This window comes from Microcaecilia unicolor, chromosome 4, assembly GCF_901765095.1.
Source record: "Microcaecilia unicolor chromosome 4, aMicUni1.1, whole genome shotgun sequence".
NCBI lineage: Eukaryota > Metazoa > Chordata > Amphibia > Gymnophiona > Siphonopidae > Microcaecilia > Microcaecilia unicolor.
In genome coordinates this window covers 305,428,866-306,005,581 of record NC_044034.1, presented here as the reverse complement: position 1 = coordinate 306,005,581, position 576,716 = coordinate 305,428,866, and the positions used below count along the sequence as shown (strand labels likewise).

The 576,716-nt window shown below is 42.8% G+C and overlaps 1 protein-coding gene and 2 long non-coding RNA genes across 4 annotated transcripts; 1 reads left to right on the top strand and 2 right to left on the bottom strand.

The window, feature by feature from the left end:
* The first annotated feature begins 130,566 nt into the window (after window positions 1-130,566).
* Window positions 130,567-571,624, top strand: ZMAT4 (zinc finger matrin-type 4). Of its 2 annotated transcripts, XM_030201809.1 has the most exons (10): window positions 130,567-130,672; window positions 255,102-255,233; window positions 255,680-255,807; window positions 283,396-283,497; window positions 355,504-355,593; window positions 436,671-436,830; window positions 456,230-456,457; window positions 460,396-460,449; window positions 499,894-499,990; window positions 571,194-571,624. In XM_030201809.1, the coding sequence occupies exons 3-10, from the start codon at window positions 255,754-255,756 to the stop codon at window positions 571,207-571,209; spliced, it is 801 nt and encodes a 266-aa protein (XP_030057669.1). In that variant the 5' UTR covers window positions 130,567-130,672; window positions 255,102-255,233; window positions 255,680-255,753; the 3' UTR covers window positions 571,210-571,624. The 2 variants fall into 2 exon arrangements, with proteins under 2 accessions (XP_030057669.1, XP_030057670.1); XM_030201810.1 differs by lacking the exon at window positions 460,396-460,449.
* LOC115469304 lies at window positions 300,831-323,071 on the bottom strand. The gene is made up of 3 exons (XR_003941988.1): window positions 322,997-323,071; window positions 304,965-304,970; window positions 300,831-300,842 (listed from the first exon to the last, which is right to left on the bottom strand). It is a non-coding gene; the product is annotated as an uncharacterized LOC115469304 (long non-coding RNA).
* Window positions 536,700-559,400, bottom strand: LOC115469303. The gene is made up of 4 exons (XR_003941987.1): window positions 559,387-559,400; window positions 547,395-547,397; window positions 546,928-546,940; window positions 536,700-536,799 (listed from the first exon to the last, which is right to left on the bottom strand). It is a non-coding gene; the product is annotated as an uncharacterized LOC115469303 (long non-coding RNA).
* Window positions 571,625-576,716: the final 5,092 nt, after the last annotated feature.

The window sequence follows — 576,716 nt, the reverse complement described above, 5'->3', positions numbered from 1 at the left end:
AGAAGAAAGAGGTGGATAAGGTTTGGAAGGTGTCATGCAGTGTTGTTAATTGGGTGAGAGCTTTCTTCCATTTTGCCAGCATGTGGGGCATTCCGATCCAGTGCAGTATGGGCTGCTACTGACTTATGATGTCTTTATTTTAGATGCCTATCAGCACTTTGTGTGTATGAACAACTTGAAAATCTAAAAGTGGACAAAGCCACGGGACCGGATGGGATCCACCCCAGGATACTGAGGGAGCTCAGAGAGGTTCTGGCGGGTCCTCTTAAAGATTTGTTTAATAAATCCTTGGAGACGGGAGAAGTTCCATGGGATTGGAGAACGGCGGATGTGGTCCCTCTTCACAAAAGTGGTGATAGGGAAGAAGCTGGAAACTACAGGCTGGCAAGCCTCACTTTGGTTATTGGAAAAGTAGTGGAAGCGATGCTGAAGGAAAGGATAGTGAATTTCCTGGAAGCCAATAAGTTACAAGATCAGAGACAACATGGTTTTACCAAAGGTAAATCGTGCCAAACGAATCTCATTGAATTCTTTGACTGGGTGACCAGAAAATTGAATCATGGATGTGCTATAATGTACTTAGATTTCAGCAAAGCTTTTGACACAGTTCCCCACAGGAGGCTCTAGAATAAACTTGACAGACTGAAGATAGGACCCGACGTGGTGAACTGGATTAGGAACTGGTTGACGGACAGACACCAGAGGGTGGTGATTAATGGAATTTGCTCGGATGAGGGAAAGGTGAGTAGTGGAGTGCTTCAGGGATCGGTGCTGGGGCCGATTCTGTTCAATATATTTGTGAGTGACATTGCCGGAAGGGTTAGAAGGTAAAGTTTGCCTTTTTGCGGATGATACTAAGATTTGTAACAGAGTGGACACCCAGGAGGGAGTGGAAAACATGAAAAAGGATCTGAAGAAGCTAGAAGAATGGTCTAAGGTTTGGCAATTAAAATTCAATGCGAAGAAATGCAAAGTGATGCACGTAGGGAACAGAAATCCACGGGAGACGTATGTGTTAGGCGGTGAGAGTCTGATATGTATGGACAGGGAGAGGGATCTTGGGGGTGATGGTATCTGAGGATCTGAAGGCGACAAAAAGTGTGACAAGGCGGTGGCCGCAGCTAGAAGGTTGCTAGGCTGTATAGAGAGAGGTGTGACTAGCAGAAGAAAAGAGGTTTTAATGCTCCTGTATAAGTCGTTGGTGAGGCCCCACCTGGAATATTATGTTCAGTTTTGGAGGCCGTATCTTGCTATAGATGTAAAAAGAATTGAAGCGTTGCAAAGGAAAGGTACAAGAATGGTATGGGATTTGCGTTACAAGACGCATGAGGAGAGACTTGCTGACCTGAACATGTATACCCTGGAGGAAAGGAGAAACAAGGGTGATATGATACAGACGTTCAAATATTTGAAAGGTATTAATCTGCAAATGAACCTTTTCCTTAGATGGGAAGGCGGTAGAACTAGAGGACATGAAATGAGATTGAAGGGGTGCAGACTCAAGAAAAATGTCAGGAAGTATTTTTTCACGGAGAGAGTGGTGAATACTTGGAATGCCCTCCTGCGGGAGGTGGTGGAGATGAAAACGGTAACGGAATTCAAAAATGCATGGGCTAAACATAAAGGAATCCTGTTCAGAAGGAACGGATCCTCAGAAGCTTAGCGGAGATTGAGTGGCAGAGCCGGTGGTGGGAGGCGGGGATAGTGGTTGGGAGGCAAGGCTAGTGCTGGGCAGACTTCTACGGTCTGAGACCTGAAAATGGCAGATACAAATCAAGGTCAGGTATACATAAAAAGTAGCATATATGAGTTTATCTTGTTGGGCAGACTGGATGGACCGTGCAGGTCTTTCTCTGCCGTCATCTACTATATTACTTTGTTGGTTGGGCCTCGCTCCATTATGACGAAGCTTTCAGGGATAAGATGGAGGAAAACCTCCACATGGGTTGGGGAGCCCAAAATATTAATTTTTGACTCACCCATATGTTGCCCAGACCAGGTGGCAGTAGCATCTGGGTTACTTCCAAGTTCTGAGATTGTACGACCCTTTCATGCTAGGGGACAGGGGGTGGGGAGCAGCGAGATAGGCCCTGTGCCAGACTGGTGCTAGAAATTCAACAAATCGGTTTGCCCCTTTGCGAACTGTAAGTTCAAACATGTCTGTTCCCAGTGTGGACAAGGTCACTCCTTCTCAAAGTGTACCAAGCAAGGTCCTGGAGGTCAACCTTCAGCAGTTAAGTAATGAGGTTTTCAGCAGAGCTCCCACTCCAGTGCGGGTCAATGAGATGCAACCCTAGTTGTGGTTATACGGAGACAGGGAGGCAGCTTTGAGATTGGATTCCAGCTTTTCAGTTGGTTTTCGGGTGCCTTTCCAAGGGGATCTGACTAATAGAGTTGTCCACAATGCGAGGTCCACTATTTGTCTGCAGAATATTGTGCTGGGCAAGGTGCAGGAGGAAATACAGTTGGGCAGAATTGCGGGTCCTTTTAGAGAGCAGCCTTTTCAGGTGATGCAGTTTTCACCACTGGCTGGAATTCCTAAGAAAGATCCGACTAAGTTCCGTTTGATTCACAATCTTTCTTATCCACCCGGGACATTCCTGAATAATGGAATTCTATCTGAATTTTGTTTCATGCAGTTTATGTCCTTTGATGAGGATTTGCATTTGTTCTGGGGCCTTATTGGCAAAGGTGGATGTGGAATCGGCTTTCCCATTGCTACCCATTCATCCTGATTCTTTCCCTTTTGATGGGATTCACATTTCAGGGGATGTACTATTTTGACACATGTCTGCCAATGGGATGTGCCATTTCTTGTGCATACTTTGAGCTTTTCAGTTCTTTTGTGTTATGGGTCACAGCTCAGAGGGCGGCTCATGGCGGGATAGTATACTACCTTGATGACTTTATTTGTTGGTCCAGCAGATCGGGGTGACTGTGCCTTGTTGTTGGTGACCTTCAAAGAAGTGGCACGATCATTTGGAGTCACGCTTGTGCAAGATAAGACAGAAGGTCCAACCTGCCCAACTTGACATTTCATTCTTTAGATTGTAAGCTCATTTGAGCAGGGACCGTCCTTCTTTGTTTATTTTGTACAGCGCTGCGTAACCCTAGTAGTGCTCTAGAAATGTTAAGTAGTAGTAGTAGTAGTAGTTCTCACTTTCCTTTGGATCGAAATAGATACGGTAGAGATGGTGGTTAGACTGCCTGAGGAGAAAGTGCATCATCTGGGTAACTTGGTAGCCCGGGTTGTTGCCGGTAAGAAGCCAACGTTGCCACTGGTTCAGTCTTTGTTAGTTGGTCTCAATTTCGCTTGCGGAGTGATTCCCATTGGGAGGGCTTTCTCTAGGCATTTAGCTGCAGCCACTGCAGGGGTACAGAAGCCACACTATTTTGTGCAGTTGTCAGCCCGCTCCAGGGTTGGTGAGTCAATAGCAGGATTATTTACTGGAATGCCTCCGAGGAACAGAGCATTTCCTGTTCCTCAGAGGCAGTTTTTCCTGCCCACCATCCCTCATTGGCTGGTTGGGCTGAGAGCTTGTGTGTTTGTGTGTGTGTGTGTGTGTGGGGGGGGGGGGGGGGTTGTTGAGAGTGAAGTCTTCTCGCAGCAGGCGAGAGCCCGAGCTACAGGGTCTTTGGCTCAAGGGGTTGAGTCGGAGAGTAATCAAAGGGCCAGGTGACCTGGGTGAATAATCAGGAATAGAGGGACATGCCAGCACCACAGGCCCTTGCTTGGCTGAGGTGGGGCCAGGGACATGTATGCCATTTTGCTTTAGGGGTGAGAGATTATGGGTGCTAATGAAGTTTAGTGGCTTTGATGTAGCTCAGGCTAAGTTATCTGGTTATTTGTTCTTGCATTTTAAACTGTTTACAATACATAGTAACATAGTAACATAGTAGATGATGGCAGAAAAAGACCTGCACGGTCCATCCAGTCTGCCCAAGAAGATAAATTCATATGTGCTACTTTTTTTTATTTGTACTGTCCTCTTCAGTGCACAGACCGTATAAGTCTGGCCAGCCCTATCCCCGCCTCCCAACCACCAACCCCGCCTCCCAACCACCAGCTCTGGCACAGACCGTATAAGTCTGCCCAGCACTTTCCCTGCCACCCACCACCGGCTCTGGCACAGACCGTATAAGTCTGCCCATCACTATCCCCGCCTCCCAACCACCAGCTCTGGCACAGACCGTATAAGTCTGCCCAGCACTATCCCCGCCGCCCAACCACCAGCCCCGGCACAGACCGTATAAGTCTGCCCAGCACTATCCCCGCCGCCCAACCACCAGCCCCAGCACAGACCATATATGTCTGCCCACACTAGCTCCGCCTCCCAACCACCAGCTCTGCCACCCATTCTAGGCTAAGCTCCTGAGGATCCCTTTCTTCTGCACAGGATTCCTTTATGTTTATCCCACGCATGTTTGAATTCCGTTACCGTTTTCATCTCCACCACCTCCCGCGGGAGGGCATTCCAAGCATCCACCACCCTCTCCGTGAAAAAATACTTCCTGACATTCTTCTTGAGTCTGCCCCCCTTCAATCTCATTTCATGCCCTCTTGTTCTACCGCCTTCCCATCTCCGGAAAAGGTTCGTTTGCGGATTAATACCTTTCAAATATTTGAACAACTGTAACATATCACCCCTGTTCCTCCTTTCCTCCAGGGTATACATGTTCAGGTCCGCAAGTCTCTCCTCGTATGTCTTGTAACGCAAATCCCATACCATCCTCATAGCTTTTCTTTGCACCGCTTCAATTCTTTTTACATCCTTAGCAAGATACGGCCTCCAAAACTGAACACAATAATGAAGCTGTGGCCTTTATGTTCACTCACTCCACATTGTTGTACTGGCTTTATTTAGTAAAAAGAGGGTTAAGAGTGCTGAAAAAGAATAGATGAGGAGGGGGGTTAAAGGAATGTGTTGATGGGGTGGGGGAGGAGCAATTAATGGATAAAGAAAGGAAAGGTGGGATCTCCATCTCTGCATTTATATATTTAGTTCAAGCAAAGCTAGGTCTTGCTTTCCCAGTTAACTATTAGATAATTTTTCTCTTTCTTTTTTGTTTTTTTTAACCATAGTGAATTCAATTAAACACAATAACATCTGGCTTAGAAAGTGCAATATAACCCCCTTCTATTTGGGGCCTCACCTTAGTCAGGGTTCTAATGTGTGTCCATCAATTCCATTTTTCCCTTACTCAGCAACCCTGTAGCCTGAGTTCTGTTATGGTGAACATTGACCAGTATGTGTGTGGGTGTAAGTAACAGTCTCACCACTACGTACATGGTACTGTCTGTCCTCACTGGGGTTCCATTTGACTATGATGATTTCCAGGAGGGTTTCTCACAATGCAGGCTGCAAGACCCTCTGGTCCAACGCTGTTGCATGTCTATCTACAAAATTAATTAAAAAAAAACTTCCCTAGCCCTAACAGTATCTTCTATATCTTTTTTTCTCAAAGAATATTGAGATAAAAATATCTTGATTGACTCCATATACAAATGCAGATGTATTAGCGAGATTAATCTTGCCAGATTTTTGGATGTTGTCTCGGAATGTTTGCTGTAATCCTACAAGTTTCTTACATTGGTTATGAACCAAAAGAATATAGATTGGAACTGTTGATTTGTCCAAGTCCAAATCCTCTGTCTCAGAAGAAAGATTAGAGAACATTTTTTGCATGTAATTGCAGCATTGTACAGAAAGCCTCATCCAGATTTGAATAAAAGCCAAGAGTCATTTACTCAGTATGAGTTTTGCTGACAAAACAGTAAATAACAGAATTTGCTAGTATGCCATGCTAATTGCAGACACATGTGACTACTGATGTGGTTAGGTGTGTTACTGTGTGAGTGGATAACTGTTGTAAGAAAAAGACCCAGGGGGACAGAACTGACATTCAAAATGGCTATGATACCTGAGGATTGGATGGTGACCAATGTAACACCAGTTTTTAAAAAGGTCTCCCGGGGTTATCCTGGAAACTATAGACTTGTGAGCCTAATGTTGATGTCGGGAATAATGGTTGAAGCTACACTAAAAAACAAAATTACTGACTTAATGGGAACGAATCGGCATGGGTTCAGCAAAGGCAAGTCTTGCCAAACTAATTTATTAGATTTTTATTTTTTAAAGGCGTAAACAAAAAAGTGGATAATGGCAAGCTGGATGATCTCGAGCAGCATTTTCAAAAGGACGTCCAGCTCAGAATATGGACATTCACGTCTCATGTATTTTAGAACAGGATCTGCCAACATATGAACTGTTCTAAAAAACACGAGATATGGATATCCACGTGCAGGTGATGCCCAGCATGAACATCCATTTTACAAACTGAAACGTCCAAGTTTAAAACAGGACAAAAGAAGTGACAAGGACATCTTTGTGGAAGCATAGATATGTTCATGTTACAAAATGGCTATATAGCATACAGAACAGAGTGGTAGCCTAATGCTTAGAGTACAGTGAGAAGCAGGGACCCAGGCTCAAATTTCCCTTCATCTGTTTGTGATTTTTTTTTCTTTTTCTGAGTTCCTCAGAAAAAGACCTACTGTACCAGGTTTCTTATACATTTATTTATTTATTGCATTTGTATCCCACATTTTCCCACCTCTTTGCAGGCTCAATGTGGCTTACAATACATCATGAATAATGGAAATGTTAGACTTGCTGCCCACATTCGCCACGAATTAATATGTTACAAGAAATTCTACCCACTTCTCCAGCAATTAATATGTTGGAAGAAATGAGTTATTTTGGGGAAAATAGCTCGAGAGCAACTCGCTACTGTTTATAATTTAAGAGCAAGCGCTGTATTTATAAGTTTTAGGATATTAATTTCTCCACCAATCACCAAAGGTGATAATTGCAATAAATTAAATATATTAAGTATATATATATTCAGAACACAAAGAGACCATATTTTTAGCTTCAAAAGATTGATTTAATTTACAATTGCACACGAGAGGTAGGTTTTAAAAGGGATCTTTACAGGTAATCTGTGCTTAAAATAGAACAAAGTAGCAGGTAGATCAAAAGTTGTTACTCACAAGTCCTTGTTACACAGTATGAACAGCATTAGGTAAGCACATGTTTTAGGAGCAAGGCTTCAGCGGAGCGGACCCCAAAGAGAGCAGCAGTTTCCAAGAGAGGCAGGTTTCCAGAGGAGGCAGGTCCCAAGAGCGGCAGGTCCCAAGAGAGCGAGCTGGGCTGTTTCCAGGCCTTTTATAATGTTAGCAGAGAAGCATGGTGTGTGCATGTCTTGGATATTTTGCAAGGCATTATGGTTAATGTAGTCTCATGTCTGCACACGACCCCTGAGTTGGTCTCATGTCTTATGACATCACGAGACTTAGTCTGGATTTTGCTGGCAAATGTCTTTTGATGTCCTGTTCAGTCTCTGTGGCAGATACACATTACAAGTCCTTCCTTTCTGCACATGTCTGGAAGCTGATGGGAGGGGCAGGTATACCTTTGACAAGCAAATGTCCTGTTTATGGTCCACCCTTTGAAGTCTTTTGTCTTCAATGGATTCTCCAGACTCTCTGCCTCCTTGCATCCTCTGGTTAGGTCCAATCTTTGTTGTGTTGATAAAGCAGTCTTAAGTCTTTTGTTTTGAGGAATGAGAAAAGGCAAGGTGAGGCCCCAAAGGGAGAGGGAAGGGGGCTTTTGGAATGAGACTATTTTCTCTGCTGCAGTGTTTTTAAAAGATACACAAATATATTGCTGTATATATATCCAGCAAATATGCTACATATTTCAGTAATAAACTGATACCGTTACATTCCCTCTCTTGGCTCCGAGTGAAAATAAATTTTTAATATATTGGAATGAGGAGCCATAAAATGAACTATAAAAGCTAAAATTAAAAAAACAACTCTAACCTAGTACAGACTGGACCGTGCAGGTATTTTCCTGCCGTCATCTACTATGTCACATCACTATGAATCTTGGAATATGTCCTTAGCTGGAATATGACTGTTATAAGCAAAAAGACTCATCATTATTACTTTTGTTTGCTCATGACTTACATTTAGGTAGCTAGGGTTAAGTTTTCTGTGGTCAGTTTCATTAGGCTTCCATTCAGTCAGGTGGCAGAGTATGGCTTTGCTCTGGTTTAAAATAGGATTGCAAGTACACTTTATATGACTTCAGCCACACAAGCGTCATTTTGCTCTATTTCCAGAGACCATCTCCTTTTGTGTCACCTGCTCAGGGGCATAGGCTGCTCCCAAGTTTATGCCACAGGATATCTTACCCAGTATGCTAGCCAAATCAATAGCATGAGAGTGCGCAATTGACCAATTTACCACCGCAATGGGGTGGAACAATCTATTCAGTCATATTTTCAGCGTTTGACATTCCAAGGAAAAATATTCTATGAATGTTTCCTAACACTGTGAATGTTTCCCTATATTCTCTATTTCAGAGGCTAACTGAGGTATTCACAGCAGTGATAAGCAAGAGTGTAAATGTGGAGCTATTATACTACTGTTTCATTAGAAACAAGAAAGACATATGTATGCAATTATAATAATTTCCTAGGCTACTATTACACACAAAACAATTATTCCTATCAATCCTATGCAATAATATTTACTTAATCATTGACCAAATTAAAAAAAACAGAGTCATGGTATAGTGCCATGAACTACCTTTCAGAGAGAAACTTTTTATTTTTCAGAGAGAAACCTTTTATGGGTAATGAGTGTGGTAAAAGGTTGCCATATTTATCTGCTTTAGCAGTGTTTAATGTAGCACTTTAATAGACAATACTCATGTGTTTAATGTTGTAAAGAATTTAGAAAAGATATGTTAATTTTGCTTTGCACACAGCCAATATTTCATTCCAGGGAGAGACATTGTGTGCGTTCTGGCTGTAATGTAGAATAAACTAAAAAGGTCAGAAACATTCCCTGTACTGATTGTACCTAATAGATCATGTAAAGAGAAACCTTCGCTCATATTTTCAAATATATACATGTGAATATATAACCTTAGATAGCAATTAGTAGAACTTATTATACGTGAGCCATAGCTTGAATGATTCTTTTCTATAGCTCGCCTGCCAGTGAAAATGGTCTCTCTTTTTTTTTTCTTTCTAGGACAATGTGAACTAATGGAGGGACTGTTAGTAGGGAGGGTCTAGGAATGTCTGCTTATAGTTTCTTGGGTACCCCATAACATAAAACAAACATGTAACATGAAGACCACAAGACAAACAAACAAAGAACTCTATTAGGCCCTTAGGTCTCCGATCGTCCATTCCAGATCCAGGATTGAGCTTAACCTGTAAGTAGAACACAAAAGCAACGTACGCGGCATCCATCTTGGATTTGCCAAAGCATTTTCATTCTTTTAGAAGTGAGCAACAATTAGCAAAATTAATAAAGCACGAAGAGCACCAAAAGCATCACCTGCGGCATCCATCTGGATTACCACCGCAGTCTCATTCATTTAGAAATAAGCAACAATTAGCAAAATTATATATGGTTTTTATCTCAAGTAGAACAGCATAGATCCGTTTATTTTTAAAATATAAGTAGAACAGGATCGGATCTATTTATTTAGAAATATATCTGAGATAGCCATATATATATTAATTCCTAGCACCATAAAATCTTAGATTTAATCTTAGATTTACACTCGAACTCTGAAAAAGACAGAAAAACACATTATACATTAATTTAGCAGGTCACATGGCTCTCCGGTTCTGGTGTGGGATCCCTCTCTTGTTCACAGTTCCTTCCCATAATCTTAGACCATTGTATACGAGCAGCGTGCAGTGCAGACAGGCTTTATTTTCTTAAGCTTTAGTTTCTTTTCTATAAAAATAGCATATCTTGTTAATTCACATTAAAGCACAATATTAAGTTTCAGCTCCAGCGGGAGTTACCTATTATAAGGAGGCATTTTTAAAACTTCTTACCCAGTATTTTAGTTTCAACTCCAGTGGGAGTCACTCATCAGAAAAAAAGACATTTCTAAATCCTTAAACAATATTATATCAAAAACAAATTACAACAGAAGCTACATCTTTAAATAATGAACAATAGAAGCTATATTTTAAATTCTTATCAGTGTTACAAAGGGCCATTGCAAAAAACGTTTTCTATATTCCTGTCCAACCTATTTTAAAAATCAACCACCTGGATTTCCCTGCCATCTGCAGAGTGGGTCATGCTGTGGAGAAGTCCAGTCCAGGCTGGATGCGTCTCCTCATGTTTAATTGAAATTAAATTGCAGGAAGGGCTGACAGAATGTCAGTTTCTGGTCCAGCAGGACCTGCAGTTATAAGTTTCTGTTTATCTGGCGGCAAATTTCTCTTTTTATTGTTAGCTATCTGCAATATCTGCAAGGCTACATGAGAGTTTAAAATGTCACATGCTTGCTGGCGGTTTTCAGTAACTACATACTGAGGAGCTGATTTCTTTATTAGAGGTTCCCTTCTATGGGAGCTTAGATCAGAATGCAGCCCAGGTGGTGCATCTGTGTGCTGAGGAGCTGAATCATGAGCATTTAAATCAGACTGCAGAACAGGTTGTGCATATATGTGCTGAGGTTTTGGATGCTGTGAGGGGGTCTGAGAACTAATGGTTCTAGTTAAACCTCCTGCTACAGGTGTGGACTGTGATACTGTTACCACAGCTGAAACATGCATGGCTGTAGCTGTATTTGGGTCTGGAGGAGCACATGGGAGACCCATAATGGCTGACCCCTGCAAATGTGAATCCTGTAGCTTTTGTTTTAAGGTTTGTATCTCCCTGTGACAATGTGCATGCTCTTCACCTAGAGTGGGAGTCTGCAGTGATAACTCTCTGACTAAATGCTTCAAACCAGGAACCTGGCTGGCTTGTATTTCTAAGGCTGAAATTTGGGTCTGCATCTGATTTTCTTGGACTACCTGCTGTTGGACTTGCTGTTTAAGAGAATCTACTTGATAACTTAAGCAACTAGTCATTGTGATTAAGAACTCCTTTTCATTCTCTATCTGCATACATTCTCTCTCTTTGGCTAGTAACTTTTTATTCAATTCTGCATGCTCTTTTAAGGCTTTCTCACACATGGCCCACATTAACCAAGTGCATGCAGAAATTCTCTTGCTCCCTTCCTTAATTGAATATAAATCACATTTTGTTTCAGTTACATTATGGGTCCAAGGATTAGGGCCAGAGGATTCTACGCATTGCTTAGGCAAAGTGGGGTTATCTATGTCCTTCTCAAAAGAAACTGCAAAATTGTTTTTTATTTTATGCCAGAGCATGCCTAAAGATTTGATTATGCAATACATAAAATACATGAGTGCATAAGTACCTAAATAAGACCAAACATCCATCCAGCACAGCATTCTAAATATTCTAAATGCCCTGAAAACCTTATCAATTTATCAATCGGAAAATTAATGAAACCTGATACTCAGTTCTCTATAAAGCAGCAAAATACAAAAATATAATTTAAGAACACTGCTATTTTGGCACAATATTCCTGCGCGCAATTCTCCACCAATTAATATGTTAGACTTGCTGCCCACATTCGCCACGAATTAATATGTTACAAGAAATTCTACCCACTTCTCCAGCAATTAATATGTTGGAAGAAATGAGTTATTTTGGGGAAAATAGCTCGAGAGCAACTCGCTACTGTTTATAATTTAAGAGCAAGCGCTGTATTTATAAGTTTTAGGATATTAATTTCTCCACCAATCACCAAAGGTGATAATTGCAATAAATTAAATATATTAAGTATATATATATTCAGAACACAAAGAGACCATATTTTTAGCTTCAAAAAGATTGATTTAATTTACAATTGCACACGAGAGGTAGGTTTTAAAAGGGATCTTTACAGGTAATCTGTGCTTAAAATAGAACAAAGTAGCAGGTAGATCAAAAGTTGTTACTCACAAGTCCTTGTTACACAGTATGAACAGCATTAGGTAAGCACATGTTTTAGGAGCAAGGCTTCAGCGGAGCGGACCCCAAAGAGAGCAGCAGTTTCCAAGAGAGGCAGGTTTCCAGAGGAGGCAGGTCCCAAGAGCGGCAGGTCCCAAGAGAGCGAGCTGGGCTGTTTCCAGGCCTTTTATAATGTTAGCAGAGAAGCATGGTGTGTGCATGTCTTGGATATTTTGCAAGGCATTATGGTTAATGTAGTCTCATGTCTGCACACGACCCCTGAGTTGGTCTCATGTCTTATGACATCACGAGACTTAGTCTGGATTTTGCTGGCAAATGTCTTTTGATGTCCTGTTCAGTCTCTGTGGCAGATACACATTACAGAAATACATGATAAGATAGATATTTAATATTACAGACAGATCTTGGGTGACATGATTATGATAAGACAAGATAATTATAAGACAAGATAGTAGTCTTTTTTGGTCCCTGCAGGGCTTACAATTAATTCTACTGTTACTTTTGTTCTTGCTGGTACAGAAGTCAATGATTATACATCTTTCATAGAGTGCGTGCATGAAAAACTTTACTTCTAGGCCTAACGCCATAGTCTTTTCTGACAAATCCCTAGGAAGAGTTATGGAGACCAAAGAAGGAAGAACAACATTCTTTGGGAATTCTCATCCTGCCTCCCAACCTCCAAAGTCAGTATATGAATGAACTCTGCTAGATATTACAAGTAATGAATTCTTTGTGCTAAAACTTCTGTTGCTTCCACGAATTTCTTTGCTACTGTCTGCTGAACATCTGTTGGAAAAGCCTGTAGTACCTCCTCCAAGGCATGCACAGGCTTCTGCAAAGTGTTTGTTTTAGCCAGGACTTGAAATGAGTGATTGAGGATTCAATCGTGCTTAGCCCTCTAGCACTTTGTATAAGTCTTAAAAAGTAAATATTTACCTTTTTGGTGCTTTTCTCCTCAATTGATTGCACTTATATGTGTAATTGTCAGAAATATGGCTCTTAAAGGTATATCTGCTGGCACTTATAGGTACAAGCAGCAAAAATTAGCACTTCCGTATATAATTGCAAATACCTATATGTGGAAGCTGAGGCCACTCATTTTGCATGTGTAGATTTTTAAACTGATGCTCCCACAGCACATGCTGACAAATGTGTGTGTATGTGTTGGTGTCTTTGTACACAGTTTACAAAAAGGTTTCAGCAGAGCCTTTTGTAGAATATTGGAGGAATTATGAAAGTCCCAACCTGTACCTCACAATTCCTTCCTCAAATTGCTATGGAAAATGGGGCTTTAAGTCTACCTAATTTTATTCCTGGTGTAGTGCCATAGACTCTTCTTGATTACCACATGCTCCTTTTAAAAACATTAGTTTTCCCAGTACTTCTAGTGCTAGCCATAGGAGCCAGCTCTGGGGGTGCTTGAGCACCCCAATATTGAGCAAACTCCTTGATAGTGTCCAAAGAAGGATAATTTCCATTGGGTTTAGCACCCCAATCATGTTGAAAAGATGGTTCCTATGGTGCTAGCTGTGAAGGATGTGAATTCATAATATATCCTGCTATTGGGAATATCTATTCACTGTGTACACTGGTTGATGGGCAGGAAAGAAAATTATGAGCAGCCTTGGCCATATCTATCCAGACTATGGAACTGTACACTCAGTATGCCAACAAGTCTGTGGCTATGGTCTCAAGGGCTCAAGAAAGTACAATGTCACAGAAATTCATACAGGAATCTCAGTTGCAATGGACTGATACTGGTCTCTGCTACTTATTGTTGTAGCTATCAAGAAATATTGTACTGGTACACAAGACAAGGGTGAAATATCATGGCCACGATAAGTATAAGGTTCTTTCTGTTTCACCTTCAGTACCATCTTTTTAAAAATGGTGTTCCACCAGCTTGGAAGGACAGCCATATTTAAAACAATGGGTTACTCTGGGGTACCATTAGCCACAGATGCCCATGAGAGCTGTCAGAAAACATCAGATATTGGTTAATAGTTGTGCAGCGGCAAGGATATGTAAATTGGAGAAACCAAGGCTGGGAATTGACTTGGCAGAGGGACAGATCCTCTTACTTTAATCAATGCTTCCTTGCTGCTTCAGTATCACAAAAGACCACAAAAGCAAAACTATCTTAAACTGCATTCCTTTCACTTTCAGGACATGCACATAAAATCAATTTAATTTGCACATTTTGAGGGGCATAATGGAACAGAAACGCCTATCTCCATGGGCGTTAATCTCCGAGAACGGGTCCGTGAAGGGGCGGGGCGGATCGTATTTTTTAAAAGAAAAAGACGCCCATGTTTTATTCGTCAAGGTGTGAGCTGGGCGATTTTGCTTTTCAGCGATAATGGAAAATGAAATCGCCCAGCTCAAAAACGAATAAATCCAAGGCATTTGTTCGTGGGAGGGGCCAGGATTCATAGTGCACTGGTCCCCCTCACATGGCAGGACACCAACCGGGCACCCTAGGGGCACTTTTACAAAAAACAAATAAAAGGTAAAAGAGCTCCCAGGTGCATAGCACCCTTCCCTTGGGTGTTGAGCCCCCCAAATCCCCCTCAAAACCCACTGCCCACAAGTCTACATCATTACTATAGCCCTAAGAGGTGAAGGGGGGCACCTACATGTGGGTACAGTGGGTTTGGGGGGGTTGGACGACTAATAGCATTAAGCAGCACAATTGTAACAGGTAGGGGGGGGGATGGGCCTGGGTCCACCTGCCTGACGTCCACTGCACCCCCTAACAACTGCTCCAGGGACCTGCATACTGCTGCTTGGGAGGAGGGTATGACATTTGAGGGTGAAAGTAAAAAGTTGTGAAACATCATTTGTTGTGGTGGGAGGGGGTTAGTGACCACTGGGGGAGTCAGGGGAGGTCATCCCCGACTCCCTCTGGGGGTCATCTGGTAATTTAGGGCACTTTGGGGGCCTTATTCGTAAAAAAACAGGGTCCAGGAAAAGTGTCCTAAATTCTAGCTCAAAACTGTTCCATTATCGGCGAAGGGCGCCCATCTCTGTTCGCCCGATAACCACGCCCCAGTTCCTCCTTCGACACGCCTTCGACACGCCCCCGTCCACTTTGTCCGCATCCGCGACGGAGTGCAGTTGAAAGCGACCCAAATTCGGCTTTTGATTATACCGCGTTATTCGTTTTTGTGAGATAAACGCCCATCTCCCGATTTAGGTCGGAACTTGGGCGTTATTCTCGTTCGATTATAAGCAGGTTTGTAACCTAAAGCTCTTATATTGATTGATCCTAATTGTTTTGCTTTTTTCTATTATGCAGCAACAGTAAAGGTAAGAAACTGAAGTAACCCATTGTAGTATACTATTCCACACACTTGAACTAAATACAGTCAGGCACTGCAGCACAGCATCAATGCGATCTTTCACATTTCTGTAAAAAACAAATATATAAGAAAATAACAGCAAATTGTTTGCAGTACTTAAATGCTAGTAAAAATCTAGCATTGAGAACCAAATGCTTGAAAACCTTCTTTCTATTTATAGCAACTCCCATAGTGTCTTTTTAGGTAAACAGTACTATTTTTCCATAGTAAGGTGCCTAAAAATAGACAGCTCCCCTCCTCCCTAGGACATTAGCAAAGTGAATACACACCTTCTGTTTTCCATCTAATTATTCCATTTGTTTTTTTTCTTTACTGGTAACATTGGAAGGCTATTGGAGGTTTTAGCTTTATTTGCTGCAGAACTTTAATTCTATTTGATTCAAGACCCTTTTTAATATATGATGTTACCCCTCCATCTATTTGATCCACCCTGTCACTATTGTATAATTTGTACCCTAGTAAGATGGCATCCCATTGATTAGTCTCCTTCTACCAGATCTCATTGATGCCTACTATATCTACCTTTTCATTTAGTGCTATATATTCTAACCACCCCATCTTATTTTTTAGGCTTCTAGCATTTGTATACAGACACTTCAAAGAACATCTGCTTGTGGAATGCACTCCCACAAGACCACGGGGCTCATTTTTGAAAGAGAAAAAATCCAAAAAGTGTCATAAAGCACAATTTGGATTTCTTCTTAAAACATCCAAATCGGTATTTTTGAAACCTGTTTTACAGATGCCTATCTATGCATTTTGTCTGGAGTGCATCCAAATCACAAGGGAGCATGTTGGGATGTTTTGAAGGCAGGATTAGGGCAGGCTTAGGGTGTGCCTAACACGTTTTACAGCCATAATGGAACAAAACAAAAAAATCTAGGGTGAAAATTTCAATGTTTTGGTCTAGACCTGTTTTCAGAATGAATAAGGCACGAAAAGTGCCCTAAATGACCAGATGACCAATGGAGAGAATCAGAGATGACCCTCCTCACTCCCCCAGTGGTCATTAACCCCCTCTCACCCCTAAAAAATGTGAAATAAAATAGTACTCACCAGCCTCTATAACAGCCTCAGATGTTATAGCCAGGTCCATTAGGGTAGCATGCAGGTCCCCGGAGTAATGTAGTGGTGGGTGCAGTGCACTGTAGACAGGTGGACCCAGGTCCATACCTCCTCCTGCTACCTGTTACACTTGTGGTGGAAACTGTGAACCCTCCTAAATTCACCAGAAACCCACTGTACCCACATATAGGTACCTTCTTCACCCATAAGGGCTATTCTAGTGGTCTACATTTGGGGGGTAGTGAAGTTTGGGTGGGTTTGGAGGGTTCAGCAGACAAGACAAGGGAGCAATAGTGAGATGTATACCTGGGAGCTTTTCTATGAAGTCCACAGCAATGCCTATTGTTCTCCAAGCATGTCTGGGGTACTAGTGTGCTAAAAATGCTTGCCCCTCCTACACCCCCAAAGGCTTGATTTTCTACGTTTTTCACTTGGACTTTTTTTTTTTTTTTAAAGATAAATGCACAGAGCACAAAACTTTGTTATAAACAGTATTTAAAAAAAAAAGATACAGGTTTTGTGGTTTCGATAATGGTCGTGTTTTCTATTTGGATTTTACATAGTAACATAGTAGATGACGACAGGGAAAGACCTGTAAGATCCATTCCAGTCTGCCCAACAAGATAAACTCATATGTGCTACTTTATATATATATCTGACCTTGATTTGTCCTTGCCATTTTCAGGGCACAGACCGTAGAAGTCTGCCCAGCACTAGCCCCGCCTCCCAACCACTGGTGCTGTCACCCAATCTCTGCTAAGCTTCTGAGGATCCATTCCTTCTGAACAGGATTCCTTTATGTTTATCCCGTGAATTTTTGAATTCCGTTACTGTTTGGATGTTTAGTGCAAAACGTCTAAAGTCTGACTTAGATGTCATATCACAAATGCCCCTCCACGTCATGTAATTGTTTATTGCTTATGTTTGACTTATTCTTTCTGTACACTGCATTGAAAGAATTTCTTCAAAAAGGTCCTAGTAATAAATAAATAAATAAATAAATGTTTTCTGTTTCTATTGCCAACTTGCTCAGCAGCTGACAGTGATAATTTGCAATCTTTCAAGTATATTTTCTTCTTATTTAAAAGCACATGGTTTACTTTTGACATTATTGCAACCTCTCTAATGGAATGCCTGACCGCTGTTTTAATGTCCTAATCTGTCCTTCCTGAGCACTAAAAATGTGCAAGAGTAACTTACATCACTCGAAGGGCAAGTCCTGGCTGCAGGGTCATTTCCTACCACACCAAGGTGATGCTCTCCTTTCAGATAACCTTTCTCCTTTATGGCAGCATAGAGATTGCCAAATTGGAGATGGGACTTTTTCTATTATGTCCCTAAAGGTTTCCTCTATATATCTGTCTGACTCAGCACCTCTATCTGATCTGCTACTTTACTCTCCAGAGATTGGACTTGTACCCTGAGTGCTAGGAGCTCTTTGCACCAAGTACACACATGTGACCTCTCACCAACTGGGAGATAATCAAACATGTGACACTGAAGGCAAAAGATTGGATAGCCACATCTTGCTGCTGAACTGCTGCCTGTGTCTTAGTATTGGCGAGTTATTAATTAAGGGCCCGATATTCAGACCATAGGAGTTAGCCAGGCTGACTCCTGCGGTCGGTGCTGAGCCGGGATATTCAATGCCAGGACATGGAGGGTTATAAAGGCATTATAACATCCTCGTTTTCATTTTCCATTCCTTTCCTAATAATGCCTAACATTCTATTTGCTTTCTTAGCCACTGCCGCACTTATTCACTGAAGGAAGAGCTAAGCTTAAAGAATAGTGTTTATGAGTAGGTCAGCTTAAAGATGAATACCGAATCAAAGCAATATGGTCCAATGGACTAGAACCATAAAAGATCTTATGAACTAGGCAGACCGTCAAAGTCAGGTCTTGCAGCAATAGGCAGCTAATGTAGCTCTCTAAGCAGAGGTGTCACATGCTCATATTTCTTGCAGCTAAAAATCATTCTTGCAGCACAGTTCCTCAGAATGGAGAAAAAGCCTTAGAAATGAAGGCAATTACTGTGAATTGATTTCTCTCTTTTTTTCATTATAATCGAAGTATGACATTTTCAGTTCACTTCGGGGTCCTTTTACTAAGCTGTGGTAAAAGGAGGCCTACACTTGCGTCAGCACATGTTTTTGATGCATGGATGAAGCCCCCTTTTACTGTAGCAGGTAAAAGGCTGTCTCTTTTTTTAAAAAAAGAAATGGCCGTTTGGTAAGTGAACCACTTACTGCGCAGCCACCCATTGAGGTGGCAGTAAGGGCTCCTACACAAACACCATCTCTTAGTAAAAGGGCCCCTTATTTTGTTGTAAAAACTACTGATACACCAGAAAGGTTTTTGTTATATTTTTTTCTAAAACACCCTCAATGTGAAGATATAAGAGGATTTTCTGTATTCAATCCTTATTAAAATTTGCTATGGTTTATTTGTAGCTAATGTTTGTTTGCACTCTTTAATAGAAATAAGCTTTTGCTGTCTGGAAATTCTATTTGTTTGGGACATTAAAAACAGGAAATAACACTTATTAGATGTTACGCTTTCACAAACAACACACTGCATGTTAAGTTGGCCAAGAAAGGTGTGCAAAAGAGGAAAAAAAAAACACTTCTGTTTGTCAGTTTAGGCTTAGTTTATGTTATAATTGTGGTCAGAACCCCTCTCAAACTTACCTTTTTCCTGGGGGTCAGCTTCTTAGCTGGCTTCTGTTTCTTTTGTCTGTCCTTTCTGAGCTAGCTCTCTCTCTCTATGCTGGCAGCTTCCAGCAGCATGACTCTAATTGTTTCACTTTACTACAGCTGTGTGTGTGGACTGAGTTAGCTCTACCTCTCTTTGGGTGTACTGGCTTCAAGTGCTAAACGGTGCTGCATTGGTGTGGGTTGGGCCTCTCGGGGTTTCAGGGTGCTGTCTGCCTGGCTCTAGGGGAGTGTGACATCATCTGGGAGGGCCTTGATAAGGAAGTGGTGTTCTTCCCTTCAGGGCCTTTGCAACGTTTGCTTTAGGTAGGGTGGTGAAGTGTGCACTTCTGACTTTGTGTCTAGTTTCCCTGCTTACTTTTGCTAAAGGTCCAGGTTAGTGTTAGTGCGGTGTGCACTTGTGACTGTGTGTTTAGCTTTCCTGCTTTTCCCTTGTGGTTCCCTGCTTTTCCCTCTTGGTGCTTTGGAAGCATTGCTGTGTGTAAGGCTTTGGAAGCTCTATTGCTGATAGAAGTACTTCAGGGTTTGGTGTTGTTAGGAACACTGCAGATTTGGCTGTTAGAACTACTTCTGGTGTTTGTGCTGTTGGGAGCATTGCAGTCTTTGCTGTTTGTGTTTGGTGCTTTGGAAGCACTTTTGGCTTACATGTTTAGCTTCACTGTTTTTCCCTTATGGCTCCCCTGTCTTCCCTTTTAGTGCTAGGAGCTCTTCTGGTTGTTTGGTGCGTGGGAGCACCTTAGTTAGTTTAGAGTTGTAGAGCTTCTGTAGCTTGGTGCTCAGAGCACCTGTGTTAGGTCTGCTGAAATTTGGTGCTTAGGAAGCACCTTTATTAGCTTATGTGTTTAGCTTCCCTGCCTTTCCCTTGTAACTCCCCTGCTTTTCCTTTTGGTGCTGTGAGAAGCACTCCTGTTAGGTCAGTGCCTAGGGGCACTCCTGTTAGTATAGGGCTTAAGAAGTCCTTTTGTTAGTTTACTGTTAGGAACACTTCTGTTGGTTTAGGGCTTGGGAGCACTTAGGTCAGTTTAGGATTTAGGAGTACTTCTGTTTCCAGTCCTGGTCCCTGTGTCATCCGGTATCCGGTAAGTCCTGCCGGCCACTCGAACCCAAGGGCTCAACCCTTGGGGGGCAGTGGCTAAGTGCAGGTGAAGCTGTACAGACCAGTCCAGTGTGTTCCAGTCCGGGGTGCTCCAGTCCAGTGTGTTCCGGTCCGGTGTGTGTTCCAGTCCGGTGTGTGCCAGTCCAGTGTTCCAGTCCAGTGTTCCAGTCCTGTGTCCTCCAGTCCGGGGGATTCCAGTTCGTGTGTTCCAGCTCGCTGGGTGGTGCCTGCAGTCCTGCTGGTGCCGGTGTGCTTGCCCAGCGTTGGTTGGTGGGTTTTGCCTGCTGCTGTCGCTCCTCGTCAGCAGCCCAAGGGCTCACGTTTGCTCCGGGCTCTGAACCTGAGAACCTGACAGTTTACACCCCATGAACTGTACAGCAGGATATCTATTTTCTGCGCAGGGCTGTAATCACCCAATCTGATTAGCCAACTTGAGTTCCAGAAGGTCCCTTTATGGTGATAATGCTCATGTCCCATGGATTAGGAACACGTACCATCAAAAGGATGCACCTCAATAGAGTTTTTCAAAATTACTTTGGAGCAGATTTAAGAAATGGACAATGTCCTCTAGAGCCCTTTATGCCATTTAATTTTAATGGAGCAAAACATGTGCAGCTTTAGAACTGTCTCCACTAAATGGTTCACATCATTTTTGTAAGTTTCTTCTCTGGTGTGTAATTTTTCACTGTAAACTGTAGAATTTTTCCATGGACCTTAGACTTGGAGTTCATGCAGCATTCATTTTGCCTGTAAAATGTGTGCAGTCTTGTGGGAGTTTTGTGGTTTTGCTTTCACAACTCTTAAAGCTGGTTGATTGTAATTATATAAATGGCTTACAGAATGCCCTGTAATATTCTTCCCAGATGCCTTCTCAGCTGGAGCAACTCAACACTCATACGACCTTTTGAAACATTGGAAACCCATTGCTGTTGCTTGCGGTGGAACTGTGCTCTTTTTTCTGATATTACTGGACCTTTGTTATAAACCTATCCATTAGGGGACCTATCACTGCATTGGACAGAAACTCAAATGGTGAATACTCTGACATTGCCAGGAGGCCAAGAGTTGGAACCTAAAAATATCTCTTTCAATATTTATGGCCAGTGCCCGGATGTTTTAAAGATCTGCCCTGAATTCAAGAACAGCAGGAAGACTTATATACTGAGGCCAATAAGCACAGTCTTTCTCCCTAATGTAATACGTTGTGCTTGGTGATTCTTGGAAGGGAAAGGTAGTCAAGGTTGTGCAGAAGTACTTTACTTGTTAATGTCATTGGAAGCAGAGCTAAAAATTATGGAGACTTTCAATGGATTAAACAGTAGGTGATCTGAATTCTTTTTAACTTTTGGGGGGGGGGGGGGGGGTGGGGGAATGATTACATTTAAAATCCAGTGTTCACTCCAAAATGTATTGAAAACTGGAAGTAAGTTTTGTTGTTTTTTTTTTCCAGTTTAGAGAGGTATTAAAAAAAAACTTATGAAGAACCATGGATCGTTTATAGAATCTTTATTATTTATTTAAAACTATTTGTATAGTTTCTTCCTTATCAAAAGACTAATCAAGAGGTTTGCAAAGGCAGTGCTATCTGCATAAAATCTATGAAAAAATTGGTCTGGCAATATTCATCCTGGAGACAGCATATTTTTAAACAGTGGTTGCCACAAGCTGAATTAGACCTGGGGCCCTGTTTACTAAGGTGCGCTAGTGTGCCTATAGTATGGCTTAGTAATCAGGGCCCCTGGAAATTCAATGCCGGTCATATCTGGGTACAGCACTGAGTATCCAGGTCTTCTGTAGCTCTCGGAAGTTATCTGGGTACCTCTGACATTCAGTGTTTATACCTGGAGAGCGATCCAGGCTAGTTAGGACTACTATGTTGTAAATGGGGTCCACTTCCTCCTCTTGGGTGGAGCCGGCAAGCCTGTGGGGCTCTCAGGGTTCCAGGACAGAATATGGCTGATACCGGGACTCAAGGCAAAAGTATTTTATTATCAAGGTAATTTCATACCAAAAATCATAATATTATTCTTCAAAACAAAAGATACAGCCCTCTTAATATAGTCTTCAAAGAAAAAGGTACAGTCCTCATAAGATAATCTTCAAAAGAAAAAGGTACAGTCCAAGTCCCAAAATCCCTCAGCAAACGCTCAGCTCCTCAAAACCTCAGGTCTTCTATTAGGGCATTAGTTTTCCCTTCCCCCTCCTTCAGAAGGGTTTAGTAAGAGTTCAGCACACTTCCAATATAGCACAACAAGTTCAGAACAAATCTTCATGGACAGTCTTTGCACATCAACCAACACCACAAATCACCTGCCTTTTCACAGCACAGAGGGAACCCTGTAAGGAGCAGGGTTGGCAGTTTCTCCCACCTCTCAGCACCATGCCCGGTGTGGCCTCCTCCACTGCCTTCAAGTGCTGGGCAGGGCAACCTTTGAATTCTCCCACTCCATGGTAGCTGGCTCCTCTCCCTTAGGCAGCTCTTGTGGCAGCTACTTCCTTCCTCCACATACTCCATGGAATCTCTCTCTCCATTCGTCTCCCCTCTCTCTTGGTGACTGAGAACCTCCAGGAAATCTGCTCTCCCCTTCTCACAGCTGGGGGGAATTATATACTGATGCGAAGCCAGGGAAACTGAGCTCCATCCTTCCCTCTCCCTCTAGTGGGGAAGGAAGTAACAGGCTCACTCTGCCTTGAGCCATTGCTCCCCCTGCTGGGGCTGGGAGTCCATTCCGTTTTTTTAGGACTGCTCTCTTCTCTCATTCTTCAAGGACTTCTAGATCCGTAGTTCTGGGCTCAGTTGCTTCACTGGGGAATCTCTGGGGCTTGCCTTGTCACAATGTATCTGGTCCTACTTGCCTGGATAATTATCTGGGCCTGACACTGAATATTACCAGAGTCCTGATATCTTTCAACTCCCCCTTTGCTCCACCCTGGCACTAATCAGATGGTGCTACTGTGGTCAGACTGATATTCAGCAGCACATGTGAACATAAGAATAGCCATACTAGGTTAGACCAATAGTCCATCTAGCCCATTATCCAGTTAAGTGTCGCTGATATCATGTGGGAATCTGGTCAGTGGGTGTTAAACTGGGCATGAGCTATACCTGTCTGGTTAACTCCCACTGAATATCAACACCACAAACTGTAAATTACAAAACAAAAAAAAAGACAAAGCACTCAAAAATATATCATAAAACTACCTAATCAATAAACCCTCTCCACAACCAACACCAACCTTGGTACTCCATAGCATAGCATCTTACAGACCATTCTAATAGCCCCTTGCCTTGGCCAGAAGAATACTTAAAGAGCTATACAAATTTACATCACCAAGTTTCCTCATATATTGTTTTTTGAATCATTAAATTTTAATAGTCACTGTATTCTACATAACATCTTCAGCCACCACAAAAAATTGAAAATACAGGTTTGTGAACAACCAGAACTGCACAACACTTTAAACTTCAAAGCAGTTATCTCCTAAATAATGAACCTTTATAATGAAGTAATAAAATCCCCCCCCTACCTTACCATACGTCTCCACCCTTTGCCCCATCCCTCTTCTCCTATAACATTATCTCTCTCCTCTATACACCCCATTTCTTCCATATTCATGCCATCCTGGAAATGCTTCCATATGAAATCTACATTCATACGAGCACAAAAAAGAAACACATTGCCCTATTAGACCAAGGGTCTACCACAACATCTGATATTCATCTTTCCTTCCCCCTCCCCACAACCCCCTCCATCCCTCTTTTATCTCCCCTTCCATAACCCCAAATAGAATCAAACCACTCACATTTTCTCTTCAGTGACCAAGTAAGCTTATCATGCCTCATCAACTCTTCCTATTTTTTCCTCCAATCCAACAATGATGGACCATTCTCATTATGCCACTGTTCTGCAACCACCACCTTTCAAATATTTGAACATTTATATCATATCATCCCTATTTCTCCTTTCCTCCAGGGTATACATGTTTAGGTCAGTAGGTCTCTCCATGTATGTCTTGCTATGTAGACCCCCCCAATCATTTTAGTCGCTTTTCTCTGAACCACTTCAAGTCTTTTTACATCCTTCTCAAGATAAGGCCTCCAAAACCGAACACAATACTCCAAATGGGGCCTCACCAATGACTTGTACAGGGGGCAACAACACTTCCTTTATTCTGCTGGTTATATCTCTCTCTATGCAGCCTAGCATCTTTCTGGCCATGGCCACTGCCTTGTCGCACTGTTTTGTCACCTTGAGATCTTCATTTTGGGTGAGTGAAAGGGAGTAAGGCACTAGTTACCACATGGAGCATCCACCCAAGTAGAGCCTTGATCCTTTCTCTCAGGATTTAGAAGCTAAGACATGTGGTCACCCCTTTCACTACAGTCATCCAGGAATACTCCATTTCACTGAAAGTGTTTGAGGGACTGACTACAAAGAAACAGGCACAATCTTCTCAAGATTTGTTATAAAACTGTGGGAACTAAAAGTGAGCACAAACATGATTACCCTAGTTGGTCATTGCTCATAAGTTCTCATGCAGAACTGCACCACTTAGAACAGGCAGCAAGAAATATCTCTATAAACATGTATACTATTGCAATTGCATGTTTACGGCTAGCCGTAAAAAACACACATTAAAGGGGATTAGGTACTAAGCATTTTTCAGCAGCTATAAAATAGAAAAAACAATTTAGAACATTTGGCCTTAAGTATGCATCAAAATCATTCTCATTATCCTTGACAGCAGATTGGGTAGGCTCTGCCAATGAGGTTCAGCATGCTCTTTGTTTAATACACTATGCACCATCATTTTGTTCTGCAAAAGTGTAGTCACCTCTGACTTCCAGCCAATTAAAACATTGAAATGGCAAGAATCAAGCAATTCATAATATATCCAAAAACATGATAAATGCTAACATTCTTGTGAAGTAGTTTATTCCCATGACAGAGTTGTAATGGAAAACAGTACAGAGAGGGGTCCAAAGTACAAACAAGTACAGAAAACCACAGAAGCATCAAGAGCCTTAGGAAAATGGGACATGATCCTTTATTAGCAACTGTTGATATTCCAAGATAGACCCGACACGGGCCGTGTTTCGGCGTCTAGCGCCTGCGTCAGGGGTCTGTATTAAACATACATAAACACATCAATTATAATGACAATAATAAAAAACAGATAAAAACATGTAGATTAAAATTGTTTCATACAGTGAAAAAAATTTTAAACAATAATTAGAAACAATAATAAATATAAAATATATATATATTAAATATATATATTTTAAAAAAGGAAACAAGAACAAGAAATAAGAAAAAAAAACATTAGTGTTCACAAATCATAAATAGCCATTTTGTTATGAAATTGTATCAAAGATGAATATTTGCACAACAATATAGTTATATATATATGTAATCAATTCTATTGATATTGTGGATTGTATATGAAAACTATTACTGGATAAACATTAACAAAAAAACAATATATATCTATGCTCAAGGATTATTTTTAAATAAACTTATTGAAAATTGTCTACAAAGCAAAAATGAGTTATATTAGCAATACACAGTTTTTATCATAGCACAAAATAATTCTTCTGGATAAATGATGTCAAACTTAATGGTAAATGAAGCTATAAAGATTGTAGCTGCATCCACATCGATACTATGGGCACCTTGTGAATGTACTGCTCGCCTGTTTGTTTTTCAAGACCGATATAATGTTTGTAGATCTAAAAAAATAATAAATCAAAAATGGTAGCGCTGCCTAAATAGAAACAGTATCCATGTCCATTTTCGGAAAAAATTATAAAAAGGCCATTTTTACAGGCGTACTGAACAAATGAATCTGCACGCACCCAAAACACACACCTATACTAGCGCAGCCCATTTTCAGTGCACCTTAGTAAAAGGACCCCTTAGTGAATCCCATATTCTGTTGCACAGAAAGACCCAGTGGCATCTCCGAAAGAAATATTTGGGGTTGCAACAGGGGGGCAGGCTAGGTATGAAAGGAGGCAAGCCAAAGAGACACTTCCACACATCATACTCAACACCACATCACACACACCTCTCCCATCCCCATTTTTAAATTAGCAATTTAAAACACCAGGGTTTTCTATGCTTGAAGAAACCCTTCCTTTCCAGCTAGTTTTAACTATCAGGTAAAACAGCCATTTTAATTGATAGCATCTTCTGTGTGAGAGTGAAGTCTCGTTTCTACACAGGGTGTACAGAATTTCAATATAAACCCTACACTTCCAGTTCTGTATCACAAATGCCATATTCCCCAACAACTGAGCTCTCTCTCTCTTTCTCTTATAACACGTCATTCAAAAAGTATTCAAATTCTGATTATCACATCAGTAATAGCACACTGACAGGAACTTCCACTGACAGATATATTGTTTATATCAGATGGGTTTTTCTTTGTGTGGTGACTCTATAGGATGTAGAAACTATTATTCTTGAGCATTTTTATTTTAGGTGCCAAGGGCCTGCTTTAAATAGGTCCGAATTCAAGTAATATAATTTCCCCACTATACCACTGGTATTTGAATCATCTATCAGTATAAACGAGGGCTGCTTATTCTGGCGCAGCATATATTTGTTTGTAGATCATGGCAGATTTGATCCGGGTCCCTGACGAAGATTGCTTTGAAATCCTGCAGTGTCGGACGAAGACGGACTCTGCCTGTCCAGTTCTTAGCATTGGCACCAAAGAGAACACAGCAATGCCTGGAAGAGTAGTAGCTGTCGGACATAGTGCACATGCCCGGCAGCACGAAGATAAGTGCGCCTTTCAGCCTTTCATACACATGTTTTCATATTATTATATATTATTATTATTATATTATTCTATATACAATCTGTATATGCCTCTCATAGCAAAAATTGCATTAGTAGTTGAACAAAAGTTAGCATTTATTAGCATTTATTGTGTCTTTAAGATACAAATGTGATCAAAAGTCAACACTGAATTATCTATATCTCTTGGACATAAGTAAATGTATGAGAGAATGAGGGGATGAATGTGATATATAAACCAGAGGGTGGCATATAAATGAAAGTGTGTGGATGAGTGAGTAATTGTCAATATGAGGGCATAGATAGCTTCAGTTGGGTTAATGGTAAAAGTCATTGTATATTATTTGTTGAGTTGTCACTTAATTGGATTGGGAGCACTGAAGATTGCTCACAGTGGTTTACACTGATACATGAGAGATTTCATGATAGAGAGACTTATCCACTCTCTAGGAATAGCCTTGGACCTTAGGGTGGCATTCCGCTTGGGTGAGTCTTTATTCTGAGAATTTCTCCTTTTCATACAAAACATTTGTTTTTTTAAAAACCTCTTAGATAGTTCTCATTAGCCCTGGTTTAAATAGGGCCAGACACTTTGAAAAATACACAAAACCCTGTGTAAAGATAATTCAAAACGTATTTAACAAACTTACCACACCACCCTAGAGCACCATAATGCCTACTACTGGGGAACTAAAAACAAACTGTGTAGTTAAAGGTAATGCATTTGATATATAAAGAGGGGCGTTTTCAATATGACATTTAAATCTGACTTTAGACGCTTTGCTCAAACATTCAAAATTCAAATGATGATAAAGCAATTTCAAAATAGCAAACATTTATCTTTTTTTGTTTTGAAAATGGTCATTTGCTAAACATTGCTGTGCTCAGTGTGTCTATCTTTTTGGATCTTTTTTTTTTTTTTTGGGGGGGGGGGGGGGCGATGTCCAAGTGAAAAACACACAAAGTCAAGCCTTTGGGATGTACTGTAGGATAGCCAGCATTCTTAGTAGACTGGCCACACAAACATCCCAGCAGAGCAGTGGGGCACCATAGGAGGCACTGCAGTGGACTTCACATAAAAGGTCCCAGGTACTTATCACACTATTACTCCTTATATTGTACGGTGAGCCATCTACAACCACCCAAAAACCCTACTGTACTCAACTGTACACCACTACAATATCCCTTATGCTGCAGGGGTCACCTATACGTGAGTACAGCAGTTTTTGGTTAATTTTGGAGGGCTCACACTTTCCACCATTAGTGTAACAGTTACACTAATTACAGTGGGATATGGGCCTGGGTTCCCTTCTCTACAATGCACTACACCAACAACTAGGCTACTCCAAGGACCTGCTTGTTGCTCTAGTAGGACTGGCTATAACATCCAAAGCTGCCATAGAGGCTGCTATGTACTGTTTCTTTCACATATTTGGGGGTGGGAAGCGGGTCAGTGACCACTGGGGAAGTAAGGAGGGTTATGTCTTAATCCCTCCAGTGGTCATCTGGTCATTTAGGGCAACGTTTTGTGACTTAGTCATGATAAAAACAGGTCTAGATCAAAATGTCTCAATTGTAGCCCTATAATGTTTTTGGTGTGTGTTCCATTATGGCTTAAAAATGGTCTAAGTCTTAGGACATCCAGATCCCTTCCTCAACATGCCCCTGACATGTCCCCTTTTGATCTGATCACAATGCGGATGAACTGCATAGCAAAACGTTTAGAAAATGGGTTTTGAAAATAGAGAATTGAATGTATATGAAAGTAAAACATCCAAATGCCACTTTATGCCATTTTTTTATGTTTTCTCTTTTGAAAATGAGCCCAAAGGTCATAGATCTGATATACTGCCTTCAAAGCAGTCTACTTTTATTATTGCAGGTACTTTCTCTGTCCCTAGTGTACTCACAATCTAAGCTTTTGTACCGGGGCAATGGAGGGTGAGGGGTCCTTTACTAAGCTGCAGCAAAAGGGGCTTGCTCTGGCATCAGCGCATGTTTTGAGGTGCGCTGAGTCTCCCTTTAACCGCAGTGGGTAAAAGGCTGTTTAAAAAAAAAATGGCTGTGCAGCAAGTGAAGCACTTGGACTCGTGCCATTTCGCTGGCAAGCACTTGCTGCCACCCATTGAGCTGGCAGTAAGGGCTCTCACACTAACCTGGCAGTAACCGGGCAGCGCACAGCACTGCCCAAATACTGTCGGGTAAACACCGACTCTACCAAAATAAAAATATTTTGTTGTGCCGGAAATGGTGCACACTAGGGTGGGAACTACTATTTTCCTGTCCCCAATCGTTCACCCATTCCCTAGCCCACCATTCCTATTCTCTGTACTTACCCTCTCAGCCCTCACCTACCTTAATTGTCTCTCATCCCATCAACACCACCAGCTCCATCCCCGTCTCTCCTTCCTTCTCTTGCCTTAAATGTGATCACTTACTCCAGCTCATACATGGTGTGCCTAGGTATGCTAATCAATGCATGCACTGATAGTATTCTATAATTGTGCATATTGTTTGGCGACATGCCTGTCTAAGCTGAATGGAAAAAACATTTCTGGGTGGCACTGGACTATATATAAAATAGGCTTTCTTAAAATGACCTGTACTAAGGTGGGGTTCTGGAGGAGTAGAATACACAGCCTAAGACATAATGCAGATAATATGGGATCAAATTATAGAGACAATGCCCGATGCATTTTTATCTCGGATCAAGAGTTCAGTATTTTCCTAGACTGTAGAATCACTGCTGTTCCCAAGTTCGTAACAAGAACGCAGTGAGAAAAAAGCTTTTAGTAGGTTGTGGCTGAGGAAGGAATTTACAACCAAGATTAAACAGACAATATAATTTCATGGATGGAAGATATTAAAGTGCTTCTAAGCACATCAATAACCACTCAGTCAGTGTATGTCACCAATGAATAAGTCACTTTGATACGGTATCTTTAAAAAGTGAAGGGTAGTTAGTTTAAAGAACAAAGCTAAACCAAGGCAAATGAATGAATGTTTTCCATGGTTAATAATTAGTTGCCATTAGGGCTTACATACTCAGAGTTTATTTCTCAGATAACCCTCCCCTTCCCTGCCCACACTCTTCCCAAGTACAACTTATACATCCAGGTGAAGGAGTGGGTTCCTCACACAATCCTTCCTGCTGCTTTTAAGGTTCTGGATGTAAAGAGGAGCTCCATGCTTTGAGATTTGGGGTCCTTTGGCACAATTTTGCCACTGCCACTGCCTGAGCTCTCACTGTTCACACAGTGCCGGCACAGTAAGCAAATATTTTTATCAGAACAGTGTGACCAGCCTATACATTTTTTAAATGGGAGCCTAGCTCCAAAACATTTACCATCACTAAACCAAGGAGAGCTGTCACTGAATTTAAATCGTGCTTGCCATATTTACAGTGAGATAAACTTAAGTTGCAAACAAGCTAAATCAGCTTTAGACAGAGTGTACATGATTAAAATTGAAACTGAAAATACTTAATTTAATCCTATTTTGGTAATGGTACACCTGTACAGAAGAGTTACATTGGTTGCCATTTATGTTAGAATTCATTTTAAATTATTATGCTTGGTCTTTATGGGGCCCTTTTACTAACCCATGTAGGCACCTACATGCGCACGCATGTCAATCTGGAACTACCCGCCCGGCTACCGCATGGCCTGGGCAGTAATTCCAATTTTTACGTGCGTTCACTATGTGTCTCCAAAAATAATTTTTATTTTTGAACGCACGGCGCTAACCGGGTGGTAATTGCAGTATAACGTGTGTTGACAATTACCACCTGGTTAATGCATGAGACTTTACCGCTAAGTGAATGGGTGGCGGTAAGGTCTCAGACCAAAAATGGACGCGCGCCAATTTTTAATTTGCCGCACATCCAATTTTGGCCAAAAAAAGAGACCTTTTTTACAGGCACTGAAAATGGATCTGTGCGTCCAGAACACGTGCCTACACTAGCACAGGCCATTTTTCAGTGTGCCTTTGTAAAAGGACACCTCCCTCAGGCTGCTAAGGTAAGACACTAAATCAGGCACGGATTTATTCAAAAATACCATCTTGGAAGCCCAGACCAGATGCATTCCACATATTTGCAAGGTGGAAAGAAGAGAAAATGACAACAAGCATGGTTAAAAGGTGAAGTGAAAGAGGCTATTAGAGACAAAAACATTTCCTTTCAAAGAATGGAAAAAGGACCCAATGAAGAAAATAAGAGCACATAGGCACTGGCAGTCAGGTGCAAAGCATTATAAAGAAGGCTAAAGGAGAATATGAAGAGAAAATTTTCAAGTACATCAGAAGCAGAAAGCCTGCGAGGGAATCTGCGGGATTGTTTGATCACGAAGGAGCAAAAGGGGAACTCAGAGAGGACATGGCCATAGCGGAAAACTGAATGATTTCTTTGCTTCGGTCTTACGGAAGAAGATGTAAGAGATCTGCCTGTACCGGAAATGGTTTTCAAGGGTGATATGTGGAGGAACTGAAAGAAGGGTAGGATGGCCTAGTGGTTAGGGTGGTGGACTTGGGTCCTGGGGAACTGAGGAACTGAGTTCAATTCCCACTTCAGGCACAGGCAGATCCTTGTGACTTTGGGCAAGTCACTTAACCCTCCATTGCCCCATGTAAACCATGAGTGGGAAAGTGCGGGGTACAAATGTAACAAAAAAAAAATCTCGGTGAACCTGGAAGATGTACTGAGCCATATTGATTAATTAAAGATTAGCAAATCACCTGGACCACATGGTATACATTCAAGGGTACTCAAAGAACTCAAGCATGAAATTGCTGATCTGCTGTTAGTAATTTGTAACCTGTCGTTAAAATCATGCATAGCACCTGAAGATTGCAGTGTGGCCAATGTGACGCCGATTTTTAAAAAGGTTTCCAGTGGTGATCCAGGGCATTACAGACTTGTGAGCCTGACGTCAGTGCCAGGCAAAATAGTGGAAACTATTATAAAGATAACATTATGGAACACATAGACAACATGGTTTAATGGGACACAGTCAGCATAGGTTCAATCTTGCCTCACCAATTTGCTTCATTTCTTTGAAAGTGTGAATAAACATGGGGATAAAGGTGAGCCTGTTGATGTAGTGTAACTAGATTTTCAGAAAGCTTTTGATAAACTTCCTCATGAGAGACTCCTGAGAAAATTAAAGAGTCATGGGATAGGAGGCAATGTTCTATTGTGGATTAGGAATTGGTTATTGGACAGAAAACAGAGGGTAGGGTTAAATGGTCATTTCTCTCAATAGAAGAGGGTGAACGTGGGAGTGCCACATGAATCTGTAGTGGGACTGGTGCTATTTAACGTATTTATAAGTGACTAGTAAAAAAGGCCAGTTTCAGTCAGAAATGAACGGGCACTAGCAAGGTTTTCCCTCGGAGTGTATGTTTGAGAGAGAGTGTGTGTGAGGGATGAGTGTGTGTGCCAGGAGAGAGAGCAGAGAGAGAGAGAGAGAGAGAGAGAGAGAGCGAGAGAGAGAGAGTGTGTGTGTTTGTGTCAGAGAGAGAGTTTGTGTGAGACAGTGTCTGTGTGTGTGAGACTGTGTGTGTGTGACACACAGAGAGTGTATAGACAGAGAGTGTGTCAGAGAGAGTGTATATGAGAGACAGAGAGTGAGTCTCTTAGTGCCCCCGCCCCTCTCTCTCTCTCAGGGCCCTCCTCTTCCTCCCTTTATGGTCTGAGGACCCCTTCCACCCCCCACCTCTTGGCCTCAGGACCGCCCTCCCCTGCCCCCCCTCCAGCCATCCATGTCCAGCGACCCTCTCCCCCTGCCCCCCCTGCAGCCACCCATGTCCAGCGACCCTGCTCTTTCACCTGTCCCCCCTCCAGCCACCCAGGTTGTCGCCCCCGATCCTCTCACACCTACGAAGTGACATGCTGGCCATCTTGGCAGAGGCCTGTGCCTCGGAAGCCGCCCTGATCCTCTGTGTCCCGCGAAGTGGAGCGCCAGCCATCTTGGCAGAGCCGGCACTCTGGAAGCCACCCCAAACCTCTCAGCCCTGTGAAGTGAAGCGCCGGCCATCTTGGCAGAGCCGGCGCTCCAGAAGTCACCCCAATTCTCTCTTTCTGGCTGCAGGATTCCTCGCAGCTGGGCTCCTCCTCCTCAGACAGGCCAGCCAACTGGAGGCTTCCCTTGCCAGCTGGCTGCTGGAGCCCTCACCCCACCTCCTTCTCTGCATAATGGCACAGTGACATCAGCCTGACTTCGGAGCCTAGCTCAGCAACTTCGAAGGAGGCACGGACACAGGCAGCTACTTTAGAATGTTGGAGGTGAGAATTATTATATAGGACATGGAAATCGGAATAATGAGTGAAGTGATTAAATTTGCAGATGACACAACATGATTGTTAAAACACATTCCAGACTGTGAAATATTGCAGGAAGACCTTAGGAAGTTGTAAGACTGGGCATTCAAATGGCAGATGAAATTTAATGTGGATAAATGCAAGGTGATGCACATTGGAAAGAATAATCCAAATCATAGTTACCTGATTCTAGGGTCTACCTTGGGGGTCAGCACTCTAGAGAAAGATCAAGATGTTGTTGTAGATAACACACTGAAATCTTCTGCACAGTGTGTGGTGGCGGCGGCCAAAAAAGCAAACAGGATGCTAGGAATTGTAGGAAAGGGATGTGACTAAGACCGAAAATACTATAATGCCTCTATATTTCTCTATGGTGTGACCGCACCTTGAGTATTGCATTCAGTTCTGGTCGCCGTATCTCAAAAAAGATATAGCAGAATTAGAAAAAGGTTCAAAGAAGAGCAACCAAAATGATTATTAATTTCTTTATTAATTTTCAAAATTTACAAGACATACTCATAAATGGAAATACAGCAGAATTTACAGAGATTACATTTAAGTTTGAAACATTTCCAGTTATTGGTATTTAGTCTCTTTTAAACACCAAGAAAATTATATGTATTAAGAAAAAAGAAAAATTGCTTTCTTAGACCACATACAAATTGAACTAGGGGGTGGATAAAGAAGATGAGAAGATCAAATTAAGCATTCTAAATCGGGGTATATGGCCTGGTCCAAAAGCCCAGCATAATCTTCCTTTTTTCCTTAATTCCTTTACACACATTATCTAGACAGTTTTTTACTTTCTATAAATACTTTAAGCTGATCTGTTCATAAAACATATATTTATTCCCCAAGTATTTATGGCTGCATTTGCAGGGATAGGCCAACAAAAAATTTGCTCCATAGATTTAACCTCTTCTCTATATGCAAGAAAAATTTTTCTACGACCTTGTGTAGCTCTGTCACATCGGGGAAAATCCACATCTTTTGTCCACAAAATAACTTTTGAGAATTTTTAAAGTAAAATTTCATTCAGTGCATTTAAAGTCTTGCCTCAAAACAAAAGATATCAAAAGTGTCCTTCGAGTAGAAACCTCTGATAGGGAATCCTCCAATAATGCCGAGATATCCTGAAGATTCAGGTCTGAGATTTGATTGTTTTCTATTGGGTTCACCTTGGATTGCTTGGATTCAGGGAGGTAATAAATTTTTGTTAATCGGTGGTATTGCCGATTGAGGATAAGCCAGTACTTCAATCAGGTAGTTCTTAAAGAAATCCATTGGTGAAATCCCAGTAGCTATTGGAAAATTTAATATCCTCAATTTAAACGTACTATTATAATTCTCTATCTGTTCCATTTTGATGCCATTTGATTTTATCAACCATTAATGTTTCTGTAACCTTTTAGAGATTCAATTTCCGTTTGCGTCTGTGAGTTTTGAACCAACGATTCTCGTTTTACAGTTTCAAGAGCTTGAGTTAAGGAGTCTATTTTATTCACCATTTTAGCAGTGTCTTGGGATGTTTTGTTAACTGCTTTAGTTAAATTTTGAATAGCTGCCCAGATAGTGTGTAATGTTACCGCTTGGGGAGCAGCGAGCTCCAAGTTCGTCTCCACTGAATCCTGGGGCGTGGCACCGCCGTCCTGAGGCCCTCTGGTCACCGCATTCCGATTCCGATAAGTCCTCATCACCAGCCCGAAGGAGTGCAGGGCAAAGCGGCGGATTAAGTTCCGGCGGAGACAGAGATATTTCAGTCCCTCGAGGAAACGCCACTCCTCCGGTCGCTCCAGTCATGGGATCCCTCACACCGGTATCGGCTGGGGTGCTCGAAAGAAATCGCAAGAGGGTTTGCTGAGTGGGGGCAGGAACGAGGGCTGGCTGCGGTAAGCCCTTTACCACCCCCTTTCTCTTTGTATGCGGCATTAGGCTAAATTCTCTCAAGAAAATCTAAACAGAACAGCAGACGATCCGCAACACCTCAAGCTTGGGCCGCCATCTTGACTCCACCCCCTGATCCAGCTCCTCAACCAAAATGATAAAGGGGATGGAACTCCTCTTGTATGAGGAAAGGCTAAAGAGGTTAGGGCTCTTCAGCTTGGAAAAGAGATGGATGAGGGGAGATATGACTGAGGTCTACAAAATCCTGAGTGGGGTAGAAGTAAATCGATTTTTTTTTTTTACTCATTCCAAAAGTACTAAGACTAGGGGAGACTCAAGGAAGTTACATGGAAATACTTTAAAAACAAATAAGAGGAAAATTTTTCACTCAACGAATCTGGAACTCTTTGCCAGAGGATGTGGTAACGGCAGTTAGCGTATCTGGGTTTAAAAAACGTTTGAACTAATTCCTGGCAGAAAAGTCCATAGTCTGCTATTGAGACAGACATGGGGAAGCAACTGCTTGCCCGGATTGGTAGCATGGAAAGTTGCTGTTAATTGGGTTTCTTGTGACCTGCCTTGGCCAATGTTTGAAAAACAGGATACTGGGCTAGATGGACCACTGGTCTAACCCAGTATGGCTCCTCTTATGTTCTTATTTTCAGCACCACTAACCAGTTAAGAGTCACTGAAAATGACCAGTCAGTCCTGAACAAGCAATTTAAGCAGCCAGAAGCCATTTCTGGCTAGTTAAATCACTTCAGATATCAACCCCCTACATGTGTGTTCCTCATTTCACAAAGGGAATACAAGATTCTTTTAGGCTTTTTCACATGCTGAAAGGCATTCTTGATTTCAGCCAGAGCTTTACATGAGGGATGAAGGGGTCATTTTCCTTTATATCAGCAGACCCTTTTCTAATATATTACTTGAATGGATCATGTCCCAACTTAGATGTCTCAATTCCTATCTCTACATTCTATGTAAAATGGAGCTGTACGCTTTGCAGTCACCTTAGCTCACGATTTCCTAATCCCGCTCTGGTCATTCCATGGCCAGTCTGGTTTTCAGGAGAACAAAAATGAATATGGATGAGATAAATTTGCAACCAGTTGGCACTGAAACCCTTCTGGTTGAGTGATCCACTGGCTGTAGGAAACCAACTATGAAGAGAACCAGATAAGCCCCAAGGGAATACATAAGAACATAAGAACAGCCATACTGGGTCAGACCAATGGCCCATCTAGCCCAGTATCCTGTTTCCAACAGTGACCAGTCTAGGTCACAGGTGCCTGTCAGAAACCCAAACAATAGCAACTTTCCATGAAACCGATCCCAGAGCAAGCAGTGTCTTCCCCATGTCTGTCTCAATAGCAGATTATGGACTTTTCTGCCAGGAACCTGTCCAACCTTTTTTTAAACCCAGATACACTAATCACTGTTATTACATCCTCCGGCAAAGAGTTCCAGAGCTTAACTATTTGTTGAGTGTATTAGCTTACATTACACAGTTAAAATATTTAGCACTAATAAATGAAAAGTCTTTCAGAATTTGGTGCATCCTTTTCTCTAGATTGGGTTGTTTTTTTTTCATTCTTTGCTTAGAAACAGTTTCTCATGCTCTTTAATAGCTAAATATCCTCTGGTCTCAATCTCTTCCTATTCAAAACTTCCAAAATAAACACCAAAGCCAAAAATATCTACTGTTAATCTTTATTGACTGAAACCACAGCAGCAAAGAAACTGGCACCAAACATTCTCCATTAATTGTGGTGACTTCACTCCTGCCAGCAAACAGTCCACCATCTATCCACTCGCTTTTTCACTTTTCATTTGGTCATGAAAAGTGCTGCTTAAACTTACTCTGTGAAATGTTCAGATAAGCCATATAATAGAAGTGTGCATTTGAGAGCGTGCAATTTGGATTCTTTGGGTGCCTAAAAATGAAAATGTACACAATATAAGTTAATGCACATACAATTGATTTGCATGATTTAAAAAATGTGTTAGTATACATACAAGGCATATGCAAAGAACAAATAGGTGGTATCAAGAATAAAAGATGCCCAAAAATTGGGAAAATGTTCATTTAAAACATGCAAAAACTAAACTTTTTTTATGGCTGTGCACACCCTTACCACATAGTTATTAAGAGAAATAATTCAGGTATTTTATTTATTTATTAGGATTTATTTACCGCCTTTTTGAATGAATTCACTGAGGGGGTCTTTTACAAAGGCACGCTAGCGTTTATAGTGCAAGCTAATCATTAGCGTGTGCTAAATGCTAGAGACATCCATAGGATATATGGGCATCTCTAGTGTTTAGCACACGCTAGCACACCTTTGTAAAAGGGACCCACAGCACGGTGTACAGCAAGAATAAGTCAAACATAAGAAATAGACAATTACAGCAGTAAAAATATTCAAACAAGATTAAAAAGTATGGCATAGTTTACTGCATTACAATCCTGCTTATAATTGAAAGAGAAAAAACGCCTATATTGCGACCCAAATCGAGAGATGGGCGTCTTTCTCCGGTGGGCACCCAAATCGGTATAATTGAAAGCCAATTTTGGGCGTTTCCAACTGCAATCCGTCGTGGAAACGGGTAAAGTTGACGGGGGTGTGTTGGAGGTGTGGTGAAGGCGGAACTGGGGCGTGGTTATTGTACGAGGAGAGATGGGTGTCTTTAGATGATAATCGAAAAAAAAAAGGCGTTTTTACCGCGATTTTGGGTCACTTTTTTGGACCTTTTTTTTCACGAACAAGTCCCAATAAAGTGCCCCAACTGCCCAGATGACCACTGGAGGGAATTGGGGATGACCTCCCTGGACTCCCCCAGTGGTCACTAACCCCCTCCCACCAAAAAAAAAAAACCCACTTTAAAAACTTTTTTTCCAGCCTCTATGCCAGCCTCAAATGCCGTACCCACTTCCATGACAGCAGAATGTGTTCTATCCTGTGACAGCCTTTCCCTGGTTCTGATGTGGTTCTCGGGTGAGTGTGACACCTTTTCTGTTATGCGCACTGCAGAGTCACATCAGCAATGCATTGTGGTGGGTGTAGGGTATTGGGCTCCGTGATTCCACTAGCTTGTGGCAAATGCTCACGATGTTGGTAGTTGGTAGGCTCTACTCCCATGGTGCTTTTCCCCTTGCTTACTGGGTCAGAGTGTGCCCTGTTTTGTTTCCGGTAGTCCATGAGGTAGTGGCCATTTTTGTAAGCCAGTTTTAGATCCCTTTCACGTGTTAGCCACGTTAGAGAATTTAGTTCTTCCCTTGAATGTGGCTGAAAGAGGGCAATGTACAGCATTCTGCCAGCTCTGACCTACTGCTAATCTCAGTACCAGCGAGATTCGTTGCCAGTGGGGCACAACCTCTGATCTGCAGTTAACTGTGAGTAAGCGTGCTTATTCCAATAAAGGACGTTTTCGGAGAGATTAGTCTTCAGGTGTCAACTGGTGTGCCAAAGTTATATAGCAGCAACAAGTCCTAGAGGCCTGCATGTATGCAGGTCCCTGGAGCACTTTTAGTGAGTACCGCAGTGCACTTCAGCCAGGTGGATCCAGGCACATCCCCCCCCCCCCCACCTGTAACACTTGTGCTGGTAAATGGGAGGTCTCCAAAACCCACTGTACCCACATGTAGGTGCCCCCTTCACCCCTAAGAGCTATGGTAGTGTTGTACATTTGTGGGTAGTGGGTTTTGGGGGAGGGGGTTGGGTGCTCAGCACCCGTGGTAAGGGAGCTATGCATGTGGGAGCTGTTTCTGAAGTCCACCACACTGACCTCTAGGGTGCCCAGTTGGTGTCCTGGCATATCAGGGGGGCCAGTGTACTACGAATCCTGACCCCTCCCATGACCAAATGGCTCGGATTAGGACGTTTTTGAGCTGGGCGTTTTTAGTTTCCATATCGCTAAAAAAAAACAAACGCCCAGCTGAAAAACATCCATTTTTTTCGAAAATACGGTCTGTCCCGTCTCTTCACGTACCCGTTTTCGGACATAGACGCCCATGGAGATAGGCGTTCGTGTTTGATTATGCCCCTCTATGTCAACACAATACACAATGTAACATTTTAATAGATAGCATAGGGTGTAAGCAAAGATGGAACATAGATAGATTGACAGGACAGGAGTAAGAAAATAGGTACTAATTGAAAGAAAGTTGCAAATGAAAGGAATGGGACTTGATATAACACATTTCTGTGGTTACAATCAAAGTGGTTTACCTATTATATACAGGCACTTATTTTGTACCTGGGGCACTGGAGGTTTAAGTGACTTGCACAGAGTCACAAGAAGCTGCAGCGGGAATTGAACCCAGTTCCCCAGGATCAACATCCAAGGCTCACTTGCGGGTATCACATCGTGTGATGTCCTTTGGAGAGGGTGAGGTTAGGGATACTGCTTGGAAGGACCTTAGTGACCTTGGAGGAGTATAGATGGAGATCCTGTTCTTCAAGTACTCTGGGCCATTTCCTTTAAGGGCCTTGAAGATCAAATATAGCATTTCAAATTTGGTCCTGTGTTGTACTGGCAGCCAGTGAAGTTTTTGCAAAAATGGTGTGATGTGATGTGATCACATCACTAACAACCTTCTATTAGTCTTGTTGTAGCATTCTGAATCAATTGGAGCTGGTGCAGACCCTTTGAGGTCAGACTAGTGTAGAGTGCATTATAGTAATCCAGTCTTGATGTTGTTATGGCATGCACAACTGAGACAAGACTTGCCTTTTCAATGTAAAGAGACAGGCAGTGTAATCATCACAAGTGATAGAAGCTGCTCTTGAAGGTTGCTTGGATTTGGGGGGATCAGAGTAAGTGTTGTATCTAGCTGTATTCCAAGGTTCCTGACTTGTGATTTGAGGGGGAGTTCATATTTTCTAAAAAGAGATTTTGATGTCAGGTATGTACCCACTTGTGTTTTGGAACCCATAGAAGCTCGGAATTACTTGGGTTCAGGCAGCGTTTGTTCTTTTTTTGCCGGTTCTTAAATTGATGTTAGGCAGGTAATCAGTTTATTCAGGGCTGTGGGTAAGTCAGTTTCCATGGGTATGAGTAGCTGCACAACATCCACATAGATGTAACACTGAGTATCCATTGACCGAATCAGCTTGGCTAGTGGCTTGACATAGATATTGAACAGAATAGATGACAGTATTGAACCTTGTGGTACCCCACAGGTCAGTGCCCATGGTGGCCGATGAGGTGTTGCTGAACATTATGGCCTGTTGCCTGTCTGATAGATTGGATCTGAACCAGGCAAGTACTGTTCCACTGATACATGTTTCTGCCAGTTGTGCTAGTATGACATTGTGGTCCACAGTGTCAAAAGCTGTTGAGAAATCTAGCAGTACTAACAGGCAAATTCCCTGTCTCAGTTTCTGTGAAGATCATCTAGTAGGGACACAAGTACTGTTTCTGTTCCATAACTGGGTCTGAAACCAGATTGACATGGATCTAGCCAGTTTCTCTCTTCTAGCCAATCACTGAGTTGATCACAGGCTGTTTATTCTATAAGTTTTCCTAGAAATGGGATGATAGAAACTGGCTGGTAATTTTTAAGGGGCCCTTTTACTAAGCTGCATAGGTTCCTACGTGCACCCAACATGCACCAAATTTGAGTACCACGCAGTTATCACGTGGACCTTGCAGTAATTTCAATTTTGGCATGTGCCCACTATGCATGTCCAAAAAATATTTTAAAATTTCTGACGCACATCAGCTACACACGTCAAGTGGCATTTGACGCACGTAGGTCATTTCCGCCCGGTTACCGGGTGAGACCTTACCGCTAAGTCAATGGTTGGTGATAAGGTCTCAGACCCAAAATGGACGTGTGGCAATTTTCATTTTGCCACACGTCCATTTTCAGCAAAAATATTAAAAAAGACATTTTTTGTAGGTGCACTGAAAAATAATTCTGTGCTCTCCCAAAACACACGTCTACACTACCGCAGGCCATTTTTCAGCGCACTTTAGTAAAAGGACCCTTAAGTTTATCCTGGTCAAGGATGTTCTTCTTTATCAAAGGACACACCACTGCCCTTTTTAATACTGATGGTATTAGAAAGTAGCCCATTAGAAAGTAGGTAGGTTCTTCTTGACAATTACCCAGTGTAAATCATATGCAATAAATGTGTTCACATGATTTTTTTTGAAAAAATCCCATGGAGATGTACTGTTTTAGGTGCCGATCTAAACACTCCCTAGATACAACTTGTTTTAACCCAGCTAGAAGTACATATGCTGAGAAAGCCCAGTTGTATTTTAGCTGGTCTGGGCCTGGGAAGGTCAGGCTAATTTACCTGGGTAAATGGCTTTAAAAATTGCTCTCAGAAGGACTTTTACTACTTTCAATGGAATATTTAATGCAGGTTTTGAAGAAAGATTGTAAACGTATTGGACAATATTCAGCCGAGGGAGAGGTTTTAAAGCCATTGACAACCACAGTGCTGAATTAGACCCAGATATTATTCCATTGGAATGTTCAGGCCCTAATGAGCCAGCAACATGGGGGTTTATACCATTTGTTAGCCGGTTTAGTGAGCAAGGAGTGAAACAAGACATGCACAAAAAGGGCTCTCTCCGAGCTCTTTTCCGATCACGGTAGCAGCTAACGAAAACAGAATGCAAAGCTATGCAAAGCTATATAATGAGCTAATCACTATACAAATGTGCATGCAAGCGATGCACAGCCGTTTTCCGACCCTATGCACAGAAGCAGCCCCTTCCTTCAGTGCTGAAATTTAACAGGAGGTCGGGAAACTGTCGGTCCTGGATAGTTCTTCATGGTGTAAGTACTCCACAGCCACCTTGCCACTCCTGCAGGAGGAGAAGGACCCTAGGGTAGAGAGGAGATGTGATGGAGCAGGAAAAGCAGTGAAGTGTGTGAGCCCAGAGGGGTAAAAAATGCCTGGTAGAAGAGTAATTTGGCACAGCATTTCTGTTTAATCACCTGAAACTCTGTGTCCCCCCCTAATGGAACCAATTCTCATGCCCCGCTGCTTCAGCCCTGGTGGAAGCACAGCAGTTTTCAAAGAAAAAAAAAAGTTTTGCATGACTCTCATACATGCAGCTACAAATCCCCTACCCCACCCCTAGAGCTCCCTGCCTGAGCCATTCAGCAACCAATCAACTGGCGCATTAGCTTCTCTGGTGTCCATCCAAATGCACTGTGAGTGGCAAGCAGGCATTTCTGATAGCAACTGGAGCCTGCGTTCAGAGATTAGCTTGATTTCCTGCCTTGTCTGTTTGCAGCACAACAATTCTCATGTCCCGATGCTGTACATTGCTTTGGCCTTACAGTTTTCAAAGAAAAAAAAAAGGTTTTACAGCTTTCATACATGCAGCTTCTTTGCTTGTATGAAAGCTGCTCTGAGCAGTGCTTAGAGCAGCCACAGTGACTGGCTGATCTGCACATGCTCAGCTGACCGACTGGCTTCCCCCCCCTCCCCCAATGAAGGACATGCGAATGAGCTAACAGCAAGCAGATCATTTGCATGCAATTTCCTTCATGCATGCCCGGGCTTTCTCCAAATCTGTTTGCAGCAATGGGGATCGCTAAGGGTACGGGCTTTTTGTGGGGATTAGTGCTTCTGGGCCAGGGTAAAAAACAGGGCTGTTTTTTGTACAGTCCTCTCTACCCAATTAGCTATGTGGGTCCCAAAAAGCACACAAACAAGTGGTCTGCAAGATCCAAAACAGCAGAAAAGAAAAGCAGAGTCAAGGCAGATCCTGAAGATGTGCAGGCTCTGGTAATATTCAGCTACTGGGTGTCCACATAGATAACTGCAGAAAGAAAAGCAGACCCACAAGGTAAAATAAAATAAATTTATTAATGGCAATACATAAATCAGCATATAACTTTCCTCTAAGTGCCCAACATGGCCATGTTTTGTCTTCTCAAGGGCTACGTCGGGCTTAACATGAAATCTGCATTTGTGAGCAGCCTGTGTGTCAGGCTGCAGCTGCTTGGGAAAGACAGCTCACTGTAACTAGTGAGGTATTAAATTTGCTGATGACACAAAGTTATTCTAAGTTGTTAAAATCGCAGGAGCGTTGTGAATAATTACAAGAGGACCTTACGAGATTAACGAAGACTGGGAGACTGGGCATCTAAATGGCAAATCATGTTTAATGTGAGCAAGGTGCCAAAGTGATGCATGTGGGAAAGAGGAACCCAATTTATAGCTACGTAATGCATGGTTCCATGTTAGGAGTCACTAACCCAGGAAAGGGATCTAGGCATCGTCGATGATACGTTGAAAACCCTCTGCTCAGTATGCAGCGGTGGCTAAGAAAGCAAATAGAATGTTGGGTATTATTAGAAAAGAAATGGAAAACAAAAATGAGGACATTATAATGCCTTTGTATTGGTCTATGGTGCGACCACACCTCGAACATTGTGTTCAGTTCTGGTCACCGCATCTAAAAAAAGATATAGTGGAATTAGAAAAGGTGGCAGAGAAAGGCGACAAAAATGATAAGGGGATGGGATGACTTCCCTATGAGGAAAGGCTAAAGCGGCTAGGGCTCTTCAGCTTGGAGAAAAGATAGCTGAGGGGAGATATGATAGAGGTTCTATAAAATAATGAGTGGAGTGGAATGGCTAGACATGAATTGCTTGTTTACTCTTTCCAAAAATACTAGGACTAGGGGCATGCAATGAAACTACTAAGTAGTAAATTAAAACAAATTGTGTAATTAAACTTTGGAATTTGTTGCCAGAGAATGTAGTAAAACAGTTAGCTTAGCAGGGTTTAAAATGGACTTGGAGAGAATTCACAGTTTATTTCTAAAATAAAGCAGCATAAAATATATTGTACTGTTTTGGGGATCTTGTCAGTACTTAAGACCTGGATTGGCTACTGATATAAAACAGGATGCTGGGCTTGATGGACCTTCAGTCTGTCCCAGTATGGCAATACTTATGTACTTATGCTTGTGAGCCTTGTTCTTTGTGCTACACTGCATTAACCAGAAAGGAAAAACATTAGACTGTTCAGTTGGTTTCATGTTAATCCCTTGACCGCAGCCCTTGAAAGGACAAAGCATGGCCATGTTGGGCAGTTAGAGGAAAGTTATATACTGATTTTATGTATCTACATTGAATAAATCTTGTTTTATTTTACCACGTGGGTCTGATTTTCTTTTCTGCAGTTAGCTATGTGGGAGCAGCACTGAATATTACCGGAGCCCACACAATCTTCCGGATCTGCCTTGACTTCGCTTAAAGACTGCCCTCAACACTGATCGGTCAGTGCCATGACAGTAAGAGGGGATAGTTAGCGGCATTGTCCTTGTTAGTGCTGCAGAATATCTCCTCCCTGTCTGCTGATCAGGATCTTCTGTCTGCTTAAGTCCCTTTGAATAGGTTGTTACTGCTCTCCAACTACTTGGATGGTACAGTAATAGAGAAGCAAGTGTTTCCATCTAAGCGTATTGTGTGAGTACGGTTACAAAATGCCGTAATTCACAAAATCTTTTGCCACAGCTTTCAGTATGCCACAATATTTGTTGATATCAATGGAGAGGCAGAATGTTGCATTAAAGCATTCCTAGCTTATTGCTGCCCCTAGCTGTAGCTAGGAGATGTGCACAGGGAAAATAAAGTCTGCTCATTTTGGATATTTGGTTCGCTTTCGCACATCCATGTTAATTACGAAATTTAATGCCACGTTATAACTTTTTAACTTGTGCATTTTATTGTATGCAAATTGAATTTAAATGCATCAATGCATTGGTTAATGTGTGGTCAAATTGATTTTGCATGCTTTCAATTTTTCAAGCATGCACATCCCTATTAACTACAGACATCATCGACACAAATGATGAAGTACAGACTTGATTGGATTTTAGTTGTGATACAGAAAAGGTCAGATGAGCCCTTGAAGGTTTTTCAGATGACAGTTAACAAACAGAATGGTTAAAACTTCATAAATCACTCTGTGAGTGAAAATACCTTTGAACCTTAGGGGGCCAGATACAGGAAAGCTAGTATGAGTCTAATTGTGCAGCGAACCACTGATTGTATGCAAGTTGAATGTGCGGAGCAATTCAAGAGATACTGGAGTATGGGTGTTCACTCCTGCAGAATACATGGATTCTCATTGCATTAAAAAGAATGCATAATGATGCCATTAAGTACTCCGCGGTGATGCAGAAAAAGAATCAGGGTCTTTTCACTCATAGTTACTGTGGGAATTTTTGCCAGGTCCATGCAGTGCAACACTACCTGACCCCTTTGCCCCAATAGCTTTCTGCACCACATCCAACCCTATCACCCTGCCTTGCCCTCTCCCCCTCCCAATATTAAAAAAAATGACCCTTGACATAAGTGGCCTCCCTTACTCCTTCCCAATTATTTTAAATAATGCCCTGGTGTCAACAACCTCCCTTCCCTCTAGACCCTCCTAAAAACTTCCTTCTCTGGTGACTAGTGACTCCTCTTTCCCCACCTTACTTCTCCTTCCCTGACCTAAAAAATCAAATCCTTGATGTCTAATGGCACCCCCTACTAACCCAACCCCTCCCCAGTTACCTACAACCCCTTTCCTAAGGCTGTGCCTTAAGAGGCAGGAGTGAAGCCCACTTGTTCCTGTCTTTGGAATTGCCATCTTGAAAAAATGACAGTATCCAGCCCCATACGGTACATCCCAGGGAAGGGGGGAAGCTTGGGTCAGGGGGCCAACAGAAGCCAGGTAATTTTTTTGTTGTTGTTCGGAGTAGAGGGAAGGGGCATCATATCAGGTGGGGGATGGGTAGGAAGTAGGGGTGCCACTAAACATTAAAGTAATTTTTTTAAGTTGGGAGAGATGGGCTTACCGCCACTTTGTAAAAGGGGCCCCCCCAGGTTACATGCATAAGTTTGAGGTCCCACCCTTGCTCTTTCCCCGCAAGTGCCCCCCTTTGCAAATACTGTAATGTCATGTAAGTAACGGGGGGTGTTTACAGAATATACTTAGGTGGGAATTTTGGCATTTACACACGTGTGGCACATTCAAGTGTAAATGTCATTATTCGAAACACTTAGACACATAATAGGTTTCATTAATGTATGCTCCTAGGACTAGATTCTATATATGGTACCTGAAAAATTGGCACTGAAAATATTTCAGCTATGTGTTTCTGTAAACCGCGCCTAAAATCTATAGAATATACCTGCGGGCTTATAGAATACACCTAGTGGCCATGCCTGCGCCTAATTTTATGTGCATCCATTTACGCCAAGTAAATACCGGCATTTAAGTTAGGTGGCAGTGCACATGTATTCTATAATTGTGCATCAAGATACCCATAGTCCGTCCACATCCACGCCTCCTTTCTGGTACTGTGCATTAGAATTTGCATGCACCACTTAACAGAATGCATGTAGCAAGTTTTGTGCGTAAATTCTAATGAATGCCAATTAGCATCAATAATTGCTGGTTAAGTGGCAATTACCGCACGGATTGGCTTGTTAAGTAAGTAAATTGCACACGCAAATTCAGATACGACCAGATTTGCAAGCACAATTCCGGTCGTGTTATATAGAAATCTGGGGTAAATGGTTTTAACCTGTGCTAGACAAAAACAATCCAACAGAAGAAACAAAACATTCTTTTCCCCCAAGAGAACTGAATAACAGAAAGGTATTGTGGAGGAGTGGCCTAGTGGTGGACTTTGGTCCTGGGGAACTGGGTTTGATTCCCACTGCAGGCACAGACAGCTCCTTGTGACTCTGGGCAAGTCACTTAACCCTCCATTGCTCCAGATACAAGAAGTACCTGTATATAATATGTAAGCCGCATTGAACCTGCTATGAGTGGGAAAGCACAGGGTACAAAACGTAACAATTAATAAAAAAATAAATAAAATTCTCTGCAAAACTCTAAAGGAAAACTGGTGGCCATGTAATGAAACCAGAGCACATGTGAGATCTGCTTATTTATCTACTTATCTGATGTCATCTTATTAGGGTACAAAGCTCAACTACAATGCTGTATTTGAAAGCCTAGTTGACAGCTTCTGTTTATTCCTTCTATTTGTAACAGTGGGGCCTCAAGAAGAAAGTTTGACACAGATGATTGAGGAAAATTTCTTAATGTAATTTTCTTTTCTTTTAATGTTTGTTTATATTTTGCTATATAAAATTGCATATGTATCGATTTGTAATTCGCTGAGAATTATGAGATCACGCAGGATATAAATATTTTTAAAAAATAAAAAATAATCTTGAAAGATTAGCAAAGCTCCATTTTCCTGTAACGGAGATAAAACGTGAAGCCCAGAAACAATGTTTTAGGTGAGACTTTATTCTACTGCACTATTCTTGTACACTGGTGGCTGGCTTAAGGGAGTTAAAAACATCCTTAAGTCAAGTGAGTACAACCTGAAGCTAAGGATAATGTTGTCTGAACTTACAAGTACACTGGATCTAGCATTGCACCACAGTGTTGTTTTGTTTCCATAGCTCTTAACAGAGAAAAGAAAAAAGTGAGTCAGAAGTCTGCTTGTCTCTCCAATAAAAAAGGTATTGTCCATCAGTTGTTGGCTGACCTAATATTTCTACTTATGAACCTGAACAAGTCAAGATTCTCTTGCTTAATCACAAGAGTCTTCATCTTCAGCTCTTATTGTCTCTCCTCTCTTATCTCCACCTACACTCTCCTCAGGACCCCAGTTCATCAGACAATCTGCTTTTATCCATCCCACTGCAGTTCCTTAGATTGTAAGCACTTCAGGGACAGAAAAATACTTAAATGTAACTCTCCTGAGAACTACTAAGAAAATGTGAGCTAAATCCAAGTTATTAAATATCGGTTATGATATTAAATGTCTTTCTCATCCATCACCTACTCGGGATTCTGTGCCTTCCATTGGGTTTACCTCATTTACCTGGAACACCCTTCAAGTCCAGCCCTAAAAAAAAACCTCTTTTCAAAGTTGCTTTCAAATCATAAATCCTGATTTCCTTTGCTCAAAGCTTTGTTGACTTTATCCATGTTGTAGAAATATGCTGTACACCTGCTCTGTCAGTGAAGTACAGGTCAATGGCTCAGGCTTAGAGCTAGAGCTAGGCCTCTAAAATCAAAGATCTTCTCTGACACAGCTAGATTTCACTGTAGTGAAAGCTGAATGAGGTAACTGGGAGCTGACAGGGAGGCGGAATCTGTTCTCAAAACAGCAGGTGCACAAGGCAATTAACAGGTAATAAAAAGTTGGGAGCAAGGATGTTTTGGTTAAAAGCGATAACAGTAGGTCAGCTGCAAGGAGGGTGAGAGTCATCCAGGGGGGCTAGAGAAACTTGGCAACATTTAGAATCATTACCATCTAAGATATTGATCCTTGGGAAACAGTAACATCCTGGCAATTAAATTGTTTATAATATGTGAAGTTTTGCAGGTGGAAAGTGGGTGCCCATAGGGATCTTTGGGACCAGAAAAGTATAAAAGGGTAGTTAACTGGGCAGTGCCTCGGAGAAGCCTGGGAGAAGCCAGTAACCTGTGAAGGCACATGACACGAAGTGCTGCTCTCCCAACCTCTGAATGCCTGCATGTCTTTCTGTGTTAACTTTGTATTTGGTAAGTATGAAATAAACTAAAGAAAACTATTCTAGTGTGTCCTAATTCTTGAAATTATTAGTGCCCAGACTGTGTAGCACAGAGTGAGAATAGACAACAGTCAAAGTAATTAATGATGTTAAATTGGTGGAGACTCTATTGCCTCACCAACCAAAACTACTACTACTACTACTTAGCATTTCTATAGCGCTGCCAGGGTTACGCAGCGCTGTACAGGTTTAACATGGGGAAGGACCGTCCCTGCTCAAAAGAGCTTACAATCTAAAGGTTACAAAGTATGTTGTCAGTGTAAGGCATCATGAGTGGGGAAGGTGGTTATGCGCCAAAAGCAAGGGAGAAGAGATGGGCTTTGAGTAAGGACTTGAAGATGGGCAGGGAGGGGCGCGTGACGTATAGTATTATGGCTTTATAGCCTACCAAAGACTCTACAGGATAACTGTAACAAATACATTTGCTGAATGCTCCTCTTTACTAGATTGTAAGACTACAGATCTTGTATAGGGCTGCACACATCTATCAACACTATAACAGTAAGATTAGGAACTAGCTTGATATGATCAATGTTCTTTTTTTTTTTGCTTGCATGTATAAGTTTATAGAATACAGTGGGATTCATTTTCAAAACAGAAAAAGAAATCTAAAAAATGGCATAAAGTGGCAAATGGACGATTTTTTCACAAAAATGTTTTACTATTTGATATTTTAATATGCAGAGCACCTAATTCTCAAGGGGGCATGTTGGAGGCATGTTATGGGTAGGACTAAGGCTGAGTTATGATTTGAACATTTTTTCCTGCAATAATAGAACATTGTAAAAATGGCCAGGGCAAAAAGTAGGACATTTTTAGTTAGACCCTAATGACCAAGTGCCATAAAGGTGCCCAAACTGACCAAATGACCACTGGAGGGATAAAGGCATGACCCCCCCTCTGTAATCCTCCGGTGGTCATTGAGCCCCTCCCATCCCCCTTAAGAGGTGAAAGTGACAATACATACAGTACCGTGCTCTATGACAGCTGCAGATATAATGCCATTCCTCTTAGAGCAGCAAGCAGGTCCCCAGTGGCGTTCCTAGGCTGGCTGACACCCGGGGCGGATCACCGATGCGCCCCCCCCCCCGGGTGCAGCGCGATCCCCCCCCAGTGAAATTACACACGCCCCCCCCCTGGTGCAGCGCAACTCCCCCCGGGTGCATTTTTACCTGCTGGGGGGGGGGGGGGGGGGTGTGCCGTGCGCCTGTCGGCTCCGAGTCCGCTCGTTCCCTGCTGCTGTCCTCTGCCCCGGAACAGGAAGTAACCTGTTCTGCACAGAGGGAGCAGCAGGGAGGGAACGAGTGGACTCGGCCAACAGGCGCGCGGCACCCTCCCAGCGGCGTGCACCTGGGGCGGACTGCCCCCCACCGCCCCCCCCCCTTGGTACGCCACTGCAGGTCCCTAGAGTTGCCTAGTGGTTGGTGCAATAAACTGTAGAGAAGGGGATCACTCTAACTAGTACACTAGTGCCCCCAAAATCATAAAATACCTACTGAACCCATACAGATAACACCTTCAGGCATTAGGACTATTGTAGTGGTGTACAGTTGGGTACAGTACATTTTTTTGCTATTCCTGCAGGGTTTACCATACAATATAGGGGGATTAAGATGTGACGTGTACTTGGAACCTGTTTATGTGAAGTCCAATGCAGTGCTGCCCGAGAGACAAAGTCAGGCCTGGGGTAACATCTTAAGGGCTTTCCCCCTCTCTGCACCAACCAAATTAATTTTAATCTATCAAACATGACCGTACCTCAGCATCTGCAGTGCTCCCCTCGAACTGGTTGTCTGTATTCTCTCCTGCTATGTTCACACTGTGTGCCAGCTGGGACTGGGTTAACGCATTAACTCTGAATCTTCTCTGCCACCATAGATCCTTCCTGCTGTGGTGTCAATGAAAACAGGAAGTAGTCACAGTCAGGAGGAGGCGGGACCTGTGGTGGCAGAGAAGACAATGCGTTAACATGATAAGCTGCAAACAGGAGACCAATGAATGCAGCCTTCTTTTGACTGCTCGGCTGCCTGTGCCAGCACCGGGAAGCCTTGCAGACGCAGCAGCAGCATCAGGCCCCTCTTGGAGGCTGGGCCCGGGGAATCTTGCCCCTGCCCCCCCCCTTCATTGGCCCTGTTCCATTACTCTGCTGGGATGTCTGTGTGGCCAGTCTAGTAAGATTGCTGGACCCCAGACATCCCAATGGCTTGTTTTAGTGCATTTTTCCCTTGGATATTTTTTGGTTTGAAAATGGCCCTTAAAGAAAGATGCACTGAGTACAAAAATGTCTAAAATAGGGTGATTTTCAAACCAAAAAATATAGAACTGTTTCTGGTTTGAAAATGACCATGTTTGGCACTGGGTTTTTGGACTTTTTTGCAAAACATTCAAAATTGAATTTGATGTCATATTGAAAATGCCCCTCCACAAGTTATGTGCTAAAGTGCAACATTTATGCGCTAATATTTATGCTTAACTTTTACATGGTGTAAGTGATAGCATCCGTGCCCAACTTTGGGTGCAAAGATTTATGCCAACTAAACCTGGTATAAATCCTCATGCATAAATTAGGCGCAGATCCCCCAAATTCTAAAATAGTGCACACATCTTTAGTGAATGCCCCTGACCTGTCCATGGCCATGCCCCCTTTCAGTTGCGAGCTAAAAGATTTATGAATGCATCTTTATAGAATAGCACTTAGCAAGGTGCATGTGTAAATCCAAATTGTAGCCAATTAATGCCAATAATTGATTGCTAGCACCCAATTATTGCTGTTAATTGGCTCGTTACTCAATTAAATTGTGCATATAGGACGCATGCCCAAATTTGCATGCACAATTTTGATCGCCATATATAGAATCTGGGGAACAGTGCAGGGGTAGTCTGTCCCTGGAATGCTGCCGAATATCCCAGTCAAGCTCTTATTTGGATAGCATTTGAATATTGACCTCACAGAGTTCTTTATTTTCACAATTAACAGTAGACAGGTTTGCAAGGTAAGGTACTTCCTTTCACAACTTACCTACAGCAGCTCAATAAATCAAGTGATATTCAAAATGCTGAACGGAGATGATATTTTCCCACAGGCAGTGTGTTAGAGGAAAGTAAATTTCCGTTCATTGCTAATTCAATGACATGACCTTTATAAGTCATAACACTTGCAGAATGGTTAAAGAAATCATCATGTGTTTAAAAAATGAATGATGAACTCTCGCTAGAAAGTCCTATGGGCTTTGGAGCAAAACCTTAAGAAAAATTCTAAAGCAATAATAATTAAATGAATATCATGCTAATGGCCTCCCCAAACTTTCCAAGCCACTGATTGATTGTCCTCTAAAATTTTAGTAGGCCCTTTGGCTTTGAAGCCGAATATTATGAAATTAATAACACAGCTTGAAAGGAAAATGGAAATGTACAACTGGAAGGATAAGTACAGAGCTCAGAAATCAAGGGATAGAAAATGCTGGCCTATCTCTTTTGACACATCAGTTCCCTTATTTGGGTCTTCATTATTTTTTTGTATTTATAAATTTTTCAAATATATAACTTACAAGCATTAACATGGAAAGAAATAAGAGGGCTAAGCACAAGAGACAGAGAGAGAGAGAGAGAGAGAGAGAGAGAGAGAGAAGAAAAGAAATTACTGCTCTCAGAATAAAGTCTTCAATATGGGAGTGAAACAATCCTTTGGAGAGAGATATCATAAGAACAACAGCTCTACTGAACAAAAGAAAAAAATAGTCATGCTGAGATACCATACTCGATTTTCATAAGTGCAGACATTAAATTCAGCTAGTAGACTCAGAGGGGCCAATCCAGAAAGCTGTGCGGTAGAGCTATGTGCTGATAGCTGAGCATACAGCATCTACCACGAGATTAATGAGAAAATATTCCACAGCGATGCAGTAAGCTAATGAAATGCAAGTTCATAGTATGCAAAACTTGTTTGCTAATCAGGGAAAGCCTACTGGACTCTTGCGCACAAGGGTTCCGTGATAAGGGCAGTTTCACAGTGTGCATGTCCAAAGAAAAGTGACAGCACACTTCTGAGCATGAACTAGAGTTAAATATTAGCCTTGCAAAATTTCATACACATAAAATGTTTGCAAGATTAATATTTATGCACAGGTCATAACCCAGTTCACGCACAGATGTGTGCTGGTAGCTTCATTTTCTCTGGACACATGCACAGAGCTGTTACCTCCCATTCTGTCTTTTAAACTTGCAGGTACTTACCATGGTTGCAGATAAAAGAATAAACTGCTAGTAAATCCCTAAAAATGGCATTAAATCTTCTCAACTAACCCTTCTATGTTGCCTTGGATCTGGTGGTGAATGTTTCGCATTGTGCGCTTAATAAAATCCCCTATGTACTTCTGTACATTGCAGAGGAATACATAATGGTCTCAATCATTTTTGTTTGGCCATTGTTTCATCATGGAAGCAAAGCCTTATACCCCCTCATTCTATAAACTTGTGCACACAATTTTATGATTAGTGTGTGCAAATTATAAAATAATGTCAGTTGCACACATAACGTAATATAATAATCTGCTGCTAATTGATGTTAATTACTAATGATTAGCTTTTAATTGGTATTGGTACTATTTTAAACTAATTAGCAGTTATGCACTTGTCCCCCTGTTTACTAAGCTGTACTAGTGGCTGTGGTGCGCTAATGCCGACATTCACTTTGAAAGGGCAGTGTTGGCATTGCAGCACAGCAGCCACTAGAGCAGTTTAGTAAACAGGGGGTTAGTCTAGATTATGCAAATTGCTTGTGCGAAATTCATAGCACATAACTGCAAGCTGAATATGTTCCTGTGAGAGGCATGGGTGAGTCGAGGGTGTGCCTAGCACGTACACACGCAGGTTCTAAATTCCATATTTACTTCAAAAAGTTCAATGCAGATTATAAATAAAGAAGATAAGCACACATGGAGGGGAATAATCGAAAGGGATGCCCAAGTTTTGCTGAGGGCGTCCTCGCAAAACGTCCCGCTGGAGGGGTGGGGAAACCCGTATTATCGAAAAACAAGATGGACGTCCATCTTTTGTTTCGATAATACGGTCGGGGATGCGCAAATCTTGAAATTTAGGTCATCCTTTATGGTCATCCTAGACTTGGTCATTTCTGATTTTCGGCGATAATGGAAACCAAGGATGCCCATCTCAGAAATGACCAAATGCAAGCCCTTTGGTCATGGGAGGAGCCAGCATTCCTAGTGCGCTGGTCCCCCTGCCGTGCAGGACACCAACTGGGCACCCTAGGGGGCACTGCAGTGGACTTCATAAATTGCTCCCAGGTACATAGCTACCTTACCTTGTGTGCTGAGCCTCCAAAACCCACTACCCACAACTGTACATCACTACCACAGCCCTTACGGGTGAAGGGGGGGCACCTAGATGTGGGTACAGTGGGTTTCTGGTTGGCTTTGGAGGGCTCACATTTTCCACCACAAGTGTAACAGGTAGAGAGGGACGGGCCTGCGTCCGCCTGCCTGAAATGCACTGCACCCACTAAAACTGCTCCAGGGACCTGCATACTGCTGTGATGGACCTGAGTATGACATTTGAGGCTGGCACAAAATATTTTAAAGATGTTTTTTGAGGGTGGGAGAGAGTTAGTGACCACTGTGGGAGTAAGGGGAGGTGATCCCCAATTCTCTCCAGTGGTCATCTGGTCAGTTCGGGCACCCTTGGTCGTAAGAAAAACAGGGCCAGGTAATGTCATCTTTTTTTTCCCATTATGGGTTGAGGATGACCATGTGTTAGGCATGCCCAAGTCCCGCCTTCACTATGCCTCTGACATGCCCCCGTGAACTTTGGTCGATGGAAAGCAGTTGGGGACGCCCAAAATCAGCTTCCAATTATGCCGATTTGGGCGACCCTGTGAGAAGGATGCCCATTTTTCGATTTGTGTTGAAAGATGGGCGTCCTTCTCTTTCGAAATGAGCCTGCCAGTGTACCTGAATGTAACTCACCTTGAGCTACTACTGAAAAAGGTGTGAGCAAAATCCAAAACCCAAATAATCACCTAGGAAGTAACATCAAACAATACAATCATAATTTTCCCTCCTTGTTTACTAATCTGTGCTAGCGGCTGCCGTGCACTAATGCCGGCACAGCCCATTCACTTCGAATGGGTTGTGTCGGCATTGCTGTGCGGCAGCTGCTTGTGCAGCTTAATAAATAAGGGGGGTTAGTTAGCAAATTATTTCAAACAGAAGTGCTTTAACAGTGTTCCTATATAACAAGCAGTTGGTTAACCCCCAAATTCTATATATGGTGATAAAAATTGGGCTCATGCCCAATTTGCAAGCACAATTCAATTGAATAATACGCCAATTAGCATCAATAGTTGTGTTTTAACAATTATCAGTGCTAATTGGCATTTCTTTTTCAATTGTAATCTACGATTGTTGTTAATTTCTGTTTCTGGTTAGATGTCTATGGTTTGTTACCCATCTAAAATCTATTGATGAGATTAGTGTGGACTATATCACAAGAATAGAATAGAATCAATTAAAATTTATTAATGCATATTTACGTACCCGGATGCACAAGTAAATTTTACATACGCTCCAAAAAGGGGGCATAGGCAGATCAGGGATGTTCTTGTCATTGATTTATTTTTATTTATTGGGGATTATTAACCACCCTTTGTAGAGATTTATGACACAGTTTATAGAATAAGGGGAATCTGCTACTAATTAAGGGTGCAAGGATTTACACCAGGGTTTAGTTGGTGGTACTTGTCAAGCCTAATGTTAGGCGCAGTTCTCAGCATAAATGCTATTCTACAAACAGCGCCTAACTTTGAGCACCATTTATAGAATAGCGCTTAGCTCATTTTTTAGTTGGCGCTGATTTTTTGGAACCATTTATAGAATCAGTTCTAACTGTAATTTCTAATGGTAATAAAATTCCACATTTTTGCAGCTTGATATGAATTACCCACTATTGCTTTCAGTCTCTGTTCCCTATCCAGTGCTCTCATCCTCACCCCTAACCATGTTCATACTTCATTTGCCCCCATGTTCCCATCGTTTGTGCCCTAAACCAATGCTCTCATTTATTTCTCCCCAACCATCTTGGCTGCTCCTCTCTCTTGCCAGGGCTCACCCAGTACTCTTGCCTCTGTCTCTCCACACTCTGTGCTTTCTCCCTATGCCACAGTGCTCATTCCATACTCCTCTCCCATACAATGTACTTGTCCAACACTTCCCAGTGCACTCACTCCTCTCTCCCTTTCCCACCCAGTGCTCTCAAACACTGCCTTTCATCTCTATTTCCTACCCAGTTCTCTTCTCTCATACAAAAGCATTCTCATTCTCCCCACCCTATGCTTTCACTCCTCTCTCCATCCCATTGTTCTAACCCTGATCCCCCTTGAATTTACCCAGCATTCAGTGCTCTCATCCTTGTCCTCCTCCCACAATCCTTGCTGCCCTCTTACTTTTCCTGTTGCTTTTAGCTCCTGCAAACCTGTAAACCAGGAGCAGGAACAAGCCCTGTTAAGCAAAAAATGTCTTCCACATGGTTGATTGACTCATTCCTTTCATAGAAACTAATCAGTCACAGTAGGCAGAGCAGAACTCATCAGGTCTGCTTCTTTGCCTCCATTTCTGGCCCTAGTCAAAAGAAACAAAAGAAAGCAGCAGCCAGTAGGAGGGGGAATGTGATCACATTTTTCTTATTGCCTATTTCTGTGCATGTCAGTGCACTCTTGCAGCAAAGCCTCCTTTGCTGTGAGCGCCTAGTACAGCTGTCCGCCTCCCAGGTACTACAGTCCCTGGAGGAAGAATCTTCTTCTCAAACTACATGAACAGTTAACTTCTCCCAGATTCAAGTACACCTCCCTTTCCAATGCTCAGAGAAAAGGATGAGATTTTTTGTCTTTAACTTAAAAGCATATTACCTTTCCTTAGCCTGCAGAAAAGCCTTTGATGATGAAACAGCTCTGGGATAATGTGGGGTATAAAGGTAAACAATAAATACATGAATTCATTCATTCCCTAGGCATTTTTCTGAATATTCACCGAAATGCTTACTTCCATCTCTTTTAGGAACTGAATTTCTCATTGTTTGGTCTACCACCAATCTATCTCTACAGCGTCTTCACCAATTTCACTGATTTCTTCCATGTACATTGAGAGGACAATTTTCAAAGTGTTTCCCACTAAAAATTACCCACCTCCTCACTACAGGCTAAAGTATTCATGCTGTTCATAGAAAGGATACTTTTACCTGTGACAAAAACAGGGCAGAGGAAGGATGGAAAAGGGCTGAAGGAGGGAAAGCAGATGCCAAAAATGTGTGAACTACTAAATAGCTGCCTTTCTCTCCTAGCAGCTCAGTTCTCAAACGTGACCCCCACCCAGGGTTTTCCCTCTGGAAAATTGCTTGCAGACAAACATTGCATATACTCTAAAATGTCTCTGCTAATATCTGATATGCACCCCAATACAAATAAATGTCTCTGGAAGGGATAGGTGTATCCCATTAACATCTTGACAATACATAAGGCTGGTGTTTGAACAAGGCTTTCATCATAGAAACTACTCCCACTGCGCTATGTTTTCATGATAAAATCTTTTTTCCAAGTTGAAATCAAAACATTCCCCTCTTGCAGTGCTAACCATCTAATAATGTAAGCACTGTTTTCCCAAGGTAAAACTAACTTGGTAGCTGGCTACATGTATCATTGTCATGGAAGTTTAAATTTCAGTCCAGAAGCCAAATCCTCTGTTATTTCAAAAGTGAGTTAAAAGCATAGCAGACAGCAGCAAACAAACTTCTCAATAAGAGCCATTGTTGGCCCAAGGACACTAGTTTCTTACTGTGTTCAACTTTGTTTCAGGAAAGTAATGTTATGTCTTCCAGAATTGACCCAAAGAAAAGAAAAAAAAACCTTGTGATCTGCTCTCATAGTTCCAGCATTGGGATCAAAGAAAAATTACATGAATATCGTTTTAGGTGCCTCATGAATAGAAATAACTGGTTCTGCTTTGCACCTGTCTCTAGTGCAAACTAATATAGCCATCTGAAAACTGCTTACTAAACATCTGCCAGACCTTACCTGGTGACCCTTTGGCATTCATTTGCAGAGCCTCTGGGGTAACTTATTGTGAGCTCTGAGATGCTGATGCCAGGTCAGACCAAATGTCTACTGAACCTAGCATCCTGTCTCTGGTCAGGCTAATCCAAGTTATAGTATTCAGTAGGCTCTACTCCTCGTTGCTCACTCTCAGTGGTAGGTGGTGACTTTCCAAGTCTACATCACTAATAAAATCCCAGGATACATGACAGACCTCATAGATCTACCAACCAGAAACAGAACCGGATCATCACGAACATACCTAAACTTCCACTACCCAAATTGCAAAGGACTCAAATACAAAACAACCTATGCATCCAGCTTCTTCTATATAAGCACACAACTATGGAACGCACTGCCAAAAGCTGTGAAAACAATTTATGACCATCTAAACTTCAGGAAATCACTAAAAACCAACCTGTTCAAAAAGGCTTACCCTACCGACCCAACATAAATGCCTACACCCGGCAACACAGCAAAACCAATGATCGTAGTGGACAATATACAACCTTCCCTCTCTTCGACCCCCATGGTGCCTGAAACACACCTACCTTATTCGACCACGACATAACCTTGTATTTGTTTCTGTACCGGACTTGGCGAACGCCTTTACGGTACTATGTAAGCCACATTGAGCCTGCAAATAGGTGGGAAAAGTGGGATACCAATGTAACAAATAAATGTATTTATTTATTTGTTACATTTGTATCCCACATTTCCCCACCTATTTGCAGGCTCAATGTGGCTTGCATAGTACCAGAGAGGCGATTGCAGACTCCAGTGTAAACAAATACTTAGTGAAGTTGTGTTAAATTAAATGTTATCTCAGCTAGGGTAGGAGTGGATAAACATGTCCTGCAACAGTATGTGCAGCCTGTGTCACTCCTTGTGTGTGTGTGTGTGTGTGTGTGTGTGTGTGTGTGTGTGTGTGTGTGTGTGTATGTGATTATCTCCAGGAACTTATCTAACACCCTTTTATAGCCACCAATGCTAGATCCATGCCAATCTGGTTTCAAACCCAGTTATGGAATAGAAACAGTACTTGTATCCCTCTAGATCCCTGATGGCGAACCTATGACACGCGTGTCAGTACTGATACGCGTAGCCATTTTCGGTGACACGCGGCCACATGTGGCCTCATACAGAGAAGCAGCGGCGTTCCTTGCTGACACCCGGGGCGGATCGCGCGACCCCCCCCCCCCCCCAGTGAAATCACACCTCCCCCCCCGGTGCATGTTTACCCACTGGGGGGGGGGGTGCCATGTGCGCTTCTATTGGCTCCCTCCGAGTCCTCCGCTCGTTCCCTCCCTCCTGCTCCCTCTGCCCCGCCTCCTGCACGGCCGTTAGGGGATCTTTGACCTCACTTCCGGCCGGCGGAGCAGAGAGCAGCGGAATGCCATGGGGGACGCATCTCTGTGATCGCCATTACCAGCAACCACATAACCACAGCAACCATCATCCAATCTACTGTTCTGGGGTGTCGTGGATTTCTAATTGACCATCATTACTGAGATAGGTGAGGGGGAGGCTGGGAGAGGCGAGGGCATGTACTATGGGTGCCGTTTCCCGCCATTAGAAATAGCGGCAGCCATCTTAATTTACATAAGGTGGTCAGTTAGGCTAGTTAACCCCTAATTGCCTGCAGGGCTAACAGGCTATCTATAATGCTATCTTCTGTCACTGCCCCCCTGATGGAGAACCCAAAAAATAAAAAAACAAGGTTAAGTAAAGGAAGTGGTAGTAGCAGTAGCCGACCCTTTCAAGAGACATGGACCGAGATGTATGGCATTATAGAAAAAAATGGCAGATCATTTTGCGTTCTATGTACTGAAACGGTAGTAAGCAGAACGTGGAATATAAATAGACATTTTGAAACTAATCATTCCCAGCTCTTGAAAAAAAGTGAGGATGAAAGGAAGGAATACATTTCCAGGCAGCTACACTTTTATAAGAGCCAATCTAATTCCATCCTTACATTTGTAAAAGGTTCTACAAATTTAACATCTGCAAGTTTGAGCATTGCTCACTCCATAGCTCAGCATGGAAAAGCACTCAGTGAGGGAGGATTTATTAAAGAAACTCTCCTAAGATGTGCACCAGTTCTATTTCACGATATGCAGAATAAAGATGCAATTATTAAGAGAATATCTGAGTTACCACTCAGTAGAAATATCAATTGAAGATTTAGCCAATGAAATTCAGCAACAAAAAAGTCACTAATAGGTAGATTAGTTAAAGAATTCCCCCTCCCCCTCACTTATCTTAGTTCACGGCACCCCACACAAGTTAAATAATATCAAGACCAACAAAAGAAACCGACTGACAGATGAACAAAGAAGTCACTAAGCAGGTAAGTTAAATAATTAGTTTTTGGTTTATTAAATACAGTTATATATTACAATTATACATTTTTGTTATTTAAACTATAAATATCGCGAAATTATGTTTTTTTTCTCGAAGTGACACACCACCCTGAGTTATGCTCGGTTTTTTGGCGAATTTTGACACACCAAGCTCAAAAGGTTGCCCATCACTGCTCTAGATGATCTTCACAGAAACCGAGACAGGGAATTTGTCTCAGTGTTAGTACTGCTAGATTTCTCAGCAGCTTTTGATACTGTGGATCATGATATCATGCTAGCACAACTGGCAGAAACAGGTATCAATGGAACAGTACTTGCTTGGTTCAGATCCTATCTATCAGACAGGCAACAATCCATAATGTTTGGCAGCACCTCATCGCCATCGTAGGCACTGATATGTGGGTTACCACAAGGATCGATACTGTTACCCATTCTATTCAATATCTACCTCAAGCTACTAGCTGAGTTGATTCAGTTAATGGACACTCAGTTCTACATCTACGAGGATGATGTGCAGCAACTCATACCTATTGAACCTGACAACTACAGCCCTGAATAAACTGATTACCTGTCTAACATCAATTCAAGAATGGGCTAAGCTCAACAAACTTTGCCTGAACCCAAGTAAAACTGAGCTTCTCTGGATCACTAACACAAATGGACACGTACCTGAAATCAAAATCTCTTTTGGGAAGTACAAACTCCCCCTCAAATCACAAGTCAGGAGCCTTGGAATACATTTAGATTCAACACTTAATCTGATTCCCTAAATCCAAGCAAACTTCAAGAGCTGCTTCTACTATTTACGACAATTACTCTGCCTCACTCCTTAAATTGAGAAGGAAAATCTTATCCCAGTTGTGCATGCCATGATAAGATCAAGACTGAGTTACTGTAAAGCACTATACAATGGTCTGACTACAAAGGGTCTGCACCAGCTTCAATTGATTCAGAATGCTGCAGCAAGATTCATAGAAGGTTGCAAGTGACGTGACCATATCATACCATTTTTGCAAAACCTTCTTTGGCTACCAGTACAATACAGGGCTAAATTTAAAACTCTATGGGGCCCTTTTACTAAGGAACACCTAAAAGTGACCTGCGCTGGTGTAGGCACATGTTTTGGATGTGTGCTGATCAATTTCCTCAGCATGCCTGGAAAAAAGGCATTTTTTTGTGCCTGAAATGGACATGCGGCAAAATGAAAACTAGCACGTGTCTATTTTTGGACTGAGACCTTACCACCACTCATTGACTTAGCAGTAAGGTCTCATGCGCTAACCACACGGTAAGTGTTCAATGCGCGTCAACTGCCGATTGCTGCCGGCTAAGCACCATGCAGAAGAAAATATTTTCTACTGCGTGTTTTGGTCATGCGCCAAAAACTGAATTACCGCCCAGGGCACACGGTAGCCGAGTAGTAGTGCCAATTTGATGCACATTGGACGTGTGTAGGTGCCTTCATACCTTAGTAAAAGGGCCCCTATGTCTGACCTTCAAGGCCCTTAAAGGAAATGACCCCGAGTACTTGAAGAACAGGATGACCCTCTACACACCTCCAAGGACACTAAGGTCCTCCCACGAGTTATCCTTAACCACACCCTCTCCAAAAGGCATTACACAATGTGATACCCACAAGCGAGCCTTCCTCAGAGTAGTCCCAACACTCTGGAATGCACTCGCTGAAATGCTCTGCTTAACACAAGACTATCTCTAATTCAGGAAGCAGGTAAAAGCTTGGCTCTTCAACCAAGCTTTTAATGAAAGAAGTAACTAATTTCTTAGTGTCACACACACACATACACAAGGAGTGACACAGGCTGCACATACTGTAGCAGGACATGTTTATCCACTCCTACTCTAGCTGAGATAACATTTAATCATCTCTCTGACCTCATGTGCAACTTTCTTTAAATTAGTCACCTTATTTTCTATCTCCACTTACTCTCTTGTATGTTCCATCTTTGCTTATACCCTACGCTGTCTTTTAAAATCTTCTATTATGTTTTGTGTGACATAGTAAGTAGTATACTATTGGGCTCATTTTCAAAAGAGAAGGTCGTCCATCTTTCAACATAAATCAGAAGATGGACATCCTTCTCCCAGGAGTGTCCAATCGGTATAATCGAAACCCGACTTAGGACGTCTCCAACTACACTCTGTCGCAAGGATGGCCAAAGTTCAAGGGGACATGTTGGAGGCATAGCAAAGGCGGGACTTGGGCATGCCTAACACTTGGACATCCTTGACCCATAATCGAAAAAACAAGGACATCCCTGAAGAACATGTGGACATTTTCACCTGGACCTGTTTTTCTTACGACTAAGGGAAGGGAAAGGGAAATGGGACTTGATATACCGCCTTTCTGAGGTTTTTGCAACTACAATCAAAGTGGTTTACATATATTCAGGTACTTATTTTGTACCAGGGGCAATGGAGGGTTAAGCAACTTGCCCAGAGTCACAAGGAGCTGCAGTGGGAATTGAACTCAGTTCCCCAGGATCAAAGTCCACTGCATTAACCACTAGGCTACTCCTCCACTCCATCTGGCCATTTCGGGCACAAAAAGGTGCCTGAAATGACCAGATGTCCACTGGAAAGAATCGGGGATGACCTCCTGTTACTCCTCCAGTGGTCACTAACCCCCTCCCACCTTCAAAAAACATCTTTAAAAATATGTCGTGCCAGCCTCTATGCCAGCATCAGATGTCCTACTCAGGTCCATGACAGCGCATGCAGGTCCCAGGAGCAGTTTTAGTGGGTACTGCAGTGCACTTCAGACAGGCGGACCCAGGCCCATACCCCCCCTACCTGTTACATTTATGGAGGAAACAGCAAGCCCTCCAAAACCCACCACAAACCCACTGTACCCACATCTAGGTGCCCCTCTTCACCTGTAAGGGCTATGGTAGTGGCGTATAGTTGTGGGTAGTGGGTTTTGGGGGGGTTGGGGGGCTCAGCACACAAGGTAAGGGAGCTATGTACCTGGGAGCAATTCATGAAGTCCACTGCAGTGCCCCCCTAGGGTGCCCGGTTGGTGTCCTGGCATGTCAGGGGGACCAGTGCACTATACATTTTGGCTCCTCCCATGACCAAATGGCTTGCATAAGGACGTCTTTGGTTTCGAAAATCGCTGAAAGTCAGAAATGTCCATGTCTAGGGACAACCAAATCTAGGAAAGTCCAAATTTAAGGATTTGGACGTTTCTGGCGGTATTTTTGAAATGAAAGATGGACGTCCATCTTGTTTCAAAAATATGGGTGTCCCTGTCCCTGGATTTCGCCATTTTGCAAGGACGTCCAAATCGCAACTTGGATGTCCTTTTCGAAAATGCCCCTCCACACCATACTTTCTATTGCTATTTGAATATTTTTACTGCTGTAATTGTCCATTGCTTATGTTTGATTTATTCTTATCGTACACCGCCTTGAGTGAATTCTTTCAAAAAAGTGGTAAATAAATCCTAAATTTAAAACAAAAATGGCTTGATCATATCTTCCAGCAACAATTCTGTATCTTAATTGTACACTGAGTGAAAAAAATGCTTTATCTGTTTTTTTTTTAAGTTTAATGTACAACTTATTAATTTCATGCAGTGTCCTGGGTAGTTATTCCCTATTTACCCTTCTACCCTAATCGGGTGAAAGGCACTATATTACATTTTATGAAATAAATAAATCATATCCCCTCTCAGTCATTTGTTCTCTAAGCTGTAGAAATCAAACAAAATAAATCATGGAAAAGAAAATAAGATGATACCTTTTTTATTGGACATAACTTAATACATTTCTTGATTAGCTTTCGAAGGTTGCCCTTCTTCGTCAGATCGGAAAAAAGAAGGGCAACCTTCGAAAGCTAATCAAGAAATGTATTAAGTTATGTCCAATAAAAAAGGTATCATCTTATTTTCTTTTCCATGTTTTATTTTGTTTGATTTCTATTGATAACCTTAAGAGTGGACTAACACGGCTACCACACTCCTCTTCTCTAAGCTGGAAAGCCCTAAACTGTTCAACTTTTTTTTTCACAAGGGAGCTATTCTATCTCCTTGCATTTGTTAGTGTGCATTCCATTCAATAAGTTTTATTAACTTTTCATCACAGCAAAACAAACCAAAAATGTTACAAAACATCAGAAAATAGAAAGAAAAACCATAAAAAGAAACAAAACACCAGGTCCCCAATTCACCTTCTATAAAGAAAATAAAGGTAGGAACTATCACATCCCATTTGGGGAGGAACAGGGAAAACCCCAAAATTTACCAAACCTAACCACAGGGGTTCAAAGGCAACATGACAACTCTTTGCTGAGCATTGCTCACTGTTGATTCATTCTTCTCCATGTTCTTTATGTAGGTGCCCTTTTACAAAACAGCATTAATGAGCTAGCATGGGTTTTATCATGCTTTAGATATTAGCACACACCTATGTTAACCTCTAATACATGTAAAAACAGCCAGTGCAGCAAAACTCTGCACTATCTGCTTACCACATCAAGTGGGCATGACGGGGTAGAGAAGAGGAGTGGCCATAAGTGACAACTAACATGTAGCTTGGTACTACACTCTTGCTGTCATGACTGCTGATAGAAAGGAGATGGTAAGTGAAACTGCCTGAGAACTGCCACAGTGGCAACCCCCAGTGGAATTTTAATCCCCATCATGATGTCCAATCCTCCTTCCTCATCCTTTTGAGTTCCAATTTTCCTCAAGTATTCCCTCAACTGGTCAGAATCCACCCACCCCATCCCAATCTGACCCCCCTCAAGACACAGAACCCCTCAAAGGCAAGATCCTCTCCCCTGATGCAAAACTCCAGCCCAACAGCCAAAGCCCTGATATAAAACCCTTTCCCATCAGACCCTAAACTCCCTCTACTCCTGAGACCTATTCCATAGTCAGCAGTGTTCAGATTAAATTTCATGGGTGGCAGAGATCCAAGGTCAGCACTTGTCTCAAAAATGGCACCTCAGTTCCCTAGTACTATGCTTGCAGTACTGCTGCTAGGGTGATGATCCTTAATGGGAGTATCATGTGACTACCAGTAGGAGATTGAGGCATTATAATAGAAGCAAGCACTGACTCAGCAGTAGCAAAGTGGTATTGCTGCTTCCCATGATGGTTAATCTGGCCACTGCTGTTCCCCTAATAGGTCTCAGAGAGTCAGGGATGAAGAGAAGGTAGGTGTCTGTTATTCTGGACATGAGCCCTTGAGCCCAGGCCAAGGCCTAGTATAGGATTTTGGCCAAGGTCTAGGGTAGACTGAACAGGCCTGGTGCACCACCCCAGCCACCAAGCCCCGCACGCTCACAACAGCCAACAGGCACCACCAGAAAGGGGAAAAAATAATACAGAGCATTCAGGCGGGCCTCATAGCCTATCGGGAACCCACTCACACAGAGACCAAGCAAGCGGGCCTCATGGCCAACTGGGAACCGAGTCACACTCCGGGAAGGGAGAAAGAACAACACGGGTTCCACACGGAACTGCAGCGCACACAGTGCAGGGTAAAGTCACAAAGGAAAGGGGGAGAGGCAGAAGCCTTTACAGGAAAACAAAGCTGTGCCACTGGCGAACAAGAATACAGGAAGCCCCAGAAAGACACAATCTAGGCTTAAACAACACAGCACTCAGGGAAAAAAGGAAACCAACTATAGGAATACACTCTAGGCTGAAACAACACAGCACTCAAGGAAAAAGAAAACCAACTATAGGAATACACTCTAGGCTGAACTAATCAGCACACAAGGGAACAAGGCTGTATCTTACAGCATTCAAAGGGAAGGGGAGAGCTACCTGAGGAGCATACAGACTTGCCCCACAACCCCCAAGTGAAAAAAGGAACTGCTAAAGGGAAAGAACAGGGCAGAGCTGCTCTGCAGACAAGATAAGGGGAGAGTAAACAACAAAGGAAGCTGCCTAGACACACAGAGACCAGAACAGGAATGCTGCTCTCCACACACAGGAGACAGCTACAGCAAACAAAAGAGAACTAAAACAAACAAACAGGAGCAAAATACAAGGACAAGGGAAGGCAGAACCAAAGGGAGCAGAGCAGCAGCTCAGCACAACCAAGGGAACACCAAGGGAGAGAAAGCTAAACAAATAAACAAAAGGCAACAGCTTACCCAGACAGCACAAAGTTAGAGTAGGAGAAGCAAACCAGGTGTGGGGAAGTGAGGCAATCAGGCTCATGCTGGGAATACCCAGCACACACACACACATACACAGAAACAGCAAGCATGAGGAGGAGAAAGGCTAAACTCCCACGTGAACACAAGCGCCCAAACAGAGTCTGGCTTCAGCAAAGCAATCAATGCCAAAGCAATGATTGCAGGGGAAAGGCAGGCTTAAATAAATCAAGCTTCTGGCGTCTGCTGGCTCAGCCTCTGACAAGCCAATCAGTGAGTCCCAAACCTTCCCCTGCCTATCCAGCAGAATCGTAACAGTGTCTGAGGGGGAAGGGTTTTATGTCTGAGGTTGGCTTTGGCAGTCAGTGGTGGGCTATGTACAGAGAGGGGGAATCAAGTCAGCAGAGGGTTCCAACCAGTGGTGTGGGGATGCAGGAGATAAATTGGAATTCAGGGGAAACTAAAGGGGGATCAGACATTAGGGGGGGGGGGGTGGATCAGATTGGAGGGAAATATTTGTGGGGGGAGAGGTGTGCTGACATACCTTCACACTATTTTTGTATTTATTTATTTAGTGTAGACTGGATTCACACTGTGTTACCTTCAGTGACTTGGATATAACAAAAGAGAGGGAATGAAGTACAAACTAAAGTCCAAACAAAAAAACAGCACCACGGGCCTTTAAAAATGGAACACAGTTCTTTAATGAATGAGCCTTGACAAAAAGACCCGACACGGGCCATGTTTTGGTGACTAGCACCTGCATCAGGGGTCACAGTGATGACGTGGAAAACTTGGGGAATAACCCGAATATATTCCTCTACAATATATTATTCCTTAATTTTATTGTCGTGACAAAAGCTTACCCCCACGTCTCATATAGTAAAAGCTACAAAGCAACAAGGCACTTTCACTTTCTGTATCCAAACGGATACAGAAAGTGAAAGCAGGCGTGGAGCGGGTGTATTCTATAACAACGAACATAAATTTTAGAAATGCCCATGACCCACCCATTCCACTCCCATAACCACACCCACATTTCAACTCTGCAACTTAGAGTTTACATGCACCATGTTGTAGAATACGCTTAGCAAGTAGTGCACATAAATTCTAATAATGGCAATTAGTGCTGATAATTGCTTGTTAATATTCAATTATCAGTGCTGATTAGCTTGTTAACTAATTAAGTTATATACATTGTTATGGAATACGCTTTGATTTCCACACGGAAAATGAGGCCCAATATATAGAATCCCGGGGATTGTGTGTAAGTTTTGCACTTAATACATGGAAAGTACAAACCTTACCGCAGTTTAGTAAAAGGACCCTTACAGACATGCATCAGCAGACCAGATAAAGTTAGGATGATAACAAAGCTGTCCTAACATTATCCTGCTAGCAGTCTGAATATGGGCACAGACCACATAGCAGTTCTATTTCAGTGCTGAACCCAGATATTCAGCACCTGCCGGTATCCAAGTTCTAGTTCTGAACATCCAGTTTCATTTTAAAAGCGGCAGCTGGTAAGTTTTCCTTAAACTCTGACCACCCTGGTTAGAAATAAAGCAAAAACATTTTGTTGGCTTTGTGTCCTTTTGGATGGGAAAAGGCATCAAATGAAACAAATGTTATTTCCCTGTTGGTGTAAAATGACAGCACATCTGTACTTTAGATGTGCCCTATGCAGCTAAAGAAGGGATCATTGTGACCTTCATCATTTAGATCATTGGTCCAACAAAATTATAACAGAATACAAATAGTTCAGTTTATTCTAGGAGCAATATAGCTACTAGAACACTCAACCACAGGCAAAAGGGATAAATGTTCACATGTGGCATCAGGGTAATTGCACATTATGAAGAGGGAACCTGCACTTGTAAATGTTATGAAGTTAATGAAATGTAACTGGAGTACAGTCAATATATAATTAAATTTGGCAAAATGAATGTCCACGGTGGAAGGAGCTCCTCAGCCAAATGAATATTTCTGAGAGAAGTGTATGCCAGGGGTACATAATCTATGTTCAGTCTTCTGTAAAATTCTATTTTCATTTCATAATAATTACTTTTAGCGGGTTGATGCTCACCTAACGATTCAGGGGTTGTAATAGAATTCATTCAGCAATAACTGGAATGCATTTTTTTAAAAATTAATTGAATTTTTACTATGAGACCCAGCTCTTGTTGGAATAAGCAAATAAAATAAATTAATTCTGCTTAAGTCCCTAATTTGGGTGAATTAAGTCCACAGTACTTTAAGTTTTAATATGTTGGGGGAACACACTCTGAGTTTGGATGTGTTTTTACCTGTGTATTTGAGTGTGTGTATGTATCTATCTACCCCCCTGTTTACAAAGCTTTGCTAGCAGGTGCTGCGCAGCAATGCTGACATAGCCCATTCAAAGTGAATGGGTTGTGTCAGCATTAGCGCTCCAGGAGCCACTAGTGTGGCTTTGTAAATTGGGGGGGGGGGGGGGGGAGGGGGTAGATACAGCTTCAATTCTTAGGTTTCTATAAAAAATTTCATAAATAGAATGAAAAGGGATTTGTGGTTAGTGTTCTAAAGTTACTGTTGATTGTAGGATTTGTAGAGTTGGGAAACCCTAAAGTGTTCATTTATTTCCATTTCCCGTGTCATTTGCAGTGTTGGTCATTTTGTTTTGCTGTAGTTGGTCTTCATTTTCATTTTGGAGCAATGCCATTAAGAGTGTATCCAGCACACACTGGGCTCCTTTTCCAAAGCTATGCTACCATTAGTGGCACTGAATGCGAAGAAGCCCATGGAAAGGAGTCCACTATTTACAAAGAGGTCACATTATTAGTGGCAAACAAAAAAACATAAAGCCCCTAATTCTAGAAAGCTGTGTGCCCAAATTTTAACACAAGTTATAGAATAAGGTCAGTTGCGTGTATAACATAATTTAATAATCCATTGATAATTCATGTTATTCAGTAATAAAAGGTTATAATTGGCCTTAATTTACACCAATTAGTAGTTATGGGGGAGATTTTACATATGGCGCCTGGATAATCAATGTGGAAATCATTTTCACCTAAGAGTATTCTATAAGATTTAGGTGCGGTATATAGAATGTAATTAGTTGATACCCCTGTGCCTAAAACTACACATATCCATTTACACCAGTAAAAACGTGGATTAAATCCCTGCACATAGATTTACACAGACTGGACCATATTCTATAACAACACGTGTAAATTTGTGAACTTCCATGAAACACGCATTTCCCCACCCATAACCATGCCCCTTTTGGGCTCTGCATATTAGAATTCAACTCTGTGTTATAGAATATGCTTAGCGAGTTATACGTGTAAATTCTAATTATTGCCAATTAGTGCTCATTATTGATTGTTCAATGCTGTAAACAACGCTGATTGTCTTGTTAAACCAATTAAGTTACACGCATTGTTATGGAATATGCTTAGATTTAGGCACAGAATGCTAGACATGATATATAGAATCTGGCAGTATGTGCATAACTGCCCTTAGTTGCTCAAATTCCAGAGCCATGTCTGGCTACTTCCTTGGTAAGAGGGCCTCAGGGCGCATCAACTTTCTAAAGGGGTCTTTTTACTAAGCAGTGGTAGCATTTTTAGCTTGCGGTAGAAATCTGCTGGCAGTAAACGCTGAGATGCCCATTATATTCCTATGGGTGTCTTGGTGCTTACTGCCAGCTGATTTCTACCGCGAGCTAAAAAACGCTACTGCAGCTCAGTAAAAGACCCCCTAAATGCAGTGTACACTCAGGAATGTTCTTAGGGCTCCTGTTTCTTGCTTGATGAAATTGTATTGAAGAGGTTTTCCTAAGAAAAGAAGAGGGTACACACATTGACTGGGCCAGTGGCTCCCATCCGAACACTTCCAATTGAGAAGTATTTAGACATTTTTCTAGTCCAGCACAAAAGCCTTTTCAAAGCACACATTGCAGCTTCTAACCACATGGTGGCACAATTTACACACAAAATCCTGATTTTTGATTCTCTTCCGTGTGCTCTCTAACAGTGTTAAATAAATTATTTTGATAAAATGAGTTGATCCCATTGTTTCTTCCCATACACCAAGAATAGGGTTGATTAGTGTCAGGGAACATTACTGAAAATTGTTGCATAATATACACAATGAAAAAAAAATGCAAATTCCGATAAATAATGCATGGCTTTGTGTTTATTTACAATGTTGCTAACATGAAAGCAGCAATCTATGGGGGTCTCAGAAAATGTAATGGCCAACTGTAAACAGAAGCATAGCTCATTGCCATTCAGCCTAAGCCTATAAGCACCATTACGCATTCATGTTGTAATTCAGACAATGGCCACTTTTTCCTAAGATGAAAGGGACAGCTACCCCCAGGCCCCCTGCAAAATGTAATACCCTTAACACAATATATAAACCAAACCAAAAAAAAAAACCTGGATGTAATGTCTATCAAGCTCAGTGACTACTGACACATTCATATGATCAAATCCCATTGGCTGGGCATTTGAAATCAACAAAGCTGTCTCATACATTGAAGTTTGCTCAAAGTCACACTCTGATCTCTGAATTGGGTATGAAGTAGCTTATAAAAATATATATTGAATTAAATTAACTTAAGTGATCAAGGGAGGCAATGTTGGAAGTGAACACATGTGTATATATTACGCATATATTTTCAAAGTGTGGGTACCAGTTAGTTTTCAAAACAAAAGCATACACATGCTTCCATTCAAACATTATCCCAGGAAGGGGGCATGTCAAGATGGCGGCGTGACCGGATGGTTTGTGAGACTCAAAAAATAATCTTTTGCCTCTTAAAATTATGCTTCATACCAAACGGAAGGGGACGGTGAGGTTAGTGCCCCCACCTTCCTCAACCTCGTCCTCGATCCAGCCGGGTTTGGAGCGCTTCTTCGCCAGGAACTCCCAGGTATCGAGGGGAGTGGATCCCATAGTAAGGGAATCTGGAGAAGCGGAGCCCTTACGAGGAGACAAGACACCCCCCTCCCCTCCTTTGACGTCGCTGATTCCTCCATGCCCAGCGTTAACAGCTTTGTTAGAGGGAACCCGGAACACCACCGAAAGTGTGACGGAGGTGGAACCCAGCGGGGGACTGGCATCGCTGCAGAGGTCGCTGAGGTCTGAGGCCCAGAAATCACTTGGTGCTTCAGGGGAAATCCCGGAGGTTAATCTAGAAAGGATTTGGCTGATGTTAATCAAAATGGACTCAACCCTACAGAAATCTTCAGGTGAAATAAATGCTCTTTATACTAAATTTGAACATTTAAAAAATACAGTAGACTCAGTTAAAGAGGAATTAGCCATGTGAGTTAAACAGCTGCAAAAAGATGTTGAACAGTTTCAAGAATTTAAAGCTACTGTAGCTAAAGATAATTTGGATATCCATAGAAAAATTGAGCAGATAGAAAATTTCAACAGACGTTTAAATTTGAGCCTTCTGAATTTTCCTAAACTCCCTGGGTCTAGTCCACCAGAACTATTCAGAAGATACCTAACAGAAAATTCAAAGATACCACCGGAAGCTATACCTCCAATAAATAAGATTTTCTATCTACCTAGTAGCCCCAGGGGGGAAGAAGGAGAAATAAGGGCCCAGAAAATGTGAACTTTGATGTGAACAATATATCTGCCAAACTCGAACTGTCTTTGGAAAATGTAACAGAGAGGGCTACACTCTTAGTCTCCTTTGAACATAAGTACATAAGTAATGCCACCCTGGGAAAAGACCAAGGGTCCATCGAGCCCAGCATCCTGTCCCCGACAGCGGCCAATCCAGGCCAAGGGCAACTGGCAAGCTTCCCAAACGTACAAACATTCTATACATGTTATTCCCGGAATTGTGGATTTTTCCCAAGTCCATTTAGTAGCGGTTTATGGACTTGTCCTTTAGGAAACCGTCTAATCCCGTTTTAAACTCTGCCAAGCTAACCGCCTTCACCACGTTCTCTGGCAACGAATTCCAGAGTTTAATTACGCGTTGGGTGAAGACAAATTTTCTCCGATTTGTTTTAAATTTACTACACTGTAGTTTCATCGCATGCCCCCTAGTCCTAGTATTTTTGGAAAGCGTGAACAGACGCTTCACATCCACCTGTTCCACTCTACTCATTATTTTATATACCTCTATCATGTCTCCCTTCAGCCGTCTCTTCTCCAAGCTGAAAAGCCCTAGCCTCCTTAGTCTTTCTTCATAGGGAAGTCATCCCATCCCCGCTATCATTTTAGTCACCCTTCGCTGCACCTTTTCCAATTCCACTATATCTTTCTTGAGATGCGGCGACCAGAATTGAACACAATACTCAAGGTGTTTTGAACAGGATCTTAACTATCTTGAGACTTTATTTTAAGAACATCAACTTTCATTTTGGAGGTGGGAAAATATGGATATACCCTGACGTAACAAAATTGAGTCAGCAGAAGAGGAAAGCTTTTTTGGCTTTGAAACAGAAAATGATGGAAATGGGGGGATCTTTTTTTCTTGCCTACCCTTGTAGATGTATTGTTTGGTTGGGTCAGACGAAATATGTTTTCTTTTCTCCTGATCAACTGAAATCCTTTCTAGATCAAAAACAACTAAAATAACGTCTGTTTAAATTGAGCTGAAGGATTGCACGTAGCCTTAATTAAGTTACAACTATTTTTCCATGTAATCTTCTCTAATTCATTAACGGCCTCACTTATTGTGGTCTAAGAAAGCGGAAAAAATTGTGGTTTACAAGCTTTCTTGTATTAATTACCTTGTTGTATTTCAATTGACAAGTATACTCTTGTTAAAAGAATTTAAAATCAATAAATATAAAATTTTAAAAAAATAAAAAAATAATCCTAGGAAATTTATGTGAACACATTTACTCCTGCTCTTGATCATGCACAGATGTCCTAGTTTAATGTAAGTGTATATGCACACATTTTAAAAAGTATGCACAAAATACAAACTTCTCTCCAGTCTAGCTCCAAAAAATGCCTCCGCTCAGCCTGAGTTAAGGTACGCATATGCAAGATGTATACATGTAAATTTATGCACATATTAGATATGCGATGTTATAAACACCTATTTCTGCACATGAAGCCATACTTTACAAGCACAAATGAGTTTAAAATTGTCCTCAGTAGCAGCTCTGCTTAAAGCAGCATGGGAGGATTAAGGTCTGTTCTCATCAATTTAGAATGTGCCCAGTCAAAACTTCTGTTTAGCTTGAAGCACAGAGAGAGAGAGAACTGCAGAAAAGACCAAGTTATGGCATGAAGTATATCTTTAAGCTAAAATGAATTCAATTTTAAAGCTATCTCCTATTTGTATGAACATAGGAACATAAAAGTTGCCTTAATGGGTCAGAATGGACTAGATTCTATAAATGGCACCTAATAAATAGCACTTAACACTATTCTATAAACCACACTTAAAGTTAGGCATGGTTTTAGAATAGTGCTTAGCGTTGGGAACTGTGACTACATTTAGGCATGATTTACACCAGTGAAAACCTGGTGTAAATCCCTGTGCATAAATTAAGTGCAGATCCCCCTAATTCTATTAATGGACCCTCATTCTTCTAAGTTCGAAGCTGTAGAGCATAAATTAACATCTTTGCAGGAAGCCAATGTAGCTCTAACAAGACACAGAATTTATGCACTGGAAGATAGAATTTCTAGAGAATTAATTAAGGAAGAATAATTTGAGAATGTTGAGCTTCCCAAAGTCACCTTTGATAACAGCTTTGGATATGATGTGTAAATATTTTATGGAGGTTCTTTAGTTAGAGCAATTTATGGGGCCCTATTACTAAGGCGCGTAGGCGCCTACGCATATCCAACATGCATGAAATTGGAACTACTGTCCGGCTACCATGTGCCCAGGGTGGTAATTCCATTTTTGGCATGTGTTCAAAACATTCAGCATTTTATGCGTGCTGACAAGTACCACCCAGTTAGTGCATGAGACATTACCGCTAACTCAATGGTTGCAGTAAGGTCTCAGGTCGAAAATGGACACCCGCTGGTTTTAATTTTGCCACACATCCATTTGCGTCCACAAAAAAGGCCTTTTTTCCAGGCATGCTGAAATATGGACCTGCATGCATTCAAAACACACACCTACACCAGCACAGGCCATTTCTCAGTGTGCCTTAGTAAAAGGGTCCCTATCGGCCTTATTTTTGAAAGTGATCGGCGCCCATATTTCGACCCAAATCAGGAGATGGGCGCCCATCTCGCAAAGGCGCCCAAATCAGTATAATCGAAAGCCGATTTTGGGCGTCTTCAACTGCACTCTGTCGCAGAAATGAACAAAGTTGACGGGGGTGTGGTGAGGCGGGACTGGGTCATGTTTATCGGCCGAGGAGAGATGGGTGCCTTCAGCCGATAATCGAAAAAAAGGGTGGCAGAAGCGAGAATTTGGGTCGCTTTTGCTGGACCCTTTTTTTTCACGACCCAAGTCCCAAAAAAGTGCCCCAACTGGCCAGATGACCACCGGAGGGAATCGGGGATGACCTCCCCTGACTCCTCCAGTGGCCACTAACTCCCTCTCACCACAAAAAAAGAACTTTAAAAACTTTTTTTGACAGCCTGTATGCGAGCCTCAAATGTCATACCCAGCTCCCTGACAGCAGTATGCAGGTCCCTTGGAGCAATTGTTAGTGGGTGCAGTGGACATCAGGCAGGCGGACCCAGGCCCATCCCCCCCACCTGTTCCACTTGTGCTGGTTAATTTTGAGCCATCAAAAAAAAAAAAAACCAAACCCACTGTACCCACATGTAGGTGCCTCCCTGCACCCCTTAGGGCTATGGTAATGGTGTAGACTTGTGGGCAGTGGGTTTTGGGGGGGATTTGGGGGGCTCAGCACACAAAGGAAGGGTGCTATGCACCTGGGAGCTATTTTAATTTTTTTTTAATTTGTAAAAGTGCCTCCTAGGGTGCTCAGTTGGTGTCCTGGCATGTGAGGGGGACCAGTGTACTATGAATCCTGGCCCCTCCCATGACCCAATACCTTGGATTTGTTCGTTTTCGAGCTGGGCGCCTTCAGTTTCCATTATCGCTGAAAACCGATAGCGCCCAGCTCAAAAACGCCCAAATCCTAAGCATTTGCCCTGCACAACCCGTATTATCGAAAAAAAGATGGGCGCCCATCTTTTCTCGAAAATACGGTTTGTCCCGCCCCTTCGCATGGCCGCCCACGGAGATGGGCGCCCATAGAGATGGGCACCCACTTTCGATTATGCCCCTCTATGTATCTTTGCCCAGGAGAGCTGCTGGAAAACAAGAAAATAAAGGGTTCATGGATTTGACAGGCTCTTTGGAGTCTTCATTGGAAGTCATCATGCAAAGGATTACTCTTGTAGTTATATTTGCTTTGGAGCCTAATCATATCCTGAGCTTTCTTGTGAAAATGCATGGTAGAAATGTCATAATAAATAGATAAATAAATAACCGGATAATATGTATATACTTCAATCATATGACTGAAACTCCTGGGATCTACAATACTTATTTTTCCTGACTTGTCACTTTCTACAAAGAAGAGGCATCAAGAATTTCCAGTAATTAAGCCTAGAGTCTTATCCCTTGGAGCTAGGTTTATTTTGAAATTTCCTTGTGTGTGTTCAATTTTGTTTGAGGATTAAGCATCCATCTTAAATACGAAAAATAACACTATATACGATCTATACAAAACCGAACTCTTATCACAAGACTGATCAACCTCTCTGACATTAATGATCAAGCAATATTACTTAAAACCATATGCTAATAGGATCCCTCTATAGTCGATGACCTAATGTATATTACAATCCAATTTATTACGCAGGAACCTTCATGCAAAACCATAATTTATTCTTCTTTACCATGTATGTACACACATCATATATATACCATGATTTGTTCATATATGTTATGCTCCATGTATGTTACCATGTATGCATGCACCTTAATGCAATACCATTTGTAATTCTGTTACCCAGAATGGCAACCGCCATTATGGCAAATGTAAGCCACATTGAGCCTGCAAATTGGTGGGAAAATGTAGGATACAAATGCTACAAATAAATAAAATAAATTAGTTTTTTTGATACCAGGCAGCTTCAAGAGCTTTTATCTGGAAAAGAAGCTTTATTTCCTAAAGTGTTTGTACACCCAGAGTAGGTGTTGCTGTTAGGTTGGCTGATATATACATAAATAAGTACATAAATACATAAGTGTTGCCATACTGGGACCGATCAAAGGTCCATCAAGCCCAGTATCCTGATTTCAACATTGGCCAATCCAGGTTACAAGTACCCAGCAAAATCCCAAAACAGTACAATACATTTTATGCTGCTTACCCAAGAAATAAGCAGTGGATTTTCCCCAAGTCCATCTTAGTAATGGCTCGTGGACTTTTCTTTTACAAAGAAAACCTTTTTTAAACCCCGTTAAGCTAACTGCTTTTACTACATTCCCTGACAACAAATTTCAGAATTTAATTGCACGTTGAGTGAAGAAATATTTTCTCTGATTTGTTTTAGATTTACTGCTTTGTAGCTTCATTTCATGCCCCCTAGTCCTAGTATATTTGGAAGGAGTAAACAAGTGGTTCATGTCTACCTGTTCCACTCCACTCATTATTTTGTAGACCTCTATCATATCTCCCCTCAGCTGTCCTTTCTCCAAGCTGAAGAGCCCTAGTTGATTTAGCCTTTCCTCATAGGGAAGAGTGCTTTTCTGAGGTTTTTGCAACTACATTCAAAGTGGTTTACATACATTCAGGTACTTATTTTGTACCAGGAGCAATGGAGGGTTAAGTGACTTGCCCAGAGTCACAAGGAGCTGCAGTGGGAATCAAACTCAGTTCCCCAGGATCAAAGTCCACTGCACTAACCACTAGGCTACTCCTCCCATCCTTAGCTGTGGTCTGTATTTTTTGTTATTTTGTTTTCTTTTGTTTGTTTTACCTTTTCAATTGTGGTCTATAAAAATGAACACATTTCTTCTTGTCCTTTTTCTTCTTGAATTTATATTGTGTTTATTTCTTATTCACTTGTGATTCCTGTGAATTATAATTGATAAATTGTATAAATAAAAAAATAGATTTATGTGTGCATCTTTATAGAATAGCACTCAGCAAGATGTGTGTATAAATCCAAATTGTTGCCAATTAAAGCTAATGATTGTTAGCACCCAATTATTGGCGCTAATTGGATCACTACTCAATTAAATTGCGTGCACGTGCCCAAATTTATGCATGCAATTTGGTACGCTGTATACAGAATCCAGTGGAGTGTGTTTCAGCTAAACTAATCATTGGTCAGAAAAAAACCACCACTATAGGGAGAAGTGTGTTGGTAATCAGATTACAAATCTTAAAATTTGTCACCTTCTGATTACCCAGCCATCTCTCCCTGTTTCTCCCTGTCAGTCCTTTCCCCCATCCCTCCCTCTCCCTTGAGACTGTCATTGCAATGCTTTTCATGTTTCACTATATATTTTGATTTTACTATCTTTTGCTTATAACCAACCTGAAGAAGAAGGCTGTGCCTTTGAAAGCTTGTCAATAAAAATGGTATCATTTTATTTTATTTTGTTTTATTTTTATTTATTACCTTAAAGTGGACTAACAGAGCAACCACACTACTTTATCGAAGCAGATAAGGAGCAATTGGCACATGTGGTGTGCCCAGATATTTTGGCTTACACTACTAAGAACATATCTCAGCTGCACATAAAGACTCATTGTGCCGTAACGCATAATAGAGGCTCATTCCAATTGAGCAGGAGGTTCAGTGGAGCAGAAGAAAACTACTAGGTCAGAAATAATAGGCATTGAATAAATTGTTCCTTAGCTTCTCTGGCATAGGCACATTACACTGGTCCTTCTGAATCCCTATTGCATTCTATTCTTCATTAATGTGACCCAGGTGTCACTAAAACCTTTGTAGCTAGGGGTGAAGTTTCTTCTTCTTGTACTTTCAGAGGTGGAACTGCTCTGGAAGCAGCATAGGAATAAGACCCTAGTTTTGTTTTAGCTGGGCTCCCAGTGGCAGGGCCGGCGCAAACATCAGGCAAGACTAGGTGCTCACCTAGGGCAGCAGCTTTAAAGGGGCAGCAAAAAGCAGCTGCAGTCAAAGCAGTCACACCTATTACCAATGACACCCAGTAACCGCCACCAATAACACTCATCTACACACAAACACATAGTTATAGGCATACAGACTGACAGAGGACACACCCAAACCCACAACTACACACACTGTCTATTGCACAAAAGGATAAGGTGGAAAGACTGAGAGTGGCACTAAGGAGGTGGAATGAAGAGAGGTGTTAAGAGAGCTGGAAAGGATGCTTGGTAAAAAGGGGCAATATGTAACAGAGTGGGAGATAGAGGGGCTGTAGAGGGTTAGGGAGGCCAGAGAGGTAGCTACATAAATACATAAGTATTGCCATACTGGGAAAGACCAAAGGTCCATCAAGCCCAGCATCCTGTTTCCAACAGTGGCCAATCCAGGTCACAATACACCTGGCAAGATTCCAAAAAAGTACAAAACATTTTATACTGCTTATCCCACAAATAGTGGATTTTCCCCAAGTCCATTCAATAACAGTCTATGGACTTTTCCTTTAGGAAGCCGTCCAAACTTTTTTAAAACTCTGCTAAGCTAACTGCCTTTACCACATTCTCTGGCAACGAATTCCAGAGTTTAATTACATGATGAGTGAAGAAAACCTTTCTCTGATTCGTTTTAAATTTACTACATTGTAGCTTCATCGCATGCCCCCTAGTCCTAGTATTTTTGGAAAGTGTAAACAGACGCTTCACATCTACCCGTTCAACTCCACTCATTATTTTATAGACCTCTATCATATCTCCCCTCAGCCGCCTTTTCTCCAAGCTGAAGAGCCCTAGCCGCTTTAGCCTTTCCTCATAGGGAAGTCGTCCCATCCCCTTTATCATTTTCGCCGCCTTTCTCTGCACCTTTTCTAATTCCACCATATCTTTTTTGAGATGCGGCGACCAGAATTGAACACATTATTCACAATATTAGAAGAAGAGTGAGGCCCAATCATGTACTGAGATGCCAACCAGCTGCCTACGTATCTAGAACTATCACCACTTACAGTAGCCCTTCTAAATATCTGTTATCTCTTTTCAATAATGTGACCACATCCTGTCAATCTTCATCTCATTTCCCCACTTAAAATGTTCTAGCTTGTTTATTTTATCAAAAATGTTCTCTTCTGATTCCAACTTCCTTAGCTGTCTCACCAGTGAATACTGGGGAACATCTTTCTCTTCCTGCACTGTGGTCTGGCTTGAATCAAACCTCCCTACTCTAGCTTTCTAACATGTTTGCTGTAATTCTAAAATGGCTGCCGGATAGCGGACTCAGGAGCTGTTGGCTCCTGATACCATCGCCGCTGCAGCCCGTTGCTTGGCTGTGGTCTGGCCCGATCTTTTTGGTTGTGTCATCGTTGGTAACCATGAAGCTTTGTTTGTTACAAGTTCCCCTGTCCTCGGTAGTTTGTTTCCCTCTCACCACTAGTGTCCGGTGGGGGTTTGGCGCAATTGTGTTGGGGGCTTGGAGGCGGCAGCAGGTGGGTGCGGACTGGTTCTGGATCACCCAGTGGGATCCAGCGCATTACAGGGGGCTCGATTGGCCCACCGACTGCGGGCATCTATCTGTTCCTCCGGGCCGCTGGCTTCTTCAGTGCTGCGGGTCTCCCCCCGACATTGGTTGCTGGCCGTTGGAGTCAACATATAACCTGAAGTCCATCCTAACAACATTTCTTCAGACCATTTCAGACTCTTTTATCCTTTCCTTATTTTCTTCTTTCCCTGTTTCTTCTATTCTATATAATTTAATTGTAACCGTATCACCTCTGATCTGGCAATAGCCTATCAGTACATTGTAAGCCACTTTGAGCCCACAAAACTGTGGGAAAAATGTGGGGTATAAATGTGCAAATAAATAAATACATAAATAACATATGCCTACTAGTACATCCTTACATAACCCTATTCCATCTTCCTTCATCAAAAATGTAGAAATAGGTCTATTTCAGTTTATTCTTAGCCTTGTTAATCCTATCTTCCTTGAGGGAAGCTTTCCTTCTTGTTGGAAAAACTCTATGATTATCCCCTACTGAAGGAACTTAATCTAAATCCTCAGTCCCCTGCCTATTATTGTAGAATTTCTAATATACCTTGTATTTCCAAGATTGTGGAAAAGGTTGTCATGTATCGATTGCAATCTTTTCTTCACAAGACCAATGCCCTACACCCTGAGACATAATTGGCTGCCTTATTGAGTAACATTCAGCAAATGTTCTACTCTGGAAAATTGTGGTCCTGATTTCACTCAATGTCTTTGCAGTCTTTGATTTAATGGACAACTCTCTGCTGCTCCAGCATCTATCAGAACTGGGGGTGAGTGGTACTTTCTTCAGATGGTTCACATCCTCTTTGTGTAATCACTTTTTCAGAGTCTATTTCAACTCTTCTTTTTTCACTTGTAGGGAATTATTTATAGGGGTCCTGCAGGGCTTAGTCCTTGTCTTGTTCAATTTGTTTTTTAGTCCACTAATCACTCTCAGTCTCTTTTTATGAATCAATATTCTTTTGCAGATGATCTATGCTGTTGACCTTACAAATATATCACTTGTACCATTAAACTCCTGTTTTCCATTAATCACCTTAAACTTAATCCAACCATAGTGTGAGGCTATATGGATTACTGAATGTCTATATACACCTTCCATTACTCTAACATTCCGCTTAGTTCTTCTCTAAAAGTTCTGGGAGTTATTTTTAACTCTGCACTAGCATTTGATTTGCAGTGACAGCTATCATTAGATCTTCCTTTTTTGTCCTAGGCCAAATCAGATCTTTGAGAGCTTCTCTGGGCCAGGAAGCTCTACTCCTTCTACTTCATGCAGCAGTTCTCAGTTGTTTGGATTACTGTGAATTGCTTTATTGTACTTTACAATGGCAATTGACAATTCTTGCTCAACTGTCTACAGTTTGTAGAAAACAAAAGCAGTATGTCTTCTGCACAATCTCCATTTGACAGGTATTTCATCTCTTAAGAAATTCATTGGCTACCAGTGGACTATAGAATTACATTCAAAGTGTTACCCCTGTCCTTCAAGGGCCAGTAGGTGACCATGAAGAATGGCCACCCACTGGCACTTTTTGATATTTTTATACCATATACAGTATTTCTGCTTGTCTGCATAGATCTCAGAGTGACAGTCTTCTTGACACTCAGCCTTTTATATCCTGGCCCCTTTGCTCCAGAATTCTCTTGCAAAGTATCTCTGTACTGAAGATTCATTACCAAAGTTCAAATCAGAATTAAATCCTTAATTTTAACCTCATTTTTAGGGATGAGTCTCTTATAATTGTTTTCCGATAAACCAAACATGCTCTTCTTATCTTTTTCATTCTTTTTTCTCTTCCTCCTTTAACCTTTATTCTCTATCTATAATTAGTATTGTAAAATGTTTTGATGTTTCTATTCAATGAGATGTGGTATAAAAAGTCCAGAATAAACATAAACATTAAAGGGCCCTTTTACTAAGCCGCATAAGCATCTACGCGCACCCATTGTGTGCCAAAGTGGAGTTACCGCCCGACTACTGCGTGGCTTTTGCGGTAAATTCATTTTTGGCGTGCATCCGATACATGCGTCTGAAAAATATTTTTTATTTTTGGGCGCACTGAACGGACACGCGCCAAGTGGCATTTGGCGTGCATAGGTCATTACCGCACAGTTACCGTGTGAGTCTTTACCACTAGGTCAAAGGCTGGCGGTAAGGTCTCAGACCCAAAATGGACACGCAGCAATTTTTATTTTACCGCACATCCATTTTTGACAAAAATTTTAAAAGGCCTTTTTTACAGGCATGCTAAAAAATGGATCGGCGTACACCCAAAACCCACACCTACACTATCATAAGCCATTTTTCAGCACACCTTTGTAAAAGGACCCCAAAAACACTAGTCACATGCCTGACAATTATAAAATATTTCCTGTGTGCTCACTTGTTGATCCTGCCCAGTGCACTTCGGCTCTCTGGATACCGTTGAGCACATTTATGGCTTTTGGGCAGGTCTGATGTTAATTTTGCATATAAATTGTATATAACTTTTTTTAGAATTGTCACTATAGAGACTTTTACAACCACAATTTATCCATTGTCCATGCTAATATTTTTATAGTGCCACCTACTGATAGCAATTCTAGCTACAAATTGTCTCATAGCTGATGACATCACATTATAGTCTGTTTTGTTTTGATACTAGTTTCCACTTGACCAACAAATCCTAATAGACTTTTGCAGTCCTGGCTTTCTCTTCACTTGCATATATAGGCTTTTAAGTTCACCTTTAAGACACTAGCCCCTGGATTCTATAAATGGCACCCAAATTTGGGTGCCAAAAGTTGCGCGCAATCCTGAGGTCCATGAGCAAATTTGATTTGCAGTGACAGTTGTCATTAGATCTTCCTTTTTTGTCCTAGGCCATATCAGATCTTTGAGAGTTTCTCTTTTCTTGGACTGTGCAGCAACAACTGACACTGGCTGAATAAAAACTTTTCTTAGACCCAATAAATAAAAATTTCTACCTCAGATTGTAGAGTACCTGTGTTCTTTTTATTTCCTATAGGCAAATAGCATATTCAGTTCAATTGAAATATCAGGGAATTCAGAGACTATTGTGATGTCATCAAACATTTTGAAAGCTGTCCTGCTATTGTTTAGTAGGCATGGTGGGGCATAATCGAACGGGGATGACCATCTCTTAGGGCGCCCATCTCTAAGGATGTCCCAGTGAAGGGGCAGGGAAACCCATATTATCGAAACAAGATGGGTGTCCATCTTTCGTTTTGATAATATGGTCAGGGACGACCAAATCTCAACATTTAGGTCGACCTTAGAGATGGTCATCCCCAGTTTTCGGTGATAATGGAAACTGAGGACGCCCATCTCAAAAACGACCAAATCCAAGTCATTTGGTCATGGGAGGAGCCAGCATTTGTAGTGCACTGGTCCCCATGACATGCCAGGACACCAACCGGGCACACTAGGGGGCACTGCAGTGGACTAACTGATACACTAACTGAATGGAAAAAGGCATGCAGTGGTCACTAACCACCTCCCACCCGAAAAAAAAAACAACTTTAAAAACTTTTGTCTTTTTTTTTTTAGAGTATGGGTGAAGGATGTCCTTCGCTATGCCTCCATGACTGCAGTTGAGGATGTCCTTCGCTATTTATTTATTTATTTAGATTTTGCTCACACCTTTTTCAGTAGGAGCTCAAGTTGAGTTACATTCAGGTACATTGGATATTTTTATGCCTCCATCACTGCAATGGCAGCTGAGGATGTCCTTTGATATGCCTCTGTCCCTGCAACGGCAGTTGAGGATGTCCCTCTGTCCCTGCAACGGCAGTTGAGGATGTCCTTTGATAAGACGCCCAAAATGTGGATGTTTGTGAGAAGGACATCCATGCCTGGATGTTTCTGTGAGAAGGATGTCCATGCCTGCTATGCCTCTGACACCCCCTTTATTTATTTGGATTTTGGATCACAAGTAGCTACAGTGGGATTTGAACCAGTCATCTCTGGATTCCAAGATTAGTGCTCTAACCACTAGGCCACTCCTCCACTCCACTCCACTCCACTCCATTCCACTTCCTTGAAATTTGGCCATCCCTGTGGGGGGGGGGGGGCAGTTGAGGACGTCCAAAATATTTGAAAGGATGTCCATGCCCTCGTTATGCCTCCGCTGACACACACATACCTCCCCCCCAAGGGACCTGCATACTGCCCCCCCCCACAGGAATGGCCAAATTTCAAGGTAGTGAAGTGGAGTGGAGGAGTGGCCTAGTGGCTAGAGCACTGGTCTTGCAATCCTGAGGTGGTCAGTTTAAATCCCACTACTGCTACTTGTGATCCAAAATCCAAATAAATAAAAGGGGTGTCAGAGGCATAGCAGGTATGGACATCCTTCTCACAGAAACATCCAGGCATGGACAATCTTCTCGCAAATATCCACATTTTGGACGTCTTCAACTGCCATCGCACGGACAGAGGCATAACAAAGGAGGTCCTTCACCCATAGTCTAAAAAAAAGACAAAAGTTTTTAAAGTTTTTTTTCAGGGTGGGAGGTGGTTAGTGACCACTGGGAGAGTCAGGGGAGGTCATCCCCAATTCCCTCCAGTGGTCATCTGGTCATTTAGGGCACATTTGTGTGGCTTGATCGTAAAAAAAAAAGGACCAAGTAAAGTCGGCCAAGTGTTCATCAGGGACGCCCTTCTTTTTTCCATTATCGCTTGAGGACGCCCCTCTGTTAGGCATACCCCAGTCCCGCCTTCGCTATGCCTCCGACATGCCCCCCGGGAACCTTGGCCAGCCCCGTGATGGGAAGCAGTTGGGGACGCCCAAAATAGGCTTTCAATTATGCCGATTTGGGTGACCCTGAGAGGACGCCCATCTCCTGATTTGTGTCGGAAGATGGGCGTCCTTCCCTTTCGAGAATAAGCTAGATGGCCATACACAAATGTCTGTACCAATGAAGGAAATGACACATCATGAAATGTTCACAGCCTTCTTTTAACATGCATAATTTACCTCTGTTTCTGAAGAAACAACTGGACTCCATTCTTTAGTGGAACAGCAATTTTTTATATCTATATATTATGGCAAATCCACTGAACAGTGATAACTCCTAAACTGCTGCATAGCTTTCCTTTACAACTCTCCTGGCCCAGCCCATGTGATTTAAAATAGGAGAGCAATTAATTATAACATAATTAATTGAATTAAATGGCTGTGAAGCATCAAGGTAGAGAACTTTACAGCATGTCTTAAACTTTGCATAGTGGAGGGCTGAGAAATAAAATGACACTACTAAATTCCCTATTATCACAAAATACAATCTGTTTTGAAGATTGCAAGTGAAGAGTGTCATACGCCTAAAATAATTAAGTTTGTTTTATTAAATTGAACTCCACAGTCCAAGAAAAGTGGAGAGATATGATAAGATAAAGGTCTATACCATAATGAATGAATCACTGGTTTACTTTTTCTAAAAGTAGAAGGAATAGGGGACACACAATGAAATTACTTGGTACATTTGGAACAAATCAAAGAAAATAGTTCATCACTCATCATGTAATTAACCTCTGGAACTTGTTGCCATAGAATGTGGTAAAAGCAGTTAGTTTAACATGGTTGAAAAAAGAAGTCTATAAATCATTAATAAGGTGGACTTGGGAAAAACCAATGCTTATCTATTTTACTCTTTTGGAATCACTAGGTACTTGTGAGATGGATTGGCCAGTTAGAAACAGGACGCTGGGCTTGATGAAGCTTTGGTCTGCCCCAGTACTTATGTACTTCATGCAATCCAGCTCACTAACCTTTTCAGCTTTTCATTTATAACATGGCTAAAGGTGCAACAAGGCTAATTAGCCTATGATTACTTGATCTACTGCCAATTATCACTCATACTTAACATACAGGTTCACTATTTTTGTAGGGGCCTATAGTGACTCCACAGTGGTAGGAGGTTTGTAAGCCATTCACAGCCACGGACTGAACTAACCCAGATATTCAATGCTGGGGTATGTGTGGCTCTAGGCATTTAGGGGTCCTTTTTAGTAAACAGTGGCCTGCAGTAGAGTGGGCGTGTATTTTTGGTGCTCGCCGGGCCAATTTTTACCTTTTCTGGAAAAAAGGTCTTTTTTTCAGTGAGCTGATAAAAAGGCCTGTGGTAAAATTGAAACCAGCGTACGCTTGAAACCTTAACGCCACCCATTGATCTAGCAGTAAGGGCTCACACGCTACACACGTGGTAACAGGTCGGCATGCACCAACTGCTTATTAATACCAGAAACGCCATGCACAATAGGAAATAAAATAATTTGTCCTGGTGGTATAGGTACGACCAAATCTGAAATTACCATCAGGTGGGTGTGCTAGCCTGGCGGTAGTCTCATTTTGGCGTGTGCTGCACACGGTTATGTGTACCAATCTAGAAGTTAACCAGCCACTGACCGATATTCAGACTGGTGCCCAATTAACTCGATACATAAAGTTAGGACAACCTTTTTGCTTATGTGCTTTCTTAGCTGGTTTAACAGACTGAATATCGCCACTAACTGTATTAAGTTGTGGCCCAGCCCAAACTCCACCCTTGTTCTGCCCCTAACCTAGGCAGTTAAGGAATGGCTATTTACTGGAGATATCCCGTGGCACTACCTGGCAACAGCCTCTCCTCTCTATTAAACTCTTTTCAATATCAGGCCCTTATTTTCTGGTCTGGCAGTTTTCTCCTGTTCCTTTGGATTTCTGGCTCAATCAGAACCAATCACTATAGGACTATGACATCATGTGCATTCACTTACTACTACTACAACTACTACTACATCATTCCTATAGCGCTACTAGACGTACGCAGCGCTGTACACTTGAACATTATGAGACAGTCCCTGCTCGACAGAGCTTACAATCTAATCAGGACAGAAAGACAGGATAAACAAGGGATAAGGGAATTACTTAAGGGTGGAATGATAAAACAGACAAGGGTACTGAGCAAGTGAATAGGGGTTAGGAGTTAAAAGCAGCCTCAAAAGGTGAGCTTTTAGCCTAGATTTGAAGATGCCCAGAGATGGAGCTTGACGCACTGGCTCAGGAAGTCTATTCCAGGCATATGGTGCAGCAAGATAACTATCTGTGGAGGTTCCCTATTTATAACACTTCCTGGTACATCTCTCAGCTCTTTCATTTAGTCCAGCCATTTTAGTGATGATCCTTGGCTGTGAACTACAGAATGTGATTCCCTCCATCCCATAAGTGTGGAGTGGAGGAGTGGCCTAGTGGTTAGGGTGGTGGACTTTGGTCCTGAGGAACTGAGTTCAATTCCCACTTCAGGCACAGGCAGCTCCTTGTGACTCTGGGCAAGTCACTCAACCCTCCATTGCCACATTGAGCCTGCCATGAGTGGGAAAGTGCAGGGTACAAACATAACAAAAATAAATAATAATCCTGTACACTCAGCATAAAGGTATGGCTATTGTATAATGTGCAAGACTTCTGCCACATGAAGGCAGTAAACACTGTCTCTAAAGAATCTCCAGTCCTAGCCAGACCAAGGTTCACAAATATCCAATCAAAAATGTTCCTAATGTTAGCCAGGATACTTGGAATTAACACATTTATTTTTTGTGGCACTGCATTTGAAATCTTTGACTGATATGTGGAGTAGAGACATAGATTTATCAGCTGTCAAGAAAAAATGTAATCCACTGAACTTTTAATAACTTCACATAAGAGAAGGAACAGCACAGAAAGGACAATACTGTCTATATTAAATTTTCTTTTTCTTCAGAGAGTTTTATGAATATTTCAAGTTTGTGGCTGTAATGTGCAATCGGGTGCAGAATGTTCTAGGACAGTTTTCCTTTGTGCTGCAGGGCTCAATGGTACTTTTCTGTCAAAGAACAACATTATGCTTAGGGCTTAAATTTAAAAGGATTTCTAAAAATTATCCTCCTGGTATTTGAACACCATGGTCAGTGTTGGCTTCAAATGCTGACTATGGTATTTAAACCTTTACCCAGATATTTAGTGCTGGCTGATAGCCCAATAATGATGCAAAATATACTGGTATAGACAGTGATCAAGCACCGGAAGTAATCTGGCCACTACCTCTATTCAGCGCAAGTACCCAAATAACTTCTGACTCCCCGGCACTATTTGGATTGTGCCTAGGCAGTCCGAGATTATTTTCACCAGTATCATCCAGATAAGGCTGCTGAAAATCTGGCTATGGCCCCACTAAGTGACACATATCTGGATAGGACTGCCCCTACACAAATAAATGTTGCTGAATATCAGACCCTATACATATAAACCTGCTCTTTCTGGAATATTCCATAGACACCTATTTTATGGATTTGATTACTTGCCTTTTGCAAATCCAAGCTTGATCAGGTTCAAAGTTATTTCCCTGGCCAAGTGGACTTACAACCTAACTTATGTCTGAGGCAATGAAAGCTGAAATGACTTCTCCATAGTCGTAAGAGTGTCAGTGGGAGAAGCAGAATTTGGACCCTGGTTTTTCTAGTTCTCAGCCTCCTTCTCTAACCACTCCACAACTCTTCCACCCCATCTTCAAATCAAAGTTGGGGGCAGAGCAGGAAAGCAGAGCTGTTATCCTATCAGGCAGAAGCAAATAGGGATGCCAGTTGAGTGTAGTTTATCAGAACAGGATATTTATATCCTGGTTTTCCCTCCCTCTGTACTTCCATTGCATGCCTAGATTTCCAAGAGGAAACTCAAAAGTATGAGTACAAGCATGCAATGGGATAAAAACAGGACTTAGAAATGGAGTCAGCTGGCAATTCTAGCTACAAATGGTCTCATAGCTGTTGACATCACACTGTAATCTGTTTTGTTTTGATAGTAATTTTCTTGATTGAAGGCAATGATGTCTTCAGTAGAGTTTCCACTTGACCCAATAAATCCCAATAAACTTTTACAGTCCTGGCTTTCTCTTCACTTGCATATATTTATTTTATTTTTATTTTTTGTTACATTTGTACCCCGCGCTTTCCCACTCATGGCAGGCTCAATGGGATTTTAAGCTCAACTTTTCCTCAATACACTAGCCCCCAGATTCTATAAATGGCACCCAAATTTGGATGCCAGAGGTTGCGTGCAATCCTGAGATTCATGTGCAAATAAATTAGACAATGAACTATTAATAATCAATAACTGAATGTTAACTCCCGGATTCTATATATGGCACTCTGAGTAGCGGGCATTGAATTATGCACGCTACCAATTTACGTGCATGACTCAGTTAACGAGCCTATTGATGTTGATAATTGGCCAATGACCAATTATCAACACTAATTGGCAATAACTTGAATTTACTTATGCATCTTTTTAGGCATATTCTAAAAAGATGTGCATGTTAATTCCAACGTGCGTAACAAAAAAGGGGGTATGGCACTGGGAGGAGTGTGGGCATGTTAGGGAAGTCAATCAAATCTATTCATGTGTTTATAAAATTGGGGGGAGCATGCCTAGATTTAGGTGCAGACATTTACACCAGCTTTTCACTGGTGTAAATGGCTACACCTAAATCTATATCATATAGTACTCAGCTTCAACTCTAACTTAATAACAATACCATGTTCAGTAGTCAGGTTCAATAATATCCGCGAAACTACCTCTGTAATCTAGGCATGTCCACCTGGTCTAGGTGCTATTCTATAAACCATGTCTGAATGTAGACATGGCTTATAGAAAACCAGTAGACGCGTATATCAGATGCGCTTGGAATTTAGTCACCATAAATAGAATGTAGCCCTAAATGTCACTAATTTGGATTTGAGTGCTGGTCTGGCTGCGCGCAGTTCAATAAAGATCTGTGACCAGTTCAAATCACGTGCAACCTAAAAGGGGGCATGGCCATGGGAAAGGCATGGATGGGACAGGGGCATTCACAAAAGATGCCTGCAGTGTTACAGAATTCCATGCTTCCGCATCCAACTTGTGTGCTAGAATTTACACTAGGTTTCACTTGGTGTAAGTCCTCATGCCCAACGCTGGGCATGAGAATCCCCAGTAAGAGCTATTCTATAAGGTGTGCTCAGCCCAGAGTGCCCTTTATAGAATGGCGCTGATGCAGATTTTTCCTGGCACCTCAGTTTAGCTGAGCTTCTGAAGTCTTTTCCTCCTCCTCAGAATGGGCCACATAATTGGCATATTGTACTAGACTAGTGAAAGATACAGTAAGATTTACATTGGATATTGTGGTTGACACCTAATTTTCAGCACCATTTATTGAATCTGGCTCTAGACGTCCAGAGATACAATGAGGAAAATTCCAAACTGGGTTGAACTGGGTCAGGTTGTAACCCTACTCAACAGCACACTACAGCTGTGCCTGTCCTGAGCAACTGGCTTTGATGATCTCATTTAAATATTTTAAAATGCAGACCCATGACTATAGAATTGCATAGAACATGGAAGGGCCTCTCATGTTTTTTTGCTGTAAATATCCTGAAAATCTGAGGCAGAGTTCCCTTTTCTGCCCCACAGGATAAGATGCAGAGAGCAAGTTTGTAAGCTATGATTTATGAAGGCATTTTTAAAATGCTAATTTAATTGAAGTTTAATAGTGATCTGTCAATTCCATTCTACAATTCCCTTGTGGATTGATTGTGGTGCCACAAGCTGTCTGATGGGTACAGAGGTTACCTGTGGAATTCTCTTCCTTCTGTTTAATTGCTTCAACTGTGTCAATTACTTCAACTGTGTCAAGGCAAACTATCAGCACTTTGGATGTTCTACCATGCCCGTACAGTACTGTATTGATTTCCTTTATGAAGAGCCTAAAAAAGTGCATCCTTCTTTATATTCAGGTCCAGTGACAGCTAGCAGTGTTTTCTTTTCACCTGTCTGAATGCATAAATTAGTTTCTAATTTGTTCTTCTTGTGGACAGCATATTATCTTGCCTATTAACACAAAACAGGGGGCACAATGCAATGCCTAGGGCTGATTCAGAGTAGCAGCTTTGCTGTGTGTCATATCATGCATATTCAAGATGGAACAGATTATTAATAACCTCTGATGCCACTCGTCCAGAAACAGTTTTCATTTTCCATGGGCTTGACAGAAAAACTCCATTAGAAAACATTCAAAAAAGTTTCACTTTTTAACATGCCATTTGCTTCAGACTGTTTAGCCCAAAGGAGAGGCATCTGCTGAGCGTGGGATGAATTAGTGAAGAGAAGGCAAAGGACAGCATTGTCCACAGGGACTTAGGGAACATGCCTGCTATGAATGGATAACAAGGAGTGTCATAGTAACAGAGTAACATCATAGATGACAGCAGATAAATACGTGTACGGTCCATCCAGTCTGCCCAACAAGATAAACTCATAGCATAAGGTATGATGTGATACTACATTTGTATACTTGATTTTGATTTGTCCTTACCATTTTCAAGGCATAGACCATAGAAGTCTATCCAGCACTGTCTTTGTTCTCCAACTTCTGAAGTTGTCATCAAAGACCCACTTCAGCCCATCCAAATCTGTCCAGCCACGATCGGGGCACAGACTGCAGTGGTCTGCCTGGCACTGGCCTTGTTCTCCAGCTACTGAGGCTGAATCTGTCCAGCCATGATCAGGGCACATACCATAGAAGTCTTCCCAGCACTGGCTTTGCTTCACAATTACTGGTGTTGCCATCTAATCGCCATTAAGCTTCTTTGGATCCATGCCTTCTAAACAAGATTCCCTTATGTTTATCTCACAAATTTTTGAATTTTGTTACCATTTTCATCTCTACTACCTCCTGAAGGAGGGAATTCCAGGTATTTACCATCCTCTCCATGAAAAAGTACTTCCTGACATTAATCCTGAGTGCCCCCCCCCCCCCCCCCCCCACACACACACACACACACAACTTCAATTCTTGCCCTCTAGTTTTATTACCTTCCTGTCTCTGGACTTATTTGTAGATTAATACCTTTCAAATATTTGAATGTCTGTATCATACCACCCTTGTCTCTCCTTTCCTCCAGGGTATATATGTTCAGGTCATCAAATCTGTCCTTATACATCTTGTGAAGTAAACTCCGTACCATTTTTGTTGCTTTTCTCTGAACCACTTCAAGTCTTTTTCCCCCATTCTTCTACTTTGTTGGTGTTATCATCACTATTCTATTTCCTCATTTTCTTCATTGTTTCTGCCAATTAGGTAACAGACTCATTGTTATGATAAGATCACAAAAGACTCTGCACTCTCTGGTTATTGGATTCTTCGTTACTCCTTAATTAGTGCTTGATGTATTCACAATTTGATGTCAAGTGACATCACCAATAAATACAACATAATCTGTATCAGAATGGGATAATCAGGAGAATTTACCCCTTGCCTACTATCCTCTCCCTATGTAAAAATGAAAAGGTGTAGCTATCCTAAGGAAGGACAAAAATATCAGTTGGAGCACTCCACTCTGAAGCACAAAAACATTCAACACTGTCAATATCACTTTACATATTGAAATACTACCCTATAACTGCAAATAGATATTCTAACTGACCTCAGTAATGACTTATTTCACATGAGTGTCTCAACTCATTATTCAGCTTAATTCCAATAGGTAAAATACTTATTTATTATTTGTTATTTTTTTGTTGTTTTTTCTCTTCTTTTATCTCCACCACCTTTTATCTCCATATGAATAAAACTGTTTTCATATGAATCAGCCACATTGATGATTTTCTTCGCATAAATTCAATTCAAAAAGGTGTAGTTATCTTAGCTTCAAGCAAATCATTCAAAAACCTCAGTACCATATAGCCAACATGGGCCATGTTACGCACACAATGCTTCCAGGGCTGCTTCTTAACTGCAATATAAAAGAATCAGCAATAAGTAACTGTTTTTCCCCAACAAACCATCATTCAATGGTGCATTTCTTTAACGACTTACCTGTAAGAACAGCACTGTATAACTTCCCATATCAATTAAAATGGCCCTTATTACCCCCCTAATTCTATAACCTTGAGTCTACATCCATGTTTAGTGCAAAATTATACATGTAGATTATAGAATACTGGCAGGTACATGCATGATGTACATGGCAAATTAGGTGCTAATTGGTACCAACAACCAATAATTGGTGATAATTTGAGTTAATTGGTACTAATTGGCCCTAATTTGCCATTAGGTGTATGACTGAACTTAGTTGGTATTCTACAAACCTAGAGTTCAAAATCTATAGTGCACAACTGTAATAGGGAATGGGAAGGGCAGGAGCATGACAAACATTTATGCACCAAGCTTCTAAAATTATTTCTGTTACATGTGCAATGGTAACATTTAGTCAAAGATATTTAACTAGCCTTTGACAGGGTATAAGCAGCCACATCCAATTACTAGCACACATCTGCAGACTTGTGTTAGTATTCTATAAAGGCAGTATCAGATAAGTATATACAGTTTTATTATCTAGCAAACCAATAAGTAAATTATTCTTTGTGTGCACTCTTATTTTTCAGGTTCTGCAGTCCTCCAGGAACCCAGGCTTCAAGTAAGCATTTAATTATTTATTTATTTTAAAATTTCTATCTTGTCTTTTTCCTTTTGTCCATACTCTTTTTAGTTCTTTTATAGTCTCTTAGCTTACCAACTCTTCTCCTTTCTTCTAAACCTTGTCTCTTTGCCTTTCATTAATGTTGGGGCCCAGGATGTTCTCTACTCTTCCCCTTCTTCTAAGTACCTACTCCCTAGTTGTAAGAACTCAATAAAAAAAATTGCATTCCCTATACCTACATAAGTACATAAGTATTGCCAAACTGGGAAAGACCAAAGGTCCATCAAGCCCAGCATCCTGTTTCCAACAGTAGCCAATCCAGGTTACAAATACCTGGCAAGATCCCCAAAAGTACAAAACATTTTATACTGCTTATCCCAGAAATAGTGGATTTTCCCCAAGTCCATTTAATAATGGTCTGTGGACTTTTCCTTTAGGAAGCCGTCCAAACCTTTTTTAAACTCTGCTAAGCTAACTGCCTTTACCACATTCTCTGGCAGCGAATTCCAGAGTTTAATTACATGTTGAGTGAAGAAACCTTTTCTCTGATTCGTTTTAAATTCACTACATAGTAGCTTCATCGCATGCTCCCTACTCCTAGTAATTTTGGAAAGCGTAAACAGATGCTTCACATCTACCCGTTCAGTCCCACTCATTATTTTATAGACCTCTATCATATCTCCCCTCAGCTGCCTTTTTTCCAAGCTGAAGAGCCCTAGTCGCTTTAGCCTTTCCTCATGGGAAAGTCATTCCATCCCCCGTATCATTTCCATCGCCCTTCTCTGCACCTTTTCTAATTCCGCTATATCTTTTTTGAGATGCGGCGACCAGAATTGAACACAATATTCAAGGTGTGGTCGCACCATGGAGCGATACAAAGGCATTATAACATCCTCATTTTTGTTTTTCATTCCTTTCCTAATAATAACTAACATTCTATTTGCTTTCTTAGCCACCTTAGCACACTGAGTAGAAGGTTTCAACGTATCATCAATGATGACACCTAGATCCCTTTCTTGGTCGGTGACTCCTAACATGGAACCTTGCATGACATAGCTATAATTCGGGTTCCTCTTTCCCAAATGCATCACTTTGCACTTGCTCACATTAAACGTCATCTGCCATTTAGATGCCCGGTCTCCCAGTCTCGTAAGGTCCTCTTGTAATTTTTCACAATCCTCCTGCGATTTAACGACTTTGAATAACTTTGTGTAATCAGCAAATTTAATTACCTCACTAGTTACTCCCATCTCTAGGTAATCAATAAATATGTTAAAAAGCAGCGGTCCCAGCACAGACCCCTTGGGAACCCTACTAACTACCCTTCTCCATTGAGAATACTGACCATTTAACCCTATTCTCTTTTCTATCTTTTAACCAGTTTTTAATCCACAATAGAACACTACCTCCTATCCCATGACTCTCCAATTTCCTCTGGAGTCTTTCATGAGGTACTTTGTCAAACGCCTTCTGAAAATCCAGATACACAATATCAACCGGCTCACCTTTATCCACATGTTTGTTCACCCCTTCAAAGAAATGTAGTAGATTGGTGAGGCAAGATTTCCCTTCACTAAATCCATGTTGACTTTGTCTCATTAATCCATGCTTTTGAATATGCTCTGTAATTTTGTTCTTAATAATAATCTCTACCATTTTGCCCGGCACTGACGTCAGTCTCACCGGTCTATAATTTCCCGAATCTCCCCTGGAACCTTTTTTAAAAATCAGCGTTATGGCTGGATCCAAGATGGCGTAGGTGAACAGACGTGCGTTCTGAGAGCTCCTCTACCTTTAGTGTTTTTTGGCGATTCAGCGCATCCCCTAAGGAATGGGGAAAAGAAAGGGGAAAACCGGGACCCCTGCCTCCTCGGGACCGGTTGGGAACCCCACCTTACGCCAACCTACCCTGGAGATGTACGGAGTCCGGGCGCCGGCGACCCAACACTTACCTCAGCTGCGCAAACATCCGCAAACAGCAGTAGCGAGGGAGTGACTCTCAGCCCTCCCCCGCCAGGTTCAACCCCGCTACAACCCGGAAGCAGTGGTGTGATAGAGAGCGACCACATGAAGATGTCCGAAGTGGGCTTAGTCGGTCATGTGCTCGGAGGAGGCTCTTCCACTGCATTTCTCTCTGGAGGAACATCATTTGGGGATTTGAGATCAACCTCGACGCCAGTGCAGTCCAAAGAAGGCACCTCCGGGGGAGTTTGTAGCCCGGTAAGACCTATGGTTGTTACAATGGATACTCTCTGGGACGCCATTCAGGGGGTAAACTCATCTTTAAGAAGAATATCAGAGTCCCTTCAGGGAGAGACTCTGGAACTTAAGAATAACTTTTTGCAATTATCTAGTAAAGTTGAAGGTTACAAAAACGATCTTCAAAAAGTTGAGACTGAATTAGAATGTGTTTGCTAGAAAAATGGAGGCTCTTAAGAATCAACTCAGGAGGAACAATTTGAGATTTTTGAATTTCCCAGTATCTACATTTATCTCTCCATTAGAGCTGACAAAGAAGTACCTTTCAGAAGTTCTGGGTTTCACAAATGATAATTATCCACCAATTACTAAAGTTTACTATATAAAAGGGCAAAAAGTACATGAACAATTACCTAAAGAAACTTTAAATATTACGGACGTTTTGGAAACATCTGTGGAAACAGAAAGAGCAACTTTGTTAGTTTCCTTCGCCTTTGAACTAGATAAGATTAATGTTCTACGTTTATATTTTCGTCACATGAATGAAGTATTCCTGGGGGGAAAGATAAGCATTTTTCCTGATTTGTCTAAAGAAACTCAGCTAAGGAGGAAAAAACTCTTGGCTTTAAAGCCAAGAGTCATAGCCCTAGGGGCATCCTTCTTTATTAAGTTTCCTTGTAAATGGTTAATTTCTTATGAAACAAATAATTATGTCTTTACTGATCCCAAGAAACTTCAAGAATTTGTAATTGCTAAAGAAAGTATGAGAAACCCTCCTGTGTAGTCTACCAGATTTACTACTGCTGTCTGATTGTATTGTTGGGATAGCTTCTGTTCTAGGATAATTATTTAGTTTAGTTATTATTATTAAGATTATTTCCTGACTCTTCGATCTCACATGTTGTGGCCTAAGAATTATTGTATATTTCTTTATATATTTGTTTTTCTTATTTGATTGGTTAATTCTCAGAAATTTCTGACTATTGCGTTCATTTATGGATGTTATAAAATAATTAATAAAGAAATGTAAATAAAAATCAGCGTTACATTGGCCACCCTCCAATTTTCTGGTACCAAGCTCGATTTTAAGGATAAATTACATATTACTAACAATAGCTCTGCAAGCTCATTTTTCAGTTCTATCAGTACTCTGGGATGAATACCATCCGGTCCAGGAGATTTGCTACTCTTCAGTTTGTAGAACTGCCTCATTACATCCTCCAAGTTTACAGAGAATTCATTTTCTCTGACTCGTCAGCTTCAACTACCATTTCCGGCACCGTTATTCCACCCAAATCTTCCTCGGTGAAGACCGAAGCAAAGAATTCATTTAATCTCTCCGCTATGGCTTTGTCTTCCCTGTTTGCCCCTTTTACTCCTCGGTCATCTAGTAGTCCAACTGATTCTTTTGCTGGCTTCCTGCTTTTAATATACCTTAAAAAAAAAAAATTTTACTATGTGTTTTTGCCTCCAACGCAATCTTTTTTTCGAAGTCCCTCTTAGTCTTCCTTATCAGTGCTTTGCATTTGACTTGACATTCCTTATGGTGTTTCTTATTATTTTCAGTCAGTTCCTTCTTCCATTTTCTGTAGGATTTTCTTTTAGGTCTAATAGCTTCCTTCACCTCACTTTTTAACCACGCCGACTGTCGCTTAATCATTAAGGAGTGATAGTTTCTTTTAAAATAAAACTAACTTTTTCTATCTAGCTACCCATAAAATGAAATGAATAATTTTTCACTTATCTTACCCTCCCCAATGGTTTTCTTGTTCTCATCACAAAAGCACTCACACAACAGACTATGACCTTTTTGTCAACTTTATATTTTCAACTCTTGAGAAATAAAAAAGTTTTCTCTCACTGTCCACAAACTATTTTCAGGCTTATTTTTCTTGCTGGGTACCTTGACAACCACAGCGTATAACTGCAATATACCTGTCTATGCTCCCTTTTTCACATGAAGAGGGCTCGTAGGGTTAAACTCTGCCTGCCCATTAATAAAAAAAACCAAAACAGAATGTGTAACAGCTCTTTTGGAGTAAAAGTTAAATTATATAGAGATGACTGTAGCTTTAAGTAGCCTCTTTAATATCCTTTTAGAACACTAATTTTAAGACGCTTCTTCACTCAATGCAGTTTTTATTTGTTACTGGCAACATTGTCATAAAATTGTTCCATTTGACAATCATTTAAATTGTCATCTAATAAGTCTGTCAGCTATAAATAACACCTCTCTGAGGTATGAATTAGTGAAAGACATTTTATAATTGTTTTTTTTTTATTTCTTCAACACTGCAAGTGACAGCTTAATATAGAATAAAATATAAATCATTTTTGAAACTGACCCACAGATCTTAACAGGACCATCAGCTCCTAACAGACTGCCAGTTTCAAACATTTTGAATCCTTTGTCCCAAACTAAGAACCAGTTATTTATCATACACTTTTTTTCCTCTCTCACTCACCCTTCATACATCTATTCAAACCTCCCAGCTTTTTAAATTCCCCGTCTGGTTATCAAAATACACACACCACTGACAGCCAACTAATTCGATACCATGGTTTAACGAAGAACTGAAAAAACTAATAACACAAGTTAGAAGGCTTGAACGAGCATGGAATAAAATAAAAGATGAACACACACTTAACGCATGGAAACAATTGCAAAGAAAATATAAATATGCAATAAGACAAACCAAAAGGTCATACTACAAAACCAAAATAGGACCAGACTACAAAGACACGCATAAACGTTTCCAACTTGTGAACAAACTACTAGACACCACACCAGTTACCTCAACCAACACAGACACCCCATCAGCAGACAACCTTGCCAAATACTTCAACGAGAAAATCATAAAGCTTCGAACCACCCTACCATCCAACATCACTGACCACAAAAAATTCTTTGAATGCCTAGACCCAATCACCGATGAATATCCAGCAGACCGAATTTGGACAATCTTCGCTATACTTACCGATGAAATCATTGCTCAAGGGATCAGCAGGTTCACCAAATCCCACTGCAAACTAGACATATGTCCTAATAACCTAATAAAATCCGCCCCCCAACGCTTCATAGCAGACCTCACATCACACTTAAACCACATGTTACTACATGGTCTATTCCCTAAGGATAAAGGAAACATACTACTCACCCCAATACCTATGGACACAAAGAAAAAAGCAAATGATATCACCAACTACCGCCCGGTAGCATCCATCCCTCTGATAGTCAAACTAATGGAAAGCATGATTACCAAACAACTTACTGAATACTTAAACAAGTTCGAAATACTACATGAATCACAATCAGGATTCCCAGCCAACCACAGCACTGAAACAGTACTAATCACTCTCTTAACAAAACTCAAACAAGCAATTGCTACTGGTAACAATATACTTCTCCTACAATTTGACATGCCCAGCGTGTTCAACATGGTAAACCACAAAATACTACTGAACATACTAGAATACTTCGGGATTGGTGAAAGCGTACTCAGCTGGATCAAAGGCTTCCTAACCACAAGAACATACCAAGTAACCTCCAACTCGAACACATCATCACCATGGAAACCAGAATGTGGTGTACCACAAGGATCACCGCTATCACCGACCCTTTTCAACTTAATAATGACACCCCTAGCCAAACTGCTATCCAACCAAGGCCTTAATCCCTACATCTACGCAGACGATGTCATGATCTACATCCCGTTCAAACACGATCTCACAGAAATCACAAATGAAATTAAACACAGTCTCCATATCATGAACTCATTGGCGGATGCATTTCAATTAAAACTCAACGCAGAAAAAACACAATGCCTCATCCTCTCATCACAATACAACACGTACAAACCCACCACCATAAATACCCCAGAGTACACTCTTCCTGTTTCAGAAACCCTCAAAATTCTCAGAGTCACAATTGACCGAAATCTCACTCTAGATATCCAAGCGAAAAACACAACAAAGAAAATGTTCCATTCAATGTGGAAACTCAAAAGAGTAAAACCTTTCTTCCCAAGGGAAACATTCCGCAGCCTGGTACAATCAATGGTACTAAGCTACCTAGATTACTGTAATGCAATTTATGCCGGATGCAAAGAACAAATCATTAAAAAGCTCCAAACTGCTCAAAACACAGCAGCCAGACTCATTTTTGGGAAAACAAAATAAGAAAGTGCCAAACCCCTAAGAGAAAAACTACACTGGCTCCCTCTTAAAGAACATATTATGTTCAAAATCTGTACCCTGGTACACAAAATTATTCACGGCGAAACTCCAATCTACATGACAGATCTCATAGACTTACCAACCAGGACCACAAAATGGTCAGCATGAACATTCCTGAACGTCCTCTACCCTAGCTGCAAAGGACTAAAATATAAATCAACATATTCATCCAGCTTCTCATACATAAGCACACAATTATGGAATGCACTACCAAACACCATAAAATCAATGCATGAACTAACAAACTTCCGAAAATCACTAAAAACCAACCTGTTCAAAAAGGCATACCACAATTGATCCATCCTAATTACCAGACAAGGAAACTGATAGTAGGAATAGGCAAAATGAACTTTAAACACTTGAATACCCCCACCTACATTGTCAATTACTGAACTTTAACGCACTACCACTTGATCTCTTACCCCGTAAAAATCTTTAACAATTGACTGCTTAATTCACTTGTAATGTACAAACTTAACTACAATACCACTATGTATTTCTTGATCCGGAACTGGCGATCGCCATTACGGTACAATGTAAGCCACATTGAGCCTGCAAATAGGTGGGAAAATGTGGGATACAAATGCAACAAATAAATAAAATACTGCGGGGCTCTTTTTACTAACTATTCAAATACTCCCACACACACACAACCAAATCTCCCTTTTAAGTTCCCAGAAAAAGTCACTCAGACAGACACAATTTTAATAACTTCTTCCTCCTTTCAGTACACCCATCCAACTGCCAACTTCGGCAGTTTAGAATCTTGCCCTAGGAGTTGTGGGACAGCATAAGCTGTCACCTGCTGCAAGCTGCCTCCATGCACCCTCTTGCCCTGCACTTCACCACCCAGAGAAACATAATAAAAATTAAAATAAAACTTCTCCTTTTCTTCCCTTTTCCCTTACCTTGCCAGACTCTTCAATCTTCTCTCATTGTGGTTGCAATCATCCTTCTCCTGCCTGCAAAATCTCTGCTGCATGGCACAGCGATCACAAACTGGCTGCCTCCATGCGCATGCCCATGCTGTTTTTTCAACATGTATGCACATCTTAAACCTATAGGGCACTCTAACGTCGTCACAGAAATCTTCAAGGGAAGCCTTTGCAGGCTTGCCCCACCTCAATGCTCTTCCCTTCTGGGCCCATTTCCACTTCCCTTGCAATGGCCTGACTTCCTTAATCTGGGCCAGGCCTGTGTAGGGCCTCTGAGACACTCCACACATGAGCAAAGATTTGCACATGCCCAGAAGCTTCCCAGCCATGCCCAACACAGGCCAACTTTCCTGCAGCCCCTCCATTTAGCTCCTTAAGGTGCTCCTACACACTTGTTTCTAGGCGACCAGTCAGTCCCAATTAGCCTCATCCTTTTTGGCTTCTGCTCCACCAACCCCACTCGTAGCGTCCCACCATCTCTCCTGATGCCAGTGCACAGCTCCAGGGCTCTCCATTTCCCCAGTCAGCCCCTGCCTTTAAAATACCACCAATAATGAAATAAAATTACCTCTCATAATCACTTCGGCAACATCCCACACTATATATAGATCCATCTGTCCTGTGTAATTAGTATGAATATAATACTCCCAGTGATCCTAAGTTCTTTATCAAAGCAAGGATCTGCTAACCAATGTCTGTCCACTGACCAACTTGTCTTCTCTCTATGGTAGAGAGCATGGGCGTAGTTTGACTGTTTCATTTGGGGGGCAAAGGATGGGATGGGGCATATTAGCATATTCATTTGCATATATATATATATATATATATATATATGAATATGCTAATATGGAGGAATGAAGGAAGGGAGAAAGAACTGGCTTTTTTGGGAATAACCATAATGAATATGTATGACATATCTCATACATATGTATTACGGTTATTCCCAAAAACTCCAGCTCTTTCTCCCTCCCTTCCTTCCTTCTTTCCTGGCCTGCTGCATGCTACATAATTTGACAATGCACAGAGGACAGGCCCTCCCAGAAGAGCCACAGTCACCACAGCAGAAGGCCCAAGATGAACAGGATGAGGAGCCCCCTCCACCTTCCGCCCACAGAGCAGAGCAGAGTGCACACCAGCTGGGAGTCAGAGCCAGGCAAAGACTGATCGAGACAAGTTTTCTTTGAGAGTAAGTTGACATTTATTTATATCACGCAGTATTTATACACCACCACCACCCCCCCCTCCAACCACCATCACCCGCTCTGTGCACATTCCCCTCCCTCCCACCCTCACCCCCCAGCATGTCTCATCACTTTCCACACCCACTCTCCTGGCCCCATCCCCGTCCCCTCCTACCCCTCCCACTGTGTTTCTTTGCAGCTGATGCTGCAGGGGAACTCTGTTGAGAGTCCTTTGATGAGCTCCCACTCTCCTCCTCTGTGTCCACAAGGCAGCCTGCTGCCTGTGCTGCCCTGTGAAAGTCCAGCCACTTTGTGCTCTGTGGCTTGCCCTGCAACCTGGGCACGGGACCCAGAAGGGGAGCTGGTGTGGTGGCTGCTAGACCAGTGGCTGGGGAGGCTGAGGATCTCAAGCTCCACTTCATGGTTCATGTCCAGTGGTGGAAGTCGACGCCAGTTGTTGTTGCTGCATCAGGGCAGTGCCCTACTTCTTCTTCTGCCCAGGACTGTGCTGGGTTAGTAAATAGCATCAATGACCCCTAGCCAGAATAGTGTCACAGTACAGTGACTATAGGGCATCCTTCCCTATAAGGAGGGAAGTATGGAATAGGGGGAGCCTGAGGAGGGGTGAGAGAGAAATCAGAGCTGCACCACTGTGTGATCTATTCTTTATCTGAATTTGTGTGATCTTGCACCATGTTACATGCAATGGTAGGTAGCTCTGGAGCACTCACACTGTTTGCCACTGCATGGCATGTGATGTATATGTAGTAAGTGCTGTCCTGTGTTGTAAATACAGGGCAGATGCTGGGCACACCCCCTACAGCACAGGCTTTGCACTTGCCATGTGCTGGTTTTCACTATTAATAGGGTAAGTATAAAATCTTGCTGCACTATAGTAAAACAAGTATAGTATAGTATAGCTGTGAAAACAATCCACGATCACCTAAAATTCAGAAAATCATTAAAGACTTATCTATTCGGAAAGGCTGACCCAACTTAAATGCCTCAACTCTGCAACACTTCACTACCAAAGATCGTACTGGACATTGTCAAACCCTCCTTACCTTTAACCCCACGTGCCTGAATCTTATCTTCCCTATTCCACCATAACATCTTTTGTACTTGTCCCCTACCGGTCTTGGCGAATGCCTTCACGGTACTATGTAAGCCACATTGAGCCTGCAAATAGGTGGGAAAATGTGGGATACAAATGTAACAAATAAATAAATAAAAGGGCCCCTTAGTGTTAATTAGCTGAACTATTAATCCTTGCAGACATTTACTGAAAGTTGAGTTAAAAATTTTATTAAGGCATGTAGGGAGCTGGAATGTAGCTGTCATATATTCATGAGGGCCTCTGATATGTATAGCCAAGGCAGCAGCTGCTGATTTTCTTGCAGAGATTAATTCATCTATGCCATAAATATAAACAGCACAAATAAATGAAGCAGGGGATAAAATAAAAAGGTGAACTGGCCTTTCATTATATTAAAAAGAACAAACTGATTCAATCTACTAAAATTTGGTATGTCCTTCTCTCTCCTCCTCCTCCTTACATTAATTTGACAAGAGTACTTGGATGGATGCCATTGGCCTGTTTTGTTCTGCTGCTAAAAGGGAGCAATATTTAAGTCTGCTCATTTAGATAAAGTCTGCAGGTACTTTACCCACAGGTTTTGCATCACTTTCCAGTGAGAAAAAGACGTACATACTTTTCCTTTGAAAATTAATCCGTAGAAAACCACCTGCAGAGATTTGCACCTGCTTTATTTTACAGGTATCTTTAGCTTGTAGAATTGACTATATAATTTATTTGATTGTTTATATACTGCCTTTCTGTGGTATAACCAAAATGGTTTACTATCGGCCTTATTTTCGAAAGTGATGGGCACCCATATTTCAACCCAAATTGGGAGATGGGCGCCCATCTCGCAAAGGCGCCCAAATCGGTATAATCAAAAGCCAATTTTGGGCATCTTCAACTGCACTCCGTCATGGGAACAAACAAAGTTGATGGGGCGTTTGGAGGCGGGGTGAAGGCGGGACTGGGGCGTGTTTATCGGCCGAGGAGAGATGGGCGTAGGGTTACCATATGGCTCCAGAAAAAGGAGGACGGATTGAGCCAGCTGGGTTTTACTTCCAATGCTTTCAATGGAAGTAATTGAGCCAGCCGGGTTTTACTTCCATTGCTTTCAAGCAGTGGAAGTAAAACCCAGCTGGCTCAATCCGTCCTCCTTTTTCTGGAGCCATATGGTAACCCTAGATGGGCGCCTTCGGCTGATAATCGAGAAAAAAGGGTGGCAGAAGCAAGAATTTGGGTCGCTTTTGCTGGACCCTTTTTTTTCACGACCCAAGTCCCAAAAAAGTGCCCCAACTGGCCAGATGACCACCGGAGGGAATCGGGGATGACCTCCCCTGACTCCCCCAGTGGTCACTAACCCCCTCCCACCACAAAAAAAGAACTTTAAAAACTTTTTTGACAGCCTGTATGCGAGCCTCAAATGTCATCCCCAGCTCCCTGACAACAGTATGCAGGTCCCTTGGAGCAATTGTTAGTGGGTGCAGTGGACGTCAGGCAGGCGGACCCAGGCCCATCCCCCCACCTGTTCCACTTGTGCTGGTTAATGTTGAGCCCTCCAAACCCCTCCAAAACCCACTGTACCCACATGTAGGTGCCCCCCTGCACCCCTTAGGGCTATGGTAATGGTGTAGACTTGTGGGCAGTGGGTTTGGGGGGGATTTTGGGGTCTCAGCACGCAAGGGAAGGGTGCTATGCACCTGGGAGCTATTTTAATTTTTTTTTAATTTGTAAAATTGCCCCCTAGGGTGCCCAGTTGGTGTCCTGGCATGTGAGGGGGACCAGTACACTACGAATCCTGGCCCCTCCCACGACCCAATGCCTTGGATTTGTTCGTTTTTGAGCTGGGCGCCTTTGGTTTCCATTATCGCTGACAACTGATAGTGCCCAGCTCAGAAACGCCCAAATCCTAGGCATTTGCCCTACACAACCCGTATTATCGAAATAAAGATGGGCGCCCATCTTTTTTAGAAAATACAGTTTGTCCCGCCCCTTCGCAAGGCCGCCCACGGAGATGGGCGCCCATGGAGATGGGCACCCACTTTTGATTATGCCCCTCCACATACGTATTGCATTCAGGCACTTTTTCTGTCTTAGAGGGCTCGTGATCTAAGTTTTGTGCCTGGGATAATGGAGAATAAGAGGCATATTTTCCAAGCACTTAGACTTACAAAGTCTAAATGCTTTGAAAATGAGCCCCCAAGTGACTTGCCCAGATTTGGAACCAAACCCAATTCCCCTGGTTCTCAGCTCACTGCACTAACCATTAGCCTGCTCCCCAGTCTCTGCATGTGATTACCCTATGCTGATCTACCCCAGAATACTGAGGGAGCTCAGAGAGGTTCTGGCGGGTCCTCTTAAAGATTTGTTTAATAAATCCTTGGAGACGGGAGAGGTTCCGAGGGATTGGAGAACGGCGGAGGTGGTCCCTCTTCACAAAAGTGGGGATAGGGAAGAAGCTGGAAACTACAGGCCGGTAAGCCTCACTTCGGTTATTGGAAAAGTAATGGAAGCCATGCTGAAGGAAAGGATAGTGAATTTCCTGGAAGTCAATAAGTTGCAAGATCCGAGACAACATGGTTTCACCAAAGGGAAGTCGTGCCAAACGAATCTCATTGAATTCTTTGACTGGGTGACGGGAGAATTAAATCAAGGACATGCTATGGACGTCATCTACTTAGATTTCAGCAAGGCTTTTGACACGGTTCCCCACAGGAGGCTCTTGAATAAACTAGAAGGGCTGAAGATAGGACCCGAAGTGGTGAACTGGATTAGGAACTGGTTGACGGGCAGACGCCAGAGGGTGGTAGTGAATGGAGTTCGCTCGGAGGAGGGAAAGGTGAGTAGTGGAGTGCCTCAGGGATCGGTGCTGGGGCCCATTCTGTTCAATATATTTGTGAGAGACATTGCCGAAGGGTTACAAGGTAAAGTTTGCCTTTTTGCGGATGACACCAAGATTTACAACAGAGTGGACACCCCGGAGGGAGTGGAAAACATGAAAAAAGATCTGAAGAAGCTGGAAAAATGGTCTAACGTTTGGCAATTAAAATTCAATGCAAAGAAATGCAAAGTGATGCACTTAGGGAGTAGAAATCCAAGGGAAGTGTATGTGTTAGGTTGGGAGAGCCTGATAGGCACGGACGGGGAGAGGGATCTTGGGGTGATAGTATCTGAGGACCTGAAGGCAATGAAACAGTGCGACAAGGCGGTGGCCGCAGCGAGAAGGTTGCTAGGCTGTATAGAGAGAGGTGTGACCAGCAGAAAAAAGGAGGTTTTAATGCCCCTGTATAAGACGTTGGTGAGGCCCCACCTGGAGTATTGTGTTCAGTTTTGGAGGCCGTACCTTGCGAAGGATGTTAAAAAAATGGAAGCGGTACAAAGAAAAGCTACGAGGATGGTATGGGAGTTGCGTTCCAAGACGTATGAAGAGAGACTTGCTGACCTGAACATGTATACTCTGGAGGAAAGGAGGAACAGGGGTGATATGATACAGACGTTCAAATATTTGAAAGGTATTAATCCGCAAACAAATCTTTTCCGGAGATGGGAAGGTGGTAGAACGAGGGGACATGAAATGAGATTGAAGGGGGGCAGACTCAGGAAAGATGTCAGGAAGTATTTCTTCACGGAGAGGGTGGTGAACGCTTGGAATGCCCTCCCGCGGGAGGTGGTGGAGATGAAAACGGTAATGGAATTCAAGCATGCGTGGGACAGGCATAAAGGAATCCTGTGCAGAAGGAATGGATCCACAGAAGCTTAGCTGAAATTGGGTGGCGGGGGGAAGAGGGGTTGGTGGTTGAGAGGCTAGGATGGGGGAGGGCAGACTTATACGGGGTCTGTGCCGGAGCCGGTGATGGGAGGCGGGACTGGTGGTTGGGAGGCGGGAAATACTGCTGCACAGACTTATACGGTCTGTGCCCTGAAAAAGACAGGTACAAATCAAGGTAAGGTATACACATATGAGTTTATCGTGGGCAGACTAGATGGACCGTGCAGGTCTTTTTCTGCCGTCATCTACTATGTTACTATGTTACTAAGCACGCCCCTGACATCATTAGGTCATCAGAGGTGGTCATCCGAGGCAGCAAATATTTTTGGGGGGGAAGCACTAGGTGTGGGCTGAGTCAAGTTGAGCAGTGTTGGCACACCACATTACAATCTTGTTTTTAAATTACCACATTATGCCATCAGACTGGCCCTAAGGCAATATGATATGAGGTGTTCAAGCACTGCTCTTGCTGCTGGGCCAGAGAATGTAATTAAAAAAAGATTGCAAGGCAGTGTGGCATCACTGCTGCAGGTATTTACAATGTGTGCCATGTTTATCTCTGCACAGCCCCCAAATAGACAGAGTCCTAGGCTCCCTACCTCAGACATCTGCTCGAATCTCTGCTGCCCTATGTACCATACCTTCTCCCTCCTGCCTCAGACCCCCTACCCACATATACACACACACACACCCCCTGCTCCAAACATCACCCAATTCCCACACACACCAACAATCCAGTTAGTTTTTGAATGAAGATATCCCTCCACTTGGGATCTGAAGGGGACTCTCAACTCCCTGACCTGAACACTTAGTGGCATCGTCCTGGCCCACCTTCCCCACATCAGGTAGCAGATTGCCTTGAGCCACACCTGAGCTCACCTACTTTTTACATGGCTAAATATATATTTATTTAGTGGGATTTATTAACCGCCTTTATGAAGAGATTCACCCAAGGCAGTGTACAGCAGGTACAGTTTAACATAAAACTTAAGTAGAGAGGTGTGGTAGCCGTGTTAGTCCACTCTTAAAGGTTATCAATAGAAATCAAACAAAATAAAACATGGAAAATAAAATAAGATGATACCTTTTTCATTGGACATAACTTAATACATTTCTTGATTAGCTTTCGAAGGTTGCCCTTCTTTGTCAGATCGGAAATAAGCAAATGTGGTAGCAGATAGTATATATAAGAGAAACATCAAAGCATTACTTTGACAGTCTGACAGTGTGGGAGGGTGGGGGTATGCATGGGGACATCAAAGTATTTCATTGATATTCTAACAGGATGGGTGTTGGTAGGTGAGAGGAGGGTAATAAACAGAGAAATAAACAGAGAAATACAACTTTATGGTTTATAATGGGTTAGAAAACCCAGATCCTTATTAAGTCCTGTCTGTTGGGTGTTAAAATATTCAATCATTCTTATTTCAAAGGTCTTACGTTCCTGTATTGTTTTAAAATTACCTTTCAGTATTCTTACTGTGAAATCACTGGTGCAGTGTTCTGGTCTTGTAAAGTGTTGGCCCACAGGGGTGGGGGCTTGACTGGCACCAGCTATTTTCATGTGATGTCTGTGCAGATTGAATCTTGTCTTAAGCATCTGGCCTGTTTCTCCAATATAGCATCCTTCGTTACATTTTTTACACTGAATGATATATACCACATTGGAAGATGAGCATGTAAAATAGTCCTTTATGTTGAATATTTTTCCCTTGTGAATGAGTGTGGGGTCTTGTGAAATGTTTTGGCAAAGCTTGCAGCTGGATGTGTTACAGGGAAACGTGCCCTTTTCTTTTTCGGTCTGTGTTGGGAGTTTACTCTGATCAGCTTGTGTTTTACGTTTGGTGGCTGTTGGAAGGCCAGCACTGGTGGGGATGGGAATATCTGTTTCAGTAATTCATCCTCCTGGAGTAAGGGCTGTAGGTCTCTTATGATTTTCCTCAGTTTCTCCAGCTCTGGGTTGTATGTCACTACAAGGGGAATTCTGTCTGTGGCTTTTTTCTCTTTGTACTGTAGCAGATTTTCCCTGGGTGTTTTGAGGGAGGAGGCAATATTCTTGGGTCTGAGCAGATATGGTGGTATCTTGTGGCTTGGCTGTAAATAATGGAGTTATTGACAGATGCAGCTACCTCCACAACTCCAGCTTCCACCCTTCACATACAAAAAGATACATTATTTACAGCCAAGCCACAAGATACCACCGTATCTGCTCAGACCCAGAGGATAGAGACAGACACCTTGAAACCCTGACTGCATCCTTCAAACAGAAAGGCTACAACCCCAAAATAATCTCCAAGAGGTGGAGATGACTAGCTGAATAATAAGGACAGAAACATGGGAGATTCATAGGAGGAGAGTGGATATGGGTGTTGGCAAGCATAGCCAAGTACGATCACTTAAACTTCTGGAAAACACTAAAAACTAACCTGTTTAAAAAGGCATACCCTGCCGATCCAACATAAATGCCTGATATCTGCAACACAACAAAACTAAAGTACATAATGGACATAACACAAGTCTTCCGTTATACGATGCCCTAATGTGGCTGTGCCACATGAACATTATCTTAACCACAACATCACTTTGTATTTGTTCACACTGGAGTCTGCAAAAGCCTCTCCGGTACTATGTAAGCCACATTGAGCCTACAAATAGGTGGGAAAATGTGGGATACAAATAAATAAATAATAAATAAAGTCCTAATCATATCCGAGCATTGTTGATATCCACGCATACTTTTAACTAGGTATGGGATGAGTAATTTTCAGAGAACCAGTTACTTGGACTAATCACTACTTTCCTAGGTTAATTGTCTTCTTAAAAATTGCCACCTCTAGACTTAGCAAATTGAAAGAGAACCATCCCTGTTGGGCACTCTTCAGCATTCTCGTGTGTACACCTGGCCAACACTTATATCTAGTCAGTGTCAATTACAAATGTTACTGTTAGTCGTTATTTTAATAAATTCTTTCAGCATCTCTGAACTCCTGCAATGAGAAATATGTATGTAACTCTGGGTTTGAATGATCACCTAGGCAGCTGCCTAATACATACCCTGTTGAGTGGGACCTACGTACACAACCAAACTTACTGATTTTTGGGACCAAGGCTGGGATTGGATAAATCCAGAAGGCCAAATAAGCAGTTTAATCTTTTATAATAATCCACTTAATAACTCAGCTGACTCCAAATCTGTTGTCTTGAACCAATGTTTACTTAATACAGAATTCAAACAGTCTTAGGGTGGCAAAGGCATGATAACTTGAAAATGTATTTCAAACTGTTACAAAGTTTATCCATCGTATTCCCTTCTTGTGAAACAAAATGGTTTCACCTTCTGTACTCTTAAATCTTACCATAGAGGCAACAGGGTTCAAACATTTTCTTTGCTTTTATTCCTGCCGCAGGGTGCAGATAAGGTTAGCAGTTCACTCTGATAGGCTTAGCAGTTCACTTTAAAGTTGATTATCACTTACTATTTGCAGGTAGCAGTTGTGAGACTCAAAAACACTGAGCGCAAAGGGTGTCTCTTTAATTGGGATCCTTTTACTTATACCAGGACCCTATAGAATTCCTGCTGTGGTGATAATGAATGATGTTATTCTTCACCCTTGAGATGCTCCTGAACCACAAGGGTTGTGGCTAGGGAACTTCATGGTGCTTCACCATAGTAGCTCAGCTTCCCCATCTGTGATTAGAAAGAATGCAAAGGAGTCCCAACTCTCGTGCACTCAGTACTGGTCACAAACTTTATAAGTTCTGGTTCTTGCAGCTTCAAACTCACTCTATATGCCTATCTGAGTACTGGTCTTGGTGACATAATAAAAGGCTCAATATTTCTGAGCTCTACATTGATAAGGCTTGGCTGTAAGGATATTACTAATTGATGGAAGACCAGAGGCTGGGGCATACAAAACCTAAGACACTGCTCCCACATGAAGTCTCCATTTTGATAGCCAGATGAAGACCGTTGAAACCAGAGCCTCCCACTGTTCATACTGGACACTTCTCCAGTTCTACTAGCTTCCTACAGATTCTAGCATACCCTTAAAAGGCTCAGAACTACACCAGCCACCTACCATTCTGCCTGACTACAGATGAAGCACTGAGAGATCAGGAAAGCATTCCTCCTGATGAACTCATCAGACTAAAGAGAAGGGGGTAGGACAGGTGACTCTATCCAAAACCAAGGGAGACGTGTCGATTTCAAAACCTTTATTGAAGAACATTCAAATGACTCAACACAGCTGCCATGTTTCGGCGCAAAATGCGCCTGCATCAGGAGTCTTATGAATGAAGTCTATCACCTGATGTTTTCTTATTACACAATATGATGCCAGGAATAATGCTCAGTAAAAAACCCCACAAAGGTTGGCGATAAGCTTGCAGTCCAGCACGGAGTTCCTTTTTCAATGTTCTTCAATAAAGGTTTTGAAATTGACACGTCTCCCTTGGTTTTGGATTGAGCCACCTGTCCTACCCCCTTCTCCTTTATCCAACTACCTTCATAGAAATCACTGCACCTTCAATGTACGTGGCTTTTTGCTCTCTGAATTCATCAGACTGCCACATGTATAATATAGGATTAATACCCTGCCACCAATCGCATTGAGGACATGATGATGTAATGACCATTGGAAGAGCAGGGTCACAAAAATTACAATTGATAGCACCATCTGTACAAACCAATCAAATCTCAATCTACTTGGGAAGCAATGGTGACATTTTGAGCACAGCTGCTCCAAGGCTTCAGGACAAATGGTGTGAAGATGAGGCTACTGTGAAGATGAAGCTCCCACCTCAGGATCCCACGTCCCTCTTGCACTCAGGGTGAGCTGGTTCTCAGTATGCAGATTTTATGCAAATTATTCTACTACCCCTTTCTGCTCAGGGTGACCTGCTTCTCAAAGGCAAACACAGTCAGATCTCACCAACAGGATACTCTCTTACAAATCTTTTATTCCCCCTTCCTGGGGCACACTTCTTCCAGCTTAAAACACTTTTACAAGCTTAAACAGTCCTTCCAGCTTAAACATTTCTTCCTAGTCAGTTCAATATTCCAGCTTAAGCACCTGGACACTCAGTCCTTCCTGGTAACATGAACACCCCAGTCCTTCCTTGTAACCCGGACACCCAGTCCGTCCTTGTAACACACAGTTCTTATACCTGACAATCTAGGGCCTTCTTACCCCAGCCAGCTTCCTTGCTTTGCACACAGTTCACCACCAGTCCAAAGGGCTCAGCCAGTACTTCACATGGGGACCTCCTGCTTCAGCTACCAGCTCTCTTCTTCCGCTGCTAGCTCTCCTCCCCCCCTCACCACTCAGGTGGGGTATTAAGTGTCTAATGGCCAAACAGGACCCAGCCCATAACCTGCTGCACCTGTTTCCACCTCCAGGACTCTCCCCGGTCCTAGCGACCTCCAGCTATACCTCCCCTTACTGGCTCCCTTCAGCGACTCACCCAGCCCTTCTCCCTGGACATTTTAGGGGAACAGCGCCCTCTAGGGTCCTAACCAGGGTAGGACAGCCTCTTCCTTCTCACAATGGCAAGGGAATTCACCTAGAGATTTTTAAAATACTAATTTGGTAAAGATTATAGCAATACTCAGGCCAGGTAGAAGAAAATAAAAAAAACTGAGCTTATTAGGGAAAAATGTGTTCTCTGAACATAAGTTATTAATGGATTTTACTGAAACTGTATATTGGATGAATATGATATATTTGATTATTGTGTGTGTGTGTTTCTCTCTCTCTCTCTCTCTCTCTCTCTATATATATATATATATATTTTTTTTTTAAATGAAAACTACTTTAGGTTCAGTTTTCAACGTATCATAACATACTAATTGCTGTATGCACTCTGAAGTATTATTGCACATGCAAGTTTGTTCTAAGAGCTGCGAGAGAAGGGCATCTCCAACCTGCCATGGGATCCCACTGCCAGTCCAGACCAACAGATCTCTGCAAATAAACTTGCCCTAGACTCTGCCAAAGAAACTGCCAAAGACCTGGTAGAATGAGCCTTGATGCATGGGAGAAGATCTGTCCCTCAGAATGTAAGCCGAAGAAATAGCATCCTTAAGCCATTCAGCCACTGTCCACTTCTGTGGTCCTGCAAAGAGGACAAAAAGATGATGAGACCACCTGAAATTTTTGGTAGTTGTAAGACAGTATATAAGGACGTGCTTCACATCCAACAGTCGCAGGAAAGCGTATTCTAAAGAATAGACCTCCCTGGAAAAAGAAGGAAGAAACACAGTCTGATTGACATGAAAACGAGATACCATCTTCGGCAAAAAGGATGGAATTGTCTATAAGAAAACTCTCGAGTCAGAAAAGTGGAGAAAGGGATCTCTGCAAGAGAGAGCTTGAAGCTCTGAAACTCTCCCTGCTGATGAAATGGCAATTAGAAGTACCGCCTTTAAAGTAAGATCTTTGATAGTTGTCGAATGAAGGGACTCAAAGAGGGCTAACTGAAGAGCCTTAAGAACCACTTGAAGACTCCACTGAGGACAAATATTGTGGAGAGGGGGATGCAGATAAGTGATTCCCTTGAGGAATCACACTATATCAGGGTGCACAGCCAATGAGGCATTCTGTATATTGCCTCTATGACACACCATCGGAGCAGGCACGGATTGAACTCCCGGAAATGGAGTACTGACAACCAAAGTAGGCAAAAGTGGCATGTCCATGGAAGTAAAGCAATGTGTGCAGGGATTGGTAGCTGAGAGAGATTACCCTTCAGTGTGCACAAGACTTAATAGGCTCAGACATAGAGAATAATAAATATACTCACAGAAAACAGCAAGTCTCATGACCTCCAAGGCACTGAAGCCCCACAATCTTTCCACAGCACAAGCGCTCTCAAAAAGAACCACAGTAGCAGCTTTTTTTTTTTTTTTTGGAAGATAGAGGCAGGAGAAAAAGAGAAGGGAAGACTGAGATAAAGAGGTAGAAAGTGGCAATGGGGTAGCAGGGAGGGACCTAGACTACTAGGTTTACACCTAAGGAACAGGATATTCTCAACCCCAAACTCAACTGAACTTGCAAGCAGGAGAGGAGGCCACAAAGAAGTCACTATAGCACACAGGACTGCTGGAGATAGAGAATACTGGCTTGGTTGCTAAGAGCAGGAGCTTATGAGGCACAACTCAGAGATCTCTATCTCCACCTACTGGCAGATAGTCACAACCCATTTGTGTGGACTGATCCTTGGGACATAATGGAAGCTAATTTATGTAAAACATATTCATTATGGATATCCTGAAAACCCAGCTAGCTGTGGGAACCCCCTGAATAAGTGTGGAAAAAAGGATTCACTTTCAGATAAGCTTAAGTCTTTAATTCATTATGGGCCTCTTTTACTAAACCGAGCTAGCGATTCCTGGCGTGGCAATGCTGACAAAGCCCATTCACTTTCAATGGGCTTCGTCAGCATTGCTGTACAAGAATTGCTAGTGCGGTTTGGTAAAAGAGGCCCTTTATTAGCAAGAAAAGTTGAAATTGCAAGACTGCTCAAGGCTTCCAAAGTGTCTTTCTGCTGTCTCTCAAATGAATTCTGTTCCAGTCTGTATCTAGTCCCACCTGAATAATTCAACCTCCTCAAATCAAGAAATTGTCTTCTGAAATGTACCTGGACCTTCAATATCTACATGGGGATGAGAGATTTAAACCTGTGTTGTCTGTACTGCATTTCCACCAACTCATATGTTTTTCCAAAAGATTTTACATATTTGCTTCCATTGATTTTTTTTTCCAAAAATCTCTAGGTGATAATTTGTTTTACTTTGCATGAAGCTTTCATGACAACAAACTCATCAAATTAATTTCAGTGCCAGCAGCCAAAGAAAAAAATAATAATAAAGAGGAGACAGCTACTTCTGGTAACATTGGATACTAGAACAACTACTTTCTAGTGATATTACCTTCTATATTGTAGTTATAAAACACATCCCAAACTTTATGATACAGTTTCTCTGTGCAGTATTCTAAGCTTTAAAGCAAAAGATAAAGGGACTATTATCAATAAAATTGATGAGTAGATTTAATATGAGCAGGAAGACATGCAGCAGCTACAAACATCAGATTTTCACTGTCCTGACCTATGCACAGATGGAAAACTAACCATCCTAGGGCCCTATTTACTAAGCAGCATTGTAGGCATGTTAACATTTTTAATGTGCATTAACCATGTATGCGCATTAACCATATACATGCCTTCAATATCCCTATAGGTGCCTATATGGTTAGCATGCACGCTAAGTGTAGGTGCGCTAAAAACACTAACGCACCTTAGTAAACAGGGCCCCTAATTTTGAATTTAATTCATTAATGGCTGTCTGCTAATGTGAAGTGGAGGAGTGGTCTAGTAGTTTGAGCACTGATCTTGACATCCAGAGGTGCCCAGTTCAATTCCCACTGCTGCTCCTTGTGATGTTGGGCAAGTCACTTACCCCTCCATTGTCTCAAACTTAGATTGTGAGCCCTACAGGGACAGGAAAATACCCAGTATACCTGAATGTAACTCCCCTTGAGCTACTACTGGAAAGGTATGAGCAAAAAAATCCAAATAAATATTCCAAAAGTAACACTCGCCAATCTGTTTTTTTGTGAGTTAACACTGCCACTAGTGTGCAGCTATTTTTGAAAATTACCATGGGAGCACTCCTATTTTGTAGGAGGTAAGGGCTCCCAAATTATTCCCTGAGCTAATCAGTGAGCGATAATGTAGATATTCTACCTGGTGAACATAGGAATGCCCATCTCTGCCCCTGACATACCCCCTCAAACATAGTTTTGCACGTGGTTAGCGTGTACACATGCAAAAACTAACATGTGACGCTTTAGTGTATCCCGTATTAGTCCATTTTTGCTGTGTTAGCTTAGTAAAGGCAGTGAAAGTGAGCGCACTGGCCTTTCTAATCCCATGCTGGGGGAATTAAATCAGAACTGGCTCAGTTTTAAACAGGTAGCATGGAACTGGCACCCACTCTTGAAAGCACTGAAAAGCAAGTCTGAGAACTGCACAGGACATAATATTCAAGATACAGGGCTTTACCGTCTCTAAGGTTTTAAAGAGAAAAAAGTTACATCAAACTTCTACATCACAAGTACAGTAAATATAGCAAAAATAATACAGAGTTTCATGCTTGTTCGTCTTTCAGAACAATTTTAATTTTGCAGGAGCTTAAACTATTGACAGCAAACTCTTGTGGGTTAATTCCTTTGAAAAGGACAACTACCCATAAATTAATGAAAAAAGAATTCCAATATGTACAGCAAGCTATATAGATCAATACATAGAGAGAGGAAAAAAATACACTAAGGATACCACTTGCAAACACAGATTTCACTTCCTAAATGTTACTAAATGCCAAAACCACTCTCATAGTATAGAATGCCATTTAGAATATGTTGACATTTTTCAGTGTGAGTGGCTACCCCTGTTTTTTGGCATCTATTTCGCAGTATCTAAATGGCTTGCTTTACAGGGACCAAAAACAACCAGAATGTACGCTATTAAAATGCTAATTGCACTGAACTATTGTTTTGAAATATTTGTGACAATTAAAACTCATGAGTCATGGAGAAGATTGGCTTGAGAGACTGGGTCAGGTCTTTCTTCCATTGCTCGGTAAGCTGTGCCATTTCACACCATCTCATTAAAATGGGAACATTTCCTCTGTTGAACCAAGGCTGCTGGTGGTCGAAAGAGTGGGGCAAGGCCGTTAAGTTGTTATGTTAAATTAAGTGTTTATGACTCAGTGCGTAGGATGTATTAACAGACCACAAGTTGATCTCTGCTGTGCATCAGATGCTAAAGCTCCTGGAAACAATAAAGTAAGACGGTACATACGATGTTAATACTAGGGATGTGCATTTGTTAACACACATTCAGGGGCCCTTTTACTAAGCTGCGGCAAGCACTGACGTGTGCTTCCCACAGGTTAAAACCAATACCGTAGGGCGCTCTCAGGGGTCCCATGGTAGTTTGGGGATTGGCGCTCGCTTCCCACATGCTAAATAATACATTTTATTTTTTAGCACTGGGGGGGGGCAGAGAGTAGGCGTGTATTGTGTTAATCAGTTAGCACAGCTACATCGCTGCATGCTAACTAATTAGCATGTGGTTAGCGCATGAGCCCTTACCGCCTAGAAAATAGGTGTTGATAAGGGCTCATGCGCTAATGGGGAAATTAGTGTATGGCCATTAATAGGGAAAATGGGGCCATTTTACCAACATGCTAAAAGTGGCTTCAATGCATGGGGAAAGCTCTGCACTGGGGATAGCGCTGGCCACCTTTGAGTGCAGCTTAGTAAAAGAGCCCCTCAGTCTGTTATCAATCCTTAAAAAATCTCATGCACACAAAATCAGTTTAACACACATTAACTATCAATTAATGCACATTAAGTTGATTTGTGTGCCTGCCTGGTTGAAGCCCACTGAGCTAGCCAGCTGCCGATATTTAGTGCCACTGAATACTGGTACTAACCAGCCACTCCCAACTGGCTAGATAAGGGGCCGTCATGAGGTGGAGTTTTAGGGGTAGCCGTGAATCGTCCGGTTAGCGAGATAATCAGTCAACTAACTGACTAAGTAAGTGCATAAAGTTAGGACAGCAAAAAGGCTAGCCTAACTTTCTGCACTGAGTCAACTGGGCACTGATCTTGAATATCAGCTGTACCCAGTTAACTTCTGGGAAACAAAAGAAAAGAAGAACATGTTGAAGAACACACAGTCTTTAATAAGTTTGCATTGATGCTTCCAGGGTTCACAATCAGATGCCCGACATGGCCATGTTTCGCCAAAAGTACAGGCTGCATCAGGGGCATTAAGAACCAGTTGGTGCAAACCTAAAATCTCCACCAACACAGGTCACTTTACAAGTTTTCTTTTTCTGGCAGTAAATTGTCAACACCTGTATCATATATAGTCTTCACTCTTAATTGCTGGTCAAAATTTCACTTGAAAGTACGATTTGGATTGAGATGAACTTTGTAGTGTACCTCATCAAAACCGGGGACGCAATATTTACAGATGCTACAGCCAACCAGCGCAGGGCAATGTAAGAATACTAATGCACTGTCAGCGCAGACCCAAGTGGAGCCCATCCAACAGTAACAGCAATTAAGAGTGAAGCCTATATATGATAAGTGTTGAAAATGTACTGCCAGAAAAAAGTGACCTGTGTTGGTGGATTTTTTAGGTTTGCACCAACTGGTTCTTAATGCCCCTGATGAAACATGGCATTTCAAGCATCTGATTATGAACTCTGGGAGCATCAATACAACTTATTAAAGACTATGCATTCTTCAACAAGGTCTGCTTTTTTCCTTTGTTCCACTGTGGATACTTTAGACCGACTGCCTTCTTGTTTCCTTACCAGTTAACTTCTGGGTCAGTGCACATACCCTAGATATTCAATGCTGGAAGCTGCATTTGCCTTGGCATTGAATATCCAGGTTTAGTTCAGCCTGTGGCTGGGAGCAGCTGACAAGCCACTGACTGCTACGGGCTGAATATTATCCCCTTTATTGGAACAAATATGTAAAAAAAATTAAATTAAAAAATTAAATTAAAAAAAGTCCAAATGAACTGAAAACAAACTAAAAATGTATACCTTCGGCCCTCTATATATCCTTTTCTGATGTAATACATGTACCCCTCATGCCAGCCAGGGTAGGACAGTCCAGGCTCCTTTCTTCTAGTGCCACTGGCAACTAACTTCTGTTTTAGGATCTTGACCCTTCCTACTGGGCAAAACAAAACAGACACCACCCCTCCCTGAGGTCATAGTTTACCCTCATCAAGTTTCCCCAGATACAGGGGAAAGAGGCCTGCACCTGAAGAAATAATCAGCATTACTGCAATGAGGAGGTGGTAGAAGAAAATACTACACAGAGATAAGGGATCTTACTAAATTATACTTTCTTTCTTAAGGTTGGATAGATGAATAGAGGACAGAAATAAGAAAATCAAGTTGTTTAGAAGCATATGAGTGACTTCAGGCTGAGTCTGCAGTAGTGAGCAGTAGGTTGGGAAGGAATGGTAAGTGTGTGTCACGTTTTCAAAGCTGGACACTGGGTTTGTGAGCCCTTGGGTCACTGCTGAGGAGCGGCAGTGGCAGGCAAAACCACCCCACGCTAGAGACAGGGCAGATCTCTGACAAACAGTTAGGCTTCACCTGCACCTGGCCACCTTTCACCAAGAGTTGAGCTCCAGGCTTCAGGTGGCCGGCAGGACTTACTGGACAGGGCAGGACTGGATAACAGCTAGGCAGCACAGGGACAGCAAGACAGGGAAAGGATAGGATAAAGGACAGGACTGAAAGCTGCGAGCAGCCACTGAAACGGAACCAACACAGCTAGACAGGAGACTGAACTGAAAGCTGCAAGCAGCCACTGAAGCAGGGAACAAACACAGATAAACCCAGAACTAGGCAAAGACATACAAACAAGACACAAGACTGGGAAACAAGCAATACAGTAAACAAGCAATACCCTAAACTAAACATAGACTAACTAGAACAGGCAAGACTTTAGGCAAGAACTAGAGCGAGGAAACAAACTCAGGCTGAAGTGCAAAAGCACCAACATACCAGGGCCTTAGGCGCAATGCAAAGGCAAAGCAGAAAGGTTTCAAAATGGCTAATAAGCCCAGCAGCAGCTGAGACTCAGATGCAACAATCACCAGGCAACTAAGGGTGCTGTGCAGGTTCAAACAAAACAAGGTCTGGCAGTCTGGAAGATCCGGACTGGACTAGGCTGAAATCTGGAACGGGTGACAGCACACAGACAATCTAATGCAGCCAGCACACAGAGACAGAGACAGAACTAACTCACAATGAACAGACAGAAGCCAGCTCAGAAGCTGACCACAGGAAATAAGGTGAGTCTGAGAGGGGGCACGGCCACAGACGTGACAGTGTGGAGTGGGTTGGGGGAAAATGGTGTGGGGGGCTGAAGGGTTATTTATAGAGATATAAATTAATTATGGGCAAGGTTCAAAGGAGTTAAAGATAAAGACGGTGGTGATGGGTTTTGGAAACAGTGAGAGTTAATAATGGCTAAAGTTGATAGGCGACAGGAGCATCGGGACTGGTAGGGTTTGTAAGGATGCAGAGTTCCATAGGGTTCTTCAGGAGCAGTTTTGGGTGGGAAGAGGTTCTTTTGTGCTAAAGGGCAAGGGGTGATTGGAGATCAGTATGGGAGTATTTGTCCTGCCCTCCCTACCCTTTCTGTGACTTGGTGGGGAGTTTTTTTTTCAGTCACAGCTAGATGGAAGAGGGCCTAGTAGGAAAGGGAGATTAAGTTTGAGTTAAAGATTGCTTGCCCAGTAAAGCTCAAACTTAAGACCCCCTTTCCTACTATGCCTTCTTATATCTAGCTGTGACTGGAAAAAACCTCTCCACCCACTCTTAAAGAGACCTGTTGTTGGTTTGAGCACTTATGTGCATCACTGTCATCATAGGAGCCAACTTTTCAAAATTATTGGGGGGTGTTAAGTCCAATGGAAATAATCCTTCCCTGGACACATCCAAGGAATTTTCTTAATATTGGGGGTGCTCAAGCACCCACAGCACCCACAGAGTCAGCTCCAATGACTGTCATGAGTATGGGCATAACCAGTGTATTGTTTCTAGCAAAAAAGGTGCTGGTACTCATAGGCTAGGCCACCCTTCAGGAGTGGGGTGATCGCAGAGGGATCCACCCCACAATAGCCAGGTCCCTTGCAACCAGTCACAGAATCTATGACAAAGCAGAATTGGTGAGTAGAGCCTGAGCTCTTCCATTAAAATTTGGGAACCATGAGTCAATTTTAGCAGGCAATGGAAAAGGTGCCGGTACTCAGTACCCCCAAGTACCCCTCAAAAAAAGCCCTGGGCATAACCCTGTAACACTGCAAGTCATGCATTATCTTTGGTATTCATAAGTGGCTAGTTCAACACTGACTAGCTGATTGGTGGGGTGGGAGAAAACATATTAAAATGTGAAGTAGTTTGAATTCTTTGGTTATTTGTTAACATTGATATTTATGTAATAAGGCTGCAGCTCCAGTGCTTATTGTCTTAATTTAGTGTATGAGTATTTGTTTGTTGTTTCACTGTGAAGAGGTAGTGCGTGTGCCAATCTTAAAGCTACAGAAGCAAACAGAATCAGTTCAAGAAAACATTACTCTTATTTTACAAACCACTGTTTGAGTATTGCCATGACAAACTTACCTTCAAATTTCTCTTTCTCAGTGTTCCCAGAGCCCAATTAAGAAATAGGCTAACTAGGCAGGTGCCTTGGGCCCAAACGTTTAAGGGGGGGCATCAGATATGCTTAGGACTCAGGAGCCCCTGGATTGCCAACTGGATTTTTTTTTTGATTCTACAAATTTGTGAATTGCTGGGCTCACAGTCAGAATGATGGCTAAGTGTCTGAATATTTTTCACAGTTTAGCCCTCTGCAGTTTTCCTATCCCCCCCCCCCCCCCTCCAGTACAGAGACTGTGGTAGGATCCAGCCATTGGGGAGGCATTTAGTCACAGGAAGGAGGGACTGAGCTGCAAGGGCTGGAGTAGGTGGAGGCTGAGCCCTGTATAGGGCTTTGGAGAGAGTTGTGGAACCAGTGATCATTGTGGGAGAAGAGGTGGTTAAAAGGAAGTAGGAATTTAAGACCAATGGTAAAAAGTGTGAAGGGTCTGCTACTGGCTGAGGAAAAGAACTGGTAGCAAGTGCAAGAATGTTGCATAATGGTGTTGAGCTGGGGACACTGCCTGAGAGAGTGCATGCACTTATGTATGTTTTTATGTCATATAAATAGAGCCTCCCTTTGAAAATGTGGGCTGAGCTTCCCTTTGAAAGACCACTGCTACAGACATACCTGTACACATACTAAATGAGTTTTCAGCCCAGGGAATTTAGCCAGCAAGCTATTAAGTTTCCTGGACAAATTCCTTTGAACACTGTCCTAATACTGTCTTCTCTGTTTTCTTTCATAAACACCAAAGAAAGAGAATGTTTTTTATTTTGCTGCTTCCATTTGTGAAACTTTTCTCACATGTAAAACTTTGTAAATATATACCTCAGATACATTTGTCCCTTGGCACCTCTGGTATGTACCAGAGGCAACAAAAGGTGAAAATGACTTGCACAACTTCTTTGGCTCTTGGCTCACTGCTGCAGAGCTACCAAGCTCTAGGAGGAAGTCTTTTTGGCCAATCCGGTGGTTGAACTTACAATTCAGTGTTTTATTTGTTGTCCCTGGTACCACCAAGTTAAATCAGTGCTTCATGTACTACTACTACTACTTAACATTTCTAAAGCGCTACTAGGGTTATGCAGCGCTGTACAATTTAACATAGAGGGACACAGTCCCTGCTCAATGAGCTTACAATCTAAAAGACAGGTGAACAGTCAGTCCGAAAGGAGCAAGTACCAGGATAGGGTTACAGAAATCCAGGATAAGTTCAGAACTTCCCTCCTGGAACTGGGTAGCTTGGCAGCTCTCCAGCTCTGTTAAGCCTCTCCATTTGAGGCATGTGTTTGCAGGGTCCTCCTGCTCACTTACAAATTATTCCTTCCATCTGCGCTTTCCCTGCTACTTCTGGAGAAGTGAAATGATGGAGGGGGGGGGGGGGGAGGGTGAAAAAAGAAGTAAATTGGAGGGGGGAGGGTAAAAGAGGAAATCCTGGTAGGCGGCACAATATAGTGTTAATCCGGCACTGACAGATACACCACAATCTATGTTGTAGTTATAGCTAAGAAAAATACAGCTGCTGATAGGGACCCAACCCCTGCTGTCACAGGAAGAGAAACTGAGCTCAGGCCATGGATAGCTGAAGGAGGAGAAAGAGAATTAACAGGGGTGGCAGTGGAGTGAGGGGGAATGAAAGGAGTGAGAGTGCAAAAGGATGGCAGGGGAGGGATAGAATGAAGGAAGTGGTAATGAATGGAGAGTACAAGGTGGGTTGGAAAGGATGGGGAGAAAACGCAAAAGGGATAGTGTTAGGCAAAGGAAAGGGAACAGTATAAAGGGGTGGGGAGAGCAGGGAATGAGTGCAAGAAGGCAAGTGAGAGTACAAGGGGAAGGGAAGTCTATATGCTTGTAGCCACAGACACATATTTCTGTCACATATGCACAAACCTTTATACCAGCCAACACACCCCTCACCCTCACAGTCCCAGATATCCACCCTCTAGCATACCCAGAAACACACACAGGCATAAAAACGATTAGATAGTCCCACACATACATCCCTCTCATCTGTTTGTATCCTACCCATACATTCCCACAGATAAACAGCTATACTCTCCCCATAGAGAAAGAGTTAGGGGATATACACACCACACCACTGATATACACACACGCAGGGCCACTGCTAGACATGATGGGGCCCAGGGCAGATGCTAGGGAGAGGGCCCCAAAGCTTGCTTGCAGGTCATCCCTCTTTTAACTTCAGTCAGGTTTGGGGACCCTTGTAACATGGGGGCCAAGGGCAGTTGCCCTGTTTGCCCACCCCTAACAACAGGCCTTTACACAAGCACACACACACATCGCAATACACCTCATATACACTATCATTCCCTGCTCACACCCCCTTTCCATTCTTCTCACCCCCCCCCCCAAACCCATCCCATTCTACCCTACCATGACACACTTACTGTTCCCTCCAAGTCCCCCACACAGACATGCTCACATCTGCAAATGGAGAAAAAGAGAAACATGCCAATACAGTGTAACTTTCAACTTGTTTTTATATTGGTCTAGTAACAGATAAAACCAGTTCATTTGACCACAATAAATAAATAAAGGCTATTTCATTTCAATATATTTTCATGTGGGTCTAAAAGAAAGCAGAATATACTAGTTGTAATTTCCTATTATACTACTGTTAAGCAATTGATGCCATGTGTTGGGTTGTGACTCATCACTAGTGGAGCTACGAATGTCATTTACTGCCTGTATAAGTGAGTGAATAACCATTATTTTGGTTCTTTTTTTAGAACATGGGCCAGGGGAAGGAGATGGAGAAGGATGAGAGCAAAATTAAGATATCCAAGAATTAGAACCTAACAAGGCATGACTCAAACAAGTGCACAAGGGGCTTGACCATGTAAAGATGTTCATAAATTTCTCAGTAGACATCCCATTTTCTAAAAGAATTATTATGTACCATCTGCCAGCCCGAAAGCTTGCACATTTAGGTACAGCAGGTATTTTTCTGTCCCTGAAGGGCTCACAATCTAAGGGCCTTTTACGAAACCACACTATTGATTCCCATGCGGCAATGCTGACGGCATTACCACACCAGGATTCACTAGCGCGGTTTAAGCAATGGGGGAAATCCACTGCTTATTTCTGGGATAAGCAGCATAAAATGTATTATACTTTTTTGAGATCTTGCCAGGTAATTTGTGACCTGGATTGGCCACTGTTGGAAACAGGATACTGGGCTTGATGGACCTTTCATCTGTCTCAGTATGGCAATACTTATGTACTTATGGAAGTTAAATGATTTGCCTATGTTCATCTATCTTATGATATTTAAGCTGATAGCATTTATAGAACTATCAAGTAAGGCAGTTAAGTGATTAAAGGTTACCTTTTCAATTAATTATTAAAGTTTAGGTTGTATTAAGTATAACATTCACTCAAAATATAATATTAAGGGGCAGGGGAGGTAGCTATCAAGCTGAGTTAGGGCACTAGCCCATGATATTTGCCCCCTAACACTTGTTAAAGGGTTCTAATGCTGGTTGTGGTGGCCTAATGCAATGTTAGGTTACCCTACATTATTAGTGATGAGATGCAAAATATGCAAATGAATGCAAAGCAGCTCATTACTATGGGGTCCTTGTACCAAGCTGCAGTAAAACCGAGCATGCCCTGAGAGAAAAAGCAGCTGCAGGGGCAGGCAATCGGCAGAAGAGCAGTGCTGGGGAAGAAATCTTCTGCTCAGGATCCCCGCCAACCAACAAGGTATTTCAATTGCAGCAGTGATTGGGGGGGGGGGGGCAGCCCTGCCCCGGGCCCGGTGCAGTCTCTCAGTGGCCCTGAGCAGGGCCAGCCACAACACATCCATGTCGGAAAAGTTGGGCTTACGCCCATGGGACAAGACCCAGACTCTTCCATTTTCTGCATCACAAACGCACAAACAAGGTGCCCCAATAAAATGTGCATGTTTGTTGACAGAGGAATATATTGGACATGCTCGTGTTCAGAGCATGTTTGATATACACATGACAGCTGACAGCTCTACCAAGAAGCCACTACCATGCTACGACAGCTCTAGACCACCCGTAAAATCTTTTGTGTTAAAAGTGAACAGTCCTTTCTGTGCATTACTCAGTAATGGCTGTGCATCCATCGTAATGCTCATTTCAGTACTAATCAGCTCATTGGCTTAAATTAGCATATGATTCTAGTTGCATGCTGTTGCAAATGGAAAACAGCTCGCTGTACCCCTTTGTGCATCCATTATAATGCTCATTTCAATACTAATTAACTCACTGGCATACATTAGCGTATGATTCTCACTGCATGCTGCTGTGAATGGAAAACAGCTCGCTGTACCTCTTCTTGCATCTCCTGCTACATACCTTGCTCATTAGACTGGCTGGAACCGGTTGAAAATTCACTTAGCTGACATGGTAAGCTTTGTGCATTGGGGTCTAGGTAAGGTAAGCCAGAGCAATCCTGTTCCTATTATTTCAATCAGCAACAATTCAGAATGCTGAAATATTTTATTTCCTTACCTAGCCTGCGCTCCTGAGCCTCTGTAAGAACACAAACTTGTTAAGACACCATGTTCCTCTTTGGATCTGAGGGTGATGTGTTCTATTATGTTGTGATATGACTCTAGCTAGCTGAGTAGATTCGCTGGCACCATCGGAAGAGCATAGGCAGAAACAATGTAGAGTGCATTGCTACCCTTGGTGGTGATTTCTAAAAGCTCTTTTATTCCTGATATGGGATGATGGGAATCCGTCCTTCCAGCTGTATATACTGTACCTGGACAGATCAAAAAATAATGTGAAAATGTGAGCACAAAGTTCTAATCATTCAATAGTGAGGAAGCCATCCAAAGTAATCTCTCATGTTGGCCTACATATTTGCACATATTGGTGTAAAAAAAATGGACTAACGCAGGACCCACTAAAGTATCATGCATTATTTTTTCCAGTTGCATGCACTAAATATATATATATATTTGAGGGGGCATGTCAGGGGCAAACAGTGAGCGTTCCTGTGCTATTAAGTTAGCATATCTAATTACTACATGCTAACGGGTTAGTGCACAGATAATACAGGAGTCCTTACCCCTTACAATATAGGTGGTGGTGGTAAGTGTTCCCACAGTCATTTTAAAAAAAAATAGTTGTGTATTAATGGCCACATTAGTGCATAGCAACAAAGAACATACATAGAAAAGTGGGGAATTTATAGCTGCAGTAAAAATGGCTTTAGCACATGGGAAATACCCATGCAAGGATGCATTAAGACCAATTTTTACCATAGCTTTGTAAAAGCACCCGTGTGTTTGGCAACTAGTTTCAAACTAGAAAAGGCCACCTATTAAAGGTGTGCAGTTACTTTGCAAAAATGTGTTTCACATGAAAAAGTACAGAATGTCTCAATTTAATGCTTTTGAATATTTTTAAGTGATTTGTGCTTCTTTGTGTGAAACACTCCTTTGTAAAATAGCTTCACACTTCAGTACATGGCCTCCCTAGTTTAAACAAGCCAAACACAATGAGGGTGACAAAAAAAAAAAAAAACTGAACAGAAAACAATGTCCCATATGTGCAGACTTTACAACATCCAGGACACGACACAAGTTGTGTTTTTGCCAAAAGCGGCCTGCCTCTGGAGTCTTCTATTGAATATATGAGTTTTACAGCTAACCTTGTGATAATAGATGCAATGCTGTAAACTAATTAATAATTGGACTGTAGTATCATACAGCTTATTGCTGATTCTTCATGAACAGACGCTAATGCTGGAACGTTCAGGAGAACAAGCTTGTGTCGAATCCAGGATGTTGTAAATAAAGCCGCCATATATTGGACATTGTCTGCTGTTCAGTTTTGTTTTTTTTTGTCACCCTCGCTGTGTTTGGCTTGTTTGTGGGACTATGAGGGTTCCTGTTCTTCTATTCATATTACTACTCCCTAGTTTGAAGCCAGTTGCTTATTCTTTGCAATAATGAATTTTGACTTGAAATTTATTTCATGCAAAAGCTAACATAAATTTCACATTTTTGAGCAGCTGCAGTGCAAATTCATTGTAAGAATCAAATAAGTTTGAAATGCTGTGAAAAATTGCATTTGAAAAAGGCTTTTCATGCCTGTTTTCACAGGAAAAAAAAACCCTATTTCTCGCTGAGGTGTAATTACATTTTTTTTAAATGGGCAGAAGAGGATTTCATGCAATTTTAGCAACTACGTAAGTAGGCCACTAGTCATGGTGTCCAAGGCATCCTGAGGTCCTGGTACACAAGTGCCCCCCCCCCCTCCCCACACACTCTTGAGAGACCTTGAATTCCTGTTGGGTTTGTGGCCTCTTGGCTCCCACCCAGCCCTAGCCCAGACTGTAGTAAGATTCTACAGGTGGGAATTGACACCTCGGGGTGGGAATTGGTTAGTGGGAAATTGACCTAGATGGCAAATTATCCATGGGGTAATTGGTAGGTTATTCAAAGTCGTTATTCAAAGTTGTTAACTCGCGATAGGATTGTGAAAAATTACAGAAGGACCTTACGAGACTGGGAAACTGGGCGGCTAAATGGCAGATGACGTTTAATGTGAGCAAGTGCAAGGTGATGCATGTGGGAAAAAAGAACCTGAATTATAGCTATGTCATGCAAGGTTCCACGTTAGGAGTTACGGACCAAGAAAGGGATCTGGGCGGCAGCGTCGATAATACACTGAAGCCTTCTGCTCAGTGTGCTGCTGCGGCTAGGGAAGCAAATAGAATGTCGGGTATTATTAGGAAAGGTATGGAAAACAGGTGTGAGGATGTTATAATGCCATTGTATCACTCCATGGTGCGACCGCACCTTGAGTATTGTGTTCAATTCTGGTCGCCGCATCTCAAGAAAGATATAGTAGAATTGGAAAAGGTGCAGCGAAGGGTGACTAAAATGATAGCGGGGATGGGACGACTTCCCTATGAAGAAAGACTAAGGAAGCTAGGGCTTTTCAGCTTGGAGAAGAGATGGCTGAGGAGAGACATGATAGAGGTATATAAAATAATGAGTGGAGTGGAACAGGTGGATGTGAAGCGTCTGTTCACGCTTTCCAAAAATACTAGGACTAGGGGGCATGCGATGAAACTACAGTGAAGTAAATTTAAAACAAATCAGAGAAATGTTTTCTTCACCCAACACATAATTAAACTCTGGAATTCGTTGCTAGAGAACGTGGTGAAGGCGGTTAGCTTAGCAGAGTTTAAAAAGGGGTTAGACGGTTTCCTAAAGGACAAGTCCATAAACCACTACTAAATGGACTTGGGAAAAATCCACAATTCCAGGAATAACATGTATAGAATGTTTGTACGTTTGGGAAGGTTGTCAGGTGCCCTTGGCCTGGATTGGCCGCTGTCATGGACAGGATGCTGGGCTCGATGGACCCTTGGTCTTTTCCCAGTGTGGCATTACTTATGTACTTATACACACACACACACACAATATATTATACATGCAGTATAGAGTCTCTGTTAACTGACGTTAGGCTTACTTAAAGTAATCAGTCATAGTCCTCTGTACACTATTGTGTCTGTGAGTTCCATAGACTTGGTGTGCCAGACGGTAAAAACTGTCATAGCACTGACATCCAGTGGCCTCCCTATAGGTCTGCACGATGTTGAGACTCTCCAGCACTCGTTCAAGATGGTAGAAAGAACTGAAACAACCCAATTTTCAGCACCGGTCATCAGTGTCTTGTTTTTCACCATGCTGTTTCTTGAATTTTATGTTGTTCCTCTCCTTCCATCTTTCTAACCATCCAACAATGGCTTTGAATTCAGTTAGTCCAAGATCTTCAGCTAGCTGATTAGCTTTCTCCATGAGCAGTGAACCACTGACAGGAAATTGTCTGCTCCTGACTTGAGAAAACCACCGAAGAGCATCTTCTACACCCTCAGGTTTTCCCGCCCGTTCACATTTCCTGTGTGGATTTGTATTGTTTTTTCAGTCTTCCAGAAGCTGATCTTTCTGTTTCAAGATACATGAAATTTGACGGGGATTGACCCCATATTGTTTAGCAATAGATGATTGACTTTGTTTGTTTTCCAATTTTTTCAGAACTTCTATTTGTTCAGCCAGTGTTAAAGTTTTACAGTTGCGCGACGACGACGATGACTCCATTGTACACTCTAACAACTTTCTTTCGCGTATTCTAACAAATTAACTCTCATTGGTTACCGCCTGTGGCAAGTAACCAATGAGAGTTATGTGATAGAATTCAAATTTATCGCCCCTTTGTCACGTGCCAATCGGCTTCCATATTCCGAGCGTGCACTTATGCAGAGTCTTTCATGCAGAGGGGCGGACTTAAACCATGCCTATAAGCAAATCTTGCACTTATCACTGGTGCGCTAAACCAAAGTTTGTCCCTATAGCGCCAAAAACGGGACCAAAGTATGGCATGCAATTAAATGGAGCATGCGCTTATCTGACGTGCACTTAAATGGAGTGCGCTGTATATCAAATGGCATACCCGATGCAAATTCTGTAGGAAGTAAACTATAAAGAAAAGAGGAACCTCTGTTAACTATGGTAGAGGAGGTTAAGTGTTGGAACCACTTACCCAAGACTAAAGGAGAACAGAAATATCCCCCTCCTCTCATACAGACCCATCAAGTCTGCCCACCGCACTGAGAAAAGAGCACTACAGGTGTTTCCACCTTCCACCTAAGTGTAAAGTCCATGAATTAGCTATGTATCTGTGCTGATAGGCAATCCCCCCCCCCCCCCCAAAAAAAAAAATACATACAGGTTTTTCCTTTTGAGCATTTGCTTGTGCAGGTAAAAACCGCTGTAACCTTATTACCTCCATTATTCTAGGTGGAGGAAAAGAGTGGGGCAATAAAAGTTTAAATTTGAAAATGCCATTTTGATTGTAAGCGACATAAACACTCCGGGGAAAAATTCTTTTTAATGATGCTAAAAGAACATACACTGTGAACCCTGTACGTAATTTTTTGTAACAGTCCTGAAGAAGACCATTTTCAGTTAGGAGAATTTATTCATGTAAATTACTTTTTACCCGAGCAAACGGCTTTTCTCACCTATGCTTTCTCCAGCACGCAAGGTGCCTCAATGCATTCATGACACACATTTCTTCCCATCCATAAAGAGAACTTTAACTGCAGTTTCATTTCAGTAACTTGGTGGTCTGTGGCAGCTGCAGGCTGACATTCCTCAGATAGCCTTGTTTCTTACGAACTATGAGACTCTCCAAGTCCTGTCAGTGGAATGCAGATCAGTACCTTTGATGCTCCGAGGAATAGTAGCAGCTTATATATATTATTATCCTTATTATTATTATTATTATTATTTTTTTTTAGATTGCTGAGTGAGGTTCATTGTGACCAATCCGTGTTCACGGGATAAGCTGCAGCCAATCTTCGCTGCAGTGGGTGGAGCGGAAGCCCCAGTGCATAACTATTAACTGCATTCCATCTCTCCAGCACAGTTTCCTTAAGCTGCTGTGAGAGGTGTGATTCAACAGAGCCTGGAATCTACCCCAGTATTCTTGCATTCCTCGCGACAGCCCCCTGGTTTTACCCTCTTCTGTGCCTGTCCCTGGCTGAGCTTAGAAGGTACCAGCAATATCATTTATTTTTCTTATCTGTTGCGTTTTAGTGAGCTCTTTCTGTTTTCTTAGTTTGGATGTGGGGAAAGAGATTTAATGGGTAAGTTGTACTCCGGGGAACTAGGAAGGATTTGATGAAAAGAAGTAAACGGGCTGATCCTATGAACTTTTCAAGGTCAAATATTGATACATGGTAATGATCGTAAATGAAATGACTGAGTGTAAGGAAAGTATTTTAGTTGGGGGGGGGGAGGAGGAGGACAAGAGAGTGTCTTATTCTGTTTTGTATAGTGTTAATAATTTGTCAAATGGGGGCTTATCCGCACTTTCTAAGGCGAGTGCTAAACAAAGATCTTTACAAAGCTGATACTGATGCCGAACAGCGGAATATAAACAGATTGTGGGCTGTTCCTGAAGGAGAAATACCAGATTGGCAGCCACCGGGATGGTTTTACTCCTCACTTGTGTGCATATGAGTTGATTTAGGGCACTTGTTGTCCGTCTTAATGCCCAGCTGATCCCGGGTTAGATCCGAGGGGAGGCAATTAACACAACTGGTTTATATAACTCGCCCAGGCAGTATGATTCATCAGGGAACATAATTGTGTGCCCTTGCCTTTAGAGTGGGGGCTTTATGTCTGTCTTTAAAATGACAATTGGCTCCAGTGAGAAGCTTTGCCGATGAATAGCGACAATAGAAGTGCAAGGTTGATTAACATACTTAAAGCCCTCTGACTACTACTAAAAACTGGTGCTTTTATCATGCCTTGTGTCCCTTAAAAAGGTCAAGCACAATCTCCTCTGTAAATCTTTTTGTTTTCTGTTGGTCTAATAATAGCACGGATGCAACATGTTTACTTTTGACTAATGATCTAAGGGACACTGAACTAACCCATCCAGTGAAGACCTGACACTTTTCTACAATATGAATCTAGTGATCCTGGGGCCTTTAGAAAGAACACTGGGCAAGGACAGGCCAACAGGGAATTAATTTTTTTCAGTCCTGTGTAATATAGAAAATATGAAAAAAACGTAGTGCAAATTTAATTTTATTGCCCTGAATTCCAAGGACTTGTTTGCACCTGCCTCTTTAGTATGGAGGCAATTCTATAACTGGTCACCTCCATGCTAGGAACCTATCCTAGAGCAGAACCAGGGCACCCAGGGTCCATTATAGAATACAACTATAACCTGGTATCATTGTGCCCAACACTTGGGTACTGGCATTTACAACAGCCACAGAGCTGGCATAAGTGGGGCTACCTAAACGCAGCAGGGGCATACAGAAGTAAGTTAGATATATCTCTCACTTACGCAAGTTACTTGCGTATGTCCCATGCGTACTCTGCGGCTGTCTATGCAAGTTAAATGAGTATTTGTAGAATAATACCTAGGTATCCTGCTAGCATTTACACAGGTATGTGTGCATGCCTCATGCATTAATGCAGGCACCTAGGTTACATTACTGCTCTTTATGTGATAAAGAAAGGAGCGATCAGAGTTGGACAATAGCATTTGTGTAGTGACATGCCATGGCACATCTGGAGAATGAACAATGAAATGAATGTGCCAAATGAAATGAAGAGACACTGCCTTATGCCTTGTCTTCCTCAATGCCAGCACCTAAAACAAAGTAACCAAACACAGTGTACACAGTGGAGAAAAAGACTTTCCAGCTTGTGCTTTTTCGGTGCAACTTTGAGAACTGTCCACAGAGCCTTTTCTAATGTGTCCTGTATAATGATGGGGATCTGAAGCTTTATGAGGGGCTGGGTGGCTCAGGGGAATTGGCATAGCATTGGAGAGCTTTGCTTCTGTAGGCTACTGGTTCAAATCCTAGCTCCACATGCCTACTTAAAATGTGTAACAATCTAAGGGATCCTTTTTAAGGTGTGCTACCGTTTTTAGCATGCGCTAAATGCTAGAGACACTCATATATGGGTGTCTCTAGCATTTAGCATGCACTAAAACTTATCGCATGCTAAAAACGCTAGCACGCCTTTGTAAAAGACCCCCCCCCCCCCCAAGTTCGGTTTAAGGGACCATAGTGGAAACATTCACATCACATGTGGATTCTGGTGCACAGTATATCCATCGCTTATGGCAAGGACATGATGAGAGAGAATGACTTTGTAAAACTGTGTCTCTGGTTAGGCTGTTGTGAAAGTAAATAAAAGGTTACAGAACATCTGTTCATTCAAAAGGTAGCATTAACTATGGTGTTTTCTGACAAAGGATGCCAGTGGTGCTCTTTTTGGAGCTGGAATGAGAATGAACAACTTTTACTGTGCTTCATGAAAAGAATACGTATTTGAAGCTGGAAACTGAATAGTCTGTCTTCTCTCCAGATAGTGATAATGAATTTGATGAAGATTTGCTGTGGTGCATCTTAGGAATATACTGAAAATATCTGTTTCCTAGGGCAATTATTTGGGTTAGAAAAGAAAATTAGCACTTGGATGTGCTGCCTGAAGAATCTTGCACGTTGACTTATAGGTTAAAAGGAATTGTTTCCCTACACTCTTGAGAATTAGATGATTACAGCCCCATCCACATTCTTGGTGGTGTACTGCAGAGCTTTGCCAACATCTCTAGGTCTTCCATGATGATCCCCTTCCACATACTAACAGTTCTGGCACTACTTATCTTCTGAGCTCTAAGGAATTTAAGAACAGGAAACTAATGCAAATTGAAATAAAACGTCTCATTTGTTGCTGTGATTTGGCTTTTTAAAGTACTATTCAAAGTCAATCATGTCATTGATAGTGAAGTTCTTTACAAGATAAGTGAGGCTAATGTAGGAGCCTGGTTTTATTTTTCCCCTCAGACAGAAAATGGGGATGTGGGTGAGATATGTCTTATTTAGTTAATTGTTGTTTATTTGGATTTAGTTAAACACCTTTTCAGTAGTAGCTCATGGTGAGTTATGTCAGATACAGTAGGCATTTCTTTGTTCCCAATCTAAGGGCACTTATCTGGGTAGGAGCCATCCTAATTTATCCAGATGGTTATCCTAATGCCAGCGCTAAATATCAGTGTCTTGTGGAACAGGCCTTTGACCTTCATTTTGGACGTGTGAATGTATAGCTTCAGTACACTTGCCAGACAGCAACAAAATAGAGGGTCCAAAGGTACACAAAACAAAGCAACACAAGAAAGCTCAAAAGGGACTCCAGAACTGGAACAATGGTACAATCTTTAATGGACTGGACCCAACATGGGCGATGTTTCGGCACCCAACAGCACCTGCCTCACAGCCGTGTCAGGTCCAATCCATTAAAGATTGTGCCATTGTTCCAGTTCTGGAGGCCCTTTTAAGTACATAAGCACTGCCATGCTGGGAAAAGACCAAAGGCCCATCAAGCCCAGCACGCTGTCTCCGACAGCGACCAATCCAGGCCCCAAGAACCTGGCAAAACCCCAAAATTTAATAACGATCAATGGACTTTTCCTTCAGGAATCTGTCCAGACCCACTTGAAGCAAGGCCAGCTGCCGTTACTACCTTCTCTGGCAATGAGTTCCAGAGTCTAACCACGCACTGAGTAAAGGAAAAACTTTCTCCAATTTGTTTTAAACCTACCACATTCTAATTTCATCTTGTGTCCCCTGGTTCTATTATTGTTAGAAAGCGTAAACAAACGCTTCACATCTGTCCGCTCTACCCCACTCATTATTTTGTAGACCTCTATCATATCACCCCTCAGCCACCTTTTCTCCATGCTAAAGAGTCCTAGCCTTCTTAACCTCTCCTCATAAGGTAGTCGTCCCATCCCTTTTATCATTTTAGTCGCCCTTCTCTGCACCTTCTCCAATTCCTTTATATCTTTTTTGAGATGAGGCGACCAGAACTGAACACAATACTCTGCGGTCGTACCATGGAGCGATATAACGGCATTATAACATCCCCATGCTTGTTTTCCATCCCTTTTCTAATAATACTCAACATTTTGTTCACCTTCTTAGCCACCGCAGCACATTGAGCGGAAGATTTCAACGTCCTATCCACGATGACTCCCAGATCCCTTTCTTGGTCCGTAACTCCTAAAGCAGAACCTTGCATGACATAGCTGTAATTTGGGTTCTTCCTTCCCACGTGCATCACTTTGTACTTGTCAATGTTGAACTTCATCTGCCATTTGGACGCCCAATCCCCCAGTCTCATGAGGTCCTCTTGTAATTTTTCACACTCCTCCCGCAACGAGACAACCCTGGTTAACTTTGTAGTTTCTTGTGTTGCTTTGTTAGTTTAAGTACACATCAGACAATAAAAGCCTATGCCTGTGGGTACCAAGCGTGTTTTTTGAGGACTGGATTTCACCATTGCTCGCTGTTGTACTCTGATCTCTTTAGAAACCTGGGAAGGGAAATAGGACTTGATATACCACCTTTCTGAGGCTTTTTCCAACTACATTCAAAGCGGTTTACATATATTCAGGTACTTATTTTGTACCAGGGGCAATGGAGGGTTAAGTGACTTGCCCAGAGTCACAAGGAGCTGCAGTGGGAATTGAACTCAGTTCCCCAGGGTCAAAGTCCACTGCACTAACCACTAGGCTACTCCTCCAGCAGTTTGCTAGACTTGGTAGGGGTTACACAGAGCGTGGTACAGTTCTATATAACAAAGATGGTTCTTGTTATTCACTTTACAAGTGAAGTTATTTTCCATTTTCAGGGTTTTTCAGAAATTTGAAAGCACAATTAGATTTTGGTAGGACCATCCGTCTGGCAGTGGAGCTGTCCAGACCATAGATGCTGAACAGCACACAGAGAGAGAGATTTTAGTAAAGTCTTCTATTTTATTCTTATTTCTTCAGGTAGTTTATTATGACAAAAGCTTTTAGTGAGAAATGACCTAAGAAGGGGATCAATCATTAATATCTTTATTGGCAAGCAGCTGACTCATAGCTACAGTTTTTGACAGATGTGAAGGACTTCTTCTCCTTGACATTACTGTAGCTGGAAAAGTAAAGGAATAGATTATTTGCCCGTTGCATATAAATGATAGAAAAGTAAAGGAATAGATTATTTGCCTGTTGCATAGAAATGATAGATCAGAGTACTTTAGCTCATTCTGTTCTGAGACCTTTCCATTAGCTCTGATGTGCTTTTCCCTCTCGGGAATCATCAAAAAATATTTGTGAGTACGGCTGAAACTCTCCCAAATTTGCCAGACCATTCAACAGATTCTTGCAGAATTTACAGGAGTTGAGAATAGCTCAGTTGATCCCACTTTTTATACAGGACACATCTCTACCAATACAATAACTATTAGATTTATAGCACCGCTTTTACCATGACAGGATGACACTGCAAATCATGATTTAATGGTTTGCAAGCATGCGGGCAGTCACCTCTGGGGTGGGTGGTCAGGCTGCACATTTTTCATGACAAACATTATGGAAAAGCTTTCAAGGTAGAGGGTACCTGGCACCCAGTTATAGCTGGACAAACTAAGATGCAGGTGGATATAGTGACTACCCCTTCACCCCAGTTGTCACAATATGGGGCGGAGGGGCTTGAACATGCATCTGAGAGGTTTTCTAACCATGAGATCAGTCCATAAAAATTAGACCAGCTTAGTAATTAACAAATATTCTCTGATGAATATTCCAAATTTATAACAACTTTAGGGCTTTTGTGACTTTCCCATCTGCAGTAAAAGTGAATGCATGATGTTTTTTACAAACACAATGTCTCGCATTTCCAGATCTGTGATTATGGTCAATTACTGCTATAGTAGGTAGTAAAAAAAACAAAAAACAAACAAACCTCCTAATGGGAAGGACAACCAGTGCCAGGCAAAGTGATAGTGATGCCTTCAAAACATGTCAAACTAATATCCCAGAACCATAGACCATAAGAGCAATGATAAAACCTAATCCTCAATTTATTTATATATTTGATATACTGCCAGTCATTTCATAGAAATATATACAAGCTGAATTACAATTGGTGTTAATATGGATATAAAAGCTAGAGAAAATGTATTTAGACAAGCTACTGTCAACCTATGATTGAATATTGTGTGGAAATAACATGCTTCCCACTGTTCTGATGTAAATTCATTTATTTATTGAAACGTCTTATTCTTAGAGCAAATTTTTGATGCTCGGCTTGGGTGATTTGTTTGTGGGGAAACATCAAAACTTTTCTGTTAAACTCCACCAATCACCACCTACCTTAAACTTTCACATAGTCTTGAGCTCTCTCATTCCAAAACCTTTTGTTTTCATTCTCTGTCCTATATATCTGCCTCTCTTGACTACACTACGAGTTCCCATAATTTAGTGGCCATCCGGTCTATGTTTCTGTATAGCATTGCATACATTTGCTATGTGCTATAAAAATTATACTAATCTCCTTATATTTTCATGACACATTGATACTAAACTCCAGTGCTATAACCCTGTCTCTCTTAAGCATGTGAATGTTGGTTATACATCTTTCATGTCTTGCATTTGTTTCTTCCCTATTTGAGACACCTTCCTCTTAAGGCAGGGGTTCACCTAGTCCTTTGGACACATGGAATTATTCTGGGGGTGAAGGAGTAGCTTAATAGTTAATGCAGTGGAACTGGGTTTGATTCTCACTGCAGCTCCTTGTGACTCTGGGCAAGTCACTTAACCCTCCATTGCCCCAGGTAAAAAATAAGTATCTGTATATAATACATAAACCACATTGACTGTAACCACAGGCAGTATATCAAATCCAATTCCCTTTCTCAAGATATCCACAATGAATATATGTGAGATAGATTTGCATACAACGGAGGCAGCACATGCAGTTTTACCTCGTGCATATTCACTGTGGATATCCAAAAACCTGGTTGGCTGGGTGTGTTCTGAGGCCTGGATTGAGGACCACTGTTTTAAGGAAATAAACAACTAGCAACGCCACTCCACAGAGGAGCTGCATTGGACACGGTTCATGTATAGAAGATGCCACTTAAGAGCCCAGGATTTATTAACAGAGGGGTCTATATTCAAAGCAGTTTAACCAGGCAGGAGCCTCTCCTACCCAGTTAAATTGCTTGTGCTGTGCACTTAACCAGTGCCGCTGAATATCAGCCCTACCTGGTACAGCTATAGCCAGCAATTTTGTGGGCTGTCCAGGGACAGAGTCGGTGTGTGGTTAAGTTTCAATACTTGGGACTTAATCGCTTAAGTTAACTGGACAAATTGCAGTCCTCTTTTTATCCAGTTTTACTTAAGTGGTTAAGTAATGAATATTGCATTTAGGGATTCTTTTACTAAAGCGTGGCAAGCCCACTGAAGGTTTCCGTGCAGTGATCCAGCACTGAGCTACTGCAGGAGCCCGGTGGTATTGCCTGCCCCCACCGTGCACCATTTATGACACATCGGAATTTCTTTTTTGGGTTAATGTCAGGAGTTTACCGGGCAGTGCCATGTTAGTGTGGGAGCCCTTTCCACCTCTTAAATAGGTGGTGGTAAGGGCTCCCCTGGGAAATGGCCATGTGGCAAGTAGTTAACTTATCACATGGAAATGTCCTTTTTATTTTACTTTTTTTTAAAAAAAGGCCTTTTACCTGCTATGGTAAAATGGAGCCTTGGCAAATCTGTGCGCCAATGTCACCAAAGGGGTCCTTACTGTGGCTTGGTAAAAGGACCCCTTAACTGGATAAGGGGTAGCCAACTGTACAAACTCTGAATTCAATACCAGTGTCTGGACATGGCCTGACATTGAATATCCATGCATAATGCAGGCAGTCTGCAGCCGAAAAGCGCTGACTGCTGCCGGATGAATATCTACTCCAGAAAGTTTAACATTACTCAAAACTTTCACTTATATGCCTTAAACTGGGGGTTTTGCACTTATTTGTGAAAGTTGTTTCTCTTCAGTAATGTGCCATAATGAAATTCTTGGCCTTATTCTCACAGCCTGGGCTGCTGCTGCTGACATCAGTTGCTGTTCATCTAGGAGGTAGCTCACTGCGCACTTCCTTCTCCTCTATCTGGAAACTGGCAGATTTTGTCCTTTGCTGTTACTGAGCAGAAATGACTAATCAACACGCTCCAAAACCTGAACCACCTCCCAATGAGGGGCTGATATGCTTGTGGATGGAAATCTTATAGTATTTATTGCCTACGCTAAAATAGTTACAGTTTGATAAGTTTTCAAAGGCTCAACTTTCAGCTCTGAGTTGGTTCCAGAAAAAACATTGTGCCCCTTTTGTGGTGTTCCTTATTTAAAAACAAAAAGGGTTTGGCTGCCATAAGCATACATCATTTTGTAGAGGCCTTGGTTCTTTTTTGTAGTCATTTTGATACAGATGAGAAATTCTTGCTTTAAGAAACAACTTGTAATGTCTTTTGCTTTAACACCATCATGTATTTCACTACCATGTAACACAAAACCCTCTGTAAACTAAATGTATATTCACTTCTATTTCCAGTATCCATGATGAATTGTAAGCCACATTGAGCCTGCAAAAGGTGGGATAATGTGGGATACAAATGCAATAAATAAACTTGGATAAATAGTACACACTTCAGTTACTAAAAGCCATGATTCCTGAAAGCATGTTGGCATTATGATTAACAACTCTTCCGGTCTGTTCAGTATTATCATATGAACATACAGTAAATGGCAGCTAAAGACTTGGATACATGGTACTTATCTAACGAGCATGTCAACAGGAACTGGAATGAAAACATACTTCTGTTATTTTGACCACACTTCCAGTTGTTGAAAATAGTCCTTGAGTCAGACTGTTTATACTGCCTCCCTGCTGCATCTGTGTGAGAAATATTAAAATAGTTCTTACCGTATCTATGTAGATTCATAATGGTCAGAACAGCTCAGTAGGAGGAACTTTAACAAGAAAAAGATACCAGAGGGGCCCTTTTACTAAGCTGCGTAGGCACCTACGCACGCCAGTTTGGAGTTACTGCCTGGCTATCGCGTGGCCCGGGTAGTAATTTCATTTTTTATGCACGTCAGCTACATGCACCAGAAAATGAGGGGTTTTTTTTCCTGCATGTGGCGGAAATCAGGTGGTAACTCCGACTCGAAGCATAAGCGATTACCGCACAGTTAACGTGAGAGACCTTACCGCTAAGTCAATAGCTGGCAGTAAGGTCTCAGACCCAAAATGGACACGCGCCAATATTTATTTTGCCACATGTATGTTTTTGGCAAAAATAAAGAGACATATTTTTTATAGGTGCGCTGAAAAATGGATCGGCATTTGCCCAAAATCCGCGCCTACACTACTGCAGGCCATTTTTCAGTGCACTTTAATAAAAGGACCCCAGAGTAAGTCTGAAGAGTCTAATGATTTTGTATGTTAGATCTCTTGCATCAAGGGATGGTTACACAGACTGCTCTGGCTTCTACAGTAATTTTAATCTACTCAGGCCACCACTTTGGAAACATATTCTGTGCACTCCATTATGCAGCAAAGAAAATAGAAGCCAGGGTTCAGGATGTCTTCTTTCAGATACTGCAGTATAATGGCATGTATTAATAATTCCTTTTCTCTCCTGAGGTTTGCTCGCTTCTTGTGTTTGATTATACTTATGACACTAGTGAGTCAGGATTATCTACTCTGTTACCAGAGGCAGTCAAACTTATTCCTTTATAGTCTAACCAGGTTGGTATACTGTTTAATTTTCACTATGTTTTGGTTCTGAATTGCAAGTTATTTGATTCTATGATTCCTTAGTACAGTTTAAATTCACCTAATATTCAGTAGTTTTATGGATTACTAGCAGCTCTCGCTGTCTGTGTACAAAAGTTTTTACCTTGATTGTCTATCAGCTTGATTGAAAATATTAATGAATTGTCTCACAATTAAAGCTTCCCATTAGAATGTCGGCTTACATAGGACAAACCACTAGGAAAGAGAGATGGGGTAAAGAACCTTGATGTATCATCCTAGCTCTCATGACCTGTAGGCTTGCTGAAAAAAAAATCTTAATACAGTGGTTCTCAAATCTGGTCCTGGATGCACCTCAACCAGTCAGCTTTCCAGGATCTCCACAATGAATATACACGAGAGACTTGCATATCAGTGGAGTAGTGCATGTAAATATATCTCGTGAATATTCAGTGTGGATATCCTGAAAATGTGACTGGCTGGAGTGCCTCCAGGACCAGGTTTGGGAACCACTGTTTTAATAAATTGAGGAAATCATATAAAAAAGCATTGAAAATTTGTTTCTTGGGATTTTCTACTTGGTGGGTTATGATGTGGAGATGTCACAGGCATTGATGGTCTTGAAGAAATTGCATGCATGCTGTGAATTTTAACATGTCGCTGTTGCCAACCCATGACAAAGAGGTTTTTTTGTCCTCCTGGAATGTTGTGTGCCTCTGGAAATTGTCAGATCATATTTAAAATGCCATTGCTAGGGACTGTCATCCGTGGACTTAAAACTCAACTACGATCTACACTCTACCATGTGGGAATCCAGCTATTCCCAAACTCTTGGATTGCATGAGGCTTGGAATATTATAGATGCCTCTCTATCCCCTTGAAGAGGGAGACGAGCACTTCTTAGAAGTGACCCCTGTTCAAACTTGTAATGAGGTCTGGAGAGAATCCTGATCCTCTTTGTTGTTTTCTGTGATTTTTTTCTTTCCTTTTCTGTTTATATATATTTTTTGTAGTCCATGTGCAATATGACTGCATTATATATTTTTGGTCTAATTCTATATATTGCACTCAAAATTGTGTGTGGAAATTTGGGCACGTGCCCAATTCCTGCATGCAATTTAATTATCCAATTAGCACCAATAGGGCATTAATCTATACTAATTGGCATCAATTAAAATGTGTGCCCAATTTTAAGCACCAGGATCTGTATGTAAATTTTATATGTAGTTCCAAAAAGGGGGCACAGCCATGGGAGGGGCATGGGTAGATCAGGGGCATTCCTGGAATTTATGCCCAGCTTTATAGAATAAGGGAGATCTGTGTTAATTTATGTGCTCAAATTTGCATCAGGTTTTATTTGGTATAACTCTTTGCACCTAAAATGGGGCACAAATCTCGGTGCCAAATGCTATTTCATAAATGGTACCCAACTTTGAGCACCATTTATAGAATAGCGGTTAGCGTAAAAGTTTCAGCGCTGATTTTCAGTGCCACATAGAATTTTTGCCATTATATAAATTTATACACTATAGTAATTGTGGGTAAAGGTAATGCATTAGACCAGTGGTTCCCAAACCTGGTCCTGGAGGTCAGTCAGGTTTTCAGGATATCTTGAATGAATATTCATGAGAGATTTGCATGCACTGCCTCCTTGGGATGCAGATCTCTCTCATGAATGTTCATTGTGGATGTCCTGAAAACCTGACTGACCTCCGGGACCAGATTTGGGAACTACTGCATTAGATCCATAGAGGCTGATATTCAAGGGTTTATGTTCTTAACTTGTAGGCTCCTAAACTGGCCTCTTTTGAAACTTTACTAAAGATGTGTGTGTAACTTTATGCTCAAAATGTCACTAAACGCCTCAATTTAGGAGCCAAAAAGTTGGATGGCGATTGCAGCAGATTTAGGAAATGGAAACAAGTAGAGTTTAAGATTCAGCACTAGCCCTGGGATTCTATATATCGCACTGAGATTTCCATATGGAAATCAAAGCATATTACTTAAAAATGCGCATAGCTTAATTAGTTAACATACTAATCAGTGCTGATTGGATGTTAACAATTATCAGCACTAATTAGAATTTTTTTTTGCACTATCGAAGCGTATTCTATAACGCGGTGCACATAATTCTAAGTTGCATAGTTGAAAAGTGGGCATGGTTATAGGTGAGTAGGCTGTGGTGGTGTGGAATGAGCGGGTCATGGGCATTTCTAAAATCTGTGCACTTTGTTATAGATGCACCTGCTTCACACCTATTATAGCTCAAAAATTAGGCAACAATTATTTCAATAATTTCTACTGGATCCAATATCAAAATCATTCAAATATCATTCTATCCAGTTAGTTTCCTTCCATAAGAGTGTAAAATAATTCTCAAATTTTCAACCTCCTGATAAATAGAGATATATAATTTTTTGTCGGGCATTTGAACCCCTTGGTCCGACTAATGAAAATATCTAAAAGATAAGTAAATTAAGTAATAATTATTGAAGGAGTAAAAAATTAATATAAGAAAAGTGTACCGATGAAGATGAGTGACGCTCTATGATACCTCCATGTAAATCCTATGAGGGTGGTGGATGGTGAGTGTCACTGAGGTCACTTAGTAGAGATTATTCAAAGATAAGCAAATTTTCAAAAAAATTATATATCTCTATTTATCAGGAGGTTGAAAATTTGAGAATTATTTTACACTCTTATGGAAGGAAACTGTAACTGGATAGAATGATATTTGAATCACATCTATTATAGGCATCAGGATTTACACCAGGTTTTAGTTGGTGTAATTGACTATGACTAAATTTAGTCAGGTGGACTGACACTCAGTGTATTCTATATACCACATAGGAAATTTAAGCCTACTCTGTAAAATTTAGAGAATACGCCTAGGCGTATTTTTTTTCGGCACAAAATTTTCAGGCGCCATATATAGAATCTAGCCCTAGACACCTAAATTAGGCTCATACATCTAGGCAAATGGAAAGCAGGGGTTGATGTTCAGTGGTATTTCTGCAGTTAGGAGCAGCTCACTAGGGCTAGACATCAATTTTCAGTGACTATTATCCAATAGGGGCAATTCTATGTGGAGGGGCATAATCCAACAGGGGCGCCCAAGTTTTCCTGGGGCCGTCCTCGCAGGACGGCCTCATGAAGGGGCGGGGAAACCCGTATTATCGAAACAAGATGGGCGTCCATCTTTCATTTCAATATGGTCGGGGACACCCAAATCTCAATATTTAGGTCGACCTTAGAGATGGTCTTCCCTGTTTTTTGGCCATAATGGAAATTGAGGATGCCCATCTCAGAAATGACCAAATCCAAGAAATTTGGTCGTGGGAGGAGCCAACATTCATAGTGCAGTGTTCCCCCTCACATGCCAGGACACCAACCGGACACCCTGGGGGCATTGCAGTGGACTTCAGAAATTGCTCCCAGGTGCATAGCTCCCTTACTTTGGGTGCTGAGCCCCCCCAAACCCCACTCACTACAACTGTACACCACTACCATAGTCCTAAGGGGTGAAGGGGGGCACCTACATGTGGGTACAGTGGGTTTCTGGTGGGTTTTGAATGGCTCACATTTACCACAAGTGTAACAGGTGGGTCTGGGTCCGCCTGCTTGAAGTGCACTGCACCCACTAAAACTGCTCCAGGGACCTGTATACTGCTGTCATGGAGCTGGGTATGACATTTGAGGCTGGCAAATTTTTTTTTTTTAATAGGGTGAGAGGGGGTTGGTGACCACTGGGGGAGTAAGGGGAGGTAATCCCCGATTCCCTCCGATGGTCATCTGGTCAGTTCGGGCACCTTTTTGAAGCTTGGTCGTAAGAAAAAAATGGACCAAGTAAAGTCATCCAAGTGTTCGTCAGGGATGCCCTTCTTTTTTTCCATTATCAGCCGAGGATGCCCATGTGTTAAGCATGCCCCAGTCCCGCCTTTGCTACACTGCTGACATGCCCCCATGAACTTTGGTCGTCCCCGCAACGGAAAGCAGTTGAGGACGCCCAAAATCGGTTTTCGATTATGCCGATTTGGGCGACCCTGAGAGAAGGACACCCATCTCCCGATTTGTGTCGGAAGATGGGTGCCCTTCTCTTTCGAACATAAGCCTGAAAGTGTGCCAAAAATTAGATACATAAATGGTGGACCAAGAGCAGATTCTATAATTGGATCTGGTACCCAGATTCCATTATCCAATACTAGCATAAGTTTGATATTTAGGCAGTGCCACATATGCCATGTCAATGGCAGACATAAATATGTGCATTATTCAGCCTGTAGCGATCAACGTTTTGCTGACTGCTGCTGGCTTTAACCCCAGAAATTGAATACCAGACCAAGTCTGGGCTCCACCATTGAATTTCTGGGTATACGGAGCTAGGAAAATATAGCCGGTTAAGTGAAATATTCAGCACTTAGGCGCTCTTCTTTACTAAGCTGCGGTAAAATGGGCCCGTGGTAGTGGCGGGGGCTGTTTTTGCCACATGCTCAGGCCCTTTTTACTGCAGTGGGTAAAATGGCTGAAAAAAAAGACATGGCTATGCGGCAAGATTGCTCGTACCATGTGGGCAAACCGGTGGTGGGGGATGCTTACTTCCACCCATTGAGGTGGTAAGCACTCCTGCGTAACCGAGTAGTGAGTGGTGCTGCCCATTTGCCACTGGGTAGCCCTTCGGAAATATTGGAAATATATTTTGAATATTTCCACTAGCGCTGATATGACACGTGCTGGGGGTGGAAATACTGCCAGCGCCTGCATTGGGTCAGCAGTAGCTCCAGATTGGCGCATGGTAATCCCACAGTGGGCTTATTGCTGCTTTTTAAAAGGGCACCTTAACCAGCTATGGCAAACTGCATAAAGACTTTTATGCATTTACTTTGTCTGGTTAAATGCTGCATATCGGCACTTAACTGACCAAGTGTAGAATCCATCCCAAGAACACCCCCAAAATAGCCAGTTTTGCATTGGGTGACATTTTCAGTGGCAGTATCCATTTAAGTTCTGCTGAACTTGCCTCAAACAAGTGATATACCTGGTCAGGAGTCATTTCTGCCTGATTAAATTATTCTGAATATCGACCTCCCCCCCCCCCCCCCCCCACACTGCACTTTTGCATGTAAATGACAGTTTCCTATAGAATGTGCATGTAATTATGAGATACATCCATGCCCCAGCCATGTTAGCACCCTCTTGCATTTGCGTGTTATGCAAGTTGCATGCTATAGAATATGGCTTGGGGCCCAATTAGCACGTATGTGTAAATCTGTGATGTTCACACATGTAAGTACTAGTGGAGGAGTAGCCTAGTGGTTAGTGCAGTGGACTTTGATCCTGGGGAACTGAGTTTGATTCTCACTGCAGCTCCTTGTGACTCTGGGCAAGTCACTTAACCCTCCATTGCCCCTGGTACAAAATAAGTACCTGAATATATGTAAACCGCTTTGAATGTAGTTGCAAAAAAACCTCAGAAAGGCGGTATATCAAGTGCCATTTTCCCCTTTCCCTATAATGTGAGCAAATGGTGTGTACATTTAGGATCTTGTATTATGGAATGAGGAGGATAATCTGTATTGACCAGCCCATTATCCAAATAGTGTAAGGGGAGGGGGGGGGGGGGCAGAGCCAAAGTTGAGCCAGTTGTTATCAGGTACCACCAATATTCAGTGCCAGTACCCAGATATTTAGTGATGATCTCCAGATATGGTCTGGCATAAAATATCAGGGTATAACACCATGGTTGGCATTTGAAGTCAGTACTGGCCATGATATTGCTGAAAATAAGGGATACATTTAGCCACCTAACTTAGGGGCTCAGCTTTTGGGATATTTGCTGTGTAGATGAGATATTGATTATTTTGCAAATGGGTGCACCAGGGATCCTGGCTTATGTGTTGCATGAGTAGGCATATCTGTGCACAGAGCAGATTGTGCTACTGAAGCATGCATGGGCTCCTGCCCATATTGAATATTTTTTTTCTTGGAGTAGGTTGATATTTTCTTGTTTTTTCAAATATCCCTTGGTTTTTTACTTTCTCCTATTTGTATTCAGGTTTATGGTTCAGTTTATCTTCTCTCCTCTCCCCCCCCCCCCCCCCCCCCCCCCCGTCAAATGTTATTTTGGGATAACAAAGACCCTGCACTGATGCAGTTTGGGGGAGTAAAAAAAAAAGTGTTCTAACTACTGAAGAAGGTCAGGATGGCATAAAAGAGTGACTCACAAAAGCACTGTTGAGATTTCCATAACATAAAAAAAGTTTTTTTTTCTCTTCCCTCCCCCTCTCCTCTACACTTCAATATTTAATCTCAGGACTAATCTGAATGGAAATAGTGGCCTTTTTCTGGAAGATCCCTGCTTGCTGTAATGATAGATTAAAAAAACAAAACAAAAAGAAAAAGCAACAGCAAAATATAAGACTCCTCACCTGATCCCTTTCCTCCCTCCTCTCAGTAAAAGAATGCAATTATTCCTTGTCTATGGTTAATATCAGGACAAAGATTGATGAGGAGCAGTTCATGCTTGATTAAGATACTTAAGATATAGAACAGCCACTTTTACCAGAGATCCTTAAACTCGAGTTCAACACAGCACCGTTTTTCTAGTGAAAAGAAATGTTAGCAAGCCTGACAGATGTTGCATGCATCGCAGTCAGTTTTGTTTATGAAAACTGACTGCACTGGGATGACCTTGTTTTTGCTGATGTGCTTCATGCCTCTTCCTGAAAAGGATGAAAGGAGGCAAATATGTTAATCATGGCTGTGTTTTCTGTCAGTGTTTCTTTGATGACAGACTGAGCTAACAGCCCAATCATGCTGGACATGTATTCTATTTATGGCTTCTATTAATAGGTGTTTGTAAATTGTAAACTTAAGTTTTTATTTTATTATTATTATTATTAACATTTGTATAGCACTACCAGACGCACGCAGCGCTGAACACCTGACAGAGAGAGTCCTTGCTCAATAGAGCTTACAATCTAAAAATAATACAGACAGACAAGACAATTAAGGGCGAGGGAAGTACAGGGTGAGAAGGAACAAGGGGAGGGCAATTGAGTAGTGGCTAGGAGCCAAAAGCAGTGGTGAAAAGGTGGGTTTTCAGCATAGATTTGAAAACAGGTAGAGATGGAGCTAGACGTACAGGCTCAGGAAGTTTATTCCAGGCATAAGGTGCCTCGAGGGAAAAGGAACGAAGTCTGGAGTTAGCAGTGGAGGAGAAGGGGGACGACGAGAGATTTGTCCAGTGAGCGGAGTTCACGGGGAGGAATGTAGGGAGAGATGAGAGTGGAGAGGTAATGGGGGGCTGCAGAATGGATACATTTAAAGGTCAGTAAGAGAAGTTTGAACTGTATGCAGAAACAGACAGGGAGCCAGTGAAGTGACTTGAGGAGTGGGTTAGTGTGGGTATAGCGATTTTGGCGGAAAATAAGTCGTACTGCAGCTAATTAGGGGATGGCGGTAAGAACTCACCCCAAAATGGCTACGCAGCCAGTGGTTCACTTTTTGAGAAAAAGACAGCTTTTTACCCTCTGCAGTAAAAGGGGGCCTCAGCATGCATCAAAAACGAGTGCTAGCGCAGGCCCCTTTTTTTTTTTTATTTTTTACTGCGGCTTAGTAAAAGGACCTATTTCTGATTAGCATAAGAATGACCACTCTCCGTCCTTTCAAAATTGACCACACTCCATCCTCTTTTTATTTAGTGCACATTTGGCACTTGCTGCAGGACACCATTGTAAGCCACATTCCCCCGGATGCTATATAGCGCACCTAGAGTTACACGCAGTTCTGCGTGTAAATCTAGGCATATTCTATAACTACGCACGCAGATTAATTGTTTTAGCAAGATGTTAAGCATTGTTAACAGCTCTTAACAAGCAATAACAAGCACTAATTGGGCAAATTAGAATTTACGTGCGTACATGCTAAGCGTATTCTGTAATGTACTGCACATAAATTCTAATGCGTGCGGGCAAAAGGAGAGTGGGTAGGTGCACGGGCCAGTGAGTGTAAATCTGAGCACAGGGATTTACGCCAACTTTTAGTTGGCATAAATGGATGCGCATGGATTTAGTCGCATGAACTACACCTAAGCATATTCTAAATACTGCATGTAGACTTATGTGCAATATTTAAAATACGTTCAGCTGTGATTGCCTAACGCGCATTTAATTTTTGGCGCTATATTTAGTATCTGGCCTATTAGGTGCACCTTAGTGCCTGATGCCATTTAGTAAAAGGGCCCTATATATATATATATATATTTTTTTTTTTAATCGGAAGCCCTAGTTTGTATGTAGGCTTGTGTTTGATCTGTAGAACATTTTTAAAAAGAATAAACATCCTGGCAATAATGAAGTAAATTGGATGGATTCACTTTGCCTGCCTTGCTTCTCTGGAAAATGGTAAATGGTTATGACAGTCGTTAAAAATATTCACAAATAAGAACTGAGCAGAAAATTGATTGTACTTCAGGAGATAATTAGTGTGATGTAACTAATGATAACCTGTTATATACAAAGTGAGTGGTCTGTATCTTGAAACAGACTTAAAATGGCTTATTTGCATATCTGTTTCATAATTAAAGAGGTGAAATTAAAAAGAAAATAGAAAACTTTTTCATTAAATTTCTTATATACTACCTGGAACCTATTGAAGTGGCGTACAGTAGGTATTGTTCTGTCTCTGGAAGTCTTAAAATCTAAGGGTCCTCTTGATCAGCACGCACTAAGGAGGTCTTTTACTAAGCCACATTAGAACATCAACTGGCAGTAAACGCTGAGATGCCAGTTATATTCCTATGGGCGTCTCGGTGTTTACCGCAAGCTGATTTCTACCGCGAGCTAAAACGCTACTGCAGCTTAGTAAAAGACCCCCTAAATGCTAAGAAGTCCATGTTATAACAGGCTTATTTTTGAAAGAATAGGGCGCTGATCTTCTGACACAAATCGGGAGAAGGGCGTCCTCAACTGCTTCCCGTTGTGGGGACGATCAAAGTTCACGGGGGGCATGTCGGCACTGTAGCGAAGGGGGGACTGGGGCATGATTAGGAGATGGGCCTCCTCGGCAGATAATGAAAAGGTGCCCGAACTGACCAGATGACCACCGGAGGGAATTCGGGATGACCTCCCCTTAGTCCCCCAGTGGTCACCAATCCCCTCCCACCCTAAAAAAAAAACTTAAAACATTTTTTTTTTTTTTTTTTTGCAAGCCTCTATGCCAGCCTCAAATGTCATACCCAGCTCCATGACAGCAGTATGCAGGTCCCTGGAGCAGTTTTAGTGGGTGCAATGCACTTCAGCCAGGCAGACCCAGGCCCATCCCCCCCCCCCACCTGTTACACTTGTGGTGGTAAATGTGAGCCCTCCAAAATCCACCCGAAACCCACTGTAACCACATGTAGGTGCCCCCCTTCACCCCTTAGGGCTATGGTAGTGGTATACAGTTGTGGGGAGTGGGTTTTGGGGGGGGGGGTTGGGGGGTCAGCACCTAAGGTAGGGGAGCAATGCACCTGGGAGCAATTTGTGAAGTCCATGGCAGTGCCCCCTAGGATGCCTGATTGGTGTCCTGGCATGTGAGGGGGACCAGTGCACTACGAATTCTGGCTCCTCCCATGACCAAAGGGCTTGGATTTGGTCGTTTTTGAGATGGGCGTCCTCGGTTTCCATTATGGCTGAAAACCGGGGACGACCATCTCTAAGGTCGACCATCTCTAATGTTGAGATTTGGGCATCCCCGACCGTATTATCGAAACAAAAGATGGACGCCCATCGTGTTTCGATAAGACGGGTTTCTCCGCCCCTACGCCGGGACGTCCTTAGAGATGGTCATCCCCATTCGATTATGCCCCTCCATGTGTACTAATTTTATCGCACGCTAAACTTTTTAGTAAAATTGCCCTTAGGTGATCTTTTTTACTAAAGGATGTTGAGCCCTAATGCATGTTTAGGGATAAATTCTATAAATGGAGCTTAAAAAATCAGCAGTAAAAAAAATAGTGGTTAGCACTATTCTATAAGGCCAGACAATCTTCACTGACTTCATTTCAAACACTTGTGCAACCAACTCCAATATACTAGTATTAGGAGACATTACTCTACTAACGCACGAGAATGTAAGGAATTCCTCCACTTATGGGATTTCAAATGGCCACAAATGCAAGCAACCCATGTCAAAGGGCACACACTCAACCTCATCTCACACAAACTGTCAACAGACCAGAACCTAATAATAACAGATATTAAATGGACAGAAACACCTTGGACCAATCACTACAAACTAAACCTGTCCCTGAAATGGTGGAAGAAGGTTCATACCGCACACAAGAACACACAACCTACAGCACCAGAGGCCAAATAGACTCAAAAACATTCTGGCAACAGATATACAATAACGAATGGACAGCACAAATGGACTCCACATACTACCTCACAGAATGGAATAAAAGATGCAGAAGCATACTAGACGAAATAGCACCCTTACAAACAAGAACCTCACGTAGGCATAACTCTATACTATGGTTCAACGATGAATTGAAAACATTAAAAACACAATCCAGGAAACTCGAACGAGCATGGAAAAAAATAAGATGAACATACACTCAATGCATGGAAACAAATACAAAGAAAATACAAATACGCAATAAGACAGACCAAAAGGACATACTATAAAACTAAAATAGGGCCAGATTACAAAGACACGAAGAAACTATACCAACTCATGAACAAACTACTAGACATTACAGCGCTCCCTACAACCAATACAGACAACCCATCTGCAGACAAACTTGCTAAATACTTCAATGAAAAATTTGCAAACCTACGCAACACGCTACCTCAGGACAATACCGATATCGAAAACTTCATCAATAGCTTGGATCCAACCCCTGGAGAATACCCAGCTGACCGAACTTGGTCAAACTTCGCTCTCCTCACTGCTGAAACAGTTACCCAGGCGATCAAAAGGTTCTCCAAAACCCACTGTAAATTGGATACCTGCCCCAGCTACCTAATAAAATTCGCCCCGACCGCTTCATAGCAGACCTCACATCCCACCTAAACTACATGCTTCAGCAAGGTCTCTTCCCTAAGAAAAATGGCAACATCCTACTCACCCCAATACCAAAAGATACCAAGAAAAATACAAACAAAATCACCAAGTAGCATCTATCCCACTGGTAATCAAATTGATGGAAAGCATGGTAACCAAACAACTTACTGATTTATATAAACAAATTCTTAATATTACATGAATCACAACCAGGATTTTGCCCCCTCCATTGCACTGAAACAGTACTAATTACTCTCCTAGCCAAATTCAAACAAGAAATAGCAATAGGCAAAAACATCCTCCTCCTCCAATTCGACATGTGTAGTGCATTCGACATGGTAAACTATAATATACTACTAAGACTCCTAGACTAATTCGGGATCAGAGGAAATATACTTAGTTGGATCAAGGGTTTCCTAACCACTAGAACATATCAAGTGAAATCAAATTCAAACATATCACCGTGGAAAGCAGACTGCGGAGTACCTCAAGGATCACCACTATCACCGATCCTTTTCAACCTAATGATGACCCCACTAGCCAAGTCCTTATCTGACCAAGGTCTTAACCCTTTCATCTATGGGGATGATGTCACAATATACATTCCTTACAAACACGATCTGACAGAAATCATCAACGAAATTAAGCTCAGCTTGAACATCATGGACTCATGGGCAAATGCATTTCAACTAAAACTCAATACAGAAAAAACACACTGTCGCATCCTTTCATCCCAATACAACACAAACAACCACACAAATATAAACACCCCAGATTACACCCACCCCATCTCAGCTTGAAAATCCTAGCGAGCAGCGGCAGCGGCTTGCAGTTGGGCGTCCTTCCCCTGATGAAGCTTGACCTGGTGAGACGGGACCATTGGGGAGGCCCTCAGTTTAAACTGCAACAAGCTAAGTAGCCTTGCTGTATATTGTGGCTGGTTTTTTGTATTATATTTACAGTTGTGTGAACACCGAGGAAGGAGGTTGGTATGGACCTATGATTAAAGTACGGTGACAATATATGTAATCTTATTAAGATCAAGTTTAAGTTGTTACCAGTCTGAGGTCCTCTCCATTTATGATCCATTCATTTTCGTGCAATAGTATGATTTGATCCGCTATTTTTTTGTTGGGATACAAATGTAACAAATATAAACGGTACCTAGTTAGGTGCCATAATGCTAACTGGTTAACACAGGGTTAATACGGTAGTCCTTAGTGCTTCCTAAATAAGAGGTGGTATATGTTCTCATGTTAGTTTGTTTTTGCAGTTACCATGCACATGACCTGCCCCCCCCCCCCCCCCATCCCCCAAAAAGCCTGCAAAATATGCGGTGGCAAATTTGGGCTTAGCACATGAGAAAGTCCTGTGTTGGAATATACTAAGCCCCGATTTCAGTGCACCGTAGTAATAGGGCCCCTAACTTTGTACCTGAGAGAATGGAAGGTTCAGTGACTTGTCCCCTGGTTCTCAACCTGCTGCTCTAACCATTAGGCTACTCCTCCAATCCAGAGTGACATTTCCAACCACTAGTATCCAAACAGGAAGCTTCTGCTCCTGTAGACCACACAACCCTTCCAACATTCAATTTAGGCCAAATCCTCCTCCTACTTACTGGATAGGGCAGTCTCCTCCCCCCAGGACAGTGTTTTCCAACTTGTCTACCTCCCCACATACAGCTAGTCCTTCCTATTGTACCACAGGATGCCTCATTTGTTCCCTTCACCCTACAGGTGAAGGGTCTTTCCCTATTCAACACAGGAAAGATCATCCAACCCCTCTGCCCTCACCAGATACCACATCCCTCTGGGCTTTCTGCTGGACAAGTGTTCCCTCTGCAGTAAAAAGATGTCTTCTATATCCACCCATGCCCCATGCATCCTTTCTAGGGATGAGTTTTTCTTCTGAAAAATGATCCATAAATGATACTTGGTTTATTTTGTTGTGCTTCCCATTCAAAATGACACAAACAGAAATGTTGCTTCATTTTTTATTTCAGTGTGCATTAAAATGACAAATGAACTGAAACAAAATAAATGGAAAACAAACTGAAACTGTTCATATAAAAAAAAAAATCCCTTGTTTGCTTTTACTTTACTTCACCTCGGAATTATTTTATAAATGTCTAAAAGGTCCTTCTACTAAGCTGCAGTAAAAAGTGGCTTGTGGAAATATGGGTGTGTGAAATTGCCGTGCTCAGAAGCCACTTTTTACCACAGCCAGAATTTCCATTACATTAAATGGAAGTCGTAAATGGCCATGCACTAATTTACTGCCTGAACCCTTACCACCACCTATTTAGTAGGGCTCACACGCTTACCCAGCGGTAATTGGACATCACATGGCAATGGCTGCCAGACATGCCTACACTGTGCCCTTGTGCTAGAAAATGGGAAAAAAAATTTCTGGCGTGGGAAGTGCCATGTGGCCAACACATAACTACTGCAGGGCACCTGGGTGCACCCCATGGTAATGCTGTTTTACCACATTGTTAGCCCTACTTCAGTTTAGCAAAAGGGCCCCTTAGTCATTTTCAGCAATTATTTTGTAAATTTGGAAAAATTCTCAGTGGAGAAGTAGCCTACTAGTTAATGCAGTGGACTTTGATTCTGGGGAATTGGGTTCTATTCCCACTGCAGCTCCTTGTGACTCTGAGCAAGTCACTTAACCCTCCATTGACCCAGGTGCAAATAAGTACCTTTAAATACTATGTAAACCACTTTGAATGTAGTTGCAAAAATCACAGAAAGGCGGTATATCGAGTCCCCTTTGCCTTCCTAAGGGAGTCTTTTACTTTACTAAGCCGCAGTAGCGTTTTTAGCTTGCGGTAGAAATCAGCTGGCAGTAAACACCGAGATGCCCATTACCACCAGCTGATTTCTACAGTGAGCTTGATGAATTCCCCTCCCCCTCCCTTAGAGGCCTGCCAGGCAATTGGAAGCAAACTGATTATAAATATCACTAAGTACTGCCAAGTCTTTTTGTAAAGAAGCAGATGGTGGTAGTAATACAGGGGCCCTTTTACAAAGCTGCGGTAAGCCCAACACAGACTTACTGCTTGCTGATAGGTACTTCCCACTCACAGTGCACACCATTTCCAGTGCTACAAAAATTTTTGTGTAGTGCCAGTGTCTACCCAGTGGTAATCGGGCAGCGATTACTGCCTGGGTAGCATGGGAGCCTTTACCGCCATCTCAATGGGTGGCAGTAAGTGCTCCCAACTGAAATAGGTGCATGGCAAATGCTTCACTTGCCACACGTCCATTTCTTTAAAAAAAAACCTGAGGTGGTAAAAAGGGGGGCCTCGGCGCCAGTGCAGGCCCCCTTCTTGCCGCAACTTCGTAGAAGGACCCCGCAATGAGTGGTTGTACTACAAATATGAAGAGACCGCCAATGGAAGAAGCAAATGGGTATTTGTCATTGAAGAGAACCTACCCCTAGATGTATGCCCACTGGAAAGGGGATCTAAAGGTATTAGTTTCTTTTAAAAAAAAACAACTTGCTGCCACTGTCAGTGAATTCCTTCAAAAAGGCGGTAAATAAATCCTAATTAATAATAATAATAATAATAATAATAATCTTTTATGGATTCTGCAAGACTGTGTGCAGATTTCTAACTCCTGTTAAAAGTTAATATCTGAGGTTTACAGCACATTGAAGATTTTTTTTAGTTATACCAGGAATATGTAGTAGGCTATGATAGAGGTGGAGGTGTAGCAGTTAGAGCAACAGGCTGAGGATCATTGAAGCCAGGGTTTAGATCCTGCTGACTCTCCTTTTAGTCTTGGGCACATCACTTATCCATCCATAGCCTCAGGTACAAACTTAGGGGTCCTTTTTCCAAGATGTGGAAAACAGTAATGCATGCTTACTGCAGCTAAAAATGCCTTATTGTAGGGCGCCCTCAGGTGTCCCACAGTAGTTGTGGGATCTGGCCGCACTACCCATGTCCTAAAAAATAAAAGGGACCACTTACAAAGGTGCGCTGAAAAATGGCCTGCGGTAGTGTAGACTCATGTTTTGGGCATGCACAGAATCATTTTTAAGCGCACCTAAAAAAAAAATGCCTTTTTAAAAATTTTTGCTGAAAATGGATGTGCAGCAAATGAAAATTGCCGCTCGTCCATTTTTAATCTGAGACCTTACCGCCAGCCATTGACCTAGCGGTAAGGTCTCACGCAGTAACCTGGCGGTAATGATCTATGTGACTAGAATGACTGACTATTACCACCCAATTATCGCCCGCATGCCAGAAAATAATATATTCTGGTGCGCCTAGTGGACGTGTGTCAAAACTGAAATTACTGCAAGGGCTACGGGGTAGCCGGATGGTAACTCAAAATTGACGCACATTGAGCACATATAGGCGCACCTATTTTGCTGGTGGTAAGGGCTCATGTGCCAATCGGTTAGCGCGGAACATGCCCAATCTCCACCCCAGACCTGCCCCCAGCGCCTACGTGGCTTAGTAAAAGGGCCCCAAAATGTATTTTTTAGCGCAAGTCTGGGGTGCAGATGGGGCATGTTCTGCGCTAACCAATTATCACATGAGCTGTTACCACCAGCAAAATAGGTGGCGCTAGGGGCTCATGTGCTAATGGGAAAATTAGCGCATGGCCATTAATGGTCATTTTACCACTGCAGTAAATGTGGTCTTGTCGCACAGGGATGACCTGTGTAAAGATACACTAAGGTCACTTAACTGCAGCTTAATAAAAGGGTCCCTTAGACTGCCCTCTAAGGACAGGGAAATACCCACTATTCCTGAATATCTCACTTTGAGATAACAATGAAAATTGTGAGTAAAATATAAGTAACTTAAAAAGCATCATTTATTTATCAATTAATACAGCAATATAGCATTAACCAAACAGTGATGCAGGGCAGATTTTAAGATAACAGGACTGCTTTGTTCAGGTGTTAACCACATATCATCTAGAGACTCTGAGGGGTCCTGTTTACAAAGGTGCACTGGCATTTTTAGCACACGCTGAAAATAAGCATGTGCCAATGTTAGAAATGCATTTCTATGGATGTCTCTAGCGTTTAGTGCACACTAATCAGTGTACACCAAAAACGCTAGCGTGCCTTTTGTAAATGACCCTCAGCATTCCTAAGGACTATGGTCACTACTGTAATAGATATGGTGCACCCATGCCATTCCAGCACTTTGACAGTGATGCATAGCCTCTGTAAGGTATGGGATTTCTTTTGTACTGGAACTAATTTCATCTAAGTACTGCAGACCAAAGACAATGGATTAACCTTGGACTCATGCCCTTCACAGGTAATCCAGTGTTTTACCTCCTATAAATGTATTACATATCAGATCTGTTACAGGTTTTTTTTTCTTGCTGCTCATCACATTTTTATTTTTACTTTCCCTTTTCCTTTACTAGGCATACAGCTTGTGAATAGGGCAAGCCTTGAATCTGAAGTTGCCTGCATGACATCCTTCAGTGATTTTACATTTTGTAGTCTGTCATTTCAAACTCGCATTTAATTCCAGTTTATTAAGTCCTGATTTTTTTTTTTTATAAATGCTGAAATGTTTTCTTCATAAGATTGTGTAAAGGCAATCTTTTTCTTTTGCTTGTATTCTGTTGGTACTGATCCCACTTCACTAGTCCCCTCATGGAGCTGTATATCTCCATCTGATCTGTCAGCGTATTAATCATTTATCGCCAGAATAAGACTAATCCTCTGCAGTGCAGGAGGTATAGCTAGATGGCAATGATCTTGATTGTGGTTTCTGGGTCTCTTGTAAATTAAAGTACACTGTAAATTTGCAAGAAACCCAGAATGCTCATGTTGCAGTGGCTATTCCTAGGTTAAATTTTGTTTCTGTTCCTTGCATGTATATTTCATTCCTAGAATCGGCTATATTCAGTAAAGCTGAGTTTAATAAAATCATCTTCACCTACGGCACCGGGTACTACAGCTTATAAATATTGGATATTCATTACCAAAACAGCAAATCAATATTTTCTGTTGCAATAGCAGTGGTTCCTGGTCATAAATTCCTAGTTTGGCTTCTTTTTTTTGTTTTTGTTTTTTAATCTTTTTAAAAGCAATGGCCCTTAAGGCATTTTCCCTCTCTTTTTATGTAGTGTATTTTAGAAAGGCCAGTTAACCACAAAACTGTACCATTGCACATGGGGATGTTGGCTTCTGTTTGTGGAAATGTTATAGAAATCAGGACACATTTCAGTGACTTTTTACACACACATGGAATATGTTTTGCTGTCCTCTACTCATGAATCTTCCATCCAAGCAGGTTGTCAGGTTGCCTTATAACTACTGCTGCCACTGTTATCCCTGCCAATCAGGGGCGTATCTGGAATCCGGCGGTAGGGGGGGCCAGAGCCAGAGAGGGGGGGCACATTTTTGCCTCCCCCCCCCCCCCCCGCCGCCGCCGCCGCCGCCGCCTCTCTCCACCCCCTCCCCGCCGTCAACCCTCCCCCGCTGCTTACTTTTGCTGGCGCCGAGGTCCCGACCCGCAGTCTCCGTTTTTCATCTTCCTCCGTGGCCACGCTTCCAGGAAGTAACGCTGCAGTGCTGATTCGTTGACCCCAGTTCGACGTCTGACGTCAGACGTCGAACTGGATTCAACGAATCAGCACTGCAGCGTTACTTCCTGGAAGCATGGCCACGGAGGAAGACGAAAAACGGTGATTGCGGGTCGGACCTCGGCGCCAGCAAAAGTAAGCAGCGGGGGAGGGTTGACGGCGGGGAGGGGGGCCAGGGCGAAATCTGCGGGGGCCCAGGCCCCTGTGGCCCCACGCAGATACGCCCCTGCTGCCAATTAAGGGGATCTTTTACAAAAGTGTTCTATGTTTTTGCACTTAGCAAACCTTACCAGCAAAAATTCAAGTATGAAGGCTGTGCACTAATTGTTGGGGGCATGCCCAGTAGGGCTGGTTTAACTATTGGACCAGATGAGGCTCTAGCCCAGGGTGCCAAAATTCCTAGCCTTTAACTTTCACCTGGTCTACAGGTCAAGCCTTTCCTCTCTTCCCTCCCATTCTCCCGTTCTGTCTCTCCCCCCTCCCCTCCCTGTGGGTTTAGCTCTGCTCCCTCACCTCTCTCCCTCCCCCAGGGTCCTGTAAAGTTTACATCTGTCACCAGTAGCAGCACAAGCAGCACCACAGGTTGCCTTTGGCCAGCCCCTAGGTCTTCCCTTTGTCTGATGTAGGACATTACATCAGAGGAGGCAGGATGCGGAAGAGCCAGGGGCTGGCCAAAAGCAGCCTGTCATGCTGCTGTTGGCTACTGACAAGCTGTACAGGACCACAGGGAAGTGAGATAGATGAGGGAGCAGTGCCAGATCCATGGGGAGGGGGCTAGAGACTGGACTGGGAGGGAGAGATGCTAAACCTATGGGGGTGAGGGAGCACCAGAAGTGATGCAGTTTGGGAGGGGGGTGCCATTAAAGCAAATTGGCTTAGGGTGCCACTATCCCTTGAGCCTGCCCTGATGCCCAGGTGTCCTCAATAATTGCTGTACTGAAAAGTTCATTAGCACATGTAAACTTTGTGTTTAATTAGTGCGAAAGAGCCACCAAGTGAAACTGAGCTAACAGGAAAAGTGATAGCAAGCAGCAAGTGCCTTGTGCTACTGTACTATGCAGTCCCCACCCATTCTCACCTACTTTCTGTTCCCATGACAACACCAGTAACACCTGAATTTTCACACACTGGCATGACACTGTACTAACAGTTGGTTCACTTGTGAGTTAGTGGTTACTGCATTCAGATTCATGCATTCATAGCTTTACACACCTTAGTAAAAGGTTCAATTAAGGTGTAGGTAGATCCACCACCAGGTTGCATAAAGGGGTTGGTTGTACTGCAGGAATCATACTTGCAAACTATGAAGTAATAACTAGACTTGAAACTACTTTATTTCTTATCTAACCTTGTACTCTTATGTAGCTGTTTTAAATCTGTTAAATGCCCCAGGTCACCTGTATGACTCACACCTATCATCTTTGCTTAAACTTCCATACGATCATACGTGTTGCCATACTGGGACAGACTGAAGGTCCATCAAGCCCAGTATCCTGTTTCCAACAGTGGCCAAACCAGGTCACACGTACCTGGCAAGATCCCAAAAGAGTAAAAAAGATTTTGTGCTGCTTATCCATGTCAAGGCTCTTGAGGATTTTCTAGTTTTTCATAGCAAAAAGGATTACATTCCAAATGAAAAGTAAGACCAAAGAAGGAATCACTAGTGGTTTGATGGCAACTGCCCAAACACCATATAACTTCCAAATTATAATATAGCTACCAAGTTTTGCCATGAGAAATTATTACTTTTATATCTTTCCAATTAGAGACCAGAATAGACAAACTAATAGGAAAGAAATGCAGACGTAATAACCTGCAGCATGGTTTAGTAACCTGTTTACCAAGTCACTCTATAGGAACCAGTGGCATAGCTATGTGGGGCCATGGGGGCCTAGGCCCCGTAGATTTGGCCCTGGACTCCCCCTCCCGCCCTCACCAACCCGCCCTTGCCGTCGCCTACCTTTGCTGGGGGGGGACCCCCAACCACCACCAGCCGAGGTCCTCTTCTTCCTTCGTTCTGTTTCTGAGTCTGACGTCCTGCACGATGTCAGACTCAGGACGTGCAGGACGTCAGACTCAGAAACAAAACGAAGGAAGAAGAGGACCTCGGCAGGCGGGGGTTGGGGTCCCCCACCAGCAAAGGTAGGCGACAGCGGCGTTGGGGGAGGGTTGACGGCAGGAGGGGGGTCAAGAGGGTCATTGGCAGAGGGGTCAAAGTTGGTGGTGGCAGTGGAGGCGGGGGTCGGCGGCGCAGGGGGGCTAAAATGTGCCCCCTCACCTCGGGCTCTGGACCCCCTCCCGCCGAAGTAATTTTAGCGCACATTAGTAAACAAGGCCCTTGGTATTTATATCATTTTTAAAGTTCAACATAGTCTATCGGATAGGCAATTTTCAAAGAACCCATACAATTGCAAACTATGTGGGCGATATTGACATTTACACTTCACTCAATTTCAAAGGGAAACCCCAGGTACTTTTCTTTTCAAAATGTGCACATACTTCATTGAAACTGCCTGTATAGTTTGCACCTGCTCTGTTGTGCAGCTGTGAAGAAGAAACAGCTTTTCTTCCCCTAACATATATAAAAAGCACTAAAAGGCCTGTTCTTTTAATGTGCGTAAAACTTGCACAATAAGCCACAACCCAGGAGGGCAATTTTCAATCTGGCTAAATTACCCAGGTAAAATGGCTTTGAAAATTGATTCTCACTAAGCTTAGAATCATTTCTTCATAGACAACAATTAGTTATGAGCACACAGGCAGGGAAGACTTGAGGACTATCCTTCATGTATTGTGTTATCCCTGTCTGCAGACTTAAGACAACTTTCCACTTTCTTCTGGTGAGTTCCTATGTGGTCTGCAAATCAGTTCCAGAGTGGTTTGTTACAATCTGACGAAGAAGGACAACCTTCGAAAGCTAATCAAGAAATGTATTAAGTTATGTCCAATAAAAAAGGTATCTTATTTTCTTTTCCATGTTTTATTTTGTTTGATTTCTATTTACAATCTTTATTAATTTCTTGCTTTCCTGAAAGGAATCGCAAATATATACTTCAGAAGAGGTTAGGAAAAACCTTAACTTATCTCCTCTGAAATACCTTCCAGAGGAATCAGAAATGGATGTAGGTGTTCTCAGTTACTGTACCATAGAAACAATTTATAAGAGGAATACAGTGTCCTTTTTGTTCAAAATGTCCCATGTAACAAATTAAGACCTCTGCTCAAAAGTAAACTTAGGCGCTAGAGGCCATTAGCGCCCTCAGTTACCTGCGCAGAATGTTCTTAGGGGTCTATCATGGGAAACAATGAGCACACCAGGTATTAGCACAGATAGCATGAAAATGTGGTCAAGCTCGTATAAATGTGTCGTTTTGAAATGCCCAGAAAAGAGCACCCAAAACAAAACTGCCTTACCAATGCAAAAGATAATTCATAAGTACATAAGTATTGCCACACTGGGACAGGCTAAAGGTCCATCAAGCCCAGCAACCTGTTTCCAACAGTGGGCAATCCAGGTCACAAATACCTGGCAAGACCCAAAAAAGATCAATACATTTTATGCTGCTTATCCCAGAAATAAGCAGTGGATTTTCCCCAAGTCAATTTAATAATGGTCTATGGACTTTTCCTTTAGGAAGCCTTCCAGACCCTTTTTAAACCCCACTAAGCAGGGTCGGAGCAGGCATTGGGGTGTTGGAAGAGAGGAATTATCATGCTTCTCTCATGATTCTTTCTGCAAAATCTGCTGGTTTTGATTGCTTTTGGAAGCAGAGGACAGCCTGTGCAAGTCCTTACGCACTGGTCATGAAAAACAGGAGACCCAAGCAAAAGCACACATTGGCGTGTTTCCTGCATCTAAATTTAAAGTGACCGTGCTTAAAAAAATAAATAAATAAAGATACCTAGTGAAAACACACATTGGTGTCGTTTCTTGAATCTAAATGAGTCCAAACTAGAAAGAAACAAGCTTATATTCAGGCTACAGTAAACATATTCCAACGTGTGCTTCACATTTGAGTTTTACCAGGCGCATGTGCACAGGAGACAAGCTTACTGCGGAACTCTTCTGCGCATGTGCCAAGCACAGTCCTCCTGCAAAAACTCCCTAATGTGCAACGTTATGAGCGTGCCTATATTTGCATCTCAATAGCATTGAGCATTAGGGCATAGTTCTTCCGCACTGTTCCAGTGGTATTTTATGGTGCTATTCAGAACAGTGCTGGAGTTTTGAACATTGGAGCCTAACTTATTAAGGCTTTGCCATCCCCTGAATGGGAACACTAGAAACTTGTAATACAGACTTTAGGGATTAGCTGAATCAAACATCTTCTTCCCTGAGGACTGTTACACTTTTTACCATCTGTCTCTAGTTATGAACTTCTTTTCACAACTGAACATCCAGAGTCTCCTCTAGGATTCCACAGGGAAGTGTGAAATACTCGTTCCTTTGGCACGTGGTTGCACATTCTAGCTGTCACATAGAGCTACTTGAATATACTTCAAATAGCTCTATATGACTTTTATAGCACCTGTATACAGTTATAAGATGTGCAACATACTTACGCATCTTATAACTGCATACAGGTGCTATAAAAATAATCCCATTTGTCACGCTTTGCTTTCTATTTATTACTTTAGTTAATTTATAATGTTTTAGAACCACATGGAATGTGACAGATGACTAGATAGCAACATGGTGTGTGTGCTTTTCAAAGATGTCACGTGGTGCAATTAAAATTCCATGAAAATATAAATGGAATATAAGCACATCAGTATCGGTCTGGAGTATACTGAGATGAGAGGATGTGGCTGTTTAAAAAAAATGGAGATTTAATCTTCTATTATAGTTCTCTATAAGTTCAATTTTTTTCTGTGGATAATCAGTTTATTCTTAATTATAGCTGCAGATATAGCTTGCAAAGTTGTGTTTCTTTTTTTTTTTTTTTTTTTTTTTTTACCTCATCTTTAAGAGATGTAATCTGGCTAGAAAACACATTTAGTTTCATCCAATTTTTTTTATTTAAATCTTGAAATTTAACTTGCAAGCATTGCAACTTCTTGTGCTGAGACTGCCACTGGAGTCCTACCTCTGGAGGGTCTCCCAAATACTATCCAGAGACACCACCCAAGGAGCCTTACCACCTTTGGCCATTGCTGACTGCTCCCCAAAGTTGACACTATCTCCAGCAGGTTGAACGGCAGCATTGCCCCCGACTGGGGTCTGTGGAAGCTCTACGGCTGCTGCCAAGACTGATGGGTGGGGTGGCAGGTAGCACGCTAGAGGAGAAAGTGACACAGCAGACCTTGAAACAGAGTGCTCCTTCATTCCGGTACCACCAGGGAATTTTCTTCTCTAGTGGTCTTGGGGGGGGGGGGGGGGGGTGGTCTCTGGACATGAAGCGCTCAATTGTCTGCTGATAGGGGACAAAGTTACTTTGGCCAAGGGAGCCCCCAAAACAGTCTTTCTGTTTTGAAGCATAATTATTTGAAGTCCAGCAGAAAGGTAAGTCTCTTCTAAACGTGACCAGTTTCATGCTACCATCTTGCCACTCCCCCTTGACAGGCCAGATTATGATACTTGTGATACAAACAAAGCAGACCCAGAATTTTGGTATGGTGATCAAATAATAACCAGCCACTGGATCTATGCATGTGGTCTGCTCACCAGTGGATTTTTTTCAGCCTCATATTAAAAAGATTTCCAATGTGACCTTGAAGTCTCAATTTTAACTCTCAATAAGAGTTTATTTATTTGTTTGTTGCATTTGTACCCCACATTTTCCCACCTATTTGCAGGCTCAATGTGGCTTACATAGTACCGTCAAAGGCGTTTGCCCAGTCGGTGGATAACAAATACAAACTTGTATAGTGATCGTATGAGGTATAAGTGGAGGGTTGGAATGGATGAAGATTGCGTGATGTCCTGTTCGATCATAGTCATGCTATGTTGGTAGGTGAAGAGAGTTATGTGGGGTTAGCTAATTTAGTGGAATTGTGAGAGAAGACAACTATTCATTAGGAATAAAAATGACTTTACAATAGAGAGAGAAAATTCAGTCTTCATAAATCAACAATAAATACCCATCAATGGGTACATTAGCTCAGTGTGTTGAGTCCTGTTATTTCTCTACTATGTGTGGGGGGAGGGGAGCACTCATGCCCTCTGTGCCCTATAACTGGGTTAGGGGTGTGTTAAGATCGTGGTCAGGACCCCTCTCAAACGTACCTTTTTCCTGGTGGTCAGCTTCTTAGCTGGCTTCCGTTTCTTCTGTCTGTCCTGTCTGAGCTAGCTCTCTCTCTATGCTGGCTGCTGCCAGCATGGGGTTAATTGTTTCTCTATACTGCAGCTGTGGGTGTGGACTGAGATAGCTCTACCTCTCTCTGGGTGTACTGGCTTCAAGTGTTTCACGGTGCTGCATTGGTATGGGTTGGGCCTCTCTGGGTTTCAGTGGGAGTGACATCATCTGGGAGGGCCTTGATAAGGAAGTGGTGTTATTTCCTTCAGGGCCTTTGCAACGTTTGCTTGAGGTAGGGTGGTGCAGTGTGCACTTCAAGGTTTAGGAGCACTTCAGTTAGTTGAGTTACCTGGAGCACTCCTGCTTCAGCTTGTTCTAGTCCTGGTCCCTATGTCATCCAGTATCCGGTAAGTTCTGCCGGCCACTCAAACCCAGGGGCTCAACCCTTGGGGGGCAGTGGCTAAGTGCATGTGAAGCTGTACAGACCAATCCAGTGTGCTCCAGTCCGTTGTGTTCCAGTCCAGTGTCCTCCAGTCTGGGGGATTCCATTCCTTGTGTTCCGGCTCGCTGGGCGGTGCCTGCAGTCCCTGCCGGTGCCAGTGTGCTTGCCCAGCGTTGGTTGGTGGGTTTTGCCTGCTGCTGTCGCTCCTCGTCAGCAGCCCAAGGGCTCACGTTTGCTCCAGAGCCCGGCCCCGCGGGCTCTGAACCTGCGAACCTGACAGGGTGGCTATGGGTAAACTGTTAACAAGGTACTTCTAATTCCCTCATTACTAACCACCTGTTAGCCACTACCCCTTCTGAGTGCAGTTTATTCTCTTTTCCTCTGCACATACAATGCATTAGATAGAAGTTTAATCAAGCTCATACTGTGTGTCAAATTTTGGGCAAAAAAACTTTCTTAGGAAATGAGCAAAGGTAGATACAAGTTGCTAGTTGTACTCGCAAAGGTAGATACTAGTTGCTAGTTGTACTCAAATTATTAGTAAATAGGTCCTACTGCATAAAATAGGACCTCCGAAAAATAAGATATTAGTGCAAACTAATGCAATAGTGCTTCTTAGTATATGTAGCTCTAGATGTGGTGCCTGGATAGGAAGCTACACGTTGTTTGATCTTTGCCGGGGTCTCATTTCCTAAAGGTGAAATTCTTGTCATGAGCTAGCCACTTGATGATCCTTCTTCCCACTGTTAGCTTTTGCTGACTAGGATTTCTCTGCTATACATAGGAACATAAATTCAGAATATTTCATCAACTACTGCATCTTTATTTGTAAGTGGCAGGACTTATTTCCCCCTAGTATCTCCTAGATGTAGAGGAGAACTAAATTAATGTTCACCATGTGTTTAGGCTTACACAGAATCATCAGTTGAGTCCCAGGACTGCAATAACTAAGATGAATTGAATCTTCTGACTGAATCCCTGTACAGCTTTAGAAATTACAGCGGGGCATATCTGAAGTACTATTTATTTTGTTAAAAATATTAGGCTTTAAGTAAAAGAATATATACAGGCTGTGTTGGTCTTACTCGGAATATCATATATACTGAAAACACTGGCATTGTTATTGATATACAAGGTTTTTGTTCAGTGTACAGGCAAAGTATAAGTAGGGTTTTATTTTTAGTGGTTTATAAATGGTACATTTAGGTGTCAGTTTTCCTGCTAATTAGGGTTCCTGTGACAGCAGAAAAAAAATCAGTGATTTCACAGCACAAGATGCATTGTCGGGTGCATTTTCCAGTGGAATAAATATGTACATCTGTGCCACTGAGGAGTCATAAGCATGGAAAAGACATAAAACCAGACACGAGGGAAGATCCAAAGCAGGCAAGATGGAAAGTGAATAAAAGGATATTAGGGGAACTGGTGGTTTGTTTTTTTTCTGATTATCCAATAAACACCTATTTCACTTTTTTATACTGGGGTGTTTTATCAGTATTCATCAGTAAAACTTAAAATCAGAAGCCTAGGCAGCCTATGGAATTCGGGAGTGCATGCATGCTTATTATAAAAAGTAGTGAAAACTGATCAAGGAAAATAATTCAGAAATAAGATATTATTCACTCATTTTTCTTTGTTAAGAGAATTTCAAACACTTGCTGATAAAGTTCAGTTAACAAGTTGTAGGTCATGCCTGATGACCAGTGCACCAATGCATAGCTCCGAAAAGCTAGTCATAAATTATATTGTAGACCAATAAAAAAAAAAATGCCATCAACCGTAATTTCTGTATATCTAACCAGCTCATTTTCGAAGGAGAAGGGTACCCATCTTCCGACACAAATCGGGAGATGGACGCCCTTCTCCCAGGGCTGGCCAAATCGGCATAATCGAAAGCCAATTTTGGTTGTCCTCAACTGCTTTCCGTCACAGGGACGGCCAAAGTTCAAGGGGGAGTGTCGGCAGTGTAGCGAAGGCGGAACGGGGGCGTGGTTAAGAGATGGCCGTCCTCGGCCAATAATGGAAAAAAGAAGGGCGTCCCTGACGAGCATTTGGCCGACTTTACATGGTTCCTTTTTGTTCATGACCAAGCCTCGAAAAGGTGCCCTAACTGACCAGATGACCACCGGAGGGAATTGGGGGATGACCTCCCCTTACTCCCCCAGTGGTCACCAACCCCCTTCCACCCAAAAAAACTAATTTAAACTTTTTTTTCCAGCCTCTATGCCACCCTCAAATGTCATACCCAGCTCCATCACAGCAGTATGCAGGTCCCTGGAGCAGTTTTTAGTGGGTACTGCAGTGCACTTCAGGCAGGCGGACCCAGGCCCATGCCCCCCCCTACCTGTTACTCTTGTGTTGGTAAATGGGAGCCCTCCCTGTTACCCTGTAAGGGCTGTGGTAGTGTTGTACAATTGTGGGTAGTGGGTTTTGGGGGGCTCAGCACCCAAGGTAAGGGAGCTAGGCACCTGGGATCAATTTGTGAAGTCCACTGCAGTGCCCCCTAGGGTGCCCGGTTGGTGTCCTGGCATGTGAGGGGGACCAGTGCACTAAGAGTGCTGGCTTCTCCCATGACCAAATTTCTTGGATTTGGCCGTTTTTGAGATGGCCGTCCTCAGTTTCCATTATAGGCGAAAACCGAAGTCAGCCTTCTCTAAGGTCGGCGATCTCAACATTTCAGTCAACTTAAATGTTGAGATTTGGCCGTCCCCAACCGTATTATAGAAAATAAAGATGGATGCACATCTTGTTTCGATAATACGGGATGCCCCGCCCCTTCTCCAGGGTGGCCTTAAAGATGTACGCCCAGTTTGATTATGCCCCTCTAAGTGAACTAATATGCAAGGTCAGGATCCCTTCTCCAGATCTCCCTACCTGCCTTTACTTCTATATATAAAACAACTTTACATGACTTCTCTACTGTGGCTGCCTCCCTGATGTAACTTCCTTTATCCTTAGAGGTGACCACAGTAGAGAAGAGGCTGGTGCCAGCAGCAGGATAGCATATGGGAATTGCTGCCACCACTGGCTTTTAGAACATGAAGAAAGAAGGTAAACTCAGGGAATAGGGTGGAGGAAGGGGAAGATGCCAGAACTTGGCCCGGAGGGTGGGGTGGCATCTTGGACTGGGGAGGAGGGGCAGTGGCATCTTGGCCCTGCCTCAGGTGGCATCTTGCCTTGGGCTGCCCCTACTCCCATTGTTTAGCATCTCTATCTCCCTCTTTCCACTCTTGTAGGCCAGTATCTCCTCACCCTCTCCCTTCCTCCCTCTCATTGTTTAACATCTCTACCACCCTCCCCTCCACAGTCAGGTCCAACATTTTTCCTCTCTCTCCATCCCATTGTCCAGCATCTTTCCCTCCACCCCTGGGTCCAACATTTTCCCTATCTGCCCTTCCCTTCTGCCCCCAGATCCATCATTTCTTCCTTTTTTTTTTTTTCCCCTTTCCTTTGTCCCATATTCTCTCATTCTCTCTCTCTCTCTCTCTCTCTCTCTGAGAATGTGTGTCAGAGAGAGATTTAGGGCCAGTGGTAAGCAGCATCCTTGTGTACTCCACAGTTTGGTTTCCACGGTGATGATAAGTTAGTGTTAGATTTCACTTGATATGTTCTGGTGGTTAGGAAGCCCTTGATCCATTTGAGTGTGTTTCCTCCAATTCCGAAATAATCTAGGAGTCTTAGTAATATCTTGTGGTTGACCATGTCGAATTGGAGGAGAAGTATACTTTTACCTATTGCTATTTCCTGCTTGAATTTGGTTAGGAGGGTAAGTAGTACTGTTTTGGTGCTGTGTAGGGGGCGGAAAACTGATTGAGACTCATGTAGTATTGTGAATTTGTTTATGTATTCTTATAATTGTTTACCAAACCTTCCATTAGTTTGACTACCAGTGGGATAAATGCTACTGGTCGGTACTTGGTAATGTCATTTGATTTTTTTTTCTTGGTGTCTTTTGGTATTGGGGTGAGTAGAATGTTGCCTTTTTGTTTTGGGAAAATACCTTGTTGAAGCATGAAATTTAAATGGGATGTGAGGTCTGTTATGAAGCGGTGGGGGACGGATTTTATTAGGTAGTTAGGGCAGGTATTCAATTGACAGTGACTGTTGGAATATCTGTTAATCACTTGGGTGACAGTGTCGACGGTGAGGAGGGCGAACTTTGACCAGGTTCGATCCGCTGGGCATTCATCGGGGGTTGGGTTGAAGCCATTTATGAAGTTTTCGTTGTCCGTGTTGTCCTGTGGTAGAGTTTTGCGTAGGTTCACTATTTTTTCATTGAAGTATTTAGCAAGGTTGTTTGCCGATCATTATTGGTTGTGGTGACCGATGTTTGTTTATATATATATATATATATATATATATATATATATATATATATATATATATATATATATAATATAAATTTGCGTATAAATTCATGCACATAAAGATGATATAAAGATTTATAAAAACAAAATGGAAAGCTTTTGACCAATGAAAGAAAATGGAGGGCCCTGTTTATGTTTACTAAGCTGCGCTGTAGGTGTGCCAATTTTTAGTGTGCGGTAAAAGTGCTAGCGTACCTTAGTAAACAGGAACTAAAGTCTTATAGGGCAATTTTTTTTTTTTACTATTTTGATAGAAATGTTTTTTAAGAGGAAGAAAAGACCTCTGTAGTCAAGTTTTATTGCACGTTAGAATTTTGACCTGCAATGCCCACGCATGCCCCCAAATACCAAACAGGATTCAGAATAGTCAAAAAGAAAAAAAAATCTTGTTCAAATCATGTCCACTTGAGTGCAACCAGTTGTAAATTTATCCTTTTCTAAAATTGCCATTTACATGAGGAGGCTGTTTCCATTTGTAAAAGCCAGGATTTTTATTTGGAAAGTTGTAAGTTAGGTTTCCACAATAACCTCTAAATTTTACTTCATAAACTTGTAGCTATAAAGTTTTCAATCTTTTACAGGAAAAGTTCAACTTGAAATGCTGATTTAATGATTTGGAACTCTCATTTTTGGTCATTGACATTGCAATTTCCCATGGTCTCATTCTTACTGATTTTGTTTACAGCACTGCTAGCTATTTTAATTAAAGCTTGACATCTCCCTCTTTGTCTTTATGAACCCGCCTTCTCAAGAGCTTTTAAAATATGAAGGGGAGGATGGGGAGAGATTTTGCCATAATAGTGGGCGCCCAGGAGTAGGATGACAGCAATGTATTCATTTTAAAATGTCCGATATTAACAGTAACAGAATGCCTCGTCAAAGCAATAGTCCTTCAGCTCTGCAGTCGCTTCATGATGTCATAAGGTTCTTCTTAACATCCTGGTACAAAACATTGACAAAATGTTGCATGTTTGTGCTTTTGAAAGAAGGCTGAATAGTGTGGTTCTTATGTGACAGGTTTGCAAACCTTTTGTTTTATTTCAAAAAAACAAAAAAAGAGAGAGAGGCGTCCATGAGAGATTCCAAACCAATTTAATTCATGCAGGGAACTTATCACATTAGCAAACTTGAATAGGTCTAACACCGAAAGAGATAATTGTTTTGTGTCTTGTTAAATTGCTAAGTGATCTGTTGACTGCTGAAGCTTTGCCTTTTTTTTTTTTTTTTAGCTGAGAATTATTGCCAGTTGTGCACAGTGATATGAAAAAATATTTTCAGGGGTTTTTCATCTCTATGAAGTCATGCCCTGCTGTGGATAATGACCTTACCAAAGCCATGTTTTTAAAAGTGAAATAACAAATGAGTTATGTTTCACTTGGCAGATAGGACCAAGTATCTATGCTAAAGTGAAAGCTAAATTCATATATGCTACCTGCAGAGCTGAAATCAATTTTGCAAACAACTGTATAAATGAAATTCAGCAATAGCTGGGACTCCTACCCATCTTAAGAGAGATGGAAATAGTCAGTTTTGGTATTGAAAGTTTCTATTGAATCATCTATGACTACATATTCTTTCCTTATTAAGAGGAAATTTGAAAGGTAGTTAAAAATGGGGTAGGTCACAATGATGAAAGTGCAGCGGCACAGATGCACTCTTCAACTGGTTATTCTTTGTACTGTAGAAGGTACACTAAGGAGTTAATTCTATAAGTGGAAACCTCCTTTAGGTGCCATCCATGATGCCACAATGAGAGCCTGTTCTATAACAGCATTGGGGCACCTAGATTCTGTTTATACTAGCACAACATGGTATTTGGGCACTGCCCCCTCCCCCCCTCCCCCCGATTTTCAGCTGGCAGTGAACGTTTTGCTGCCTGCCCCTGGCGTTATTACCGGATATTCAATGCCACACCCTGTCCGGGCTTTGGCACTGAATATCCGTTATTTTTTGAGCTGGCTAACACTGAGCCAGATAAGTCGGCCTCTCAATATTCGGCCCCTCGCTGTATAAGCCAAACTGCTTAGAGAGTCATATTTTTGCAGCCCAATTTAAGTGGGTTACTTATGTGGTGAGAGGTTGAATATCAGCACTTAACCTGACTCTGCCCCTGGAATGCCCATGAGTTAGCCACTTTTGAATTTGGCACTAACCTATACAGTGCCATGAACAAACGATTTTAACCAGTTGGTGGCTGTTTCCAACCACTTAAATCACTTTGAATATTGTCTGGCTCATATCTAAGCATCCACAGGTACACCAGCCATAGACTTTAACTGTACATGCTTAAATATGCAAGGGCATATGTACCTTACAGTATTCCGTAAGTGGCGGCACAGCCCATTCCTCTCCCAAGCTCCACCCATATGAATACCCCTTTGCATTTACGTGCTATGTCCCATACATGTACCTTTATAGAATAGCCCTTAGCTGCTTTGCTGCCACTTCTATGGGTAAATATACACTTACCTGCGAAAGTGTCGGTATTCTGAACATCAGTACACACAGTTCACACAAGTGTGAGCACCCAGTTCTAGGATTTCCCTTGAAATGCTTGTATACTGTTAAGAGCTGTGGATCTAAGGGGGCATGGCCAATTGAAGAGAATACCAGAAATAGTTTTAGGGTGAGGAAGGAGATTAGATCCCCTTTACTGCCATGTGAAACTGCAAGAAATCAATGTTGGTGCAAAGGAAATCTAGGTAGCAGGCCATACAGTTAGGATCTCCAGCAATGTTCCCGCTACACGGAGCACATGAGTGATTGCTCATATATTTTAGGAGCGTCGCTCACAGATTTTACATGGTTCCAGTGGTGTAGCCAAACAGCCAATTTTGGGTGGGCCTGAGCCCAAATTGGATGGGCACAACATTTTTTTCTGCCCCTGTCCTACTCCCACGTCACCCTCTCTCCTACTTCTATGTCCAACATTTTTTCTCTCTCTCTCCCTCTCTTCTTCTGCATCTCTCCCTCCCATCCCATGTCCAACTTTCTCCCTCACTCCTTACCCCCCTGTGCAGCAACTCTCGAAGAACTTCTGCCTGAAATTCTTCTCCCCGCTGCTGCATCGGTTCCTGCAGCATTCTTTTTTTTCGCCCGTCGCTAGCAGCGCTACGATTCACAGAGGCCGCTCCGCTCCCCACTGCAGCGTCCATCCGGCCCTCTCTGATGCACTTCCTGTTTTCGTAGGGCCGAATGGACGCTGTAGTGGGGAGCGGAGCGGCCTCTGTGAATCGTAGCGCTGCTGGTCACGGGCGAAAAAAAAGAATATTGCAGGGACCGAGGCAACTGCGGGGAGAAGAATTTCAGGCAGGCAACACTCCCGGCAGCGATGTTGTTGGGTTGGGGCGGGCCTAGAGCAAAAGTAGGTGGGTCTGGGCCCGTCCAGGCCCACCCGTAGCTACGCCTCTGCATGGTTCACAAAAATGTTCTTTTTTTGTGCTATATACAGAAATGCATTGCTAATACTGGCACTCAGAAATTGTTGGTTTTTAAAACTTATTGCTCACATGAAAAAAAATTTGCACAAATCAGGCCACTCCTTAGTGAAAACATTGATCTTCAGTATAAGTTTCCCTGCAGTGCGTAAGCCAGGTTTATGGAAATTGATGTGCACACTGAGGAGTAAGTGGTTTAATAGCCTCTACTGGTAACAGAATTACAGCTAAAGAAAGACAACAGAACTTCTACAATAACAGTGGGGGCTATGAGGTTGTTGGTTGTATCTACAAGGGTGTTATCTATATGCACAAAAGGAGAAACTGGACAAGGATCTGATCAAAGATATCCATAAGCTTGGAATGAAAGTGGAGATGCCGTTGCTGGGAGATTTCAACTTGCCTAATGTGACTTGGATGATTTCAGCTTGCCTGATGTGACTTGGAACATCCCATCGGCAGAATCCGAAAGAAGCAGAGAGATCGTGGATGCCTGTCAAAGTGCTTTCATCAGACAAATGGTGATGGAACCCATGAGAGAAGGGGTGACTCTGGATCTAGTGTTTCCAGTGTCCAGGTGGGTCCCCATTTAGGCAATATTGATAATCGCACAACATGGTTTGATATAAGAGGAAAAGCAGAGTACAGATGCACAAAACTTAAAGTACTGAATTTCAGACATGCTTATTTTGATAAAATGGAGGAATACCTGAAAAAGGAGCTGATGGCATAGGTAGGCACAGAAGACATGGAAGGGCAGTGGTCCATGGTGAAAGCTGCTATAAATATGGCAACAGATCTTTTATACAAGGGAAGTAAACAAAAACGAGAAACCGGAAGCCTATATGGTTCTCCAAACAAGTGGCTGAAAAAATAAGTACAAAAGTGGCTGTGTTCAAGAAATACAGAAGAAAGCAGCAACAGGATCACAGAAAAGATTACTGGATTAAACTCAAAGAAGTAAAGAGGAAAATATGGCTAGTAAAAGCACAGGCAGAAGAAAAAATGGCTAAACGTATAAAGAGAGGTAACTAGACTTTTTTCTTTTCCCCTGATATACTGGGGAAAGGAGAAAAGCTAGGAATAGACTTGAAAGACTGAAAGATACTGAGAATAGCTATGTGGAGAGTGATGAGGATAAAGGCGAACGTTCTAAACAAATACTTCTCTTCGGTGTTCATGGAAGAAAATCGTCTGTCGAGGGTATATCTTGGAATGGAGTGGATATTGCACCGTTAACAGAAGAAAACCATTTATAAACAACTTGAAAATGTGAAAGTGGACAAAGTTTTTTATGGGGCAGGATGGGATACATCCTAGGATACTGAGGGAGCTCAGAAACCTTAGTGGGATTATTTAAGATCATAAATATTAAGGATTTATTTAATAGATCTTTAGAGACAGAAGAGGTTCTGTGGGATTGGAGATGAATGGTTGTGGTCTCTCTTTACAAAAGCAGGAACAGGGAAGAAATGGGGAAACTACAGGCCTCACTTCAGTGGTAGGAAAAATAATGGAGTTGCTGCTGAAGGATAGATAACTTTCTAGAATCCAACAGTTTGCAGGATCTGAGGCAAAATAGCTTTCGCAAAGGAAAATCCTGCAAAATGAATCTGATTGATTTCTTTTGTAACCCCTAAGGGGTTAAAGATTTTACCTGGGGTGCACGGGAGCATTGGATCCCAGCTGCTCGTCGGGTCTGCAGATGCAGGGGCAAATTATTTTTGGCGCACCGGCGCTATAGCGCGATCGCGATCGCGTCAGGGAAAGAAGGTGGAGGAAGCTTGGGAGGTGTTTTGGGCTCTGATTGGCCCTGCGTCGGCATCTGACGTCGACGTAGTGACGTCAGACGCCCGTTTCAGACGCAGGGCCTAAGGATTCCCTTTTCTTAAAGGAACCGGCTCTTTTAAAAGTATAGAGCCGGTTCTGAAGAAAATAACGGACCGGCGTGGGCAGAGGAAGTTGGGGAAAGTGCTCCGGTGCACTTTCCCAGCGTTTTTTTTTTGTTTTTAATTAAGCGGCTAGCGACGATGTTAGCGCTGCACGCGCTGGGAAGAGAAGGAGAGGAACCGGGTGCAGAGGGAGATTCACGTGAAGGCTGGCTCGTGACAGCGCAGAATAGAAGGCTCGTGCCAGGTAAAAATAAAGGAGGATTTTCAGGTGGAGGTTTAAGGTACTAATATTTATATAGATTTATCATTTTGCTTAATTGTATATGTTTTAAATCTGTTTAATTTTATGTAAAGGTGCTGTTTTTATGTTATGGGGACTTTTGGAATGTGGGAGCTCGTGGCTAGCTCGAGCCTCGTGGGGAAGGTAAGAAAGATTCTAAACTGCCTTCAGTGGTCAGTTGGGTGGGTATTCAGCTTCTGGACGGTTGTAAATGAGAGAGTCCGTCCAGAAAAGCCTTTAAAGTGTTTTAAAGTTGTGAAAATTGGTTAAATGTAACTTAAAATAGTTTGCCTGAGTAAAGTCTGGTTAAAGTTAACTTAAAAGAGCCCCGCGGTCGTTTGGCTCTAAGTTGTGTGAGTGGGAGACTGGGCTTCTGGTAGGCACTGAGTACATATTGTTATTGAGTTACTAAGACTCAGTGTTTGAGAGCTCAGGCTGAGAAATATATTTATGGGAGTTTTGTGTGTGAGTTTAGAACTTATAAATTTCATAGAGCACAGTACAGTTTCACTTTAAATATTTACTTTAAAGTAAGGGAGTCTAAATGGTAAAAAGCCATTTAGAATCTGTGAGCTGCATGTTTAGTTGAGCCGGGTATTCAATAAAAATATATACATATGTAATTTTAAAATAATTACTGAACAAAAAGTTGATATTTCCTATTTCTTTAATTTTTGTATCAACTTTGAGGTTTCCTTAATTCATTTTGGGAGAATTAATTGAGGGTGGGATCTAGCATAGGGATTCATGATTATATTTTTATTTAATTGGGTAGCTAGAAAAATAACAATTTTAGCATTTGCATAGGGAATAGGTTTTTTTCCTTTGAGTTTGTTAAGGTAGAGTAGTAGGTGTGTGGAGCGAAGGAGCTGATCTTCTATCAAGCACATCCTAAACCAACCCAACATCAAGTTTATGCTGGCCAGCCAACAAAAGAGCAAGGAGAAGAAAGGAAAAGAACAGTGTTAAAGAGAGTATCCTTTAATTTACATCTAAGTAAAGACTTATCAAAGACCCAGGTACTTGGGATAAACATAGACATTATACTTACCTGCATGCGTCCTGAAGAACCTGAAGAAAAAAAAAAAAACAACACAAAGTATCATTCCTTAGAAGATAGTGTCATCACAACATAGTTAAATAAATCTCTTATTTGTTTAAGTAAAAGCTGATAATATACAAGATTATACTTATCTGACAGTTCTGGGTAGCTGATAACCTGTTAGAGAAAGGAGAGAGAAAAGAAAAAAAGGTTTAGCATGTTGAAATGTTATGTTAGAAGAAATATATATAAATTCTGTGGTAAAATAAATTTTGTTTAATTTTACTTATAAACTCATTTACTTGTTTGAATTTCTTAATTTTTTTAGATTACATTCCCCTTCCCAATTTAGAATTAGGAAGGAGTGGTTAGTGTTTTATATTTTAACCTTACTCCCTCGTTTTGATAAGATATATCTGAGGTAGCTGCAGAGGTATGGTAAGATATATCTTTATCCTGGAGGGCGGGGTTACACTTTGATTGAGTGACTAAAGAACTGGATAAAGGACATGTGCTAGATATAATCTACATTTCAGCAAAGCCTTTGATACAGTTCCTCACAGAAGAATCTTGAATAAGTTGGGAGTGCTGAATTTAGGAACCAAAGTGGTGAACTGGATTAAAAACTGGATGACCGACAGGCGGCAGAGGTTGGTGGTAAATGGAATCTGCTTGGAGAAAAGGAAGGTAAGTAGTGGAGTGCCTCAGGGGTCAGTGTTAGAACTGATTCTGTTTAATATATTTGTGAGAGACATTGCTGAAGGGTTAGAAGTAAAAGTTTTGCCTTTCTGCAGATGGCACAAAGATAGCCAATAGAGTGGATACCCCGGAGGGAGTAGAAACCATGAGAAGAGGTCTCCAAAAATTAGAAGTGTCAAAGATCTGGCAGTTGAATTTAATACGAAGAAGTGCAGAGTGATGCACTTGGAGTCCAGCAATCCAAAGGAGATGTATCAGATAGGAGAGAAATTAATAAACACATTTCAGGAGAGGGACCTTGGAGTGATGGTGTCTGAGGATATCAAGGTAACCAAACAATGTAGCAAGGTGGTGGCCATGGCCAGATGAATGCTAGGCTACATAGAGAGAGAGAGTATAATCAGAAGAAGAAAGGAGGTCTTGATGCTCTTGTACGAGTCATTGGTGAGGCCCACTTGAAGAAGTATTTTGTTCAGTTTTGGAGACCACATCTTGCTAAGGACGTAAAAAGACTTGAAGCAGTTCAGAGAAAAGTGACAAAAATGGTATGGAGTTTGCACCAGAAGACATATGAGAAGAGACTTGATGACCTGAAGATGTATACTCTGGAGGAAAGGAGAGACAGGGGTGATATGATACAGAAATTCAAATATTGGAAAGGCATTAATATACAAAAACCTTTTCCAGCGGAGAAAGGGTGGTAGAACTAGAGGATATGAATTTAGATTGCAGGGGTGGGGGGGAATAACGTCAGGAAGTACTTTTTCACAGAGAGGGTAGTAGGTGCTTGGCATGCCCTCCCATAGAAGGTGGTGGAGATGAAAACAGTAACAGAATTCAAAAATGCATGGGATAAACACAAAGAAATCCTGTATGGAAGGCATGGAATCAAATAAGCTAAGTGATTAGATGGCAACCCCAATAATTGAGAAACAAAGCCAGTGCAGGGCAAACATTTATGGTCTGTGCCCTGATTGTGGCTGGACAGATTCAGCTTCAGCAGTTGAAGAACAAGGCCAGTGACCAGCAGACTTCTATGGTCTGTGCCCTAATTGTGGCTGGACAGATAGGCCAGTGCTAGGCAGACTTCTATGGCCTGTGTCCCAGTTGTGGCTTGAGAGATTTGGATGGGATGGTGTGAAAATGGCAAGGACAAATCAAGATCAAGTATGTACAGTGCAATCCGCTTAAGTGCAAGGGTCTGGGACCAAAGAAATGCGTGCACTTAACCGTTGTGACCCAAAGAAGCTTGACATCTGATAAACATTTGTACAGTACTGTTTATACGTACAGTATACAGTCTCCGTTAAATGACAGTCTTACTTGAAGTAATCAGTTATAGTCCTCTGTACACTATTGGGTCTGTGAGTTCCATAGACTATGTCTGCCACACAGTAAAAACTGTCATAGCACTGACATCCAGTGGCCTCAAGATAGGCCCGCATGGTGTTGAGACTCTCCAGCGCTCTTGCAAAAGTGACAGGAGGAGGTTGTTGAATTTCGTCAGCATGTGCCTCGCTGCTCATTTCATCATCTGTTCCATCATCAGCCATTGTTGCCCGTGTGTAGGCACATATCTCGACATCAGTGCTGTCTTCAGCTGTTTGTAGATCGTAATCAACAGCTACGTAATGATGGAACTCCTCTTCAGTAACACCGGCTGGGATGTCAATAACCTGTTCATCTGACGCATTTGCAACAGCTGCATCTGTTTGGTCCCTCTCCACATCCTTAAAGTTTGCCTGCTTGTAGCAGTTCACAATGGTTGCCTGTGTAACATGATTCAAGGCTTCTTTCTGCATATGTAGGGAATCCAACAGTGATAGATTACGAACCAGTTCAACAGCACGTTTAACCTTGCCAGTCTGGTCATCCATAACGCTCGTCAGATGACGTAGCACAAGAGCCCGATAATGTTGTTTGAAATTGGCTATTATGCCCTGATCTATAGGTTGGATCAGAGAGGTAGTGTTTGGTGGCAGGAAGACCACCTTGATGTTAGCCTGACATTGTCTCTGTGTGCAGCACAATTATCACAAAGCAACAAAATCTGATGCTTTTGTGCCCACGTTCTAGCCACTGCTTCCAAATTTCCCCAGTCATCCATCATGAATTTGCGTTAGCCTCTTATGACACAGGAAGTCGTTTAACTTTCTTGAAGCAATGGGGCTGATTGCTATTTCCAATGACGAGGGGTTCCAACTTCTCACTCCCACCCATATTGCAGCAAAGGAGGATCGTCAGTCGGTACTTCGACGTTTTACCTCCAGTAGTTTCGGTATGTTTGAATGCAAGTGTTCTATCAGGAATCGCTCGCCACTAGAGACCATTTTTGTCAGCATTGAAAATGTCATGAGGTGCAAACTCGTTCAAGATGGTAGGAAGAACTGAAACAACCCAAATTTCAGCACCAAAGTCATCAGCGTCTTGTTTCCCACCATGCTGTTTCATGAATTTTATGTTTCTCTCCTTCCATCTTTCCAACCATCCAACAGTGGCTTTGAATTCAGTTAGTCCAAGACTTCAGCTAGCTGGTTAGCTTTCTCCATAAGCAGTGGACCACTGACAGGAAACTGTCTGCTCCTGACTCGAGAAAACCAATGAAGAGCATCTTCTACCTCCTCAGCTTTTCCCGCCCATTTTTGTTTCCATTGTGGATTTGTATTGTTTTGTCAGTCTTCCAGAAGCTGGTCTTTCAGCTTCAAGACACGTGACATTTCACTGGGATTGACACCATATTCTTTAGCAATAGATGCGTGACTTTTTTTTTTTTTTTTTTTTTCTAATTTTTTAAGAACTTCTATTCATTCAGCCAGTGTTAGTCTTACAGTTCCGCCGCAATGACGACAACCCCAGTGTACACTCTAACAACATTATTTCGCTTATTCTGCTTTTGGCAGCTAAAGGGGCGGTCCACCAAGTCTGCCCAACAAGATAAACTCATTTTACATGGTATGTGATACTTTATACCCGAGTTTGATTTGTCCTCATCATTCTCAGGGCACAGACCATAGAAGTCTGCCCAGTACTCTTCTTGTACTAAAAGTTCTGAAGCTAATGTTGAAGCCCCTTAAAATATACACTCAAGCCTATCCATATCTATTCAGTCACGATCAGGGCTTAAACCACAGAAGTCTGCTCAGCACTGGTTTCACTTCCCAATTACCAGCAGTGGACCACATGCCAAAGAAGAGAAGCTAACTAAATTATGAGAAGACTAGTGGAAAAAGGCCCGTTTCTCACACAAAAGAAATGGGCGTTAGCAAGGTTATCCTCCGAGTTCCAGCTTAGTCCCCCTCCCTCCACCTTCTCCGCCGAGTTCCAGACCTCCCTCCCTCCCGCTCCTCCGAGTTCCAGGCCCCTCCTGCTCCGCCGAGTTCCAGGCCCCCCGTGCCTCTCTTTCTCTTTCTTTCTTCCAGGCCTCTCCTCCGAGCGCTCTGGCCGCTCTCTTCTCCCAGTCCTCCCTTGCAGAAACAGGAAATGAGGGCGGGACCAGAGGCAGAGCTGAGAGAGAAGGGAAGGCAGGCTGAAGCGCCATGCCTGCTCACCTTTCACTGCTGCCGCCAGACCCCGAGGTAAGAACTTTTAAATTGTGGGCGGCACCCAGGAAGGCGAGGAGCAGTCAAAGGACTGGGAGAAGAGGGCGGGCAGCACAGGTCAGGCTAGCACTCGGAGGGAGGGAGGGGGTCCTGGAACTCGGGGAGGGAGGGAGGGTAGCAATTCTCTCCTCCCCTCGATTTGTACCTAAACGTTCTCCGACTGGCTGGCGCTGGCTTCCCTTGCCTCTCACTGTTCCGCCCTCTGACGTCATTACGTTTTGACGCGAGGGCAGGGTAATGAGTGGTTATGGATGTTACGAACCCAGGCATCCAGATGTAGAACGTTGGAGGTGCAAATTATTATATAGGTTGCTGAAAGCCTGCTATTCCTTGAGTGAATGTGGTGGCCTTTTAGGGGAGGTAGAGAGGTTGGAGGTCTGCAGCTGTAGATCAGTAAATATTGGTGAGGTCCAGAGTGATTTTTTTTTTTTGTATTAATTGATTTATCTTTGGAAATATTATGTGTTTGAATCTATTCTGAACCCCATTAGATTACTGCATCATATAAATTTTTTAAAAGAATGTAATAAAAATACATTTTAAAGGTACCAAATACCTGGGTTGAATTGGAGTCTGATTCCATTTACTTAAAACCATGCTGTGTGATCTCTGGTGAGAGAAACTTCTCCTTGCCATGCTCACCAGGCCTGCCTATGGGCAATAACATCTTAAAATCCTGCCTTGGCTAGCACTACTAGACTCTTGCCCAAAAGTACTAAATTTTAAGACATGCAAAAAATGTCCTTGGTTCAAGCTTAAATCTTCTAGAAGTAGTACCATGAAACTACCACTAGTAGTCAGCAAGCAACATTTTGAACCTGGTGCTGGAAGGGGTAGGACCAGTTCCTGCCCCATTACCCTAGATCAGTGATTCCCAAATCTGTCCTGAGGGCTCCCCAGCCAGTCAGGTTTTTCAGGATATCCAAAATGAATATTCATAAGAGAGATTTGCATTCAGTGGAGGCAGTGCATGCAGGACAGGTTGAGAACCACTGCCTTAGACACCAGTAGCCTATCTAAGTCCCAATTGGTCTTCAGAAGGGGGGGGGGGGGGTGATTAGAAATGGGTGAATCAGGCCTGAGGGCGGTAGGGAGTGGGGGTAGTTCATTAACACGTATTTGAAAACCTCAACACCAGCCCTTTCAAGAATGTAGTCCAAAGTATTGGGTTATGTGTTCGCTTTGAGCTGGCATTATTTTTCCAGAATAACTCAGTTTGTGGAGTTCATTGCAAACATCATTATCCAATTTGCATATGAATGAGGTGTTTTGCATACTTTGCACTTCATTATAGTGTAACCTGAGTTGACTTCAGCTAATGTGTATTTCAGTAAAATAACACACTTTTGCTGATTAATGCATGTTAAGAGGCATTATTCCCTTAATGTAGATTAGTAACCCCCCCCCCCCCCCCAATCTTTTATATATCAGGTCATATGTAAGCTAAGGTGGCAATACTGTAAGTGGGCATGTCCTTTTAGGTGTCCCAGGGACCACATGGTGAGTGCCTATTCTAAAATGGTATGTGGGTGCCAACATGTCATTACAGAATACTGGCATAGCCTGGTATTGGTGTGCCTTGCATTAAAGCACATGCAATTAGACCCGTCATAACAGCAGACACCTAATGCACCATGGGCATGTGCAACTTAATTCTGAAAGGTACATGCATAACATGGAACCTCACCCATGCTCCACTCACACATACCCCCTTGCAGTTACTCTTCATAGCACTTACATGTGTCCTTATAGAATGGTGCTTAGGGTGTTAACTTTTATCTGCACTTACATGCAAAAAGAGATGCATATCCTTGAGCACCTAGTTATAAAACTGCCCTTTGAACCTCCAAATTCTATAATTTTGTGTCTGCCCATTTTGACATTTAGAGGTCCTTTTTTACTGATCAGTGGTAAAAAGTGGCCTTAGCGCACCCTTACATGGGTCATTCCCACGCCGACCATTTTTACCACTGACGTAAAATAGCCAACATTCCTATTTTTGGTGTTAATAGACACGTGCTAATTTTGTCATTAGCGCATGGCCATTAAAACAGATTAGCATGTGAGCCCTTACTGCCACCTGTTATGTAGGTGATAAAGGCTCACACGCTAAGCATGCGCTAATTGGTTAGCATGTGGCAATGTAGCTGTTAATCAATTAGCACCAAATACGTACACTTTCCAGCCCCAGTCACAACCCCTGTGCCAAAAAAAAAAATTTTTAGCACACGAGTAGCATGCACACATGGCAAAATTACCACGGTACGCCTCAGTGCACCCCGCAGTACTACATTTTTTGCTGTGGTAAGCACACATTAGTGCTTACGACAACTTTGTATGTAAAAGTCACGAGTGCAAAATTGTGCATGCAGGTGTTAGAATACTGCCAGTTATGCACATAAGTTAATTGGCAAATCAACTGCTAATTGGCACTAATGTTGGCACTAATTTGCAGTTGCACACATAATTACACATGGTATTCTATAATCTTAGCGTGTAATTTCTTTAGCATGTAGCTGCTGAGGACATGGAGGGGGAGGGGAGTGGATATGGAAGGGGCATGGGTAAGTTAAGGGTGTGCCTAGCATCAGGGCTGCCAAGAGACAAAGCTGGACCCAGGCCAAACAATCTTCAGGACCTCATGGATTTTCAGTGGTGATATACGTACCGTGAGTGTGAATAAAAATCCACTGACAGATATATAACTATGGCGCTTACTCTAGAAGCCCTACTTACTACTACTATTTACTACTATTTAGCATTTCTATAGCGCTACAAGGCGTACGCAGCGCTGCACAAACATAAAAGAAAGAGTCCCTGCTCAAAGAGCTTACAATGATATCTACACATGTAAAACCTAATTTTAGAAAGCCATTTTTCACTTTTGTATGAGTTCATCTGCTCTTACGATTTAGAAACTGTTCAACACATGTAGGTGCTAGCTCTTATGTAGTAAGAAAACAAACAAAAAAAAACTACACATTGAAAGAAATCAATGGGGAAAGGTATGGGTATTTATGTGAGTAAATGGCGGCACCTACACACACAGATTGTAAAGCTTATTGCCCTTGTATAACTGCTTAAACTTGGTAGCCAGGCAGTAATGCCAATTTGGTGTGCGCTCCAGTGGCGTAGCCAGAAGTCAATTTTTGGGTGGGCCAACAGGTTGGATGGGTGGGCACTAGACAGTGGTGTGCTGGTAAATGTTTAACAGGCTCTCTCCCCAGTCCACCTATGCACCCCCCCCCCTTCCACCTGTGCACCTCCCCTCAAAATTGCAGAGCTGGCTATAGCTGGGGAGAGAGCCTTGGGTGGGGGGGGGGGGGGGGGGGGAGGCAATGCACTACTCTCTCCAGGAAAAAAAAACATTAAATGATCCAAGGATCCAATCTAATTCATGTTTAATGTGGGATAGAATAAGTAATAAATATAAACTTTTAATGTTGAGTACCTGATTCTCAAAGTGGACATATTCCAAACACTATAATGAAAATTAAAATGATTTTTTTCTACCTTTGTTGTCTGGTGACTTTGTTTTTCTGATCATGCTGGCCCAGTATCTGATTCTGCTGCTATCTGTCCTCTTAACTCCATTTCCAGGGCTTCCTTTCCATTTATTTCTTTACTTTCTTCATTTCTTGCTCTATATCCGTAAGTAAAAGCTGGGTCCTCCGCAGACTTGACTGTCCAGTGGATCCAGCTTCTGCCTATTTTCTTCATCCATGTGAAGTTTTTCTCCTATTTTCCTTTTCCCTCATCTCATCTCCTTCCTCACTCTTCCATCCCTTCCATCCATGTCCAGCATTTCTTCTCTCTCCCTTCCCTCTCCTCCATCCATGTCCAGCAACCCTCCTCTCCCCTGCCCTTCCCTCCATCCACCCATGTCCAGCAACTCTCCTCTCCATCCATTCATAGCAATTCTCTTCTCTCCCCTGCCCCCCTCTATCCATTCATACCCAGCAATTCTCCTCTCTGCCCTGCCCCTATCCATCCATACCCAGCAATTCTGTTCTTGCCCCTGCCCCCCTCTATCCATCCATACCCAGTCCCAGCAATTCTCTTTTCTCCCCTGTCCCCTCCCTATAGCCATCAGCGATTCTCCTCTCTCCCCTGCCCTGCCCTGCCCTCCCGCTCCCATCCATGTCCTGAGATTCTCCTTCGCCCCCATCCTTCCCTCCCATTCCACCTGCCCGCCCTCTTCTCCCCCCAAAAAATTTACAGTGGAAGCAGGCTGAGCTCTCTTCCTGAATCTGCCTCCCTCTCTCTCATGGCAGCGCTTCCCAGACGCTGCCTACCACTGCCACGATTGCAGGATCTACCTCCCTCCGTCACGGTCTCAGGACTCAGCAGCAGCGGTAGCAAATCATACACGCTGCCTCCTTCTAACCCGGAAGCGTCTCCTCTGCGCGTCCCGCCCCCATTATCAGAACTTCCTGTTTCTGCAGTGCTGGGGCAGGACGTGGCAGAGGAGACGCTTCCGGGTTAGAAGGAGGTAGCGTGTATGATTCGCTACCGCTGCTGCTGAGTGCTGAGCCTGAGACCGTGACGGAGAGAGGTAGATCTTGCACGATCGTGGCGGCGGTAGGCAGCGTCTGGGAAGCACTGCCATGAGAGAGAGGGAGGCAGATTCAGGAAGAGAGCTCAGCCTGTTTCCACTGTAAAGTTTTTGGGGGAGAAGAGGGCGGGCAGGTGGAATGGAATGGGAGGGAAGGATGGGAGCGAAGGAGAATCTCAGGACATGGATGGGAGCGGGAGGGCAGGGGAGAGAGGAGAATCGCTGATGGCTGTAGGGAGGGGACAGGGGAGAAAAGAGAATTGCTGGGACTGGGTATGGATGGATAGAGGGGGGCAGGGGCAAGAACAGAATTGCTGGGTATGGATGGATAGGGGCAGGGCAGAGAGGAGAATTGCTGGGTATGAATGGATAGAGGGGGAGGCAGATACAGGAACGGAGCTCAGCCTGCTGCCTCCACTGCTGGGCGGGCCTGAACCCAAACTGGGTGGGCCTAGGTCCACCCAGGCCCACCCGTGGCTACGCCCCTGGTGCGCTCAACACTCATAGGCCCTTACATGCCTTTGTAAAAGGACCCCCAATATCATTAGTTTCTATATGCATCCATCTGATAACATAAATATTTCATTCTAAAAGCTAATCAGTAGACATAAAACAAAATAAACCATGGAAAAGAAAATAAGATGATACCTTTTTTTATTGGACATAACAATACATTTCTTGATTAGCTTTCGAAGGTGGCCAGATCAGAAATAAGCAAATGTTGGTAGATGACAGTATATATAAGTGAAACATCAAAGGTTTTCAGTGACAGTCTAACAGGATGGGAGTGGATAGGTGAGAGACAGGAAGAGTCGGGTGGATGAGGGACATGGAGATATGCATGGAGATAGGAGGGTGACAAAGCAGTACAATTTTATGGTTTATAATGGGCTAGAACCCAGATCTTTAAGTCCTGTCTGGTGGGTGTCAAAATATTTAATCATTCTGACTTCAAAGGTCTTGCGTTCCTGTATTGTTTTAAAGTTCTCTTTCAGGATTCTTACCATGAAATCACTGGTACAGTGTTTTGGTTTTGTAAAGTGCTGCCCCACAGAGGTGGGGAGCACTTTACCACCCGACTCTTCCTGTCTCTCACCTATCCACCCCCAGAATGTCACTGAAATGCTTTGATGTCTCACTTATATATACTGTCATCTACCAACATTTGCTTATTTCCGATCTGACGAAGAAGGGCAACATTCAAAAGCTAATCAAGAAATGTATTATGACCAATAAAGAAGGTATCATCTTATTTTCTTTTCCTGGTTTTATTTTGTTTTATTTCTATTTATTATCTTTAAAAGTGGACTAACACGGCTACCACACCTCTCTACTCTAAAAGCTGGAATAAGCAAGTGTACCATGCTGCATATGTCTAGTAATAATATAGAAATGATAAGTAGTAGAAAATACATAAGCCTTAAGCTTCTTCCTAAATTCTGCTGTGTTGATAATTGCAAATTTGGAGGTAATGCATTCCAAAGTACTAGACCTGCAAAAGAGAATATATGTTCCCAAGTCAAACCCGTTTCTGATTGGGGAATATCTGCCAAACATTGATTTATTGATCTTAAAGCACAAGACGGTTTATATATTCTTGATGATGCTAATCATCTACACACATCAGGGACATTATTAAGGGCTTTATGTACCAGAAATAAGATCTTAAATTTTATCCTGCACATAATAGGAAGCGAGTGCAATGCTAGTAACGGTGGTGATGCAGATTCAAAACAAGTTTCCTCCCATGAGTACTCGTGCTGCTGCATTTTGAGCTGTCTTTAACTGTCTTAATACAATTGCTAGTATCCCATACGTAGAGCATTTAAAACATGAAAAACGATTGATTTTTTGAATTCCAATAAGGTTTGAAATAACGCACTATCAAAAGTTGCTTTACAGCTGCAGCAAGGAATCAATCATGATTCCTAAGGGGTCCTTTTACTAAGGTGCGCTGAAAAATGGCCTGCACTAGTGTGGGCGCGTGTTTTGGACTCTCGCAGATCCATTTTCCAGTGTGCCTGTAAAAAAGGCCTTTTTATTTTGGCTGAAAATGGGACGTGCTGCAAAATAAAAATTGACACGCCTCCATTTTGGGTCCGAGACCTTCCCGCCACCCATTCACTTAGCGGTAAGGTCTCACGCATTAACCGGGCAGTAATCGCCAATGCGTGTACACTGCTGATTACCACCCGGTTAGTGCCGCGTGTTCAAAAAGAAAAAATATTTTCGGATGCGCGTAGCAGACACACGTAGAAAATGGAATTACCGCCCGGGCCACATGGGAGCCGGGCGGTAGTTCCAAATTGACACGCGATGCGCGCACGTAGGCGCCTACGTGGCTTAGTAAAAGGTCCCGTAAATTTCTTAGCAACTTGGCAACAGTTACGTAATGACTATTTATTATAAATTTATTTGGTGGTAAAAAGTCAGTAAAACCTGACAAAAACACAGTTTCAGTTTTGTCCATATTCGAGCATAACCTATATGCCAACATTCATAGGCACACCTGAATGTGGCTCTTTAGTGCGTAACTTGCAGTGTTGGTTTTTTTTTTGTAAGTTATGGGGTCCTTTTACTAAGCTGTGGCAAAAAGTGGCCTGTGGTAGTGTTGGCACGTGTTGTTGGCACATGCCGGGTCAGTTTTTACCGCGTCTGGGGGGAAAAAGGACTTTTTTTTTTCAATGGGCTGGGAACAGGGCCTGTGGTAAAATTGAAACCAGCGTGCACCTATTTACGGCCTGAACCTTTAACATTACCCATTGATCTAGCAGTAAGGGCTCACATATGAGGTGACCAGTCGACACGTGCCAACTGCTGACTAATGCTGGAAACGCCATGCACAGTAGGAAATTAAAAAAGTGTCCCTGCGGTACAGGTACATGCCAAATCTGAAATGACCGCAAGGGGGGGTGCACTAGTCTGATGATAGTGTCATTTTATCGTGCGCGGCACACGCATAGAGCCTACTGCGCCTTTGTAAAAAAGGGCCCCTATGTGTATAAATGTTGGTCCTTCTCATGCCCCATCTGTTCTCATCCCCTATGAACACTCCCCTTGCATTTATGCACTAAGGTTTCTATAAATGGTGCTCAAAACTGGGTGCCAGAAAAGATCAGTGCTGCATGCCCTTTATAGAATCGTACTTAGGGGTCCTTTTACTAAGCAGCTGTAAGCCCAACACAAGCTTGCCATGCACAAATCTGGATGTAGTGTATTTCCAAGGAGAGTTGAGCCCTTGTACTCGATGAAGGAAATCCCTCACCGGGCTGTCGGCCAAAACCCTGAGTCCTCCCTGTGCCTCCCACCGTTCCCCAGGAGTTGAGCTCCTGAGTGCGAGTAGCCAGCTACAGAGAGAACAAAGTCCAGCACAAAGTCCACAGGGTTAGACCCAGAAGCAGATAACAGCAAAAACCAAGGCTAGGCAAAGGTAGTACCAGGCAGCGGTCAAAAGCAGGTCCAGATACAGGCAGAGGTCAGTACCAGGCAGCGGTCAAGAGCGGGTCCAGGAACAGGCAGCGGTCAGTACCAGGTAGTGGTCAAGAGCAGGAACAGGCAGCGGTCAATACCAGGCAGTGGTCAAGAGCGGGTCCAGGAACAGGCAGCGGTCAATACCAGGCAGCGGTCAAGAGCGGGTCCAGGAACAGGCAGAGATCAGAACCAGGCATCAGACAGAAGTAGATCCAGAAGCACTGCAACTATCCAGTGAACTGAGTAGAAGCCGAAGCACAGATGGACTGAGGGCAGAGCCTTAAATAGAGAAGGAATTAGGCTCAACCAAGCACAGCTGAAAACAAGATGGCAGCCCCCATCGGATACACCCTACGACCAAATAAGGGCTTCCTTCCTGAAGCTGCCAGACTCCAAGATGGCTGCCCTGGCTTAATAGACCCTCTTCTAAGATGGTCGCCAAAACCTGGAATAAGCCCAAATCCAAGATGGCCGTCTGATCCTCCGGTGCCCATACTTGCAAAGACAGGGAACATGACAGTATCCTCCCCTAAAGGCCTCCCTCTCTACCTCGGACCTGGTTTAGAAGGATGGCGGGCATGGAAGTCGCGGAGCATCTGGGGATCGTGAATCTGACTAGCAGGTTCCCAGGAGTTATCTTCAGGGCCGTAGTGCTTCCATGCCAAGAGCTAGTATAGACGTCCATTCCTTAATTTGGAATCCAGGATGTCTTGAACCTCGAACTCTGGCTCCGAGGACACGTCCAGGACAGGACCCACCTTGGGCTTAGGATGCCACTTAGACGAGACAAAAGGTTTGAGTAAGGAGACATGAAATGCATTATGTATTTTGAAATGGGATGGCAAACGGAGTCTATAAGTAACTGCTCCTATGCGCTCCGTGACGGTAAAAGGCCCAATGAATCTGGGCGCAAATTTGATGGAAGGCAGTCTGAGCTTGAGATACTGAGTATTGAGCCAAACCCGTTGACCTGGTGCCAACTGAGGGGCGGATCGCCTCTTGCAATCGGCAAACCTCCGGTAAGTCTCTGCGGCCTGATGAAGGTGAGACTGTACGTCCTTCCATACTTTGTGGCGATTGGTCAAGGTTCTGTAAAGTTGAGGTGGAGTAGAGACAGGAACTGCCCCTGGCGCTTGTGGCATGGGAAGAGGCAATCGTGGGTGCCAACCATAGGCTGCAAAAAAAGGAGATGTGTGCGCTGCTGAATGGAGGCTATTATTATAAGCAAACTCTGCCCATGGTAATAAAGAAACCCAATTGCCCTGTCGCGCATTTACATGCATCCGGAGGTATAACTTCAGGGTTTGATTCGTTCGCTCTACCATGCCATTGGTCTCGGGATGGTATGCCGAGGAGAATTGGGTCATGATACCAAAGCTGGAACACAGGGCCCTCCAAAATCTAGAGGTGAATTGCGGGCCTCGGTCGCTGATAATGCGGAGTGGCAATCCATGTAGGCGAAAGATATGGAGAATGAACTGTTGGGCAAGAACTGCCGCTGACGGAAGTCCCTTCAGGGGAATGAAGTGGGCCATGCGAGAAAGCGGTCGATCACCACCCAAATGACCGTACACCCCTGGGAGGGTGGTAACTCAGTAATGAAGTCCATTAACAGTTCCTGCCATGGAGCTTGCGGCACCGGCAATGGTTGAAGCAACCCCCAGGGCTTCCCCATAGGTCTCCTGTGTTGGGCACAAGTGGGGCAGATAGTGACAAACTGCCGGACATCCTGGGCCATGCGGGGCCAGCAATAAAAGCGAGAAATGAGATGTAATGTCTTATGATATCCTTGATGTCCAGCGATCGTGGAAGCATGTCCCCATCTAAGTATTTTCTTGCGGAACCGTGGAGCCACTGAAATCCTGGAAGCTCCCGGAGTCGTGAGAGTAGTCGCGGCAATACAAGCCAGGTCAAGCATAGGATGACATTCCTTGACTACTTCTGGTGGGTCGAAGGCTCGGGACAATGCATCCGCCTGGACATTTTTCTCTGCAGGACGAAAGCTGAGGCAAAAATTGAACTGAGTGAAAAACAGAGACCATCGGGTGTGCCGGGGGTTAAGTCTCTTAGCGTCTTGCAGGTACAGTAGGTTCTTGTGGTCGGTAATGACGGAAATTGGATGCACTGCTCCCTCCAAAAGGTATCACCATTCTTCCAAGGCTAACTTGAGGGCTAACAGTTCCCGATCTCCAACAGTATAATTCCGTTCGGCCACTGTGAATTTCTTGGAAAAGAAAAAGCATGGATGCCGCTTTCCTGCCTCCGAAGTCTGGGACAAGATCGCCCCCGCTCCCATGGCTGAGGCGTCCACTTCCAAAATAAAGGGTCGCTGGGGATCAGGACTATGGAGAACCGGTGCGGAAAGAAAAGCCTTCTTGAGGAGTTCAAAAGCTTCGATGGCTTGCGGAGACCAAATCCGAACATTAGCGCCTTTCTTGGTTAAGGCGGTCAGGGGAGCTGCCACTACTGAGTATCGGTGTATAAATTGTCTGTAATAGTTAGCGAACCCCAAGAACCGTTGGAGCGCTCGCAATCCCTGTGGTTGTGGCCAATTTTGAATGGCTTGGACCTTCCCGGTGTCCATCCGTAATCCTGTTGTTGAAAGGATATAGCCCAGAAAAGGGATGCTGCGTTGATGGAATGCACATTTCTCGAGCTTCACGAAGAGATGATGGTCCCACAGTCGTTGAAGCACCGTACGAACATGCTTCACATGTTCCTGAAGTGAGGAGGAGAAGACAAGGATATCGTCCAGATATACTATGACAGATGTATATAAAAGGTCCTGGAAAATGGAGTTCACAAAGTCCTGGGGCGTTACAAAGGCCAAACGACATGACCAAGTACTCAAGGTGCCCTTCATGGGTATTGAAGGCTGTCTTCCATTCATCCCCTGGCCGGATCCGCACTAAATTGTAAGCACCACGTAAGTCCAATTTAGAAAAAATGGTGGCCCCTTGAATACGGTCAAAAAGCTCCGGGATGAGAGGCAAGGGGTATCTATTCTTGATGGTAATGGCATTCAACCCCCTATAATCAATGCATGGCCGTAATGACCCATCTTTCTTAGCCACAAAGAAAAACCCCACGCCAGCCGGTGAGGAAGAGGGTTGAATGAAGCCCTTAGCCAGGTTGTCCCGGACATACTGCCGCATCGGGTCTGACTCTCCACAAGACAGGGTCTACAACCATCCCCGGGGTGGAGTATGTCCAGGCACCAAGTTGATGGCACAATCAAACGGCCGATGGGGAGAAAGGATCTCTGCTTCCAGGTCATCGAAGACATCCTGGAACATTTGATACTCAGTAGGCAGCCCGGGACAATTGGCCCTCACCTCCCCGGTGGCCGCCTCCACCCTAGCACCTGGTGGAACCACGGATTCAAGACAGGTCCCATGGCACCGAGGACTCCAACTGGCCACATCCCTAGTCTCCCAATTGATCTGCGGTATGTGCTGGCATAGCCACGGCATTCCCAAGATCACTGGGTGAATGGCCTTGGGCAGAACGTAGAGTTGAATAGTTTCCGTGTGACTCACCCCCAATCTCATTTGTAGGGGTTTGGTGACTTGGGTGATGGCATAGGGCAATGCCATTCCTTGGACTGAGGTTACCTGCAATGGCGATCCACAGGTCATACAGGGGCTTCCCAACTTAGGCAGGAGTTCCGAAGCGATGAAGTTACCCCCTGCCCCGGAATCAATCAATGCAGAGGTGGATACTGAAAAGTCCTGAAATTGCAGGGTCAGGAGAACCACCACCAGCTTCTCCGCTGGCGGGGACTCTTGTTCTGGCACAAAAGACACATGACCCAGGGCCACCCGCCTCAGTGGTCCTGGGCCCGGTCATTTCCCGACTTGTTGGGACACTGGCCTACCATATGGCCGGACTCCCCACAGTAGAAGCAGAGTCGGTTTCTACGACGAAACATTCGCTCCTTCCCGGTGAGCCGAGATTGGCCCAATACCATGGGTTCCTCCGATCTCCCCACTGGAGGTTCCGGAGCTGTTCTCTGGGTTTGACGGTCCTGTGGTGTAGAAGAGAATCTGGATGCAGAGCGCTGCTCTGCCTGCTCCCGAGCTTGTTCTTGGAACCGGACGTCTACCCTAGTGCACAAGGAGATTACTGCATCTAGGGACGTGGGTACTTCTCGTCCAGCCAGTTCGTCCTTGATGCGGCTACTCAGGCCCTGCCAAAATATGGCAGTCAGCGCCTCTTGGTTCCAGCTCAGCTCAGCTGCAAGGGTCCGGAATCGGATGGCGTACACTCCCACAGAGTCTGAACCCTGCTGTATGCGCAGCAGCTCTCCGGCTATGGATGAGGGTCTTCTGGGCACATCAAATACCATTCGGAATTGGCGTAAAAACTCGCTGAAATTGGACAAAACTGGATCCCTCTGTTCCCACAGGGGGATAGCCCATGCTAGGGCTGGTCCAGACAAGAGAGTCGTCATGTACGTGACTTTGACTTGATCTGAAGGGAAGGCTCGTGGTTGCAGATCAAACAACATCCGGCACTGGTTATTGAAACCGCGGCAGGCGGCAGGGGTGCCATCAAAACGTGGGAGGTCCCGCAGGCTCTGGAGGAGTAGAAGCGTTGGCGCGGGTAGCCTGCATCGTCTGTATCTGAGAACAGACGCTCTGTAGTGCGATGGATAGCTGATTCAGCTGACCCTGCTGCTGCTGCTGCTGCTGCTGTGCAATCCGAGCGAGTTCAGTAAGGTCGGGCTTGTCCGACGAGCTCATGGCATCGGCTTTCTGTAGTATATTTCCAAGGAGAGGTGAGCCTTTGTACTCGATGAAGGAAATCCCTCATCGGGCTGTCGGCCAAAACCCTGAATCCTCCCTTTGCCTCCCACCATTCCCCAGGAGTTGAGCTCCTGAGTGCAAGTAGCCAGCTACAGAGAGAACAAAGTCCAGCACAAAGTCCACAGGGTTAGACCCGGCAGCAGATAACAGCAAAAACCAGGGCTCGGCAAAGGTCAGTAACAGGCAGCGGTCAGTACCAGGCAGCAGTCAAGAGCAGGTCCAGGAACAGGCAGAGATCAGAACCAGGCATCAGTCAGTAGATCCAGAAGCACTGCAACTATCCAGCGAACTGAGTAGAAGCCGAAGCACAGATGGACTGAGGGCAGAGCCTTAAATAGAGAAGGAATTAGGCTCAACCAAGCACAGCTGAAAATAAGATGGCAGACCCCATCGGATACACCCTACGACCAAATAAGGGCTTCCTTCCTGAAGCTGCCAGACTCCAAGATGGCTGCCCTGGCTTAATAGACCCTCTTCTAAGATGGTCGCCAAAACCTGGAATAAGCCCAAATCCAAGATGGCCATCTGATCCTCCGGTGCCCATACTTGCAAAGACAGGGAACATGACACTGGAGCTACCTCGGACCCAACGTGTGTGCCAGCAGTAGTTCAGTCCCAGCATGTGCTATTTGCTGCGCTAGGGGAAATAGCTGGCTGTTTCTAATACGGCAGCTACCCGTGGTAATTGGGCAGTGCTGTGCCGCCCGGTTAGCGTGGGAGCCCTTACCACCACCCCAGTAAGTGACGGTAAGTGCTCATCCCTGATGGCCACATGGTAAGAGCAATCTTACTGCATGGCTATCTTTTTTGGCTCTTTTACCCGCTGTGGTAAAAGGGCCTGAGCGTACAGCAAAAACAGCCCCCGCTGCTTGCGCAGAGCCCTTTTTACCACAGCTTGGTAAAAGGATCCCTTAGTGCTGACTCCTGTGCCCAAACTTTGGGTGCCAGGCTGATGCCTGCTGATGCCCAAGTTAAGCGCACTGACTCCATATTCTATAAATATGCATACAACTTTTTGGAATGCCCATGGCCACGCCCCCTTTTCCATTACGCACTATGGGAGTTAGGCACCCTGTCTTATAGCATGCAGCCAGGTGCATGTGCAAATTCTAATGGGTGTCAATTAACCTTAATTGGTTGTTGGCACCCAACTGATGGCTCAGAGCGCATTATGCAATTATTTTGCATGCACATCTTTGGAGCATACACAAATTTGGGTGCCATACATAGAATCCGGGGTAAGCAAGTTGCACCTGTCGTCTATAGAATAGCATCAAGTGCTCACATAGGGGCCGTTTACCAAGCTGTGGTGTAAAAAAAAGGCCCTGCGATAGTGGTGGTGGCCATTTTTGCCGAGCGCTGAGACCCTTTTTACTGCAGCGGGTAAGGCTGAAAAAAAAAAGACATGGTCATGTGATAAGATTTCACTTACCATGTGGCCTTGCAGGGACGAGCACTTACCACCCATTGAGGTGGCACTAAGGGCTCCCACACTAACCCAGTGGTAACCGGGTAGCATGTAGTGGTGCCCATTCACTGCCAGGTTAGTGTCACACTAAAAAATAGTAGCTGGAATGTGTTGGGCCGACAGTAGCTCCAAATTGGTGTGGGGTAAGCCCACATTGGACTTACCACTGCTTAGGAAGTGCTTTGCACTTTAGACCTGTAAGTGTACAATTACCTGTGTTAGCACTGAAGTTACATACATTTAGGTGCTAAACTTTTATACAATGAGCAGGATAATGATATATGTATAGCAAGCTCCCCCACGTCTAATGCCATTTTGGCACAGTGCTGAACATCTGAATGTGTGTTGAAAATTGATCTACATATTTATTTTTTCATAAAATATAATTTTATTTTTATTGTAAACTGCCTTGACCTGTTTGGCAGTAAAGCAAGTTTTTTTTAAAACATTAAACGCTACATAATACAGTAAAACCAAATAGACACAACATCAAAACATTTAAAAATTAAAACTGGGTTAAAATCCCTCAGAATTCCACATTTTAAAACTGGAACAAAATCTGAAGAAAAAAATAAAGATTGAGAGACTCTCAGTACAGCTGGCAGTTACTGAATCTTGAGTTGATGTGGCCAAATAGCAGTTGCAAAACAAGTCTATCCTGGATAAGCAGTAATACTATTTCCATATTATACGTGTAAACTCACTGATAAGTTTAGTTTACTTTACTTGTGCTCTCCTTGAGTCGAACCCTAATGTACAGCCCCTGAACTCCTACTGTAGAGAGAACAGGTAGCTACAGGCTTATAAAGCAAGGCGTATTCTATAAACCCACGAGGCGTGTTCTATAAACTGCGCCTAAATCTAGACGTGGTTTATAGAATTCACTTAGGCGGAAGTTGTTTTTTTTTTTCAGTGCTGATTTTTCAGGCACCATATATAGAATCTAGTCCTTTGTGAGCAGGTTTTTAGGCTTGACTCAATGTATGTGTGTGGTATAGCCTATGTTCACAATGAAGCCAGCGAAAATGTTGTGCATGCATTTGCCAGGTGTGTGTGCTCCCTTTCTGACTCATGTGCACACGCACAGCTTAGAAGGATATTCAGTGACACAAACCTGTTTAATATCAGCACTTACCACCAAACACAAAACTGGCTATTTTGTGAGCAATCTGGGACAGAGTCAGCACTTACATTCAGCACTTAACTGCATAAGGTGAACTGTGTAAAGATAGGACTGTATTTTATCAGATTCTATTTATGTGGGCACCATATGCAGTTAAGCAATGAATATTGTATTTAACCATATACAGTGGGGGAAATAAGTATTTGATCCCTTGCTGATTTTGTAAGTTTGCCCACTGACAAAGACATGAGCAGCCCATAATTGAAGGGTAGGTTATTGGTAACAGTGAGAGATAGCACATCACAAATTAAATCCGGAAAATCACATTGTGGAAAGTATATGAATTTATTTGCATTCTGCAGAGGGAAATAAGTATTTAATCCCTCTGGCAAACAAGACCTAATACTTGGTGGCAAAACCCTTGTTGGCAAGCACAGCGGTCAGACGTCTTCTGTAGTTGATGATGAGGTTTGCACACATGTCAGGAGGAATTTTGGTCCACTCCTCTTTGCAGATCATCTCTAAATCATTAAGAGTTCTGGGCTGTCGCTTGGCAACTCGCATATTCAGCTCCCTCCATAAGTTTTCAATGGGATTAAGGTCTGGTGACTGGCTAGGCCACTCCATGACCCTAATGTGCTTCTTCCTGAGCCACTCCTTTGTTGCCTTGGCTGTATGTTTTGGGTCATTGTCGTGCTGGAAGACCCAGCCACGACCCATTTTTAAGGCCCTGGCGGAGGGAAGGAGGTTGTCACTCAGAATTGTACGGTACATGGCCCCATCCATTCTCCCATTGATGCGGTGAAGTAGTCCTGTGCCCTTAGCAGAGAAACACCCCCAAAACATAACATTTCCACCTCCATGCTTGACAGTGGGGACGGTGTTCTTTGGGTCATAGGCAGCATTTCTCTTCCTCCAAACACGGCGAGTTGAGTTCATGCCAAAGAGCTCAATTTTTGTCTCATCTGACCACAGCACCTTCTCCCAATCACTCTCGGCATCATCCAGGTGTTCACTGGCAAACTTCAGACGGGCCGTCACATGTGCCTTCCGGAGCAGGGGGACCTTGCGGGCACTGCAGGATTGCAATCCGTTATGTCGTAATGTGTTACCAATGGTTTTCGTGGTGACAGTGGTCCCAGCTGCCTTGAGATCATTGACAAGTTCCCCCCTTGTAGTTGTAGGCTGATTTCTAACCTTCCTCATGATCAAGGATACCCCACGAGGTGAGATTTTGCGTGGAGCCCCAGATCTTTGTCGATTGACAGTCATTTTGTACTTCTTCCATTTTCTTACTATGGCACCAACAGTTGTCTCCTTCTCGCCCAGCGTCTTACTGATGGTTTTGTAGCCCATTCCAGCCTTGTGCAGGTGTATGATCTTGTCCCTGACATCCTTAGACAACTCCTTGCTCTTGGCCATTTTGTAGAGGTTAGAGTCTGACTGATTCACTGAGTCTGTGGACAGGTGTCTTTCATACAGGTGACCATTGCCGACAGCTGTCTGTCATGCAGGTAACGAGTTGATTTGGAGCATCTACCTGGTCTGTAGGGGCCAGATCTCTTACTGGTTGGTGGGGGATCAAATACTTATTTCCCTCTGCAGAATGCAAATAAATTCATATACTTTCCACAATGTGATTTTCCGGATTTAATTTGTGATGTGCTATCTCTCACTGTTACCAATAACCTACCCTTCAATTATGGGCTGCTCATGTCTTTGTCAGTGGGCAAACTTACAAAATCAGCAAGGGATCAAATACTTATTTCCCCCACTGTACGTTTTTTTTATTAGCCGGCTGCAGATAACCAGATATAGAATATCTGACCAGGCATTAAATATTTGAGAATAAGGCCAGTGGTAGTCAGCAAAATACTGACTACTGCTGGCTGAATATCAACTCCATAGTTATTTCCAGAAACTGTATTTGAGAAAACACATCTTTAATTGCTTTAACAAAAAGTATCCTTATGTTGGCCTCTGTTTTCTTTTCCATTTAAACTGTCCTTTATTGTATTACAGAAGGTATGCAGCCATATGCTTAGGAATGGGGGTTTCTGAACCCAGCTGAAGAAATGAGCATCACTGGAACAGCTTAGCTTAGCTTGCCGGCTCAAAGCTCTGCTGTTTGCACTAGAATAAATCAAAGGTGGCGTGCTTGATTTTGTGACTCTTATTGGCCTGAAGTTTGGAACTCTATCCAAAGGAGCCATCTGGGGAGCTGGGGTGTAAAACTGCCTGTGGGAGAACATATTGCTGTGTTCTTGCCAGGCCCACAATCCTGTGATGGTTAACGGAGAAACTAACAGTGTTGGAGAAGCTTTGAATAGGGTCCTATGTACTTAGAAGGGACTTTTTTTTTTTTCATTTTGGTGTCTATTGGAAAATAGCTTAGTAAACCTGGCCCATAGCCTGAAAACTACAGCCAGAAAATCCCTCTGAAGAAATGGCAAGAAGCAAAGAGTTTGATTAAAATCCTTCCCTTCAACAGATGGTTATGCTCCCACCATCCCAAAATCTGCTACACAAAAATAATATATTGGTAATACAAGTCCAGAGAGAGAGCACTGCGTATAATTTACATAACGAGGCTAGTGACTGTACTCTGACTAATTTATAGTGGCCACTTGGCTCCAGATCTTTAGGAATGCATTTTGCCAGTCCCGATTATGGCTCCATTACATCTTTTTGGGTTTGTAGTTCTGAATTTTCTACGAACAGCTGTGCTACGTGCTGTGAAAGGAGTTTACGAGATAAAGATATAAGGGCAGATTATACATGGCTCTTAGTGCTGCAGTCCAACAGAGACGGGAGCTAATTGAGGGGCCCTTTTAATAAGCTATGTTAGGTGCTAATGTGTACCTAACATAGATTAAAAAGACATACTGTGTGGAGGAGTGGCCTAGTGGTTTAGGGTGGTAGACTTTGGTCCTGGGGAACTGAGGAACTGAGTTCAATTACCAGCACAGGCAGCTCCTTGTGACTCTGGGCAAGTCACTTAACCCTCCATTGCCCGCCGCATTGAGCCTGCCATGAGTGGGAAAGCGCGGGGTACAAATGTAACAAAAATAAAAAATAAAATAAATACTGTGGTACACGCTCAGCTGTCCCGTTGTAAGTACCATTTTACTGAATACTAATACGCAGGTTATTTTTTTTTGGGGGGGGGGGTGGAGGAGCATGTCAGGAGGTGTTACAGTACTAATCAGTATAGCTACATTTCTGCACGTTAACTGGTTAGCGCAGAATTACCACATAAGCCCTTAACGCCACCCATTTTGTAGGCTGTAAGTGCTTGTGCGTTAATTTTTTTTTTTCATGGCAACATTAGCACAGGTTTGTTTCATTGACTTCCTCACCAAGGGAACACTAGTGCTCCGGATACATATGTAGGGGAGAAAAGTCCCATCGCCACACATTGCATTAATTAGACGTCATAACACAGCTGACACCTGATGCAGGCACTGTGCACCGAAACACGGCTCGTGCCGGGTAATTTATAGAAGATGGATGTTTGTGCTATACAATTAAAGGAATCGTGTCCCGATTTTGAAGACTTTTTGGTACTTTTGCTGTTTGAACATCAGCACGTTTTCAATAACACACTAAATAGAAAATCAGTCATTATGGCTGAAGTAAAAATGGCCTTGGTGCCCTTGCATTGGTTGTTCCTGTGCACTAATGCCATTTTTTTGCCACAGTTTAGTGAAAGATATCCTGAGCTGGAAATACTGAGAAGCAGAAAGAAGTTGTCTGGTCAAAACTGACAGGTGTACACCACAAATGTGTGGCAAAAAAAGGACAAAAAAATCTAAAAAATAATTTGCCAGAAACTAGTGCATTCATGGGCCGATGATCAGAAGCAAATGCAGATGCTAGAGGCTGTTAGCCCCATACTAGCCCCTGTGATTAGAGCCCCTGAGCACGTGAAAGAATGCACTCGCAGGCTCTGAACGCAACTAGCATGCAAAACAGGGCTCTTGGTGCAAGCAGCATGCAAGTGCATGCTAAATGTATTCATCCCCAATGATCAGCGAGCAGCGTGCCAAACATTGGTGCACGGTCTGTGGCAAACTCTACACCAGCTCAGAGCTGGTGTTAGGGTTTGCAGACCACTGGGGAGTAATGGTGAGTCCTGTCCAGCATGCATTTGCATGCTAGCAGGAACCCCGACGTGACCCCCCCCAACACAATTTTGGGGGGCTGGAGATCCGTTGGGTCTCCAGCCCCCCCTAGCATACCCTCAAGTAGAGCCCTGGTGGCCAGTGGGCCACAAATCAACCCCCCCCAACCTGGTGGTCTATCGGCCCTCTTCCCCACCCCCTACCTTGAAAATGGTGGCACCCCTGATGGAAGAGGAGGGAGGCTACCTACTTCCTCCAACAAATGTAGGGGGGGGTGAGGAAGAGGGCCGCTAGACCACCAGGTGGGGGGGGTTGATTTGTGGCCCACTGGGCCTCCAGGGCTCTACTTGAGGGGATGTTAGGGGTGGGCTGGAGACCCACTGGATCTCCAGCCCCCACTAAACTTGTGTCAGGGGGGTTGGGGGGGACTGGAGGTCCACCGGACCTCCAGCCACCGTGTCGCTGGCTCGGGTTGGGGGTACTAGGCCACCTGGGCCATGCTGTTTTGGGTGTGACTGTCCTTTATACAGCACAGATCTGTCAAACAAGTGTGGGAGGAATGTGACTGAGTGCATGCTCAGGCACAATCCTCCTGCACTTTACTATATGATCAATAATAGCGCACATAAATTTGTAGAGCGCTGTTTGGAACAGTGCAGGGCTTTCAATCATCTGCCCATCAGAGGTCTTTTACCAAAGCCCAGGGGTCTTTTAACAATGCCACAGTAAAAATTGGCCTGTGGTAGTGTGGGTGCATCTTATGGGCATGCGCCGGGCCACTTTTTTTACTGCAGCTAGGAAAAAAGGCCATTTTTTTAATGAGCTGGGAAATGGACATGCAGCAAAATTAAAACTAGTGTATGCCTGTTTACGGCCTGAGCCCTTACTGCCAGCCATTGACTTAGTGGTAAGGGCTCATACACTATCATTGGATTACTCATGCAGTAACAATGCAGTTCACACCAATGTGGCTGCACTGCCAGTTACCACCGGGAACACCCCCCCTGTGGTAGAGTATAGAAAAATATTTTCTACCGCTGTATTTGGCGCATACCAAACTCGGAATTACCGCTGACCGTATGCGCTACCCTGGTGGTAATGCCAAGTTGGCACATGCTACCTGCGCATTTGCTCTCCCATGGCTTTGTAAAAGGGCCCCTCAATCAAGAGCAGGAAAAGGACCTCAGTACTTTCATGGCTCTATGCTGTATAACCTTTGTATAGATTAAAACCATGAGTTATAATCATGGGTTTTCTCCACTTTTTAACAAACTTTCACTATTTTTCATCAATTTTATATCAGTACATTAAATTTATGTCTTCATAAAAGCATATGATGATTTATTCCCTTTAAGGAGCATAAATGAAATGGGAATATACATTTTTTTAATGCACTAATATAAAATTGGTAGGAAAATAGTGAAAAAGGTTTTTACAACTAGTGATTAAAACTCATGGTTCAAATCCCACTGCTGCTCCTTGTGATCTTGGGCAAGTCACTTGACCCTCCATTGCCTCAGGTACAAACTTAGATTGTGAGTCCTCCTGGGCAGTGGCGTAGGCAGAAGACAATTTTTGGGTGGGCCAGCGGGTTGGATGGGTGGGCACTACAACCCCCCCCCCCCCCACCCCACCCCACCCAACCCACACACGGTCCAGCACATTTCAAGTTATCGGCGCTGCCTCCACTCACCGTCTCCCGCAGTGGCACTGCCTCCTCTCCTGCACTTCATGGTCTTCGTCTCCCACCCCCGCGGCAACGCTCTATCGGCGCTGCCTGCCTGACAGCTGACAGACGCGGCGCGATGACGTCCTGCTCCGGGACCTTCCCTCTGCCGCGTGCAATCTGCCTTGCGTAAACAGGAAGTTGAATCAACGCGGCAGAGGGAAGGCCCCGGAGCAGGAGGACGTCGTGCCGCATCTGTCTGCTGTCAGGCAGGCAGCGCTGATAGCCAATTGAAAGCGCTGCCGCGAGGGTGGGAGACAGAGACCGTGAAGTGCAGGAGAGGAGGCAGCGCTACGGCGGGGGTGGGAGAAGGTGAGGATGGGCCTGAGACAAAACTGGGTGGGCCTGGGCCCACCCAGGCCCACCCGTAGCTACGCCCCTGCTCCTGGGACAGAGAAATATCCAGAGTACCTGAATGTAACTCACCTTGAGCTACTACTGAAAAAGGTGTGAGCTAAATCCAAATAAATAAATGGTTTGAAGCTACACAAGGTTGTGAAACTCAGAGGCTTTTGGCCATTTAAATCACCTGTCTGGAATAAACTGGGTCAGACCAGTGGTCCATCTAGCTCAGTATCCTGTTTCCAACAGTCACCAATCCAGGTCGCAATTACCTGACAGAAACTTAATTAGTAGCAAGATTCCATGCGACCAATTCCAGGGCAAGCAGTGGCTTCCCCTATGTCCATCTCAATAACACTCTATGGATTTTAAACATACATGAGTAACCTAAAAGAGAGATTGGTACACATGGATCACCACCCATTTGTAAAGCGATGAGTTTTTTAAAGTTTTCAAAACAGTACATTTAATTGGATACTCATAAAGAAACCATGTACTAAATATAAGAGGATCCCACTATTTTTCAATCATTTTTTTTTTATTTTTAGGACCATCAGAAGATGGGTAACATTGCTTTATATGACTCATTCAAGACTCTAGACATCACATCTGATATACTAATCAGCCCTTGGAATGTATGCTAGAGCAGATTTAAGACATGGCAGGGGCCCATGAGAGAAATCTCGCACTCATTTTGGCTTTAACTCTCCAGCTTTGGGATGGGCCACACTTGGCGTCTCTGGTGTTAACCTTTTTTTGGGGTTTTTTTTTCCTACTTGCTTTTGGAAGCAGAGATTGGTCAGAGGTAATGAGAAGTATCATTGGGCAGATGGTACTCAGGTATGTACTTCCTCTAAAAAAACACATGTAGATCTTCTAGGAAAAGGAAAGACTTCTGATTTATTAAGAGTGGATTTTTTTTCCATAGATTGCTAATTTTCAATGGTACTTTTTATTAGCAATAAAACATAATTACCAGGTTTAAGCCCATGATTCTCATTATACCGAGTTCTGCACCTTTGCCAGAAAGGGAAATGTGTAAAAAATTATTATTACAAAAAGATTGCTTTTTAATTAAAGATGTTGGAGGAAGTAGAAGCTTTGAGGCTGCTTTGTCTGAGCATTAGCACTGTACCATGTGATATATGGAAGACGGAGGATGGATTCATTTCTCAGCTAGGACTGCAATTCTCCTTTTGTAAGTAAAGGACTAGATGGTTCAGCGACCAGCACTTAAAATAGGAGCTCCACTTTTTGTCTCTCATTGAAGTAAATTGGGGAATGGGGAGGGGGTGAGAGGCCCTTAAGGGAAGTGCTTTTTGGGCAGCAGTAAGAATCTCTCCACTGTGGGGCTTTTTTTTTTTTTTTTTTTTTTTTAATATTGTCTGGCTTTTGTCAGATCTTTTACATATCCACTTTGGTATGTTGCATGTATAACAGTTTTGTTAAAACCAGTGTGTTTCTTCTAGCAAAAAAAGGTGCCAGTACTCAAATGTCAGGCCACCCTTCAGGGATGAGGTGATCACTGAGGGACTCATCCCACAATAGCCAGGACCCCTGCAACCAGTCGCAGAATTGGTGTGTAGAGCCTGAGCTCTTTCATTAAAACTTGGGGACTATGGGCCAATTTCAGCACACAATGGAAAAGGTGCCGGTACTCAGTACCCCCAAGTACCTCCTCAAAAAAAGCCCTGGTTAAAATACTATGGGGTCCTTTTACAAAGGTGCAGTAGAAAGTGGCCTTTGCATGCTCTTACATGGGGGTTTTCCCACACACAAAGGCCATTTTTACTGTAGCGGTAAAATGGCTGATTTTATTTTTTCAATTAATGACTATGCGCTAATGTCACTATTACCATGTGAGCACTTACACCACCCATTTTGTATGCGACAATCCAGTGCTAAACAACGTGTGGTAATGTAGATGCTCTAACTGATTAGGGTAGATATGCCCCCTCAACCAAAAAAACATTTTTTAGTGCATGGGTAGCATGCATCAATTTGGAACTTACCACAGGATGCCTGAGCGTATCTTGCAGTAAGCCCTTCTAGCTAATTAGCGTGGCTTAATAAAGACCCCTATATAATGAGATGATGATTTTGGGTGCAGAATAGTGCAGATACAGTATCTAACTGACTAGCCTATACTTTTACCTCAATGATAGCCTCTAAGCAGTTGTTCCCTCTTCGAGCAAATGATTGTTTCGTCCAGTTAGTGTTTGCCAGTTGCTGTGTATATCGGAGGTTTCTTTGCCAGGTTTACTTGTTTGTTATCTGGGGTAAATTTTCTGAAGTATTAAATGATATGAGTGAGCAGCAAAAATATTTTTGAATTGAAACTTAAAACCATGTTTTATTTTATTTATTTGTTAGTAAAAGGGCCCTTTTACTAAATGTCACTGTTCTGCTGTTCCTCCCACCCCACACCTGTTTCCCTGTTGGGTCTCGTGGCACACTCAGCCTCTGCAGCTTCTGGGCGCTGGACTGGTTCTCTGGCACGGTGGACCACCGGTGCTAGAGTGTTACATCAATCTGGTAGGCTATTCAGTCCTCTGTTGCTTCTGGCATTGGCGTCCTTTAAAGACCCTGCAGCAGAAACTGGATGGGATGCCTGTTGATGACCTCTTCTGCTGGGGTCCTTATAAAGGACCATAGAATTCTTCACTGCTGCCTAATCAACAGATCTCCAGGAGCTATGCCTCGTGTCAAGTTCCTGCCGTGTCTCTAAGTTCTAGCCCTGCTATGTCTTCTATCTCCTGCTTTGCCTGCTGAGTCTTCTAGTTCAAGCCTTGCTTTGTCTTCAAGTTCCTACCTTGCCTGCACCAGCCTTGCCATGTCTCCAGCATCAGTTGGGCTTGTCTCCTGCTCCAGTCCTACTTTGTCCTGCTTGGTCTTGCCTTTCCTTACCTTGGCCTACCTGCCTTGTCTTCAGCCAAGTCCTGTCTGCCTTGTCTAGTGTTGTGCCTAGCCTGAGTGACTTGCCTGCCGATAGTCAGTAGCTGGCTATGGTCCAAGGGCTTGCCTCCCCTGAATCCATGATATTAAAGCTTAGTGCGTGCCGGGGGGCGCTAGAGAGCGGCTACAGAATGGCAGCATGATCAAGGAGCTCCTTGCCTCCCTGGTTTAATAACATGATTTAACCTTCCTTTTCTGCGAGGAATATTTACAAAAATCATTCTCTAGCATCCATTTGCTGTCTACTAACAAACAATCAAAGACTGAAACGGCATTTGCAATGGGTTCCAGCTCAAAAAGATCAAAACCGGATCCACCATCGCCGGTTAAAACTACAAAAGACAAACCTAATAACGCCGCTTTTGCCTTAATAATGGAACAACTAATTTCGATAACAGGAATGCTCTCTGAGAACTCTTCTGATGTACAACATATAAAAGCAGAGGTGGCTCATATTAATTCGCATCTTGAAATGTTTGAAGGAAGAATAGAGCATTTAGAACGAGTCAGCCATATGGAGGTTTTTCAATGTACTTCTAAAATGGCACAAGATATCCAATTAGTCATGGATGATGCAGGAAATCAACAGTGCTGGAATAGTATCCGACTTCTTGGTCTTCCAGAGAATTAAGAAGGAGAAAACCCTATTAAATTTCTTGAAGAATTTATTCGAAAGCTACTGAGCTTTCTTTTCACTATCCCTTTGAAATAGAATGGGTGCACAGAATTCCATCTGGAACCTTCTCTGGCGGGAAAATGCCACGACCTATCATTATGAAAATTCTTCGTTTTCCCCAAGTTCTCTAAATTCTGCAATTTGCTAAGTCGCAACATGCTTAAATTTCTTCCGGACTTCAGCAAAAATACTGTGGATATTTGCAGGAAATTTCTAAATCTGCGACCTCGTCTGAAGGCTTATACTAATCCTGCTATCTTGGCAAAATATATTTCTGATCAGGAGGGAATCGGAATGCAAACAGCTACGTGAGTCATGTAAAGAATCATTGTAATCTTTCTCCTGAGCTAGTATATGCCCATTTGATATATATATATATATATACATACATACATACAGTGTTCTGTTGTTTGATGGCATGTATTTTTCAATCCTCTATTATAAAATATGGTGGGTAACACATTCAGTAACTTTGTTCCTTAGTACTGAATACTCTTGTAGTATTCTTGTCCTATTCTTTTATATGAAGGTTAATATTTGTCAGTCTCTATTTTTCAGGGAGGGTGATGAGATTTTCTTTTTTCATCTCCATTCACACTCTCACTTCCATAGGACTCCTAAGGGAGGTTCAGACTGTTATGGTATTTTTTTTTTCTTTTTCATTTTCTTATTCCTATACCCAGGGCCGGTCTGGAAACAAACAGTTGTCATTAAAGTCCACATGGTAGAATGGTCACAATCCAAGGATTTTACTCGGTAAAGGGATTTTCTATTTTCAACATGCTCCCCCCCCCCCCCCCCCCACTGCTTTTATAGATAACTTGATAAGATTTATCAACATCTCCAAAACTCCATATCTGAATTTTAGAAAAAAAATATATAGTAAACATTAAAAATGCTTACTTGTGCAGTCACTTTGTGCTCTTACCCCTGGGTGAATGGAAACATGGCGCTCCTAGTTAAAGAGGATGCTCATTAAAACTGTGACGTCAACCTAGACAATCAACTTTTAAAGAAAAATAGAGGAGAGTGAACTGGACTGGAGGTTTTTTAGCCAATGAAGAAGTACTGTTCCGTCAGTCTGTAAGCAGGTTAAATTCAGACCACTGACGTACAAAGGCTTCTTCCTCCTTAATGCTCTATTTCCTCTTATTAATGTTGATGTAAGCTACAAGGTAAAAACACAGTTTAATATTTACCACACCATTTTTTCAACCACATTTAGATTTTGAAAAGTGTTTTTCAATTTTAGTGGGGTAGTTCTTGATATTTTGAAATGCCACTTTGTAGGACAAATTGGAATGGTTTACTACAACCGAGGTATAGAGGAGAGTTGGTGGAAAGGGAGGAGGTAGGGATCTGCAGAGCAACTGCCTTCCCACACCAATTCTTCTCCCCAAGGATCAGCTTTCTTGTAAGGCATGAGAATAGTGTGTGTGTGTGTGTGGGGGGGGGGGGTGTCAAAATCTTTTTTTGAATTTCCTGAAAGTGGTTTGATTGGAGGGAAGCTGGAAGAACATTCCAAAGAGATGGGGTGAGACAGAAAAAGGCTGTATGCTCTCTGGAATCTAATCTGGCAGTAGCCAAAGGTGGAATTGTAAGCCAGTTCTTCTCTTAAGAACAAATGCATCTTGAAGGAGGGAAGGAATTAGGTCATAAAGGACCTTGAGGATCATTACTAATAGTTTGAATTTAATGCAATAAGGAGTCCTTTTACTAAGCTGTCAGCACATGGGTTTCCCACATACTGTGGCCACTATTACTGTGGTAGTAAAGTGGCTGCATTGAGGTGTTTTTTTTTTTTTTTTTTTTGTAATGGCCACAAGCTAATTTCCCCATTACCACCAGGAGCCCTTACTGCCCCTATTTAGGACATGGTAAGGGCTCCTGTGCTTCTCCCACACTAATTGGGTAGCGCACAGTAATGCTACCCAATTAGTACAGGCTTGCCTACTCTCCACCTCTAGACACGCCTCCTGCGGCAAAAAATAAATAAATATTTTTTACCACGGGAATAGCGCATGCTGATGGCTAAACTACTGCGGGACACCGCCGTGTTAGGCCTACCACAGCACAGTAAAAGGGCCCTTAAGAGATTGAAAGCCAGTTAGCATTTCTAAGCAAAGGAGTAATGTGATAAAATTTTTAGGCATTGAAATTAATGTACAGTGCTGTATTCTGAATTACCTGTAGTCAGTTTTAATGCAATACCATTTTAATAAACTGACTTACTGGAAATAATACATTGTATTTACCTGAGAAACCTTTTCATCTTTCTCTGCCTTCATTTCATTTTTCATAGCTTTAGAGTCAGATCCTGTCTTTGGGTGATGAGTTCTAAAGCATTTCCCATATGGCTTAGGTGTACTTTGCAAGGTAAAAATCAGATTTGACTTTCCTAAATCAGCCACATCCTGCTAATTGGATTTTTAGGCTCCCATAAGTATGCACATATTTACATCAGACTTCTATTTTTGGCCACACAGAAAAGATAATTTGTGGGGGTGTATTTGAAAATTACACACACATTTTACTAAAAATAGCAGGCTTGTAGAAGGTACATTGCTAATAGGCATGCTTTACTTGGGTAACTGTGTGCGTCTGTGTAGACTCTTATCTACACCACAAGCCAATCTTCAAAAATAATATATGTACCTTGTGTTTGAAAATAGGTTGGGTTTGTGCAGGTTGAAGTACATATATACATTGCTAGTTAGGTCCCAAAATGTATCCCAAAATGTTAGAGACCCATAGAGCACCTCACTCTTTTTGACCTGATTTAATGAATTCTTAAGATGATTTATGTTTGATATTCTGGTTATTAGTATTAACATCCCATGGGTAAACAGGAGGAAAACACAAAGTACTTTTTGTATAGATGAAAGTTTTACTATGATTTCGGAGGATACAGACAACCATGAACAGGGGTTGAGTAATGTGAAATACTCTTGGGTGGATGCTGTTATCCTCATGTGTTATTTTATACATTTTTTGTACCTCCTTTTGATACAGCCAGTGAATTACTGAGTCATCAAGATTTAATAAGACATCATCACTGCATATTTTAGAGTTTGACACCTGACTGATCTAAAAATTTTAAATGTCAGTTTGAAACTGTATGCTCTCTTCTTACACGATGGACTTTTAAATGTCTTTATCATAATAAGAAAAAGGTTTCATTCATGATGGTTCATAAATGTTAAAACAAAGCAGGAGTAGAGGTGGACTGAAAAAGTGACCTCCGGTGACTGAATCGGTGGGCAAACAAGTCTGTATTAACAAAGCACCATGACAAAAGGACCTCACACAGAACTGTTTCAGTGGGAGACACCACCTGCCTCAGGGGTCACATACACTGTGTCACAATAACCAAATATGTAAAAGATGCAAATATAGGGTCGGCTAGTGGTGCTTCGCAAACCAGCTGACGAAGCAGTTTTAACGATGGTTCGTTGGCTGGTTTGCAAAGCACCAATTACTCTTGGACTAGTCCCTGTATTTACATCTTTTATTTGTTTGGTCATTGTGACACACAGTATATGTGACCCCTGAGGCAGGTGGTGTCTCCCATCAAAACGTTATGTTTCAGGTCCTTTTTGTCATGGTGCTTTGTTAATAGAGACTTGTTTGCCCACTGATTCATCCACTGGAGGTCATTTTTTGAGTCCACCTCTACTCCTGCTTTATTTGGCTTTATGCATACTTGGGGGAGTTCCTGTTCTTTATTTATTTTCTTTCCCTGTGGATTCTTATATTAACACCTGGCATCCCATGGGTCAATATTCAAAACAATTTAACGAACCAGAAATGGCTCCTAGCCAGTTAAATCACCTGTTATTGGGGGCTAACCACTAATTTTTAGCATCACTTAACTGGTTAGTGCCACTGAAAATAACTGGTCAGCACTTAATGAGAAAACACAATTTTTTGGGTATTCCAGGGTTTGAGTCTGCACTTGGCTAGTTAAGGGCCAATATTCAGCTTAAAGCTCCAATTTATACACCACTTCAGCCCTGTGCTGCTGGCTGAATATCCTCTCCCTCTCAGGGATGGGGGGCAGTGAGGGGATGAAGTAAGTTGCTGATTTGAACTTAGAGAACTGTTTAATGATAGTGCCACTAGTCTTGGGAGGAAACTAAGTTCTGAGAGGCTGGGAAGCTGATTGTGAGTGCACAAGTACTGTATAGCCATTTAGAGTTAGTACAACGATCTTTTGTCTAGCGTTAACTGGATAAATGTGAAATTTTCAGAACTGAATACTAGCCATTTCAGTTCCCCCAAGCATGGAGAATTTTTCCAGGCTTGCCCATGTTTTGAGCAGCTAAATCTAGCGAAGCTGGAGGACTAGATTTAGCTGCTTAACTGGAGTAAAAGTTTGACAGTCCTATATAGCTGCTTACATTGATCCAACATTTCAACAATTCAAAAAGGACCTCACAAATCATGTAAACCACAGGCTTCAAAATGGACTCTTTCCCATGGACAGAGGAAACATCCTACTCACTCCGCTGCCAAAAGATGCTAAAAAAAGCACAATGGACATAACCAATTATCGCCCAGTAGCATCTATCCTGCTCATAACCAAACTCATGGAGGGCATAGTGATGAAACAACTTACTGAATACCTAAATAAACAATTCTGCATGAGTCTCAATCAGGATTTTGGTCAAATCACAGCACCGAAACGGTACTAGTGTCTGCAATGAACTCATTCAAACAAGCAATTGCAACTGGTAACAACATACTCCTACAATTCGACATGTCCAGCGCCTTCGACATGGTTAATCATGGAATACTATTACATATACTAGAATACTTCGGAATAGGAGGTACAGTTCTCACATGGCTCAAAGGATTCCTGACCACAAGATCATACCAAGTAACAACGAATGCAGACATATCACCCCCATGGATACCTGAATGTGGAGTTCCCCAAGGATCCCCCCCTCTCATCAACTCTGTTCAACCTAGTGATGATACTTCTAGCCAACCAAAACCTCAACCCCTACATATATGCAGATGATGTCACGATTTACATCCCGTTCAAACATGATCTAAACGAAATCATCAACGAGATCAACCAAAGCCTCCAAATCATGCACTCCTGGGCGGATGCCTTCCAGCTAAAACTCAACGCAGAACAAACACAATGTCTTGTACTCACTTCACAACACAACACAAACAACTACTCTACCATAACCACACCATACTGTTCTATACCCGTCTCACAAAATCTGAAAATTCTTGGAGTTACCATTGATCGAAACCTCACACTCGATGTCCACGTGAAGAATACAACGAAAAAGATGTTCCACTCCATGTGGAAACTCAAGAATAAAACCTTTCTTCCTGAGATACATCTTCCGTACCCTAGTACAATCAATGGTAATAAGTCATCTGGACTACTGCAACACACTATATGCTGGCTGCAAAGAACAGACTATCAAAAAAACTCCAAACAGCCCAGAATACCGCAGACAGACTCGTATTTGGAAAAACGAAATATGAAAGTGCAAAACCCCTAAGAGAGAAACTTCAGTGGCTCCCACTCAAGGAACGCATTGCGTTCAAGATCTGCACGATTGTACACAAAATCATTCATGCAGACACCCCAATTTACATGCTAAACCTTGTGGACCTGCCTCTCAAACGCCATAAGATCAGCCCGCAAATTTCACAATCTGCACTACTCCAGCTGTAAAGGACTGAAATACAAGCTGATGCACGCCACCACCTTCTCTTACATGAACACACAGTTGTGGAATGCACTACCTACAGCCCTAAAAACTATTGATGAAATAACTAACTTTTGCAAATCTCTGAAGACAGAGATATCTCTTCAACAAGGCCTACAAAGATAACCCATAGCCTTACAAAACTACCTCACCAACCCACCCAGTATTATAGTCCACCTTCTATACTATCCTGCATAACATCCTCCTTTCTGCCCATACTTAAACCTTGTACATTACCAATTGTATCTGATAACCTGGAATGACTATGTCAAAACAAAACTCTGTAAACCACATTGAGTCTGCAAATAGGTGGGAAAATGTGGGATATGAATGCAATAAATAAATCTTCTTGAAAAGTTATGGAAGCAACTGCCACTAAGTCCCATAGCAGCAATACACAGGTACTTTTGTTTCTGGATAACTAGAGAACCTCTGAAGAGACATTAGAGAGCATTTCTTTGGCAATACTTTAAAGCTTAGGTGTCTAAAAAAAAAAATTCTCGTGCATCTTGCCCCCACTATTTGTGTGGCCACTGTGGTTACATGGGAGAAACAACCTAAGCGTGTTTGCTGTTTTAACCTGACATGGGTTTGGGAATAGGATATGTAAGCAGCTGCCTCCAGTGCCAAATTCTGAAAGACCACCCCTCCCCCCCAAGTATCACTGCTACTGCCACGCCTCCATCCGGGCCCACACTAGCAACTGTAGTTGCAAATTTCAGTGCATAGCCTGTGAGCCCTCGTGCACTGATGGACTCTGTGGTTCCCTACATATCACGTGAATTTTCATACTGACAGGAAGCCCATGCGAGAGGAGGGGATAGAGCCACAGGACAAGTAGGCAGCTGAGAGCTAACAGGCCTCACACTAAATGCTATAAGAGTTGAGCTGCTGCTGCACTGGGGCTGGACCACTGCACAGGTCAAGCAGCAATAGTGAAGTTGGATGCCCAGGAAAAGGAAGGATCTAGGCATGAATGATCAGGGGTGAGGGATACCCCTCTGAGTTCTAGAGTCAATAGAATCCCACAATTAAAATCCACCCTTGCTTCCAACCCAATCCTCAGGAACACCTGTTTTAACAGTTCTAAATACAGCCACATAGTGAAAGTATATGACACTAATTTGCCTTCTTGCCAGGGGGAATATTCAGGCCACTGCATCTAGTAGCCAGCTCGATCTTTCTTAAAATCACTTTCTAAATGGAAAGTAAGATAAGTCTCTAGAATTTGAATTATTGAGGAAACAGAAAAAGAAGGCAATTTAGTTGCAAAATGTGATGAATATCATAGCCTCGGTCATACACATATCTGAGGTATGTACAAGATATATGCATGGGAATAAATCTCCACGGGGCAGTTAAAATTCCCTCTAAGCAACTTCTCTTTTGTTTTATTTAGCATGAGGAAAAAAAAATCAGGCTGCATCTCTTCTGATATTTGAACATTTATACAATGCTTGGAAACTTTGCAGAAGTGAGTGCTACGATTTTAAGTTGTAATAAGATAATATCCCTAAATAGGTTTTAAACAATCTGTATGAACTTTGTGTTTGCATGTATATGCATGTGTCTCTTTGTATTTTGAGAGATACAAAAAGAGGATTACTGTATAAAAACATAATGATGGGAGTTGAAGTTCATATTAGCCCTCTCCTCAAGTCACTTCACTGGCTTCCTATCCGTTTCCACATACAGTTCAAACTCCTCTTATTGACCTATAAGTGCATTCACTCTGCAGCTCCTCAGTATCTCTCCACTCTCATCTCTCCCTACATTCCTCCCCGGGAACTCCTTTCACTAGGTAAATCTCTCTCTTATCTGCACCTTTCTCCTCCACTGCTAACTCCAGACTCCATTCCTTTTATCTTGCTGCACCATATGCCTGGAATAGACTTCCTGAGCCGGTACATCAAGCTCCATCTCTGGCCGTCTTCTAATCTAAGCTAAAAACCCACCTTTTTGATGCTGCTTTTAACTCCTAACTCTTATTCACTTGTTCAGAACCCTTATTTTATCATCCTCACCTTAATATTCCCTTATCTCTTGTTTGTCCTGTTTGTCTGTCTTAATTAGATTGTAAGCTCTGTCAAGCAGGGACTGTCTCTTCATGTTCAAGTGTATAGCGCTGCGTACGTCTAGTAGCGCTATAGAAATGATAAGTAGTAGTAGTAGTAATACAGAACAAGTATGTTGAAATAGCAATAATAATAATAATATCTCTCTGCCCTTTATGTGGAACAGGGTATTTTCTCTCTGACTTATGAGATGCATTGTAATGTCAGGGCTTTTATGGGCAGATAGTGCCCTGCAGTGTTGAAATAATAAGTGGAAACTGCTGCTAATTATCCCACTCCCAGCCATAAGCACTAAATCGAATATAAACAGCACCACCGAGCTTCTGAAACTCAACAGCGCCAGAGGTACATGCTCTCCATCAAATAAAGTTGCTCGCCTGTAGGTAACTTCTAGCTACTTTATCTCTTTACAGTTAATCCCCCCATGGCTAGGAAGGCATTAGATGAAAGATATACTATCCAGCCTGTGCAAGATATATGTTGAATTGTTTTCTCCATATAAGCTACAAGCCACAACTCTAGACAAATTAACAGACAATTGTAACCATTTTGTATATAGATATACAAGTGGATAGTGAGCTTATACGTATGTAAGAACAAAAAAGGTATTATTATTACTTTGCCTGAATGCTAGACATTAATATTTTAACACTGAAAAAGTGTGAAAACAGAGGCATTTCCCCTTTAATTATTCATGGAAATTTTAATTTTCCTGCCTCTGCTTGACTTTGTCTAGAGGTACATATTAACAGGCCAGTATTCAGAGGGTCTGTGCTCCTAACTTTGAGAGTTAGTAGGGCAGTGTTCTTGTATTGCACTAAATTGCCAAGTTGGGAGCCCAGCACTGATTTTTACTGCTAGGCTCATAATTCCAGGCAAATGATTGGCAGGCATACATTTAAAAACTAACCAGTCAATATTCAGTTGACGGTAGTCAGCTTGTTTTTAAACGCTGACCGTTGTTGTCTAAGGTAGACCCAGCCATTCAGTTCCAGGCCCTGAATATCTAGGTCTGCCAGACTGCTGCTGGAGCTTGTTGCAGCCATTTTAAGATGATCCCCCACTGAACACCAGGGATGTTGATAGGCCTCATAGGTGGGGGGGGGGGGGGGGGCTCTCTGAAGGGATCAATCTGGGAGGTCCATCTTGGGGCAAGGGTTTAGGAGGAGGCCAGAATCAGCAGGGGCTTTGGGAGGGGATTGGGTAGGAGGGGAGCACATCAAACAATGTCAGCTGCTACCCAGAAGCTTTGCAGGTACTGACCAGTATTTAGTGCCATACATCTTGGGGCAAGGGTTTGGGAGGGGGCCAGAATCAGCAGAGGTTTTCGGAGGGGATATTGAATTGGGGAGGGAGGGAGTACATCAAACATTGTCAGCTGCTACCCAGAAACTTTGCAGGTATTGGCCAGCACCCTACATAGATAAGTGACCAAAGTTAAGAACATTTTTTAATGTGATTCTATTTGGTCACTTAACTATGGGGGCACCAGCACTGAATGCTATGAATAATGACCAGATAAATTTTAAGCTTCTATATTTAGTTAAATTTTCAGCAGAAAACTGGGGGGCGGGGGGAGATAATTACTAAGGGGCAAATACTATGTTATTGCCTTAACACATGTTAAATGGAAATGTGTTTTATGTTACTATTATGCATGTTAGATTAGGTTAGCACAGGAGACATAATAATGATATGAAGGCATACAAAAACATGCAAAATACCTCATTATGTCAAATAATGTAGCTTGCTGTTATTCCAGGAAAAACAATGCCAGCTCAAAGCTAGCATTATTTTTTCTGCCCAGGAGCATCGGGCTACTAACATGTGGCCCTATTCTCCCAAGTGGCTTCTTAAAGAGGCTGGAGTACAATATTTTGCAATCTGGTGGTCTAGAAGGTTCTGGAGCAGGAGTACTCATAATGGTGCCAATGACTCTTTATATGGCAACTTGACCCCTAGCAGTAGCACCATGAGACTACCATTATGGGTCGCTGTTGCCATTTTGACTGGTGTTTGCTTCTTCCCTGGAATCAGGAATCTCCTCGGCCACCAGAGATTGCAAGGGGTAGGCTTGGGGGGCTTAAGGAAGGGTGAGGTTCACTGTGTGTGTGTGTGTGTGTGTAGGGGGGAGGGTTGTATATCCAAGAGGCCCCTACCAGGGGAGAGGGAACCACAATTATACTCTGGTCCTTTTAAGAATGATAGAGCTTGAAGGGTTGATCACAAGTTGCATTATTCATGTACTGCGGGAGTCATTAACCTGCATTACTGAGATACCACAGGTCCTTTTTTTTTTTTATTTCAATTTATTGATTTTCAATTTTAACAAGATTACACTTGTTTTGAAATACAGCAATAGTTAGATTAATAAGAAATTCAATAATTCTTCATATAAAGAATAAAGCAAAAGATAAGGTAATAACATATTGTCACAAACATACATTTTAAGCTTCCTTAGACCCCATTTAAATCATGGGGCGAACAGAGTTAGGGAAGGATTATTACTTAAACTTATATGAAAGAAATAAGGTGGCGTAAATACTCCCATTTACTTTAACTATTAGATTTGCTTAGAATCTAGAAATGATTTTAGACTATCTGGTGAAAAAAAGGTATATTTAACCTGACCCAACCTAACTAAGCATTTGCACGGATAGGCAAGGAAAAACATCCCGCCTATCTCCAATATTCTCGCTTTTAATGCTAGAAAAGCTTTCCTTCTCTGTTGGGTCGATTTCGTTACATCAGGGAAGATTTGTACTTTTATCCCACCAAAACAGGTTTGAAGATTTTTAAAATAAAGTTTCATTATGTTATTCAAATCCTGTTCGAAAATCAGGGAAACAATCAGAGTTGACCGGTCTGCATTTTCATCCACCGAGCGCTCTAGTACTGCTGAAATATTCTCAAGATCCAAGTTAAGTGTGTAGTCCATCCTGTTTTTTTCCATTCTCTCCTTTGGGGCTTGGAATATAATATATCTTATTAACAGGCGGCATCGCTTCCAGGGGGATTTTTAAAACTTCATTTAAGTATCTTTTAAATAAATCATAAGGATTAGTCCCTGGGAGTTTGCAAAGTTCAATAGTCGCAAATTTAATCTTCTATTGAAGTTTTCAATTTGATCCAATTTCCTTCGAATGTCTGCATTATCTTTAACCACACTGACTTTGAACTCTTGAAAAGAATCTACTTTATTTTGGAAATCAGTCACTTTTTCAGCAATGTCCATTTTTAACTGGTCAACCTTTAAATTCAACCCTTGAAATTTTTTTTTAAAAGTACTCACTTCTCCTGAAGTTTGTTGTAATATCCCATCCATTTTGTTCAACATTGTCCAAATCATTGCCAGATTTACCTCCTTCGTAATTCCTATAGATGTTTCTTGTGCTTTCGGCGTCTTCTCCAGCGCTTCCCGCCCCTCACTTACAACTTCGCCCGAAACACTTCCGGTAGGGCGTCGCTGATCATCGGGCCTCGCTGTTGACGCCGGGCATGGAGGCCTCACTGTTACTGGTGGTGAAAGAGATATTTCTTCTCCTAGCAGGGCCTCCGCTTCCCCAGAGAGCCCCGCTGTAGGATCCGTATCTCCTATAATTTGGGAGATTGGCGCGAAATAGCGCTCAAGACCCGACTGAAGCACCGTGGGAGTCGAGGTAGGTGGGGGAACTACCTTCGTTATCGCCTTTCTTTTAGTATGTGGCATTCTTCCTCGAGGAAAATTTTTTTTTTGCCTAGTCGGGATCAGAGCTGCTGTTCTGTGCAACCTATTACACTGCCATCTTAGGCCGCCCCGTTACCAGAGGTTCTTGACTCCCACACTAAACCAAGGTTCAGTAAATGGCCAACTTTTAACACACCATAGTGCTTACTCCCCTTAGAGGCATATTTTCAAAGCACTTAGACTTAAAAAGTTGCAGACTAACCTAAAGTCTAAGTACTTTGAAAATGAGCCCCTACTTCTCTTGTGTATGAACAAAAATGGGGGACATATGTAATCGCCTTAGGAGCCAAAATTTAGAAGCTCAGTTTTTTTTTTATATAAAGCCCCTTACGTTTGTTCAGTGCCACTATCTATAGAAGTGGCAGTACTGACTAGAAGTGTACAGTGGTAAGCTTTGCCGCTATTAGGATAACCATTTTGATGGTCTAAATTTGTCCATATAGCTATATGGATAGCAGCTACCTGCTGCTGGTTATTCAAAGACTTAGATGGAACACCAACTCCACCCTCACTCTGCTCACCAGATAGTGCTGGGGTGGTGAATTCAATTACACTATCCGTATAGTGCTAGATTCTATTTGACACCTAAAAATAAATAGTCCTATTCTATAAACTACACCTACAGTTAGGCGTGGTTTATAGAATACGCCTAAAATTAGATGTAGTTTATAGAATATGCCCAGTGCCCATTTCCTGTGATTATATTTAGTCACAGCCATTTATGCCAACTAAAACCTGGTGTAAATGCTGATGCCAGTTACATGTGGAATGGGCATATTCTAAAACACCGTGCGTAACTGCTAGGAATGCCCACTACCTGCCCAAGCATCTTAGAATTTACACAAATAGCTTTATAGAAAACACTTGAAAGTTGTGTGCATTAATTCTAATAAAAGCCAATTAATGGCAATAATTGCTTAAGTGGCAATTATTGGCACTGATTAGCTTGTTAAGCCAATTAAGTTGCATGTGCAAAATGGAAAATGACCAGATTTGCATGTGCAACTTAGGACACACTATATAGAATTTGGGAGTCAGTGCTGCTGAAAATTGCATATTCTAAGGCTAGGTTGATCTGTGTAGGGGGGAGGAGGGTTGTTTTGTTTTGTTTAACAGGATTGCTCTTGCAAGTGAGGCTTATCTTTGACTTTCATTATCAAATTCTCAGGACAGGTCCCCTGAGTCTTTTGATTGCATATGTAGATGTATTTTTATATCAAAAATTGTTGTTCCAAGACGGCTGAATATAGCCAGCCCCCCCCCCCAGTGGCGTAGCCAGACCTGAGATTTTGGGTGGGCCCAGAGCTAATATGGGTGGGCACGCACTGTCTAAATAAGTTTGAGTAGCGTCTCTTGGGATCCTACAAAATAATGCCTTAGAATTCACTTAATGCCCAACAGCTGCCCTGCATCAATATAACCACATACATACAGTGGGGGAAATAAGTATTTGATCCCTTGCTGATTTTGTAAGTGTGCCCACTGACAAAGACATGAGCAGCCCATAATTGAAGGGTAGGTTATTGGTAACAGTGAGAGATAGCACATCACAAATTAAATCCGGAAAATCACATTGTGGAAAGTATATGAATTTATTTGCATTCTGCAGAGGGAAATAAGTATTTGATCCCCCACCAACCAGTAAGAGATCTGGCCCCTACAGACCAGGTAGATGCTCCAAATCAACTCGTTACCTGCATGACAGACAGCTGTCGGCAATGGTCACCTGTATGAAAGACACCTGTCCACAGACTCAGTGAATCAGTCAGACTCTAACCTCTACAAAATGGCCAAGAGCAAGGAGCTGTCTAAGGATGTCAGGGACAAGATCATACACCTGCACAAGGCTGGAATGGGCTACAAAACCATCAGTAAGACGCTGGGCGAGAAGGAGACAACTGTTGGTGCCATAGTAAGAAAATGGAAGAAGTACAAAATGACTGTCAATCGACAAAGATCTGGGGCTCCACGCAAAATCTCACCTCGTGGGGTATCCTTGATCATGAGGAAGGTTAGAAATCAGCCTACAACTACAAGGGGGGAACTTGTCAATGATCTCAAGGCAGCTGGGACCACTGTCACCACGAAAACCATTGGTAACACATTACGACATAACGGATTGCAATCCTGCAGTGCCCGCAAGGTCCCCCTGCTCCGGAAGGCACATGTGACGGCCCGTCTGAAGTTTGCCATTGAACACCTGGATGATGCCGAGAGTGATTGGGAGAAGGTGCTGTGGTCAGATGAGACAAAAATTGAGCTCTTTGGCATGAACTCAACTCGCCGTGTTTGGAGGAAGAGAAATGCTGCCTATGACCCAAAGAACACCGTCCCCACTGTCAAGCATGGAGGTGGAAATGTTATGTTTTGGGGGTGTTTCTCTGCTAAGGGCACAGGACTACTTCACCGCATCAATGGGAGAATGGATGGGGCCATGTACCGTACAATTCTGAGTGACAACCTCCTTCCCTCCGCCAGGGCCTTAAAAATGGGTCGTGGCTGGGTCTTCCAGCACGACAATGACCCAAAACATACAGCCAAGGCAACAAAGGAGTGGCTCAGGAAGAAGCACATTAGGGTCATGGAGTGGCCTAGCCAGTCACCAGACCTTAATCCCATTGAAAACTTATGGAGGGAGCTGAAGCTGCGAGTTGCCAAGCGACAGCCCAGAACTCTTAATGATTTAGAGATGATCTGCAAAGAGGAGTGGACCAAAATTCCTCCTGACATGTGTGCAAACCTCATCATCAACTACAGAAGACGTCTGACCGCTGTGCTTGCCAACAAGGGTTTTGCCACCAAGTATTAGGTCTTGTTTGCCAGAGGGATTAAATACTTATTTCCCTCTGCAGAATGCAAATAAATTCATATACTTTCCACAATGTGATTTTCCGGATTTAATTTGTGATGTGCTATCTCTCACTGTTACCAATAACCTACCCTTCAATTATGGGCTGCTCATGTCTTTGTCAGTGGGCACACTTACAAAATCAGCAAGGGATCAAATACTTATTTCCCCCACTGTACTTAATGGAAAAATTGATATTTTTAAATGTAATTACATTATCCCACAATCTCTCCACTGCAAAATGCTATACACAAACTTGTGCAAAAACACACTCATATCCTTACTAAACCATAACAGCACTAATTCCAAGGACAGGACGAGCTACAACCTTATGCTTGAAAAGGCAGAACTGTAATTACACTAGGCTCTAAAACACCAATACACTACCTCGTGAAAAAAAAAAGCAAAACAAAAAGGGCTGCAAATACTACACGCTATCAGAATACTGCACCTTGATCACACATGAAAAACACATGACACAACAGACATGACACAAGGAACTAGAAATCAAAAAATATGAAGGCAAAATACTGAACTGGAAAGTTAACTCAAGAATCAGACTCAGTATGCAGCAATACCAGAAAAATTGAAACTTACATGCAAAATATCACAGATGTACATTTCCAAAAGCTGACCTATTCCAATTAATAAATTCTGAATAAAATACTTTTTTCTACCTTTGTTGTCTGATCTATTCGCTTTGGTCCCAGTGTCTTCTGTTTTACGCAGTGTCTTCTTTCCATCTGATATTTTTTCTCTCACCATATCCACCATCCTCCTGTGTCCTATGTGTCCTGTCTACCATCTGTAGCCCTGTCCCTAACCTTAATCGAGTTTCAGTATCTGTCCTCAACGTGTTCCAAACCAGCCCTTAAACTCAGCAGTTTCCCCTTGATCCATATCCAGCATTTCTCCTTACTTCCCTCCATCCATGTGCTTCTACTTCCTCTGTCTTCCCTCCCCTCCATCCTTGTCCAACATTTTTCCTTCTCTTCCCTGCCCTCCACTCCATCCATGTCCAGCATTTCTCCTCTCTTCCCTCCCCTCCATCCATGTGCATCTCCTCCCTGACTTCTCTCCCTTCCCTCCATCCATCCAGCAACTCTCCATTCTCCCCTGCTCTCTCCTCCATCCACCCATATCCAGCAAATGTCCTCTGTCCCCTGCATTCAACCATCCATGTTCAGCAATTCTCCTCTCTCCTCCCCTCCATCCATCCATACCCAGCAAATTTCCTCTCTCCCCTTTCCCCTCCATCCATCCATGTCCAGCAATTCTCCTCCTTCCCCTGCCCTCTGCTCCGTCCAGCAATTCTCCTCTCTCCTGTGCCCTCCCCTCCATCCATCCATCTCCAGCCAATTTCCTCTCTCCCCTTTTCCCTCCATCTAGCCATGTCCAGCAATTCTCCTCCTTCCCCTGCCCTCCGTTCCGTCCAGCAACTCTCCATTCTCCCCTGCCCTCTCCTCCATCCAACCATACCCAGCAAATTTCCTCTCTCCCCTTTTCCCTCCATCCATCCATGTCCAGGAATTCTCCTCCTTCCCCTGCCCTCTGCTCCATCCAGCAACTCTCCATTCTCCCCTGCCCTCTCCTCCATCCATCCATCTCCAGCCAATTTCCTCTCTCCCCTTTTCCCTCCATCTAGCCATGTCCAGCAATTCTCCTCCTTCCCCTTCCCCTGCCCTCCGCTCCGTCCAGAAACTCTCCATTCTCCCCTGCCCTCTCCTCCATCCATCCATCTCCAGCCAATTTCCTCTCTCCCCTTTTCCCTCCATCTAGCCATGTCCAGCAATTCTCCTCCTTCCCCTTCCCCTGCCCTCCGCTCCATCCAGAAACTCTCCATTCTCCCCTGCCCTCTCCTCCATCCATCCATCTTCAGCCAATTTCCTCTCTCCCCTTTTCCCTCCATCTAGCCATGTCCAGCAATTCTCCTCCTTCCCCTTCCCTCCGCTCCGTCCAGAAACTCTCCATTCTCCCCTGCCCTCTCCTCCATCCATCCATCTCCAGCCAATTTCCTCTCTCCCCTTTTCCCTCCATCTAGCCATGTCCAGCAATTCTCCTCCTTCCCCTTCCCCTGCCCTCCGCTCCGTCCAGAAACTCTCCATTCTCCCCTGCCCTCTCCTCCATCCATCCATCTCCAGCCAATTTCCTCTCTCCCCTTTTCCCTCCATCTAGCCATGTCCAGCAATTCTCCTCCTTCCCCTTCCCTCCGCTCCGTCCAGAAACTCTCCATTCTCCCCTGCCCTCTCCTCCATCCATCCATCTCCAGCCAATTTCCTCTCTCCCCTTTTCCCTCCATCTAGCCATGTCCAGCAATTCTCCTCCTTCCCCTTCCCCTGCCCTCCGCTCCGTCCAGAAACTCTCCATTCTCCCCTGCCCTCTCCTCCATCTATCCATCTCCAGCCAATTTCCTCTCTCCCCTTTTCCCTCCATCTAGCCATGTCCAGCAATTCTCCTCCTTCCCCTTCCCTCCGCTCCGTCCAGAATCTCTCCATTCTCCCCTGCCCTCTCCTCCATCCATCCATCTCCAGCCAATTTCCTCTCTCCCATTTTCCCTCCATCTAGCCATGTCCAGCAATTCTCCTCCTTCCCCTTCCCTCCGCTCCGTCCAGAAACTCTCCATTCTCCCCTGCCCTCTCCTCCATCCATCCATCTCCAGCAAATTTCCTCTCTGCCTTACCCCCTCCATCAATCCCTGTTGTCTGGCAATTCTCATCTCTCCCCTGCCCATCCTGTTTATTTCAATCCCCTTCCCCATTCTATCTGGCATCTCCCCTGCCCCCCCCCCTCAAAAGAACGACAACGTGGATGCAGCAGCTCACAGGTTTGCTTGCCCTGTGTTTTGAGCGGACGGCGATGGCTGCGCGGAGGAGTGGAAAGCAAATTGCTTCTTTCTGGCTGGCTCACTTCCTCTCCCGAAGTTGCAGCGTAAAAGCAGCAAGCAGCGAGCCAGTCTCAATTCCGTCCTTCGCTTCCTGCCCTCTCTCTGTGCCGTCCCGCCTTCCTCTGATGTCATTTCCTTTCAGGCGGGCGGGACGCTGAGAGGGCAGGAAGCGAAGGACGCGGAGTCGAGACTGGCTCGCTACTTGCTGCTTTTACGTCCGCTGGCCGCTGCGGGAAAAAAAACGAAGTCGTCGTCGTGGTAGGTGAGGGTCGCAAAAGACTGGGCGGGCCCAGGCCGAGATTGGGTGGGCCTGGGCCCACCCAGGCCCACCCGTAGCTATGCCCCTGCCCCCCCCCCACTTACACACATACATACCCTCAAAATAAGACTTCCACATTCAATGGCATGCATACTCTGAGACGCCATGAGGGGCATAATCGAACGCAAATGCCCATGTGTAAAAACGTCCATCACTGAGAACGGGTCCGTGAAGGGGTGGGCCGAACCGTATTTTCGAAAAAGATAGACGTTTATCTTTAGTTTCAAAAATATGGTTTGTGCCGGCCAAATGCATTGGATGTGACCACTGGGGGAGACAGGGGAGACCATTCCCGATTCCCTCCGGTGGTCATCTGGTCATTTAGGGCACTTTTTTGGGGCCTGTTCATGATAAAACAGGGTCCAGAAAAAGTGACCTAAATTCTCGCTAAAAACGCCTTTCTTTTTTCCATTATCGGCCGAGCGCGCCCATCTCTCCTCGGCAGATAACCACGCCCCAGACCCGCCTTCACCAAACCTCCGACACGCCCCCATCAACTTTATTTGTTCCCGCGACGGAGTGCAGTTGAAGACGCCCAAAATCGGCTTTCGATTATACCGATTTGGGCGCTTTTGCGAGAAAAACGCCCTCCTCCCGATTTAGGTCGAAATATGGGCGTTTTTCGAAAATAAGTTGGCATGTCTCCCTCCAGTACAGTTAAAGGTTTAAAGGTAGATGTTCAACACTAGCACTAGAAGTAGGCATTCTGGTGATCAGGAGAAGCTGTCCAAAACATAATGACTGCAGTCCTCGTAAATGTGATGCACAGGTCAAAATCCCATCACCCTGACCTAGTTCTGGCCCTGTTTAAGGCTCCTAAATATGGTCTTAAATTGTTTTTTTTTTCTGTTTTGAAAGTCTTGTCTTCTATCTTGCAGTAATTTTTCTTTCTTTTGTAATTCCCTAAAGGAAGTAGGAAAGGAAGCGTAGCTGGGTGAACTGGTCTAATTTTATTATGCTTTCTTTAAAAAAATATTTTTTAAAAATTATTATGCTTTAAAAAAAATATATTTGCTATTTTATGAATGTATATGAATTATAATTTTTTTTGTCTGAAAATATTTTAGATTAATTTATTAATGTTGTAAACTACTTTGGGTGACCTACCTGGGCTAAAATGTAATGCATAATCATTGTTGGAACAGTATTTGGCTAGGAGGAAGCCCCAAGGTTCCTTCCAGAACTCTGCAATCATGGGCTCTAAATCCAGTCATGAGGAGGTGTCACTCTGTAGTGACTATGGATAAAATTCAGTAAAGGACACCCAAAGGAGTACCATGAAATTCCCCCAACATCATAGCACCAAGCGATATTCTATAAGGTAAGTGCCATTGTAGAATACGAGAATAAGGAACTACTTATGCATGAATATGTAGCCACAATCACTTTGCGATGTCAATAGCTGGCATAAGTGGTGGCAGCTTTGTGGCACCACATTTGCACGTAATTTACATTATCTGTAAGTTGTGTATCAGAGCTGCCCATTGCCTGCTCATGCTCTATCCACATGGCTGGTCTGAGGCAGGGGCAACAAGGGCAGCCACACAGGGCCTCATTCTCCCAGGGGCCTTGTGGACCTCCCCAAACCTTCCTTAGCACAATGCACACTGGTGGTCTTAGTAGCCTCTTCAGGGCAGGAAAGAATCTCACTCTTTCCTATCCACTGCTTTATTCTTCAAAATGGCTGCCGAGACTTCAAGCAGCGGTCTTGCGAAACATCTGCGGAAGTCTCGCAAGACCTCAGCATCCATTTTGAAGAATGCAACAGTGGGCAGGAAAGAGTGGGGTTCCTTCCTGCCTTGAAGAGTCCACTAGACCACCAGAGCACATTAAGGTAGGTTCAGAAAGGGCATCCTGAGGCTCAGTGGGGAGGAAAGAAGAAGGCATAGCACTCTGAGGCTCAGGGGGAGAGAGAGGGGCAGGGTCCTTTGAGGCTCAAGGCCCCGCTAAGCAGTGACACAAATTTAAAATAAAATGGTCTTGTCAAAAGGGGGCAGGGCTAGCCAGAGGTGGGCCTAGGCAAGGGGATGGGGCCACACCGAACTGGTCTGAGCAGGGCCCCACGATTGCTAAGACTAGCCATGCATGTGAATGCCCCCCTTTCATACACACTAGAGAACATGTGCATATTTACAGAATCATAGTTGGCACATATGTGGTGGATAAGTGCCTATATGCTTGTATTCTGTAACACATGCAGGTATTTGGCACCTACCCATAGGTGTGAATGCATAGAATTGTTTTTCATGATTTAGCCTTGGAATGATGCCGTTCTATAGTAGCTTGTAGACAATCTGTAAGGATTCTGTAAAATGTTTTGCAGACATTCTCTTATGCACTGTAATTTGGGCCTGAAGATTCAGATTTCTGGTCTGTATTCTCCTCTCATGGATATAGCCATGTTGTTCTGTAAGAGCAAAAATGTCACAGAGGCCGATGACAGCTTATAGACTAATATTTTATGAGGTACACATTTATTAACACAGGAAGATGAAGTTAACTTAGCCTGCATGGTGCCATTGGCCTCCATGTTGGCTTTGCAACTCATTTAATCTTCCTATCCCAATCGGAGATGTTTGAAATCAGATAACTTATGGTGTGCTGTGTAATAATCTGTCCCACAAGTCATACTTGGCACTGGATAGTTGATTATATCTCTTGCTAAAAGGATGCAATTACAGTGCATCATTCTGTACTGATCCCTATTTAAAATTAAATCCTGCAGTACAAATGTTGAAAACCAACCTCATACATTATATTTAATAAAGGAAGAGAATCTTGAAGTCTCTGTGGTACAATGAAATGAATTTTGCATCACCTGAAAGTAAAAACAAATTGATACATTTATTATTTAGCAATTACTGTATGTCTGCTTACAATACTTAACAAAATCCCTCTGAAAATAAATGAAGGCGCATGCTTGAAAATAGAGTAGGGTTACTATCTGGTGCCATCCTTTTAAAAAGCAGTAGGTTAGTTGCAGAGGGGCCATAGGAAATGCATCAACCACACCATTTAGATCGGAGGGTGCCATAACATTCCCAAAAAAACAAGTGGTCCATCCGTCTTGTACGTGTTACGTTATATTAGATGTATAAACAACCTTCCCTGAATAAAATGTGCACCCAAAGAATTTTGCAACTTAGTACAGTCAATAACCATCCAAATGCATTCCAATAACTATTTGTTAGCAATATCTAGCTAACTACCAGAGGCCCACAGTTAATTTGCTCTGTCTACAAAATTAACTTGGGGCATGGGAGAGCCTTCTAACCAATCAACTCTCCATAAGTATTTGAAAATCCTTTAAATCTAGAAAATTTTCATGCATAGATGTGGTGGAATATACAGACTGCAAATATAGTGGTATTTTTCAGATAGACAAGCTGGGAAGGCAATGGAGACACTCTTAGGGCAGGATATTCAAAAGGCGTTATCAATATAGTAGCCTCCACTATCAATTCTGCACGCAAATTGTCACATGTTGCTGATTTGTGCATGGAACTTGGGTAACAAGCCAATCAGTGCTGATAAGTGCTGATAATTAACATAATATAAAATATCTTATATACCGTGTCACACCAAAGGCACTAATTGGCACTAATTAGAATTTACGTGCATAGCTCGTTAAGGGTATTCTATAAAGCAATGTGTGGATCTCAAAAGGGGGCATGGTCATGAGAGGGGCATAAGTGGGTTCTGGGTTTTCCTATAATTTACATGCAGTGTTATAGAATATGCCCAATCCGTGCCTAAATTAGTAGTGTGTTTTTATACCAAGTTTTAGTTGGTGTAAATGGGCACTATGCATATTATTTAAACTGTGCCTAACTTTAGGCGAGATTTATAGAATATTGCTAAGCACATTTTTTTTGCGATGATTTTTTTAGGAGCCATATATAGAATTCCTCCCTATATGGATCAATTCCATATTCATTCATTTTCAGTAGCATTGTATAGATAATGGTGCTAAAAATTTCCATGTACTGTGGGGGCAGAGCAAGGACAGAGCAGGGGCAGTGCTGTTCAGCTGCTTTGCAGTTTAATTTAGGCTATGAAAAATGCTGTACAACTGAAAATACTTTCCTGTATGGATAGTGGCTGAATATTGCTGCTATTCATAGAGTTGTCGTCGGTGAGAGTTGTCTAGGTATATTCAATGTTACTGCCTGTCGGTCAGTTTTGTAATGAGCAATGGCAGTAGAGAGCTACCAATATTTTATCTTCAGTAAGGTCCTTTCTAAGTAATCAAGATAATAAAACAACCGAAATCTACCTCAACCACTCCAACTGCTGATGCCCACTTTTCCTTCTAAGCTGAGCGGGAGTCCTCCAACTGCACTATTGCCAGAGGGGGAATGGTGCTTCAATACTGTGTTTTCAATTCCTAGAGTCCTGTAGATCCTCGCTACTAAAAATGTGATGGTGAAACAGCACCCCCCCCCCACTGACGGGACTGTAGGTGGAGGATTCATACTCAGCTTAGAGGGAACAGTGCTGACGCCAGCTTAGTGAAAACTTTGCAGAAAAAACAGTGGGAGGTACAGCATGTCAACAAGGGTACCACATAATCTGACTCTCTCACATCAGTACATCCATTTTATCTTATTTTCTTGTTACTGTTGGAAAGATTTTTTTTCATCCTGTTTCACTTATACATAATTTTGCCGAAGCCCAAGTTTATCCCAACATATCTGTTTCTCATAAAATACTGAACTCTGGCTTTTAGTGAAAAAGTATACAGAGGAGAGAATCCAAGGCCAGGTCCCCAACACCTGAGGAGCAAAGGAGCCAGCCTGAGACACAATGGAAGGAGTCGCAGGGTAGTAAAGAAGCCAGAGTTTACCACTTGACCAAAGGAGCCAGATTATAGGAAGTTAGGAAGGCCAGGAAAAGTGTGGTAGGGGAAAGGGAAGAGGGAGGGGGAAGTGCAGGAGCAGAGAAATGGAGTAGGTGGGATGCAAGAAATTGTTCCTTTTACAACTTAACCTTAACCGCCCCCCCCCCAAGACACAGACACACATTAACCCTACCCATACACATACATATCACACACACTTTGCACATATACCACATACATATACCCCCTCATTATATAACTAATGCCCAAAATTAGGTATTCAATTAGATGCGTGGTTTGAGAATAGGGTAACTTATACACAATAGTGTACCAAGGGCAGGGCAGTGGGGGGGGGGGACCACCATGGGTGCGGGCAGCAAGGGGGTACGTGGATCAGTAGTGTGGCTGTTGGCTCTGCTGGTACCCTGTAGCTTATGATGTTACTTCCTGTTCCGGGGAAGGGGACTGGAAGAGCGAACAGCTGTGCGTCTGCTCCATGCACCTCCTTGCTAGGAGGAAGGATGGTGGGGGTGGTGCGTCGGGGGGAGGGGCACACTATCAACCTGCCCTGGATGGCAACAAAGCTAGGTACGCCACTGTTTATGCATGTAAACTAATTGGTTAATTAGCACTTATTTGGCATTTAATTGGCAATAACTATCAATTGGCCTTAATATGTGCTACATCACTAATTAGTAGTTACATATGTAAAAGATTTGCACCCTTATTCTTTAAACAGTGCAATACTTTTATCGCATGCAACTCCAAAGGAGGTGTGGCCAAGGGAGGGAGATGGGCAGTCAGGGGTGTGCTAAGCATTTAGAGAATACTTGCATTTATGTACCTACATACTAGGGCTTAAGCGCATTCATTTATACCAGCCTTTGGCTGGCAGAAATACTCATACCAAACGTTAGACATGAAAATGCCAAGTTAAGCTTTGTAGTCTATAATGGCAGTTCCTCACAGAACTGCCGTTATAGAAGTGTCAGACCTGTGAGTTCTTGTACCAAGTAGAGTAATCCAGGTACAGGCGAAAATCAGTAGGCAGGCGGCAGGCAGAAGGGTAATCCAGGTATAGGCGAAAGTCAGTAGGCAGGCGGCAGGCAGAAGGGTAATCCAGGTACAGGCAAAGTAAGCAATGAGGGACCAGTAGATGATAAGCAGACTACAGAGTTAGAAACACCTACCAAAGTAGAAGCCGAAGCATGGAGTCCAGGGAGAGCTCAGCTGATAAAGTGCTGGCATCTGACATCAGCAGAGAGGAGGGGCACATCCATAGGACAAGAGCAGGGGAAGGAGGAACCGGAAGACCAATAGGAGAGAAGCAAGAGAAGCCAGGCAGAGAAGAGCAGGTGGGTGGAAGCCAAGCAAATCAAGGAGCCTGGAAGCCAGGCAGAGAAAGAGAGCAGAAACAGGTGCATGGAAGCAAAGCAATTAAGAAGCCTGTAACCACCGTTCTCTGAACAAACACAGAGAGGTCTACACACACGGCTCAGGCAGTGCCAGTCAAGTGTGCATGTCGACGGGACCCTGCGCTGCCTGAGGACGCCGCTTGTTTTGAGGTAAGGGACATGACAAGAAGTCACACTTAGCGCTCTGTATCCTGGTGCTAATTTAAGGCACCCTTTACTGAATCTACCCCATACCGCCCATCATGCTGCCAAGATATGCTTCAACATATCTCCCACCACCAAATCCCCCTATGCAGCTATGATTGACTCTGCGGAGAGCGGAAAGAGAAACTTGCATTATGACACACTGTAAAAGTGCATTTTTCAACTTGTCCTCCCCCCACCCTCCCCACACACACACTACCATATTAGGAGTGTGCAGACTGAAAACGTTTGTGTAGTTTCTCATGTCATTTGTTGGCTTTTTTAATTTGTTTGGGCTTTTAATTTTTGTTTTTCATTTGGGAGCAATATTGAGATTATATATAAATGAGTCTAATAAATGGGTCCAGTCCAGCAATATACATGTAACTCCAGCCCCCTGAAATCAACTGCAGTAACGTTGATGAAAATATGCTGTTTGGACTGGTTATTCAACTGTTAAAATGGAAATAACATAAAACATGGATGTATTTGTAATCCACAAGCTTCTATAGAAAAATGAATAACTGATTTTTTTTGTTTCTGTTTTTTGTTATAAAGGGTGTCAATTCTCAGATATTGGATGTGATCAGATTATACCCAGATATTCAGTATGGACTGTTTTCTATCCATTAACCAGGTCCTAATCCACAACAGAACATTGCCTCCTATCCCATGTTTTTTTTTTAATTTTCTCAGGAGTGTCTCATAAGGGAATTTTGTCAAATGCTTTCTGAAAATCTAGATACAACATCAACGGTATCACCTTTATCCACATGTTTATTCATGTCTTCAAAGAAATGAAACAAATTGGTGAGTCATGACTTTCCTTGGCTGAATCCATGCTGACTTTGTCACATTAAACCATTTGTTTATGTGTTCAGTAATTTTAGCCTTTAAAACAGTTTCCACTATTTTTGCCTAGCACTGAAGTCAGGCTTACTGGTCTATAATTCCTGGATCACCCCTGGAACCTTTTCAAAATCAGTGTTACATTGGCCTCCTTCCAATCTTCAGGTACTGTGGACAATTTTAATGATGGACTACAGATTATTAACAGCAGATCAGCAATTTCATGTTTGAGTTCTTTCAGTATCCTGGGATGTATCTTCTGCGGCTGATCTTTTTAGTTTCTTTTGGGCCCCCAGCTCAGTTAAAAGTAGCACTGGGATCTAGTGCACAAGCCTTCATTTGCAACTATCTGTGGATGACACCTAGTTCTCTTTCCTGGTCGGTGTCTCCTAATGTGGAACCTTGCATCACATACAGTAGCTATAGTTCAGGTTCCTCTTTCCCACATGCAACACTTTGCATTAGCTTACATTAAACATCCTCTTCCATTTGGATGCCCCATCTCCCAGTCTTGTAAGGTCCTCTTGTAATTTTTCATAATCCTCTTGCAATTTAACAACTTTGATAACTTTGTATGATCAGCAAATTGAATTACCTTACTAGATATTCATATCTCTAGATCATTTATAAATATGTTAAAAAAAAACAGCGGTCCCAGCACAGACTCCTGTGGAACCCCACTATCTACCCTTCTCCATTGAGAATACTGACCATTTAACCCTACTCTCTGTTTTCTATCTTTTAGCCAGTTTTTAATCCACAATAGTACATTACCTCCTATCCTATGACTCTCCAATTTCCTCTGTAATCTTTCATAAGGTAGTTCGTCAAATACCTTTTGAAAATCCAGATACACAATATCGACCGGCTCACCTTTATCAACATGTTTGTTTACCCCTTCAAAGAAATGTAGTGGATTGGTGAGGCAAGATTTCCCTTCACTAAATCTGTTGGCTTTGTCTCATTAATCCATCCTTATAAATATGCTCTGTAATTTTGTTCTTTATAGTAGTCTCTACCATTTTGCCCAGCATTGATGTCAGGCTCACTGGTCTATAATTTCCCGGATCTCCTCTGGAACTTTTTTTAAAAATCTGAATTTCATTGGCCACCCTCTAATCTTCTGATACCATGCTTCTTTTTAAAGATAAATTCAATATTACTAACAATAGTAATGCAAGTTCATTTTTCAATTCTATCAGTTCCCTGGGAAGAATACCATCCAGTCCAGGTGATTTGCTACTCTGTCAAATTGCCCTATTATATGTTCCAGATTTACAGACATTTAATTCAGTTTCTCTGACTTGTCAGTTTTGAATACCGTTTCTGGCACTGGTATCTCTCCCAAATCATCTTCAGTGAAGACCGAAGCAAAGAATTCATTTAATCTCTCCACTTTGACTTTGTCTTCCCTTAGTGCCTCTTGCTCATCTAGCAGTCAAACTGATTCTTTTGCTGGCTTCTTGCTTCTAATATATCTACACGTGTTTTACTATTGAGCTAATTTTCAAAAGAGAAGGACATCCATCTTTCGACATAAATAGGAAGATGGACGTACTTCTCCCAGGGATGTCCAAATTGGTGAAATCAAAACCCAATTTAGGATGTCCCCAACTGCAGTCCATCGCAAGGACAGCCAAAGTTCAAGGGGGTGTGTCGGAGGGGTAGCGAAGGAGGGACTTGGGCGTGCCTAACACTTGGATGTCCTTGACCCATAATCGAGAAAAACAAGGATGTCCCTGACGAACACTTGAACGTTTTCACCTGGACCTGTTTTAAAAGCCTTGCACCACAGCATTAACAGAATCTAACAGCCACTGCAGGATCTAATTTAGTCTGCTGTCTTGGTACATGTGGGTACCAATGACATAGGAAAATGTGGGAGAGAGGTTCTGGAAGCCAAATTTAGGCTCTTAGGTAGAAAGCTCAAATCCAGATCCTCTAGGGTAGAATTTTCTGAAATGCTACCTGTTCCATGTGCAGGGCCCAAGAGACAGGCAGAGCTCCAGAGTCTCAATGCGTGGATAAGACGATGGTGCAGGGAGGAGGGTTTTAGATTTGTTAGGAACTGGGCAACATTCTGGGGAAGGGGGAGCCTATTCCGAAAGGATGGGCTCCACCTTAACCAGGGTGGGACCAGGCTGCTGGCATCGGCATTTAAAAAGGAGATAGAGCAGCTTTTAAACTAGAAATGGGGGGAAGGCCGACAGTCGCTCAAAAGCGCATGGTTCGGGAAAAGGTATCTTGCAAAAATACCTCACAAACAGGGAAGATAGGGTTTCTGGATAGTGAGGTTACACAACAGACCGTGGTAGGCCAGGTGCCCTCAAATACAACTAAAGATCAGACAAAAGATGTCAAATCAATAGTGTCAGGTACTAAGCATCATGCAAATAAGAACAACAAACATACTCTGAAATGTCTATATGCAAATGCTAGGAGTCTAAGAAATAAGATGGGAGAGTTGGAATATATTGCACTAAATGAAAAATTGGATATAATAGGCATTACTGAGACCTGGTGGAAGGAGGATAACCAGTGGGACACTGTCATACCGGGGTACAAAGTATATCGTAATGATAGGGTGGACCGGACTGGTGGAGGGGTAGCATTGTATATTAACGAGAGCCTTGACTCAGATAGATTACAAATTCAGCAGGACACAAATCACACCTTTGAATCACTGTGGGTTGAAATTCCATGTATAAAAGGGAAAAAAATGGTGATAGGAGTGTACTACCGTCCGCCTCGCCAGGATGAGCAGGTAGACACAGAAATGATAAAAGAAATCAGAGACGCGAACAAAATGGGCAATGTGATAATAATGGGTGACTTCAATTATCCAAATATAGACTGGGTAAATGTAACATCGGGACACGCTACAGAGATACAATTCCTTGATGAAATCAAGGACAGCTTTATGGAGCAACTGGTGCAGGAGCCGACGAGAGAAGGAAAAATTCTAGACTTGGTCCTTAGTGGAGCGCATGATCTGGTGAGGGACGTTATGGTACTGGGGCCGCTTGATAACAGTGACCATAATATGATCAGTTTTGACATCGACCTTGAAGTAACTGTACACAGAAAGTCAAATACGTTAGCGTTTAACTTTAAAAAAGGAGACTATGATAAAATGAGAAGGACGGTAAAAAAAAAACTTAGGGGGGCAACTGAGAGAGTAAAAACTGTACAACAGGCGTGGACGCTGTTCAAAAATACCATCCTGGAGGCCCAGGCCATACATATTCCGCAAATTAGAAAAGAAAGATGGAAGTCCAAAAGACACCCGGCCTGGTTAAAAAGTGAGGTGAAGGAAGCTATTAGGGCTAAAAGAAACGCCTTCAGAAAATGGAAGAAGGAACCGTCTGAAAATAACAAGAAACAGCATAAGGAGTGTCAAAGCAAATGCAAGGCGCAGATTAAGAAGGCCAAGAGGGAGTATGAAAAAAAGATAGCATTAGAGGCAAAAAAACATAGTAAAAAATTTTTTCGGTATATTAAAAGCAGGAAGCCGGCAAAAGAATCGGTTGGGCCGCTGGATGACCGAGGGGTAAAAGGGGCGATCAAGGAAGACAAAGACGTAGCGGAGAGACTGAATGAATTCTTTGCTTCGGTCTTCACCGAGGAAGATTTGGGTGGGTTACCGGTGTCGGAAATGGTATTTCAAGCGGACGAGTCGGAGAAACTTACTGACTTCACGGTAAACCTGGAGGACGTAATGGGGCAGTTCAGCAAACTGAAGAGTAGCAAATCTCCTGGACCGGATGGTATTCATCCTAGAGTACTGATAGAACTGAAAAACGAGCTTGCGGAGCTACTGCTAGTGATATGCAACTTATCCTTAAAATTGAGCGTGGTACCAGAAGATTGGAGGGTGGCCAATGTAACGCCCATTTTTTAAAAAAGGCTCCAGGGGAGATCCGGGAAATTATAGACCGGTGAGTCTGACGTCGGTGCCTGGGAAAATGGTAGAGGCTAGTATTAAAAACAAAATTACAGAGCACATCCGAGGACATGGATTACTGAGACCAAGTCAGCATGGCTTTTGTGTGGGGAAATCTTGCCTGACCAATTTACTTCAATTCTTTGAAGGAGTGAACAAACATGTGGACAAAGGGGAGTCGGTTGATATTGTGTATCTGGATTTTCAAAAGGCGTTTGACAAGGTACCTCATGAAAGGCTACAGAGGAAATTGGAGGGTCATGGGATAGGAGGAAATGTCCTATTGTGGATTAAAAACTGGTTGAAGGATAGGAAACAGAGAGTGGGGTTAAATGGGCAGTATTCACAATGGAGAAGGGTAGTTAGTGGGGTTCCTCAGGGGTCCGTGCTAGGACCGTTGCTTTTTAATATATTTATAAATGATTTAGAGATGGGAGTAACTAGCGAGGTAATTAAATTTGCTGATGACACAAAGTTATTCAAAGTCGTTAAATCACGACAGGATTGTGAAAAATTACAAGAGGACCTTACGAGACTGGGAGACTGGGCGGCTAAATGGCAGATGATGTTTAATGTGAGCAAGTGCAAGGTGATGCATGTGGGGAAAAAGAACCCGAATTATAGCTACGTCATGCAAGGTTCCACGTTAGGAGTTACAGACCAAGAAAGGGATCTGGGTGTCGTCGATAACACACTGAAACCTTCTGCTCAGTGTGCTGCTGCGGCTAAGAAAGCGAATAGAATGTTGGGTATTATTAGGAAAGGTATGGAAACAGGTGTGAGGATGTTATAATGCCGTTGTATCGCTCCATGGTGCGACCGCACCTTGAGTATTGTGTTCAATTCTGGTCGCCGCATCTCAAGAAAGATATAGTAGAATTGGAAAAGGTGCAGCGAAGGGCGACTAAAATGATAGCGGGAATGGGACGACTTCCCTATGAAGAAAGACTAAGGAGGCTAGGGCTATACAGCTTGGAGAAGAGACGGCTGAGGGGAGACATGATAGAGGTATATAAAATAATGAGTGGAGTGGAACAGGTGGATGTGAAGCTTCTGTTCACGCTTTCCAAAAATACTAGGACTAGGGGGCATGCGATGAAACTACAGTGTAGTAAATTTAAAACAAATCGGAGAAAATGTTTCTTCACCCAACGTGTAATTAAACTCTGGAATTCGTTGCCGGAGAAAGTGGTGAAGGCGGTTAGCTTAGCAGAGTTTAAAAAGGGGTTGGACGGTTTCCTAAAGGACAAGTCCATAAACCGCTACTAAACGGACTTGGAAAGATCCAAGATTCCAGGAATAACATGTGTGGAATGTTTGTACGTTTGGGAAGCTTGCCAGGTGCCCTTGGCCTGGATTGGCCGCTGTCGTGGACAGAATGCTGGGCTCGATGGACCCTTGGTCTTTTCCCAGTGTGGCATTACTTATGTACTTATGTACTTATTACAACTAAAGTACAAAAGGGTGCCCAAAATGACTAAATGTCCACCGGAGAGAATCGGGGGTGACCTCCCGTTACTCTCCCAGTGGTCACTAACCCCTTCCCACCCTAAAAAAAAACATGTTTAAAAATATGTCGTGCCAGCCTTTATGGCAGCCTCAGATGTCATACTCAGGTCCGTGACAGTGCTTGCAGGTCCCTGGAGCAGTTTTAGTGGGTACTGCAGTGCACTTCAGACAGGCGCACCCAGGCCCATACCCCCCCTACCTGTTACATTTGTAGAGGAAACAGCGAGCTCTCCAAACCCCACCACTAACCCACTGTACTCGTATATAGGTGCCCCCCTTCACCCGTAAGGGCTATGGTAGTGGTGTATAGTTGTGGGTAGTGGGCTTTGGGCATAGGCGTAGTTTGACTGTTTCATTTGGGGGGGCAAAAAATGGGCGGAGCATATTAGCATATCATTTGCATATATACATATGCAAATGAATATGCTAATATGGAGGAAGGAAATGAAATTTACAGGCAAAATATCACAGATGCACATTTCAAAAAGCTGACATTTCAATTAATAAATTATGAATAAAATAAACTTTTATTTACCTTTGTCTGATCATGTAGTTTTTCTATTCGCTTTGATCCCAGTGTCTTCTGTTTTATGCAGTGTCTTCTTTCCAGTAGGCTTCCCTCTGCTCCCCACCCTCCCAGTCCCATCCATCTCTTGCTCCTTCCCTCTGCTCCCCACCCCTCCCAGTCCCATCCATCTCCTGCTCCTTCCCTCTGCTCCCCACCCCTCCCAGTCCCATCCATCTCCTGCTCCTTCCCACTGCTTCCCACCCTCCCAGTCCCATCCATCTCCTGCTCCTTCCCACTGCTTCCCACCCTCCCAGTCCCATCCATCTCCTGCTCCTTCCCACCCTCCCAGTCCCATCCATCTCCTGCTCCTTCCCACTGCTTCCCACCCTCCCAGTCCCATCCATCTCTTGCTCCTTCCCTCTGCTCCCCACCCCTCCCAGTACTATCCATCTTCCCTCTGCTCCCCACCCCTCCCCCCCCCGCGCGAGGTCCAAGATGGTGACTCCGTTTACCCCCTCTCTTCCTCCCTCCCTCCGGCGCAGGCAGCAGTCTTTTCCAGCGTTCCTGGCAGCTGTAGCGATATACACGCTGCCTTCGGTCTGCCCCGGAAGCCTTCTCTTCAAGTTCCTGTTCCCACCTATGCGGGAACAGGAACTTGAAGAGAAGGCTTCGGGGCAGAGCCAAAGGCAGCGTGTACAACGCTACCGCTGCCAGGAACGCTGGAAAAGACTGCTGCCTGCGCCGGAGGGAGGGAGGAAGAGAGAGGAGTAGACGGAGACGCTCCTCTCCGTCCGATTGGCTTCCCTGCCCTCTCTGTCTGCGTCCCGCCCGAAAGGAAATGACGTCAGAGGAAGGCGGGACGCAGATAGAGAGGGCAGGGAAGCCAATCGGACGGAGAGGAGCGCGTGCCTGCATGTGTTTTTTTTTTTTTTTTTTAACTAATGGCGCGGCAGCGCCTCGCGTCGTTTGGGGGGGCACTGCCCCCCCTCGCCCCCCCCCAGTCTACGCCTATGGCTTTGGGGGGGCTCAGCACACAAAGTAAGGGAGCTATGTTCCTGGGAACATTTTATGAAGTCCACTGCAGTGCCCCCTAGGGTGCCCAGTTGCTGTCCTGGAATGTCAGGGGGACCAGTGCACTAGAAATGTTGGCTCCTCCCACACCCAAATGGCTTGCATTAGGACGATTTTGACATGGACGTCTTTGGTTTCGAAAATCAATGAAAGTCAGAAACGTCCATGTCTAGGGACGTCCATCTCTAAGGAAGACCAAATTTAAGGATTTGGACGTCCTTGATGGTATTTTCGAAACAAAAAATGGACATCCATCTTGTTTCTAAAATATGGGTTTCCTCGCCCCTGGATTTTGCCGTTTTGCAAGGACGTTCAAATTGCAACTTGGACGTCCCTTTCAAAAATGCCCCTCCATGTGTTTTGCCTCCAACACAATCTTTTTTTTTTTTTTTCAAAGTCTCTCTTTGCCTTCTTTATCAGTGCTTTGCATTTGGCTTGCCGTTCCTTATGCTGTTTCTTATTCTTTTGAGTTGGATCCTCCTTCCATTTTCTGAAAGATTTTATTTTAGCTCTAATAGCTTCCTTCACCTCACTTTTTAACTATGCTGGCTGTTGTTTGGCTATTCTTCCTCCTTTTTTAATACATGGAATATAACTGGCCTGGGCTTCCAGAATGGTATTTTTGAACAGCATCCATACTGGATGTACATTTTTGACCTTTGCAGCTGCTCCTTTATATGTTTTTTTTCCCCACCGTTCTTCTTCTTTTATCATAGGTTCCTTTTTGAAAGTTGAAAGCTAATGTATTGGATTTCCTGTGTGTACTTACTCCAGAGCTGATACCAAGTTCAGCTTGGAACCTGGAAGAATTTGTGTTTTGACCTGACTGGCTGCAGGCCAGCCTTTTGTGCTTGCTAGAGATTGTGCTAGTAACTCTGGATCCAGGACCAGGCCAGAGACTAGTAAGATATCCATGTATGCTTTGGCCTTGCAGAAGATTCCACTGGAGCAGAACAAAAAACTGCTCTAGGAATTGCAGGAAGCCAAAGAGATCACCTGCATGAACAAGGTGTCAAGGAGGAAGTTAAGTGACTGGAACAGGAGTTGGTAGGCACTATACCCCTGTGGCAGTACTCTGAGCTGCAACAGTGACTAATGGGAACCTGGTGCAGTTATAACACAGCACTAGAATGACTCCAAATGCTGGCCAGTGTGAATACTATTCTACAGCTACAAACTTGAGAATTTCAGAGAAGGTAGAAGAGCTGGACAGAGTCTTTCAGGAACAGCTAGCACAAGTCCAGGCTCAGCTGACCCAGGCGGAAACATCTAACCATACGATGTATAAAGAGCTGGCTCAAGGAAACTTCCGAAAAGGGTTATCTGCTTGACAATGAGGAAGTGAACTCGAGTGATCAGAGTCCTGCCCAGTCACAGGTTTTGATGGTCCAAGTTCGCTCTTAAGCAATCACCTGCAGCAACAGGAACCATGGTGAGAGGGCCCTGAGCCAGCCACCAGGGAAGTCAAGTGATTTATTCAGTGAAACAAGCCCTATTGGGAATTAACAAAGGCTGGGGAGCAGAGCAGAGCAGAGCCATTAATGTCAGATGCTGATAAAGGATATTGAGAGGAGCCATTATCCTCTGGGGTCACCCTTATCCTGGAGGTGACACAGAGCAGCAGTGTGAAGACAAAAACTACAGAGTGGGAAGTGAAGGCCCTATCACCACCAAGAAAACTAGGCAGCCTACCTATCGCTAATACACAACTTGAATCAACCGGCCAAGGCCTCCCAGGAAGTGAGAAGTTCATGACACCCTGGGGCCATGGAACAGGAGTTAGCCATACACCCAGATCAATGCTTTCTATTGCTGGGGATTTCCTCTCAGAAACAACTCCACCAGTCAGCAAATTGGATTGGAACCACAAGCACCCATTTGGGGCCACGATGACTGCCCTGGAAGTGTCAGAGATCTCTGTGTCACCCAAAACCTGTCCCCATTGAATTACAAACCTGGGTTGGAGTTTTTGAAGACTCCTGGCAAGTAAAAATGAGCGAGCCACCCGTGGACTAGGCTCATGCCAGTAATGACGCATGTCCCTGAAGCCGAGCTTCTGATGCCCACAAACCTTGACAGATTAATGCATTTAACCTCGGGGCAAGGGACCAAAATGGACAAGGAAAATGCTCTTGATTGTGGGGTTCACAGTAACATACATAGTAACATAGTAGCTGACGGCAGAAAAGACCTGCACGGTCCATCCAGTCTGCCCAAGAAATGTGCCACTTTTTTGTGTATACCTTACCTTGATTTGTACCTGTCTTTTTTTTTTTTTTTTCAGGGCACAGACTGTACAAGTCTGCCCAGCACTAGCCCCGCCTCCCACTACCGGCTCTGTTATCCAATCTCGGCTAAGCTCCTGAGGATCCATTTCTTCTGAACAGGATTCCTTTATGTTTATCCCATGCATGTTTGAATTCCGTTACTGTTTTCATCACCACCACCTCCCGCGGGAGGGCATTCCAAGCATCCACCACTCTCTCCGTGAAAAAATACTTCCTGACATTTTTCTTGAGTCTGCCCCCCCTTCAATCTCATTTCATGTCCTCTCGTTCTACCGCCTTCGTATCTCCAGAAAAGGTTCATTTGCGGATTAATACCTTTCAAATATTTGAACGTCTGTATCATATCACCCCTGTTTCTCCTTTCCTCCAGGGTACACATGTTCAGGTCAGCAAGTCTCTCTTCATACGTCTTGGAACGCAAATCCCATACCATTCTCGTAGCTTTTCTTTGCACCGCTTTGAATCTTTTTACATCCTTAGCAAGATACGGCTTCTAAAACTGAACACAATACTCCAGATGGGGTCTCACCAACGACTTATACAGGGGCATCAACACTCCCTTTCTTCTGCTGGTCACACCTTTCTCTATACAGCCCAACAACCTTCTAGATACAGCCACCACCTTGTCACACTGTTTCGTCGCCTTCAAATCCTCAGATACTATCACCCCAAGATCCCTCTCCCCGTCCATACCTATCAGACTCTCGCCGCCTAACACATACGTCTCCTGTGGATTTCTATTCCCTAAGTGCATCACTTTGCATTTCTTGGCATTGGAGAACCAATACATCCTTGATTTTTAACCCAGAGGTTGATGGGCTGGCTGACTATAGTGGAACTAAAGAAGATGGTGGCAAGGTTGAAGAAAAGGAAGATTTGTCTCTTCCGGATGCTGTCATGGAATTCTGCCACCCGTCAGATGAAGAGCTTCTACTTGGCTGCCTACCACTGTGACTGGTGCTGTAAAACTGTTACTGGTGCTGTATGCCCAAGATCTGGGTGGATGTCGAAGCAGTTCGTGTGGCAGGGTCCAGTGGCTACCACAACTTATTTGCCCCACCGATGCTCTAATGTTTTGGAGCCTTGCCCATCTGGAGCGAGCTTCTGGGTTACTTGGGACAGTTTCTGGAACCCTGGGTGTTAGTGGCAGATGCTGAATCAGGCATGATTGAGCTGAGGGGGACAGTATGTGAGGGAGTCTATAAGACTCTGCCACTTCCCCTTAAGAATACTCCCTCACAGTCTCGGGGCCACCTTAAAACCCCTAGATCTGTCCAATGAGATTGGAGGTGGAACCAAGAAGGCATGACCCAGGAACTATAGAAGGCCAGGCCAGAGCTAGGCTAAGGAGACCCAGAGGGAAGCAACAACACCCACTGAAGATGGCCTACCTGAATGTAATGGTTGCAGTTTCTCAGCTTCAGGGTGAAGGCAAGTTCAGCGTGGAACCTGGAATAATTTGTTTTGACCTTGCTGGCTGCACGCCAGCCTTGTGTGCTTGCCTAGAGACTGCTGGTAACTCTGGATCCAGGGACCAGGCCAGAAACTAGTAAGAATTGCTGCTGAGAGAGAGACATTAATGTATGAGGGGCCCTGCAGCATATTTACAGAACCAGTTTGATTCCTCCCTCCCTGTGACGTGAATTGGAGCCCTTTCCTGATACATTTAATAAATATTATTTCTTCTTACTGCAACTTGTTGAGTATGTATGGCTTGTCTTACCTGGTCCCACAGCCCACCCTCACTCATGATACCATATCATATAGTTTAACAATTAAGCTATGCACGTAACTGGCAGTATTCTTAAATATGTGTGCACAGTTTTGTGTGCTAAGGGCCTTATTCTATAAAGGTTATGCTCCTAAATTTAAGCTCTAAAATAGTTTAAGCTCTTAATTTAGGAGCATAAATTTTAGGAGCATAACCTTTTATAGAATAAGGCTCTTAAGTGCAAAAATGGACACACAATTATAGAACTGGGGGGGAGGGGTAAAAGGCATGTAAATGGTAGTGCCCCAGTTTATAGAATTATCTGTCATATCCTTATCGTTTGAATAGGATGGATTAGGGCAGTATTTTTCAACGCAAGGCCAAGGGGCCAATACTGTCTACCACAGATCTCTGGGGTGGCCCCCATTGTCTTTCTAGGTTTTGTTCCTGCTACTCTGTCTCTCTACCCAGGTTCAGGAAAGGGAAAAGGGATGGGGGTGGGGGGGGAAGAGCCACATGCTTGAAGGATGAGAATGCATTTGGGAATGCTCACAATCTTGAGGATACCTCCAATGAAGTTTGAAGGTGGGCTGGTGGGAATGGATGTCATCGACACACATTGATTAGTAGTCTCGTGGCCCCACATGGGAAGATATTTGATGGATTTCCTTCAACTCATTAGAATCCAAAGTGGCCCCAGTTGAAAAATTTATTAAGACCACTGGATTAGGATGACAACAGAACAGGTTATTGCTTTGTTTTCTAAAGTACAAACATATTTTTATAAAACTTGCATTCAACAAATGTAAGTGTTAAGTTTTTAAGCTTTTAAAAACTATAAAGAAGGAGGCTAACTTTAACTGTATGTTTGAAGTAAGAAATCCCTTATCATATACAGGGTGAAGAAATGCTGGAGTGTTATTTATTTATTTATTTTAAGCATATTTTTGACAACTGAAATTAGATTTCTCTTGGAGCAGCTAGGAATTGAGAACACGGTGAATGGTCTCATGGCCTTTGTTTTCCCTTTCCATCTTCATCATCTCCATGACAATGAGACCTATCATGACTATATAAATTAATGCATTGGGTATGATAAGAAGAAAGAAGTGGTATGCTGAGAAGGGGTAGGAGCTCTTGGGAGCCCTTTTGCTAAATTAGTTTATGATCAAGAGTGTTTCACCTAATGGAGAGTAGCGGGTGGGCATCTCTTGATCAAAATTTAAGAGCACATTACTAAACCTCAAGAGCCACCTGGATATTATTTCCACATCCTAGATAATTTGACAGAAAGTGTTCTTCTATTGCACATTTAGAAATCTTGCTATACACATTATATTCACTCCATTTTTGCTCCTGTTCACCTCCTTATCACATATAGAGAGAAACAGAAAAAATGTCTGAAAAAGACCATATGGCTTATCCAGTCTGCAGATCCATAGACACTATTAATCTCTACTACCCTCTGTGCCTATCGCATGCTTTCTTGAATTCAGATACAGTCCTCGTCTCCACCCAGTAGTGTGGTAAGGGTAGGGCAGGAGGGGAGGCAAACTGCCCTGGGCACCATCTTAGCAGGGGCACCAGTGATTCCAGCTTCTGCTGACACACTGCTGATTCTAGTTCCATCCACCAAAACAGAAAACCCAGCCATCATCATAGGTAACAGTTTTAATAATGATCTCTAGATGCAGGGTGCACTCCCTTCAATCTCTGCTGCTGCAGTATGTATCTGGCCTCTGGGAAACCAACAGTCATTAGAAAACAGTGCAAGGCCTCCTAGCCATGTGTGCACTGACTCTGCAGCATCCTGCCCCTCCCCCAAGACTCAGACTTCCTGTTTCTGTGAAAAGTGGAATGCCTCCAGAGTCCACAGCGGAGAGGTCCTGTTGCCCATTGATCATTACCATCACTGCTGCATCTATGATCCAGTGGCAGGGGCTGGTGAGGCTGCTGGGAACTTAAGAGAAAGGAGGTGCTGCAGGGTAAGGAGGATTTGGAGGAGAGCTAGAGAAGGTGCATCAGTGGGAATTTGGGAAAGACCTACTTGAAAGATGATAAGGGCATTTTCGAAAGGGACGTCCAAGTTGTGATTTGGACGTCCTTGCAAAATGGTGAAAACCAGCGGCAGGGAAACCCGTATTTTCGAAACAAGATGGACGTCCATCTTTTGCTTCGAAAATACAGTCAGAGACATCCAACTCCTTAAATTTGGACGTCCCTAGACATGGACGTTTCTGACTTTCGGCGATTTTCGAAACCAAAGATGTCCATGTCAAAATCGTCCTAATGCAAGCCATTTGGGCATGGGAGGAGCCATCATTTGTAGTGCATTGCTCCCCCTTACGTGCCAGGACACCAACCGGGCACCCTAGGGGGCACTGAAGTGGACTTCATAAATTGCTCCCAGGTACATAGCTCCCTTACCTTGTGTGCTGAGCCCCCCAAATCCCACTACCAAAACTGTACACTATTACCATAGCCCTTATGGGTGAAAGGGGGAGGGGGCACCTATATGTGAGTACAGTGGGTTTGTGGTGGGGTTTGGAGAGCTCGCTGTTTCCTCCACAAATGTAACAGGTAGGGGGGGTATGGGCTTGGGCCCGCCTGTCTGAAGTGCACTGCAGTACCCACTAAAACTGCTCCAGGGACCTGCATGTGCTGTCATGGACCTGAGTATAACATCTGAGGCTGGCATGACATATTTTTAAAGATGTTTTTTGAGGGTGGGAAGGGGTTAGCGACCACTGGGGGAGTAACAGGAGGTTAGTAGTAGTAGTAGTCATCCCCGATTCTCTCCGGTGGTCATGTGATCATTTCGGGCACCTTTTTGTGCCTTAGTTGTAATAAAAACATATCCGGGTGAAAACGTCCAAGTGTTTGTCAGGGACATCCTTGTTCTTTTCAATTATGGGTCAAGGACGACCAAGTGTTAGGCACCCCCAAGTTCCACCTTCGCTATACCTCCGACAAGCCCCTTGAACTTTGGCCGTCCTTGTGATGGTGTGCAGTTGGAGACGTCCTAAATCAGGTTTTGATTATACCAATTTGGACGTCCCTGGGAGAAGGACGTCCATCTTCCATTTTATATCGAAAGATGGGCGTCCTTCTCTGTCGAAAATGAGCCCAATAGTAGTCCATTATGAATAAAGTCTGTGCAGACCTTATTTTATTAAAATAAGACTTATGTAGCCTTTTTAAGAAAAACATTTTTGAACACTACATGTTTTTCCTTGTGTATGTATCTCATTTAACCTTCTGGATAAGCCATGAACATTATTATTATTTTGGTGTTGCGTAACATGTTCTGTCAGTGCTTTTATATAATACTAGTAAAAAAGGCCCGTTTCTGACACAAATGAAACGGGCGCTAGCAAGGTTTTCCTCGGAGTGTGTATGTTTGAGAGAGTGTGTGCGACTGCATATCTGAGACAGTGAGTGTGAGAGAGAGAGAAAGTGTGTTTCACACAGATACAGTGTGTGTGAGACAGAGAGTGTGTGTGTGAGAGAGTATGTGTGCAATACACAGACTCTCTATGAGCAGCCACCCATGTCCAGCCACCCACCTCTCTCCTATGCCCCCCCTCAGCCACCCTTCTCTATGCCCTGCCCCCCTCCAGCCACCCATGTCCAGCGACTGTCCTCTCTCCCCCTGCCCCCCCCCCCAGCTACCCATGTCCAGGGACTCTCCTCTCTCCCCTCCAGCCACCCAGGTTGTCCAGCGAATGCTTCAGGGCAGGAAGGAAAGATCCCCAGTCTTGCCTGCCGGCGCTGACCCTTGCTGGATCGCTCTTCAAAATGGCCACTGAGACTTCCAGCAGCGGCCTCGCGAGACTTCTGCTGTTTTTTTTAATTGATCTTGGGTGTTGAGAGGGGCTGAAAGAGAGATTTCTATTTTTAGGATAAACTATCTTTTGAAACTCTTTGCTTGAGATATATATTTTAATGCTCTTCAATTTATGTGGGGTAAATAATGTGGTGATTCAGTTTTGTCTTATTCTGACACTAGTTGAGTCACATCCAAGACTGGTTATAATTATGGCTAATATGGTATTTTACTTAAATATTTTATTCCATGGCTGTTTTGCTTGGGTCAATATTATTATTATTTATTTATTTATTTTTACAACCATTTAGAAGTTGGTCTTAGAGAGATGACGTGTTGATGAGATCATAGGATTTCTATTTTTGTAGCGAGCATGTGTCATTTTTTTAAAAACCCATTAAGAAAGGGGGCAATAAACCTTACTTGTGGGTAAGATTTAAACCCAGGAGAACTAATAATTTCTCTCGTTTTGTATAGCATATAATACACAGTTTTAGCATAGTGCTGTGTGGTCAGTTTGTAAGAATATGCACTATTCTTACATCTGTGATTTTTGATATATTTTATGTCAACTGTCCAGTCTGTTATAGCTTTGTTTGTTTGATCAATGTAGCACCTGCCAATTTGATCTGATATTATAAATAAAGGCATGGCACATAAGTTACAGCACCCTTGGTTATTAATCACCTCTTGGCCACATCATTTTTAAACTTTTTGTCTACATCAATATGTTTACTTTTAATTAGTATGGCACTGATATAGTACTGTGTTTATCAATCAAGGCTGCTAAGAAATGCTTTTTATGTTAAGCATAAATTATCTTTGGGAACAGGGCCCTAAGTGTCTTTGGACTTATGTGGAGTACATTGCGATATGATGTGGTGGTTCATCTTTGATTTTTTTTTGTTTGTTTATAATGATGCTCTAAGGGCCCTATTTACTAAGGTACATTAGCATTTTTAACGTGCCTACAATTAGTGTATGTGCTAACCGTGTAGGTGCCTATAACACGGCTTAGTAAACGGGGCCCTAACTGTCTTTGGGCTTATGTGGAATATATTGTGATTTGATGTGGTGGTGGTGGTTCATCTCTGTTTTATTTTTTATGTCAGTCGAGTTACAATTAAAGATTGTTATAATTGTGGCCAGTGTGGTGGTTTACCTTATTTTTTTTTTCCAAGGTTTGTTTGGATCCCAAACTGTTTTTTTTTCCCCACAGCTAGATTTGGATGATGTTAACAGGATTATGTGTTGATGACACCAGGTTTCCTTTTTATGTTGGCATTGCACATGTACTACATTTTTTTTAAAGTTTTCTAACAGCTATTGAGAGAGGGTGTGACATTCATCTCTGTGAGAAGTTTTCTTCTAATGAAATATTTTTCTTTTCTTTGAGAGAGAGAGATTTTTTTAAAAACCTTTATGGTTTTATTCAGATCTTTCTAACGTGGCTCATATGCACAAAAGTGTGCCTATAAAAGCAATTCAAACTGTGGTTTTTGGAATGTTTTATTTGATATCTCATTTGCTGCCTGCTTGGTCAGATACAGTTTTGTGCAATTAATATATCATGTACTGATTTTGATTTGATAAGAATATAGGTATGGCGCACATCTGTATGATTCAGCATACCCTTGTTTTTTTCAACAGTAATGGCACTTGTGGTTTTGTATCACTTGGTGATACTAATTTTTGAATTTGTATTAATATTTGTTTTTCTAGCAGCAGTAGTCTGATATCGTTTTATTTCTTTGTTTTCTTACTGACTGGGTGGACCAAACCTCACTTTAATACATCTATTTTAAAATGTGTTTGTCTGTGTTGTGTTATTGGCATCTAATGACTTATTTTCTGTTGATGATGCTGACAAATAATGGAATCATGTTTACTTTGTAAAAATGCTGTTGGTACAATTTGTCTGTTAGAAAATTTCTAGAATTATTCATTGAATATAGGCCAGACAATGTTTTATTTGAATTTTGTATTTTATTGTGGCTTATCTTGTAGGTGCATTTGCTAAAATCTGTGTATATATTTATGATTTTACTGTCTTTACTTACCTCTTTGTTTACTAAGCTATGCGCAATGCTGACACATTCAAAGTGAACACAGCCCATTCAAAGTGAATGGGCTGTATCTGCATTAGTGCACTTCCAGCCACTAGCATAGCTTAGTAAATAAAGAGGTTAATGTCCTTTGTTTTGGATCTTTTTTTTTAAATTTGTCATTAGTTTGTGATAAATTGCACATAGTGATTATTTGATATTTTTTAAGTAGAGGAGTGTGGTAGCCGTGTTAGTCCACTCTTAAGGTTATCAATAGAAATCAAACAAAATAAAACATGGAAAAGAAAATAAGATGATACCTTTTTTTATTGGACATAACTTAATACATTTCTTGATTAGCTTTCGAAGGTTGCCCTTCTTCCTCAGATCGGAAATAAGCAAATGTGCTAGCTGATAGTGTATATAAGTGAAAACATTCAAGCATTACTATGACAGTCTGACAGGGTGGGAGGAGGGGGGTGGGTAGGAAGTATGCATGGGTACATCAAAGCATATCATTGATATTCTAACAGGATGGGTATGGATAGGTGAGGGGAGGGTGATCAACAGAGACATTCAGCTTTATGGTTTATAATGGGCTAGGAACCCCAGATCCTTGTTAAGTCCTTTCTGTTAAAATATTCAATCATTCTGACTTCAAAGGTCTTACGTTCTTGTATGGTTTTAAAGTTACCTTTCAGGATTCTCACTGTGAAATCACTGGTACAGTGTCCTGGTCCTGTAAAATGTTGACCAACAGGCGTGGGAACCCTGCTGGCACCAGTATTGTTCATATGATGTCTATGTAAATTGAATCTTGTCTTAAGCATCTGGCCTGTTTCTCCAATATAGCATCCTTTGTTACATTTTTTACACTGAATGATATATACCACATTGGAAGATGAGCAAGTAAAAGATCCCTTTATGCTGAATATCTTTCCTTTGTGGATGACTTTGGGGTCCTGTGAAATATTTTGGCATAGTTTGCAACTGGATAAATTACAGGGAAGTGTGCCCTTCTGTTCCTTTTCAGTCTGTGATGGAAGTTTACTTCTGATTAGCTTGTGTTTTAAATTGGGTGGCTGTCAGAAGGCCAGTACTGGTGGGGATGGGAATATCTCTTTCAGTAATTCATCCTCCTGGAGTATAGGTTGTAGATCTCTTATGATTTTCCTCAGTTTTTCCAGCTCTGGATTGTATGTCACTACAAGCGGGATTCTGTCTGTGGATTTTTTCTTTTTTTACTGTAGCAGATTCTCCCTGGGTGTTTTGAGGGAGGAGGCTTGAATGTTTTCACTTATATACACTGTCAGCTAGCACATTTGCTTATTTCCGATCTGAGGAAGAAGGGCAACCTTCGAAAGCTAATCAAGAAATGTATTAAGTTATGTCCAATAAAAAAGGTATCATCTTATTTTCTTTTCCATGTTTTATTTTGTTTGATTTCTATTGATATTTTTTTTAATTTTGTTTGTTCACAAGAGTTTTTCTCTGCTGATGTCAGTATTCAGGGGCCCTTTTACTAAGCTATGGCAAAAAGTGGCCAGCAGCATTGCAAGCGCATCTTTTGGGCGTGCACTGTCCAGTTTTTGCCACATCCTGGAAAAATGGCCCTTTTTTTAAAGGGGCCGGAAAACGGACGTGTGGCAAAATAAAAAAAAAACACGCGTCCATTTTCAGCCTGAGACCTTACCGCCACCCATTGACTTTGCGGTAAGGTCTCACTCGCTACCTGGGCGGTAGGCATGCACTAAATTCAGAATTACCACCAGGGACATACAGTGGCTCGGCGGTAATGCCGATTTGGTGTGCGCTGAACGCTCGTAGACCCTTACACACCTTTTGTAGGGCCCCTCTTTTTTTTATATTGAAGGAACAGATGGTAAAACATTTGGTTTTATACCTGAGTGTTTATATTTTTATATCCTTATCATATTTTTTTACTTTGTCTTTTGTTGTATTGTATGTTGATAAATGTCTATAGACTCCTGAAGCAGGTGACTGCCAAAACTTGTCCAAGTCAGGCCTGTCTTCAGTAAAGTTCTGTTTGGGTATAACACTGGCTGTCATTTCTTCCTTGGGCCACCTCTGTTGCTTGTTTTGCTTTATTTCTATTGATTCTGCAGAGGTTTTACTTCTGCTTTTCCTTGGTGCACCCATGGAGTACCTGCCCCAGCTCGGCATTCACATGCTTGTTGGGATAGTAGCTTGGTTTGTACCTTACAGGAGTCAGGCTCTCACTGCCTCCTGACCGCCCTGTTCCAATGAAGGCTGTTGCAGGGTATCTTCATCTGAACTTCAGTAGCAGTGGGGGAGGCTGCGGGGGCAGACTGCCTGCCCTGGGCGCCATCTTCCCTTACTATGCCACTGTCTCTACTGTCTCCTCTCGGAGTTTGGTCCACATCTCCACTACTCTGTCTGAAAAGAAGTATTTCCTTAGCCCCTTTACCTTTATTCTATGCCCCCTTATTCCATAGCTTCTCATTAATTGAAAGAGACCCTCCTCCTCCTATGCATTTATGCCACAGAGGTGTTTTAGAAGTCTCATATCATATTTCCCCTTTCCTGCTTTTCTTTCAAAATGCACACAGTAAGATCTTTAAGTCTGTCCCCATACTCCCATAGTTATTTTATATGGGCTTTTCTATCAGCAACAAGTTGGAGTGCATCAAATTTTAAAGTCTTTGAACCCTTTGGGATTGTACTAGAATATGAATTATTTCCTCCATGCTTGAGGTGAAAGCAGTTCTCATCTCACAGCTTTTATTGCTCCTTATTACACAGTCCATCTGACTGTGTCACTGATCCCTTTGCTTTATTACCACAGAATTGGATGCTTTCCTGTAAGACTTGCAAATGTTGTAATAAGATCTGTCTAGCAGCACAGCTGTTTGCTTTTCCCTTACTACTGCTAATGTGCAGTTTTCCTTTTGAGGTTAAATCTACCAGTCACACTAAAGGGTTTTAATCTTGGTTTGTCAACGTTTTCTCATTTGTGATCTGAAGTAGGGTTACCTTTGAAGAAAGCTAATTAAAAAAAAATGTATTGTTAGTCTGGACTATTATCGTCTTTTCTCTGTCTAGTTTTATTTCTATTTATTACCTCGATATGTGAAAAACCTTTAGTATATTGGGTTCCAAATAAGGCCATTTAGCTATGAATAGGCTGCAGAGTTTAGCTAGTAACCAAAGCAATGATCCTAACCAGGGTCACTTAACCAGTAAGCAACAGGGATCAAGTCATACAGGGGGTTCTTTTACCAGGCTGCAGTTCACACACGCTGAGGCCCCCTTTTTACCACAGTATGTAAAAGGCTGTATTTTGTTTTTCTTAAATGCTAAGAAATGGCCCTGCGACAAGTGAGCCACTTACTGCGCAGCCATTTTGGAGGGGCGCACTTACTGCTACCCATTGAAGTAGCGGTAAGGGCTCCTATGCTAACCTAAGCGGAGATTGGGTGGCAGAGCCGGTAAGGGGGGGGGGTGGGCTGGTGGTTGGGAGGCGGGGCTAGTGCTGGACAGACTTCTACAGTCTGTGCTGTGAAAATGGCAGGTACTAATCAAGATCAGGTATACACAAAAAGTAGCACATATGAGTTATCTTGTTGGGCAGACTGGATGGACAGTGCAGGTCTTTCTCTGCCATCATCTACTATGTTACTATGTTAGTCAGTAACTGGGCAGCACATGGCACTGCCTGATTACCACCGGGTAAACATCAGCAACGGAAATGGCACGCACAGGGGTTGGGAACTACCACTGGGTTGCTACGGTAGTCTGGCGGTAGTTGCTGATTAGCGAGTGGTAAGCCTGTGTTGGGCTTACCGCCGCTTCGTAAAAGACCCCCAGAATAACATAGTAACATGTTACATGTTAGCACATAAAGACTAGTTGACCCCATCCTGCCTGCCCAATCCTTATCCACATTACTCTCACTAAGGATATATCCTAACTGATCAGAACTGCTGAACTACTAAATCACTCAGTTCAAGTAAGGAGTCTTTTGGCCAGTCCTTGATTTTGAGCTTAATGTAAATCCCTGCTCTACTCTTATAACTGTTACTAAAACAGATGAAAAAGGCAGGCAGTTCCCCTTACATCACATTGACTGGTGGAGACCTCGGGTCCAAATCAGCAGGTAGCTAACACATATGCATGCCTCAGAGCAGGTGTAAACTTCAAAGGGGAAAGTTTTTTTTTTAAAATATAGATGTATTGCCATTGGGAAATATTTATTTTTATGAATTTATTTATTGCATTTGTATCCCACATTTTCCCACTTATTTTCAGGCTCAATGTGGCTTACATAGTTTTGTTATGACATTATCATTTCAGGATATCGCATACAATTAGTAATGTGCAGGGATTAAGTAAGGGTAGAAAGAAGGAAGTGAATCTGGTAAGTGTAGAAGGTGGACTTTCATAACTGGGTGGGTTGGTGATGTGGATTATTGAGGCCATATGTTCTCTTTGTAGGCCTTGTTGAAGAAATATGTCTTCTTTAATAAACAGGGCCATTAGCATTTAATGCATGCTAATTCCTTTAACGCACATTAAGGCCATAATGCTGTTTGATGAATTCCACCCTTAACCAAGTACGAGACCCCTACCCAGTTAAATCATATTAAATATCAACCCCATAGTATTTTTTGCTCCATTCAAACCATGCCAGACTAGCAGCATTGTAAAATTGATTTTTAAACTCATATACTTTGTAGGAAAGAACATATTTTCTAATAAATAAAAAAAATTATCGCATAGAAGGGTAGCAAGGTTAGCTCATTGCAATTTATAAAAAGAAACCAACTGAGCCCTGTTAATTTAGACTGAATTGATAATGGTCAGGAGTTAAATATGTGATTTCTCAAGTGAACTCTGTCTTCAGCTGAATACTTTTGATCTCATGTGATTCATGAGTGGCTGGATGCTAGAAGACCTGTGGTGACTTTTGTGCTATGCATTGACCAGGAAAACAATTTGACTCATGGAGATAATTCTCAGGGCAAAGAATAATTTTAAATCCCCTGTGTTCCTCAGATTTGCTTAAGAAGTGTGTAGTAACATACTGCCATTCTTCAGTAGCCAAAACTAAAACAGTCAAATTTTATTTCTAAAGCTTACACTACTTGCCTTCTCCGGAAAGCAACCTGAATTCAGTATATATATATTTTTTTCACTAACACCACATCACTTTCTTAAATTTAATACTTAAACACAGTAAGGGCAGTTTTGTCAGCTTAAAATCCCCTGCGCCCTGGGTATACATTTTCTTCTCTCGTCACCCAAAAATCTAGTTGCATCATTTACATCTTGGCTTTTTTTGTTTTTTTTTCAGAAGCCAGAGGATGTTTGTCTTTTTAATCAAGACTTGATTAAGAAACGTCTGTGATTGGTTAATGAGCCTGATTAGTATTCATTTTGTCATTGGCTAATAGAGATGTACAGGTCACTATCGTATATCATTTAGGGTCCCTTTTACTAAAGTGCGATGAAATTTTGGCTTAGCATATTTTGATTTTTTTCCATGAGCTAAGCCCAGATAAAAATCTCCTAATAAGTGCAATGTTATAAAAATGTTTTAATGCAGGTCATACAGCTAATGTCATTACTGCACGACACCTGCTTACAGTTAACATGGGAGCACGTAGTAATCATAACATGCTAGCTGGATAAAGTGGGAACACCCACTCTCCTTGACAAACTACCTTCTAAAAATAATTTAAGAAAATAACTAACATGTGGGTTAGCAGGTTCAAATAGGCAAATTACTTCAAAACTCCTGTTAGTGTGTGCTAGCAGCACATTAAGGACCAGATTCTCTATAACTCACCTAGAGATCCACACTGAAATCAAGATGTATTCTATAACAACGCGCATAACTTAAATGGCTTAAGCTAATCAGTAGTTTTTATAGCAATAGTGAGCACTAATTGGCAATAATTAGAATTTACGTGCTAAGAGTATTCTGTAATGAACTGCGCCTAACTTCTCATGCGCACAGTTCAAAAGTGGCATGGCTATGGGTGGAGAAATGGGCGTTTGTGGGTGTTCCTAACTTTACACATGTTAGAATATGGCCCAATGCGCAAGGATTTATGCCATGTTTTTGTTGGTGTAAATGGACATTCATAGTTTTAGGTGCTGGAATATCAACTAAGCGTATTCTAAATACCACGCCTAAATCTAGGCATCTCTTATAGAATACGCTTAGGCAGGAATGTTTACCAGACTGATTTTTTAGGTGCCATATATATAGAATCTGTCTCTAAGGGCTTAACACCCTTTAGTAAAAGGACCCCTTAATTTATTTTATTTATTGGGATTTATGTTTTGAACTTTTTTTATTGGAAGCCATAAAACAATCCAGAAACAAATTATTCATTGTACAACTAATATATCATGGCAACATTGAACTAATAGCATTTGGGACCCTCCAGTACCAACCCACTCTCTTCACACCTGTAAACACCATGATGAGCAAAGTGCCTGAGACACAGCAAGCAAATTTATTGGGATTTATTTACTGCTTTTTTTGAAGAAATTCACTCAAGGCAGTGTGCAATAAAAGTCAGTCAAACATAGGCAATAGATATAAGCTGTAAAAATATGATACAAGGTATGGCATAGTGTGCTACATTACAATGCCAACACAATACACAAAATATTTTAGTAGACAGCATAGGGTGTAAGCAAAGATGGAACATATGGTTAGATAAGGTAGAGTAACAGGGGTTAGAAAATAAGGGAACTAATTTAAAGAAAGTTGCAAATGAAGTCAGAAAGGTGCTTGAGTATTTTCTCAGCTAGGGCAGCAGTATGTGCAGCTGGTGTTATTTCTCTTGTGTGTGACTAGCAAGTTAGTTACTTCTTCTGTTAAAGGCCTGGGCGAGAGTTACTTCTTCCATTAAAGGATGAATCAAGCTTTCACCTGCTTCCTGAAGTTTTGTGTTAAGCAAAGTCTTTCAGGGAATATATTCCACTATCACATTGTGTGATGTCCTTTGAAGAGGGTGTGGTTATATATACTCCTTGAGAGGACCTTAGTGATCCTGTACAAGTACTCTCAGCCATTTTCTTTAAGGGCCTTGAAGATCGGACATAGAATTTTTAATTTAGCCCAATATCATATTGTTAGCTAGTGAAGTTTTCACAAAAATGATGTGACATTCACAACCTTCTATTACTCTTGCTGCACCATTCTGAATCAACTGGAACTGGTGCAGACCCTTTGTCATCAGACCAGTGTAGAGTGCATTACAGTAATTAGTCTTGATGTTATCATGGCATTCACAACTGTGGCAATGTAAGGAGAGAGGCAGTGTAGATGTTGCAAATGATAGAAGCAGCTCTTTAAGGTTGCTTAGTTTGGGGGGATCAGTATAAATGTTGGTGTAACAGTTGGTGATATAAGCATCTTGTCACAATTTGTTTTTTGAAAGTTTACCATTACCCAGGTTGAATTTCAACAGTCTCGTAGGCTATAGGCTCCAAGAGTGAAATGGTAAGAATGAATGTCTTCCATTTAGTTTCCTTTGAAGCCAGCAGTTGACCATGTTGCTTTGATGGCCTAGCTATAAAACAGGGGCCTGGCATTTTCTATCTTTCAGAAGTACACTGTAAAAAAATGTGGGCATGTTTTATACCCTCAACTGAATATTGTAGCATCTCAACATCTAGATAGGTATTGTAAATATCTTCATACTACTGTACGAATTAACTTTCTGTTATGAAATTGTGAAATGTATGGAACTGTGAAATTACACATCATTTTCTCTTGTCTGTCTTTTAAAATAAACCTTCCTGTTGCTTATGCAGGTCCTAATGCAGGCAAATTGTAAGGTATCTAGGTAAGATATCAGTTACAGGTATTAAATCATTGACATTAATGCTGCACCTTTCTAACATGATCTAGTATGTGCTTCTTTCATCTGGTCTTGAAGAAGGCAATTGTGAAACTTATTCTTAAAAATCCAACTTTTCAATTCTGACCATGCCATTCACCCGAGGGTGTGGACCAAGTATCTGTGTCAATTCGCCGCCCACCCGAAGGTGTGGGCTGAGTAACCATGATCCTTTTTATAATAGATCAAAGCCAAGGCAATAATCCAAAGCCAAGCTGAATCCACAACACCAAGGTAAAAATACAAAGTAAAAGTTAGTTCACATTCTTTCTCTTCCAGAATCCAATGACAGATGGTCCATGATCCTCCACCAGAAAGGTCTCACCTTCAGAAAGGGGCAAGAAGCATCTTCAACATTTTTCAGGTTCAGCAGCCTTGGGGTCTTGCAATGAGTTCAGCTTTCTGGGCAGGGTGAGTTGGGGATTACCTAACAATCCAGCCCATATGGATTCCACAGGGTCTGGAAGAAATTTCCCCCCACTCCAGGGCCCAACAGGGGTCTTTCCTCCCTTTTAAACCCTTATTAAACAGGAATATCCATAGTCTAACTTGCCTATTCAAATCTTATGCTAATGAGTATTCTACCTTATTTACTGGATGATTCCCTCTCAGTTCCAGTGCTCAGGGAATCATCCAAACCAATCTCCTCCTCCCCCCTCCCTGTCACCTCCCATGTAGCCTTCCCCGATAAGCTGCTACCTCCTACACCGGTGTCCCTGGTCTTCACCCTAACTGTATGGGTGGGTCGTGGGACTAACTTCAAACTCAGGTGGTTGACCTACACAGTTCCTGGATTTGGGTTTCTTTGTGCCTTGTGATGACACACCCCATTGAATACCTGTTCTCTTTTTTTTAAGGGGTCATAGTTCTTCTCTGGAGCCTTCACTCTTGGGAGTCAGCTCTCCACCTTCCCAGGACAGTCTGCATTGGCATGTTTCTTCCCTGTACAATGTTCCATGATGATGATATAGGCCTGAAAGACCAGGTACCACCACATCAGCTTGGCATTACTATTTCCCTTCAGGCCTAACCACTTCAATGGGGCATGATTGGTTATTAAAGTGAAATATCTGCCTAACAAGTAATAACTTGAGGATTCAACTGCCCATTTGACAGCTAGACATTCCTTCTCTGCAAATGAATATTTCTGCTCAGCTTCTGTTATCTTTCGGCTTGAATACCCAACTGGGTGTTTGTCTTTCCAGCCCTAGCCCTGAAGCATCTGTTTGCAAGGTGAACTCTCGCCTGAAATCAATGTTTTTAAGCACAGGTTCTTTACATAGAGAGGCATATTTTCAAAGCACTTAGCCTTCCAAAGTTCCATAGGTTTCTATGGAACTTTGGAAGGCTAAGTGCTTTGAAAATATGCCTCAGAGTCTCTTTAAGATTCTGGAAAGCTGAATTTGCCCATCTATCCCAAACTATCCTATTGGGGCAGGAATTTTTCAATAAATCTGTAAGATCAGCAGTTATCTCTGAAAACCAGGGAACACATTTACAATAACCCACCAGTCCTACAAATGCTCTTAACTGTTTCTTGGTCTGTGGGATTGGAATTTTCTGAATTGCTTCCACTTTTGAGATCAGGGTTCTCACCCAACCATGTCCCATCTCGTGCCCCAACTACTGGACCTTCCATTGGCCAAAAGAGCACTTCTTTGGGTTGGCCATTAATCCGGCCTCCCTCAGGGACTCACATATAGCAGTTATGTGTTTAAGGTGGCTCTCCCATGTGTGAGAATATCACCACATTGTCCAATTATGCATTAGCGTACCCCTGGTGTGGCCTCAATACCTGATTCATGATCTTCTAAAAGTTGCCAGAGCTCCATGTAGTCCAAATGGGAGAACTGTAAAGTGATACTGACCCCCCTGGAGTGACAAATGTTTCTCTTTAGATGCTAGGTCTAACGGGATTTGCAAATATCAAAGGTAGAAATATATCAAGACCCCTTCCCCCCCCAAATTGCTTTACAAGTTCTTCTACTCTAGGTATTGGGTAGGCATCAAAGCTGGAGTCTGCGTTGACTTGTCTAAAGTCAATATAAAAATGCATAGAGCCATTGGGATTTGGTACTAATACTATCAAGCTAGAACATCCTAAGCGCAGCGTCTCCACCACCTGCTTCACTACCTCCTGTTGCTTTACCTCTGGAAGATGGTATGGTTTTTGTCTTGCCATCTTCATGGGTTGGGTTAGAATTTTATGCACCCCTAGGTGGGTACAACCTGGGAGAGGTGAAAATACATCTTGAAAGCTATATAAGAGCTGCTCTAACTGGGATTTCTGCTTTGGGGTTAGGTCCTCTCCAATCTTTATTTAGGATTCAGCCTTCAGATCCCTTAGTTCAGGCCCCAAATCTTCCTGTTCCTCCTCTGTGATTCACTCCTAGGGCTTCCTGATCTACCCAAGGTTTTAATAAAATGACTTGACTCTTGTTACCCCCTTGGCTAACCTCATAGTCCACTGGGCCTACTCCGACATTTTATCAAAAAGGGTCCTTTTCAGTTAGCCAGTAATTTATTCGAAGTAGTGGGTGATAGTCCTTTTCAGTTAGCCAGTAATTTATTTGAAGTAGTGGGTGATAGCATTAACACTTGATCTTTGGGGTTGAAATTCCTGTTACCTAGCTTTCTTATCATAGTAAGTTTTCTGTTATCTCTGGGTCTTCTCTAAATTCTCCTAGGCAGCTTTAAATGTTATCCCTAAGCTCTTGCAGCTGGCTTATGTAGTCCGTTATCGAGTTAACTGGTCTTTCCTCTCTGAGGCTTCCTGGACTATCTCCATTAGTTTTTGGGTTCTCTCAGGGGCAGTGGAACAACTTCTTGTTTTGGGGGGCCAAGCTCCACCTCCAGTTCTACCCCAGCTGCAGCATCTCCCCTTACCTACCATCCCATAGTTGCCGCCTCCCATAGCATCCAGCATCCCTCTCTACCTTTGAAACCCCCAGCATGATGCTCAGCATTTCTCTCTTCCCCTCTCCCATAGTCTCCAGCACTTCTCTCCTTTCCTAACCCCCCCCCCCCCCCCCCCATGGTCTCCAGCACTCCTCTCTACCTCCCTGCCCTCTGGAACATGTTTAGTGCCTTACTTCCCTTCCCCAAGGGTGGCGATACTCCAACAAGCACAGCACCACTTTCAAAAAAGTCTGGTCTCAATTTCCTCCAGTAGTTTTCCCTAGTGAGGTCTAACCTGTCCTGGATAGCAGACTTCACAGGGCTTTGGTACTTTCCAGAGCCCTATAAGTCACTTGGGCCTCCCCAGATAAGTAAGGGGCTAGCCGGATAGTCCACTGTTCAAGAGGCCAGCCTGCTACAGTAGCTACCCACTCAAAAGTAGTTAAAAAAAAAAAAAGCATCTGGATCAATCCCATGCCCTAACTTAGTGAGGGTCAACCCCTTCTGCCACTCTGCTCTGGATGTCCTGGTCCCATCAACAAAATGCTCCATCACAGATCTTCAATGCTCAGGGAATCATCCAAAACAATCCCAGAAAGGTTAGTCCCTCCCTGTCACTCCCACATGGCCTTCCTTGATAAGCTACTATCTCCCATACTGGGGTCCCTGGCCTTCGCCCTAACTAAGAGTGGGTCGCGGGACTAACTTCAAACCCAGATGGTTAACCCACACAGTTCCTGGACTTCATTTCCTTGGATCTTTGTGATGGGACATACACCCGTTGCACTGATTTAATTATCAATTAAGCTCAATGTTACATTTTAGGAAAAAATATAGTGCAAGAGGTTTGGTTTCAACTTGATAATTATATTAGTGGATGTATTTTATGAAGGTTACATGGTTTCTGTTATAGTCATGGAATGCAAACCTTAATGGCCTCTGTAATAGTGTCTTTTACATGTCTTAGAGATGGGAGAATACAGCACTTTTACTTTTATTTATTGATTTTGTCAGCCACTTTTTCTATCAGGCCGGACACGACACAACCTAAACATACAGTTAAGTGGATGTCCAGGTTAGAGAATGATACGGGGACAGAGCTTGCAGGGATGGGGTGGAGACAGATCCCACGGGGATGGGGACAGAGCCCATGGGGACTGGGACAAACTTTGTCCCCATATCATTTTCTACTTTGAAACCTGTTACTGAACTGGACTGTTGCAGACAACAATATTTTGGATTTTTTTGGAAAAGCAAGCAAACATGCTGACCACAACTATTTGCATGAGGGAATCCTCTACATCCTGCTATTAGCATATCTTCTAAGAAGACGTTTTCTATTGCAGGAAGGACTGTGGAAGACGGGAGATCTAGACTGAATCCTGAGGTTGTTGATGACTTCTTATTCATCCACCAATTAAAAAATCATAACAGTGCTTCACAGGGCATATTTCTCCCCTCTAGGGCATACAGAACGGGTTGTATTTTGTACCCCTAGACATTTTAACAGGGTGGATTAGGATTCCTTGGGGTAGTAGAAATCAGCTATTGGGGTTGGAAGGGTAGAGGGTAGTGGTGAGGAGGGTTATTATAGCTGCTCGCTGCATATATTGTTTTCTATTTGTAATTTATACATGATAGTTGCACAGCATAGTGTTCCTGTTTTATACTTTAATAAAAAGATTTAAATATAAAATCATAATTGTTCGAGGCTTTTGCAGATGAGGATAGAGCCCATGCGGATGGGGCGGGGACGGAGACAGAACCCATGAGGGCAGGGGCGGGGACAGACTTTGTCCCTGTGTCATTCTCTAGTCCAGGTGGTCAAATGTTGAGAGAGGAGTACCACAGGGGGCAGCATTATCTGCTTCTTTTTTTTTAATATATATACATGGAAATTAAGTTCTTCACTTTTGCCTGTGTGCAGATGATAAATATTTGCCCCCTTTCTAGTTTCCACTGGTCTTGATGTCATTGATTTGTGAAAGGCTTTCCAAATATTTCAAACTTGGTTTCACTTAATGAATTAGCTGTTAATTGGGGGAAAAAAAACCCTGAAGTGTTATTTGTAAAGATCTATATTATCCCTCCCCCCACTTATCTTTCATTGGAATATTGAGAATATTCCAAAGAAAGATAAGTGTAATATTTAGGAATGTTAACTGATTCTCATTGATCTTTGTAAGTCAATAAGGGCCTTCGTACGGTATTTAAAATGCAATTGATATGCAGATTACATCCTTCATTGGACTTGTTGACTTCGGATTTGTAGTTCAGCTATTAGGGATGCCGTATTTTTGACTATTCTAAGATTTTGTATGTTGGACTACAAGAATTTGTTATAAAAACTTTACAACTGCTGAAGAATGCAGCTACTCAGATGACTGAGAACTTATGCTGTAGACAGTACACTACTCCACTGCTGAAGTCTCGCCAATGGTTACCAATTCCAATTAATATTTGTTTTTATGACCTTTTAAGGTTATTCAGTTTTTGAATTTGTATCTTTTGTATCCCTTAATAGATAATACTTTGGTATTATACTAATACCTTCAACAACACTGTCAGTTCAAGGTCCTGAATTATGGAATGTCTTGCTGCTGGACTTATGACTGGAAAGTGATTTATTTCACGTTTGCAAGACATTTAAAAGCTTATTTATTCACTCTTGCTTTTCCTACATAGATTTTGCCTTATGGTGTCTGTTAGAATATAGTACTGTATTTTCATGTTGTTTGACTGTTTTAACATTAACACATTTAAAACCAATAGGTATGTATATTGTAAGTTGCCCTTTAGTGTAGCAATGACACACAAGAAATAAGAATACATATGTTTATCACATAAAAAGATGGGATTTGTTTGATCTCCACAGTCTCTGTATCCAGTGCTCCAAGCAAATATTACTATTACCTTGAAATCTTTGTAGGTGAATTGTGACTAATCTCTCTCATTAGTCACAGTTCACCTACAAAGATTTCACTGGATACAGATTGTGGAGATCAAACAAATCCCATCATTTCATGTGATAAATATAAATGTGTTCTTATTTTTCTTGTGTGCCATCTTTCTCATGAAGAATCCAATCTGAAAAATTAGTAAATGTAACTCTTTTGACATATGTTAGATCCCAGTGCATTATGGTATCTGTTGTCCCTGTTTCTACCATTTGATATCAACCCTTCAGGTACCATGATGAACATAATGGTGCAAGACAAAATCACCAAAACAGCATTGATTATAGAGGTGTCGGTCCCAAGTGACTAGTTGGTGAATTGTGCGGCAAGAAGGAATAGATGTTCAACTATCAAGAAATGCAATCTGAAACTAAGAAAATGTGGCAGAAGGATACAGAAATATTTTCCATTGTTTTGGGTGCCATGTGCCTGATTAAAAAGAATTTCCAAGTGCACCTGGATAAATTGCCTATACATGTAACATCTTATGAACTCCAGGAGGAAGCTGTCTGGCACAATGCAATTACTATGGCTATTTTTATCAGTACATTTGAGAAGTTGAGATTGTACTCCACATACCCTGGTTTAGGAATAAGGTTCACTGGTGTTGTGGTTTGGCTTCAAAATGGTATCTCTGACCACTAGCAGTATTTTCATGGTATCACCACTACAGTCAAGTCGTCATCAAGCTGTCAAGTTGCCCCTGTCTAGTTTCAGAGTGGTGCCTATGACCCCTAGCAGTAGTTTCATAGTGCAGGGGGGAGGAGTGTGGAGGATGAGGCATACAGCTCTTGTTGGAGGAGAGAGAGGAGTTAGAGAGCTCTAGAGAGGTACCAGGATCCCCTGGAGGACTCCTTTTTAGATAGAGTGGGCCAAACTTTCTCACTGCTGCTAGAAACCCACAGTGTTCCTGATTGCAACATTATTGTACCTGGGGCAATGGAGAGCTAAGGGGGTCTTTTACTAAGGCATACATGTTTTTGGTGCGCGCTAAAATTGTAGGCGCACAAAACGATATAGACACCAATGCATTCCTATGGGCATCTCTAAAGTTTAGCGCAGCCGCAATTTTAGTGCGTGCTAAAAACATGAGCGCGCCTTAGTCAAAGACGCCCTAAATGACTTGCCCAGGGTCCCCTCTCAGCATCCCATGTAAAACAGGTATTTGTACTTATCCTTATTTTCAGTCAAACACAGGATCCTAAATTTTCAGCTGAAAGTTTACCTAAATTTAGGAGTGTAAAAGTTATACTCTTAAATTTAGGGCTGTGAATTATTTGCCAAAATTTATGGACCCTAAAGTGACTGATTAGGTTAGAAAGTGGTTGAGTTTGTGCTGAAGAAAAGGGCATTTCAAGTGGTGTACCACAGGAATCAGTCCTTGCTCTGGTTCTTTTCAATAATTTGTTAGTGATATCACAGAAAAATCATTATCTGGAATGGATTGCTTTTTTTGTGAACGATTCCAAAACCTGAAGTAGGGTGGGCACCCTGAAATGTGTGGAAAATATGAGGAGGATCTAGTGAACCTTGAGGTATGGTCTCGAACAGGGGTTTTCAACCCAGTCCTTGGGATATAAATAGCCAGTCAGTTTGTCAGGATATCCACAATGAATATGCATGAGATGAATTTGCATGCACTTCCGTTATTTTGTACCAGAGAACTCCTCCTAAGATTTATGCTAAAAAATGTAAGGTCATGCATTTATTTATTTTATTTGCTTGAAATGATCTCTTCTGCCAAAAACTACAACTATACCACGCCTATATTATAAACTTTAAATTTCAACAGCATTAGAAACTGGTTGTACTCAATTTCCTAATCATATTTTTGATAACCACTAAATAGTATATTAACACAGGCAATAAAAGACTCCAGTGCTTTTTGACCTTTTAATGAAAGTTTTCCTGCTAATCTTGGCAGGATGCCCAAGCCTAGCCTTTGGCTGAATGCTCTTCCCACTGCTACAACAAAATGGGTTTCAAACATGAGCCAGGATAGAATACCTTAAAATGACTACAATTATATTAATCATTGAAAACAAGGGTTCCATCATAGGCTGTTCTGTATATTTGGTATTTCTTCATGCTTATCTTTATGTTCCAAAATATATATTAGCAATAAATTGACAGTTTTAATGTATACTGTATTTTATTTTGGCACACTGCTGCTTTCACATGTTTAGTGGACTAATATCAGTACCTTAGACCTATATATTGGTGAGTGGGCTCTTAGGGGAGAGGGTGGAGACACAATTCCTGCTGCTGATAGACATTCTGGCAACAATGTTCAAGAGCAAGCCATCTCCAGATATTCAGAGGCACTTAATCACACAGTAGTAGAGCCTTTTCTGCATTGCTATATTTTGATACAGGGGCACAAGTTCTGTAACTTTTATTAAGGTGACCAGATACTTCCATGTCACAAAAAAGACACCGAAAAGCCCTGATTTTATCCTAGTGCTTGCAATGAGATGTAGCTCTTCCCCCCCCCCCCCCCCCCCCCCTCCTGGAAATTAATTTTACATCTCCCTTCCATGTAAATTGAAGGTTTTATTCATTACTTTAGCTCCCAGGTTTTATATATTAATGTGTGACATGGCTATGTTTCACCAAAGAGGCTACTTCACGGATGAATGGATACCAGTAGGCGTAAAAGTCCAAAAATTCACCTATTTAAAAAATTTATTCTTGGATTTTGCTCACACCTTTTCAGTAGTAGCTCAAGGTGATTTGCATTGACACACTGGATATTTCCCTGTCGGGCTCACAATCAAATGGATGGATGATCAGAATCAAATAGGGCGCTAGAGGCTATTAGCGCTATACTAGCACCTGCGTTTGATACCGCCCCATGATCTGAGCCGCCAAGCACGTGAAACATGCTCATAGGCTATGACCGCAACTAGCATGCAAATACTACAATGATCAGTGGGCAGTACGCCAAAAATAGTGGGATTTTAAAATTTTGTGTTTATATTTAGGGGACAATTTTATAACTGGGCGTATTCAATGTGGTAGAATGTTATTCTATAATGAACTCCAGGTGTCTTGAAAGTCGGAGGGAGGGGAACCCTGAAACTTGGAGGGAGGGACCCTGACACTTGGAGGTAGGGGACCCTGACACTCGGAGGGAGGGAGGGACCCTGAAAGTCGGAGGGAGGGAGAAAGGAAGGAAGGGAATGACCCTGAAAGTTGGAGAAAGGAAGGGGGAGGGGGCCCCTGGCACACACACTCATTCTCACACACACACACACTCTCTCTCACAGACACACACACTCCAAGGAAAACCTTATGTAAGTCAAGCAGGTATTTGCATGTATGCACATATTTATTTATGACATTTGTATCCCACATTATCCCAAATAAGCAAAGATTCAATATGGCTTACGTACATTAAAAATACGATGCAGTTAGATAATTATAACATAGTAACATACATAGTAGATGACGGCAGAAAAAGACCTGCACGGTCCATCCAGTCTGCCCAACAAGATAACTCATATTTGCTACTTTTTGTGTATACCCTACTTTGATTTGTACCTGTGCTCTTCAGGTACCGTATAAGTCTGCCCAGCACTATCCCCGCCTCCCAACCACCGGCTCTAGTACAGACCGTATAAGTCTGCCCCGCCTCCCACCATTTAACATATTGGGAATAATTGTGTGTCATGAAGCTAGACTAGAGTGTTATATTCAAACATGTAAGAGAGACGGCAACATTAGTTTGTCTTTTGATAAGATATGTACTTAATAGAAAAGCCTTTAGAAATTTATGGAATCTCAGATAATCTAAGTACCTTAATTGCTTGGGCAGAGAATTCCAAAGTTTGGTACTTTGATATGTGAAGCCTGCAGCAAGGATTGATTAATAAGAAAGACCTTTGCAGTTTGGATAATAGAACGTGAGGTATTCTCTAGATGTTTTCATATGTACACTATTATTCTAAACCTGAGTAATGCATATGTAAATTTGGGTACCTGTTTTATTAGAGTTGTCCTTTTGGGTAATAATACCATAAGTGGATATATTTTAGGCATCCTAGTGCCTGCTCAGTGAGAGCATATTCTACAACTGTATCTGGATGCTTCTATTCCATTATAGAATATCACAATTTGGTATCAGGGCACCTAAAATCGAGGTACCTGAGGTTACCCAGCCATAGACCTGATATAACTGCAGGTACTTATTTGCAACAAAAGGAGCACATAACTTACAGTATTCTGTAAATGGTGCATGTAAGTGACAGCACTACCCATGCCTCTCCCAGTACTCCCATGTGAATGTCCCATTCAATCGCTATGCCACTTACATGCGGCTACAGAATCGTGCTTAGCTGCTGTGCTGCCACTTACATCTCTTACCAGTGAAAGTGACAGTATTCTGTACATTTACATGCTCAAATGGCATATAAATGCAGACATCAGTTATAGAATTGCCAATTTTGAGGGTGATTTTATAACAGGGCATCTAAGTTGCCAATGTACAATTATAAAATACTAGCACAAATCCTGCAGAAATCACACTTAATTTGAAGGTGGTTTTTATCCTTGACTGGTCCAAGCCTATGGAATAAACTCACTAGAAGTACATAAGAGTAGCCATACTGGATCAGACCAATGGACCATCTAGCCCAGTATTCTGTATTCCAAACAGTAGCCAAGCCAGGTCACAAGTACCCAGGGCTTTTTTTTTTTGACGGGGTATTTGCGGGTACTGAGTACTGGCACCTTTTCCATTGTCTGCTAAAATTGACCCATGGACCATAGGCGTAGTTTGGCTGTTTCATTTTGGGGGGCAAAGAATGGGCGGAGCATATTAGCATATCATTTGCATATATACATATGCAAATGAATATGCTAATGTGGAGGAAGGAATTGAATTTACAGGCAAAATATCACAGATCACATTTCAAAAAGCTGACACATTTCAATTAATAAATTATGAATAAAATACTTTTATCTACCTTTGTTGTCTGATCATTTAGTTTTTCTATTCGCTTTGGTCCCAGTGTCTTCTGTTTTATTCAGTGTCTTCTTTCCAGTAGGCTTCCCTCTGCTCCCCACCCCTCGCAGTCCCATCCATCTGTTGCTCCTTCCCTCTGCTCCCCACCCCTCCCAGTCCCATCCCTCCCAGTCCCATTCATCTCCTGCTCCTTCCCTCTGCTTCCCACCCCTCCCAGTCCCATCCATCTGTTGCTCCTTCCCTCTGCTCCCCACCCCTCCCAGTCCCATCCATCTTCCCTCTGCTCCCCCCCCCCCCCCCGCGAGGTCCAAGATGGTGACTCCGTTTACCCCCTCTCTTCCTCCCTCCCTCCCTCCGGTGCAGGCAACAGTCTTCAGCTTTTTCAGCGTTCCTGGCAGCGGTAGCGATGTACACGCTGCCTTCGGTCTGCCCCGGAAGTCTTCTCTTCAAGTTCCTGTTCCCACCTATGCGGGAACAGGAACTTGAAGAGAAGGCTTCAGGGCAGACCGAAGGCAGCGTGTACAACGCTACCGCTGCCAGGAACGCTGGAAAAGACTGCTGCCTGCGGCGGAGGGAGGGAGGAAGAGAGAGGGGTAGACGGACACGCTCCTCTCCGTCCGCTACTCCGCTTGGCTTCCCTGCCCTCTCTGTCTGCGTCCCGCCTTCCTCTGACGTCAGAGGAAGGCGGGACGCAGACAGAGAGAGCAGGGAAGCCAAGCGGACGGAGAGGAGCGTGTGCGTGCATGTGTTTTTTTTTTTTTTTTTTAACTAATGGCGCGGCGGCGCCTCATCGTCGTTTGGGGGGCATTGCCCCCCCCCCCCAGTCTACGCCTATGCCATGGACCCCACGTTTTAATGAAAGAGCTCAGGCTCTGCACGCCACTTCTGCCTTGTCATTGATTCTGTGACTGGTTGCAGGGTGCCTGGCTATTATGGGATGAGTCCTCAGTGATCTCCCAACCTCTGAAGGGTGGCTTAGCATTTGAGTACCGGCACCTTTTTTGCTAGAAAAAATGCACTGCAAGTACCTGTTTTCCAAACAGTGGCCAAGCCAGCTCACAAGTACCTGTTTTTCAAACAGTGGCCAAGCCAGGTCACAAGTACCGGGTAGAAACCCAAATTGCGGCAACACTCCAAACTACAAATCCCAGGACAAGCAGTTGCTTCCCATGTCTACCTCAAAAGCAGACTATATAGGCTTTTCCTCCAGGAGTTTGTCCAAACCTTTTTTAAACTCAGATACGCTAACCGCTGTTACACCTCCTCCGGCAAAGAGTTCCAGAGCTTAATTATTCATTGAGTGAAAAAATATTTCCTCCTATTTGTTTGAAAAGTATTTCCCTGTAACTTCCTTGAGTGTCCCCTAATCTTTGTACTTTTGGAATTAGTAAAAAGTATTTGGATGTTAACATCTCTTACTGAATTTAAAAGAAGGATGAAGACCCTTTTTTGTTGTTTGTTTTTGTTTCAAGCTTTTATGGAGTAAGAAGGCTTGGAATTGATTCTATGATGCTGCTGTATTAAAATCTGTAAAAAGGATTTATTTAGATTTTAGATTTTTAGTTTTGATATTAAGGGGCACTTTTTCAAAGGTGTGGGAGAGTTAACGTGCCCAATCGGCACTACCACCGGAGTAGCGCATACACCCGGTGGTAATTCTAATTTTGGCACACGCTGAATCACGTAGTAGAAAATAATTTTGTATTTTCTACCACGGGGGTGTTCCCAGCAGTAACCGGCAGCGTGCCTACGTTGGTACGAGCTGCATGGTTACTTCGTGGGTAGTGCATGAGCCCTTACTGCTAGGGGTAATGGGTGGTGCTAAGGGCTCAGGGCGTAAATAGGCATGCACTAGTTTTAACATTAGCGCAGGCCCATTTCCCAGCCCATTAAAAAATAGCCTTTTTCCCAGCTGCAGTAAAAAAAAAAATGGCCCAGTGTGTGCCTAGAAGACGCTCCCACACTATCACGGGTCACTTTTACCGTGGCTTTTTAAAAAGACCCCATAATTTGTAATATATTTGTTATATTTTTTTGTATTTTGTGTGGGGTTTTTTTTTTGTTCCTCAATAGTTGATAGGCGGGTTATAAATGATAATAATTAAATAAATAAAAATTACACTTGGTTGAGAGCAGTTGCATACAATTGGTATGATCCATTGGTGTTGCCAGATATAGCATTCTTGGTGAGCCTCAGCCCAATTTGGGATGGCACAAAATCCCCCTACATGATTTCTGCCCTTGCCCCAGTGACCCCAAAGAATAAAATAAATACCTGAGCTGGCAGGGTTCCGAAGCCCCACCAGCTAAAAAAATATTCCCTGGCAGCTAGAACAAGTGACTTTCTTAATTGCTACAGCTGGCAGCGCTTTCCTTCCATTGCCATCGTGCTGGATTGTCCCTTCCTGCCCATGCTTAGTTTTCGTACATATGTGAAAACTGACCATGTGGGGGGGAGGGGGCTGGCAATGGGTGGAAAGTACTGCTGGCTGTACCAAGTAGGGAATTGCTTATTCTGGCCACTAGATGACATCTTCATCTGGCAGGGCTTGAGGATCCCCACCAGCCATATGGGTCCCTAAACTGCACCCCAGAGAATATCTCTTGTACAAATTTGCACCACTTTGCACTGCACATACATGGCCTGAAGAGCCCAATTACACATGTAAATCAGCATTTTGAGAGAAAAATGATTATAATTTTACCCTCAATATCTTGCTAACCATTTCTCCCTTCTGCTTCAGATTGCCCATGTTTTAAATGGCTAGCCTTTTTACCACCACCCCAAAACAATTATGTACCAGCCACAATATTTTGAAGTGATAAACGACTAGGAAGGTAACGTATGAGGAAAGCAATATTTTTTATTACTTACCAAAATACAAAATTAATAGTTTCTCATGGGAGAACAGCAGCCGCTACACATAAGTGTTCTCTGCCACTGTCTCTCCAAAGTAATGCACAGCTTCAACTGTTTATCTATCCTTTATTTTCACATAGGTTTAACAAACTATCTTCCTCAAAGATCATTCTGTTTTCTTTCCATACCATCTGCTTTTTCTCTATCGTTAGACCACATTTTTCTGTCTGTTGTAATTGCCCCTTTCCCACGCTTGCTTGTACGCAAAAATGTCTTATCAGATCATGAGTCTCCAGCTCACATGCTTATCAGCTTTTGCCTTTTTGCCCTGTCCTGTTTCAGGGTGCTCTTTCGCTCTGTTTCAAGGTACACACCCGTGCTCATTATCTACACCCAAAGCAGCAGGAATAGCTGAATCAGGAGCATAATAATAAAATCAGAAACAAAATTTGCTGATTCAGCCAATGGGATACTAACCCCAGAATGACTTACAATAACGAGCTCAAGAACCAGGATAGAGCCCAAGAGGGGCATAATTGAAAGGGACGCCCAAGTTTTCCTGAGGACGTCCTTGCAGGATGTCCTGGCAAAGGAGCGGGGAAACCCTTATTATCGAAACATGATGGGTGTCCATCTTTCGTTTCAATAATACGGTCGGGGATGCCCAAATCGCGAAATTTAGGTCGACCTTAGAGATGGTCGTCCCCAATTTTCGGCGATAATGGAAACAGAGGATGCCCATCTCAGAAACGACCAAATCTAAGCCATTTGGTCATGGGAGGAGCCAGCATTCGTAGTGCACTGGTCCCCCTGACATGCCAAGACACCAACCGGACACCCTAGGGGGCGCTGCATGGACTTCAGAAATTGCTCCCAGGTGCATAGCTCCCTTACCTTGTGTGCTGAGCCCCTCAAACCTCCCCAAAACCCATTCCCCACAACTGCACACCAGTACCATAGCCCTAAGGGGTGAAGGGGGGCACCTAGATGTGGGTACAGTGGGTTTCTTGCGGGTTTTGAAGGGCTCACATTTACCACCACAAGTGTAACAGGTAGGGGGGATGGGCCTGGGTCCACCTGCCTGAAGTGCACTGCAGTACCCACTAAAACTGTTCCAGAGACCTGCATACTGCTGTCAGGGAGCTGGGTATGACATTTGAGGCTGGCATAGAGGCTGGCAAAAAATATTTAAAAAGTTGTTTTTTTTTTAGGGTGGGAGGGGGTTAGTGACTACTGGGGGAGTAAGGGGAGGTCATCCCCAATTCCCTCCGGTGGTCATTTGGTCAGTTCGGGCACCTTTTTGAGGCTTGGTCATAAGAAAAAATGGACAAAGTAAAGTCGCCCAAGTGCTCGTCAGGGACGCTTTTTTTTCCATTATCGGTCGAGGATGCCCATATGTTAGGCACGCCCCAGTCCCGCGTTCGCTATGCTTCCGACACCCCCCCCCCCCCCCCCCCCCCCCCCCCGTGAACTTTGGTCATCCCCGTGATGGAAAGCAGTGGAGGATGCCCAAAATCGGCTTTCAATTATGCCGATTTGGGCGACCCTGGGAGAAGGACGCCCATCTCCCAATTTGTGTCGAAAGATGGGTACCCTTCTCTTTCGGAAATAAGCCTGCAAATGTACCAGTGTTTGTGCGATCTGTTTTCTCTCTAATATAGATTAACGTCTGTCTGCTGCACAGCAACTGAGTTTGTTCTATTTGTCCTTATTTAAGCCCTGAAGTCTAACAGTTTGTGCACAGCAATTGGGGTTAGTTATTATCAAGTCATGGCTTGCAGTATACAGTACTTCATGTTGATTGACCCTGGGTTGAGGGTGGGAAAAGGGTGGTGTAAAGATGATCCATCGCTCCATTTCTCACTGTGCTATAGTTTGCATTCCTTTTGATGAAGATATTACTGGAATGACTCACTCTTTTACACTTCCTTCTCTGCATCTCCTTTGATTTTCTGAGCTTGCTCGTGTAACAAGGAAGGAGTATGCAGTTGCTTTTGAGATTTCTATTAATTTTGTCATGCAACAACTTCATTTTCTTTGTTGCTCATTTGGAGGAAGCAAGCAGCCCAGAAATATTCCAGACTTCAGAAGCAACTATATCTTAATGGAAGGCAAATTTTCTCTGTAACACACATGTCCCCCTTCTCAGCTGGTTATAACCCTCAAACTCCTTATATACTCCCAATAATAGTCTGCAGTATGACTTGAAGTACTGGTCTTTAGGTATAGTTTCATTTAATATGCATACTTAATATATATTTTGTGATCATAAAAGAAAGGAGACCTAAGAATACAACTGTAAGGAACCAGCAGATACTGGGCTCTGTGTCTGATTTCTTTCAGAATCAAACTAGTACCAGCACTTTAATACTAGAAACTGTTTTGTACTCCTATGAAAGAGCCTTGAATGCCCAGAAAATGAGGTTGCAACCTTTGCAGGGGACATGGCAGGATAGGGTGGGACATCACTTTCCTATGCGTGTTGCTATCTTTATTTCTCACATATATATTACTTAGACTGAACTAGAACTCAAAGGAACTTAGCTGTGCATTGATTCCAGAGAAGTAGCTAGTTCTGATACTCCTTATGAAAGAAAAATCCCACAGGTTCCCATACTGGTATGTCAGCTGGAGAAATCTGCACGTTCTCAGCCAAAAAATGCATGTTGTAGGCCCTCATTCTGAGGTCATCTTTTAAAGAGGCTGCAAAGGTCAGAGTTTTTCCATCTTCTTCAGCCAAATCTCTCATGCTGTATTGGTGAGCACCTGTATCCCCAGCTGGACCATGCATTTCTTAAGGTCTCCCTCAGCCCCCACCCGGGACTGTGCTAGGATACCAAACAGTGTTGACAACACCTAGAAGGTAGTGTCTTGGTATTTATTTTATTTATTTATTTATTTATTTATTTAATTGCATTTGTATTCCACATTTTCCCACCTATTTGCGGGCTCAGTGTGGCTTACAATACATTGTAAATAATGGAAATACAATTTGTTACAATTCAGTTATGGATTAGATTGTGAGAAGTTATGGGAAGACAGAGTCAGGGTATCGTTAGGGAATGGGACAAGGAAAAGAGCAATGGGACAATAGGAAGAGACAATGGGCGGGTAATGGAACCTTGGCAAAGAGAACATTTGGTATAACATTTTCTGTGAGTGAAGGTTTAAGTGTGATAAAATTACGGGGGATGAGAGTTTAGAAAAGAATGTATTGGTGTATTTCTGAGACAATGAGTGTAGACTTCATGTGTATTGGTCCTTGCAGTAAATTTTATCAAAGAGATGAGTCTTCAGTAGTTTGCGGAAGTTGGTTAGTTCGTGGATTGTTTTCAAGTTGCGTGGTAGTATATTCCAGAATTGCGTGCTTATGTAAGAAAAGGTTGATGCGTGCAGCGCCTTGTATTTTATGCCTTTGCAATTAGGGAAGTGGAGGTTAAGAAAAGTTTGAGAAGATCTTTTAGCGTTTCTGGGTGGTAGGTCTATTAAATCAGACATGTAGGCTGGAGCTTCACCGTGAATAATTTTGTGGACTAGTGTGCATACTTTAAAAGTAATGCGTTCCTTAAGTGGGAGCCAGTGTAGCTTCTCTTGTAAGGGTTTTGCACTTTCGTATTTTGGTTTTCCGAAGATGAGTCTGGCTGCTGTGTTTTGGGCTGTTTGAAGTCTCCTCAGTATTTGCTCTTTACAACCTGCGTATAGTGAATTGCAGTAATCCAGGTGGCTGAGTAGGAGGGATTGCACTAGGTTGCGGAAGACGGATCTTGGGAAGAATGGTCTTATTCTTTTCAGCTTCCACATGCAGTAGAACATCCTTTTGGTTGTGTTGTTTGCATGGGTTTCGAGTGTTAGATGGTGATCAATAGTGACTCCAAGAATTTTTAAAGTTTCTGAGATTGGAAGGTTTAGTTTTGGTGTGTTTAAGGTGGTGAATTCATTCGTGTTGTATTGGGAGGAAAGTATTAGGCATTGAGTTTTTTCCGCATTTAGTTTCAATCGGAATGTATCTGCCCAGGTGTTCATGATGTGTAGACTTTGGTTGATTTCGTTGGATATTCCTTTGATATCTTGTTTGAAAGGGATGTATATTGTTACATCGTCGGCATATATATATGGGTTGAGGTTATGATTTGATAGGAGTTTTGCCAATGGGATCATCATCACGTTGAAGATGGTTGGTGAGAGGGGTGATCCTTGCGGTACTCCACATTCAGGTGTCCATGAGGTGGACGTGGTTGACCTCCGATGCCGAAGTATTCAAGTATGTGCAATAGAATTCCATGGTCAACCATATCAAAGGCACTTGACATGTTGAATTGTAGGAGAAGTATATTGTTGCCGGTTGCGATCATTTGTTTGAATTTAGTCATTAGGGTAATTAGTACTGTTTCTGTGCTGTGGTTCGATTGGAATCCTGATTGGGCATCATGCAGTATTGAGAACTTGTTTAAATAATTTGTAAGTTGTTTTGTTACCATCCCTTCGGTTATTTTGGTTATTAGTGGTATGGATGCTACTGGTCTGTAATTGGTTATTTCGCTTGCGCTTTTCTTTGTATCTTTGGGTATTGGGGTGAGTAAGATTTTTCCTTTTTTCTTTGGGAAGAGTCCATTTTGTAGCATGAAGTTTACGTGGTTCATTAGGTCTGTTACAAATTGTCGAGGAGCTGCTTTCATGAGGTTGTTTGGGCATTTGTCTAGTGTGCAGTAGGATTTTGCAAATCGTTTAAGTGTTTCAGAGATGAGGTCTTCTGATAATGAATCGAATTCGGTCCAGGTTCTGTCTGCTGGGTAAATTCCGTCTTCTGGGTCTAGACAGTTTAGAATTGTGGCATATTCAATAGTGCTGGCGGGTATTTTAAGTTGTAGTTATATAATTTTCTCCTTAAAGTATTTTGCAAGATTGTCGACGTCTGGTATGTCTTTGCTGTTGTTTGTAGCTGGGGAGGTGTCTAGCAATTTATTCACAAGGTAGAATAGTTTGTGTGTGTCTTTGTAGTTGGGTCCTATTATTGTTTTGTAATGTAGTCTTTTAGTCTGTTTTATGGTATATTTGTATTTCCTCCGAAGTAGTTTCCAGGCGTTTAGTGTTTGTTCATCTTTCTTTTTGTTCCATGCGCGTTCTAATTTCCTGACTTGTGTTTTAAGTTTTCTCAGCTCTTCGGTGAACCATGGATTTGATTTTTTCCTATGTGATGTTCTGGTTTGGATTGGGGCAATTTTGTCTAAAGTTGTTGTGCATATTTCGTCCCATTCGTGGAGGAATTGGATGGTGTCAGGATTTGGTAACCATTCGTTCTGGTAGATCTGTTGCCAGAATGTTGTGGGGTCTATTTTTCCTCTCGTGGTGTATGTTGTTCGTTCATGTTTGTTGATTATGTTTGTGTGTTTTTCGCCAGCTGAGGAAGACATATGCTTTGTAGTGGTCTGACCATAGTGTACGTAGGTGTCCATCTTGTGTCAATAAGTAGTATGTTTGCGTCTCGGTCAAATTTGTGTGTAATAATGTCTAGTGTATGTCCTTTTGTGTGTGTCGGTTGCGTGTTGGGTGCGTGCAGATCCCAGAATTTTAAGAATTCTTTGCATTCTCGTGTGCCTGTAGAGGTGTCGTCTTCAAGGTGTAAGTTGATGTCTCCTATGATGAGGATGTTTGAGGCAGAGACACATGTGTTCGAGATGAAGTCCATGAGTTGCATTTGTGAGTCTTGCCATTTTCCTGGAGGTCTGTAAAATAGGATTGCGTTGAGGTGTCCTAGTAGGTTTGGGTGAGTGATTCTTGTCGAGGCAATTTCAAGTTGTGGAGAAGTGGATTCGCCCGTGGTTGTGATGGTGAATTCGGGTTTGTAAATTATGGCTATTCCGCCTCCTCTTTTTCCATTTCTTGTCCAGTGAGTGATTTTGTATTCTGGTGGGCATGCCTCTAATATGGCGGGGTCTGTAGGGCTGTGGAACCAGGTTTCTGTGATAAAAAGAAGGTCTAAGTTATCTGTGGTAATCCAGTCTTGTATATCTACTGTGTTGCTTACTGCTGATCTTGCGTTGATGTATCCTAGTTGGATTAAGCGGTGTGTTTCTGTGGGAGGGTTCGATGTGTTTATTTTTATTAATTGTCTATTCCTCCGGTGGTTGGATTTGTTATTGTTGTTGTTTTTCTCTGTTTGTTGGCGGTGTTCGTATGCGTGGATTTTCCCTTTTGGTTGGTTATTGAGTCTTTGGTTTGGTAAGTTGTTCATAGGTTGTGCATGGAGTTGGTGTGTTGTGGTTGGGTTGTTATGGATGTTCTTCAGGGTGGGCATTGTGTGTGTGTGAATGCTGTACAGTTTGTGGGTTATGGTGTTATTGTTGTCTGGGTCATGGGTAGTGTTTGCGTGAAGAGAGTAAGGTGATGCAGAAGATGGTTAGGAGTGTTTTACTGGTATTCATATCTGTGTTTAAGGCGCTGTAACAAACAATTAGCAAGTTTGTATTCAAAGCGAAGCAAAGCCTGCAGTTGCATTTAAGCTTGGCGACATTTCATGCTAATCATGCTTGGTTAATAATCAGGGCAAAGCAAAGCCTGTATTTACAATTAAAGCATGACAGTGAGCGTTATATATTGATCCAATTATCTCACCGATAGGGAGCATCCTTCCATTTATTCTTAAATAAAAGGATGCATCCTAATGGTAATACTGAGATACAACCCCTAGGAGTCACTGCCACCAATTTGGATCCTGGTGAAGACCTAGTCAAGCAGAAGGAGGACTGTTCCTATCCAAGCTGACTGGACCTCTGTGGAGACCCCTGGGTGGGTCCAAGGGGTTTGGAGTGGGGGAGGGACATTTTACATATGGGGTAGGATTTTTTTGAAGGGTGTTGGGGTTTCAAAAAGTGGGGTAATTGGATCAGGAGGGCCCTTTGGGAGGAGAGATCAGACCTGGGGGGGGATGTCAGGGGGGGGGGGGGAATCAGTCAATATTGGGCCTTTAGGTGAGGGATCAGAGATGCAGTGAGGTGTTGGGGTGCCACCACTATCTATTTATTTTATTTTGTGTTACATGCAGTGACTGATAGTGTTAAGTGCTCCCATGCTGTTTGCCACTTCATGTAACATGGTGCCCATGAAGTAAATGTCTACCCTGTGTGGTAATTGCAGGGCAGATGCTAGGCATACCCCTTCCCTTGACTGCACAAGGAAAGTGCAAAATATTTACTACACTGTAATAAAAGGACCCCTTTCTCACCATTGTCTGAACCTTTTCTAGTTGCATTATATCTCCATTTGAGATGGGGCAATCAGAACTGTCATAGCAGGGACCTACACAGAGGCATAATATTCCCAGTGTTGTTCTCCATTAATAATGGCCAATATTCTATTTGCTCTTTTAGGTGCCACTGCACACTGAGCTCAAAATTATAACATATTGCCCAGGACTCCAAGATCTTTTTTTTTCTAACTTGAAACACTGCATTTTATACCTGTAGTTGGGATTCCTGTTCCATATGTGAATAACTGTGTACTTAGCCAGAATTAATTTAATCTGCTATCCCTAGTCTCACAAGATCCTCTTGCAAACCCTTGCTATCCTCTGCAGTTTTAATGACCTGAATAATTTTGAGTCCTCTTCTAATTTGATCATGTCATTTATCACTCCTGTACAATTTCTGTACAGACCCTTGGTGCACTCCCCTACTGACCATTCACCATGTATAAAACTGACCATTTCATCCAACTCTATGTTCTTTTTTTTTTTTTTTTTTTTAAACCAGGTTGTAATCCACAAAAGGGCACTGAGTCCTATCTCTTGACTCTTTTTAATTTCTTCAGGATTCTGTCATGAGGGACTTTATTAAATGTTTTCTGTAGTTATTTTTCAATGATGGCATTTGATAATTAAAGGGCCCATGGGTCTGAATGGGAGGCTTACTGACCCCATCTCCTGATAGGACCTCAATGCTCTGGTGACCCAGTGGGCATGACGCCCCTCTCCCCATCATCAGTGTGAAGCTACGACATTTTAATTTTCCCATCTCCTCAAAACCTTGTCTCTTTTACAGTATAACCCTTAATTGGCAATCTCTCCCCTAGTGGAGGTACCAATAGACTACTGCTAGGGGTTGTCTGGCACTATTTTGAAGCTGATATCCTATGGGGCAGGAGCAAGTGGGGATAGCTTCTGTCCCCATTTCCTTACCCATACCGCTCCCTGCAGGATCCATTGGAGTAATGTAGGGGGACGGGGAAGGAGAGGACTAGATCGGCCTAAGTAAAGTATACTAATAAGTAAAGTATACTAATACCCATAGTATGGGAAATAAGGTTCAGAATGGAAGAAAGTGATTTGGATTTAGTAGTGGTCAGAGAGACATGGTTCATGGAGAGCTATGGCTAGGATATAGTTATACAGGGTTATAATCTGTTCAGGAAGGATGTGGTAAGAAGAGAGGGAAGAGGAGTGCCGCTATATGTATATTAAAGAAACAGAATTAAAGAACTTCCCAGAGTAACCCTGGTCCCCTTCAGACAATCCTGGATGCCAGCTAAGCTGTTTGGGTCAGACACTGGACCAGTGTGTGCAAAAAATGTCTGAATGAGTTGAGTGCAGGCTGGGGCTGGGCTAAATCCTAGTAGAAGACGAGCATACCAGCAGTCTGAAAGATGTGCTGCTTTATTACGTACAAATACCCAACGTGGCCATGTTTTGCCTGCAGGCTGCATCAGGGGTAGAAACTAAGGGCCCTGTTTACTAAGCTGTGCTGTAGGTGTGCTAACTATATAGCACACACTAATTTTTAGTATGTGCTAACAATAGAGACACCCATTATATTTCTATGGTCATGTCTAGCGTTAGCGTGCACTAATTTTTAGCAGATGCTAAAAAGTTTGTGCGCCTTAGTGTGGCTTAGTGAAAAGGGCCCTAATATTCAAACAAACATTCTAATGAAAATCCTAAAAACCAAAATTAAACCATATAAATAACATGGCTATTAAAATTATATTAAACAAAAATTAACCATAATAAAAAAAAAACTTCGACTAGTTCAATATAAAAGCATACATGAGACAGACATTACAGTGACAGTAAAAAACTAACATATTAAATCCACATATAAGCACTTTACCACAGTGATAGCATATTTTGGCAAAATAAAAATTATCAATACAGTGCAGTGTCTATGCAATGCACAGTATCTATGTAAACCACAGCAGTGAGAGTGTGTATTCTTGACAGACAAAAAGACAAACACTGAAAGGGAGCACATACCTACTGGGGAACTTTATTAGTGAAATATAAAGACAAGTCCAAGGTGAGCACTTCTATAAATGTTTGACTACTGATCCTACAGATAGGTTGAAGAAGGAAATTGATTCCCTTTTAGAAACAGGAAAAAAGGTTGGATTTCTCACATTCAAAGAATTCAATTTTTTGCAGGCCGTGCATAAATCCTTGCAAAATCTGCAGGACAGACCGTTTGTTTTGGCAATTGGATCTATATTAGAGTCCCTTTCTGCATTTATTGATACTTTTCTTTTTAAATACCAATGATACCACATATTCCATGTTATGTACGCGACACTACACATATTAACATTCTTCGTGAACTAAAGTTAATGGCTCATAACATTTATTTAGTGACCCTAGATGTGGAATCCCTGTATACCAACATTCCTCAAAATGAGGCATTAAATATCATTTGAGGAGCATTGAATAAGAAAACTGTTAACATGAGCATACCAACAGATTACATTGTGGAACTGGCAGTAATAGCTCTAAAAGAAAATTATTTTTAATTTGATGGATTCTTTTACAAACAAATTAAGGGCACCACCATGGGGACTACAGTGTCTCCGTTGACCAATCTTTATGTAGCCACCTTTGAGGAAGAATTTATTAATGTGTTCATGTTTAAAGAATGTATGATTTTATGGTGCAAATATATAGACGGTATTTTAATGATTTGGGCAGCAGGAGAAGATACACTATTATATTTCTACAGTTGGTTAAATACATGAGATGAGAACTTAAAGTTTAAATTAAATTATGATCAGAAGGAAATATCTATTTTAGACATTAAGATTCAATATTCTGAGGGCAGATTCAATGCCACCATATATTGAAATGTTAATAAATGTTAATAAATGTTAATAAAGTACTTAATTATGGGAGCTGTCATAATAGGTCATTAAAAAGAAATTTGCCCTACAGTCAATCAATTCTAGAGGGTGAAAAGAATATATTCTGAGAAGCAAGACATGACTTATTTATCTATTTGGATTTTCCTTACACCTTTTTCAGTAGTGAGTTACATTCAGGTACATTGGGTATTTATACAATCTAGATGCATGGCCTCTAGGGGGTTCTTTAACAAAGGCATGCTAAAAATAAACTTGTGCTAAATGTTAGAGACGCCCATATATTTCTATGGGTTTCTCTAGCAATTAGCACGCGCTAATCATTAGCACGCCTTTGTAAAAGGACACCTAGGTTTTTGGAAAGAGGTTACCCGAGTAAATACATTGAGGAAGGCTTTTGAAGAGCTGTGCACAAGAAAGGGATTCCCTTTTGCAAGTACAAAGTACAAGAAGAGAAAATAGTATGAACAATGTATTTTGATCACCTTACCGATAATACCATAGGCATTATTAAGAAACATTGGGATGTCATACAATGCATATCGTGTTTTGAGAATAAAGATGTTAGGATTGTATGCAAGAGGACTAAGAATTTAAGATATATTAGCATCATCTGCTAATAGGTAGTCTAGGGTCACTTTCCATGTTTAAACTGCTCTGTCATGTTAATCAAAAAACAAAATGTTTTCTTCATCCCTTAACTGGAGATAGGTATGAACTCTGACAGTATTCTAACTGTAAAACCACACATCATCTGCGTAGTTGTTTACCCATGCAAGTTACTTTATATTGTAAAAACAAAAAGGGCATTAAATAAGCATATAATTGAACATCGCAGTGTTATTAAAAGAAATATGTCTGAGAAACCACTTGGTAGAACATAGGTCATCAAATCTATGACCTTTATTTTTCATAAGATTACGGTATTGTGTAAGATAGTGCCCCACTGGTGAAGAAGAGACAGAGTTTTATTACAAGAGGAGCAGAAATTCATTTTCAAGCATAACACTGTAACGCCTAAAGGGTTAAATCAAGAATCAGATTTATGTATTTCATAAACACTGAAAAGGAGTTTTTTAAAATTAATGATCATGTATGTTTACCTGTTTTTACTATATTCTGGTTATTTAAATGGCTTTAATTTATATTTATTGTGTTTGACTCTAATTATGTATTGATGTGTTTATGTTTTTTTACTATAATTCATATTGTATTAATATTAAAGTTTGTATATGCTGTTATGAAAATTAGGTGAAAGAATTAAAAGTTAATGTGATCATTCACAGTAAATCCGACCCTTTGCAATATGTTTTAAGACAACTAAACACTTTGTGCACCCCATGATGTTTTTTGCGTCATTGAAATGCAAGAAAATGGCTGCTGGAATACATGGAATTTTTGCATTCAGATTGTGATTAAAAGTGTAAAACGCAGCATTGCATAAAAATTAGCAGTTCTAGGATGCCCTTTTACTAAGGCATGTAGGCGCCTATGCATGTCCAATGAGTGTCAAATTGGAACTACCATTTGTGATGTGTGTCCAAAACACACGGTAGAAACACACTGCTTACCCGGCAGTAATGGGCAGTTTACAAGCACTTGATGCTTACCACCCAGTTAGCGTGTGAGACCTTACCACTAAATCAATGGGTGATGATAAGGTCTCAAGCCTAAAATGGATGCGCACTGGTTTTATTTTTACCACACGTCCATTTTCGGCCACAAAAAAAGGCCTTTTTTCCAGGCATGCTGAAAAATGGACCTGCGCACATCCAAAAACACATGCCTACACCAGCACAGGCCACGTTTCGGTGCACCTTAGTAAAAGGGCCCTTAGGAGGGCATACAGTTCTCCATGTGTTTCCATTCTCATTTCACAAATTTAAAAATATTAAAACAATAATTTTCCCCACATTTTATGCATGTTTTAGTGCTTTTAAATTTTGGTTTAGAGTGATCTTTTATCCAGGAATTCATTATTTAAGCAGTTTTAAATTGTTTTGAAGCTTCTAAAATTTATTTTGGATGAATTGTGAGTGTTTTAAGCAATTTGACCTTTGACCGAAAGGAATAAAAGCAGCCTGCAGTAAGAGAGAGAGACAGATTCACTGTGGGGTCCTTTTACAAATCCACGGTTAAAGTGGCCTGTGGTAGTGTGGGCGTGTTGATGCGAGTTGGACCACTTTTTACCATGGCTGGGAGAAAGGCCAATTTTTTTTAATGGCTCAGGAAATGGGTGTGCGCAAAAATTAAAACTAGTGTGTGCCTATTTACGGCCTGTGCCATTACCACCAGCCACTGACTTGGTGGTAAGGGCTCATGCGCTATTGTGCGGTAACCATGCAGTGCACACTAACACAGCCACACTACCGATTACCACTGGGAATGCCCCCTCTGATAGAAAATATTTTCTACTGCTGGATTGGCAGTAGCGCTACCCCCGGCAGTAGTGCCGATTTGGCGTGCAATACCTGTGCTTTAGCGCTCCTGTGGCTTTGTAAAAGGGCCCCTGTATCAATTAGCATAGTGAAATTGCATTTTTCTCAAAGATGTAGTGCTGCACTGTGAGTATTAAATAATTTTAAGACTGATTTCAGTTGTTTGAGAATAAATTAGGTGTTTGATTTTCCAATTTATTGGTTTAAAAACTTTTATTGCATTTCATAGGCTGTGTTGGATTTACTTATAATTATTTGGAAGGCTGTTCCATTTCCCCAGAAGGGATGTGCTCCCTTTCAGTGTTGGTCTTTTTGCTTGGCAAGAATGCACACTCACTGCTGTGGTTTACACAGATACTGTGCACTATATTGATACATTTTATTTTGCCAAAATATGCTATCACTGTGGTAAAGTGCTTATATATGGATTTAATATGTTAGTCTTAAACTTTCACTGTAGTATTGTATGTCTCATCATGTATGTTTTTATATTTAACTAGTTAAGTTTTTTTTTAAGTATGGTTAATATTTTTGTTTAATATAATTTTTATATCCATATTATTTATATAATTTAATTTTGTTTTTTTTAATGGTTTCTTTGATTTTAATTAGCATGTTTGTTTGAATATTAGTTTCTACCCCTGACAGAGCCTGTGGGTGAAACGTGGCCACGTCAGGTATTTGTACTTAATAAAACAGTACATCTTTCAGACTGCTTGGTCTGCTTGTCTTCTATCACTTTACCTTGTTCGTGGATCTTCACCTCTCCTTTCTGCTGCTAAATCCTATTAGGCCAGGGGGTTCTTGCCACTACCTTTTTCACTTTAACACAGTCTCAGAAAAGGATTCACTCTCGCTTCAGGATTTACTTTTGTAAAACGCTAAAACTTTTAATAACAGAACTTTAAATAAGAACTTTCAGTGAAAAAATCAGCTTAAGTCTTAAGTCTCTATTTCCCTGGGGACATCCCAGGCACTTGTCAGATGGAAAATCAGACTTGATGTCCACTTGACTCTCAACCCGCCAAGCCCATCCCACCCAGTAAGACAATCCGGGGCTGTAGCATGTCTGCGCCTTTGCCAGGCAAGTGTCCTGCTGGGCTTTTCCTCAGCTGTTGGACTGTACTTAGGACCAGATATCCCTGTCTGTTCTTCTTCCTCCAGAGGTATGGTTCCTTTCACCCACCTCCAGGCCTCAACACCTCTTCCCTGTTCCTCTCATAGGGTGGGGGTGGGGTATTCTCTCTTTCCCTCCCCCAGAGCCTTCTTGCTTCAATCTCTACTTTTTCCAGCAGAGATTACTCTCACAGCAGCCCATGCTTATTGTGCCAGGCAGGATACCCCCTCACTCTGAAAGTAGGAGTAAAGATGAAACCAAGGTTGATATGTCATGGGGGAAGTTACTGCTTGCCCTGGGATTGGTAGCATGGAATGTTGCTACTAATTGAATTTCTGCCAGGTACTTGTGACCTGGATTGTCCACTGTTGGAAGCAGGATATTGTGCTAGATGGACCTCTGATCCAGTATAGCTATTCTTATGTTCTTATGTCGTTAAGAAGCATGATCTGCAGGTCAAATTCCAACTGTATCATTGCCAGCAGGCTGGTAGTGGTTAGGAATTGGTCAGTCAGGGCATGGGGAATTCAGAACATTGGCTATTCAAGCAACAGTGTCACCAGTTTTTCTGCTTGTATAGATTACAAGACTTTATGGTAAGACATGGTGGTGAGGAGAGGTTCTGGCTTTGGGATTTTGTATGGTTATATATGCGGGATGGTAAAGAATTGAAGATGAAACAAGCAATAACTGAACAGACGAACTGTACTATGCAGAGAACTGGGCTCCCAATTTAAAGGAAGATGTGGAACTAGTGAATCTAATTATTGGATAGAGATATGCACTCAAAACACGAGAAATGTCAAATGACATTTCCCGTGTCATTCCCTGCTCAAAATGACAGGACCCCCCCCCCCCCCCCCAAAAAAAAAAAAAAAAAAATTCACATTAATAATGTGCACTTTTTGCAAAGGTTGCACCCTCTTTTTGGAAAGGTGCACCTCTTTTCTGATCATATGTGCCCTACTCACTCATGCATAATAATGCATGCAGTAAAAGAAAAGTATGTGCACTCGTCCAAAATTGGGCACGCTGTTTCCAAAAAAGGGCGCACTACCATCCATATTGCTCCTGTAATGAAAGCATTAAAGAAAAGAAAAAAACAAAAACAAATAAAAGTTCCTTTAAACGACACAGGAAATGATGACAATTTGAGGGCTGCATACTACTATTGGGTTATGACAATATTCATTCTTACTCATCTGGTTTTGTCTTTGTGACCAGATGAAGACCTCTGACACTGACCAGGAGTTGTTCACAGAAAGTTATTGCAAAGTCTGCAGTGCTCAGCTCATCTCACAGTCTCAAAGGGTGGCACATTATGAGGTAAGAACCAAATCCTTTCTCTGCTTTCAGACTAAAGTTGGTCTGCTATTTGTGTTCTATTTACATTCTTAATCTGAAAGCCATGGAACACATGGCTATGAAATATGACCTTTTGGTAGATCTGTTTCATACTACAAGTGAATTCCTAGTCCCTCCAAGATTTTTTTTTTTTTGTATTTCTCTGTTACAGCACTCGATGTCTGCTATAAACAAAAAGACATCTTTACATAAATTCAACAACCCCCAGGTCATTTTGTTATGAAGGGTCGTCATATGCTATCACATCTGTTATATAAAAGTGAGCTATCATTGGATACATTCTCATTTTAGATGGTTGAAAGATTTTCCCCAAGGCAACTAACACTTCCATATTATCACATTCCTGAAGTAATAAATCGAGACATATAATGCTTGTTGTAATTTAGACCTTATTAGTCAAGTAACAGCCTGACAGAGAAAAATCCAAGTCAAAGTAATGCAGCAAGTATAAAAACTGTAATATGGAACAGGGAAAATGGAACTCCTATTTTAGGTTGCTGGTTTCACATCTGCTTTATCCATTTTGGATGAGATTTAAGCTCGGAACACTATTCTATAAAGGATCCACTTTCTTTATAGAATAGCATTAAGCACATAAATGACGCCTAACTTTAGGTGCCAGTAATTCCGCTTGCTGTTAAGCACTGATTTGAATCTATTCTGTAACAATGCTTGTAAATTCTGGGAACACCTCCTGTAATGCTCTTGTCCATGCCCCCTTGAAAGTACACGCTATAGGAATTCTGCACATAGCATTATAGAATATAATGTGCATGTAATTCCCAGTTAATGCCATTAACCCCAATAATTGGTTGTTAGTAGCCATTTATTGGTGCTGATTTGTTCATTCATCAATTAAGTTGGGTAACTTGGCAGCTCTGATACATATGAGACTTTTGGCTGTATTTGTAAGCCACCTGTTTCCAAGACTCTAGCTCTCAGATTCCACCCCAGGTTACACCTACTCATTTTCAGTGTTTCTTGCTTCCAAGCAAGGGCGTTGTCAAACCTTGGTTTTTTTTTTTTGTTTGTTTTTTTTGGGGGGGGGGGCAGAGGTGGACTGGGGAAACGAAACATTTCTTCTGAGTTCACTGTCCCCCCCCCCCCCCCATCCCCGCCACAACCCCAATACCTTTGCTGGCAGGATGGTGAAGCCCTGCTAGCCGAAGAGATTCTCCGCCAGAGTCCATGCCCATGTTGCCTGAGCAGCAAGGAAGCCAGCAGGGTGCTCAAGCCTCCAATGCCTTTCCACTCATGCTCAGTTCAATGCATGAACTGATCATGTGTGGAAGTGCTGGTATTGGCGGCTGGAGCACCTTCTTCCCTGACACCCCCCCCCCCCCCACCCAACCAACCACCACCACCTGTGGCTATAACCCTGCTTCTAAGTCTTCAGCTCCTGGTATTCTTGTTCAGAAGAAACAGTTACCTTTGCTTCAGTGCAAAAGCGATGGGAGCAATGGGATATTGTTTCTGCCTTGACACTATACCTCTGATATCCCTAGTAAGTGCCAGGGGGATCAGCTGTCACTTGGCTGGGGATGATATATTGACTAATGTTGGTGCTGGGGGGTTGCTCAATGGTCAACTGGGATATGTTTGTCATCAGAGTTTGAGTTGTGATTAGAGGGGTTGGGGTAGTTTGTCACAAGCTGCTTTTTTGGGGGGGGGGGAGGGGTACGATGCAGCCGCTATAGCCAACTGTTAATTAACAAAATTGCCTTGTTAACAAAAATGTATAAAAGCAAAACACTTCTAACAAAACTGAACCTCAATCCATATACAATGTGATCAAAACCCTAAACCAAAGCTAGTCACAAATAAATATTACATACATGTAATTTATAATGTGTAAATAAGGGGAAAAGGCCTTAGACATCCGTGGTAATACAGCACCCTACGGACCAGTCCATGAAACGCTCAATTAGATTGAGGTCTATAGAATATAGTTCTATCATCAGCCAGAAAAAACCCTTAAAGAATTGTTAATTTCAACTTTTTACATAAAAATAGCTATGTAGCATGCAGCGCACTTATCTTTTCCCCGACGTGACCCGTTTCACCCTTGGGCTTCCTCAGGGATTTAGTGCTTTAACTGACTTCCACCAAGGGCCGATGATAGATTGAGGTCTATAGAATATAGCTCTAACTGAGTATTTCATGGACCAGTCCGTAGGGTGCTGTATTATCACAGACTTCTGAGGCTTTTTCCCCTTGTTTACATATTATAAATTACATATGTGTGATATTTATTTGTGAGTAGTAGCTTCGTATATATATTTATGTCCACTTTGGTTTAGGGTTTTAAAAACAAAATTAAACAAAACAAAAAAAAAACCAAAGTAAACAAAAACATTTTTTGCCCGCCTATCCCTAGTAGTTACCCAAACACTGGAGTGAGAACTACCAATAGTATGTTTGCAGTACTCGATTTGTACTATACATAGAAAACAATTCTTTGCTCACGGCACATATGCACATAAGCACCGCCACGCTGGGAAAAGACCAAAGGTCCATCAAGCCCAGCACTCTGTCTCCAACAGCGGCCAATCCAGGAGTCTAAAACAATGCTACTGTGGATAATCTTAATGTTCAGCGAACACTTCACTTCCTTCAGTACTGCTTTGTCTTGATTACAAGTTTTGAACAGCAGTTTGATCTGGGGTTAAGAGATAAGTCTTTAAAAAGACAAAAGACAGAATTTGTGCTTTTTTTTTTTAGTTCCCAACTGGACAAGCAAAAACATCCATCTTCATTATATGACTTTACAATCAACGTTCCTAATATAAATCTCTGTTTCTATGTAAAATAGTGTTGAGCCTCATTAATTATAAAATGGAGAAATGCTTACTAAGGAGTCCATGTAAATGTCAGCATGCCTAATGTTAGACTTATTTACATATTTTTTGGTAGAAAGCAGTGTTGGTGCTGCAATAATAAGGCCTTGTAGAATACAGTGAAAAAAGCAACAACAACAAAAAATGAAACCTTGTTCACCTGTGTGTAAAAGAGAAATATATTCTATTCATGTTGAATGTATTATACTGTGAGTTGTACATTTAAGTCATATAGTATTAGGAATGTCTATTCTTTAATTTTGTTTTTAAGTAATCAGCAACCAGCTCCGGCACAGACCATAATCCCCCACACCCTCATAATCAAACTTCCCCAGACTTGCTCAGTATCGTCAGACCTCCATTGGGCTACCTGGTTCCTCCATTTCTGCCAGTTTATTCTTCTGAAAGTATGGTTGACCAGGAAGAACAGGTCCCCCTCTAATCGCAGGACCAATGGAGAGGCATAATTGATCGTCGCCGGCGAAATAGATCGCCGGCGGCGCTACAGCTGGCCGGAACCATATTATCGAAAAAGATGGCCGGCCATCTTTTTTTTCGATAATACTGTTTAGCCCGGCCAAATGCCAGAGTTCGCCGGGTTTGAGATGGCCGGTTTTTGTTTTTCAGCGATAATGGAAAAAATGCCGGCGATCTCCAACCCGGCAACATCCAAGGCATTTGGTCGTGGGAGGAGCCAGCATTTGTAGTGCACTGGTCCCCCTCATATGCCAGGACACCAACCGGGCACCCTAGGGGGCACTTCTAAAATTAAAAAATGTATACAAATACCTCCCAGTTGCATAGCTCCCTTCCCTTGGGTGCTGAGCCCCCAAAATCCCCCCAAACCCACTCGCCACAACTCTTCACCACTACCGTAGTCTTTATGGGTGAAGGGGGGCACCTACATGTGGGTAGAGTGGGCTTGGGGGGGGGGGTTGGAGGGCTCAACACTTAGTACCACAAGTGTAACAGGTAGGGGGAGTGGGCCTGGGTCCACCTGCCTGAAGTCCACTGCAACCAACATAAACTGTTCCAGGGACCTGCATACTGCTATCAGGGAGCTGGGTATGACATTTGAGGCTGGCATAGAGGCTGGCAAAAAAGGTGTTTATTGTTTTAGTGTGGGAGGGGGTTGGTGACCACTGGGGGAGTATGGGGAGGCCATCCCCCATTCCCTCTGGTGGTCATCTGGTCAATTGGGGCACCTTTTTGAGGCATGGTCGTGAAAATTAAAGGACCAAGTGAACCCGGTAAGATACTGATTAACGCCGCTTTCCCCCCCCCCCCCATTATCCACAAAAGCCGGCCATCTGGTAGCCATGCCCATGCCCGCCCAGTTCCCGCCTTCGCTTCGCCGCCGACAAGCCCCCTTGAACTTTCGCCGGCGGCGGTGACGGGAAAGCGGTTGATGCTGTCAAAAACGCTGCTTTCAATTATACCGATTTCACCGCTTTTGTGAGATCGCCGGGCCATCTCCCGATTTATGTCAGAAGATGGCCGGCGATTGCTTTCGAAAATAAGCCTGATGGTTTCCTCTGGAAATCACTTCAGCCAACAGTCACAAAATGACAGTCACCTTTAGTGATGGAAGACCTGGTGGCAGGGCAGTTCCACGAGGCAGTGGTCTACCCTGTTTATTGGGAAGTCTACTCACACCACTTCCCCATACCCTATTCTTACTGAATGGAACATGAAAGTTAAAACTTCAATGAAACAGTGCCCTGAAGTAGACGAGCTCTCAAGAAGGTTAGATAGAAAAAGATGAGAAAAAAAACCCATTTCCTCATAGAGGTTTTACTTATTTCATGTATTTATTGTGATGTATTAACTGCTTTTATGAAGAGATTCACTCAAGGTGGTGTAGGGCAGGTACAGCTTGACATAAAGCGTACAATTTTGTTAAAATGTATAACAACAATAAAATGACTAAATGTAAGCATGAATACCAATCAATGAGGTAAACTTGGAGACAGGCAAATTGAATCTAAATAATTGGAATAACATGCTACAGTGTCAGAAATATCTACATTAAAACAGCACAGTAGAATAATCATATAACAGAAATATAGTCAGCAGGGTACAAATGATACACCATAACAAGCATCATGGAGGAACAGTCAAATAATACAGATATGAAGGCAGACCACCTGTTCTATATATTTTTTGCTGGGAAACGGATGTTAGAAATGGTCAGTAGTTTCAGAGATGTCAAGTTACCCAGTTCCAGGCTGGAGACATTTTGGCCAGTCCTGGTTTTGAATTTGCATCCCAAAGCAGAGTGGGGATTTGTAGTGCCTGATCCTGCCCATTGAAAGCAATGCTGCAACTCCCCATAATGCACCTGGATGAGTTGGTCAGAAATCCAGGACTGTCTGAAAATCTCCAGCCTGGAACTGGGAAACTGGCATCTCGGTAGTTTGTAAGCTTTGTCCTGGTCAAGGGAGCTCTTTTTCAGTAGGGGGTGCACCGTGGACCTTTTTAGCATCATTTGCAGCTGTCCTTCTACAACTGTCTTTAGTTTGCACAGGTCAAGAGGGAAGGATGTCGGCCATAAGCTTTATAAGAGCCTTATCTGTTACGTGGTTGAATTAATCCCAGATAGTTGTGTGTGTGGAGGGGAGGGGGGGGGGGGGTTCTCATCATGAGCTTGATGGAACTACCTGTAGGTCCTGAAGAGACATTTAATTTTGCTGGCAAAGTATGTGGCAAAATCATGGTTGGGTGGTTTTGTTGTGGGGGTTGCAGTACTATTTTGAATAGCTACATGATTGAATGTGCACCCGAGAGAAATATTGTTTTTGCTATTGTTAAGACCTGGTGGTACATTGCCATGTGTTTCCTATAGTAAAGCCTGTCTTTATCTAGATGGAATTTTTGTTGTATTCTATCAAGCTTACATCCTTGACACTTAAGGACCTGTAGTAGTTTTGAGGAGAACCATGGGGCCTCCAGGACTCCAGCTGTATGATTTCTTATGTCTTCCAAACTCTGGTTGAGCCCATCTGTTTTAGGTTGCCTTTATAGAAACTGACCTCATCAATTCATCTCAATATCCCCTCCCAGTTTCCTAAATGGAAATACAATTTACTTAGGCACTCCAACCTTGAAACTTCCAAGGGATCAGGGATATCCCTGAAGGTATCAGTAAAGCATCAGCCAAGGGCTCTATTAATCTCTTGAGGTAAAAATATAACATGGAATTATAATGCTAGTTCATAAAGTTTTCATCTGAGGGTTACTAGTGAGCCTAGCTGCCTTAGTTAGCTAACTAGGGCCTCTTTTTTTTTTTTCTAATCGCCACACTAGCAGTTCAGGCGCAGCAATGCTGATGGAACCCATTCAAAGTGAATGGGCTTTGTTGGCATTACCGCACCGGGAGCTGCTAGTGCGTCTTGATAAGAGGACTCAGTGGCGTTCCTAGGGGGGCTGACACCCAGGGTGGATCGCCGATGCACCCTGCCCCCGGGTGCAGCGCCCCCCCCGGCAAAGGACACCCCCCCGTGAAAGAACCCCCCCGGGTGCACGCCGCTGGGGGGGGGGGGTGTGTGCCACACGTGCCTGTCCTCCATTCGTTCCATGCTTCTTCTCTGCCCCAGAACAGGAAGTAACCTGTTCCGGGGCAGAGAAGAAGCATGGCACGAACGGAGGACAGGAGCGCACGGCATGCACCCGGGGCGGACCGCACCCACCGCCCCCCCTCCCCCCCAGGAACGCCACTGAGAGGACTAGATTCTTTTGAAACCTGCCTTCTCCATTGCTTTCTTGATTTGCCTCATTGAGAAGAAACCCAAGGTGTTTTATGATGTAAAAATGATACAACAAGTAACAAATAACTGTATATTATGAAACACTATGTACCCCAATCAAAATGTATGCTTTGTACCTTTTTAATTTAAGTTTCCAGCACCCTAAATTATTACATATCTGCCACTGAAAGTCTTGCTCAGCTGTCTAAAAGGAACAACCACATTTCACCACATTTTGTCCTCCTCTGTAAGTTCTCTTTTCTTCTACAGTACATTACACTACATAATTACTGCAACTATTTTTTTTCTTTTCCAATTACATATTGATTGTGAACCACATAGTTTATATGTATTAGCAACTTTCTATCTCACCCATTGCAGTGCATCAAACAAACCATTATGGAATCTTATATAATCTGATTCTAGACAAATTCCATAATCCATAACTGACCTACTGTACACGACCTTGGGTCAATCTCTTCATAAAGACGGTTAATAAATCCAAAAATACAAACAAATAAAATTGAGTAATGATTGCTGAGAGGAGTGAAGGGATGTTAAATTAGGTTTGCATCCCCATTTATTTATTTTTACACATTTATTAACCACCTTTTTTCAAGAGATTCACTCAAGGCATTATACAATAGGTGTAGACATAGACTACTTACATTGCAGCAAAAGCATAGCATTAATAAAATGAAGAAAAGTCAGCATATTACTCAATTAGAATAGTGAGGTAAACTTTGAAATGAGCAAATTAGACTATAGTAATAGCAATAATATGATGTACCAGTCGATAATGTACATATTAAAATCCATCGTGCAGAGTAAAACCAGGACTGGCTAAACTTTTCCCCCTTGACATGGAGTAGCCATAACCATGTTTAGCACCACACATAAGGGACCTTGGGAACAGGTCATGCATGCTGATAACAGCACATTTTTCCTTCAGGTTGAGTCCTCTGGTACTCGAAGGCAGTCGGGACTTAAAGCACAATTCCAAGATATCTCCCACAGAGACAGTATAAGCGCCAGTCACCAGGAAGTCAAAGGAAACTGAGGATGCCTAGGAGAACTGCTCCAGAATAATGGTCCAGACTCACCAGGGCAGTACTCATGAACAGAAACAAAGCCAAGGGGCTATAATTAAGGTGCATTATGGTCATATATATATTTATGTCCCCTTAACATACATTAAATGGCAATAGTGCTATATTGCCATAACCCACAATAATATGTTACAGTGGGATATATAGTAATGCCATGCAAATGCATATGAAATACCTCACTACTATCAAATAATGCATTTTGTAGTGCTCCTGGGCCACATCTTAAAGAGGCCAGGCAATAAATCATAATTGGCTCCTTCTACTGAAATCCCCCTATAAAATATACCCCCCTCCTGAAGTCCTGTTTCCCCATTAAATCCCATGAAGAGCCTCCCCATCAGAAGCACCAGTTGAAAAAACCTCCTACCAAAGTTCCCCTTGCTAATAAAGACCCCCTTTCACTTTCCATAGCCTCCCTTCCATTGCCTACCTGGTGAAATTCCCTGCTGTCTAGAGGTTCAGGGTAGGAGCAATCCCCAGTCACTCCTACCTTTTGTTGGCACATGGTTCAGAATAGTGCTGGCAACCCCCAGTAGCAGTACCACAATGCTACATGCTGGCACTAGAGTTCAAGCTGCAATTTAAGGGTAGCCCTTATATGGCAGTTTGACCCCTAACAGTAGTACTGCATGACTGTCATTAGGGGTTGTGAGGGCCATTTTGAACCCAACACAGGCAGAGACAGGAGCAGCTAGGAATCACTCGTTCTCTGAAACTCAAGGACAACAGGGAATTTCACCAGGTAGGCACAGGAGTTCATGGAGGGTGGGGATTCTTTGAGGGAAGAAGGGGGTTATGATGGTGTGAATTTCAGGAGAATGGTGAGGCCATGGATTATTGCTTGTCCCCTTTTAAGATGTGGCCCAGGAGCATTGAGCCAAAGCTCTCAGGCAGTATGAATAGCACAAACTTGTAAGATTGATTGATTGTGAGTTGCCTTATTCATGTATTGCAATTATTTTTTTGTGTGGCGTGATAGAGAGAAGGGAAATGAGACTTGATATACCACCTTTCTGAGGTTTTTGCAACTACATTCAAAGCGGTTTACATATATTCAGGTACTATTTTGTACCAGGTAGAGGGTGTGATCTCCTAGGCTTGGCCTCATAGCCATTGCTGTTCCTGAAAAACTTGATCCTAGACTCTGCAGTATCTGAAGGTGAACCCATTTGAATCTATAGGGAAGAATCCTAGCAAACAAAGAATTAAATAAGGTCACACAGAGTATGTGGTACATAATATTTGGATTTGCATAAGAAACCCTCTCAACTTGTGATTAAGTGGACTACTTGCTAAGCCATCATAAATAACACATTTTACTGCAGCTCATTTTACATAGAAGTACCTCAGTGCTGCACGTTAATCATTCTGTAGTAAATGTATTTTTGCCTTGCTGTAGCTGGAACATCACATATTTTTTGACTGCAGATATGCAAAGAGATACTTTTTAACCTGTCTGTAACTTTTTAATGCACATTAATGCTCTTTGTATGCCTTTATTCATCATTAGTGCATGTCAAGTCAATGTAACCCCTGCACTAAAATCTTTCAGGTGTGTTAATGAACTGAATGTGCACTAACAAAATCACATTCCTAGCATACAGTATACACAGCACAATTTTATATCGATCATTTTCCACATTTAAAGCATGCCTAGAAGAACCCATATCCGCAGGTAAAGCACTGTTTACCCATGGAATAGTGTGATTCCTCTCCCTATAATATCTATAGATAGAAGTCTGAAGATACCTTTTATCTGTGGACTTTGCACTAAGTAAAAGCACACGCATTTTATTTTGAAAAGTTTGCCATGTAAATGTTCCTGCATATAATTCTAATCTAATCCAGAGTTTATAGACCACTATTCTGGCCCAGCAAAGTATCACTTGACAAAAGGAGGCAATGCAATTGACTTTCACATAAAAGGTCCCAGGTACATATCTCACTTTACCCCCCTATATTGTATGGGTAACCCTCCAAAACCCACCCAAAATGTATTGTACCAAATGTACACCACTACAATAGCCCTCTTGCCTGTAGATGTCACCTTTATGTAGCTACACTAGGTTTCTGCTGGGTTTTGAAGGGCAAACCTTTCACCACAAGTGTACCAAAGTGGGATAAGGGCTTGGGTCCCCTTCTCTACAGTGCATTGCACCAATCATTAGGCTAAGCCAGGGACTTGCTTGCTGCTCTGATAGAACTGGCCATAACATCTAAACTGTCATAGAGCTGGGATGTACCATTTCTTTCACATCTTTGGGGGGTGGGGAGGGGGTCTATTACCAATGAGGGAGTAAGGGGGGGGGGGGGTTATCATGCCTTACTCCCTCCAGTGGTCATCAGGTCATTTAGGGAACCTTTTCATTACTTAGTCGTGTTTGAAACAGGTCCAGACAACTGTTCCCTCTAAGCTGAGAGTTCCAAATCCTCCCCCAAAACACTGAAACTTCTGTCCAAGTGGGTGTTAGGGTGCATCTCTAGAGATGAACATAAGCACCAACCTTCTTCCAGTTACGGAGTCCCGTGCATAGTTGACGCGGGGAAGATTGAGGAAGTGACGTAGGTGCCAGGAACTTCTTCCTGCTATTCCATGGTGTGAGTGCTGAGGCGCAGAAAATGGCAGTGGGTAGCTGACAGCTACTTGTACTGAGCGCTTTACGTACGGAAAATGCTTTTTATAAAGTTATTTCAATAATGGATAGTTTCTGCTTCATGTAGCTTACAGTCAAGACAGGCAGACAAGACACAACAAAAAGAAGAGGATCGTGTAGTTCTGTGGTGGATTCTGATAATCATGCTGGAGGCAGTAAATTTTAAAGAGATGTGTGGTTATCAATTTCATTTCTGGTTAGTTATTGATATTTTATCTTCATTTGTAGATGGCATAGAATGTGCTCTAGTCTGCTTATAAAACAAGCATGAGAGAATTTATAAAGCAGGAGTTAAAACCCAAGAAGTTACATTGCAGTCCTGGTTTTAGCTGAGCTAAAAGCCAAAAGAAACAGAAGGAAACTGCTGGGACTAAAAAAAACCCCCAAATATATGTAATATACATTTTAGTTAATGATTTTCCTGTTGTGTTTAGTAAATAACTTTTGAAAATTGCTCTCAAAATATATAGTAAGCAGTAGGTCACTCCTTATAGGGAACAATGGTCCAGACTAAAACGTCCAACTTTTAGCCCTGGATGTTTTTGCTTTGTTCCATTATAGCACAAAAAGTTCAAGTTGTGGAAACACTTAAATCCCACTCCCAACATGTACACTCCCAAGATGAATTACATAGAAAAATATAAAAATGTGTTTCACAAATAGTGATTTGGACACTTTTTTTTTTTTTTACAAGAAAGTCCATCTGCCGTTTTGCATATAATATAGTACAATATCAATACTGTCTAAACTCCAGAAAATATAAAACATATTACAACATGTTGATTTATTCAATTTCTTATATACCACCTACAAGCCTGAAAGCTATTGAAGTGGTGTACTTTCAGATACAGTAGGTATTTTTCTATTGCTGGAAAGCTCTCGGTCTGAGTTTGTACCTGAAGCAATGGAGGATTAGGTGATTTACCCAAGATTACAAGTAGCTGTAGTGGGATTTAAACAGGCTCCCCTTTTTCTGAACACACTGCTCTAACCATTTCTCTTTGCTAAACTGTCTCTCATAAACCAAGGAAATTCCTCTCATGGCCAAACCTTGATCCTAAAAGGACTGACCCCCTTAGATTTACCCATTTTGAAGAAAAACACCTAGAAATGGCCTATCATTTCTGTTCAGCTCCAGCAGATTCTGGGCAGCATTACTTTCTCCCATTGTGGGTTTCCTTATCTGGATGAGGCTAAGCCTCCCCAGCTCAGGTCCGCTCACTTGCAAAATCTTTTACCTGAAGTTGTGATTTTCTTCTCTCCACTGCCCAAGTCATCATGGCGAACTGGAAGTGAAGGCAGCTCAGCAATGCTCACTGAGGCAGGCATGCTCTGCTGAAGTTGCTTAAAAGAATATAACCAGTGCTATATATGTCTTTGGTTTGGGAAGAACTTCTCATTCAGGGTGAGCTTGAAGTGAACAACATTCAAATTAAAGAGAACAGGTTTGGAGGGAGGTGTGCAAGTGAGACTGGGGAGAAATAAAAAAATAAATAGTGTAATTGTTAAAATCTTTAAATGGTTCAAAGTTTTTTTTTTCTGAGCATGTACACCGAGAGGAGGGATGATGTGTGCATAATTATCAGGTAACCTGGGATAGCTAGAGCTAAAAGCCATTTCATTGGCTGATGGTTCCAACAGTATGTTCAAAGAGGAAGTTTAGCTGACATACGGGCTCATTTTCAAAGCACTTAGCCTCCCAAAGTTCCATAGAAACCTATGGAACTTAGCCTCCCAAAGTGCTTTGAAAATATGCCTCATGGTGTTGACGGAGCTGGTAAGTGAAAATCTGATTGCTTTTTTTTGTTTGTTTTGATATAAAACATTCTCGGATAGGAAGAGTTTGTGATATGTGAAAATACATTTTGCTTTAATAAAATTGCTAAACTTTAAAGTCAGAGACTTATCAATGAGGGATATATACAGTGCTTTTTTTGTGCAGTCACTGAGTAGGGAAGGCTCAAGGCTGGTTAAGAGTGGCTGTCTGAGGTGTTCCCACTTCCTTCCCAGACCCAGACCATAATAATTTGAGGAAATTGAGGCACGCAGCGCACGTTGGATTTCAGGAGAGGTAGGTGCTGACTCTGAAGGGTTTAAATCAAAATAAAAAAAATAATATTTTGTTTCATGGAGATCTCTTTTGTTTAAACATAACTAAATGGGCTATAAGCCCCTAATGCTTTTGGTTTTCCTATATTTTGTTTGTGATGACTTATACTGTGCAAAATGAAATGTGAAACTCTTCTCTATTGGTCATTAATAAAGGAGCTCATTGTGAACACTATCCACCCTAAAAGGCTGGTTTTGTGGCTTCTACATGAGCATTGTGATATTATGATCCCTTGGTTCATATTGTGTACGGTCTGCATTTTCCGTATGGGTGGTATATTGGTGTAATTAAGGTCGCTCAGTGTAAATTTATGGTACAGTAAGGTTCTGAGTGTGTTTTTGCACAACGTTGTGCATAGTGTTTTGCAGTGAGTGATTGTGGTTAGTATATACTTGAGCAACCACTTTATTCTTTGGACATATGATACATATGTAATATATCAATTTAATAAAAGGTATTAATTGTGACTTTTTTTTACTTATATTTTTTCTGTGTTGTCAGACAATTATGGATGTAAGATCCACCCTGACACCCCCTAACCACACCCCCTTTAGCCTCCCCAAACAGTTCGGGCCACCAACCGCCTATGACCCCAGGTGGTTGAGGGTTTCCTTGTTTAAAATAACTTCTATTCTGTGGTCGGGTCTAACTCAACCTTGAGCAAATTTATCATTTTTATTTAGTTTTTGGATGCTTCTTTCCTCTCCAGCATTTTGTTGAGTTTTTAGTTTGAGTGAAATATGTAATATTTCAAAATGCAATAAAAATGTTTAGGGCTATGGATGTTGGTACTGAATAAGCTGTGAAAGGATATGTCTCCTGCAGCTTGATTTTGAATCTTCATGTGTGTTTTTTGGGGATCTTAAAATATGATGAAAAGTAAATCTGAACAAAAAAATTAAAATATTAGAGCCTTGGTTAGAAGTCAAAGGACTGATATATCTTACATTCTTCATTTGTCATGGTCAAGTGATTCTGGAAAATATTATTGACCAATGCAAATCAATAGAAGGTTTCCCTTGCTGGTTAAAAGCAACCCTGAAGTTAATCAGCTGTCAGATGGGGGTATACATTAACAAAAAAAAAAATTTTACAAGAAAACTGTTGTCTCAAAAGGCAGACTGGACTGTATACTAGATGAATATCACTTCTGGACCATAATGTGTTTACACAGAAAAGCAAGCTAGTAGTTTAAATATTAATATATGAAGGAACATATATTTTAATAACATAAATACTATGCTGGAGCATAGGATACTAAATATTCTTTAAACATTAGAGAAATATCTCATCTGGGAGACTGCAGGCAGGAACACACAACAAATTAATGCTGCGTGTGTAGAGACAGCTCAGCTTCTGCCTGTTGAGCAATTCAGGGACTTTTAGTTGCTCGACTACTGTGTGGCTCTTGCGGTATTTCATTTTGGCGCGCATCCGATATGCGCCTGGATTCTTTACAGCTAGGTCAATGGCTGGCGGTAAGGTCACAGACCCGAAATGGATGTGCAGCCATTTTCATTTTGCCGCACGTCCATTTTTGGCAAAACAAAAAAAAAAAGGCCTTTTTCACAGGCGCACTGAAAAATGGATTGGGTGTGCGCCCCAAAACCTGCGCCTACACTACCGCAAGCCATTTTTTCAGCGCACGTTTGTAAAAGGACCTCCCCCCCCTAGAGATATGCACAGAGTTCTGACCTTTTTCTTACCCCACAATTTCTAGGACAGGAAGCTGTCTTCCTTTCTGATTTTCACATGCAATTTTGGTGACTTTTTTTTCATAGAATTACCCCTGGATTCAATATAGTGCACCACTCTGCAACCGAAATCCAAGCATAGTCTATAATGATGTGTGTAACTAATTGGCTTAACAAGTTATCAGCATTAATAACGGCTTCTTAACAAGCAAAAATGAGCATTAGTTGGCAGTAATTACATTTACACGCACAATTCGTTAAGCGTATCTATAACAGTGTGCCTAACTTCTAACACATGCAGACAAAAAGGGGCAACGGTTATAGAATGGAGAAATGGGTGTTTCATGGGTGGTCATCTCGACTCCTCCCTCTCCTTCTCTGCGCACATCCAGCAGTCAACCAAGACCTGTCGCGTCTTTCTCTATAACATCAGCAAAATTCACCCGTTTCTCTCTGAGCACACCACCCAAACTCTCATCCCTTTCTCGTTACCTCTCGCCTTGACTACTGCACCTACCTACTACTCACTTAACCATCTACCCCCCTTCAATCCGTCAGAACTGCGTCCGCGCGTCTTATCTTCCGCCTGGACCGATATACTCACATCACCCCTCTCCTCAAGTCACTTCACTGGCTCCCGATCAGATACCGCATACAGTTCAAGCTCCCTACTAACCTACAAATGCACTCATCTGCAGCCCCTCTTACCTCTCTACCCTCATCTCCCTGTACGTTCTACCCATAACCTCGCTCACAGAACAAATCCTCCTATCAGTACCCTTCTCCACCACCGCCAACTCCAGCTCTCCGCCCTTCTGCCTCGCCTCACCCTATGCTTGGAATAAACTTTCTGAGCCCATACGCCAATCCCCCTCCCTACCCACTTTCAAATCCCTACTCAAAGCCCACCTTCTTCACTGTAGCCTTTGGCACATAAACCATTTACCTGTATTCAGGCAACCTAGAACTGCCCAATTGAATTGACTGCATACTGTCCTTAGATTACATAGTAACATAGTAAATGACCGGCAGGAAAAGACCTGCAGGGTCATTCAGTCTGCCCAACGAGATAAACTCATAATTGCTACTTTTTGTGTATACCCTACTTTGATTTGTACCTGTCCTCTTCGGGCACAGACCGTATAAGTCTGCCCAGCACTATCCCCGCCTTCCAACCACACAGCCCCGACTCCCACCACCCGTTCTGACACAGACCGTATAAGTCTGCCCAGCACTATCCCCGCCTTCCCGCCACCGGCTCTGCACCTAATCTCGGCTAAGATTGTAAGCTCTTTTGAGCGGGGACTGTCCTCCTTTGTTAAAATTGTACAGCGCTGCGTGACCCGGGCAGCGCTTTTGAAATGTTAAGTAGTAGTAGTAGTAGTGCTCCAAAATTTAAGCACATAGTTCTAGAATATGGCCTTGGGCATCTAAATCTATGTGCCAGGATTTACGTCAAGTTTTCATTGGTGTAACATAGTAAATGACGCAAACACCCACAGAAGGTGAGCTCTCCACAGGAAAACCAACAGGATAAAACAAACAGTGGATCCAATAAAAGTCCTCTCACAATGAGTGTCTTCCTGAACAAGGTCTTTATTCACAATAGCACAATTGACCCGACACGTGACGTGTTTCGGCCGTGAGGCCTGCGTCAGGGGTCTATAAAATAATATACATAAAAAACACACAATGTAGTTAAAAACATAAACCATAAAACTCCAAATGACCATTTTATGCATATTTAAACCATTGAGACAACTTAATTAAATAAAATAACATACAATACATGTATCTCAAATTATAATAATAAAAATGTAATGAATAAAAATGCAAATATATACATCTTGAATGATGATAAATAAAACTGTTATGGACATGAATGGTATAAATATAAATAATAATAAATATCGAAAATTACACATAGAGATAAATGAGGACAAAACATGAAATAAGGTACATTGAAATATATAATGCCAAAATGGGGAGCATACCTATTATTATCTGAAGACAAAATGCCTTGTGGGTCAGGTGATAAACCAACACTAAAAACTGCTACAAAAGGTATCTGAAATCAATATAAAATCAATAAAATGAATAATAAATACATACTACCCATACATCCATATGTATTAAAACTAAAAAACAGGACACAAACAATGAACAGAGGATCTCCAATTAATTTACATCAAGGTATCGAAAAGAATCAAACATATATGTAAATAATATGCAAAATGACTATTACTGAATGCAACCGATGTATGAAAAAATAATCAGCTAATATCATAGCCGTGAAAAAAAGAAGAAAAGAAAAAAAGAACAAAACCAAGAAAAAAAAGAAGAAAAAAAGCACAAGAATATCAAATCAAAAAACGCCCTTATAATAATAAACCAATAATGAGCTTTAAAACCATTGCATCATATTGTGCTTAAAGAACTAATGAAAAGATGAAACTGCACCTGCATACAGTATGAAAATTGATACACACTCACCGAGATTGACATGCGCGTGAGCTGTGGATAACTTACAAAAACGCGAAGAATGTGGTAAACACCACAATTACTGGAAAGGGGCTGGTGCCTATGGACGTGCCAAATAGCCCTTAAAAATCGTAGTCGTGAAAAAGACAGGCTCGCCAACTAAAGCATAGCACTGTACTGGAGTAGCGAACAAACATTCAAGATGTATATATTTGCATTTTTATTCATTAACATTTTATTTATTATAATTTAAGATACATGTATTTGTATGTTTATTTTATTAATTAAGTTGTCTCAATGGTTTAAATATGCATAAAATGTCATTTGGAGTTTTATGGTTTGATTATGTTTTTAACTACATTTGTGTGTTTTTTATGTATATTATTTATAGACCCCTGACCCAGGCCTCACGGCCGAAACATGTCACGTGTCGGTCAATTGTGCTATTGTGAATAAAGACATAGTAAATGACGGCAGATAAAGACCTGAACGCTCCATCCAGTCTGCCCAACAAGACAAGTAATGATAATGCTGCTCATGGCTTATTCAGAAGGTTAAATGAGATACATACACAAAGAAAATCATATAGTGTTCATCAATGTTTTTGTAAATGGAGGCATGTAGTTTTAGGTGCTGGAATATCGACTAAGCGTATTCTATGTACTGTGCCTAAATCTAGACGCCACTTATAGAATACGCATAGTCGGAAGTGTTTTTCATGCGGATTTTTTAGGCGCCATATATAGAATCTCCCCCTTAGGGGGTAATGCCTAATGTAGAGTTCACATAAGACCAAAAACTGCCTCCTAACTAGGAGGACCTAAGTGTTCATGTATTATTCTCAATGTAAATGCGTGATGTGCAATTTAAAAAAAAATGTTGGGAATGCCTCCAACAGCTGCTACACTAAATTTGCAGCTACCATGTGGTAAAACCGCAGTTTGGTGAAATTTTGGGACCCTATTAAAGATGTAAGGAGCATAAAAAGTGAATTGTAACAAAGGTGGGGGGAAAAAGTTTGAGTTTAGCACTGATTTTCAGTACAGCGCAGATAAATCTAGGCAAATGAATGGCAGGTCTAAATTTATAATCTTGTCACTTTCGCTGTGTTCTTTTCTTGGTTTTTCCATTGCGGAGGTCCGCTTTCTTCTGAATTTTCAGTTTAACATTTAGGCTGCTAAGTTTGGCTGAAAATAAGTTACAAATTTAGGAGCATAATTTAGGACATCAAATTAGGAGCTTTGCTTTCTTGGAGTGAGCCTCTGTTTTGGCAGTAGAAGCCCTCAAATAGTCCAATTTATTGTCATGACCCTTAGAAAATGTAGACAGCTCAGAAATAAATCCCTTAACCAGAGATTACGTCCCAAGAGCCACAATTCCAAATATCATTTAGAGATATAATCCCTCAACCTAGGAGGGGACCACACCAGGACTCTCCCCCACACCTACTGTTTGAATAAGCCTAAAAGGAGGAATTTGAGCCTGTGGGGATTATTCAGAAACAGACTGAGAGGAATCTGCTTTTAAGGAAAACTGTACAGATTTTCACCCTTGGGGGAAATGATGTCTCTGCATCTGGGCTCTCTGAAATATCATGCCTAGGTAGAAGAAGAGGAATCCTGATTATGGAGCTGAAAAAAGACCCTCTAATCCTGAAGACCCCTTGCACTGCATTTCACTATTTACCTGAGTTCTGTCCTGCAGTTCCTGCACATGATGGTCTATGGGACCTCTTGTCACACCAATGTTGGAAACTACTGGGCAGTTTTTATTCTTCCTCTTCCCTTATCAAGCAACAGAATTCCCAGCTCTTCAGTAATGCCTCACTGGCACCAAAGGGGCACTCTTTTATTTTATTACATCAGTTCAGAGGATTACACATTTACACCTGCTCTCTGGCATGCATAAAGTTACTGGTTCAATTTCCACATATATGCCTGTATTTTAAAAATGTGTGAATAAGCCTAAACCCCTCCTCAAACCTGTGCCTCTGAAACATTTCTCACCTCTAAAACAGATCCCTCCATAGCAGGGCTGCGGCACATGGGCACAGGGCAAGGCAATGTCAGGATGTGCCGCTTATGTATAGTACTTAGTAAATTGCAGTTATTTGTTTATGTAGCATCATTATATCTTCTTAATGAGAAATGGCTAGTTACTACGAGCTGCTGATGTCTTTAGTGAGTTCATTTAATGAGCTATTCTGGCAAACTTGGAAGGTCTATATATATTTCATCCAATAAATAAATGTTATATTCTTATTATACATGCAACAAGGAGTTTTAGTATATCAGGGTTTTAAAATAAAATTTTATTGCATTTGCGTTTTGATCTTTTCTTATGCCCAGTGTAGCCAGAGCTCTATACTGCAGAAAGACAGAAAAAACTTACCCAAAATAAATATCACAGTTATATTATTTTGACTACTGCAGACTAAAATATTTGCAAATATCTATAAATGATATCTGAATGGTCAGTCAAATGTTAATAAATAATCCCATATCCATTTCTGAGACCAGGTGAAGATGACTGGAGAAACTGATATTAGTGGCAAAAATAACGGCAGATTGGAATAAACTTTGCAATTTTCCTCTTAATCAGGTGCCTGAGGGTGTGCAGTAGAAGCTATTCTGTAATAGAATGTATGTCTATTTTCCATTATAAAACGCTAGCACAACCTGATATTAAAGCACTTATTCTGAAATTCTATATATCGCACCTTATTGTCCATGCAGAAATCAAAGCGTATTCTATAACAATGCACATAATTTAATTGGTTAATTAGCAATCAGCGCTGTCAATTGGATGTTAACAAGCAATTAGCACTAATTGGCATTAATTACAATTTACACACACAACTCACGAACACCCCTGTTTACTAAGCTGCGCTAGCAGCTGCCATGCGCTAATGCTGACAGCCTGTTCACGTTATGTATAATGTGGTATGCTTAAATTTCAAGTCACAAGGGGGCATGGTTATGGGCATGGAATAGGCATTTCTAAAATCTATGTGCATTATTATAGAATACACCCGGTCTGCGCCTAATATAGGTGTTGGGATTTACGCCAAGTTAAACATGATCACATGGAGAGGTACGCAGCCTATTCTATATACCACATGGAAATTTAAGCCTATTCTATAAAATTTAGGAATACTTTAGGGGAATACACTTAAGCATATTTTTTTTTCATGCAGCACCATGTATAAAATATAACTCTTAACGTTTAGGTGCTCACACTTAGGCCAGCCATAGAACTGCCTAAGTGTTACAGAGATGTATGTAACTTGGGACCTTTACTAAGCTGTGCTGTAGGAGCGCAAACATTTTAGTGGGGGTCTCTATCATTAGCGCATGCTAAAAAGTTAGTACGCCTACAATGCGGTTTAGTAGCAGGGCCCTTAGTGTTTTGTTTTTGTTTTTTATAAATTATGCTTTAACCAAAAATTAACAAGCAATAATACTTGTACAGAAACAGGATCGCAAAGGAAATAAAGACAAATAAATGTAGGTATATATATATAAACAGAAGATAAAAGTAGTGCCCATGCTCCGCCCCTGTGTGTGATGTAAGAATAGCACATAGACACCATGCTTGTAGCATTGACACATCTAGGTACACATATGTGAGTGTTTGTTATAAAATTGTTCCATTATTGTCTAAAGCAATTGACAGTTACTGCCTTGATATATTTTAGACCCAAGAAAATCTTTAACAGTTCTGTTGTGAACATGAGCATCTTGTGTTTTCTAGTACAGCCATTTTACCTGGACAAACTGAGAAGTCTGTAAGGTTATTGTACCATCCTCTATCCCGCTAGGGGTTACATAGGGTGGCTGATGTAAAGCAGTGTGCTAATCTCAGCACACATAATTTATTTTTTTTCCATTTTATAAATCAAGGTCATACTTGACAAACAATTAAGGGGTCCTCTAGAGACACAGGATTGCATCGAGTCACTGTTTTCGTTATACAAGGTTGATTTACTCTTAATAAACCATGTGTATTGGAACCACATTGGTCTAATCCCTCCTTTGTTTTGTTTGTAATAATTAAATATAACATGGCTAACTCCCACAGACAGCAAAACTAATGCAGGATGCTCTAGTGCATCTTGCATTAGGCCATTTTTGCTGCATTAGGCATGCATTAGAACCTAATACAGATTAGTAAAAGGGTGTCTAAGTTCTTCATGAAAAAAATTAACATGATGTTCCAATTATAGTCCAATTTATAAGAAATAAAGGAGATCAAAAAAAAATTAAGGAGCCATAAAGTAAATAGTGGAGTGGAGAGGAATGGAGGAGTGGCCTAGTGGTTAGAGCACTGGTCTTGCAATCCAGAGGTGGCCAGTTCAAATCCCACTGCTGCTCCTTGTGATCTTGGGCAAGTCACTTAACCTCCATTGCCTCAGGTACAAACTAGATTGTGAGCCCTCCTGCGATGGAGAACTATCCAGAGTACCTGAATGTAACTCACCTTGAGCTACTACTGAAAAAGGTGTGAGCAAAATCTAAATAAATAAATAAATAGATAAAGAGCCCAATATTCAGTGCTATTTAACTGGCCAAGAAATGGCTCCTGGGCAGTTAAATAGCACTTAGCCAGCTCACTGCTAACATTCAGCATGCAATAGCTGGTTATCTCCACTGGATATTAGTGCTTAGCAGCTTGCTGTGTGACTTAACTGGTTAAGCATGACTATTCAGCACTAGCCACCTAAGTTTAGCAATTAAGATAGGCCTGCCTACTACTTTTGCAGCTTATCTTTAACCTGTTAACCGGTTAAGCCGATACTAAGTGCTAATTTGCCACGGACAAAACTGAAACCAGATACTCAATGCTAGTCGCCAGTGGCCCATCATTGAATATCCGGGGTCAACGCCACCAGCAGTTGCTAACTGCACTGCCTGCCACTGTCTGAATATCAGGTGGGGGGGGGGGGGGGGTTCTTAAGAAAGAAGTAGGAGGATGCCAGTATGAGGATCAATTAACAAACAATTCAAAGTGCTACTATCATAAATCAAAAGGCTATTGCAGAAATTCTCTCAGCCATCTAAGAGTTCAAAGAATTTAAGACTGTCCTTAAATGATTTGGATCCAAAACAGCTTAATTGTGTATCATATTTAGCACACTGGCCTGAGAATCATTAATGGAAAAGGGCACCAAGGCAAAGGAGTTCTGTTGCATAGCAAGAATTTCCTTCTCCTGCAGAAAAAAAAAACTGTTTTTCGATGCAGGACAATCTATGTGGAAAAAGAAATAAAGCATAGGTGCCAGTTCTGTGGGTGCAGTGGTTGCTGAGCACCCTCAGTATTGAGTAAGTTCCTTCACTAACCCACTCAACCATTTTGAAAAGATGACATATATAAAATGAAGGACCAAGTTCCAATCTTGTTTAAAAAGCCCAAAGCCCTTAGTGTGGGTTTCTTCCAAACCAGATCTCTCCACAGACTATGGTAACTCCGAGTCCATTTCTAATTACTCCCCCTAGAGACCAAGAATTTGGCTTTTTATTAATTTATTTCTGTCACTTCTAGGCAGTTTACATATGAAAAGCCAGAATTATAGGCATAAAAGCCCTTTTATTAAGCTGTGTTAAGCAGCTAGTGAACGTTTTACTGCATGGCAGAAAGCATGGACCCATGCTAATGCCTACTGTGCATTAAAACTAGCCAGTGCAGTAAAAATCCCATGCTAGCATCTTTACATAAATAGGGGCAGAGCGGAGCAGTGACAGCTAGTGTGCAGAACAGTATTGTACACTGTCACAACTGCCGACAGTGCCTCTGCACTTAACACTACCTGAAGAAGAGTTGGTAGGTGCATTACATTATCGGAAGTCTGGTATTATGGTTGCTCTCAATGTAGATTCTGTGGCAACAATCCCCACATGCTTCCTAGGCCTAAGCATCTCCCCATAGCCAGCCTCTCCCCCTTTATACCCCCACCATCCTGACCTTCCCTTGGAGCTACACATCGGGCTTAACTGGTAATCCAGTGGAACCTGGGCAAAGCTGTGCCAGGATCAAAATGGTTGCCTGAGCAGCAGCAGTAGAAGTTAGCAGGATGCTCTAGCCACAAATGCTGGCACTTCCATGCATGCTCAGTTCATGAATTTTAGCATCCATGAAAGTGCTGGCATTGGAGGCTGGAGCAGCCTGCCTCTTGCTCAGTGGCGTTCCTAGGGGGGCTGACACCCGGGGCGGATCGCCGATGTGCCCCACCCCCCCCCCGGGTGCAGCGCCCCCCCCGGAACAGCGTGACGCCCCCAGGCGAAAGAACCCCCCCCCCCCAGGTGCACGCACGCCTGCCGGCTCTTCGTTTTCATGCTCCCTCTGCCCCGGAACAGGAAGTAACGCAATGATGCAAACGAACTGGAGAAAATATTTCTTCACTCAATATGAAAATAAATTCTGGAATTTGTTGCCAGAGAATGTAGTAAAAGCAGTTAGCTTAGTGGGGTTTAAAAAAGGTTTGGATGACTTCCTAAAAGAAAAGTCCATAGACCATTATTAAAATGGACTTGGTGAAAATGCACTGCTTATAAGCAGCATAAATGTATTGTATTGTTTTGGGATCTTGCCAGGTACTTGTGACCTAGATTGGGCGCTATTGTAAATAGGATGCTGGACTTGATGGACCTTTGGTCTTTCCCAGTATGGCAATACTTATGTACTTATGTACAACAAATGGGTATCTCACAATAAGAACCATTACTGAAGGTTGTCTGTAAAAAATAAATAAATAATAATTCAACCCAGGCTTTGAAAACAAGTCACAAGGGGGAAAATTCTATAAATAGTGCTCAAATATCGGAGCCGAAAAAAATCGGCACTCAAAGATGAGTTCTCACTATAGCACTGAATGCCGGTTTTGGCCCCCAGATTTAGGTGCCAGGACTTATGCCTGCTGAAACCAGGTGTAATTCCCAGCACCCAATTTGGATGCATATCTCCGGTGGTCTAGAACACTGTGCATAACTTTTAAGGAATGCCCCTGATTCTCCTATGCACCTCCCATGGCCGCACCCCCTTTTGGATTGTACACTATGGGATTTGGGTGCACATGATATAGAAGAGCACATAGCAAAATGTGTGCCCAATTCCTAATTGGTGCCAATTCGTACCCAATCATTGGCACAAATTAGCTCATTAACCAATTTAATTCTCACATCTTGGATCAGTGCCCATTTTTATTTATGTATTTGTTAGTTACATTTGTATCCCACATTTTCCCACCTTTTTGCAGGCTCAATGTGGCTTACATAGTACCGTAGAGGTGTTCGCCATCTCCGGCAGAGAAACAAATACAAAGAGTTATTGTGGTCGAAGGTTCATGTGTTATAGACACATTGGGGATTCATAGAGACGAAGAGTTATGTAATGTCTGTTTCAGGCTGTAGTTTTGTTGTACCATATATAGAATCTGGGGGAAAATAGTTTAAGAAAGATATTAAAACGCACAGAGGAGAAAGCCCAAGATGGCTGAATGCTATGGTCCTGATCCCTGTGCCTGGTTCGTTGAGTAGTAGGAATGAATAGAAGAATGACTGACTAGGATTGGCAAGTGATGCTAGGGATCCAGGTTTGAGACCACAGCTACCAGCCCTGTTTCCCCAGAAGAGATAAGCAGATAAATGACCTAACACAAGGTGTACCTATTGGACAGGGGTGTCGAACTGCAATCCTAGAGGCCCACAAGCCAATTGCTTGTGTTATTATAAACCATATTGTCTCAAGGGAACAGTTTAAGCCTTTTCAATGTAGACTTGCTGCAAATACAGGCAGACCACTGTCCACAAGGTTGTGTTCATAGAAAGCTAACTGGCAAAGAATCCACTACCTCATTAACCATCAGGCTGGTAGCTGTGGTCTCAAACCTGGATCCCTAGCATCACTTGCCAATCCTAGTCAGTTATTCCTCTATTCATCCCTATTCCTGTAGTTGAATCATCTGTACTTACAGTATGCTATAGAAATGATAAGTAGTAGTAGTAGTATCACTAGGGACTGCAAAGTTTAAAGTACCATTATCCTAAGATGCAATATATATATTTTTTCCCTTTTTCCCCTTTCTCATTTCCTTGCTAGTTATCTGCATTAACCTTTTACATTTTTAGACTTGTTTAGTTTGTGTTTTTTTTCTCTTTTGTGCAAACATTATTTTACCTTGATTTTCTTACTCTAAGCTTTTTGTAGCTCTAATTTTCGGTGCAAATATTTTGTTTGGAACACAATCTAAAAGTTTGATAAAAAATTAAAAGGACAGAGGATAGCAGAGTCCTGGGGCATCCAAGTCAGAAGCACCCATGAGTTTGACAAACCCAAGATTCCCTGCTGTCATGAATGCTGTAAGAAAGAAGTAAACCATGCCAATGCTGGTCTCTGAAAATCTATTTTAGGTAATCATTATAAAACTACTGATTATTATGATTAACTGTATCAAAGGCAGCCTAAATCAGCCCCAAGGTGATCTTACTGCTCTGCTGATGGTACATAGTGGATAAAACACTCAGCAAAAACAGCATACTCTCCTTCAAGATAGGATAGCTGGAGACCCAGCTATGTCTAAATCTTGTCCAGATGAACAACTCATTTTCAAGGGAGTCTCCTTTATGGCTCAGTTGTTGGCATTCAGCAAGGGTCTTCTATTTATTTTATGTACATATTTTCCTTTGAGGTATCTGACTCATGGTTGTTATGAATAGCACTTTTATTAGAATTCATTTTTCATGACCTTGTGAATGTATTTCTATAGCTGTAGAACACCATTTGCTGCAGTCTTCAGAGGGTTGTAGAAAATTGCTTGATGTAAAATAGTCTTGATAGAAGTGATAATAATTGTGCCATAGGTCCTTCAAAACCCTGTCATTAGTAAGAATGAGTTTACCCTAATAATGTTACTCATCTTGAATTAGTTTGGTCCTCTTCTGAATTACCTCTGTTGGGGTCTCAGTCTCATTAATGATTTATATGCTATTATTTAAAGTATGTTCCTAAAGTTGTTGTTTCCCCATAAATGAACAGCACAATACATTCTAGTCTTGTACAATATGTAGGAGGTCATTTTAAAAGCATCTACATTGGGAAATAGCAGCATTTACATGTGCTGATTGACTGCACATGTAGATGAACATAAGAATATCCTTACTGGGTCAGATCATTGGTCCATCTAGACCAGTATCCTGATTCCAACAGTGGCCAAACCAAGTACCTGGCAGAAACCCAAATAGTAGCAACATTCCATGCTACCAATCTCAGGGCAAGTAGAGGTTTCCCCATGTCTGTCTCAATAGCACGCTATGGACGTTTCTTCCAGGAATTTTCTAAACTCAGAAATATTAACCATCGTTACTATATCCCCTGGCAAAGATTTCAAGAGCTGAACTGTTTGAGTGAAAAAATATTTCCTCCTATTTGTTTTAAAAGTATTTCCATGTAATTTTATTGACTGTTCCCCAAGCCATTGTACTTTTTGAAAGCGTGAAAAATCGATTCACTTCTACCTATTCTACAGTACTCAGGATTTTGTAGACCTCAATCATATCTCTCCTTAGCTGTTTGTTTTCCAAGCTGAAGAGTACTAACCTCTATAGCCTTTCCTCATATGAAAGGAGTTCCATTCTGTTTATCATTTTGGTCGCTCTTCTTTGAACCTTTTCTAATTCTGCTATATCTTTTTTGAGATATGGCGACCAGAACTGAATGCAATACTCAAGGTGAGGTCGCACTATGGAGTAATACAGAGGCATTGTAATATTCTTGGTCTTATTTTCCATCTCTTTCCTAATAATTCCTAGCATCCTGTTTGTTTTTTTTGCCACCGCCTTAGACTGAGCAGAAGATTTCAGCATATTGTCTACAACAACACCTAGCTATTTCTTGGGAACTTACCCCCAAGGTGGACCCTAACATCAGGTAACTATGATTCAGATTATTCTTCCCAATGTGCATCACTTTGCATTTGTCCACATTAAATTTATATTAAATAGTACTGATCCCAGTACAGATCCCTGTGGCATTTATTTATATATTTTATATTTTTGTTACATTTGTACCCCGCGCTTTCCCACTCATGGCAGGCTCAATGCAGCTTACATGGGGCAATGGAGGGTTAAGTGACTTGCCCAGTCACAAGGAGCTGCCTGTGCCTGAAGTGGGAGTTGAACTCAGTTCATCAGTTCCCCAGGACCAAAGTCCACCACCCTAACCACTAGGCCACTCCTATTCACCCACCTCCATTGAGAGAAATGGCAACTTGAGAGCTGCACAGTTTAGGAATAGTTAGGACTGTCCAGAAATTTGTGTATTTTCTATTTTACAATAGGAAAAATACAGGGCAATCACTTTTGGTGCCACTAACCAGCTGTATCACATGACATAGCCGGTTAGGCGTGGATATTCAGCTCCAAACAGACTATGTTTAGCGACTAAAATAGGCCTGCAATTTATGCAGCCTTTCATTAGCCACTAAGCACTTAACTGGTTAGCACTGAATATTGGCTTAACCAGTTAAGTTGCTGCAGTCAAAAATAAAACTGGATATTCAATGCCAGTCACCAGAAACGGCCCAGCATTGACTATCCGGATTTAACGCCAGCAGTGGACAGCAACTACGCAGCCCACTGCCAGCTGAATATCAGGGGGTTATTTTATATAATATGCATTGTGAGCACTCTGGAGGGCTGGTACGAGGGAGAGGGGATAGTGGTTCTTTCAGCCGGCATCATCCCCGGTCATTCAGCCCAGCTAGGAGAGCAGGGCGCCCTCTAGGGATCAAACTGCCAGGGAAAGCTGTAATGCAGGAGAAAAACTACACTCCCCAGAAGCCAGTGCAGGGTCAGCTGAACTCTCAGGAGGGGGAGGGTGGAATGACTGATTGGGAGATGAGGTCTGATCCTGGAGATGGGGAACAGCTGGTGGAGCTTGGGGAGGAGGAGGAGATGGAGTGGAATAAAGCAGAGGTAGAAGGAGAAGGTAAGGGGGAATGTATGGAGGTGGGTGGTTTGGCTCTAACCCGTGCAGACAGGGTGAGAGCTTTTGTGGCCTCAGCATTGCCCCGGTTGTGGAGTTGGGGGAAGCTGGGAGCAAAGCAGTGGGGGAGCAACTGGAAAGCACAACTTGCTACCATATTGGCTGTTCCCAAGAGGTAGTGCTGTGGAAGGGGGGGAAGGGCTTTAAGACAGGAAGGCATGTGCATTTTGGGGGAACTTAAACTGTAAGAGGTGAGAGAGGAGGTGGTTCCAGCTAAATCTCCAAAACTATCTGCGGTGAAGATAGTGTGGCTGGAGGTTTGGGGAGGGAGAATTTAAAACAAAAGCCTGTAATTGAAAATGGATTAAAGTTTGCTGATAATTGGAGGTGTTTAGACAAGGCTGACATCTGTAACAATAAAGAACTTGGATTGCTCTTTCTGCTGGAGTGGGACTGATTTTCTCAGCAGCTGGCAAGGTGGAGAGGGAGAGCAAGTGAAAGTGCGGTGGCTGGCTAGGAAAGCAGACGGAAGCCAGTGAAAGCTAAGCAGGGTCAACCCCGGCTCCCACCTGGAAGGGGAACCTGGTTACAAAGTGGTGGCAGTGGTGGGATCATCTGAACAACCCGCCGGATAAAGAAGCGTGCATTACTCCGAGTTCCGGTAAGCATATACGGGACTCGGGTAACCAGGAGGAGGGGGATATAGAGGGCCAGAGTGGTGGTAATACCGCACTTGGAGAGTGTTCTTTGTCTTTCCCTTTCTCACAGGTACCAGTGGCTAAGCCGACATGGAGTCGAAGGAGCTGCTGTCTTTTATGGCCCACCAGTTCCAAAAGCAGAAGGAAATGGCTCAGAGACTTCTAGAGGATTCCTTGGCTGCTTCTCGAGCACAGATACAACCGGTGCTGGAGGTGGTGCAGGAATTGTTACGGGCAGTACCCCTACCGAGGAAGGAGAGTACTTCGTTGGAGTCTACAGCTACTGGAGCTGTGCCTGGAAGCATGGAGCCTGGACGAGTTAATTGGTTGCCTTGGGGCAAATTAACAGAGCAGGACAACATTGAGGATTATCTGGGGACTTTTGAGAGGGTAGCATTGGCGGCTGCCTGGCCTCAAGAGCAATGGACCATTAGACTGGCTCCTGCCCTGTCGGGGGAAGCCCTGGCAGCTTTTCGGAGCCTGTTGCCAGGGGACGTGGTGGATTATCAGAAGCTGAAAACGGCTATTTTGGACCGGTATGGGGTAAGCAGACAAACTTATCGCAGGCGCTTTCGGAGTTGGAGGTGGAGGGAGGGGGAGACTCCGAAGGCCTTGGCTCAGAAGCTGATGGACTTGGCTACCAAATGGCTAGAGCCTGATAAGAGGGCAGTGACTCAGTTGATGCAGGATCTGGTGCTGGAGCAGTTTTTAGAGGCTCTACCGGACAGTATCAGGGTTAATTTGATCAGGAAGGGATGTGAGACTCTGGAAGAAGCTATCAAAGGCTTTGAATACTTCCTGGAGTCACAATACTCAGGGGGGGGAGAGGGGGTCTGGCGGGGTGGTCGGGGTAAAATGTTCAAAGGATCTGGGTGGAGGGAGGACGGTCCTAAGGAGGATGATAGAATGTGCTACCGATGTGGGAAGTCGGGACATGTGAGGAGGGATTGTAGGGCCAAGTTGGGGCTCATATCTCAGGTAACCCCCTCTAAGGAACCCCAGTTTACGCATTGGGTTAAGATAGGAGGGGTCCCGGTGGAAGGACTTTTAGACTCAGGAGCGGACCAGACAATGTGCTCCCAGAAGTTGTGGGGGCAGATTGCCCGGAAAGGGGGTCAGCAGGGTAGGAAGAGAGACCGGTCCGTGGCTATTCAGTGCATACACGGGGCCTCCTCAAGGTATCCGGTCCGGCTAGTAGACATACAGGACCAGGAGGGCCTTCAGTGGGTGTGGGTGGCTGTACTTCCTAGGCTACCTCAGGATCTCATTTTAGGACGGGATTGGGCTCCATTCACATACTGCCTTGGTGGTAAGCAAGCCTTGGTATCTACCCGGGCCCAGGAGAGGCAGGAGAAGGAGCAGGAACTGTCCCTGGCACAAGTATTTCCATTCCAGGGAGAGGTTATGGGGCGGCCGGGGAAGACCAGGAAAGGCTCTCAGCAAAAGAAACGAGGTCAGGAGCAAAGGCGGCAGCATTGTCAAGAGCTCCTTCATCAGGGGAGGTTCCCAGGGGATACGGAACAGGTGTTAGAGAGATTCCCTGATTTTTCCAAAGAGCAAAAAGATGACCAGACATTGCAGTATGCGTGGGAGCGGGTAGATCAAGAGGGAGAAACCAGCTTCCCTCGGTTTGTTAGTGACAAGGGGTTGCTATATCGGCTGTCCTGTTTAGCAGGGGGGAAGGAACCTCAGAAACAGTTAGTAGTACCGAGGGGGTTTAGGGATCTGGTGTTACGGGTATCTCATGATCATATCCTAGGGGGTCACAAGGGGGCTCAGAATACTCTCCGGCAGGTATTAAACAGATTTTACTGGCCCGGGGTGTATAAAGAGGTGGAACAATTTTGCAGCTCCTGTAGTCAGTGTCAGAGGGTATCAGAGCAAACACCGAACAGAGTGCCCCTACGACCCCTTCCCCGTATAGGGACTCCTATTACCCGTATGGCAATGGATATGATCGGGCCCATTGATAAGTCCCGAAGGGGGTATTCCTATATTCTAGTGATCATGGATATGGCCACAAGGTATCCCTGGGCCGTGCCGCTTCGTACCACCTCAGCGAAAGTTATTGCGGCCCAGCTAATTCGGATCTTTTGTGAGGTGGGGTTTCCTAGGGAAATGATTACCGACCGGGGGACCAATTTCATGTCACGAACCCTGGCCCAGGTGTGGGAGGCTTTCGGGATACAGCATATTCGGACCGCAGCTTACCATCCTCAGACTAATGGCCTGGTGGAGAGATTCAATAAAACCTTGAAAATGTTGTTGAGGAAAGGGTTAGGTTCCTCCCATGAGGAATGGGATCTATTGTTACCATTTGTTTTGTATGTGTGTAGGGAGAATGTTCAGGCCTCTCTGGGCGTATCACCATTTGAATTGATGTATGGGAGATCACCCCGGGGAGTGTTGGATGTGTTAAGGGAGCAGTGGGTTCCTCCGGAAGAGGAGGATCGGGATGTAGTGAACTATCTAGTGAAGCTGAAGGAACGGTTGCATAAATTGAGCCGCGGGGCTCAGCAACACTGGGAGAGCAGTCAGGATTATCAGAAAGCCTATTATGACCGGAAAGGGGAGGAGAGGGCATTGGAGGTGGGGGACAAAGCCTTGATCATGGTTTCAGACTCACCTCATAAGTTCACGGGACGCTGGAGGGGTCCTGCTGTCATAGAAAAGAAGTTAGGTCCAGTCACCTACTTAGTAAGGAATGAGCAAGGCCGGGGGCAGACCTATCATATTAATGTGCTTAAACCTTGGCAGGAGAGAAGGGGACTATTTGGTCAGTCTAGGATAGAAGCTGAGGAAGAATTAGGACCACAGATCACGGAGATATTTAAGGCAGGAGAACCGCAGATTGCGACTACATTGCCAGGGAGTCAGCAGAAAGAGGTTCAGGCACTTGTGGAGGAGTTTCGGGATGTCCTGACTGTTGGAATGTAATTGTATTTTACATGCATTGCCTGTCACCTATTATTTCTCTGTGATTACTCTGTGACCTCTGATGTGAATTACTTAGAGAGGTCACACAGCTATGCAACTTCCTGTGGGGGATAGACACAGCAGATGCAGCACATGGAGCACATGGAGCTCATGATCTCTCCTAACCTGAGAGGATCTATGGTGGTGTGAGCATCCATTACCATCTAAGCACATGGAAGGAGCTGATAATACAAATGTATAGTAATATGTATATATAAGCCTGTCTGATTATAATCTAACTGCAAACTGTGAGTAAACAGATGTTTTGTTACTTCAACTTTAAAGTGACTCAGCAGTGAATTATTCAGGGGTGAATGAGAGAGAGATGAAGAAAGAAATTAACATTTCTAAAGCTGAAGCTGTGTGTACTAAAATCTGCTAATTATTTACTACAAATAATCCAACAAAAGGGTTATGGGCCCAGGGTCCAGGAATTGAAAAAGAAGAGAAATATTACCAGGCAGAAAAAAAGGCCACATTTTTCTCTTAAGTTTTAAAGGAAAGATTCAGTCTGTCTCTCTCTCCCCCCACACAGCAGACAGAAGGCTAAGAAAATGGCTGAGGGAAGAAATTCACCATTGTTCTATTCTCTCAAGGTGCCTAAATTAACTGAGTTTAATTATCGGCAGTGGGAACTAAGATTCATATGTCTCCTTCGAGCAAAAAGATTAAATATATGCTTAGACCAAGACAGAACAGCTGAAAATATGGCTGAATGGGACAGTGCAAACTATTATGTGAAGTGCATGCTTTTGGAAGCTCTCTCAGAGAAACAAGCCATATTAGTGGAGGGAAAAGATACACCAAAGGACATTTTATATAAACTGAGAACTATGTATGCAACTACATATGCAAAGCAGCAACCAATTTGGTTGGCAGAGTTGAATGAAACCAAATTAAGGGATAAAAGTAAATGTAATGATCACATTATGCATCTTATGTCTTCATTTCAAAAGCTAGAACTTTCTGGAATTCCCATGTGTGATGCATTGAAAAGAGCATTTCTTTTTACCTCACTATCAAAGAAGTTTGATGTTTTTAGGTCTGTAAATGAGGCCATTGAAGGGCAATCTTTTGAACAGGCAACATCAAAACTAAGGCAGGAATGCATAATAAATGATTCTGAGGAGATGTGTTCTCAAAGCAAGTCAGAGAGAAATGAAACAAATTTCTTGGCAAAGAACAGAGGAAGGCGGAGCTATGGGAAAACTCCACCCAAGGGCAAGCTGATTTGCTACTCATGTGGAAAGGAGGGACATGTATCTAAATGGTGTAAGGAAACACAAAACACTCCCTCTAGCTCACCTAAGCCAATGGAACTAAAGAATTTTCAAACCAGGAAATGTATGAAGGACAAAGATAAACACAAGGGCTTTCTAATGGCAGAAAAATCTTTGACTATGGTAAATAATAATTCAAATGAAAGTACTTGGATTTTGGATTCAGGGAGCACATGCCATTTAACCAATTGTAAGGATTTCTTTCAGGAAATGTGTCCAGAGGAAGGTATTCTTAAAACTGCAAACGCAGGGACTGCTAAGATCCAAGCAAAAGGGATTGGATTCTTAAAATGCAAAGTGTCTAATGAAGTTAAAGAAATTCCTGTAAGTGATGTCTTGTATATTCCCCAAGCAGTTTGCAATATGCTTAGTGTATCTACATTAGATAAGAAGGGATTTGTGATTCATTTTGAAAACAGTAAGTGCACAATCTCTAAAAATGATGAAGTGTATGCTGAAGCTTTTATGCATAATGATATTTATAAACTGAGCATTTCAGGTGAAGCCTCACATATGGCGCAAGTAAGGAAGAATGATGGTAAATGTAGTCTGGAAATCTGGCACCGCCGCCTGGGACATCGTGATTCTAAGGTGATCCAGGATCTTTACAGTAAGCAACTGGCCACTGGCATTCAGATAAGTGCAGATGCTGGTAAAATGGAGAAATGCATAGACTGTGTTACTCAAAAAGGTGTGAGACCCTCATTTCCTGCATACACAGGAAATAGGAGTAATAAAGTGCTGGACTTAATACACAGTGACTTATGTGGACCGTTTAATATCCCATCATTGGGAAATAACAGATTTGTGCTAATATTCTTGGATGATTTCTCTAGATATTGTGTGGCCTATTTGCTGAAAGAGAAAAGTCAAGTCACAGACATGCTGAAGAAATACGTAGCCATGGTGAGCAATAAATTTGAAAGAAAACCAAAGGTTTTTCAGACCGACAATGGTGGTGAGTTCACTTCACAAAGCATGCGCACATTTCTAGAACAAGAAGGCATTCAGCATATCACAACAGTAGCTTATACACCAGAGCAAAATTCTGTTGCAGAGAGAAAATTTAGGTCACTTGTGGAAATGACCAGATGTATGCTGTCAGATAGCAATCTCCCTAAAAGACTATGGGGGGAAGCAATTCTCACAGCAGTGTACCTACAAAACAGAATGCCAACTAAAGGCGCTGAGCGCACACCACATGAGGCATGGCATGGTAGGAAGCCAAACCTGTCACACATAAGAACATTTGGAAGTACAGCATATGCTCATATACCAAAGCAAAGAAGGCATAAGCTGGATTCCACAACAGAAAAGGGCATTTTAGTTGGCTATACTCCAGGACACAAAGGATATAGAATTTTGAATCTGAAAACTGGCATTGTTGGCATAAGACATGTTACATATTTTGATGAAAACAAAAGGGTTGATAAAGGCTGGATTATCCCAGATGAGCCTTATCATCCAGAATATGAAACTAGAACCATAATAGACATGCCAGTGTATATAAATGCCATACCAAGGCAGATGTCTGAAAGCAACTCACCTGTATCTAACGAGGAACAGGCAGAGGAAGCAGACACAGAAAGAATCATTGAAGAAGACAGTACAGTTGGAGAAGGGGAATCAATTGGAGAAGGACTCTCAGATTTAGAGGATGCGGAAAGGTCAGACCAACCTGTTGTCAGACGCTCATCCAGGGAAAACATAGGTGTTCCACCCCCAAGACTGTCTTACCTAACAAAGTCAGCAGAAGCTCAAGAGCCCTTAACATGGGATGAGATTGAGAAAATGCCAGCAGAAGAAGCTGCTGAATGGCATAAAGCTGCACAAGAAGAAATTGATGCATTGGATAAAAATAATACTTGGATTCTTACAAAATTACCTCCTGGCAAGAAAGCTATAGGATGCAAATGGGTATTCAAGTTAAAAAGGAATGCACAAGGAAAAGTGGAAAGGTATAAAGCCAGATTAGTGGCAAAGGGATATCTTCAAAAATATGGAGAAGATTTTGATGAAGTGTTTGCACCTGTAGTGAAACACACGACAATCAGAACACTTCTGAGCATTGCAGTCTCAAAAGGCATGCAAGTCAAACACATTGATGTGAAAACAGCGTTTCTTCATGAAGATATAACTGAAGACTTGTACATGGAACAACCAACAGGTTTTATAAATACAAAACAAAGACAGCTAGTGTGTAAATTAAACAAAGGTCTTTATGGATTAAAGCAAAGTGCAGAATGTTGGAATGACAAATTGCATGAAATATTGACAAATTTAGGATTTAAGCAAGGTGAAGCAGATAAATATTTGTACACTAGGTGCACAAATGGACAATATGCATACATTTTAGCTTTTGTTGATGATCTGCTCATTGCAAGCAAAAGTGAGCAAGAGTACAAGGACATTGTAAAGTGTTTAAACCTCAATGTTGAGATAAAAGAACTGGGTAATGTGTCATACTATCTTGGTATAGAAATTGAGAAACAAAATGATGGTTCTTATCTTCTAAGCCAGAAGCAGAAAATAAATGAGCTTATTGAAAGTTTAGGTATGCAAGATGCCCAAGTTGTAAGCACTCCCATGATCACTGATTTTCTGAAGGATGAAACAGTAAGAGAACCTTTACCAGATAACATCCAATATAGATCAGCCATAGGTAAGCTTTTATATCTAGCTACCACATACAGGGCTGATATAGCAAATGCAGTAGGAATTTTGAGCAGAAGGGTCAGCTCACCTACCAAATCAGATTGGACTGCAGTTAAAAGAATGGTAAGGTATTTAAAGGGTACCATTGATTGTAAATTAAAGATTTCAGCCAATAGTAATCCAAAACTAATATGTTACTGTGATTCAGATTGGGCAGGGGATCATTCTGATTATAAATCCACAAGTGGATATGTGTTTATGTATGGAAATGTACAAATTTCATGGGCCAGTCATAAACAAAGTATTGTGAGTTTGTCTTCTACAGAAGCTGAATACGTGGCCGTATCGGAAGCGTGCAGAGAACTGATGTGGATTGAAAAACTTTTGCTGGATTTCGGAATAGCAGAAAAGAGACCAATCCAGATAATGGAAGATAATCAGAGCTGCATCCGACTGTCACAGAATGACAAGGTTCAGTCACGCACCAAGCACATCGCAACGAAATACCACAACGTGCGAGAGTTGGCGAAAGAAGGGGTCATCAGTCTACACTATTGTCACACCAGTGAGATGACAGCTGACATCATGACCAAACCGTTACCCAGAGAACATTTTGTGAATCTGCGTATAAAGCTTGGACTTTGTATGAATAAATAATTGCATGACAGTTATGCATGAGAAGGGGTTTGTTGGAATGTAATTGTATTTTACATGCATTGCCTGTCACCTATTATTTCTCTGTGATTACTCTGTGACCTCTGATGTGAATTACTTAGAGAGGTCACACAGCTATGCAACTTCCTGTGGGGGATAGACACAGCAGATGCAGCACATGGAGCACATGGAGCTCATGATCTCTCCTAACCTGAGAGGATCTATGGTGGTGTGAGCATCCATTACCATCTAAGCACATGGAAGGAGCTGATAATACAAATGTATAGTAATATGTATATATAAGCCTGTCTGATTATAATCTAACTGCAAACTGTGAGTAAACAGATGTTTTGTTACTTCAACTTTAAAGTGACTCAGCAGTGAATTATTCAGGGGTGAATGAGAGAGAGATGAAGAAAGAAATTAACATTTCTAAAGCTGAAGCTGTGTGTACTAAAATCTGCTAATTATTTACTACAAATAATCCAACACTGACTCCTTGCCCAGGGGAAACCCACCTTATCATGCATGATATCATCTCGGAGCCGGGCCGGGTGGTCAGACAGAGACCTTACCGTCTCTCACCCCCAAAGAAACAAGAGGTGGTCCGACAGGTACAGGAGATGCTGGATTTTGGGGTCATTGAGGAATCTGTCAGTCCATGGTCGAGTCCAGTGGTGTTAGTGCCCAAGTCCGATGGTACGTGGCGGTTTTGCATCGACTTTAGACAAGTTAATGCGCTGTCAGATTCTGATGCCTATCCGATGCCACGTATCGATGAACTATTGGATCGGTTGGGTACTGCCCGATATCTGTCCACCCTGGACTTGACCAAAGGGTATTGGCAGATCCCTCTGACTCAGGAGGCCAAGCCTAAGACAGCCTTTTCTACACCCATGGGGCTCTATCAATTTAAACGCATGCCGTTTGGTCTTAATTCCGCAGCAGCTTCCTGCCAGCGGTTGTTAGATCAGGTTTTAAGACCACATCAGCAATATGCAGCGGCTTACCTGGACGATGTTATCATTCAGAGTGAGGATTGGCCCTCTCATATGATAAGAGTGAGGGCGGTATTAGAGGCTTTCCGTCAAGCAGGTTTGACTTTGAACCCTCAAAAGTGTTGCTTTGGGCAGGAGAAGGTTAAATATCTGGGATACCGGGTGGGGAATGGTCAGATAACTCCGCTCTGGGATAAGGTAGCGAGTATCCGGGACTTTCCCTGCCCCCAAAATAAGAAACAGTTAAGGAGCTTTTTGGGCCTAGTGGGGTACTATAGGAGGTTCATACCCCACTTTGCCTCCATTGCTACACCCCTCACTAATAAACTTCAGAAGGGGTCCCCCAACAGTCTACGATGGGAGGAGGGAGGGCTTCGGGTGTTCAATGAATTGAGATTGGCCCTGTGTCAGGAACCCCTGCTGAGAGCCGTGGATTTTGATAAGCCCTTTGTACTGCAAGCTGATGCCTCGGGGGTAGGTTTGGGGGCTGTGTTGTCTCAGGTACACGAGGGACAGGAACATCCCCTGATGTATCTGAGCCGGAAACTGCTCCCCCATGAGGTCCGGTACTCGACCATAGAGAGAGAATGTTTAGCGATAAAATGGGCAGTGCAGATGTGCCATTACTATTTAGATGGGCGTAAATTTACTCTGGTTACTGATCATGCGCCTTTGAGGTGGTTAGGCCAGATGAAAAATAGTAATGGTCGTCTCACAAGGTGGTATCTGGCTTTACAGCCCTATCAATTCAAGGTGGAGCATAGATCAGGCAAATTTCTGACAAACACGGATGTTCTTTCTCGAATTGCCAGTACAGGACAGGAGAAGACTGGCAATCGTTTGAGCCGGGGGGGGGGTGTGAGCACTCTGGAGGGCTGGTACGAGGGAGAGGGGATAGTGGTTCTTTCAGCCGGCATCATCCCCGGTCATTCAGCCCAGCTAGGAGAGCAGGGCGCCCTCTAGGGATCAAACTGCCAGGGAAAGCTGTAATGCAGGAGAAAAACTACACTCCCCAGAAGCCAGTGCAGGGTCAGCTGAACTCTCAGGAGGGGGAGGGTGGAATGACTGATTGGGAGATGAGGTCTGATCCTGGAGATGGGGAACAGCTGGTGGAGCTTGGGGAGGAGGAGGAGATGGAGTGGAATAAAGCAGAGGTAGAAGGAGAAGGTAAGGGGGAATGTATGGAGGTGGGTGGTTTGGCTCTAACCCGTGCAGACAGGGTGAGAGCTTTTGTGGCCTCAGCATTGCCCCGGTTGTGGAGTTGGGGGAAGCTGGGAGCAAAGCAGTGGGGGAGCAACTGGAAAGCACAACTTGCTACCATATTGGCTGTTCCCAAGAGGTAGTGCTGTGGAAGGGGGGGAAGGGCTTTAAGACAGGAAGGCATGTGCATTTTGGGGGAACTTAAACTGTAAGAGGTGAGAGAGGAGGTGGTTCCAGCTAAATCTCCAAAACTATCTGCGGTGAAGATAGTGTGGCTGGAGGTTTGGGGAGGGAGAATTTAAAACAAAAGCCTGTAATTGAAAATGGATTAAAGTTTGCTGATAATTGGAGGTGTTTAGACAAGGCTGACATCTGTAACAATAAAGAACTTGGATTGCTCTTTCTGCTGGAGTGGGACTGATTTTCTCAGCAGCTGGCAAGGTGGAGAGGGGAGAGCAAGTGAAAGTGCGGTGGCTGGCTAGGAAAGCAGACGGAAGCCACTGAAAGCTAAGCAGGGTCAACCCCGGCTCCCACCTGGAAGGGAGACCTGGTTACAGCATGCATGTATGTACTTTGTGCTAACATTTAGGCCTGCTTCTGAGCAAGTGTAAATATCAGCTCCCGCATCCTAGACACTATTTCTGCGGGATTTGTTTTATTATTTAGCAGGGGCCCGTTTACTAATGGGTTGGTGTGCAGCAACAGGCTTGCCGTATGCCAATCTGGAACTACCACTGGACTACCTCAAGAACCCAGCGGTAGTTCCACCCCAGTGCATGCTATTTCCGGGGCTACAAAAATATTTTCTATTTTTGTAGCGCTGGTGCTTACCGGATGGTAATCGGGCAGCGCGCTGAGTTACCTGGTTACTGCCAGATAAGCAAGGGAGCCCTTGCCACATGAATGGGTGGTGGTAAGTTTCCCCCCACCCCCCCTGCAAAAAAAAATGGTAATGTGGCAAGTGGTTCACTTACCGCACAGTCATTTCTTTTCCCCAAAAATGGCCAGCCTTTAACCCACTGTGGTAAATGGGGGGCCTCAGCGTGTGTCAAAAACACGCACTGATGCTAGCGCAGGGCCCCTTTTACCATGGCTTAGAAAAAGAACCCCATAGGCACTTGTGTCTTAATAAAATAAAAATAAGTACCTTTCTACCCTATTAACCTAGGACCCTATTATAAAATTACCATCCACGGACTAATTTCTATAAATGGCACCTAAAAAAAATAAACTCTGCAAATTATAGCATTTGGTGCTATTCTATAAACTGTGCTTAAAATTAGACATGGTCTACAGAACAGCACTTAGCTCCAGGAACCACAACTATATTTAGGTGCGGCCATTTACACCAATGAAAACCTTATGTAAATCCCTGCACATAAAATAGACACTGATCCCCCTAATGCTATAACAACGTGAATAAATTGCAGGAACGCCCCAACCTACACATGCTCCTCCCATGGCCATTACATAAGTACATATAAGTACATAAGTATTGCCATACTGGGAAAGACCAAAGGTCCATCGAGCCCAGCATCCTGTTTCCAACAGTGGCCAATCCAGGTCACAAATACCCGGCAAGATCCCAAAACTGTACAAAACATTTTATATACTGCTTATCCCAGAAATAGTGGACTTTTCCTTTAGGAAGCCATCCAAACCTTTTTTAAACTCCGCTAAGCTAACCGCCTTTACTGCATTCTCTGGCAACAAATTCGAGTTTAATTACATGTTGAGTGAAGAAAACTTTTCTCAGATTCATTTTAAATTTACTACATTGTAGCTTCATCGCATGCCCCCTAGTCCTAGTATTTTTGGAAAGCGTGAACAGATGCTTCACATCTACCCGTTCAACTCCACTCATTATTTTATAGACCTCTATCATATCTCCCCTCAGCCGCCTTTTCTCCAAGCTGAAGAGCCCTTGTCGCTTTAGCCTTTCCTCATAGGGAAGTCGTCCCATCCCTTTTATCATTTTCATCGCCCTTCTCTGCACCTTTTCTAATTCCACTATATCTTTTTTTGAGATGCGGCGACCAGAATTGAACACAATATTTGAGGTGCGGTCGCACCATGGAGCAATACAAAGGCATTATAACATCCTCATTTTTGTTTTCCATTCCTTTCCTAATAATACCTAACATTCTATTTGCTTTCTTAGCCGCAGCAGCACACTGAGCAGAAGGTTTCAACATATGATCAACGATGGCACCTAGATCCCTTTCTTGGTCCGTGACTCCTAGCGTGGAACCTTGCATGACAGCTATAATTCGGGTTCCTCTTTCCGACATGCATCACTTTGCATTTGCTCACATTAAATGTCATCTACCATTTACCCAGTCTCTCAGTCTCGTAAGGTCCTTCTGTAATTTTTCACAATCCTCCCGCGATTTTTGGATCCATTTACCAGTGGCATAGCAGTCTTGACATTTTGGATGGGCCCAGAGCTAATATGGGTGAGTACTCTGCATGTAGGTGTGAGTAGTATTTAGTGGGATATTACTAAATAATACCTTTAGAATGCACTTGGGAGCCCTTTTACTAATGTGGGTAGCAGAAACATAATAAAGTAACCTTCTTATTAAAGCTTTGCAGCCCCTAACCCCACAATCGAGATCAGTGGTTGGGACACACCCAACAGACTATGTTCATTTAGGTGACACGCTGAACACTGCAATCTGTGACAGAACCAAAAAAGAGCCTAAATATAATTTATTTTTGTTCAAAAGTTTGCAAGGAAAATATAAAACTTTCATTTCAATAACCATTCATTTACACAAGTTAATAAATTTAAAATTTTCACAAATGTTAACATCAAAAATCACATGAAGCAGTGTCCCAGAATTCTCACTGATAAAAAAATAAACAAAATCATATTGTCAACCTCAAGATTTATTTCCACCTACTGTAGCATACAGAACATAATTAGAATGTTTCCTCTTACAGCCTTACATAGAAAAAAATGTATTCAAATTCTGGGAGCACCTCAATAATAGCAACACAAAATTCTTTCACTGCCAGATGCTTTGTGAAGTAACATTAGATCCTGCAAATAAGCTTCTCAGAGCCTGCTGCAAACCTTAACACCAATTCTGAACATGAGTACCAATAATGGTACCTTTAAAAAGGCAGCAGTGAATGCACACAACAGCAATACATGTCCCATTGGAAAAGACAAAGTCAGACTCATAGATTTCCCCCCCCCCCCCAATACAAACTGTATGCCATACCAGCAGTATCTCTCACCTCAGTCACATGCAGAACACAGACCAATCCTCATCAATTACAGAATAAAGGACCAAAAATTTGAAATTGTCCTGTATCTCGGCATCAGCCCTGCCCTATCCTATCCTTCCCTACCCCCATAGGCGCCCCGTATAAGAGGCTTGGGGAGGCTAAGCCTCCCCAGCCCAGCTGTGACCTTCCCCGCGGCCCCGCCTACCTCTTTCTCTAAATGAAGCCCGAGACGACTCCCGAGTCCAAATCTTCTGCGGCAGCCAGGAACGAGACGTTCAGCCAGCATAACAGAAGAAGAAAAAGAAGCGCGGTGCCGCAGCAGCCTTCAGACATGCGCTGTCTGCTCTGCTGGTCTCTGCCCCGTGACGTCAATTTCCCGTTCCGGGGGCAGAGGACCGGCAGAGCCGACAGCGCATGTCTGAAGGCTGCTGCGGCCCCGCGCTTCTTTTTCTTCTTCTGTCAGCGCTGCAGCAAAGAGGCCCGGGCCAGAGGGAGAGAAGAGAACGTGGTCACTGGCAGGAAATAGTAGGAGGAGAGAGAGGGAGAGCAGAGGATAGCCAGGGGGCATGGATAAGAGCAATGGGGAGCCAGAGAGTGATAGGGAGAGAAAGAGGGGCCATGGAAAAGAGCAGGGGAGAGCCAGGGACATAGAAAAAAGCAGGGGAGAGTCAGAAAGAGATGGGGAGAGAAAGAGGGGCCATGGAAAGGAGCAGGGGAGAGCCAGGGACATGGAAAAAAAGCAGGGGAGAGCCAGAAAGAGATGGGGAGAGAAAGAGGGGCCATGGAAAGGAGCAGGGGAGAGCCAGGGACATGGAATAAAGCAGGAGAGAGCCAGAAAGAGATGGGGAGAGAAAGAGGGGACATGGGCAGGAGTGAGAGAGAGAAGCTGCTGGGGAGAAACTGGGGAAGACCCTGTCAGACTGAGAAATGCTGGCTGGATGAAAGGAGAGAGAAAGAGGATAAATGCTGGAAGGAGGGGGCAGAATGAGGGAAGAAGCTGGTAGGGAGGGAAAGAGGATGACACTGGAAGGATGGGGTGATAGAGGACATGCTGAATGGAAAAGGGTCAAGAGAGAGAACTGTCTAGAAGGAAGGGGAGCTAGAGGGAGACAATGGACGGAAGGATTGGGGGAGGGTAATGGGTGGAAGGATGGAGAGAGAAAGAGGGATGACACTGGATGGAAGGGTAGGAGAGAAAGAAGGAAGGTGCTGGACATGGATGGAGGGGAGGGAAGTATATGCACATGGATGGAGGGGAGTGAGGAGAAATGCTGGATATGGATGGAGGGAAATGTTGAATTTAAGAGCTGGATTAGGATACTGAAGGATAGGGACAGGGCTACAGATGGTAGACAGGATGCATAAGGACACAGGAGGATGGTGGACATGGTGAGAGAAAAAAATATCAAATGGAAAGAAGACGCTGCATAAAACAGAAGACACTGGGACTAAAGCGAATAGAAAAACTAAATGATCAGACAACAAAGGTAGAAAAAAGTATTTTATTCAGAATTTATTAACTGGAATATGTCAGCTTTTGGAAATTTGCATCTGTGATGTTTTGCATGTAAGTTTCAATTTTTCTAGTATTGCTGCATGTTGAGTCTGACTTCTTGAGGTAACTTTTGAGTTTAGTATTTTGCCTTCATATCTGTTGTGTCATGTGTTTTTCCTGTGATCAAGGTGCAGTATTCTGCTAGCGTGTAGTATTTTCAGCCCTTTTTGGGTTTTTTTTGTTTCACTAGGTTGTGCACTGCTGTTTTAGAGCCCGGTGTAATTACAGTGCTGCCTTTCCATGCATAAGGTTGTAGCTTGTCCTGTCCTTGGAATTAGTACTGTTATGGTTTGGTAAGATTATGAGTGTGCTTTTGCACACGTTTGTGTATAGTGTTTTGCAGTGGAGAGATTGTGTATTGGCCTTACTGAGGTGGCACCAAATCATCAGAAAGGGTTTTAGAGCCAAAATCATGACACACTACCTCTTGAAGGATCTACATATAGTCATTCATAAAAGCAGCTAATTGTGAACACTTTCCACCCTAAAAGGGTGTTTTGTGGCTCTACATGAGAATTGTGATATTATGATCCCTTGTTTCATATTGTTGACGGTCTGCATTTTCCGTATGGGTGGTATATTGGTTTATTAGGGTCTGCCCAGTGTTATGGTACAGTAAGGTTTGTGAGTGTGTTTTTGCACAAATTTGTGCATAGTGTTTTGCAGTTGAGCAATTGTGGTTAGTACATGCTTTGAGCAACCACTTTATTCTTTGACATACGATACATATTTAATATCTAAATTTAATAAAAGGTATTGTGACTAATTTTTTACTTTTTTTTTCTATGTTGTCAGACAATTATGAATGTAAGCCCCGCCCCTGGCCCCACCCCTAACCCCACCCCCTTTAGCCTCCCCAAACAGTTGGGCCACCGACCGCCTATGCCTACCCCCCTTCCATCCCTGTAGTCCAACATCAGCCCTGTGGAGGAGTAGCCTAGTGGTTAGTGCAGCGGACTTTGATCCTGGGGAACTGGGTTTGATTCCCACTGTAGCTCCTTGTGATCCCTCTAGGGACAGATAAAGTACCTGCATATAATGTGTACAGCGCTGGGTATGTCTAGTAGCGCTATAGAAATGATTAGTAGTAGTAGCCCTTCCCTTCCCTATAGCCCAAAATCAAACCTAACCTTCATTAGCCCCCCCCCCCCCCATCCCTCCCTGTAGCCTGATATCAGCCCTACTCCACCCTTCCCTTTACCTGTCCCCCATAGTCTGGCATCTCCCTTGCCCTCCCCAATCTCTCCCCGCCCACCACCACCACACACACATCTTGATGCATACCAACATTAAATATTTAAACTTTTTTTTTCTTTTTTACATCCCTGGCAGAGCCCACCCTCACCCAGATGCCCACCAATATTAAACATAAAACTTTTTTTTTTTTTTTTTAACCTAGGCTTGAGCTTCCTACAACTAAGGTAGAGGTCTGTTGCTCCTGAGGACCTGATAAGTGTGTGCAGTCTGTGCTGCTGGAGGCCCAAAGCTTGCAGTGCCTGTTGAAGGCTGATGATCAGAGCTGGCCCACTCGTGATCCCAACTTTGCCACAGACTTAGAGAATCTGGGTTTCAGGAGCTCTCGGTGCTGGCAGGGCACAGGCACACGCTGTGTCTGTCTGGTGCACTGTGGGGGAGACCCGAACAGACCGGTGTGCACAGGCCACACTTTGGACACACAAGAAATCAGAACTGCTTATGCATTTGCAGGATGTTCTCTATACTTCCTGCCATGTGGGGTGGCTGATGTGTCACCTATGTGCTCATATAACACATAGATAATCATCCTGATTTGCTAAGCATGTTGCCCCATGGAAACGTAGTAGGGGTCGAAGGATTAGGAGAATGTAAAAGTATATGTCAAAACAAAAATTGGTTGTCTCAGAAACCACATTTCCTATGGATCGTTCACTTTGTTTTGTCATTGAGGTTTTTGGCAGATTATTTTAAACTCTAGGATCTCGCTTTCTTTTCTTCTGTGCGACTGGGTGGACCCATAGCTTCCTGTATCATGCCTCATTTTCTTATGAGCTTTTAAAAAGAATAGTGAAATTTTGGTTGCCATTTAATTAGAGTTTAGATAACTTTGGAAAGTGAAAAAGAGGACTGGAGTACCTGAAACCAAAGTTTTAATCAATTACCTTATGTAGGCGTGTTGCTATAGCCTCTTCAATATCACTTCAGACGTTTTATGATGTTCTAAAAGGTGAAGTGGGAGGGTGTTCAGTCTGCTTTTTATCTTTCTCAGTACTCAGATGTCAGATGTGTCCCTGATTATCAGGGACAGCCTTTCTTTCCAGTGTGTGTGTTCAGTTTGTCTATTAACTCTGTTGTATACCCATAGGCGCCCCGGTATAAGAGGCTTGGAGAGGCTAAGCCTCCCCCCTGCTGCAGCAGAATGGATAAGCTGTGGAGTCCAGCTGCTCTGAGGGGATTAAATTGTTGATTTACCTCCATCCTCACAGCAGGAGCTGCAGTGAAAGCCCTCTAGCAGTTGTAGAAATTGGTTTATGGTTTGTTTACCTTACTGCTGGGAAAGCAGGGGGGTTTGGCTGGAGGTGTCCTGGGTTGCCAGGGAGATACTTAAGGAGGATGACTTTCTGATCTGCACTGAGGACAGATAGCAGCAGAACGGATACTGGGCCAGCATGATCAGAAAAAGTCACCAGACAACAAAGGTAGAAAAGATCATTTTATTTTCATTATAGTGTTCGGAATATGTCCACTTTGAGCATCAGGTGCTCAACATTAAAAGTTTATATTTATTTATTTACTTATTTATGGCATTTTATCCCACATTAAACATGAATTAGGGTGTTTTGTGGCTCTACATGAGAATTGTGATGATATGATCCCTTGTTTCATATTGTTGACGGTCTGCATTTTCCGTATGGGTAGTATATTGGTGTATTAGGTCTGCCCAGTGTGTTTTTGGATGTGACTCTGGGCAAATCACTTAACCCTCCATTGCCCCATGTAAGCCACATTGAGCTTGCCATGAGTGGGAAAGCGTGGGGTACAAATGTAACAAAAAAAAAAACAAAAACAAAAAAAGTTGTGCATAGTGTTTTGCAGTTGAGCGATTGTGGTTAGAATATGCTTTGAGCAACCACGTTATTCTTTGAAATATGATACATATCTAATATCTAAATTTAATAAAAGGTAATTGTGACTTTATTTATTTTTTTCTGTGTGTTATCAGACAATTATGGATTTAAGATCCACCCCTGGCCCCACCCCTAACCCCGCCCCCTTTAGCCTCCCCAAACAGTTGGGCCACCGACCGCCTATGTGTATACCTGTATCTGGTAGAAAGACTAACGGATTTAAACACTGCCATTTTTCAAAGGCATGCTCAGTTTCACTTAAAGGAACATGCAAGTCATCAGGACTCAAGAAAGCAGCACAGATCAGCGAACGCAGCGCTCCGGAGACTGGCGCTGAAGAAGGCTTAGGCTGGCGGGGGTTGGGGACCCCACCAGCAAAACCAGGGGCCCGGACTAAATCTGTGGGGGCCCATGCCCCGTGGCCCCACCTAGTTATGCCCCTGGTCAGGACAGCTGCTGCTGGAGGCTTTTCACGTGCCTAAAATGCTGCTGTACACTGTGTGTAGCCTAACCAGTACCTGAGAAGATAGACACTGATTGGCAGGTCAGAGAATGGGTGGGCCTGGCCCATCCGGGCCCACCCATAGCTACGCTCCTGCCACATACTAGGATTTACACATCTCTTAAATACGTCTAAAAAGATGCACATGTAAAATATAACTAGTGCAATTAGTGCAAATAATTGCCTGTTATCAATTAAGTTGCACATGCAACTCAAAGCATTATATATAGAATCCAGGGGCATATGTATAAGTGATAGCAGTTAGGTGTGCAGGTTGTGAATTTGTCACTTACGAGTATTAGCAGTACCAACATTTATAAAGGAAGCTGCTGAGTGATGCCACTCTTATTTTCAAAGTATATTTTTGCAAAATTGCTGCTCCCCCTGTATGTGTTAGTATATTTGTACATGTTTATTTTAAGATTTCTTGTTTGCCAGAATCATTTGTAAACCAATGAAGAAATGAACGTCCCAATGTGGCCATCCCATTTCCCACATCTTGCACTATACAAAAAGGGCTTCATAAGTGATTACATATTTGTTAGACTGCCTTTTGAAACCATTAATAAAGCGGTATACAATTTAAAAAATAAACAAGAATAAAACTGAGCAATATAAAATATATAAAATAAAACTGTAGAATTAAAGAAAAGTGATAACTACAACAATTGGCATACAATAAAGATAAATGTGCTAAAGTTATATTTTAAAATTTAGATAGGTAATTTTATGAATCTCAGGGGCCCTTTACATAAGAATAGCCATACCAGGTCAGACTGATGGTCTATTTAACCCAGTATCCAGCTTCCAGTAGTAGCCAATCCAGATCACAAGTACCTGGCAGAATCTCAAATAGTGAAAAGATGCCATGCTACCAACCCTAAGAATAAGTAGTGACTTTACTCAAGTTTATCTTGATAGCAGATTATGGACTTTCCTCCAGAGCTCCATTCTTTGTACTTTTTGAAACAGTAAACAATCGATTCATGTCTACCCATTCTACTCCACTCAGGATTTTATAGACCGCTGTCATATTCCCCCTTAGCCAACTCTTTTCCAAGCTGAAGAGCCCTGACCTCTGAAGCCTTTCCTCACATGAGAAAGTTCCATCCCATCAATCATTTTGGTTGCCCTTCTTTGAACCTTTTCTAATTCAACTATATCTTTCCTATGGTGTGGTAAAATCTGGGTTTAGTGCATTCTAACTCAGAACTTTCCCCTGCGGCAAGCCCAGATTTAATATGGCATATTTGTAGGGTTTTTTTTTCCTTTTCTCATCTTCGTAAAAACAGGATTTGAAAGTGCTAAACCCCTCCGCGAAAAACTATATTGGTTCTCAATCAAGGAACGCATTGCTTTCAAAATCTGCACTCTGGTTCACAAAATTATCTACGGCGAAGCTCCAGGATACATGACCAACTTGATCGACCTACCCACTAGAAACGCATCCGAATCAACACGAACATACCTAAATCTGCACTACCCAAGCTGCAAAGGACTCAAATACAAATCAACTTACGCATCCAGTTTCTCCGACATAAGCACACAACTGTGGAACGCATTACCAAAAGCCTTGAAAACTACGTACACCCACCTAAACTTCCGGAAAAAACTAAAATCTAACCTATTTAAAAAAAGCTTACCCTACCGATCCAACATAAATGCTGAGCTCTGCAGCATAACAAAACCAAAGTACGTAATGGACATAACACAATTCTCCCAAAGTACGATTCCCAAATGTGGCTGTACCACATGAACTTTAACTTACCACAATATCACTTTGTATTTGTTTACACTGGAGTCGGCAAACGCTGCTCCGGCACTATGTAAGCCACATTGAACCTACAAATAGGTGGGAAAATGTGAGGTACAAATGTAACAAATAAATAAATAAATACATGTGTTAATGTTCCCATTAGTGTATGGTACCTGCACAGAATTAATGAAGGAGCACATACCCTCTCCTCTTTAACATTATCTATTAGCACTTGCTAATCCTAACATGGTAGCTGGATAACACAGGAATACTCACTCTCTGCCCATGACATGCCTCCTCCTAAAATATTTTTTAAAACTAGGTTGGGCAATCTTCTCTATACCTGGCTCTGCTGAAAACAAGCCCCTCGCCTGGCTTTTATTTCCCTGCTAAAAGTGGCTCCATCACCTTCCTGGATGCATGCACCACTGCTGCAGCATCCCCTCCACCCACTCCATTCACATTTGGAGCACAAGGAGCTAGCTGTGCTACTGGCTCCCACAGACCTCACATCAGCTGCTGCCTGGCATGATACAATTTGCCTCTGGGCCCTCTCCCCAGGACTCCAGGGATCTCTAAGCCACTTGTGCCTCTGCTGGCCAGCTTCTTCCTTTTACTTTTTTAAATCAACATTATTAAGCAGGCCTCTTCTGACAATTTCTTTTTTCTTTTTCAAAAGTCCTTCAGGAGGAGGAGAGACAAATTTACTGATTCCTGCTGGCAGAAGTCCTGTGATAACACTGCCAGGCCTTCTGGGCTCAAAGCCACAGAAGGCAAAAGGCCCCTCCAAGCTCAGTCATGGAAAATGTCTCCGTGAAAGCTGAGACCAGTCAAAGGAGATGACCACTGGAGCATAGGACGGAGACTGCACCCTAGGGATTCAAGCCTCCTAAAGACTCCTGCTTGCACCAGTCTGACCTCCACCATCTGGTATAGCAAGTGAAAATAAACATAAACACACATACTAGCAAGTTCCAGGCTGTATCAGTCCTTACATTGGTGACTGGAAAGTTTAGCTTCTCTGCCTCCATAACCCACCAGTCTGAAATAGTGGAACATTCATGTAATAACCATGCACAGGTCAAAATTTATTATGTGAAAAGGATCCTGGTGTGATGATTTACAGCTGTCCAATTTACTTGTATGATTTATATTTTCATCTTTTGCTTTAATTTCAATAGACATTAGCATTTCCACTTATCTTAAGTAGTTATTTCCAAGTATTTATTTATTTGGATTTTGCTCACACCTTTTTCAGTAGTAGCTCAAGGTGAGTTACATTCAGGTACACTGCATATTTCTCTGTCCCAGGAGGGCTCACAATCTAAGTTTGCATCTGAGGCAATGGAGGGTTAAGTGACTTGCCCAAGATCACAAGGAACAGCAGTGGGATTTGAACTGGCCACCTCTGGAATTCAAAACTAGTGCTCTAACCACCAGGCCACTCCTCCACCTCTCCCAATATTGGTAATCTGCATCAGGGTTGAGGCACCTAAAAATAGTTCAAATGTGAGAATCCAATTCCTTCATTATATAAAGAACATCTTTTCACACACAAATATATTTGCCAGAGGCTTAATCAAACTATTTAGTGGTTGGTTATAATCCATGCATCCATAAAGGCAGTGGCATTTTTTAAATGTTATAATTAACAGCCACACCAAGCGTCAAAAATACCCTAAATGACATCCATTCTAAGTTTTCAGACCTTCAGGAGCAACAGTTTATAGCTGTAAACATAATGTTCCAAAAATCACTTCCCATGAGATCAATACATGCTTCAATCATATTCAATGTATAAAAAAATAAAGTCAAAACTTTGCTTGTATCAGAATGAGCAGACACATTATTATTAAAGCAAAAGCATTGTTCTGCCCCTATATTCATTGAGGCAGGTTGTTTATCTTTTATATGTACATGATGGACATTGTTATATCAGATTGCATTGCCTGTTTAAGAAAGACAGGAAGTGCCTTTGGACTACAAATGTTGGTCTTCCTGCACTGCTTTGCAATAGGCTTTTCCTGAGCACATGCCCCAGTTCCCTGTACCTTGTGGGACTTTTCTTATTGACTGGCCTTGTCCCTGTTATGTGGGCTGGAGCCCGCCCTTCTCTCCTTTTGGAGTTTGAGAGTATGACTACAGCATGGTTTTCTGAGGACTGTAAGCTGACTTTGCTGTCCCTGTTGCATACTCCCCCCTCTTTCAAGCTACTGCAAATGACTAGGTTTTTACCCATTTAAAAGTATTTACAGCATCCACCTTTCAGTGTTGAAAGCCACCCTAGCTTATCTCTGCAGTGAGAGCCAGGGTGAGCTGGTAGCAAACAGACTCTCAGTTCTGCAAGGCAGAGACCCTTGTCTAGCACATCTACAACTGTAAGTTATTTTCTTTTGTTTGATTTGCGTTAAAGAAGAGTTTGGTTCAAGAGTTCTGAGTCTCCACAGTAATGTTCTATACTCTGGTTAACTGCATGCTAATCTCCTACATAGACAGAGCCTTATCAGTAGAGAGACCAGAACAAACATTAACAAATAGGATACATGGGGTAAGATGTTTGTTGCTAAGGTACTTTTAACTACTGAAGTGATTTCACTGACTACCAGTAGTCCCTTACAACTTGTCACATCTCAGAGAATTGCACTATAAATTAAATATTGTAAGCAAATATAGCACATTTATCTTCCTTGGATTTTTGTGCTTTCTGTCTCTTTGATTTCTCACTGATGAAGAAAATCGCTATTCAGAGGAGAAATTTGCTACAAAGGCATGGTACTCTCAAAAGTTTTGGAGGGTTTTTTTCTTTCTTAGTCTAATTTCTTTTCCCTTTGAAGCCAAAATAATTCTAGGTAACAATGATCCATCTGCAGCAAAGCACTTACAAAGACTATATATGAATATATAGTTAATATACATTTCTTTATTTCACTCAGCCTTTTTCTCCTCTACTGAGAGCTATTTCAGATCAGTGGTGATGACCAGTCTGAGTATGCCGGGTGGGTGTAGTACCAGGGGAATAAATAGTGGAGGTCATTTCCTTTGTGAAATGATTTATGGAAACAGATTTCCTTACCTAGTGAAGCAGACAGAGAAAAGACATTGATAACAAATTACTTGTAAATCCCTGATTTCAGTGCTATTTCAATGTAAACTGGAAATGGTCCAATCCCAATGTGTGATTTCTGGATTGAATTTCTGATTATCTGCTCCTTCTGGTTTTTTTTTTTTTTTTTTTTAGATCATGGGTAATTCATATTGATCAGTTTTCCTATGTGCAGGTTTACACTTCCCATGGATTGTTATTACCCTGGGATACCTGGATGAGGTTACATAAACCTACAATAGTACAACAACAAAGAGGCAATGATCCACACGTAAGTCCAAAATACTACAGAGCAGGGGTTTAGCCAGACCTCGGTGGGAGGGGGGTCCAGAGCCCGAGGTGGGGGGCACTGTTTATCCCGCCTCCCCTGCCGCCGACACTCCCCCGTCGCCGCTGCCAGGCACCTTTGCTGGTGGGGGTTCCCAAACCCCCACCAGCCAAAGAGTCTTCTTTAGCGCCGGTCTACTCCAGCGCTTTTGCTGATGATCTCTTTCTGACTCCTTACGTCATGTGTGCACGTCCTGCTCAGGGCTACATACAGGACGTGCACGCAGGATGTAAGGAGTCAGAAAGAGATCATCAGTGGAGGCGCCAGAGTCCACCAGCACTGAAGACAACTCTTCAGCTGGCGGGGGTTGCAGACGACCGCCAGCAAAGATACCATGCGGCAGCGGGGGAGGGTCGGCGGTGGCAGCGATGGTCGGCAGCTGTGGGGGGGGAGGGTTCAAATGTAGAGGGGGCCAGGGCTTAATCTGTGGGGGCCCATGCCCCCGTGGCCCCACCTAGCTACGCCCCTGCTACAGAGCAGACCACTAAATCGAGGAAATTAGTATTTATTGCTCAAGATGTCTGATGTGGTTTTGCCTTCCAAGAAGGAGCTACACTGTGCTACACTGTTCAATTAAAACATATGTAACAGTTAAAGTCATACAATACTTTAATCTCACAAACCAAATAAATAAATTAAAATTATGCACATAACTCAACAAACCTGCAAATAGTTAAGCTAATCATAAGAAATAATAAAACAAATAGAATAATAAGAGTTAATTCATGCATAAAATGTCCAATAGTAAATAAAACATGTAGATATATAAAATCATGCAAAAGACATTTCAAAGGGACACATACCTATCAGGGTCTCTCAAAGCACTTTCCCCTAACAATGAATAGCAAAGATTACAGCAGCAGAAAGGTACTATTTGTACAATCTACAATATCCCTATGGAAAGTAGAAGATTTTGAGAACAAGTAACCTTATTGCCAACAAAGGTTTTTAGATTAAAGAATTTCAAGTATAACTCCCTTCCAAAGGGCCCCTTCCTGTGTTGATCAAGGAAGGACCTTTGAAGCACTGCAGGGTCCTGGAAAAACTTGCTGTAGTCCCTGGGAAAAGGTTCTTTCAGTAGAAGGTAAAGTGGGATGGGGGGAATAGTTTGTTCTTACATAGTAACATAGTAGATGACAGCAGATAAAGACCTGTACAGTCCATCGAGTCTGCCCAACAAGATAAACTCGTAGCATAAGACATAATGTGATACTACATATGAATACTTGATCTCGATTTGTCCTTGCCATTTTCAGGGCACAGACCATAGAAGTTTGCCTGGCACTAGCCTAATTCTCCAACTACTGAAGCTGTCATATTAAGAATAGTTCATAACCTTTCGAAGAAATGTTCTTCCTGTGTTATTGTGGTGTTACGTCTGGCTGCCTGACCAATTGATTTTTGCAACCTGCCAGGTCATAGGTGACTGATGTTAACTGTGTGGGCCAAAAAATGTCACTCCATCTGTGCCAGGGCTCTTCCAGTTTCGGGCTTTATTTAACCTGTTTTCTATTTCTTCTATTACATCATGCCACTCCATTACTTGGATGTTTGCCTTTTCCAAATTCTCTCATATGCAGGGTAGCCTTTCTTCTTGATTTGTATTCCATGGCATCCTCATGTAACATAGTAAATGATGGCAGATAAAGACCTGTACGACCCATCCAGTCTGTTCAACAAGATAAACTCATAAGATATGATGCGATGCTTCATATGCATACTTGATCTTGATTTGTCTTTGCCATTTTCAGGGCATAGACTAGAAATTTGCCTGGCACTGGTCTTTGTTCTTCAACTACTGAAGCTGTCATCGAAGCCCCACTCCAGCCCATCCAAATCTGTCCACCCATAATAAAGGCACAGACCGTAGAAGTCTGCCTGGCACTGGCTTTGCTTCCCAATTACTGGAGTTGCCATCCAAGCACTGCTAATCTTTATTTTTTTTTTTTAATCCAGAATAATTTTATATACAAATTCACCTACCTGATTCCCTGTATAACTGTTTTGGGTTCTCTCTAAAGAGTTTATTTTGATCTATTTTCTATTTTCATTATATCTCTGCAGTTTACGTACTTCAGCTGCTTCTTTTAATTTAGTACTGGAGCATTTGAATTTAAGGTCTTCCTCTGAAGAATGATTTTGGATTTTTCTCATTATCTTTGTGATCTTGATTCTCTCAGATACCTGTCTATCAGAGACACATCTGTTCATAATAATGATACAATATATTTTTCCAAGGTGGAATTCTTTTCTCTTCTTTCTCTCTCACTGCATTTGTATCAGTAGAATTTTCTTGCTAATAATTTTTGCTGCACAGTACTGTATTTGATTAATTTTTGTGATGCTAATAGATGAGTTCTTTAGACAGGTAATGACCTTATTCATCTTACTTATCATAATCTTTATTCTAGATATTAAATTCAACTTGGGTAACTTTCCTTCTTTTGGAACCCAACATATGTATATCTATTTTAAACCGGTTGAGAGCGCAGTCATTAATTTATCTACCTCTGGTCTTTGGTCATTCTCTTTCCTCTTCAGCTGACATTTTAGCTAGTCCTTCATCTTTCTCGGTCTTGTTGCTCTGAGTCTCCTCTCTGCATTGGTATCTGAACTCTATTTTATATCTCCTTCTTATTTCTTGTCATCGATCTGTGTCCTGATGTCCTTTTCCAGATCCCTTCTTATCAGCTTTTCTTCTGATGCTTCTTTTGAAATCCCTCCCCCCCCCCTCTTTTTTTTTTTTTTCTTCTACTGTTTTCTTCTGAGGCTCCTTCTTTTTCTGCATACACCTTTGTTCTGATGCTCCTACCTAGGTGTCCTCTTTCTCTCTCCATTTCATCATCTACAGAAGCTTTCAATTATGTTAAGATGTTAACATTCACATACTTCTTTTCTTTGTTCTTTAAAATTAGGGATCTTAAATTTGCATCAGTTTATTTTTGCAGCTTTTCCTGTGGCTATATTCCTCTTTCTTCCAGTTTTGGCAAACTTTGCCTATGTAATTGAAACTTTTTCATTAACTTCTGCAGTTTGTCTCCTGTTGCAATGAGTCCATGAAAAAGTCCACCATGGTCTTTATTTGCAGTGTCAGCCAGGGGTGTAGCCAGACAGCCACTTTTGGGTGTGCCTTAGCCCAAGGTGGGTGGGCGCAGAATTCAGCCCCTCCTGAACTAATACTTCTCTGCTCTCTGTGCTCTGCCCCTCCTCCTCCCTCAAACCTCAACTATTAAATACCTGAGCTGGTATTTCAACTGCACCAGTTGAAAATTCCCCCCTCCTCAGCTAGCCAGTACTCTTCCAAACAGCAGCCGGCGGCACTTGCCTTGAGCTGACACCGCTGCCAGTAGGCTGTACATGCTCAGTGCTTGTGCATGGGCGAAAACTGAGCATGTGCACAGGGGCTGGTGTTGGCATCAGTTTGAGGCAAGTGCTGCTGGTTGCCATTTGGAAGAGCACTGGCTGCCTGAAGAGGAGGAAATCTTCATCAGCCACATGAAGAGTGTCACAATTTTTGTTCAGATTGAGTCCAAATTGTGTGGACTGTGTCCCACCATGGCAGGGCCGGTCTTAGGCAGGGGCAACGGGGCGGTCACACAGGACCTCGTGCTTCCAGAGACTCCATGGCACTCCTTCGCACTCCCTGCTATTGCCACGATCAGACTCTTTTCCTCTCCTCCCCCAAGCCACAGAATGCCCTTCCAGCATATACCTGAAGCTACCCTGGTGGTCTAGTGGAGTCTTTGGGGCAGGAAAGATCCCCAGTCTTTCCTGCCCGCTGCCGGCGCTGCCGCATTGCTCTTTAAAAATGGCTACCGAGACTTCCAGCGGCGGCCTCGCAAGTCTTGCGAGGCCACCACTGGAAGTCTCGGCAGCCATTTTAAAGGAGATGCGGCAACCAGAGGGTCAGCGCTGGCAGCGGGCAGGAAAGACTGGGGATCTTTCCTACCCCAAAGACTCCTCTAGACCACCAGAGTGGCTTCAGGTACGTGCCAGGAGGGCACTCTGCGGCTCGGGGGAAGAGAGGCAAACAGATCACGGCAATAGCAGGTATGTGTCTGCAAATGGTACAGTTCTGTAGGAAATTCACATAAGTAAACTGAAATTTAAGATGTGTAGTGGAATGAGTAGTAGGTATGTACGTTCATTAGCATGTGTTTAATTTGTTAGTGCATTGTAAAAAAAAATATCGTGTGCACATTAAGTTGATTTAAGATGCATTAACCCAGAATTATGGGCTCCTTTTACAAAGCAGCACTACCAGTTAGCGGCATGCTGAATGCAAAGAAGCCTATTCAGTTCTCATGCACTTCTTCATATTCAGCGCATGCTAATCAGTAGCACCACTTTATAAAAAGAACCCTATATGTGTGAAAATCATGTTTAAAAAATTTTTTTTAAAGACAAATGTATGAAACAAACAGAAAAGGCCAAAAATTGAGGGAAGAATACAAAAATGACCCAACCACAAACTGAAAATGTTTTCTGTGCACATGCCAAGTAAATAGCCCATCATTGTGAATACTAGCAAGGACATGGTAATTAAAAAAAAAAAAAAAAAGCTTTTGGTCTTTGTGAGCCTCTTGGGATGTTCTCTGCTGATGTTATATGGGAGCTAAAAGAATGGCATTATTATCCTGGTGTTGTCCACATTTAACAAGGAACATTACTTCTAATGTACCTTGTGAGTCAGCATTACACAGTAGTGACAGAGGAGAAATCAGTACAGCAGAATCACAATGATAACTCTAAAATAAAACAAAAATCAAATTTCTTTACAGAATGTGATCAATGTTAAAAAGGTGAAAGAGTCACCAGGAAGGTTTTGTGTGGGTTTTTTTTTTTAAATTGCTCACAGCTCAAAACTCCATTCAAAATGAAAGAATAAAACCACGTACTTAAAACAGCTGCTTTTGCTCAGCTGCAGCACTATAATCATGGCATGTGGGAAAAAAATGTTCATGGTCATACACATGTAAATCATATAAAAAAAGAATCAAAAATGGATTGCGATAAAAAGCAAACTTATCTTCAATATGGAACAAGGCAAATGCTTCCAAATATGAAGCAAGTAAAATGCTTCTATAATGATGATAAATACTCTCCGATAAATATTCTCCAGCACAGCGCTGCATTACACCTACATAAGTCTTGCTCAGGGAGTTATCAAACAAGTATTGCTCATACAATTGTACAATCGTATACTTTCAGGGCTAGATTCTGTATATGGTGCAAAAACATCAGTGCTGAAAAAAACACTATTCTATATGCTGCGCTTAAAATTAAGCGCTATTCTATAAACCGTGCCTATGTACAGGACTCGTGCCTAACTTTAGGCGTGACCATTTGCACCAAGTGAAACGTGGTGTTGTGTACGTGCCTACATTAAGCGTGTATCCCGTTATTCTATAACAACACATGTTAATTTTAGAAATGTCCCCGTTACACCCATAACCCTCCCATTTCCACACCCCCTTTTTGAGATCGCATGTAAATTTTAGGAGCAGATCCCGTACCTAAATTTGTGCGTAAATGCCCAGGTAGACTACTGTAATCCAGTATATGCAGGATGCAGGGAATAAATCTTCAAAAAAGCTACAGACAGTACAAAATACCTCTGCACATCTGATCTGCGACATGAACATACTGACACCCGGTTCATATAAATATGTACATGTTCTAGCCATTACCTACTTTTAAGCAGAGGTTATTTTGTAAGTGCCATTTTAGATGCTTTCATATAGACATGAAAATGCCCTTGGACACCAGAGAGCTGCTGAAAAAGATGGCCACATACACAGAATGCGCCTTCCTTAATCTCACAAACATCATGGCTTAATCCAGCCTTTTTACATCAGGGATTTTCTTGGTAACGGACTACTTTCAGATCAAGCTGCCAGGCACTAAAAAACACAAAACAGAGTCCTCCTTCCTAATCAGCTTGGGCATAAAATGGTCCAAACAATACTCGCCATCGCCGGAGAATGGAGTTCACGTAAGAGTGGACCCAATGCTTTCAAACACAATGGAAGAGCTCTGATCATTAGAGGATTTAGTTACTTCTCAATACAAACAAACACACACACAAAGTACGGTATGTGATCTAACAGAAGTTGCTAGATTATCAACCTCTATGGCAGCTTTTCAGGTGCACGTTGAGCAGCTGGAGCAACAAGTAATGCAACTGAAAGACGTGATCACTGTGCTGCAACAACTACTACTACTACTTATCATTTCTATAGTGCTACTAGACATACGCAGCGCTGTACACTTGAACATGAAGAGACAGTCCCTGCTCAACAGAGCTTACAATCTAATTAGGACAAACGAGATAAGAGAATTAAAGTGAGGATGATAAAAAATAAGGGTTCTGAACAAGTGAATAAGGGTTAGGAGTTTAAAAGCAGCATCAAAAAGGTGGACTTTTAGCTTAGATTTGAAGACGGCCAGAGATTGAGTTTGACGTACCAGCTCAGGAAGTCTATTCCAGGCATATGGTGCAGCAAGATAAAAGGAACAGAGTCTGGAGTTAGCGATGGAGGAGAAGGGTGCAGATAAGAGAGATTTACCCTGTGAATGGAGTTCCCGGGGAGGAATGTGGGGAGAGATGAGAGTGGAGAGGTATTGAGGAGCTGCAGAGTGAATGCACTTATAGGTCAATAAGAGGAGTTTGAACTGTATGCGGAAATGGATAGGAAGCCAGTGAAGTGACTTGAGGAGAGGGCTAATATGAGCATAACGACACTGGCGAAATATTAGTCGTGCAGAAGAATTTTGAACAGATTGAAGAGGAGAGAGATGGCTAAGTGGGAGACCTGTGCGAAGCAAGTTGCAATAGTCTAAGCGAGCGGTGGTAAGAGTGTGGATGAGGGTTCTGGTAGTGTGCTCAGAAAGGAAAGGGTGAATTTTGGTGATATTATAGAGAAAGAAATGACAGGTTTTAGCAGTCTGCTGAATATGTGCAGAGAAGGAGAGGGAAAAGTCCAAGATGACCCCAAGGTTACAACCTGATGAGACAGGAAGGATGATAGTGTTATCCACAGTAATAGAGAATGGGGGAAGAGGCGAGGTTGGCTTAGGGGGAAAGATAAGAAGCTCAGTCTTGGTCGTGTTTAGTTACAGATGGCGCTGAGACATCCAGGTAGCAATGTCAGACACGCAGGCTGATACTTTGGTCTGGATTTTGGCTTAGATTTCTGGTGAAGTAATGCAATTGGAAGAAGTGATCACTGTGCTGCAAAGTCAGTATTCTAAGCTGGAAAATTTAAGTGACCTGGAAGATTTACTTAATAGGGAACGAGGAATTCTGGGCTTAGTGGAAAGAGAGAAGGACCTGAAGTAATGAACTTTTGGACTCATGGTTACTAAACATGCCCTTAAATGTTACCTCCAAAAGTTCTTATGTGGATCTGTGTGCATGTTGGCATAAGTATGTGTGGGTGGGGCTAAATGAAGGAGGAACAGTAGATGTGCCTTTGTGGGGATTTCCTTTTGAAAATGACCTTGCAGGTTCATAAATTTGAGAGTACTGACTACAGACCCAGCAAGCTGCACCAGCGGATCAAACGTTGCCTCCAAGTTTTTTATGTTGCTTCTTAAGGTGACTACATTAAAATGGAACATACAAAAAAAAAAGAATTATGGGACTAAGGGATATGTTTACTAAGGTACGTTAGCGTTTCTAAAGCGCCTTTAAAGTTAAGGCGCATTAAATGCTAATGTGCCTATAAATTTCTATGGGTGCATTTGCTTTTTATGCGCATAAACCATTTACGCATGTTAAAAACGCTAACGCCCCTATAGCGCACCTTAGTAAACACAGGTGTAAATTTGCTAAAAGGAATCACTTCTTTGCAGATTTGTCCATGCAATCTAAAATATGGCATATATTGTACCCAAGTGCATTGGCCTGTAGCACTGCTAACAGACTGAACTATTTATAAAGCCAGTGCTTTTGATTTGATTTATTAACTGCCTTTCACAACCTGGCATTAAAGTGCTTTACAATTAGAAGCATTTCCATGTATAAATAGCATCATTGACGTGTAGATTACATACACGTCTAAGTTAAGATTTCAGGAAGCTGCTATTTATGTGTTATTTATACCGAACAGATTTCAAGAGAGCATGGTTTGAGTATGCCTTGGATGAGACAAAATTCAGGAAATATATATATATATATATATATATATATATATATATTGGGGAAAATTGCTCCATTGCTTAGTATCAGCTGAAAGACTTGTATAGAATTAAAAATATATATTTTCATTTGGCCAAGGCTTTACAAGAGGGATTAAAAGAAGTACATAAGTATTGCCATACTGGGACAGACCAAAGGTCCATCAAACCCAGCATCCTGTTTCCAACAGTGGCCAATCCAGGTCACAAATACCTGGCAAGATCCCAAAAAAGTACAATACATTTTATGCTACTTATCCTAGAAATAAGCAGTGGATTTTCCCCAAGCCCTTTTTAATAATGGTCTATGGACTTTTCCTTTAGGATGCCATCCAAAACTTTTTAAAACCCCGCTAAGCTAACCACTTTTACTACATTCTCTGGCAATGAATTTCAGAGTTTTAATTGCACGTTGAGTGAAGAAACATTTTCTCCTATTAGTTTTAAATTTACTACTTTGTAGCTTCATTGCATGCCCCCTAGTCCTAGTATTTTTGGAAAGCATAAACAGATGCTTCACATCTACCCATTCAACTCCACTCATTATTTTTTAGACCTCTATCATATCTCCCCTCAGCCACCTTTTCTCCAAGCTGAAGAGCCCTAGCTACTTCAGCCTTCCTTCATAGGGAAGTCGTCCCATCCCCTTTATCATTTTTGTCGCCCTTCCCTGTACCTTTTCTAATTCCACTATATCTTTTTTGAGATGCGACGACCAGAATTGAACACAATAATTGAGGTATGGTTGCACCATGGAGCGATTCAAAGGCATTACAATGTCCTCATTCTATTTGCTTTCTTAGCCACCGCAGCACACTGAGCAGAGGGCTTCAACGTATCATCAAAGACGATGCCTAGATCCCTTTCCTGGTCGGTGACTCTAACGTGGAACCTCGCATTACATAGCTATAATTTGGGTTCCTCTTTCCCACATGCATCAATTTGCACTTGCTCACATTAAACGTCATCTGCTATTTAGATGCCCAGTCTCCCAGGCTCGTAAGGTCCTCTTGTAATTTTTCACAATCCTCATGTGATTTAACAACTTTGAATAACTTTGTGTTGTCAGCAAATTTAATTACCTTACTAGTTACTACCGTCTCTAGATCATTTATAAATATGTTAAAAACAGCGGTCCCAGCACAGACCCCTGGGGAACCCCACTATCTACCTTTCTCCATCGAGAATATTTACTGCTTAACCCTACTTTCTGTTTTCTATCTTTTAACCAGTTTTTAATCCACAATAGGACACTACCTCTTATCCTATGACTTTCCAGTTTTTTCTGGAGTCTTTCATGAGGTACTTTGTCAAATGTCTTTTAAAAATCCAGATAAACAATATCAACCGGCTCACCTTTATCCACATTTTTGTTCACCCCTTCAAAGAAATGTAATAGATTGGTGAGGCAAGATTTCCCTTCACTAAATCCGTGTTGGCTTTGTCTAATTAATACATGCTTTTTTGAATATGCTCTGGATGTTCTTTATAATAGTCTCCACCATTTTGCCCAGCGCCGACATCAGGCTCACTGGTCTATAACCGGATCTCCTCTGGAACCTTTTTCAAAAAATCGGCGTTACATTGGCCACCCTCCAATCTTCCGGTACCATGCTCGATTTTAAAGATAAATTACATATTACTGACAATAATTTGCCTTAATCCCCCATTTATTTCCTTGCTATTTGACTACATTTACAAGTTGCATGTACTATAAATGCCCTGGGTTTGTTTATTCTATTTCCTCTGTACTGAAAACAGCCACTTCTTTAAAAAACAAATCTCTTTTGTATAGAATCTCTGGAAGCTATTCTCAACCCCTGCAATTTGGGTTTTTTTTCCAGTGTTGTTAAAGGTACACACTATGGGGCCAGCAAATCCCACCCCCATCACAACCCACATTCCCTTGATAGTCACCCAACCCACCTCTGGCCCATATGATCTCCAACGATTCCCCCCCCCCCCCCTTGTCTACCTCTACCTCTAGATGTCTGTGTCATCCTCTCCACAGAAGAGGCAGCAGATCATCTACCCACCCACAACCAATTACCAGGGTCCCTACTATAGTGAGAGCAGGAGTGGTCCTGTTCATTGGTGCACTAGGTTCAAAATAGCACCCTTGACTCCTAGTGGTCTCCAGTAGCAGTTGCTACCAAAGAAAAGCAAAATGCCCTAGCTCACGATTTCTCTGAATTTAGAATCAAATTGTATTGATTCCATCATTTCTCACTAACCTCCAGTTGGTTCTCCTTTATATTCTCACTAACCTCCAGTTGGTTCTCCTTTATAAAGATCACCAACTGAATATCATCTGCAAATTTTAAAGCTCCAAATCAAATAGTTTCAACATTCGTGCTGGTGGTGTAAGGTATAAATTAAAAAGAACAGAGGATAAGAGATCCTTGAACACCTCACTTTAAAATCTTGAAACTAGACAGCAAGTGTTTCCAATGTACTCCTTGCACCCTCTCGGAAAATTAAGAGGAAAATCAGTGCAGGATGTAGCAAACCAATATCTTCAAGATGCTTTAAGCACAAATTAGTCTGTACACTGTATTTGGCAATAAAGCAGGTTCTTGTGGTAAACTAAATGTTTGCCTTGGGGGAAGTTTCTAAGAGGCAGAGGCAGAAAGCAGCTACAGCCCAAGCAAAACAATAAATCAAAGTTTCCCAAACTGTGGGTGAGGACCAGTGTCATAGCTAGGGGGTGGGGTGCCAGGGGAGTGGCCGCTCCCCCAAACAGACTGACGCCGGCGCCTGTTTTTTTACTGAACGTGTTGCATTTAAAATGCGCGCCGGCGGAAGTCCACCCTTACACCACTCTCGCTCCCCCCGTGCCTTCAACCTGGCTCCGCTTCTGGTGGGGACCCCAAACAGGGCCACAAAACCTGTATTTGGGATCTTAACCTGGATGGGCTTTCCATAGGTGCATCATTATTCTGCATCTCTGAGGGAGGGAGGGAGGGGGGTGTCGCACAATACTATTTGGCTGTGATCATGGGGTTAGGGACACAAAAAGACTAAGCACTGCAAAAAATCCTTATTGTCATACAGTTATCGTCACAAAATTTTACCTACAGGGGTAGCATGCAATTTTCAATTAGTCAATGGCTTTTTCAAAATTTTCTTATGTCAGCATATAATATGTAGATGTATGATATCCTGTTGTATGTTTCACAGCATCATTCTGGGAGGAGTGATGTTTGGATGATCATGCTAAAGCACCTGGAAGTTAATTGAAGTTCTTTCAAATCTGAAGGATTGTCTAGGGTGCCTAATATCCATTCACTGGCCCTGGTTACTGTACCATAAGCCTTCATTTCATGTTCAGCTACTTGGTGTTCTCTCTTTGTATGTGGTCCCTGCTATCAATCTTTTGACCAGAATCCTAGAAAACAGCAAGATTTTATGCCTTCACCCCTGCCAGGACCCATGGAGGGAGGGAGTTTCCCAGAAAGGCAAATATCCTAAGACTGAATAAAGGCGGAAATTGCCAACCACAGCAATAACTGGAGTGAGAGGAGTGCTCTGGGTGGTTGACGGGGAGCTGGGCTGAGGAGCAGGAACAGGCAAGAGCTTGATCAAGGCCAGAGGGTGCAACTCATGGCACTGCTTCTCTGGAGAATGTGACAGGCAGGGAGGTCTGATCCTGGAGGAGTCAGCTTTTGACAGCCAATGCTACAAGTACAGCCTTAGATTATACAGCCCAAAGGGATGAGCAAGGAGCTGAGGAGTTGTAGATCTGTATATACTTTAAACTGCTAAGAGAAACCGTTTATTAAGTGAATGTAATTCAGTAAAGCCTGGCTTAGCGCTCTACGGACTTCCAGATTTTTATCCGGCACTGGCCTGCACCCAGGCTTGAGTGAGAAAGATCAAGCTGGCTATGTGAATTGTTGTATGACCCAGGTCAGCAGTGCCCAACATCGAGAGCTAGTCAGTGCCCCAGGACGCTGGGAGTTGACCTGGGTTACACAAGTCTGAAAGGTTTGCCTAGAACTTAGGAGAGCCTGTGATTGCTCTGTGAAGATGTGTTCCCAAGTTAGTAGGGTGGACAGTCTCTTTCTCTGTGAGAGAAACACAGCCCAGAGTGGTGGACGGTAGGGCTGAGCTCCAAGGAGCCATGCTGTAGGTCCTGGAGGTAGTATGTTATGTGTAGACCATTTGAAATTGTGAACCTGCTGGGAACTGCAAGAACTAGTAAAGGATAATTGTTCTTGTCGATATGTTTGAGCTGGGAGATGCCTGCATCAGAGGTCAGTAGTTTGGGACGCTGTTACAAGTTGGGCTGTTGAGAATCACATTAGAGAAATCTTACTTAATACTTGGAACAGAATTCTGAGGGTAGATCTAAACTAAGGAATGGACTATCAGAGGGAAGTTTCCTGGGGTGTAAAAGTGATTTGAGAACATGCCACCATGCTGGAGCAGAACCACAGCCCTAACCAATCTCAATTATGTGTTTTGGAGATTGTTGCTGCTGGAATATGGAATTGCAAGGCAGAAACCAGATTCTGGAGCGTAGTAGTTTCTAGGCCAGATTAGACTCTGAGTGGAAGTATGCCTTCTCAACAAGTAGCTATAGGAATCCAAGTATCGGGCCCCACAACTAGTATTACATAATGTAAATTCAATAAATGGCACCCAAATTTGGGTGCTGAAAAAAATGCATACAAGTGATATTCTATAAATGGCACCCAACTTGGAGCGCTATATAGAATAGCTTGTAGTGCCAAGATCTGCACTTTTAGGTGTGAAGATTTACATCAACTGAACCCTGGTATAAATTCCCACACCTAATTTAGGCGCAGACCCCCCCCCCCCCCCTCCGAATTCTATAATAGTGCACGCATCTTTAGTGAATGCCCCTGACCTGCCCATACCCTCATATGGCCACTCCTCCTTTTCAGTTGTGTGCTAAAGGGTTTGCACATGCATCTATATAGAATGGCGCTTAGCAAGATGTGTGTAAATCCAAACTTTTTAAAGGGAAAGGGGGAAATGAGACTTGATATACCGCCTTTCTGAGGTTTTTGCAACTACATTCAAAGCAGTTTACATATATTCAGGTACTTATTTTTGTACCAGGGGCAATGGAGGGTTACGTGACTTGCCCAGAGTCACATGGAGCTGCAGTGGGAATTGAACTCAGTTCCCCAGGATCAAAGTCCACAGCACTAACCACTAGGCTACTCCTCCACTAGCAGCATTCCCTGTAGAAGCCTGCCCTTGCAGATCAGTAATGCGGTCGCGCAGGCTTCTGTTTCTGTGAGTCTGACATCCTGCACGTATGTGCAGGACGTCAGACTCAGAGAAACAGAAGCCTGTGCGGCTGCGTTGCTGATCTGCAAGGGCAGGCTTCTACAGGGAATGTTGCTAGTGGAATGCAACATTAACATTCCATGTAGAATCTCAGATAGTAGCAACAGAATCTCAATAGTAGCAACATTCCATCTAGAATCTCCAATAGTAGCAACATTACATGTAGAATCTCAAATAGGGAAAGGGAAATGGGACTTGATATACCGCCTTTCTGAGGTTTTTGCAACTACATTCAAAGCGGTTTACATATATTCAGGTACTTATTTTGTACCAGGGGCAATGGAGGGTTAAGTGACTTGCCCAGAGTCACAAGGAGCTGCAGTGGGAATTGAACTCAGTTCCCTGGGATCAAATCCACTGCACTAACCACTAGGCTACTCCTCATTGTGTGTGCAAATTGGGAAAGTGCCCAAAACTATGCACCCAATTTTAAGTGCAGTTTCTAGAATTCCCTTGTAAGTGCGTAAAGGCCAATTCTATAACTTTTAGGAGCCCTATATTACTTTACAGAATAATAGAGTAACTGCAAATCAGTGTACCTAACATTTAGGTAAATCTCTTACGCCAGCCATAGAGCTGGTGTTAGTGTGAGTGCCTAAGTGTGGCAGCTATGCGGGTAACTTACAGCATTCTGGGGCCCTTTTACTAAGGCGCATAGGCACCTATGCGCATCCAATGTGCATCAAATTGGTGGTACCACGTGCCCCAGGTGGTAGCTCCATTTTTTGGTGCTCGCTCGCTCGTTTTAATTTTGATGCACATCCATTTTCTGGCACAAAAAAAATTGCCTTTTTTCTAGGCACACTGAAGAAATGGACCAGCGTGCATTCAAAACACACAGCTACACCAGAGCAGGCTACTTTTAGGCACACCTTAGTAAAAGGGCCCCTCTGTAAGTTAACCTGCGTATGTGGGAGCCCCGCCTGTGCCCTGCCTATGCTCCACCTCTGTGCATACCCCCTTGCAAATACGCACAATGTAAGTCTAGCATGTATTTGCAGGCTAGCACTTAGGCATCATGCTAGTATTTATGCATTCTAAACATTTACATGTGTAATGAGTGCATAAATGTTAGTGCCTAGGTTATAGAATAGTTCCCATAATTAGTAAATAGGCCCAACTGAGAATAATGGAGTTTGCATTATTTAATGTGCAGCTAATGTGGAACATTAACTTCATGTTATCTCAACTCTGTTTCTTAAGTGGAAATTTGCTGCAAGATGGCAATACAGGCCATGCAGCTTGTTTCTTAAGCACAAACATCGATGTTGGGATGATGGCATAACTGTTATGAATGTTCAATAACAGGGCAAAGCAAACTCATCAATATACTTTAATATGTGTTTAATTAAGATTGAATAAAGCTGTTTCTCTGTGGCATTTAAATCCCAGTTCATTAAGTAAAGTATATTTCTTTGAAGTTTAAAACCATGTAAGAAATATCTGCCATCCACACTGTAGTTAATTCTCCTTAAATATGTAATCAGTTAGACCTGTATAACCTATATTAGCTGTCTCATTAATTTTTAAAGTGAATGCAGACTAGATACACTTAATTTAGGGTGTTAGTCAAGTGTGTAATCAAGCTGTTGCATTGTTAATGAAAATCACCTTTGCAGAGACCATTATCAGAATTGTTTTATCTACATGAAATGCTTTAACTTACAATAGGTACCAAGTTCCAGCAAAGGCTGTTTTATAAGCAAAGATGCATTAGAGAAATTCTGCTGTATCACAACTGCCCCAAAATTATTTTAATAGCAGGGGACCTGGTTATACATTTTAAGAAGAAAACTCTTAAAATATGGATAGGTCAATATTTAATTGCAGCAGTCAGCAGTTTTTATAAATGCTGGAAAAGGTGTTTAAATCTATTACATATATTCAGCACCATTGTCTGGACAACGTGTGGTGCTAAATAAGTCGTGGACAATGGTGATCATCACACTTGATCTGGTCCCCTTCAAGCTGGATTAATGTTCCTTCCCTTGGTCTCCTCCCTTTTTGTTGCTTCTGTGTTAACTTTCCAGCTCTTTGGAAGCATGCTCTGGTATGTTTTATCCATAAGAAGCAGTCTTTAGATCCCCTCATCCTTCACAAGCTATAAACCAGTATCCAATTTGAGAGTGTGCTTTTCAGTTAGCTTTCACGTCATGCAGAAAGTTCTAATGTGTAGCACTCATGTCAATCAGATTTCTGCCCCAATCATAGTATCAAAACTATCTTCATAGATGGACCTATAGGACAAGATTTACAACATTTGTATAAGGAAGTAGGATAGTGCTGGTAGTTTCACTTGACCTTGATCTCTGCATTTGACTTTGTAGATCAAGCAATGCTGCTTTCCAGGCTTAAAGAAATAAGCTTCACTGGTGTAGCTTACTGTTAATCTGTTTGTGAGCCCTTGTGCCTAGGCCGAGGCTTAGGAAGGATTTTGGCCAAGGCCTAGGGTAGACCAAACAGGCGCTAAGCAATACCACAGCCACAAAGCCCCGCGTACTCAGGACAATCAACTAGCACCAGCAGAAAAGGGAGATGGACCACTCAGGTGGGCCTCAGGGCCGAACTGGAACCCACTCGTACAGAGTCTAAACGTAGGGCCTCACGGCCGAACAGGAACTAAGTCATACACTAGGGAAGGGAAACAGAACAACAAGAGGTCCCAAAAGGGACTGGAGCTCATGCAATGCACACAGCACTAGCTAGTGACACAAGGGAAGGGCGACAGACAAAAAGCTGGCAGGTACAGACTACGACTAGAGGGAGAGGATGCAAACAAAGGCTACACAGAAACACAGGTAGGAGAGGCAAAGCCCACAGGAAAAAAAGGGAAAGCTGAGGACAGAATGGGACATGGACACTACAAGAGCGAAGCTCCACAGGAATGGCTGAACAGGGAAAAACAGGCTGAAGGAAAAGGCTGCTGTCAAATAAAGACAGGGAAGGAGCAGGTACACAAGAGTACCGAAAGGGATAAGGCATACACCAGAGCAAGGCTGCCTAGCAGAGCCAGGGCTTACAGAAGGCAATACCAAGCTCTGCACATAAAGGGTAAACACTGAAGAAAGGGAAACTTAAACAAACAACCAACCAGGACCGATCACAACAGACAGAGAGGCTGCCTAACAGCAGCAGCACTAACAGGAAGCAAATACCAAGCTCTGCACATAAAGGGTTAACACTGAGGAAAGGGAAACTCAAACAAACAAAGAGGAACCATTACAAGGGACAGAGAGGCTGCCAACAGAGGCACCGTTCTTTTAATATTTGTATCACTCCCAGGGCCTGCAAGTGTGCTACCTGAGTCATGACTGAAACTCCCTCACTCCTAGGGCCTGCAAGTGCTACCTCTGTAGGTTCCACAGTCTCAGCTGTCCCAGGGAGCAGAAGATGTGAGCTGAGCCCAGTCCCTTTGCTTGGCAGTGTACGTCATTATCACTAGGCTATCCTATCATCTCTTAATTTTCTGATGTGTTTCACTAAAGCAATATTGCTTTTTGGGGAGGGTCCTTGTGTCTTCCTGTTTTGTTTTGTCTCTTTCAATGCATAGGGTAAGTGGCAAACAAATTTATGCATAGCAAGAAGCTGGAAAAAGTCAGTAGGCTAAGAGGAGTCATCCCTCACCATATGAAGAGGAACCACGAATTATGAGAGAGTAGATGCGGCAAGCAGCCCAACTCCCATAGCACAAAAAAACAAATTAATCCTGCAGTGGTGCTGTTTTCTATGACACCAGGACTCTAATCCTGATAGCTGAAGAGCAGGAAGAGTACGCCACATCTACAGCAAAGTTGTGTTGGTGTTGCCACCAAGGATCCAACCCAGGTAGCTGGGGAGAGTGAGCCACGGCTGTGGCAAAGTTGTCTTTAGGTTGCAGCTAGGGATCCTGCTGGATTGTGACATAAGAGAGACTTGGTCTAATAAGTTACAAGGAGAGAACGGAGGGATGTATGAATTAGTTCAAAGGTAGAAGGATAAAGTGCAACAGGAGGGTATGTATGAGGGGGATGGGAAGGAAGACAGTTGAAGTGGGTGAGAGATTGGGGGAGTGGGTGTGGGAGCAGAGAAGAGTGTAAGGGGGAGGGAATGCCTATAGATGTGCAGCTAGAAACACACTACGTGATACACACTACCATACAGTCACACCCTTCCCTCCACACACAGCTACCCCAGATGTTCATAAAACATTCTACATCCCTATCCCCCCCACCACCACCCATGGAAGTCTGTCAGATATTGTATACATACATTGTGATTATTACTTCAATACTTTTTTCTCTTTTCATATTTACCCCCTTTGTATTTCTTGATTGTTTTTATTTTCATATTGACAACATTGTATATTGTTTTTGTAATTCTATAGTAAAAATGTATGATGATCATATCAATAATAAACATTTAGTCAACGTGAGATATGCATATGCACTCACGCTTTGTTTATCAAGACAAATACACAAACCGTAGCACACACACACACACACATATCTTACATTACTCACCCAAACCTGTAGCCCCAGCCTCTCTATAAAAGCCACATTTTACTATATCTCTCCATCCTGATTCCTCTAGACGCACATGCTTAAGGCTGTGAATAATGAAAGGAGAAATATGCTACCGTCATGCTGTAACTGTGCACTTTTCAATTTGTTAATGTATTTTAAGAAAACGTTTATGCTTGATGTTTTCACCCTTGCATTTAAAATGATTTGTGCCTTAAAGGATTCTCCTTGACTGTTTAAAAACTTTGATGATCCAGATGAATTGAATGTCCAGTTCATTTTATCAGCAGGATGGTGAGCAGACCAAAAACAGATCGAAGCAGTCCAAGGTAATTAGATCACAAGTTTAATAAGCAACAACACTAGAGGGATGAAAACTGCGCCCAACCTGGCCAAATTTCACCCAGAATGGGCTACCTCAGAACGGATGGAGAGAGACATAATTGTCAGATCTAGTGCAAGCCACTTCTAAAACTGCTCTGGTATCATTTGCTCCTGAGGCAGCCATTCTGGATGAAACTACTACGACTACTACTTAACATTTCTAAAGCGCTGCCCGGCTTACGTTCTAAAGCGTACTTTCACCCCTCCAGTGTTGTTGCTTATTAAAGTTGTGTTTTCTGGGACCAGTAGATGTTATCAGCCACAGTACCAATCTTCTGCAAGAAAATGATAGGGATTCCTTTACTGCTACTACTTATAATTTCTATAGCGCTACTAGTCGTATGTACTCTGAACATGTTAGAGACAGTCCCTGCTCTACAGAGCTTACAATCTATTCAAGGTGCATTCTGAGCTGCTGGAAGCGGCCGCGGCTCCGCTGGTTCCCTGCTCCCTCTGCCCCGGAACTGGAAGTAACCTGTTCCGGGGCAGAGGGAGAAAGGAACCAGCGGAGCCAACAGGCGCGCGGCTGCTCTTCTCCCCTCAGCAGCGTGCTCCCAGGGCGGACTGCCCCCACCGCCCCGCCCTCTGTATGCCACTGCTAACAATAGCTCTGCAAATTCATTTATCATTTCTATCAAGGGGCTAGTGGTTGGGAGGTGGGGCTAGTGCTAGACAGACTTATACGGTCTGTGCCCTGAAAAAGACAGATACAAATCAAGGTAAGGTATACACAAAAAGTAGCACATATGAGTTATCTTGTTGGGCAGACTGGATGGACCGTGCAGGTCTTTTTCTGCCGTCATCTACTATGTTACTATGTAAGATGGACAAACAGGACAAATAAGGAGTAAGAGAATTACTTAAGATGGGAATGATAAGACATGGGTACTGAACAAGTTGAATAGGAGTTATGAGTTAAAAGCAGCCTCAAAAAAGGTGGGATTTTAGCCTAGTTTTGAAGACAGCCAGAGCTGGAGCTTGACCTACTGATTCAGGAAGTCTATTCCAGGCGTGTGGTGCAACAAGATGAAAGGAATGGAGTCTGGAGTTGACAGTGGAGGAGAAAGTTACAGAAAAGAGATTTACCTGATGAACTGAGTTCCTGGGGAGGAGTGTAGGGTGAGATAGGAGTGGGGAGAGGTACTGAGGAGTTGCAGAGTGAATGCAATTGTAAGTCAATTCATTTATTTCAATGAGCGTTGCAGTGGCACTGGATTTTGTGTTCTGTTCAGGAAACCTATTCTCTAGCCAGACAGAAGGAGTTTATTTTAAGATGCATCTGAAGGCTTTGTTTTTATTTGTGCCGTGAGCTCCAAGGAGCATACTGAAGTTTCCCACCCGAAACAGTAAAACGACTTGCCTGTTAAGTGCCACCAATTACAGTGGAAAGCTCAAACTGCTGTGCAGGAGGGCTCTTGAAATGATTCCTTGGCAGACAGCCCTGGCTGATTCTTTTTTTAATGTGTGTTCGATCAGAAAGTTTTATTGCTAAAGCTGTGGAAGACTTCAAGTCTCTTGGATGAAATATTAACCTGTCATATCAAATCATTTCTTTCCTGACCATTGGGATGTTGGGGGTAGGAGGAGGATTCTCTGCTCAGAATCTGAGCAGAAATGTCATATGCTTTTTGCTACAGAATGTGATGAGGAGAGCTACAATGACAATTTTAATTAAAGATGTCAGACTTTAAATGCAACCCCTGCGTCCCCTTCACTGCCACCAGTCATGATGTTCTTGTTGTTTAGGACTTCAATCTTCAAGATCTTTTCCCAAAGAGACAGAATGAGAGGGAGGTCTTTGTGACTAAGGCCTATATAGGGGGTGATTTTACAACAAGGAGCCAAAGGAGGGAGAGCACCTATGTGCCTGTATCAAATAACCTACCTGAAAGCTCTGAAATATGTGCTTTTTTTTTTTTTTTTGCAGAGTCGGAAACATGCCAGTAAAGTTCGACTTTATTATATGCTACATCCGCTCGATGGAGGCTGTCCGGCCAAAAAACTCCGATCTGAAAATGTGAGTAAATAAACATGACTATTTTAAAAACAGTCCTTGCCTCTCTTCCCTTTCCCCAGAGTATTGACATTATATATTTTCACATAGAATCAATTGAGTTCTTTGAGGGCTCTGACAACATGAAAAGTGAACAGATACGGTTTGAGATCATTTAAATCCCTTGCAAGAAGTCCTATTTTCAGTGCTGTTATCCACTGGTGGCTGTTCGCGTTTGTACCTTTTTTTTTTCCAGGAAGTAATACCGTACTATAAGTGTAGCTTTATGCATAAGTATTGTCTTTCCTAGCTTTGTTATTTGTGTTTGTGATTAAGTTATCTCACTTGATTTATTTCCAAACTTTATGGGCATGCAAAATTTTGTACAGACAAGCATTCAAAAAAACAAACTCCTCAATATTTATCTCAGCATTTTTGTTTCTTTCAAACGTTAGTTGCAGTAAATCATATACCTGAAAACTCAGCATCAGCCACTATTCGGATTTCAACACTGAGGGGCCCTTTTACTAAGCAGCATAGGTGCCTATGCACACCCAACGCGCGTCAATTTGGAGTTACCGCACCACCCGGCTACCGTGCGTGGCCCTTGTGGTGGTAATTTCATTTTTGACGCACGTTCGCTATGCACGCTGTAAAATAAGTATTTTCAGGTGAGCGGCAGAAACCGGGCGGTAATCATCGTTCTATGTACGTAGATGATTACCGCGTGAGACCTTATCACTAAGTCAATGAGTGGCGCTAAGGTCTAAGACCCAAAATGGACGCGCCCCAATTTTTATTTTGTCACATGTCCATTTTCGGCAAAAATGTGAAAAAAGGCCTTTTTTACAGGTGTGCTGAAAAATTGATCTGTGTGTGCCCAAAACACGTGCCTACACTAGCAAAGCCCTTAGTAAAATGGCCCCTGAATATCTAGTGTTCTGCTGACCACCACTGTTATCTAAATAGCTGAGATATTCAGCAGTTATCCAGATAGCGATGTTGACTATCACTGCTAGCCAGATATTTTCAAAACTCCACCCATGTCCTACCTCTGGACTGCCCTGATGCTATTTGGATCACGCAGGGTTAGCCTGTAACGATTTTCAGTGGCATTATTTGGATAATGCTGCTGAATATCATTAACCTGGCCAGTGGCGCACCAAGGGGGTGGCGGTGGGGGCGGTCCGCCCCGGGTGCACGCTGCTGGGGGGTTGCCGCGGCGCGCGCCTGTCGGCTCTGAGTTCGCTAACTTCGCTCATTCGCTGCAGCTCCCTCTGCCCCGGAACAGGTTCCGGGGCAGAGGGAGCTGCAGCCAAAGTGCGAAGTTAGCGAATTCGGAGCCGACAGGCGCGCGCCGTGGCGTGCACCCAGAGGGGGTGTCATTTCACAGGGGGGGGGGGCGCTGCCCCGGGGGGGGGGGGGGGGCGCATCGGCAATCTGCCCCGGGTGTCATCCAGGCTAGGAACGCCACTGAACCTGGCCCTGGTCTGTGGCACTTTTCTGCTTTTAAAAATCAGGCCAACCATGACTAGGGCTTCTGACAGTCTCAGTTTAGCCTTTCTGTATTTGTATTAGAGATATAAACAAGTGGGGATAGCATTCAGAGCATGGCTAATGAAATTCTTTCTAACCCCTCTGTGTGTTTCTGACCTGGAAGGGCTGATTGAATGAAACAGTTGACAATCAATCTGTTGATCTGGAAAGAATAAAATGAAAACAAGTGTGATAATATATGTAACCATTAGATGTCACGGTCAACAGATTTACAAAGGATGCATTTCCATTTTAAACCTGTACCATTGCAGCAAGTATTTTTGTGCTTTTCCACCACTAGGAGGCTGTATAACATAGCAAGGCCTCAGTCACTAGGGGTTCATTTACAAATAGCATGTGCTTATGCCATTAACACACATTATTTACTACAAGGCCCATTGGAATAAAATGGGTTCGGCAGTAGATAATGCATTTCAGTGCTGTCGGTTTCTTCCTTTATGATAGATAGGTCCCACCCATTCATCCTAGGATGCACCATGCAGGGCGGAGCGTCACTGTTTTGAAGATGATGGCACCCAGAGGCAGGAGTCAGTGGGCATTGCTCCTGACTCTGTCAGGTATGGATTTGGGAGGGGGGACACTAGACAATCGGGGAATTTTTATTATCGGACTGGAGGGGGTACACTACACTACCAGGGAGTTTTTTTATGGGACAAGGTGGGGGGAGGGAGACCACTACCGCGGACACTTCTATGTGTATGTGAGTGGGAGGCCTAGGGGCCATTAGACCATCTGGGAATATTTTTTTAAATTTAATACTGGGAGGGGGGAAAGACCGGCCATGTGTGTGTGTGTGTGTGTGTGTGTGTGTTTTAAATGTCAACTTTCCAGTCAGTGCTTGAGGCATGATTAGCTCAGGCACTGATAGGAAAGTTGACCTTAGTACTAAGCTACAGATTACTGCAACAGTTTTAACATGGCAGTGATTAGAATACTCATTAGTTTGAGCATGCTGCGGCTTCTTTTTTTTTGGCGCTAAGTTTGCAGTACAATGCGGACTCTACTGCAAACCTTTGAGAATCGACCCTCAAGAATGGCCATAAATGACAAATATGTGTCAATATTCCAGCTATTTATTTAGTGCATTTGATATACCACTTAGGTCTTCATATATACAGTGGGGGAAATAAGTATTTGATCCCTTGCTGATTTTGTAAGTTTGCCCACTGACAAAGACATGAGCAGCCCATAATTGAAGGGTAGGTTATTGGTAACAGTGAGAGATAGCACATCACAAATTAAATCCGGAAAATCACATTGTGGAAAGTATATGAATTTATTTGCATTCTGCAGAGGGAAATAAGTATTTAATCCCTCTGGCAAACAAGACCTAATACTTGGTGGCAAAACCCTTGTTGGCAAGCACAGTGGTCAGACGTCTTCTGTAGTTGATGATGAGGTTTGCACACATGTCAGGAGGAATTTTGGTCCACTCCTCTTTGCAGATCATCTCTAAATCATTAAGAGTTCTGGGCTGTCGCTTGGCAACTCGCAGCTTCAGCTCCCTCCATAAGTTTTCAATGGGATTAAGGTCTGGTGACTGGCTAGGCCACTCCATGACCCTAATGTGCTTCTTCCTGAGCCACTCCTTTGTTGCCTTGGCTGTATGTTTTGGGTCATTGTCGTGCTGGAAGACCCAGCCACGACCCATTTTTAAGGCCCTGGCGGAGGGAAGGAGGTTGTCACTCAGAATTGTACGGTACATGGCCCCATCCATTCTCCCATTGATGCGGTGAAGTAGTCCTGTGCCCTTAGCAGAGAAACACCCCCAAAACATAACATTTCCACCTCCATGCTTGACAGTGGGGACGGTGTTCTTTGGGTCATAGGCAGCATTTCTCTTCCTCCAAACACGGCGAGTTGAGTTCATGCCAAAGAGCTCAATTTTTGTCTCATCTGACCACAGCACCTTCTCCCAATCACTCTCGGCATCATCCAGGTGTTCACTGGCAAACTTCAGACGGGCCGTCACATGTGCCTTCCGGAGCAGGGGGACCTTGCGGGCACTGCAGGATTGCAATCCGTTATGTCGTAATGTGTTACCAATGGTTTTCGTGGTGACAGTGGTCCCAGCTGCCTTGAGATCATTGACAAGTTCCCCCCTTGTAGTTGTAGGCTGATTTCTAACCTTCCTCATGATCAAGGATACCCCACGAGGTGAGATTTTGCGTGGAGCCCCAGATCTTTGTCGATTGACAGTCATTTTGTACTTCTTCCATTTTCTTACTATGGCACCAACAGTTGTCTCCTTCTCGCCCAGCGTCTTACTGATGGTTTTGTAGCCCATTCCAGCCTTGTGCAGGTGTATGATCTTGTCCCTGACATCCTTAGACAGCTCCTTGCTCTTGGCCATTTTGTAGAGGTTAGAGTCTGACTGATTCACTGAGTCTGTGGACAGGTGTCTTTCATACAGGTGACCATTGCCGACAGCTGTCTGTCATGCAGGTAACGAGTTGATTTGGAGCATCTACCTGGTCTGTAGGGGCCAGATCTCTTACTGGTTGGTGGGGGATCAAATACTTATTTCCCTCTGCAGAATGCAAATAAATTCATATACTTTCCACAATGTGATTTTCCGGATTTAATTTGTGATGTGCTATCTCTCACTGTTACCAATAACCTACCCTTCAATTATGGGCTGCTCATGTCTTTGTCAGTGGGCAAACTTACAAAATCAGCAAGGGATCAAATACTTATTTCCCCCACTGTAGGTACTAGTACTTCTCTAATGGTGTCGCAATCTAAGCAGTATTGTACCTGGGGCAATGGAGGGCTAAGTGACTTGCCTAGGGTCTTGATTTAAACATGGGGGGAGGGGCAATGCAGAAAACCTCATGGTAGAAATAACGTGGCATGCTGTAAGCAATGAGCTTGCAAAGAAAGAAGACTCTTTTCACCTGGTTCTGGATCTTGGAGAGGTGAATAAGTCTCTCAGAGTGCTGCACTTCTGCATGGAGACTCTTCATTCGATCATAGCCTTGGTCCAGCCAGGTAAGTTTCATATCCCAATTTGGCCTCCTCAAAGGAAATTTCTCTGGTTTGGGATCCTGGGAGATCATTTTCAGTTCAAGGCCATGTCTTTCAGCCTCGCCACTGCACCTCGCACATTTTCAAAAGTTATGGTGGTGGTGGCAGCTTTCTTCACCAGCAGGAGATCCAGGTACATCTTTACCTGGATGATTGGCTAATTCAGGTGCCTTCTTATCAAGAGAGCTTTCGCAGTACACAGACAGTTCTGTCTCTTCTTTCTGCACTTTGTTGGGTGGTGAATTACAGCAAGAATCATCTCATCCCCACCCAGACCCTGGAGTTTCTGAGAGTGTGCTTCAATACCCAGGTGAGGAAGGTTTTCCTGCCTCAGCATCGTCGGCTCAAGTTCAAACAACAAATTCTCAGGCTTCTCTCTTCCCATGGAATTATGCTCAGGTTCTCAGTTCTATGGTGGCAACTTTGGATGTTCCACATGTGGCCCTTACTGTTGTCCCTGTTGAGCCGGTGGTATCCAGTCTCGGAGACTTATAACAAGCTTGTGCTGTGGATGCCTCAAGACAGACGGAGTCTGACTTGGTGGTCTCTCCCTGAGCACACTGAGGTGGGATTGCCCTTACAGACTCCTTGTTGGTGTGTTCTCACCTCCTATGTGCACAGGCCTGGTCGAGAATGGAGGCTTCCTGGTCCATCAACAGATTGGAACTTTGAGATGACTGAAAAGCTCTACTAGCCTTTGCACCTCTTCTTCGCGGGAGGCTGGACATGCTCATGGATAATGTCACAGTGTGTCTTATATCAACAGACAACCAGGAACAGAGAGTGTATATGTCTATCCCAGAAGGCACCTCTTCTGTTTCAGTGGGCGGAATTGAATATTCCAATTTCATCATCTCACATAACGGGTTCACTGAACTCGTGTCACGTTTTCAAAGCTGGAAACTGGTTTGTGAGCCCTTGGGCCACTGCCGAGGAGCGGCAGTGGCAGGCAAAACCACCCCACACCAGAGACTAGGCAGAACAGGACTGTAACTCCGGACTGGAGTTGCAGCAGAGGCAAACAGGCAGGACTTAAGCAGAGCAGGCACCCTTAAACTTCACCTCACTTGGCCACTTTTCACCAAAAGTTGAGCTTCTGGCTGCAGGTGGCCAGCAGGGCTTACTGGGCAAGACAGGACTGGATACCCCACTAGGCTGAACCAGGACTGAGGGTCAGAGGGGAGAGGAATATACAGAGACAGCAGGCAGGGAATGAGAAGCCAAAAGACCAGACTGAAAGCTGAAAACAGCCACTGCAGCAGGGAACAAAACACTGAAAAACAAAAGACAGACTGAAAGCTGCCAGGCAGCCACTAAACAAGAAACACAGAGAACCCAGAACCAGACACAGTAAATACAAACAAGAGTCAAGACTAGGACAGTACAAGCTAAGCTACACATAAACTAAACAGAATCAGGCAAGGAACTAGAACAGGAATCAAACTAGGCTGAAGTGCAACACACACCAACATACCAGGGCCTTAGACTCGATGCAAAGGCAAAGCAGAAATGTTCCAAGATGGCTGATAAGCACAGAAGCAGTTGGAACTCAGCTGCTGCAATCACCAGGCAGCTACGGATGCTGTGCAGGCTCAAACAGCACAAGCAAACCTGGTAGCCTGGAAGATCCAGACCGGACTGGGCTGAAATCTGGAACTGGTGACGGTCCACAGCAGCCACCGGTTCTGGCCACCAGAGGGCGAGGTAAGCACAGACGTAACAACTCGCAAGCAGATTTCATCAGCAGAGTGTCTCTGGACCTGGGGAAATGGCAACTATCAGACTGCATTTCACCTCATTTCCATACAGTGGGGCCTTCCAGTTCTGGATCACATGGCATCCAGACTCAGTGCGCAAGTACACAGATTCTACAGCCGCTTCAGGGAGAGACTCTCTAGGAATGGATGCATTGGTACAGCCTTGGCCGTTGGATATCCTCCTTTGTGTTTCCTCCATGGCCTCTCATAGGAAGGACATTGCGCAGGATTGTGCATCATCTTGGGAAGGCCGTTCTTGTAGCTTTGGACTGGCCCAGACCTCATCCATTTTCAAATTGTTTCTCTGTTGACTCTTCCTCCACAGACAGGCTTATTGCACCAAGGTCCAGTACTTACGGAGAATCCCTCCTGCTTTGGTCTTACGGGCCTGGCTTTTGAGAGGACGTGAGTGAGGAATAAGGGTTATTGGGATGATGTTATTACTACCTTGCTATAAACCCAAAAACTGTCCACTACTACTTCTTATGCTAGAGAGTGGAGAACTTTTGAGAGCTGGTCTGGACAAAATGGTGTTTCCTTCTCTCAAATTTTTTATCCTTCCTTCAGGAGGGATTCAAAGAATGTTTGGCTCTCAATTCATTCAAGGTGCAGGTGGCAGCATTGGCATGTCATAGAGGCAAGATACAGAATGCCTCATTGGCTGCTCACCCTGATATAGTGTGATTCCTCAAGGGAGTCGCTCATCTGTGTCCCTCTCTCCGCAATATTTGACCTCAGTGGAGTCTTCAAGTGGTTCTTAAGGCTCTTCATTCTGCCCCCTTTGAGCCCATTCGTTTGGCAACTATCAAATATCTTTAAAGGCAGTATTTCTAGCTTCCATTTCATCGGCATGGAGAGTTTGAGCTTCAAGCTCTCTCTTGCAGGGATCCCTTTCTCCACTTTTCTGACTTGGGAGATTACATATGGACAATTTCATCCTTTTTGCTGAAGATTGTATCTCCTTTTCATATCAATGAAACTGTCCTTCTTTTTCCAGGGAGGTCTATTCTGCAGAATACGCTTCCCTGTCACTGTTGAATGTGAACAGCATGTCCTTATGCACTAACTTACCGCTACCAATGATTTCAGGTGGTCTGATTATCTTTTTTTTGTGTCCTCTTTGCCGGACCCCGGAAGGGTTTGCCGACTGCAAAGTAACAGTGGCTTGATGGGTTAAGGAGGATTTTTCTTAGACTTGCATGAGGGGTAGATCTGTACATTGAGGCTCATTCTACCAGGTCTTTGGCGACTTCTTTGGCAGAATCTAGGGCAGTTTCATTGGCAGAGATCTGTCAGCAATAAGGTGGTCTTTCTCATTCCTTTGTTAAGCATTACCATTTGGATGTGTCTGCTCAAGCAGATGCTTCCTTCAGGGCCATGGTTATCACTGCAGGGATATCACAGTCCCTCCACTCTTAAGGATTGCTTTTGTACATCCCATTTGTCTGGACTGATCCTTGGGATGTAATGGAAGGAAAAATTAGTTAATTACCTAATAACTTTCTTTCCTTTAGTCCAAAAGGATTAGTCTAGAGCCTGCCCTTCTGTGATGGTTTTGGTTTTCTCAGGTTGTATGTAATTTTGGATGTTTGTGTTGTTTTGGTTCTGTTATTTCTGATGCACAAGCTTTGCCTTTTATTTCATTGTAGTTCTGTCTAGAAGCTGGAGTTTTTTCTCTGGAAGTCACTCTTTCACTGCTTTGTTATTTAATTACTGACTTGGTTACTAAGCGCAGTAGCTTATGAAGCACAACTCAGAGTTCTCTATCTCTACCTGCTGATGGATGGTCACAACCCATTTGTCTGGACTGATCCTTTGGGACCAAAGGAGAGAATATTATCAGATTATTAACCAATTATTCCATACTTATTTCATGACCTTGGTACACCAATATTCAAAATAAACATAGCATCATAGTGGTTTATAAGAAAATAAAAGCAGCACAGTTGTAACATAATGTAATATAAACATATGAGATACTGAGGAAGAGGGTGAATAGAACAACAATAAATACCAGTAGACAGACATTTATACATGGGGGAGGGGAAGGGATACAAAGAGTGGTGAGCTTCTGGATCTGACAGTATTGATTCAAGAGTTCTCCAACCATAATAGTTATTTAAAAAAATGCCAGAATGACAAAAATACATGTCAAAATTACACCTTTATTAACCAAATTCTAAAATCATACTATGGATTGACAATATTGTTGACTCGCTATCTCCACATATAAAAGTCAATTTCTATTTATCAGAAATATGAAACCGTTCTGTATATCCATGAACCATTTCTTAATGTTCTAGACTGAGAACACATTATCATTAAATCATACCCTCATTATTGTCTCTAAAGACTAAAAATGTCAAAGTGCGCATCAGCAACAGTGTTCAGCGCTACACAAACCAGGAAATAATGAGATAACCAAAGTCAATTTTATATAAATCTCAACGTGTAATTCATCATAGTAACCTCTCACGTTGTCCCATTTCCATCATTTTAACGCAGATATTTTTAGCAAATGTTTATACTTCATGACATTATGCTTTCAAATTCAAGAACCTTTGCAGTTTCCAGTTCCCTATATCTCTATAGTACAACAGCATGCTTTCAGCGCTTGATTGTGCAATCTCTATAATAAGCAGTTTAGGCCCAAAATGATCCCATGTTTCACTGTATAGTGTCGTCAGGGGCCAACTGCAAAATCAAGCACAATACAAAAATTCTTAAATTCATCGTGTAATATTAAAAAACTAGTAAAAAAGGCCCGTTTCTGACACAAATGAAACTGGCGCTAGCAAGGTTTTCCTCAGAGTGTGTGTGTTTTACAGCGTGTGTGTGAGAGTGAGTGTGTGATAGAGAGTGAATGTGTGAGTGTGTGTGACAGAGAGAGTGAGATTGGTTGCGAGAGTGTGTGTGAGAATGAGAGTATGTGCCAGGGCTCCCCTTCCTCCCAGTTGCAGTGTGGCCCTCTCCCCCCTCCCTCCCATTTCCAGGGTCACCCCCCCCCCTCCAGCATTGCTGGGGGGGGGGGGTGTCAGTGATTGCGTGTGTAATACACAGAGAGTGAGTGTCCATGTCCTGCATCAGTGTGTGTGATGGGTGGGGGGGAACTGGGATCCTGCATCAGTGTGTGTGACAGAGTGTGACAGGGTTGATGCTTGTTTACTGGGAAGGGGGGGCCTTGGAGGGGGGTCAGCGTTGCTGTGGTGGTGTTAGTGATTGAGTGTGTGATCTGGGGGAAGTGAGGAGGGGTGAACGGGGTTCCTGCATCAGTGTGTGTCACACAGACTTTGTGACAGGGTTGATGCTACTTTACTGGGAGGGGGTGTCAGGGGGCGTGGAGGTTGGTCAGCGTTGCTAGGGGGGGTCGGCTGTGTGTAAGAGTGCTGTTTTCATTTTCTTTGCTGTGGTTTTTTTTTGTTTGTTTTTGAGGGGTGAGGTGAGGTGGAATGAGTGTCTCTGTGAGAAACTGAGAGGGGGGAGGGATCAGCATTGTTGTGGGTGTGGGGTGTCAGTGATTGTGTGATACGGGAGGGGGGTTTGTGAGGAAGAGTGAACGGGGTTCCTGCATCAGTGTGTGTGTGTCACACAGAGAGTGTGACAGGGTTGATGCTGTTTTACTGGTAGGGGGTGGCAGGGGGCTTGGAGGTTGGTCAATGTTGCTGGGGGGGGGGCTCAGCTGTTTATAAGACTGCTGTTTTTAGTTTGCTGTGTTTTTTTTTTTTTTTTTTGGAGGGGTGATGTGAAGTGGAATGAGTGTTTGTGTGAGGAACTGAAGGGGGGGGGTGGGGTAGGGTGTCAGTGACAGGTCTCAGATCTTTCCGTGCTGTTTTACTGTGAGTTGCTGGCAGGGGGCTTGGAGGTTGGGCAGTGTTGCTCTCAGTCACACACCTTGGACAGGTCTCAGATCTTTCCGTGCTGTTTTACTGGGAGTTGCTGGCAGGGGCTTGGAGGTTGGGCAGCCTTGCTCTCAGTCACACACCTCCGACAGGTCTCAGATCTTTCCGTGGTGCTTTCACTGCAACTGTTTTCCTCGCTCGCACGGCTCCTCCTCTCCCCTCTGACGTCTTTGCGCCCCTCCGGGGTCTTTCTCCAGGGGCAGTGACGTAGAGGGGAGAGGAGGAGCGGCTGCAGAGACGTCTGCCAATGTGAGATGGCTGTGTACGGAGGTGCGTTTTACTTTTAAGATATATTTTTTTGTTTTTTTCTTTGTGTACTGGCTGCTGCTGCTCAAAAGGAGAAGCAGCAGTGGGCGGACACCGTTAGTATTGGCGGTAGCGGGTAGCGAGGGTTGATGTGGGGGGGATAGGGGCTTGGTGATGTGCCGGGGGGAGGGGGTTGGGTGATGTGCCGGGGGGGGTAGGGGCTTTGTGATGCGCCATTACGGAGGGGCTGGGATGATGCGCCGGGGGGGGCAGTTGGAGGTGTTTCGTAGGCAGGGGGAGGAGTAGGGAAACACGCTCCGTGTGTTTCCCTACTCCTCCCCCTGTGTGGCTCTCGGATTGACAGGGGAGGGGCTTGTTTGAAGCACCGGGGGGGGGGGGCGGCACTGACCGCTGTTGTGATTCATTGAGTGTCAGTGCTGTGCCCTCGACGTCATCACATTTGACGCGTGGGCGGGGCAGACACTCATGCATGAAAATCGATCTATGCCGCCTCACTTTTAGAACGTTGGGAAAGTGAGGCTTCATTAGAACGTTGGAGGTGCGTTTTATATAGAGAGATTATGAACATTAGCATTGCTCACAGCTTAAGCATTACTTATATTGTTGCTTGTAAATGTACTCTTGGCTACAACTCCTTCAAAATGAAGACAATAATGAGGGTATGAATTAATTGAATTAATGGTATATGTGCTCTCAATCCAGAATGTTAAAAACTGGATCATGGATATACGGAACAATGGTTTCATATTTCTGATACATAGAAATTGACATATTTATATATGGAGATAAGAGTGAGTCAATAATATTGTCAATCCTTAACATTATTTTAGAATTTGGCTAATAAAGATGGATTTTTTTTTTTTACATTTACTTTTGTCATTATGGCATTTTTTTCAACAACCATTATAGTTGTTATTGATATTCTTATGTATTAAGTGTAACTATATTGAAATTGTGTGATACCTAGGATAATTGATTGCAACCATAATAGAGAGGATAATGAATTCCGCAAAGGTGCCAAAATCAAATAAAACCAAGCATAATGAGTAAAATCCAGATGAAGTTTGGAATTTTTATTTTTATTTGTTACATTTGTACCCCACGCTTTCCCACTCATGGCAGGCTCAATGCGGCTTACATATTATATACAGGTACTTATTTGTACCTGGGGCAATGGAGGGTTAAGTGACTTGCCCAGAGTCACAAGGAGCTGCCTGTGCCTGAAGTGGGAATTGAACTCAGTTTCTCAGGACCAAAGTCCACCACCCTAACCACTAGGCCACTCCTCAAGAAGGTTAGATTGTAAGAGTGTAATTCACAAGGGGGTCGATAAGAGATTAACATGGCATTCAGATACAGTGGAGAGCCCATATAAAAGGCCCTAAAAGCAAGAATAAGTAGTTTTAACCTGCTTCTACCTGAAATAGGGAGCCAGTTCATCCTTTAAAAGAGGAGTGATGTGGTCTGATTTACCTGCCTTATATAGTAATTTGACTGGGATATTCTGTATATATACTGAATATATTTCATATTGGGTCACCACATGAAGATGCTCAATAAAACTTGAGGAGAAACATTTTTTTTCTCCTCAGAGATAACGCAACAATCCACCAGCTGCTGCTGAATTATACTTTGTACTCTCCTTGATCTGTATGAATCAAATAGGTTTTACAGGGATGGATCTGACAGGCTAATTCCAATATTCTTCTAACAGAAGACTATGTAATAAACTGACTTCCAAGAAGCTGTTTTTGTTTTAAAGTGTGTAGTGTGGAGAAGGGGTATTTCAGAAGCAAGCAAATTTGGTCAAATATTGTTACCTTGAATGTTTGTTTTGGACTTCCGAAAAACAAAATCAAATCAACTGAATCCTTAACATCATTATAAAAGTTCTTATTCTAATTTATTTATTTATTTGTTACATTTGTACCCCACATTTTTCTACCTATTTGCAGGCTCAATATGGCTTACATGATACCGGAGAGATGTTAATAGACTCCGGAGTAAAACAAATACAGATAATGGTTAAGTTGAGGTAGGAAGGATAGGGACCACATGAAGGAACATGTGGTAGGGCCATATAGAGGATAGCAAGAACAGATGAGATTGTTTGGTGATCAATACGAACTATGGTGTTGTAGTGTCACTGATTTCAGGCATTTAAGTTGGGTTGGGGGGGGGGGGTAAGCCTTTTGGAACAGGTGGGTTTTTAGTTTTTTTCTGAACTGGAGGTGGTCATACGTGGTTTTCACGGTTTCTGGTAGTGCGTTCCATAGCTGTGTACTGATGTAGGAAAAACTGGATGCGTAGGTTGATTTTATTTTAGTCCTTTGCAGCTTAGGTAGTTGAGGTTTAGGTATTGTCATGCCGATGTGGATGTGTTTCTGGTTGGTAGGTCGATTAGGTTCGTCATATATCCCGGTGCTTCACCATAGGTGATTTTGTGAACCATAGTGCAGATTTTGAAGGTGATGCGTTTCTTGATTGGGAGCCAATGTAGTTTTCCGTGAAGGGGTGTTGCGCTATCAAAACATGCTTTTCCGAAGATGAGTCTTGCCCCCGTATTTTGAGCGGTTTGAAGTTTCCTTAAGATTTGCTGTTTGCATCCCGCATAGATTCCATTGCAGTAGTCAGCATGGCTTAGCACCATTGATTGTATCAGGTTGCGAAATTTTTTCCTCGGGAAGAATTGTTTCACTCGTTTGAGTTAAGAATTTAGAACCTTTGCAGATTGTATGATGCCTTTCATGGACCAACAAAAAAGATATGGAAAGAGAGCACATGAGTTTCTGAGACAAAAAAAGGCTATTTCTACTGCATATTAGATGTCACAGTCTTCAAATATCCCACTTTTCTCTAGGGCTAATATTGTTACTAGATCCCTGCAACATTAAATTTTTATACAAAGAATCCCAAAAGAAAGAGAGAGAATAATAATTGCAGGGGAACTGTATGCCAATGAGTCAAATCCCAACATAGTGGTTCACTAGTCTAGGAAAATTCCCTTACCCAGTTGTAACTTACTAGCTCTTGGTTCTCAGGAGTAGACTGACTTTGTCCCACAGAATGTAATTGGGCTTGCTGTCCTATATATGTCAGAGAAATTTTAGAAAGTACAAGTTCAATATCTACCTCAAACCACTAGCTGAGCTGATTCGGTCAATGGACACTCAGTTCTACATCTATGCGGATGATGTGCAGCTACTCATACCCATTGAACCTGACTTACCTATAGCCTTGAATAAACTGATTACCTGTCTAACATCAATTCAAGAATGGGCTAAACACAACAAACTTTGCCTGAACCCAAGTAAAACAGAGCTTCTCTGGGTCTCTAACACAAGTGGATACAAATCTGACATCAAAATCCCTTTTGGGAAGTATGAACTCCCCCTCAAATCACAAGTCAGAAACCTTGGAACACAGTTAGATTCAACACTCACACTGTTTCCCCAAATCCAAGCAACCTTCAAGAGCTGCTTCTATTTGCGACAGCTACGCTGCCTCTCTCCTTACATCGAGAAGGTAAATCTTATCCCAGTTGTACATGCCATGATAACATCAAGACTGGATTACTGCAATGCTCTATACAATGGTCTGACTACAAAGGGCCTGCACCAGCTCCAGTTGATTCAGAATGCAGCAGCAAGATTCATAGAAGGTTGCAAGCGACGTGACCATATCACACCATTTTTGCAAAAACTTCATTGGCTACCAGTACAATGCAGGGCTAAATTTAAAACTCTATGTCTGATCTTCAAGGCCCTGAAAGGAAATGACCCTGAGTACCTGAAAAATAAGATGATCCTCCACACACCACCAAGGACACTAAGGTCCTCCCAAGGACTTTCACAAACCACACCCTCTCCAAGACATTACACGATGTGATACCTTCTCCGGAGTAGCCCCCACACTCTGGAATGCACTGCCTGAAAGGCTGCGCTTAGCACAAGACTATCTCTACTTCAGGAAGCAGGTGAAAGCTTGGCTGTTCAACTAGGCCTTTACTGGAAGACGTAACTAACTCAGTCTCACTCACACATACAAGGAGTACTCAGGCTGCATATATTGCAGCAGGACATGTTTATCCACTCCTACCCTAGCTAAGATAACATTTAACCATTTCTCTGACCTCATGTGCAACTTTCTTTAAATCAATCACCTTACTTTCCAACTCTTCCTACTTTCTTACCCTTCTATATGTTACATCTTTGCTTTACCCTTCGCTATCACCTATAATGTTCTATTACATATTGTGTTGACATTGTAAATAGTATATCATGCCATACTTTGTATTGTTTTTGAATATTTTTACTGCTGTAATGTATTGCTTATGTTTGATCTATTCTTACTGTACACAGCCTTGAGTGAATTCCTTCAAAAAGGCGGTAAATAAATCCTAATAAATAAATAAATAAATAAACAATCCCCGGGTCAGAACCAGAGATAATTTAGCTTAGCCATTATTGGACAATAGCCTTCTGGTGTTCCAATAGCACTAAGCTGTCTCCAGGTTGTAAAGAGCCTGTGAGTCCATCTCAGCTTGGAAAGTATCCTGGAGCTTTCTCAATGTGGGAGAACACAGGGAAGGATGATTTGATAAGCTAGAATGGATTTACCTGGACTCAGTTGATCATCTCTATATGAAGAACCAATTCACTTCTGAAGCCCCAGCATCTGTTTCAAGCTATGGGGATTTTATATGCACAAATGTCTCTAAATGTTCTAAGTTTATGGTTTATTAAATAATTTTGCTGTAGTGCTTCTTTTTCAATTCTAGATTTATAAAGTTAGGAATATGCTATTGCTTTCATTTCACCTCTAGCATGATCTTGACATGGCAAGAGGCCACAATGTATTGTTATCCACCGATTCGTATTAGAAAAGCTCATGAGGTCACCTTCCCTCAGCACAGCACTGCGGCAAAAATTTCAAGGAGAAATGTCAAAAGCATTTCAAAACTGTGTAAATTATTTTTGACAATAACTGTATTAATATCAAGTTTCTGTGTCAATATTTAGCAAGACAGCTTCTAATTAAACAGGGAGTTCTGTTGACTTTAAAGGCTGGTGTTCATGCAAAACTGCTGGAAATGCCTAGGATCTTTTTAGCATTTGATTCTGTTTCTTCAATTCAGTGGAAACTACCACATAACATATGTACTATATATCAACAGAAAAGGCACCTCAGGCATTCTACAGTATAGGTTATATTCAGCAAATGGTGTTCAGAAATCGGCTTAAAAAATAATCGGCACTCAATGCTATTCTATAATGGGCACTCAACAATGAACGCCCATTATAGAAAAGCATTGAGTGCCAATTTTAAATTTGGGCACCAGCCTGCTAAAACCTGGTGTAATTCCTGGTGCCCAATTTGAGTGCACATCCCTGGGATTCTATAACACTGCATGCAAATTTTAGGAATGCCCTGTGTACTTCGTATGTCCATGTCCCCTTTTGAGTTGCACACTATAGGTTGTGGGCACACATTGTAATAGAATAGTGCATAGCAAGATTTGTATGCAAATTCAAGTTTGTGCAAATTAGCATGCAATTGTTAGAACTAATTGGCCCATTAATCAATTTAGTTGGGTGCACATCTTGGATTGGTGCCCCATTATAGCCCATATTTAGAAGCTGGGGGTATATGTTTCAACAGTTGCAAAGTTGAATGAGTATTGAGTATGGGTATTTCATATCACATTCATTTTTTTTTATTTTGGACTTTGCTCAGACCTTTTTCTAGTAGTAGCTCAAGGTGAGTTACATTCAGGTACACTGGATATTTCTCTGTCCCAGGAGGGCTCACAATCTAAGTTTGTACCTGAGGCAATGGAGGGTTAAGTGACTTGCCCAAGATCACAAGGAGCAGCAGTGGAATTTGAACCGGCCACCTCTGGATTTCAAGACTGGTGCTCTAACCACTAGGCCACTCCTCATATCATGCACTATGAGTGCAGGTGCTGTGTATCTCAGTGGGCGATGGGAAAACATCTTAAGGATGAAATCAGTGAGTAAATGTTGTTAGTTAGCAATATTATTTGATTGTTGCTTTAATCATGTATTGGTAATGAATGTGACTGTGCTGCAGCCATATTAATAATGTGGCTCTGGCTGCCTTGTGTAGACTGAATGGACTTTGCAGGTTTTTATCTGCCATCATTTAATAAATATGTTACGGCATATATTTTCCTTGACAATTGATGATTTTTTGTACATCTTTTCTTTCTTAGGAATTACCAAACATCTTTATGATGGCATCTATCTTTGTCTTTCCTGAGATTCTTCATATGCACTATCTGCTGGTTCTACTGTTTCTATAGAATAGATTTTTCAAAATTCTCCAAACCTGGTCCTGGAGGTACCCCAGCCAGTCAGGTTTTCAGTATATCCACAATGAATGTTCATGAGATAGACCTTCATGCATTGGAGGCAGTGCATGCAAATCTCTCTCATGAATATTCTTTCTGGGTGTCCTGAAAATCTACCTGGCTGGGATGCCTCCCAGACAAGGTTTGGGAACCACTGCTCTAAATTCATGGCCTGGATATTCAGCTTACTTGGAGGTTTCTTGAGTGAGTTCCTCCTCCCTTTATATATTTTTGGATTAATATTCAAAAATACTTATCAGGATAACAGTATCTACTATCCAGATAAGTACTGGTAAGCAGGATATTCACTGGATAGCCTTTCAGACCACCTGGGCATTATGGGGGAGTTCTGTACATGGGCACCTAGTTTTAAGCACCTTGATGCCGCACTGTGAAAGCCTATTCTATAATGGCATCTGGATGCCCAGATTCCATTAGACACCTGACGAAACAAGGAAGGGTTCCCCATGAAAAAAGTCTGTACCAGAGAAGTAGGACAACCAATCCAAACAGGACTCCAGAGGTAGGTAGATAAAAAGTACATATGTATTGTCAAAGACCAGATATAATGGACTCTCCACATTAAAAAAAAAAAAAGTGTCACGAAGCCACTAATGCTAAAGTTAGTTCAAAGAAACACAAAGGACACCATAGTTACACTCAAAATTGTATATACCCAGTGTACCTGAATGTAACTCACCTTGAGCTACTACTGAAAATATGTGAGCAAAATCTAAAGTAAATAAATAAATAAATATACAATGCCCAAACAACCTTATGAAATCAGCTCCTCAACAATTCATAATAGACCTAACGAACCACATAAACTTTATGCTACAAAACAGACTTTTCCCTAAAGAAAAAGGAAAAGTTTTACTCACCCCAATACCTAAAGACACAAAGAAAAGCGCAAGCAAAATAACCAATTACAGACCAGTAGCATCCATACCACTAACAACCAAAATAACCGAAGGAATGATAACTAAACAACTCACAAATTATCTAAACAAACACTCAATACTGCATGATGCCCAATCAGGATTCCGGTCGAATCACAGCACAGAAACAGTATTAATTACCCTTTTGACTAAATTTAAACAAATGATTGCAACTGGCAACAATATACTCCTCCTACAATTCGACATGTCAAGTGCCTTCGACATGGTCGACCACGGAATCCTATTACACATACTTGAATACTTTGGCATTGGAGGAAATGTCCTAAACTGGTTCAAGGGGTTCCTAACCCAACGATCATATCAAGTCACATCAAATTCAACCACGTCTGCTGCATGGACACCTGAATGTGGAGTACCACAAGGATCACCCCTCTCACCAACCATTTTCAACCTAATGATGATCCCCTTGGCGAATCTCCTATCAAACCACAACCTCAACCCATATATATACGCCGATGTAACAATATACATCCCTTTCAAACAAGACATTAAAGAAATCTTCAATGAAATCAACCAAAGTCTATACATCATGAACACCTGGGCAGATGCTTTTTGCTTGAAACTAAATGCAGAAAAAACTCAATGCCTGATACTCACTTCCCAGTACAACACAAATGAATTCACCGCTATAAACACACCAAAACTAAACCTTCCAATCTCAGAAACGTTAAAAATCCTTGGAGTCACTATCGACCGCCACCTAACACTCGAAACTCATGCAAACAACACAACCAAAAAGATGTTCTACTGCATGTGGAAACTGAAAAGAATAAGACAATTCTTCCCAAGATCCGTCTTTCGCAGCGTAGTGCAATCCCTCGTTCTCAGCCATCTGGATTACTGCAACTCACTATACTCATGTTGCAAAGAGCAAATACTGAGAAAACTCCAAACAGCCCAGAATACAGCAGCCAGACTCATCTTCGGAAAACCAAAATATGAAAGTGCAAAACCCTTACGAGAGAAGCTACACTGGCTCCCACTAAGGAACGCATTACTTTTAAAGTATGCACATTAGTCCACAAAATCATTCACGGTGAAGCCCCAGCCTACATGTCTGATTTAATAGACTTACCACCCAGAAACGCCAAAAGATCATCCCAAACTTTCCTCAACCTCCACTTCCCTAATTGCAAGGGCTTGAAATACAAGGCGCTGCACGCGTCAACCTTTTCCTACATGAGCACGCAGTTCTGGAATTCACTGCCGCGCAACCTGAAAATGATCTACGAGCAAACCACCTTCCGCAAACTACTGAAGACCCATCTTTTTGAGAAAATTTACGGAAAGAACCAAAACACATAAAGCCGCACTCACTGTTCAATAATGCATCATTACAGCCACTCTGAATTCCCATCCCCCCTAACCTCACCTTCTCATCCCCCGTAATCTCACCACACTCATACCTTTACTCACAGAAAATGTATACCAAATGCTTTCCTGTCATTATATACTGCCCCTTTTAGTTTCCCGTTGGTTCCTTCCAATGTATTGCCCCTTTTAGTTTCCCGTTGTTTCCTTTCCAATGTTTCAATGATATTTTCCATTGTTATATTCCTTAATGATACTTGACTTTGTCTCGCATAACTCCTCATAATGTAATCCATAACTGAGTTGTAACAAACTGTATTTCCAGCTTTCATAACGTATTGTAAGCCACACTGAACCCGCAAAAAGGTGGGAAAATGTGGGATACAAATGCAATAAATAAATAAATAAATAAATAAATAAATAAATACTCTGACTCCTGAAGCAGGCATATCATTGATGAAACACGGGACCGTGTCGAGCCCATTGTTTCTGGTCTTTGACAATAAATATATACTTTTTATATACCTACCTCTGGAGTCTTGTTTGGATTGGTTGTCCAAAGACAAAGCAGGGGATCCCTGTATGACAAAGAATTACAGCAGGCAAAAGTAGAGGCTGAACAAGGACGAATCCACCACTGGAGGTATTGTCCAACAGTCTTTTATTGATGCAAATAAAAGAAGGACCCGACAAGGTCCGTGTTTCGGCGCATACGGGCGTCTACATCAGAGGTCAAATGATAAACTCTGGATGAAAGCACAAGTTTTCACCTTTGCACATCTATAAGAACGTAGAGTGTGAATGGATCAAAGCACTAATGTGAGCAAACCAACACTAGTAAAGGCTATAGAGTCAACTTTTGCAAAAAAAAAAAGCAATATCTCCAGTGGTGGATTTGTCCTTGTTCAGCCTCTGCTTTTGGATTGTTGTCCTACATCCCTTCCCTACTTCTCTGGTACAGATTTCATTAGAGAAATAATCCGGCACTGGCATGCCCTACATTTACACACACACAGTTACAACAGCTTAATGCAGCAAAGGCATGCATAAATGACAATATTGTATAAGTTGCATGCATAAATGACAGCGCTACCCACACCTTATCCATGTGAAATGGCTCTTGCATTTACCTGCTGTGCCACTTGCATCCTTACAGAATGGAGCATAGTCACTTTGCTGCCTCTTGCACACGTTAGTGTACACTTACCCGTGAAAGTGCTAATATTCTATACATTCATGTGCACAAATGGCATGCACATGTGCCCAGTTACACAACGGCCCTTTACATGGATAGTGCTGGGGTAGAGTGACTGTACTGCAACAACGGTCACAGGACTAACTGGACAGTGGCAATTCAGTCCTGTGCACCCTTTATAGAATAGCGCAGATCCAGCACCTAACTTTTGAGTGCCGTACTTATGTCCATTTTGGGCGAATTTGATAAATGCACATGCAATCCCTGACAAGCCCCTTGCCATGCCTCCTTTTCAGATAAATAGAAATGAAGTTAGGTGACGGTGCTTTATAGGCTAGCATGCAGCAAGATGTGCGCACAGATTTTTAAGATTGCCAATTAACATCAATAATTGTTAGAACACAATTATCGATAATTCCAAGTTCATCAGTGAATTTATTTGCGCATTCATCTCTGATGTGTGTATGAAGTTAGGTGCAGAAATTTAGGTGCGATGTATGGAATCTGGGGAATAGCGAACTGAATATTGGCACTATCTAGATGAGTTCCAGTGCTGACCACATTATCCAGGTATTCAGCACAACCCGCTGTTTGGATAGTGGTTATGAATATTCAGATATTTTTTTTAAACCATTGTGGCCTATGTTAAAAAAAAAAACACCTTACCTTAAATGAACCAGAAAGGTTTAGATTAAAAATGGACTGAATCAGAACTTTTTTTTCCACTCATTCAGGGGTCCTTTTACTAAGCTGCAGTAAAAGGGAACCTGCACTAGCATCAGCACATTTTTGACATGTGCTGAGGCCCCCCCGCAGCTGGTAAAAGGATGCCTTTTTTTTTTTTTTTTTTTTTTTTAAGAAATGGCCATGTGATAAGTGAAACACTTAACCATGTGGCCAAATTTAGGGGGGAGCTCTTACCACCACCCACTAAGGTGGCAGTAAGGGCTCTTGTGGTAACTGGGAAGCTCGCAGCACTGCCGGGTAAACACTGATGCAACAAAAATAGAAAATATTTTTGTAGCACCGGAAATGGCGCATGCTGGGGGTGGGAACTACCGCCGGGCTGCTGCAGTAACCCGGAGGTAGCTCCTGTGGGCTTACTACTGCTTAGTAAAAGGGCCCCTCAATGTAATTCCAACCAATGAAAAGCACTTATGACATATTGAATCCTTGCAAAGCTTTAAAAAGTGTTCAGTATTCAGGAAAGTTCAGAGACATTTCTTTAGGTCAATAGTGATTTACCTGGTAAACTGGTTGTCTGAGAATTGCCCTCTCTGTTTGGTTAAAGTATGTACGATCTTCTATAGCACATACATTGTTGGCCAGACTGGAGAGAGGTTTTCTAGGAATATCAGTCTTATGTGCATTTGTTTTCCACTGAAATGTCATCTGCATAAAATGCAAGTGCATAGTCTAGAGACACTTTGTTCCCATGGAGAATTGTCGCAGAAAAATTATGCATGCAATTTTGTTTTGAAAATTAGGCGGAGAGATCTGCAGGCACTCAGCCACTGCTATCCTCTCAGTTCACTCAAAGCATATTGTGAGATTGCCCATGTAAAATACTCCAAGTCTTACAGCAATATTATTGGTGCTGCTCTTATTACTACATTAACAGTAATCTGCATAATCAATTAGTTTCCTCATCTCGGCACTTCTGCTTTTTCCAAATGCCTGCTATTAGCAAAGACATGCATCATTATATACACAGCAGGTAGAGAAGTGCTGTCATTACAGCTGTTCCAGTTAATCAAATCTTTCGGCAGGAAAAAAAAATTAAAGAGAATCAATAATTTTTTCAAGCACAGAGAGCCTGCTTATTTTAGAGAAAATCTAATATGCCTTTTTTGTCCTTGAAATGAAAGATGTACAAAGGGGAAACTAGAACAGAAATGAGAGTAATTCATTTAGAACCTTCCTAACCAACCTTGAAAGGGCACAGTTTACAGTTTATAAATAAATGGCATTCTTGGGAGAAACTCTTGAACAGATTAAAAGTTGAGAATAAAAATATGCAAGTGCTTTGAGGTAAAAACAATTAGCAATAAGAAAATGCAATTAAAACATTTGGAAGATACATACAAACGTGCAGGCAGATGGCCTATCCATTCTGCCCATCCATGCATTCTACTCTCCCTATTACTACCTTAGAGATCCTATGTGCTTGTCCCAAGCTTTCTTGAATTCAGATACTGTTTTCGTCTTTACCACTTCCACAGGGAGGCCGTTCCATGAATTCACCACCCTTTCCCTGAAGTAGTATTTCCTCAGGTTACTTCTAAGTCTGTCCCCTTTCACCTTTATCCTATGCCCCCTCATCTCAGAGGTTCCTTTCAGTTGAAAGCGACTCCCCCCTCCTATGCATTGACCATTTTAGTAGCTGCCCACTGGACTGACTCTATCCTGTTTATATCTTTTTGAAGGTGTAGTCTCAAGAATTGTACACACCAGAGTCTTATACAGGGGCATCATCGCCTCCTTTTTCCTACTGGCCATTCCTCTCCCAGTTCGCCCAATCATCCTTCTAGCTTTTGCCGTTGCCTTTTCTACCTGTTTAGCCAAGTTAAGATCATCACATACGATCACACCCAAGTCCTACTCTTTTGTGCACAAAATGTCATCACCCCCCCCCCTTAAACTGTACTGTTTCTTTGGGTTTTTACAGCCCAAATTCATGACCCTGCATTTTTTAGCATTGAATCTTAGCTGCGAAATTCCAGACTTTCCTCTAGCTTCGCTAAGTCCTTCCTCATGTTATCCACACCATTACGGGTATCCACCCTATTGCAGATTTTGGTATCATGCACAAAAAGGCAAACCTTACCCAGACAGTCCTTCAGCAATATAGTTTACAAAAATGTTAAAAAGCACCAGCCCAAGAATCGAACCCTGGGGCACACTACTGGGGAACCGTGCCAAAAGTTTTGCTAAAATCTAAATAGATCGCATCTAACACTCTCCCTTGAACCAACTCTCGGGTCACCTAGTCAAAGAAATCAGATTTGTCTGACAAGACCTGCCTCTAGTGAAACAATGTTGCCTCAGGTCCTGTGATCCATTGTATTCCAAAAACCTTACTATTCTCTGTTTTAAAAGTGTTTCCATTAATTTACTTACCACAGAAGTCAGACTTACTGACCTGTAGTTCCCAACCTCTTCTTTCCTTCCGCTTTTGTGGAGCGGAAGCACATCTGCTCTTTTCCAGTTTTCTGGGACCACTCCTGACTCTAGAGAAGCATTGAAAAGGTCAGCCAGCAGAGTCGCTAGAATTTCCGTAAGTTCTTCAGTACCCTCAGATGTTATCTATCCGGCCCCATTGCTTTGACTACCTTTAGTTTAGCCATCTCCTCATGAACACAGTCCTCCTGAAAATCATTCAGGGACCACCTCCCCATTCCTATTTTTGTGTTTGTCTTCTATGGTTCTGCTCCCAGCCCTTCAGCTGTGAACACAGAACAGAAATATTTGTTAAGCAATTCCACCTTATCTTTATCAGCTCCTACAGGACGTGCATGCAGGATGTCAGCCAGGACTCACAGCACAGATCAGCAAACGTACCGGAGACCGCTGAAGAAGACTAAGGCTGGCGGGGGTTGGGAACTCCCACCAGCAAAGATACCTGGCGGCAGCGGGGGAGGTTTGGCGACAGGGAGAGGGGTTGACAGCTGGGGGAGGCATGCTAAAATGTGCCCCCCCCACCTTGGGCTCTGAACCCTCCTCCTGCCGAGGTCTGGCTATGCCCCTGTTTTATATCCCACATTTTCACACCATATGGTAGGTTCAGTGTGGCTTACATATTGCTAAAAAGCGCTTACAAAATACATTTAGATTTGATGACATTTGGCGTATATTTACAGAAGATCTGATTTTCAAGGGTTTAAAGGTTATTTGTTTTTTTTACAGGAAAAGAATCTTTCTGATATCACATGCAACCTATATTCAGTCAGTTTGCTACTCTTGAATTTCTTATAATAATGATTTTGTAGAACACAGGGGCAAAGGTGCAGGAGGTAACGTACGCCAAATCAGCACTACCACCGGTGTAGCGTTTGTGCCTAGTGGTAATTCCAATTTTGGCTCACTGAATCCCACGGTAGAAAATAATTTTCTACCACAGGTGGCGTTACCGGCAGTACCCGGCAGCACGCTCACATTGGCACACGCTGCATGTTTGCAAGTTTTATTATTAGCGCAGGCCTATTAAAAGATTGCCTTTTTCCCAGCCGCTGTAAACAAGTGGCCCAGCATGTGCCCAAAAGACATGCCCAGACAACCGCAGGCCACTTTTTACCATGGCTTTGTAAAAGGGACCCCATAGTGAGGTAAGTTTTCAACAGAGTACTGAACTGCAGCAGAGCCCATACAGAAGTCAATTTTCAAACAGAAGGTACCCATCTAAATTGAATCTGAAATTCAGGTTGCTTCATGTGCCTAAGCCTAAATATACACACACAGATTTATGCACTACAAAACAGGAGTGTAATGATAGACACTTGAACAGTGAGCCATTAAAAGACACATCATTAGATAACAAGCATGAATCTAATTTATGCCCTTAGAACATCCTGCCTACAAGGGAGGTTAATTGCAACAACTGAATTTCTTCCTCATTCAACACAATCTATTTTCTAGGTTTTAAATTTTCTGAATCGGGGCCAACTTCCCATCATAAACACTTTTGGGTGGAAATGATCAATGTGAGCTGCCACTAAGACGGGTAATTTTAATGTTAACCCCCAAGTTATTAGTAACAAGGTCTCATTGCATAAAATGGAACTTGTTCTGAAACAGCACAAGTTAGTGGTAAGATAACCCATCTTTATTGTAGTCCATGTTGATAACTACCGCCTCAGTAAAAAGTGCAAACTATATATTACCAAGGCAATTTACATATCTCATACATGTCAATCATCATCTTTAATTTAAAGTAGAGAACATTCCTTTCTGGAAGTTAACCAGCTCTTCTACTGCAGCACCTCTAATTTCAACCCAGCAATATTTCTCTAACCAAAGGCCTTATTTGGCATCATGACCCATAGCAGTAATACCACAAGGGAAATGGGACTTGATATACCAACTTTCTGAGGTTTTTGCAACTACATTCAAAGCAGTTTACATATGTTCAGGTACTTATTTTGTACCAGGGGCAATGGAAGGTTAAGTGACTTGCCCAGAGTCACAAGGAGCTGCACTGGGAATCAAACTCAGTTCCCCAGGATCAAAGTCCACTGCATTAACCAGTAGGCTACTCCTCCACTCCACACAAGACTACTGGTAGGGGGCATCATAGCTGCTATTTTTAATCCAAGTGGAAATAGGATCATTCCTGCCCCTACCATTATACCACCAGGGATATTGTGGTAAGTATTGGGGGATCAGGAGTGGGAGGTGGGTCCAGTAATGCTCTTGGAGGTTGGGGGGGTATGTGTTGGACTATTACTCTCACCCTCTTCCAAATTTCAATCTCTTCTGCCACCCCAGTCTCTCTGCTTTTCTTCCTTCGAAGTCCACTTCGTCCGCCTATTCACTCCTTTGCCTCTTCGAATAGCAGTTATTTATCGTCCCCCTGATAAGTCCCTTTCATCCTTTCTCAGCGACTTTGATGCTTGGCTTTCCTTCTTTCATGATCCTTCTTCCCCCTCCCTCATCCTTGGCGACTTTAACATTCATGCTAATGATCCCTCCAACTCTTACGTTTCCCAGTTCCTCGCCTTAGCATCCTCCTTCAATCTCCAACTATGCTCCACTTCCCCCACTCACCAAAATGGTCACTGGCTTGATCTTATCTTCTCCTATAACTGCTCTCCCTCCAATTCCTTTGCCTCAGATCTTCCCCTCTGTGACCATCATCCAATAACCTTCACACTTAAACTTCCTCCTGCCCAATCCCGTCCAATCAACCAATTTATCTAGGAATCTTCAGGCTATTGACACCTCTTTAACGCTGCTTTTGACTCCTAACCACTACTTACTTGCTCTGTACCCTTTTATCCCCACCTCTTTAATTCCCTTACCTCGTAGTTGTTCTGTCTGTTTGCCTGTCCTATTTAGATTGTGAGCCCTTTGAGCAGGGACTGTTTTTTCATGTATGGTGTACAGCGCTGCGTATGCCTTGTAGCACTATAGAAGTGATAAGTAGTAGTAGTATGTGATTGGAAGGGGAGCTTTGAGCAGGGGAATTGTGGCTGCCTTCAGGAGGATGATGTAATGGGGGGGTTGGGAGCTGAATGAGGAAGTTTGGAAGGCTTTGTTGGTGATCAAGTTGTGTAACATTTTTTTTGGGGGGGCGGCCCGCATTAAATGCATTGGCAGATAATGCAGATGCATTCATATCATCTGCTGTGGCTAAATGCAGGGCATTTTTTGATCATACCCCTAAAGTGTCATGTAGACTTTCCACCTGTGGCTAAATGCAGGGCATTTGCTGATCATACCCCTAAAGTGTCATATAGACTTTCCACCTAAATCGCGCAAATATCTGGAGAGCACAGAGCATAAATCTATAGATATTTAAGTAGACACGTGTATTTGTTTGCCCGTGTCTGAACTCCTCTGGCTCCCGAAGAGCTACAGCTACCAAACCAGGCATGTAGACTCTACTCTGAATTTCAGTATGTCTTTGAAAAGAAGGCTGTGTTTTGACAGAAAAATGGTAAAAACAAAACAGCAGACACTTGCGGGATTGAAAGAAACAACTAATCAAGAAAATCAACCTAAACAAATTGATCGGAAAAGAAATGTTAGTGCTAGGTAGGGATCCAATCTCCACATTTTCTGATTTAAGGAAGTATTAAACTCAATGTCAATGTCACCCTTTCTCACACAACCCTCAGCAAAACACACCAATCACACTCAACCATTCTCACACACCCTCACTCTTGCTCACCCATTCTAATACAGCATTCAGCAAAACACCCCACTCACACTCAGCCATTCTAACACACCCTCAGCAAAACAACCCTAATCACACACCCCAGAATAGCACACCCCCACTGACACTTATCCATTCTCACACATGCCAGAGTAGCACACTTCCACATGCATTCACTCCCCAGCAGTACACCCCTACTCAGACACCACATAATAGACACTACCACTCACATTCATCCAGTCTCACACACCCCTCAGCAAAACACCCCCACTTACACTCACCCAGTCTCACACACCCCTCAGCAGAAAACCCCCACTCAAAAACCCTCTTCACTAGTACACCCCCATTCACATTCATTTTCACGCTCACCCCTTAGCAGTACACCCTCACTCATGTATTCTCACCCGCCCACAGTACCACACCCCCATTGTGACACCTCCCCTCAACATTACAACTCCTCAGTATCATACCCTCACTTACACTCAGCCATTCTAATTTATTTATTTATTTATTTATTACATTTGTACCCCGTGCTTTCCCACACAATGCAGGTTCAATGCGGTTTACATAGTAATTCGAAACACAAAGTCTTATAAGGAGAGAAATTTCAAACTGTAATGAAACATGATAAATTTGAAGCTTGATAATGTACAATTAGGATAAGGGAGGGTAAATAGGATAGGATAGTATAGGTTGGGGAAAATGGGGTAAGGAGGGATATAGTAAAGGAGAGATGGAGAAGAGAAAGTTGGGATGAGTAGAGGGGGAATGGGGAGGTGGGGGTAAGTAAAACCAATGATGAGGTCGGTATCAGTGTCAGAACAGAATTGGAAGTGGAGGTTGATAAGATTAGGTTGGGACATTAGAGCAGGCTTGCTTAAAGAAATGAGTTTTCAGCATTTTTCTAAAGGGCAAGTAGTCATTAATTAATCGGATAGATCTTGGTAGGGCATTCCAAAGCTGGCTGCCCAAAAAGGAGACACTGGATGCATAGTAGGTCTTGTATTTAATTCCTCTGCAGTTGGGAAGGTGTAGATTGAGATAAGTTCATGAGGAAATAGATCTGGTTCTGGCAGGGAGGTCGATCAAATCACTCATGTAGTCGGGGGATTCACCGTGTATGATCTTGTGGATCATTGTGTGGACCTTAAAATTTATTCTTTCTTTGATGGGGAAACAGTGAAGCTTCACTCGAAGAGGTGATGCACTTTCGAATTTTGATTTGCCAAAAATAAGTCTGGCTGCTGTGTTTTGGGCACTCTGGAGTCTCTTCAGTATTTGGGTTTTGTATCCTAAAAAAACACTGTTGCAGCGTGAGTAATAACAGTGGACTGTACCAGGTTCCGGAAAGTGTTGAATGGGAGGTATGACTTCACTATCCACATCATTTTAAACATTTTCTTTGTGGTGGATTTGGTGTGGTTATCTACAGATAAATGGCTGTCTATCGTTACTCCAAGGATCTTTAAGCTGTCGGATATGGAGAATTTGACATCAGGGGTGTTGAGAGTAGTCGGGAGGTGAGGGGAGTATTGGGGAGAGAGAACCAGGCACTTCACACTCATTCTCAGCAGTACACCCCCACTCAGCCATTTTCACACACCCCTCAGCACTATCAGTGTCAATTACACTTAAATATTGGCATACTGCTACAAAATCTAAATGCTCCAAAGCTATGTAATGGCACACGTTTAGCTCTTAAAACTCTATTGCCACACATTATTGAAGCTACAATCTTGACAGGTTGTGCCACAGGACAGCACATTTTTATACTTAAAACTCCTCTTATTCCATCTGCCTATCAGTTTCCAGTTCAACAAGCCTTTGCAATGTTGAAAAATAAGGCTCAAGGTCAAATGTTAAAAGTCACAGGTGTCAACTTATAAAACCCATGTTTTTCACATGGCCAATTATATGTCGCCTGTTCACGAGTTGGCTCAAATAAGTCTTTATACTTACATGCTCCAAATTGAAAAACAAAGAATGTTATCTATCAAAATGCGCTCACATGAGAACTTATTACAAATTATACTAAACATATTTAATATTTATCTACTCCTGAGTGGAGGAGTAGCCTTAGTGGTTAGTGAAATGTACTTTGATTCTGGGGAGCTGGGTTCAATTCTCACTGCAGCTCCTTGTGACCCTCCATTGGCCTAGGTACAAAATAAGTGCTTGTATATAATATGTAAACTGCTTTGATTGTAACCACAGAAAGGTGGTATAACAACTCCCATCCCCCTTCCCTGTTCCCTATTTGTACAAATAAAAATCATATATATACACATATATCTGTACCTATTTGTTTCATTTCTCACATTAAAGACATCAAACAAAATGTAACAACCATCATAAACAAATTAAAAATACATAATTATACAATGTTATTGCACACAAATAAACCTTGCTTTTCTCAGTTATAAAGTAATGCCTTTTTTTATTTTTGCCAAAAATGGACGTGCAGCACAATCAAAATTGACACGTGTCCATTTTGGGTCTGAGACCTTACCGCCAGCCATTGACTTAGTGGTAAGGTCTTACACGTTAACTGGACGGTAATGATCTATGTGCATAGAAAAACACTTGACGCGCATCTGCTACGTGCGTCAGAAAATAAAATTATTTTTCAGACTTGCATAGTGGAGGTGTGTCAAAAATGGAATTACCGCAAGGGCCACACAGTAGCCAGGCAGTAACTCCAAATTAGCATATGTTGGGCGCACATGAGGCATCTACGTGGCTTAGTAAAAGGGCCCCTTAGTTTCTCCTTGGGTTTCCTTGTATTTACTAAACGGTCTGAATCTCAGTAAAAAAAAAAAAAAGAAATTATTTTTTTTGGGGGGGGGTCCTGATCATTTAAAATATTTTCTATCTATTAAGGTACCTACTGTGGTGAAAGCTTCTATTTTCTGGACTAGCTTGTGTCGTTCCCCCCCCCCCCCACCCCAAAATGTTTCTTGTTCAATTTTCCTTTATTGAATCTCTCCCTAACAGTGTGATCTAGAAGTCATACTGCATCTTTTTTTCTTATTGTATAATATTTCCTTGAAATTGTTTAAATAAGCATAGGTATTTATTTTCATCTCCATAATGCATGAGGTAGTGTTTTTAGTATATGATAAAAGATTAAATAAAAAAAAAAATAAACAAGGCTTTTTTTTCAAGTTGCAGGTGAAAAAAACCCTTAATTCATTGTTGTGTTTTAAGCTGGGAAAATTATTTCATGTAACTAGAAAACTGAAGCTAAGTAAGCCAGTGTAATTATGAATCCCTGCTTTACACCATTTTTAGATAACCTCAAAACTCAGATACTCATGTTAATGATTATGCTTTGAGCTTGTTTAAATTGTGCTCACAATTTCGTGTTTCATAATGATCATTGTGCCCAAGTGTTTGAAGGTCATTAATGCAGAAGCATTCCATGTGTGGCTTACAGGTAGAATTTCTCAGGTCATGCTCCACTGATTCTAATGACTATTACAAGTTATAGGTTCTTGAATTTGTCATATTCTACCATATTTGGTGTCCAATTAAGTCTTCCTAGTAAAGCATGGGGAGTTAAATACACAGCATGCATTCCAGCTCATATCTGAGGAAAAATACTACTGTCTCAATGTGACCTTCTGAGGCATACTGTAGCAATAAATATTCAGTGTTTTGCAAAATAAAATGTTCTGATTGAGTAGAGCAAAGGATGCTTTGTGTTACGTGGAACAATCCCTTAAGTCTAGCATTACGTACTGATGGAAAGTGATCAAATTTACAACTGGCGCAAATATTAACTATTTTAACAAGATAGTATGGGGCCTCAGCATGCAATGCCCTAAAAAACAGTCCCAAGCTTAAACTCCCCCCCCCCCCCCCAAAGAAAATGCACTGGTAGCCAGTGGAAATCAAACACATATGGTGTTACTGAATCAAATTGATTAACTGTAGACTATGCAATAAAGCTTTGGTACAAACTGAAAAAAACACTGTTACAATAATCAATCTTAGAAAGGATTAATGATTGAACCACTAATCTAAAGATGGAACTGATAAAATTCTTCTTTGATGTACCACAACATTTTCAACAACAACAAAAAAAGACTTCTTAACAATTAAATTGATATGAGATCACATATTAAGCATATTATTCAGCTCTATGCCAAGTACCCTTGTTGACTTATCAAAATGAAAACAATCTTCCCAATATTAAATTGTAGACAGTTAAGAGGATGATCCACAGACCCCCAGCCAGAGAAAGTTCATCTTTTTCTTGTTTAGTTTAAGCCTATGAGCAGTGATCCAGTTTTCTATTATGGTGAAACAATTTATAATGCCCATAAGCATTTCAGACCAGTTAGAATAAACAGGGCATAAAACTGAAATATCATCTGCATATATAAAGAAACTTAGCCTCCTCCAAAAGAACACCCAATGATTGTAATAAGACATTAAGGGCTCTGTTTACTAAGGATGGTAACTGGTTATGTTTCTAAGGTTGCAAAGATAACACTTATATGCTAGCTTTGAACCAGTCCATATTATATGTAGGTTTGTTTCTAAAATATTTCAACATTTCTAAATATTTATCCTGTATGTCCTATTCCTCCTGTATGTTAGACCAGGATCTGTGTTGGCAGATTCTGTTCTAAGATACTGGTCAAACTTAAAATGCACTGACCTGCACATCTCAATTCCTTATTCTATGACCTGTCTATGATTCCATGATGTGCATGCATTTGTTAGTACGGGGCTTATTTTCAAAGTATTTAGATTTGCAAAATTCCATAGGTTACTGCAGAATTTTGTATGTTTAAGTGCTTTGAAAATAAGCCTTTATATGTGTTACAGCCTCCATATGTTTCTTGCAGTTGCTTTAGGGGAGGGAGTATTAGGGTGGATAGGAAAGGATATTTGTGGCTTTATGGATGCATATATGGGAGCACTAGGATGTATGTGAGGGGCGGTCTGGAGGTGTGATGGATGAGGAAAGATATGTGGGTGTGTTGGGTGGGGACGGTTGAAGGGGATGGGTGCTAATTGGCTGAGAGTGGTATTGGGTGTAGGTAGGGGAGGAGTTGATATGTGAGAGATGTGTGGATGAGTTATATAGGATAGGAGAAGCTATGGGGGGAGGGGTACAGTGCACGTGAGGGTTGTGGCTTGCCTATTTCTTTTCTTCTGGAGGCTTTCCAGGCCCTGCTGGTGACTCTATCTCTTCTTCAGCTGGGACCATCCCTTTTTCCCCAGTGCCCAAGGGCTTTTTATCTACTTGATACCACTTCTCATATCTGAAAGCAGTGTTACAGATGGCCTAATGGACAAAGGGAAACCAGACTTTTAAAAATAAAACATCACATAATGTAGGGTTCTAGTGTTCATTTTGGAACTTGGAATACAGTGGATTTATTGATTGTCTAAAGTTTATACTGTAGACTACATCTGGGTATTAATAACATATTTTCCAGCTGTTGCTTTTTCTACTTTATGTTTGATAAAGTGGGGAATATCTAATACTATCCAGTACATAATAGAACTAACTGCAAATGTGACATCAGTGTCACACAAATGCCAATTTGAAAACAATGTGAATTTCTGTGTCTCCATCTACCTACCTCAGAAACTGTCTAGACCTTGGTAAGAAACAGTAGTGGAATATTTAATAAACCCCCCGTTTTGCAATAAAATACAGATTTCTACCTTTGAAAATAGACCGGCTGATATTCGAAGCGATTTAAATGGCCTGGAGAGGCTCCTGGCCACGTAAATTGCTTTTCCATGGCCACTGTGAATATTCAGTGAAAATGGTAACAAAATTCAAAAATGTGTGGGATAAACACAAAGGAATCCTGTATGGAAAGAGAATGGAACCAAACAAACTTAGCAGTGCTTAGATGACAACCCTAGTAACTGGGAAGCAAGGCCAGTGCCGGGAAGACTTCTATGGTCTGTGACCTGATCAAGGCTGGATAGATTTGGATGAGCTGGAATGCGGCTTCGGTGACAGTTTCAGTAGTTGGGGAACAAAACCTGTGCCGGGCAGACTTGTCTGTGCCCTTAAAATGGCAAGGACAAATCAAGTACAAGAATGAATATGTAATATCACATCATACCTTATGCTATGAGTTTATCTTGTTGGACCTACCAAGAGTTCTGCACAAGTTCCAGCAAAACCCATTGCACCATGATTTTTTTAGTGCCCTACTGGCCTTGACAGGCCTAGTTGTTACACCAATTTCCAGTGGGCCAACCATCCCACCTTGAAGTTTCTAGCCTTCAGTGGAAATTGCGTAATGACTGGTTTCTGCTCTATGTTCCTCATCCTATCCAGGACATTCTTATTGTTAAGTACATAAGTACTGACACACTGAAACAGACGAAAGGTCCATCATGCCCAGCATCCTGTTTCCAACAGTGGTCAATCCAGGTCACAAATACCAAGATACCAAAAAAGTTCAATACATTTTATGCTGCTTATCCCAGAAATAAGCAGTGGATTTTCCCCAACTCATTTTAATAATGGTCTTTGGACTTTTCCTTTAGGAAGCCGTCTAAACCTTTTTTAAACTCCGCTAAGCTAACCACCTTTACCACATTCTTTGGCAATGAATTCCACAGTTTAATTACACGTTGAGTGAAGAAAATGTTTCTCCAATTCATTTTAAATTTACTACTTTGTAGCTTCATCATATGTCCCCTAGTCCTAGTATTTTTGGAAAGAATAAACACATGATTAACGTCTACCCGTTCCACTCCACTCATTATTTTATAGACCTCTAGCATATCTCCCCTCAGTTGTCTTTTCTCCAAGCTGAAGAGCCCTAGCCACTTCGGCCTTTCCTCATAGGGAAGTTGTCCCATCCCCTTTGTCATTTTCGTCACCCTTCTCTGTACCTTTTCTTATTCCACTATATCTTTTTTGAGTTGCTGTGGCCAGAATTGAACACAATATTCGAGGTGCAGTGTACATGTTTACATTTTATTTTGTATTACACTGACAACATTTAAGCTAAAAGCAATCAGCAGCTTCCTGCTAGGGTTACGTAATCTTTGTTCTTACAGGTTAAATGTTGGATGTGACCTATTCCCTCCACTCTCATTGAACCCTGCCTGGCTTTATGCCTCATCTCAAGGTACAACCTTTGACTCTATTGGTCATTTTTAAATCCCCCATTCATTTTGGGTGTTCTTTGCACCCTTTCCTCTAGCACAGAAATCTCCATCCTGGGCACAGAAAAGAAGGCACTAGTTTTTCTCTCCCTCTCCACTGTTGGAATTCACATACATTTTTAATCAGTTAATTCAACATCTAGTCCTTCAGTCATTCAGCATCCACTCCTCCAGCTATTCAACATCTATTCCTTCAGTTAATTCAGCTCCCAAGCCATAGTCAGTCAATTGAAGAGCATTCAATTATTCATTCTGCATGTACTCTTGGTTTCAACTATCTAAATTTAGGGGTTACCATTATGATATGTTATTTTACCACTATTTAGCACAGGTCCATTTTGTGCAATGAAACCTAGTTAGTAATAACTGGGGTAAATAGTAAAGTAATACGTCTTAATGGTAGTCCATAATGATAACTTCCCCCTCCCCTTGTTTACTTATTTGTAATAAAGAGTTTGAAATGCACATAACTTGTACTGATCTATAAGGTACGCATGTAAGTGTGATGCTCTCTCACATGAACACCTACCTGCAACATTCACATTATGGAGAATATGCATGCATTTAAAGAATAGCAGGCAGCTAGATTATTCTTGTGTATGTATTCACAAATGTCTAATACTTCACTTATCTCTTGTTAATTCTTGTTTTACCAAAGACCTCAGTGGTGCTACTTGTTGAATTAGCTTTCTCAACTTCAGCAAGATTTATGCACCCACCTCCTCATCAACCTAAGATATCAATGTTCATATAATACTTTATCTTTCTAGCTTTAATATAACCTTTCTTTCTTTCTTCCAAATGTTTTTTAATCCCTCTTCGATATAATGTTATAATTGTTTGCGTTGTTAGTGTGATACTCCACAGGGAATTATTTAGTCCAATATAGCCTATGTTTCACCATGGAGCTGTCTCAGGGAACAGCCCCCCATGCTCAACAGCGTCGGCATTTCCAGCCTTTATTTATTTCTTATTGAAGAGGGGTATGCCAAGATACAGGGCATTGTAATAATCCAGTCATGGTAACACTAAACCCTGAACAGCAAGTCTAAATCATAAGCAGACAGAACAGATTTTAGTTTCTACAGTAAATATAATTGAAAAAAAAACCCAACGTGAACAACCTTACCAATTTGTGTACTCATATTAAGTTTACTATCTAGAATTAATCCCAAGAACCTTATCTCTTTTTGCACACAACCTTATCTGTCTCCCACACATACCTGTTCAGACCATACATGCAAGATTTTCCTTTCCTATAATTTTCTCCATCTTCGCAACATTCAAGACTTAACCATTCATAGACATCCAATGTTTCACTTTTTCCATATATGAAAACTGTTCATCTAGACCATAACTCTAAACCGAGCACACACACATATGTATCCTACTTTCACCATCTCACTATAAACTAGTATTTCTGTGTCTGTAGGTCATTGCACACATCAGGCTTTCTCGATATCCAGTCACCTCTTCCATGCCCTGTTTTTTTTTTTGTTGTTTTTTTTTTAGTTTCCAGTGTTATGACACTATTCTTTACATTGTTTTCTGATACAGAATACATTTAACCCACTTTTGGCTTGATTATCCAATATTGCCAATAGATAAGGTATATGGTGGCTGGCACCCAGTCATAATAGCCCTGACAAAATAGCCCCGACAAAAAAACCCTCACAAAACAGCCTTGTAACAAAATAACCCTTGACATTTCACACCCTAACAAAATAGCCCTTGGCAAAATGGCCCCACTCATAAAACAACCCTTGACAAAATAGCTCCTACACAAAATAGCCCCCTTAAAACGGCCCCCTAAGAAAAAAATAACACATCACAAAAAATATAATAAACTACACCTGAAATTTTCACTGATAAAGACTCCTGCCAGCATTCAATTGCATAAAGCATATATAAATAAACAAAATTCTATAGCTACAAACTGGTATTCATGTTCTGTTCTGCTATTTAAAGAAACTATTCTTCCATCACCATGCTAATTTAAAAAAACAACAACAACATTGTCATCATTTTCATAGTCTTACCAACCTTATCCTGTTAGGCAAGGTAAGATTAGGAAAAAAAAAAAAAAACAGTCCCAAATTCTGGGCAGCCTGATTGGGCCCTTTTGTCAGGGGGCTAACTTGTCAAGGGTTATATTGTGGGTAGGCCATTTTGACAGTGGCTGTTATGTCAGGGACTATTATGTCGGGAGCTTTTTTTGATTGGAGCTTTTTTATCGGGGACATTTTGACCAGGTAACCATGGTGGCCAGTATATCTGTTTTTACCTTTTGAATATTTGTGTTAACCATGATTCATCTCTTTGTCTATTAGCATTTATTTATTTGTACCTGCATTTAATAATAAAAAAAAAATTATTTGTGCTCATCCATTCATAGTCATCCATTCTGTGTGTTCTTATCCTTTAGTTTGTTTTCATCATCTTACTTCCTTTGGGAGTAGGAGCAAGGGGGCTGTGTTGCTGTCCTCAAAGAACCCCGCTGGACTACTAGAGAGAGAGAGAGAGAGAGAGGGGGGGGGGGGCTCAGGGGGACCTGTCTAGACATTGGGAAGGATGGGAGGGGGGAGTTGTTTTTTTGGGGGGCAGGACTTAGTAACATGGCGGGGGGGGGGAGTAGGAGGGAGGCTGGAACAAGCATCAGGAAAGTTGTAGTAAAAAAAAAAATTGTTATTCGAGTCCCAGATGATCGTCAGCCAGGGCCAGCATAACTTTCTTATGTGGAGCCAGCTGAAAATTGACCGAGCCTGCATAAGCTCTGCAGCCTGCCCACCCACATCTAGCCCCCAATATTCAGTGCCAGGGCTTGGACATGACCTGGCACTGAATATTTGGGGCTAATTCAGCTGGCAACGGTAAGCGTTTAATAAAACATTGACCACAACCAGCTGAATATCAGGGTGGGTGGGTATATCCTCAGTCCAGCACCTTCAGACTAAAGGGGCTGTGGGAATGTTGATGAATGTGTGATACTGTGGTGTAGCCATAGGTGTGCCTGGGAGGGTAGAGGCCCACTCACTTTGGGCTTGGTCCCACCCAGCAGTGATGTACTCCTGCTGGTGGGAATTCTCAAGCCTCACCAGCTGAAGACACCTAGCATCTCTCTGTCTCTCCCCTCCCACTGCTGACAGTCTGTAATCTCTCCTCATATCTTAACCCCCCTCCCCCATGTACCTTTTAAAACTTTGGTTTCAGAGTTTGATAGCAGCATGCAGCAAATTACACTGTGTTTTCACACCAGTCCAGAGTCTTTCTTCTGACTTGATCCCACCTATCTGAGAACAGTAAGTTGCTTCTGTGAGGGAGACTCTGGGGCCAATGCAAGCAGCATGTGTGAATTGCTGCTCACCGTGGTGACATCTAGAAGTGAAAGGGGGGAGGAGGGGTATGAGACAGGGAGAGATGCTGGTCCACAGGTGAGGTAAGAAGTAGAAGAGAGAGGGAGAAATACCAAATTTCAGCAGAGGTGTTGGTTGGGGGAGGGGAGACAGAGGGGGTACACAGAGAAAATTTCATTTCACCCACTTTGGGCTCAAGCCCACCCAAAATTGGCCATCTGGCAATGCCACTGGTATGCTACTGATAAAAGGACAATGTAGGTTCATAAATTTAAGAAGAGCCAGGATTAATGTTGATAGCACTAAGGCACAAAATGGGAGTGCTTCTTCTTTCCCAAGATGGAAGTCTGGAGCTGCATTCCCAGCAGGCATGAAGCCAGAGGCCAGCCAATGAGCAAAGAGCATGTGACAGTTGGAGCAGTAGTCACATGCACAGGGAGGTGACCAATGAGAGTCAAACTACAAACTAACCAGGAAATAAGAAAAGTGGTAGTTTCAAGTACATCTGGGCTTCAAATGTGAACAAATGTCAAAGACTGCACTTTAACATGCACACAGAAAGTGGAGGCAGATCACACACAAATTTATCTCACCTGGATGAAGGGAAGCTAGAAAGCAAGGTTGGTGTGGGGTTTGGACTTCTGCATGCACTTCATGAAATATGTGCACAAAATAAAATAAAAAATTTGAATATCAAAGACAGGTACAAATGTGTATGTGTACTTTTCATAGGGTCATTTTAAAAGGGAAAACCTGTGCATACTTTTATTTATAAAACTAGTGGAACTTAGGCCACTCAGCCTGTGGGATGAATATGAACGTGTTACAAAATTATCCTCACAATTGCAAGATTGCAGCCTCAAGACCTAATTCATCAAAATCATTACCCATAGAAACAAGTTAGGATAAAAGCCCTTGTGAGTCAGATGCTAAGTGAGAAGAAACATTTGCATGCACTTCCTACTGTATCTTATGCATATTTATTGTGGGTATCCTGCAAACCTGACCGAGTTGGTGTGTCCCAAGCACTGGGCCTTTGCTCTAAAGTCAGATTGATAAATGCTTCCGGCCAGCTTATCTGCCTTTCTTGTTAATAGGTTTCTGGGTTGCCAGTGATTAATTCTTCTGGATGAACAGGACTCACTTTGAAGCGTGTAAAGTTATTCTCTGTGAATTAATGACATGGCAAGGCTTGCATACAAAATTATCACTCAAATCTTACCTTCAATATCTACGGGGGGGGGGGGGGGTGTTTGTATTTTAATCGTTTTTTTTTTTCTATAAGCATGGAGGTGGGGAAAAAAATCCCTAATATATTCTTGGACCTAAATGTACATTTCTTAAATGGCCCAAAAGCAAGGAAAAAAAAAAAAAGCACTCCCAATTGTAAGCAGCTCAGAGCCGCATGCCAAATAATATGGTATAGCATGTAGCAAATGATAAATGATAAACAGTTTGGGGATTTAAGGAACTAACTAGATGCCTTTATCTAATAATAATGAAACATTTCTCATTAGCATCACCATGTGCAATTATATGAGCTTCGAGCCACTTTGACCAGTGAGGAAAGAAAGTAGTGTTAGGCTCTCCTGCAGTCTGCTTTTTTTATCCAGAAAACAGTCTTTGACAAAATGACCCACAATTACTCTTCAGGGCAATAACGAGGCTCTGAGCATCCTGTTTTTGTTTAGCCTGACAGAGGAAGAAGCAAGAAATGCAGGCTATGAGATCTAATTAACAGTTCTTGAGACAAAATAGGATCCTTTCTATTCGTGTTTATAATTAGCAGCAATGCATAGCACTTAGAAACAGATGTGCTCAGAGTACAGGGGTTGTTAGGAAAAAAAAGAAAGAGCCCAGTTAGATGAAACTGCAATGGTATGTACTACTTAACAGAGATGCAATATTTAGAGATGGTTCAGGGCATTTCTCTGGGAACTGCTTGTACAGTGTTTTTTGATGGGATCTTGAGGTGTTCAATTAAGGCATAAATGATCTGTCACCTATAGTATAGGGGACCTAGGGCCCTGTTTACTAAGCTGCGCTGTAGGTGCAAAAAGTTTTTAACGTGCGCTAAAAATTAGCACGCGCTAACACTAGACACCCAAAGGAATATAATGGGTGTCTCTATCGTTAGCGCCAGGGACGTAGCCAGTCCTCGAGGTGGGAGGGGGCCAGAGCCCTCCGCTGCTGCCACTCACCACCCCCCGACCCCCATTCCACTGCCACCGCTGTAACATCTTGGCTGGCGGGGATCCCCAACCCCAGCCAGCTGAAGCACCGCCACCGCAAATACCTTGGCTGGCGGGGGTCCCCAACTCCCACCAGCTGAAGACTTCATCCAGCGCTGGTCTCCAGCACTGCCGCATTGCTTGCCCTGTTCTCTCTTCCCATCACGTCCGGCATGCTCCTTTTAGTGAAACTCATGCGAGGGGAAGAAAGGGCAGGCAAGGCGGCGGTGGCACCACCGCAGACCAACGCTGGACAAAGTCTTCAGCTGGCGTGGGTTGGGGACCCCCGCCTGCCAAACGGGGGCCCAGAGAAAATGTGGGGGGCCCAGGCCCCCGTGGCCCCACTTAGCTATGTCACTGGTTAGTGCACGCTAATTTTTAGTGCTTGCTAAAAAGTTAGTGCGCCTGCATCGCAGCTTAGTAAACAGAGCCCTTAATGTCATACAGGATTATTTCTCTCTAGAATGTGGGCTGCACAAGGTTGTGCAAACATTTTTTAAAAAGATGTTGGAAACTATTGTGTTGAATCTACTGGATTTTCAGGGGATGAGAAAGGATGGGTTCAATTTGCTGTATTTAACGTGGTGGGGAAGAATAGAGGCTATTAAGATGGTTCTAGCCCCAAAGTTAATTTACATTTTCAGTATGACCCCTTTCTCCTTTCCAAACTCACTCTATAACAAGCTTGACTCCCTCTTACTTAAGTTTCTTTGGAGACAAAAACCTCCTCGCATTGCCCTAAAGAAACTTAAGCTACCCAAACATTTGGGAGGTCTTAATGTCCCGGATTTCAAAAAATATCACATGGCCTTTCGACTTGCCCAGTCTTTAATGTGGTTCCAAAGGGAATTCTCTCATCTCACGCCCCAGTGGCAGATATTTGAGGCAGCCTTGGCGCACCCTTGCCCTTTATCTCTTCTCCCATATGCAGATTTGTATCCTTATACAAAACGCCTTCGGCTGTTGAAAGCCACTGTCTCTGATATCCGTACGTTTAGAGCTGGTCTTGGAATTAGCACTATCTTGCTGGAAGATGTCTCTCTCTCTGGTATAACTCTGGCTTTCCAACTGGTCTCCTGCAGTCTCAAAAAGCAGAATGGCAAGAAAAGGGTATATGGCAGTTATCTCAACTGTATATTGCTGGTACTCTGTTATCACCTGATGCTCTGTCTGCATTGTATCATGTCTCTTTAATAGATTCTCCAGCATGGAAGGACGTATCCAAATTTATTTCAGCCTTTCAAGTCTCCAATTCTCTTATAACAACTCCTTCAGACTTGATCTCCTTTTGCCACACCATTACATCAGGTGGTAAGAAGGCATTTCTCCTATATAAAAGGCTTCAGGATTTATATGTTGACACTGTTGCTCCATTAAACTGTCTTGGGAAAAGGATTTAAGTTTTGATGCGTCTGACTTTGATTGGTACACCTTCTGGGTTAACTCCATGCGTCCCACTAAGTCAGCAGCGATATCCCAATCCTCATACTTTATATTCCACAGAGCCTACTGGACCCCTGCTCGAGTAGCAAGAATCACTAAGAATCTCCACTTCAAATGCTGGTCTTGTCAGGAAAGAGATGGATCATTAGCGCACATGATCTTCTTCTGTAAAAACGTCAGCGCATACTGGCGACTCATTTGGGCAAAATTGTGTCTTATTTTTCACTTGCCTGTGTCTACAGCAATCTCTTATGAGGTTGTGATTCTGTGAGCCTCTTGTCCTAATATCTCTCTTCTAGAGTCAGATAAGAAATTGTTCAATATACTGTTAGCAGTTGCTTTGCACGTAATTGTTTCAAATTGGAAAAATAATGTACATCTAAATTATAATGAATGGTGGAGTTACGTTTGTGTGATAAGAAAATATGAAACATTCTGGCCCATAGACATCGTAGAGTTAAGTCCGTCTTAAAGACTTGGGCTCGCTTGGACCTCTTTTGTCAGGAACCACATAGCACTACTTGACCTTATGTATCCAGGATATTTGTCTAAAGGTATTGTCATGGAACGATGATAATGTTGTTCTGCTTTTATTTATTTATTTATTTTAGGTCATTTATACTCCGCCTTTTGCCACAGTGGCGCATCCCCAAAGCGGCTTACAATGAACTAATAAAATAAAATAAAATCAAATACAATGAATAATGGAAGGGTAGAAGGAACGGAAGGAGGAAGGGAGGAAGGGGAACATAAATACAATCTGAAAACAAAGTAATAAATAGGCAGGGAAAGGAAAGCATAAAGGGAGAGGAAGATGGTAAAAGTCTATTTACCATGGATTGTTGTTTTTGTTTGCTTTTGTGTTTCCTTTTCTGTTATATGTTTTGAAAAAACCTTTAATAAAAATTTGGAAAAAAAAAAAAAGAAATGGAGCAAAAGCCATAGAAGATGCACAGAATTCTCCTTCCAGGTCCATGTAAATTCCACTTTGCATTTTCATAGATTGGAAGATTCCTATAAGCCTGCTTCTGATTGCTACGACTCTCCCCAAGATCCAGAGCTAGTAAATTTGGATGGGCTTCATTTCCATTGATCTTAACCATGTCTGCAGGTTGTTGTTGTTATTATTATAGCCTCACTTCCCAACTTAGCAGCACTTGTACATGTACGAGGGAAAAGTCTCAACTACTATGGCAATAAATCATGTTTGTTTGATTGCACGTAGAAAAAGTCATCACAGACTAAAAAACCCTCAAAACCAATGTATGTTTTAAAAAAAAAAAATTCAATGTTTTCAATGTGAATACTATTCCCTAAATCCACTTACGAAGTTTTTTTTGCTTTCACTTCAAAACAATCCATATTTTCAAAAAAATGCGAATCACTCGACTGCACTTATCTTGCCATGTTGACCTCCAATAATACGCTGATTCCTACGGTCCCGTTTTGATTGTTTTCATCAGGGAACCCAGCGACATAGAGGTCTCAACAACATTGCTCCTTAATCTTGGTTGCAAATGTTATAAAGTTTGGCAACCAAGATTAAGGAGCAATGTTGTTGAGACCTCTGTCGCTGAGTTCCCTGATGAAGACAATCGAAACAGGACCGTAGGAATCAGCGTATTATTGGAGGACAACATGGCAAGATAAGTGCAGTCGAGTGATTCGCATTTTTTTGAAAATATGAATTGTTTTGAAGTGAAAGCAAAAAAAACTTCGTAAGTGGATTTAGGGAATAGTATTCACATTGAAAACATTGAAATTTTTTTTTTTAAAAACATACATTGGTTTTGAGGGTTTTTTTAGTCTGTGATGACTTTTTCTACGTGCAATCAAACAAACATGATTTATTGCCATAGTAGTTGAGACTTTTCCCTCGTACATGTACAAGTGCTGCTAAGTTGGGAAGTGAGACAATCTATTGTTGTTAGCAGTAGAAATCTGGTGTTGGAAATTATTATTACCTCACACCAGACTAAAATCCCTATTCTTCTTTTATTTTTCAAGATAAAACAACCATATAAACCAACAAGCCCAAAAATAGAAAGAGAAAAATGTTTAAAAAATAAACCATTTAACTTGCAACTAATCTACATTTGTCAAATCTATTTTGCTGCTGTCAGAAGCACATTCTGTATCTATAGCCAGTAGTGGGAAGCAGTGGCAGTAGCAGGTTGTTGATGGCACAGGAAATTGCCTACTCACAACTAGTAGTTCGTCCCTGCTGTACAACTGGAAAAATTTGATATGTCCTGGAACTCAATCTCAGATATTCAGATCAAATCATCTCAGAGCAGCCTCAGAAAATAGAATAATGAGATGCAAAGAGTCTCTTCTAGAACTCATTACAAGGACAAAGCACTTGCTCTGCATATTTAAGTCAAATGCAATAACACTCCAGGTGTGTGTGGACCAAAAATTTTCATTTTGTTCTGTTTCATTTGGAATTTTTCATTTTTATTGTTGTTTTTCATTTTGGGGGGCAATTTTGTCAATAGTGTGAACTATTACTCAATAATGCACCTATCGATAAATAATGTGCATTACTGAACAATAGTGCACCTTATTGATGACACAGAAAAAATAAAATTTGAGACATGGGATTCTTGATTCAGGCTATAAACAACATGAAATGACTTTGGAAATGTTGTTTACATTTCCCATGTCTTTCTGAGCAAAGGCATGTCCATAATGATTAAATCACTTCCTTCTCAGCAAGCGAAAATGAAAACTCCTCATGGAACCCAACAGGCTTATTTTCGAAAATGATCGCCGACCATTTCCTGACAAATCGGGAGAAGGCCGGTGATCTCTCAAAAGCGGCGAAATTGGTATAATCGAAAGTGGCTTTTTTGACAGCATCGCCACTTTCCCATCGCCTCGCCAGCAAAAGTTCAAGGGGCGTGTCAGCGACGTAGCGAAGGCGGGACATGGATGGGCATGGGCGTGGCTACCAGATGGCCGGCTAATGGAAAAAAAAAGCGGCGTTAATCAGTATTTCGCTGGGTATACTTGGTCCTTTTATTTTCACGACCAAGCCTCAAAAAGGTGCCCCAACTGACCAGATGAGCACCGGAGGGAATGGGGGATGACCTCCCCGTAGTCCCCCAGTGGTCACCAACCCCCTTCCACACTAAAAAAAATAACAACCTTTTTTTACCAGTCTGTATGCCAGCCTCAAATGTCATACCCAGCTCCCTGACAGCAGTATGCAAGTCCCTGGAGCAGTTTTTAATGGGTGCAGTGCACTTCAGGCAGGCAGAACCAGGTCCATCTCCCCCCCCCCCCCCCACCTGTTACACTTGTGGTGGTAAATGTTAAGCCCTCCAACCCCCCCCCAAACCCACTCTACCCACATATAGGTGCCCCCCTTCACCCATAAGGGCTATGGTAATGGTGTAGAGTTGTGGGGAGTGGGTTTGGGGGGGGATTTGGGGGCTCAGCACCCAAGGTAAGGGAGCTATGCACCTGGGAGTTTATTTTGTATTAAAAAAAATTTTTTAGAAGTGTCCCCTAGGGTGCCCGGTTGGAGTCCTGGCATGTCAGGGGGACCAGTGTACTACAAATGCTGGCTCCTCCCATGACCAAATTCCTTGAATTTTGCCGGCTTTGATATGGCCGGCATTTTTTTCCATTATCACTGAAAACAAAACCGGTGATCTCAAACCCGGCGAACTCTGGCATTTGGCCGGGCTAAACCGTATTATCGAAAAAAAGATGGCCGGCCATCTTTTTAGATAATACGGTTCCGGCCAGCTGTTGCGCCGCTGCCAAAATAGATCGCCGGCGACGTTCGATTATGCCCCTCCAAGTCTCACAGTCATCCTTTCCAAAGCTGACAATCATCCAAGTCTCACAATCATCCTTTCCATCCTTGACAATAGAAGGCAATGTGAAATGGCATCCATTGTTGAGACAGTCCCCCTCTCTGACGCTCAGAAGTAAAAACAGGTGCTAGAGGCCATCAGTGCTGAACTGTCACCCACATTAGTGAGCACAGAATGCTTTGACACGGAAAAGAGTGAGTGCACCAGAGATTAGCACAAATAGAATGTTAATGTAGTCAAGCTCATGTTAATGAGGCCATTTCATTTTTCATTTATTAATATTTATATTCTCAATCCAGAGCGGAACACACGAAATAAAATATATATATACTATAAGCAAAACAAACTATAACTGTGTAGAGCACACGAAAGACTATTCACAAATTATGTCCACTGGCACCTGAAATCAAGTTCAATTTGGAGACTACTTCAGCAAGTGCTGTTTCAATAATCTCTTAAACATGGCCAAATTTTTCTGTTTCCTAATGACAACAGGCAGTTTGTTCCACTTGGGCAGGACCGACAACAGAGTAGACACTCCTGTTGATGCATTCTAAATGAACAAGTTAAAATTCAGGAACCTCTAGTAAATCCAAGTTCTCAGAGTATAAAACTCGCTTCGGGTGATGCCAATATAGACAGGCTAAAACTGACATGATTCTTGATACACAGTTTAAATCTAACCTGGTCAGATACAGAGAGCCACTGTAGCTTTTTTAAGAAAGGAGAAACGTTCATATTTAGACAAGCCATACATCAAACGAACTGTAGAATTCATCACCATTTGCAAAGAAAGAATACGGGTAGCAGGTATACCAACATAGCCAATGTTGCAATAGTCAAGACCTGACAACATCAAACTTTGTAAACCTTGGCGAAAATCATCTTGAGGCATCAGGGAACGCAACTTAACAAACGTAATTTGAAAAATGACTTTTTTTTTATTTTATTTTTATTCAGTTTATATATTATACAACTCAAAAAGAGATAGTAGAGGAAATTGGAAATCTTGACATAAAAGAAATCTTCAGTTATCAAATAACAGAAATCATTTCATCACTTTCGCCCATAACTAATTAGGAAAGTTTGGATCCAAGAAAGAAAAAAGAATAATCAGAAATCGATCCGTAATTAATGCTACCCAGGCTACTTTCTCAAAGCTGTCATACAGTGTACTATCTGTGACTAGACTATAATATTAACCTCTTTTTTTAGAAAACAAAAATTCTTTTTAACTGTTTGGGATCAAAGAATTCAAATTGCTTAGTCTGAAATAATATTCGACAACTACAAGGAAATTTTAATACAAAATTTGCACCTAAGTCTAAAGTTCTAGGACGGAGAGCCAAAAAGGCTCTGCGTCTTTTCTGTGTTTCTCTTGACAAGTCAAGATAAATTCTTATTTTAGATCCCAAAAACAGAGAGTCCAAATGTCGGAATGAAAGCTTTAAAACTGCATCTCGATCCATCTCCAAAGCAAAGGTGACCACTACAGTAGTTCTCTGGGTAATAACTTCAAGTGAAGATTCTAAGAAAGATGTGAGATTCATTGCATCACCAACTTGGGGTTGAGGAATTCCAACCTTAGATTTTACATTACTCTGTAAATGCTGTGCCCAAGTTATTGGAGGCAATGAATCCCCAGACATTCCTAAAATTTCAACCAATTATTTTTTAACCATTTCAATTGGTGCTATTAAAGGTGACCTACGAAAATTAATTCTCTCTTCCCTTACTTAATCTTTGTACATTAATAACTGTATCTGATATCATGGAATGACTTTGTCATAACAATACTCTGTAAGCCACATTGAGCCTGCAAATAGGTGGGAAAATGTGGGATACAAATGCAATAAATAGAATAAAATAATCCTTCTCAGGTTAAGTCTCCTAGTTTGATTTTCTAGATATTCCAATTGTCGAAAGGTAAAATTCCTGTCTCAAATTGAGACTTGTCCCAAAGATTCCAATGTTTTAACTTTTTCATCCAAATCTTTCATGTCAGAGATTTGTTGAGCAGATCAATTGTTGTAAAGAAGATTGTAAGTTAAAAGTTAAGTCCTAGAGTGGCTCCATTGTCACTACGGCTGGTTTTACCACATCCCCCAAAGAAAAAAACAGGAAGGGGGGCATTGAGGGATTGATTTAAAGTACTATCTGTAAAGTCAGTATCTGTATTACAGTTTGTTCTTCAAGTCGATTTCCCTCCGCCACTTCTCTCGACATAGACAAGTTCCCTCCCTAGTTGCTCGGCACTACCACAGTCAGGGACTGAGCCACAGGACTTGATTCTATGCTGTTCCTTCCTGGTTGTGGGGGAACTGCACATAGGACGGGGCTCAAGGAAACCCCGTCTGCACTGCCAGCTAACACTGACACGTCAGCACTGACAGCAGGAGACAAAGCTTGCCTAGGACCAGGCGTCATCCCAAATTGCTCTAAAGTCATCTAGTGGAGGAGGTGGGTACCGGTGGGAGTCGAGGGATTCTCCTGAACCTTCCCTCTCCTTTTCCCCATCTTCCATGGAGGTCAGGAGCTGTCCCCAAACAGCGTTTTAAGAGAATATCAGGGCGCACCTGGTGCAATTAATCTCTACGCCGCCATCTTGGATCCGGGCCAAAATGACTTTTTAACTACATGTTGAATCTGAGTTGAAAATGTCAGTGTTGAATCCAAAAAGAATCCTAAGTGCTTTACTACAGATGAGATTTTTATCATAGAACTTGACAACATCACTTCATTGTATACAGTATCAAGTGAATCAATAAGATTTCAGTTTTCAATACATTCGATACATCGAGTCAAATGATTAGAAAACATCCATTGGTTCAGCTCATCAAGCACGGATTGAAGTTGAATCTCCATAACAGGGATAGGCTCCGTCAAAGGCACAAAAAACTGAATGTCATCAGCATAAATACGATATGCATATCCCCACGACTGTAACACCTTATAGACATGTGCCAGGTATACATTAAATAATATCCCCATAGTTTCTGTTCCCTCCCAATGCTCAGACAACAGCGCACAAAACAAAGCTGCCTTACCGCTGTAAAATATGCCAGCTCAGAGCAGGCATTTAGGTGTTTGAAGAAAGAATCCTGAGAAATTCTCTCTTTAAAATCTGCCATTTTTTATGCAATTTGGATGCAAAAGGAAGCCCATGCAAGCACCTAAGCACCAGTAATGAGAAACGAATGGGCATGAGTCCAAGCAAACCCATAAGTAAAAGCACACATTGGCGCCTGTTTCCTGCATTTGAATATAAGCCTTCCAATTAAATAAACTGAAAAGCTTATATTTAAAGGCACAGAAAACAGATGCAAATATGTACTTCACATTCAGGATTTGCCTGACGCATGCACACAGGAGCTAGCCTAGGCTTACTGTGAAACTGTTCTGCGCGTGCACCAAGCACATCTCCCCTCCTTGATTTCACTTTAATAGTGCACATATAATTTACACACCATTTTCTTTGAGTGTTAGTGAGCTAATTTTCTATGCTGTTGGCTTACCACGGCTGTTCTGAGCTTTGGGGCATGTAGGCACTTTTTACTGGGTAGGGAGGAGGAAAGAGTAAGCTGAGCACATGGATATAAGCTATAAATGAAAGAACCGCTTCATGTAGACCTGTAAAGGTCGCATGTCTAGAAAATTATTTTTCTCTGGAGGCTCACTTTAAGTAAGATGCATAGTTAATAAGTGTCTTTCAACAGACTACATAAGTACATAAGTACATAAGTAGTGCCATACTGGGAAAGACCAAAGGTCCATCTAGCCCAGCATCCTGTCACCGACAGTGGCCAATCCAGGTCAAGGGCACCTGGCACGCTCCCCAAACGTAAAAACATTCCAGACAAGTTATACCTAAAAATGAGGAATTTTTCCAGTCCATTTAATAGCGGTCTATGGACTTGTCCTTTAGGAATCTATCTAACCCCTTTTTAAACTCCGTCAAGCTAACCGCCCGTACCACGTTCTCCGGCAATGAATTCCAGAGTCTAATTACACGTTGGGTGAAGAAAAATTTTCTCCGATTCGTTTTAAATTTACCACACTGTAGCTTCAACTCATGCCCTCTAGTCCTAGTATTTTTGGATAGCGTGAACAGTCGCTTCACATCCACCCGATCCATTCCACTCATTATTTTATACACTTCTATCATATCTCCCCTCAGCCGTCTCTTCTCCAAGCTGAAAAGCCCTAGCCTTCTCAGCCTCTCTTCATAGGAAAGTCGTCCCATCCCCACTATCATTTTCGTCGCCCTTCGCTGTACCTTTTCCAATTCTACTATATCTTTTTTGAGATACGGAGACCAGTACTGAACACAATACTCCAGGTGCGGTCGCACCATGGAGCGATACAACGGCATTATAACATCCGCACACCTGGACTCCATACCCTTCTTAATAACACCCAACATTCTATTCGCTTTCCTAGCCGCAGCAGCACACTGAGCAGAAGGTTTCAGCGTATCATCGACGACGACACCCAGATCCCTTTCTTGATCCGTAACTCCTAACGCGGAACCTTGCAAGACGTAGCTATAATTCGGGTTCCTCTTACCCACATGCATCACTTTGCACTGTCAACATTGAACTTCATCTGCCACTTGCACGCCCATTCTCCCAGTCTCGCAAGGTCCTCCTGTAATCGTTCACATTCCTCCTGCGACTTGACGACCCTGAATAATTTTGTGTCATCGGCGAATTTAATTACCTCACTAGTTATTCCCATCTCTAGGTCATTATAAATACATTAAAAAGCAACGGACCCAGCACAGACCCCTGCGGGACCCCACTAACTACCCTCCTCCACTGAGAATACTGGCCACGCAATCCTACTCTCTGCTTCCTATCTTTCAACCAGTTCTTAATCCATAATAATACCCTACCTCCGATTCCATGACTCTGCAATTTCTTCAGGAGTCTTTCGTGCGGCACTTTGTCAAACGCCTTCTGAAAATCCAGATATACAATATCAACCGGCTCCCCATTGTCCACATGTTTGCTTACCCCCTCAAAAAAATGCATTAGATTGGTGAGGCAAGACTTCCCTTCACTAAATCCGTGCTGACTTTGTCTCATCAGTCCATGTTTTTGTATATGCTCTGCAATTTTATTCTTAATAATAGCCTCCACCATCTTGCCCGGCACCGACGTCAGACTCACCGGTCTATAATTTCCCGGATCTCCTCTGGAACCTTTCTTAAAAATCGGAGTAACATTGGCTACCCTCCAGTCTTCCGGTATTACACTCGATTTTAGGGACAGATTGCATATTTCTAACAGTAGCTCCGCAAGTTCATTTTTTAGTTCTATTAATACTCTGGGATGAATACCATCAGGTCCCGGTGATTTACTACTCTTCAGCTTGCTGAACTGACCCATTACATCCTCCAAGGTTACAGAGAATTTGTTTAGTTTCTCCGACTCCCCCGCTTCAAATATTCTTTCCGGCACCGGTGTCCCCCCCAAATCCTCCTCGGTGAAGACCGAAGCAAAGAATTCATTTAATTTCTCCGCTATGGCTTTGTCCTCCTTGATCGCCCCTTTAACACCATTTTCGTCCAGCGGCCCAACCGACTCTTTGGCCGGTTTCCTGCTTTTAATGTATCTAAAAAGTTTTTACTATGTATTTTTGCTTCCAACGCTAATTTCTTCTCAAAGTCCTTTTTGCCCTCCTTATCTCCGCTTTGCATTTGGCTTGGCATTCCTTATGATCTATCCTGTTACTTTCAGTTGGTTCTCTTCTCCACTTTCTGAAGGATTGTTTTTTGGCTCTAATGATTTCCTTTATCTTACTGTTTAGCCACGCCGGCTGACGTTTAGTCTTTTTTCCCTTTTTTCTAATACGTGGAATATATTTGTCCTGAACCTCCAGGATGGTGTTTTTAAACAGCATCCACGCCTGATGCAAGTTTTTTACTCTGCGAGCTGCTCCTTTCAGTCTTTTTTTCACCATTTTTCTCATTTTGTCGTAATCACCCTTTCTATAGTTAAACGCTAGCGTACTTGATTTCCTAGTTTCACTTCCTTCAATGCCAATATCAAAACCGATCATATTATGATCACTGTTATCAAGCGGCCCTCGTATCGTTACCCCCTGCACTAGATCATGAGCACCACTAAGGACTAAGTCTAGTATTTTTCCTTCTCTTGTCGGCTCCTGAACTAGCTGTTCCATGAAGCTGTCCTTGATTTCATCAAGAAATCTTATGTCCCTTGCGTGTACAGATGTTACATTACCCCAGTCTATATGCGGGTAATTGAAATCCCCCATTATTATTGTGTTGCCCAGTTTGTTTGCGTCCCTGATTTCCTTTAACATTTCCGCATCCGTCTGTTCGTCCTGGCCAGGCGGACGGTAGTACACTCCTATCACTATCCTTTTCCCCTTTGCACATGGAATTTCAATCCACAGTGATTCCAAGGAGTGTTTTGCTTCCTGCAGAATTTTCAATCTATTTGATTCAAGGCTCTCGTTAATATACAATGCTACCCCTCCACCAATCCGATTCACCCTATCACTACGATATAATTTGTACCCCGGTATGACAGTGTCCCACTGGTTATCCTCCTTCCACCAGGTCTCAGAGATGCCTATTATATCTAATTTTTCATTTAGTGCAATATATTCTAACTCCCCCATCTTATTCAGATAATTGGAGCAATTCACAACAATCAAGTTGTCCCAGTCTGTGCTACTGCCATAGCTGCCTTAATATTTTTTGGGGGTTCATAAGCCCTATTTCACATAAGTGCAATAGCACAGTTCTAATACAGTCTGAATACAAGTAAAAAGGAAACAAGCATGAAAAAAAAATAGGAAAGGCACTTTGTAAATATTTTATACCTGCTTCCTTTCATCTTCATTGCTGATAAACTCTATGCGAACTGTAGCCTCTGACTGCTTTGATCAGGAGAGGTGGGTAAAAATTCAAAATTGTTTCTCTCTCTCTCTCTCTCTCTCTCTCTCTCTTTTACCTTAACCAAATTGAGAGCAGATTAAAAAAAAACAACAAAAGGACACACAGTCCAAACAGTTATTGTAGTGTTCTTTATTATTCAGTTAAAATACATATATAGAACACAATATGGCCATGTTGTGATAAAATCTGCATCAGCAATTAACAAGGCAAATGCAGGTGTTTTGTCATTCATGAACTGATGCCTTATTTGAACACTATCAGGCTTATTTTCAAAAGAGAAGGACGCCCATCTTTCGACACAAATCGGAAGATGGGCGTCCTTCTCACAGGGTCGCCCAAATCGGCATAATCGAAAGCCAATTTTGAGCGTCCCCAACTGCTTTCTGTCGCGGGGATGACCAAAGTTCACGGGGGCGTGTCGGAGGTGTATAGTAAAGGCAGGACTTGGGTGTGCCTAACACATGGGCGTCCTCGACCCATAATGGAAAAAAAAGGACGTCCCTGATGAGCACTTGGACAACTTTACCTGGTCCTGTTTATCTTACGACCAAGCCACAAAAAGGTGCCTGAAATGACCAGATGACCACCGGAGAGAATCGGGGATCACCTCCCCTTACTCTCCCAGTAGTCACTAACTGCCTCCCACCCTCAAAAATATCTTTAAAAATCTTTTGTGCCAGCCTCAAATGTCATACTCAGGTTCATCACAGCAGTATGCAGGTCCCTTGAGCAGTTTTAGTGGGTGCAGTGCACTTCAGGCAGGTGGACCCAGGCCCATCCCCCCCACCTGTTACACTTTTGATGGTAAATGTGAGCCCTCCAAAACCCACCAGAAACCCACTGTACCCACATCTAGGTGCCCCCTTCGCCCCTAAGGGCTGTGGTAGTGGTGGGTAGTGGGTTTTGGGGGGCTCAGCACACAAGGGAAGGGTGCTATGCACCTGGCAGCTATTTCAATGTGTTTTTTTAATTTGTAAAAGTGCCCCCTAGGGTGCCCAGTTGGTGTCCTGGCATGTGAGGGGGACCAGTGCACTACGAATCCTGGCCCCTCCCACGACCCAATGCCTTGGATTTGTTCATTTTTGAGCTGGGCGCCTTCGGTTTCCATTATCGCTGAAAACCGATAGCGCCCAGCTCAAAAACATCCAAATCCTAGGCATTTGCCCCGCACAACCCGTATTATCGAAAAAAAGATGGGCGCCCATCTTTCTTCAAAAATATGGTTTGTCCCGCCCCTTTGCGTGGCCGCCTACAGAGATGGGCACCCACTTTCGATTACGCCCCTCGACTTGCGTCCAACACATGCCAATTTGGAACTACCGCCCGGCTATCATATGGCCCAGGAGGTAATTTCATTTTTACGCGCATCCACCACACGTGCCAGAAAATTTCCGGCATGCGGCACTATCCGAGTGGTAATTGGCAGTGTACACGCGCTGACAATTACTGCCTGGTTAACTTGTGAGACTTTACCGCTAAGTCAATGGGTGGCAGTAAGGTCTCATGCCCAGAATGGACACACACCAATTTTTATTTTGCCGCCTGTCCATTTTTGGCCCCCCAAAAAGGCCTTGTTTTGTGGGTGCGCTGAAAAATGGACCTGCGCTCGTCCAATACATGTGTCTACACCAGCGCAGGCCATTTTTCAGCACACTTTAGTAAAAGGGCCCCTAAGTTGAGAAAACATTGGTTTAATATGCATTAGTGGGGGAATTCTATATATGAAGCTGAAAGTTAAGCACTCCTTCTGCGCTGAATTTTCAGCACAGAAAAGCATTCTAATGATGCAAGATGCCAAAATGGGGCAGAAACAGCAGATATGTGCAAAAACACACACGCCCATTAATGAAATAGCACCTAAGTGTTTCTGTGCGGATCTGCAAAGGGGGTGTGGCCATTAGAGGGACATAGGCAGGTCAGGGACGTTCTCTTACAATGTGCACAATGTTATAGAATAGTGTGGATTAGTGCCCAACTTGCATGCTGGGATTTACACCTGGTCTCAGTTGGTGGTAAGTTCCTCACGCCAGAATTTGGGCACGGTTCCTGGTGCTATTTTATAAAGAGTGCCAATCCCAGAATGTCCATTTAGGGAATACTGCTCAGCATTAGTTTTTGTGGTGCTGAATTTTAAGCGCCATTTACTGGATCCAGCCATGACTGCTTAATGAGTATAAAACCCCACACAGGTCAAACTGTCAAAGTCCATTGAATTCTGCATATAGGGCTAGTTCTATACAGTGGTGGAAATAAGTATTTGATCCCTTGCTGATTTTGTAAGTTTGCCCACTGACAAAGACATGAGCAGCCCATAATTGAAGGGTAGGTTATTGGTAACAGTGAGAGATAGCACATCACAAATTAAATCCGGAAAATCACATTGTGGAAAGTATATGAATTTATTTGCATTCTGCAGAGGGAAATAAGTATTTGATCCCCCACCAACCAGTAAGAGATCTGGCCCCTACAGACCAGGTAGATGCTCCAAATCAACTCGTTAGCTGCATGACAGACAGCTGTCGGCAATGGTCACCTGTATGAAAGACACCTGTCCACAGACTCAGTGAATCAGTCAGACTCTAACCTCTACAAAATGGCCAAGAGCAAGGAGCTGTCTAAGGATGTCAGGGACAAGATCATACACCTGCACAAGGCTGGAATGGGCTACAAAACCATCAGTAAGACGCTGGGCGAGAAGGAGACAACTGTTGGTGCCATAGTAAGAAAATGGAAGAAGTACAAAATGACTGTCAATCGACAAAGATCTGGGGCTTGTCAGGTTCCTGCTCCTCTCCGGGCTGTCTGCGCTCTAGTTGCACCTCTCCGTGCCGTCTACAATCCAGCCGCACCTCTCCGTGCTGTCTGTACTCCAGCCGCACCACTGTCAGACTCCTGCTCCTCTCCGGGCTGTCTGCTCTCTAGTTGCACCTCTCCATGCTGTCTACCATCCAGCCGCACCTCTCCGTGCTGTCTGCAATCCTTGCAAGTTATGCAAACCTCCCTCAGGCTTACACAGTTGTGTTCTCTCCAGCCAGTAGCCCACCCCCTAGTTCAACCCCTACCGGCTACTGGCACGTATCTGTTTCCTGGTGGAGTCCCCCTCCTCATAGACTAGCCGCCTAGGTTCTTTCCAGTCCGGCTATTAAGTCCCCGACCAGGCCTCTGGACCGGGACCTGTTCCTGGCACAGGCCCCTTTCTTTAGAGTCTCTATTCAGAATCAAATGCTTATCACACAGTTCAGCTTTTCTCAAGCACCACTATAAAGTTCCAAAGTTTCCCCTACGGTATGAATTCCTCTAGGTTTAGCACTGCATACTGGCTACACCTAGAGACCCACCTCCCTCATTTGTCAGCACTAACTCCTGACAACCACCCACTGGGTTAAAGAATTCATACCTTTTGTTATCCAGTACACACAGCCCTCTTTCTCCTCCCCTCATGGCCCTGAGCAAATGCTGAGATATCCATTTCTTCTGTTTCCCCTTCCCCTTCCCCCCCTTGCCAATCCATCTGTTCCACCACTCCCTTCTCCCACAGGTGTTCCTCATCCCCTCCCTCTGACTTCATCTCCCAATCAACCTCCTCCCCCTTCCCCCTCTGAGAGGACTTCTCCTCCCACTCCTGCTTCCTGCTCAGCTCGGGCTTCTGGGACTTGTAGTTCTTATAGTCCCACTCTTTCTTCTTTTGATCCCTGGCGGGCACAGATAGCCCTTTCCTCCACCACCCCTCCGGTTTGCCACCCCCTTTCTCACATACCCCCCTCTTTAAGCGATTGCTAGTCCATTTTTCCAACCTTCCCTCGTTCCCCGGGCTAGCAACCCGACTCAAGACATCTACATGAGGCAACAACTTCCCCGCTTTATGCTCAATGTGATATTGAAAGGGTTGCAATGCCAGATACCACCTCATCAATCTGGCATTGCTATCTTTCATCCGGGACAACCACTTTAAAGGGGCATGATCTGTAAACAATTTGAATGTCCGTCCCTCCAGATAGAACTGACATTTTTGTATGGCCCATTTCACGGCTAGACATTCCCTTTCAATAGTGGCATACCTCGTTTCATGAGGGAGCAACTTTCGGCTCAAATACAATACTGGGTGTTCCTCCCCCTCAAAACCCTGTGACAGCACTGCCCCCAACCCAGTGCCCGAAGCGTCCGTGTGTAGAATAAATTCTCTATCAAAATCTACGGCCCTAAGTACAGGTTCCTCACACAAGGCTTGCCGTAGGGCCACAAACGCTCCCTGCTCCACCTCCCCCCACCTTAACCGGTTGGGCCTATCCTTCTTTAACATCTCGGTCAAAGGAGCGGCCAATGTAGCAAAGTGAGGAATGAATCTCCGATAGTATCCCACTAGCCCCAAAAAACCCCTCATCAATTTCTTGGTCTCCGGGCGGGGAAACAGTTGGATACTCTCGACTTTACCCTGTAATGGTTTTATCTGGCCATTTCCTACTTTGTAACCCAAATATTTCACCTCCCTCTGTGCAAAATAACATTTTTGGGGATTCAGTGTAAGCCCAGCTTGCCGAAAAGCCTTTAATACCTTCTCCACCTGTAGAAGATGAGACCCCCAGTCTTGGCTATGTATGATGACGTCATCTAGATACGCGGCGGCATATGCCTGATGAGGCCTCAACACCTGATCTAACAGGCGTTGGCAAGAGGCCGCCGCTGAATTCAAGCCAAATGGCATCCGCTTGAACTGAAACAGGCCAAGAGGAGTACAAAAGGCTGTCTTGGGCTTAGCTGCAGTAGAGAGCGGAATCTGCCAATAGCCTTTTGTTAAGTCCAGCGTTGACAGAAACCGGGCTGACCCTAGTCGGTCTAGTAGTTCCTCTATCCTCGGCATGGGATAAGCATCCGGGTCCGATAGAGCATTAACTTGCCGAAAATCAATGCAAAACCGCCAGGTTCCATCGGTCTTGGGCACCAGCACTACCGGGCTGGCCCAGGGGCTGTGTCATTCCTCAATCACCCCATATTCCAACATTTCCTTAACCTGCCGATTCACCTCTTGCTGCTTCATGGGTGATAACCTATACGGTCTTTGCCTTACTACCTTTCCCTCCCCCGTTACAATATCGTGCGTAATCAATCTCGTTGCCCCGGGGCAAGGAGTCAGCACATCCTTAAATTCTCCCAAAAGAGCCCTTATCTGATCTTTTTGGGGTCCCTCTAAATCCTCTCCCACCTGCAACCCCCCTTTAGAATCCATCTCCGATATCTGGGACCGAGATCCTCCTCCGTTAAATCCTCTGCAGTCGCCCAACAAACCTCCCGGGCCTGCCAAGGTTTGATCAAATTTATATGATAAGTCTGCCTCTTCCCCCGTTCATTCCTCACTTCATACGTGACTGGGCCCAACCGCCTCGTAACTATCATCGGACCCCTCCAGTTCCCACTAAATTTATGAGGACTATCTGAGACCATGATCAGCACTTTAGCCCCTATCGCCACCTCCCGGACTCGGGTCTTTTTATCATAGGCGGCCTTCTGATACTGCTGAGCCGCCTGCCATCGGCCCCTAGAGTAAACCCCCAACCGCCTCAAGCGCCCCTTTAAATCATGCAGATAAGATATTACAGTGTTATCCTCGGCTTCCGGGGGTACCCATCTTTCTCTCACTATATCTAAGACCCCCCTTGGTGCCCGCCCAAAGAACAACTCGAAGGGCGACACCCCTAGGGTGGCCTGCACACACTCCCTCGTGACATACAGGACAAAGGGCAGCAATTGATCCCATTTCTCCGTGCAAGAGCCCACTCCCTTCCTAAGCAAAGTCTTCAGGGTCTTATTAAAACGTTCTACCAGGCCATTGGTCTGCGGGTGATATGCAGCCGTACAAATGTGAACAATCCCGAAGGCCTCCCATACCTGTGCTAGAACCCGTGATCTAAAGTTAGACCCCCGGTCAGTCAGCACCTCCCGAGGGAATCCTACTTCACAGAAAATGTGAATAAGTTCCGCAGCAATAACTTTAGCCGAAATGCTTCGTAACGGAATGGCCCAAGGAAACCTGGTGGCCATATCCATGATTACTAAGATATAGGAGAACCCCCGAGTCGATTTTGGAAGAGGACCAATTATGTCCATCGCAATCCTGCCTAGGGGAGTCCCTATGCGGGGCAAAGGATGTAAAGGGACTCTCCCTGGACCCTGTTCGGCCACCTTCTGACATAAAGGGCAAGACTCACAATACTTTTCCACCTCTTTATATATCCCGGGCCAATAAAAGCGCCGTAACAATTGGGAAACCGTATTCTGAGCTCCTTATGTCCCCCAGAGGATGATCATGAGCTACCCGTAACAGTAGATTCCTAAATCCCCTCGGCACCACTAACTGGCTCCGTCCCCCCTCTCCTCCGTTTCCTGCAGGTGTCCGAAACAGAAGGCCCTGCTCTATCACAAACCCAGGTCCCTGCACCTCCCTGTCCCCCTCCCTTGCCCGCGTCCAAGCATATTGCAGAGTAGGGTCGGCTTGCTGTTCCCTCTTAAAAGAGGGGAATTGTTCCTGCACCTCCCCTGCCTCCTCAGGGAAATCCGCCGTCTGCTCCAAGTCTTTCATAGACTGAGCCCGCTGACGCTGCCCCGTCTTCCTATGCCCCCCCAAATCCCTGGTTTTCCCCGGGTTCCCCAATATCTCCATCTGAAACGGAAATATCTGGGCCAAAGCTTGCTCCTGCTCCGTCCCCTCCGCACCCCGTTGGGACCGGGTAACCACTAACCCCTCTCTCTCTTTCAAATATTGCGAAAATGGAGGCCAATCCCTTCCCAAGATAAGGGCCTGAGGCAACCTAGGTAGTACCGCCACCCAGACCCAATGAGCCCCCAAAGGTCCTACGATCCTCACCTGCCGCAACGGGTACCTACTGGAAGTCCCATGCACACACTGTATGGTGACCTCTCGCCCTTTCTTCCCCCCTCCCCCAACCCCCTTTTCCCTGATCCTCTCCCACAAGGACTGGGCTAGCATAGTTTGGTCTGCTCCAGAATCCAACAGCCCCTCCACCCCCACCCCCATCACTTCTACCCGTTGGCAGAACTCCTCCCTGCCCCCTTTCCCCCTCCGGCCACCAATTGTAACTTCACCACACAGTCTCTCCTCACATGGCCCTTCCGCCCACAACGATAACACATTCTTTCTTCCCCTTTTCTCCCCTCCCACACTCTCATGCCCCTACCTTCGGGAACCTGATGCCCTTTTGGACCTCCCAATCCCCCTCCCGTCGGGGTTCCCCTGTGGGCACAATGCTGCGACTCTAGGAAACAATCCATGCTCTGGATTGCCTCCTCGAGGGTACTGCAGCCCCGCTTAATCAAGTCAACCTGAAGCCCTCTAGGTAAGGACTCCAAGAACTGTTCCAGCACCAGGTCTTCCATTACCTGTTGCATGGACCGTCTTTCAGGCTCTAACCATTTTCCTGCCAAATCACTTAGTTTCTGAGCAAGTACCCTAGGTGTCTCTCCCTCCCCCCACCTGAACTCCCGAAACCTCCTTCGGTACGTATGCTTGCTTAGCCCAAACCTATCCAAAATAGCGGCTTTCAGCCTTGGGTAGTCTGTTATTTGGCCCGTAGGTAGGGCCCGAAAAGCCGCTAAAGCTTCCCCAGCCAGCGCAGGAGCTAGTCTTAGGGTCCATTGTTCCTGAGGCCATCCTGCTGTTACCGCCACCCTCTCAAAGGCCCCCAGATAATCTTCAATATTATCTGCTTCAGTTAATTTTCCCCAAGGTAACCAGTTCACCCCCACAGGTCCTACCAGTCCAGCAGCCCCTTCGCCCCGCACGGTTGTCCCACTTTCGTTAGGTCCGGACATTCGTCCTCCAGTCCGCAGAAATTCCTGAAATAGGTCCAAAAGTGGCTGCTGCTGTGCTCGGGAAGCTGCCAACGACTCCTCCATAAGTTTATGTGCCATCTCTTGTTGCTTTTGAAATTGGTGAGTCATAAAGGCAAACATCTCTTTCGGATCCATCCCGATAACTTTGATGATCTTCCTATAAGAAAACACAAGAGAAAACAAAACCCAAGTGTGGACTTTCACAACACTTCCACTCCGCCCTCCAATCCCCCCCTGCTCCCACTATGCTCACCGGAAGCAGGAGGTTTGTTCGCCTTCGGGTTCAAGCTCCCCAGCTTTCTGGTCCGTCTCGATCCTCCGTCCTCCTCCTCGGCTTACTGGAACTCGGGCTCGACCGATCCCACCACTGCCACCAAATGTCAGGTTCCTGCTCCTCTCCGGGCTGTCTGCGCTCTAGTTGCACCTCTCCGTGCTGTCTACAATCCAGCCGCACCTCTCCGTGCTGTCTGTACTCCAGCCGCACCACTGTCAGACTCCTGCTCCTCTCCGGGCTGTCTGCTCTCTAGTTGCACCTCTCCGTGCTGTCTACCATCCAGCCGCACCTCTCCGTGCTGTCTGCAATCCTTGCAAGTTATGCAAACCTCCCTCAGGCTTACACAGTTGTGTTCTCTCCAGCCAGTAGCCCACCCCCTAGTTCAACCCCTACCGGCTACTGGCACGTATCTGTTTCCTGGTGGAGTCCCCCTCCTCATAGACTAGCCGCCTAGGTTCTTTCCAGTCCGGCTATTAAGTCCCCGACCAGGCCTCTGGACCGGGACCTGTTCCTGGCACAGGCCCCTTTCTTTAGAGTCTCTATTCAGAATCAAATGCTTATCACACAGTTCAGCTTTTCTCAAGCACCACTATAAAGTTCCAAAGTTTCCCCTACGGTATGAATTCCTCTAGGTTTAGCACTGCATACTGGCTACACCTAGAGACCCACCTCCCTCATTTGTCAGCACTAACTCCTGACAACCACCCACTGGGTTAAAGAATTCATACCTTTTGTTATCCAGTACACACAGCCCTCTTTCTCCTCCCCTCATGGCCCTGAGCAAATGCTGAGATATCCATTTCTTCTGTTTCCCCTTCCCCTTCCCCTTCCCCCCCTTGCCAATCCATCTGTTCCACCACTCCCTTCTCCCACAGGTGTTCCTCATCCCCTCCCTCTGACTTCATCTCCCAATCAACCTCCTCCCCCTTCCCCCTCTGAGAGGACTTCTCCTCCCACTCCTGCTTCCTGCTCAGCTCGGGCTTCTGGGACTTGTAGTTCTTATAGTCCCACTCTTTCTTCTTTTGATCCCTGGCGGGCACAGATAGCCCTTTCCTCCACCACCCCTCCGGTTTGCCACCCCCTTTCTCACAGGCTCCACGCAAAATCTCACCTCGTGGGGTATCCTTGATCATGAGGAAGGTTAGAAATCAGCCTACAACTACAAGGGGGGAACTTGTCAATGATCTCAAGGCAGCTGGGACCACTGTCACCACGAAAACCATTGGTAACACATTACGACATAACGGATTGCAATCCTGCAGTGCCCGCAAGGTCCCCCTGCTCCGGAAGGCACATGTGACGGCCCGTCTGAAGTTTGCCAGTGAACACCTGGATGATGCCGAGAGTGATTGGGAGAAGGTGCTGTGGTCAGATGAGACAAAAATTGAGCTCTTTGGCATGAACTCAACTCGCCGTGTTTGGAGGAAGAGAAATGCTGCCTATGACCCAAAGAACACCGTCCCCACTGTCAAGCATGGAGGTGGAAATGTTATGTTTTGGGGGTGTTTCTCTGCTAAGGGCACAGGACTACTTCACCGCATCAATGGGAGAATGGATGGGGCCATGTACCGTACAATTCTGAGTGACAACCTCCTTCCCTCCGCCAGGGCCTTAAAAATGGGTCGTGGCTGGGTCTTCCAGCACGACAATGACCCAAAACATACAGCCAAGGCAACAAAGGAGTGGCTCAGGAAGAAGCACATTAGGGTCATGGAGTGGCCTAGCCAGTCACCAGACCTTAATCCCATTGAAAACTTATGGAGGGAGCTGAAGCTGCGAGTTGCCAAGTGACAGCCCAGAACTCTTAATGATTTAGAGATGATCTGCAAAGAGGAGTGGACCAAAATTCCTCCTGACATGTGTGCAAACCTCATCATCAACTACAGAAGACGTCTGACCGCTGTGCTTGCCAACAAGGGTTTTGCCACCAAGTATTAGGTCTTGTTTGCCAGAGGGATTAAATACTTATTTTCCTCTGCAGAATGCAAATAAATTCATATACTTTCCACAATGTGATTTTCCGGATTTAATTTGTGATGTGCTATCTCTCACTGTTACCAATAACCTACCCTTCAATTATGGGCTGCTCATGTCTTTGTCAGTGGGCAAACTTACAAAATCAGCAAGGGATCAAATACTTATTTCCACCACTGTATATAGTGCCTGAAAAATCGGTGCTGAAAATATTCCTGCCTAGGCGTATTTTGTAAACCGCACATAAATCTATAGAATATGCTTAGCGGCCATGCTTCTTCTAACTGTAGGCGTGTCCATTTACTTCAAATAAAACTCAGTGTAAATAAACCAGCGCCTAAGTTAGGCATGGAGCAGATATATTCTATAACCCTGATGTAGATCGCCCACGGCACACCCATGACCATGCCCCTTTTTTGGCAGTGTGCATTAGAATTTACATGCACCACTTTACAGAATACATCTAGCAAGTTGTGTGCATACATTCTAATTAATGACACTGTCAATAATTGTTAAGTGCCAGTTATTGGCGCTGATTGACTTGTTAAGTAATTAAATTGCACATGCAAATCCAGAATATGACTGGATTTGCACGCACAAATTTGGTTGCGCTATGTAGAATCCAGGGGTAAACATCTAACACAGAATTTTAGGATGATATGGGGAAAGGAGTGGGAAAGGGGGAGGGGGTTACTCACTGCAGTTAACATGCGGTACTATAAACAGTTAACATGATGACTTTCTTAATATGCGTTCAAACTTTCTTTTAAATAGCTACATGTGCATACATTCTAATTAATGACACTGTCAATAATTGTTAAGTGCCAGTTATTGGCGCTGATTGACTTGTTAAGTAATTAAATTGCACATGCAAATCCAGAATATGACTGGATTTGCACGCACAAATTTGGTTGCGCTATGTAGAATCCAGGGGTAAACATCTAACACAGAATTTTAGGATGATATGGGGAAAGGAGTGGGAAAGGGGGAGGGGGTTACTCACTGCAGTTAACATGCGGTACTATAAACAGTTAACATGATGACTTTCTTAATATGCGTTCAAACTTTCTTTTAAATAGCTAAATCCTACTACAAAGTAAATATAACCTTAGTGCCATATATTCTAACTCTCCCATGTTATTTTTTAAACTTCTAACATTCACATACAGACAATTCAAAGTGTGCTTTTATCTATATTCACAACCTGGCATTTGCTAGGGATAATTGGTAATCTTTTATCTGTCTGCTCTTTATCTAAATGCATCTGTGCTATTTCAGCTTCTCCCATAACCCCATTATCAGAATATTCTTTCTCCTTTTGCCTTCTGAAAATATCTCAGAACCATGCGAGCAACTGTTTGCTTTCCTCCATAAATAGCACAATAGTTAAAAATAACAGAAAACATCCTGACTAAATCAATTATTGAAAAGAACAGGCCTTGAATGTACAGGACTTTTTACAGAGTTAGCAGATAAAAATGGATCCACTTTTCAGTCATTCAAAAATGATAAAAATTGGAAAAAATCCTTAATCTATATTTACTAAAAATATTAAGAATCTGTAGATTAATTACAGTATAGATATGAAAGATAATGTTACAATGAATAAAATAGCTATTTTTATATATAAAATGACATAAAACTACTTATTTAGGTGTGGATATTCAGATCTACTTATGAGGCTAATACTGTATAAGATTTGCAGTGGCAAGTAGCAAAAGGCAGGTCCAAACGTTTATTCAGATAGCAGTGGTACCCAGCTGCTATCTGGATTCATTTATTGGATTTGAAGGGCTACATAAATACCTGGCACAAATTACAGGGATAAGTTAAGCATTTAAGGGGCCCTTTTACTAAGCCACATAAGCGTCTATGCATGCCCAACATGTGCCAATTTGGAGTTACAGCTCAGCTACCACGTGGTTCTTGCAGTAATTTCATTTTTGGCGCATATCCCAAAAATAATTTTTATTTTCTGGCATGCGTCCGCTACATGCACCAAGTGGCATTTGACGTGCATAGGTCATTACCACCCATTTAATGCGTGACATCTTACCACAGACCCAAAATGGACCTGCGCCAATTTTTATTTTGCTGCACATCCATTTTTGGCAAAAATGTTAAAAAGGCATTTTCTGCAGGCGCGCTGAAAAATGGATTGGCACTCGCCCACACTACCGCAGGCCATTTTTCAGCACACTTTAGTAAAAGGACCCCTAAGAGTCCCCAAGCAGTTAGCATGTGATTGACCTGCAGTAATTTTTAGCACGTTATCACGGTAACCATTGTACATATTGCCATGCCAACATAGTTAATCTATGCACTAACTGCAGAGCCGGTTGTGGGGCAGGAAATGGGTGGGTTATAGGTGGGGAACGGGCATGGACTGCGCATTGCAGTTAGTGTAAGGTAACTTACTGCATGCTATCACTGGTGCAGGTGGCATCTTCGCTGTCGGGACACTTACCACATGCTAAAGAGGATATCTAGATTTGAACATCCTGGAAACTTTGCCAAATGTTAGCACACAAGCTTTACACTTTCTGTGCATTAATTTGGAAACTTACCATGCAACAGATGAACAATTTTACTACATTTTAGTAAAAGGATCCCTCAGTTTGCGACCAACCCAACCATTAGGCAGTTACCTAAGCAGGGCCGGTCTTAGGGCGAGGCGACCGCATAGGGCCCCGCGCTCAAGGGGGCCCCGCACGGTGCGCCTGAGGTTGCCCCGCCCGCCGCTCCCACCCCCCGACAATCGATCGCTGTTCTGTTCCTATTACCTCAGAGGAGGGCGGGACTCAATGCGGGAAGGTCCGACGACGTGCAGGAGATTTTTACTAGCAGAGCAGATGCGAGGCACTGCCTGCTATGCGGCGTTCTCAAATTTTTTTTAAAGTTAGTGGTTGGCAGCAGGAGAACAGAGTTGGAAGGTGGGTTGGGTCTGGGGGGGGGACTCAGATGGGAGAAGGGTGTGGGATGGGGGTTCTCAGATGGGGGGAGGGGGTAAGGGGAACTCAGATGGGAGAAGGGTGTGGGATGGCGGTTCTCAGATGGGGGAGGGGGTAAGGGGGACTCAGATGGGAGAAGGTTGCGGGGTGGGGGGACTCAGATGGGGGGAGGGGTAAGGGGGACCCAGATGGGAGAAGGGTGAGGGATGGGGGTTCTCAGATGGGAGAAGGGGGCTGGAACTGGGGTTTGAGAAGGGGCCATATGGGAAATGGGGGCCATGCATGGGGCTGGTGGGAAAATGGGGCATGCGTGGGTCAGGTGGGAGAATGGTTCTGGGGCTGAAAAAGGGGGCACCTAATACAAGGCATGTGGATGAAGGGGGCTGGAACTGGGGACTGAAAAGGAGGGTAGGTGGGATAAGGGGGCTAGTACTGGGACTGGAGGCTGAAAAGGGGCAGGGGCTGAAACTGTGGGTACTGAGGGCTGAAAAGGAGATAGGGAGAAGTGGCTGGGGCTGAAGCTTTGGGACTGGGGTTGAAACTGGGGGCTGAAAAGGGGACAGGGAGGAGTGGCTGGGGGCTGAAGCTTGGGACTGGTGGGAGAAAAGGGCTGGGGCTGAAATGGGGGGCTGAAAAGGGGACAGGGAGAAGTGGCTGGGGCTGAAGCTGGGGACATGGGAGAAAAGGGCTGGGGCTGAAACAGGGGACTGGTGGGATAGTGGGGCTGGAACTGGGGGCTGAAAAAAAGGGGCAGAGAGAGGGGCAGATCCTGGATGGAAGGGGGAGCGAGAGAGAGGGCAGACCCGGATGGATGGGAGAGGGAGGGCAAATGGAGGAGTGGCCTAGTAGTTAGGGCGGTGGACTTTGGTCCTGGGGAACTGAGGAACTGAGTTCGATTCCCACTTCAGGCACAGGCAGCTCCTTGTGACTCTGGGCAAGTCACTTAACCCTCCATTGCCCCATGTAAGCCGCATTGAGCCTGCCATGAGTAGGAAAGCGTGGGGTACAAATGTAACCAAAAAAAAAAATGGTGGATTGAAGGGGCAGAGAGAAAGGGCAGACAGTGAATGGAAGGGGGAGAGGGCAGACAGGGGCAGATGGTGGATGGAAGGGGTAGAGATAGAGGGCAGATGTGGATGGAAGGAGGAGGGAGAGAGGGCAGACATTGGATGGAGGGGACAGCCGAGAGGGCAGACACTGGATGGTAGAGAGAGAACGAAGACAGATGCTGGATGGAAGGAAGACAATGAAAAGAAGATGAGGAAAGCAGAAACCAGAGACGACAAACTGTAAATAAAATATATTTTTTTATTTTTTTGCTTTAGGATAAAGTAGTATTGTAGCTGTGTTAATAAATGTTTATAATAGAACATGTAAACAAGGTAATCTTTTTATTGGACTAATTTTAATACATTTTGGCTAACGTTTGGAGAACAAAACCCCCTTCCTCAGGTCAGGATAGGATACTGTAACAGTACTATATTGTATTGACCTGAGGAAGGATGTTTTGGCCTCTGAAAGCTAAATGTAGTAGTCCAATAAAATGGTATTATTTTATTTTCTATATTTATTTTATTTCTATTTGCTAATTTTTAAAGTGGTGATTGATATTTGTTAGTTTTTTTTTTCAAATTTACATCTGCTGTCTTTATATTTTGCACAGTACTAGGGGACATTTTCTGTTTCTGTGATGTTGAATTGTATGCAGAGTCTGGCATATTGGGGGTTCAGTTTAATTTTTGTCTAAATAGAAAGTTTAAATATTACTACTTATTCTATAGTGGATTAGGGTGTATCTGTGTTTGTGAAAAAGACATGGTTTTCAGTTGGCATTGACTGTGCAGGATCGACAAGCCCTGGAGCTGGGGGCCTTGGAGCTCGGAGGGAGGGGTGGCCGGCCCTGGGGCTAGGGTGGGGGTGGAGCTAGGGTGGGGCGGAGTTGGGCGGGGTTAGGGTGGGGCCCCATCAAATTGGTCTGCATAGGGCCCCGCACTTGCTTAGACCGGCCCTGTACCTAAGGCAGCAAATTGTGGGGGGTGCTAAAGAATAGCTGTAATGAAATCAATAGGTTCTGACAGCTACACAAAGTGTAGTTTTCAAACTGTCCATTTAGCCAGATTATTCTGGGAGAGATGGTGTTGAGGTATATCATGATCGTTAGGGGGCCCAGGGTGGTGAAAGTTAATTGTGGGAGAGTTGCAAGGCTGAATGTTTGCCTAGAGCACCCAATAACCTTGCATTGGCCCTGATTCAGTCATTCCACCTATATCAATAGGGCCATTGAATATCAGGCATAAAGATAAGTGGCAGCTGAGGAGCTTAATATGTACCATCTCATTTTAAAAAATATTTCTCCATACATAAGAACCACAATCTTTGGACCTCCATGATTAAAAACAGTGTATATATGAGCTCTCCCTCAGATCGGGATATCCCGTTCATCACAACACATCACATCACTGGCCCTGAAAAATTCCACAATTTCCAAATATCTATAATCTGAGTCCAATGTCCAAATTTTAATTCAATATTTCTCAGTTAAATGTCTCTCGATTCTTATCATTCCATTCCATATTCAAAAAAGTTTAAAATAGAAACCTGCTCAGTTTAGTTTTAAAAGAAATCTAATTTCCACTAATCTACAAAAAGTAATCCTATCCAGCGTTGTTGCTCCTCAATGCTTCCAGAGTTCACAGCTGCAAGATACTTCAATCTTAGAGCCATCGTACATGCACAGTTGTACTTCAGCCACTGAAAAACCGCTGTGCATGTCAGGGGCGTAGCTACGGGTGGGCCTGGGTGGGCCCAGGCCCACCCAATTTCAGCTCAGGCCCGCCCACCCAGCTGATCTCTCCAGACTCACAGGTTCGAACTGGCGAGCGGCGGCACTAAAAGCATAAAGCAGCCAAGCTCTTCGATGCCGTCCTTCGCTTCCAGGCTACCTAGTAACATCGCGTCACGCGATTCGCGTAAGGCTGCATTCTTCTTCCGCCGCTTCTGATGCAACTTCCGGGCAGGACGAGTTCACATCACGACGCGTTGAGGAAGGCCGTGGTGGGGTTGAATCCCCGAAGGAAACGGTTTAGTTAGTGCTGGGACGGGGACGGGGATGGCGATGTAATCAAATTAGAGGGACCGCTGGGAGGGAGAGGGACACACGCTGCATTGGGGGGGGGGGGAGAGACTGGCTAGACTGGAGGAGAGAAGGAGAAGTAAGAGGGAGAGACTGAGAGTGACTGTACTGGAGGAAAGGAAGAGAGGGATGTGGGGGTCGGGGAGAGAGAGAGAGACAGTCTGAGATTGACTGGCGGAGAAGAAGAGGGGGGAAACACTGGAGGGGAGAGCTGGAGGGGAGGGAGAGAAAGTGGAAAAGTGCAGGGGAGAGCCAGGGACATGGAAGAGAGCATGGGAGAGCCAGGGTCATGGAAAAGAGCAGGGAAGAGCTAGAGAGAGATGGGGAGAGAAAGAGGGGCGATGGAAAAGAGCAGGGGAGAGCCAGGGACGTGGAAAAGAGCAGGGGAGAGCCAGAGAGAAGATGCTGGATGGAAGAGGGGTACAGAGAGAGAGATGAGTGAAAAGATGGGGAGAGAAAGAGGGGACATGGGCAGGAGAGAGAGAGAAACTGCTGGGGAGAAACTGGGGGAGACCCTAGCTGTCAGACGGAGAAATGCAGAATGAAAGGAGGGAGAAAGAGGGAAAATGCTGGAAGGAAGGGGCAGAAAGAGGGAAGACACTGGACGGAAGGGTAGGGAGGGAAAGAGGAAAGACACTGGAAGGATGGGGAGAGAGGACATGCTGAATGGAAAAGGGTTGAGAGAGAGAGAACTGTTTAGAAGGAAGGGGAGTTAGAGGGAGACAATGGACGGAAGGATTGGGAGAGGGTAATGGGTAGAAGGATGGCGAGAGAAAGAAGGATGACACTGGATGGAAGGGTAGAAGAGAAAGAGGGAAGGTGCTGGACATGGATGGAGGGGAGGGAAGAGAGAGGAAGGAGGTGATATGAGGGAAAAGAAAGAAAGGAGAAAAACTGCACATGGATGGAGAAAGTAGGCAGAAGCTGGATCCACTGGACAGTCAAGTCTGCGGAGGACCCAGCTTTTACTTACGGATGTAGAGCAAGAAATGAAGAAGAAAGGAGGAAAGTAAAGAAATAAATGGAAAGGAAGCCCTGGAAACGGAGTTAAGAGGACAGATAGCAGCAGAATCAGATACTGGGCCAGCATGATCAGAAAAACAAAGTCACCAGGCAACAAAGGTAGAAAAAACCATTTTATTTTCATTATAGTGTTTGGAATATGTCCACTTTGAGAATCAGGTGCTCGACATTAAAAGTTTATATTTATTTATTTATTTATTTACTTATTTATGGCATATTATCCCACATTAAACATGAATTAGATTGGAACCTGGGATCATTTAATTTTTTTTTCCTGGAGAGAGTAATGCATTGCCTCCCCCCTCCCAGGCTCTCTCCCCGGCTATAGCCAGCTCTGCAATTTTGAGGGGGGGGGGGGGGGGTGCAGAGGTGGACCGGGGAGAGAGCCTGTTGTTAAACATTTACCAGCAAACCACTGTCTAGTGCCCACCCATCCAACCTGTTGGCCCACCCAAAAATTGACTTCTGGCTACGCCACTGGTGCATGTAAGACACGATATAATCGGCTAGCTGCTAACTTAAAATTTTCAGCGGTTCATGGATGGCCATATCCCACTGAAAATTCACAGATAGTTGGTTATGGGGCATTTAACCGTCCAGGAGCTGATCCTGGCCTGTTAAATGCTTTTCAATATCGGGTGTGTCTGTGTGTGTGTGTGGGGGGGGGGGGGGGGGTGTTGTCTTTAATCACTGAGATCCTTTTCTCCACTTTAGATTATAGAGTGACCTAAGATTGTGGTGGTTCTTATGTATGGAGGAAATATTTTTTTCTAGACTATTGATTTTGTAATTTTTCCACTCTTATTTTGGATAGCCATTTCATTTTAATACATTAGGTAGTTTAAAGAGCATCTTTTGAATTTGGTAATGGGTCTGATGTGAATAGACTGAAAAGTTGAACAGAATGAATAAAGTTTTTGACATCTGTTGAGTGGAGGAGTGGCCTAATGTTTAGTGTAGTTGACTGTGGACCTGGGGAACTGGGTTTGATTCCCACTGCTACCTGATGGTCAGCAGTAGGTTGTGATCCTGGGGAATCAGGTTCAATTCCCTCTGCAGCTCTGTGACCCTGGGCAAGTCATTTAACCCTCCATTGTCCCAGGTACAACAGACCCAATACCCTTAAAATGAAACTGTAAACTGCTTAGGTCTAAGCAGTATATAATACTTGACTGAATAAATGTTTGTCACTCAGTATCATCAAAAATGTTATTTATTTCTCCTGATGTCCAAATGATTAATGGTACAGATTTTTGGACTATACAGGATTATAACTCTCAAAAATAAAGAAGATTGGAGGATTAAAACAAATTCAATCAAAAAATATAACTTCCAACATAAATTCTCTTCTTTAATCAGCCTACTTAAGGAGCTTTAAACTCAAAAGGAGGAAAATGCCTCAGAGTGTCATTGAAGCACTTAAATTGTGCCTTCCACATTCAATCATTGGCATAAAAAGCCTCTTGTTGAAATGTTTTATTCACATTTAAACTTTTGTCTCTCTATATCTCATTTTACAATACTCATTTAATTTAAAATTTTTTTTACTCCTTTTATATTTCTTTCAAAAAAAAAATCAGGGCTGTGTTTCGATTAAAATTTTAGTCATGATCGTGTGATTGTGCAGCTCCTTGTGACTCTGGGCAACGCATTTAACTGTCCGATATCCAGAGTCACAAGGAGATGCAGTAGGAACAAAAATAAAAAAATATCATACCAGTAATTGTGCAATTAATTGTGACTACAAATTTTAATTGAAGTGTAGCCCTAAAAAAGAGGGAGCCTTTTACAAAGATGCAGAAGCTCGCAGTAAACATCAGCTGACGGTAAACACTGAGATGCCCATTATCTACTATAATAAAACTCACCCTCAACGTTCTGAAGACAACGTTCTGAAGTCACTCAGTCACTCCCTGAAGGGTTCATGGATTCATGGTGGTGAAGCCACAACACTGACCATGTCTCTCTTTCCCGCCCTCGCATGACGGACCAATCAGAAAAAACACCCTCAACATTCTGCAACACAAAGGACCATCACAACACCGTTCCCAGGCAACACTAGGCAATGTAAGACGGACCAATCAGAGGAAACTACGTGACAATAAGGGAGGAGCATTCCCCAGCAGAATGGCTCATTATCTGTGCAGCACAGAGAGCACAGAACCACCGCTGGAACGAGAGAATATTCCTGCTGTGGGTATGTGGAAAAATAGACCCGGGGGGGGGAGGGGGGAAGAAATTTTTAAATGCCTAATGCCAGTACTGAAGAGTGCCAGAGGGCCCATAGTAAAGATTATATTTGGGATCGCTTGACATGGAGTCAGAGGAGCTGGAAAACAACGTGCCCGTCACCATCTGGGACGTGGGTGAACAGGACAAGCTGCTGCCCAGCTAGAAGGATTACCTGCAACCCAGCCAGCAGCAAACAGCGACCAAGGAAGGGGGAGGAGTAGGGAAACACGCTCCGCGTGTTTCCCTACTCCTTCCCTGCCTAGGAATTGCTAGAGACTGGCTGCCAAACTAACGAAACAACCGCACACCGACGCATCACCTCCATCATTCAAAAGGCATCCACTCTTTCTTCAACAGAAATGCAAACTAATAATACAAAACAAAGAATACCCGTTTTCTCACGCAGCTACAGGTAACTCCTCACCCCCTTCCTCTTCCCCTTTTGCCAAAGCGGCCGTGCCCAACCATCCCCAGCCTCAAGCAAGCCGTCTCCCACCTCGGGGATTCCCCGAGCACCCGGAAAAAGACGGCACAGCTTCCCGCAGCGCATGTTCCAGCATTCCCCTGCAGCCGGCCTGAAATGGACCGAACATACCGGATCACCACCCGATGGCCCGAGACCGTGCTCCTCTCCCTTCCGCCAACTTAAAACAACCATCCCCGTCCTCAGGCAAGCCGTCTCCCACCTCCAGGATGCCCAGAACCCCAGCCCAACGGAAAAAGACGGCGCTGCTTCCCACAGCACATTTCTCTTCCAGTGTTCCCCTACAGCAGCCCTGAAATGGCCAAAAAATACCGACAGACCAAGAACGTGCTCCTCTACCTTCCGCCCATCTAAAACAACACTGCTGCCTCAGCACAACACAAAAAAAAAAAAAAACGGAAAAAACAATCCACCACTCAGCAAAGGCTGACCCCCCTACAACCACATTTACATTTCACCAACAGAAAGACCCCCCCCCCTCCACAAACCTCCTTGACAGACAAAACCACACACACACACAATACAACAGATACACACCCTCAAAGCCACACACCAATCCATCCCACTTTGCCAGCATAGCACAGCACATCCCCCAACCCCCCAAGCAAAAAAACAAAACAAAAAAAAAGACACACATCAACAACCTGCACACACACCCCACCCTCACACACTCACACACACACACACACACACACACACAAAAAACCACATGCTAGCGCCCGTTTCATTGGTTCCGGAAACGGGCCTTTTTTACTAGTATCCCAATAAAAAGAGCACTTCCCACTGGCAAGATAGTAGGTGGAGTACTCCCACTCAACTTAGAGGGAACAGTGGTCATCAGGAGTGCACAGTCTTTCGAAAGAGTGCACATTTTTAACAAATAGTAACATAGTAAGTCGGCAGATAAAGACCCACATGGTCCATCCAGTCTGCCCATCAAGGTAGCCAGCATTGAATTTGGCACTCTACATAAGTTCCACTTATTCTTCTGGTATACGCTGAGGGGCATAATTGAACGTGAACGCCCATCTCCATGGGCGTCAATGTCTGAAAACGGGTATGTGAAGAGGCGGGACAGACCGTATTATCGAAAAAGATGGGCATCCATCTTTCATTTCAAAAATACGGTTTGGACGGACCAAATGCCATAGATTTGGTCCCTTCTGAGATGAGCGGGTTTTTTTTTTTTTTGCGATATAATGGAAACTAAAAACGCCCAGCTCAGAAACGTCCCAATCCAAGCCATTTGGTCGTGGGAGGGACAAATGTACAACACTACCATAGCTCTTAGGGGTGAAGGGGGCAACTACATGTGGGTATAGTGGGTTTTAGAGGCCTCCCATTTACCACCACAAGTGTTACAGGTGGGGGGGGGGGGATGGGCCTGGGTCTGCCTGCCTGAAGTGCACTGCAGTACCCACTAAAAGTGCTCCAGGGACAGGACTTGTTGCTGGTGTATAACCTTGGCACAGCAGTTGACACCTGAAGATTAATCTCGCTGAAAACGTCCTTTATTTGAATAAGCACCTTTATTCACAGTTAACTGCAGATCAGAGGTTGTGCCCCACTGGCAACGAGTCTCGCTGGTACTGAGATTAGCAGTAGGTCCGAGCTGGCAGAATGGTGTACAATGCCCTCTTTCAGCAACATTCAAGGTAAGAACTAAGTGCTGTAATGTGACTAACACATGAAAGGGATCTAAACGTGTCTTACACAAATTGGTCACTACCTCATGGACTACCGGAAACAAAACAGGGCACACTCTGACCCAGTAAGCACCATGGGAGTAGAGCCTACCAACTACCCAACATTGTGAGCATTTAACACAAACTAGTGGAATCACGGAGCCCAATACCCTACACCCACCACAATGCATTGCTGATGTGACTCTGCAGTGCCCTTAACAGAAAAGGTGTCACACTCACCCGAGACCCACCTCAGAACCAGGGAAAGGCTGTCAGAGGATAGAACACATTCTGTTGTCATGGAGGTGGGTACGGCATTTGAGGCTGGCATACAGGCTGGGAAAAAAAAGTGGGTTTTTTTGGTGGGAGGGGGTTAGTGACCACTGTGGGAGTCAGGGCAGGTGATCCCCGATTCCCTCCGGTGGTCATCTGGTCAGTTGGGGCACTTTTTTGGGACTTGTACCTGGAAAAAAAGGGTCCAAATAAAGCGGACCAAATTCTCGTCAAAAACGCCCTTCTTGTTTCGATTATCAGCTAAAGACTCCCATCTCTCCTCGGCCGATAACCACGCCCCCAGTCCCGCCTTTGCCACGACTCCGACACGCCCCAGTGATCTTTGTTCGTCTCCGTGACGTACTGCAGTTGAGGACGCCAAAATTCGGGTTTCGATTATACCGATTTGGGTGCCCACGGGAAACGGACGCCCATCTCCCGATTTGGGTTAAAATATGGGCGTCTTCCTCTTTCGAAAATAAACTGGGTTATCTTCATCTCTCCCTGCCAATTGTGCGCACTCTTTCCCAACAGTGTGACAGTGTGTGCATGAACAAACCATTGTGCCAGCATGAATAGTGAATGCATGCAGGCATTATCCGGAGAGTGTGCACTCTTCATTAAGGGGAAAATTCTATATATGGTGCCGAACATTAGGTTCAACTTCCGCTCTGAATTTTCAGTGTGAAAAAAGCATTCTAATGGCTGCAAGAAATGGCAGGGCAGAAAGGGCATGAAAACACACACATCCATTTATAGAACAGTATGTCAGTGTTTCTGCGTGGCTGTGCAAAGGGGGCATGGCCATGGGAGGGGCATGGGCAGGCCAGGTGTGTGCCCTTAAAATGCATGCAGTGTTATAGAATTCATAGGATCTGAGCATAACTTGCATGCTGGGATTTACACCTGGTTTCAGTTGTTGTAACTCCTTGCACCTAAAGTTGAGCATGAATTCCATTGCTACGTGTTATTCTATAAAGGGTGCCAATCCTGGAACGCCTGTTAACAGAACACCATTCACCAATTTTTTTGGCACCAAATTTTAAGTGCCATTTATTGAATTTTCCCCTAAGAATGTACAGTTTTTCAGAAGAGTGCACGCTCCTAATGACACTCTCATTATGGCAATGAAAAAAAAACCCACAAAGAAAACATTCCCAGAAATGACATGGGAAACAACACGACAAGAAAATTTTTGGTCTGCGCATCCCTAATTAAATATCCATATGACTTATATGAATCTTTATGTATTCAGGGTCAGATTCTATATTTGGAGCCAGAAAATGGAAAATGCGCCTGCGCGTATTCTATAAACCACATCTAAAGTTAGATGCGGTTTATACAATACGTGTAGCACTGTCCATGTGACTAAAATTTAGGCACAGCCATTTACACCAATGAAAAGCCGGTATAAATGCCCGTGTGGAACGGGTTATTCTATAACACTGTGCATAAATGTTAGGAATGCCCACGACCCACCAATATTCCTCCCATGTCTATGCTCATTTTTTAAATCCGCGCAGTAGAATTTACGCAGACTACTTTATTGAATATGCTTACTGAGTAATGCATGTAAATTCTAATTAGTGCCAATTAGCACCATAATTACTTGTTAACATCCAATTATCAACACTGACTGGCTTCTTAACCAACTAAGTTACATATGCAAATCAGAATACACCCAGATTTGCGCACACACAACTCTAGATGCATTATATAGAATTTGCAGGTCAGTGTTGAGCTGCATATTGCCCTCAATGTTTCTCTCAAAAATTTAATACTCTACTAGAACCAGGATTTTTTGCTACCTATTGAAGAACTTTATAGTGATGAACTCCAATGTCATTATTATGTACTGTGTTAGATTCTTTTTATATAATTGAGAGTACCCTCAGATTATCCCACACACTATGGCACTTAGATATACTGCTGCCCGGTGGTATAGCACTTCAGTCATCAGGTTACTCTTCTTTTTATGGATATATTCCCACTTATGTGCTATTGATATTAGTAATAATACTTCCTTAGTGACATACGTTCTATACCAGCACCCATTAAAGTCTTTCATTACATCTTAAAAAATGACAGTTATTCATGCAAACTGCACTTAATCTTCGTATCAGAGGTCATACCCCCTCTCTGGATTAAGGGACCAAAATCTCTAGAAACATCCAACCGCCTTCCCCTGGATATGCCCGACTCCGCGCAGGTTTCAGATTTCTTTCTTCAGGGACTAGGGTTAAAGCAGTTCTCTGCACTGCCTTCTTCTCTTCAAAAATGTGGCACCATTCATGTCTTGTTTTATAATTTATATTTTCTTTGCTGCAGTTTCTTTACATATAGCTCATCCCTCCATAATGCCTCACAGTTGATTTTTGTAAGCACCCATTTCTAGGTTACTAATGGTGTCCTACCCCCATATTCATGGGGGCAGTTTTGCTTGTTTATATGTATATATTGAAAATTGCTTATAGACAGGTTTAGTCCTGAGTCTTTAAATAGGATAAGACAGATGTATGTCATTTGTAGATCTCTGATTTGTTCTTCCTGAGCACATGTCCCTGTTCCCTATGTCTTATGGGACTTTTCCTATTGGCTGGCCCTTCTGTGTATGCTGGATAGTTGGCTAGCCTGCTTCTGTCTCCAGTGCAGTGTTGCCAGGTGGGCGGTTTTCCGCGACCCGCTGCGGGAAATTTTTGCCCGCGGCAAGTTGTGGTTTTTTGGGCTTGTTTTGGGGTCTTTCGGCGGTTTTTTAAGTGGTTTTTCGGGCCGCGGGGGCGGGGCTAGTGGCATTATGGGCGGGGTTAGTGACATTTTGGGCGGGGTTAGTGACATTCTGGGCGGGGCTGGTGACATGAGCGGGGCTAGTGATGTGGGCGGGGCCGGTGATGGAAGAGGCGGGGCGATGATGGCGGGGGCGGGGTTGATGGTGGGGGTGGGGGGGTCAGGGGCGGGGTTTGACTTTGGGCGGGGTTTGGGTTGGTTTTGGGCTGGTTTGGGTGGGGAAAACATTTTCCACCTGGCAACCCTGCTCCAGTGGGGGTTGATAGAACTGTCTGCATACATGCTTTCTCAGAACTGTAAGCAGACTTGCTGTAGCTTGTTGCATACTCCCCCTTCAAGCTACTGTAAAATAACTAAGTTTTTTTACCAGCTTAAAGTATTCACAACATACAGGGTGAGCTGGCAGAGAACAGACTCCCAGTTCTGCAAAGCAGAGACCTGTCCAGCTCACCTAACTATAAGTCATTTTCTTTGTTTGAATTTGCATTAAAGAAGATTTTGGTTCAAGAGTTCTGCATCTTCATATTTGATGGTGTTCTGGTAAATGTTTAACAATGGGCAGTCTCTCAAAAAAAAAATCTTGTGCACCTAGAGTGTCACTGCCCTTCCCTTACCGTGCTTAGCAGGAAGGGAACCCCATTCCCACCCTATGACACATTCACCCATTTTGTCTGCCCCCAACCCCCTCCGCATGGCACACTTACTCTTTTTCCTATCTCTCCTCAATTATGTCTAAGAATGTATCGGACCTTTGCTGTAGTTTTATATGGTTTACTTTAGCGCTTCTGAGGAGCTTGATGCAACTGTGCCCCACTTCTGCCATCCCCTATCCCCCCCCCCCCCCCCCCCCACACACACACACACACGCACACTTTCTTCCTCTTAGAACACAGTAATATGTTAAACCCCAGGGCTGGTTTGAGGCACTGGCTCAGGGATCCGAAAAAAGCCTGCCAAGTCTGCTCCCCCCAGGCCCCACCACCACAGTGTTTACCTGTAAAGGTATATTTTTTCCCTCCAGAGATTGCTGCTAGTGGTAGCGTTTTGCACACCATTGCCGGTCCCAAAGCCTTCCGCTGCCGTAATCCGTTCCAGATTCACAGTTCGCATAAACAGTTGAGTCTAAGCTGGCGCAGGAGAAAGAAGTGACCAGCTATGCAGTTGGGTAACTTCCTCCTCTTCTTACCCCGCAAGTTGTACTGGAGGGCTCAACAACCGGCTTGCAAAATTCATTAAAAATTTACAACCGGCTCTTGCAAGCCAGCTCCAACAAACCACTGTTCACAGTGATGTTCTATGTTCTGGTTAACTGCCTGCTAACCCCTGAGTAGAGAGAGCCTATCAGGAGACAGAGCAGAACAAATTGACATTAGCATGTGTTAAGTGCCTCATGGCCCATAGGTATAAAACAGGGATGCACAGCATGCTAATGTACATGATAAGCTTTAGTAAAAGGTCTTCTAGGTTTCTGTGGAAACATAAAACTCCATTTTTCATGTTAAGTTTTTTTTTCCTTTTCCTAGAATAAGAATAACTTTTTTTTCTTCCCAATTTCTCTAATGATTGGTATAATAATAGTCTGTGAATCAATTCATCACTATTATAACAAGGAAAAAAGCCAGAATGCTCCTGGAAATTCTGTTTACTGGTTAGACTGTACTGCATGATACAATCTGCAGTTATTTTTTTAAATTTTCAGTAAGTGATATTGCACTGCCGATGCCTGCAGGGTTCATCAGATCAACAGTGTATAGATTCTTACCTTAGGTGATTAAGTTTTGCTCTGTGCAGAAAGCTCCCACAAATGACATTCCCGCAATTGTAGGAGCTCCTTGGGAGAACTCAAATATTTCTTTAGTATCCAGTAGTGAAGCAGTGCAATAACACCAATGTCCCATAACCGCAACATAATCACATATTTCATCGTTTTATTGGGAATTAATGTTTACTGTTCTTTTGTTGTCTAACATAAGTCTGTCCTCTGGTACAATATATAGTTCATAAACTGGAACTACAGCACAGTCTGTACCATAAGAATATCTTTTTACTCAGTTGAAATGTATGTACTTTAAGAGCAATTGCTTGCTTGCAGCACATTCACAAACCACCTCTCTGCCCTAACATCAGCCCCCTTCTTCCACCCCCATCATCTGCTAGGTTCAGCCCCCTCTCTCACTACATACTGGCAGCATCTACTCTTCTGCCATCCCCAGTCACTAGTCAGCCCCAACCCCTTTCTCCCAGTCCCAGCATCAGATGCTTCTCTTATCTCTAGCCCCAGAATTAGTCCCCTCCTCTCACCTACCCCCAGCTTGAATCCTCACTCCTGCCATTGTACCTCTCTTCAGTCTGCTCTGGTAGCCAGCCAGTGCAGGAATTGAAATGCAAGAGCAGGTACCTCCTGTATGTCACTTGATTTGAGTAAATTTACTCCTGCTTCCAAGCAAGTGTAAATTTATGTTGGCATTTTTATCCACAATTGTTGCAGGTTTTTGAGTCTATAAAGATGTATAGGCAGCTATCATGATAAAATAGCCCCAGCATAGGTGTCTACTTTGAACGTCCTATGTGAGCAACCTGTTATAAATTATCCTGTTATGGACTAAAACCAGGGCCAGCTCAAGGGATAGTGGTGCCCTGAGCCAATTTGCATTGATGGTGCCACCCCCCATTGCAATGTTTCCATTGCCCCCTCCCCCTCATGGGGTTGGCATCTCCCCCCCCCCCCCCCCATCCAGTCTCTCTTTCCCTTTCCTCTGTCCCTCTCCCTGTGGGATTGACACTTCTTTCTCACCTTTCTCACTACCCCACAATCTTGTAAAGTTTGCCTCTGTTGCTGGCGGCAACAGCAGCAGCCTGACAGGCTGCCTTCGGCTAGCTCATGGGCAGCGGCGTAGTGAGGCCGGCTGACACCCGGGGCGGGTCGCCGCTGCGCACCCCCCCGGGTGCAGCACGGCGCACCCCTCCCCCTCGGTGCGCACAACCCTCCCCCCCCCCCGGAGTGCATCTTTACCGCTGGCACTCCGCCCCGCCGAGTGCACGTCGTCTCTGGGAGCTGCGTTGGTTCCCTGCTTTTTCTGCCCTGGAACAGGAAGTAACCTGTTCTGAGGCAAAGAGAGCAGGTAACCAGCGGCGCTGACACCCCCCAGCGCGTGCACCCGGAGCGGACCGCCCCACCGCCCCCCCCCTTCCTACGCCACTGCTCATGGGTATTCCTTCTGCTTGCATCAGAGGAGGCAGGATACAGCTGCTGCTGCCACCACCTATAACCAATGTAAACTTTACAGAACCATGAGAGAGATGAGGGAGCAGTGCTGGACCCAGTAGAGAAAAAGGGAGAGACTGGACCCTGGTGGGGGGAGTGAGGGTGGAAATCAAAGGCTTAACCTGTAGACCAGGTGAAGTCAGAGACTGGGTATTTTGGCACCCTGTGCCAGAGCCTCACCTGGTCCAATGGTTCATCTGGCCCTGACTAAAAGTGTGCACACTTCTCAAAATACAAACGTACATGTGTTATTACATGTGTTATTACAGTCCTCATCCTAGTTCTTCCCAGGAACACATCTCCAAATGTGAGTAAAATTACATGCATTGCAGAATTGGGTACATACTTTTGTGAGCAATTTTCAGACAGTTAATTTATGCAAGTAAAATGTTTTGGCTAATAGATATCACTTTGAAAAAACTCTCATAATAAACTGTACCAAAAGTTAAATATGTGCATATGTGCACTTGTTTTCTTTCTCAATCACCTGACATAGTATTAACGACTGAAATGGAAGATGCAGTTGGAAAAATAATCAGGCATTGCAGTATTTTCATGAAACAGATTCTTCCTTCCCCAAAAGCTTTTATTTCACCACAAGATTCTGATCTATCCTTGTCTATTGTTTTTTGGGTTTGGTTTTTTTTTTTTAAGCTTACAATACAATACTTTCTGATCTTAAAGTAGGAAAATGACCAAAGGCTGTTGCTAGTCTGTGATCCTCAGTGCTCATTGAGGCATGATTCAGACCTAAATATTCAGCCATGCAGGTTGCTTTTCAGCTGATCAAACTGGCAAGTTCAGTAGATATTGTCACCAAAATGGGTGTGTAGCAGAATATGTAGGCTTGACTGAAGTTTTATAAGCTTTGCTATAACCCCCTATCTTGGAAGCTATGACAACGTTCTGGTTCATGAATGATGCTTGTCTGTGTCTACTTCTCCTTATTACTGAGATGTCAGTTTTACCCCTCAGCAAGTTTTCTTTCATAATACCCATGTTTTCTTCTCTCTATTCAGGGTAACGATGACACCGATGGAGATATTGACAAGAACAAATGCTGCACACTCTGTAACATGTCTTTTACCTCAGCAGTGGTGGCGGAGTCCCATTATCAAGGGAAAATTCATGCCAAAAGATTGAAACTATTGTTAGGGGAGCCAGCAGTGAAGCCCCCAGGTAGGTCCGCTGATGAAGCAATTAAACATGCATTAAGGAACTGAATGCTCTTTTCAAATGAGTGTGGCCCCACTGTGCAGACCTTGAATTGGCTAGCAAAATTATTGTTATTATACTGAAACCCTTTCAGAAGATAAATAGATTTCTGTAGCAGGCCTGAAGCATCTCCTTTTAAAATTTTGTTACAGCAGTTGTCATAACAACCAGGATGGAATCCTTCATGGTCAGTGGCTGCTGTTGTTTAACTGGCATGGTCAGGAGATGATCCTGTGATGGCCTTCCTTTTCAAAACTATTTTACAGATTAAAAACAACTTGCTTGTTTTGACATTTGTTACAAATATGAAAGGGAACAGGGGTGAGGAATGAGATTAATTATCAACTTGTCTTTGACAAATATGTTAATAGACTGAACAATACAAGTTCCAAGTTGCTTTAGAAAGTTATACTTTTATCTTTTGGGTTGTTTTTATTACCTTTATGTAAGGGTTGGTGTATGCATTAAATTTAAATATCTGGCATGTAACTTCTAAGGGATAAGAGAGATTCTGCACAGTGTCTTTATCTATAAAGAATAATTTGTTTGTACTTAAGGGTGTTCTTGCCCTTCTTGCTCCTTGTTGGGCAGACTGGATGGACCATCCTGGTCTTTATCTGCTGTCATTTACTATCCAGCTTATTTTCAAAAGAGATCGCCGGCCGTCTTCCGACACAAATCGGGAGATGGCCGGCCATCTCCTGAACCTGGCCAAATTGGTATAATCAATAGCCGATTTTGGCCGGCGCCAACTGCAGTCCGTTGTAGAGCCAGCAAAACTTCAAGGGGGCATGTCGGCAGGGTGCAGAAGGCAGGACGGGGGCGAGGTTACGAGATGGCTGGCTTTGCCCGATAATGGAAAAAATGTGGCCGGCTCTGATGAACATTTCGCCAGTTTCACTTAGTCCATTTATTTTTACGACCAAGCCTCAAAAAAGTGCCCCAATTGACCAGATGACCACCGGAGGGAATCGGGGATCACCTCCCTTTACTCCCCCAGTGGTCACCAACCCCTTCCCACCCCAAAATTTTTTTTTTACACATTTTTTTACCAGCCTGTATGCCAGCCTGAAATGTCATACCCAGCTCCCTGACAGCAGTATGCAGGTACCTGAAGAAGTTTTTTGTGGGTGCAGTAAACTTCAGGCAGGTGGACCCCAGGCCCACCCCCCCCCCCTACCTGTTACACTTGTGGTGGTAAATGGGAGCCCTCCAAACCCCCCCCCCCAAAACCAACTGTACCCACATGTAGGTGCCCCCCTTCACCCCTTAGAGCTATGGTAGTGGTCTAGAGTTGTGGGGAGTGGGTTTTGGGGGGCTCAGCACCCAAGGGAAAGAAACTATGCACCTGGGAGCAATTTTTTTTTTTAATTTTTAGAAGTGCCCCCTAGGTGCTCGGTTGGTGTCCTAGCATGTGAGGGGGACCAGTGCACTACAAATGCTGGCTCCTCCCATAACCAAATACCTTGCATTTCGCCGGGTTTGAGATGGCTGGGCCCAGTTTCCGTTATGGCTGAAAACCGAAACCGGCCATCTCTAAACCCGGCGATCTCAACATTTCACCTAAATGTTGAGATTTAGCTGGCCGGCCATCTTTTTCGAAAATACAGCTGGCTCCACCCATTTACAGAGCAGGCCCCGCAGATGGCCAGCCAAAGAGATGGCCAGCGCCGTTCAATTATGCCCCTCCACGTTACTATCAGACTCATTTTTGAAAGAGAAGATGGGCGTCCTTCTTACAGGGACACCCAAATCAGTATAATCAAAAGCTGATTTTGGGCATCCCCAACTGCTTTCCGTCGCGGGGATGACCAAAGTTCACGGGGGTGTGTCGGAGGCGTAGCGAAGGCAGGACATGGGCGTGCCTAACACATGGGCATCCTCGACCCATAATGGAAAAAAAAGGGCATCCCTGATGAGCACTTGGACGACTTTACCTGCTCCTGTTTTTCTCACGACCAAGGCACAAAAAGGTGCCCGAACTGACCAGATGACCAACGGATAGAATCGGGAATCACCTCCCTTTACTCCCCCAGTGGTCACTAACCCCTCCCACCCTCAAAAAACATCTTTAAAAATATTTTGTGCCAGACTCAAATGTCATACTCAGGTCCATCACAGCAGTAAACAGGTCCCTTGAGCAGTTTTAGTGGGTGCAGTGCACTTCAGGCAGCTGGACCCAGGCCCATCCCCCCCACCTGTTACACTTGTGGTAGTAAATGTAGCCCTCCAAAACCCACCAGAAACCCACTGTACCCACATCTAGGTGTCCCCCTTCACCCCTAAGGGCAGTGGTAGTGGTGTACAGTTGTGGGTAGTGGGTTTTGGGGGGCTCAGCACACAAGGTAAAGGAACTATGCACCTGGGAGCAATTTGTGAAGTCCACTGCAGTGCCCCCTAGGGTTCCCAGTTGGTGTCCTGGCATGTCAGGGGGACCAGTGCACTACGACCAAAGGGCTTGCATTTGGCCGTTTCTGAAATGGGCGTCCTTGGTTTCCATTATCGCCGAAAATCAGAAACGACCAAGTCTAGGGACAACCATCTCTAAGGATGACCTAAATGTCAAGATTTGGGCGTCCTCGACCGTATTATCAAAACGAAAGATGGAAGTCCATCTTGTTTCGATAATACCCCTCCACCGGGATGTTTTGCAAAGACGTCCTCAGCAAAACTTGGGCGTCCCTTTCGATTATGCCCCTCCACATTTCTAAAATAGATCTGTGTTGGAAGTAAAATTTACACTAATCACAGTTAAGGAATAAGGGCATGAAAGTAAGATTGCTAGAAAACAGGACTTACAAGGAATCCTTTTGTAACCACAGAAACTTACTGACTAAGACTATAACCTGCATAAGCTGTCATGATCAACAAATAACTGTGTAATATGTTTTGCTATAAACTTTATAATTAAAAAAAATATATATGAAAAGGGATGAGAAGGGGAAAAACAGAGATGAAGTAAGGTTTATGGCATTGTACCAGGAATGAAAGAGGGCAGGCCTCTCATCCTTATCTACCAACATAGCCTGTTTTTGTGTTTCTAAGAATATATCGGGTAAACATAGAAATACCAAATAAAGCACAACTCAGGTTCCAAAAATAACAAACAAAACCAAAATTAGAGAACTATCAAAGATCTTTAAGTTTGAAGGAGCCTCTAGTACACAACAAAATTGTGTTCTCAGATTCCAAACTACTTTTTAAGGGGGGAAATTATTAATGTGGGCTTCCATTAAGATGTTTTATTTTACTGTTAACTCGAGTAATTAATAACCAGTTTTCACTGCATAAAATGGGACTTGTGCTAAAATAGCACAAGTTCATGGTAAAATAACTCAACTTAATGGTAGCCCACATTGATGCCTGTCCCATTGTTATTTAAATCGTTTTACCCTCATTAGGCTTTTTGATTAACACTTGGGTGTGGTGGGCTTTATCTATCTGATGACATACAGTTACTTTTCCCTTGAGAGGGAGGAATGAAAGTGATTACTAAGCAGCAGAATCTAATTTTACAAGTCGTTGGACACTGGTTAGTTATGGATGGTCTGGTCCTAAATAAGCAAATTACTGAGATTTTAGTGGTGGGAGAACCCCTCTCCTAAGTTCCCTCATTGCTTTCTCTTTACTAGGGTGCCTGTATGGTGTCCTCAGAGGTGAGGGATTTGGGACGGAGGTGGGATCAGGCCTTTCTGGGTAAGGTACAATGTCTTGCACAGTCAAGTCTGTATATTATAAACTATAATCTATTCACCAGTTAAAGCCTTGTCTAACTGTGGACCTATTTACATTGTTAATGCAGCTATCAGTCCTTCCTATTTTGGATTATTGTAATGCTCTGATTGTGGGATTGACCAGGAAGCTCATTTTCAAAAGAGAAAAACATCCAAAAAGTGGCACATATCTGCATTTGGACGCTTTTTTTCTCACAAAAATGTCTAAATTGGTAATTTCAAAACCAATTTTTAGACATTTTTCTATGAAGGCCATCAGATGTGCATTCAAATCACATGGGCATCTTAAGGACGGGATCTGGGCATTCCTAACACTTGGACATTTTTCATCCATTATTGAACAAAACAAAAACATCCAGGGCTGGAAGTTGGACATTTTTGGTCTAGACCTCTTTTATTAACAACTCACGGAATACCTGACCAAACACTCAATTCTACACGAGTCACAATCAGGATTTCAATCAAATCATAGTACTGAAACTGTACTAGTGTCGGCAATGAACACATTCAAAAAAACGATCGCAACCGGCAAGAACATACTCATACTACAATTCGACATGTCTAGTGCCTTCGACATGGTGGATCATGAAATACTATTACACCTACTAGAGTACTTTGGAATCGGAGGCCCAGTTCTCAAATGGTTTGAAGGATTCCTCACCAACAGATCCTACCAAGTAATAATGAACACGGACAGATCAGCACCTTGGAGACCAGAATGCGGAGTTCCTCAAGGATCCCCCCTCTCACCAACTATCTTCAACCTAATGATGATACCATTAGCCAAACTCCTAGCCAATCAAAACCTTAACCCTTACATATATACCGATGACGTTACTATCCATATCCCGTTCAAAAGTGACTTAAACGAAATAACCAACGAGATCAATCAGAGCTTGCAGACCATGCACTCTTGGGCGGACTCATTCAAGTTAAAACTCAACGCAGAAAAAACTCAGTGTCTAGTTCTCACCTCCCAATACAATACAAACAAATACCCCACAATAACCACACCCTACTGCACACTTCCTATCTCAGAAAATCTGAAAATCCTTGGAGTCACTATTGATCAAAACCTCACTCTCGACACCCAGGCGAAGAACACGACGAAAAAAATGTTCCAATCGATGTGGAAACTCAAAAGAATAAAACCTTTTTTCCCAAGAAACATCTTCTGCACCCTAGTACAGTCATTGGTATTAAGCCACTTGGACTACTGTAACGCTCTGTACGCAGGCTGCAAAGAACAGACCACCAAAAAGCTCCAAACAGCCCAGAACACCGCAGCCAGACTCATTTTTGGAACACCTAAATACGAAAGTGCGAAACCCCTCAGAGAGAAACTGCACTGGCTCCCGCTCAAGGAACGAATTGAGTTAAAGAGCTGCACGACTGTACACAAAATCATTCACGCAGATGCCCCACTCTATATGTTAAACTTGGTGGACTTACCGCCCAGGAATGCCAAAAGATCGGCCCGCAAATTCCTCAACCTGAACTTTCCCAGCTGTAAAGGAATGAAATACAAACAGGCTTATGCTACTACCTTTGCGTACAAAAGTACACAGTTTTGAAACGCACTACCCATGGCCCTAAAAACCATGACCAATCTAACCAGCTTTCACAAAGCTTTGAAAACACATCTCTTCAACAGAGCCTACAAAAGTCACCCTCAATGAAACAAATCATTCCTTAAACCACCCAAGTACACCAAAACACCTCTCACACGACCTTACCTAACACCTTCTACCTAAATTCCTCTTTCACCTCAGCTTATGATCGACTGTTTTCTTAAATCATGTAATGACGTTCTCATTTCCATACTCTGTAAGCCACATTGAGCCTGCAAAAAGGTGGGAAAATGTAGGGTACAAATACAATAAATAAATAAATATTAACAAATAAACCACACAAAAGTACCCTAAATGACCAGATGACTACTAGAGGGAATCAGGTATGACCTCCCCTTACTCACCCAGTGGCCACTAACCGTCTCACATCCCCCCACCCACCAAAAAAATATAATTACCTGGCTCTACGCCAGCCTCGGATATTATACTCAGGTCCATTAGAGCAGCATGCAGGTCCCTGGAGTAGTCTAGTGGTGGGCACAGTGCACTGCAGATAGGTGGACCCATGCCCATACCTCCTCTACCTGTTGCACTTGTGATGTAAACTGTGAGCCCACCAGAACTCACCAGAAACCCACCACACCCACATATAGACCCTCTCACATCCCCCCACCACCCAAAAAATTATAATTACCTGGCTCTACGCCAGCCTTGGATATTATACTCAGGTCCATTAGAGCAGCATGCAGGTCCCTGGAGTAGTCTAGTGGTGGGCACAGTGCACTGCAGACAGGTGGACCCATGCCCATACCTCCCCTACCTGTTGCACTTGTGGTGTAAACTGTGAGCCCACCACAACTCACCAGAAACCCACCATACCCACATATAGATGCTCCCTTCATCCATAAGGGCTACTGTGGTGGTGTACAGTTGGGGGGGGGGGGGTTGGGGGAGTTTGGGGTGCTCAGCAGACAAGATAAGGGAGCAATGGTGAGATGTGTACCTAGGAGCATTTATTTGCCCCATTGCTCTCCTATGATGTCTATGTGGTCAGACTACTAAGAATGCTGGCTCCTCCTACATCAAAATGTCTTGATTTTGTGGGTTTTTCACTTGGAATTTTTTTTTTTAATGGACAAAAAATAACCCCACACAAAGCACAAAAACATCTAGCAAATAACCATTTTGAAAACAAAAAGATGTCATTTTTCTGTTTTGAGAATGGCTATATTTGCCACTTGAATATTGGATGTTTTTAGCAAAACGTCCAAAGCTACTTACGTCATATCAAAAATTCCCCTCCAGATGTGTGCTATTCTTGTTGCAGGTAGCCTATAATGTATTTTAGAACATACTTTATGGTGGCAGATCCTATTCTAAAATTCTAGAGAAAGTTGAGATGTTCCAACCTGGATGTCTTAATTCTGATTTGTACTCAAAAGGTGTGCAGTGCCATTTTAGATAGCTTGTGAAGTGAAAATGTGGCATATTTTACAAGAGCAGGTCTGCATATAAAGCTCTTATCTAAAACTGACACATCCCTTTTCCTGAGAAAAAAACATCTAGGTGAGTTTTGAAATGTGTAGTCTACGGTGCTATCCACATACAGAGGGAGGAGCTATTTTAGTACTTTAAATATCTAAGAAATAGACAAGGACAGCACTAGAGTTTTAAACATGTGCAGCTATTTACACATGTAAGATGCAAAATAGCAGCCATGTGGCAGCACAAACATGTGCATGGGTGTCATTTTGCAAATCTACGTGTGTCTTTCCCCAGTCATCTCTAGTATCAGACCCATCCCAACAGGGAAACCCCATCTCCATCAACATGTTCTCTTCAGAACCAGGCTCCCAATTGGAAGTCTTCCTCTAAACCAGCTTTCCCCTCAGTTGCAAAGACACCCCAGTATCAGGGGCCTCCTCCATGTGCATGTGTGAGCCTTGATATAACAGCAGAAGAAAGGTCAAAGTAGACACAATAATGAAGAAAACAAAAAAAGCACCAGGGGCCATTCAAGCTTGGGATAGACAGGAATCAAACATTAGTAGACCCGACATGGGCTGTCTTTCGACATCAAGGAGGAGATTCTATATATGGCGCTGAAATCAGTGCCAACTAAACATATTCTATAATCAGCACCTAAATTTAGACGCCGATTATAGAATATGTTTAGTTGATATTTCAGCACCGATATCTATGTGCATCCATTTATACCAGTGAAAACCTGGTGTAAATCTCAGTGCACAGATTTAGGCGCACTGGACCATATTCTATAACTAGCCTCCTAAATTTTGGAACACCTATGAAACGCCCATTTCCCCATCCATAACCACACCCCTTTTTGCCTCCACGCATTAGAAGTTTGGCGCACATCATTACAGCATAAGCTTAGCAAGTTGTGCGCCTAAATTCTAATCAGTGCCAATTAGTGCTATTATTACTTAAGTGCTGTTATCTGCACTCATTAGCTTGTAAGCCAATTAATTTACACGTGGTGTTATAGAATCCGCGCCGATTTCAGTACCTACATCTAAGCACGCTGTATAGAATCCGGGGGCAAGTGCCTACATCAGGGGTCTGATCAAAAATGCACAATTACAATTCAAAATGATAAATAATGAATAATAAAAAAACACTGGACAAACACAAGACAAAGAAAATGAAAATCAACTATACAATAATTAGATATGTAAAATGGTGTGGACTAAATGGAAAATCATCATAATAAACATTTAATCCACACCATTTTGTGTATGTATAATTATTGTGCAGTTGATTTTCATTGTCCAGTGTTTTATTATTCATTATTAATAATTTTGATTTGTAATTGTGCTTTTTTTTTTTAATTATTTTATCAGACCCCTGTCACAGGTGCTTGACACCAAAACACGGCTCGTGTTGGGTCCACTAATAAGATTCTTGTCTATCCCAAGCTTGAACAGTCCATGGTGCTTCTTTGTTTCTTCATATGTGAGCCTTGCCCATATCCCACCCATGTATACTCCCCTCTTGCATTTATGCAGTATGTACTGTAAGTTACATATGCTGATGCAGTACAGTGCTTAGGTGCTCTGCTTCCACTTTCAGAAGTAAGCGTACACTTAACGCATGGAAGTGCTAGTATCCTATACATTTACATGTGCAAGGGACACAAAAATGCAGGTGCCTATATTATAGAATGGTCCTTTAAGGGGGTGGGACCATGACATCCTGAATGGCCCACTGTGGAATGAACAAACGTCCAGTATGCCAAAAGCTGATATGAAAATCTTTATATTTGTTTGCTCTATAGCAAATGACTGCAATGCAACATCGTGGTGATCTTCAATGTGGCCAGCCACTAAAATCGGCAGCTTGATGGCAAGCAACAGAACAAGACATTGGAATTTGGTATTATGATCATGACTCGTACCGAGGAAACCACTGAAATTATGCCTTATAATTTTAGCATCCCTACAATAAAGCAATTGAGATACTTCATCCTGGGGAATGTTGCCACAGAAGCCACTAGAACGTTATAACACACAATGGACCCAATTCTGTTCTCAAAATCTCCCTGTGTTTTGCCATTCTGTCATATACTCTGACCAGTTTTGGCAATGTGCTCTTATTTTTTTTTTAATTTGTTTTGTACCCCTTACACCCTCTTTCCTGAATGAAAGGACCAGAATTTTAGATGGAGCTCATGAAAGGCTTCCCCTGTGCAAGAGTTCTGTGACTGGGATGAAACACATAACAGCATTTAGTGAAGACGGATGCTGTTTATTTTATCTTGTTTTAGGGTAACAGCCAAAACAAATCATTCTAACAGTAAACAGTGTGCTAAAGTATGTTACCTTGTAGCAACTATTATTTATTAGCTTTTCTCTGATAAACAGATAAATGAATATTTAAATATGTAGTGCAGCTTTATGAATATGTGACTAGAAGTGCACAACCTTAGTTTTTTTCTTACTGAAATAGAAAATGTTGTTCTAAAATGTTTCTTCCAGAGACTAGTGCTTTTGTGCTTTTTAAAAATCTTTCCTATACAATTCTTCCATCATAAAGTCTTCATTTATGAGGTTGAGGTTTTTGCCCTTATACAGAAACCTGACCACTACCAGTAGTACCATGAGACTGTCAATAGAGGTTGACAGTGTTATTTTGGATAATGGTGCCAGTAAGGGCAGGAGTGACTGGGAATTGCTCCTTCCCTTGGACCATTGGACCCCCAGGGAGTTGAGCTGGTAGGCCCAGGGAAATCAAAGGATGGGTGTCTAAAAATTGGGGGGGGGGGGGTTAAGTTGAACATTCAGGGATGAGGGTCTACATTGGGGTGGGGTTTGGAGTGAACATCAGGAGATTGGGTCAGCAACAGGGAAGGCGATGTTGATTAGGAAGTTGGGGTGAGCATCAGGGGATGGGGATGTTGATCAGAAGAATTGGGGTGAACATCGGATGCTTGACAGCACTAATGGCTCCCTTAAGATGCGTCCTGGGAGCATCAGGTCACAGCTTGGTGAACCAGTGCTCCCAGACTGATGGAATAATGATGCTTGCAAGATGGCTCACAAGCAGCATTATTCCTTAACCATGGGAGTTGGCTACCTGCAGTACTGAGATACTACAAGTTGGTCACTGCTATGGTAAATCAAGGTGTGGTAAAGCTTGCCTTTTACCACACCTTGATAACTTCCTGCCTGTACTGAAGAAGCAGGGAGTGGGATGAGTGAGAAACGTAAGACATTTTTTATTTCAAAGAAGCCATCTAATTGCGGGGCGAGTTTAAATGGGGGAAGTTCTATAACTAGGCACCAGAAAGGTCCCTGGTAGAAGTTTCTTCTTTAAAGAAATGTAGGTGCTTCTTTCCTTTACAGAATACCAGAGTAACAGTGAAAATTAAACACAACCCCTTACACCTGTCATAGAAGGAAAAGTATGGAATATTAGTGTTTATTCAATGCTGTACAACCACAGACAGAAAGACTACCTCAAAGCAGCAACCGTTTTGCACTTGTTTTCATTAAAGAGAGTTGGAGCACGCAGTACGCAGTATCAGCCTCTGAGTGCTTATTTTGAGGAGCTTCTGTACCTGGACCTTGAAGGGAAATACCTTTGTCCTGGAGAGAACTTGCTCCGTTGGGTAAGAGTGTGCTTACAATGAGAAAAAGGGGAAAGGACCAGGAGAAATAAATGTTCTTCAGGTCCTTGGGGAGTGGATCTGTCAATAGACCACCCCATAAGCAGGACACCCCCTTCACCCTTACATGTGTAATTTTATAAAGGTGCATAGGTGCAGTGTTCAAGGTACTAGGTCAAAATACTTAAGTAAAAGTAAAAAGAAATGTGTATTTTAATACTTAAGTAAAAGTACAAATAAGAACACATTAAAAAATTTACTTAAGTAAAAGTAAAAAAGTTACTGCTTAATATAAGACTTTTTAAATGAAAAGTAAATGAATCGTAACTATAGTGAATGCAACTATTGTTAACATTTTTATCCCAACAATTTTATTGCTCTACAATTCAATCTACTTTGCTTTTAGTAAAATTAAATGTGAGTGCTCTTGTGAGTCTTTAATCCACCACAGCTAAAAAGGTGTTCAACAACTGCACCATCAGGAAGTGGATTGTTCAGTGTGACAAAAAGTTCCTTCAAATCAGGCCAGGCCACAATATTACTAATGCCTTTTAACTGGGTCTGCAAAGGACTGGAGGAGTGGAGGAGTGGCCTATTGGTTAGGGTGGTGGACTCAGTTCCTGGGGAACTGAGGAACTGAGTTCAATTCCCACTTCAGGCACAGGCAGCTCCTTGTGACTCTGGGCAAGTCACTTAACCCTCCATTGCCCCATGTAAGCCACATTGAGCCTGCCATGAGTGGGAAAACACGGGGTACAAATGTCACCCCCAAAAAAAAAATCTGTCTGAAGCACGTGACTTCCTTATAGCAAAGAATGCTTTATCATCATCATTGCCATTATCTGCATTAGTAGTAGTGCTAATTCATCACTTGCATCTTCATCTTCATCTTTGTTATCATTGCCATGCTGTCCAATTACAGAGAAGGCTTTCACAAAGTTGAAATCATTATGTGGTGTTGTCCTATTTTTCTTCTGATTGCACACTCTGAATATATTCAAGAACTGATGCATGAATATCAAACATATGGAAACTGTTCAGTCTTAAGGCCAGACAAGCAGACTATCAATCCAGTTGACTGTCACACCAATATAAATTTTTCCATGGGATGTCTAGCAGTCTGTTGAGGTAGACACATATGTCTGTTCATCATGAAATGCAACCAGCTTCAGCTTCATTTCCACTTCAAAGTGACCAAAGTCATCACTGTTCTTTTTGGCTGGAGATTAGTAACCAATTCAACAAGCAGAGGCAACTTGACTGCTCTCTGTGAACATAAAATTTAAGATGAGATGATCCACTGCTTGTGTGACGAGGTCTGCAATAACAAAATCCTGTTACAGGTTTTGCTGTTTCATTTGGTTTACTGAGGAATCATCATTTAGGTCTCTCTGAGGCGCATTTTTGAAAGGGGCATCCATGTTTTGATATGGACGTCCTCGCAAATCATCCCAATCCAGGGACAGGGAAACCCATATTTTCAAAACAAAATGGACGTCAGGGACGAAACAAGAAAATACCGTCAGGGATATCCAAATCCTTAGATTTGGTCGTCCCTAGACTTGGTCATTTCTGATTTTCAGCGATAATCGAAACCAAAGACGTCCATCTCAGAAACGATCAAATGCAAGCCATTTGGTCATGGGAGGAGCCAGCATTTGTAGTGCCATGGTCCCCCTGACATGCCAGGACACCAACCGGGCACCCTAGGGGGCACTGCAGTGGACTTCATAAATTGCTCCCAGGTACATAGCTCCTTGTGTGCTGAGCCCCACTACCCACAACTGTAAACCACTACCATAGCCCTTACAGGTGAAAGGGGGCACCTAGATGTGGGTACAGTGGGTTTGTGGTGGGTTTTGGAGGGCTCACTGTTTCCTCCACAAACGTAACAGGTAGGGGAGGGGGGGTATGGGCCTGAGTCCGCCTGCCTGAAGTGCACTGCACCCACTAAAACTGCTCCAGGGACCTGCATACTGCTGTCATGGACCTGAATATGACATCTGCGGCTGGCATAGAGGCTGGCAATCAATATTTTGAAAGATATTTTTTGAGGGTGGGAGGGGGATAGTGACCACTGGGGGAATAAGGGGAGGTCATCCACGATTCTCTCCAGTGATCATCTGGTCATTTTGGGCACCTTTTTGTGCCTTGATCGTAAGAAAAACACGACCAGGTAAAGTTGTCCAAGTGTTCGTCAGGGATGTCCTTTCTTTCATTTATAGGTCAAGGACATCCAAGTGTTAGGCACGCCCATGTCCCGCCTTCGCTATACCTCCGACATGCCCCCTTGAGCTTTGGCCGTCTCTGCGACGGAAAGCAGTTGGGGACGTCCAAAATCAGCTTTCGATTATACCGATTTGGATGACCCTGGGAGAAGGACGTCCATCTTCCAATTTATGTCGCAAGATGGGTGTCCTTCTCTTTTGAAAATGAGCCCATCTGCCACTTTTAGCTTTTACTTTTAACTTCAGGCATCAGAAGTAACTAAAGTCATAAAGACTGGTAAAATTATTACGTCAATAAAAGCAACTATTTTTTTCCTGTACTTCTTTAAAGCACAGTAACTAGTTACATTTACTTAGTTACTATACAACACTGTAAAGATGTAGCATCTGTGCCTCTGCCTTCACATCCTGAGAACCCCCGATATCACCCTAATTAACAATAGTTGTAAAAATCAGTGCGTATTTTGTACCTGCTAGCCATTTTCAAACAGAAAATGCTTGTGTTTTTTCATGGAAAATTTAGAAAGCATGTGTGGACTTCACTGTTTCAAACCCTTCTTTTAAAAATTCATATCGAAACCTCAGACCCGAACATCCCAAATAGTTAATGCCTAAAACTACCTTTTACTGCTATGCTAATTTGCTACTTGTAATGTATAATATAGTTTATTTATTTAGTTATTTATTTATTTGCTGCATTTGTACCCCACATTTTCCCACCTATTTGCAGGCTCAATGTGGCTTACACTATGTTGCAAAAGGTATAATCATAAACAGAGTAAGAGGTATGGTCTAATTTAACATATTACTGTGTAAGAAATTAGGTAGATAGGTCAGTAGAATTATTTACATAACACAAAATAAAACAGGTAAGATATAATGACCAATAGTGATAATGTGATTAACATAATCAAATTAGAAGGGATCAGTATTAGTTACTGCAGTTGGTCCTGTACACTGTATTTTCATTTACACAATGCATCCCTGGATGGATCCCCCCCACCCTCTCCTTTGCCTTGTCTATTAAAGGCAGCAGTGGACAGCAAATTCAAGAGATATACACATCTTTAGATTCATGGGATTAGAAAAATTATTTGTGTTAACTTTCTGTTGTCGTTTAGTTGGCAGCACTTGGTGTACCTACCATACATGTACCTCATTCTACCACACTATCACTTTGTATTCATTCATGCCATGTATTTGTTCAGACCGTAATCGGCTAACGCCGTTAACAGTTATATGTAAGCCACATTGAGCCTGCAAAAGGTGGGAAAATAATAATACTATCAGAAGGAAAGAACATGGTCCCAAAGCCTTTCAATAAAATTAAAAGGAGCATTTCCACCTCAAAATATAAAATGGGTTTCTTTTGCAAAATCAAAGATCTGTTGGACCTAATAAGGAAGACAGAGACCTAGAGTAAGTGTGAATATTATATGGTTAGCTGTGATGTTCCTTGCCAATTACTTCCCTAATTGTCAGTGAAGCAAGATTGGATGTTTTCAATCTTAACCCCGAAAACACAGCTCTTGTTTCATGAAGCTCTGAAACCCAGGTGTGAATTTCACCTTCTGACTCTTAATGTGTAATAACTAATCTGCATTCCTTCCTGCAGGAATGGAAACAGTCTTGTAGATAGCTATGAATATCACTACTGTGGAAAATAGAACAAAGCTTTTAACCTGGATCAAATTCAAAGCTTGATTCTGAGGACTTTGGGGAGAATTCTATATATGGCTCCTTAAAAATCAGCGCCAAGGTGGTTGGTTTCTTCACTCAGTGTGTGGAACAGGTGGGGGTCGATCAGCCCTTGGGACCATTATTTTTAGGGTTTCAGGTGCAAAGGGAGCAACGGGCTCAGAATTTGTTTGTAGCAAAGGCATTTATGGTGGCTAAGAAGGTAATTCTGATCCACTGGCGCATGCGCAGAGTCCCTAGATTTGCAATGTGGAGGTCAATGTTGTTTGAATTGGCACTCCTGGAGCGCAGTATGGTGGGAAATGCCTCTGAAAATCAGTGGAAATGGTTTCAGAATATATGGGAGTCTTATTGGGCCATACTGTCACATAGGGAGCGGAGCTTGCTTCTAAATGGGTGACCATGGTGGAGGCGAAGATAGGGTTTATGAATATTATTTGGAGGTTGATGGATCATGCTGGGGTACATGGGAAGGTTGGGAAGGTAATAGTAGAGGGGTGGAAGGTTGCACAAGGCACAATCAGTCCTGGAGCTGGTGGGGAAGGGAAGGGGCGGGTGGGAGGGAGGGGGGGGGGTAAAAATCACATAAAACTGTTGGGGTGTTCTCAAGTGGGTTGGAGGATATTTCATGTCTTATCTTTTATTGGTTAAAAAGGCATAGACTGGTGGCAGATCTGTATCTGTGAACTTGACGGTTATATTTGGGTTATACTTAATATTGTTCTGCTGTACTTTGTTATACATGACATTTGTATGATTGAGAACCCGAATAAAGATAAATTTAAAAAAAATCAGCACCATAAAATCACAAGGTTAGCGTGATTCTATAAACTATGGCTAAAGTTATACATAGCTTATACGCTCACGCACCATTCTTGCGTCTAAAATTTATGTGCACCCATTTATTTATTTATTTTTGATACATTTATACCCCACATTTTCCCACTAGAGCGAGCACAATGTGGCTTACATTTAGGCCCCCCAAACCATGCCTAAGTGCCTGCACCTAAGTTAAGCACAGATCATGTGTAGTTTATAATAGTGTATTTGTTTAAATACCCACAACCTGCCCATTCCACGCCCCCTTTTTGACTGTGCACATTGAATTTATGCACACCGTGTTATGGAATATGCCTAGAAAGTTGTGTGCGTTAATTCTAATTAAAGCCAATTTGTGCTACTAATTGATTGGCTTTTTAATCTATTAAGTTGTGCCAGAGTGGAAGAAGGGCACATCAGCAGGTGGTCCCTGCCATTGGGCAGCCCTGGACCTTTTGCTGGACTTGCTGAATGGGTGCTATGACCCAGCAGAGGGTTGTAACCTTCAAGGAGTGGCAACTAAAACCATAAATTACATAGACTAAGTGGGCCGTGCTGTCTCATTTGTTATGTTACTGTGAATACATTCTTCGACTCAAACTCTCAGATATAATTTCACTGCAAGATAACGAATAGGCACAGGCTAGCAAAGTATTCTGAGGAGAAAGATCCTTTTCTCTTCATTCTACTGGTTTAGAGGCACCCTTTTTCCTTTATTCCAGTTTTCTTTTTTTCTCTGTGTGCTTACTCCGGATGAGCAGCCAGAAAATGTTCATTTCAAGTTGTTTCCTGTGTCTTTTCCAGGAATGTTCATTGTATTTGTTTTCATTTGACCATTTTATTGTTATGGGAGCAAAGTCATTGAGTACATACTCTTTTGAAAGAGGACACAGTCAGGCTTATTTTCGAAAGAGAAGGGCACCCATCTTTCGACACAAATTGGGAGATGGGTATCCTTCTCCCAGGGTCGCCCAAATCGGCATAATCGAAAGCCAGTTTGGGGCGTCCTCAACTGCTTTCCGTCGCGGGGACGACCAAAGTTCACGGGGGCATGTTGGAAACATAGCAAAGGCGAGACTGGGGCTTGGATTTGGTCATTTCTGAGATGGGCGTCCTCGGTTTCCATTATCACCAAAAATCGGGGACGACCATCTCTAAGGACGATCATACATAAGTACATAAGTAATGCCATACTGGGAAAAGACCAAGGGTCCATCGAGCCCAGCATCCTGTCCACGACAGCGGCCAATCCAGGCCAAGGGCACGTGGCAAGCTTCCCAAACGTACAAACATTCTATACATGTTATTCCTGGAATTTTGGATTTTTCCAAGTCCGTTTAGTAGCGGTTTATGGACTTGTCCTTTAGGAATCCGTCCAACCCCTTTTTAAACTCTGCTAAGCTAACCGCCTTCACCACTTTCTCCGGCAACGAATTCCAGAGTTTAATTACACGTTGGGTGAAGAAAATTTTTCTCCGATTTGTTTTAAATTTACTATACTGTAGTTTCATCGCATGCCCCCTAGTCCTAGTATTTTTGGAAAGCGTGAACAGACGCTTCACATCCACCTGTTCCACTCCACTCATTATTTTATATACCTCTATCATGTCTCCCCTCAGCCGTCTCTTCTCCAAGCTGTATAGCCCTAGCCTCCTTAGTCTTTCTTCATAGAGAAGTCGTCCCACCCCCGCTATCATTTTAGTCGCCCTTCGCTGCACCTTTTCCAATTCTACTATATCTTTCTTGAGATGCGGCGACCAGAATTGAACACAATACTCAAGGTGCGGTCGCACCATGGAGCGATACAATGGCATTATAACATCCTCACACCTGTTTTCCATACCTTTCCTAATAATACCCAACATTCTATTCGCTTTCTTAGCCGCAGCAGCACACTGAGCAGAAGGTTTCAGTGTGTTATCGACGACGACACCCAGATCCCTTTCTTGGTCCGTAACTCCTAACGTGGAACCTTGCATGACGTAGCTATAATTCGGGTTCTTTTTTCCCACATGCATCACCTTGCACTTGCTCACATTAAACATCATCTGCCATTTAGCCGCCCAGTCTCCCAGTCTCGTAAGGTCCTCTTGTAATTTTTCACAATCCTGTCGCGATTTAACGACTTTGAATAACTTTGTGTCATCAGCAAATTTAATTACCTCGCTAGTTACTCCCATCTCTAAGGTTGACCTAAATTTCGCAATCTGGGCGTCCCCGACTGTATTATCGAAATGAAATATGGGCATCCATCTTGTTTCGATAATACGAGCTTCCCCGCCCCTGTCTGGGGACGTCCTCAGGAAAACTTGGGCGTCCCTTTTGATTATGCCCCTCTAAATGTACTCCAACTCAGACTCTTAACTGATTTTGTGTGGACACAAACTAATATCTCAGGGAACCTTCCACTGTGGAGGGACGCATCCCACCAGTGGCTCAGTCCAGAATTTACCCTTATACTGAAATTCATTATGGTACTCCGTAAGGAAGAGGCTGGCCAAAGACAAGCCACTACAGATGTTGCTTTAATCACACTTTATTCAGATCACCAGTAGAGGGACCCAACACAGGTGGCTGCCTCAGATTTCATCTAACCAGTGTGACAATTTTTTTTCTCTTGCTATCCTTGTGATTTACATGTGATTTTGTACCAGCAATTTATACATTTCTCTTGCCCATAGAGATTTAGATTGTGACCCCTGAGGCAGGCAGGTTGTCCTGCCAAAACATGGACCCTGTCAGGTCCCTCTACTGATGCTCTGAATGAAGTGTGATTAAAGCAACATCTCCTGTGGTGGTTTGTCTTTTGGCCAGCCTCTACTTTCTCCTATTTGTGCTGCTTTCCCATAGAGGTTCCTTCCTGTTGCTGTGCCTGCACTCAGTAAGGAAGCCCAGGCACCTTCAGTAGTAAGAGGCAAGAGTCCCCTACAATAACATTCTTCTTATAGAACAATCCATTTTGATTTAAAATATTTCAATACAGTTTTCAGGTACCATTTGAGTCTTAAGTCTGAGGCATGCCCATACATAGATCACAGGTATTACTGATGGACCTAAGAACTATGCAGCTGTATGTATAGGAATAGTTACTGGTTCGCATAGCCAGAATAAAGAAATATCTGATACCTTATCTCTCATTCTTCTACAAGCAGCACTTGGTAAAGTATGTTGTGTGGGGTTTTTTCTGCTTTCACCACAGACCTCAGTATCCTAGTGAATGATATTTACCCACATCATCTCAAGTCTTCCTATAGGCCTTTCTCCCCTCTACTTACATATGCAGAAATATTCAGCTTCTAACTGACTGCTAACCTAAATAAGAAAACGTATGCAAAACTGTAAGTCCTTCAGCAAAGGTTTACATTGCCATCTGCATTTCTTGATAATAGCTCCAAGTACTGCAGCAGAGCACTCCTATGTTATCAGAGCATTTTTCAAAATTGCACTGGGTACTTTCTGCCCACAACGTTTTTACTGGTTTTAAAAGAAAACTTCATGCATGTCTTCATTTTGAAATGGTGGTAACCCATAGAAATTCACAACTGGTTGTTTTCTATAGATATTTTTTCTCTGAGGGACATTGCATTGGAAATGCAATCTGTGTGTAATATTGTACTTCACTGACTTTCAGATACACAGCAGTGTCATTTCTTCTAGATACAGATAAAAGTCTTAACTTTTTTCCACAACGTACATACTTTCAGTTGTTGTAATGGTGGAAATGGCTTTGAAAACTGTCTTCCAAGGTTTGAAGGAAAATGATGCATGTCTAAGCACTTTCACTTAATGCAGTCCAATGCCACTTCCAAAAGATGAACGTAACATCTGTTCAATGCCAGATGTTAATTGTATTTTGTATGTGGCATATTATTCTGGGTACATGGTTTCATTAAATGCTGGCATCCAATTGAATTTCAATAAAAAGTACAGCAGTGAAAGAAATCGTATGTTGGCGATGTAAAATAATTTTGGATTCATGGTTCTCCTGCTACAAGAATCCAGTACAAGTTTCAGTTACAACTGTTATTTTTTTTTCTCAGATGTGCTATTCAAATAATCTTTTTCTCATCCCTTCAACTTATAGCTGGGTTTATTTTTTTTTCCAATTCCTATCTGTTTCCTATTTCAACTTCACCTTTGAGGGAAGTTTTCTTCACTTAATATATAGATTTATATTTTCTTTGGCAGATGCTAATCTAAATTCACTAAAACAACCACGTGTGGATAGTCCCCAGTTGGCTTACTCAGCTCATCAAAGAAGAGACTCAGACAGACACTGCCAGCTCTGCACCGCCTGGTTTAACAACCCAATGATGGCACAACAACATTACGATGGCAAGAAGCACAAAAAGAATGCAGCCAGGGCTGATCTATTAGAAGAACTGGGAAAGACGCTGGATACCGGGGAGCTGAAAGGTGAGAATCCACATTGTGGACCACCAACCTTTCTGCCAGAAACAGTCTTTCTTTCATGGATCTCTTCCTCCAGAAATGGGTCTTTTAGCAGCTCTTTAATGTGAAGGTGATTTTTAGAACAGGTCACCTAGATTTGGAGCTCACAAAGGTGCCTATTTAACCTAATTAAATTGCACCTAGTTTGAAACTTTGAACATTTACATCTGATAAGGAGCAGGTGTAATTGTTAGTATATAAAGTATACATATATACATGTATTGTATAAACTATGAACATAAATTGCAATTCCACCTGTGCTCAGCACCAGCTACATCCCAGAACACTCCTCCTACGTGTAGGCCATGTAACAGTAAGTGCCTTTTTGTCACCGTGCGTACTTTTGAATGCATGATGTCGTGGGTAATTTTTGTCTATGTTCAAAATGTTTGATTAAATTGCATCCTATAAGTCAGTGGGGGGGGGGGGGGGGGGGGGTAATTTAGATTTTGCTCACACCTTTTTCAGTAGTAGCTCAAGGTGAGTTACATTCAAGTTCACTGGATATTTCCCTGTCCCTGGAGGGCTCACAATCTAATTTTGTACCTGAGGCAATGGAGGGTTAAGTGACTTGCCCAAGATCACAAGGAACAGCAGTGGGATTTGAATGGGGCACCTCTGGATGTCAAGGCTAGTGCTGTAACCACTAGGCTACTCCTCCAGGGGAGGAGGACCAGGATGAGCGCCCTTTGTAGGATATCGCCTAGTGTGGCTTCTTGCACCCTACTTTGGGCATTAGAATTTACACCAACTGAAACCTGGTGTAAATCCTGCGTTCTTCAATGGAAGCCCCCAGAGACCTCTGTGGTGGCCCCCATTGTTCTTCTGGGGTTTAATTTCCTGCTACCCAGGCTCAAGACAGAAAGGGCAAAGAGGATGGGAGGAAGAGCAGCAGACAAGGCATTTTTCAACAGGCAAAAATGAATACATTTGGAAATTCGCACGACCTTGAGGATACCCCAATGAAGTGTGAAGGTGGGCTGGTGGGGTTGGATGTCATTGACATACACTGGTCAGCAGTGTCATAGCCCTGCATGGCTCTCCTTCAGCTCATTAGAATCCAAAGTGGTCTCAGATTAAAAATTAATGAAGACCACTGCTATAAGTAATGAGAGGCTTTAAATTTTCTATATGTTCCCTGTTAAAGTATGCTTACACAGGGTTGCCTCCTTATACCTAGGCCCAGTGGCGTACCAAGGGGGGGACGGTGGGGGTGGTCCGCCCCGGGTGCACGCTGCTGGGGGGTGCCGCGGCGCGCACCTGCTCCTAGTTTGCTAAACTTTGTCACTCGTTCGCTGCAGCTCCCTCTGCCCCGGAACAGGTTACTTCCTGTTTCGGGGCAGAGGGAGCTGCAGCGAAGCGAAGTTTAGCAAACTCGGAGCGGGCGCGCGCCGCGGCACCCCCCCCCCCCAGCGGCATGCACCCGGGGGGGGGGTCATTTCGCCGGAGGGGGGAAGGTGTAATTTAGCGGCGGGAGGAACGCCACTGCCTAGGCCATACTGAAGAGGCTGATCATTCCCTGTTCTGCTTTACTGCGTACATCAATATGTCCTTTGTATTTTTCTCAACGAAGTAGACTGACATCTCCATTCATGCAATAAGGCAAAAGCAGGATAAGATCAGCCTCTGAGTTGACCTGGGTGAGGTGCTAATCTTATACTCAGAGCAATTCTATAACAGAACACTCACATTTATACTTACTTGAGCTTGTAAGTGTACAAAATGCTGTCACTTTCACAGGTACACTTATATGCATAAAGTGGCAGCAAAACATCTAAACACTATGCTTTAAGTGTGCGCATAGGGTGTAATGCAAGGGAGTGGATCTCTACAGTGAGGTGTGGAAACCAGGGATGGACAGTTATTTCCTGTCATTGCAAATGAAAACAGGCAGGGTTTCATTTGCCAGCCACAGGATTGCAAACAAAAGCCTCCTCCCCCCCCCCCCCTCCCCTGAGTCTATGAAGAAAGGTAGTGGCCACCATATTGGATGTGGTCATACCTTAGAAGTGAGGTTCATTTCTGTCATGGTCTGCGCAAAAATAACCCATTTGGAGACATTGCCCCTGAGACAAACTAATAATATAACACTAAGCACAAATTCTAAAAGTGGAAATGAAATGAATGCCAATGATACTGAAATTCTACATTGTAAAAAACCTGTTCAAGACTATTGCATACCACTGTAACTCTGTCCATACTCTGACCCTATGCATGCCCACTGGTAAAGTACATGCCATTGGGTCATGTTGTGTATTTTTCCACTATTAGTATTTTATGAGGTTATTTATGTGCCACAGACGCATGACATTATATAAATTTACTCCCATAATGCCTCTAGATGTGAAGAAAACTTTGTCGTATAAACACATGTGTCTGTAGTAGGACTGGTGCAAGGATATTAGAGGCCAGATACAGCAAATGACACCGAATAATAGATGCCATGACAAATCAGTGCTCAGCACTATTTGATAAAGAGTGCTTCACGATGACCACCCTTTATAGAATAGCGCCTAGTGTGGATTCTTGAACCCTACTTTGGGCATTAGGATTTACATCAACTGAAACCTGGTATAAATTTTGCATGCACTTTGGGTGCACAGCCCCCTCCCCCCCCCCCCCCCCCAATTCTATAACTGCACATAATTCTTTGGAATGCCTTTGACCCATCTATGCCCCTTCCATAGCCACTTCCCCTTTTGCATTGCCCACGAGAGGATTTGAAATGGATCTTTGCACACAGCGAGATCCGCGTGCCAACTAACATCAATAACTACTACTACTATTTAGCATTTCTATAGCTCTACAAGGCGTACACAGCGCTGCACAAACATAGAAGAAAGATAGTCCTTGCTCAAAGAGCTTACAATCTAATAAGTAAGCAAATCAAATCAATTAATGTGTACAGGAAGGAAGAGAGGAGGGTAGGTGGAGGCGAGTGGTTACAAGTGGTTACGAGTCAAAAGCAATGTTAAAGAGGTGGGCTTTCAGTCTAGATTTAAAGGTGGCCAAGGATGGGGCAAGACGTAGGGGCTCAGGAAGTTTATTCCAGGCGTAGGGTGCAGCGAGACAGAAGGCGCGAAGTCTGGAGTTGGCAGTAGTGGAGAAGGGAACAGATAAGAAGGATTTATCCATGGAGCGGAGTGCACGGGAAGGGGTGTAGGGAAGGACGAGTGTGGAGAGATACTGGGGAGCAGCAGAGTGAGTACATTTATAGGTTAGTAGAAGAAGTTTGAACAGGATGTGAAAACGGATAGGGAGCCAGTGAAGTGACTTGAGGAGAGGGGTAGTATGAGTAAAGCGACCCTGGCAGAAGACGAAACGGGCAGCAGAGTTTTGAACCGATTGGAGAGGGAAGAGGTGACTAAGTGGGAGGCCAGCAAGAAGCAGATTACAGTAGTCTAAACAAGAGGTGACAAGGGTGTGGATGAGGGTTTTTGTTAGTGTGCTCGGAAAGAAAGGGGCGGATTTTACGGATGTTGTAAAGAAAGAAACGACAGGTCTCAGCGATCTGCTGGATATGAGCAGAGAAGCAACCAATTATTGATTGTTAACATCTTGGTACCCAAATTATTTGCTTGTGGATCTCAGGATCACATTCAATTTTGGGTGCCCAAATTTGGGTGCCCTTTATAGAATCTGGGGGTAGATGTCCTAGGCAAACCTTCAACTTTTCACTCCCAACTAACTTCAGGCCCCTTGGTCCCCCTGCAGCAATCATCATCAGTACAGCACCTTCCCTCCCAGAATAATCTGGGTGAATGTGCTGCTATTTGACAATTGCCCGCCTCCCCCATTTTCCCTATTTGTAAGAGTACATCCTGTTTCTTTGAGCTTGTGAGGTTGTTGAGACCTATTATTCTGCTTATTGTTGCTTTTTTTAATTATTTTTTTGACTGCAGCCGCTCTTTGGTGCCATGAATGCTGCTGCTCTGGGCGTGTGCCTAATTTTGCTGGTTGGTAGCTATTTTGAGACATGTATTCATGTTGCATGACTTTGTGCTTAATGGCTTAGCATCCTAATTATGAAATGTCAGCTATCGCACCCACTTTCTGGTACACTTTGAGTCGTATGAGCCAGTTTTGTTCCTCTAACACTTTTCTTCCTTGTGCACTAAGCGTACTAATAGCATAACCTGGTTTATCTTCATATTGTATAATCTGTATAGCATCATTTGATCAAATGCATTTCAAGGACTCTGCTTTTGAATTCATTAACATTTAAGGAGATTATTGTGATTTAACTAGGAGAAAAGCAGGGTTGCAGATTGCTAAATAGAAATGCGATGATTCAGCTCATGCTACGCTGCTAAGAACCCTAAAGCCTGACCTTGCCTTCTTGTAGATTTCTTTCTAGCAGCAAGCAATGTGTACTGTCTATCCTCAAAATTTTGTTTCTTCAGTAAGTTTTGTGCACAGTGAATTACCAGTTGTGCAGGAAACAAAATCAGTTGGTGATGGTGATTAGAGAGGCATTTTCGATATGATGTCTAAATCCAATTGTGAGTGTTTTGCAAAACAAATGTCCAAAACTCCAGTAGCGAACATGGCCATTTTCAAACCAGAAAAATTACCCAACTTTTTGTTTCAAAAATAGCCATTTGCTAGATGTTTATGTGCTCAGTGTATCTCTTTTAGGAGCAATTTTGGAAAGATAAAAAAAAAAGTCCAAGGGAAACACAAGGCATTTGGATGTTGTGGGGGGGGGGGGGGGCAGCATTCTTAGTAGACTGTCCATGCAGACATCACAGCAGAGCAATGGGGTAGCCTAGGGGGCACTGCAGTGGACTTCACATAGGTCCCAGGTGTACATCTCACCATTACCCCCTTATATTGTGTTGTGAGTCCTCCAAAACCCACCAAAAATCTACTGTACCCAACAGTACACCACTACAATAGCCCTTATGCCTGCAGGTGTCACCTATATATATAGGTATGGCAGGTTTTGGTGGGAAAAGAGTGGGATATGGGCTTGATATCCTTCTCTATAATCCACTACACTGACCACTAGGCTACTCCAGGGACCTGCTTGCTGCTCTAATAGGACTGGCCATAACATTTGAAGCTATCATAGAGGCTCGTATGAACTGTTTTATTCACATCTTTGGGGGAGGGGGAAGGAGTAAAGGTGGGTGGAGTCATGTCTTAATCCATCTAGTGGTCACCTTGTGATTTAGGGCATCTTTTTATAACTTAAGGGAAGGAAAGAAAGAAAGACATTCTCTTAGTTATACAGAATGAGAAATAACACGCAAGTTTTAGGTGAAAATGTTTTAGAAATAGTTTGTCCTATTGATTTTTCTTGGGCGGGGGGAATTTTATAAGTGTTTGCATGAATAAAGAGTACACACACATGTTTCGTTGTGTGGACTTTGCTAGATTTCTAAAGTGTACTTCCACTTTTAAAATTACCTTTGGAAAATTATGCATTTACATTTATACCTGCTGTTTGGTGTGCACAGATGCTTGTGTAACCCATGGTTTGTTTAAGAACATGATAGAGTGAGTCCTGGGTAGCAGGTCACTTGGGGAGTGGCCGGAAGGAGCTCTGAGGGTATATAAGGAAAGCCTTGGGGAAAGGATCCTTCCCATCTCTGGTTCTGCATCTTGATACAGTAACTAAGTGTGGGAGTTGCGTGTTACTGATAGTCCCCCTGCCAGATGACCCATTGTAAGAGAAGGGGGAGTCCTGTTATATTGCATCAGCCATTAGAGGAGCCAGAAACTCGGCGGATTAGGGAGTCTGGCCGTAACCGGGGTTCGGGTGGAATTGCAGTCTACCCCTGACTAATAGTGAGACCTTTGGGGTGGCAGCCTTAAGGAAGTATGCAGTTAACTGAAGTCTAGCCCAGATGGTATTGAAGTACATCGGGAGTGAAATCCACTCTGGGTTGTAACTGAGCTGCAGGATATGCATGAGGGTTAAACACATTTTTAACCCAGAAATGTATTATTGCTTATGATCACCTGGAAAGCAATATGATTTATAATTGAGCTGTATGAAGACCAATGCAGCTAAGAAGTTAATAAATGTTCCAGTTCTTTTAATCATCTGAGTGTTATGTGGTTCCTGAGTGGATGAGCTGATGGAACCAGTGTGAGTAAGTAACAAACAAACCATGCAGTGCCTCTCGAGCCCCTTCTAACCCAGGGATAGCAGGACCGGGTTACATCTTAATTTTGGTGCCCAACATGAGGCATACGAGAGGCTGAAGAAAGAGGAACTGTGACCAAAGAATCATCAAAAGTGACTTTTTTGCCTGTGGATTACAAATACCACAGGCCTGGGATTTATAAGTTTGTTCCCGGAGAGATTCAAATTTTCCTGCCTGTGCGGAGACACACTAACGAACAGAGAAAAGCATGCCAACTGTGAGTACCTGGGAGAAAGGCAGGAGAAGTTCGCTAAGTCATAGTGATAGCGATTCCCGTGCCAGCAAGGGAAGGAGAGGGTGATATCCGGAAGTGGCATGCGGCAGAGAGCCTGAGCGCTAGCTGCCATTGGACGTTGAACTGTGTGACATCAATTGCCTCTTTGCTTCCTCTATCTAGAGGGTGCTGTCACACAACTGATAGCATACTTTGGGAATGGAGACCATTGATTTCTGCAATTGAACTGATTTATTAAGTTATCCGCACTGATTGGCTTGGTAATCAGTAAAATTGTGTGCAAATTAGCTGCACAACTTAAAGCGCCATATATAGTATTTGACGGTTTGGCAGTAATTTTATGACTGTTTTTATGCACATATATGGCAGAAAATACTTATAAAGGTGCTTATTTTAGAAGCACTATTTGTATTTTAGACATTCATAAACAGGTATGTAGATGTTTATATGTATATATATATATATATATATATATATATATATATATATATATTATACATGGATAACTATTATTTTCTTGCATCTAGGATTCATTTTCATATTACATATTGTAATCCTCATTTAGGAAGTCTTTTACAAAGGCACACTAACATTTTTAGCATGCGCTAAACAATAGAGATGCCCATAGGAATATATAGGCGTCTCTAGCATTTAGCGCATGCTTATTTTTAGAGCACGCTAAAATTGCTAACACGCTTTGTAAAAGGACCCCTTGCTTTGTTATTACTACTTAATGTATACTATCCCACACCATTTTTTGTAATGTTAATTACAACATTGAACCTGATCTATTGGGATAATGTGAGATATAAATGAAATAAGTAAAATAAATACATTTCTAAATCTCAATTTTACAAAGCTAGGATATACATATCTGAACCTGAAAAAGGTGCATATGGCAAGGGGTCATGGTCTGGGTGTGTGTCGGGTGGGACTAGGGTGAGCCTAAAAAGTAAACATGTATTCCCCATTTCTTAGGCAAACATGTTTTAATGGGACAGAATCAACATGGATTCAGCCAAGGAAAATTGTGCCTCACCAATTTGTTCTTCAGTCTGCTCACCTTTCTGCCGGTCTGGATTTTGCAGACTGACTGCCTACTGGGACCATAAATGTTTATGTTGCCAGGATGACTCTGTTCATATTTTAGATATTTATAGTACTAAAATGGATGTTCCTGCTGCATATAACTGGCAAATAAGTCTCCATTTCTTCATGTATTTTTAAAACATTCTGTAGGTCAGCAGATCCTCTTCTGAAGTACTAGCAGAACTTGAGAGGTCCTGACCTGGATGTCTCAATTGCAATTTGTATGTCCTTTCTAAGATCCACCTGAAAGTGCCTTTTATAAAATTACTTCCCACATGAAAGAGCATGCAATGGCAAGAAATATTTTTACATGACTAGGGTGTGGGAATGTTTGAGGCCAGGTTTGGGGTGGAACAGGTGTGAAATCATGATTTGCATTCTGAATAAAATAAGTGTTTGCATGTAGTTTACATACATACATTTACGTCTGTACCCAAGAAGAAAATGAATGTAGGTTCATTATAACCGCATTTTCATCTGCTGTTATGAGGCCGTTTTATAAAGACACATATGATGCTCCTTTGTGTCTTTACACAGTAGGCTAAAAATAGGTGCCTACCAGGCCTCTCAACCTAGGTAACCTGTTAAAATTACTTTCTGTCCATTCAGTTTTTACACACTTTTGTGGTTGCACAGGTTTATAAAAACCTTTTTTTTCTGCATGTAGAAATGAGCTTCAAGTATGGAAAAGCTTTATAAATTACCCCTGACATGAATATTCAATTTATGGTATCAATACTAGTAACTAAACTCCCTCCACTGACTGCCACATTATGAAATCACACAAAACCCTGCAAAAATACACTCAGAACCTATAAACCAAAGCTTTAATACCATAACAAAAATGATAGGACTCAGATAACAAGCTAACCTATAAAGAAGCAGCATTTCAAACCAGGGGTGTAGCCAGACTTCGGTGGGAGGGGGGTCCAGAGCCCGAGGTGAGGGGGCACATTTTAGCCGCCCCTGGCACCGTCGACCTCCCCGCCACTTTTGACCCCCCCCCCCCCACACCACCGCCACCACCACTTTTTTTTACCTTCCCTGGCGTCCCTCCCCTTTCAACCCCCCCTTCCCGCTGCCGCCGTCAGGTACCTGTGCTGACTGGGGTCCCCAACCCCTGCCAGCCAAAGTCCTCTTCAGCGACAGTCTCCGAGCTGGCGCGTTGCTGCTGCAGCTGATATGGAAGGATTCTCTTTCTGTGTGAGTCGTCCTGATGTCCTGGATGGCTCACTCAGAAACAGAATCTTTCCACATCAGCTGCAGCAGCAATGCGCCAGCCCAGAGACTGGCGCTGAAGAGGACTTCGGATGGCGGGGGTTGGGGACCCCCGCCAGCACAGGTACCTGACGTCGGTGGGAGAGGGTTGGCGGCGGCCCCACGTAGCTATGCCCCTGCTTCAAACATCACACTGAACCCTAGCACACCAGTATATTGTAATCTGGACTGCTTCAGAAGCTGCAGTACATGCTAGCTGAATTACCTGAATTACAGCTTCATGATCACAGGCATAACAAACATCCTCGCCAAATACTGAATATGAAACAACAAATTAGAAACAGAAATCTGCAAACAAAAACTGAACTGGAAACTCCTTTTGACTATTTGTTGGAGAGTGGGGGAAGGAAGAAAAAGAAATGAATTCCCTTCCTTCGATCCAATGTCTGGGTTCTACTTCCAGCAAAGTATTTTCAAAATTCACGGCCAACTGCAAGTTTTGAAAGTGCTTTGTCTTAGTACCATTGTGATGCCAGTACATACAAATAGAGCCCATCCATCGAATCAGAGCCAACCAGACAGTGAAAAATTGTAGCAGCTGTATCATAGTGAAAACAGCAGCTTTGCTGGGCCAACATTTGCAATGGCAAAGTGAGGTCCCAGGATCAGCAGGGCCGAAGACAAATGGTCAGATGTGCTCAGTTCAGCATCAGCTCAATAATTGGAGGCTAATGGGGGTAACTCAGTTGAATTGATCGATCCCAGTAACTCAGTTGAATTGATCGATCCCAGTATTGGAGGTGTTCAAGCACCCACAAAACTGGAGATATGCTGCTTTCTTAGATGATAAATCCAGTGATAGAGGCACAGTCTGTGAAGGGATGGGTAGCAGAAGAAAAACAACAAGAAGTTCTTTTTTTATTTGAAGGACTTGTCAGCAAAGATGTTACTTCAATGATGTAAATGGATATAAAAAAATAAAATCCATTCTGAGGCCTGGGCCCTGCAAATTAGGGCCTTCTGCACTGGGGATCCCAAATTCGCAAATCCAGGTCCAAGAAGACCAAAGCCCAGGATCCCCACAAAAGAGAACTGCTGACCCAGGTCCCTCAAGCCAGAGATCCTTTGACCCAAGACCCCAGGTCAACTACCTACCTAACCCCTATCCAACACAAGCATCCTACATCTCCCCACAATAGGCATTCCACCTTACCTATTGATTTGAATGCTTCCTTCTCTTCTTCCTCCTCTTCTTTCCAAAACTGCCAGCCACCATTTTAAGAATGACAGAGGTAACCGATACCAGTTCAGCCGAAGCCAACAATCTCACCTGAACTCATACTGTTTTATAAATGGCAGCAGCACTCAAAAGAAGAGGAATAGGCATTCAAACTGACAGGTAATTATGGGGAAATCATTGAGACCAGTAAGATGGGTGGGGGATAGGCAGGTAAATGGATGGGGAGGTAGGTTAAGAGATGGGTCGGGATAGTTAGATAGGTGAGTAGTAGGTTAGGTGGAGGTGTTGGTGAGCAGTAAATATAGTGATGTGCAAATGTCTGGAATAGGTTGTTTGCAATGTGAAATTTTCAGTATCATTGGCTGTCATGGCTCCCACCATGATTTGTGCCCTGACTCACCTCCTGGTGTCTTGGGGGCATCAGAGTTGGTCCCGTGCTGCACTTCAGCACTCCCCTGGATGATGGCCCACTCAAGGGCATCGGCTTCCTGCGATGTTTGTCCCTCTAGGGCGTGTGCTGAAGATCCGCCTTTAAAGGGGCAGTGCATTGCAGTTCCAGGGTCGCCTGTGGAGACACGTTTCTGGCTTTGGGGCTGTTTGAGGGCAGTGTTTGCCCTCTTCCAGTGCCTTCACAATGGGTCTGCTTGGATTATATGTTCCTGCCATGTTCCTGCTCTGGCCTTGCCTCGGACCCAGCCTTGCCCTGTCTTCTCCCTGGGTTCATGCAAAGCTCCAGCCCTGCTTCATCTCTGAGTTTCTGCCAAGCTCCAGCCCTGCCTCATTTCTGAGTTTCTGTCCAGCTCTGCCTCCTCTCTGAGCTCCTGCTGAGCTCCTGCCCTGCCAGTGGCGTTCCTAGGGGGGGCGGTGGGTGCGGTCCACCCCGGGTGCACGGCGCTGGGGGGGGGGGGCCGCGCACGCGCCTGTCCTTCGTTCGTTCCATGCTCCCTCTGCCCCTGAACAGGTTACTTCCTGTTCCGGGGCAGAGGGAGCATGGAACAAACAAAGGACAGGCGCACAGCACCCCTCCAGCGCCATGCACCTGGGGGGGTTCTTTCGCGGAGGGGTGTCCTTTTGCCGGGGGGGGGGGTCGTGCTGCATCCGGGGAGCGGGGCGCATCGGCGATCTGCTCTGGGTGTCCACCCCCCCTAGGAACGCCACTGTGCCCTGCTCTTCCCCATGACTTTGCCCTGTCCTGGGCCTTGCCTAGTCCTGCCTAGTCCTGTCTGCCCTTGTTCCAGCTCTGTCTCTAGTCCTGCATTGGTTCATCTTGCCCAGACTCCGGCCTTGTGCCAGCCCAGGGGACTTGTCTGCCACCGTTTCGGCTGTGGTTCAAGGGCTCACTGTCCTGTGTTTGTGACATTAGCATTCATTTCATTTCCATTTTTTAAATTTGTGCTTATTTAGCACTATTCATAGTGCAGTGGTCATTAATTTTTAAGTTGAGCTGAAGCAGAGCCGTCAAATATCCTTCCATGTGGGGCCACGATACTGCAGTCCAGTCTGTGTCAATGAAATCCATCCCCACCAGCCCACCTTCTGACTTCATTTGGGGTATCCTCAAGGTTGTAAGCATTTCCAAATGCATTTTCTTTGTGTATTGATAAATGCCTTGTCCTTCAAGCATATGGTGTCTCCCCCCCACACACACACACACAACCCACTCCCCCTTTTTGTCCTGAGCCTGGGTAGAAAGGCAGAGCAGCTGGAAACAAAAAAACAGAAAAATAATGGGGTCCTTCTCAGAGGTCTCTAGGGGTTGCCATTTGCTCACAGGCCTTTCATTGAAGAACACTGTCATAGTGGAATCCTGCACAACGATTCTGTAATGCTATTTCGGTCATAAATGCATGTTACAAATATGAAACAGCGTAAAACACTTACTGATCTATACATTGTAGTTTCAGTGTAGCTCAGCAGGTATTTGGATGTTGTGTCCATGATATTATATGATTAAAATAAAGGTATTTATGTTTGTTTGTTTAATTGTGGCAGTAAAATGGTCAGATTAGGGCATATTTACATAAGTACATAAGCACTGCATCAAGCCCAGCACTCTGTCTCTGACAGCAGCCAATCCAGGCCCCAAGAACCCAGCAAAAACCCAAAATGTAATAACGATCAATGGACTTTTCCTTCAGGAATCTGTCTAGACCCCCTTTAAACTCAGCAAGGGAGTGGAGGGAATCTCCTGCTGTTGGTGCGGACGTTTCTTGGCATGGGGACCAATATTATATTAGTGATGCACGTTTTGCATAACGTATTTCCGATTGGCGGAGACGCTTATCTCAGAACATCTATAATGTTTGCAGTGCGTCCTCTTTCTAAATGTTTTATCCCCTGTATTTTTGAATATTGGAAAAACATTTAGTTCTTTCTTCCATTATGGACCTTCATCTTTCAACGTTTTCTGATAGATGTTTATTTTGCCATTTCAATGTCATTCAGATCAGGTGCATTTCTGGAATAACTGCATAGGTGTTTTGGAGATGCTGACTGATTGGATTAACATAAATAGATTAAAACTCAGTTTAGCTAAGTGAAAGGTTTTGTGGGCTAGTCATAAAGGGAGAGAATTAGTAGCACAACCTACAATTGTGAATCGAAAAAGTTAAGAGTTAGGAATTTTCCAGACTCTGATTTACACTTGGATAGACAAGATTCTGCAACATTTAGAAGCTGTTTTGCTACTTTACATGTGGTTAAATAGATGAAACCATTTTTTCAGAAGGAAGATCTACTTACAGTTGTCTGTGCTCTTATTACAAACTAGTAAAAGAAGCCCGTTTCAGAGCAAGTGAAACGGGCGCTAGCAAGATTTTCGTCACCAACACCCCCTCCCTCCCTCCCTGGCCAACCCCTTCGTTGTTCAGCCATTGCTCTGCCCCCAAAGTCATGACGTTTGACGCGAGGGCGGGGCCCGGAGCGATTTCCCATCCCCCCGCCTCCCTGCCTCCCTCCCTGCCAACCCCTTCGTTGTTCTGCCATTGCTCCGCCCTCAAGGGCGGGGCCCAGAGCAATTCCCCCCCGCCTCCCTGCCTCCCTCCCTGCCAACCCCTTCGTTGTTCTGCCATTGCTCCGCCCTCGAGGGCGGGGCCCGGAGCGATTTCCCACCTCCCTGCCTCCCTCCCTGCCAACCCCTTCGTTGTTCAGCCATTGCTCTGCCCCCAAAGTCATGACATTTGACGCGAGGACGGGGCCCGGAGCGATTTCCCATCCCCCCGCCTCCCTGCCTCCCTCCCTGCCAACCCCTTCGTTGTTCTGCCATTGCTCCGCCCTCAAGGGCAGGGCCCAGAGCAATTCCCCCCCGCCTCCCTCCCTGCCAACCCCTTCGTTGTTCTGCCATTGCTCCGCCCTCGAGGGCGGGGCCCGGAGCGATTTCCCACCTCCCTGCCTCCCTCCCTGCCAACCCCTTCGTTGTTCTGCCATTGCTCTGCCCTCGAGGGTGGGGCCCGGAGCGATTTTGGTGGCTTCACCACCACGAACCTTCGAACTTTTTTGAAGGAAGTCAGAGCTTGGCTTCACTGACGTCAGTGTCCTCAGAACGTTGAGGGTGAGTTTTATTATAGTAGATATGCTATTGTAACTGTCTTTATGCCAGTCTTCTGAAGAGGAAGCTAAAGTAGCTGCAATTACTGCAAAATATGACCAGAAGACTAGCTTAATTTATACTTGCAGGTTTGCTAATAATGTCCTTCTGAAAGTTGTCACAGGTACAAAGTATCTGCACACATTTGTTCTTGCTTTTTGTACATGTAGTTTATCTCTGGAAAATAAAACTGGTAGTGTTGAAAACACAATCTAGATATGTTGCTTTCCTTCTTGAACCATGGGAACACTGCTTCTAAATGCAGCTAAAAGATTTTATTAACTGGATTGAAGGAGGGCCATTTTCCGACAGCCAATTTATGCTGATAAATTGGTTTTTAACCTATGTACTAGTTATGTTGGAGTCTTGATTTGCATAAGAACATAATAGCCATACTGAGTCAGACCAATGATCTATCTAGCCCAGTATCCTGCTTCTAGTAGTGGCCAATCCAGGTTACAAGTACTTGGCATAAACCGAGTTAGTATCACCATTCTATGCTACCAATCCCAGGGCAAGCAGTGGCTTCCCCCATGTCCATCTCAATAACAGTCTATGGACGTTTCCTCCAGGAACTTGTCCAAACCTTTTTTAAACCCAGATACGCTCACCACCATTACCACATCCTCTGGCATGAGTTCCAGAGATTAACTATTCTTTGACTGAAAAAAATATTTCCTCCTATTTGTTTTAAAAGTATTTCCATATAATTTCATTGAGGGTCCCCTTTTTACTACGGCTGTGGCAAAAATGGCCCCGCTGCTGCGCGTTTGGTTACTATTCTCTATACATATTACAGAAAAATTGGACAGGAATTAGAGAAAAGTCTTTTATTCTTACTCACCCACCAGCACAGCATCAGATATCAGTTGAAAATTGTAACAAACTTACAAAATCTAACATCAGTACATCTGGTAATTATAAGTAATCAGACTATTATATAAAGAAAAGAAAAAGGAGGAAGGAAAGTTTATTCCTCATACAAAGGTCACAGAACAGAGAGAAAGAAGAGAAAGAAAGGAAGAAAGAATGAATGAATGAATGAATGAAAGAAAGATTCTTAGCTGTAAAGAATTAGTTTTTACGAAGTGGGGGAGAGCATCCCCCGTTCAGGGAAAAAATAGACCATGGGACGGTCTGAAACTCTCTTTCCATCATGGCTAGTTTTCAGAGTTTCTTTGTCAGCGGCGTGGTTTTATAGGTTGTGGTGAGCATCCACCTCTTCTCTACCCTGGACCAATTATAGGTGCTGCATATGTGCTGGAGTCTTGTAATTGGGTCTTTCATATGTGCTGGAGGCTTGCAATTGGTATCCTTGCCATACCTCTTCTCAGTAAATTACATTTGTAACAAGTTATACCAGGTAGCTGAGTTGCCCTAGCAACAGGAAGCCCCATCAGAGTTTGTGACCAGCCAGAAATTCCTGCATGTGGTTGATAGTAAAGAAAGATGGGGGATGGGAAATAATGCAACATACCTAAAGTAGAACATTACAGCTAAACATTATAGACATCTGCTACTGCACGGCTCTTTTTACTGCAGCTTGGTAAAAGGACCCCTTAGTGCTAAGTGACCTTTTATAGGGTTGGTGCTTAGCGCAGGTATTAACAGCACCTAACTTTGGGCGCCATTTACTGAATCTGGCTCTAAGTGTGGCATGCAGTGTGCACATAAGTTCACATCAGAGGCAGCTCATCCATGCTCCTCACATGCTTTTCCTTCTTCTGTGCCCCCTTGAAGTTACATACTATAGCACATATACATGCCCTTATAGCATAGTGTTGTCACGAAAAAAAAGGACAGGTCTGTCAAGAAATGCCTAGCCCCCACCTGGGGTTAACCTTCTGGCTACCTAGAGAGTCTGTCCCCAGCTCTGCTCAGGCCTGCTTGCACCTAGGCACATGCTCTATACTAGCCAACCAGTGGCATAGCTATGTGGGGGCCATGGGGGCCTGTGCCCCCCCCCAAAGTTCCTCTGGGCCCCTGGTTTGCTGGCAGGGGGTCATTTCACTAAAAGGAGCATGCAGGACGTGAGGGGAAGAGAAAGCAGGGCAGGCAATGTGGAGATGCCGAAGACCGGTACTGGACGAAGGCTTCAGCTGGCGGGGGTTGGGGAACCCCGCCTGCCAAGGTATTTGTGGTGGCAATGGGTGGGGGGGGCGAGGCGGTGGGGGAGCAACAGACCAAAATGTGGGCCCCCCCACCTTGGGCTCTGGCCCCCTCCCCCACGAGGTCTTTCTATGCCCCTATAGCCAACCCTTCACCCCATGCACTAGGTTCCACTTGCCTCTAGGCGAATCTCCTACCCAAACATTTGTTTACTACCTGGGTAGTACCTGGGGAATTCAGGAAATATAGCTGCTCACAGGGCCTCAGTAAAGAGATCTTTCTCTCTCCACTCCCTGGCTGAGATGGGGGAAAATCCATTCTCCAAAGACAAGCAGGCCAATATTCTCACTGATGGGTGACGTCACGTCGGCCCGGAGGACTTTCCAGCAAAGTCCATGACAAAGTCTAAAATGTCCCCTGTCGCGCGGGCGGATGCAGTGCGCATGCGCGCGTCCACTTTCCCGCCCGTCGCGCGGGCACATTCCTCAGTTTTTTCTTCTCCGCGTCTGAGGTGACACGGAGCTCGACGATCTCGTCTTCGTGTTCCTCCTGTGCCCGGAGGTGAAGAAAGAAGAAAAAAGCGAAGTATCCTTTTTTTGTTATCTTAGATTGTTTTCGTTTATTAAGTTGCCTTTATTTTAGTCTGCGATTTTATTTAAATCGTTCGGTCGGGTATTTTTTCCCGTCTTTTTCTTTTGTTTTTCTGTGTCATTATTTTTCTAGACACAATCGCGTCTTTTGATTTGGCAGGGACAATTTTTCCCGAAATGTCAACGAAGACGCCCAGCGGCTTCAAGCCTTGTGCCCGCTGCCATCGGGCCATCTCTGGCACTGATACACACTCGTGGTGTATTCAGTGCCTTGGGCTGGACCACCGCTCGGAGAGTTGTAAATTGTGTCTCGCCATGAAGAAGCGGACACTGCTCTCTCGAGACGCCCAGAGAGAGAAGATTTTTGGGCCCGGTGCTTCGGCATCGGCGCCGTCGATGTCGGCGCCATCGACGTCGTCTAAGTCGGCGCCCTCCAAACCGGTGCCGGGCAAGTCGGTGCCGGTGAAGTCGGTGCCGTCGAGGATGATGTCTTCGAGGCCGACGTCGTCGAAGTCGACGTCGAAGAAGGCGTCGGCACCGGGAGACAGGGGACAGGCTGCCTTTAGACCCATGCACGCTGGGAGCAGTGATGCATCGAGTGGGTCTCCACCCGCCTCGGCGCCTCCTGCTGTGCAGGCCCCCCGGGACCGTCCTGCGTCGGACCCAGCCCCGAGGAGACGTGTGGATTCCACGTCCTCCTCTCCGGTGCCGAGGAGTCTCGATGACATGCGTCGGGCGAAGGCCAAGAAGCATCGTCGTCGATCTCCTTCGAGACACGGCACCGGGAGCTCCGGGTCATCGATGCACTCGATACCCGAGAAGCGTCGGTGCCGAGAGGATCGCTCTCCCTCTATTACTGAGGTTCCGATGCGTGGGGTCGCTGGCAGCCGAGTCCCCACTCCCCAACCTCAGCAGACTTTGCCTCTGGCACCTCAACCGACCCCGCAGCCTTTTCCGACTCCAGCTCTGGATGAGAGTATGCAGGCCATGTTCCCTTTTTTCTTGAACATGATGCAGCAGTGGCAGTCGGCATCGAGGTTGTCGGTGCCGACGGCGTCGACGGGGCCGGTGTCGATGCTTTCAGAGGCACCGGTGCCGACGGCGTCGAACGTGTCGACATTGCCGATGCTGGATGTTCCTGCATCAGGCCTTCAGCCTGTGGTGAGGTCTGTCTCACCGGTGCCGTCTCCGGTGCCGGTGCCTTTGTCCTCCCAAGTTGACTCTCCCGAGGCATCGGAGCAGGAAGCTTCCCCGGAGCCTCAGGGACCATCAACTTCTCGGCACCATAGAGGCCATCGAGCCTCTTTGTCGAGACGGGCTCAGATTCGGGCGGCTCTGTCTGAGCTTTTAGCCCCATCTGATGGTACCTCATCCGAGGATGATGAAGGAATGCATGGGGAGTTCTCTGGCGAGGATTCTCAAGGCATTCCATCTGACTCCACTCCCTCGCCACAAAGGCAGCTGTCTCCTCCCGAGAGCTTGTCTTTTTCATCTTTTGTTCGGGAGATGTCTGAGGCCATCCCCTTCCCCGTGGAATTGGTGGACGAGCCCAGAGCCAAAATGCTTGAGGTTCTGGACTATCCATCTCCACCTTCATCTTCTGCCACAGTTCCTTTTCATGAGACTCTTAAGGAACTTATGCTAAGGAACTGGGAGAACCCTTTTTCAAGTCCAACCGTCCCTAAGAAAGCTGAGTCCCAATATAGGATCCACGGGGAACCCAGTCTCATGCAGACCCAATTGCCTCATGATTCAGCGGTGGTGGATTCTGCCCTCAGAAGAGCCAAGAGTTCCAGAAATTTCTCCTCGGCGCCCCCGGGGCGAGAAAATGCAACTCTGGACTCTTTTGGGAGGAAGGCGTATCAGGCTGGTCTGCTCGCTTCCAAAATCCAGTCTTACCAACTCTTCACGAGTGTGCATTTACGGAACTCTGTGAGGCAACTTGAGAGTTTAGTAGATACACTCCCTGAGGAGAAAGCTGAACCCTTTCGCCAAGTGATCAGGCAGCAGAAGGCGTGTCGCAAGTTCCTGTCTAGGGGCATTTTTGACACTTGCGATGTGACATCTCGCTTTTCCGCTCAAGGTATAGCGATGCGCAGGCTCTCATGGCTGCGTGCCTCTAACCTGGAGGAAAGAACTCAGCGGAAAATAGCAGATATCCCATGCCGGGGGGATCACCTTTTTGGAGAGAAGGTTGAAGAGATGATTAATCATCTCTACCAGCGTGACAACGCTATGGATTCTCTCTCCCGCCGGGCGCCTTCTGCAACCACTTCCACTACTAGGAAGTTTTTTAAGGGAAAGAGAAGTGCTCCCTACGCTTCTAGAAATCGTAGGTACACTCCTTATTCCCGTCAGCCGGTTCAGGCTCGACCCCAGCCCGCTCGCTCTCGTCAGCAGCGGGCACCGAAGCAGCCCCCTGCAGCTCCCCAGCAAAAACCAGGGACGGGTTTTTGACTGGCTCCAGCAGAGCATAGCCGAAGTCAAAGTACCTGTGCCGAACGACCTGCCGGTCGGGGGGAGGTTAAAATTTTTTCACCAAAGGTGGCCTCTCGTAACCTCCGACCAGTGGGTTCTTCAAATAGTCCGGTGCGGGTACACCCTCAATTTGATTTCCAAACCCCCAAATTGCCCACCAGGAGCTCAGTCTTTCAGCTCCTACCACAAGCAGATACTTGCAGAGGAACTCTCCGCCCTTCTCAGCGCCAATGCGGTCGAGCCCGTACCACCAGGGCAAGAAGGGCTGGGATTCTATTCCAGGTATTTCCTTGTGGAAAAGAAAACATGGGGGATGCGTCCCATCCTAGACCTAAGGGCCCTGAACAAATATCTGGTCAAAGAAAAGTTCAGGATGCTTTCCCTGGGCACTCTTCTTCCCATGATTCAGAAAAACGATTGGCTATGCTCTCTGGACTTGAAGGATGCTTACACTCACATCCCGATACTTCCAGCCCACAGGAAGTATCTTCGGTTTCGGCTGGGAACACAGCATTTTCAGTACTGTGTTTTGCCTTTTGGCTTGGCGTCTGCACCCAGGGTTTTTACAAAGTGCCTGGCAGTTGTGGCAGCGTCGCTACGCAGACTGGGAGTGCATGTGTTCCCTTATCTGGACGATTGGCTGGTGAAGAACACCTCCCCGCAAGAAACTTTACAGTCTATGCGGATGACTATTCAGGTGCTAGAGATGCTGGGCTTTGTCATCAATTACCCCAAGTCCCATCTCGTCCCTGTGCAAAAATTGGAATTCATAGGAGCTCTGTTGTGCACACAGACAGCTTGTGCTTATCTCCCAGGACCCAGGGCAGACAGACTTCTGTCTCTGGTTTCCAAAGTGCAAGCATCTCAGCAGATCACAGCTCGGCAGATGTTGAGATTGCTTGGCCACATGGCCTCCACAGTTCATGTGACACCCATGGCACGTCTACACATGAGATCGGCTCAATGGACCCTAGCTTCTCAGTGGTTTCAAGCCACAGGGAATCTAGAGGATGTTGTCCGGCTGTCCACCAATTTTCGAAATTCCCTCAGTTGGTGGACCATTCGACCCAATCTGGTCTTGGGATGCCCATTCCAAATTCCTCAGCCTCAAAAAGTGCTGACGACGGATGCATCCCTCCTCGGGTGGGGAGCGCATGTAGATGGGCTTCACACTCAAGGAGCTTGGTCTCTTCAGGAGAAGCATCTCCAGATCAACCTCCTGGAATTGCGAGCGATCTGGAACGCTCTGAAGGCATTCAGAGATCGGCTAGCCAACAAAATTGTTCTCATTCAGACAGACAATCAAGTGGCAATGTATTACACCAACAAGCAAGGGGGTACCGGATCCCGTCCTCTGTGCCAGGAGGCCGTGCAGATGTGGCTATGGGCCTATCAAAACGGAATGTTTCTCCAAGCCACTTATCTAGCCGGTGTAAACAATGGTTTGGCCGACAGGCTGAGCAGAGTTATGCGGCCTCACGAGTGGTCCTTGAACATGACTATTGCCAAAAAGATCTTTCGAGTTTGGGGAACTCCATCGATAGATCTTTTTGCTTCCCAGGACACTCACAAGGTTCCTCAATTCTGTTCCAGACTCCAAGCCCACGGCAGACTAGCGTCGGATGCCTTCCTCCTTTTTTGGGGGACAGGACTCCTGTACGCTTATCCTCCCATCCCCTTAGTGGGGAAGACTCTCCTGAAACTCAAGCAGGACCAGGGAACCATGATTCTGATAGCGCCTTTTTGGCCCCACCAGATATGGTTTCCCCTTCTTCTGGAACTTTCGTCAGAAGAGCCATGGAGATTGGATTGTTTTCCGACCCTCATTACTCAGAACGAGGGGGCGCTTCTACATCCCAACCTCCGGTCTCTAGCTCTCACGGCCTGGATGTTGCGAGCTTAGAGGTTGCCTCCTTTGGTCTCTCTGAGGGTGTCTCCAGAGTTCTGTTTGCTTCCAGGAAAGATTCCACACATAAGTGTTACTCTTTTAAATGGAGGAGGTTTGCCGTCTGGTGTGACAGTAACGGTTTAGATCCTTTCTCTTGTCCTGCACAGACCTTGCTTGAGTACCTGCTGCATTTATCCGAGTCTGGTCTTAAGACTAACTCGGTCAAGGTTCACCTTAGCGCTATCAGTGCTTATCATTCACATGTTGATGGCTTGCCGATTTCTGGACAGCCTTTAGTCATGCGTTTCATGAGAGGTTTGTTTTTGTCAAAGCCCCCTATCAAACCTCCTCCAGTGCCATGGGATCTCAATGTCGTTCTCACCCAGCTGATGACAACTCCTTTCGAGCCACTGGATTCCTGCCATCTGAAGTACTTGACCTTGAAGGTCATTTTCTTGGTGGCTGTTACTTCAGCTCGTAGGGTCAGTGAGCTTCAAGCCCTGGTAGTTCATGCACCATTCCTTGTCTTTCATCATGACAGAGTAGTCCTCCGCACCCACCCAAAGTTTCTACCGAAGGTGGTGTCGGAGTTCCATCTGAACCAGTCAATTGTCTTGCCAACATTCTTTCCCCCTCCTCACTTGAGCCCGGGCGAAAGCAAGTTGCACACTTTGGACTGTAAAAGAGCACTGGCCTGTTACGTGGAGCGGACACGCCCCTTCAGAAAGTCCGCCCATCTGTTTGTTTCTTTTAATCCCAACAAGAGGGGAGTTGCTGTCGGAAAACGCACCATCTCTAATTGGCTAGCAGATTGCATTTCCTTCTCTTACGCCCAAGCCGGGCTGACTTTGGACGGTCATGTCACGGCTCATAATGTTAGAGCCATGGCTGCGTCGGTGGCTCATCTAAAGTCAGCCACCATAGAAGAGATTTGCAAAGCTGCGACGTGGGCTTTGATCCACACATTCACATCACATTACTGCCTTCAGCAGCATAGCCGACGCGACAGTCGGTTTGGGCAGTCAGTGCTGCAGAGTCTGTTTGGGGTTTAGAATCCAACTCCACCCCCCTAGGCCCATGTTTATTCTGTTCCAGGCTGCACTCTCAATAGTTGAATTTGGTTTCAGGTCAATTTTGTTTTTTGTCCTCGCCGTTGCGGGACCCAATTGACCATTCTTTGTTGTGTTGAGTGAGCCTGGGGGCTAGGGATACCCCATCAGTGAGAATATTGGCCTGCTTGTCTTTGGAGAAAGAGTAGTTACTCACCTGTAACAGGTGTTCTCCGAAGACAGCAGGCAATATATTCTCACAACCCTCCCACCTCCCCTTTGGAGTTGTATTCCTCTAATTCTTGTAATTAACTGAGGAATGTGCCCGCGCGACGGGCGGGGAAAGTGGACGCGCGCATGCGCACTGCATCCGCCCGCGCGACGGGGGACATTTTAGACTTTGTCATGGACTTTGCTGGAAAGTCCTCCGGGCCGACGTGACGTCACCCATCAGTGAGAATATATTGCCTGCTGTCTTCGGAGAACACCTGTTACAGGTGAGTAACTACTCTGTACCTTCAGGTTAGATTTGAAATCCAGGGCCAATCAGTGCCCAGGGCATTCATTTTGAAAGTAGCTGCCCAATGGTACTGCAGATTGCCTTTCCATAGTTTTAAACTGGAAAGAGAGTCTTTTTCTGCAACACCTTTAAAATTCAAAACAATCGCCATCTGCTGGCCAATTAGGAGAAATACACTTCATGAAATACAGCTTTCAGGCTTAGAAACCCACTGTTTCGTCACAAGTATATAGTGCACAAATCTGTATAAGTGACACTTTTCTGTGAACTTATATGCATAAGGTGCATATAATTTCACTCAGTTGTAGAATTGCCTTCCACATGTCCACCCATGGGGCTCTATAGTTCCAGCTCTGCCTATAAAGAAAGAACTTTCAATAAAGCCCATTTCAAGACCCCTGGGAGCTACTGGTTTTATAATTTTTCCAAGAAAAAAAATTAAAAGCTGCCAGCATTGATTCTTTTCCTGTTAACTTCTGTAATATTTGCTGAAATAATGAACTGGACAGTGGATATTGTTCCTGACTTGATGCTTGCGATGTGTATTTTTTCAGGTTGTAAGAACATGCATCACATTTCCTTTCTTTAGTCTTTCAGCAGCTCTTTGTTTTGGTAACAGGGCCCCATCTGTTTCAATCTGGTTCTCTCCACAGAAGTGCAAATTCAGCAGAAGCATTTCTGTGACTCTGTTATGGGAAGGCAATCTTTCTTTAAATGCTCCTATGATCTATTAAATGTGCTGCCATCTCTCAAGTATTGAAATCTTTGAGGTGCTTTTTTTCTAGGTTGTGTAAAATTTAATTAGACTCAGCTGTTCATTCTTTTCTTTTTTTTTTTTTTTCTTCTTCTGTTCTGCCCTTACCCACCTCTCTCCCCATTCGTGGTTAGTGCAGTGGACTTTGATCCTGGGGAACTGAGTTCGATTCCCACTGCAGCTCCTTGTGACTCTGGGCAAAGTCACTTAACCCTCCATTGCCCCTGGTACAAAATAAGTACCTGAATATATGTAAACCGCTTTGAATGCAGTTGCAAAAACCTCAGAAAGGCAGTATATCAATTCCCATTTCCCTTTCCCCTTTCCCCTTTCCTCCATACTCCTTCTACACTTTTAAATTCTTGCCCTCCTACATAGCTCTCTGCCTGCTCCACCCCTGTCCCCTTTAGCCTTCTGTGTTTCCCACCTCCCCTTTACTCAGCTTTGTTTCCCTCCCCAATAGGAAACAGTTTTCTCTTTACCCTATCCTAGATAACATGCCTCCTTTGCAGGTTTGGCTCATTCATCCTTACAATGCTCTCTTACTCCTCTGTAGCAAGTGAGACTTTGTTCCCCTGGCAGCTGTAACTTGCCTTTCAATTTGTGATTCCAAATCATTTGGGATTTTCCCTGCTCCTCTCTCTCCAAGCCTAGACATATCCTTGTTTTCCTAAGACCTGTTTCTTCATCCCCTGCAGCACATCTCCTGCTACTTATGTTTTCCAGGCCAGTGGCTGTCCCAAGCCTACAAAGCACAAAATATTCTTTAGAAAGGGGATGGGATTTGATATGATGTGGTTACAATCAAAGCTGTTTACATATACAGGGACTTATTTTGTACCTGGGGCAATGGAGGGTTAAGTAACTTGTCGACTGGCCAATATTTTAAAGTGATTTAAACAGATAGGGGAGGCTTCTGCCCACTTAAATCACCTGTGGCCATCTACCCTCCCCTCCCCCACCGATATTCAGTGGCATTAAGCTGAGCAGTGCTGCTGAACATTGCCTTTGACCCCCCTATATTAAAAAAATGGGCAGGTCAGGGGCAGTACAGAGGGTGGCATTAGGTATTAGCCTGGGGTTATTCGGGTGCTGGCAATATTATTTGCTGGCACCCGCATAGCTAAGTGGACAAAATTTAGTTGAGCTGAAAGCTGTCCTAATTCTGCCTGCTTAATTATGCAGGTGTGAACTGAATATTGGTCAGTACCCACATAATTGTTTTTGCCTTTTCAAGCCTCCCGAACCCCCTCCGGGCCACTGTACAAACCAGCCCTCCTTCTCTACCCCCTGTCCGCCACTTTGAAGAAGTTCATCTCCCCCCCCCCCCCCCCCCCCGGAACACCATCCTGCCATCTAGGTGGGCCTCCCAGGCCTACCTGATGGTCTGTGGGGGTCTGTGTGGGCAGGAGTGAAGCTCCCTTTCTCCTGCCCTTGTGGCTTTCCTAAGAAAATGGATACCACGAACAGCTAAGGACTGTGAGAATTTGCAAAACGATATTGTAAGACTAGGATATGGGCCATCTAAAGGGCAGATGTCAGAGGGTAATTCTATAACCAGGAACCTAAGATATGTGATTAGGCAAGTACCTATTTCAAGCCTATTCTATAAAGAAAAGTGGGCACCTATAATAGGCTGCCAGGGGTATGTGAGAGCAGAAGCAGAGAAGACAGAAGAGCTTTTTTCTGCCCTCTGCACTAGCTATGCAGCATAGAGTTCTTAGCTCTGGACACAGGGGAATGTAGGAGAGAATATTGGGGGAGCTCAAGCACCCACAACATCCACTGAGCTGGTACCAATGACTAGTTTTCCTGTAGAACACCCTGCAGCACTTGCACCTGTGCTCCAGGAACCATCTAGCACAAGAAGCTGGAAAGTAATGTGAAGGGGAGCAGCAACCCCAAGGAGCCAGAGCTGACTTTACCATTGCCTAATCAGCTCTCAATCCTCTGCTACTGCCCTACCTAGGCCATAGGTTCCTCTCACAAACCTTTACCAAAAATTGACTATGGAAATTGATGGACCTACTGTTTCTCATCCCTTGGCTACTGGGCTCCTTTGTAACTGGCCTATTAGTTATTGCAGCAGACTGAGATTGGTAGACATCACAAACGCCAATGACCTTCCATATAATATAGGGAAGTCACTTAACCCTCCATTACCTCAGATACAAACAGATTGTAATTGTAACTCACCTTGAGCTACCAGTGAAGTGGTGTGAGCTAAATCCAAAATCCCTTTCCTCTTCCTCCTCTCGCAGACCTCCCTGAATCTGTGTTTTCTGCCTCCCTTTGTTTCAGCTCATAATTAGATCAAGCCTAGACAGCTTGCAGGTGGACTGCAATTTGTTACAAGTGGCCAGGTAGGTCACACAAAATGCAGCACCCCAGCCTTGTAGAGTAACTCCCTTTTGGGTGGCCACAGCCTCTCTGACTCCCTGGACTCCTTTGATGGGAAGAAGACATGGGCTCCTCGTCTTTTATACTTCCCTCCAATTTCAAGACTCCTCCTGCCCAGTGACTGGCAGCAAGACTGCACCATTACCTCAAAATGGGTTCAAACAAAGGTTTTTTTTTTTGTTACATTTGTACCCTGCGCTTTCCCACTCGTGGCAGGCTCAATGTGGCAATGGAGGGTTAAGTGACTTGCCCAGAGTCACAAGAAGCTGCCTGTGCCTGAAGTGGGAATCGAACTCAGTTCCCCAGGACCAAAGTCCACCACCCTAACCACTAGGCCACTCCTCCACTCTGCTAAAGGTGTAGAAAATCAATTAATCAATTATTTCCATGTCACTTTTCTTCTTATCCAAGTTCCACCTGTTTATAAAGTGCATGCTAGTCTCCATAGTCCATCATAAATAATACTTTACAGACTATCATTCATAAGCACGTAGCACTAATATATCTTGTTTTGCCAATGTTACAAAACAGTTTAATTTTTTAGCAGGAGGTTTAATCCTCTTGCTTTTGGTAATGGTTTTTGCACCGTAATAGCCTCGGTTATTTACTTCTCAGACCATTTCTCTGAGTCCTCATTATTAAAGTGCTGTAAAACAGTATATTCCAGCTCCACTTTACCGTGAGAAAATTACTGCCAGATTCACTAAACCGAAGTTCCCTGTACCTCACTGTAGCAGAATAAATAGATAGCTCTGGAGTGATTTTAGCTACTCCATACATACATGGCCATCCCCAAAATAAACAAAGAGTGTAATAAGCATCTGAATTGCTTAACATGTAACATCATTCATGGAGTAACTATATTTAACAAGATTCCTGTCAGCTTAGGTTTGTGGACCATGTTTCCCCGATTAGTGGCTGTCTTTGATGAGTATTCAAGCTCAACGAGCTCTGCCAGAGGAGATGTGCAAACCAGGAGGTGGGTGCTTAGCAGATGGACGAGTAGGGTTATTAGGGTGCCAGAGGAGAGTGCCTCAGATATTTGACATAATAGTTTTCCATCTAATTTTTTTAACCAATCCAGAAGCTATAATTCTGTGAGACTTAAAATAGAGCTAGCATATCAGTCTTCAGGCTAACAGATGGAGCTTGTTACATGCTACATAGGGTGTCCTGACCAACAGAAATATCTATCAAAGGAGGAATGAGGCAAGGAAAGAATAGCAATATTTCTGTTAATGCATTGGTGTGCTGCCTTCTGGTATGAGTGACATCTCATATTTCTCTGCATGAATAATGTTTGATTCCGTAAAGCATTTGGAAGAATCTGTCTTCTGTTATTTCAAATGAAGGAGACTGATGGATGGCGTTCCAGAGGTGTTGATTGTGAGTGGGGATTGAGCTAGGCTTTTATTTTTAATTTCAGTCTGTTTGCCCATCTGTAACTCTGTTCCTGCAGCAACTGAACACCCAATTCTGAAACATAACACTGTTAATTCTACCCACTGATGAATGAACCATGTGAATGACCCCACCCCCATTACACTATCTTACTGGACAAGGACCACAGCAAGGTGCTACTGGATCATGCTATAACCCATGGGCCTATGGAGTTCCCTGGTATGAGGAACTCTGTAGGCCCACGGGTCACCTTTCCCAAACATGTTGTAATAAAGCTAGCCACATCAAAATTTGTTGTTTCAAAAACAGAATGTAATGGTAAATATTTTAAACTTTAGATGTATTATTTGCCTTTTCCAAATCTGAGCTCAAGGTGAGTTACATTCATGAATTGTTTCCCTGTTCAAGAAGACTCGTAATCTAAGTGGTACCTGAGACAAAAAAGAGTGAATTAACATCCCTAAGGTCACAAAAAGTGTTGGTGGCAGATAATTTGCTGAATGGTGAGCTAACGGGTCAACTAACATAGCAGAATAGATCTTAGTTTGCAAAGGGCTTAACCAACTAACTTAGGGATTCTTTTACTATAGATTATCTTGAGCAAACTGCAGCAGGGCCCATTTTATTCCTATGGGCCCTGCTGCAGATTACTCAAGCTAATCTTTAGTAAAAGACACCCTTAGGGAGTTAGCCAGTTCAAACCTTTGGTTTTGAACATTTTTTTCATCCCCCAGCCCACCAAACTCTTCAATCTATAGTAGTTTGCCTAAATGTAAGCTCCATTTCTGCCCTTACATTTATAGAATACTGCCATTTAGACATGTAAGTGCACACGTATGCACATAAATGGCCGGCACACACCTAACCACCATTCTGTAATTGTGCACTAAAATGGCTTAGTGCAGTGGTTCCCAAACCTGGTCCTGGAGGCATCCTCCAGCCAGTCAGGTTTTCTTGAGATCCACAATGAATACTCATAAGAGAGATTTGCATGCACTGCCTCCTTGATATGCAAATCTCTCTCATGAATATTCATTGTGGATATCATGAAAAACAGACTGGCTGGGGTGCCTCCAGGACCAGGTTTTGGAACCACTGGCTTAGTGCATAATTGTAGAGGGGCATAGGTAGGACATTTTCATGCTTAACTTATAGAATACTATATATATCACACTTATATGATAACATTTACGGCAGTCATAGACTTGTTGTAAATGTTGGCGCCTAAATATAGGTGCATTGATACCAACATTTTTTTTCATCAAAAATGACCAAAAACAGCACAAACAGTACTCACAAGAAATCATTTAGCCCACATCTCATGAGGCAGAAAAATACAAGAAATATTCAAACAAATATAATTAAAATGACAATTTCTCCTGAATTATTACTTAAGACGATCTAAACAAGCTTTCACCTATAGATCAATTACTTAGCCTCCTTATCCATCACAATCCTTTCTAGCTGATCTTCAAAGAAAATATAGTTGGCATCAGGAAAAGTAATGATACATTTTGCAAGAAATTTTAAAAAGAAAGTAGCCCCTCGAGCTAACATATGACTTTTAAATTGCAAAAACGGTCTACATTGAAGTTGAGTAGCTCTAAAACTTTCTCCAGCTCTGAAGCAAGAGACTACTAGAGCAGAGGGCTCAGTAAAATTATCTTGAGTAGTTTTATAAGAAAGCAGTTAATCTGAAATTACATTCCCTTAACGGTTAATTCCTCTGATGCCCCGCCATCTGATTTAGTTTCACAACCTTCTAAGGTAAATAATACCATTAGAAATAATAATTATAGTGTCTGAATTCTTTGAAATATTTTCTCAATAGAATGTCAGCAGACAATAAAAACATACCGGAAAATTCAAAAATCTCAAATTAGGGGATGTGCATTGATTCTTCAACTTTTCCATCTGCCTATGCAGCAACAAACTATCTTTAATCCCTGATGTTCCAGCTTGCTGTAATACAGTAGTTTGAGATTTAAGTTTTTTAATAGAACTATCTAACTACTGAGTTTTCTGTTCCAAGTGTTTCTAACATGGGACCAACCTGTTGAGAAAATGTACAGTTACTGTACTGGGCCTTGCAGCAAAGCTTCAGTCCATTTTACAACTCTCCAAACATGTACAAGACATTTGAGAGGTTTCTATTTCACTAACAGGGACTTCTTCAGGAAAGATGACAACTTTAATTAAGAATCTGATGAACCTGTTCCGTTTCCGCATACAGTTCAAACTCCTCTTATTGACCTATAAGTGCATTCACTCTGCAGCTCCTCAGTACCTCTCCACTCTCATCTCTCCCTACATTCCTCCCCGGGAACTCCGTTCACCGGGTAAATCTCTCTTATCTGCACCTTTCTCCTCCACTGCTAACTCCAGACTCCATTCCTTTTATCTTGCTGCACCATATGCCTGGAATAGACTTCCTGAGCCGGTACGTCAAGCTCCATCTCTGGCCATCTTCAAATCTAAGCTAAAAGCCCACCTTTTCGATGTTGCTTTTAACTCCTAACCCTTATTCACTTGTTCAGAACCCTTATTTTATCATTCTCACTTAAATATTCCCTTATCTCTTGTTTGTCTGTCCTAATTAGATTGTAAGCTTGTTGAGCAGGGACTGTCTCTTTCATGTTCAAGTGTACAACGCTGTGTATGTCTAGTAGTGCTTTAGAAATAAGTAGTAGTAGTAGTTGTTGTTGTGATGCTGACTGCACCTCTGGGGAGAAAACTCTTGTCTGGACAAACCCCCCAGGAAGGATAGACTGGAAGGTATAGGTGGGTCAGTGGTAAGCCTTTCCCCTGAACTCAAAGAAGCTCCAGAGGTCCATTCCCAAAGAAAGAGAGGGAGGAGTATCTTTAATTAATACCAAAAGATGTTATCAAGCGGCCCCACTGCTACCAGTGTGTTAGCTTTAAGAGTCTTAGGTTTAATTTTGTGTTTTCCCATTAGGAGAAAGCAAACAAAACAAGTTACCACACATGAAAAGGAAGATAAACACAGGTTTGAACACTTCAAACCTGGTTCCGTGGCTCACTGTTGCTCCAAAGGGGTTCACAAGGGGCTCAGCATGCCCCTTAGGGCACACCCCTTTGGCCACGCAGCAGGGACTAGCAGACTTTGTAGTACAGGGCTGTCCCGTGATGGTGATGTCAGCGGGAATGGCAAGGTGTTAAGCAAATCTGCCACAGCCGGCTCAAGGGTCCTCCAAGCATTCCTCCGCTACTGTCCCAGGTAAGAGCTCCTCTCCGCCTCAGACACAGCAGGAACTAGCAGACTTTTGTAGTGCAGGGCTGTCCTGTGATTGTGACATCAGTGGAAGTGGCAAGGTGTTGATTATATCTGCCACAGTTGGTCCAAGGGTCACCTGAGCACTTCTCCACTACTCTCCAGGTAAGAGCTCCTCTCTGGCTCCCCACTGATTTCAACTGAAGTTAGTATTCTGAAACAGCAGTTACACACCTAAGTGCTGTTATAGACTAGACTCACAGCCTGTGTAAAGTGGGTACCTAAATTGTGCTTCCCAGTTATAGAATTGCTCCACAAATGGCTAAATTTAGCTGCAGAAATTCATACTGTGATTAAATGTAGTCTGTCTTAAATAGGAATATTCTAGGAATGTTCCCAAGTTGGGCTTATATTTTTTCTGGATATTACAACATTTTTACATTGGGTTAGTCAATGTACAGTCTTGTTAACGTTACCAGGCTGGGCAAAAAAAGTTAAAATATGACTGAGCAATGAAGGCACCTCTGTTTATATACCATCTTTCAGGACCCATAGGCATTATGTAGGCATACAGTGCAATAATATAATCACATGATATAATATAGCAAACAAGTAAAACAAATGTTCCAGCCTACCTACTCAGAATGGCCCAATCCTTCCCTATGTATAGTACCCCAACTTCTGTTTCCCAAGTTAGCCAGTGTGAATTTTGTTTCCTTTTTTTAATTGAATCTTTGACAGAACTGTTGCAGAAATTGTCAAACAGCTAAGAATATAAAAAATAAATTCAAGAGTAAAAACATTCAAAATACAGAAATAGGCTTAACAAAAGTGCCCTCAGTCAGGCTTCGCATATGCTACTCCCTCCTAAGGTCCACCAAATAACCACTGCAATAAATAATACCCCAAACCATATTCGGCTATAGGAAAGTATTGGAGCCCCTGTTGCTCTGCACAGCTCTTTTCTATATATGACATTTGTTTCTCGCACAGGTAAAACCACCCACCTAATACACATCTGATACTAAAGCTGAAATCTCTCTTGAGATAAGTACTAAATTGATGGGCCTGTCTCTCCACTGTCTGAGCCCAACTTACACTCCCTATTAGCAACTGAACAATGTGATACGTGGTAAATGTTGTTTCAGAGTGAGGCTGATTTACTATATTGTAAAGTGACTTCATAAAGTTGGCTTATGTGGAAATTTTTCACACATAGCCTACTTCTTCAAAAAGTATTCAAATTCCCTATTTAATTAAATATTTAATATGACAAAATATATGAAGTAGGATCCACCATAATGTGGGAAAGTAGAACCGAAGCCGAGCAGACGTCTATGGTCTGTGCTCCAAAATAGCAGGGAGAGCATTGTGATATGAATATGCACGTATTTAATTTATTTCAAAGCATTTGCTATGATTGCAGATGCTATTCATCGCTGTGGGGGGGGGGGGGGGAGAGGAGGGTAGAATAATAGGGTTGGTATTAGAATAATAGGGTTGGTTCCTATATTGCATCATATAACTGCCCATATGAAGATGGTAAGGCAAGTTGATGACTGCTTTGTTTGATGCCAGTGCTTAATCATGAAAAAGTGGAACTTATGCAGTGCCAGATACAACTCTGGACACCTTGCTGGCCAGACTGGATGAAATGAACAGGACTTTATCTGCTGACATTTACTATGTTGTTTCGCCACATGTGGGAACATTCTAGAGTCCCCTGCTTCTAATTTGACCTGACTGTTTTGCAAAATCATGGAGGATGAACCAGTGTCAGTCTGTTGCTCATTAGGCAGGAGGTATATTCTGCTGTTATTTTGTAGGGAAGAATAATAGCCCTACAAGTTGGAACCAAGGGGATAGTTCTATAACTGGGCACCTTGATTTAGGTGCCCAAAGATTATATGATAACGGCCTATTCTATAGTAGAACCTGGAAATCCAGATTTTGTTGTAGAATCCTATTATAACCCAGTATCAACATGTCTAACATTTATGCACCCACAGTTACACCAGTATAGACCTGGTACATGTGCAGGTGTGTAAATGCAGCAGGGAGTCACATAACTTACACTATTCTGTTATGTGTGTAACTAGAAGTCCCACCCATGCTCTACCCCTGTGCACACACAAAGCTACATTTGTTGCCAGTTGAAGCACGCACCCAATTTAAATCTGTCGTTTATTTTATAAAACCCTCTATGGCTTGGGCCCCTTTTTTAGTTGAGTGGATTAATATTCCAACAAAGAAGGGAGTTTCCAGATCGTTTGTTGTTGTACTTTCCAAATCCTAGTAAGCTGAGAAATAAAACCATTTTCTCTGCAGGTTTGCATATTAGGGTGTAAACTATTTGAAATTCACTCCCTATTTATATTAGAGACATGCAAGATTATTTGACTTTAGGCACCTTTTACTTGCATTCTAGATGTTCATTCACACAAGTGGCATATAAATGTGGGTGTCTAGATTATAGATTTCCATTTGTCTTTTTTGTGCCCTCCACAACAGTTTGAGAAATAGGGAAGATTGTGAGAGTCCAGAGTGAGCAAAGCCTGAGAAGTCATCATAGTAACATAGTAGATGACGGCAGAAAAAGACCTGCACGGTCCACCCAGTCTGCCCAACAAGATTACTCACATGTGCCATTTTTTGTGTATACCTTACCCTTGATTTGTACCTGTCTTTTTCAGGGGCACAGAACGATAAGTCTGCCCAGCACTATCCCCGCCTCCAAACCACCAGCCCTGCCTCCCACCACTGGCTAAGTGGTGGGAGGCAGGGCTGGTTCCAGGTAAGAGTGTTGCCCTCCCTAAGCTGGCAAGGCTTGACTGAAAGCTACAAGCTTAATGAAAGTAAAGAGAGATTACAATTCAAGGAGATCAGGGCTGGAAGTCCAGCATACCAGATGAGTTCAGGACTCAGAGTGCACAGGTTCTAGTTGCCTAGAAAGGGTGTGTAGGCCGATTGGAGAATGGGACCTGTATCCATTGGCATCCTATATTTACATCTGAGAAGGACCCAGTGCTGAGGTGCAAAGGATCTCTCCAAACCCAGACTTGGAGGTAGGGGTTCTGATTTTTTCTGAAACATTTTTAATTTGCTCTTCTTGGGGAAGAGTGCCAATATTCCCCAAAAAGATAACTCTATCCAAAGGATATTATAGATGCTGAGTAGGAATTTTGGCTTTGTGCCTTCTTATCCAGCACACTAGACACTGATAGTGCCTGTTTTGAGGTCCCAGGTATTTAAGGTGTGTTGTGCAACTCTCTTGCAGAAATAGAAGACAAGGAATTGAGGTGCCCAACACAGGACACCAATAAATAAACAAGAAAAGAAATCTCTGGAGCGCTTCAAGTCTAAAGACTTTGAAATTCTAAATGTTGTGAACTGAGTGCCTTTGCTATGTATTGAGTTTTATTCTGCTTTTCCTGTTTTACTTTTGTGTCTTGGTCTCCAGGGTCCAGGACCCTTTATATAATTGTCTCACTGGTGTGTTTTGCTGGGGGGGAGGGGGGTTCTCTTCTTATATTTTAATGCCAATGACTCTTTTTTTTTTTTCTTTTATTTGGGACCTCCAGCGTTACTTCACTACCTGTGAGAGGTCAGCGAGCATTATTCTGCTTCTACCCACTAAGTGTGGGTCAAAGTGGTTTACCATGCTTTAGAATGCAATAATCAATAATACTTCAATACATTAGATAATTCTGGTGAAAATAGAAAAGATCTGTAAAGAGCACTGTGATTCAAAGGCATACAGAGTATCTCATTAATAAGTACATTGGTGAGAAACAAGTATACCAAACGTATCGCAGATCTGTTTTTCACAAAAAAAAAGATAACTACATCTAAAAGAGGTAATAGCAAAGCCTTAAAAAGCGATTGCTGCTATGAAATGCTTGTCCACCACAAGCCAGTAACTTTTCAAACTGCTTAACACCGAGAAATTCTGAAGGATCATTAGAGCCTGTTTCATGATCTCTGTTTCATGCTGTAGATCTGGATGAATCTAGTTTTTGCTGTTCAGCTCTGTGAGAAGTTTCTGTCCTCCATATGCTTGCCTTAGGATATCTGGTTTACAGTTTGACAGGAACAGCACCCTAGTTAAACAGCCTACCTGTCACAGTCCCCAGAGAAGCATGCATTTGGTATACATCAGACACATGGAGTCAGAAGAGCGAAACCCTTTGGATTGCTTTCTCCCTCTTCTCCCCCCCCCCCCACCACACCCCTTTCACCTGGCACATGGAAAAAATACTCCCCCCCCTGCACCCATGTATTCCATCCCAATCAATTTCAACTATTGCCCTAATGTCTCGGACATCCAAAAGCAACTCAGAAATGCATTAACATTGAGATTAGCTGAAATCATTCATCCTTGTAATTTTCTGTCTCTGTGGCATAATTGTATCTGGCTTTTCGCCTGTACTAGCAGTGAGGTAGAAAATGGATACTAAGAGCTCTTGTGGAGTTTTTCTACAATAATATGCAAACCATTGTCATTGTTCCATTTACAATAGAAACCACCTTTTTGGCAGACATTCCACAAGGGCTTAGAAATAAACTGCACAATCATTTGTGGAGAAACAAAAAAAACAGGAGTTAAGCAGACAAATTTCCACTTTTGAATTTTCCCTCGGCCGCTATCTGGTCAGAAAATTGTTGTCCTAAACTTAACCAAGTACAGCAATTTTCTTTTTTAGATAATCATATGGGGTATCTCAGATAACATATTTACCTATGTGAGGGGCCATTTTACAAAGGTGCGTAAGGGTCTACGCTTGTCCAGCGTGTGTCTAATCGACATTACTGCATGGCTACCACGTGCCCCAGGCAGTAATCCCAAATATGGGGGCACCGAAAACACGCGGTAGAAAATATTTTCTATTTTCTACTGTGGGGCGCTTACCTGGCGGTAAACAGCAGTGGGCACTCACTACATGCTTACTGCCTGGGTAGCACATGAGACCTTACCGCTAAGTCAGTAGGTGGTGGTAAGGTCTCGGGCCGAAAATGGGAGCGCGCTGGTTTTCATTTTACATTATGTCCATTTTCTGGCCCCTTATAAAAAAAGGTCCTTTTTTTCAGGATGAGGTAAAAAACATGCCCAAAAGATACGCTCACACTGCCACAGGCCACTTTTTGCTGCGGCTTAGTAAAATGTCCCCTATATTAGTTGAGGAACAGTCTGAGGTTGTGCACCATGGTGGTGATCTTTACTATTTATTTATATATTATTTATTATAATAAACATCCAGATTATTTCTTCTGCTGAAGAAATTAAGGAGACTCCGTAATTTACTTGAAACACATGTTTTTTGTTTGGTTGTTCGTTTCTCTTGATTATAGATTATAATAATAGCATATATGCAGGGTGTCATAAAGGTTTAATCAAAAAGAAATCCAAACAATTCAGAATATTGCTGCATGTCTGATTTATTCAGCCCCAAAATATGAAAGAGTTTCCCCATTACTAATAAAGGTACATTGGTTGCAAGCTGAAGCATGTATTCAATTTAAAATCTGTACATTATTTTATAAAACCCTCTATGGCTTGGGTCCTTCTTAGTTGATTGGATTAATATTCCAACAAAAGAAAGACGTTTTTGAGATCTTATGTTGTTACACTTTCCAAACCCTAGTAAGCTAAGAAAAAAACATTTTCTCTGTAGCACTTTCCAAACCCTAGTAAACTGAGAAATGAAACCATTTTCTCTGCAGGAATTGCATATCACGTTCTATTTGGAATTCACTCCATATTTATATTAGAGAAATGTGGGATTATTTGATTTTCAGGAAGTTATTTAAAGACTTTTCTTTTTTTAGAAAATGTTCAATGTTTAAATAAATGTTGATGTTGCTTTTAGATAGCTTTATTGTTAGCTCCCAGGATAATACTGGTTTTCTTGATTTTGAGTTCTGCATAGAACTCTGTGTACATAAGTACATAAGTACATAAGTAGTGCCATACTGGGAAAGACCAAAGGTCCATCTAGCCCAGCATCCTGTCACCGACAGTGGCCAATCCAGGTCAAGGGCACCTGGCACGCTCCCCAAACGTAAAAACATTCCAGACAAGTTATACCTAAAAATGCGGAATTTTTCCAAGTCCATTTAATAGCGGTCTATGGACTTGTCCTTTAGGAATCTATCTAACCCCTTTTTAAACTCCGTCAAGCTAACCGCCCGTACCACGTTCTCCGGCAACGAATTCCAGAGTCTAATTACACGTTGGGTGAAGAACCAATTTTCTCCGATCGTTTTAAATTTACCACACTGTAGCTTCAACTCATGCCCTCTAGTCCTAGTATTTTGGATAGCGTGAACAGTCGCTTCACATCCACCCGATCCATTCCACTCCATTATTTTATACACTTCTATCATATCTCCCCTCAGCCGTCTCTTCTCCAAGCTGAAAAGCCCTAGCCTTCTCAAGCCTCTCTTCATAGGAAGTCGTCCCATCCCACTATCATTTTCGTCGCCCTTCGCTGTACCTTTTCCAATTCTACTATATCTTTTTTGAGATACGGAGACCAGTACTGACACAATACTCCAGGTGCCGGTCGCACCATGGAGCGATACAACGGCATTATAACATCCGCACACCTGGACTCCATACCCTTCCTAATAACACCCAACATTCTATTCGCTTTCCTAGCCGCAGCAGCACACTGAGCAGAAGGTTTCAGCGTATCATCGACGACGACACCCAGATCCCTTTCTTGATCCGTAACTCCTAACGCGGAACCTTGCAAGACGTAGCTATAATTCGGGTTCCTCTTACCCACATGCATCACTTTGCACTTGTCAACATTGAACTTCATCTGCCACTTGCACGCCCATTCTCCCAGTCTCGCAAGGTCCTCCTGTAATCGTTCACATTCCTCCTGCGACTTGACGACCCTGAATAATTTTGTGTCATCGGCGAATTTAATTACCTCACTAGTTATTCCCATCTCTAGGTCATTTATAAATACATTAAAAAGCAACGGACCCAGCACAGACCCCTGCGGGACCCCACTAACTACCCTCCTCCACTGAGAATACTGGCCACGCAATCCTACTCTCTGCTTCCTATCTTTCAACCAGTTCTTAATCCATAATAGTACCCTACCTCCGATTCCATGACTCTGCAATTTCTTCAGGAGTCTTTCGTGCGGCACTTTGTCAAACGCCTTCTGAAAATCCAGATATACAATATCAACCGGCTCCCCATTGTCCACATGTTTGCTTACCCCCTCAAAAAAATGCATTAGATTGGTGAGGCAAGACTTCCCTTCACTAAATCCGTGCTGACTTTGTCTCATCAGTCCATGTTTTTTGTATATGCTCTGCAATTTTATTCTTAATAATAGCCTCCACCATCTTGCCCGGCACCGACGTCAGACTCACCGGTCTATAATTTCCCGGATCTCCTCTGGAACCCTTCTTAAAAATCGGAGTAACATTGGCTACCCTCCAGTCTTCCGGTACTACACTCGATTTTAGGGACAGATTGCATATTTCTAACAGTAGCTCCGCAAGTTCATTTTTTAGTTCTATTAATACTCTGGGATGAATACCATCAGGTCCCGGTGATTTACTACTCTTCAGCTTGCTGAACTGACCCATTACATCCTCCAAGGTTACAGAGAATTTGTTTAGTTTCTCCGACTCCCCCGCTTCAAATATTCTTTCCGGCACCGGTGTCCCCCCCAAATCCTCCTCGGTGAAGACCGAAGCAAAGAATTCATTTAATTTCTCCGCTACGGCTTTGTCCTCCTTGATCGCCCCTTTAACACCATTTTCGTCCAGCGGAATACAAGAATTTTTATAATGTAATGTAAGATATACACAAGGCAGCTAGTCATTACATCACGTATGTGTTAGGCGGTGAGAGTCTGATATGTACGGACGGGGAGAGGGATCTTGGTGTGATAGTATCTGAAGGCGACGAAACAGTGCGACAAGGCAGTGACCGTAGCTAGAAGGTTGCTAGGCTGTATAGAGAGAGATGTGACCAGCAGAAGAAAGGAAGTGTTGATGCCCCTGTATAAGTCGCTGGTGAGGCCCCACCTGGAGTATTGTGTTCAGTTTTGGAGGCCGTATCTTGCTAAGGATGTAAAAACAATTGAAGTGGTGCAAAGAAAAGCTACGAGAATGGTATGGTATTTGCATTACAAGATGTATGAGGAGAGACTTGCTAACCTGAACATGTATACCCTGGCTGGAGGAAAGGAGAAACAGGGATGATATGATACAGACGTTCAAATATTTGAAAGGTATTAATCCGCAAACAAACCTTTTCTGGAGATGGGAAGGCGGTAGAACTAGAAGACATGAAATGGGATTGAAGGGGGGCAGACTCAAGAAAAATGTCAGGAAGTACTTTTTCACGGAAAGAGTGGTGAATGCTTGGAATGCCCTCCCACGGGAGGTAGTGGAGATGAAAACGGTAACAGAATTCAAAAAATGCATGGGATAAACCTAAAGGAATCCTGTTCAGAAGGAAGGATTCTCAGAAGTTTAGCAGAGATTGGGTGGCAGAGCCAGTGGTGGGAGGCGGGGCTGGTGGTTGGGAGGCGGGGCTAGTGCTGGGCAGACTTCTACGGTCTGTGCCGTGAGGATGGCAGATACTAATCAAGGTCAGGTATACACAAAAGGTAGCACATATGAGTTTATCTTGTTGGGCAGACTGGATGGACCGTGCAGGTCTTTCTCTGCCATCATCTACTATGTTACTATGTATGGAATGCAGAAGCAATCTGATGACAATAAGGACTGTAAAACCAATCTAGTCTCTCACTTTTACTTCCCATTGCAGTGGCTTAAACCCAAATAATTCTTGTTGTGTATGAAAAACAAATCATGTTGTTTCATTTTCCCATCTGTATCATTTACTTTGATTTTGTTTATAGCATGGGCTATATATTTTTTTCACTACATGTGTAATTTAGTTAATTGTCCATCAAATGTGCTGAAAAGCTTTCATGCTCACTAAAATGGTTCAGTGCACACTAAAACAGCTTTAAGAGGTGCTAAAATGACAACAACAGTATTTAATTAGTTTTTTGTGCCATTTCAGATGGAAATCACAAAATGATGCAACAAATACTATTGATGTTCTTGTTATTGCGAAATGGTAGCACACCCCCAGTTAGTCTTTCATCCCCATTTACATCTTCATGGATTAGGGATCCTCTGGTTTTATCCCAGGCCTTTCTTGAACTCCGTTGTTACCCTCTATCTCCCCCGAAATGAATGAATACTTATGTGTTCTCCTGAAGTGTGTAGAATACTCTGAACACAGAATTCTCATTTCTGAAAAAAAATCTGTGTAACTTTCTGGCTAATATTCTTCATCTTGTAGAGACAATAAAACGTTATTGATCTTTGCTATTATCTGCTGTTTTTGACATGCTCCCAAGATGATGTCTGTATCATTTGCAGTTATTGAAGCTGTGTTTCATGCAGCTTGTTGACTGTCATGTCTTTCGAGAGATGGAAAAAACAAGATGCTGAAAGATAAAAACCATTATTGTGGTTTGTTGGCATTTGCTAATCTTAGACTGAAATTGACAACTGCAATTTCATAGTATTAAAGCTGAAGTTTTATTGTATCATAATGAAGCAAAATTACACAGTTAACTATGTAAGTTAATTTTTAAAAAAGTTTTGCTTGTATAGAAGCAGATGGGAGAAACTAGGTAGAATGTTCCTGTTCTGTCTGAGTTCCTAACAAGATTGGAATGGGTCCATGGTGGTGGTGGGGGGTTGGTCTGGTACTATGAGCAGTTGGATACAAGTACTAGGGATTTGTTCACCATGTTTGATGCTATCCCAATGATCCCAGTCATGACAATCCTTTGCTGATAGGAGTGGACTGAAGGCCCCCCCTGAATCCCACACAAGTGTGGCCCCAGCCAGCCCAATAAATGTTACTATTGCCCAAACGCTGAGACTCCCACTACTTCTGGGCCTTGTGAATGATTGCTCTGCAGCATCCCTGCCCCATCCAATCTAAGGGAAAGAAGCTGGATTTAGGAACTGAATTAGGACCTTCTGCATGGCATGATGCTGAGCCATTGAATTGGCCCAAATGTTTAGAATATTTTCAATTAGATATAGGTTAACCAAATGACCCAGATCAAATACCAGTGTAAATTAGACTGGCCTGGTTCCAATTCATGTTGAGGTTTTCAGGCTGGAACCCACTGGTCTCACATCTAATATGAAGAGGGCCGCTGAGAGACTAGGCCAGGCCCGGGGCAAGGCTGCCCCACCTCCGCGCCCCCCCTCCCCCCCCCCCCCCCCCCCCCCCCCCCGCTGCTGCTGTCCTCCATCGCTCCCTATGCCGCTCCCGTCGCTTCCCTCACCGCTGCAGTCCGCAGTCTCACCTACGTGCCTCCACGGCTCCAGGCCCCCTGTTTTCAAGGCAGCAGTCGCATATCACCTCTCTTCTGGCCTTCCCTCCCTGTGTCCCGCCCTCATCTGATGTAACTTCTGGTTTCCGTGAGGGCGGGACATAGGGAGGGAAGGTCCGAAGGGAAGCGATCTGTGACTGCCGCTTCGAATGCAGGGGGCCCGGAGCCGAGGAGGCAGGCAGGTGAGACCGGGAACTACAGCGCTGGCGGCCTGACCCCGGCACCGGGCCCCCCTTGGAGGTCTGGGCCCGTGGAATTTTATCCCCTCTGCCCCCCCCCCCCTCTCAGCGGCCCTGAATATGAATCACCAGTTCACTGGCAAAAAATTTAGAGACGTCGCTAAAACCTGCAATGTTTTTCATAATTGATAGGTGAGTGTGTTTTCCACCTTCTTTGCACTGCATTAGTAGTGAATTACTAGAATACTTACAGGAAAAGCAGACTGCATTATGAATGGCTTCTCAATGACACTTTGGAGCTGTGTAAGGAAATGGAGCAATGTACAAAATAACCTAACCACAACAGATCCAGTAACATTAACATTGCTGGAAGGAAGTCTGGTGAGGGTTGAAGCTGCTATATATGGAATTCCATTTATTATTTTGATAGCCTCTGACCTGCACTTGGTAGAGAAACTGTTACAAAAAAATGAGTATAATAGTTGTATCACACCCCTGCTACATAACCTTTGTCACTCAGTGAGCCATAGCTTCAGTGGATGTTCTTAAAAAAAAAGAAATCTATATTCAGTGGTATCTAATCTTTGCCAATCCTGTAAACATTTCTTTAATTTTATTGTGTGCTGCTCTCTCAAAATATAATGAGCTTTGCAGTGTGTAACAGCCAAAATCATTTTGTCTTCTACTGTGAGTTTAATTAGGCATTCTTGGTTTTCTTACCTTCAGCAGTGCACTGTACCTAAGAGTTTTATATTTCAGGTATGGATAGTTCAGCTTATTGGCAAGACCTAAGGTAGATGATATTGGTTTATAGTGGGTCCTAAATGTTTCCTTGGCTATTCTGTGGTTATATAGAAGAATGGACTGTCCTAGAAGGTTATAGAAGTCCAGTTCCAAAAAGAAGAGGAAATGAAATACATGTGTTTCTACACAAGATTCATGAATCTTGTGTTTGTGCCACTTCTAAAATGGGGATTGATGTCAGATTGATGTCAAGAATTACACCTGCCTCCAAGGACAATTAGACATAGGTGTTGCTACAGGGTGGCAAGGGATGGTAAGTGCCACCCAAACAAAAGTGCTTTGCCACTCCAACCCGAATCAGAGCTACTTCCCTGGCAATTCTGGAGGGGGGTGCCGGCCCCGCTGGTTCCCTGCTCCCTCTGCCCCGGAACAGGTTACTTCCTGTTCCGGGGCAGAGAGAGCAGGGAACCGACGCAGCTCTGAGTGAAGTGCACTCGGCGCGGATCGGCCCTCCCGCAGGTAAGAATGCGCTCCGGGGGGGGGGGTCGCGCCGTGCTGCACCCGGGGGGGTGCGCAGCGGTGACCCGCCCCGGGTGTCATTAGCCCTCGCTATGGCACTGGTTGCCAGCAACAATTCATCAGGCCTTCCTCTAGCCAGCCCCAGGTTCCTTCCCTCAGACACAAATTCCTTTTACCGCATGGGCAGCAGGTCACGGCAGAGGGTAAGGATCCGATGGCCAGAGGAAAGCCTGATATAATCACTGCTAGCAACAGATGTAAGTTAGTAAACTCGAGGCTGACAGGAAAGAAACCAGATCCCAAGGGTGAAGAGGATGCAGGCAGGGAGATTAGACCTGCAGGAATGAACAGAGGTGGGAAGGAGGGGAGACATGCTATACAGGAAGGTAGAAGGAGAGATATGCTGCACACAAAGGAAAATGAGAGGAAGAGACATACTGTGCAGGAAGGTAGGGGGAGAGACATGCTGCACACAAAAGGGAAGGGAGAGTTAGAGACATGCTGCATGGAAAGCAAAGGGAGAGGGAGAGACATGTTGCACATGAAGAGAAGGGAGAGGGAGAGACATGTTGCATATGAAGAGAAGGGAGAGGGAGAGACATGCTGCACATGAAGAGAAGGGAAAGGGAGAGACATGCTGCACACGAAGGGAAAAGAGAGGGAGAGACATTCTGCACACGAAGGGAAAAGTGAAGTAGAGGGAGAGACATGCTGCACACAAAGAGAAAGGAGAGGTAGAGAGAGAGACATTCTGCTTCACACAATGGGAAGGGAAATGTAGAGGGAGAGACATGCTGTTGTACACAAAGGAAAAGGAGAGGTAGAAGGAGAGACATGCTGCTGTACACAAAGGGAAAGGAGAGGTAGAGACATGCTGCACACGAAGGGAAGGAGAATGAGATACATGCTGCACATGAAGGGAAGGAAAAGGGAGAAGGAGAGACGTGCTGCACTAGATAGATATGAGATGGAGGCAAAAAAATGGAAGAAACTGGATGTGAAAGATCAGTGCCACACCTAGACGTGTAGGGCAGGAAGTGAAGGGCCCTGGATGTGGAATGCCTTACCTGGCCAGTTGCATTTATGATCAGATGTTTTGCAATTTAAGAAACTGGTAAAGACACAGCTTTTTGTTCAGGCATTTGTTAATGTTTAATGCTGGTTGTAACTTTTATTATGTATACGTAGCCCCCGGATTTCATCTGGTTCTAGCTCGGGTCCCAGGTACATAAAACAGTCACTGCTCATTCAGGCCATGCTTACCACGCTCGAGCCTTCAGTCAAACTCCAGGCAAGTGGGAGTGGGGTCAATGGTCCAGAATAGCGATCTGGGGGTTTGGGAGACACTTTACCAAACAGGCGTCTGCTCTCAAACAAAGGTATGATCAGACCAGAATAAGGGCAATGTGTTCCTAATTTAGGCACGAGAATTTACACTCAAAATTGGGTGTGGATCCTGGCACCAAACGCTATTCTATAAATGGCGCCCAACTCCGTCGTTTATAGAATAGTGCTTAGCGCAAATTTTATCAATGCCCACGTTTATAAAATTGAGTCCTATGTGTGCTAGTGATAACTTGAAATTAATCAATGTTTTCTTTTTTCTTTTAGCTCTAAAGCGTGGATACACTTGTACCATCTGCAATGTAACGCTAAACTCAGTAGAACAGTATCACGCTCACCTGCAAGGGTCAAAACATCAGGCAAAGTGAGTAATTTTTACTTTTATTCATTATCAATGTGGTTTGTTAGCATCACAAATATTTTAAAAGGGAAAGATACCTGGGGTATCGGGGTGGGGGTGAGGGATTGGCCAGGTCTATACTAAAAAAAGAAAAAAAAAAAGAGGTTGGGTTAAGGTCCATAGCAGTTTAATACACTCAACACCATACTCTATGATAATATCTAGGGCTGCACATTGATTAAGGGTCCTTTTACTAAGGCGAACTAACGGATTTAGAGTGCACTAATGATTAGCACACGCTAAATAAGACCTCCATAAGAATAAAATGGGAGTTTAGCATTTAGTGCATGCTAATTGTTAGCACACACTAAATCCATTATAGTGCCTTAGTAAAAGAACCCCTAAAAATTTTAATCACACAATTAATTACAATTAAAATTTTTAATGGCACGATTGATAGCATAAAATGCCCCCCTCACATTTTCTCCTGTATAGTGTGAAATATAGACAGCAGGTGTAAATTCTCAAAACTGAGCTATTACTAAACTGATTTTTTTTTAAATCTTTGTTGTTTGGTGATTTTATTTTTCTAATCATCTTGTTTCCTGTCTCTGGTTCTGCTTCTCTCTCTCTTTGCTCTGAACTCTGTTTCCAGGCCCTCCTGTCTAGTCACTATTTCTTTTCTTTCCTCCTTTCTTCTCCATTTCCATCATTCACATCTGCCTTTTTTTCTTCCTCAAATTTGTGTAGTTTCCATCTCTTCCCCTCCCTTGCCCTCCCCTCCTCTTGCATGGGCACCATCTCCTTTGTTCCATCCCCTATTTCTAGCATTTGTCCTTCTCAACCCCTAACCCCATGGTGCACATCTCTCTCCCTTTCCTCTTTCTGAAGGTCCCAGCATCTCACCTTGCCCCTCTCCCTTTTCTCTGCTGTCATCTCACTCTGTCCTGCAGAGCCACCACCTCATTAATTCTTTTGGAAAGAATGTATGTTGGAATAATGTATTGTATTTTACATGCATTGTCTGTCACCAATTTTTCTCTGTGATTACTCTGTGACCTCTGATGTGAATTTCCTAGAGAGGTCACACCTATGCAACTTCCTGTGGGGGTTAGGCACAGCACATGGAGCTCATGATCTCTCCTAACCTGAGAGGATCTATGGTGGTGTGAGCATCCATTACCATCTAAGCACATGGAAAGAGCTGATAATCCAAATGTATAGTATTATGTATATATAAGCCTGTCTGATTATAATCTAACTACAAACTGTGAGTAAACAGATGTTTTGTTACTTCAACTTTAAAGTGACTCAGCAGTGAATTATTCTGGGGTGTATGAGAGAGATGAAGAAAAGAAATTAACATTTCTAAAGCTGAAGCTGTGTGTACTAAAATCTGCTAATTATTTACTACAAATAATCCAACAAAAGGGTTATGGGCCCAGGGCTCAGGAATTGAAAAGGAAGAGAAATATTACCAGGCAGTAAAAAAGCCACATTTTTCTCTTAAGTTTTAAAAGAAAGATTCAGTCTGTCTCTCTCTCCCCCCACACACCAAACAGAAGGCTAAGAAAATGGCTGAGGGAGGAAATTCACCATTTTTCTACTCTCTCAAGGTGCCTAAATTAACTGAATTTAATTATCAGCAATGGGAACTAAGATTCATATGTCTCCTTCAAGCAAAAGGATTAAATATATGCTTAGACCAAAACAGAACAGCTGAAAATATGGCTGAATGGGACAATGCAAACTATTATGTGAAGTGCATGTTTTTGGAAGCTCTCTCAGAGAAACAAGCCATATTAGTGGAGGGAAAAGATACACCAAAGGACATTTTATATAAACTGAGAACTATGTATGCAACTACATATGCAAAGCAGCAACCAATTTGGTTAGCAGAGTTGAATGAAACCAAATTAAGGGATAAAAGTAAATGTAATGATCACATTATGCATCTTATGTCTTCATTTCAAAAGTTAGAACTTTCTGGAATTCCCATGTGTGATGCATTGAAAAGAGCATTTCTTTTTACCTCACTATCAAAGAAGTTTGATGTTTTTAGGTCTGTAAATGAAGCCATTGAAGGGCAATCTTTTGAACAGGCAGCATCAAAACTGAGGCAGGAATGCATAATTAATGATTCTGAGGAGATGTGTTCTCAAAGCAAGTCAGAGAGAAATGAAACAAATTTCTTGGCAAAGAACAGAGGAAGGCGGAGCTATGGGAAAACTCCACCCAAGGGCAAGCTGATTTGCTATTCATGTGGAAAGGAGGGACATGTATCTAAATGGTGTAAGGAAACACAAAACACTCCCTCTAGCTCACCTAAGCCAATGGAACAAAAGAATTTTCCAAGCAGGACATGTACAAAAGACAATGATAAACATAAGAGCTTTCTAATGGCAGAAAAATCTTTGACTATGGTAAATAATAATTCAAATGAAAGTACTTGGATTTTGGATTCGGGGAGCACATGCCATTTAACCAATTGTAAGGATTTCTTTCAGGAAATGTGTCCAGAAAAAGGTATTCTTCATACTGCAAACGCAGGGACTACTCAGATCCAAGCAAAAGGCATTGGATTCTTAAAATGCAAAGTGTCTAATGAAGTTAAAGAAATTCCTGTAAGTGATGTCTTGTATATTCCCCAAGCAGTTTGCAATATGCTTAGTGTATCTACATTAGATAAGAAGGGATTTGTGATTCATTTTGAAAACAGTAAGTGCACAATCTCTAAAAATGATGAAGTGTATGCTGAAGCTTTTATGCATAATGATGTTTATAAACTGAGCATTTCAGGTGAAGCCTCACATCTGGCGCAAGTAAGGAAGAATGATGGTAAATGTAGTCTGGAAATCTGGCACCGCCGCCTGGGACATCGTGATTTTAAGGTGATCCAGGATCTTTACAGTAAGCAACTTGCCACAGGCATTCAGATAAGTGCAGATACTGGTAAAATGGAGAAATGCATAGACTATGTTACTCAAAAAGGTGTGAGACCCTCATTTCCTGCATACACAGGAAATAGGAGTAATAAAGTGCTGGACTTAATACACAGTGACTTATGTGGACCGTTTAATATCCCATCATTGGGAAATAACAGATTTGTGCTAATATTCTTGGATGATTTCTCTAGATATTGTGTGGCCTATTTGCTGAAAGAAAAAAGTCAAGTCACAGACATGCTGAAGAAATACGTAGCCATGGTGAGCAATAAATTTGAAAGAAAACCAAAGGTTCTTCAGACCGACAATGGTGGTGAGTTCACTTCACAAAGCATGCGCACATTTCTAGAACAAGAAGGCATTCAGCATATCACAACAGTAGCTTATACACCAGAGCAAAATTCTGTTGCAGAGAGAAAATTTAGGTCACTTGTGGAAATGACCAGATGTATGCTGTCAGATAGCAATCTCCCTAAAAGACTATGGGGGGAAGCCATTCTCACAGCAGTGTACCTACAAAACAGAATGCCAACTAAAGGCGCTGAGCGCACACCACATGAGACATGGCATGGTAGGAAGCCAAACCTGTCACACATAAGAACATTTGGAAGTACAGCATATGCTCATGTACCAAAGCAAAGAAGGCATAAGCTGGATTCCACAACAGAAAGGGGCATTTTAGTTGGCTATGCTCCAGGACACAAAGGATATAGAATTTTGAATCTGAAAACTGGCATTGTTGGCATAAGACATGTTACATATTTTGATGAAAACAAAAGGGTTGATAAAGGCTGGATTATCCCAGATGAGCCTTATCATCCAGAATATGAAACTAGAACCATAATAGACATGCCAGTGTATATAAATGCCATACCAAGGCAGATGTCTGAAAGCAACTCATCTATATCTAACGAGGAACAGGCAGAGGAAGCAGACGCAGAAAGGATCATTGCAGGAGACAGTACAGTTGGAGAAGGGGAATCAATTGGAGAAGGACTCTCAGATTTAGAGGATGCGGAAAGGTCGGACCAACCTGTTGTCAGACGCTCATCCAGGGAAAACAAAGGTGTTCCACCCCCAAGACTGTCTTACCTAACAAAGTCAGCAGAAGCTCAAGAGCCCTTAACATGGGATGAGATTGAGAAAATGCCAGCAGAAGAAGCTGCTGAATGGCGTAAAGCTGCACAAGAAGAAATTGATGCATTGCATAAAAATAAGACTTGGATTCTTACAAAATTACCTCCTGGCAAGAAAGCTATAGGATGCAAATGGGTATTCAAGTTAAAAAGGAATGCACAAGGAAAAGTGGAAAGGTATAAAGCCAGATTAGTCGCAAAGGGATATCTTCAAAAATATGGAGAAGATTTTGATGAAGTGTTTGCACCTGTAGTGAAACACATGACAATTAGAACACTTCTGAGCATTGCAGTCTCAAAAGGCATGCAAGTCAACCACATTGATGTGAAAACAGCATTTCTTCATGGAGATATAACTGAAGACTTGTACATGGAACAGCCAACAGGTTTCATAAATACAAACAAAGACAGCTAGTGTGTAAATTAAACAAAGGTCTTTATGGATTAAAGCAAAGTGCAAAATGTTGGAATGACAAATTGCATGAAATATTGACAAATTTAGGATTTAAGCAAGGTGAAGCAGATAAATGCTTGTACACTAGGTGCAGAAATGGACAATATGCATACATTTTAGCTTATGTTGATGATCTGCTCATTGCAAGCGAAAGTGAGCAAGAGTACAAGGACATTGTAAAATATTTAAACCTGAATGTTGAGATAAAAGAACTTGGTAATGTGTCATACTATCTTGGTATAGAAATTGAGAAACAAAATGATGGTTCTTATCTTCTAAGCCAGAAGCAGAAAATAAATGAGCTTATTGAAAGTTTAGGTATGCAAGATGCCCAAGTTGTAAGCACTCCCATGATCACTGATTTTCTGAAGGATGAAACAGTAAGAGAACCTTTACCAGATAACATCCAATATAGATCAGCCATAGGTAAGCTTTTATATCTGACTACCACATACAGGGCTGATATAGCAAATGCAGTAGGAATTTTGAGCAGAAGGGTCAGCTCACCTACCAAATCAGATTGGACTGCAGTTAAAGGATGGTAAGGTATTTAAAAGGTACCATTGATTGTAAATTAAAGATTTCAGCCAATAGTAATCCAAAACTAATATGTTACTGTGATTCAGATTGGGCAGGGGATCATTCTGATTATAAATCCACAAGTGGATATGTGTTTATGTATGGAAATGTACAAATTTCTTGGGCCAGTCATAAACAAAGTATTGTGAGTCTGTCTTCTACAGAAGCTGAATATGTGCTGTATCAGAAGCATGCAGAGAACTGATGTGGATTGAAAAACTTTTGCTGGATTTTGGAATAGCTGAACAGAGACCAATCCAGATAATGGAAGATAATCAGAGCTGCATCAGACTGTCACAGAATGACAAGGTTCAGTCACGCACCAAGCACATCGCAACGAAATATCACAACGTGCGAGAGCTGGCGAAAGAAGGGGTCATCAGTCTACACTATTGTCACACCAGTGAGATGACAGCTGACATCATGACCAAACCGTTACCCAGAGAACATTTTGTGAATCTGCGAATAAAGCTTGGACTTTGTATGAATTAATAATTGCATGACAGTTATGCATGAGAAGGGGTTTGTTGGAATAATGTATTGTATTTTACATGCATTGTCTGTCACCAATTTTTCTCTGTGATTACTCTGTGACCTCTGATGTGAATTTCCTAGAGAGGTCACACCTATGCAACTTCCTGTGGGGGTTAGGCACAGCACATGGAGCTCATGATCTCTCCTAACCTGAGAGGATCTATGGTGGTGTGAGCATCCATTACCATCTAAGCACATGGAAAGAGCTGATAATCCAAATGTATAGTATTATGTATATATAAGCCTGTCTGATTATAATCTAACTACAAACTGTGAGTAAACAGATGTTTTGTTACTTCAACTTTAAAGTGACTCAGCAGTGAATTATTCTGGGGTGTATGAGAGAGATGAAGAAAAGAAATTAACATTTCTAAAGCTGAAGCTGTGTGTACTAAAATCTGCTAATTATTTACTACAAATAATCCAACAATGTATACTTTTTCAGAAGAGTGCAAATTATTAATGACACATGAAAAAAAACTCAAAATGTTAATTTGTTTCCTGTTTCAGTCAAAAAATGACAGAAATGGCATGGGGAAATGTCATTTCAAAGAAATGTGCATCCATAGTAAATAACAACAAGTACATGTATAGATTGGCTACATGGGTAAATAATGATTTTAGAAATCTAGGGGTTGATATTCAAAGTGATTAACTGGCCAAAAATGGCTCCTGGCTGGTTAAATCGCTTGTTCTGGGCTCACTGGTCATATTCAGCAGCATTTAACCAGTTTGTGTAGCTGAAAATGTCAGGTTAACACCCATTTCAAAACTGGCTATTTTGGAGGCCTTCCAGGGGCAGAGTCAAGTACCGATATTCAGCACTTAGGCCAAGGTAACCACATAAATAGGCTGACTTAGGAGCTTAGTCGAGATCGAGTGGCAGAGCCGGTGGTGGGAGGCGGGGCTGGTGGTTGGGAGGCAGGGATAGTGCTAGGCAGACTTATACGGTCTGTGCCAGAGCCGGTGGTGGGAGACGGGACTGGTGGTTGGGAGGCAGGGATAGTGTTGGGCAGACTTATACAGTCTGTGCCAGAGGCGTGGCTGTGGTTGGGAGGCGGGAATAGTGCTGGGCAGACTTATACGGTCTGTGCCAGAGCCTGTGGTTGGGAGGCGGGGCTGGAGGTTGGGAGGCGGGGATAGTGCTGGGCAGACTTATACGGTCTGTGTCCTGAAGAGCACAGGTACAAATCAAAGTAGGGTATACACAAAAAGTAGCACATGTGAGTTATCTTGTTGGGCAGACTGAATGGACCGTGCAGGTCTTTTTCTGCCGTCATCTACTATGTTACTATGACTTTTATACAGTCCTAGCTTTACATAATTTGCCAAAGTCAGTTAAATGCTGATTGCACTTAACCAGCTATAATTTCTTAACATAATAGATGACGGTAGATAAAGACCTGTAAGGTCCATCCAGTCTGCCCAACAAGATAAACTCATTACACATGGTATGTGATATTTCATATGTATACCTGACCTTGATTTGTCCTTGCTATTTTCAGGGCACAGACTGTAGAAGTCTGCCCAGCACTGGCTTTCTTTTCCCAATTACCGGTGTTGCTGCCTAATCTCCGCTAAGCTTCTTTGGATCCATTCCTTCTAAACAGGATTCCCTTGTGTTTATCCCACGCATTTTTGAATTTCTTTACTGATTTCATCTCCACCACCTCCCGCGAGAGGGCATTCCAAGTATCTACCACCCTCGCCATGAAAAAATACTTCTTGACATTATTCCTGAGTCTGCCCGCATTCAACCTCAATTCATGTCCTCTAGTTCTGCCGCCTTCCCGTCTCTGGAAAAGGTTTGTATGTCGATTAATACCTTTCAAATATTTGAACGTCTGTATTTTATCACCCCTGTTTCTCCTGTCCTCCAGGGTATACATGTTCAGGTTGTCAGGATTGCTGGAGGTCAGGATTGCTAGGATTGCTGGGCATACTGAAATTAATATGAAAACCAGCTTGACATAATTAAACCAGCTTCTGACTTCTGATAACTCTCCCCCTCCCTCAGGAATAGACAACGATTGCTGACACAGGTCAGCAAGTCTCTCCTTATACATCTTGTAACACAATCCCATACCATTTCTGTAGTTTTTCTTTGCACCACTTCTAGTCTTTTTACATCCTTAGCAAGATAACAACCTCCAAAACTGAACACTATTCTCCAAGAGGGGCATCACCAATGACTTGTACAGGGGCATCAACACCTCCTTTCTTTTGCTGGTTATACTCTTCTCTGTGTAGCCTAGCATCCTTCTGGCCATGGCCACCGCCTTGTTGCATTGTTTCTTCACCTTCAGATCCTCGGATACCATCACCCCAAGGTCCCTCTCCTGAGCCAAGCTTACCAATCTCTTCCCTTCTATCTGGTATCTCTTTTTTGGGTTTCTGCACCCCAAGTGCATCACTCTGCACTTCTTGGCAGAGGCTGTGTCAGGGGCTAAAACAGCTGTGTGGTGAAATATAAAAACATACAATAAATCATATAACATTTAACACCAATCCAGAATATCAAAAACTATTAAAACATCTTCATAAAACATGAGTTAGGAACAAACCACCAATGAATTATTAGAGGCAGGATCAAACAGAATGGGTTAGTTTTTCCATACAAACCAATAGATAATAAAGCTAATATACAGGTTAAATAAAAACCTTTAGAGACATACTATTAAAGCATGGTACTTGCAAATTAATGAGAGAATTAGAAAAGCTCAAAAACACCTCTAAAAACCCATATTGGACTTAAAAAGCTTCAAAGGCACTAAAAACATAATAAACATGGAAAAAAAACTAAAAAGAAAAGTAAAACCAAATTTTCAAAAAGACATAAATTACACCTCAACGTGCATATTAATGAGGAAAATAAAAAGCTCAAAAACAACTCTAAGACATATAGTAAACCTAAAAAATAAATATTAAAGACGCAAAAAAAATAAAAAACCAGGGAAAAAAAACTAAGTAAAAAAATAGTCATTGCATCTCATTAAAAATGTGCATAATAATGAGGGGAATTTAAAAAACTCTAAAAACCCAAATCGGACTTTTAAATCATATTAAAACATGGAATTAAAAAAAAAGGTAGAACCAAATTTAAAAAGACATTAATTACACCTCATTAAAAACGTGCATATTAATGATTATAGAAAGATCCGAGAGGTCACCTTCAAAGTTCTCCAGGAGATTATTTGTATATAATGAATGACCTTTTGGATGTTTCACTCCTTACACTGGACATTGGTTCATTATATACAAATATTCCTCATTAGGGGCTCCTTTCACTAAGCAGCAGTAAGCCCAACGCGGGCTTACCACTAGCTATACAGGAAGTACCGCCGAGCTACCGTAGCAGCCCAGCAGTACTTCCCACCCCTAGTGTGCCGTCATTTCCGGCACTACAAAAAATATATTTACTTTTGTAGTGCCAGAGTATACCCAGCGGTAATTGTGCTGGGTACACTCTGGCACTACAAAAGTAAATATATTTTTGTGCTGCCCGGTTACTGCTGGGTTCACGAAGGAGCCCTTACCACCACCTAAATGGGTGGCGGTAAGGGCTCCCCCCCCCCCGAAATGGCTTTGCGGCAAGTGCTTTACTTGCCGCATGACCATTTCCTGTAGGAAAGTGAGACTTCCTTTTTACCAGTTGCGGCCCCCTTTTGCCTCAGCTTGGTAAAAGGGGCCCTAGAAGCTTTCCAGATCATAGAAATAGTACTACAGAATTGCACCACCAACCTCTGCAAAGCAAATTGGTTTATCATCACACTCGCCACAATAGCTTTGACTAAGAATTATTTTTGTTTTCTTGATCAGTTTTATATACAGATCTGTGGTATGACAATAGGGCAGACATAGCCCCCAATATAGCCAATTCATATGTGGCACATTTTGAAAGAACATTTTTAAAGGATTATCCATACAAGCAGAATATTATTTTTTTATAAAAGGTACATAGATGTATGTATATATATATATATACATATATATATGTGTATGTATATATATATATATATATATATTATATATATTATTTATTTATTTATTTTACTTTGGAGAGAAGATATTAATCATCTGGAGGAGGTTTTTCAACTGGCTTAAGTGGGAGAGACCCTCATTTGTAAGTTACAACATGATGCACATCAGATTAATTTTTTGGACGTGCTGATCGGCAAAAAAAAAGAATGTGGTTTTGCGACAACTCTCTATCACAAACCAACTGACAAGAATGCCTTTTTGGAAAATTCTAGTTTTCCACTTGTGGTGGAAAGCATGAGCCCTCCAAAACCCACAAAACGTCTAGGAAATTGACATTTTGAAAACAAAAAAGATTGATATTTTTCTGTTTCAAAAATCTCTAGGTTTGCCACTTGAAAACATCCAAAATTGGATTTAGATGTTTTGAAAATACCGTTCCACATGCGCCAGTAATGTAAATATACCACTCTTTATCATCTGACTTGTATGTTCACCCATTATTCAGTTAATGCTTTTAGAAACTTACACAATAATCCTGTTCTCAGATCTTTTTTAAAGTTCAGTTTGTATGATATTTACAGTACTTTTTCTGAGAAATGTTGGCTCTCAACCTGAAGGATGTAGTTTGTAATGTGGATATTTTCCTCTGTCAGGTCAGTGTAGCTTAAATAATCTGTCTCTTTGGTATTTCAGCCTGATAGATTTTACTAAATTACGTTCAGAGATGAAGTTAACAGTCATTTGACACACTGATAAATTTGCCACCAACTTGTTCTTGAGTCATTCAAAAGTAACGGAGCTGAATTTTTTCCATGGGTTCTACATCACAGGCAACATGGAGTGTGTCATGGGATTTGGTTCTCACTAATGCTAATGTGTTTTGTTCACATGTAAAACAATTTTCCATCAGCAGCCTTTTCTATACAACAGGGAAGACATGGACTTTCAATTAGGAAGACTTATTAAAATGAAATTATAAAGGTGCACAGTACCATAGAGTAAATTAATGAACTAATCTCTCCTCACACACTTAAATTTCTGCTTTGGGAATTGTTCCAGGTCACAGTACACTAAATTATTCAGAGTTGAAGGACATTAAAGCTGTCATTCTTGATGTACCTCATATGATTTCCAAAGGAGACGCATCTATCCATGAGAATTAATCACAGTAACACTTAAAACCATAAATTTCAAAAATTTGCATCTTAATCCAAATATCAAAAAGATAAATTGAGTCAAACATCAGGCCTCAAATTCTTATAGTGAGTCCTCCCAAATCAAAGACTTAGACAAGTCTTTGTGCATACTAATAATTTAACAGAGCTGCCCTGTTACAGAATGCAGTCTGTAATTTATTTATTTATTTGTTTTTATTTATTTGTTACTTTTGTATCCCATATTTTCCCACCTTTTTGCAGGCTCAATGTGGCTTACATAGTACCGTTAACGGCATTAACCGAATCCAGTCTGAAACAAATAACAAGGTGTGAACAATACAAGGTGATATTGTAATAGAGTGATGTACATGTAAGGTAGGTACAATTGGGGAGGAAATTAGAGAGGGGAAGGAACAGTCCGGTAGTGTCCATTACGGTTTTTGGTTATAATTGTGTCGCAGGTATCCAGGTATTTTTATGTTGGGTCGGTGGGGTATGCTCTTCTGAACAGATCTGTCTTTAGTGCTTTCCGGAAGTTTAGATGGTCGAACGTAGTTTTTACTGATTTTGGTAGTGTGTTCCATAGTTGTGCACTTAAGTAGGAAAAGCTGGATGCATAGGTAGATTTGTATTTGAGTCCTTTATTGTTTGGGTAGTGGAGGTTTAGGTATGATCGTGCAGATTTTGTGGTGTTTCTGATTGGCAGGTCGATGAGGTCTGTCATATATCCCAGTGCCTCGCCGTAAATTATTTTATGAACAGTTATGCAGATTTTGAAAGTGATACGTTCTTTGATTGGTAGCCAGTGCAGTTTTTTTTCGGTGTGGCTTGGCGCTGTCAAAACACGTTTTTCTAAATATAAGCCTGGCTGCTGTATTTTGGGCAGTCTGAAGTTTCTTTATGATTTGATCCTTGCATCCCGCGTTAATTCCATTACAGTAGTCTGCTTGGCTTAGTACCATTGACTGTATCAGGTTGCGAAATATTTCCTTTGGGAAGAATGGTTTCACGCGTTTGAGTTTCCACATTGAGAAAAAACATTTTCTTTATGATGGAATTCTTATGGGTCTCTAGTGTGAGGTTACAGTTGATTGTTACTCCGAGAATTTTCAGGCTGTCTGAGATAGGGAGGCTGTATCCTGGGGTGTTAATGTTTCATATAATATATGAATATGAGCCATAGACTTAGTAGACTGTGAGTTATGAGGTATCCTGTGTACCAGGGTCAGTGCTACCTTTTTGGCTGCCCTGTGCTAATGGTTACTGTGTTCCCCTCGCACAAGCTTTTTTTTGTGTCCCACCAAAAAATTCATGAGCGTCTGAACGCCATTTACATATGCAGTGGGATTAGAAAAAAGCTACCAGATGTCTATACTACTTCCCTCCAGTACAAACTACCAGATGCCTATAGCAAATCTGCCATACCATAACAATGCCTGGACTTATACAGCACCAAACATACCTATGAAAAGGCAGCACTACAGATATTATATATGATATTATGTTCTAAAGCAGTTGGTCCTTGAGTACCCCCCTTGCCAGTCATGTTTGCAGGATATCCACAATAAATATGCATGGGATTGACTCCTCCACTGTATGCAGATCTCTTGTATGCATAATCATAGTGGCTATCCTGAAAACCTGCCTGGCAAGGGTGTACTCCAGGACCAACTGGGGAAACACTGACCTAGAACAAGGATGCACCTGTTTTTTGAAAAAACAGAACTAAAATGACTGCAACAGATCCCTACGTATAGAGCAATGCTGCCTCTGAATCACACATAGAACACAGATAGCCCCTCACCAAATACCAGAAATCAGAAATAGAAGTTTGCAGATAAAACATTTAACTGAAAATCCAAAGAAGTCAGATTCTACATGTCCTCTTATACTTATTAAAACACAGGCATCAGAGATGCACATTTCCCAAAGCAGACATATTCTAATTAATATGTAAGGATCCCTCCAGGACTCTCACTAACCAAGTATGTTCCTAGTGTCAGGACCACACCAACTTAGTTCATCCTATGCAATTTTGTAATTCATGTGAACAACCTTTATGCTCTTTTATTTATTTTAGTGCATTTCTATCCCACATTTTCCCACAAGTGCAGGTACAATGTGGCGTACAGTAGCTCAAGAAAAGTTACAATAAATGAAAGGTAGAAACATAGGATGACAGAGTTAGGTAGAATTCACAGAAAAGACATGGGAAGGAAAAACTATCCAACAAGAGCAATTAGGTTAGAGTCCCACTTCAAACTACAATGGGAGAGTCAAATGGTGGGGTTCGTTAATGAATAGGCTTTCATAAATAGGACTATCTTTAAGAACTTCTTAAATAATTGATGGTCTAATATCCCTTTTAATTGCTTCGGCAGTTCGTTCCAAGTCTTAGCACTGGTAAATGGGAAAGACGAAACAAACATGTTTGTATCTGACTTTCCTACTGCTGGGATACTGAAGACAGAGAAAGTTGTGTGATGTTGACAAAGCATTTCTTGGGGGGGCAGATCAATTAGGTCGAGCATGTATTCAGGGGCCTCTCCGTAAACGATCTTGTGCATTAAAGAGCAGACTTTGAAGACGATGCGATCTTTGACTGGGAGCCAGTGCAGGTCAAAACGCAATGGTTGTGCATGGGCAAAGCGCGATTTGCCTAGTATTAATCTAGCAGCCGTGTTCTGGGCTGTCTGGAGTTTGCGTAGTAAATAGTCATGACAACCAGCATATATCCCGCTACAGTAGTCTAGGTGAGAAAGGACCAGCCAGTGAACAGAATGCGGAATAGATCTCTAGGTAGGCAATTTCGGAGACGCTTTAGCCGCCACATTGCAAAAACATTCTCTTCATGGCAACCTTCACTTGATGAGCCATAAGCAGGTGGTTGTCTAGCTCGACCCCAAGGATTTTCAGGATATTTAAGATTGGTAGCTTAAAGTCATTGACATCAAGTGAAGTTGGAATTACTTTATTGTGCTGAGATGAAAACATAAGACAATGTGTTTTGTCTTTGTTTATCTTAAACTGAAATACTTTTGCCCAAGAGATTAGGATGGAAAAGCTAGCTTCGATCTTCTCATAGATCTCTGTCAGCGTAGAATTGAAAGGGATGTAAATAGTTACGTCATCCGCATAAATAAATGGATTGAGATCCTGTTTGGCAAGCGCTTTCGCCAGAGGGGTCAATATTAGATTGAATAGGGTTGGGGAGAGAGGTGACCCTTGAGGTACTCCACATTGAGACTCCCATGGAGCTGAAATGGTCGAGTTAGCTTTAACTTGGTAAGTTCTTGAAGCCAGAAAACCGTTAAACCAGTTAAGCACGTTGCCTCCAAGTCCAAAAGTGTCCATAGAGATGGGCCCCCAGCACATGTGACGTCACACATAGAAAGAAAATACCTTATTCCAAACTGTCAGGCTGACTTAATTAAATATATGCAAAAATCATTTATGCAGCCCTGTTCCAGAAGAATCCCTAGAGTGGCAAGATAAAGAAAAGTAAAATAGAAATCATTAATTTGTTTTGCAAAAGTCTTTTTTCATTTAGAATGAGGTAGCATAATACTAGGGAGAATTGCATGTATATTAAAGTTTATAAAAAGGAAAAAAAAATGACTGTGTGCATTGCATACTTTGCTGTGTGCTCCTTCCCTTGGCAACTGTTACTGTACACCAAGGGGGAACCATTTCCCCTCCCAAAGAACACAGCTGTGCATTCCACAATTCTGCAGTTTAATTCTCCATTCGATTGTTTTTATTATACTGTTCACTCGCATCTGTACCCTGCACAGTACAGAGCAAGCTGTTTAAAGGAAATGTGTCAAGATTAGGAGAATTAAGAAAGAGTAGCAGTCTAGGTGGATCCATGACCAGTGTCCTAGCTCAGTTCTCATTCAATAAATGCCCTGCCTCATAGAAAAACAAAGGTCACTCTTCTGTGTTCTATAGTAGCCATAATGGATGTACAGGGGTACCAGCAAACCATTCCGCCTCTCAAGGACAGATTTATACTACTTGTCTAATATAACACTTTCATCAAAGTCAATTGGAAACCATATTTCCTAGTTATCTGTTGGCAAACATTTTTAGTGATGTGCAGGGGAAATGTTCTGTTCTTTTCTTTCTTTTTACTTTTTGTTTCATTTCTACATTTGAGCATGCACTAAATGTATTTATTTGGTGCTACTTTTTATTGCTGTATTTTATAGTTTTGTACATTTTAACAGTGGCGTACCGAGGGCGGGGTGGTGGGGGCGGTCCGCCCCGGGTGCAGCTCGTTAGGGGGTGCTGCTATCCATGGATGTCTTCATCACTACCCCCGACTGGTGCGGTGCTGCAAGGGGTGTCCCGTCTCTCCCCCCCCCCTCCTCGCTCGCCCCACTTCAAGGCCTCTGGCAGCATCAGCAATGTGAACACTGCCTTTGGCCAGCCCCGGAAGCATCTGTATACAGCGTCCCGCCTACGTGGGAAGCTGTATAGAGGAGGCTTCCAGAGCAGGCAGAAGGCAGCACATTCATTGCTGAGACGCCACTGGTGGGCCTGGAAGCTTGGAGGCATGTAGGAGTGGAGCGGGCATGGAGTGAGGAGGGGGAGTGTAATACCGCACTGATTGGGGGGGGGCAGTGGCGGGGGGCGAGGAGGACGGGGGGAGAGCGAGTCCAGCCTGACCAAAGGGAAAGGGGGTGGAGAGAAAAGGATGTAGAGATACTGGCCCTGGGGTGGGAGTGCAGGAGAGAGGGAGAAAGAAGACTGAGGAACATGGGGAGGGGACACAGAGGGCAGATGCTGACCATGGGGAGAACAGGGATGGGGACACAGGAGGCAGATGCTGAACCTGGGGGGAATAGGGACAGAAACACAGAGGGGAGGTTATGGATAGGAGAGATAGTGAGTCAGAGGGAATGACAGTGGGCATGGAGAGAAAAAAGTCAAATAGGAGATAAGCAGAAGATGGATATGGATGGGAAACAGGAGAAATAAAGATGGAGATGGGGGGAGATACTGGAATGCATCATGTAAAAAGAAGAGAGGGAGACACAGGCAGAAGGGGCAGAGAAAGCTGGCAGACACCATATGGAAAGGGGGAAAGGGCAGACAGTGGATGGAACGGGTAGAGAAAGCAGACACGCTGGATGAAAGGGAGAGAGAAAGAGAACAGATGCTGGATGGAACGGAGAGAGTGAAGAGAAGACGAGGAAAGCAGAAACTAGAGAAACAAAGGTAGAAAAAAAAAGATTTATTTATTTATTTGCTTTAGAATAAAGTAGTATTGTAGCTGTGGTGATAAATAGAAAATGAAAATAAGGTGATCTTTTTGTTGGACTAATTTTAATACATTTTTGACCAACTTTCAGAGACCAAAACCTCCATCCTTTGGTCAGGACAGGACCGTAACAACAGTATACTGTACTGACCTGAGGAAGGAGGTTTTGGCCTCTGAAAGCTAATTGAAAAAGTATTAGTGCAATAAAATGGTATTATCTTATTTTCTATGTTATGTTTTATTTCTATTTTTGAATTTGTAAAATGGTGATTGGTATTTGTCAGTTTTTTCAAATTTACGTTTGTTATCTTTATATTTCGCACAGTACTAGGGTCATGCATCACTGTTTCTGTGGTGTTGCATTGTATGCGGAATCTGGCCTCTTGGGGGTTCAGTTTAATTTTTGTCTACATATTTCTATTTTAGTTTGTGGTTACTTATTCTATACTTGGTGAGGATGTATCTGTGTTCTATGTTTGTGAAAAAGACATGGTTTTCTGTTGGCAGGATCATTTTTACTGATGTATTTTTTTTTTAGTTTTACAATGGGTGTATTGATGTTCTAGTGCTATAGACATGATTAGTAGTAGCAGTGCTCACGGCAATGTTTAAGATGCTGCCTTTCCTAGGTATACCCTTGTTGTGTGACTCGTGGATTATTAGTAAAAATAATATTTTCATATAGAGGAGGGGGTGTTAAAAAATGATCGGCCCCAGGTGTCAAATACGCTAGGTACGCTACTGTGTCTTAATTGTATACATAATTTGATTATGCATTTTATTGCTGTGCTCCACTTAGTTTCTGATAGGCAGAATATTTATGTTTTAGATAAATAACAAAACACCACTGTTTTATAGGGTTGCCAACAGGATCCAGATTCACCCGACAAGGTTGATCAGTCCTGGGCTTACTCCAATGCATGCAGGGAATCCAATAAAATCAGAACCACAATTTTCTACATGCAATGGGGTAAGCCCAGGCCTAGATCAACCCTGTTGGGCAAATCTGGATCTAGTTGGCAACCCTACTCTTTTATGAGCTCTACTTTTATTAGATTGTAAGCTCTTTGAGCAGGGACTGTCTTTCTTCTATGTTTGTGCAGCGCTGCGTACGCCTTGTAGCGCTATAGAAATGCTAAATAGTAGTAGTAGTAGTAGTACTTTCAAATTAAAATGCTCTTGATGGTATTTATTTAAAGGGGAAGCTGACGTGACATCACAAATTGAACAAACCTTATTGATCTAATAATGCTAACAACCAATAGGTTTCCATGGTACTTCTGAACCTCATATTCACAATACAGATCTATGATGTCCAAAATGATTAAAATAAATGCAAATGAAAGACTGCAGAAAGTTGTCAAGTGAAAAAAAATAAGTAAAGTGAGACACCTAATTAAAAAAACTAGAGTGCACTTAAATTATGTATAATGCTGGTCCATTCAATATCAACATTGAAACCATAGAACTTCCTAGACAGGAATATTGGCGGGTAGCCAATGTAACCAAATTTTTTTTAAGGATTCCAGAGCTGATTTGGGAAGTTATAGACCAGCGAGCCTGATATCGGTGCCAAGCAAAATGGTACAGACTATTATAAAGAACAAAATTACTGAGCTTGTTCATAGGCATGGATTAATCAGACAAAACCAACATTGATTTAGTCAAGGGAAATCTTGCCTCACCAATCTATGACATTTCTTTGAAGGGACTTGATATAGCACCCTTCTGAGGTTTTTGTAACTACATTCAAAGGGGTTTACATATATTCAGGTACTTATTTTGTACCAGGGGCAATGGAGGGATAAGTGAAGCTGCAGTGGGAATCAAACTCAGTTCCCCAGGATCAAAGTCCACTGCACTAACCACTAGGCTACTCCTCTGGTTGATATTGTGTATCTGGATTTTCAGAAGGCATTTGACAAAATACTTCATGAAAGACTCCTGAGGAAATTAGAAAGTCATGGAATAGGAGATAGTGTACTATTGCGGATTAGGAACTGATTAGAAGATAGAAAACAGAAAGCAGGCTTAAATGGTCAGTATTTTCCGTGAAGAAGGGTAGATAATGGGGTTTTCCAGGAATCTGTGCTGGGACAACTGCTTTTTAACATATTAATAAATGATCTAGAGATGGGAATAACTAGTGAGGTAGTTAAGGAGCCCTTTTACAGAGAGGCGTTAAATATAGAGGTCAACAGAGAAACTTAAACGTTCAACTGAAGAAGTAGCTGATGGCCAGCACCCAGCACTAGAGGATAGGAGGTGAGAAACCAAAAGCAAGGATTAAAAAAAATGGGTCTTCAAGAGAGTTTTGAAACGGGAATGGGACAAATGGCAGGAGGGACGAGTAGATTCATAGTTACCTGTTTTGGTGAGGGCAAAGCCAATCAGTGAGAATCAAAAGATTAAAGAGAATGTGAAGGTGAGTAAGGGATAATAAGACAAGAAAGATAAGTTGGAGAACCACAATGAAGTACCTTGTGAGTTAGACAAAGGGTTTTAATCAAGGCCAAAATTTGACTGGCAGCCAGTGAAGGGAGAAAAAAAGGGGGGTAGCAGTATCAGACCTACAGGCTTTACATAGCAAATAAGCAGCAGCATTATGTAACATTTGAAGGTGGTGAAGTTTGAAGATGGTAACCCGGCATAAACCACATTGGCATAATCAAGGTGGGAAATCACAAATGCATGGATCAGGATATGTAGATCAGAGTGTGCTAAAAATTTGGAGATTGTCCGAAGGTGTCTAAGAGAGAAAAAGCCACGTTGAAGAACAGAGGACACCTGGGGAAGAAAAGAGAGCGGAATCAAAGAGAACTCCAAGTTATTTAAATGAGTCAACAGTAGGGATTGGTGAATTAAAAAGAACAGGAACAAATGTCGGAGGAGTGAACAGACCCAAAATCCAACATGTAACTGTCTTTCTAGTATTCAAAACCATACGATTGTTGGAAAACCAACCGGATACTGCAGCAAGGCACGTTTGCAGATTACTGAGGTCAGGATAAGAAGGTGGATGTTGGAAAAAGCCAGGATCCACACCTCACTTTAAGGTGTGAGGATTTACACCAACTAAAACTTGGTGTAAATCCCCATGCCTAAATTAGGCATGGATCTGTTGTAGTCTGTAACATTGCGTGCAAATTCTTGGAATGCTATGACCCGCCTATGCCCCTCCCATGGCCACACCCCTTTTCATATCTGCACATGAGAATTTACGTGAGTTTCTTTATAGAATGGCGCTTAGCAAGATGCATGCATAAATTCAAATTTTTGCCCATTAGTACCATAAGTAATTATTAGTACCCAATTATTGATGCTAGTTGGTTCATTACTCAAACTGCGTGCCCAAATTGTGTGCGTGCCCAAATTTATGTGCACTGTATATGGAATCTGGGGGTTAGAGAGCACCACAAGTTAGGCACCTAGTTGGTATCTACATGCCTACATTTAGGTGTGTCCCACTTATACCAGTTCGATAGCAAACGTGTGTGCAAGCCTGAATGCGACAATTTAGTATATAACTTACAGTATTCTGTAAATTATGCATGTAAATGTTGGTCCTGCTCATGCCCTGTCCATGCTCCTCCTTGTGAAAGTCCCTTTGTATTTACCTGCTAAGTGCGTTTTGCATGTCATTTATAGAATAGCATTGAGCACATACCTAGCACTTGGCTCACAAGTGTAGACATATTCACTTACACGTAAGAGCTAGTATTCTATAATATAAGCATGCAAATGATGCCTACATTTAGGCAATGCGTTATAGAAAAAGGGGGTCCTTTTACAAAGTTGCAGTAAAAAGTGACCTGTGGTAGTATGGGTGCATCTTTTAGGTGCATTCACTCTGCCGCTCCCCAGTACCTCTCCACTCTTGTCTCCCCCTACGTTCCCCCTCGAGTACTCCGTTCTGTAGATAAATCCCTCTTATCCATCCCTTTCTCCTCTACTGCTAATTCAAGACTCCGTTCCTTTTATCTCGCTGTACCTCACGCCTGGAATAGTCTTCCTGAGCCTATACGTCTAGCCCCGTCTTTAGCCGTTTTCAAGTCCAAACTCAAAACCTACCTCTTTACCACTGCTTTTGACTACTAACTCACTTACCCTGTCCTTTATCCTCACCTCTTTATTCCCTCACCCTTAATTGTTCTGTCTGTTTACCTGTCTTATCTAGATTGTAAGCTCTTTGAGCAGGGACTGTCTTTTATGTGTGGTGTACAGCACTGCGTATGCCTTATGGCGCTATAGAAATGAGAAGTAGATAGATAGGTGCGTGCTGGGTGATTTCTTTTTTTAATGGGCCTGCACTAATATTGAAACTAGCTTGAGACTATTTACAGCCTGAGCCCTTACCGCCAGCCATTAGCCTAGCGGTATGGGCTCATGTGCTACCCACGCAGTAACCATGCAGTGTACGCCAATGTCGGCATGCTGCCGGTTACCACCAGAAATGCCTCCCCTGTAGTAGAAAATAGAAAATAATTTTCTATTGCGAGATTTGGTGCATGCCAAAATCAGAATTGGCCGCCGGGTGCACACGCTACCCCGGCGGTAGTGCTGATTGGGCAGGTGCTACCTGCGCATTAGCCCTCTCGCGTCTTTGTAAAAGGGCCCCTAAGTCTTGAGATATATGGGAGACAAAATCATAGATACAGAGACGTTCTCTACCTGTAGATGAATATATGGAAAAAAAAAAGTAGTGTATCCTTTATATAGGATTTCACCTGGACTATACAGGGTCTCAAAAACCCATCCCCAAACTGAAAGAGTTGCTCCAAAATCATACCATGCAAAACAATATGCCTTCTGAGGTGGGGGGAGGGAGTTATAGAGAATTATATATTTTTGGTACAGCGTAAAACACTGGAATCTTAGGATGATGGGTCTTCAAAAAAATCGATTTCATGTTTGGTTGAAAAACCTTTACAAAAAACTTCATCAAATGTGATATTTCTTTACTCAATGCTGGGGTAGGATCTTCATGTGCCCAGAAGCAGCTTATTTTATACAGGAATATAGGTGCTTGCTTCTCTTTATAGAACACTAGCATAACCAGCACATGCATGTGTTTGTGTTTAGACACAATCACCTACACCAATATCTTGTGTAGACGATGGTACATAAGTGCTGGATATATACATTGCAGTATTCTATAAGGTACACATCAAAATATCAGAACAGACCACACTCCACCCAGATGCCAACCAATCAACTATATACTATGCAATATCCCCCGAATTCTATAAATGGCACACAAATTTCCATGTTACACGTGATCATGAGATGTGCATGCAACTAAATTGGCTAACAATAATTGATGCTAACAATCAAGTATTAATTGGCAACATTTTAGATTTGCACACACTTATTGCTATGCGCTATTCCATAAAGATCTGCATGCAAATCTTATAGCGTGCAACTCAAAAGGGGAGCATGGGCAGGTCAGGGGTGTTCACCAAAGATGCATGCAGTATTACTGAATCCAGGGAACTGCACCTAAATTACTCACCAGGTTTCAGTTGGTGTAAATCCTCCTGCCCAAAGTTTGGCATGGAAAGCAGCTCTAAGTGTTATTTTATAAACCGTATGCAACTCTGAGCACCATTTATAGAATAGCGCTCCATATGAATTTTTTTGGTGCTGTTTTTGAGCACCATGTAGTGAATCTAGTCTTATATTGTGTGTACAGAGTACTGCTTACATAAGTACATAAGTATTGCCGTACTGGAAAAGACCAAAGGTCCATCAAGTCCAGCATCCTGTTTCCAACAGTGGCCAATCCAGGTCACAATATACCTGGCAAGATCCCAAATAGGCAGAATTCTTGTATATATACACACACACACACACACACACATGTTCACACATACACACATATATCCTGGTATTCTAAGCATTGGCACATTCTTTATAGAATTACCCCCATTATTATTTTTATAAAATAAGCATAAAATAGGAATCTTTTGGGACATCTCAAATAGGTGTCCTGTTGTGAAATTGGCCCTGAATTGAGCATGCCAGTTGATCTTTCTCAGCTGTGTAATGTGAAATGGAATGGGACTTGATTTATCACCATTCTGTGGTTTTTGCAACTACATTCAAAGCAGTTTGCATAGTATATACAGGTACTTATTTGTACCTGGGGCAATGGAGGGTTAAGTGACTTGCCCAGAATCGCAAGATGCTGCAGTAGGAATCAAACCTAGTTTCCCAGGATCAAGGTCCACTGCACTAACCGCTAGGATACTGCTCAACTACTATATGCATTTTGTATAAGTGATTTTTGTTTGCTAATGTGATGTAAATGTCTGACTGTGGTCTCATTGATATATGTTAGAAAAAATACGTGTTACCAGATTTGTAAGGGAAATTGCCATATGAATGGTAAAAATGCTGAAATAAACCATATAATTTACATGCAAAACCAAATAGTTCTTTTACTAGCTAGAAAGATAGGCAAATAAACCTGTTTTCTTTCTCTGTTTCCTATGTGACAGGCTCTTTGTTCTGAGTTGCTACACTGGACTTCTTTGTCCCTTTGGGCATTCTGTAATGTACATGAATTTGCTGTTTGTCTCTCCTGACATATCAGCTAAGGATGTAAGGTTTTCTCCTTCCCATATGCCAAATCTATTAATGTAATGAGGAACAAGACAGCCTTCCCAATCCCTTAAGGCTGTGTATCCATATAATTCATGTCATCTAAAGTTAGGCTGATTTTCTGCCTTTATAGGCTCTACCATTCTTGACATCACTTTCATGATTCCTCACTTGGTGACAGAGGTTTCTGCATTACAAGATTGCCTTGATTCACACAACCTCTGCCTGCCTAGAGCTTGTCCTAATCTGTGTATCAGTTGTAATGGGGTTTGAATAGGAACTGCTGCAATGTGATCCGCTGTACGTCATGATAGCTGATGCTGGCACCCCACAGACGCTCATTTCTCATGCATGAACTGAGCATGTGTGAAAACTAGTATTTGCAGGGTGCCAGCGTTGGCAGCTCTGGAATGCTGCTGCTGACTGCCAAGGTTGACCGAGGCGAGGGGAGCTGCCTTCAAATTTCTTCATCTGGAGAAGTGTGAAGATCCCCACCAGCTACACCAAGAGTGTGCCGCTGCTGGAGGGGCCCGAGCTAAAAGTGGATGGGTCCTGGCCCACTTGTGGTTATGCCCCTGGTTAGTGTTAAGGTAACAGCAGATACAGTGCTCACTCTTGTTTCACATTTAACCCATAGCATCAAGTCTAATTTCTGGTAACACCTCTGACCCGCCCATGCACCGCCGAAGGCCACGCTCTCTTTTGAGTTGCACACTGTGACATCAGGCGTATAGTATAGGGCATAGGGAAAATCTACACGGAACTCCAAATGAGTGCCAATTAGCACCGATTATTGGCAATTATTGTTAATGCCTCATTAACTAATTAGTTTACACTCAGATCTGCAATCTGCACCCAAATTTGCATACCTAACATTGGGTAACCTAAATAGAATCTGGAGGTTAGTGCAGAGGGGAAGAGAAAAATTACAATTTAAATTTACATAGAGAAGAGCTGCAGTGGTGTGGCTCTGTGTCCCCAGGAGTGCCTGTACTACTCCATGTGTGATTAGTACTAGGGAGTTGAGTGGCAGTGACCCAAGGATTGTTTAGGCTTTTAGCTGCTGTTTTGGAGAGAGCAGCAGAAGCAGGCAGGTACCAGCGCAGCAGTATGGCCTGGGACTTGGGTGCTCAGTGCTAATCCTAGTAAAGGACCTTTTTTAATGCCATTGACCATGATAGATTGACTATCTAAAAATTGCCCTAGCTCAGCTGAAAGTAGGTGCCCAGATTTTTATAAATTAAGATGAGGCTTTTCCAGGGGTACATCTTGTGTAGAAATGGGGGAAAATGCATTTTCAAGTCTACGTGTTGTTTTTTTTTTTCTCTACAGAAATTTTATCTACAGAGAAGGAGGTTCAAAAATCTGAGGGGGTACCTTGTTCTATTGTAATTTTCAGAGGGAAAAATACATCACATATGCTTTCTTTTTCTAGGTGATATTCAGCCCATTGCTGTGAGTTACTTTAAATCCACTAACAGCCACTGGTTGAATCAGACCCAGATCAATGCCAGGTCATGTCAAGGCACCAGTATTGAATAGCCAGATATTCAGCAGGCCTGGAAGTTATTCAGAGTCACCACTGGGGGGGGTGGTGCCCAAGGAGTCTCACACAGGTATGACTGGTACTGAGAGGGTGCTTCAGTCTTCCTGCTGTTCCTGCTTCCCCCATAACTAGCTCAACCTAAGCCTATGGAAGCCTTCTCCTAAAATAATAATTCCTAGTATTTCCCAAAACCAAGCTTTTATTGTGGTGATAACAAACAAAAATTACAAGCCTTTATTCTTGGCATTTGCTTATAGGGTTTTCAGAATACACAAAAGCACCAGTAACAAAATAGTATTCCCCTTATAAACAGTAGGGAATCAACATATACCAGTAAGGACTTACTCCTACCCAAAGCCCTTCTCTGGTTCTACACAGTACTGGTCATTTGTGGGCAATTCTTCTCTTCCAGGTTCAGCCTAACAGTGCCCTCTCTATTGCTTGCACAGCACCAGGGTAGCCGAGAGGGAGGGGCATGGGGGACAAAATTCCCCAGGCCTCCAAGGGGGGCCCGGTGCTGCAGTCCCTGATCTCACCCGCCCTTGGCTCCGTCGATCATCCGCCACCGGGCCGGGCCCCCCGCATTAAAATCATCACAGCGCCTCACCTGTCACCTCCATGACTGAAAGCGCAGCAGCAGCAGATCGGATTTGCCTCCCTTCGGGCCTTTCTTCCCTGTGTCCCGCCCTCGTCTGATGTAACTTCCGTGAGGGCGGGACACATGAAGGGAAGACCCGAAGGGAGGCGAATCCGATCTGCCGCTGCTGCTCTTTCAGTCACGGAGCGAGGTGACAGGTGAGGCGCTGTGATGATTTCAATGCAGGGGGCCCAGCCTGATGGAGGAGGGTGGGTGGGGACTGCAGCGCGGTGGCTTGGGGGGTGGCAGCAGCGATGACCTTGGGGCGTAGGGGCGGCCTTGCCCCGGGCCCGGCCCAGTCTCTTGGCGGCCCTGTACAGCACTGCATAGATGTTTAAACCACTTTTCCATGCGTATAACATGTACCACAGCCAGGATCTCAATCCCTTTTCCCAGTCCAGCCTACCAGTACTGTTCCCTTGGATTACAAAACTCAGCACATGGAGGTTTCTCCCCAATTATAGCTTTGCTTCCCCCAACCCAAACCACCTTCTAGGCTCTCTTTCCAGGCTGCAGTAAAATCCTTTATACTTTCTCAAAGTCTTTTTTCTCCCAGCCCCCACTTCCAAAGCTGTAATAACTTTCCCAGAGACTATTCTCTCCCAGCCTTTTTACCTTCCTGGTAGATTCAGTACTTTAGGGTCTAGCCAATACCCAAGGAATTTCAGCCTGCATGTGATTCCCCAGCCCAAACCTTCTTCCAGGCTCTCTTTCTAGGCTGCAATAAAAAGCTTTTCAGTCCCAGCCTCTTTATCTTCCCGGTAGATTCAGTGTTTTAGCCTGCCTTTGTTCCTCATACTCTAACTCTATCCACTACCCAAGGAATTTCAGCCTGCATGTGCTCTGTCTCTCTCCTTCAAATACTACCTGCAGGTATGCTTCCAACCACACCCTCTGGCCTCTGACCAGGCAGCTAATGAGCTATCTGTCTCAGCTGGGGAGAGACTAGTTCCTGGACTATGTATCCCAAGAGGCTGTGCTCTCTGACTCCAGCTGCCTGCTGGAGGTAACTTCTGAGTGCTGCTTCCTGATACTACTCCTCCCCCATGCATTCTGCTTTGCCTGATTACAGAGTTCCTTGGACATATACAAAGAAGCAAGCAGGTAAGGATATATTACTGAATGCTCGTTTTACTTTCCTGGCAATAGAGGGTTCACTGAGTGATCACAAGGTTTAAATCCTATTCCCTTGGCTCCCAGGGGTTTTGACCTAGCTTGCTTGTCACAGGAGGCACTGATCGATGTTCAGGCCGACTCCCACATACCTGGCTGCCATTGGACTGCATTTACTGTGATTCTGTCTGTCCAGTTAACCCTTTAGTGTCCAATGTTCCCGTAATAAGCCATATGGGAACAGATTGATGGGAACATTGGACACTAAAGGGTTAAGTGCTGCTGAAATTCGTTGGCTAACCCACTCAGCATAGTTTAAGTGGGCAGAAACCTCTCCTGCCCACTTAAACTATTTTAAGTATCGACCCCTTTAGAGTTTAGGCAGCCAGATTCATGGGCACCTTTTACCTACAGTCTTGGTACCTAGGCAGGCAGTTTGAAGATTCTTTTAACGCTATAACTTATGGTACCAATAATTTTCTTTACCTAGAACTCCCAAAGGGTTCATTTTGATCCTAATTCAATTCTCAGATGTGTCTAGAGGGTATGCAGGAAAGAAGAAAACAATTACTGCTCCTAAGGTCATTGGTTCAGCAGATTGGAGCTCTTTTCCTTTTACAGTTTCCAAGGGGCCCTTTTACTAAGCCACGCTAAAAAGTGACTGGTGCTGTTGTCGGCACATGACTTTCCCATGCAGTTTGGCCAATTTTAGTGCATTGGTAAACTGGCTGCATTTCCATATTTATAACTAGCTCTACCCAGCCACGTGTTGCTGTGGCTCAGTCTGGTTAAATGGAAAAGAAAGAAAAGAGGAAGCGCACGTTTCTAATATGTTTAATTTCACAATGCTTGTGGGTATACAATATTTTTTGTTGTTCCATTGTGTGTGCAGAGATAGAGATTGTCTGGTTTGCCGACTGTAGAACATGCAACATATAATTGTCCATGTGAGAAGCAATCCGTGTGTAGATGTCAACGGGTGAATTCTAAAGATTGGCCCTGAGCTTTGTTGATGGTGATTGCAAACGCCAATCGAATTGGGAATTGCAATCTGTTAAATTGAAATGGCATATCTGTTGGAATCATAGGAATGCGAGGAATGAGGACATCTTGACCTCTGAAAGGTCCTGTCAAGATTGTTGCTTGTACGACATTGCTCATTAATTCTTTTACTGCAAGCCGTGTGAGGTTGCAAAACTTTGGCTGGTTGATATTTCGCAACATGATAATTGGCACGCCGATTTTCAATTGCAGTACTTGCGGTGGCATCCCTGGCAGATCAAGTGAATTGAAAAATTCTGTTGGATAATTAACCGCTTCATCTGCTTCCAGAACAGTGTCGACGGACTTGTATGTGAGTGGCTGGTTTTGAATGTTAGACTAAATAATATTGTTCAGTTCGTAGACGCCTTTGTTCTTGGCCGCAAGAATAGCTCGTTCACTCAGCGAATCGTGATTCTTATAATTGGTTTGAATATTGGGAAATACTTTTTCAACCAATTGTTCTTTTGAGGTCACTAAATTGCAGAAGTTATGAGGCAATGAAATTCGTCCTGAGGTCAGATCAACTGGCACCTTTCCGTTCCCAATTTTCAGCAATTGATGTGAGAATATCTGAGCTGATTGATCCTTTTGCAGCTGGACACGCATATTTGTAGTTAAGTTTAACGTCTTTACGTGTTGCCACAAAGTAGAGTATTTTAGGCAAGCATTTATTTCGTCTGCTGGTGTCGATGGAGGAACTACAGGTAATGTTTGCCTGAAATCTCCTGCAAGCAATAATAATGTGTTCCCAAATGGTCTGATATTTCCACGCAAATCTTGCAATGATCGATCAAGAGCCTCGAGCGATCTTTTTCGCTGTGCTGTTTCCTCGGCATGTATTTGAGCCGTTCTTTGTCTGTTTCGCTCGTTCTCTGATGCCAATTCTTCCTCAGTTTGATTTGCAATTGTAGGTATATAAAAACACGCGTGTATTCAAATGCAACTTTGTGTCGAAATTTGAAAGCAATCGGTGAAGAACTTTCGAAGATTTATGCCACTCTCAGCCTGTCACGTTGATTCTGTTGAGAACGAAGCAGATCTGAAACTGCAGAACGCGATCGCCGTGCTCGCAACTGTGCATCATGAAGTCTGGCTGCACGTTGCTCTGCTGCTTCCTCGGCACGTATTTGAGCCATTCTTTGTCTGTTTAGCTCGTTCACTGATGGCCGTTCTTCCTCAGTTTGATTTGCAATTACTCGTCGCACTGCTTCCGCTCCGCGAGTACGACAGCTGTGACATCTATATAATAGTAGGTATATAAAAACATGCACGTATTCACATGCAACGTTGTGTCCAAATTTGAAAGCAATCGGTGAATAACTTTCGGAGATTTAAGGTTTTGAACAAACGAACATTTACATTTTTATTTATATAGATTTATTTTCACATTTATATCCCACTTTAACCAAAGCGGTATAACAAAAAAACTCCAGACCGCCCAAAATACAGCAGCCAGGTTGATATTCAGCAAAACACGCTTTGAAAGTGCCAAACCCCTTCGAGAAAAGCTACATTGGCTCCCAATCAAAGAACGGATCATCTTCAAAATCTGCACTTTAGTCCACAAAATTATATATGGCGTAGTCCCAGGATACATGATAGACCTTATAGATCTACCAATAAGAAACAGAATCAGGTCGTCAAGATCATACCTAAACCTACACTACCCAAATTGCAAAGGACTGAAATACAAAACAACCTACGCATCCGGCTTCTCCTACATAAGTGCGCAACTATGGAATGGCCTCCCAAAAGCTGTAAAAACAATACATGACTACCTGAACTTCAGGAAATCACTAAAAACCAACCTCTTCAAAAAGGCCTACCCCAACTATCTTACGTAAACCTCTTCACCAAGAAACACAGCATGCCTAATGATCGTACTGGACAACAAACAATTTTCATCCCTTCCGACCCTCCACATATACCTCATTCGATCACTATACAACCTTGTATTTGCTATCAACCGACTGGGCAAACGCCTTGATGGTACTATGAGGCATATTTTCAAAGCACTTAGCCTCCCAAAGTTCCATAGAAAACTATGGAACTTAGCCTCCCAAAGTGCTTTGAAAATATGCCTCTATGTAAGCCACATTGAGCCTCCAAATAGGTGGGAAAATGTGGGATACAAATGCAACAAATAAATAAACATACACAATTTAAAATTACATTTAGGGGCCCTTTTACAAAGTGGTAGTATCTGTACTGCCACATCACTGCGCTTCTAATAGGCCCTCCCTCTGGGCTCACTCAGGAGCCCGGCAGTAGTTCTGGTTTCTGGTGTGCAGTGATTATGGTGCTAGAAAATATTTTTGTATTTTTTAGCACAGGGGTTGTGCCCAGCACTAACAGCGTTGCCCGGTTACCACCAGGCTACTGCTGGAGCCCCTACCGCCTTCAAAATAGTAGGTAGTAAGGGCTTCCCCAGGAAATGGATATGCGCCAATGTCTTGGCTTAGCACACAACCACTTCCTTCCAGGAAAAACCCCCCACCTTTTACTGGCGGCAGTAAAAGGGGGCCTCTGCGCGTAGCAAACCTGTGCGCCAATGCCACCACAGGGCCCCCTTTACTACCATTTGATAAAAGAGACCCCTTAGTTCTTAGTCTTTGAATACAATCAATAAAATTCATCCCAATTAGCATGTGGCCATTAACGCGGGAGCACTTACTGAAACCTATTTTGTAGGTGCTAAGGGCTCTTGCGGTAATTGTTCAGCTCGTGCTGATCCCAAAACTACCATGGGATGCCTGAGTGCACCACACTGTAATGCTTTTTAACCTGTGGTAAGCGTGCATTAGTTCTTACCGCAGCTTAGAATAAGGACCCCTAAAAGTTGCTCCCAAAACCAGAACTCTGGGCCTAAGCTCCAGTAAACCTCTGTGCTTTGTTTGCGTTTCACGAGAAAAATCAGGAAATACACTTTGGAATCCAAAAAAAGTGTCTCCTTTATTTATTTATTTATTTATTTATTTTATAAGTACAGATGAATCACAGTGTTCTATTGATTACTTCTAATGAGCTCTCAAAAAAGTTGTTCATACATCTGATCCTAAGGATGAAGATGTTTGATTTTCGTTGAAGCTTTTCTTTTCCTTCCATGTAAACCTGACATGTAATATGCTCTTGTAATACGAGGTGGAGGTACCTGGTCAAAATAGCCCCAACAAAATAGCCCTGACAAAAAAGCTCCAAACAAAAAAAAGCTCCTGACGTAATAGTCCCTGACATAACAGCCACTGTTCAAACGGGCTGCCCATAATATATATAACACTTGGCAAGTTAGCTCCCTGACAAAACGGCCCGATCAGGCTGCCCAGAATATGTGACTGCATTTTTTCCTAATAATCTTACATTGCCAAACTGGATAAGGTTGGTAAGACTATGAAAATGATGATAATATTGGGGGGGGGGGGGGGGGGGGGGTTAATTAGCATGTTGAGGGAAGAATAGTTTCTTTAAATAGTAGAACAGATCATGAATACCAGTTTGTAGCTATAGAATTTTGTTTATTTATATATGCTTTATACAACTGAATATTGGTAGGAGTCTTTATCAGTGAAGATTTCAGTTGTAGTTTATTATAGTTTTTGTGATGTTATTTTTTCTTAGGGGGTATTTTGTGTAAGGGCTATTTTGTCAAGGGTTGTTTTCTGGGAGGGGCCATTTTGTCAAGGGCTATTTTGTTAGGGTGTGAAATGTCAAGGGCTGTTTTGTGAGGGTTTTTTTTGTCGGGGCTATTTTGTCAAGGCTATTATGACTGGGTGCCCGAGGTGAATTATCAGAGGGAAAGTCCAATATTTCCCTCAAATATTTCTGAAGCATTGTCACAGCCGATATCACTGGTGACTTTGTAAAATGAATAAATCTTAAGTTATTCTACCTATTTTGATTTTCAAACTATTCCAGTTTTTTCAGATTTCACTTCTATTTGAGTCTTAATTTCTTTTTTTGGAACCCAAACAGCTGATTTTCTTAAGACTAGAGAGGAACAAATGAATTAGTGGCTAAAATCTACCACTGTTCAGCTTGCCTGCAGATGTTCTGTATCAACAGGATATAATTTCATTTTTTCCCATATTTCGTTATTTCCTGTTGAACCCTCAATTGGAATGTAGGGCCCCTTTTACTAAGCTGTGGTAAAAGGGGCCTTGCGGTATCATTGGTGCATGAATTTTCAGTGTGCTGAGGCCCCCTTTTACTGCAGTGGGCAAAAGGCTTTTCTTTTTTAAAGAAAATGGCTGTGCGGTAAGTGAACGACTTGCCATATGGCCATTTCCCAGGGGAGTCCTTACCTCCACCTTTTTAGGGCTGCCTGATTACCATCAAGTAAGCCTCTGGCAATAGAAAAAAATAGACTAATTTCTTTTCAGCACTGGAAATTGTGCATGTTGTGATAGCCTGGCAGTAGTGCCAGGTTGGCACACAGCAAAGTGGCGGTATGGGTACTACTGCTTTATAAAAGGGGCCCTTTGTGGTCTAAAAATGATAATTTTAGTTTATTTATTAACATTTTGTGATATATAATATGGTGTATTTCCTTCCATTCATGATTTTTTTGTGAGTAATTTTCACATTAATTCATTGGTAATTCATTTTGCAAACAATTATGGAAATTGGAGAAAATGAAATGCAAATAATTAAACAAATGGAAGTGAAAATAAAAGGTATTCTAAAATGAGTCATTCCATAAATATCAGTTATTCTGGAATACATGCCACGCAGACACAGCGCTTGTCAGCTTTTCTGGTACATTTCTCATACATGGGCTTCTTGCAGGCTCCACAAACTTCCACAGTCTTATTTCCATTGTCCATTGCAATCTGGAACTTGTATCATTTGAAGCTTCCCTTCCCCCAGTCTCTTCTTGGTCTACAGGTGCTTCCGGTCTAACCTTTCTTGAGGAAATGGGATGCTGTCATAGCTCCAAAGTTAACTGATGAATAAATGCATGTCAATTTACCTTCTTGCTGTTAACAGTATTGTACAATACTGTTGTGTTTATTGCAGCCAGATAAAGAATGTTGTGGAAAACCTGGTGTGGTCAAGTGTGACTTTCCAGTTTCATGGAATACTTTTGAGCTATTTGATCCAGTTTCAACTCCTGGTTTTGGCTTGTTGTAAAAGGCAACTTGTCTCAGGTATGTTCTTTACATCTGGATGTAGGGTGATCAGTAGCACAACATTTTTGTTAGCATTTTCACTGCTTAACAAGGAAAGGTATCTCCATGCTTCATCACCATGGAGTTGCAGAGATTCGCTCAGGAAGGGTTTTTTGTTTGTTTGTTTGTTTGTTTGTTTGTTTGTTCAACTATAGTGGAACTTCTTTTCGTGACTGATTTACTGTTTCCATGATGATTGTACTCTTGATCTTCAACTTCTCATTAGTTTCACTGAAGTAAAAAAAAAAAATAATAATCAGTAGTAACATTTATTCCCTTATTCAAGAAAGGGTCTAACAGCTTGAGGACAGTGGGCTAGGTTCTGTATATGGCGCCTGAAAAATCCTCATGCAAAAAAAGTACGTCTAGGTGTATTCTCTAAAGTACGCCTAAATTTTATAGAATAAGCTTAAATTTCCACGTGGTATAGAATACACCGAGTAGCTCACCACATGACTAAATTTGGTTCCGTCCATTTTAGACGTAGCCCTTAGTATAAGCAGAAAACATCAAAGCAACAAAGAACTCTCAACATCAAGCCTGGCAACCAATCGTACATAGTTTTTATTGTAAACCACCTAGTTGCCTACATGTAGGCCTTTGTGTGGTATATCAAATGTACACAATAAATAAATACAAAAGGAAAATCTAAGATCCAAAAAAATCAATGCCCAGGACCAATCACCTCATCTGCACTTCATTTAGTGACCAACAGTTTCACCACCTTTTCTTCAAACTGAGTATACAAAGACCTTTTCTCCAGAGGTGCTAAGGGGCTCATTTTCGAAACACTTAGATGTGCAAAGTTCCATAAAAACAGTCCCACACATACACACACTCTACTGTTTCACCCTGAAGAAAGCCACAGTATGAAGGCTGAAATGTCAAAGGGGTCAATTTGACCACCTTTGGGTTTCTAGGTGTGACTGCTTATATCTTGAAAAACACAGTAGTTAGCCCCTTGAAACTACATGTCATATAAAATACCAAAAAGCAGGAAATGTTGTAGGTGTACCAAATAATTAAAGGTAGCAATCTAATTTTATTTGGGGTCAAAATGACCCCTGTGGGGTTCTTGTATTACAGAAGAGGGAAAGGGAAAATGCAAGAGAAGCCTGACAAGCCCTCCCTCTTCTTCCTATTATAGAAGCCTGACAAGCCCTCCCTCTTCTTCCTATTACAGAGAAAGTGCATGGGGGGGGGGGGAGAGAGGGGCTGACAGGTTCCCATCATCACCTACATCCATCCTTACAAGAAAGAGGTGGAGGAGAGGGAGGTACTTGATTGAAAAAGGAAGTTTGAGAATGATTGCTCCAGGAAATGGAATTTTTTGAGTTTTGCGGATCTCCGAGAACCAACTGCTCCACTGTGTTTCAGTCTTTTAAGCTTTTATTGAGATTTCTAATTAGTTGTCATGCCTTTGCCCTCTCATTCAGAAACTTACATGCTCTTGTTTCTAAAATATTTTGTGTCTCACTGTGCCATTTGCGTATACTTAACCTACATCATATGTTGTTCATAATGACATTTCCACTTTTATATGTGCTGCTTGTGTGAAATATAGCTATATAAATAAATCCTGCTGAGTTTTTTTATAGCTAAAAATATCCCACTGACTAAATTTGTTCTTCTAATGACTATGGTAATGTTGGAGGCCGCTTGTAGAATAAATATCATTAAACTATGGTCTGAAGAGACTTCTACATGTTTTTCTTGAGAATGAATTACTTTGCTTTCCCTTTGTATCAAAATGTTTGGGACAGCATGCACATTTTTTTTCATACTGTGTTTATGGGGAGACTGATCATTGGGTAACATAGTAAATGATGGCAGAGAAAGACCTGTACGGTCCATTCAGTCTGCCCAACAATATAAACTCATTTTACACGAAGTTTGATTTGTCCTTGCCATTTTCAGTGTACAGACTGTAGAAGTCTGCCCAGCACTGTTCTTGTACTAAAAGTTCTGAAGCTAACGTTGAAGCCCCTTAAAATTTACACTTCAGCCCAGTGGCGTTCCTAGGGGGGCTGGCACCCGGGGCAGATCGCCGATTCGCCCCGCCCCCCGGGTGCAGCGACCCCCCCCGGCGAAAGGACACCCCCACGAAGGAACCCCCCCCGCCGGGTGCACGCTGCCGGGGGGGGGGGGTGGTGCCGCGCGCGCCTGTCCTCCATTGTTCCATGCTTCTTCTCTGCCCCGGAACAGGAAGTAACCTGTTCCGGGGCAGAGAAGAAGCATGGAACAAGGGAGGGCAGGCACGCGCGGCCCCCCCCCCCCCGGCGGTGTGCACCCGGGGCAGACCGCCCCCACCTAGGAATGCCACTGCTTCAGCCCATCCATATCTATTCAGTCACATCAGGGCACAGACCATAGAAGTCTACCCAGCACTGGTTTTGCTTCCCAATTACCGGTGTTGCCACCCAATCTCCGCTAAGATTCTATGGATCCATTCCTTCAAAACAAAATTCCTTTGTATTTATCCCACGCATGTTTGAATTCCATTATCAATTTCATTTCCACCACCTCCTGCAGGAGAGCATTCCATGTATCCTCCACCGTCTCCATGAAAAAATACTTCCTGACATTACTCCTGAATCTGCCCCCCTTCAACCTCAATTCATGTCCTCTAGTTCTACTGCCCTCCCATCGCTGGAAGAGGTCTACTTGCGGATCTATACCCCTCAAATACTTGAACATCTGCATCATGTCAACTATATAATAGGGTATACAAAAAAATATCAAGTAGATGGTGAACCTTGTTCTCCACAAAGAGTCATATTCCACATATTCTGGTTTAGGAGTGTGAGGTTCATTACTCTCATGGTATGTGCAGAATGAACCCATTTGGAAACACTGTCCCAAAGATTTACCATGGTGCAAAATTGTGGAATATAGTATCGGTGGATATGCACAACAATTGATTTAATCCTAAAATACTGCAAAAGAATGGACATAGTTTTCATTTATACACTTTCTTTCTCATATTATCTTCTAAATCAAGTGAATAAACAACAGCAATTATTCCACATTTGGACTCATTTTGTAAGCATTTTCTCTTTAGGTCATTCAGTTGGCAAATACCAGAAGTGGCAAAATCTAGTTGCATATTCTGAATGGTTGCTTTACACAGTCATTGATATCTCATTCAGGTTGACTTTAGAGTCACAGAATGCAGGGTTTTTACTTGCAATTAATATAATCTTTATCAAGAATGAGGGTTTTCTGTACAGTTTAGAGATTCTGGTCTTTTCATTAAGTCATCGCATCTCTATAGTATAAAACTTGCCTTCTGAGGCACTTGGCAAAATGAAATGAGAACTCTGTCATTGCTGTTTGAAATCAAATACTTCATTACTCTGGGGTTAACCTTTGCAAGGATGTCTTGCAGGTTAATTTGTATAATAGCAATCACCTGCTTTCAAAAATGCATCCACTGCTGTCCTTATTTCCCATAAGTTCAAAGCATTTTCCAAGTCTATAAATAATGAGGACAGTATTCAACTGGTGACAGTAAGTATTTTTTAAATGCTGGTTGCTACCAGTTGAATTAGACCTGGATATTCAGTGTCTGCCCCTATCTGGGCGCTGGCACTGAATACTGGGTCTGGGATGGCTGTCACCTTAGTACTGCCATTATTCAGGGACAGTACCAGGATAGTTACCTGGTTCACTTAGGACAGATCTTTTTGTCCCTGTTTGGATTCCTGTAGAATACTAGGATGCCTGAATACTTCCCTGCTGTGCCCCAGCTCCGCCTCTGGACAGTGCCATGGTGGTCTGCCTGAATTTGCAGTGGCATAACTCCCTTTGAAAACTGACCCTAATGAGTTTAAAGTCTATTGATATTTTAACAGAGCTTCCTTCATTCAATTTACATAGCCTGAGGCCCAGATGCACAAAACCTAACAAGCCCACAACTTGCGTTTTAAACTGGTTCCAGCCAGTTTAAAATGCAAGTAGTTCACCCCGGGCATGCACTAAGGGCATTTTCCCTGCCACGGTAGCAGGCAACGAAAACGGAATGCAAATGATTGAAAAGCTATTATAATGAGCTGCACTACCGTTGCAGCCCATTATAATGAGATGCACTACCGTTTTTCCGATTCCCCTTACCGTAGGAACCCTAACGAGATGTCTGACCTCTCGTTAGGGCTCCTGTGAGGGAATCGGAAAGGAAAAGGGCCCCCAAAAAAGGTAAAAAAGAAAAAAAAAAGCAGGGAGCGCATGTGAGGGGCGTCCTTTAAGGACGTACTCTCCCTGCACTTCTGAGAGACGTCTTTTTTTTCACATTTTTTTTTAGCTCTGCCGGCGCTGGTGTTTTTTCCCCCCTTCTATTTTGTCTTCGCCGCCCCTCCACAGCAAAACTTTTATATTTTCCTGGTTGCCGGAGAATCGGGATGTCCCTTTAGATTAGGCTCCTCTTCCTGGTCTCTTCAGCCAATCAGAGCGCGTTTCACTGACAACAGCCAGCTAAGCCGGCTTTGATTGGCTGAAGAGACCAGGAAGAGGAGCCTAATCTAAAGGGACGTCCTGATTCTCCGACTCAGGTACCGAAGGAATAGAGAATGCAAGTGAGCTACAACGAGTAGCTCATTTGCATTCCCTATCGTTGATGCATTCCCGTTCCCTACCGATTCGCTATGGAATCGATAGGGAATGGGAATTACCGACGTCTTTAATGCATCTGGGCCTGAGTTCAGCCACCAAAATTCTTCAATGGCATTCTGTCCTTGATAGTCATTTGTATTCATGAATAATGATGATAATTTTGGATTGATGTAGCATCATTCATTCATTCAAGAAAGATATAAACATGCATTACAACTTAATGCATTCAGAAACTATTAGTGATCATATCAGTTCAGGGTCATCATGCATTTAGGGTGCAAGAACCCAAGGCCCCCTTTTACTAAGGCGCGCTCACGTTTTTAGCATGCATTAAAATTGTGGGTGCGCTAAACTTTAGAGATGCCCATAGGAATGCATTGGCATCTCTAACGTATCGCACGCCCACAATTTTAACGTGCGCTAAAAATGTAAGCGTGCCTTAGCGAAAGGGGGCCCAAGTGAGCAGTACAGTACACGGGTGAAGTACTTCTGTTCACAAAAGTGATCCAATCTAATGATCTTAAAGTGGTCAAACAGAAAAGCTGACAGCAAAAGCCAGGATGCTCGGGTGCATAGGTATAGGATTAGCCAGCAGAAGAAAAGAGGTTATCGTGCCTTTTTATAACTCATTTGAGATCTCATTTGCTGTACTGTGTGCAGCTTTGAAGACCACACTTTCAAAAGAATATAAACAGGATGGAGCTGGTCCAGAGGGCGGCTACTAAAATGGGGATCTCTGACAATTGGTGTAATGACAACAATCGGTCTACAACACACAACGGCTAATGGTTCAGTTGGTCTAAAGGCTCAATTGGTCTAAACAAGAGAGTTGACAGTATACATATAAAAAAGTCTATGTAATTTTGAAGGAAAAAGTACAGCAAGATACAGAAATTAAAGATGAGCACACACACTTTATGAAAGAAGTTAATTTTATAAACTTATATATGTGAGTGAAGAATGTTAATATGAGAAGATTAGAAAGCATGAAGATTTGTCAATGCTGTTCTAAAACCGCAAATTTTGGGCAATGCCATGTAGAAAGTCCAGAATATTGTTGGAGGCTCGCTGTGCAGAAATGGATATAATACAATCTTTGCTGCTTCATCATTTTTCTGTTTCTTTTCATTGCTCACCTCTTATTATGCATTCCATCTGTGCTTCTGTTTGTATCATCATCAAGGGACACCCGGTGATGCTATAAACTGAAGCGCAAACAGCTGATTTTACTACAGCACATTGAAACAGGATTGAGCGAAATTCTGGCCACAGTCAGGGACTACAGCAAGATGAGAAGCAGTTTTATGAAAAGCTAGGTCATTTGGGGATTTTTTTGAGTTGTCATTTTTATACAAGTTGACCTACACAGTAATACAACAGTGAGATTTAATGATTGCAAAATGAGTGGGGGGGGGGGGGGTTAAGCTTATGATAGGATTTACTGGGTGGTTCCAATCACTATACATAAAAGCTGAAGGCTTTTTCCCTTTTTGATAATCATACTACACATACTTGAATATTTTGGTATCGGAGGTAATGTCCTAAACTGGTTTAAGGGGTTCTTAACATTACGCTCTTATCAGGTCACTTCAAATTCAACTACTTCTGATGCATGAACACCTGAATGTGGAGTACCGCAGGGATCCCCCCTCTCACCAACCATTTTCAATCTAATGATGGTTCCCTTGGCAAAACTTCTATCAAACCACAACCTAAACCCATACATATATGCCGATGACGTAACGATATATATTCCTTTCAAACAAGATATTAATGAAATATCCAACGAAATCAACCAAAGTCTACACATCATGAACACCTGGGCAGATGCATTCCGATTGAAACTGAACGCAGAAAAAACTCAATGCCTTGTACTTACCTCCCAATACAACACGAAGAAATTTACTGCCATTAACACACCCAAACTAAATCTACCAATCTCAGAAACTCTAAAACTCCTTGGAGTCACTATTGACCGCCATCTAACACTTGAGACTCATGCTAACAACACTACCAAAAAGATGTTCTACTCCATGTGGAAACTGAAAAGAATAAGACCATTCTTTCCGAGATCTGTCTTCCGCAGCCTAGTGCAATCACTCGTACTCAGTCATCTGGATTACTGCAACTCACTATACGCAGGATGCAAAGAACAAATACTGAGAAAACTTCAAACAGCCCAGAACACAGCAGCCAGACTCATTTTCGGAAAACCAAAATACGAAAGTGCAAAACCCTTACGCAAGAAACTTCACTGGCTCCCACTCAAGGAATGTATCACCTTTAAAGTATGCACATTAGTCCACAAAATCATTCATGGTGAAGCCCCTACATACATGTCTGACTTAATAGACCTGCCACCTAGAAACGCCAAAAGATCATCCCGAACCTTCCTCAACCTCCACTTCCCTAAGTGTAAAGGCATAAAATACAAAGCACTGCATGCATCAACCTTCTCCCATAAGAGCACGCAGTTCTGGAACACACTACCACGCAGCCTGAAGATGAACTACGAACTAACCAACTTCCGCAAACTATTGAAGACTCATCTCTTTGAGAACATCTACTGCAAGGACCAAAGCAAATGAATTCTCACACACGATAGAAAAACACCAATTCACTCTCTTCTGAATTCTCTTCCCCATACTGTCACCACACTCAAAACCACACGCACAGACAAAACTGTTACACCCTAAAGTCCTTTCGTTATTGTCCCATCGCCCTATCATTTCCCCATTGTCACATTCCATTGCTTTATTCTTATATGATATTTTGACTTTGACCTTATCTTCACACAACTCTTCACAACGCACCCATAATCATATTATGACCAATTGTATTTCTACTCTCCCAACGTATTGTAAGCCACACTGAGCCCGCAAATAGGTGGGAAAATGTGGGATACAAATGCAATAAAATAAATAAATAAATAAAATACTCAACAGTGGTTAATTGCTTGACTATGATCATTGGTACAACAGAGTGCCAGATTTGTTGAGAGTTTATTGATAATATTTATGAGGATCTCTTTGTTTCCTCTATTTATTGACTATATAGTATTTCCATCTGACCTTTAACATCTTTCTGTTCGTTCTGCAATTCAGCGATCAATTTATAAACTCCAATATATGCTCTTCAACCAACACATCTAGTCTTATATGCCATGCTTCCACTATGTTCTGTGCTCTTGGTATGCCCAGGTCAACACGAACATTGACGGAACACAGAGATGAGTGGTGTCAGGGCCGTGCCAAGGGTCTCTGGTGCCCCCCTGCAGACTATCAGTTGGTGCCCCCCCCCCCCCCCCCCCCCCCCGGTTTGGCACAAGATGCAAAGGAAATAGGAGCTGAAAGATGGAGTGCATCTTTGTGGGATTGCTGAACAAATAAAGGGTTTATAACCACTTAGCAGTGCAGCATGCATATTTCTCAAGCACTATCATTGTGGATATCATAAAAACCAGAGTGGCTTGGTAGCAAAAACAGAATACTAGTGCAGACTGTTGGCTTACATAGTAATAGGGGTTACAAGATATAGAGAGTACAGAGAGAGTACAAGCTGTGGTATAATAGAATAATGATGGAGATATGCAGATAGATGGAATGGGCAAGTAAGAAGGGGGTAGGAGAGGCAGGAGGGGGAAGGTTGAAATGAGCAAAGGATAAGGGGTGGGAGTGGCTGGAGGATGGAATAGTTTAAGGGATAGCATAGGGGGAGTTGATGGAAGATGTGGTCTAAGTCATAGTCGTTGTCGAGTGATTAGGTGTAGGGTAAAGGGTTATGCTGGGGACAGTGGCAGCACAAGGCTCAGTATAGTAGACTGTTACTATAACTGGAGCTTTCAGCAACCATGCATTTGAACCCAGAAGTTGGGGGCCCAGAGTACTGCTGTCAGTCATGGTCAGAAGAAGAAGCAGATAGTTTGGGGAGGTTATAGTTTGGGGAGGTTATAGCCAGCAGTAGAAGCCTTGGGAAAGCTCCCATCGCTACTATGATGTTATTGGAAGTTTCAGGTCAAATGAGGATGAGGTCTCTAGAACATGTGTAGAAGAGAACCAAGTAGTGGAGACAGGCTGCGTGATAAGTAGCAGGGAGCCTTAAGAAATGTCTACTCATTTTGCCCATGAGCTTAAGGGGGCCTGAATTAGGCCATGTGGCTATGAGAGTGACATGTCCCCTAGACCTCCCAGCTGCTCTTCTAGACATAAGCGCTCAGTTGGAGGAGGAAAGAGAAAGCTGGGGGTTGAATCTGATCATGGGAAGAAACTGCTACTGAGTTAGCCTGGGGGGGGGGGGGGGAAGATTGGGACTTGAACCACCATGGAATTTCTCTGTGTTTAGCTAGCATGGGGTGTGAGGTAGAAAAGTCGATAGAATGAGTGTTGGGGGAAAGGGGTTAATGGAACTTTATGAGAGAAATGGATACATACACTGCTGGGAACAGGGAGGAGACAATGGGAGAGAAGGTGATAGGGACAGAAAAGAGGCTATGACAGTCTTAGTGTCATGACCCTGTACAGGCCCTTCCACCAGGTTTCAAAAGGTCCCTGCTAGTTACTTTAAAACTATAAAATATAAAATTCCTCGGCAGAGATAAACGCAAGTTTTCCTCACAACTCACCCCTCCGTCGCTACACCAGCAGCAGGCTAGCTCGCTGACCTCTCCAGATGATCCAAGGCAGCAGCGGCTCTCAGCCTTTCACTGCCTCTCAGTCTCAGCAGTCAGCACTCCAACGGCAGTCCAAATAACCAACGTGTCACGTACAGCATGTACTCCGCATCCGTGCTGCCGCGCGTGGGAACAGCTGGGCGGTGGCGGCGCCAAAGAGCCGTGCGCGCAGGAAGGCAGCACCAGCGCATGCGCATAGGCGCCTCCGCCGACGCGCCGACGCGGTAAGTTTTATTTATTTTTTTATTTAGATTTTGAAAAAGAACTGGACAGCAGCGCCGGGCATGGCGCCCTTGTACGCAGGCGCCCCCCCTGCCGTGCTTACCCCGCTTACCGGGTTGGCACGGCCCTGAGTGGTGTGAAGAAACAGTATGTTTTGAGCCTGTAAAATGTATTAGATATTTTCCTGCTTAAATATGTCCTGAAGTGTATTTCTCCTATTTGGCCAGCAGGTGGTGTTTCTTTGCTGTAAAGCTATTACAGAGAACTAAATGTTCTTTTTCTTTAACACAAGCAGGAAGCAAGCAGCAGTATACTTTTAAATCTTGTTGACTGGGCTCCGATTGGCCCAGGAGCTCATTTCCTTTAGAGTATGCTGGTTTTGCCTCCAGTCTTAGCCCGGGAGAAAAGAGACGGATATCTATGCTGAGGCTCAGTGAATTATATGTCCTGATCTTCTCAGGTACTCTTTAGACAGTATACAAATGCTTAGATAGCTTTATAATTGTTCCATATCTCAGTTACCTGTTATTGTTTGCTGATTGCACTATTTTGTTCCACAGTTTGATTTTTAAAAGACAACAAACAATATTTAGTTTATTGCCTCTCTGGACTAATAAAGAATTTTGGTGGTTTGTGTGTTGGGTCTGTGAGTGCTTTCTGGGAACTGTGGGCCCACTGGGAGTGTGGCCCCAGTAACCTAGAAATCCCTGAGGATAATTTGAGAGGGGAGACTCGCCCAGAGGCAGTTGTGACCCAGTTGGTGGGAGGAGGGGTGCTAGTGTAGAGCATAAGTGGCAGGTGGACCTGAGCTGTGCTGGGGATAAACCTTCTAAGTGGTCGCGCCCAGGCAGGTGGCTAGGCGTTTCGTGACAAATGGTATAGAACAGGTAAAAGTGAATCAGTTATTTACTTTTTCAAAAAGTACAAAGTCTATGGGACACTTAATGAAGTTACATGGAAATAGTTTTGAAACAAATAGGAGGAAATATTTTTTTTTCACTCAACAAATAGTTATGCTCAGGGCCTGTCATTAATATTTGCTGCAGCTTGTTTCATGGCAGTCTTCACAAGGGTAGCATCAGCTCAGTGTGCCTTGGATGTTCTCCAATCTTTTGTAGTTGATGCTGGCGTTTAATTGTGATTGCTGACCCATTACAGTCCCTATCTTCGCCTCTCCAGTAGTAAGCAGTTTTTCCAGTCATCTTTCAGACATGCTTTCGTGAAAGGCACAGAAGATAACCTTCGGCAATTAACTTCTCTTTCCCCTTTTCTGAATATACCAAGTCACAGAGCTTCATTTCTTAATATATCCTCTATAACAAGCGATTTAACTGAAATATTTTACCTCAAACATCACTTTTTGCACTAATTGAACAACAACTGCACTCTGGATTTTATACTTGAAGCTTAAACTTTTATAACAGTTTCTACCTTTTATAGAATTGTAATATACAATTGTCAGGTTCTCAGGTTCAGAGCCCGCGGGGCTGGGCTCTGGAGCAAACGTGAGCCCTTGGGCTGCTGACGAGGAGCGACAGCAGCAGGGAAAACCCACCAACCAACGCTGGGCAAGCACACCGACACCGGCAGGGACTGCAGGCACCGCCCAGCGAGCCGGAACACTGGACTGGAATTCCCCCGGACTGGAACACTGGACTGGAATCCCCCGGACTGGAGGACACAGGACTGGAACACTGGACTAGTCCACACAGTTTCACCTGCACTTAGCTACTAAGCCCCCCAGGAGTTGAGCTCCTGGGTTTGAGTAGCCGGCAGGACTTACTGGATACCGGATGACACAGGGACCAGGACTGGAAACAGAAGTGCTCCTAAACCTAAAGTGATCTATGTGCTCCCAAGCCCTAAACCAGTAGGAGTGTTCCTAACAGTAAACTGACAAAAGGACTTCCTAAGCCCTATACTAAACAGGAGCTCCTAAGCCCTGCTCAAGAAAGGGACTTCCTAAGCCTTAAACTAACAGAGCAGGGAACTAAACACAAAGCTAACACAGGTGCTACTAAGCACCAAGCTACAAGCAGAGCTCTACACTAATAAGCTAAACACAAAACTAACAAGCTACCTAAGCACTGCTCTAGCAAGCTAGATACAAAACTAACAAGGTGCATCCTAAGCACTACTCTGGCAAGCAACCAGAAGAGCTCCTAGCACTAAAAGGGAAGACAGGGGAGCCACAAGGAAAAAGGAGGGACGCTAACACATAAGCCAAAAGTGATTCTAAATCACCAAACACCAACAGCAAAGACTACAATGCTCCCAATAGCACAAACCCAGAAGTACTTCTAACAGCAAACTCTGCAGTGTTCCTAACAACACCAAACCCTGAAGTACTTCTATCAATAACAGAGCTTCCAAAGCCCTACACACAGCAATGCTTCCAAAACCAAGAGGGGAAAGCAGGGGAACCATAAGGGAAAAGCAGGAAAGCTAAACACACAGTCACCAGTGCACACTGCATTAACACTAACCAGGCCCTTAGCAAAAGCAAGCAGGGAAACTAGACACAAAGTCAGAAGTGCACACTGCACCACCCTACCTAAAGCAAACACCACTTTTGCAAAGGCTCTGAAGGAAACACCACCACTTCCTTATCAAGGCCCTCCCTGATGATGTCACACTCCCTAGACCTAGGCAAAAGCACACTGACCCAGAGAGGCCCAACCCACACCAATGCAACACCGTGAAGCACTTGAAGCCAGTACACCCAAAGAGAGTTAGAGCTAACTCCGTCCACACATACAGCTGTAGTAAAGTGAAACAATTAGCCCCATGCTGCTGGAAGCTGCCAGCACAGAGAGACAGAGCCAGCTCAGAAAGGACAGACAAAAGAAACAGAAGCCAGCTAAGAAGCTGACCCCCAGGAAAGAGGTAAGTTTGAGAGGGGTTCTGACCCCAAACATAACAACAATTTCAGTTCACAACTTTTGTTTTCATCTCATTCACGAACAGGCCTACTTCGAAGCTGCAGTCACATTTAATAATTGGCTACCTAAACACATTTTTTAGTAACATAATACATTCATTCATGACTGAAATCTTTTTCTCTTCCACATCAAACACGTCAAACAGAGGTGCAAAGTCACAACACTTGTGACTTTGCACCTCTGTCGTATTTAGTTAAATTTTTATCTATTGTACTACAATATCAAGTGGCTTCCAGAGTGTTAATGCCTTGATTAGATTAAAGCATGTAGTGTATTCTCAATATTTACTTTCAAAAAAGTGATCTGCCACATGACAAATATTTATTTATTTAGATTTTGCTCACACCTTTTTCAGTAGTAGCTCAAGGTGAGTTACATTCAGGTACACTGGATATTTCTCTGTCCCAGGAGGGCTCACAATCTAATTTTCTACCTAAGCAAATGGAGGGTTAAGTGACTTGCCCAAGATCACAAGGAGCAGCAGTGGGATTTGAACTGGCCACCTCTGGATTGCAAGACCAGTGCTCTAACCACTAGGTAACTCCTCCTCTTTATCTTGATTATTTAATTTTTAGACTAATTATCCATTAGACAAATTTAACTTTTTAGACAAATTGTCTCTTTGAATGAATTGTACTTTAGATGAATTATATCCTTAGACCGACTGTCATTAGACCAATTACCTATTAGTCGAACTGCCATTAGACCAATTGTACCAAACCCCTAAAATGGTCATGGTCTTCATCGTAAAGCATATGGGGACAGAAACATCTCAATATGTGTATTTTGGAGAAAGGCATGAGAAAGGGAAGATGTGATAGAGATATTTATATACCTCTGTAGTATAAATGTATAGGAGGCAGGCCTCTTTCAATGAAAAAGAAGCTCTGGAATGAGGGCTTATTGGATGAAGGTTAAAGGGGCATTCAGGAGTAATCTATGGAAATACTTCATTACAGAAAGGGTGGTGGATGCGAGGAACAGCCTCCCAGGAGATATGATGGAGACAAGAACTGCATCTGACTCCAAGAAAGCCCGGTCCAAGCACAGAGACTCTCTGAAGGAGAGGAAAGGGTTGTAGTGCTTAGTTGTTATGGATCGGCTGTATAGTCTTTATCTGCCACCATTTCCTGTGTTTCTATATAAATTTGGCACCTTTCTGACTTCTTACATAGGTGTCTTGTTATAAAATCAGGCCTGAAAAGGTGAAATAGAGCCAAATAAATTAGCAAGTTGATATTCTGAAGACTTTAATTAACGCTGCGTCTTTCAGCCTTGCTACTGACTTGCTCTTTGAGATATTGTTCTGCTCCCACAGTCTGTGTATGCATGTTTGCATTTTGTTTTGTATTATAATGATAGCCTGTCTTTCTATAGCAGCAGCAGCTTCTTGCTAGGTTCCTGTAATTTCTGTTCTTATAGGTCAGATGTTCCACGTGAGCCATCCCCTGCAGTTTCCTTGAGACCAGCCTGACTTCATGCTTTATCACAATGTTCAACCTTTGACCTTACTGGTCAATTCCAGAGCCCCTAGTCCATCTGGGTATTCTTTTGCACTTCTACCTGTAGTGCAAAAATCTCCATCTTGTGCTTTTGAAGCAAGGTACTTCTCTGCTTTTCTCTCCTTCTCCACGCCTGGATTTCACATCATTTTTTCACCAGATACTCAAAACTCACGTTTTCAGGCATTCAGCATCCATGCAGTAATTCAGCATCCAGTCAGTCAGTCACACAAATGCCAAGGGTGGACCATCCCAAACAGTCAGATTTATCACCCAAAGAATGAGATTGAAGGCTAAAGAGTGAGTTTTTGTTTTTTCAGGCAGCACAGCTAGGGTATAAATCTAGAAAGATTTAAGTGTCATATTGCTTTGCAAATGAAAAAAAAAGGCAACATTAAATGATATTTGCATTTTTTGATGCCTCTGAAAAGATATAGATAGGAGGCAATGTGAGACAGTTTTGCCTAGGTAGTTACCTGTGTAAATTTGCCAATATGAATAGCCCTCCACTCAGTTGCTAAAGAATGTACATAAGTTTCAGAGCACATGTACTTGTAGACACACAGGAACAAAGACATTACAGGGTGAGGCAAAATATACAGAGCAATGGGCTCATATTTCTTTCTAGCTGTTAGGCAGCTTGGCTTTTCTTCTTGTAGGCTTGCTTCTCATGAAAGTAGCTATCAGGATCGGTGCACTGGTGCTGAGTGAGAGAAGGCGTTCAAAGAGCATGAGACTGAGTGAACCTTCAAATGAGTGTGAGACACTCCTGATGAGTGAAACTTGGCATCTTTGCAACCAATTGAACAACATTCAGTTACTCATTCTGTAAAATGACTCTTGTATTGAATTAGACACATTGGTGCACGTGCTTAAGTTACAAACAGCTGTTGCAGGCCCTGTTGCCGAAACACAGTCCTTGTCGAGTCAGTTTGAGCAATTGCTTATTAAAGACACCCTGCCAGTCTCATCTGTTCTAGTGTCTTTGCTTGTTTGCATTGTGTGGAGTGTGTGTGGATGCTTTCTTGTGCTTCTTAACAAAGACAGTATTATCAAAATGACGTATAAGCTAGTTATGTCACAGAGATTTTACACATATTTTCTAGGAGAGGTATAGGACTAGTTTCGGCAAATCGCACCAGAAATAATTATGCGTCATGTGCTATTCTGTAAAGGGTATCCGCACTTTATAGAATAGCGCCTAATCCATGCCTAACTTAAGTCTCCTGCATTTAAGCCTGCTGAAACCAGGTGTAAATGCTGGTGCCTAAATTAGGTGCAGATCGGGCATATTCTATAAAAATGCTCATAACTCATAGGAACACCCCCTTGAAATTATGCACTATGGGGCCCGTTTACAGAGTAGCGGTAAGCCCAACGCAGGCTTACCACTTGCTATTTTGGGACAGACGCCATAAGTGAGCGCCATTTCCAGGGAAAAAGAAAAACCCCAGAAATGGCTTGCACGGCAGTAACCCGGCAGTAATCGGGCATTGCCGCATGCTGCCTGGTTACCACCGGGTTAGTGTGGGAGCACTTATCGCCACCTCAGTGGGTGGCGGTAAGGGCGCCCCATCGCATGGCCATGTATGCTGGGGGCTTTTTTTCCCACTTCAGTAAAAAAGGGCCCTGGCGCATGGGAAAAATAGCCCCTAATCTGCGCTTAACTCCCAATAAAGGCTAATTGGTTGTTGGCAGCCAATTATTGACACTAGTTCCTTAATCAATTCAATTGCACTTGCAAATCAGCTAAACGTGCTGATTTGCAGATGCAACTGTAGTCACCATATATAGAATCCAGGGATAGAGTATTAAATATAAAAAAATAAACACATTCTGATCTAAATTTAGAAAGCTACTAGATTAGATATTTTTATCAGTCCAATTTGGTGGGAAATTATGTTGATCTATCTGTTCTTTATTTATACTTAGCAGATTGTTTTTGTACACTGAAATAACTAGTAAGAGAATGTTTTGGCCGCTGTGAAAACTTGAAATATAGGTTAAAGAGCACAATTATTGGCAGCTTAAAGTCTCATGTTGAACTAAAATCATACCCTTTTCTTCCATGATTAATGCTAAAGGAATGAACCAAGTGCCTTTCCCTTTATATATGCTTGAACTGTAGTCAATTTAACTGATGCCTTTTTTTTTTCCTCCTTTTGTTACATTTTATTTGAAAGCCATTCTGCACTAATAAACCACATAGAACATTGGATTACCTTTTATATATATTTGGTAGGATATCTTTATACCATTTCATCAGTCCAGTGTTTCTCATGTTACAACTTTCTTTTTTTTTTTCCAATAAAAGAACAGACAGCTCACCCTGCGTTCATTAATATTAGAGGCACCCTAAATATTCAAAAGTTTGGGAAGAAACATTTTGGACCATCGAATCAAATTCACACAGAAGGAGACACTAAAATTATCTAATTGTATATTAGAAAGCGATAATCATCAGTCCAGTTGAAACAAAAATTCCATTCAAACACCAACATGTATCTGCAAAATTCAATATAAAATTAAGTGTCAAAAAATACTCGAAAAGAATTATGAAAACGTATTGCATCTTCCCTCTTTTTTCATGACCTAATAGAGCCAAACCAACATGATGTCTCTAAATATCTTCACAGCAAGTCCAAATCCAGACAGCCTTCTATATTCCTCAGTATTTTAGCACCCAGTGTCTGTTTGAAATGGCAACAGCATCTTTTTCAAAGAAGGCTAGAAAGAAACGATCGGTGAACAGCTAGGTCCTAAAAGAACACCAATCGTAGCAACGTGATTTTAAATCAAAGAAAACCAAATCAAGGAATATAGGTGCACATTTGGTCTGTTAGGCTAGTATTCTGTAAAGAAAAGTAGGTGCATACTTTCCTTTATGGAATAGGATCCAATTAGGCATGTTCTTATTGCCTAAAATTTGGCATGCTTTTATTGAATTATGCTTACTGCTGTTGAATATACTATATACATAACTTCAAATGGGTTATATATTTGTTTAAAGTTATATAATACCTATCTCACTGAATTTTTGCCCAGTATTTTTAGTTTGGAAATATGCTGCATGGCCTCTTATGCGATCGGAACCACAGAAAGTAGAGAGAACACAATTGTTCCACGGAGAATAACAGGAGAAGGAAAGGAGTGGGAGCAGAGACGCTGGATATCAATCAGAATCTTTAATGGAGCATGACTCAACAGGGTATCGTGTTTCGGCACACACAGTGCCTTCCTCAGGAGTCTCGTTGTCTGAGGATCCATACTCCTACACACAGACTCCTGAGGAAGGCACTGTGTGTGCCGAAACACGGTACCCTGTTGAGTCATCCTCCAATAAAGATTATGATTGCTATCCAGCGTCTCTGGTCTATTTTGAAGAGCCTGACTCTGTACCCACTCCTTTCCTTCTCCGCTTGGTCTCTTATTACAGATGAAGAGGTAAACAGTGACAGACTTCCAAAAGCCTGGGATAAATACAAAGGATCCCTAGTTGCAAAGAAGTGAAGGGAAAGCCAGTGATCCACTGGGGTCTATGTCACTGCACCAGCTGTGAAACTGAGCAGACTAGATCGATCCTGGGGTCCTTACTTCCCATCATATTTTAGGATTATTCACTTCATGCCTACTCAGTAGATGATTCTTGTTTATTTGAAAATAACATGAAAATAATGGAGAAGAAAATTATTTTCAGTCTCATTTAAATATTCAGGACAAGATAACAAGTAAATATTGAAAGTTTTGCTTGGAACTGACTTAAGAAAGGATCAATGTGGGTTTATATATTGCACTGTTCTAATATGCTCAAATAACATAGCCTAGAATGATTGTACATGCCATAGGAGCTCAGCACCCCCCAGTTTTAAGCATGCTTCTTCATTGGGTCCATGGAGAGGTAATTTTGTATTGTTTGGCACCCCAAATTATTTTGAAAAATTGGCACCTATGGTTCATCCCTTGCCTTCTCTGCTTTCAAGGAAAGTTTTGTTTCTTGTTGTTTGTTCTGGTGAAATATGGAATATCAATTCTTAAATTAAATTTGCCAACACATGTACCAAGGGCCCAATGCTAAGAAGTAAATGCGGGTACTAGAGCCCGCATTTACTAGTGCACAACGTTGAGTGCTAAGCAGTGGCGTAGCTAGTTGGAGCGCCAGGGGAGCGGCCGCTCCCCCAAACAGAGTTCTGCCGCCGCCTATTTTTTTTTTCATTGTGTTGCATAGAAATGTGCGCTGGCGGAAGTCCGCTCTTATGCCGCTTTTGCTCCCCCCACCCCCGCACCACCAACCTGGCTCCGCTTCTGATGCTAAGTGTATTCAAAAGCATGCTAATTAGGTAATTTCTTATTCCTCTGGTATACTCAGTGGACAGCACACCAAACAATGGTGCCCTTACCATCAGAAACACTATGCCAGCTCAGAAATGGCATTAGGGTGTGGTGCCAAGCCGGCACTGGACTTCTGCTGTTCCTGCCTGCCACCGCAGATCTGTAGGTACCAGTTTCCCTCCTTCACCTTAGCAAGAGGAGGAAGATTTGAGTGTGCTTGTGTTTTTAATTAGGAGATCACTCCAAATTCTTGGGGCAGCAGTCCCACTGTTTGTAAACAGAATATTTCCCCCTTCCACACAGGCCAGCAGCATCCCACTTGCAGGCTGCAGCAGATAGGTCTCCTGGTTGGCTTTTGTTGCTTCCCCCCATTCTGCTCCCAGCCATGGTTTCACTGTGGGAGAACTTCTGGCAGCCTTCATATATTTGGAACATCTGTGGGATGGCAGCGGAGTCCAGTACTATGGGAAGCTGCTCTGTAGAAGAAAGACTCCCTGCATGGACAGAGGGAAGACAAGGAGTTCCCAAACAGATGAGATCTCACAAAAAATGCTGGGACCCATAAGTGTGCACAGGCTTCTGCTCCCCCTGGGCATGTGCCACGCACAATCCTCCCCCTGAACTCCCCAATAGTCAATGTTAACAATGCGCCTATTTTTGCATATAATTAATGTTGAGCAATTAGGGAGTACTTTTGCTATGCTGTCCCGGCGGTAATTTTCTGGCACTGTACAGAACAGTGCCGGAATTTTGATCATTGGGGTACAAGTGTTCCAGTAGCTTTTAAATCCTGCAGATGACATTTAATGAGAGCAAGAGCAAAGTGATGCATGTGGGGGAAAAGGAACCCGAATTATAGCTAAGTAAATCAAGGTTCCACATTAGGAGTCACCAACCATCAAAGGAATCTTGGCGTCATCGTTGATGATACGTTGAAACCCACTGCTCAGTATGCTGCAGCGCTTTGGAAAGCAAATAGAATGTTAAGTATTATTAGGAAAGGAGTGGAAAAGAAAATGAGGGCATTATAATTCCTTTGTATCAGTCCATGGTGCGTCTGCACCTTGAATATTGTGTTCAGTTCTGGTTGCTGCATCTCAAAAAAAGATATAGTGGAATTAGAAAAGGTACAGAGAAGGGCGACGAAAATGATAAAGGGGATGGGATGACTTCCCTATGAGGAAAGGCTGAAGCAGCTAGGGCTCTTCAGCTTGGAGAAAAGATGGCTGAGGGAGATATGATAGAGGTCTATAAAATAATGTGTGGAGTGGTACGGGTAGACCTGAATCGTTTGTTTACTCTTTCCAAAAATAGTAGGACTAGGGGGCATGCGATGAAGCTACAAAGTAGTACATTTAAAATGAATCGGAGAAACTTTTTCTTCACTCAATGTGTAATTAAACTCTGGATTCGTTGCCAGAGAATGTGTTATAAAGGCAGTTAGCTTAGCAGGGTTTAAAAAAGGTTTGGACGGCTTCCTAAAGGAAAAGTCCATAGACCATTATTAAAATGATTTGGGGAAAATCCACTGCTTATTTCTGGGATAAACAGCATAAAATGTATTGAACTTTTTGGCGATCTTGCCAGGTATTTGTGACCTGGATTGACCACTGTTGGAAACAGGTTGATGGACCTTTGGTCTGTCCCAGTGTGGCAATACTTATGTACTTATGTAGTTATGACACCTGTCTATTACAGGTTGATCTCACTGGTTTAAATCACTTTACAAGGTAGAGCTCATGCAGTGTGAAATTAGAATGCAGTGCTCAGGGTGGACTCTTTTCTTCAGCTGATACCAGTGGAAAATTATTTTCTGGTGACATTGGTCACAGGAAGAACACATAAGAACACTATCTCAGTAACCAAGTGCAAGGAAAAAAAGTTGTTATCAAGTAAACTGAACAAAAATGAAGCAAAGAGTCTTAGAGCAGCCAAGCGTATTACTTAGAGCTTGGAAATTTGGAATGAAACATTTCACTTTCAGTGGAGGGAAATTTTAAGAAATTATCTTCTTTGTATGATGGCTGACTTGTATTACCATTCATCAGAGGCTAATCATAGCACATCATTTTTCCTATTGTACAAGGTGAGGTGACGTGCTACAAAACAAGTGAAACATATAGTACTTAGAAATTGTTTTGATTATATACAAGATGCCATATTGTAGGCTTCTGTTCATTAGAATAAACTGCTCAGCCATTCAGAGATCAGAATTAATGAAAATATTGCTAAGAGCATATCTTACACTTTGCCAGTAATTGCTTTTCCGTATTATTTTAAAACCTGCAAGCAGCAGCGGTGAACATTTAGCAGGCAGAGAGAGATCAGGAGAGATGATAATTGTAGTATTACCAGGATGAAAGGCAGCAAATGATCTGTACCAGCCCCAGCATTCCTTCTTATGTGCTCATACAATAGCATTTGGTCTTCCACACATATTTTCTTAGAAAGAGAAGGAATCAAATTCCCTCGCCCCAGCCCAGCCCAGGCTTTACATTTCTTCATTCAGTTGAGTGATGTGGTAGCCATGTTAGTCCACTTTTAAAGGTAGTAAATAGAAATAAAACAAAACAGAGAAAAGAAAATAAGATGATACCTTTTTATTTGGACTAACTTAAAACATTTTTTGATTAGCTTTCGAACGTAACCTTTCTTCTTCAGAACAGAAATAAGCAAATGTTGATAAATAACAGTGTGTGTATGTGTGTGTGTGTGTGTATATATATATATATATATATATATATATATATATATATATATATATATATAATATAGCATTCCAATGACATTTTCACAGGAAGAGGGTGGGGTGGATAAGGTTGAAACAGGGGAAGCTGGGTGGATGAGAGACAGTGAGAGATGCATGGTAGATAAGAGGGTGACAAAGCAGTAGAATTGTATGGTTTATAATGGGTTAGAAAACCCAGATCTTTGTTAAGCCCTGTCTGGTAGGTATCAAAATATTTAATCACTTTGACTTCAAAGGTCTTATGTTCCTGGGTTGTCTTAAAGTTTCCTTTTAGTATTCTCACCATAAAATCATTGATACAGTGTTCCAGTTTTGTAAAGTGCTGTCCCACAGAGGTGACATCCTGGTTGGCAGTGGCATTTTTCATATGATGTCTATGTAAATTAAATCTCGTCTTTAGCATCTGGCTTGTTTCTCCAATATAGCACCCTTCTTCACACTTTTTACATTGAATTTTCATTTTGCTAGTGAAAAGCAAGCTCTCGATAGAAACTCAAAAAGAAGAGAGTGGCACGCATCCTTGCAATATATCTAGCTGCAAATTGTGCCAACACATTTCACAGGATCCCATAGACATTCACAAAGGAAAAATATTCAACATAAAGGAATCCTTCACACGCTTGTCTTCAAATGTGGTATATATCATTCAGTGTAAAAAGTGTGAAGGAGGGTGCTTTATTGGAGAAACAAGCCAGATGCTAAAGATGAGATTTAGTTTTCATAGACATCATATGAAAAATGCCAGTGCCAACCAGGATGTCACCTCTATGAATAACTAAATTTAAGGAAGAAGGAAGGAACAAGCTTGCCACACACACACACACACTGACACAGGCACATACTGCCGTAGGAAATGTTTATCCACTCCTACCCTAGCTGAGATAATATTTAATCGCCTCTCTGACTTCATGTGCAACTCTTTAAATTAGTCCCCTTATTTTCTAACTCCTCTTACTCTTTTACCTATCTAGATGTCCATCTTTGCTTTTATACCCTATGCTGTCTATTAAAATGTGTTATTACATATTGTGTTGACATTGTAAGTAGTATACTATGCCATACTTTGTAATGTTCTTTGAGTATTTTTACTGCTGTAATTGTCTATTGCTTATGTTTGGTTTATTCTTACTGTACACTGCCTTGAGAAAATTCTTTCAAAAAGGCAGTAAATAAATTCTAATAAATAAATGACCTCTTTGTTTTTATTTACTAGTTTCGCTTCCAAGGATTCCTCTCTTTAATAACCAATCTTGTTAGTTTCATAGCTTTAGTAGCAAAATTCCTTTTCAGATGACAGGCAGTTATAAGGATGGTAAATAGATGTTGTCCCTTACTGCTGTAACACTATTAATAAAGCACCTTTAAAATGGAGTCAGCTCAGCATCACCGAATGTTAACAAACCTGAATATCAGCCAGCCTGTCAGCTTTCCAGAAATGGCTAGAGAGAAACCTGTCTCCTGAGAGAAGGTATTAGTTTGTTTGTTAGTTTGTTTTTAACTCTCTGATCTTAAAAAGCTGAAACCCTTATTAAGGTGAATGGAACTTCTCTGTTTTTTATGCAATTTATAATATTAATGTTGTTTGCTGGGTAGAATATGAGGCTCATCTTTAGAGCATTAATGACTGAATCACTTGGCTAATTCTGAAACATTAGATGAAATTCAAAGATTATTAATTTATCATTAAGACTATGCATATAGAGGGCAGAAGGCGAAGGGAGCAAAAATAATTCCTCTGCTTGTAATAATGATATTTCTTCCTCACTGGGGAGCCAAAATGCAAAATAAAAAAACCCATAAAAAGACATGCAGTAGAGCTGGCTCAGTGCGCTGGCTTTACCATACAATTAACTCAATAAAATCCCACCGGTATGCTATAAGCAATGATCATGCAAATTACTGCTATGTTAAAAATGCAGCAGTAATCCGCAGCTCATTGCGAAATGTCACCCTTGCTGTCAGTGCCTGAGCAGTAACTGAGAGAAGCACTTACAGGAAGGGTGACATTAAAAAAAAATAAGTTACTGACAGGCCAGCATAGGCCATGATCTTTCTATTTCCCCCCCCCCCCCCAACCTTATATGGTATGAAACCCTGCCCAGCGCATCCCAGGATACACTGGGCAGGGCTGGGCGACACCGTTTTGCAGGCAGTGCCGATAGAAGAGGAGTGGGGCTACCTCCTTCCTCCAACTTAAGGTAGGGGTGGGGGGGATTGACCACGGCCCACTGGGCCACCAGGGACATCTCCGGAATGCTGGGGGTTTAGGGGGGCTGGAGACCCCTCAGAAATCCAGCACCCCCCTGAACCTGGGTCGGGGGGACCGGAGGTCCGCCGGACCTCCTGCCCCCTGTTGCTGGGGGGTAGGTGTCGGTCAGGTCGGGTTGACTTGGTTCGGGGTTTCTCTGGGGGCTGCTACATTGGGAGGAATGGGGACCTGCTAGCATGCAAATGCATGTTGGACATGGCTCACCATTCCTCCCCAATGGTCTGCAAACCCTAACGCCAGCTCCGAGCTGGCGTAGGGTTTTTCTGCGGCCAGTGTGCCAATCTTTGGCGCGCTGGCTGCTGATCATTGGGGATGAATATGTTTAGCCCTGTTCTGCATGCATTTGCATGCTAGTTGTATTTTTTTTTTTGTTATATTGTACCCCGCGCTTTCCCACTCATGGCAGGCTCAATGCGACTTACATTCAGAGCCTGCAATCACGTTGTTTCACATGCTCGGGTGTTCTGATCATGGGGCGGTAGCAAATGCATGCGCTAGTATGGCACTAACAGCCTCTAGCGCCTGCGTTTGCTTCTGATCATCGGCCCTTAAGTTTAGGACGATAAGCTCCTTAGGAATTAGCCTTTCTGTGGAGATATGACATCAGCTGTCACTCCAAATATGGTGTAAAATCATCCATTGTAAAAGCACTGTCACTTTTAGTTTGTTTTCATTAGCTGAGGTCCATGTATGCTGAGGCTAATTTGTGTAGAGGTAAAATATGGTCTTTTATTATTTAAATTATTATATATATTCTGGCTTGGAAACTATTTGTGTGATTCTAATCAATTTCCAGGGTATGATGAAGATGCAGCATTTTAATCAACCTGTGCCATGCAGAAGTTAGCTTCTGTGAGAAATAAACCTATATTGTTTGATTTCAAGCATACGAATAGGAGCTTGTCTTGTCTCTCCCTATGCCCGCCCTCGGGTACTCCATTCTGTAGATAAATCTCTCTTATCTGTCCCCTTCTCTTCTACTGCTAATTCCAGACTCCGTTCCTTTTGTCTTGCTGCACCTCACGCCTGGAATAGACTTCCAGAGCCTGTGCGTCTAGTCCCGTCTTTGGCCGTTTTCAAGTCCAAACTTAAAGCCCACCTCTTTACCACTGCTTTTGACTCCTAACCACTAATTACTTGCCCTGTCCTTTTATCCTCACCTCTTCACATTAATTGATTTGATTTGCTTACTTTATTTATTTTTTGTCTATTAGATTGTAAGCTCTTTGAGCAGGGACTGTCTTTCTTCTGTTTGTGCAGTGCTGCGTACGCCTTGTAGCGCTATAGAAATGCTAAATAGTAGTAGTAGTAGTTTTTTCCCTTACCTTATTGTTCTGTCTGTTTACCTGTCTTATCTAGATTGTAAGCTCTTTGAGCAGGGACTGTCTTTTTTGTCTGTGGTGTATAGAGCTGTGTATGCCTTGTAGCACTATAGAAATGATACGTAGTAGTAGGAGGAGGAGCCAGCTCTGTGGGTGCTTGAGTACCACAAATACTTTGTGTCCAAAGAGAGGTAATATCCATTTGATTTTGCGCCCCCAATAAATTTGAAAAGTCGGGTTCTATGAGCACAAGTAATGGTCAGCCTATAGTATTAGTAGGGAAATGATATTGCAATGAAATGAAGTTTATATATTAGAACATAATTTGAGAAATGTATTGCGTTTGATTGTAAATTTTCAGAGCATATAGTCATAGCATTCAGTGACATCAATATGCTTTTTTAATTCTAGATTGTGCATCAGGCTGGAATCATGTCTTCATGTAGACCAGTGTCTGGACTCCTTTACCCTATTTTAGTAAAAATCTATATCATGATTGTCCTTAATCAGTTTTATAACTAAATTCAAAATGGGAAATATCTCAGTGCTACTTTCTCTTGTTACTTGTCCACAGTTTGGGTAAGCATAAAAAGCTGGTAATTGTGATTTTTTTTTAAACATATTCTCACAAAGTTCCTGTCTTAGAAGATATTTAACTAAATCTGCTAAGACTTGGGAACCTGCCAGACTTGTTTAAGCTCTCTCAGTTGTCAGCCTGTGCTTGCAATTCCTGGGACTGGAGGGTAATAATCTCCTGTGGATTTAGCAGAGGGCTACTGACTGCAAGCTCTGACAGTCCACAGTGGACCTCATTGGTTCACATTCAAACAACCAAACTTTAGTTTTCGGTTTCAGCTTTGGCTGAAACCAGGCAATAAATTTTGGCTACAGTTTTGGTTTCGGCCAAAAGTGTTCAGAGTTTCGGTAGCAGTTTCAGTTTAGTCCAAAACTGAAAAAAGCAGTTTTGGTTGGCCTGAACCACCAGATACCAGGGATATTTTTCAGGGGTTGAGTAGTATAGACACTACTAGAGACAGGTAATCACTCAGATAACAATTACTCTGGACTCATTTGGCTAGGGATATGACAGTGCCTAAACTGGCCATCTAGGTCCTGGCTTGGCTGTCCATAATGAGAAATATATTATTATATATAAAAGATAGCAATATGGCAAAGCAATATACAAAAATATACTGATTATTACATCAATAGATATATTTATATTATATAATTAATTAATGTATGTGATTACACATATCCTGAGAAGAGATTACCAATTTAGTGGCTAAATTAGGATAGACCATGTACCTGAGAAATAACCAATCCTTTTCTAGCAAAAACACAGGTCTCTAACTAAGGTTCGTTGACTGTAGAAGGTCATTCCTTTTCTCTCACCCTCAGTGGTCTGCAGTGACTGCTCCAGATGGGCTATAGACTTGGTTCCTCTTCAGGGCTCCAGATAGCTACTGGAAGCAAGTCCCTGTAATCCGCTCTTAGTCAGATGTGATCCTGCCCTGCACAGGTAGTATATAGTGACTCTTTGGGAAGCCACAGAACTACTTCTGAACTTGAACTTGTGCTGCACTTAGCACAAAGAATTACAGTTCACAGGTATTTGGGCAATTCAGTCTCCCTCCAAGAACGATGCATACACCATGAGATCTTCTTCTCTTTTCCTTAGTTCTTTTTTTCTCACTCTCTCTCATCCAGGGTTGGCACTGCCCTCCAGGTCCAAGTGACAATCAAGAACCAATCACGAATCGTGTACCCCTGTCCAGCACAGGCTTACCTACAGTCATCACAATGAGGCCTTAGTGTGCTTCCAGCAAGAACATCTTATCAGTAGTAATCTCGCAGTGCCAAACTCCCCTCCACAGTTCACAGTTGGTACCGGAGACCCTCTCTCTGAAGCTTTCTACTCTGTAACTTCCCAGGAGATAACTGGAAGGAAAGAACGAGTAAGCAACCTGTCCTTGGATGAAGTCACTAGCACAGCTGTGCCAGGAAAGAAATGCAGAGTCCATGTTGGTTTTCTTGCAGAAAAGATGGTTCATGATGTAACCAGGTCTCAGGCACCAGAATCCATAATGGTTCAGAAAAGATGATTCAGGCCTAACCAGGCTTTAGACCAGCAAAGGTGAGATATAAGGGAACACCCCTACAGCAGGAGGGGATCATTATTTCAGGGGGTGCCAATAGACACCAGGGATAGTTTAGGGGGGTTGGGGAGGAAGGGAGTTGGTCATATTGCGGGAGGGTGATGCAGAAGGGGACTGGTGCAGAAAGCAATCTAGGGCAGGATGGTCAGGTTGGACACAGAGAGGGTGCCACTAGACACCCGCTCCACTCAACTAACCATTCTGCGCTGCCCTGGACTTCACATTGCATTTCCTATGCACAACATGTGTCAGAAACTTTTTTTTTTGGCATGGCCATGAAATTGTTAATGACCGTATTACTATGCATTTTAATATGGTGTGCGGTAATGATTTCTGTGTGAGTTAACACCCTGTGCTGAAGGCGTTTCTTCATTGCTTGGCAAGTAAAACCCATGGGAAAGGGAATGGGACTTATATACCACCTTTCTGTGGTTTTTCCAACTACATTCAAAGCAGTTTACATATTATATACAGGTACTTTATTTGTACCTGGGACAATGGAGGGTTAAGTGACTTGCCCAGAGTCACAAGGAGCTGCAGTGGAAATTGAACTCAGTTCCCCAGGATCAGAGTCCACTGCACTAACCACTAGGCTACTCCTCCACTCCACTAAAGGTAGATTAAACCTCAAATGCCCCTGTTCAGTTAATAAATTATAGGGGAGAGGGCATACAGTGCCATTTGCAGATCTATAGATTTGCAGCTGAAGTCTGCTGTAGTTTGACTTAGGTGGAGCTGTCTGTGGTTTGTTGCCTTTGGGTGCAGCATATCCATAGACCACCATCAATGATGTGTAAATAGTACATTTAATGCAAATAATGGCTTGAGAACAAATCAGCTTTCCTTGACTCACGCATAAGATACTGAGAATAAGCATGTCAAGTTGTTATGGGTTGCTATTAATCCAATGGAGGAAAATAAATTGCACCACAAAATCAGTCCTAGAAGAATATGTGGCATCCAATTTCAAATCCCAGCACTAAAAAGCAATGTCTCATTAGTATCATTATACTGTGCTTCAAATATTAATTTCTTCTAGAGCTAGGAATTGATGTTGCCCACTCTGCTACATCTCCATGGCTTCCCATCTCTTTCTGCACACAGTTCAAGCTTCTGCTACATACCTACCTGTGCCTCCATTCTGCAGCTGCTAATTACATCTTCTCACTTATCTGCCCCAGTGCTGCTCCCTGGGAAGTCCATTTATTGGGCAAGCTGCTATTCTCTATGCTTATCTCCATCTCCCATTGCTTCACTTTCCAATCTGTTGCACCATATGCCTGGGGTATTCTTACTGAGCTGGTGTGTCATGCAGGGGCGTAGCCAGCCTTCCATGGGTGAGGGGTCCAGAGCCCGGGGGGAGGGGGCACATTTTAGCCCTCCCCCCCGGCGCCGCCCCCCCCACCGCCGACATTGCCGCCCCCCCCTCCCGCCACGAACCCGCCGCCGCTGCAGCCTACCTTTACTTTTGCTGGCGGGGGATCCCACTCCCCGCCAGCCGACGTCTTCTTCTCAGTCCTTCCTGCTCTTCAATGTGTTTGCTGACGTCCTGCACTTTGTACGTGCAGGACGTCAGCAAACACATTGAAGAACAGGAAGGACTGAGAAGACGTCGGCTGGCGGGGAGTGGGATCCCCCGCCAGCAAAAGTAAAGGTAGGCGGCGGCGGGGGCGGGTTCGCCGGGAGGGGGGGTCCTGGGGTGAATCTGCGGGGGCCCCGGCCCCCTCAGGCCCCATGTAGCTACGCCACTGGTGTCATGCCCCCTCCCTTCCTCTGTTCAGGTTCCACTTAAAATCCTCCTTTTGGAGATCACTTTTAAAAAAACTTAACCCAATGATTCCCAGACATGTTCTGGGGGGATCTCAACCACTCAGGTTTTCAGGATATCCACATGAATGTACATGAGATAGATTTGCATACCAAGGAGGCAGTTTATGCATATTGATCTCCCGAATATTCATTGTGGATATCCTGAAACCTAACTGGCAAGGGGTACTCCAGAGCCGGACTTGGGAAATACTGGTCTAGCAGCACATAGGAATGCAAAATAGTATTGGCAGCAATAGCTTTAAAAATGAAAAAGCATTTTTGAACCAATTCAACAAACCTGCATAAGTTTCATGACCATTTTGAAGTAGTTTGGAAAACTGTGGGCTAGATTTACGAAAAGGTGCTACTGTGCTACCTCTCTCTAACACCCATTAGTGAGCGTTACTAGAACCTATTTACCAGTAATGCAGGTTTGCAGGTTAATAGCATTATTATGAGCTAGCATGATAACATACTTTAGTCAACCCAGCCCTTTGTGTTTCTGAAAATTCAAAATAAATTTCCATGTGCTGTCTGAAGAAGGCTGATATTTAAAACCTGTGTGCTGCAACAACTATTTTGGGTTGGTCCTCTTAAAGATATCACAGCCTACAAAGTCTCCAGAACTGTAATCAGAAACTATCATTGTGCTGAAAAATTACATAGACCAAGAGAATCCGCCAAGATGGAGAACTCGAACATCCCATGAGAAACCACAAAAAGTGAAAAAACAGAAAAGGGTAGGAAGTTGACCACAGACACCAGAGATTGGAAAAAATGGACTTAAAAACAAAAAGTTTATTTAAAAAAGAACTCAACACAAACGTTGTGTTTCGGCCGCTAGGCCTGCATCAGGAGTCTGCATGGATAGAAAAGCATCCAATGCCCTGATGTGGTAAAGTGCAGCATAATCTGTACACATAAAGTAATGTTCAATCCCTTAATATTGTGAATTGGATGACAGTCTTGAAAAAGACCTTTTGTGGAAACAAAAGTTGTGACACTGAAGGTTAGTTTTAGCATGAAAAGCACACAAACAATTTAAAAGCAATATGCTTTCACAGTTACAGAGGAGAAAGGTCCCTGAAAATTCTTAGTTTAAAAATCTAGAGATGTTGGAAGGGCACATGAGATGGATGACCGCCTGAGGCGCCCTGCCTAGAGGAGCCAATGGGCCTTTTCTGGGAACCAGGTGTCAGTGCTACTACAGCCTGAGCTCTTACACAGCCTCTGGGTTCTGGATGCATCACTGGCGAGAAACTCCATCCAAGTGGACTCTATCTGCTCCTGAGCCTGCCTGGGGCACTGTTGTGCCCAGCTATGGGTCCAATCAAACCCAAAAGGACACAGCAAGAAAGTGAGAGTAAGAGAAATAGAAAATCTTATCTGCCTAGCAAAGAGACACAGACCCAAGAGCATGTCATGCTTCTGAGGCTATATAATCTCTGTTATCATCACCTGATATCTTTAGCTGTACCACAGAGCAGCAATCCTTAGAAATAATTATGCTGAAATGTGGAGGCTGATTTTAGAAGCACATAGACTTACAAAGTTACACTTTGAAAGGCAATGTGCTTTGAAAATGAGCACCTAAGTGTTCTAAAATATTGCACCCAGCTGTGAAAGGCTGAACACAACTGTTTCATTCTGCTTTATATGGTCTCTGAATATCTCTTGTTTTGATAGCATTTTCCCAGCAAAAATGGCATCAGGTTAAAATGCAAATGAAAGAAATATTCATACTTATTTACACATAAGGTTTAAAATAGAACTTGAAAAGCGCTTTGGGTATTATTCACCGAGACTTTCCCCTGTTCTTTGACAATGGCATAAAAGCTTAGTGAATCAGACAGTGCAGCTATATACGTTCAAAGAGTGCCAATGTAGCTTGTATTCTATAAAAGAACGTATGGGCCTGCGTTACTATATAGGATGCTAGTGTAAGAGGTGAATTACATGTCTATAAGGCATGAGCACTTACACCAATCATAGAGCTGCGATAAGTGCTCATGTCTAACTGACGAAGATATGCACATACCCTGGGATTGTATATATTGTGCCTTAATTTCTGCGCAGAAATCGAAGCATATTCTATAACAATGTGCATACCTTAAATTGTTTAACTACCTAATCAGTGCTGTTAATTGGATGTTAACAAACAATTGTCAGCACTAGTTGGCAGTAATTAAGATTTATGTGCACAACTCGCTAAGCGTATTCTGTAACGTGGTGTGCGTAAATTCTAAGTCAGATAGTTGAAAAGGGGGTGTGGCCATGTGCAGGGTGTTGTCATTGTTATAGGATATACCTGCTCAGCATCTAATTAAGGTGTCAGAATGTACGCCAAGTAAAACATAGCATAAATGGCCATGACTAAACTTGGTCACGTGAAGAAACACTCAGAAATTTAAGCCTATTCTATAAAATATAGACATACTATAGAGAATATGCGTAGGTGTACTTCTTTTTTTCTGTGTGGAACTTCAGGCACCATATATAGAACCTAGCCCATAACTTATAGTATTCTATAATTGACATGTGTAAGTGTGAGTTTTGCCCAGATTTCAACTATGTATATGCTAACCTATAAAATACAGGTTGTGGAAGATACGCATGTATTTACAGAATAGTGCATATCAGAATTTTGGCATTTACACATCTGTGTGCCTTTATTTTAAACATTTATCTGCATAAACAGCAGCTAAATGTTTAGCACCCACTTTATAGAATTACCCCTTTGTGTGCAGTACTGTGAAATATAGTATAGTAGATCTTGATTATTTGTTATATAGTAATTCTGGGACACACGAAGGGTAATTTTAGACTGGATTTTATACAGAAAAGGGTTCTTATGCATGAGGATAGACATGTATAAAGAGTAGTTACATGGAATGAGTGCACTTACTTTAAAAAAAATTGTCTTGGGCAAAACTGGAGCAGATTACCAATGAAAGTGCTTCTCCCAAGCCTTTAATACTTAGGGTGACTAACTATGCATCCATCCTGTCACCTGGACTAGCTTCCTACACACTAACTTAGACCAGCTCCTTATATCTTATTTAACTATACAAAGAACTTACCTTTAGTTTAGCCACCTATTTATTTATCCCAACTGACTCTGTACCACGCAGCGTCATCGTGGCCCCATCTATATATCTGCATTTGGCCCCTGAGCTATATGGTAAGCAGTATTGTAGAAAAGCATTAGTATCATCGTAATGTTATTTGAAAGTTTTAATTGTGTGCTTCTTAGATATTTCATTAGTATTATGCTTACATCATATTACACCTCTGTTATTTGAATTTCAGTGTTGTTAAATATGTATATTTTTGATCCTGTTTCATGGTAGTCCTATCATTAGGTTTCAACTTGCTGTATAGATTGTATTTATGTTTCTACTTGTACATTTTACTATTGTTATGCTGTTAACAAAATTGTAAGTTTGATGTTAAACTGTACCTACTGTACACTGCCTTGGGTGAATCTCTTTATAAAGATGTTTTTTTTTAAATGCATATGTACATGTGTAGAGAATATGCAAAGATTTATACCTTACTTGGAGCAAGTATATACTTATGTATGATTATTTTTGCTTTGTTGGGGCTGATTCTGAGTGCCTGTTTTATAAAGACACACACACTGCCTTGGGTGAATCTCATCATAAAGGCGGTTAATAAATCCCAATAAATACATAAATAAATATGGTGCTTTTGGAGCCCTCTTTTGCCTTGTGAGAATCAAGTAAAATATAAGGGCCTCGTTTACAAAGGCACGCTAACGTTTTTAGGACACGCTACAAATTAGTGCACGCTGTGTAGATGCCCATAATATTCCTATGGGCATCAACATGTGCTACATGTGGCGATGCTTAGGTACTTAGGACAGAATTCAGTATGTGGCACCCTTTATAGAATAACTTCTAGCACCCGGATCCACACTCAACGTTGGGCACAAGGATTTACACCAACTGAAATCAGGTATAAATCCCAGTGCACAAGTTGGGCGTGGATCTGCACTTTTCTATAACACTGTGCACATCTTAAGGGAATGTCCCATCCCCCCCCCCCCCCCCCCCCCCATGTCCATCCCATCGTTATGCCCCATTTGCAGATATGCCTGGAAACAGGTGCTATTCTATAAATGGGTGTATAAGTGTGTTTTCATGCAGGTCTCTCTTCCTCATTTCAGTGCCTTAGCTTGTGACATACTTCCTTTTTTGAAAGGCTCCTTTTCATAAATTTCAGTGGGAACTAAACACAAAAACTACCAAGCATAGATGTCTTTTCAGGTAATAATAGCAAGATCTAAGATGGCCGCTCCTACCTAACATGCTGTGGCTCTCTTTTGCTGTTTCCTCTCAAGAGACGTTTATTGTTTTTCCTATCATATTTCAACGCAAGGGGGAAGCTGCTGCTCGGCCCACTCATCAGCCATTCTCCTGCGCAGGGTCTGATTGACAGGTTCATGCAGAAGAAGCCTGAAGCACAGTGAAAGGAGTTTGGAATAAACTCGCTTGCAATGCCAGTGGATAGTGGAAGTTCTGCTGCATCTTCAGTGCTGGATGTCACTTTTAGTCCTAATGTTAGAGCAAAGTAATTAGTAAGTTTCTGTAGTTAGTACTGTTATTCAGACTCTGTAAACACTCTTTGTGATTGGTTGCATCAGAACTCAACAGGTTTGGCAGAACCAATCAGGCAAACAATCCCACATGGATATTCAAGGTACAGTGTCAACTCAGTAGTACCCTGAGTCCAACTGCAGTATTTGTCTTCCACTGCTGCTTCTTCGCGGTTAAAGGCTAGCCTCAGGCTGGTTTGAACCAGTTCATAGTAGAGGAATGAACATGAAGTCTATGACGTTTAACACAGAAACAGGCTAGATGGAAAACTACTGTGCAGGGGTGTGGCTGCTATGGGGCCACAGGGGCCTGGGCCCCCGCAGATTTGGCCCTGAACCCTCCTGCCGGCGACCCTCTCAACCCCCTCTCCCGCCGCCAACCCGCCACCTGCTACCTTTGCTGGCGGGGGACCCGAACCCCCGCTAGCCGAAGTCTTCTTCCTTCGTTTGGTTTCTAACTTTGACATTCTGCCCCTACAACGTGCAGGACGTCAGACTCACAGAAACAGAACGAAGCCCTGCAGATCGCAAGGCTTCGTTCTGTTTCTGTAAGTCTGGTGCAGGACCTCAGACTCAGTCAGAAACCAAACAAAGGAAGAAGACTTCGGCTGGCGGGGGTTGGGGTCCCCTGTCATGAAAGGTAGGCGACGGCGGGCGGGGGGTCAAGAGGGTCATCGGCAGGGCGGGGGTCAAAGTTGTTGGAGGTGTCGGCAATCGTGGGTGGGTCGGGGGGTCGGTGTCGGCAATGGCTGGCTGGTGGGTAGGGGGGGTCGGCGGCGCCGGGGGGGGGGGGGCTAAAATGTACCCCCTCACCTCGGCTCTGGACCCCCCTACCGTTGAAGTCTGGCTATGCCCCTGCTGTGTTAAATCCATACTGCTGTGCGGGCAGTAGCAGCATTCGTTAGTTTGATTTAGTTTAGTTTGGTTCTGGGATACACTTAAAATGGTGGCCTAGGCCACTGTTGCCTCTAAGCTGAGTGAGAGTCTTCCAATTGCATTGCTGCCAGTGGGTAGTGGTGCTTCAATATTGTGTTTTCAATTGCTAGGACAGGCAGGTTCCCTGGAGTCCTTCAGAGCTTTCCTGTCCCTCACTATTGAATATGTGATAGTGAAACAGTATTCCCCACTGGCAGGACTGTAGGTGGAGGACTCCCGCTCAGCTTGGAGGGAACAGTGGTCTAGGCCACGCCATGCAGTGTTCCCTACAGTGTTGCCCCCTGTTTTAAAGTAGAAGGAGCTACAAAGAAGAACATCAAATCTTAAAAACCTAACCACCAATGCAGCTCTGTGAATCACATCCAAATGATACAATGGACCAAATGGTTATACTGGTAAAGCAGTATAAACTGGAGGAGTAGCCTAGTGGTTAGAGCACTGGTCTTGATATCCAGATGTGGCCGGTTCAAATCCCACTGCTGCTCCCAGAGTTGGCCGGTTCAAATCCCACTGCTGCTCCTTGTGATCTCGTGCAAGTTACTTAACCCTCCATTGCCTCAGGTACAAACTTAGATTGGAAGCCCTCCTGGGACAGAGAAATACCCCAGTGTACCTGATTGTAACTCACCTTGAGCTACTACTGAAAAAAGGTGTTAGCAGAGTATAAATAAATATATGACTTAAGAGTAAATTTGATCACAAATATTTCACTCATTAACAAGTAATCTGTTAGAGTAAAATACTAATACTACAATAGTATCAATCAAGTTATCTCAATAAATGTAATGATTACTTCAAACTTCAGGTTATATACAGTAAATGTGCTTTATAAGTAATAATAACATGAGTTAGTGTAAATGCTAACAACACCTAAGCTTAAATGATATAACTAAATTAAATGATATGTGTTATAAAATCAGTAAGGCCTAATGCAATAAAGCACATAAGCAAACATTATTAAAATCTATGTCAGTGAAACTCTATGCAACATTAATAAGTAATTGTAACTTGTTATGAAACATAATGATGGTATGCCACAAAATCATACAGTCCTATAAACAAATTTGTGTAGTTCCATGGACAAAGATATGTGTCCGCAGGGCTGGCCCTGAATATCCAGGTCTAATTATAAGTACATAAGTAGTGCCATACTGGGAAAGACCAAAGGTCCATCTAGCCCAGCATCCTGTCACCGACAGTGGCCAATCCAGGTCAAGGGCACCCGGCACGCTCCCCAAACGTAAAAACATTCCAGACAAGTTATACCTAAAAATGCGGAATTTTTCCAAGTCCATTTAATAGCGGTCTATGGACTTGTCCTTTAGGAATCTATCTAACCCCTTTTTAAACTCCGTCAAGCTAACCGCCCGTACCACGTTCTCCGGCAACGAATTCCAGAGTCTAATTACACGTTGGGTGAAGAAAAATTTTCTCCGATTCGTTTTAAATTAACCACACTGTAGCTTCAACTCATGCCCTCTAGTCCTAGTATTTTTGGATAGCGTGAACAGTCGCTTCACATCCACCCGATCCATTCCACTCATTATTTTATACACTTCTATCATATCTCCCCTCAGCCGTCTCTTCTCCAAGCTGAAAAGCCCTAGCCTTCTCAGCCTCTCTTCATAGGAAAGTCGTCCCATCCCCACTATCATTTTCGTCGCCCTTCGCTGTACCTTTTCCAATTCTACTATATCTTTTTTGAGATACGGAGACCAGTACTGAACACAATACTCCAGGTGCGGTCGCACCATGGAGCGATACAACGGCATTATAACATCCGCACACCTGGACTCCATACCCTTCCTAATAACACCCAACATTCTATTCACTTTCCTAGCCGCAGCAGCACACTGAGCAGAAGGTTTCAGCGTATCATCGACGACGACACCCAGATCCCTTTCTTGATCCGTAACTCCTAACGCGGAACCTTGCAAGACGTAGCTATAATTCGGGTTCCTCTTACCCACATGCATCACTTTGCACTTGTCAACATTGAACTTCATCTGCCACTTGCACGCCCATTCTCCCAGTCTCGCAAGGTCCTCCTGTAATCGTTCACATTCCTCCTGCGACTTGACGACCCTGAATAATTTTGTGTCATCGGCGAATTTAATTACCTCACTAGTTATTCCCATCTCTAGGTCATTTATAAATACATTAAAAAGCAACGGACCCAGCACAGACCCCTGCGGGACCCCACTAACTACCCTCCTCCACTGAGAATACTGGCCACGCAATCCTACTCTCTGCTTCCTATCTTTCAACCAGTTCTTAATCCATAATAATACCCTACCTCCGATTCCATGACTCTGCAATTTCTTCAGGAGTCTTTCGTGCGGCACTTTGTCAAACGCCTTCTGAAAATCCAGATATACAATATCAACCGGCTCCCCATTGTCCACATGTTTGCTTACCCCCTCAAAAAATGCATTAGATTGGTGAGGCAAGACTTCCCTTCACTAAATCCGTGCTGACTTTGTCTCATCAGTCCATGTTTTTGTATATGCTCTGCAATTTTATTCTTAATAATAGCCTCCACCATCTTGCCCGGCACCGACGTCAGACTCACCGGTCTATAATTTCCCGGATCTCCTCTGGAACCCTTCTTAAAAATCAGAGTAACATTGGCTACCCTCCAGTCTTCCGGTACTACACTCGATTTTAGGGACAGATTGCATATTTCTAACAGTAGCTCCGCAAGTTCATTTTTTAGTTCTATTAATACTCTGGGATGAATACCATCAGGTCCCGGTGATTTACTACTCTTCAGCTTGCTGAACTGACCCATTACATCCTCCAAGGTTACAGAGAATTTGTTTAGTTTCTCCGACTCCCCCGCTTCAAATATTCTTTCCGGCACCGGTGTCCCCCCCAAATACTGACTGACACTGGCTGAATATTGCCACCTGGACTCCAAAATTTGTGCCCTATCTTCAATCAAATTTAAGATCCTTATGGGGTCCTTTTACTAAGTTGTGACATGTTTTTTACGCACGCTGAGGCCCCCTTTTACTGCAGCGAGTAAAAGGCTGTTTCGGGGAGGGGTGGGGGGTTAAAAGAAATGGCCATGTGGCAAGTGAAGCATTTGCCTCAATGCCATTTTGGGGGGGGGGAGCACTTACTGTCACCCATCGAGGTAACGGCAAGGGTTCTCGCACTAACCTGGCAGTAACCGGGCAGCACGTGGCACTGCCCGATTACGGCCGGGTAAACACCGGTGCTACAAAAATAAAAATATGTGCTGGGGGTAGGAAATACTGCTGGGTTGCTGTGGCAGCCTGGCGGTTCTTCCAGTTTAGCAAGCAGTAAACCTGTGTTGGGCTTACCACCGCTTAGTAAAAGACCCTCTAAGTTCTCAGATCTAAATTAATCATAAATTAGGTTATGCTTATAAATTTAGGCTTGCCTTTCATTTGCCAAAATTTGTAAGCCTAATTTATAAATGTAGTCCTGAACATCAGTGCTAAATTCCTATTTCTACCCTGGTTGCCAGCCACTTTTGTATGCTCCTAAGGGTAAACATTCAGCCCATGGTGGTCAGTTGTTGTTGGGGTTTTTTTGTTTTTGTTTTTTAACGCTAACAGCTGTGGGCAAAATTTGCTCCTGACATTCAATGCCAGTCCAAGGGGCTAAATGTAGGTGTGCTGGTCGCTGGAGCATATGCAGGTACTGGCTGATATTCATCTAGACCCTGCCTCTGATAAATATCAACTGGGACCCGCATAACTATTTAAGGGCTGTACGGAGTCCTGGTAGCCACTTCCCAGCCCCTGAGCCTACTATAGCTCACTGATGGTCCAGCGGGGTTGATGGGGGCAGGAGCGAGGCCCCTCCTTGCTCCTGCCCTTTGCAGCTGCCTGTAAAAACTGGCAGCCTCAACCTCTCATGGCAACTTGCAGTACTCACCAGTACTCAATGGCAGTACCTACATAGCTTAGCAGGCATAGGGCCCTGTTTACTAAGGTGTATTAGCATTTTAATGCGCCTACAATTAGCGTTTGCGCTAACCGTGTAGGTGTCTATAGGGATATTGTAGGCGCATACACGGTTAACGCGTGTACATAGTTAACATGCATTTAAAAAGCTGACACGCCTATAACAAGGCTTAGTAAAGAGGGCCCATAGTTAGAACTGCCTTTTATGTTGTCCTATAATTTCCTGCACCCATATTACTCTTGGGTCCTCCCCGACTCCACCCTGGAATGCCCCATTCCTGCACGATGGCTGGTTGATATTGATATTCAGTTTCACTGCTCAGTAAAGTGCCAATGAATATTGCTGGCCAGCTCACCGAGTGCAATTTAAACAGGCAAAAGCCTCTCCTGTCTGCTTAAATCACTTTGAATATTGACTCTTTTCTGCCTATGTCTGTACAGACATGCAAGTGGTACTTGCTGTTTCCCACCACAAATATATTTTGTAAATCTTTAAGGGCCCCTTTTATCAAGCTGCAGCAAAAGGGGACCGGCGTTGGTTTTGGCGTGTGTTTTATACATGTGCCGAGGCCCCCTTTTACCGCAGCTGGTAAAAGAGAAGTCTCGCCTTACTGGAGGAAATGGCCGTGCAGCAAGTAAAGCACTTGTCGAGCGGCCATTTCAGAAGGAGCCCTTAGCACCACCCATTGAGGTGGCGGTAAGGGCTCCCGCATTAAGCCGGCGTTAACCAGGCAGTGCACGGCACTGTCTGATTACCGCTGGGTACACTCCAGTGCTACAAAAATAAATACATTTTTGTACTGCCGGAAATGAAGACGCGCTAGGGGTGGGAAGTACCACCGGGCTGCTGCGGTAGCTCGGCGGTACTTCCTGTATAGTAAGCGGTAAGCTTGTGTTGGGCTCACTGCTACTTAGTAAAAGGGGCCCCAAACTTGGCAAAGTTATTTTCAGATATAGAAAATGAAATGTTAATATTATGTTTCTCTGTATTGCAGCCTGAAGACCGAATAGAAGATTATCAAAAAAATATATATATATCATCAAGAGATAAGAAACCACTGGGAAATGGTCATGTTTGTTGGACAATGAATATTTCTAAAGTGGATTGTTGATTAACAACTTTATTGATTTTGTCTTCAGACCACAGAACGGAATTTTATTTTGTGATGAGTTTTTAAACGAAAATTTCATTGGAATTGACCTTTTTAATGCAATTTTTCAGGGTGTCTTTAGGAGCTTATAGTGGACATGTTCTCAGATCAGATCTTCTCAAACCATAACATTTTTTTCCTTACCCGGTTCAAGTGCTTTGGAAAAGAGTAATATATATTATAAAAAAAGAAGCTAAATTATAATAATTTATTTAATATTTATTCTTGGATTATTTCAGGATGTGTAAGTCTATTTTGTTCATGTGTTCATAACAGTGATGTAATAACCAGTTTTAAAGCAGAAATAAACACACTTTTCTTCATTGTCTGCTGCATTATTTGTGTCAATATATATATATATTGTTCTTATTCTTCCTTTCTATCCCGGGAAGAATTGCCCCTCTCCCACAATGGACATGTGTCCAAATGGACGAGGGGAGTCTCCCAGAAGGCTTAAAATATATTCCTCTAACATGACCTCTTTCATCTGACTCCTGATATCCGTGAATATCAGTAGATGTGTAAGGGTCCTACCCATAACTAATTTAGGCTCAGGAGGTTAAGCATCCTGCTAGTCATTAGTTAAGAAGGAGAGAAGACAGATAGCAAGGGTAATTACCTTTATTATATCTTACCACAAAAACACAGTAGGATCAGGAATACAAGCAGATAGGTGGACGGCCGGACAGCACTTCGTGTAGCAAGTCAGAAGGTCTTCTGGCACGCCCAAAATCTACCCACCTTATATATTCTCATATCTCCATTCTAAGTAATGGGGCCCATAAGCTACCATGTTAAGTTGTTTATCCCAAGCTAGCTGACCACAATCTTGCCCAATTGCAAAGTTGACACCCCTTTTTCTTAATCATTTCCTTGCACTTGGCTTGACGCATTCATTTCTCAACTTGTTTTTTTAACTTAGAGAAAAGTCCACTTTGTAACTGATAGTTTCCATTTTAATTCTCTAATCTTCCATTTTGTTTCATTTTTTCCTTGACCTAACTTTCCAATTTAAGTCATTCAGGCCTTTTCCTAAGCCTGACAACTACACTTGGCTTTACCATCAGGCCTCTATCTGTGCTATCAACTAGGCCATACTTTTCCAGTAAGCTCCCAGTTATGTCAGCCATCAGATTTCTGACTCAGCCAAGGTCTGTAATGGCCTGAGCTCTATGACTGGGCCCGCCACCATTCCAGTGGGGGGGGGGGGGGGTATCTCTGGCTGTACCATAATTATACAATATATATATATATATATATATATATAAAAAGAAGGAACTCCTGAAAAGTCAGTACTATTCAATCCAGTAACAATTTTTTAGTACATCAGTCCTGTTTTCTTGATGTGAGTAATTGAAACCAATCTGGATTAACCAGTAGAAGGCTTACAGGTGGGTCTACTCCATTGTATTTGGACATTTATTTTATTATGGACATTGCAATGAAATCTGCAATTTTTGTTTTCAATTATGAAAGATGGATTATTTTGGGGGGGAGGGGGAGACAAGATATGGAGTTATGCCAGGTCTATGACTGATGTAATTGTGGGTGCCGACATTTTGAGCGCATCAATGCCAGGTTACTTTAGTATTCTATAACAGAATCTGAGCGCCCAGGTTCTGTTATTTCACAGTGCAGCTTTGAGGTGCCTGAAAGGAGATGCCCGTTATAGAATTTCCCCAATAACGCAGAGCAGTTAATGGCACAAACTCAGATATGGTTAGTAATCATTTATCATTTATTGTATTTACTTCTCTTGGACTCAAATCAAAATGATTTACAATATGTAAAATTAACAATAAAAACGAAATAAAACACAAAAAGGAACACCATAATACAGATAAGAAAACACAATCGCTCAAAACCAGTCAACTAGATCACAGACATGCATTAGGATCACTCACCTTAATCACAAACATCTATATTTAAGTGTATCTTGCTTAACCCTTTAGTGTCCAATGTTCCTGTAATAAGCCATATGGGAACAGATTGATGGGAACATTGGACACTAAAGGGTTTTAAAGCAGTCACTTAGAATTTACATTTGCGTTTCCTTTCCCCATCGCAGAGGATTAACCAATGATTACTATTCAAAAGCCAAACGGAAAAAGTGAGTTTTCAGCAAGGATCGGAAAGAAGTATAGGAATCCTTCAACCTTTAATATTGAGAAAGTGAGTTCAGAGGGCAGGCACGAGAAAGAAAAAGGCAGAAGAGTGAGTGGATTCCCAACGTGCCTTAGAGGGGTGAGGTATAACTAGCCTATTATCAGTTAGTGAATGGAGCGTACGAGAAGGCGTATAGGGAATAATCTAAGAGGCCAAATAAGAAGGGGTGGCAGTGCACAGAATCTTATCTTGTATTTTATCCAAAACTCAATAGGTAATCACCCTATCACCAGCCATAAGGTTAGAGAAAACTAGAAAAACTACATTCCACATATGTAGTTATTTGCACAATTTCCCTCATCTATGTAGGACAGAGGCAGGAAAGGAAGGACAGAACTACTGAAGGAGAGCAGACTGAATGGTCGATTCCATTTTATCATTCTTGCAGTTTTATGTAAATCAATCCAATGTATTTGGAGAGTGGTATATCAAATCGTTTAAAGAAATAAACACTTTGCACATTTAAGGGACTCTTTTACTAAAGGGCATTAAGGGTTAGATTCTTAGGACCCTGTTCACTACGCTGCGCTGTAGGCACGCTAGCATTTTTAGCGCATGCTAAAAATTAGCATGTGCTAATGCTAGAGACACCCTTAGGAATATATGGGTGTCTCTAGAGTTAGTGTGTGCTAAAATTTAGCACTCGCTAAAAACGCTAGCTTATCTTAGTAAACAGGGCCTTACATATGGTGCCTGAAAAATCTTCATGGAAAAAAAATACACCTAGGCGTATTCTATAAAGTAAGGCCTACATTTTATAGAATAGGCTTAAGTTTACGCATAGTTTATAGAATACGCTGAGCGCCTTTCCATGTGACCAAATTTAGTCATGGCCATTTACACCATGTTTTACTTGGCATAAATCCTGATGCCTAAATTAAGTGCAGAGTGGGTGTATTCTATAACAATGTGCAAAGATTTTAGAAATGCCCATGCCCTGCCCATGACCACGCCCCCTTTTCAACTATGTAACTAAGAATTTAAGCACACCACATTACAGAATACACTTAGCGAGTTGTACATGTAAATTAGTGCTAATTGCTTCTTAACATCCAATTAACAGCACCGATTAGCTACTTTACCAATTAGGTTATGAGTATTGTTATACAATACAATTCGATTTCTATGCGAAAATTAAGGCACCATATATAGAATCCTGGGGTAAGCTCTTAACATGTGATTAGCACACACCAATGGGCTACCACAAAACGTGTTAAAGCAATTTTGTGGTATTTTCCCTGTTAACACGCGATAACACACATGTTAACTATTTTTGAAAACTGTTTTTTGGAGGGGGCATGTCATGGGTGCAGAGTGGGTGTGGAAGCGTTATCCAGTTAGTACATTAGGATTAGCGTATGCTAACTGGATAATGCTGGGTTAACACAGGAGTACTTAGTGCTTCCTAAATAGAAGGCGGTAACTACTCCCACATTAATTTTTGGAAGGTACCATGCGCTAACGCGAATATTAGCACACAATGTGCAAAAGATTAAAAAAAGCCTTGAAAATATGTCACGATAAATCTGGACTTAGCAAGCAGGAAAGTCTTGCATTAGAATGCACTAAGCCCAGATTTTATCACAGTTTAGTAGAAGGTCCCCTAAGTTAACCATGCATTGAATGCACAATAGTGCCTGTGCTCTGCATTAACTGCACAGCAGCCCTCCCAAAAATGCAAGGAGTACCCCCAGCAAAGCTTTTGCAGATACTGCACTGTAATTGTCCAAATTAATGAGCAGTGATTGCAAATCCTTACTATACATTGTTATGCATGTTTATTACGCATAAACTTGATTGAAGAGATTTCTTGGTTCATTAGAAGGTTTGTTCCAAAGAAACATAAGAATAGCAATATTGGAGCAGACCAATGATCCATCTAGCCTAGTATCCTGTTTCTAAGAGTGGTCAAGCCAGGTCTCAAGTACCTGGCAGAAACCCAAATAGTAGCAACATTCCATGCTACAGGGCAAGCAGTGGCTTTCCCATGTCTGTCTCAATAGCAAGCTATGGACTTTTCCTCCAGAAACTTGTCCAAACTTTTTTTAAACCCAGATATGCTAACCGCCATTACTGCATTCTCCAGCAAAGAGTTCCAGAGCTTAACTATTCACTGAGTGAAAAATATTTCCTCCTATTTGTTTTTAAAGTATTTCCATGTAACTTCCTTGAGCAGGGGGGTATCTAGCTTGCTTGCCATCCAGGGTGGGTCACCACTATACCCCCACAAGGTGCATCACACTCCCACCCCCCCACAGCACATCACCCCTACCACCTTTCCTAGCAAGGGGGTGCACAGAGCAGTTGCGTGGCTATTGGCTCGGCTAGTCTCCCTGGAACAGGAAGTAACGTCAGAGGGGGCGGAGGATCGGTGGAGCCGACAGCCTCATGATTGCTCCATGCACCCCCTTGCTGCCTGACCCCGGGTTGGACCACCCTCTCTGCCCCACCTCTGGTATGCTACTGTCCTTGAGTGTCCCCTAGTCTTTTTACTTTTGGAACAAGTAAAAAATTGATTCACTTCTACTTGTTCTACACCAGTCAGGATTTTGTAGACCTCAATCAAGGTTGCAACTATAGCTTGGGACTAAAGAAAATAATATTTAAATTACTTACCTCTCTGTCAGGGGACTAGTAGAGCAGGAAGGCCAGAAGCAAACAAGTTTGCAAGAACCCCCCCCCCCCCCCTCTCATGTTTTAAAAATATTGTTAGGGTGTTTTTCATCCCTCTTCCCACTGAAGTGGACTTAAAGTATAGGCACCAAGGTCCTGATAGTCAAAGTAATTTATCAAGGCAGCCAAGGGTCTTGGCCAGTTATATCGCTTCTGACCTCCTAAGTGCTGATATTCTGCACTTAACTGGATAGTGCCACTGAATATCACCACAGTAAACCCTCTGCACTTTCCAATTAGTGCAGGGCAGTCCGTAGGGGGGGAATTAGGTTGAGCTGTGAACTAACTGGTTAGTGGTCATACTCGGACCACTAACCAGTTAGCAAAAAAGTTGTCCTAACTTTAGATAAAAATCTGACTGGGCAATGGTATGTGGGGGGGAGGGGGAGCTCAGGCTGCCTTAAATTACTTGCAGGGTGGGATGGATGGGGATCAGGGTTGCGGGGGAGAGAGGGGGAGATCCATTGGAGCAGTGAGCGTCTTATGTGGGTCCCAGCTGATATTTGGCCGGGGCCTGCATAAGCTTTG

Coding starts and splice junctions, on each gene's coding strand:
- ZMAT4 (XM_030201809.1), top strand. CDS start 255,754: ATGTTTCTTCCCTGTACAATGTTCCATGATGATGATATAGGCCTGAAA. Junction 255,808..283,395: donor ATATAGGCCTGAAAGACCAG/GTACCACCACAT, acceptor CTTTGTGACCAG/ATGAAGACCTCTGACACTGA. Junction 460,450..499,893: donor GCGTGTGCCTAATTTTGCTG/GTTGGTAGCTAT, acceptor TTTTTCTTTTAG/CTCTAAAGCGTGGATACACT.